Source organism: Homo sapiens, chromosome 19, assembly GCF_000001405.40.
Source record: "Homo sapiens chromosome 19, GRCh38.p14 Primary Assembly".
Taxonomy (NCBI): Eukaryota; Metazoa; Chordata; class Mammalia; order Primates; family Hominidae; genus Homo; species Homo sapiens.
In genome coordinates this window covers 46,516,160-47,064,327 of record NC_000019.10, presented here as the reverse complement: position 1 = coordinate 47,064,327, position 548,168 = coordinate 46,516,160, and the positions used below count along the sequence as shown (strand labels likewise).

Below are 548,168 nucleotides of genomic sequence, written 5' to 3'. Positions count from 1 at the left end.
TTACAATGATCGCCGCATGACTATTTCACACCCTTTTTATACTCCATATCTGTCTTCCAGAAACGTCACCTGCCTTTCTCCTGTGGTCTCTTAATCCAGTAATTGTATTACTGCCATTAAAGGATGCAGTTATTTTAAAAAGCTTGTGGGTCTGGTCTCTCCAGGCTGCCCCAGACCATCCCTTGCCCTGGGAATTAACGAGGGTGGAAGGTGGCTGGGGGGTGAAACAAGGACCTATTCTCTCAGCGGTCGGCCTCAGGGTAACATGAGGACACTGAGGGACAATTTGTGCCTCCAAACAGTGTCAGCTGTCCTCAGTGGATGGCAGTAGATCACCTACTAGCAACATCCCAAGGTCCCTGAGCTTCTGTGCGGGCCACGCTCAGCATTTGGGATCCAGGGGTGACCTGCACAGTCCTGGATCTGCCCCTGCAGTGCTCATAGAAAGACCATTAACACAGACAGGACAGCTGGGCTGGCTTCCAGGGACGGGACGAGCTTTAGCAGGCACCCTACCCATGTGATAGCCAGGGGTATCCTCTGAGGAGGGGTCTGTTGTGATGTTGGAACTTACTTTGAAATGCATCAACAAATATGAAGGATGGGTGGATAGATGGCTGAATGCATGATCAATACAGTTTGGGCGCAGTGGCTCACGCCTCTCATCCCAGCACTTCGGGAGGCTGAGGCAGGAGGATCGCTTGAACCCAGTAGTTCAGGCTGCAGTGAGCTACATCACTTTCCTGCACTCCAGCAGGCCAGGCAACAGAGTGAGACCCCTGTCTCTTAAAAAAAATAAAAAAGGCTGAGACCCAAACCCAGCAAACAAGATAGAGGGTTTTCTTGGAGTTTACATAAAGGGGAGGGAGTCCCTCAGCAGCAGGATGGGCAGAAGAACTGCAACAGCTTTAAAAACGCATGCAGTTGGCCGGGCGCGGTGGCTCATGCCTGTAATCCCAGCACTCTGGAACGCTGAGGTGGGCAAATCATGAGGTCAGGAGTTCGAGACCATCCTGGCCAACATGGTGAAACCCCCATCTCTACTAAAATACAAAAATTAGCCGGGTGTGCTGGCGGGTGCCTGTAATCCCAGCACTTTGGGAGGCTGAGGTGGGCGGATCATGAGGTCAGGAATTTGAGACCAACCTGGTCAACATGGTGAAGCCCCGTCTCTACTAAATACAAAAATTAGCCAGGTGTGGTTGTGGGCGCCTGTAATCCCAGCTACTCTGGAGGCTGAGGCAGGAGAATCACTGGAACCCAGGAGGCAGAGACAGTGCCACTGCACTCCAGCCTGGGTGACAGAGCAAGATGCCGTCTTGAAAAAAAAAAAAAAAATAGAGCTGCAAGAGTGGACCATGTCGCTCAGGAAGTGCGTGGAGCCTGAGGAACATCTCCATTGGAGGAAGGTATGGAGGCTGAGGGAGGGCAGAGATGGCCACCAGCACCAGGATGTGGTCGAGCTTTCCACAGCCCAGGGTTACCTGGACACTGGGACCAACAACTGGTGCCAGGTGCTCTTTGAGTACCTGCCCTGATCCACTGCCCAGATTCTACAGGTGTTAACTGTTTCCTGTATTTTCTTGTTTTTTGTTTTTCTTTTCTTTTTTTGTGGCAGGGTCTCAATCTGTCCGCCAGGCTGGAGTGCAGTGGTGCTATCTTGGCTCACTGCAACCTCTGCCTCCCCAGTTCAAGTGATGCTCCTGCCTCAGCCTCCTGAGTCACTGGCACTACAGGTGTCTGCCACCACACCCAGCTAATTGTATTTTTAGCAGAGATGGAGTTTCGCCATGTTGGCCAGGCTGGTCTCAAACTCCCAACCTCAGGTGATCCACCTGCCTCAGCCTCCCAAAGTGCTGGGATTACAGGTGTGAGCCACTGTGCCTGGCCGGCTGGTTGCATTTTCTAAATTCCATTTTGGCATTCCATTGGTATTAGAGCCCCAGGGCTGCCTACGTATCTCCACAGACTGGGCGGCTTAACATGACAGAAATTTGTTCTAGAGGCCAGAAGTGCACCATCAAGGTGTCCACAGGGCCAGGCTGCCTCTGAGGCTCTAGGGAGAATCCTTGCTTTCCACTCCTGGCTTCTGGTGGCCATGGACAATCCTGGGCTTGTGGTGACATCGCTTCAATCTCTGCCTCCATCTTTTCCCAGAGCTTTCTCCTCTGTGTCTGTGTCTTCTGTCTCTTAGAAAGACTCAGTCGGGCGCGGTGGCTCACGCCTGTAATCCCAGCACTTTTGGAGGCCGAGGTGGGCGGATCATGAGGTGAGGAGATCGAGACCAGACCATCCTGGCTAACACAGTGAAACCCCATCTTTACTAAAAATACAGAAAAAACAAATTTAGCCAGGTGTGGTGGCAGGCACCTGTAGTCCCAGCTACTCGGGAGGCTGAGGCAGGAGAATGGCGTGAAGCCGGGAGGCGGAGCTTGCAGTGAGCCGAGATCATGCCCCTACACTCCAGCCTGGGCAACAGAGCAAGACTCCATCTCAAATAAAAAAAAAGACTCTTCACTGGATTTAGAACCCAACCAAGTAATCAAGAGTAATCTCATCTTAAGATCTTTCATTAAATATCCTGTTTCCCAGCCAAGTGTGGTGGCTCACGCCTGTAATCTCAGCAATTTGGGATGCAAAGGCAGGAGGATTGCTTGATGCCAGGCGTTCAAGGCCAGCCTGGGCAACATAGGAAGACCCCATCTCTACAAAATACAGGAAAAATTAGCTGGGTGTGGTGGGCGCACCTGTAGTCCCAGCTACTTGGGATGCTGAGGCAGGAGGATCCCTTGAGCCTGGGAGGTCAAGGCTGCTGTGAGCTGTGATCACACCACCACACTCTGGCCTGGACAACAGTGAGAGCTTATATATGTATATTTTTTAAAGACCCTGTTTCCAAATACAGTTCATTAGTTCATTTACAGGTTCCAGGGCTTAGGATGTAGAAATATGTTTTTGGGGACAACAATTAACCCTGTTACCCTGCTCTCTCTTTTTTTTTTTTTTTTTTTTTTTTTTTGAGATGGAATCTCACTCTGTAGCCCATGCTGGAATGCAGTGGCACGATCTCAGCTCACTGCAACCTCTGAGGCAGGCAGATCACCTAAGGTCAGGAGTTCAAGTCCAGCCTGGCCAATATGGTGAAACCCTGTCTCTACTAAAAATGCAAAAATTAGCCAGGTGTGGTGGCAGTCGCCTGTAATCTCAGCTACTTGGGAGGCTGAGGGAGGAGAATTGCTTGAACCCAGGAGGCGGAGGCTGCAGTGAGCTGAGATCACACCACTGCACTCCAGCCTGGACTACAGAGTAAGACTCTGTCTCAAAGAAATAAATAAAAATAAATAAAATTATTACATCTGAACCATCATTCCATCTACTTTCTTTTCTTTCCTTTTATTGTTTTTTCTTCACCCTCCCTTCCCCACCCTTCTTCCTTTTACTTTCCTCTGTAGACTTCTCACATCCTCACAACTATATCCATTGTTGGGTTTCATAACTGTATTCTCTGTTGCCACTGTAACAAATGACCAAAAACCTAGTGGCTTAAAACAACACAAATGTATTCTACTTATTTATTTATTATTTATTTATTTATTTTTGAGACAGAGTCTTGCTCTGTCGCCCAGGCTGGAGTGCAGTGGCATGATCTCAGCTCACTGCAACCTCCATCTCCTGAGTTCAAGCAATTCCCCTACCTCAGCCTCCCTAGTGACTGGGATTATAGGCACCCACCACCATGCCCAGCTAATTTTTGCATTTTTAGTAGAGACGGGGTTTCACCACGTTGGCCAGGCTGATCTCTAACTCCTGACCTTGGGTGATCTGCCCACCTCAGCCTCCCAAAGTGCTGGGATTACAGGTGTGAGCCACCGCACCCGGCCACAAATGTATTCTCTTACAGTTCTGAAGATCAGAAGTCTAAAAACCAAGATGTAGCCAGGTGTTGTGGCTTACATCTGTAATCCCAGCACTTTGGAGGCCAAGGTGGGAGGAGCTCTTGAGCCCAGGAGTTCGAGACCAGTCTGCACAACATGGCAAGATACTGTCTCTACTAAAAAATCCAAAAATAGGGCCGAGCATGGTGGCTCACACCTGTAATCCCAGCACTTTAGGAGGCCGAGGCAGGCGGATCACAAGGTCAAGAGATTGAGACCATCCTGACCAATATGGTGAAACCCTGTCTCTACTAAAATTACAAAAATTAGCTGGGTGTGGTGGTGGGTGCCTGTAGTCCCAGCTACTCAGGAGGCTGAGGCAGGAGAATCACTTGAACCTGGGAGGCGGAGATTGAAATGAGCCGAGATCGTGCCACTGCACCCCAGCCTGGCAACAAAGCGAGACTCCGTCAGAAAAACAAACAAAAAAAAAATTAGCCGGGTATGGTGGTTCACTCCTGTAGTCCCAGCTACTCCAGAGACTGAGAGGGGAGGGTCACTGGAGCTGGGGAGGTCTAGGTTGCAGGGAGCCATGCTCGCGCCACTGCACTCCAGCTTGGGTGACAGAGTAAGACCCTGTCACAAAAATACAAATTAAAAAAATAAAACGGCAGGGTGCAGTGGCTCACACCTCTAATCTCAACACTCTCGGGACCGAGGTGGGTGTACGGCTTGAACCCAGGAGTTTAAGACCAGCCTGAGCAATATGGTGAGACCCCCAACTCTACAGAAAATACAAAAATTAGCTAGGTGTGGTGGTGCATGCCTGTGGTCCCAGTTACTGGGGAGGCTGAGCCCTGAAAGCCGAGGTTGCAGTGAGCCGAGATGAAGCCACTGCACTCCAGCCTGGGTGACAGAGTGATACCCTGTCTTAAAAAATTAATTAAAAGTAAAAAATAGGCCAGGCGCGGTGGCTCAGGCCTGTAACCCCAACACTTTGGGAGGCCGAGGTGGGCGGATCATGAGGTCAGGAGATCACGACCATCCTGGCTAACATGGTGAAACCCCGTCTCTACTAAAAAACTACAAAAAAATTAGCTGGGCGTGGTGGCGGGCGCCTGTAGTCCCAGCTGCTTGGGAGGCTGAGGCAGGAGAATGGCGTGAACCCAGGAGGCGGAGTTTGCAGTGAGCGGAGATTGAACCACTGCACTCCAGCCTGGGAGACTGAGCAAGACTCTGTCTCAAAAAAAAAAAAAAAAGTAAAAAATAAAATAAAATAAATACATAAATAAAACGAAAATGTCAGCTGGGTTGTGTTCCTGCTCAGGGGACTCGGAGGAGAATTCATTTCTTTATCTTTTTTCAGCTTCTGGAGTCGGCCTGCATTGTTTGGTTCAGTGTAATGAAGAATTTAACCTTCCCCAAAGAGAGGTAAGACCTTTGTCCTCAGTGCCTTTGAGGTCATCTCCTCTAAATCTCTGGAATGTCGTTCCTGATAAGATTATCTTGGTTTACCTATCAGCCTTGGGCCAACTAGGCTAGTAACAATGTGACTCAGGGTGGGGCCCTGGGGTCACAGGGTATCAGCTGACCTCTGGAAGGGCTGGCGCCTGAGGTCACCTCAGTCTCACGGAGGACGACTGGGTTTACGCGTCTCAGGGGTAATGAAGGTTCTGGACAGTGAGGCTTCCGAGAGCTTCCCTGGTCAACAAAGCTCCACATGTACCGTCACACACTGTTGCTGGGTAAAGTGAGCGCTGTCCACATTCCATGGGGACAAGAGGGCTGGAAGCCTCAGGATGGGACCCCGCCCCCAGGCTCTGCCGAATGCCCGTCTTCCCTGGGCTGATTTTCACCTGTATTCTTGCACTGTAATACACCATAACCGGGAGCACGGCAGCTGTCAATGAATTCTTCTTCTTTTTTTTTTTTTTTGAGATGGAGTCTCTCTCTGTTGCCCAGGCTGCAGTGCAGTGGCGTGATCTTGGCTCACTGCAACCTCCGCCTCCCGGGTTCAAGCAATTCTCCTGCCTCAGCTTCCCAAGTAGCTGGGACTACAGGCGTGTGCCACCATGCCAGGCTAATTTTTTTATTTTTAGTAGAGATGGGGTTTCACCGTGTTAGCCAGGATGGTCTCTATTTCCTGACCTCGTGATCTGCCCGCCTTGGCCTCCCAAAGTGCTGTGTTTGCAGGCGTGAGCCACCGTGCCTGGCCTTTTTGTTTGTTTTTTGAGACAAGAATCTCTTTCTGCTTCCCAGGCTGGAGTGCAGTGGTGTAATCTCAGCTCACTGCAACCTCCGCTTCCCAAGATGAAGCGATTCTTGTGCCTCAGCCCCCCAAGTAGCTGGGACTACAGGCATGTGCCACCACACCTGGCTAATTTTTGTATTTTCAGTACAGACAGGGTTTCAGCATGTTGGCCATGGCAGGTCTTGAACTCCTGGCCTCAAGTGATCTGCCCACCTCAGCCTCCCAAAGTGCCGGGATTACAGGCATGAGCACTGCACTCCGCCCAGTTCCGTGAATTCTGCTAGCAAATTAGCAAACCTCTAGAGTAGCTCAGATTACAGGTGTGTGCCACCATGCTCCGTTGGCAGAGATTGCAGTGAGCCGAGATCATGCCATTGCACTCCAGCCTGGGCCACAAGAGTGAAACTCTGTCTCAAAAAAGAAGAAAGAAAGAAAAGAAAACAACATATCCAAACTTAAATACTGAGAAACTTCATAAAGTTTGTTGCATTAGGGAGAATGTCCTAGTCTCAGAAATCTGCAAGCATCTCAAAACCAAACAAAAAAAGCCATTCATTTTCTATGTTAAGGGGGCTTTGCAGTCTGGGAAGGTTGGGCAGATGACAGGGACTAAGCCGACTGCATCATTCAACAGGAAACAGGGCTATGTGGGGTCAGGCAGTTCTCAGGATAAGCTAACCAGGAGGCACCTTCCACATTTCATTGCTTGCTCAGACTTGAGGGTGAGCTAGAAGTTCAGGGGCCCATGGAAGGAGATAAACCTGACTCAAGTTTGCTCTAGTCAAAGCAGCAGTCAGATGGGGGCAGCTAGGCTAGGCAAGGTGGCTCATGCCTATAATCCCAGCACTTTGGGAGGCTGAGGCAGGAGGATCGCTTGAGCCCAGGAGTTTGAGACTATCCCAGGCAACGCAGGGAGACCCCGTCTCTACAGAAAATGAAAATAAAAAACAAGAAAAGGGCAACTGTGAACTCTTGATCAGAAAAAAATGTTAAAGCCATGTGTGGTGGCTCATGCCTATAATCCCAGCACTTTGGGAGGCCTGGGCTGGTGGATCACTTGAGGTCAGGAGTTCAAGACCAGCCACGGCCAACATAGTGAAACCCCATCTCTACTGAAAATACAAACAATTAGCTGGGTGTGATGGCGGGTGCCTGTAGTCCCAGCTACTAGGGAAGCTGAGGCAGGAGAATCGCTTGAACCCGGGAGGCAGAGTTTGTAGCAAGCTGAGATCTCACCATTGCACCCCAGCCTGGTCAACAACAACAAAACTCCATCTCAAAAAAAAAAAAAAAAAAAAAAAAAATTGCCTGGCATGTTGGCACATGCCTAAAATCCCAGCTACTCAGTAGGCTGAGGCAGGAGAATTGCTTGGACCCGGGATGCAGAAGTTGCAGTGAGGTGAGATGGTGCCACTGCACTCCAGTCTGGGCGACAGAGCAAGATTCTGTCTCAAAACAAACAAAAAACGAAATGAGGTTTCATTTTGTTGCCCAGGCTGGTCTTGAATTCCTGGCCTCAAGCCATCCTCCCACCTCAGCCCCACAAAGCACTCGGATTACAGGCATAAGCCCCTGTGCTCAGCCTCGAGGATCCTCTAAATGTGCATCTGGTAATGTTGCTCCCCAGCTTAAACCCACCAATGAGAGGAAGATGTTCCAGAGCCCTCCACTGCCCCTTTGGACCTTGGCTACAAAGCCTGCTGGGCCAGGCCCCTCTTAAAATCAGCTCCTTTATCTTTCACTAAGTAAGGCTTGGATTGTTTTTTTTCTTTTCTTTTTTTTTGAGACGGAGTCTCACACTGTTGCCCAGGCTGGAGTGCAGTGGCACGATCTCGGCTCACTGCAAGCTCTGCCTCCCGGGTTCACACCATTCTCCTGCCTCAGCCTCCCGAGTAGCTGGGACTACAGGCGCCCACCACCATGCCCGGCTAATTTTTTGTATTTTTAGTAGAGACGGGGTTTCACCGCGTTAGCCAGGATGGTCTCGATCTCCTGACCTGGTGATCCGCCCACCTCGGCCTCCCAAAGTGCTGGGATTACAGGCGTGAGCCACTGCTCCCAGCCGTTTTTTTTTTTTTCTTTTTTTGAGACAGAGTCTCACTCTGTCACCCAGGCTGGAGTGCAGTGGCGTGAACTAGGCTCACTGCAAGCTCCACCTCCCGGGTTCATGCCATTCTCCTGCCTCAACCTCCTGAGTAGCTGGGACTACAGGCGCCCACCACCACGCCCGGCTAATTTTTTTTGTATTTTTTAGTAGAGACGGGGTTTCACCATGTTAGCCAGGATGGTCTCGATCTCCTGACCTGGTGATTTGCCCGCCTAGGCCTCCTAGAGTGCTGGGATTATAGGCGTGAGCCACTGCGCCCGGCCATTTTTTTTTTTTTTAAGATGCAGTCTCGGCCGGGCATGGTGGCTCACGCCTGTAATCCCAGCACTTTGGGAGGCTGAGGCGGGCGGATCACGAGCTCAGGAGATCGAGACCATCCTGGCTAACACGGTGAAACCCCATCTCTAGTGAAAATACAAAAAAAATTTAGCTGGGTGTGGTGGCGGGTGCCTGTAGTCCCAGCTACTCGGGAGGCTGAGGCAGGAGAATGGCGTGAACCCGGGAGGCGGAGCTTGCAGTGAGCCGAGACTGTGCCACTGCACTCCAGCCTGGGCGACAGAGCGAAATTCCGTCTCAAAAAAAAAAAAAAAAAAAAAAAGATGGAGTCTCACTCTGTCGCCCAGTCTGGAGTGCAGTGCAGTGGCACTATCTCAGCTCATTGCAACCTCAGCCTCCCAGGTTCAAATTGTCAGGCCTCTGAGCCCAAGCCAAGCCATCGCATCACCTGAGACTTGCAGGTATACATCCAGATGGCCTGAAGTAACTGAAGATCCACAAAAGAAGTAAAAATAGCCTTAACTGATGACATTCCACCATTGTGATTTCTTCCTGCCCCACCTAACTGATCAATGTACTTTGTAATCTCCCCCACCCTTAAGAAGGTTCTTTGTAATTCTCCCCACCCTTGAGAATGTACTGTGTGAGATCCACCCCTGCCCGCAAAACATTGTTCTTAACTTCACCGCCTATCCCAAAACCTCTCAGAACTAATGATAATCCACCACCCTTTGCTGACTCTCTTTTCGGACTCAGCCTGCCTGCAGCCAGGTGAAATAAACAGCCATGTTGCTCACACAAAGCCTGTTTGGTGGTCTCTTCACACGGACGCGCATGAAATTTGGTGCCGTGACTCGGATCGGGGGACCGACCTCCCTTGGGAGATCAATCCCCCATCCTCCTGCTCTTTGCTCTGTGAGAAAGATCCACCTACGACCTCAGGTCCTCAGACAGACCAGCCCAAGAAACAACTCACCAATTTCAAATCCGGTAAGCGGCCTCTTTTTACTCTTTTCCAACCTCCCTCACTATCTCTCAACCTCTTTCTCCTTTCAATCTTGGCGCCACACTTCAATCTCTCCCTTCTCTTAATTTCTATTCCTTTTGTTTTCTGGTAGAGACAAAGGAGACACGTTTTATCTGTGGACCCAAAACTCTGGCGCCGGTCACGGACTGGGAAGGCAGCCTTCCCTTGGTGTTTAATCATTGCAAGGACGCCTCTCTGATTATTCACCCACGTTTCAAAGGTGTCAGACCACGCAGGGACGCCTGCCTTGGTCCTTCATCCTTGGTGGCAAGTCCCGCTTTTCTGGGGGAGGGGCAAGTTCCCCAACCCCTTCTCTGTGTCTCTACCCCTTCTCTGCTTTTCTGGGGAAGGGACAAGTACCCATCAACCCCTTCTCCTTCACCCTTAGTGGCAAGTCCCGCTTTTCTAGGGGTCAAGAACCCCCAATCCCTTATTTCCGCACCCCAACCTCTTATCTCTGTGCCCCAATCCCTTATTTCCATGCCCCGACCCCGCTTCCTGCTTTTCTGGAGGGTAAGAACCCTGAACCCCTTCCCTCCGTGTCTCTACGCTCTCTTTTCTCTGGGTTTGCCTCCTTTACTATGGGCAAACTTCCACCCTCCATTCCTCCTTCTCCCTTAGCCTGTCTTCTCAAGAACTTAAAACCTCTTCAACTCACACCTGACCTAAAACCTAAACGCCTTATTTTCTTCTGCAATGCTGCTTGACCCCAATACAAACTCGATAGTAGTTCCAAATAGCCAGAAAATGGCACTTTGAATTTTTCCATCCTGCAAGATCTAAATAATTCTTGTCATAAAATAGGCAAATGGTCTGAGGTGCCTGACGTCCAGGCATTCTTTTACACATCACAGTCCCTTCCTAGTCTCTGTGCCCAATGCAACTCGTCCCAAATCTTCCTTCTTTCCCTCCCACCTGTCCCCTCAGTCCCAACCCCAAGCGTTGCTGAGTGTTTCTAATCTTCCTTTTCTACAGACCCAACTGACCTCTCCCCTCCTCGCCAGGCCAAGCTAGGTCCCAATTCTTCCTCAGCCTCCGCTCCTCCACCCTATAATCGTTTCATCACCTCCCCTCCTCACACCCGGTATGGTTTACAGTTTCGTTCCGTGACTAGCCCTTCCCCACCTGCGCAGCAATTTATTCTTAAAAAGGTGGCTGGAGCTAAAGGCATAGTCAAGGTTAATGCTCCTTTTTCTTTATCCCAAATCAGATGGCGTTTAGGCTCTTTTTCTTCAAATATAAAAATCCAGCCCAGTACATGGCTCGTTTGACAGCAACCCTGAGACGCTTTATAGCCCTAGACCCTAAAAGGTCAAAAGGCCGTCTTATTCTCAATATACATTTTATTACCCAATCTGCTCCTGACATTAAATAAAACTCCAAAAATTGGAATCTGGCTCTCAAACCCCACAACAGGACTTAATTAACCTCGCCTTCAAGGTGTACAATAACAGAAAAAAAGTTGCAATTCCTTGCCTCCACTGTGAGACAAACCCCAGCCACATCTCCAGCACGCAAGAACTTCCAAACGCCCGAACCGCAGCAGCCAGGCGTTCCTCCAGAACCTCCTCCCCCAGGAACTTGCTACACATGCTGGAAATCTTGGCCACTGGGCCAAGGAATGCCCGCAGCCTGGGATTCCTCCTAGGCCGCGTCCCATCTGTGTGGGACCCCACTGAAAATCGGACTGTTCAACTCACCTGGCAGCCACTCCCAGAGCCCCTGGAACTCTGGCCCAAGGCTCTCCGACTGACTCCTTCTCGGCTTGGCGGCTGAAGACTGACGCTGCCCGATCACCTCGAAAGCCCCGTAGACCATCACAGACGCCGAGCTTCGAGTAACTATCACAGTGGAAGATAAGTCCGTCCCCTTAATCAATACAGAGGCTACCCACTCCACATTACCTTCTTTTCAAGGGCCTGTTTCCCTTGCTTCCATAACTGTTGTGGGTATTGACAGCCAGGCTTCTAAACCTCTTAAAACTCCCCAACTCTGGTGCCAACTTAGACGATACTCTTTAAAGCACTCCTTTTAGTTATCTCCACCTGCCCAGTTCCCTTATTAGGCCGAGACACTTTAACTAAATCATCTGCTTCCCTGACTATTCCTGGATTACAGCTACATCTCATTGCTGCCCTTCTTCCCAATCCAAAGCCTCCTTTGCGTCCTCCTCTTGTATTCCCCCACCTTAACCCACAAGTATAAGATACCTCTACTCCTTCCTTGGCAACCGATCATGCACCCCTTACCATCTCATTAAAACCTAATCACCCTTACCCTGCTCAATGGGTAAGGCCTTTTAAGCCTATAAACTCTCCTTACAATTCCCCCATTTTACCTGTCCTAAAACCAGACAAGCCTTACAAGTTAGTTCAGGATCTGTGCCTTATCAACCAAATTGTTTTGCCTATCCACCCCATGGTGCCAAACCCATATACTCTCCTATCCTCAATACCTCCCTCCACAACCCATTATTCTGTTCTGGATCTCAAACATGCTTTCTTTACTATTCCTTTGCACCCGTCATCCCAGCCTCTCTTCGCTTTCACTTGGACTGACCCTGACACCCATTAGGCTCAGCAAATTACCTGGGCTGTACTGCCGCAAGGCTTCACAGACAGCCCCCATTACTTCAGTCAAGCCCAAATTTCATCCTCATCTGTTACCTATCTCAGCATAATTCTTCATAAAAACACACGTGCTCTCCCTGCTGATCGTGTCCAATTAATCTCCCAAACCTCAATCCCTTACAAAACAACTCCTTTCCTTCCTAGGCATGGTTAGTGTGGTCAGAATTCTTACACAAGAGCCAGGACCGCACCCTGTAGCCTTTCTGTCCAAACAACTTGACCTTACTGTTTTAGCCTAGCCCTCATGTCTGCATGCAGCGGCTGCCGCTGCTTTAATACTTTTAGAGCCCTAAAAATCACAAACTATGCTCAACTCACTCTCTACATTTCTCATAACTTCCAAAATCTATTTTCTTCCTCATACCTGACGCATGTACTTTCTGCTCCCCGGCTCCTTCAGCTGCACTCACTCTTAAGTCCCACAATTACCATTGTTCCTGGCCCGGACTTCAATCTGGCCTCCCACATTATTCCTGATACCACACCTGACCCCCATGACTGTATCTCTCTGATCCACCTGATATTCACCCCATTTCCCCATATTTCCTTCTTTCCTGTTCCTCACTCTGATCACGCTTGATTTATTGATGGCAGTTCCACCAGGCCTAATCGCCACACACCAGCAAAGGCAGGCTATGCTATAGTACAAGCCATGAGCCCGCCTCTTAGAACCTCTCATTTCCTTTCCATCGTGGAAATCTGTCCTCAAGGAAATCACTTCTCAGTGTTCCATCTGCTGTTCTACTACTCCTCAGGGATTATTCAGGCCCCCTCCCTTCCCTACACATCAAGCTCAGGGATTTGCCCCCACCCAGGACTGGCAAATTAGCTTTACTCAACATGCCCCGAGTCAGGAAACCAAAATACCTCTTAGTCTAGGCAGACACTTTCACTGGATAGGTACAGGCCTTTTCTACAAGGTCTGAGAAGGCCACCGCAGTCATTTCTTCCCTTCTGTCAGACATAATTCCTCAGTTTAGCCTTCCCACCTCTATACAGTCTGATAACAGACCAGCCTTTATTAGTCAAATCAGCCAAGCAGTTTTTCAGGCTCTTAGTATTCAGTGAAACCTTTATATCCCTTACGGTCCTCTGTCTTCAAGAAAAGTAGAACGGACTAAAGGTCTTTTAAAAACACACCTCACCAAGCTCAGCCACCAACTTAAAAAGGACTGGACAATACTTTTACCTCTTTTGCTTCTCAGAATGCTGCAGGGTACAGCCTATTTGAGCTCCTGTATGGACAATCCTTTTTATTAGGCCCCAGTCTCATTCCAGACACCGGACCAACTTAGACTGTGCCCCAAAAAAACTTGTCATCCCTACTATTTTCTGTCTAGTCATACTCCTATTCTCCGTTCTCAACTACTCATACGTGCCCTGCTCTTGTTTACACTGCTGGTTTACACTGTTTCTCCAAGCCATCACAGCTGATATCTCCTCATGCTATCCCCAAACTGCCACTCTTAACTCCTGAAGTAAACAAATAATCTTTGCTGGCAGGACTATGCTGAATCTCCTTAGGCACTCTCTAATCAGATGTCCTAGGTCCTCCCAATTCTTAGACCTTTTATACCTGTTTTTCTCCTTCTCTTATTCCATTTAGTTTTTCAATTCATACAAAACTGTACCCAGGCCATCACCAATACTTCTACACAACAAATGTTTCTTCTAACAACCCCACAATATCACCCCTTACCACAAAATCTTCCTTCAGCTTAATCTCTCCCACTTTAGGTTCGCACGCCGCCCCTAATCCTGCTTGAAGCAGCCCCGAGAAACATCGCCCATTCTCTCTCCATACCACCCCCCAAGACTTCAACACTATTTTGTTTTATTTTTCTTATTAATAAAAGAAGGCAGAAATGTCAGGCCTCTGAGCCCAAGCCAAGCCATCGCATCACCTGTGACTTGCACGTATACATCCAGATGGCCTGAAGTAACTGAAGATCCACAAAAGAAGTAAAAATAGCCTTAACTGATGACATTCCACCATTGTGATTTGTTCCTGCCCCACCTAACTGATCAATGTACTTTGTAATCTCCCCCACCCTTAAGAAGGTTCTTTGTAATTCTCCCCACCCTTGAGAATGTACTGTGTGAGATCCACCCCTGCCCGCAAAACATTGCTCTTAACTTCACCGCCTATCCCAAAACCTCTAAGAACTAATGATAATCCACCACCCTTTGCTGACTCTCTTTTCGGACTCAGCCTGCCTGCAGCCAGGTGAAATAAACAGCCATCTTGCTCACACAAAGCCTGTTTGGTGGTCTCTTCACATGGACGCGCATGAAACGATTCTCCTGCCTCAGCCTCACAAGTAGCTGGGATTACAGGTGCCTGCCACCATGCCTAATTTTTGTATTTTTAGTAGAGATGGGGTTTCACCATGTTGGTCAGGCTGGTCTCGAACTCCTGATCTCGTGATCTGCCCGCCTCAGACTCCCAAAGTGGTGGGATTACAGATGTGAGCCACCGTGCCTGGCCCGGGCTTGGATTTTATGAAGAGGAAAAGTAGGGGAGCTAGCAAGGGGGTTACACTTGAGGAGGGAGTTCAAATGGACTGCACTGCATAGCCTGCAGGCTTGCAATGAATGTGAAGCTTTAAATGGGATTAAGTGCAAATTGAAAATATTCCAGACACATTTTTCACATTCCTGGCTAGTGAAAAGGTTTATGCTGATGAGAGAAGGCAAAGCTGAATCCCGGAATGGGTTAGGGCAAAGAAAACAAATCTGTCTTAAAGAGACAGACCTGGCCGGGCACGGTGGCTCACGCCTGTAATCCCAGCACTTTTGGAGGCCGAGGCGGTTGGATCACTTGAGGTCAGGAGTTCGAGACCAGCCTGGCCAACATGGTGAAACCCTGTCTCTACTAAAGATACAAAAATTAGCTGGGCGTGGTGGCGCATGCCTATAATCCCAGCTACTCAGGAGGCTGACGCAGGAGAATCGCTTGAACCCGGGAGGTGGAGGTTGCAGTGAGCCGAGATCGCACCACTGCACTCCAGCCTGGGCGACAGAGCAAGACTCGGTCTCGGGGCGGGGAAAAAAAAGGAAGGAGGGAAGGAAGGAAGGAGGGGAGGGAAGGGAGGGAGGGAGGGAAAAAGAAAGAGAGAAAGAAAGAAAGAAGGAAAGAAAGAAAGAGAAAGAAAGAAAAAGAAAGAAAGAAAGAAAGAGAAAGAAAGAAAGAGAAACAACCAAGAAACAACTACAATAGGTGCTCGGCATGTACTCCGTTAAAAAAGATAGAATTAAAACTACAATTCCCAGCAGACATCTCGCCTGCGACTTCTGAATATCGGCTTTCCCCGAGCGCAATGATCGCTGGGATTCGTAGTCCGGTACAAAATCAAGGAGGGACGGGCACTACCGGCCTAGATGACAGAGGAGGGAATCACTGCCATTCCGACCAATGGACAGTTCACGCCGGACCTGAGTGGCGAGCGCATAGCCAATGGGTAAGCCATTCATCCTGAGTGACATGGGTTGCAACCTACCGGAGGCCGGTGGGGCGGTACGGCGCGCGGCGGCCGTAGTGCGAATCATGGGAGGCGGCTGGTGGTGGGCTCGGGCCGCTCGCCTTGCCCGTCTTCGCTTCCGGAGGTCGCTACTGCCGCCTCAGCGGCCCCGGAGCGGGGGCGCCCGGGGGTCCTTCGCCCCCGGCCACGGTCCCCGCGCCGGGGCTTCGCCGCCCCCAGTGTCCGAGCTGGATCGTGCGGACGCCTGGCTCCTCCGAAAAGCGCACGAGACAGGTCGGTGGCTAGGGGTGGGGGCGGTGCGGATGGGACGGGGGTCCCGGGCTCGCGTGGGACCTTGATGGGGCGGGGGCTTCTGCAGGAAACGGGGCCCGGGCTCGGCTCCGAGAAGGGCTTCAGTGTGAGCGCACGGAAGCGCAGACTGCAAGAGCGCAGGTGCCCGCAGAGGGGATGGGCTTGCGGGGAGGACGAGGACCCCGGGTAACGGGGCGCCGTAGGGATTGGAGGGGGTGGTAGGGTTGCGCGAGGCAGCCTCGTAGAATCGCGCCTGCCGTGGGGAGAGGGGCTTCAGGGAGAGCTTAGGGTCTGTGGAGTTGGGTACAAGATGGGTCCATCCCGATTGCAGAGGCCACCACTGTGCAGAGAGCGGGAGTGTGGATCCCCGCAGAAGAGGGGGAAGTTCAGGATTGGAGAAGGGGACAACCAATCGGGAGAAAGCTCTCTGCTGATTGGAGGGGGAGGTGATCTAGGCTGCAGAGGGCGGGGCTTGTGACGGAGGCGAGGTCCAGAATGGAGCGGACTGGCCATGTTTGTTTTTTTTTTAATTTTATTTTTTTAATGACGGTGTCTTGCTCTGTCACCGAGGCTGGACCGCAGTGGCGCAATCGTAGCCCACTGCAGCCTTGAACTCCTGGGCTCAAGCTATCCTCTTGCCTCAGCCTCCTGCTTAGCTGGAGCTACAGGCATACACCACCGCACCCAACTATTTTAATTTATGTAGAGACGGGGTCTTGCTTTGTTGCCCAGGCTGGTCTGAACTCTTGGGCTCAGAGAATCCTCCTGCCTTGGCTTCCCAAAGTGCTGGGATTATAGGTGTGAGTCACCTCACTAGGCCAGGACCGGGCATCTAGATATAGGGTGTGGTGGGCTGTTTGTAAAGGACGTGAATGGGGACGGACGTGGGTGGGATTGGCCCAGGCCATACTCGGTAGGACATGGATGGGATTGGCCCAGGCCATACTCGGTAGGAGATGGCGGCATTTGAAGGAAAAGAAGGGCGAGGCTGAAGAGCGGCCTGGATTAGGAAACAGTTTGTCCCAGAGTTCTGAGAAAGAAGTGAGTGGGCAGGCCGTGGGGGTACACGTAGAGGGAGGGGTTTGGCCAAGATGACTCCTCAGATGGAGGTTCTGCAACTTTGCCCCTAGATTGTCCTCCACATTCTGCAGGGACTATCTTGAATCCTTTATTTTTTTTGAGACGGAGTCTCACTCTGTCGCCCAGGCTGGAGTGCAGTGGCATGATCTTGGCTCGCTGCAACCTCTACCTCCTGGATTCAAGTGATTCTCCTCCCTCAGCTTCCTGAGTAGCTGGGACTACAAGCACGTGCTACCACACCCTGCTAATTTTAACATTTTTAGTAGAGACAGGGTTTGACTATGTTGGCCAGGCTGGTCTCAAACTCCTGACCTCATGATCCGCCTGCCTTGGCCTCCCAAAGTGCTGGGATTACAGGGGTGAGCCACCACACCCGGCCCTTGAATCCTTAGTGTTACAGAGTTTGGGGGAGAGGGGCACTGAGGTGGAGGCCAGAGAGGATGTGGGGGGATATGGTTAGGTGAGCGGCTTCCTGGAAGAGGTGAGGATTTGGGATGGGCTTGCCTTGCGGCTGGATGGGATGGGGTGAGCTGAAGGGAGGCCCCTCAGTTTGACTGGGTAAGGGGGATTGAGGAGGTAGGGTTGGGGGTGATGTTAATCCCCCCATGTCCCCCTCCCTCCAGCCTTCCTCTCCTGGTTCCGCAATGGCCTCCTGGCATCGGGCATCGGGGTCATCTCCTTCATGCAGAGTGACATGGGTCGGGAAGCAGCATATGGTGAGTGCAGACCCCCCCTCTCGCCCCACGGAACCAGGGAATGCAGAGCCCCTATCACCTGCCCTGGTGAGAGTAGACTCTCCTACCCCATCCCACTCCCAGTAGTAAGTATAGAACCCCCATTCTTCCCCCACCAGAAGACACCCCTCCCATAGGCACTAGGTCCATCTGAATGGGTGGCCCAGGACATGGTTATGGTCCCCTCCCCTCCGATCTGATTCTCAAAGATGCAGGCTAGCCCCTGGCACGGCCCTGCCTCTGTTCCTGTCTCCTCAACCCTGGCTTTGCTCCCAGACCATCCCCCGACCTTGGCCCTGTTGCTACCCTGCCTCTCCCGCAGGCTTCTTCCTGCTGGGCGGCCTGTGCGTGGTGTGGGGCAGCGCCTCGTACGCCGTGGGCCTGGCGGCGCTGCGAGGACCCATGCAGCTGACGCTGGGGGGCGCGGCCGTGGGCGCGGGCGCCGTGCTGGCCGCCAGCCTGCTCTGGGCGTGCGCCGTGGGCCTCTACATGGGGCAGCTGGAGCTGGACGTGGAGCTGGTGCCCGAGGACGACGGGACGGCCTCCGCGGAAGGCCCTGATGAGGCGGGTCGGCCGCCACCCGAGTGAGCGACACGGCCGTGGGGCCTGGCAGGCGCTGGACAGCGCCCGAGGACTGGGACATTAAACCTGACCTCCCCTCCTCCAGATGCAGAGTATTGGTTCGTGTTCCTTGGGAAGGGCGGCGAGGAGCGGACTAACTGGAGAGGCAGGAGGGCGGGTGGAGGGAGAGGGGGGTGAGGACCCGGGGGAGACAGAAATGGACAGAGGAGCTCACAGCCCGGAGCCCAAACCACTGCAGGGAGAGCCGGCGTTTAATTCTCAGGGCTACGGGCAGAGCCGGGCCTACTGTCCTGGGGGACCCCGGTTGTCGCAGGGTCCGGCGCCGGCAGCTCTGCCAGTCCTCAGTCCCCCTTCCGCGGCAGCCTGGTGCCCGCGGGCCCCGGGTAGGGCAGGCCCAGGGGCGGGTAAAAGGCCTCCGGGAGCGCGGGGCCCGGACCCAGCCTCTGCAGGTGCGGGTACACCAGGCCCAGCTCCGCGGGGCCGTAGCGGATGGTGCCGGGTGTGCACAGGCCCCGCACCACCGGCGGCAGGAAGCCCGCGTGCAGGAGGGTGGGCGGGGGGTCCCCGGGAGGCGCCAGGCCCCATGGCCGCACCGGATCCTGCTTCAGGACCCCTGCCCGGATGACAGAGGTGAACTCGGGCCTCGGTGTGGCCGGGTGGCTGGAGGGATCCTCGTCGCCACTGTCCTCGGAGCCTTTGGTTTCCCTCGGGCCGGGCTCCACTTTGATGCGTTTGCCCTGGGTCTGGGGGGCCTCGTTCTCCGCTGGGGCAGCCTGCTTCCCTTCCGTCGGAGGCTCCGGCTCTGGAAGAGGAAGATGCTGAGGGCCTGTGTGTGTCCCCAGCCCTCAGTCTTCCCATCTGTGGAATGGAGCTGTGCTTAGTGGGCCAGACCTGTAGTTCTCAGCTGGGAGTGGGGTTTTTTTTTTTGTTTGTTTGTTTTGTTTTTGTTTTTTGTTTTTTTGTGAGACGGAGTCTTGCTCTGTCCCCCAGGCTGGAGTGCACCAGCACCATCTCAGCTCACTGCAACCTCCGCCTCTGGGGTTCAAGCTATTCTCCTGCCTCAGCCTCCCCAGTAGCTGGGATTACAGGTGTGTGCCACCACACCCAGCTAATTTTTCTATTTTAAGTAGAGATGGGGTGTCGCCATGTTGGCCAGACTGGTCTCAAACTCCTGACCTCAGGTGATCTGCCTGCCTCAGCCTCCCAAAGTGCTGGGATTACAGGCGTGAGCCACTGTGCCCGGCCAGCTGGTTCTGTCACCAGGAGACACCTGGCAATATCTGGAGATATTTTGGGGTGTCACAGCCCTGGGGAGGTCACCATTGGCATCTAGAGGGTAGAGGCCAGGGATGCTGTAAAATAAACATCCCACAGTGTCCCCTCCAACACAGAATCACCTGGCCCTAAAATGTCAGTAGAGCAGAGATCAAGATACCCTGGTCTAGACCTGTGCTCTTCAGTGGAAGTTTCCAGGATAGAGCTTTCTGTGGTAATGGAAATGTTCTACATCCACACTGTCCCACGAAGCAGCCACTGGCCACATGTGGCCACTGTGCATGCAATATGTGGCAGGTGTGAGTGAGGACATGGATTTAAAGTGTTTTTTGTTTTGTTTTGTTTTGCAGGGCATGGTGGCTCATGCCTGTAATCCCAGCACTTTGGGAGGCCCAGGCAGGAGAATCACTTGAGGTCAGGAGTTCGAGACCAGCCTGGCCAACGTGGCAAAACACTGTCTCTACTAAAAATACTAAATTAGCCAGGCATGGTGGTAGGTGCCTGTAATCCCAGCTACTTGGGAGGCTGAGGCAGGAGAATCACTTGAACCCGGGAGGCGGAGGTTGCAGTGAGCCGAGATTGTGCTATTGCACTCCAACCTGGGCAAGAAGAGTGAAACTCCATCCCCCTAAAAAAATAAATAAATTTGTTTGAGACGAGGTCTTACCCCGTCACCCAGGCTGGAGTGCAGTACAGCTGTCACAGCGCACTGCAGCCTCTAACTCCCGGGCTCAAGAAATCCTACCACCTCAGCCTCCCGAGTAGCTGGGACTATGGGTGTGAACCATCACACCTGGCTAAGTTTTAAAATTTTTTGTTGAGATGGGGTCTCACTATGTTGCCCAGGCTTGTCTTGAACTCTTAGGCTAAAGCAATTCTCTTACCTCAGCCTCCCAAAGTTCTGGGTTTACAGGCATAAGCCACCACACCGGGCCTGGATTTTATTTTATTTTATTTTTTTGAGATGGAGTCTCACTCTGTCACCCAGGCTGGAGTGCAGCGGTGAGATCTCAGCTCACTGCAACCTCTGACTCCTGGGTAGAAGCGACTCTCCTGCCTCAGCCTCCTGAGTAGCTGGGACTACAGGCACGTGCCACCATGCCCAGCTAATTTTTTGTTTGTTTGTTTTGTTTTAAATCTTGCTCTGTCACCTAGACTGGAGTGCAGTGGCATGATCTCGGCTCACTGCAACCTCTGCCCTCCGGGTTCAAGCGATTCTCCTGCCTTAGCCTCCCGAGTAGTTGGGATTACAGGAGCATGGCACCATGTCCAGCTAATTTTTTTGTATTTTTAGTAGAGATGGGGTTTCACCTTATTAGCCAGGATGGTCTCCATCTCCTGACCTGGTGATCTGCCTGCCTCGGCCTCCCAAAGTACTGGGATTACAGGCTTGAGTCACCACTCCTGGCCTGGATTTAAATTTTTTTTTTTTTTTTTTTGAGACAGAGTCTCGCTCTGTCGCTAGGCTGGAGTGCAGTGGTGCAATCTCCGCCTCCCGGGTTCAAGCGATTCTCCTGCCTCAGCCTTTCAAGTAGCTGGGATTACAGGCGCATGCCACCACGCCCAGCTAATTTTTGTATTTTTAGTAGAGACAAGGTTTCACCATGTTGGTCTTGATCTCTTGACCTCGTGATCCACCTGCCTCGGCCTCCCAAAGTGCTGGGATTACAGGCGTGAGCCACCGCACCGGCCTGGATTTTAATTTTAATTGTATATAAATGGCTGCATGTGGCTAGTGGCTTCTGGAATGGACAGCCAGGACCCAAAGGTTCCTTGGAGCTTCCCAGGGGCCAAGGTGGGAGGTGGGGCTCACCTGTGGGCTCTGGCCCCGGGCTGGATGCCTCCTCACAGGCCACGCTGGCTGGAAGCTGGAAGGCATCCAAAGGAGTTTGGCCACCCTCGGCTTGGCTGGGGAGAAGATGGATGCGGTTAGGAGCCAGGGGTCCTTGGCCTCTCAGGACTCCCTCCTGCTTTACCCAACTTGTGGCAATGTGTGGACACTCCCACGGGGAAATGTGGAGTCCCCACCCTGAGGCACTTACAAGGCTCAACACCAGATCCCTAAACTCCGGGTTGACTTCTAGCCCAGCGTGGCCCTCGCTCCTAAGGCCAGACCTGGATAGCCGGTGGCCACCTGGATGTCACCACCTGGGTGTCCTCTGGCACCTCATGCCCATCTGATGTCTACATCTTCCTTTCAAACCTGCTGTTCCTCTCAGGAGCCCAAATCCGGGCTCAGCAAAGCCAGAGACCTGGGCAGAAGATGGTCTCCTCCCCTCCTCCCCCATAGAGTCTGGCACTTCCCAGGACTGGCCCCAGCCTCTGCCCTGGTCCTCCAGCGCCCATCTTGTCCCTCAGTGCCTCCTTCATGGCAGCTAGAAGGGTTTTTTTGTTTGCTTGCTTGTTTTTGAGATGGAGTCTCACTGTGTTGCCCAGGCTGGAGTGCAGTGGCATGATCTTGGCTCACTGCAACCTCCACCTCCCGGGTTCAAGTAATTCTCCTGCTTCAGCCTCCCGAGTAGCTGGGATTACAGGCGTGCACCACTATGCCCAGCTAATTTTTTTTAAATTTTTAGTAGAGATGAGGTTTCACTGTCTTGGCCAGGCTGGTCTTCAACTCCTGACCTCGTGATCCACCCACCTCGGCCTCCCAAAGTGCTGGGATTCCAGGCGTGAGCCACTGTGCCTGGCCTAGAAGGGTGTTTTTTCCTTTTTTTTTTTTTTTTTTTTTTTTTTTTGAGACAGGGTCTCACTCTGTCGCCCAGGCTGGAGAGCAGTGGCACGATCACGGCTCACTGCAGCCTCGACCTCCTGGGCTCAGGTGATCCTCCCACCTCAGCCTCTGCTGTAGCTGGGACCACAGGTGCGTGCCACTGTAACGGGCCAATTAAAAAAATTTTTTTTTAATAGAGATGGGACCTCACTTGGTTGCCCAGGCTGGTCTTCAGCTCCTGGGCTCAGGCAAACCACCTGCCTTGGCCTCCCAAATTGTTGGGATTACAGGCATGAGCCACCATGTCCGGTCTAGAGCAGTCTTTCTAAAAAGCAGATCTGACTATGATCCTCTCCAGCTCTAAAGCTTTCTATGACTCCCCAGTGCCCCTGAGCCAAAAGGCCAGGCCGTCATCTTCAGGCTGGTTTCTCACTGCTTTCTACTCCAGCCCAAGGCATTACCTTTAGGGTCAGGCTGTTGCTTGGAGCCCTTCCTCTGCTTGGAACACCCCTCCCTGCTTCTTTCCATTAGTTGCTGTGCTCTGTGGGCCTCCCCTGGTAAGAGCCTGCCGTGGCTCGCCAGTGCCCCAGAGTCAAGAGTCCAGACCCTCCACCTGAGCCTGAGGAGGCTGTGAGCCTGCCCCTGCCTTCCTCAAAGATACTGTCCCCCTCCCCCTGGCGACTCCTCTCTGTCTCCTGCCAGCAAGACCGTTCCACTCTGGGCCTCTGCTCTCACCATCCTCCCCTCCTTCCCCTTCGTGTCTGCAGACCCCCTGGGCTTGTCCCATTCTAGAAGCCCTCCCCAAAGCACCCCCACTGGAGGTGGGGAGAGACAGCAGGGCCCTGAGTGCCCTGCAGGAGGGGTGGGCACAGCCCTCACCTGAGCACGTGGCTGACCCAAAGCACATGGTGCTCCCCGGGGCTCTTCCCGCTCCCAGCCACTGTGGCCACAGACTGCAGCCACACGAAGCCCCCGGCACGCTGCAGCCAACGGTAGTAACCAGTCATCACCTGACCCTTGTCCAGCACTGGGCCCAGCCCAGGGAGAGATGGGAAGGGGGTGGGGTGGGGACAGGGGCAAGACAGAGAGCCAGGTAGACAGGAGGAGACAGGAGGAGTGAGAGCAGGGGAGTGGGCAGGGAGACGGTGGGGAGAAGAGAAAAAGGTGAAAGCACAGAGAGGCAGAGTCAGAGAGACTGAGAGGTAGCCCAGCAGCGAGGCCTCTTGGGTGTTTTGGAGACCCCACAGCCCCCCAGACCCCCCCCCCACACACACATCCTGAGGCATCACTCAGTCTCCTTGCTGCTCTTCCAATGCTAAACGGAGTCCCTGGAGCTGTAGGTGCAGCAGGAGGGACTGTGGGCAGCCCTGAAGAAGGACTTCCAGGGACCAGGGAGTGGGATGCTCGGGTCTGGGGGGTGGTAGGCAGGCTTGGTGGGTGGAGGTGGGTCTCACAGTCCACGTGGCTCTGGCGGATCCTCGTGGCGTCCTGTCCGTGGACAAACTGGTAGCAGCTGCGGCCCACCAGCTCTGAGGGCCCCAGGTCCATGTGGTCGCTGACTCTGGGGGGTGACAGAGAAGAGGGGAGGAGTCCAAGACCACGGGGTTGGGGGAGAGGCAGAGTTGGCTCCAGAGTCCCCTGGGGTTCACACCCTTGCTGTAAAATGGGTGCAATAACAGTGTTGGCAGGCGCGGTGGCTCACACCTGTAATCCCAGCACTTTGGGAGGCTGAGGCGTGTGGATCACTTGAGGTCAGGAGTTCGAGACCAGCCTGCCTAAGATGGTGAAACCCCGTCTCTACTAAAAATACAAAAATTAGCTGGTTGTGGTGGTGCACGCCTATAATCCCAGCTACTTGAGAGGCTGAGGCAAGAGAATCACTTGAACCCGGGAGGTGGAGGTTGCAGTGAGCTGAGATTGCGCCACTGCACTCCAGCCTGACAGAGTGAGACTCCATCTCAAAACAAACAAACAAACAAACCACAAAACAGTGTCTCTCCCGGGGCAGCTGCGAGTATTCGCGTGGATGCTAGTGGCAAGGCCCTAGGCACCCTGGACACCTCAGAGCATGGGACTATTTCAGCACTTAATTTGCCTCCACTGCGGGATGCAGGAGAGGAAATGGATGAGAGATGAAAGACCAGAGAAATGAGAAATGAAAGACCAGAGACGGGCCAAGATCTGCAGCCCCAGAAGGAGGGCCCGGACCCAAGACACAGCCCCTCTTCCATCCCCGAAGGCACCCCTGGGCTAGGCCTCCGCCCTGGTCCCCTGCCTTCCCTCCCTTCTCCCCATCACCCTGTCCCATCCATTGCTGTTCCGCCTCCCATGGCTCCCCAGTGCCCTATCCTGCAGACCCAGCACTCCCTCTGACTCCCCATGTACCCCCAGATCTCCATTGTGCCCCCAATCCACCCGCCACAGCCCCCAACCCCGGTACCTGCTCTCACAAGCAAGGATGGTGAGACCCAGGCTGAGACGGAAGACGATCATGTGTCCATGGAGTGGCAGCTCAGCCAGGGGGGCCGGGGGCAACGTGTGCCCGAGGGCCACAAGGCCCAGGGCGTGGGCCCGAAGGCGCCCAGTCACGTGGATGACCTGCTGGTGGTGGGCATGGTTGGAGGAGGGACAAGGCGGGCCAGTGGGGGCAAGAGGACCATCACTGGGCTGGGTTCCCTCTGTCCCCCACAGGTGCTGGAGGACTGGACACTGTGTGACCCCCCCAGTCCCATTCCCAGACCCAGTTCCCTAAGCCACCTGCAGCCAGTGAAGCCACCAGCCTGGTTCCCTCGGTCACCCTCAATCTGGGGACATGGCTGCCTGGAATACAGGAGCCTGACTGCTCACACCCACCTTGTACCCTGAGGCCTTGACGTGCAGCCCCCTCTTGGTGAGCGTGGATTTCATGCGGACAAAGAAGGAGCGCTCCTGGACCAGGGAGGAGGGGGGCACCTTGGTGAGGCTGGCCTCTGGGACAGAGAGTGAAGGAAGGTTATGGGGTCCTGAAGAGGAAACACACAGGCCACCCTGACCCTTGCAGAGCCAGCCGGACATAGACACAAGATGTCCGCTGGGCCACGGCCGCACTCAGAGGCATGCCTGATGATTTTGAAAGCTCATGGGGACAGTATGTGGGCTCCCCTATGTGGCAGCCATCCGCATCCTTTCTTTTTTTTTTTGAGACTGAATATCACTCTGTTGTCCAGGCTGGAGTGAATGGCGCAATCTTGGCTCACTGCAACCTCCGCCTCCTGGGTTCAAGTGATTCTTCTGCCTCAGCCTCCCAAGTAGCTGGGATTACAGGCACATGCTACCATGCCCGACTAATTTTTGTATTTTTAGTAGAGACGGGGTTTTGCCATGTTGGCCAGGCTGGTTTTGAACTCCTGACTTCAAGGGATCTGCCCTCCTTGGCCTCCCAAGGTGCTACGATTACATGTGTGAGCCACCATGTCTGGTCCCATCCATGTCTTTTTTTTTTTTTTTTTTGAGCTGGAGTCTCGCTCTGTCACCAGGCTAGAGTGCAGTGGCACGATCTCGGCCTACTGCGACCTCCGTCTCCCCAGTTCAAGTGATTCTCCTGCCTCAGCTTCCTGAGTAGCTGGAATTACAGGCACGCGCCATCATGCCCAGCTAGTTTTTGTATTTTTAGTAGAGACGGGGTATCGCCATGTTGGCCAGGATGGTCTCAATCTCTTGACCTCGTGATCTGGCCGCCTCGGCCTCCCAAAGTGCTGGGATTACAGGCGTGAGCCACTGCGCCTGGCCCCATCTACGTCTTTCTAATGCTCAAACGTGCCTCCACCCTCCCCTGCTCTGAACCTGCCATAGCTTCCTGAGGCCTTGAGAGGAAAGCCCACCTCTCAGGACCCATCCTCCAGGTCTCAGCACAGACTTCTCCTCCTCCAAGAAGCCCTCCCTGACCCTCAGGCTGGGTCAGCCATCCCCTCTGGGTTCCCCTATCCCAGCCCTGCCCCATCTGGGTTGCCACTGTCTGAGGACAGGTTGGTCTCCCCTCACTGGACTGGGAGCCCCAGGTGGGTGGGGCTGGAGCTGTCATGGTCACTCCTATGTCACCAGGACAGGGGCTGGCCCAGAACAGGGGATTGGGGAATAGCAATAAATAAGACTCACAAATCCAGATCCTTCTGTAACCCCTACAAAACGGTCTTAAAAATATGCTCACACACAGATGACCCTGTGCCTAAAACTCAGGTACAAACACAGTCCCACTCCCCAACAGCCTGCACGTGTTGCAGACTTCGCCCCACGCTTGCAAGCACAGCTGATGTCTCAGATGTTTTTGGTGTTAAGCAAACCCAAGATTGGAAAATCCTATTTACAGGATAGTTAGCCTCATAGGCCCCCAACATCTCAGAGCTAAAAAGAGCCGGCAGGGTAATCTGCAGCACCCTCCCTCCCATACACAGTGGGAGTGGAAATTTCCACTGGAGAGAAGGGTTAGGCGTGCTGACCCCGGAACAGACAGACCTGGGCTAGAATCCAACTCAATCACTTATAGCTGTGTGACCTGGGGGCAATTAACTTAACCTCTCCGCGCCGTGCCTCAGTTTTCTGATGTAAAATGGAGATAACACTTCTTGCATTGTGGGCCTGCGCTTAGGATCTAATGCAATTTTTTTTTTTTTTTTTTTTTTTTTTTTTTGGAGACGGAGTCTCACTCAGAGTGCAATGGCCTGATCTCGGCTCAGTGCAACCTCCACCTCCCAGGTTCAAGCGATTCTCCTGCCTCAGCATCCTGAGTATCTGGGATCACAGGCACCTGCACCACGCCCGGCTAATTTTTGTATTTTTAGTAGAGATGGGGTTTCACCATGCTGGCCAGGCTGGTCTCGAACTCCCGACCTCAGGTGATCCGCCCACTTCGGCCTCCCAAAGTGCTGGGATTACAGGCGTGAGCCACCGCACCCAGCCTTTTTTTTTTTTTTTTTCCAGACACTGGCTCTGTCACCCGGGCTGGAGTGCAGCAACGTGATCTCCTCACTGCAACCTCTGTCCCCAAGGCTCAAGCCATCCTCCCACCTCCCAAGTAGCTGGGACCACTGGCATGTGTCATCATGCCCAGCTAATGTTTTTTTCTTTCTTTTGTTGTTGTTGTTTTTTTTGGAGACAGTCTTGGACTCGCCCAGGCTGGAGTGCAGTGGCACAATCTCTGCTCACTGCAACATCCATCTCCTGGGTTCAAGTGATCCTTCTGCCTCAGCCTCCCGAGTAGCTGGGACTCAGGCACCCCCCACCATACCCAGCTAATTTTTTTTTTTTTTTTGTATTTTTAGTAGAGATGGGGTTTCACTATGCAAGCCAGGCTGGTCTCAAACTCCTGACTTTAGGTGACCCACCCGCCTCGGCCTCCCAAAGTGCTGGGGCTACAGCTTTGTGCCACCACTCCTGGCCTTTTTTGTAATTTTTGTAGAGATGAGGTTTCACTATGTTGCCCAGGCTGGTCTCCAACCGAGCTCAAGTGATCCGCCCCCCTGGGCCTCCCGAAGTGCCGGGGTTACAGGCGCGAGCCGCCGCGCCCGGCCCTAACGTAATTATGTAATGTGATTGTGCACTTACAGACACAGCCGGTGTATATTCCCAATAAGCCTGCCTTGTTATTTACCTAAGCCTCTCCCAACTCCTTTCAGCAGCCAGGGGGGTCTTTCTGTAGCTCGAATCTTTGGGAGTTTGGCAAGCTTAAGGAACCAAGTCTCACCGCCTCAATTTATACTCCGATTCCTTTTGCAAAGATTCGTTCTACACAGTTCTAACTTCACTGCTATTTGTATAAACGCGGCATGGCTGGATACAGTACAGCGGGCGTCCCCCGATCTACCCTCAGACTTCATTCTTTAGGAGCCCTTAGAATTACCGATCTCGGGGGTATCTGCAAGCGAAGAGGAAGAGGAGGAGGAAGAGGAGACGGAGGGCGGGGTTGGGGGGCCGGGCGTCGGCGTCCGCAGCCCCAGTTGCTCCAGCACCTCTGAGTGGTCCCCAGGGTGAATGTAGTCGAAGACGCTGCTGCCCGTCATCTCCACCTGCCGGCGAAGGAGGGGAATGCAGGGGGCGGGTGAGGTGCGCGCGCAGTAACTCGCTCGCCCTCTGGGCTCAGCCTTGCCTCATTTGCCTGCACGCAGGTGCGCTTCATGCCAGTGTGTTTTTTTAAGAAAAGAAAAAAACAAAAAACAATTACCTTTCAAACGGAAGATACAAACTTAGACTCTTCTCGCTTCATACCCAGTGATTAGTAAGGATTTTTCCCCGCCCACTCTATTAAGGGGCTGTGTGTGGGAGTGGGGCGTGGGTGGGAGGTGTCAGAACCTCCGTTTACCCAACTCCTGCTTACTCACTACCACCCCCATACAGCAAACAACTGTGCCCTGGCATGAATCACTGGGTGTCCCAGCAGGAATGAGATTCAAGATACAAACAGGGGAGTGGTTTTTAAGCTCTTAAAGAGTTAGAGCTTTTCAATCAGACACTTTTACATTCAATTCTACCCGTAAATCTCTCTCCTAGCAGTCCCCTTCTCTCCCTGCCTCCCTCAATGCAGGCCCCCATCTTCTCCCCACTGTGTTTCTGCCCCCGCGTCCTCACTGGTCTTCTGACCTACAGTTCAAAGATGCCTCTGCAAGTTACTTACCTGACCACCATGGCTGCCATGACTCCCATTGCCCCTCAGCTTGGAGGTCACATGCTTCCCTCAGTCCGTTATCCCTCTGGGCTCCGCCCCCTCATTAAATCCTCCCCCACGCCAGCTTCAACAGCTTCAAGCCTTTCCTTCTTCTTCTTCTTCTTCTTCTTCTTCTTTTTATTTTTTTAGACGGAGTTTTGCTCTTGTTGCCCAGGCTGGAGTGCAATGGCGCGATCTCGGCTCACCGTGACCTCTGCCTCCCAGGTTCAAGCAATTCTCCCGCCTCGGCCTCCCAAGAAGCTGGGATTACAGGCATGTGCCAACACACCTGGCTAATTTTGTATTTTTAGTACAGACGGGGTTTCTCCATGTTGGTCAGGCTGGTCTCAAACTCCCGACCTCAGGTGATCTGCCCGCCTCAGCCTCCCAAAGTGCTGGGTTTACGGGCATGAGCCACCGCGCCTGGACTTTTTTTGTTTTGTTTTGTTTTTGAGATGGGGTTTTGCTCTCGTTGCCCAGGCTGGAGTGCAATGGTGCAATCTTGGCTCACTGCAACCTCTGCCTCCTGGGTTCAAGTGATTCTTCTGCCTCAGCCTCTGGAGTAGCTGGGACTATAGGCATCTGCCAGCACACCCGGCTAATTTTGTATTTTTAGTAGAGACTGGGTTTCGCCATGTTGCCCAGGTTGGTCTCGAACTCCTGACCTCAGGTGATCTGCCTGCTTTTGCCTCCCAAAGTGCTGGGATTACAGGCGTGAGCCACCACACCTGGCCAAGCTTTTCCTCCACTCTTCCTCCCTCCCGTCCTCTTGTCCAAATTCCCCTCCTTTTGGTGTCTTCCTCCTCCAGGAATCTCACTGAAAAGGTACTCACAAGTTGCCAATGCACTGAATTTCCTAAATTTCCTATTTGTGAAAAATATTTGTAAAAATGATCAAAGTTGATAGCAATTTGTATTGGAGGGACTGGCAAAGCTTAAGGTGCTGTGAGATGCCAGGGCTCCAAGGATGGGGCTTTCAGTAGGTCTTCCTGCCCTTTTTTTTTTTTTTTTTTTGAGACGGAGTTTTGCTCTTGTTGCCCAGGCTGGAGTGCAATGCCACGATCTCGGCTCACTGTACCCTCCACTTCCTGGGTTCAAGTGATTATCTTGCCTCAGCCTCCCGAGTAGCTGGGATTACAGGTGTCTGCCACCACGCCTGGCTAATTTTGTATTTTTTGTTTTTTAGTAGAGAGACGGGGTTTCTCCATGTTGGTCAGGCTGGTCTTGAATTCCCAACCTCAGGTGATTTGCCTGCCTCGGCCTCCCAAAGTGCTGGGATTACAGGCGTGAGCCACCGCGCCCGGCCCTTTTTTTTTTTTTTTTTTTTTTTTTTTTTTTTTTTTTTTTTTTTTTAAGGCATAGCCTCACTTTGTTGTCCATGTTGGAGTGCAGTGGCTTCATCATGGCTCACTGCCACCTTGACCCTATGGGCTCAAGCGATCCTCCCATCTCAACCTCCTGAGTAGCTGGGACAACAGTGTGCCACCATGCCTGGCTAATTTTTAAGTTTTTTTGTAGAGATGGTGGGGGTGGGGGTGGTGGGGTGTCTCACTATGTTGCCCAGGCTGGTTTTGAATTCCTGGCCTCAGGTGATCCTCCTGGCTCAGCCTCCCAAAGTGTTGGGATTACAGGCATGAGCCAGCGTGGGTGGCCTCTAAACCTTTAAAATTGTTAAGAAGAAACAAGTGTTGGCAAATATGGTGCATCTGGCCCGCCAGTCATTGGCAAACTGATCTTTCAGTGAACCTGCTTTCCTCAGATCTACTTGTTACTTTAATAGCCCCCTCAGGCTGGGCGCGGTGGCTCACGCTGTAATCCCAGCACTTTGGGAGGCTGAGGCAGGCGGATTGCCTGAGATTGAGAGTTCAAGACAAGCCTGACCAACATGAAGAAACCCTGTCTCTATTTAAAAAATACAAAGTTAGCTAGGCGTGGTGGTGCATGTCTGTAATCCCAGCTACTCGGGAGGCTGAGGCAGGAGAATCGCTTGAACCCAGGAGGCAGAGGTTGCAGTGAGCTGAGATCGTACCATTGCACTCCAGCCTGGGCAACAAGAGGGAAACTCCAACTCAAAAAAAAAAAAATAGCCCTCATCAGCCAGGACAGTGGCTCACACTGTAATCCTAGCACTTTGGGAGGCCGAGGCAGGTGGATCACGAGGTCAGGAGATCTCAACCATCCTGGCTAACATGGTGAAACCCCATCTTTACTAAAAATACAAAAAGTTAGCCGGGTGTGGTGGGCGCCTGTAGTCCCAGCTACTCAGGAGGCTGAGGCAGGAGAATTGTTTGAACCCGGGAGGTGGAGGTTGCACTGAGCGAAGATCGCACCACTGCACTCCAGCCTGGGTGATAGAGCGAGACTCCGTCTCAAAAACAAACAAACAAACAAACAAAAAACAATAGCCCTCCTCTGCCTTCAAGGATGAACCATGCTGGGTGCCATGTGGGGTGCCAAGGAACACACTTTGGGGACCACAGAGATCCAGTCCATTTTTCTTGCTGCTATGGTGAGACCAGGAGAGAGGAAGGATATGCATAGGCCTGGCAAGGGAGATGGTGGCTGAGCCAATCCAGGTCCACTGGGGGTCCCTTACCTGTGAGAGACCCAGATAGATGGAGACTGTCTCTGAGATGTAGAGGAATTTTCCTTCCTGGTTCAAGGCGAACACAAAGCCATCCAGGGACTAGAGCCGGGAGAGACAGGGAGGGGGAAGGAGAGGACCCGGTGTCCCTCTGTCCAGCCGCCAAGTGGTAAGAGGTTCTGAAACCTGGGTCTCCACCTGAGGTGGACTGTTTTGGTGGGGAGGGGGCTTCAGTGGTCCTCGGAAGGGGCAGGGAGTGGAGGGATCTTGAGCATTCGCCTTCCCAGTCCAGGTACCCCCCACAATAGATGGATGCTGAAGAGGCTGCTGTTCTCCAGAGGCGGCCGCTAGGTGGTAGCAAGGAGCGGCAGGCAGGGAAGGGGCCTCACTCACCTGCAAGATGTGACCTCCCAGGTGCTGCTCGAAGACTTCGGAGACCAGCGCTGCGGGGCCGCGGCGGCCTGGGGCTGGGGCAGATGGAAGGATGAAGCCTGTTAGTCTGGCTGACCCTGCCCAGGGCAGGTCCCCCGGGAGCCAGTCTACAAACCTCCCTCTCTTCCCCTAAGGCTTGTAGACATCTTGGGGTATCTGGGCACCCATGGGGGAGAGACCTGGGGCGTGGGACACACAGGTGGGTGGGACAGTGAGTGACAGACTGACTCACAGAGACAGACGGGCCAGGGGGTGCATAGAGGGACTCATTCATTCATCCACCCATTCACTCACAAAAGCTCCCTGAATACCTACCCTCCCTATGTCCTGCACTAGGCATTGCTGGGAGTGCAACGGTGACCAGGACAGCCCAGCAACCCCTGCCTCCTGCTGGGCTCTCAGACCAGGGGCAGTTGAACAGCAAGCAAGAAACTAACATCTCTGCTTAGGGATCCCATAAAAATAAATAAATAAGAAACCAACAGGCTGGGCGAGGTGGCTCACACCTGTAATCCCAGCACTTTGGGAGGCTGAGGCAGGCAGATCACAAGGTCAGGGGTTCGAGACCAGCCTGGCCAATATGTTGGATCCCCATCTCTACTGAAAATACAAAAATTAGCCGGGTGTGGAGGTGGGCGCCTGTAGTCCTGGCTACTCGGGAGGTTGAGGCAGGAGAATCGCTTGAAACCGGGAGGCAGAGGTTGCAGTGAGCCGAGATCATGCCACTGCACTCCAGCCTGGATGACAGTGCGAGACTCCATCTCAAAAAAAAAAAAAGAAAGAAAGAAAAAAGAGAGAAAGAAAAGAAACCAACAGGCTGGGCGAGGTGGCTCATGCCTATAATCCAAGCACTTTGGGAGGCCGAGGAGGGTAGATCACTTGAGGTCAGGAGTTTGAGACCAGCCTGGGCAACATGGTGAAACCGTCCCTACTAAAAACACAAAAAAATTAGCTGGGCATGGTGGCGTGGGCCTGTAATTCCAGCTATTTAGGAGGCTAGGTAGGAGGATCGCTTGAACCTGGGAAGCGGAGGTTGCAGTGAGTCAAGATCGCGCCACTGCACTGCAGCCTGGGCAACAAAGTGAGACTCCGTCTGTTTAAAAAAAAAAAAAAAAAAAACACACACACACAAAGAAACTAACAAATATGGAATTACCCTTTGTGGCCAGTGCTATGGAGAATGAAATAGGTGGTGCAAAATGGAGAGTAATGGAGTTAGGGCTGTTGAAGGAGGGGACATTTGAGCAGACCTGAAGGATGAGAAGGAGGCAGAGAGGAGACTGAAAGACAGAGACAGAGGGATATAAAGGAATAGAAAGAGATAGAGATTCTACAACTCAACAACAAAAAGACAATTCAAAAATGGGCAAAGGGGCCCAGTGTGGTGGCTCACGCCTGTAATCCCAACACTCTGGGAGGCCAAGGTGGGTGGATCACCTGAGGTCAGGAGTTCGAGACCAGCCAACATTATGAAACCCCATCTCTACAAAAATTAGCTGGGCATGATGGCGGGTGCCTATAATTCCAGCTACTCGGGAGGCTGAGGCAGGATAAATCGCTTGAACCCAGAGGCAGAGGTTGCAGTGAGCTGAGTTAGGGCCATTGCATTGCAGCCTGGGCGACAGAGTGAGACTCTGTCTCAGACAAAAAAAAAAAAAAAAAAAAAAAAAAAAAAAGGCAAAGGGCCAGGCACGGTGGCTCATACCTGTGATCTCAGCACTTTGGGAGGCTGAGGTGGGAGGATTGCTTGAACCCAAGAGATCAAGACCAGCCTGGGCAATGCAGTGAGACCCCCATCTCTACAAAAAATATATTTTTAAAAATGGGCAAAGGACTTGAATAGATACTTCTCCAAAGAAGATACACAAATGGCCAATAAGCACATGAAAAGATGCCCAACATCATTAGTCACTAGGAAAATGAAAATCAAAACCACTATGAGACACCACTCCACACCCGCTAGGATGGCTAGCATCAAAAAAGTAGAAAGTGGCCAGGCGCCGTGGCTCATGCCTGTAATCCCAGCACTTTGGGAGGCCGAGGCGGGTGGATCACAAGGTCAGGAGTTTGAGACCAGCCTGGCCAACATGGTGAAATCTTATCTCTACTAAAAATATAAAAATTAGCTGGGCGTGGTGGCGTGCACCTATAATCCCAGCTACTTAGGCGGCTGAGGCAGGAGAATCCCTTGAACCCAGGAGGTGGAGCTTGCAGTGAGCTGAGATCACACCACTGCACTCCATCCTGGGTGACAGAGCGAGACTCCATCTCAAAAAACAAACAAACAAAAACAAAAACAAAACAAAACAAAAAACACAGAAAGTAAGTGTTGGTAAGGATGTGGTGAAATTGGAACCCTCATACATTGCTGGTGGGAATGTAAAATTGTACAGCCACTGTGGAAAACAATTTGACGGTTTCTCAATAAGTTAACATGGAATTATCATACGAGTTAGCAAATCCACTTCTGTGTATGTAATCTATGTAATCAAAAGAATTGAAAACAGGCGTTGTAGCATGTACATGCGTGTTCATAGCAGCATACTTCACATCATTCAAAAGGTGGAAAGCACACAAATGTCCAACTCATGAATGAGTAAATAAAATGGGGAGGCCGGGCACTGTGGCTCACACCTGTAATCTCAGTGCTTTGGGAGGCGGAGGTGGGTGGATCACCTGAGGCCAGGAGTTCAAGACCAGCCTGGCCAACATGGTGAAACTTTGTCTCTACCAAAAATACAAAAAATTAGCTGGGTGTGGTAGCATGTGCCTGTGGTCCCAGCTATTCGGGAGGCTGAGGAGGGAGAATTGCTTGAACCCGGGACGTGGAGGTTGCAGTGAGCTGAGATCCCACCACTGCACTCCAGCCTGGGCAACAAGAGTGAAACTGCATCTCAATAATAATAATAATAATAAATAAAAATACTAAGGCCGGGTGCAGTGGCTCACGCCTATAATCTCAGCACTTTGAGAGGCTGAGGTGGGCAGATCACCTGAGGTCAGGAGTTCGAGACCTTCCTGGCCAACATAGTGAAACCCTGTCTCTACTAAAACTACAGAAAAACTAGCCGGGCGTGGTGGTGTGCACCTGTAGTCCCAGCTACTCTGGAGGCTGAGGCAGGAGAATCACTTGAACCCGGGAGGCAGAGGTTGCAGTGAGCCGAGATTGTGCCATTGCACTCCAGCCTGGGCAGCAAGAGCAAGACTCCATCTCAAAAAAACAAAAATAAAAACAAAAACAAACAAACAAACAAAAACTAAAAAAAAAAATAGACATGGAGAGACAGAGGAAAAGAGATGCAGAGAGAGACAGAGATGGCAACTGAGACCAAGACAAAGTGAGACCTGTGCCCCCTGCCCCATCCTCCCTACAGTCAGGAGCTAGGACCCTGGACCTTGTGCTGGGGGTAGGCAGAGACCTGGGGGTCCCGGAGCCTGTCCCCACCCAGGACCCCTGGGTGACCCTGACCCTGCAGAGGACAACCCCCGAGGGAGCTCCAACCCAGTGCTGAGAGTGGGGAGCCAGGGGAGAGACTTGGTGACCTTGAGGGTCCCCAAGTGCCTTTTTCCTATGGGGCTAAGGGGCCAGGTCTCCTGTCAGGCCCCAGCGCTTCCCCTCCCTGGCTGTGTGCCCTGGGACCAGCCTCTCTGCCGCTCTGTGCCTCAGTTTCCTCCTCTGTCAAGCGGGTTTGCCAGGAGCGGTGACTCCCCAGGCTGGTTACGCATTCAGTCCACTTAACAGACAGAAGGGCCTGGCTGGGGCCTGGCAGAAGCAGATGCTGCAGCACAGAGCCGGGACTGGTATTAATAGTGTGATTACTATTGTTATTACCCGACCATCAAAACACCAGGCGGCGAAACCCCGCCCCTCCCCCATGGGCGCGCAGCCCCCGCCTCCCCAGCCCCCTAGTGTCTGGGCTGAGCTTCCTCCTCCCAGGAGTACCCCACACCCTCCTGGCTGTTCCTCCCTGCCTCCACCTCCGCCTGGAGCTCCAGGAACAATTACTGGGGGGCTGGGGGGTTGACGGGGACCCCCTCCCTCAAGATACAGCTCGGAACCAGCCGGGTGACAGGCAGGAACAATGCTGCCTGCTAATTGTCGCAATTTTCCCCTGTCATTTTTGCTAATTCCTTCATTTTCCCTCTCCCAGGATCAGCCTGGGTCAGACTGAACCGCTGCAATTAACAACATTAATGGGCACGTCGGGATTAGGGGGTGTGGTGGTGGGGGGGCTTGGGGACCTGCTCTTCCCCATACACGGGTCCGGTCCCCTGTGAAAGGGACCCCCAGAGTCTCCTGATCACTGACTGATGTGTCTTTTTACCCCCAGCCTCCACCTCCCGATCCCACCAACTCCCCGATGCCTCCCGCTGTTTCCTCCTCTCCCTCTCCCCTCAAAATGTCCCCACTCCTCTGTCCCCCACATTCAGCAGGAGACTTTTCACCACTTCCACATCCGCCCTCCCATGTCCAGAACCCAAACATCACTCATCCATTTAACAAACACTTGCTGTGGTTCTTATCACAGCCTGCTCAGTGTCCTCATCTCTTGCGCAGAGAGGGAGCACGAGGAGCAGAGAGACGGGAGACCAGGGGCAGAGAGAAGGGGACCAGGGGCAGACAGACAGGAGACCAGGGGCAGAGAGAAGGGAGACCAGGGGCAGACAGACGGGAGACCAGGGGCAGAGAGACGGGAGACCAGGGGCAGAGAGACGGGAGACCAGGGGCAGAGAGAAGGGAGACCAGGGGCAGACAGACAGGAGACCAGGGGCAGAGAGAAGGGAGAACAGGGGCAGAGAGATGGGAGACCAGGGGCAGAGAGACGGGAGACCAGGGGCAGAGAGACGGGAGACCAGGGGCAGAGAGAAGGGAGACCAGGCGCAGAGAGAGGGGGACCCAGGGGGCAGAGAGAGGGGGAAACCGGGTGCAGAGTGTGGGGGGACCTGGGGCAGAGAGAGGGGGGACCTGGGGCAGAGAGAGGGGGATCCAGGGGCAGAAGGCAGAAGCCAAGGCCTCTTCCAAGTTCCCAGATCTCCCCCGTCACCTGCCCTTCTCAACTGCCCTGAAGGAATGTGCTGACCCTGGGTCCTGGAGAGAAGAGGCTGGGGCTTCATCACCCAGGGAAGTCGGGGAGAGGGGTCCCTCACATGCCCCATCGTCAAAGCGCCGCAGGCCTGAGGGCTGCATGGGGGCAAGCACCATGGGGTGGGGCAGTGCCGGGTCACCTTTGCCTTTACTTTCCTCAGCCTCATCTGTAAAATGGGTCTACAGTGATAGAGTTGAATGGGCTAGTGCATACAGTAGGTGCCTAATACTGGGAGTCATGCCACCATTCTCTCTCTCTCTTTTTTTTTTTTTTGAGACGGCATCTAGCACTGACACCCAGGCTAGAGTGCAGTGGCAGGATCTCAGCTCACCGCAACCTCTGCCTCCTGGTTCACGTGATTTTCCTGCCTCATCCTCCCAAGTAGCTGGGAGTACAGGCACCACCACCATGCCCGGCTAATTTTTGTATTTTTAGTTGAGACGGGGTTTCACCATATTGGTCAGGCTTGTCTTGAACTCCTGACCTCAGGTGATCCACCTGCCTCGGCCTCACAAAGTGCTGGGATTACAGGTGTGAGCCACCGCCCCGGCCGCACTTTTCTTTTCAGTATGACTACAGATAACATCAGGGCACCACTGCCTTTTCGGGCGGTTTCTTGGAGGCCGCCCTCTGTGTCTCTCACACCCACATGCATTTTAAGCAAGTCCCAGGGGTTGGACCTGACCATGTCACCTGTGTTCCACCACCCATGGCCCCAGCCCAGTCTAGCTGCCCTGGCTGGACCACCACGTCCTCATCCTCACTGGGCTCCTACTTCCGCCCTCACCACCTCTGTGGCTCCCCTCTCACTGTGGGTAACAGCCAAACCCCTACCACAGTGCATGAGGCTCTGCACCCAGCAAGCTGATCCCCACCTGCCTCAGGGCCTTTGCACCTGCTGTTCCCTCTGCTGAGTCACTCTCTTCCAGCTTTTCTCACAGCTGCTCCCACACCTCCTTGGAGCCTCAGCTCAAAGATCACTTCCTTGGCTGGGCCCAGTGGCTTACACCTGTAACCCCAGCACTTTGGGAGGCTGAGGTGGATGGATCACCTGAGGTCAGGAGTTCAAGACCAGCCTGGCCAACGTGGCGAAACCCTGTCTCTACTAAAAATACAAAAATTAGCTGGGCATGGTGGCGTGTGCTTGTAACCCAGCTACTTGGGAGGCTGAGGCAGGAGAATCGCTTGAACCTGGGAAGTGGAGGTTGCAGTGAGCTGAGATCGCACCACTGCACTCCAGCCTGGGTGACAGAGCAAGACTCTGTCTCAAAAAAAACAAAAAACAAAAACAAAAAAACGTTACTTCCTCAGCGAGGATGTGCCTGACCTATGAGCTAAGAAGTCACCCCTTGGCTGGGCACAGTGGCTCATACCTGTAATCCCAACACTTTGGGAGGCCAAGGTTGGCAAATCACTTGATCCCAGGAATGTGAGAGCAGCCTGGGCAACATGGTGAGACCTCGTCTCTTAAAAAATGCAAAAAGTAGCTAGGCGTGGTGGCGTGTGCCTGTAGTCCTGGCTACTTGGAAGGCTGAAGTGAGAGGAACTCTTGAGCCTAGTAGGTGGAGGCTGCAGTGAGCCAAGATCGCACCACTGCATTCCAGCCTGGGCGACAGAGCAAGACCCTGTTTCAAAAAAATTTAAAAAGGGCTGGGTGCGGTGGCTCACACCTGTAATCCCAGCACTTTGGGAGGCTGCGGCAGGCGGATCACCTGAGGTCAGGAGTTTGAGACCAGCCTGACCAACATGGAGAAACCCCATCTCTACTAAAAATACAAAATTAGCTGGGCGTGGTGGCGCATGCCTGTAATCCCAGCTATTAGGGAGGCTGAAGCAGGAGAATCGCTTGAACCCAGGAGAAGGAGGTTGCAGTGAGCCGAGATCATGCCATTGCACTCCAGCCTGGGCAACAAGAGCAAAACTCCGTCTATAAATAAATAAATAAAGATGTCACCCCTCCTTCCCTCAACTGCCACAGTCACTCAACAATTTAGTAAGCCTTCATTGTGTCCCAGATGCTACTCCAGGCTCAGCAACCAAGAGGCTGTTGGTGAATGACACAAAATAACAAGATAAATACAGAGAGTGTCAGATGACAATAAGTGCTATGGGAAGAAAGAAGGCTGTAAAAGCCGGGCACGGCGCCTCACGCCTGCAATCCCAGCACTTTGGGAGGATAAGGAGGTCAGGAGTTCGAGACCAGCCTGGCCAACATGGTGAAACCCCATCTCTACTAAAAATACAAAAAATTAGCCAGGCGCGGTGGCAGGCGCCTGTAATCCCAGCTACTCGGGAGGCTGAGTCAGGAGAATTGCTTGAACCCAGGAGGCGGAGATTGCAGTGAGCAGAGATTGCAACACTGCACTCCAGCCTGGGCAACAAGAGCAAAACTGCGTTTCAAAAAAAAAAAAAAAAAGCAATAGGGAATGCTGACATGAGATTTGGGCGGTCTCCTCTCCAGACTCAGAGGCTCAGGGCTAGACTTGAACATCTGTTGTCCCATTTCACAGATGGAGGACTGAGGCCCAGAGAGGCAGAGACCTAGAACCCATCCCTGTAGACCTACAGACCACATATGATGGTTGAGAGGCGGCCTTTGGGGCAAGGTCATCTGTGTTTGAATCCCAGCTGTGCGACCTTGGGCACACACTTCTGTAACTTGGGAATCATAATAGTGCCTCCCTCTGAAAAAGAAAGTCATTTTATCTTTTGTTGTTGTTGTTGTTTTTCCTTTTTCTGGAGAACGGGGTCTCGCTATATTGCCGAGGCAGGTCTCGAACTCCTGGGCTCAAGCTATCCTCCCGCCTCTTGCCTCCCTGAGAGCTGAGATTACAGGCGTGAGCCACCGCACCCGGCCAAGAAAGTCATTTTGTATACAGGGCTTATCCCAGGGTCTGATGCATGCATTCTATATGATTACTATTATTGTTATTATTTTAGATACTGAGTCTTGCTCTGTTGCCCAGGCTGGAGTGTAGTGGCATGATCATGGCTCACTGCAGCCTCGACCTCCTCAGCTCAAGCAGTCCTCCCACCTCATCCTGTTCAGTATCAGGGACTACAGGCGGGTGCCACCAAACCTGGCTAATTTATTTATTTATTTTTATTTTTATATATTTTTTGAGATGGAGTCTTGCTCTGTCACTAGTCTGGAGTGCAGTGGTGTGATCTCGGCTCACTGCAATCTCCGCCTCCTGGGTTCAAGTGATTCCCCTGCCTTAGCCTCCGGAGTAGCTGGGACTACAGGCACACACCACCACGCCCGGCTAATTTTTTGTATTTTAGTAGAGATGGGATTTTACCATGTTGGCCAGGATGGTCTCGAACTCCTGACCTCGTGATCTGCCCGCCTTGGCCTCCCAAAGTGCTGGGATTACAGGTGTGAGCCACCGTGCCCAGCCAATATTTTTATTTTTGTAGGGACATGGTTTTGTTATATTGCCCAGGGTTTTGCTATGTTGCCCTGGCTGGTCTCGAACTCCTGGCCCAAAGCTTTCCTCCCACCTTGGCGCCCCAAAGTGCTGGGATTACGGATGTGAGCCATGGTGCCCGGCTTATTACTGAGGAGGGCATGGGAGTCCCCTCCCCTTCAGAGAGTGTGACTGACAGTGCTCTGCTCTGTGGCTTCAGCTAAAATGCTGTCCTCAGCTCCTCCTCTGAACTATGGAAGCAGGTGCTTCGCCTCTTGTTAGGGACCCTGTAGAGCTAGAAATGCCTCTGTCCCCCGATTTCCCAGTTTTGGGACTATAGGAGTCCACGCAGTACCAAGCCCCCCCACACTGTCCTGACCCTACTTCCACTTGGCACCGTGGTCGAGGTGGGATCGATTAAGTCCATGCTCTGCCACGTCAGTGCTGTGACCTCAGCCAGCCCCTGATGCCTCTGAGCCCCGGAATGCTCATCCAGGTAATGGGGGGCTGGACGCCGCCGGGGCTCTCTTAGCCCCCCCTTTCCCCCCCTTCAGCTCGGGGACAATAGACAAGATGTTTATCCCCCGCCGGCGCACATGTTGTTCGCGGTAATGACAGTAATCAGCGGCGCTAATGCCGCATTCTCTCCGCGCCAGTCAATTCGCCTAATTACCGCCTGGGAAGCCGGATTATTTAAATTTAAATGGTGATTTATTGCGAGCTTAATCAATGCTATTTTCTCTCCCCCCTCTTCCCCTGGGACGGGGCAGGAGGGGAATTGGAGCCCCTCCAACCCCACCCTAAGGACACCCTCTTCTCCTGGAGGGGTGGGGACAGGGGTAGCCTGGGGTGCCCTGAGACTTCAGATAAACACCACTCACACTGCCTTATCCTCATCACCGCAAAGCTGTAACAAACACATAAAATAGAAGTAATAATAACATAACAGCACTTCTATGTCTCAATAATAAAGTCTGAGTAATAATAATAAACTTAGATATTTATCTGTATCTTACAGAGTTTATATTTTTACATATTCTAGATTATATTGCTTTGCCTATTTCTTTATTGCGTCTTGGCCACTAGGATGCCAGCCGCTCCGGGGCAGGGACTTTTGTCTAGATTGTTTCTCCTGCTCAATCCCAGCGCTCAGAAAAGTGCCAGACAGGCAGGAGATGCTCCAAAAGCGACAGCCCCCCCGCCCCCTCCTCCATGCCCCGAACCCCTCCAGCAGCCCTGCAAGGTTACTGCTGATAACAGCATTGGCCGCATAGCGGTGGCTTGCTCTGAGCTAGGCACTTCCAGGGACTTTGCAAATATGACCTGGTTGATTCTCTGCTCAGCCCCCTGGGGGAGGTTGGACCGTTTTTTCCCACTTCACATTAAGGCACAGAGAAGTGAGGCGACCTGCCCGGGGTTGCAAAGCTGGGAGGTGGCTGCGCGGCGACAGGAACCCTGGGGCATCTTCCTGAAGTTCCCCATCTCATCCGCCACATCATACTGTCTCCCTCTTGCTCCTCCAACTGGGGGCTCAGACTGTACAGTCCTTGCGTTCCCGCCGGGGCCCCTCAGGTCTGGATCCAGGGTATCTCGCCCATTAGCGAATGGGCGTCCCAAGCCAGGGTGAGTCCCCTCTGTCCCGCTCATGCAGCTGGGAGTTTCTTTGGTTGTAATAATGATTCCTCTCCTCTAATAAAAATATAGGAATAGCATTTACCAGTGACCACTAGAACTGCCAGGGCCTTGTTTAGGGCAGAATTCACGAAATCTTCCCAACCTCTTGCGCCCATTTGACAGTTTAATAAACTGAGGCTTGGAGAGCAGAAGCCACCTGATAGGGACACGCAAAGGTCCTGGCTGACTCCAGAGACAAGCATCTGGGCGAGGGCAGGCCCGCAGCCCGGATCTGGGCTGCAGTGACTCCGCCTGGAGGGCCCCGGGACCCTCGCCCCGCGCATGAGCACTCACCGAGGCCAGCTGGCGGCCCCGCGGCTCTCAGCCCCCAGGGCGGCGCCCCCAGCGCGGCGAACCGGCGCAGGCGGAGGTAGGTGACGCTGAGGCGCACGATGGAAGCCTTGTCCAGCTGGCTGGAGATGGCGCCGGGCAGCGGGAGAAGCTTGGCCAGCTCGAAGAACTCCAGGTTCTCCTTCCCGCGCCGCGAGCGCGCCGCGTTCCGGGACTTCTCCTTGCGCTGCGCCTGCAGGCTGGGCGGGCGGCGCGGAGGAGGTGTCGGCGGGGCCCCGGGGCTCAGGGGCTTGGGAACTGGGGGCGAGCCCCGCCTCCCGGGGCCTTGGGAACGGGACGGGACGTTGGGAGTGGATTCCACATCTCTGGAGGTGGGAGCAGACCGGAGTGTGGATTTTACACTCCGACCCAGGGACAGAACCTCGAGTGTCAATTCTGGTGGGAAGGAGGAGGAAGGGCGAGAGATTAAAGATGTTGGGCGTGAATTCTGAGGACCGGGACTAGAAGCAGAACGCAGGGGACCGGGCTCAGGACGGTAGTTAACTCAAGGTAAGACCTTCTAGCCCTAAGGGGCGGGTCAGGGAGCTGGGTGTGAACTGCCCCTTGGCACGGGGACAGAACATCGGGTGTGAATTGGACCCGGGGGGGGGCCCGCGGCCAGGGGGGCGGGGCTTTGCTCACCACGGTCCGGACGGCGCCTTGACCATCAGCCCGGGTAGAAAGTCCCAGGGGACGCTGGCGCCGCGGCCTCCCACGCATTTGACCTCGCTTCCGCCGCCACTGCCGGGATAGGGGGCCGCCATCTCCGGGGGGCTCGCTCAGGCGGGCTCCGAGCCCCGAGTCTCCTGCAGCGGGAGGGGGCCAGGGGCAACGCTTAGTGCCCTCGGGAGACCTTCTAGGGAAACTGAGATCCGTGCAGGGCTCAGGGTCCCAGCAAGGAGCTGGGGGGGGGGGGGCCTGGATGATGCCTCAGTTTCCCCTACCTGGAGGCCTCAGCTCCCACCCTAGCCGGCCCGGGGCTGGCGCTCCGGGTGAGGACGTGCCCCGCCGCCGCCTCCCCCGCGCCGCCCGCCAGCGCGCCCGCCTCACGCCCGCGCCGGGCCGGCTCCCGCATACCAATGGGCGCACGCGGCGCGCATACGGATCGAACCGGCCCGCGCGCTGCGTGCCAAGCATGCCCAAGCCGGGCGGGGGGCGGGCGCCTCCCGGGCCAGGCACGCACGCCCCAGCCCCCGGAGCCCTCTGCCCCGAGGACCCGCCCCCCAAGCCCATCCCCGGTGTCTGACTCCCCGGATCTGCACCCTGTTTTCCCGGCTGGGCTAAGGAGGCAGGGGGCAGAGGGCAGGGACCCCCATCCTGTGTCCTGCCCAGGGATCCCCCCAGCCTCTCGGGATGGCGCCACGTGTTCGGACCGCCACATCCCCACGACCACAACTTCCTCCCTGAAGACCCCGGCGCGCGAGCCCCAGCCCCGGACGCAGCCGCCGCAGCCTCTGCCCCAGGACGCCCCCAGGATTGACCCGACACTCGGGGCCCAGGTGTCCTGGTCTCCTGATCCCCTAACGTTTTCAGTTAGGTCTTCATTCCTCCAGGACCAGGCGTTCAGAACACCCCCTAACCCCAGGAACCAGGCCGCCCCCAAACCTCCCAGCCAGGTGTCCAGATGCCCCAGACCCCCGTGTCCAGGTCTCCCAACCCCAGATTTCTCCAGGACTCAAACATCCGTGCGCCCCTTCCCCCAGGCTCGGGATACCCTCGTCCCACCCCCTATCCCCCAGGACACTGGAGTTCCAGCCCCCCATTCCTCTGGGACCCAGAAGTCCCCCTCCTGCCAGCCCGCAAGCTTCCCCTACCCGCAGGACCGCCAGTCCGATTACTTGGCCGCAGAGCAGGCTCCGGGCGCGGCGTGGGGCCGGCCGGGCGGCGCGGAGGGGCAGCTCCATAGACCCCGGGGCGCGCGGGGCGCAGCGGGACGCGCGGGCTGTGGCGCCCAGCTCTCGGCGCCCACCTCGGCCTCGCAGACTTGGAGACGCGCGACCAGCGCTGCGGGCGGGGGCGGGGTCTGCCGGAGCCCCGCCCGCCGCGTCTCCGCCCCCGGACCCGCCCTGCTCGCCTTTCCCTGGTAGGGGGCCAAGCTACCCTGGGGTCCGAGTTCCCTTGCCCCACGGTAACGTCGGGGGTCAGAATGTAGCACCTCGGATCGGAGCTACCCCACTCCAAAAGGGGAACAGCGGAGTCCGGGCACTGTCTACACCCCTTCAGGAGGCAGTTAGTGCCCCAGCAGCCCCTCGGGACAAGACAGGTACCCTGCAGCCGAGCCCCATGTACGAGTGAAGACTCACGTCAGTGCTTCCTCCAGGGACACAAATCCAGAATTCGAGACCCTCCCTTTCCGGGAGAGAACTCCTGAGTGTCAGCACACTCTCCCCCCACAGGGCTGGGACTTCGCATCCAAACCCAACCCGCCTTAAAAGGGGGACATACACCTCCCTCGTCAGGGACCAGGATCCAGCTCTCTAAGGAGCTCCAGAGACCAGGATCCTGGCGTCTTATCTCCATCCCCCGCCGCAGGGACGGGAACCCTTACATCCAAGCTCCCCATTAGATCATAAATGGGAACTCAGGGGTTGTAGTACCTCGCACAGAGGACGGGAACCCAGGCGTCCAAGCCAGGCCTTCCCCAGTCTGATAGGAGGTCCTACAGTTCCCCTAGCTCCTTCTCTCCATGCAGCCCCCACTTCCCGTTCTCAGGGTCCTCCCTGGCATGGGGGTCTCCAGGCACTTAAAAGCCTCTACATGACCTTAACATGGGGAAAGAAAATGGAGCTGGGGCCGGGCGCGGTGGCTTACACCTATAATCCCAGCACCTTGGGAGGCCAGGGCGGTTGGATCACCCGAGGTCAGGAGTTCAAGGCCAGCCTGGCCAACATAGTGAAACCCTGTCTCTACTAAAAATACAAAAATTAGCCGGGTGTGGTGGTGGGCGCCTGTAATCCCAGCTACTCGGGAGGCTGAGGCAGGAAAATCCCTTGAACCTGGGAGGCGGAGGTTGCAGTGAGCCGAGATCCCGCCACTGCGCTCCAGCCCGGGTCAGAGAAGGAGAGTCCATTTCGAAAGAAAAGAAAAGAAAAAGAAAATGGAGCAGGGAGTCTTAGAAGAGGCATACAGTCAGGGGCTTGCAGGGAGCACGCGCTGGCCTTTGGTTGGGCAGATGGGGAAACTGAGGCACACACAAACACCCGTGTGCATTTGCTCACAACACACAAACTCATTCATGATCCTCATAGTTAACACTTAAGGGAGTGCTTGTTTTTTGCTAATACTTTATTTTATAGCAAGATTCTGAGATGGGCTCTGTTACTAGATGCATTTTACAACTAGGGAAACCGAGACATGGGGAAGTGATATAGCCTGGTGATAGTGGCCTCTCAGACAACAGATCCTTATTTATCCCCAGAGAGACTTGCTAGAGTTTCAGGGCAAGGAATCAAGCTCAGATCATGGGCTCCTGTCTCCTGACAGCACTTCCTGGCTGTGCAGCCTGGGCAGGTGCTATGCCAGCCATGAGAGGTACACTTGTGCCATTAATTAATTAATTAATTATTTTTGAGACACAGTCTTCTCGCTCTGTCACCCAGGCTGCATGATCACTACTCACTGCAGCCTTGAACTCCCAGGCTCAAGAGATTCTCCCACCTAGCCTCCTAAGTGGCTGGGACTACAGGTATGCACCACCCCACCCAGCTATTTTTTAAAAATGTTTTGTTGGCCGGGCGCAGTGGCTCATGCCTGTAATCCCAGCACTTTGGGAGGCTGAGGCGGGTGGATCACCTGACGTCAGGAGTTCAAGACCAGCCTGGCCAACATGGTGAAACCCCATCTCTACTAAAAATACAAAAATTAGCTGGACACAGTGGCGTGCACCTGTAGTCCCAGCTACTCAGGAGGCTGAGGCTGGAGAATCGCTTGAACCTGGGAGGCGGAGGTTGCAGTGAGCTGAGATCACGCCACTATACTCCAGCCTGGCAGACAGAGCGAGACTCCGTCTCAAAAAAAAAAAAAAAGTTTTGTAGAGAGAGGGTCTTGCTATGTTGCCCAGGCTGGTCTTGAACTCCTGGCTTCAAGCAATCCTCCTGCCTCAGCCTCCCAATGTGCTGGGATTATGGCGTGAGCCAGGTCGCCCAGCCTGGCCTGTATTTATTTATGATTGCACATACACACGGATTTTTTTTTTTTTTTTGAGATGGAGTCTCGCTTTCTCACCCAGGCTGGAGTGCAGTGGCAGGATCTCGGCTCACTGCAACCTCCACTTCCCAGGTTCAAGCGATTCTCCTGCCTCAGTCTCCTGAGTAGGTGGGATTACAGGTGCGCACCACTACGCCTGGCTAATTTTTGTATTTTTAGTAGAGATGGGGTTTCACCATGTTGGTCAGGCTGGTCTCAAACTCCTGACCTCATTGTGACCTGCCCGCCTCAGCCTCCCAAAGTGCTGGGATTACAGGCGTGAGCCACCATGCCTGGCCTACACATGGATTTTGTGAGGTTAAGAGTAATTGGTGGTGTTGAAACCTCAGCTCTGCCATTTACTGCTGTATGACTCTGGGCAAGTAACTTCACCTCTCTGGGCCTTCGTTTTCTCCCTTGTAGAATGAGGATATTTTAATTCTAGTACCCACCTCATAGCATCATAGTGAAGATAAAATAAGTTTATTTTAGAAGGTCTCAATGTGACCTGAGAACTGGTCTCTTCGGTGTGCTGGGTCAAATTTTCATACCGAGACATTTTCTGCCTTTTTCACTTCATTCTGTTGTCTGGTGGAGATTTCCAGATGCTGTGTGATGTGTGATATCACAACAGACCAAATGCAGAAGCAGCCGTGAGGCCCAGCCATCTTCTTCTTACTGTTATTCCTTCCTTCCTTCCCTTCTTTCTTTCTTTCTTTTTCTTTCTCTTTCTTTCTTTCTTTCTTTCTTTCTTTCTTTCTTTCTTTCTTTCTTTCTTTCTTTCTCTCTCTCTTTCCTTTTCTTTTCTTTTCTTTCTTTCTTTTTCTTTCTTTTTTTTTTGAGGTCTTGCTATGTTGCCCAGGCTTGTCTTGAACTCTTGGCCTCAAGCAGTCTTCCCACCTCAGCCTCCCAAAGTGCTGGGATCACAGGCGTAAGCACAGTGCCCAGCCCAAGGTCCAGCCATCTTCTATAAAAGCTGGACGTTAAAGAGATTTGCAAAAATGTAAAAGAATGCCACTCCCTTCACTAACTTTTTTTTTAATTGGAAAATATATTTTTCATAAAATATTTATGTTGGCCTGTAATGGGCTTATAATTATTATTTTAATTTTAATTTAATTTAATTTAATTTAATTTTTCGAGACAGAGTCTTACTCTGTTGCCTAGGCTGGAGCGCAGTGGCACGATCTCGGCTCACTGCAACCTCTGCCTCCAGGGTTCAAGTGATTCTCCTGCCTCAGCCTCTCGAGCAGTTGAGATTACAGGCATGCACCACCATGCCCGGCTAATTTTTGTATTTTTAGTAGAGACGGGTTTTCACCATGTTAGTCAGGCTGGTCTCAAACTCCTGACCTCATGATCTGTCTGCCTCAGCCTCCCAAAGTGCTAGGATTACAGACTGACTGATTCTCTTTCACAGCCTCAGAAAGAGGCTGGGCACGGTGGCTCAAGCCTGTAATCCCAGCAGCTTGGGAGGCCAAGGTGGGCGGATCACTTGAGGTCAAGAATTCAAGACCAGCCTCGCCAATACTGGGAAACACTGTCTCTCCTAAAAATACAAAAATTAGCCAGGCGTGGTGGCTCACACCTGTAATCTCAGCTACTCAGGAGGCTGAGGCAGGAGAATTGCTTGAACCTGGGAGGTGGAGGTTGTAGTGAGCCGAGATTAAATCACTGCACTCCAGCCTGGGCAGCAGAGTGAGACTCCATCTCAAATTAAAAAAAAAAAAAAAAAAAAAAGCAACCAGCCCTGCCGACACCCTGATTGATCTCGGACTTCCAGCCTCTGGCAACTGCGAGAGAAGACACTTCTGTTGTTTCAAGCCGCCCAGTTTGCGGTCCTTGGTTTTGGCAGTCCCAGCAAACTAATACCGGGGAATGGAGAGTGACTGCTAATGGCTGCATGCTTGCTTTTTGGGTGATGAAAATGTTCTAAAATGGACTGTGGTGATGGTTGCGCGTCTGTGAATACACTAAAAAACCCCTAACTCTGCTAAACACAACTTTAAACGTGTAAAATGTATGGCGTGGGAACAATCTCAATAGAGTGCTTATTCACAGATAAATAATAGGAAAACAAGCCCCAAGGCATTCCTCGTGGAGTTGCTGTCAGCATTCAATGAATTCATTCAACAAATATTTATCGGCCAGGTATGGTGGCTCACACCTGTAATTCCAGCACTTTGGGAGGCCGAGGCGGGCAGATCACCTGAGGTCGGGAGTTCGAGACCAGCCTGACCAACATGGAGAAACCCCATCTCTACTAAAAATACAAAATTAACCAGGTGTGGTGGCTCATGCCTGTAATCCCAGGTACTTGGGAGGCTGAGGCAGGAGAATTGCTTGAACCCAGGAGCGGAGGTTGCGGTGAGCCTGAGCTGAGATGGTGCCATTGCACTCCAGTCTGGGGCAACAAGAGCAAAACTCCGTCTCAAACAAAACAAAACAAAACAAAACAAAAAAACAAAAAACCAGCCTGGCCAACATGGCAAAACCCCATCTCTACTAAAAATACAAAAATTAGCTGGACATGGTGCCACACATTTGTAATCCCAGCTACTTGGGAGGCTGAGGCAGAAGAATCGCTTGAACCCCAGAGACAGAGGTTGCAGTGAGCCGAGATCGCGCCACTGCACTCCAGCCTGGGCAACAGAGCCAGACTCTTGTCTCAAAAAAAAAAAAAAAAAGAAGGTTGGGTGTGGTGGCTCATGCTTGTAATCCCAGCACTTTGGGAGGCTGAGGCAGGCGGATCATGAGGTCAGGAGATCGAGACCATCCTGGCTAACACGGTGAAACCCCGTCTCTACTTAAAATACAAAAAAATTAGCCGGGCATGTGCCTGTAGTCCCAGCTACTCGGGAGGCTGAGGCAGGAGAATGGCGTGAACCTGGGAGGCAGAGCTTGCAGTGAGCTGAGATTAGGCCACTGCACTCCAGCCTGGGCAACAGAGCAAGACTCCATCTCAAAAAAAAAAAAAAAAAAAAAAAAGAAGAAAAGGGCTGGGTGAGGGGTGAGGTGGTGCATGCCTGTAGTCCGAACACTTTGGAGGCCAAGGAGGGAGGATTACTTGAGCCCAGGAGATCGAGACCAGCCTGGGCAGCATGGTGAAACCCTCTCTACAAAAAAATACAAAAATTAGCTGAGTGTGGTGGTGCACCCCTGTAGTCCCAGCTACTCAGGAGGCTGAGGCAGGAGGGTCCCTTGATCCCAGGAGATTGAGGCTGCAGTGAGCTGTGATTGTGCCACTGAACTCCAGCCCTGGGAGACAGAGCAACACCCTGTCTCAAAAACAAAACACAAGCCTGGTGCAGTGGCTCACGCCTGTAATCCCAGCACTTTGGGAGGCTGAGGCGGGTGGATCACTTGAGGTCAGGAGTTCAAGACCAGCCTAGTCAACATGGTGAAACCTGTCTCTACTAAAAAAATTACAGAAATTAGCCAGGCATGGTGGCGGGCGCCTGTAATCCCAGATCTCAGGAGGCTGAGGCTGGAGGATCGCTTGAACCCGGGAGGCAGAGGTTGCAGTGAGCCAAAATCATACCACTGCACTCCACCCTGGGTGACAGAGCAAGACTCAGTCTCAGAAAAAAAAAAGAAAAAGAAAAAGAAAAAGAAAAAGAAAATTGATGGTGAAAAGCGATTAAAACAAGGCCTGCTATCTCGTAAGGGTCCAATGATTGTTAGCTTTTATTAATTTAATATTACTTGTATTTTTTTTTTTTTATGCAGGGTCTCACTCTTTCACCGAGGCTGGAGTGCAGTGATGTGATTACGGCTCACTGCAGCCTCTACCTCCCGGACTCAGGTGATCCTCCCATGTCAGCCTCCTAAGTAGCTGGGACCACAGGTATGCGCCACCACTCCTGATTAACTTTTTGTATGTTTTGTAGAGATGGGGTCTTGCTCTGTCTCCCAGACTGGAGTGCGTAGCACAATCGTCGCTCACTGCAGACTCGAACTCCTGGCCTCGAGCAATCCTCCCACCTCAGCCTCCCAAAGCACTAGGATTACAGGTGTGAGCCTCCGTGCCCGGCCAATATTATTTGTTTTGCTAACATTTATGTTAATTGCATGCTCTTCAGGCCCACCTGGGAGGCAGGTTGGCTGTGAGCTTGCATGTCCTGAATCTCTACTTTCTTCCCCTCCTCTCAGCTCCTGCAAATCGGACCCAGTCTTGTCTCCCCAGTGCCCTCAGGACACACTGAGTTTCTCACCCGGCTCTGCAAGGCCCTGAGTGGCCTGTGACTGAATGGTGGAATAAATGGGTGGATGGATGCAGTGACAGAAACAGTAGCTCATTCCCCTGCTTCTCGGCCAGCTCCTGGGACACTTCGCTTCCAGCCCCATTTCTCAGAACCCGCCTCCTCCTCAGTCCCTGCTGCTTCTCCTTCTAATCCGGCCTTACTTCCTAAAAAGCCGCCATCCGGGCTTTCTACTCTTCCCGGGATGGCCATGGCTGGGCAGGGCGGCGCTCTGCTGACCCCTGGTGGCCGCGCGGAGTAACACAGCTCATTCTCCACCAGGGCAGTTGGCCTGGAGCCCTGGAGCGAATGCTGGGTGCTGGCTGCGGCTTGGGAGGCACAGCTCCCGCCCTCGTAGGTTTCACAGGAAAGTGGGGAAGACAAAGGATAATCAGATACTCACACTGTCGTATGCGGCAACCCTGGCGTCATCTGCACCTTCTCTCTGCCCCAGTCTCATGCCATCTTCAACAAATTCTGTAGCCTTGACCTTCAAGATACCTGGAATTCCCTGTTCTTTCCACTATCACCGTCCTTCTCTGGTCTAATCCGCCACCGTTTCACTCCTGGACTATCGTAGTTACCTCCTTGCTGGACTCCCAGAATCCAGGCTCAGTCTTAACTGATTTCTCCTTTAGCCTCAGGCTCCAATGTGACTCACTTGACACTCTTACTGATTCGTCTTTATTTAAAATATTGATAGTTTGTTCATCATGGATTTGGTTTTTTTGCACTAATTTTGATTTTTTAAACAAGTCTCTTTTTTTGAGATGGAGTTTCGCTCTTGTTGTCCAGGCTGGAGTGCAATGGTGCCATCTCGGCTCACGACAACCTCCGCCTCCTGGGTTCAAGCCATTCTCCTGCCCCAGTCTCCCGAGTAGCTGGGATTACAGGCATGCGCCACCACACCCGGCTAATTTTGTATTTTTAGTAGAGACGGGGTTTCTCCATGTTGGTCAGGCTGCTGTGGAACTCCTGACCTCAGGCGATCCACTCACCTCGGCCTCCCAAAATGCTAGGATTGTAGGCATAAGCCACCACGCCTGGCCCAAAAGACTTTTATTTATTTATTTTGAGATGGGGTCTCACTCTGTCACCCATGCTGGAGTGCAGTGGCAGAATCTTGTCTTAATGCAGCCTCAACCTCCTGCGATCTTCCCACGTCGACCTCCTGAGTAGCTGGGACTACAGGCATGTGCTGCCATGCCCAGCTAATTTTTTTTTTTTCTTCGAGAGGGAGTTTCCCTCTTGTTGCTGAGGCTGGAGTGCAATGGTACAATCTTGGCTCACTGCAACCTCTGCCTCCTGGGTTCAAGCGATTCTTCTCTCTCAGCTTCCCGAGTAGCTGGGATTACAGGCATGTACCACCATGCCTGGCTAATTTTGTATTTTTAGTAGAGACAGGGTTTCACCATGTTGGTCAGGCTGGTCTTGAACTGACCTCAGGTGATACGCCTGCCTCGGCCTCCCAAAGTTCTGGGATTACAGGTGTGAGCTGCCGCGCCTGGCTTTTTTTTTTTTTTTGAGATGGAGTCTTGCTCTGTCGCCCAGGCTGGAGTGTAGTGGCATGATCTCGGCTCACTGCACCCTCCACCTCTCAGGTTCAAGCGATTCTCCTGCCTCAGCTGCCTGAGTAGCTGGAACTACAGGCATGCGCCACCACACCCAGCTAATTTTTCTATTTTAAATCGAGACGGGGTTTTGCCATGTTGGCCAGGCTGCTCTCGAACTCCTGAACTCAGGTGATCCACCCGCCTCAGCCTCCCAGAAATGCTTGGATTACAGGTGTAAGCCACCTCGCCTGGCCTGCTCAGCTAATTTTTAAAGAATTTTTTTGTAGAGTCGGAGTCTCACTCTATTGCCCAGGCTGGTCTCAGACTGCTGGGCTCAAGTGATCCTCCCATCTTGAACTCCAAAGTGCTGGGATTACAGGCATGAGCCAGTGCACCCAACCAAGACAAACAATTTTTTTGGTTTGTTTTGTATTGTTTTTTTTTTTGAGATGGAGTCTTGCTCTGTCACCCAGGCTGGAGTGCAGTGGCGTGATCTCAGCTCACTGCAACCTCCACCTCCCGGGTTCAAGTAATTCTCCTGCCTCAGCCTCCCGAGTAGCTGGGACTACAGGCGCACACCACTACGCCCAGCTAATTTTTGTATTTTTAGTACAGACGGGGTTTCACCATGTTGGCCAGGATGGTCTTGATCTCTTGACCTTGTGATCCGCCTGCCTAGGCTTCCCAAAGTGCTGGGATTACAGGCATGAGCCACCACGCGTGGCTGACATTTTTTTTTTAGAGCAGTATTAGGCTAACAGCAACTTTGCTTTTTGAAAACATTGTGCTGAAATATTTTTATGTTGATGACTGAAGTCTCTTTCGTGTTCTGTTAAGTTTTGCAACTGAGGCAAGTGCTCCCAACAACTGAATCCTCGTTAACTCCTCGGTCCTGCCTAAATAATGGCCACATTCATTTGTTTACTGTGTTCCTTCCACTAGGATGTCAGCTCCGGGCAGGGATTTGTTTAATGTCTGTGTGCCCCAGCCTGAATGAATAACACACCGAGAAAAGTACTTTTTTTTTCTTTCTTTTTTTTAGACAGGGTCTGGCTCTGTTGCCCAGGCTGGAGTGCAGTGGTACGATCTTGGCTCACTGCAACCTTGAACTTCCTGAGTTCAAGTGATCCTCCCACCTCAGCCTCCCGAGTAGCTGGGATTACAGGCATGCGCCACCACGCCTGGCTAATTTTGTATTTTTTTTTTTTAATTTATTTATTTTTTATTGATAATTCTCGGGTGTTTCTCACAGAGGGGGATTTGGCAGGGTCATAGGACAATAGTGGAGGGAAGGTCAGCAGATAAACAAGTGAACAAAGGTCTCTGGTTTTCCTAGGCAGAGGACCCTGCGGCCTTCCGCAGTGTTTGTGTCCCTGGGTACTTGAGATTAGGGAGTGGTGATGACTCTTAACGAGCATGCTGCCTTCAAGCATCTGTTTAACAAAGCACATCTTGCACCGCCCTTAATCCATTTAACCCTGAGTGGACACAGCAGATGTTTCAGAGAGCACAGGGTTGGGGGTAAGGTCACAGATCAACAGGATCCCACAGCAGAAGAAGTTTTCTTAGTACAAAACAAAATGAAAAGTCTCCCATGTCTACTTCTTTCTACACAGACACGGCAACCATCCGATTTCTCAATCTTTTCCCCACCTTTCCCGCCTTTCTATTCCACAAAACCGCCATTGTCATCCTGGCCCGTTCTCAATGAGCTGTTGGGCACACCTCCCAGACAGGGTGGTGGCCGGGCAGAGGGGCTCCTCACTTCCCAGTAGGGGCGGCCGGGCAGAGGCGCCCCTCACCTCCCGGACGGGGCGGCTGGCCGGGCGGGGTGCTGACCCCCCCACCTCCCTCCCGGACGGGGTGGCTGCCGGGCGGAGACGCTCCTCACTTCCCAGACTGGGTGGCTGTCGGGCGGAGAGGCTCCTCACTTCTCAGACGGGGCGGCTGCCGGGCGGAGGGGCTCCTCACTTCTCAGACGGGGCGGCCGGGCAGAGATGCTCCTCACCTCCCAGACCGGGTCGCAGCCGGGCAGAGGTGCTCCTCACATCCCAGACGGGGCGGCGGGGCAGAGGCGCTCCCCACATCTCAGACGATGGGCGGCCGGGCAGAGACGCTCCTCACTTCCTAGATGTGATGGCGGCCGGGAAGAGGTGCTCCTCACTTCCTAGGTGGGATGGCGGCCGGGCGGAGACGCTCCTCACTTTCCAGACTGGGCAGCCAGGCAGAGGGGCTCCTCACATCCCAGACGATGGGCGGCCAGGCAGAGACGCTCCTCACTTCCCAGACGGGGTGGCAGCCGGGCAGAGGCTGCAATCTCGGCACTTTGGGAGGCCAAGGCAGGCGGCTGGGAGGTGGAGGCTGTAGCGAGCCGAGATCACGCCACTGCACTCCAGCCTGGGCACCATTGAGCACTGAGTGAATGAGACTCCGTCTGCAATCCCGGCACCTTGGGAGGCCGAGGCTGGCGGATCACTTGCGGTTAGGGGCTGGAGACCGGCCCGGCCAACACAGCGAAACCCCGTCTCCACCAAAACCAGTCAGGCGTGGCGGCGCGAGCCTGCAATCGCAGGCACTCCGCAGGCTGAGTCAGGAGAATCAGGCAGGGAGGTTGCAGTGAGCTGAGATGGCAGCAGTACTGTCCAGCTTCGGCTCGGCATCAGAGGGAGACCGTGGAAAGAGAGGGAGAGGGAGACCGTGGGGAGAGGGAGAGGGAGACGGAGAGGGAGAGCTCCTAATTTTGTATTTTTAGTAGAGACGGGGTTTCTTCATGTTGCTCAGGCTGTGTCTTGAACTCCCGATCTCAGGTGATCTGCCCGCCTCGGCCTCTCAAAGTCCTGGGATTACAGGCGTGATCCACTGCACCTGGCCCCAAGCTGCTAATTAAAAAAAGAAATGTTTTGTAGAGACAAGGTCTAACTTTGTTGAACAGGCTGTTCTTGAATTCCTGGGCTCAGGTGATCCTCCTCTCTTGGCCTCCCACAGCACTATGATGACAAGTATGAGCCACCATGCTCAGCTCAGAAAGTACTCTGAAAGAACTTATTTTTTTCCTTTGAAAGCACGGAGAGTCTACGGCCATACACCCTGAACCCACTCGATCTCATCTGAAAGCAAAGAGACCCATCTTGGCTGGGGGAGTCAGGGAGGGCTTTCCCTGTGGAGGAGTCTGAGGAGCTGAAATCTGAAGGACCAGGAGAAAGTTAGCAAGGTGGGATGGCCTCAAGGGAGGACAGTCTTGGAGGAGGAGGGGACAATACTGCAAAATGCCCGAGGTGGGCAGGCCCCAGGGGAGTTGGAGTATCTGGACCAGAGTGCAAGGAAAGGCTCCTGGGAGGTGGGCGGGGTCGGGGGTGGGACCCTGTGGAAGAGTTCAGGCTTCCTCTAAGGGCATTGGAGATCCCTGGAGGATGTTACGGGAGGAGACACATGGCTAGATGTGAGATCTGATCTGCCCTCATGGAGATGGGAGTGGGTGAGCATGGAGGGCAGATGTCTTGGTGAGATCAGACAGGGCTGGGGTGCAGGGAGCAGGAAGGGGAGTGTGCTGGAAGGCAAAATGGAACTGGGAGTTGTACCTGGTTGACTGGAAGGGAGAGAGACACCCCAAGGGGGCCCCCAGGGTCTCTCTCTGGCTTGAGGGGGGGATCCTGGGGAATGGACCTGTTTGGAGAAAGGGTCAGGAGTTTGGCTGTGGGTGTGTCACAGTGGAGTCCCCAAGTAGAGTGTCATAGACAGGTGGATATGATGTTTTGCTTGCAGCGGAGGTCTAGGCTGGAGTCACGTGGGAGAGGGTGGTTTACAGATGGGGCAGGTCAAGGGCAAGGTTGAGACCACCGCGTTCGAAAAACCGAATGAAGGCTTACCACGCATAAGGCATCTTGTTGGGCCTCCTGGGGTGGCCTATCTGGGAGCCGCGAAGCTGCCCCCCAAAGCTCTCAACGTGGGTGCTGGTGGTTGTGAGGCTCGTGTTTAGAAAGCACACAAGTCTTGAAGAGCAAGAGCGAGAGAAGGCTGAGCACAGGGGCTCACGCCTGCCCTCCCAGTGCTTTGGGAGGCTGAGGTGGAAGGATTGCTTGAACCCGGGAGGTGGAGGCTGCAGTAAGCTGAGATCACACCACTGCACTCCAGCCTGGGCGACAGAGCAGGACTTTGTCTCAAAAAAAAAAAAAAAAAAAAAAAAAAAAAAGTCCGGGCATGGAGGCTCATGCCTGTAATCCTGTAATCCCAGCGTTTTGGGAGGCCGAGGCGGGTGGATCACGAGGTCAAGAGATCAAGACCATCCTGGCTAACATGGTGAAACCCCATCTCTACTAAAAATACAAAAATTAGCTGGGCATGGTGGCGGCACCTGTAATCCCAGCTACTCGGGAGGCTGAGGCAGGAGAATCACTTGAATCCAGGAGGCAGAGGTTGCAGTGATCCGAGATCGCGCCATCACACTCCAGCCTGGGCAACAGAGGGAGACTCCGTCTAAAAAAAAAAAAAAGACACTCCTTGGCCAGTCAGCACCCAGAGCCCACTGCCTATCTGGTTCTGGTCTCTCCCTCAACCCAGCTTAGCACAGAGCGGGGCCCCCAGATGGCTCAGCCTTTGCCCAAAGAAGGGAGGAACAGGCCGGGCATGGTGGCTCATGCCTGTCATCCCAGTGCTTTGGGAGGTCGAGGCAGGAGGATCGCTTGAACCCAGGAGCTCAAGACCAGCTTGAGCAATAGAGCGAGATCCCATCTCTGAAAAAAAAAAAAAAAAAAAAAAAAAAGCCAGATGTGGTAGCATGTGCCTCTGTAGTCCCAGCTACTTGGAGGCTGAGGTGGGAGGATTGCTTCAGCCTGCGAGTTCAAGGCTGAAGTGAGCCGTGTTTGTGCCACTGCATTCCAGCCTGGACAACAGACTAAGAAAAGGAAAAAAAAAAATAGAGAAGACAGGTTTCTGTCAGCACACATTGAGTACCAACTGCACACCAGGAGGATGTAGAGATTTAATTCAAAAAAACAAAGGAGAAACCCTGGAGCGCTCACGGGGAGTGACATAAACCCCCAGCAGGTAAATCCCAGCTGCAGGGTGAATCCGTGAGTGGAGAGGGTCAGGGATGTTTCTGGAGAAAGACTGGCTTTGAAGAACAGGGTAGGATCTGATGGGCAGGCTAGAGGTTTGGGGAAGGGTGGATGGAAGGAATTTCAGGCAGAGGGAAGTGCTCAAAGCAAGGATCTGGAAGCAGAAAGCAGCCAGCTGCACTCAAAAGAATGAGACTCGGCCAGGCGAGGTGGCTCACGCCTCTAATCCCAGCACTTTGGGAGGCTGAGGTGGGCGGATCACCTGAGGCCAGGAGTTCGAGACCAGCCTGGCCAACATGGAGAAATCCCGTCTCTACTAAAAATATAAAATTAGCCAGGTGTGGTGGTGCATGCCTGTAATCCCAGCTACTCAGGAGGCTGAGGCAGGAAAATCCCTTGAACCGGGGAGGCGGAGGTTGTAGTGAGCCTAGATCGAGCCACTGCACTCCAGCCTGGGCAACAAGAGCAAAACTCTGTCAAAAAAAAAAAAAAAAAAAAAAAAAAAAAAAAAGACTAATTTTGACTGATGTTGGGGAGTTGGGTTAGAGGAGTGGGAGAGAAGAGCAGGATGGATCCAGACAGAGCGTGGGGTTCTGCATGGATGCCAAGGAGCCTGGGCTATGGTCAGTAGGCATCTCCGTTTGTTTGCCTGCCTGGCTGAGGCAGTGGCAAACAGACGTCATCTCTGGTGCCAGCCCCTATTGATTGGCAGTGGCTGCCTGGAGAGGGGTGTGGCAGAGTGCGGTGATCAGCTAGCCATGTCTGCTATGGGCACAGGCAGGGAAGGATGCATCTTGTATGCTGAATAGTTCACTCTTCTGCCATGAATATTGAGGGCAGGGGGGCCATTCAGTGTGTGGGGGTGTCTATCAGAGTCTAGTGAGCTTGAATTCAGGTCTAGGCTAGAATGGAGGCAGAGGGAACAGCAGAGTCACGCTCAAGTGACATTTGGGATCTTAGAAGCAGTCAGGGGTAAGTAAGGAGGGGGCCAAGGATAGAGCAAACTTGAGCCTGGGAGACTGGAAAGAGGAAGATATTCCTAACGAGAGTTTTTTAGGGGGTGAGCAGAGAGGAGGTGTTTTTGGTGGCAAGGCTTCTTTGGGAAGCAGCCCACCTCCGTCCCTGGAGGTGCTGTCCTGGATGACGGTGGTGACGGTGGCTAACTCTGGCATAGAGCCTGGGTCTCTGACCCCAGGGCCAGCACCAGGGAGTGAGTGTGACCTTAGGCTCTCCCCTCTCAGAACTTCAGCCCTGACCCCTCCCTTGAGAAGGGTCTGAGGTCGGCCACCTCCTGGCCACAAGCCTGCTCATGACCCTGCCCCTGGAACTCACCCAGGAAGTGAACAGGGGCATCTGACTCCCGGTACCACCCGCGTGGCCTCAGGCCGGAGGGGAGTGGGAAGGAAGGTCAGGAGCGGCACCTCTGGCATCCCCTCCCCACGCCTGCCTGCAGCTCCTGCGGCCATGGGGGTTTGTGGGAGGCACTTTAGGTGATGCTGAGAAACCACAGGAATGACGCGGCCTTCTGGGAAGCTGTGCTGGAGAGGAAAGCAGGTGAGAGCCGGGAGGGGGGGCTCGTGCTGGCCGAGGCCTCTCCTGTGGGAGCCTCCTGCTTCCCCCCCCGGGCGCCTAAGCCTGTGAAACCCTGGTGTGTGCTGCACTGGCCCGGTAAGGAGGAGGCCCCCCTTCACTTCTCTCAGGTTTGGTTTTTTACAAGATTCATTTATTAACTATGATACAGATCACATAAGGCCTTTTGTTTTTTACACCATTCCCATTGAGACAAGTACAATACTTTGTAGCAAATACATGATTTTAAAAAACAAAACCAAACAAAAACACCTCAGTCAGAGATGCCTCAGCCTTCATTGAGGGCTGACCATGCACTAATCAGGTTGGAGCCTCAAAAAACCCACGATGTGTTTTTAAAAAAAAGTCTGGAAATTAAGCAAACATTCCTAACACCAGCTAGACGATGTTCCGGTTAAAGCCCCTAAAATACAAAGAAATAATTGTTATACTTTCTTTACATACAGGTCTTCACTTTTGCTGCGAAACAGAATTTTGGGCACACAGCCAGACTACTAACACATTTCAATACCATTAATATGTTTTGTTTTTTCTCAGAAACTCAAAATATTTGTTAATTCAACATATATAAAGATCATTTAACATGTGAAAATACAAGTACCAGAAAAATAAGCTGGCAGCAGCACTATTCCAAATTTTCAAACAAGTTTTATTTCCATACAATTCTGACATTTCCGTTTTTTTGTTTTTTTCTTAAATGTACACAGGGAACATGATTCTTTTTATGCAAACAATAACTTAGGCCTGTAGCATCGCTGCCGGCTCCGCCACGGGAGGGCTGGGGGAGGCCAGCCCAGGTCAGCAGTGGCCGAGGTGACAGACCGCCTCCTGCTCTGTCCCCCGCGCGCGCCGCGCATTGGCCACGCTGCACCGACCGCACCGCGGCCGCGCCCCCACCGGACCCGCGACAGAAACTGCCCCCTTCCTGGGCCACTTTCTGACCTGGACACAGACGATGTCCTCCGAGGGAGGGAGCCCACCCCCGTTACACCTCAGAGCCACGAAGCCGGCGCCCGCTCCCTGCCGCAGCTTCCCCGGATCCCTGCGCTGCCCTCGGGAAAGCAGCGACTCAACCAGACCCAGCCCCCCGCGCGGCAGGGGCCCTCCTGGCCACCGCACCCTACTTTTTCTAGCCGGCGCCCCCAAAGCAGTGGCTTCTCATAGGAAAGGATGGGAGGGGGGCGCAGCTGAGGTGACTCTTGATGACAAGTCACTGCAGCTGGCCTGCTGTGAAGTTTTGTGTGTGTGTGTGTGTGTGTGTGTGTGTGTGCGTGTCCAGAATGCCTGGTGGCCTGCGGGGGTCTTTACCAAGGGGATGCTGGCTTGACCCAGGCCTCCTTTCCCTAAGAGCAGCAGGAGCTGAGTGAGGCACAGGGATGCCCCCATCCCCTTCTGGCCAGCGAGCTGCTCCTATGATGTCACCCTCTGTCCACCGTGACAAAGACAGACACATCCTGCAGAAGAATCTGGGTCGCAGCAGGTGCCCTGCCTCCAGCAGGAAGCAAAACCAAGGCGGTGGAGGCAGGAGAGCACGGAGACAGACGCCCCGAAGCTCTCTCCCTGTTCCTCCCCAAACGCTAGGCGATGGGAAAGACGGGGACAATGCAGAGTAAATGTGTGCCGTGACACCCAGTATGCGACACAAGCCAAGAATTCTAAGTGGATTCACGAGCCACGCCACCCAGCCTTGGGTCTTCCCTCTTCAGCCGTCAGAGCCAGGATCAGTCTCTGGCTTTGCACCAAGGGCTGCTGTCCCCTCACACGGTGTCTGCGCTCTCGCTGGGCAGGGGTGGCTGCCCCACGTCCCCATTCTGGACAAGCCAACGCCCTCCCACCCAGTGCTGAGAGCTGCATGCGAGTCCCATGAGCACCCTCTGTGCACACACCTTCCAGAACTTAGAGCCCCAACAAAAGCGGGAGTGGGGGCAGCATGGTCCCAACAATCCCCAGGGACGCTCCTCTGTGGCTCCCATGCAAGTGCCCATTTGGGCTGCACGCTTCCCTGACCGGACGCTGAAGGCCGGCCTGCCACGACTGGCCATGCCCCTCAAACGACCGAGATGTCCTCTAGTCCCTCAGCCCGGAGCAGCAGATGAGAGGCTGAAGTTAGCGGGGGAAACAAGAGGAACCCTGTGGCTTCCTGTGCATGGGGGCTCCCTTTGGACATAAGCTGCCACAGTCCCTGCCTGCCCACCTTGGCTGACAAGGCGCTGCATTGGGAGTGCCCCAGACCTAGTTTCAGGTACTTCTGTGAGGAGAGGGGTAGAGAGCCCAGGTGCTCCTCCTCACCACCCCCTCCACACTCCTGGGGAAGTCACTGGCCGCACATACATCTGTGGAATCGGGCCAGGTGGCTTGGGACGTGGCTTTTGTGCTCACACAAAAGAGGTGGCAGTGTTAGCTCAAGCAGTGAGGGGGACTGGGCTGCTTTTGCCTGCGTTCACACAGGGACGGCCCAGGGCACCACCATGCTTTCCCTCCACCCCCAATTACGTGAGGAGCTGACCAGGTGAGCATAACCTCGAAAAGGGGGCGGGGTCAGTAAATGGGGCCGTTTCCTCATCTGCTGGGGTCCAGGGCTGGGGGAGTTTGGGAACGTTTCTGCCAACCTCAGCTAAAACGAAACACAGATGTCACCTTCCAGCCAACCCTGGGCCTACAGGGCCAGGCACAGCTCCACCAGAAGAGACAAAAATTCATCATCCAACATTCACAGAAAACACGCCTGAACCCTGGGTTTGTTCTCCGATTTGTGTTCCTCAAAAGGCGGTAAAACTTGCAAGGTTAGGTGTTTCCAAGCACCTTCGTTGGCCATTGAGAACTGGAGACAGTGAGCCAGCCGTCCCCAGAGGGAGCTCGGGAGCCGAAGGGCCACTCCCGTCTCCAACCACTGCAGGCGGGCACGGGCAGGGCAGCTGCAGACGCCCGGGAAAGGTGTCCATCAGGCCCCCTGGAATACACCACAGATCCTATTTCTTAAAGTGCAACGAGCCCCAAGGGCTGTCTGGCATGGGGCCCTCTGCACCCCACTAGCTCTCGCCTGGGGGGTGCCTAGTGTCAGGCTTCCTGGCCGCAGAGGCCACAGCCCAGCCATGCAAGTTTGAGGTGCTGGGGGGCAGAGGTGGCCAGGAGAAGAGCTTTTCCTGGGGCAGTGGGAAGGCTGGGCTAGGGTGGTGGTGGATGATATGCAGGCACAGCGCCTCTGGGTCAGCGAAGACCAGGAAGGATGCCCCTTCGAGGGCACCAGCAGACCGCCATTCCTTCAAAGTGCCCCACCTCGCCCACATCCCCATGAACACTCCTGCTGGTGGCCTCCATGGCTGGGATGAAACGATTCCACTTCAACACCCAACACACCAACCCCAACCCCAAGTGCACCTGGCACCTTCCAGCTGTCCCCAACCCCCCACCAAGCGCCCACACACACTCACACTCACATGTGCACACACACCCCCACCCCACGCACATGCTCAATTAGTGTTTCTATCGTAATGGACTGTGTTCTGGGGCAGCCCAGGTTCCAGCCTGCACTGCCATCTCCCCAGCTGTCCCCACCAAGGGCTCGAACCCTCTTCTTGGGAAAACGGGGGATCTAGCGACTAGACCTAAGTGGGTGAGTGGGACCCCAGCAGGCCCTCAGGCCACAGCTCCAGGCATCCTGGTTTTGCTGCCACAAAGACGAGGGTCAGCTCCACCTGTGTGCCTCCCTCCCTCCCGGCAGAGGCGGGCACAGAGTGGAATCTTGAGGTCTGTAGTTTTCTTTCTGTGGTTTCTTCCTTTTTAATTACTGGAAGGGTTTTTCCATTTTTTCTCCTAGTGTTCCTTTGTTTGCCAGGGAATGTTTCGGGAAGGCTGTGGAGTGGGACGGTGGGGATGAAGCGGGGAGTCCCACACTCTCTGGGTCCAGGCACAAAGCTATCCTCCGTTGTTCTGATCTGCAGAGCCAGCGCCCTCAGCAGGTACCTAGTGGTGGCAGAGCCGTGGCCTACACGTTCCCAAGGAGGCCGCCAGCCGGGCTGTACCCTTACCTTGGGGGTGTGTGCAGATGGAAGGTGGGAAGAGACAGACCAACAGGAAGTGTTCTCTTCAGGGGTTGCCAGCCCCACCCTGAATCTCAGAGCATCCTCCTCCCCGGCAAAGGCCAGGGCACTGTCCCGACCATGGGCTCTGTACAAGCAGAGGGAGGCACCCGGAGGCTGGTGTGAGCAGCTACGTGGGGTGGTGGTCCAGGGAACAGAGGGAGGGCACTGGAGCCATTGCCTGCCTAGTTCAGTCCTCAAATGGGTCCAAGCCAGCTCAGGTCTGCAGCGCCAGGCCCAGGGTACCTGGCAGCCCAGCCGATGGTACCATTGGCTGGTGCTCCCACTGAGGTCTTGAGAAGGTAATGGGGAGAGCCACTTGCCCCTGCCTCTGTCCCCAGTGGACTTGGTTTTGTTCAAGGCCAAATGCCACCCCGTCAGAGAGAGGACCGGTTCTCCTGTCGCCCCAGGTCTTGGTGGCTCACAGCGTGTGTTCGGCTTGAAGCTGGGAGGGAAGCAGTGGCTGCATTGGGGACTGGGGGGTGGGTGGAGGCGACTGTGGGGGCGACGGCTGACTTGTGACAGGCGTGGAAGTGAGGAAGGGGACGGTGGAAGCCACGGCAGAGGGGGAGCTGGGCCTGGCGCCGGGGGGCTCGGTGATGGGCCGATTGTAGAAGAAGAAGGGGCACTGCTGGATAAAGAGTTCAATGATTGTCTGGTAGGTGCGCGTGGCTGTGAGGGCGTCCATAGTGCTGAAATCAGGTCTCATCAAGGTGGGCCAGAAGCAGATGGAGAGGTTCTCGCTGGTCATGAGATTCACCTTGTTGTTGTGGCTGACCCTGCGGGCGACACCAAACTCAATGGTCAGAACTGTGCAGGGCCCCACCTGGCCCTGGGCGCTCATGGTCTTCAGCACCCAGGCTGAGCCCACCTTTCTTCCCTCAGGTGGAGCAGAAAAGGCCATGCGCAGCTCTCTGTACCCTGCCCTGCCTGGGAGGCTGCGCCCTCAGTGTCCTCTCCCCTCCAGCCCAGTGCCTCTACATGGCCAACCTCGGAAAGGCTGCCTGGAGCCCCGCAAACCCCTGGGGGTGGATGGACCACCTCAGGGACTCACTCTGCAGCCAGCCAAAGCAGTGGCGGTGCTCCGGCTGTGACGAGGGAGGGAGGCTGAGTGTCCTAAGCCAGAGCGCCATCAGAGGCCACTCGGCCAGCAGATCTCCTCCACACACATGGAACTTCAGGGAACAACCATACGGCCTCCCGCCTGCGGCTGTGCTCCATGCCGGAGGCTGGCTGTCTCCTGCAGCACATCTCTCGAGGTGCAGTGTCCCGGTTCTCCCCAGCTGGGAACGTGAATGCTGTGAGAGGACTTTCAGGGACTCTGAGGTGTTTTTGATTCAGGAGAAGATTTCTGGAGCATCAGTACCAACCAGAAGATCTTCTCTCTCTGCCAGCTTTGGGACACAGGCCTACAAGAGGCCCCATGCCCGCTGGAGCTAAGTGCCCTATCTGGTGTTAGGCAGGTTTGAGGCCACGTGGGCTGCCCTCAGACAGGAGCAGGAGGGAGGCCTGAGGATGGGCGAGAGGCAGAGGCTCTGGGCACCGAGACCAGCGGGCACCATGGGAGGCCAGCCAGCACCCCTTCCAGGCCAGGGCCTGAGGCTTCTACTGGCTTGTGGACAGAGCCTTGTTCTGCGACACACTGACCCTGGCTGTCAATTTTCAGGAGGAAAAACCAACCAGAAGGCCCTGCGACTTACTTGTTTAGGTGAGAGATGACATACTTGAAGACTTCGTGGTTTTCCTTTGGAAATTTCTTTAATACCTCCTTAAGGGCATGCAACTTCTGCTCCCGGTCGTTGATTTCTGAGGAGAGAGAAAACCAAAGCCTTGCCTTTCATGGCCGAGGCTGGTGGCCACCCCAGGGCGTGCTCTGTGATGGGCCTTCTCTGAGGACAGCCCAGGGCTTTTGGATGACACTAACCCCACTCTTTCCCCCAAAGCCTGTGCCCAAGGCTGGCACACCTGGCAGTGGCACTGGCCCAGGGGTCTGGCCCACCTCTGTGTCCCAGGCCCCCGCTGAAGGGCGGCACTGTGTGCCTGGGGCTTCCTGGCCCCCACCACCCAAGACAGAACAATCTGGAGACACTCCGCCATAAAGAACACCATTCTTTGCTCATCCGGTTGCCCCTGGAGACAGGCATCCCTACGCAGAAAGCCTGCTTGCTTCCTGACCAGATGGAGACGGGCGGCCGCTGCCACCCACCCACGCCAACAGGCCTTCGAGGGAGGGAGTCAGTCGGTCATGAGACCAAGGCTCTGTCCTTTTCCTAGAGACACAGGGACCGTCCACACATCCCCGTTGGAGGGGCTGATGGAAACAGTGGGGGAATTCTTATGCACTTCACCAAAGGAACTACGCACCCCCTTTTCCCCCAACGCCCACACTTTGCCTATCATGGAATCCTAATGTCCTGGGGGAGGGAAAACAACTGCCTGGAATGCAGCTTGTAACCCGCGCCAGGCCCAGTTCCATGAGTCCCCACAATCGTGTGAGGCAGGAACTCGTCACCCCATTTTGAGGATGAAGTATCTGAGTTTAGAAGTTGCAGAGCTGGGACTGGCTGTGGGGCCTGAGCTGTGGCCACTGGGCTTGCCATCCCCGAGTGGGTGTGGCCCACCTTGACTGGGAAGGGCATCGGGGCTGGTGAGGCACAAACGTCCCAGAGCCCACCTGGAGCCCAGCTGGCTAAGACAGATTTCTCTGTGCAGGGAAAGATGCCCCCATGTTTCCTTCGTGGACTCCAGGGCTCAGAAGAACCACAGGAGGGTCTCACGAAGGAGATGGCAGCGACCTCACAGCTGGCGGCTGTGGGGGTGGTGAAGAGAGGCCTGTTAAAGCGCAGATGATTGCTAATGGGCCCGGGGGCTCGGGCTCCTTTGGGATAGATGATGGTGCCAGACCGTCTCGGCCGGAGACATATGTGTGCCATTCTGCTGATGAATCCGGGAGGGGTGCGGACTCCCTGAACCAAGTATTCTTTTCTTTCTTTTTTCTTTTTTTTTTTGAGACGGAGTCTCACTCTGTCACCCAGGCTGGAGTGCAGTGGTGCGATGTCGGCTCACTGCAAGCTCCGCCTCCTGAGTTCACACCATTCTCCTGCCTCAGCCTCCCAAGTAGCTGGGATTACAGGTGCCCGCCACCACGCCGGCTAATTTTTTCGTATTTTTAGTAGAGACGGGGTTTCACCGTGTTAGCTAGGATGGTCTCGATCTCCTGACCTCGTGATCCACCCACCTGAGCCTCCCAAAGTGCTGGGATTACAGGCGTGAGTCACCGCGCCCAGCCCTGAAGCAAGCATTCTTTGGGAAACCCATAGCTTCCTAGTCACCTTGCAGCAGGTGACGTACCCAGAGGGTCAGAGTTGGGGGAGTTGCACAAGCACCCTGGTGAGAGTGAGACTTGGAAGAGCAGACAGAATGCCAATGACGGGCACGCTGAGCAGGGAGGAAGGTCCTGTGGTGGTCTGGAGTCCAGATCCTGACTCAGATGGCCCTGGTACAAATCCGGCCTCTCGCGTCAACCGTGTCACCTTGGGCAAGTGACACCTTAGGGTGAGTCTCCTTGTCTGTAAAAGGGGCTGTGGACAGTGCCTCCTTCATTCGGTGACACCTGGCAATTAAATGAAGAGTTCACAGCTGGACACAAAATAAGGGCACCTGGGAGCCAGTCTACTCGCAGGAGCCTGTGGGGAAGGGAGGCCGCAGGGCTGGAAGGGACAGAGCTCCAGGAGCTCTCCCGGGCAGCCTAATGAGGAGGAATGAAACCTGGCAAATCTGTGGCCTTGAGAGTGTGACTTGATAAGAGCAGTGTCTTGGTAACATCTGTCTATCAGAAATGACTAAAAAAGTCCTGGGAGCTAGTTATTGGGCTATGAGCAGCTTCATCTCTCTGAATCCAAGGTTTATTTTAAGGGTTCCACCTCAAGGGCACTTTCTTTTTTTCTTTTTTTGAAATGGAGTCTCGCTCTGTTGCCCAGGCTGGAGTGCAGTGGCGTGATCTCAGCTCACTGCAACCTCTGCCTCCCAGGTTTAAGCGATTCTCCTGCCTCAGCCTCCCAAGTAGCTGGGATTACAGGTGCCCACCACCACGCCTGCTAATTTTTGTATTTTTACTAGAGACGGGGTTTCATCACGTTGTCCAGGCTGGTCTGGAACTCCTGACCTCAGGTGATCCACCCGCCTCGGCCTCCCAAAATGCTGGGATTACAGGCGTGAGCCACCGCACCCGGCCATGGGCACACTCTTTTCTACGACCTTGAGTCTTCAAACAATTCATTGTCATTTTACAATAAAATGTTTACATAAACAAAGTAAACTGCTGTAGGGAGGACAGAAGACCGTATTAGAAAACACAAGCAGCATGTGTGTGGTGTAAAGCTTCACTTAATAAAATCGTCATGCCCCCTTCCAGCTGCTAGCTTGGCACAGGAGGACACAGGTCTCTCCGTAGGTGCCTGCACGACCCAAACACAGCTGTGTTTGTCTTAATTAGGCATCGAGTGGTAGCACCTTTACATAAGAGCTGGGTCTCATCCCGTCCTCTGGCTGGAGGCAGGAAACGGGGCTGGCAAAGCCTAGGTCTGCCAGAGATGCCTGCTCTCCTTCCTATCTGATGAGTAGCAAGGCGGGTGGTTTTGTTTCTTCTTCAGGGGGTGGGGAGGGGCAGGGGTGGGAGTTACAAAGCCTGCATTGATAATAATTTAGGGGCCGGGCGCGGTGGCTCAGGCCTGTAATCCCAGCACTTGGGAGGCTGAGGTGGGTGGATCACTTGAAGTCAGGGGTTTGAGACCAGCCTGGCCAACATGCCAAACCCCATCTCTACTAAAAATACAAAAATTAGCCAGGTCTGGTGGCGTGTGCCTATAATCCCAGCTATTTGGGAGGCTGAGGCAGAAGGATCACTTGAACTTGGGAGATGGAGGTTGCAGTGAGCCAAGATCGTGCCACTGTGCTCCAGCCTGGGTGACAGAGCAAGACTCCATCTCAAAAAGAAAAAAAATAAATTTAGGGGCTGCCCCCTAGAATCCCAGCCTCCTTCTGCATATGCACCTCAGCCGAACGCCTAGTGAGGAGCGGGTGGCCAGTCTCCTCGCCTGCTCCCCTCCCCACTGGCTGCCTGGTCCAGGTGCTCCTGAGTACTGAGCAGCACTAGGAGCTCGCTGGGCAGAGGTCAAGGAGGGCGAGAGGCCCTTCTGCTCAAGTCTGGCCCACACTAAAAGCAAGGTCGACCTTGTGAACATCCTTTGACTCAGCCCCATTCACCTCTTTCCTTAAGCAAAGCTTGCCCTCACCCCTCTAGGGCCTCTCTGGGGAGGGACCTACTCTAGGCTCCAGCTGCAGCCTCTTCACATGGCAAAGGCACCAGTAGCTGCTTAGGTTTGGGTGCTGCCCAAGTGCTGGCAGGACAGCTTCACAGTGCTCTGTGCATGGCCCTGACCGCAGACCCGAGTGGAAGGTGGGGCTGGGCGTTACCCATATGGTGGCTGAGAAACCCACTCCAGAGGCCAAGAGAAGGCCACAAGGCTGGTGATGGCAAAGGTGGATGGGACCCAGGCCTGTCTCCCAGCTTAGCCCATCTGCTCTGGGTCCCCGCCTCCCTGCACGCGGCAGAGCCCTCTCTGACTGTAGTAATCCTCTGACAGGACAGGGGATGGGGGGCCTCCAGGGTGCTGGCTTCACCAGCTAGGACACTTTTTTTCTTTTTGTGAGATGGAGTCTCACTGTATTGCCCAGGCTGGAGTGCAGTGGCACGATCTCGGCTCACTGCAACCTCCACCTCCCAGATTCAAGCAATTCTCCTGCCTCAGCCTCCTGAGTAGCTGGGATTACAGGCCCAGCTAATTTTTGTATTTTTAGTAGAGACGGGGTTTCACCGTGTTGGTCAGGCTGGTCTCGAACTCCTGACCTCATGATCTGCCCGCCTTGGCCTCCCAAAGTGCTGGGATTACAGGTATGAGCCACTGTACCCAGTCACACTGTACCCAGCCTTTTTTCTATACCCACCCTCCCCTGACTCAGGACTGGGGGAGGCACCAGCAGTGTCTGTGCCCTGTGTGGCATTTTCAGCTGCCCTGGTTGGAACCAGGCACAGGTCCCTCAACAGTCCTCAGCGAGGGAGGAGGTGACTCTGACCCAGAGGCAGGTGAGCATGAGAAGGGCTGGGCTGAGCACGTGGGGATGGGTGAGGTTGTGTGGTGACAGCGCCCCATTCTTGCCTTGTCAGACAATGCGAATTCTTTCATTCTCGGATTTGGGAGGCCCCTCCTCCTTGGGTCATTTGTTCATCCGCAGTGGGTGGGAGGAGCAGATATTTACGGGGACCCGCTCCTGCCTGGGTACTATTTTACACACTGGGGATGCAGTAGGGGACAAAAACCAAATTCCCTGCCGCTTACGGTCTAGTGGAAAGAGGGGAAAGGACCCAGTGGGTGCCTCTCTAGTCTAGGAGCTCTGGGCCGGCTCCTCGAGGCCTTCCTGGCCCTGCCTCTGTTTCCCCTCCTGACCACCATCCTCATCCCCGGCGAGTTCACGGCGCCTCTGGCTGGCTGCTACTTGCTGAGCACGGTGCTGACTGGGCTATCCCGCTCCAACCTGGGCCTGGGTGTGGTCAAGCACAGACTCCCGAGGCTCCAAGCCAGAGGCCTGGGGAACAAGCTGGTGGCCAAGAGCCAGCCCAGCCCGTGCACCCTGGACACCTTCTACCCTATGGTGCTGCCGAAGGCTGGGGCCACAGTCTGTGTGGACCTGGTCACAGGGCAGCGGCACACTCAGGGCAGCCACTCACCATCTTCAGTGGAGCCCTGCTGTACAGGGACCCCCAGCTTCAATAGGTAGCCCGCCCGGCCAGGTGTCTACACTGGCCAAAGAAACAGCAGGGGCAATGGGCTCCCTGGTGTCCCTACTGGGACAGGGCCGTCAGGGCACCCAGCCCTGGGTGAGCTGCTGCAACCCGGACCCGCCATGGTACAGGTGCCCAGGGTGGCTTCTCCCCACACCTGGCGTGTGCTGGTTTGTGGATTCCCAGGTCCGCTCGTCCAGACTTTTGGTGTAACCTCCACCCCCTTCAGAGTCCCCTCAGGACCCAGACTGTGGAGGGCCCGATCCTCACATCCTCTGCTCCCTCAGCCTGCCCTTTGGGAGTCAAGACACTTAGTTTTTTCTAACAACAACAACAACAACAAACAACCCATCCTGCTCCAGTGTGTGGTCAGGGGTAGACAGGAGTCCAGGGGCGTGGGCCGGGAGAGAAGGTGGCCTATGGAGGAGACCCCAGCCTCCACACTGCGCTCACCCCTTTGCTTGGCTTGGCTCCAGGTGGCTCTGCTCTTGCTCAGGGGGCGTGGGCTGGGAGCTGCACCTCTTCCTGGGACATCATACTTTTGAACTTAGGGGCCATCGACTGAGACAACAAGAAACGTCCAAGGGAGGCATTTTTGGGCCAGTTGAACCAAGACAGCCTGGACACAGATCCAGCAATTTAGTACAATAGAGACCCCAAGAACTCAGGAGGGAGGGGAGGGGACAGACAGAGGGCACAGGGACCTTACCGATTAGCTTCCCATACCTCTTACAAAACAGACACACCAGGCCTCACAAAGCCAGAATACCGGTCCAAGGTCAAACAAAGTGGCGGCAGAGACCCTGTTCCCAAAGAACACTCCTGCCCTGGCTGTGCTGCGCCACTTGCCATCACTGGCAGCCAGGCTGCCAACCAAGCTCTAGGCCTGGGTCTGCTGCTGCCAGCTCGGTGCCTGGAGGAAAGTCCCTGCTGGCCGCCGCTGACCATCTGCACGCCTGCATCGCCAGGAAAGGGAAAGCCCGGCTCAAGGTCACAGCCCTTCAGTGATCACGCAGGCTCGTCCGGCGTCGGCTCTCCCCGCCCCAGGTGGTAAACAACTCCAAGGCCAAGACCTCACTCTGCAGGGCTCAGGATGGAGAATCCAAGCTGTCCTTCCCCTGGAGACACGGCTTTGCAATCACCTGTTGAATGTCCTGTCCCACCAGACTGAGCCTGGGACCACATATGTGTGTGCCCACTGCCATCTGTCCCTGTCCACACGGGGCCTGGCTAGCTGTGAAATTAATGACCCCGTACGTGGGTGTGAGAAGCACCCCCGTGCCCTCGGGCAGCTATGTGGACAGATCAAAGGAAGGCAGGATCCCAGAACCAGTAACGTCCCAAGGCAGCTGGTGAACAAGAGCCCAGAGAGCAGCAGGGCCGTCCCCTGGTAACCTAGGCTGCACTGTTATCTCTAGCCCCAACAGTCTCATCTGTCAAATGGAAAGGCCGAGACAATGAGCTGGCATCCTGAACCATGTTCGGGTCACACATCCCCTTCAACAATGTGATGAAAATGACTGGTCTCTCCTTAAATTAAAAAGACTGAATTTTGTGAGCTATTACAGGGAGTTAATGCGGACCCTGGAGCCACAGGTCCTTTGGTCCTGACCCTCTGGCTTGAGACGGAGCCAGCTCTAGCACCCCTTCCAGCACAAAAGCCATAGGACAGGGCCTGTGGACACCAGCTGGACGGGGTCGACTCCAGATAGGCAGGGAGGAGGGAGTCACAGAGACGGGGAGAAACCAGGCAAGAGCGACTCTTGAAGGTGGGGGTGGGCTACAGGTAGGAGACAGAACAGGCAGCGCAAGCCTTTTCTTCTGCCTCCTGAAACCCTGGCCCATCTCCCCTGTGAAGCCCTCTTCCTCGCGCCTTCCTTGCTGGGGTTTGTGCACTTCAAGCTCAGCTTTGCTCTGTCTTCAGAGAACTTCATTTGCACCCACGTACGCAGGGACTCAAGCCCCGGCTTGCCACTCCCTAGCGGTGTGACCCTGGGCAGGCTGTATCACCTCTGAGAAGCTGTTTCCTTCTCTGTAAAATGGAGATGTATTATAATACCATCTTCCTCAAAGGAAGATCAGTGGTGGGAATCAAGTGCCTCGTGGAGAGCCGGGCCCAGCCTAGGCAGGCACACAGGCCATGGGCGGTGCGGTTGCTGCTGCTGTTCATTTCTGAATCTCCCACGTGTCACCTTGAGTGTGGGAGGAAAATAACTGGCAAATAATCACAAACGTCTCTATTTTGCGAGTACATTTTCAGCAGTGTTCAATATTGTGAAATTCTGGAGCTAACAAAACCATTTGCTAGTGACCTTGATATTTGTTGTGATGGGATTTGAAACTGGTTCCAAGGCCTGAACATATAGAGACACAATTGCTCTCAGGGATTAAGTAGAAAGAACTGGTCAAGTTGATGTAGCCATGGAAACCCCAGCCAGTCTGGGAAGAGCTACTTTGGGGCACAATCATCTTTTTTCCATAATATCCCTTAACACTACTAACTTTTGCACTGCCTGGTATCTGCGGCTCAGTTGAACCTGGCCCTGCAACATCCACAGCCCAGCTTTTCAGTCAACTGCTATGGCCGGGAGAGGTGCCATGTCAGCAAGATCTTCTCCTCTCCCACCCGCTTCGGTCAGGTTCAAGACAACGGAGCCCCCGCTGAGTACCGTCGGGGACAGGAAACACACAATGGGAAGAGGAAGTGGGAAACCTCCACCCTTTCCCAGGCTGCTGCAGTAGCAGCGGCCAGAAGCCACCTCCTGAGCAGTGGAAGCTGGGTGAGAGCTGCTGTGGGAAGGGTGGCTGATTCCCTATCAATAGCACCTCCCGTTCCTGCCGGCCCCACAACCCTACACAAAAAGGTGCTGTGTCAGCAGTTCCCGCAGAAACAATGGGGTTCTGCCGGGTGGCAGGATTTCACGCACCTCTAGATGGCGCCAAGTCAAGACAAATGCAGACAGGAATTCCCGGCTTCCAGCAAACTGGGTATCAGTCTACGCCTTCCTCTTTTCCTAACTTCCACTGTGAGACAAGCTTCCGTGGAAAGAAAGCTGGCTCCAGAATAGAGATTTCCCATGCGACTTCACATCTGTGCCTGCCTGGAGCCTGCTGGAGAAGTGACTGCTGGGAAAGCCTCTATCTTCAGACAGCAGGATCAGGGGAGAAGCCTGCAACTGTCCCCACCCACTAACTCCCCTGGAGAAACCCTGACTCCCGTCTTCAGAAAGCAGGCTACTCTATGACCCTCCCAGGAGTACCACGCTCTCCTGCCCCATCCCTGTGGGCTTAGATAGGGTCAGGAGCTGTGAACAATTCCAGTCAGCTAAGAGAGTGTGGACAGAATAAGGTGAAGGTGGCATCCAGATTGTGAAAACAGACACCATAGGAAGTGCAGACCCTGGAAGGATGAGCTTGGAGGCCCCGCAGCCCTGTCACTATTGAGGCTCTGACAGTTCAGGGGTGGGCTTCTTGCACACCTGTCTCCTTCAGATGCTACTAAGAGTCAGTGACCCAGGACTCGGGGCCATGCTGATCCATCACCTCCCTCAAATTTCTGCCTACACCATCAGGCTTGTGAATAAATTGTGCTTGTTTAAAGCTCCCTCTTTAGAGGTGGGCAGTGACAAGATGAGACTAATGTCTTGCCCCTGAGGAACACGTCTCCTTTCCTCTTCCCCACCCTCTGGTTGCTGGATCACAGGTGGCTGTGATCTCTGGGCAGCTAGCAGAGACACTCCCTTCTGCAGCTGCACAGCAAGGGCTGCTGCTGGGTCTTGGCCTGCCAGAGGCACAAAGCAGGAAGGCTGCTGATGACTTAAAAGGTAGTGAGGGCCACATGGTGGGACGCTCTGAGAGGTCAGGCATCCTCTGTGGTACTACACAAAGTCCAGGGAAAGGCTGGCCAGTGAGAAGGCTCGCCCATCTGGACAAACACCTCTACAGAGAGGCAGGCTGGGGCAGGAACAACTGATGAGGCAAGGTGGCATGGCACACAGGATACCATTAAAACCAGAGGTGCTAATTTGCTACAGCATCAAATGATTACTTGGCCAGGGCCACTGGAGTCATCTCTTTCCCTCCAGAGGCCGGCTTCCTAAGAGGCTGTAGGACCCTAGACCCATGTTAACTTCATTACATGAGAGGTAGGAGAAGACAGGTAAGAAGAGGGGAAAGAAAAATAAGACCTACTATTAAATAGGCTATTCACAGCCTCACTTCTAGGCCTTTCCGAATAGAATTTCATCCGCAGGAGTAGGGATGGTAACAACGGCAGGACACAAGGGGCAGGGAAGGTTAAGTCGGCCACAAGCGAAGGAGCCAAGTCTGACACCGAAACCATGCTCTTAACTAATGAGAGTTTGGGGGAAACCTGCAACTCTCTTGGTGTAACCCTCAGATAAGCACCTAAGGTCTACAAGGGCAGGAGCCCGATTTGCAAGTCCCATTGCTGTCATCTGGTTAATTCCCTTGCCCTCTGTCCTTCAAACCTCAGCTCTAACAGCCAGCATCCATTCTGAGGGCAGGACCTATTCTTCCAGTGCCAAGCCCTTTCTCCCTCAATCCGCCCAACACTGGGCTGCCGGTACTCACTGTGTGCTTCCACCAAGTCGATCTGCATGTTATACGGGACCAGGGGGTCAGGCAGTTCTGAGAAAAAGCTCTTCATGGCACCAGCCACGGTATTCACCGTAAAGTCTTTCTCTGCCAGGTCCAGGTTGTGGTCTGAAAGGAAGTCAGGAGAGTGAGGCCAAACCATTCTAAGCCAGGCAGAAGCATCAGGACAACTCGGGGCTCAGGAGAGGCTAGAGAAACCTCAAGGAGCCAGAGACGGCCTCAGGACTGGCAAGGATTGGAGGGGTGGGACTTGTGAGCGCTAACGCGAGTTCTGAGGTTCAGGCATGGGCTGGCCCCAGCACCTCTTTCCGAGACTGCTGAACTGCCCCTTCTACCACTCTCGGGGCAGGGGTGCTACCCCCACATGCTGGTTTTTGGTGCCAGGAGCTTGCCTTCATCTGGCTTTGATATGCTGTTGCCTCTTCCTTACTCCCTTCCCATCACAGAAGAAGGAGGCGGCTTTCCTAAAGGGTGGCTCGCTTTCCAGGTAGGTCACAAAGATGTTAGCAACCACTGTGACTGCTGCCTCCATCCTTGTCCCCTATGGTGGGAGGGCAAATAGGCTCATTTTTTCTCTCTCTGGCCCTTCCCAGCCACAGGCACCGCTGACCCATGTCATGCTTTCCTTCTCATTGCATACATACTTCAGTGCGTTCCTGATGACGAAGAAATCTCTACAGATGGACAGTACCAGGTTCCACTATGGGGGAGGTAAGCTGGTACAGGATCTCCCATATATACAAATGCATCCCACACTGGGGGCTCTACCCTCACTTTGGCCTCGTGTCTCCCACAGATTAGCAGGCGTTTCCCTGTCCTGCGGTCCCCTCTGCCTGCTGCCGGCCAGCTGAGCCCGACTGCGGTGCTGCAAGGCGCAAGGGCCGCCCACCTGGGAAGTGGGTGTGGTGTCCACTCTGGGTGGTGCCTCCTGCCCTGGCTGCTGATAGATGGGAATGTGCCCTGCTCTGGTGCTTTTGCTTCTGGCACTGGGGGACGTGGCTTCTCATCCCACAGTGTGGGCAATTCCAAGAGGTAGTTTGGCTGCCTGACTTTAGGCCTCTTGAAGCTGGCTCAGCTTAGGAGAAGGGAGTCCCTGCCAAGAGCTATGTAACTTGGGTCTCTGTCCCAAGGGCTCAGCTCCTCACACGATGGTCCCTCACTTTCTCTGGTGCTGGGACTTTGTGAGGAGGGTAGATCTGAGGCCCTGGCAAAACAGGATCACATCTCAACCCGACTTGTATATCATGTGCCTGCAACTAGCTCTGCATGGGAAAACAGGCAAAGCTCTTCAGTGTGGTGAGGGAGGCATGTGCCCGGGCAACCTGGAAGAGCATCTGTGAGTGGCAGTGTGGGGAGTGGCCTACATGACCCAGCTTGGGCAGGGATGGTGCTTCGGTTCACTGACAGGACCCGGTCCCCTCCTCCCCGCTGCAGCCACACATGGTCTCTTTCTCAGTCTCAGCACCTCGTGGCTTTGGGTCTGTGCTGGCAGGAGTGCTCCGAAGCCCCACAGACAGTTCACCGAGGCAGCTGTGTCTGCCTTGACCAGCTCTGGCCTCGGATGCCTGGCCAGGCTGCACTTTACCTTGATCAAACTGTCTCTGCAGACTCTCCATCTCAGACTTGTTCCCGCTGACCCGGTAGATGCCTTCCGTGCTCAGTCCTGAGGAGAAACAGGCAGGGTCTTAGGAGCAGGAACTGGAGAGCAGAGAATGAGGAGGGCTGGGCTCGAAGACAAGGAGAAAGCCAGGGAAAGTCCATGAGGTGCCCACCACAAGAGAGGAGCAGGCCTCAGCACACTCTCGTTTGATTTTTCTAGATGCTTCAACCCATCTGACCTCCATTTTCTTTTTCACTTAAAAATTTTAAAGTATTTGTTTTTTGGTAAAAATGGAAAGACTATAGAAGCACAGCAGCTAAAGATAACTTCTGTTCATATTTTGATGTATACTCTTGAGTTTTTCATTTTCATTTAAAAAACAGAGGTAGTATATATTTTAACCCAATTACTTTCACTTACAAAGTATGTTGTGAATTTATTTTAATCACTTCAAGTTCTTATTCTTTTACATGATTTTAAAGACACCAAAGTATATGATCACTGTAAGAATAGTCATGCTGTTAATCATACAGGGTTGGCTGGGAGCGGTGGCTCACGCCTGTAATCCCAGCACTTTGGAAGGCTGAGGCAGGAGGATCACTTGAGGTCAGGAGTTCGAGACCAGCCTGGCCAACATAGTGAAACCCCATCTCTACTAAAAATACAAAATCAGCTGGGTGTGGTGGTGCGCGCCTGTAATCTAAGCTACTTGGGAGGCTGAGGCAGGAGAATTGCTTGAACCCAGGAAGCGGAGGTTGCAGTGAGCTGAGATTGCGTCACTGCACTCCAGCCTGGGTGACAGGTGAGACTCTCTCAAAAAAAAAAAAAAAAAAGAAAAAAAAGAAAAAAAAAAGTGATACAGGGTTTTCCAAGTTTTTACTGTTAGAAAATTAACTTGCGCAGGGTGTGGTGGCTCACGCCTGTAATCCCAGCACTTGGCTCATGCTTGTAATCCCAGCACTTTGGGAGGTCGAGGTGGGTGGATAGCCTGAGGTCAGGAGTTCGAGACCAGCCTGACCAACATGGAGAAACCCCATCTCTACTAAAAGTACAAAATTAGGTGGGTGTGGTGGCACATGCCTATAATCCCAGCTACTCGGGAGGCTGAGGCAGAAGAATTGCTTGAACCCAGGAGGTGGAGGTTGTGGTGAGCCAAGATCGTGCCACTGCACTCCAGCCTGGGCAACAAGAGCAAAACTCTGTCTGAAAATAAATAAATAAATAAATAAAATTAACTCACAAGTATGTTTTTTTGACAACTAGTAAAAGCTTAACAGATTACTGGAAATAGGTATTTCTTACTTTGTGAATATCGTATTCATGTTCTTGTTAATTTTCCTAGTGTTCTTATTTTGAACTTGAGAAAGTCTATGAATATTAAGTAATTATATCAACGTTATATATGTTTACATTTTTCCTTTTTGTTATCTGTCTTCTAATTTTGTTTACTGAATTTGTTGAAGTATATAATTCAAAAATTTTAGGCTTTCAAGACCAGCCATTTCCTTTATGATGTCTTCCTTGGTTTTTATGCTTAGAATAGGTTTTTCCTATTCCTGTATCAGCTATTGTTTTTTTTCCTTCTAGTTCTTTTTATCAGTTAAAAAAATCATTTCATTCTGTGATCATTCTGGAACTTATTTGGTGTATAGTGTGATACAAGAAAAAAAGTAGTAAAAGTCAATTAAATACGTAAGTTAGAATAAAATATCAAGGGAAGGATGGGCTCCCACTCCCTCCCCATCCTACCGTGGGCAGAGGAGCACTGTTCAGCTTAGAGTGGATTCCAAGCTGTCTACTGAGTCCACTCACCCTGTCCTGGGAACGAAGTCCACTGTGAGCCATCAAGATCTCAAGGACTTTGTCGAAAGGACAGTGAAGTCACTGTGAAAACTGACATGGGGTCTCATGGCTAAAGCAACCCTGGGTCCCTTCTGAAGACTGGCTTTGAGCGACTCTGTCTTGCTGAAGGTGCACAGAGGAAGCACTGTGGGTGCTGCCCCTGGACAACAGAAACAGTGCCGACAGTAGAGAGCACCGGGCCCTGGAGTCAGTCAGGCTTCCGAGAGCCACGTGTTGGTTGTTATTGTCACTGCTACCTCTGGAGAGACAGCCATCAGGCAAGATAAAAGCAACTGGCCTGCCTGTTTTCTGGGGGTCCCAGACTTCTTGAGGCTTCAAGAACACTGGAGCAAGAGGCATCAATTCTCTGGCTTAAAAGCTGTTAATTGCACCAAGGCCCTTTCCCCGAGAGAAAAGGAGGTTAATGGACCAACCCCAGGGACATCCTACCAAGCAACGCCTAGTTACAAAGGAGCTGCCACTGCTGTACTCGCCTGGGAGAGTGCTGGCACTTTCCATATCAGAGTGGTCACACGCTGTGCACTGAGCTAGGTGCTTTGTCCCCATCCACCATTTGCTTGTTTATTAAATAAACGATGATGCCATTTAATCTCCCACACCTCATGGGAAGAGCTATTGGGTAGGTAGAGAATACACACATGAGGAAACTAAGATTCAGAAAGGTGAAGTCCTTGCCCCAGATCATAGCTGCTAAGAGGCAGAGTGGTCTGAGTCCGGGGACTCTGCCACTGTCCTGCCTCCTTAGTGTTCCAGAAGACACCTGGCTCAAGCTTCTGCTGCTTCCTATTAATCCACCAGGCTGGGGTACAGACCACAGCACCCCCGTTTCTCAGAAGCAGCACCACACTTGGGTGAAGCCCTCTGGCCTAAGCACCAGGGCAGCTTTTGAGATGGCACACCCGTACCCCCTGTGCTGTCGAGACCCTGCTCACCAGCACTAGTTAGTAATTTTTCCACTGACTCTTTTCTCAACTGCTCTCAAGACATATTTAAACTTCTACCTATTTCACATATGAGCAAGCCTTGGGTATGTGTCAGCAGGCTCAAGTCTTCATCTCCTAATTTGAAAAAAACAAATAAAACTAAATCTAAGTTATTTTCCCTTTCCCTGAATATCAGCCCTACATAATACAAAGAAAATGACAGGACAAATAGCACCAGTCTCAAGAGTCCGGAATAATGCAGCAATGTCACCGTTCCTGAGTCTCAGTGTAGAGAGGCAGTCTCCGAGCTGCAGAAGACCTGGCCAGCCGAGGGCCGCACATCACCTTCTGGTGACCCTGACCTTCAGCGGGACTGAGGACTGCTCTGCATTGCCTCATAATGGCCACCGGCCCCGGCATGAGAGGGCAGGAGACGAACTGCAAATTAGCGATCTGGCAATTATCAGTGGTGTGGACCTGCTGAAACTTCACTAGATGGATCGTCACACAAATGGAAGCACTGGAAAGCACGAGGCCGTACCAGAGCATCAATTAATCATCAACTTAGTACTTCCTGTCATCTGGGCACATGTTTATTTTACGCAATCCCATTTTAAAATAGCAACCCTGCTGCTGTCGTACACAATACCACGGCGTAATTTAGGAAAGGTAGCATTTGCTTGGCTAGTGCAATTTATCGTAACTACTAATTAGACATCAATTAAAAAAAGATTAAAAAAACTGAGAGCAGGCTGCAAACACCACCAAGGCTGCAGGGAGCTGGCAACCCAGGTGAGAAACAGGACGCTGGAAAGAGCACGGGCAGCTTGCCAAAGGCCTGAGACCACAGCAGGAAAAGGGCTGGGGTCCTGGAGCAGACCCCCTGGCAAAGATGCTGGATATTAAGGCATTTGTGTCTAGAACACCCCACTGTTCCTACATGGAAACACCCTAGGGGTGACTCTGGCCCACACCCGCCAGTGGCAGAAGGCAGAATTCTTACCAACAGTGACCTCCACCCACCATGTCTACTGCAGGCTCCCAAGTCCATCTGAGAAAGCCTCAACCTTAAACTCACAGGCATCCTTACCTACCAGAAATCTCCAAAGACCCATGTCACCAAAGCATAGCCTTGGCTGCAGGCCTTTTCTGTTTCTCTCCTTCTTTTTTAAAAGCCCTCCCTACTGGCTGCAATTATCTTCTATGTTTAAGTTAATCTTTGGAAATAGAACAAGAAAAAGCTCAGAACAGCCAAGATCACTATGTTCAAATATCTGAACAAGGCCATGTAGAAAAGTCTTGTTCCAATGGTTCTAGGGGACAGAGCTACAATCAAGAATGGGAATTACAAGGCTGGGTGCAGTGGCTCATGTCTGTAATCCCCGCACTTTGGGAGGCCGAGGCGGGCGAATCACGAGGTCAGGAGATCGAGTCCATCCTGGTTAACATTGTGAAACCCCGTCTCTACTAAAAATACAAAAAAAATTAGCCAGGCATGGTGGCGGGTGCCTGTAGTCCCAGCTACTCGGGAGGCTGAGGCAGGAGAATGGCGTGAACCTGGGAGGCGGAGCTTGCGGTGAGCTGAGATCGTGCCACTGCACTCCAGCCTGGGTGACAAAGCGAGACTCTGTCTCAAAAAAAAAAAAAAAAAAAAAAAAAGAATGGACATTACAGAATGGCAAATATTCTCTCAATATATAACTATTAACAGCCATAGCTGTTATTCATTGAAATAGACCAGAATTTTTGAATCTCCTCTCACCAGACAACCATCTGACTGGGGTACTGTTTAAAAAGATGAATACCTGGTCTAGGAAGCTAGCTAATAACAATAATGATAAGCCATTTATCAAATGCTTACTCTGTATGAGGCACACGGTGCTAAGTGCTTTCGTGCCTTTTCATAGCAGTTCTCACAATAACCCCTCCAGACTGGTGATTATTATCCCATTCTACAGACAGGAACGCTGAGACCAGGAGGTAAAGGAACATGTAGAGAATGAGTGAGTCGCACAGATGGGATTTGAATCCTACCTGAGTTCTTCTTCTATGATGCTCAAAATCACTATTTCTCAAGAGTGAGCATGCAGCAGAGTCACCTGGAGGGCCTGTTACGGTGCAGGTGCGGGGGCTCCAGCCACAGAGTTTTGGATTCAGTCAGTTTGGAGGGGAGCCCAAGAATTTTTTTTTTTTTTTTTTTTTTTTTTTTTTGTACACAAGGTCTTGCTTTGTCACTCAGGCTGGAGTGCAGTAGCACCATCTTGGCTCACTGTAGCCTCAACCTCCCAGGCTCAAGCGATCCTCTCACCTCAGCCTCCTGAGTAGCTGCGAGGGACTATAGGTGTGCACCACCACACCTGGCTAATTTTTAAATTTTTTTTTCGTAGAGATGGGGGTCTCACTTTGTTGCCCAGGTTGGTGTCAAACTCCTGGGCTCCAGCGATCCTCTTGCCATTGCCTCCCAAAATGCTGGGATTCTGGGTGTGGGCCATTGCGCCTGGCCTCAAAATCTGCATTTCTAATGCATTCCCAGATGATGCTGCTGCTGCTGGCCAGCGAACCACACTTGGAGAACTGCCATTCTAGAAGATGTGCCAGAGCTCTAAGGCTCCAGAGAAGTCTTAGTCAGAACTCTTGAATTCTATGATTCAATAAAATCAGGGGTAATATACCAGGCAAAATAGATACCACATACTTTAGGAACAAAGCACTTCCAAACAGCATGAAAACTGCTGCTTTTTATACGAAAACAAGCCCTTAGGCATTGCTTAATCTTTTTTTTTTTTTTTGAGACAAAGTCTCACTCTGTTGCCCAGGCTGGAGTGCAGTGGCTCAATCTCGGCTCACTGCAACCTCCGCCTCCTGGGTTCAAGCGATTCTCATGGCTCAGCCTCCCGAGTAGCTGGGATTACAGGCGCCTGCCACTGCACCTGGCCAAGTTTTGTATTTTTAGTAGAGATGGGGTTTTGCCATGTTGGCTAGACTGGTCTCAAACTTTTGAACTCAAGTGATCCGCCCGCCTTGGCCTCCCAAAGTGCTGGGATTACAGGCATGAGCCACCGCACCCGGCTCCTTTACACAGTTTTCAGTCTTGGTCTTCCACAAAAATACTTTGGCAGGGCAGGCGTGATGGTTCCCGCCTATAATCCCAGCACTTTGGGAGGCCAAGGCGGGAGGATTGCTTGAGCCCAGTTCGAGACCAACCTGGGCAAAACAGCAAGACTCCATCTCTACAAGAAATAAAAAATTAGCCAGGCATGGTGTCATGCTTGTAGTCTCAGCTACTTGGGAGGCTGAGGTGGGTGGATCATTTGAGCCTGGGAGGTTGAGGCTGCAGTGAGCCATGTCCATAACACTGCACTTCAGCTTGGGAGACAGAGTGAGACCCTATCTCAAAACAAAACAAAACAAAACAAAACAAAACAAAACAAAACAAAACACCAAAAAATACTTTGGTGACATAGGAAGACTAGACGGCCCTCCGGTGAGAGCTGGTGGGGACTTCCCCATGGACTAGGAACTGGTATTTCAGCCCTTCGACTGCCCTGTCAGAGCTGTGGTGGCTGGCCCTGCTCCTGGGAGGTGTCTGTGGCAGGACGGACACTAAAAAAATGGAGAGATGCCCCTCAGGAGCTTGGAAATCAATGGGGAAAATCACCTCCTTTCCTGGTATCCTGATTTTCTGAAATATCCAAACAGGTTTTGATCCTGGACCCCAGGCAGGCCCTTCTTAGCAGCAGTGCTGTCGGCCAGCGTCAGGCTTCGCCTCTGCTCCTTCACACCAGGACTCAGTTCCTCCAAAGTTTCCTTTCTAGCAACACATCAATACTTCCTCCAAGACGAACTCAGACTTGCTTATTTTTTACTTTCTATATTTAGATATAGAAACTCAGCACTTAGTCCTTTAAAAAAATTTAATTGGCACTGCTAGTACTCTAAAACACCCCATGCCAGGCAGGACTTAACTAACAACTTTTGTCGACTTTTCTGGAGTCTGGAAGCATCTAATAAACCATTCCCTTTTTCTTTTACACATGCAAGACTAAGTCTAAGGCAGGCTAAACTGCAAGGCCGGAGGGGTGCTGAGCACTCAGGGAGAGAAGGAAACTCTTTGAGCATTAAATTCAAATGGTCTTGAAGAGGACCGACCTCTGTGGAAAGGTATGAAGCCCTTCTTTTTCATCCAATGCTAACAGTGTATCTATGGTGTGTCTTCTGAGGACCACACTGCGGCACTCCCCCAATCTCACCTCAATGGAAGATCAAAGGGTGAGGGGGCAGGAGAGCATTTAGGTCAAAATCAAAGCAATCATGTCTCCATTTCCTTCTATGTGTAACAGAGATAACAGTTCTCACCTCATCCCCTGGTGGTATGTATTTAATGAGATCTTAGCACTTAGTGCTGAGAGAGTAGCTATTATCCTAATGATCTAAGTGGAAAGCTGGTTGGCAAGTGGATGAGCACCTGAGTTCTGCTGTCAGGGAGACATGGGTTCGAATCCTGCCCCTGACCTCAGCTAATCTGACCGTACAATGGAATAAATGAGATCGTCTATGCACAGTCCACTGCACAATGCCTGCCAGTATTCTTTTTTCTCTACACTCTTAACAAGCCTCAACAATGGCACCTGCCTGTAGGCATGACCTATTCTGAGAGCGTGGCCAAAACAAGACAGTTTGTAGAAAAACATTTTAAAACATGCATGGCTTTGACACCAAAATGACCTTGGTTCTGATCCTGGTTCTGTCTTATAGCTAGGCTGGGTGTCTGAGAGTAAATCGCCTCTCCTCTCAGGGGCTTGGAATCCTCATCCAAAATGGGGTAATGACATCATTAATGAGTCTGTCAAGATGCTGTAAATATTATTATTATTTTTGAGATGACAAGAGTTTCACTCTTGTTGCCCAGGCCAGAGTGCAATGTGCAATCTCGGCTCACTGCAACCTCCGCTTCCCGGGTTCCAGCGATTCTCCTGCTTCAGCCTCCCGAGTAGCTGGGATTATAGGAACCCACCATCACGCTTGGCTAATTTTTGTGTTTTTAGTAGAGACGAGGTTTCACCATGTTGGCCAGGCTGGTCTTGAACTCCTGACCTCAGGTGGTCCGCCCACCTTTGCCTCCCAAAGTGCTGGGATTACAGGCATGAGACACCGCGCCCGGCCCTCAATTTTCTCTTCTATGAACTGGAGGGCAAGGATGTCTGGCCTGAGAAGAACGACGGCCTCCTCTCCATAGAGAAGGTTTCCTCGCTGTGTCTCTCCGCAGAAGCGCTACTATTGAAATCACACGAGTCCCCGCAGCTCCCCCTGCTGCCTTCCTGCTCGGGAGGTGCCTGGGTGGTTTTCTGGCTGCTCTCCTCCTTGAACACTCGGGTCCTCTGTCCCTCCCCTGCCCCTTCGTTAGCTGTCTTCCCAGGTAATTCCCCTGTCAGTCAAGACCTGCTTCTTCCTGTGCCAGACTTTCCCCCCATGATAGAAGGCCACTAACACTCTATTACGATGACTTGACTGGGTGTGAGTGCCACAAGCAGGCACTGTGGCTTTATACATTCCCGATGCCAGCGATGCGCACACGGCCATGTCATAAATCTCAGGGCTGAGGAGGAGGGAGGAGGTGCAACATCGCACCAGGTCTGGGGGATCAGATGGCTCTAGCATCTGGCTGATCCTTCAGAAGCTGCCTATGCATTTGCTGCCATGAACCGTCAAGTAGGACTTCTGGACCTGCTCTGAGCCCAACAGGGGGCTCCATTCTTTTCCCTGACTTTCAAGAAAATGCATATCCCAACAGCTGGGCTTAAGAAACCACGCTGGCAAAGAACTTGAGGCCAGCCTAGAGCTGACACCCTGCCCATTCTGGAGGAAGAGTGTGGTCCATAATCGAGGTGAGCCGACTGCGCTCTGCAAAACGGGAGTGAACATTCAAAGCCAGGAGCAGCTGGGAGAGCCGTCCTGCCAAGAACGTGAGACGTCTTCATGCTCTGAAGTGTGACTTTGCTGGCATGCCCACGCAGGCCCAGTGGCACTGGAGTGATGGCAGTGTGACTCCGAGGAGAGCTGGTGCCACCACTGTGAGGGATCTTACAGGCTAAAGATCCACCAACAAAGAAACAGACCGCGAGCACAATACAGGTGTACTACATCCACCACATACACACCCCCCTACAAACACACACACATCCCACCACACACACCCCACCACACACACACATCCCACCACACACCACACCCCCCCACACCTGCCCCACCACACACACACACACGTCCCACCACACAAGCCCCACCACACACACACTTTCCACCAAACCCCACCACACACACACAGCCCACCACACAAACCCCACCACACACACACCCCACCACACACACCCCCACACCACACACACAATCCCACCAAACCCCACCATACACACACCCCACCACACAAATCCCCCACCACACAAACCCCCTACCACACACACACATCCCACCACACACACCAGACACATTCCACCACACACATGCCCCACCACACACACACACCACACAGACTCCACCACACACACATCCCACCACACACATGCCCCACCACACACACATCCCACCACACAAACCCCACCACACACACCCACCACACACACATACCCCACCGCACACACAGCCCTACCACACACACCACACCACACCCCCCCCACACGCCCCACCACACACACATCCCACCACACACACACCTCACCACACACACACATCCCACCACACACACACATCCCATCACACACGCCACCACCACACACACACATATCCTACCCCCCACACACAGACCCCACTACACACACACACAAAACACCCGCTTCCTTTCCACGGCAGGCCCAAGTAGAAAAGCCCCTTGGGGTTACAAGCAGATTCCTCCCAAGCATTAAGGAGGGCAGAGGTTAACTTCCTTCAGGTTCCTGATTCCCAATGACCCATGAAAGGAGGCAAACATGTCACCAATCACAGCCCAGTGTCCCTTCCTTTCCTGGCCTCTCTTCCCTAAGAAAGAATACTTTTCAGAGTCAGAAGCCTGTAAGCCTCAGGCAGGAAGGCTGATCCCAGTCCCTGCAATCTAGGATAAAAATCTAGGGTACAACACAAACTTCTCAACATGTGGCCTCGGGGGCTCCTGTCACCAGGCTCAAGCCTGCCACCCTCCCCTTATACTTCACTGCAGTCCTGATGAACTTGCAGGGCCTCCCTACAGTTGTTCCTTCCACTTTTACCTCTGTTCTGTGACTAAACAATGCTCCCTCCGAGGTCTCCCCTGACTCCTAGACTAAATTAAGTTCCTGTTATAGGATCCCAACAATTGCTTACATTTACGCAGTGCCGGCACTCTGGGCCAAGGCCAGCCATAAGCCTTTTACATGCACTGTCTCACCCAGTCCTCACACCAGCTCTGTGAGTTGTATTCTACCATTCTTCTTCCCATTTTATAACTGAACAAACTGAGCCACGTGGCAAACAGATGGCAGGGCTGGGATTCACACCCGGGCAGTCCGATTCCAGAGTCTGTGTTTAATCAATCACCACAAGGCACTGTCTCCATGCTCTTCCTGGACAGCCCTGGGCACCATGTGAAAGTCGCTGGATAGCTGTGTGATTAGCTGCTTAATGCTGGTCCCCTGGTAGACCCCTGAGTTCACAGGAGCAGGCAGAGTCCTCTCATCACCCGTCTGTGTATTGGGCTTGCACAGTAACTAGTACCAGGGAAGGCATTCAGTAGCTGTCTTCAGAAAGGAGGGAAGGAGGAAGAAAAGTGCAGCGTTTCTCCAGCTGAAGAGAGGGAGGAAGGCGACTCAAGTGTTTGTTCTCAAGGGGCCTGTGCCTTACTGGGGCCAGCATGGAGGAGCTGCTCCCTAAGCGGCTGGAGCATCCAACTCCTACTTTCCTTTCCAGATGTATTGAGGTTCTACATTCACCAAGAAGCCTTCTCCCTCCCCTTCTTCCCGGTAACTTCACTAGGAACGTAGTGGGTTCATTATTTCGCCACAGCCAGTCATGTGCTGCTGTTAAGTCTGGTCTCCAGACCTGGCTGTTAACTTTTACAGGGCAGAGCCATGGTTTGGCTGTGGCTGGGAGTCCCCACAGGGCCACGCCCCCTGCAGAAGCTGGCCACATTCTTGCTAATGGGCTGCTCTGTCGCCTTTTATCAGGGCTCAGCCTTCCCAGACTGACCTTATGCGGGTCTTAGATGTTTTTACAGTGAGTGTAACACGGAGGAGAAGAGGTTAGTTCATCTGTGCTTCACTGGCTTTGGTGAAATGAACAGGAAAAAAGCAGAGGTCAAGGAAACTGACAGGGGTTATAGAGGCATGGGGATTTGCTGGGTGTGAAACCTCATGAGCAAGGCAGCACAGAAGGTGTGCGTGTGAGTGAGATGAACAGACAGACACAGAGCAAGAGCAAGGGCCACCGGAGCCCCCAGGTGATAATTCAATGGCACAGTCAGGCCAGCTCCACCAAGGGCCCGAGAAGGTCCTGCAGCCGAGAGTGGGTACTGCTCCTTGGGACCACTCTCACAGGACAGCCTGCTGTACCGTCCTGTTTGTACTGCCTTGGCAAATATGGCAGGACAGGCCATGGGCCTGGTTGGCACGCTCAGGCCAGAGCAACCTGTCTGCCCGAGCTCCCCACCATGGAGAAGGCGAGTGCAGCCGGGACAGCCAGGCAAAGCAGCCGGCTGGAACCGTCTCGGGGCCTTGGGCCGCCACCCAGACTATTTCTGTCTTGGATGGAAGGCCAGGGTTACTTTGTGAAACAAGCTCTACTTCTCCTTGGCTGCTGGGCTCTCCAGGCGGTGTGCCAGGGCACACTGTTCTGATCAGGGCACTGGGGCCTGAGGAAATCCGCTAGCAATGCCGAGTCACAAGCTAAATGAACCCTGCTTATCTGGAACAGGCAAGAGCTGGCGAGCTGACTGCCTGCCTTTATGGCAATGGGGAATTTCTGGAATGCAAGTGACTTGTGCTTAACTTATAAGCAAGCAGAAAAACGGGAGGGTGGTGAGGAATGGTAGCAAAAAAAAAAAAAAAAAAAAGGAGAAAGCTTTGTTTTAAAACTATTTGGACTGTGGGAAAGCAATTTGTTAGTAAAACTAGAATTACAGGGGGAGGGAGAGAGATTAAGTAACAGACAGCCCCCATAAAAATCACAGCATATGAAACAGTATACCTCATATTTTAGCACTTTATCAATTCAAAGCAGTGCAAATACGGCAATTACTCACATAAAGCCTGTTGGTGTATTCAAGCTATAACCGTACCTATTAAACTGTTACAGTGATAGATGGGAGTATCTATACTGAAATTAGCTGCCTTCTCTGAAAGACAGAATTACATAGATCTAGGCTGACTGCAGGGAAATAGTAACTAACTGAATTTAACAGCTCTCGTCCCGCCAACTCTCCTTCATGATAGCTCTAGGAACTGGTGGCTATGATGAATGTGGAGGGAAACACGGAGGTTTTTTGCAGGGTGGCTGTTTTCCAAGTGGGAAGGTATTTGGTAAAATTCTGAATCTGCTCAGTCCAATGCTATAAAACTCACAGCTTCATCAGCCTAAAGCAGAGAAGACAGGAAAAGGGCTGGAACGTAGGCCTTTTCCATTCTGATGGGCTGTGAACGGCCTCTGCCAGAGGACTTGGGGATTTCTGTTTCCTCTTGTAAAAAGGGATTAGCATTACTTTGAGATTAATACTGTCCTCTGGCTCACGGGAGATTAACTAATAAACCATGTATGGGGTGTAAAGTGAAGAACAAGCCCCACACAGGCCCAGGATTCTCACTGTGCTGCCGCGGCACACTGGCCCCTGAGCTCCCAGCCCCAGGCTGGGCCCTCCCTGGTGCTCCTTCCAGATGTAGAGGCTGGCAGCCTCCTCTCCTGCGCACCCTCAGAAGGGTGCAGGAAGCCCACTAGCAAGGTCTTAAATTTAGGACCCCTGCAGGAGGGGATGGGGCAGTGTAGTAGAAGAAATATATATTTGGTTTTTGTCCCCGGCTCCTAGCACAGAGTTCCCCAAAGTCTTGGAATTTCCTGAGTGATAGAAGTATCTTTTGTTACTCATTAACAAGCCCCTTCTGGCCAGGCATGGTGGCTCATGCCTGTAATCTCAGCACTTTGGGAGGCCGAGGCAGGCCGATCACGAGGTCAGGAGTTCGAGACCAGTCTGGCCAACATAGTGAAACCCTGTCTCTACTAAAAATACAAAAAATTACCCGGGTGTGGTGGCATGCGCCTGTAATCCTAGCTACTCAGGAGGCTGAGGCAGGAGAACTGTGTGAACCCGGGAGGCGGAGGTTGCAGTGAGCCGAGATCGTGCCATTGCACTCAGCCCAGGCAACAGTGAGAGACTCCGTCTCAGAACAAACAAGCCCCTTCCAACCAAACCTGAGTTTCATGATAATGAGGTTACTCTTGTGGGCCCCTAGATAGTGCAGGATATGGGGGCTGGTCTCCAGAAAGACCAAACCTTTATTAGAGGGTTGGAACTGTCAGCCCCACCCACGACCTCTGGGGGTGAGGGGAGAGGGGCTGGAGATTGAGCTCAATCACCAATGGCCAATGAGTTAATCAATCAAGCGGACATCACAGAAACGCCATAAACACCCTCAGTGACAGGGTCTGTAGAGCTTCTGGGTTGGTAAACACATCGAGGTGCTGGGAGAGTGTGTATCCAGAGAGGGCACAGAAGCTCCTGGTGAATCGCCGCCCTTGCATACATCCTGTCCCTTGCATCTCTTCCATTTGGTTGTTCCTGAGTTATATCCTTTATAATAAATCAGCAAATGTATGTTAAGCGTTTTCTTGAATTCTGTGAGTCATCTTAGCAAATTATGGAACCCAGGGAGGAATGGGATGGTAACGCCAGACTTTGAAGGCAAGTAGGACAGAAGTGTGGGTAAGCTTACTTCTGGTTAGTCACCCAGTACTTGCAACTGGCATCTGAAGGGCAGTCTTGTGGGACTGAGCCCTTGAACTTATGGAGTCTAATGCTAACTTTGGGAGTTAGTGTCAGAATTAAATGAATTGCTAGACAGACACCCAGTGGTGTCAGAAAACTGAAGAAGTGGTGTTAGAAAAGATACACTTAGCTAGGTGTGGTGATGCACACCTGTAGTCCCAGCTACTTGGGAAGCTGAGGTGGGAGGATTGCTTGAGCCTGGAGGTTGAGGCTGTTGTGAGGTGAGCTGTAACTGTGCTATTACACTCTAGCCTGGGCAACAGAGCGAGATTCTGTCTCAATTTTTTTTTTTGAGATGGAGTCTCGCTCTGTCACCCAGGCTGGAGTGCAGTGGCGCAATCTTGGCTCACTGCAGCCTCCGCCTCCTGGGTTCAAAAGATTATCCTGCCTCCTGAGTAGCTGGGAATACAGGTGTCCGCTATCATGCTCGGCTAATTTTTGTATTTTTAGTAGAGATGGGGTTTAGTAGAGATGGGGTTTCACCATATTGGCCAGGCTGGTCTCGAACTCCTGACCTTGTGATCCACCTGCATCGGCCTCCCAAAGTGCTGGGATTACAGACATAAGCCATTGTGCCTGGCCCTCAATTTTTTTTTTGAGATGGAGTCTCGCTCTGTTGCCCAGGCTGGATTGCAGTGGTGCGATCTCTGCTCACTGCAAGCTCTGCCTCCTGGGTTCACGCCATTCTCCTGCCTCAGCCTCCCGAGTAGCTGGGACTACAGGCGCCCCGCCACCACACCCGGCTAAGTTTTTGGTATTTTTAGTAGAGAGGGGGTTTCACTGTGTTAGCCAGGATAGTCTCGATCTCCTGATCTCGGATCCACCCGCCTTGGCCTCCCAAAGTGCTGGGATTACAGGGATTACAGGCGTGAGCCACTGCGCCCGGCCAATTTTTCATTTTAATTTATTTATGTATTTATTTTTGAGACGGAGTCTCGCTCTGTCATCCAGGCTGGAGTGCAGCGGCACGATCTCGACTCACTGCAACCTCCGCCTCCCAGGTTCAAGCAGATTCTCCTGCCTCAGCCTCCTGAGTAGCTGGAATTACAGGTGCCCACCACCACGCCCAGCTAATTTTTGTATTTTTAGAAGAGACAGAGTTTCACCATGTTGGCCAGGCTGGTCTTGAATTCCTGACCTCAGGTGATCTGCCTGCCTCGGCCTCCCGAAGTGTTGGGATTACAGGCGTGAGCCACTGCAGCCGACCTGTCTCAATTTTTTTAAAAAAGAAAAGAAAATGTACAGATTTGTCAGGAAGAAAAAAAATCCTCAGGTAGTTAAGAGAGGTTTGGAAGTAAATCTTCAGTGCAGGGGAACAGGGTTGAATACTATCTGCCTGTTTCCATTGCTCTGTGAGTAGCCAGGACTCCACCTGATCTGTCTTCTGTGGGCTTCAATTCACTCCAGTAAAGGAAGGCAGTGTGGCTAGCAGGCAATGGCTCTGGGTTTGAATCCCAGATTCTGTCTTCATCCTTCTGAATCCCATTTTTCTTAAGAGAAAATTGGAAATCACAGCTATCTAATATGGTTGCTATGAGGCTTAAATGAGACTCATGGAAACACTTAGCACAGGGCCTGGCAATGTGAGCTCCAGCCTGGCACTTGGTACATATTATCTCTTTTAATATGTGCAAGTACTTTGCAAGGAAGCTACTTTTGTCTTCATTTTTCAATCAAGGACAGGGAGACTCAGGAGTGAAGGAACTCGCTCAGGGCCACATCTGTCATGCTGCCCGCAGACACTGCTTTCGTACCTCTCACGAAAGGCTGTGCGCCGCACGCCTAAGTCTAAAGAAAGAGCACTTCCCAGTTAGATTAAGCAATCTGGGAGTTAGTTCACCAGCAGCTGTAGGAAATCAGCTCAAGAAATAGTTGGCCTTTTGTCCTGCTGTGTCCCATCAGGACAACACTGCAATTTGTTCTCAGTTAGTTATAAAGCTGAAAATATATGCATATTACTTATTCTAAACACTTAGCTGGCCGGGAGCGGTGGCTCACGCCTGTAATCCCAGCACTTTGGGAGGCTGAGGTGGGTGATCACCTGAGGTCAGGATTTTGAGACCAGCCTGGCCAACATGGCGAAACCTCATCTCTACTACAAAAATACAAAAAGTAGCCTGGCGTGCTGATGCACGCCTGTAGGCCCAGCTACTCAGGAGGCTGAGGTGGGGGATCGCTTGAACCCGGGAGGCGGAGGTTGCAGTGAGCTGAGATTGTGCCACTGCACTCCAGCCTGGGTGACAGAGCGAGACTCCATCTCAAAAAACAAACAAACAAACAACACTTATTAGCCATTTCCATTTACAAGCTTGGTGGGTTTTTTTGGACAGCAGTTCTAGGAAAAACTGGGCTGATATTTTCTGAAGAACTGTGCACCACTCATCAGTGTTCTTAACATTGGGAGTTATTTCTGCAATCACATAAAAACATAAGTGAGATGGATGTATGTGAGGCCACCTCTCTGTAGGGAAGGATAAAACTGAGGGAGCCGGCCAGGTGCGGTGGCTCACACCTGTAATCCCAGCACTTTGGGAGGCCAAGGCAGGCAGATCACAAGGTCAGGAGTTTGAGACCAGCCTGACCAACTTGGTGAAACCCCGTCTCTACTAAAAATACAAAAATTAGCCAGGTGTGGTGGCGTGCGCCTGTAATCCCAGCTGCTCAGGAGGCTGAGGCAGGAGAATCGTTTGAACCTGGGAGGGGGAAGTTGCAGTGAGCCGAGATCACACCATTGCACTCCAGCCTGGGTGACAGAGCAAGACTCCGTCTCAAAAAAAAAAACCCCAAAAAAGAGAAACAAAACAAAAAAAACCCAAAAAACCAAGGGAGTCATTACACCCTGATACCCCCCAGAAGTTTGTCTATTTTTTTTGTGTGTGTGTGAGATGGAGTCTGGCTCTGTCGCCCGGGCTGGAGTACAGCGGCGTGAGCTCAGTTCACTGCAACCTCTGCCTCCCGGGTTCAAGCGATTCTCCTGCCTCCACCTCCCGAGTAGCTGGGACTACAGACGCACGCCACCACGCCCGGCTAATTTTTGTATTTTTAGTAGAGATGGGGTTTCACCATATTGGCCAGGCTGGTCTTGAACTCCTGACCTCGTGATCTGCCTGCCTCGGCCTCCCAAAGTGCTGGCATTATAGGCGTCAGTCACCGCGCCCAGCCAAGTTTGCCTATTTTTAGTTCATACACATGGAGGTGAGACACTGGAAATGGAGCCAGGTTCTACCACTCTAACACATGGAAACAGTTTGTTGGTTGCTATTTTCCCTGTGTGTCGTGTGAGTATACGTGACAATGACTGTCTGTTTTGGAGAGGATCCAATGGCAGGGGATGGGCACAGTCAAGCTAGAGGTCAGTTATAATCACTTTGGGGCCCATGGACTCACAGGGAAGCTATGCAGTCTCCTGTCACGGAGAGCTGTGAAGAGAAAATGATTTGATCTAGGCTCAATCATTCCACTTCGAGTCATCCTTTAAGTCCCAACAACTCTACCTCCCAGCCCTCCCTGGCCTCCCTGACCTCCTTTTGTAGGCTCTACATGGTTTAGGGTGAAATCTTCACCCTTACTAGATTATAAATCCCTTGAGAACAAGGCTGCATCATCGTCCTGGCTTGCTCTCGATCAGTGGTATAGTTTCCACAAACGCTGTGAATGAACAGTGATCTCTAACTTTTTCAGGGGAGGAGACGCCCCTCACTCTGATCTCCTGATGAAGGGTATAGACTCTGCACCATCCACAGGGCAAGTGTACACCTGGGTGTGTGTGCACACACACAAAATTTCCGCAGTAATGTTGAGGAGTTCAGACTTCCATAGCCTATCCACAGACCTTAGGTTAAGCACCCCTACGTAAGGAACATGCCTGCTTGCACAGTCCTTCAAGTTAGAGACTGCAGGGGTGTGAGTTTGCTCTCCCCCACATTACCTGCTCTACACTGCACTGGGTTCCTCAAATCACAAATATTTCTGCAAACACCAAGGATGGCTCTTGTAGCAGCAATATCCCATAGCATTAAGAAGTGAAACACAGCTTGTGTGCAATATATTGCCAATGGAAATAGCTTAGGGCTGGGTAAGGAAAAAGAAAAATGTTGACAGACTTAAGCCAAGATGAGATCTTGAAGTGATCAAGCCCCAAGAATTCACCCTGCACCCCATGACTTTCTTTCTTTGTCCCAATCTAATTCAATCCGTGGAAAGAAAAATTCACTAATTCCTTCAATAGATACCCGAGTGCCTACTATGGGTCACAGGTAATGGAAAGAAGAGGCAGTCTTTGCCCCAATTCCTCACAGTTCAGTAGGGGAAACAGAGAAGCCAGGCAGCGGAGCAAAGGCAGCGTGGTGGCAGTGGTGGTGTGTGCAGGGGTCCAGCTCTCCTGGTGCTGCTGCCTCACTTGCCTTGGCAGGTGGGAGGGGGGTATTCACAGAAGCATTCCTAGGAAAATACAGAGGGCAGATGGAAAAACAAAGTCCTCGAATCCAGCCCAGTAACACTTGTAGCAGACAGATCCAACAATGGCATGAGTAGATCTCCTTCAGAGAACCTAGGAAAGACGTGTTGCTTCTCTGAGCTGATGACACCCCACAGAAAACAAGTCGCTGAGTGGTTATTGAGGGCAGGACTGGTCCAACCCTCTGCCCCTAGACCTCTGCAGGAGGCAAGTGCTCTCTAAGGGTCTGTGTGTCGCAGCTCACGCGGGCTGGATGCAGACGTTCACCGAAGACACTAGTGCTGTCTCCCATCCCTGGTTGCTCCTGAGAGTGGAGCAGTGCCTCAAGCAGTCCGACAGAGTGTATGTGCCAGACAGGAGAAACCACCAGGCAGTGAGGAAGCTTTGTCAGAGCAGGTCTCTTCTCCAAGGACCCACCTCAAAAAGAACACAGGCCACTGCAGACTCAGTGAAAAATTTTAAGTAGCAAACCTGGAGTAAAACATCTATCCACCTATCCTCCGTTTATTATGATTATTATTTCACAACCGTTTTATTGAGATATAATTCACACAACATACAATTCACCCACTGTGAGAGTGTCCAATTCGATGGCTGTGAGCACATTCAGAGTTGCACAAGTATCACCACAATTTTAGAGCACTGTCATCAACACCCAAAAAACTGTATCCATGAGCAGCCACTCCAAATTTCTCCCTTCTCGCAGCCCCTGGCAACCACTCATCTACTTCTTTCTATTTTTTTTTTGAGACAGTCCTGCTCTCTGGCCCAGGCTGGAGTGCAGTGGTGCAACCTTGGCTCACTGCAACCTCTGCCTTCCAGGTTCAAGAGATTCTTCCGCCTCAGTCTCCTGAATAGCTGGGATTACAGGCACACACCACTACGCCCGGCTAATTTTTGTATTTTTAGTAGAGACAGGGTTTCATCATGTTGGCCAGGATGGTCTTGAACTCCCGACCTGAGATGATCTGCCTGCCTTGGCCTCCCAAAGTGCTGGGATTACAGGTGTGAGCCACTGCACCCGGCCCACTAATCTACTTTCTATCTTTATAGATTAGCCTATTCTAGATAATTCTGTGTAAATGAGATCATGGGCCATGTGATCTTGTGTGACTAGTTTACCTCACTTAGCGTAATGTTTTCAAGGTTCATCCATCTGTAGCACGTCACTACTTTGTTCCTTTTTACGGCCGAATAATATTCTACTGTATGAATATATTATATCTCGTTATCCATTCACTCATCAGTGGGATATTTGGGTTCTTACCATTTTGGGGCTATTATGAATAATGTGGCCTCCATATTATTTTGAACCCAAATTCTGAAGTGACCTACAGATATTTCCCCAAACTCAGGAAGGATGTGTGTGACACTTTGTGGCTGGCCTCCAGCCGAGGGACAGCAGGCTTCCCATTAGCCTTGCCGGTGGATTCCCTTGCTTTCTTCCCTCCTGCTCTGCTGACCCACAGCTCCTTCTGTCCAAGCCCATTTATTTAGATATCCCACCTAAATGTTTCACACGCATGCCCTATCAGCAACACACATGCTGTGCCCCTACACTAAACACTGGGCATTTGCTCCTGCCCAGATACTGCCACCTTGCTCAAGACCTTAGTGTTATATGAATCTTCTTCCTCCTCCCTTTCTATGTATACAATTCCACGTTTCCACCACTGAATGAAGCTTTTGAGGGGAGAGGTCTCTGGAGTGTTTCTGTGCCATTCAGTCATTCATCATCATTTACTAGAGCCCTGTATGCTTGGCTTGGAGGAGACAATGAAGATGACCCGGTCCCTTCCCTCAAGGAACTTAGGATCCATTGAGGAAGGAAGACAATCAGAGTACAGTGTGCTACGTGTTCACTGGGAAAGCACAGGGCGTGACAGACATGGCAGGGAGCCCTGGCTCACAGAGCAGGTCAGAGAAGGACTCCGGGCGTGACAGACACGGCAGGGAGCCCTGGCTCACAGAGCAGATCAGAGAAGGACTCTGGGAGGGAGTCTCGAAGTGGAACAGCAAGGAAAGGCAGTGCGGGTGAGAAATATAATGGCAGCTTAAGGAACTGTGCGTAGTTTTAATCTGTGGGCTGAAGTTTAGAGTGAATGAAGGAAATGGCAAGAGGCAGAGCTAGACAGTGGGCAGGGACCACATCCTGCTGGTAAGTAGTAGGATGAAACTTCATCCTAGAGTGATACAGAACCACTGATGAGTTTTAAGCAGGTGAAGATGAAGTGATCCCATTTATTTTGGAAAGATATTTGCAGCAGTGTGCATAAGGGACTGAAAGGACATGAGACCAGAAACAGGAAGGTCAATTACAAAGAGGCTACCACAGTAAACCAAGAAGAGGGTGAGAGACTAAACGCAGGGGCAGGGGCCAGGCTGAAAACACGCTTAGGTGGTAAAAACAATGGGACTGACTGATGAGGTTGACTGGTGTGGGAAGGTAACAAGGGAGAGACCCCCTCCCCATGGAGGACATGCTGTTGACTCAGGTCAGCAGATTCTCTGGGATGAAAACCTTCAAACCCTACCTTCCCGCAAATGGTAACGGTGAGGGCTGACAAGCTTTCTCAGGAGTGAGAAAATCCTTCTTCCAAATGAAATCTTAAACTGAACCTTAAGGCTGAAGGATCCAGAGTCCTGGTGGCCTGACCTTTCCCGTCCCCATGCAGAAGGACTCCCTTACAATTCTAGGGATCTGAGAAAAAAAAAAAAAATCTGAAAAGCCCAGGCCAAGTCCAATTGCTGGAGGCTGACGTTCAAAGGATTTTAGGGCAATATGGCTACGTGGTCAGCACGGCCTCTCACCTCTACACCTGACTCTCATTCAGTTGACTTTCCACACCTAGACTATTCCTCCCATCCTGTTAGAGAATCCAGTGTATCTTTAAGGACAAGCCTCCATCCCAGACTCCAAGCAAGCAAGCTCCCTGACTTCTGCAGCACTAACCCCTGCAGCCTCATGGGCACTGGGCAAACTGACTGTGGAGAGATATTAATTTTCTCTTTGATGTGTGTAGTCATCTCCAATGGGGGCTGGCCTCAGGCTTCCTCAGGATCTTCTTGGCTTCAAAAATGCCTTGTACTTGATAGGCCAGAAATATTATTATAGACTAACTTATTACACTCACTCCATCCCATCAACCCTAGAAAGTAAGACAAACAACTGTAATGACTACACAAGAAAAAAGAGAAGAGGAAAAAAAGCAGAGAGGTGTCATGACTTTGAAATGAAGGACCATACATTACAAAGATGTTCAATTGCATTTTTTGGGGGTGGGGGACAGGGTCTTGCTTTGTTACTCAGGCTGGAGTACAGTGGTGCAACCATGGCTCACCATGGCTTCAACCTCCCACGCTCAAGTGATTCTCCTGCCTCAGTCTCCCAATCAGCCAGGACTACAGGTATGCACCAGCACACCTGATTAATTTTCTAATTTTTTGTAGAGACAGAGTCTCGATATGTTGCTGGGGCTGGTCTTGAATTCCTGGGTTCAAGCAATCCTCCTGCTTCAGCTTCCCAAAGTGTTGGGATTACAGGCATGAGCCACTGCGCCTGGCCTCAATTGCATTTTGTATATAAATAAAATAAAAATCTCAATGGAATGGTTAAAATGCACTAAATAAAATAATACCAAAAATCGTATAAATATTTTGCAAAGAAAGAAAAAAATACCAAAAATATCTTTAAAAGATCCAATAGAAAATATCACATATGGCAAACTGGAAGGTTGCAAAGTAGACCCCAGGGGCTGCTGGATGTACAAGTGAAGCTAGGTATTGAGGCTGGGGAGACTGAGGGTTTCCAACTAATACTTCCTTTATTGACTTGGTTTTGACCAGAGAAGACTAAGAGTCCTTCTAGGGGGCAATATGAACTATCTTATTCATATTTTAGCCTCCAGCATCTAATGGAACTGACACATAACAGGTGTTCAATTATTCTTTTAGGATTGTAAAAACTAAACATTGTGAGGCTAAAGAATATTCTGGCAAAGACAGCAATTATGGGAATGAAACATGGAGTTGAAAAAGATTAATCCAGGCCGAGTGCAGCAGTTCACGCCTGTAATCCCAGCACTTTGGGAGGCTGAGGCAGGAGAGTCACTTGAGCGCAGGAGTTGGAGATCAGCCTGGGCAACATGGCGAAACCCCATCTCTACAAAAAATACAAGAATTAGCTGAGCATGGTGGTGTGCACCTGAAGTTCCAGCTACTTGGGAGGCTGAGGTGGGAGGATTACTTGAGCCTGGGAGATCGAGGCTGCAATGAGCCATGACTGTGCCACGGCACACCAGCCTAGGTGACAAAGTGAGACCCTGTCTCAAAACAAACAAACAAACAAACAAACAAACAAACAAAAAACCCAAGAAAAAGACCCAGAGAAAAAGTTGAATTTTACCAGCTATTAAAGCACTTTTGAGAGTAAAAATTTAGGAAACATGATTTTGGTATAAAAACAAGAAAGTAAAATCAGTAAAACAAAAGAAATCTTAGAAAAGACTCTTTTTTTTTGAGATGAAGTCTCGCTCTTGTCCTCCAGGCTGGAGTGCAATGGCGCAATCTCGGCTCACTGCAACCTCTGCCTCCTGGGTTCCAGCGATTCTCCTGCTTCAGCCTCCTGAGTAGCTGGGATTACAGGCACCTGTCACCACGCCCGGCTAATTTTTGTATTTTTAGTAGAGACGGGGTTTCACCATGTTGGCCAGGCTGGTCTCAAACTCCTGACCTCAGGTGATCCGCCCGCCTCGGCCTCCCAAAGCGCTGGGATTACAGGCGTGAGCCACCGCGCCTGGCCTAAAAAGACTCAATTTTAAGAACTGAATATTTGATAAAGTAATTGTCACAAAATATAGGGGAAGGCTATCAAAAGGTAGTACTATGATAACTGAATAAACATATGAAGGGAAAGAAATCACTTTAGATCCATGCTCTGTATTTGGACAGGCTACCAAAGACCTACCAGGACTGTTCATTTCTGCAAGTTTTTAAGACTTTTATTCTCTCTCTGGGTCCATGTTGGCTTGTGCCCATTTCTTTTTTATCAAAGGATTCACATATTGACCTTATTACCCTGGTAGAACCCCCTTCCATAAGCTCCAATGAGCCACACCAGCCCTTCTGCTGAACTGAAACTGCCCTATCAAGCAAATATTATCCCACATTCAGAGGGTCAGCTGAAACCAGTTGAAAGTTGAGAATTATTTTTGTCAGTTTTTCAATGGGAGATTGGCTTATGGAGTAAAAGTAGACTTAAAGAATGATGCCACTGGCTGCGCATGCTGGCTCACACCTGTAATCCCACCACTTTAGGAGGCTGATGTGGGAGGATCACTTGAGCTCAGGAGTTCAAGACCAGCTTGGGCAACATGGTGAGACCCCATCTCTACGAAACATATTTTAAAAAGTTGCCAAGCTTGGTGGTGCATGCCTGTGGTCCCAGCTACTCGGGAGGATCACTTGAGCCCAAGCAGTCAAGGCTGCAGTGAGCCATGATCACGCCACTGCAGCGCTCCAGCCTGGGTGATAGAGCAAGATCCTGTCTCAAAAAGAAAAGAAAAGAAAAAAAAAAGTCACCTGCTCAGGTTCACAAAATAAATTACAAATTTAAATTTAAATTTATAATAATCTTGTCTGGGCATATAATAATGACTCATATAATAATGAGTCCGGTGGCTCATGCCTGTAATCCCAGCACTTCAGGAGGCTGAGGCGGGTGGATCACCTGAGGTCAGGAGTTCAAGACCAGCTTGGCCAACATGGTGAAACCCCGTCTCTACTAAAAATATAAAAATTAGCTGGGGGTAGTAGCACTCACCTGTAATCCCAGCTACTCGGGAGGCTGAGGCAGGAGAATTGCTTGAACCTGGGAGGCGGACATTGCAGTGAGCCGAGATTGCGCCACTGCACTCCAGCCTGGGTGACAGAGCAAGATTCCATCTCAAAAAATAAAAAAATTAAAAATAAATAAATAAAATAATCTCATCTCTGATGATACAGCATGGCATCTGCTGGCATTTGTGAAGCAGTATCACAGCAATAAACCATTATTAAAGCATACTACGTGGAGGACACCGATTAAGTCCCATGGGAGATAGAAAAATTAACAGCACTGTCGTGTCCTCTTTCGAGGTGACAGGGAGACAAGATAAAGGTGAAAAGTTAGATCACACTTAGATATAATAAAAGATAAGCTAAAAGTTAGGACCAGATGACTGCTAAACAGATGACACAGACAACTGGCATGGATGTCCACAGGAGGGACGGCAAAGTCAGCTCCAACAAGGATGGTCATCAGAGAAGAGGCACGCTTTCAGATGGGGCTTGGAAAATAGATGGGATTTGCTGAGGCCAGTGTGGAGGAGTGAAGGCACAGAGGAAGGGAAGCAAAAGAGAAGAAAGTGATGAAAGTGAGGAGGGGCTTGAACTGAGGTCCCACATGGGAATTTTCTGCTGAGAGAGTGCCCACTTTTAAGGCACCCCACGCAGATGTGCTACCAGAACAAGCAGTCAACAGTGTGTGCGTGCCAGCAAGCACTCAGAACACAGCATAATTTCCAATCAAAGACAACAGTTTTTGACCACAGGAAGTGCTCAAAATCATACTATGCCCTGAGTCACATAAGGTTTCCAGATAGAACCCCCACAGAAAAGTAAAGGAATCCTGGACGCTGAGAATCTCCCATCAGGGTAGCACACCATGCAAACAATTCCTTGGAGTTCACCACTCACCACCCTCCCAAAGCAGGCCCAGGAAGAATGAAACAGAAATCTGCTTTATTTTTATTCTGAGCAAATAATTTTACTAAAAAAGATAAAATTTTCTGAAATAGGCTAGCCTGAAAAGGAGTAGGAAGCAGCAGCAAAACGGGAAGGATGAGGATGCAGTGAGAAAAAGGACTAAGAATGAGAGGTTGAGGCCGGGCGCAGTGGCTCATGCCTGCGATCCCAGCACTTTGGCCAAGTGCGGGCGGATCACCTGAGGTCAGGAGTTCGAGACCAGCCTGGCCAACATGGTAAAACCTCATCTCTACTAAAAATACAAAAATTAGCTGGGTGTGGTGGTGCATGCCTGTAATCCCATCTACGTGGGAGGCTGAGGCAGGAGGCAGGAGAATCACTGGAACCTGGGAGGTGGAGGTTGCAATGAGCCAAGATCGCACCACTGCACTCCAGCCTGGGCGACAAAGCGAGACTCCATTTCAAAAACAAAAACAAAAGAATGAGAGGTTGGCCAGAGTAACAGAGAACCGAACTTTTCTCCATCAGAAACTTCCCCACCCTTGTCTACTGCCTGGGTGTGAGGCCTTGTGCTAGAATTTCTGCCCTAAACACAAGAGCATAAGCTATAAAACCAGAAATTCCATTTGACACATGAGCTGGCTCTGAGACTCTCCATTATTCTTCAGGGGCCTCAAGGTGAGAGACATTGTCACACATTCACGGCCTTTCCAAGTGCCAACAACATCACTAGCCAGTCTTGGCAAGGCAGGCCAGGGCTCTGGCTTCTTGCACAGGCTCTCAGAAACCCTGAGCTGCTCATATGGCAAGACAGTGGGGAATCTCTTCAACTCCTGGGTTCTTATCTTTAAAATGGAAGAGTTGGGACTAGAGGCTTTTTTAAAAAACAAACTCTTATTGAAAGATAATACACATTCAGAAGTTTACAGAGAAGTGTACGGTGATGGATTTTCACACAATGACCACACTTGTGTAAACAGCACCCACAGATCAAGACACAAAACATCCCAGCATTCCAGAAGCCTTTTGTGCCCTCTACCAGCCTCTACTCCCTCCCCAAGGATATCCACTATCCCAATCCTTTCCTTCCCTTCCCTTCCTTCCTTCCTTTCTCTCTTTCTCTTTCTCTCTTTTTCTTTCTTTCTCTCTCTCTTTTTTGAGGCAGGATCTCACTCTGTCACACAGGCTGGAGGGCAGTGGCGCAATCTCGGCTCACTGCAACTTCTGCCTCCCCGATTCAAGCAATTCTCCTGCCTCAGCCTCCCGAGTAGTTGGGACTACAGGTGTGCGCCACCACGCCCGGCTAATTTTTGTATTTTTAGTAGAGATGGGGTTTCACCATATTAGCCAGGCTGGTCTTGAACTCCTGACCTCAGGTGATCCACCTGCCTCGGCCTCCTAAAGTTCTGGGATTACAGGCATGAGCCACCGCACCTGGCCACTATCCTGATTTCTAATAGCATGGGTAGGTTTTCTGGTTTTCTACTTTATAGAAATAAAATATACAGTATACATTCTTTTATTTCTGGCTTCTTTTATTCAACGCGTCCATGAGATTCACCCATGTTGTGGAGAGGTGGACTGGATGACTGTAAGGCAGCTGCAATTCTAACATATTACCATTTTACCACTACCCTAATATACAGCTGATGGAGGTGCTATACTGGAGAGCATTTTGGCAATATTGTTTAAAATATAAAATGTACCTATCCTTCCATCTGCCTATTCCATTCTGAGGTATCTATCCTATAGATGTATTTGCATGCACATGTATGTGTGTGTATACATGTGTCTACACATGTATAGATAGCCAATGCAGTATTATCTATATTAACAAAAGACTGAGATGATGTCTTTTAACAGGAGACTGATTAAACAAATTATTATACAGTTGGCTGGGCGCGGCAGCTCATGCCTGTAATCCCAGCACTTTGGGAGGCTGAGGCGGGCGGATCACCTGAGGTCAGGAGTTCGAGACCAGCCTGGCCAACATGGTGAAACCCCATCTCTACTAAAAATACAAAAATTAGCTGGGCGTGGTGGCAGGCGCCGGTAATCCCAGCTACTCAGGAGGCTGGGGCAGGAGAATCGCTTGAACTCGGGAGGTGGAGGTTGCAGTGAGCCGAGATTGCGCCACTGCACTCCAGCCTAGGGGACAGGAGTGAGACTTCGTCTCTGAAAAAAAAAAAAAAAAGCCAAAGAAATACTCTCCAGTCAAGTTTTTCAAAGGCTGATTTATGCCCATCATTATAGGAAAATGTATGCAATACATTTTTAGGTGGGAAAAAGCAAAGCATAGAACAGCACATTCAGCATGGCTCCATCTGTATAAAAAGCAGCCCAGCACATTATATCTATTATGTGTAGACACATATACAGAAAGCTCTGGAAGGTACAATTTAAACTCTTAATAGCAGGTAACTTTGAGAATGAGAAAATGACTTTACTTTTTACTTCTAACGATTCTACAATTTTTTTTAACAAAATACGTGTTCATTGCTAAATTACTTTTCACACAATACAGAAATACGTGGAATAAACAGTAAAAGCCCTATTTTTTTCTCCAATCTGTTCTCTAATAAGAAACTCTCTTCTCTGCATGTAGACCAAAGAATGAAAACCTATGAAATTCTTCATATACAAAAGACCTGAGGAAGCCACAGGAATCTAGGGGTCTATCACCTACCGTCTCATACATAAGCTTCCTGCCTGAATGACTATATTGGTCTACATTGGCTCCTGTGGCACCCACTGCCTAGTCATGGAGGAGACATGTATTCCTTTTGTTTCTTAGCAGAGTGATACGTATACCCAAGAAGATGGGTACCTAATGACAGATCTGACTGAAATGCTAATAAAATTACAGGCAGACAGAAACAGCCAGGGCTAATGGAGAGAAGGCGGAAAAGGGCATAAGCACACATTCCTCAACAAGATCGGGTTACTTTTTTCTTTCTTTCTTTTTTTTTTTTTTTTTGTGAGACAGGTCTTGCTCTGTTGCCCAGGCTGGAGTACAGTGGTGCAATCATAGCTCACTCTAACCTTGAATTCCTGGGATCAAGCAATCCTCCCACCTTAGCCTCCTGAGTAGCTGGGACTATAGACATGTGCCACAATGCATGGCTAACTAAAAAAAAAAAAAAAATTTTTTTTGTAGAGGCAAGGTCTTGCTATGTTGCCCAGGCTGGTCTCGAACTCCTAGGCTCAAGCGATCCTCTAGCCCCTCTGCCTCCCAGCATGCTGGGATTACAGGCTGGAGCCACCACACTCGCACCTGGCTTCGAGTTACCTTTAAATGGCACAAAAGGAGCAGTTTCTAAAACAATGGTAGTGAGGAAGTCATCATCAGTAGACAAAATATAAAGACCATTTAAAAAAGGAGGTTTTTGGGTGGGTGCAGTGGCTCACGCCTGTAATCCCAGCACTTTGGGAGGCTGAGGCGGGTGGATCACCCGAGGTCAGGAGTTTGAGACCAGCCTGGCCAACATGGTGAAACCCTGTCTTTACTAAAAATACAAAAATCAGCTGGGCGTAGTAGCGGGTGCCTGTAATCCCAGCTACTTGGGAGGCTGAAGGAGGAGAATTGCTTGAACCCAGGAGGCCAAGGTTGCAAGTGAGCAGAGATCCTGTCATTGCACTCCAGCCTGGGTGACAAGAGTGAAACTCTTGTCTCAAAAAAATAAAAATAAAAATAATAAAATAAAATAAAAATAAATAAAAAAAGGAGATTTTTGGCTAGGTGTGGTGGCTCACACCTGTAATCCCAGCACTTTGGGAGGCCGAATCACTTGAGCACAGGAGTTTGAGACCAGCCTGGCAACATGGCAAAACCCCATCCTACAAAAAATACAAAAAAGTAGCCAGGTGTGGTGGTGCATGCCTGTAGCCCCTACCTGGGAGAATCACCCGAGCCCAGGAAGTCAAGGTTGCAGTGAGCTGTGAGATTGTGCCACTGCACTCTAGTCTGGGCAGTGAAGTAAAACCTTGTCTCAAATAAATAAATAAATTTTTTTTTAAAAAAGGAGATTTTCCAGAATGCTAAATTTATTTTACTTAACTGTACTTCGTTTAAAAACAGCAGAATAAAGATTTTACCCTTTTTCCTCTGGAGAATCACACAAAAGCAACCAGGAGAATGAGAAACAGAAATATCACCTATTTGACAAAACTGGAGACATCTGTGACCTCAATCCCCAATATATGAGTAAAAACGGCCAAATGCTGTAAAGGTCAAATGAGGGCGTGGGAAAGTGATGAAAGAGAATGCCTGTTGTTACAGATGTCAGAGAAGGCATGCAATTGCAGTTCTCAAAAGCAAATGCTTCACTACCAGGGTGCAAAACCATTGTTTCAAACAGTGGGAACTGGTTCAGGGACTCCTGACTGAGCCTTCCTCAGATCCCATCTGGTGTGCAGGATCATACATACAGGTCCAATGTGCAGGAAGCGGTCAATCAACGAGGTAGAGCAACAGAGAGCAACTGCCTGGAGCAGCTCTCCGATGGCCAGTTCCAGATGTCTGAGGAAAAAGCCTCGCAGTGTCATCCACACATAAAATATTTAAGGAAAACTCCTGCTAAGCTAGGCCCTCCTCCCATAGTAGTTTTCTACAAATTTGTTAGACTAGGAAGGAATCTTCAAAGAGAAATAATTTAAAAAGGATCTGGCACACACTAAACCATACACTTTTTTTTTTTTTTTTTGAGACGGAGTCTTGCTCTGTCGCCCAGGCTGGAGTGCAGTGGTGCGATCTCGGCTCACTGCCAAGCTCCGCCTCCTGGGTTGACGCCATTCTCCTGCCTCAGCCTCCGGAGTAGCTGGGACTACAGGCGCCCGCCACCATGCCCGGCTAATTGTTTTGTATTTTTAGTAGAGACGGGGTTTCACCGTGTAAGCCAGGATGGTCTCGATCTCCTGACCTCGTGATCCGCCCGCCTCGGCCTCCCAAAGTGCTGGGATTACAGGCTTGGGCCACCGTGCCTGGCCTTAAACCATGCACTTAAAAATGATTAAGATGGTGGCCAGGCATGATGGCTTGGGCCTGTAGTCCCAGCTACTCAAGAGGCTGAGGCAGGAGGATCGCTTAAACCCAGGTGTTTCAGGCTGCAGTGAGCTATGATCGCACCACTGCACTCCAGCTCCCTCCTCAGTGTTCTCACAGTATTTTGAACATAAGAAATCTCCCTCCTTCTATACCTATTCCCCCATTCTCATTTCCTAACTCCTAATAGCAGAGACCATGCCCTATGCATTATCTTCTGGCCTGCTGGAGAGGCTCATTAAACATCCTCATTGCACGAATGCGAGAAGCACAGATCCTGAACTAACAGTCAGGTGTGTTCTGATGCCAGCACCAATCACCTTGCCACTGTACCAAAATAGTTACTGTGCCCAATCTCACAAATTTATTCATCCTATTTAGAGGAATAAATCATCTAAGCCACACATTTAACAGTTTAGTTATTTATTTATTTTTGAGATAGGGTTTAACTCTATTGCCGGTCTGGAATGCAGTAGCGTGATCGCAGCTCACTGAAGCCTTGAGCTCCCAGGCTCAAGTGATCTTCCTACCTTAGCCTCCCAAGTAGCTGGGACTGCAGGCACATACTACCATGCCTGGCAAATTTTTTATTTTTTGTACAGGCAGGGTTTCCCTATATTGCTCAGGCTGGTCTCAAACTCCTGGGCTCTAGTGATCCTCCTGCCTCGGCCTCCAGAAGCACTGGGATGGTCACTGTGCCCAGCCCTACTTAACAGTTTAAATCACACTTTTTAAAAATGATGAAGGATGGTACCATTTGAATAGCAGTGTTAGAAAGTCTGCTTTGGCCGGGCGCAGTGGCTCACGCCTGTAATCCCAGCACTTTGGGAGGCCGAGGCGGGTGGATCACGAGGTCAGGAGTTTGAGACCATTCTGGCTAACATGGTGAAACCCCGTCTCTATTAAAAATACAAAAAATTAGTTGGGCGTGGTGGTGTGTGCCTGTAGTCCCAGCTACTCAGGAGGCTGAGACAGGAGAATGGTGTGAACCCGGGAGGCGGAGGTTGCAGTGAGCCGAGAGATGGCACCACTGTGCTCCACCCTGGGCGACAGAGCGAGACTCCGTCTCAAAAAAAAAAAAAAAAAAAAAGTCTGCTTTAAGAACAGCTAATGATAATTTGTAATTAGTAAGATGAGAGCTATACATATGCCTCAAATGTTTAGAAACCACTGGTTAAACGTAGGAAGATATATGCATACATAAAATACTGCTTATCATCATCATGCCTGTTTAACAGATGAGGAAACTGAGGCTTAGACAGGGTAAGTCACTTGCCCCAGATCACACAGCTACTGGGTAGCAGAGCTAGGCCTGGCATCCAAAGAGACTGACTCCATGTGGCTGCTCTTAATCACACTGATGTATTACAGTCTGAGCAGCCCTCAACCAAAATAGTTGGGACCAGAAGTGTTTCAGAATTTGGAATATTTGCATATAAGTAATGAGGTATCTTGAGGATGCGGTTGGGTGTGGTTGCTCACGCCTGTAATCCCAGCACTTTGGGAGGCCGAGGCAGGAGAATTGCTTGAACATGGGAGGCGGAGGTTGCAATGAGCTGAGACCGTGCCATTGCACTCCAGCCTGGGTGACAGAGTGAGACTCCCTCTCCAAAAAAAAAAAAAAAAAGATATCTTGGGGATGGGACCCAAACCTAAACACAAAATTTATTATGTTTCACATATACCTTATACACACAGCATAGAAGGTAATTTCATAAATTTTTTTTTTGAGACAGGGTCTTGCTCTATCACCCAGGTTGCAGTGCAATGGTGCAATCTCAGCTTACTGTGGCCTCTGCCTCCCAGGCTCAAGTGATTCTCTCACCTTAGCCTCCCAAGTAGCTGGGACTACAGGTGCACGCCACCACACGTGGCTAATTTTTGTATTTTTAGTAGAGATGGCGTTTCTCCATCTTGCCCATGCTGGTCTCAAACTCCTGGGCTCAAGTGATCTGCCCGCACTGGTCTCTCTAAGTGTTGAGATTACAGGCATGAGCCACTGTGCCCTGGCCTCGTGCATGAAACAAAGTTTTGACTGTGACCACATGGGGTCAGGTGGGGAATCATGTTGGTGCTGAAAAATGTTCAGATTTGGGGCATTTTGGATTTCAGATTAGGGATGCGTGACCTGCATTTACCCTGTCTTGTTATATGATGGTCATACATGGGTGTAGTATGCAGGCTCATTTTTACTTAAAAAATACTTTCAAGAGGAAAAATTTGACAATCATACAGCAATTACCATTTTTTAAAAAGGAAATCATTTTTTTCTTAAATGGTTTAAAGGGTTGCTCTGTAATCTAGCTTGTGTTATTTAAATGCTGAGTAAGTCCTTCCCTTCAAAGATCACTCTGATGATAAAGCATAAAGCTTCCTGCCACAAATACAGGAAGTATGAAATACTGCACTCCAGCCCGGGTGATGGAAAGAAACCCTGTCACAAAACAAAACAAAAAACATCGTATGAAATTACCTTCATGCTATGTGAATAAGGTATATATGAAACATAAATGAATTTTGTGAGGCTAAAATTAGGAAGGTACTGTTGGTCTGACATAGCTGCTGCCAAGAAGGCTGCTGAAAGGCTGGCTGTGTGGGGGCAATGGCGACTCCTCTCAGGCTCTGTCTGTCACGGAGAGGGTGACATGAAATAATGCTTATCAATGTTAGCTATCCTCATCATTATTGTTATTCAAACAGCTACTACCACATCCTTGCCATCTGATTATGTTCATCTCTGCCCATTTAAAAGTTTTCCAAACTAGACGAACTTATCATTAATACCTATACTTAATATAATGCCCCACTATCCCTCCCCCGCTAGGAGTTGTATCACATGGACGGGGGCGGCTTAGAATCAAGGACTGTTACATTGAGTTCTGCTCAGGCTGGGTCTTTTGCCTTCTTCTTCTTCTTCACCTCGTGTTAGTGATATTGAAACGACAATAATAAATACACAACCTACTTTTTCAAGTCAGACCCTGCCAGAACTATGCCTAAGACTATCCAAGGCTCAGAAGAATTTTGAATTTACCCAGATTCAGGGTCCTTCACTGGCTTCATGGGTTACGGAGAAGTAAGTGCTCTCCACAGATAGCCCAGCCCCAGGAAGTGAAACACCTCATTATTGATTAAGCCCAAACGGCTCCTGACAGCCGTAACAGAAGAAAAGGTTTTCTGTTGTGGCTTTTAAAACAAAAAACAGATCACAGAACAGAAACACTGATTGTAGTTTCAGTTATCAGGAGCTTTGGACTATGTACTAGAAAGGTCTTGTTTCAACCAAATTGCAGCTTACATGAAAAGATAAATTGTGTGAGTTTGTTTGTTTTTTAAAAACTGTTGGGAGGCTACGAATTTAAATAGCCAAAGGATGCCAGCCAAGAGTGAAAGAACGCAAACTGGGGTGAAATCACAAGGCCTTGCACCATCTTTGTTTGAAAAAGTGGGATTCAGTTGTCTGATACCCAGTCAGCTTACATTTCAAACAGTAAACCACCTGGGAGCCGGGCACTACACAAAGGCGTGAGCTCATCTCTTCAGACCACGGCTCTCAAGTGGCATTTGTCCACGTCTTCGTCCACCTGTCTCAGCCCTTCTGACTTTCAGTTGCCTCAATTCCCATTTCTGCTGACCCAATTGCTGTGTTCTGGTCATGTGGACACAAAGATCCCTGATGGAGGACTCTGGAGAGCCAGGTCCCATGGGGACACATGAATCAGGAAAGAAGGGGCCCCTGCCTTAAGGCTCTCAGGTGTTCTGATGCCTGAGTTGGTCACCTTGCCATCTGTCTTAGCTGCTTGGGTTGCCATAACAAAATACCACAGACTGGGTGGCTTCAACAATAGCTCTCTTTTTCTCATGGTTCTGAGGGCTGGGAAGTCCAAGATCGAGGGGCCAGCCTATTTGGTTTCTGGCAGGGCCCTCCTGCTGGCTTACATACAGACAGCTGCCTTCTCGTGTCCTCACATGGCAGAGGGAGGAGAGCAAGCTCCCTCCTGTCTCTTCTTCTAAGGAGTGACAGACAGAAACAGTATCCCTAACACAAGGGGACAGCTACTATAATCGAGGCATGTCTAGAGTGTGAAGGCTTCGGAAAGGATGGGAATGTGTTAGATGGGAGAGGAAACAACATATTAGGCAGCAGGAACAGTGTTTAACAACGACGCAGAGGCACGACACCGTGTGAAGGTGCTAAGGAGTCCAGTGTGAAGGAAGATGGGCTTGGAAAGACAGGGTTGGACGGGAAGTGACCCGTCTGCTTACTGTGCTGAATTCTTCCAGCTGGGCTCCAACCTGGGCTGCCCCCACACTGGAGTGTGCTACTCTACCCTTTCAAGTATGAAGGAGGGGTTTGGTTGAACCCATGCCGGCAATATGGGGGACTGGGTATACATCCAGAGAAAGGAATAGCAGAATGGAGAAAGATTTGCAGAAAGGCAGCTAGAACAAGAACACACAAGTCCTCAAGGGCGAGGACTGTTCTCTACAGAGCAGCCAGTTATTTTATTAAGCAAAGGCCAAGTCCTGTCCCTCCACTCCAAACCCCTCAATGGCTTCTTACCTCACTCAGAGTAAAAACCAAGCTCTTTCCCAGGAATGTCCTGGCCTCTGGACGTTTGCACTTGCTGTTCTCTCTGTCTGAAAGGTTCTTCCCCAGGAAATGGCATGGTTCTCTCCCCCATTTCCTTCAGGACCTTCTCAAAAGCCACTCTTCCCCAGCCCTCCTTATCTAAAATGTTAATGTTCACCCCGGACATTTCATACCCCACCTTTCCTGCTTCATTTTTTTCCTTCCCAAACACTAATCACTAAGGTTCTTTACATTTTACTTCTTATTATCTGTCTCCCCCCGGGTTATAATGTATGCCACACGAGGGTGAGGATTTTGTCTGTCTGGTCCAATGCTGTATCACCAGCATCTTAAACAGTGCATGGCACATAGTATAAGATGCTCAATATATACTTGCTGAATATGCGAAAAAAGGAGTGTCTTCACAGTCCTCCAGCTCTCTGGAGCCAGGCAGAGAAATAAATGCACAAAGGACCACTTAAAGAGTGATGTAGGGCCAGGCATGGTGGCTCATGCCTGTAATCCCAGCACTCTGGGATCACTCAAGGTGGGCAGATCACTCAAGGCCATGAGTTCAAGACCAGCCTGGGCAACACGGCGAATCCCCATCTCTACAAAAAATACAAAAACTGCTGGGCGTGGTGGCACACACCTGTGGTCCCAGCTACTCTGGAGGCTGAATTAGGAGGATCACCTGAGACCCAGGAGGTCGAGGCTGCACGCTGCGAGCTGAGATCGCACCACTGCACTCCAACCTGGGCAACAGAGGGAGACCCTGTCTCAAACAAAACAAAACACAACACAACAAAACAAAAACAATCCTCATAGTCCTAATAAGGTGGGCATTATTATTAGCTGCATTTTGCAGAGGAAGAACAGAGGCTCAGCAATGTGAAAGAGTTTAGCCAAGTGGCAGAGCTGGGATTTTTGTTTGTTTCGTTTTAGATAGTTTTCTTGTTAAGCACGTGGAAATACTTTGCACATTTGAGAATTACTGACTTCTTAAATGCTCTTTTGGAGAAACAGCGAATCATTCATGTAATATAAACACAATTACAGATTATTTTGCAGGAACTTTTTTAGTTATGGGGCTTACTTTTCATAAGATAAATAATAGTTCCTGCTTTCAAATCATTTTGACAATTTATTTGGAGGATCATAAATTTAAATTGAACAGCACAATTAATGTAATAAATGACACACTCATTCAGAACTTTGAGTATTCATAGTTTTAATATTCTATTCTAAAAATAATGTATTTTAAAAATGGATACATAATTATACCTATTTACAGGATACATGTGATATTTTGATACAAGGATACAATGTGTAATGATCAAATCAGGATGATTAGGATATCCATCACCTCAAATATATATCGTTTCTTTGTGTTGGCAACATTTCACATCTTGCAGTTATTTTGAAATATACAATAAATTACTGTTAACTATAGTCATCCTACTGGGCTATCAAACACTAGAACTTATTCCTTCTAACTGCATTTTTATATCCATTTAAGCATCCTCTCTTAATCCCCCATCCCCCTTCAGTTGGGATTTTAAACCAATTGTACCAATTCCAAAGTCCATGCTCTGACCCGCCCTGCTATGACATGAGGAATGCAGAAGGGAGAACAAGTCACGTGGGCTACTCTCCCTGGGGAGACACCCATACTGGGTCTTGAAGACCAGGAGCCTCTGCATGGGGGACTTGGCAAATGAAGGGGATGGCCAGCACAGGGGCCTGCCTAGAGTGGAAGATGCATCTTAGATCATTTCAATAATAACACCAACAACAGTAGCAAATTGACTACTTACAACCTGCCAGGTACTGTTATGAGGTCTCTAACATACTGAATCATCTCATGACTCAAAGTACCATCATTATCCCCATTTTATGGTCAAGGAAACTAACAATGGAGAAGTTAAATATTTGCTTGTAAGCAGCAGAGCTGGGATTTGATTCCAGACAGTTTGGCTCCAAGTTTGTCCTGTACATACTATACACTAGCAAGAAAAAAAAAGGCCATCAAAACACACATGGCACAACCATGCACATGCGCAGTCCCCAAGGGCATGCCTCAAAAGTACTCAGTTGGTTTCTCTGGGCACGTCCCACAGTTCCTTTCGGTACAGCTGCATTCTGTACTTTCCCCATCCCCGCCCCCTGTCCTGGATGTATTTGTTATGAGGCTGTCTCCCAAAGGCCTGTGATCTAATGGCAAGCATTTTCCCCTGAAGACGCTAGCATCAATTAGTGGTGAAATTTAAATCTGCCACGCAGAAAGCACTCTACTCATTTACCCAGGCAAATGAGCTGCATAGGGGGAAGGTCACAGCCTAAGTATTCTGGCAAAGGCCGTTTGATAGAGGGCTTCCATTTGCAGCTGAGGAGCTGAGGGTAACCTCTGACCTGCAAATGATGGAGACAAACTGGTCCACAGCTGCCGGGCTCCACATTCGCCCTGTAAAGGGACTGGGGTAAGAGCCTCATTTCTTGACTTGCTCTCTTTCCTCTCCTCACAAACTGCCCACAAGGCTGAACCTTTCATTTTGGAGTCTTGGTGAAGACTTGTCTCACTGCTAGGTGTTCTTGTTGACACCTACTTCTCTGTGCCACAAATGGCCAGCATTTCATCAGAGAGCACTGTCCTATGATGGCCCGGCAGGTAAAAACCATGGGGTCATCAAGATGTGTGCAAACCACAGACTCAATGCAAAACCACAGAGAGAGCCACAGCGAGGTAATGGAGGGCCAGCCAGGCCTCAGTAGATGGCAACGATCCAGCTGGGGCAAGAATGTGGTGATAGCTTTGGGGAACCCACACTCACCCTGCCAGAATCACTCCTTCAGCCCCGAAGATACAAAAACACACCACCACAAGCTCAGTAACACAGAGAGATCCCCTGACTGCCTCTGCCATCAGCCTCAGAGATTATTACCCCTTCAGGGACTGATACGTGCTTGGAGACATCATTTAAATCATTGTGTCCAACATGCTAAACTGAATTATTCAAAACTGCCTCCCTTCTAGGTATACACACCAATGTAAGTGCACACATATGTACACCAAAATTCATGTACAGGAATGTTCACAGCAGCACTATTCATAACTGCCCCAAACTGGAAAGTACCCAAATGTCCAGGAAGAGTGGAAGAAAGAAAGAAATTGTGGAATATTCACATGATGAAAGTCTACATAGCAATGAGAACGAACCATTTACAATCATACACAACCATGGATGAATTTACGGATTTAATCATGTAGCTGAATCTCATAATGTTAAGTGAAAGAAGCCAGGTACAAAAATGTGCATTTGGTATGATTCCATTTTTAAAATACAAAAGCAGGCAAAAGTATTCCATACCATTGGATGCCAGGATACTGGTTATCCTTTGTTGAGGGATGAAATGACGAGGGGCCTTTGGGGGTGGCCGTCTTCTGTTTTCCTGACCTATGCAACCAGTGCCCAGATGGGTGTGCTTTTCTTAGTGTGTGTTATATTTCAAGGAGAAGTTTTAAAAACTGCCTACAGACACTGCCCAGTCTCATCCATTACTGTTTTGGGGAAACGTCCCATTGGGATTTCCACACCACAGCAGGTCAGTGACAGGAGCTACCAAAATAATGGCTAACATTGACCGAATGATCACTATGTGCCAGGCACTACTCCAAGAACATTACAAACAGGATTTAATTGTCAAAAACTCCCTTTGAAAGAGTTGTTATTTTAATTCCCAATTTGAAGGAACAGAAAAATGAGGCTTAGAAAGTTTAGGTGTCTTGCCTATGGTTGGCCAGCTACTCCTGCCTGGCAAAGGTGGGGTGTCAGCTGTGACTCCAAGTTTCATGGGTTTCACATCTGACTAGGCTAGTGGAAAACGAGTTCACGGTACAAATGGAGAAGTCACATGAGACCCCTTTTTTGTTGAGTTCAGGCCACTTGTTTTATAAATGTATCATATTCTGGGTTTGTCTGATTGCTTCTCCCTGATAAAATTCAGGTGAAATATTTTTGGCCAGGAGGCACAACACAATGTCGGGTTCATCCAGTAGAGATGCTGAGTGTAACTACTTTGGTAAGGTGGTAATACCCAGATCTTTAAATTATAAAGGTGTGGTCCCCCTTTGTAACTAGTAGTTAATGCGCTAGATGATATTTTGAAATTATATAAACAGCAAGTTTCTTCAAAACTGTTCCCCAATGACTTCTTTTTTGTTTTGTTTTTAAAAATCAACTTTATTGAGGTATAATTTATATACAGTAAACTGTATCCATTTAAAGTATACCATCTGATAATTTTTTTTTTTTTTTTGAGACGCAGTCTTGCTCTGTTGCCCAGGCTGGAGTGCAGTGGCACGATCTTGGCTGGCTACAAGCTCCGCCTCCCGGGTTCACGCCATTCTTCTACCTCAGCCTCCCGAGTAGCTGGGACTACAAGCGCCCGCCACCACTCCTGGCTAATTTTTTGTATTTTTAGTAAGGACGGGGTTTCACTGTGTTAGCCAGGATGGTCTTGATCTCCTGACCTTGTGATCCACCTGCCTCGGCCTCCCAAAGTTTTGGGATTACAGGCGTGAGCCACCGCGCCTGGCCCGATAATTTTGAAATATGTAATACATGAGTGAAATGATCACAATTAAAATATGGAATACTTCCACCACCCACAAAAGTTTTCTATTGTCTCTTTGCAATCGATTCTTCTTGCCATCCCAGCTTCCAGGCTACCACTGGTTGGCTTCACATTAGTAGGTTAGTGTGCATTTTCCAGAACTTTCTAGAAAGGGAACCGCGGTTCATGGTCTTGTGTGTCTGGCTTCCATCACTCTCAGAAGCATAATTTTGAGATCCCACTGTTGTTACACACAGCGTACTTATTCCCTTTAATGAATGAGAAGTATTCCATCAGATGGATGGACCTACTGGTCTATTCACCTGGTGGTGGACATCTGGGTGGCTCCTAGTTTGGGGCTGTCATGAACAAAGCTGCTAGAAACAGCTGAGTACAAGTCTTAGTGTGAACGTATGTTTTCATTTTTCTTGGGCAAATACCTAGAAGTGGGATGGTAAGTGTATGTTTAGCTTTTTTTCCTTGCATGTAAGATAATGTGTCAGAACAAGGTTTGAAAGAGGCACTTCTCACACATGAGCATGAAAACCCAATGTGATATGATACATAGGTTTTTGTCTACAGTTCTTGTTTCCTAACTCCCACAGCCCTTGTTATAGTTTTTTGTTATAATGTTGGGTGTGTTAGGCCCCAAGGGCAGGTATCGGGAAACACAATCTCTCTCCTGTCCTCCTTTCACCTGCCACAAGGCAGGACTCTAATCTTCCCCCACCTTCCAACTGTGAGTCTTAAGACCCTCCCCTGCGAGGGTCCCACCCTATACCCTGGGGGAAGGAATGCTGATGTCATAAAACTTCCATAAAACCCAAGAGGACAGGGTTCAGAGAGCTTCCAGATAACTGAACACTGGAGGTTCCTGGTGCCCAGGGAGGGCATGGAAGCTGCACGACCTTCCCCTGTACCTCGCCCTACCCACATCTCTTCATCTGTATCCCATGTAATATTCTTTATAATAAACCAGTAAATATAAGCAAGTGTTTCCCTAAGTTCTGTGAACTGCTCCAGAAATTAACTGAACCCAAAGAGGGGGTCATGGGAACCCCAGCTTGAAGCCGGTCAGTCAGAAGTTCCAGAGGCCTGCACTTGCAACTGGTGTCTGGGGATGTGGAGGGCAGTCTTGGGTGCTGAGCCCCCAACCTGCAGGATCTGACACTATCTCTAGGTAGACGGTTTTGGAATTGAACCGGAGGACACCCAGCTGGTGTCTGGTGCCTGGTGTGTGGGGAAAGCACCCCACACATTTGGTCACATAAGTCTTCTGTGTTGGTGATTGTTGTGGTGGTGTGAGGCTAGAGGAAAAATGGGGTTGGAGTTTTTCCCTGTACACCCCATCATCACACTTATGAACTATAAAAGGATCTATTTAACTTTTTAATAAACTGCCAAAGAGTTTTCCAAAGTGACTCTGCCCTTTTACACTCCCTTCGGCAATGTGAGGATTCTAATTGCTCCATATCCTCACCAACACTGGGTCCTGTGTGTTATTTTATTCCCCAATAATTTTAAAATCCAATAACATTCCTTGTCTGAAGAATTATGCATTCATGTGATTATATCTATCTCCCCCACGCCCAGACACATGGGGGCTATCTGAGTTCAAAACAGTGCCTAGCATATAGTAGGTGCTTAATTAATATAAAGTCAATAAATACTCATTTAATGAACAAGATCTGCCATCCACCCCCACAAAAAAGATGGTAAGTGAATTAAGCTTAAAGCTATTAAAGAGTTATCTGGAAGTTTGTCTTCCTACAACCACGTGATCCTCTCTCTGGGATTTCCCCACTCAACCAGGGACAAGAGGTCAAAGTTGACCTGATTATGTGTCCATCAAGGAAGTGCCCCTGGAAGGCAAATAAAGAAGGCACCATTTACATTACAGTCTCCTAAGTGCAGGCAATGATACCCCAAGGTGGGGCTCTGCAGACCCTCCAGCAAAGAGCTTTTGAAAATAAATGTGAAGCTGGGCTTAGGAGCTCATGCCTGCAATCCCAGAGACTAGGGAGGCTGAGAAGGGAGGATCGCTTGAGGTCAGGAGTTAGAGACCAGCCTGGGCAACACAGCAAGACCCCATCTCAAACACACACACACACACACACAAAACAAAAACAAAAACAAAACAAAACAAAACAAAAAAACCAAGCCAGGCATGGTGGCATACTTCTGTAGTCCCAGCTACTTGGGAGGCTGAGGCGGGAGGATCGCTTGAACCCAGGAGTTCAAGGCTGCAGTGAGCTGTGATTGCACCACTGCACTGCAGCCTGGGTGACAGGGTAACCCCATTTCTGAAAAAAAGTAAAAAATAAGAAAAAGAAAATAAATGTGAACTTCAGCTAAATTACTATGACAGGTAGGTGCTGCCCTGAGAGGCAGAGCCTGGGTTCTGCCACCGGATTTTATGCAGGACTCCTCTCAAGGTTTTATATACAGGGAAGGGAATATCAATGCTGCCACCTTTTTTCCAGCCAGACTAACCCTGAACTTTACTGACACTGAGGTCCTCCCCACAGTGACAGAGGACTGAGATGTACCCTGACCCCTCCCAAGGGCTAGCTTCCTACCACACCCATGTTCTTAGAGCAAAACACCATCTCTTATGGGATCATATATGACGGAGTGCCCAGAGCCAGGCCTAGGCCATATCAACGCTCAAGAAACATGTATGGAACAGAAAGCGGGGTGAGGGAACACCTGCCAGGCCTTCCTTGACTTCAGACAGCTTTTCATTCCAGAGGGACTAACTGAAAGTCAGCTGCACTAACAAAACTGTGTCCTGGCAGTTATTTATATAGAATAGTTTGAATACATCATAACTCAAGAGAGAAGATGGGTGCCTTCTGCCCCAGTAAAACTGTTTCTCCCTAGGCACAATTCCTCTTCTCGGCCTCTACAGCACTGGCTAGAGATGTGGAGGGTTGGTCATCTCAGTAAGCAAACCAATTAAGAAAGGACTGGGGCCAGGGAAATCATTTCCTCACTGTTGCCATGCCTCCTCTCACACTGCCAAAAGCAGAGGTTAAAAATCACAGAAACAGGGAACGAAGTCTGGCCTCACATATTATTCAAAGAAAGCATGCGTAGAGAATGCTATTTCTAGTTAAATAGCAAGTGAGGCTGAGGAGAGGCTGGGGACCCGGGAACACACACAGCAGAGCCAAGGCAAGTGGGGCACTAGGATTCTGTCTCCAGAACGCTGAGACCGTCCCGGGTGGGCAGGTGTGACGACACTTGGAAGCTGCCTCAGGGGGTTCCTATGCTGTCAGATTTCTTGAATCCTAGGAAGGCTTGACTCAAATTTGGCCCTGAGACCCAGGATTTAAAACCTCAGTCTTGTGACCACCATGAGCTATCAAGAGTGTACTTTACCCTGAGAAATTATTCTCAGGAGGATTGTGAGCCAGCTCTAAAAGTAACCTCTTGCCCCATTCCAGAGAGGTACACTGAATTGAATAATTCTACTTCCTGCTGTGCATCAGAGAGCTCAGATGAGCTTGGCCAATGTTCTCTGTCATTAGGAGCCACACTGCTGCAGAAGGGAGCAGTGACTCCATTGCCTCAACCAATTTTCCACAAAGATGAAAACTGGAGGAAAAAAAGCATTCAAGCTAGAAATAGAAAGTTAGTCTGACTCTTAAGCTCCCCCTCAACCCCGCCTCCTAAGCTCCCCCTCAACCCCGCCTCCTTCCCACTCTCAGTGGCGGTCCCAGAGCAGCTGTGGCAGTGACATGCCCTCATCCAGCCTTTCCATGTAACCGGAGCTGAGAGAGTGAAAGTCGAATATCCTATTAGCACAGCAAGCACAGAGGGTGTCCGGGGCTGGGCTGTCCTAAAAGCATCTGCAGATCAATCTGAAAGCTGTTCTACTCTCTGGTCATTTCTTGACCACATTCTGATTTTCAGAAGTATGAACAAGGGTAAATGAACTGGTCAGAAAGCTCAGGAAAGAAGACAGGTGCAAATCAGAACCAATTTCCCTCACAATGTAGGAGCTAACCTGAGAAGGGAAAATATCGGGGAGGAGTCTCAACACAGCGCCCTGCTTGTAAACATCAGGAGCAGTAAATTGAGGTAAGAAAGTGATGATCTTTTTTCTTGTGATCTGTGTTTAGAAGGATTTGGCACTTTACTCACAAACTAAGGGGCTGGGAGATGCCAGTCACAGGAAACTGCCACGTGCCACCTCTGCAAACAAGGCTTCTCTTCCCACACTTCCAGAGACCCTCCTCTCATACCAGCTCTTGCATCCTCTCCTCACATCAAAAACCAAAATCCAATTGGCCTGGAGGTGGAATTCAGAAGTGACGCCCAAGATATCATGTTCTGCTAAAACAGACAATGAGCTGCGGAACAGCACAGAGATGATCTCATACTCAGACTTCAATGTTTTGGGGGACTAGCATTAGCAGGAAGCATAATCTGTACATTAATGAGATGACTCCTGGAGACTGGGATTATAAAGAATTTTTACTTTCTGTCCTACATATCTATAATGATTAATTTGTTTTACAGTGAGCAAGTATATTACTTTTTTTTTTTTTTTTTTGAGACAGGGTCTTACTCTGTCGCCCATGCTGGAGTGCAGTGGCATGATCTCAGCTTACTGTAACCTCAACCTTCTGGGCTCAAGCGATCCTCCTACCTCAGCCTCTGAGTAGCTGGGACTACAGGCATGGACCATCATGTATGGCTAATTTTTGTATTTTTGGTAGAGACAGGATTTTACCATGTTGCCAGGGTTGGTCTTAAACTAATGGGCTTGAATGCTACTCCTGCCTTGCTGTCTCAAAGTGCTGGGATTACAGGCATGAGCCATCATGCCTGGCCATCTATTACTTTTGTAATCAGATAAAAAATATTTTTAGAGTGATGGGATAGTTCAAGTCCCGATTTATCAATGGCTATGCCACCCTCCTCCCCACGGCAAGGTTTTGGTCTCGCTCATCTTCTCCACTCCCGCTGGCCGTGCCCTGGCTGTGCAGACAGGTGAGTGGGCAGCATCAAAGGCCCTGCGGCATAAATTTCTTTCCTATCCTCATCTTAGCAGTGCAAACTCCCAAGCTCTGCCTTCACAAGTGATGATGCAATGTTTTATTTTGCAGGACAAGCCTTAAAGTGCCAAGGTACATGAAATGGACACAAAAACAGGGACACAAAGACTTCTGACTTTGGACTGCTTTGACCAGGCCTGGCAAACAAGTTTCATTGGGAATGTCATCTCTAATCAGCTAGGACTCCCTGCCTGGAATACTACATGGAAACTGTGTGGTCATATGGCCATTCCAACCATGAGCAAGAGAGAGAGATGGGGTGAGAGGGCAGGTGGCAGCACCAGCTTTCCCTAAGCAAAGTGCAAGCCCACTATCTGTCAGTCAAAGTTGGGGAAAACACTAGCTCACAATTCGTTCAATTATTCAATACAACCCTATGGAGCCCGTAAGCCCAATTCATACGTGTGCCCTGTCCAGAAAGGGAGGCAGCAGTCCCGCGTCCACCACCTGCAGGGTGCTCAACCCCCTGCTCAGTCAGAGGCCACACTTGGTCCTGGAAGGCAGCTGAGGATGCTGAAGAGGTCCAAAGAGCACATTACATGAAGAGGACATTCTGCAAGACAACTGACTAGGCTTTTCAAAAAAGGTCATCATTGGCTGAGTGTGGTGGAGCATGCCTGTAGCACTCAGGAAGAAAAGGAGGAAGGATCACTTGAGCCTAGGAGTTAGAGGCTGCCGTGAGCTACGACTGCACCATTGTACTCCAGCCTCAGTGACAGAGTGAGACTCTGTCTCTTTAAAAAAAAAAAAAAAATCACATTATTAAAACAAGCCAGAGAGGACTGTTCTGGACGGCAAGGGCCTAAAGAGGCAAAGCCAAGTGCAGTGTGACTATTGATTGAATCCTAGTACAAAAAGCTCAGCTATAACATATAGTTTTACGTCAAATGAATAAATTTTAAAATGAACTGTATGTGAAATGATACTACTGAATTAATGGTAATTTTTTCTTTTCCTTTTTTTTTTTTTTTTTTTTCTGAGACAGGGTCTTGCTCTGTTGCCCAGGCTGGATTGCAGTGGTGCGATCAGAGCTCAGTGCAGCCTTGGAACTCCTGGGCTCAAACAATCCTCCTGCTTCAGCCTCCCAAATAGCTGGGATCACAGGTGCACACCACTATGCCTGGCATGCATGCATGCTTTATTTATTTATTTATTTGGAGACAGAGTCTTACTTTGTCGCCCAGGCTGGAGTGCAGTGGTGCGATCTCGGCTCACTGCAACCTCCGCCTCGTGGGTTCAAGTAATTCTCCCACCTCAGCCTCCCGAATAGCTGGGATTACAGGCATGTACCACCAAGCCCAGCTAATTTTTGTATTTTTAGTAGAGATGGATGGGGTTTTGCCATGTTGGTCAGGCTGGTCTGGAACTCCTGACATCAAGTGATCACCCACCTCGGCCTCCCAAAGTGCTGGGATTACAGGTGTGAGCCACTGCACCCGGCCTCTTCTGCCTCATCTAAGAGGGCTATGTTAAAAAAATGTTGAAAGCTAGCTTACCTCATACTCTGAATTATGTGAAAATAAATATATGTGTATATGCAGAGAAATAAGACTACAAGAAACATCTCAAATCATTAACGGTGGTTTTCACTAAGTAGCAGATCACGAATCTTTGAGTTCCTCTTCACAGTTCTTGCCATTTGTCCAATTTCTACAATGAACTTGCTTTAATTTTATAAAAGGGAGAAAAAGTTTTCTTAGGAAATAAGGGTACACAAAGACATCCCTCCAATGCACACTAAGCTCACAGATACCAGGTTTAATTTTTCTTCTGAAATTCCATAAAAGTACAAACTAATGCCAACAAGGGGAAATATATGGTCATTTTTTTCTTGAAGAAAGACGAAAATGGAATTAAGGTGTTCCAGATTGAAAACCACTCATTCAATCTATCTTTTTTTTTTTTTTTTTTTTTTTTAAAGAGACAGGGTCTCTGGCTGGGTCCAGTGGCACATGCTTATAATCCCAGCACTTTGGGAGGCCAAGGTGGGAGGATGGCTTAAGGCCAGGTGTTTGAGACCTGCCTGGGCAACATAGTGAGACTTTGTCTCCACAAAAAATACAAAAATTAGCCAGACATGGTGGCACATGCCTGTAGTCCCAGTTACTCAAGAGGCTTGAGGCCAGAAAGGTGAGGCTGCAAGTGAGCTATGACTGCACCACTGCACTCCAGACTGGGCAACAGAGCGAGACCCTGTCTCTTTCTCTCTCTCTTTTGTTTTTTAAGAGACAGGGTCTCGCTCTGTTGCCCAGGCTGGAGTGCAGTGGTATGATCACAGCTCACTTGCAGCCTTGAACCTTTGGCCTCAAGCAATTCTCCCACCTCGGCCTCCAGGGTAGCTGGGACCACAGATGCGTGCCACCATGCCTGGCTAATTTACAATAATCAATTAATGTATATGCTGTATCGGGCTCTAGGGAGACAAGGAGAACAGAGAATCCTGTTTTCAGGAAGGTGAAATTTGGCTGAGAAGAACTACCAGGGAGGTTAAATTCAAAGTGCTATTAGGAGTAGGAGTCTCTTGAAGAATAAGGATAAGTTCCACAGGCAAAAAGGAATGGGGGACAAATTTTAAACCACACAAGGGGAATGCCCTAAGGCAAAGAAATACTAAGAAATTCTGCTTGGTTCACATCCTTCTGATAAATCGCATTCTTGTAGAACAATTTTAAAATTAATACTTGAAGCAGCATAAAACAGAAAGAAAGGGGTGAAAGAAGGGAGTGGGAGAGGGAAAAAAAAGGAGGGTGGGAAGGAGGGCAGGGGACAATGGCATAGTAACAGTCTTGCTGTTCCTGAGTCCGGGAAGGAGGATTATGAGTGCGACCTGCATCTGGTAGGCAACAAAGAAGCAAGGATGGGTTTTCAGCAGATAAACTGTCATACCCATAGACTGGACTGAGAAGGTGGGTGATGGTGGGCAGCAGAGATGAAGTGGAGGGGACAGAGCAAAGGCATTGCTGCCCTGTGGTATCTGCCAGAAGTGCAAACCCAGAACTTGATCACGATGAAATATCCAAAAAACTAAAACAAAGCCAAGGCCGGGCACAGTGGCTCACGCCTGTAATGCCAGCACTTTGGGAGGTCGAGGCTTGTGGATAGCTTGAGCTCAGGAGTTTGAGACCAGCCTGGGAAACACAGAAACCCCATCTCTACCAAAAATACAAAAAATTAAAAAAAAAAAAAAAAGGGAAAACAAAGCTAAGCTGAGGAACACCCTACAAAATAACTGATTGGTGATTTTATTTTTTTGGTTTTTTGGTTTTTGAGATGGAGTCTAGCTCTGTCGCCAGGCTGGAGTGCAGTGGCGTGATCTCGGCTCATTCCAACCACTGCCTTCTGGGTTCAAACGATTCTCCTGCCTCAGCTTCCCGAGTAGCTGGGACTACAGGTGCGTGCCACCATGCCCAGCTAATTTTTTTTTTTTTTTTTTTGAGACACAGTTTTGCTCTTGTTGGCCAGGCTGGAGTGCAATGGTGCGATCTTGGCTCACCGCAACCTCCGCCTCCCAGGTTCAAGCGATTCTCCTGCTTCAGCCTCCCGACTAGCTAGGATTACAGGCATGCACCACCAAGCCTGGCTAATTTTATATTTTTAGTAGAGACTGGGTTTCTCCATGTTGGTCAGGCTGGTATCGAATTCCTGATCTTCCGCCTCAGCCTCTCAAAGTACTGGAACTACAAGCGTGAGCCACCGCCCCGGCCTAATTTTTTGTATTTTTAGTAGAGACGGGGTTTCACCATGTTGGCCAGGATGGTCTCGATCTCTTGACCTCATGATCTGCTTGCCTCGGCCTCCCAAAGTGCTGGGACTACAGTCGTGAGCCACTGTGCTGGGCCAGATTTGACCACTAAATGTAACGTGTGGTCCAGGATAAGGTCCTGGACCAAAACAGTGTTTTGTCTGTTGCTATAAAGGAAGGTAGTGGGAAAACTGATGAAATGAGAATGTCTATAGATTAGATTACAGACAGATTAGTACTAGATCAATGTTGATTTCCTAATTTTGATAAATGCACAGTGGTTCTATAAGAGAATGTTTTTGGGAAATACCCACTGAAGTATTTAAAAGTAAAGGTGCAGGCCGGGCATGGTGGCTCACGCCTGTAATCCCAGCACTTTGGGAGGCCAAGGCGGGTGGATTGCTTGAGGTCAGGAGTTTGAGACGAGCCTGGCCAACATGGTGAAACTCCATCTCTACTAAAAATACAAAAAAAATTAGCCAGGTGTGGTGGTGCATGCCGGTAATCCTAGCTACTCAGGAGCCTGAGGTGGGAGGATTGCTTGAACCCAGGAGGCAGAGGTTGCAGTGAGTCTAGATCGTGCCACTGCACTCCAGCCTGGGTGACAGAGTTAGACTCCATCTAAAAAAATTAAATAATAAATAAATAAATAAATAAATAAATAAATAAATAAATAAATGTAAAGGTGCATATCACACCTGCAACTTTCAAACATTTTATAGAGACAGATAAAGGAGGAAATTAATATAAAACGAGTGTCAAAAAGATGGACACTGAAGCCAGGCATGGTAGCTCACGCCTGTAATCCCAGGACTTTAGGAGGCCAAGGTAGGAGGATCATTTGAAGCTAGGATTGTGAGACTAGCCTGGGCAATAAGTGAGACCCCTGTGTCTACAGCAGGAAAAAAAAAAGATGGACAATGAGAAACCGCTTTGGGTACAGAATGGACTAAACAAAGCTATAGATCTGTAATGATTATGCCAAGTGCTTATTACTGAGATTCAAGCCTGGGGGGAATTATTTCTCTGGTTTCCACAGAAAACCTAGGAAATAAATACAAAGTCTTTGGTGGGCTCCAACTTAAAAACTATCTTCAGGCCAGGCGCAGTGGCTCATGCCTGTAATCCCAGCACTTTGGCAGGCTGAGGTGGGCGGATCACGAGGTCAGGAGTTTGAGACAGCCTGACCAATGTGGTGAAACCCTATCTCTATTAAAAATACAAAAATTAGCCGGGCATGGTGGTGTGCACCTGTAATCCCAGCTACTCAGGAGGCTGAGGCAGGAGAATCACTTGAACCTGGGAGGCAGAGGTTGCAGTGAGCCAAGATCATGCCACTGCACTCCAGCTTGGCAACAGAGAGAGACTCCATCTCAAAAAAAAAAAAAATGCTATCTTCGGCTGGGCACCGTAACTCATGCCTGTAATCCCAGCACTTTGGGAGGCCGAGGCGGGCAGATCACCTGAGGTCAGGAGTTCAAGAACAGCCTGGCCAACATGGCAAAAACCCGTCTCTACTAAAAATACAAAAATTAGTTGGGCGTCATGGCGGGCGCCTGTAATCCCAGCTACTCAGAGGCTGAAGCAGGAGAATCGCTTGAACCTGGGAGGCGGAGGTTGCAGTGAGTTGAGATCGTGTCACTGCACTCCAGCCTGGGCAACAGAGTGAGACTCTATTTCAAAAAATAAAAATAAAAATAAAAATAAAATAATAAATAAAGCCATCTTCCCTGCTTTACAACATCCTAAGTAAATATGAACACTGTCACTCAGCTTCACACGATGCTGCTGAAATTATCAGCAGAGCCTAGTAGGCTGTCCACACCACACAATACTTAATACCACTGTAGATAATATCAGAGTTAGAAAGAACAGATTGGAAGGCTGTAATCCCTACCTTAGTTTCAAATTAGTTTAAGCCTGTGTTCCTGAGCCCAACTCCGAATGCTCAAGAACCCACCTTAGTGAAACTGGAAGGCCAAAGGGACACATGAGAGCTCAAATGAATAAAGCAAATGGTTTCAACACAAGTAAAACTTAATTATTTCAAGAACAATGCAAAAAAATTTCCCAAGACAGTCTACCTTTGTGATAGCATCAAGTTGTCAGAGGAGCGGCATAACCAGAAGATATCCCAAACATCCTAATCATTTTCTTACCTCAGAAAAAAATCCTATCAATACATGGGTCTCAGGCATCCGAACAATGCTGAGGGCTGTATTAATTTTACTAAACCAAAATGTATTATGTATCCACTATAGTACTGAGGACACAATGATAGCACAACCCTCAAGGAGTTCACAGATCTGCAGGGAACACAGGCGGGCAGGCAACTGACAGAGTGCTGATGCTCTGGTGGGTGAGGTAGCACAGAGAAAGCGCCCAAGCAGCCATAGCTGCCACCTTGAGCACAGAACAGCTCCTTCGTAGGCCAAGGCCTAATAAATGCCCAACGACAGCCTCAAAACTGCACACAAATGGAGAATCTACACATCTGACAACTGTTGGGACTGCTCAGCTCCTTCTCCAAGAGCATCTCACAATCAACAACAACTGATTCCAGAATCTCCAGATGGCTTGACCCTCCAGTAAGCATCCTGTAGACAGTGAAAGTTATAAACTGCTATGAGGTAATACTCTTACCTGTGGCTTCAATGTACTCAATACATCTTTCAATAAAAATGGGGATCGGCTTCTCTGGAGTCACGACAGTTGTTAAGGGCACCCCAAAATAGTTACTCTCCCAGGTTGCCTTTGTGATGGATGGCCGGGGTTTGGGCTTTGGTTTCTGTCCAGGAAAGAGAAAGGGAAGCACAAAAACAAAGTGAGTATCAACATGTAACTTAAACATCAGTAAGGCTTCCAGAAGGGAAGCAGTGGTATAAAAACTGCTAGAAAGAATGTCAAGAAGTGGCTGGATACGGTGACTCATGCCTGTATTCCCAGCACTTTGGGAGGCCGAGGCGGGTGGATCACCTCAGGTCAGGAGTTTGAGACCAGCTTGGCCAACATGGTGAAACCGTGTCTCTACTAAAAACACAAAAATTAGCCAGGCGTAGTGGTGGGCGCCTGTAATCCCAGCTACTTGGGAGGCTGAGGCAGGAGAATTGCTTGAACCCAGGAGGTGGAGATTGAGGTGAGCCGAGATTGCGCCACTGTATTCCAGCCTGGATGACAGAGTAAGACTCAAAAAAAAAAAAAAAAAAGATTTCAAGAAGGATTAAAAAGATTCGCTTGGCTCATCTCACTACTTTTAATTTTCTATCTTCTGGCCTCTGAATACCACACAGGATGCCAGAAAGTCACACCTTGAGTATGAGACCACATTATTAGAACAAAGATGTTTATAAGAAGCAGTCCATGTTTATGTAATAAAATAACAATACGATGATTATCTACATCCTCTACCAGGGATGCACTGGAGTAAACAGGAAGTTTTCCAAACACCCTACAAGGATAATAGATGTTACATACTCAAAGATAGCTAAAATCTTTAAAAAAAATGAAATGGAAAACAGATTATTTCCTCTTTCTAGAAAAGAGAGCAGGCATTCTGCTAGGGCTGATAGACCCAAATGAGAATGTCCTTTGATACATTAGCTTGGGGTTAATTCTCAGTTGCATCCACATTAGGAAAAGGTAAAGTCGACTAATCAAACAAGACAAATAAAGTATTTTTTTTGTCTATTTTTCCCTAGTCACCTTCTTCAAGAAGTACTAGCAGCAGCAGTAGCAGCAGCAACAGCAACCACTTGAGAACTTACTATGCACAGACTAAGTTCCAAATATTATTATTATTATTATAATTTTCAGACAGGGTCTCCCTGTGTTGCTCAGGCTGGAGTACAGTGGCACAACCACAGCTCACTGCAGCCTGGACCTCCTGGGCTCAAGTGATCTTCCTACCTCAGCATCCCAAAGCTGGGACCACAGGCATGTACCCAGGCTAATTTTTAAATTTTCTGTAGAGATGAGGGTCTCACTATGTTGCCCAGCCTGCCAAATATTATTTCTTTTAAACCTGATGACACTCAATCTTACCAAGGAAAAAATCTCTCACATGCCTAAATGACACAACTACTAAGTGACTGCTTGGATTCAAATCCAGGAAGGTTTGTCTCCAAAGCCTATGCTCATTAACATGATTAATACTGAGATACTCTGCCTCAAAAGTATTCAATCTTTTTATTTTGAACCTTAAATGGAGAAAAAATTACTCTAAACAAATGATAAATTTCCTAAAGCCAAAGAAATACACTTGAAATTTTGGCCTTTTGTTAAAATATCTACTAAAAAAGAAAAGTAACCAAATAGGATCAAGGTAAATTAGACCCAGGTGTATCTCCAGCAATCCAGTTACATTTTCCAGTTGATGAAACCAATTTAGAAAAGCAGATTTACTCAGAAATGTGCACAGCCCATAAACCTAAAGTATTTAGGGATTTTACATAAAATCCACTGAAGGAAACAACGAACCGCCAGGCCGCAGGCCACCTATTCCCTCTCCTTCTCCTGCCCATCTTCGTTCCTACCAGTACCCCTTTGTATAAGAAAAAAATCACTTCCTGTTTAGTCTGAGATTCGTTGAGAACTTCCTGTGCAAACAAATAGCAAGAAAAAAAAAGAACAGATCAGAATATAATGTACACAAGGAAAGAGCAAGATCATTCCATTTCTGGGCTGCTGGGTGAGATTACTTCAAATGACAAACCAAAGGCAATGAGAATCCAATCTTCATTCAGCCTGCTACCTGACTCAATATGGAGAATGCTATAATGTGAATGGATTCTGGGGTCTCAGGGAAGAACCATGTACTCCATAAAGCCTGTCCCCACTCACTGTGAGATACCTGCTCCTCATAAAGTAGTGGCATAGCCTCCTAGGTTCGGGGGAATGGCTGCTGCTTGCTCCCCTTATAGACTGAAGCAAACAGGCTCTGACTTCAGACTTTTTTTACCAAAGAAGTAAGGAAATGCCAATTAACGATGTATGATATACATTTACAGGAAATAATTTAACGAGTCTATACTGTGTCTCTAGCATCTTCTACTTATATGAAGTATAACATAAAGAATTTAAGGCTGGGCATGGTGGCTAATGCCTGTAATCCTAGCACTATGGGAGGCTGAGGTGGGCAAATTGCTTGAGCTCAGGAGTTCAAGACCAGCCTGGGCAACATGGTGAAACCCCATCTCTACAAAAAATACAAAAACAATTAGCTGGGCGTGGTAGCGCACACCTATAGTCCCAGATACCTGGGAAGCTGAGGTGGGAGGATCGCCTGAGCCCAGGAGGTCGAGGCTGTAGTGAGCTGAGATCGTGCCACTGCACTCCAGCCTGGGTGACAAAGTGCGACCCCGTCTCAAAATAATAAATAAGAGGGCTGGCCGGGTATGGTGGCTCACACCTGTAATCCTAGCACTTTGGGAGGGCAAGGCGGGCGGATCACCTGAGATCAGGAGTTCGAGACCAGCCTGGCCAACATAGTGAAACCCTGTCTCTACAAAAATACAAAAATTAGCCGGGCATGATGGCAAGTGCCTGTAATCCCAGCTACTCAGGAGGCTGAGGTGGGAGAATCACTTGAACCCAGGAGGTAGAGGTTGCAGTGAGCCGAGATTGTGCCATTGCACTCCAGCCTGGGCGACAGAGCAAGACTGTGTCTCCGGGAGGAGGGGCGGGGTGGGGAAGAGGGGCTGAGTGCCTCTGTTTCACACATTGTTGCAACCAGATAACAATGATTCAAACAATGCTCTCCCCACTTAAAATGTTTCCTATTTTTTTTTAATTTAAAGTTTAAAAGGTTAAAAGTCGAAAAGTTTTACATTTGGAGTTTAAAAGGTTAGCTATACAATCTGAATAACCAAAGAGCATCTGTACTTAAATCACATTCATCCATCTTCTATCATTGAAGTTTTTAACAATCTCAAATCCTACAGAATATGCCTGTTGAAACTAACAGCACTGTTCAATAAAACAGGCTTCCAAATAAACCGCTGTGAAGGAACAGAAATGGAAGCTGCAAAGAAGCTATTCCTAATCACCTTAAAGCCTCCTTCTAACCATGGTTCTAGGAAACAGACAACAAATTTCAATCTTACATTCCCCCACCCTCTTAATACTAGGAACAAGATGATGCTGGTGTGTTCTAACAATCTAACTTAGCCAGGAAATTTAGCCTTCATCAACTGAGTAGTTTCTGTGTACCAGAACCTAGCATAAGTTCTTTTTTAGATAGGGTCTCGCTCTGTCATCCAGACTGCGGTGCAGTGGCGCAGTCATAGCTCCCTACAACCACAGCTTCCTGGGCTCAAGGGACCCTCCTGCCTCGGACTCCCAAAGTGCTGGGATTACAGGCATGAGCCACCGCACCCAGCCAGTATAAATTCTTTACAAGCACTCCAGATTCAAAATATTTGTGGGTGTGGGTATTAAAAACTCCATTTGATAGAGGCCAACTCCTAGAAAAAGTAACTTGACAAAGTCAGGTCTGTATGACTGCGAAACCTGTGCTTTTAACCACCACGGCTTATAATCTAGTGAAAATTCTTGAGATGGAGAGAATAAATAAATGGATGACTGAGTAAGTGAATAAAAGCACACTAGCTGGGCTTGGTGGCTCATGCCTGTAATTCCAGCACTTTGGGAGGCTGAGGTTGGCAGATCACTTGAGGCCAGAGTTTGAGACCAGCCTGGCCAACGTGGTGAAACCCCATCTCTACAAAAAATATTACAAAAAAATTATCTGGGTGTGGTGATGCATGCCTGTAGTCCCAGCAACTCGAGAGGCTGCAGTGGGAGGATTGCTTGAGCTGGGGAGGTGAAGGCTGCAGTGAGTCAAAATTGTGCCACTGCACTCCAGCCTGGGTGATAGCAGGAGACCCTGTCTCGGAAAAAAAAAAAAAAAAAAAAAAGAAGGCACACTGATCACTGATTATCTGGAGGACTTCCAAAGGTTTCTAAAGGTAATAAAGATCCACTCATATAAAATACCAGGGAACTTTAAATTGGCAAAGAGAATAATGGGGCACTCTGATAGCTATTTTCAAATAGCTATAGAGCTACCTATTGACTATAGAGCAGGCTTCTTTTACATGGCTCCAAAGGGTCACATTGGGAGCGATAAGAGAGACGGAAGGCTAACTGAGACAACTGCTCCTATCTCTTTCACCTCAAAGAGCCCCAGATTTAGTTCAATCCTTCCATTTACAACAGTGGATGTGGAGGGTAAGCTTTTGCAGTAGCATCACCCCACCTCCTTGCTGAGTGACGTGGATTCAATCTCACTCCCTATTTTTTAAGACAAACTCTGGTTTACAGAATTTCAGAATACCTCCTTGAGATAACTGAAGGCTCTCTAGGGTGTCACAAAATTGGAACTCTTGCAAAATGAATTCTAAACCTTCCTAGTAAGAAAATCAGGGTTTGGGGTGCATGCCAAGAGCTGGGCCAGACTGCTGATAGAAACAACACTTCAGGCATCTGAAGGGTTACTGGGCATATTTCTCATGGAAATGCCATTCTCCTGAGTGGCCTGCCAGATATCTCATGCCCCCAGTCAGACGTGTGTCACTCTTCAGGGAGTTATTGGGTGCACTTTCAGCAACAGGTCCTTGAAAAGGAGAAAGTAACAACACCCAACATCCATCTTCTTCCGGAGGCACTTACCTATTAGCAGGCTGAACTGAAAAAAGCATCTAGCCAGAGGAATTCAATCCCTGAGAACAATCTCCACATGTGTGCCTCTAAGTTTATTTATTTATTTTTACTGAAATGGAGTCTTACTCCGTCACCCAAGCTGGAGTGCCGTAGCGCAATCTTGGCTCACTACAACCTCCGCCTCCTCAGTTCAAGCCATTCTCCTGCCTCAGCCTCCTGAGTAGCTGGGATTATAGGCATGAGCCACCATGCCCAGCAAGTTTTTGTATTTTTAGTAAAGACGGGATTTCACCATGTTGGCCAGGCTGTTCTTGAACTCCTGACTTCCAGTGATCCACCTGCCTTGGCCTCCCAAAGTGCTGGGATTACAGGTGTGAGCCACCGTGCCCGGCCACCTCTTAAGTTTAGAGTCCAACTGGGTCAAAAATGGAACAGAGATTCCCTAGGAGTGGCTGGGCATGGTGGTAGCTGCTCTGCACAATTATTCAAAACTTCACGACCACTCTGCAAGGTAAGGGTTATTTAGACCCATTTTACAGTTGAGAAAACAGAGACTCATGGAGATTCACAGCCAGCACTTAGTGTACGGTGATCTTTGAATGCCAAAGCCCCATGCTCTTTCCCCTGCATGGTCTATCTCCTCCACGAAGAAATGCCACTGCCATACACAAAGGACTGGGCCAGCCTGAAACACCTTCACCTTGGCCTTTTAGACTGATTTTAAAAAAATGAACAACATAGTCCATTGCTTTGTACCTCATAGTTTGCTTAAAAACACACCTGATTTTTGGTCTTGATATTAATCATGGCAAAGTTTATAAATAATAGTTTATGCCCGTGGTGCACTGGGGAGAAATGGTGCCTGGCAACTACCTCTGGTCTCTCGGCTTTTCAGACACAGGGCATAAAGAGGAAACTCCCGACTGTGGCAGAGTAGGAAGCTGCATCTGTCACTGCCTCTGCTCCCCACTCGGCTGTAAGCCCAGTCCACAGACCCTGTCCAAGTCCACTGGGGCAAGAAAAAGAGTAGAATGGAAGCCAGGGGATAGGTAAGAGCCAAAAGAAGGGCCTTCTATCAGCTGGGAAGATGGTTGGGTTCCAGGGCCTGACGTGCAGTGGGCACTCAATGTATTTGCTGAACAAAAACAGTTTCCAATAATGTACTGGGCCAATGTTCCTTTCTATTTTCTCAAATTGAGCTGAGACGCAGACTATCTCTGTGGTAGAGATTCTCATTTCTCCTTACACTGTGCTGCTCACACTAGTGTGTGAGGAGGTGAGGCTCAGAAGGCCTTGTTCATACTTTGGCAGTACTATATCATAAGCCTTTTAAAAACCGCCAGATGAAGTCCTAATTCCCTCTGTAGGTACTGAATGAGGTACAGTTATTTACGTACACATACAACAAATATTCTACTAGGCTAAGTTCCTAGAAGGCAAGAGTCTTGGTTTGTTTTTTTTTAATGAATTTATGAATCACCCCAAGGCCACATAACAAACTGGCAGCAGAGCTAATACTAGGACCAAAGTCGTCTCCCGCCCTCAATGAACTTCCAATCTATTTGGTAACAGAAGACATATCCACAATAAACAAAGCTCATCTAGGTACCACATGAGCAAGTACCAGCTATGCAACAATGGAAAAAGGTAAGAATATTCTATCTTCTGTGGGAACAGCAGGGAGGGCTACTTACTGACCCTACGCTGTCAACTTCAAATATTCTCTTTTGGTCTCCATAAACAACCTTATAAATGTAAAGTTACTTATCTAGATTTTAGAGTCAGAAAATATGTTCACTAGAGTTGTACCATCTAGTATAGCCGTTTAAACCTTTTAAATGCTTGGTAACACATCTAATAAAGGAAATAAAAAACAGAACCCAGCCTGTTGGATTCACTGCCTTTTTTTGTCTTTTTTTTTTTTTTTCAAAGTGCCTGGACACCAGCCCTAGTGATTTTGATTTAACTGGACTGGAAGCAGGTGGGGTGGTGGGGAACCAGGCATCGGAACTCGGTTTTCTAGTTGGTTTTTTGAGACAGCGTCTCACTGTGTTGCCCAGGCTGGAGTGCAATGGTGTAATCATGGCTCACTGCAGCCTCGACCTCCCTGGGCTCAGGTGATTCTCCCATCTCAGCCTCCCAACTAGCTGGGACTACAGGTGTGTGCCACCGCGCCCAGATAATATTTTGTAGAGACGGAGTTTTGCCATGTTGCCCAAGCTAGTTTCAAACTCCTGGGCTCAAGCAATCTGCCAAACTCGGCCTCCCAAAGCATTGGGATTACAAGTGTGAGCCACCATGTCTGGCCTTTTTAAAAAACAGTTAACACCAGCCAGGTGCAGTGACTCATGCCTGTAATCCCAACACTTTGGGAAGCCCAGATGGGAGGACTGCTTAAGGCCAAGAGTTTTGAGACCAGCCTAGAAACATAGTGAGACCCCAACTTTTAAAAAATTTTTTTAATTTTTTTTTTTTTTTGAGATGGAGTTTCGCTCTTGTTGCCCAGGCTGGAGTGCAATGGTGCGATCTTGGTTCACTGCAAACTCCACCTCCTGGGTTCAAGTGATTCTTCTGCCTCAGCCTCCTGAGTAGCTGGGATTAACATATATGTGCCACCAAGCCCGGCTAATTTTGTACTTTTAGTAAAGAGGGGGTTTCTCCATGTTTGTCAGGCTGGTCTTGAACTCCCGACCTCAAGTGATCTGCCCACCTCGGCCTCCCAAAGTGCTGGGATTACAGGTGTGAGCCACTGTGCCCGGCGTTAATGTTTTATGTAAAAAAAAAAAAAAAAAAAAAAAAAAGAGTAACAGGTAACACCATATACGGAATGTAGTCTGGAACATGGACAGTGCCATCTGAATGAGGATGAGAGTGAAATCAATACACAGAGCCCCAGAGGGTCACACCCATGGCTTGCCAAGTTGTGTGGTAGCATACTATGGACTAACTGTAACTGGTAGAGTCTTAGAAAATCGGAAAGATTCCATAAGTGGCATTACTACAGCTGTTCCCTAAACCACTTTCTTGCATTCAGTATTCAACATCGTGCCTTTCTGATTGGCAATTATTCTCTTCTATTTCCAAAAGAGTTCCAAAAGGACCTTTTTAATTAAGTTATTTGCTTATGCTCCAAATGTATTCTTGGTTAACCGGTGCTCCCCCTTCTGGGCTCTGAAAAATTCCACGCCCAAGTTTAAAAGAAAACCTGAAGGCAGATGTATTCTTGCTGACAAAATCTATTATTAAAGCACAAATGCTTAGATATGGTCTCCTTCAAGCTGGCAGTTAATACCATGACTCAGTCACTCACCATCTTGGAGCATCTTTATTTACGGATGAACAGGAAGGACCACAAAGTCCTGGCCTTCCTGTCATCCCTAATCTTAAATAATGGAGAAAGAAACGGAGACATGTCATCCTATTGCAGGACCTAACTAAATCCAGACCATAGCTTTTTTTTTTTGAGACCGTCTCCCTCTGTTGCCCAGGCTGGAGTGCAGTGGCATGATCCTGGCTCACTGCAATATCTGCCTCCCGGGTTCAAGAGATTCTCTTGCCTCAGCCTCCCGAGTAGCTGGGATTATAGGCGTCCACCACCACACCTGGCTAATTTTTGTATTTTTTGTAGAGACGGGGTTTCGCCATGTTGGCCAGGCTGGTCTCGAACTCCTGACCTCAAGTGATGTGCCTGCCTCGGCCTCCCAAAGTGCTGGGATTACAGGTGTGACCCACCGCGCCCAGCGCAGACCATAGCTTTTTGTTCTATTAAGGCATGAAGTCTGGTGACCGCGGATCCACCCCCCCGAGAAGACAACTCGTGGCCAGTGTGATCTGGAGCCAAACAGCGAGGAGGGCCCACTAGTTCCAGGTACATTTTCATGAACACTTGCCTGAAGTTCAACACACACTGAATTTGGACTTTCCAACGCTATGGGTCAGTTCTTATTGCTTGCTTCTCTCAAATGCTGTAGAAAATCCATTTGGAAGGCCTTTGCCTTATAAGCAAAGGTGATTCCTGACTAGAGCTGGAATAATTTGAGTCCCTACAAAGGTATTTCAGTATCACCAGGTGGTGGAGGAGACCAAGTTGGCTCAGTGAGGCATCAGCACAATTCCCAGTTCTTTTAAAAACAGATTTGGGTTGCCTATCGTAATTTTTTTTTAAGAACAGGTATGCTGTAAGCTAAGGCAGATAGTTAAAGATAGTCTATTTTTATCACCAAAAACACACTACAGAAGTTCTTCAGGCTTAAAATAAACTGAGAATCGAGTGACACCAGTGAGAAACAATTTCTCAAAGTTCCAGTTGCTATTTCAATGTCTCCATGCCTTTTTTGTCCTCTACTCAACTAGGCTCTGAAGCTAGAAACAAACAGCACCGTGCTGTTCTGGGGGGCAGTGAGGAGAAATGGATTTTTTCAGATAATCAAAGATCTTTTGTTTGAATGAACAAATCGACTGGACTGATTGAGTGGTCTAAATATAGGCACCTGACTGTTGAATATTAGCAACTTTTCTGCAGACTGGATGATGAAAATCCACAGGAAGTGGAAGTCAGAACACCAGGGTTCAGAATCTCAGCTCTTCCACTCAGTGGCTACACTCACTTGGGCAAGGTTTAATCTCTCTGAGCCTTAGTTACCTCAACTCAAAATCAAGGATGAAAAACATCACCTCATTAAGACTGGGAGGAGGAATAAATAAAAAATTGATGTGAAAATGCCTGACACGTACCTGGCACACAGTAAGTATTCAATAAATGCACAAAAACACAAAACCCTTCACGTGGTAGCCACAGCCCTCTATTATTTGGCGTGGGTCCCCCTCACCTCTCCAGAGCAGCCACGCTAAGCTTCTTTCAACTCTTTGAACACATGAAGTTCTTTCAGCTCCATGAAGCTTCCATCCTCACTGACTTTGTCTGCCTCAGCTTCCAAAGTCTCAGCCTTAAATATCATTTCCTTGGGGAGCTTTCCTGATACCGCAGTTTAGGTTAAACTTCCTTGTTACACAATTCCTTAGTATCCTGTACCTTCCCTCTGGTAATATTCAAAATGCATGCAAGTACATGTTTAAAACCTAACATCCCCAAGACTGTAAGCTGGATTAACGTCACTACCACACCTAGGGCACCCAACACAATGCTGGGCATAAAACAAGTGCTCACTGAATGCCCACGCACCGAAATGCATGTCTCCTTCCTAAAAGAATGACTGAACTTCGGCTTGGAAACAAAAGTACCTCGTTTAAAAGACACAATTTTTCCAGGAAACAGAAAATCCAAGGTCAAGTCAGTGTGCCCACCCCATTTTTAAAACCAAGTTATGTATTTGGTCTCAAAGCTCATTGAGTAGGACTATTTCTGAAGCACACACTGAGAGTCTTTCCTAGGCAGGTTACAAAGAGCTCATATTTCATCGCATTCAGCTTGTCTGTCAAAACTCAACATCCCTCCCAGGGGAGCAAGCAGTCCAATTCCCCAGCTGGTTTTTATTCACACTAGAAACTTTAACTCCATTCTAGGCCTCACAAAATGAGAGCTGTGTCCACACAAAGCCACAACAACCAGCCAATTCACTGAATCCAATGAAATAAGCCAATTCACTAGGGGGGGACACAAACTGTCAAACTGGTTACTTGGTGCCTTATAGACCAAACAATGCATGATTGAATTGGTTAGCTTTTCAATAGGTTGTCTTGTCATGTGGTTGCTGCAGTGAGTGAAAGATTTTCTTTATCATTCTGTTTTGTCTTTTTTTTTTTAGCACCAAAATAAGAACACATCAGATAGAAGGGTAAATAGCCAATAATGTCTTCTTTTTAAATCCACAGTCAAACACACCAAACGCAGCCATTTCAGCATGACCAAAAGGCATACTTTGTGGAACAAGGCTCCCCAGCCTGTTTTTTGGCTTTAAAATAAGACCCTGCCGATCCTGATCTCGTCTTTGCAAACGCATGGCACTGGGAGACAGAGACCATGTGCAACAACAACTCTTTACAGACAAAGCCACTATTCATGGACCCTACTGAAGTGCAATCGTAGATTTTCAATTTCATTCAGCTGAGTGCGGAAGGCTCCCACTATGAGGGTGGGTTGCTAAATGGTTCAGCTGGGAAAAGCACCCAGAATGAGAGTCAGCTTTACAGTCTGCACTTTCATGAGGAGAAATGAAAGCGATTCCCTCACTCCGACTCCAGTTTTATAGTAAAGACCTAATCTAGCAAATCAGCCAAGGGCACTGAGTGATTTTTTTCTGTATCACATTGGTACCCAGAGCATAGCTATTTTTTTGTTAGGGTGGTTGCTAGGGTAAGTACCAAGAAAGCAGCTCAGTAATGCATGAGGTTAAAACTTCCAAAAGACGGGACGGATAATGTTGGTCCCTCAAGCCCTCAGCTAGACCAGACAAGTTTTCTCCTTTCTCGGAATACAATATGCATATTTCCACCTTCAAGTCCTTCCTTACCTCATGCCACTGCTTTAGTTCCACTCATTCTCTGGGGTCTAGTTAAATGATGACAGCTGACACTTATCCAGCATGCACTACGCCCGGTGTTCATTTCTCACAACCTGATCAGGAAGGTGCTCCCTCTTTTGCAGAAAGAATGTGGAGAAGTGACTCACATGCCCAAAGTCCAACTAAGGAAGCGGAGGAGCTGGAGTTGACTGTAGCCCAGATTCCCAGAGCCTGAGCTCCTAATCACTACAACCTACTCTAACATAACTAACCCGACATGCCCACACATAGCCTTCCCTGGGCAGGCCACCTATTTTCAGTGGCTGTGTAGGCCTTGCTGCCTCAACTGGGTACTAAGGTCTGGGCAAGAAGGGTCTGTGTCATTTCCCTATGGTGCCTGGCACGCAGGAGGTACTCAGTGTATTTTCCCTTACCAACTGAAATCCTAGTGCCTAGCTGCCCCCTCCCTCCAAATAAATATTGTATTGCTTTGTCATGCCAATAAAAACCAAAGGCCAAATCTCCCACACAGGGGTTGGCTTGGCCCTTCTCTCCCCTGATGGCATCTTGCTTTTCCAGTAAAACAAGTGCCAGTCTGTGTTCCGAACTGCAGCAATTTTAATAGGAGGTTTGCTCTAGCGGCAAAGGATTTGCTCATCTCTGCACTGGGATGACAAAGCAACTACCCTCATTTCAAAGCACCATTTTCCAAGGCAGGAAAAGAAAATTTCACCTTCTAGTCACTCTTTCCAGAGGATACTCCATAACTGACTTCTGGCACGCTATTGCTCTTGGGCCAGAAGTATCATTTTTATTTGACTTGAAGAGGTGTGGCCCACATAGCTAAAGATAGACCGGAAGCCGACCACTTCTTGCACGCTGACCCAGCAACCCGGGGAAGGAAGTCTCAGGTTAGGAAGTGCTCATTACCAGCATGAACACAGCTATCTTAGAGGCACACTGTGATCAGCTGTTTTCTGCTGAGCCTCCACTACAGTGTGTGCTCTTTAAAGCCTGGCTTGCATGGGAATGTGTTTTTAAAGCATCATTTTCAGTAAGTATTAAAAATGTAGCTAGAAGTCAGAATATAGTTATAATTCAGTATGCTATTATGCCACCTTCCTAATTTCCAGGTGTGCAAACACCCCCACAAATTAGAAGACTGTCAGCATTTTTAAGCTGTTCTGGCAACAGTCTTCATTGGGAGAGGAGGAGGAAGAGAAGAAATGTTCAAAATGTTTGGATTCCAGTATCATTAAATAGGTGAGCTCTGGGAAAATACCGGAGGCAAGTCAGGCCGTTTTCTGGCTTCCTAAATAAGCAATGCTTTCCACAGGGTGGCCTCCTACCAACCTTTGGAGGAGAAAACACTGGAGGCAGACAAAGGACTCCATGTAGAAAAGCCAGGCAAAGGAAAATCAGACAGGAGGATGCCTATGGCATTTATTAATAGTCAGCACAGGTGGGGAGGGATACAGAACCACTCTGCCCTTTCTCACACTGCACAGATGAGAAAACTCTGGAAGCTCCTGGTCAGCGGTAATGCAGGAACACTCTCTACTATGGGATGTAGCACAAAGTGGATGCAATTTCTGTGGGAGGGTGATGGCACCCTGTTCCTCCATCTCTCGGGGCCCGCAGGGCTGCCAAACTGGCCTCTGTATTACATTTTACAACAGAGTTGTCAGGATTGTCAGCTCTCAAGACAGCCTGGATTCTAGAACCTTCTGATTTGGTAGGATTTGTAATAATAAAAGTTTCTGGCAATCTTTCTTTCCAGAGGTCCCTGCAGTACTTTCAGACAAGTAACTCTGTTCTCTGTTCTTTCATGGGAGGGAGAGTAGCAAAAGCTTTAACGTGAAAAAATCCTTCTATATATCATAATCTGCTGGTGAAGGATTATTATATAACACAGTTCTGTTGTGGCATGTCACCAAAATGTCTTTTTCTGAAAAAATAAAGAGTATTTATATATATACACATTTTTTTTCCTTTTTCCTTTTTTTTTTTTGAGACAGAGTCTCCCTCTGTTGCCCAAGCTGGAATACAGTGTCGTGAACTTGGCTCACTGCAACCTCTGCCTCCCAGGTTCACGTGATTCTCCTGCCTCAGCCTCCTGAGTAGCTGGGACTATAGGCGCCTGCCACCACGCCCAGCTAATTTTTGTACTTTTTTAGTAGAGATAGGGTTTCACCATGTTGGCCAGGCTGGTCTCAAACTCCTGACCTCAAGAGATCCACCCGCCTCGGCCTCCAAAAGTGCTGGGATTACAGGCGTGAGCCACGGCGCCTGGCCTGTAAAGAGTATTTCAGTATTTCTAAATCAGCCTTGGCAATTGGGGGTGGGGGGGAAGAGTATTTCTCCCTACTCCAAATGGAAAAAAAAAAGAAAAAGAAAAAGTTGAGAAACGCTTTTTCTTTCTCAAAGCCTAAACCCAAGGGGACAGAGTACTGCTTACAGCTCTCTGCCCTGCAGACTACAAACTACAATTCTACGCAGGATAAGAGACTTCATCTGCAGCCGGGCGCGGTGGCTCACGCCTATAGTCCCAAAACTTTGGGAGACCAAGGCGGGCGGATCACGATGTCAGGAGATGGAGACCATCCTGGCTAACACGGTGAAACCCCGTCTCTACTAAAAAATAAAATAAAATAAAAAAATTAGCTGGGCACGGTGGCGGGCGCCTGTAGTCCCAGCTACTCAGCAGGCTGAGGCAGGAGAATGGCGTGAACCCAGGAGGCGGAGCTTGCAGTGAGCGGAGATCGCGCCACTGCACTCTAGCGTGGGTGACTGAGCGAGACTCCGTCTCAAAAAAAAAAAAAAAAAAAAGAGACTTCATTTGCTCCTGTCTCTACATATGACGAGTAGGCCCAATGTTTATAATGTATACAGTTAACTTTTTCTTTTCTCTCCCTGCACCATTTGTGATCCCTAAATAAAATCCGAGTTTCTGACTGATAGCAGCAGCAACTCCCTTGAAGATAAAATAATAGACTGGATGGTATTCCAATTTAACAAATACGGGACAGGTTTATAACTCTCAGTGGCAAGATTCTCTTTTTTCATTTATGTACTCAAAGACTCGTCACTGATTTGTGTGTGCAAATCATCATCCAATCCTTCACCAATCTCAAATGCAGCAACCTTTACAGATCAGCAAGGGAGGAAGGATCATTTAAGAGATGTATGGATGAAATGTTATGTTTAGCAGTGAGAGACTGCGGCAAGCAGTTTTGAGTTCTGGTGTTTCAGTGAAGGGAGAGCAAGTGTATTGTCACTGCGCTTGGCCACTTGTCAAGACACTGACAAGTTCTGCATTATCTCCTCATTTTGCTAATTAATTAACTATTGTTTTAGGCAACAACAACTCAGACTATCTATCCAAAGTCCTAACTACTTGAGAGCTGCCAATAATGGTAGCTAATTGAGGCACTGCTTTTTTATGTTAAGTCAAATACACACACAGGGCAGTTTTTTTTTTACCAGAATAGGTTGTCCTTGAAAAATCATCATCAATCAACCCTCACCGAGACGCTGTACAAAACACTATGACTAATCCTAGACTGGTGTCTTACCTTAGTGTTCCTCCTTAGGCTGCGAAGAATATTCCTCCTCCGCGGGTCTTCGTCTGTTTCGTATGGAATGACAGCATTGTCCCCTTTATAACCCTGGGATGCCTGATCCTCCTCTTTCTTCCGGATGGGCCCCAGCTCATCATCACTCCCCACGCTGAAGCTGGTCCGGTAACTAGCAAACCGCCCCAGCCGGGTGCATCTCGTCCTGTACAGCACTGGCTTGCTCACGATGGAAACCTTGCGCCCTCGCTCTAGAGAGCTGGTGTCCATTTCACTGTCAGAACCATTCCCGCTGCCGTTGGACTGGGCTTTGTTGATATTCCGAATGGTGATGATTTTGCCTTGGGTGCTGTCATGGGGCACGGAGTATATGTTTTCTTCTTCATTCCTTGGCTTCACCACAGCATCCATGGGTTCAGCATAGTCAGAAGGATCAAACCCATCCTGAGGCAGCCAGGGGCTAGAAGACACAGACTTCCTCTGTCCATCCCTATGGCCTTGGTCTAAATAAGATAGATCCCCCTTTGTAATTTCAAAATGGACAGGAGGCTTTGGTTTGACTGGCGGAGGTACTTTGTTGTTCAGTTTACTCTCAAAATTGCTCATAATGAAAGACAGCCCATCATTTCCCTCCAGTTCCATAGAGAGCTTAGAATGGTCTTTGGACAGAGAAGGCAGTGATGTGTCTTCTCGAAACAGGCTGTAAGATGGCTCGATATCTTCTTCTGAATCCTGCAGGTTTGAGTTGCAGAGCGGTGATCCTGCCCGGGGGGAGTTAAACACCTCTTCGGTGGTGCTACAGGCCTCGGCAGCATTATCGTACATATGAGTAGCCTCGATTATGTTCTTTTTTTCCACCACATCTTTAAAAAATGGGTGAAAGATCTCAAGTTTATGCTGGGGTTGGCTACAGGGGATGCTTGTGAACCTTCCGTCAATTTCTTGAGCAATCTCCTCCCCCTCAGTTAGCTGTTCCCTACTTAAGTCATTGTCCAGGACATCTACAGCGCCATCAGTGAGTGCTACAAGCTGAATAGGGATAATATCCTGCACTTCACAAAGAAAGGCACGTAACATAGCCAAAGAGGCCTTACGTTTGGCTGAATAAAAAACAATGTACCCATGAACCAACCGGCTCTTTCTGATGCTAAAGGAGGAATGGTATGAAAGAACAGACAGTTCAATCCGCTTCTTGTGCAGTCCGATTGGTAGTTCAAGTAAAACAGAGTTGTTGCTTCCACAATGGGAAGATTTACAGGTTTGGGACTGAAGGACAGGAAAAAGTATGTCATCTGCACTAAAAGGATCTCCACACATCAGACACATAACAATTCGCAGATCAACATCAGCCAAATCTTTGATGCTAGCAGTAGAACTGACCAGGTTTAAGTTACGCTTAGAGTCCAGGAGTCCCTTCAAAACTTGACTGATTTGCTTTTCATTAATGTTGCGTCCGTAACCAATGCCAGCAGAAGCAGGGTCGAGAAAGACACACTGAAGTTTGCTAGCAATTTGTTGACCTTGCTGTATTAAGCTATGCAGAGTCTCTCCACTGGTGTCTCCTCTCTTGTTAACCAAAATTAATGTAAGGGGGAGATGGACTAAATGATTATCCCGCCGGCCCAGCGTGGACTCTCTACTCTTCTCTATACTTTCCACTACATAGGATAGCGATTCCTTTGAATTGTAAAGGCAGAGACAGCCGTGGGGCTGAAATGTTGGCGTCTGGAAAGAGTTCACAGGAAGCCTGACATTCCCCTCTATTGGCCTCAGGGAAAGCTCATACATTTTACCATCTATCACATACTTGTCATCATTTGTACAAAGAGCTCGAATCTCATTGGCCAACTCTCGGGCAAGGCCGTCTTTGCCCAATATAACCAAGTTGATTCTATCAATGTTAGGGTCAGAGAGTGAATTTTTCTGATTCCGGTCAGACGGCCGGATAAACCGAGAACTAATCAAGTGCTCAATCTTAGCGTCCACACAAGCTGGGCAGCTGGGGCATGTCTCCTTTGTTGGGTGGTACACAAAATGAATGTGTTTCAGAATAAGGGCATCACGCTCTGCTTGGAGCTTTTGTAATGCTTTAAATCGCTGTTCCTCTCCCAGAACATCCTGAATAACACCCATCTTCTCCTTGCTGGGCTTAGCATCCAGCTCCAGTTCATAAAACAATTCTGAATATTCCAAAAGCAACTCCTGAAATTCTTCCTTTGCTTTATCTATAATTTGCTTTTGGTGTTTGCCATAAATATCCATGTATACAGATTCCTCCAGCCACTGGTAGAAATCCTCATTCATAATAAAACTACGGGCCTCTTCCCAAGGCTTTCCGGGAGTTATGAAAGGAGAAGTCTCCAGGTTTTCTTTAAACGCCCTTCGCATCTCAACTCTTTTCCTTTCGTTCCTCAGCTTCTCTAAGTGGGCCTCGTATAGCTGCTCTGCAGGGACGGTATCCATTAAATCAAAGGGAATCCGTTCGTTTTCCATGTTGTCAATGTGACTGGTGGCATCCCATGGGGTCTCTTCAAGCACAACAAACCACTTCAAGAATTCTGGCTTGGTTTCTAAGAGCTTTTTGGCTTTTATGCAGCTTAGGTGGTCTATTTCATCTAGATTAGGTATAAGAGCTTCAAAAGCTAATGGCAGGGCTGCCAGGTACAGCTTTCTCCTACGCTCGATATGCTCATGCTTGAGGCGGTGGATGTGCTGTAGAAACAGCTTCTTGGCTTTCTGAGTCCCTTCCAGGTAGACATAGTCCTGGTATTCTGGAGAGGCCTGCATCTTTCGGCTGACACTCAGCCAGTTCTCATTGTGGTTTTTCACAATGCGACTCACCAGCCACTCATACTTGTCTTTTGCTGTAGCTATCTGCTGACTCTGCTGCTTGAGAGCTTCAAAATAAGGAATGATTTTTGTCTTTCCCCGACTTTTATCAATGAGTTGCACTAAGGTGCTGAAAGCCAAGTCCACGTTTACATTGGATCTCGCTGAGGTCTCCACAACCTGGAGGTTCTTTTTGCTTAAGGCAAAAGTATGTGCATCTCTAATGTACCGCTCAACACCTTCGTCACACTTAGTCAGGACCACCACTATGGGCTTTTTTGTTTTTGCAAGCTGATTGTAGAGATTGGAGACAAACTTGAGCTGGTCATCAAAGTTCCTATTCATGCCCCTGCTAACATCAATACCAAGAAGAAAACCATCAACCAGCAGCTTTCCGTCTGGCATTTGTTTCTGCTCAAAGTCCTGCTCCAGCCCCAGCTGGTCAGTGCAAAAGTACATGAGTTTTTCAGCTGATGCAAGCTTGGTCGCAGCAGCTCTCTTGATATAGGGCTGCAGGGCCGTGCTTCGATGAGGTTGAAAAGTCTGATCATCAATAAATTCAGTCTGCTCCACAATGTGCATCTTACATTCCACACAATCCTCCAGGGAGCGGCTAACTTCTCCCCAGTAGAGAAAGTGGTCATTATTGACCACTCGCCCTCCAAAGTCACTGGTGCTGAGGACGGAGGTATGGTCCAAGTGAAACTCGTCAGCACTCGGGCGCACGAAGCGGTTGCACAAACAAGACTTTCCAATCCCACACTGGCCCTTTTCCTTCTCGGTCCCAGATAATCCCACCACACTGATGTTGTAGGTGGGAATTCGGACATCTTGCTTTCTTGCCATCATCATCGTCGACACATCCTGCCACGATCAGCCACTTCTGAGATCAGATTAGTGTTTCCAATGGACCAGACAGCTTCCTACATTATTAGTGGGGGTGGGCTGGACATGCAGCAAAAATGCCAGGTCCCATAGTGTTGTATACCAGTATGGTCACTGTTCACCACCTCTCATCGCCAAATAGCCAACATTTCTTCCTAGATGGGGGAAAAAAAAAGAAAACCCATCAGCATCATAATTTTAGAACCAAATTTTAATCAATTAACTACAGTAAAAATTAATTTTTTATTCAACAAATATTTAGTAAACATCTCATGTGTCAGGCCTTGTGCTGGGTGAAGATACAAGAGCAAGTAAGACTCACATCTATGTGTCCCCAGAGAGGTACAATCTAGTCCAGTGGAGGAAAACATAAGTAAACAGTGTGCTAAGTGCTAAAACAAGGGTGTGAGGGCTCCCTGGAAAAAGGGCTGATTCCAGGGTTAGGGCAGGATAGGGACAAAATGAGCCTGGAACATCTTTTTATGCAAGAAAAAAAACGATGGAGCATCTCACAAGGACACAGAAGCCAGCCTGAAGGGGCTCCCACTGGCCAACTCTGGGACAATTTGAGCGCCACAATAATTAAGTATGGTAATGAATTATAAACCCACTGCAAAAACAGGAACCTGGGCCGGGCGTGGTAGCTTACGCCTGTAATCCCAGAACTTTGGGAGGCCATGGTGGGCGGATCACCTGAGGTCAGGAGTTCAAGACCAGTCTGGCCAACATGGTGAAACCCCGTCTGTACTAAAAATACAAAAATTAGCTGGGTGTGGTGACATGTGCCTGTAATCCCAGCTACTTGGGAGGCTGAGGCAGGAGAATCATTTGAACCTGGGAGGCAGTGGTTGTGGTGAGCTGAGATCTCATCACTGCACTCCAGCCTGGGCAACAGAGTAAGACTATCTCAAAACAGCAACAACAACAAAACATGGAAGCAACCCAAAGTATCCACCTACTCATGAATGGATAAGCAAAATGTGATATATACATACAATATAATATTATTCAACCTTTATTTTTATTTTATTTTTTGAGACAGAGTCCTGCTCTGTAGCCCAGGCTGGAGTGCAGTGGTGCGATCTTGGCTCACTGCAACTTCCGTCTCCTGGGTTCAAGTGATTCTCCTTCCTCAGCCTCCCGAGTAGCTGGGATTACAGGCATGCGCCACCGTGCCCAGCTAACTTTTGTATTTTTAGTAGAGACGAGGTTTCACCATGTTGCCCGGGCTGGTTTCAAACTCCTAGGCTCAGGCGATCTGCCTGCCTTGGCCTCTTAAAGTTCTGGGATTACAGGCGTAAGCGATCACGCCTGGCCTATTCAGCCTTTAAAGGGAAGGAAATTCTGACAACATGGCTGAATCTTGATTGTGCTAAGTGAAATAAGCCAGTCACAAAAAGACAAATACTATATGATTCCACTTATATGCAGTACTTAAGAGTAGTCAAACTCATAGAGACAGAAAGTAGAACAGTGGTTGTCAGGGGCTGGGGAAAGTGGGAATGAAAAGTTACTGCTTAATGGGTACAGAGTTTCAGTTTTACAAGATGGAAAGTGTTACAGAAATAGTTGCATAACATGAAAGTATTTAATATCGCTGAACTGTATAGTTAAAAATGATTAAAATGGCAAGTTTTATGTTTTGTGTATTTTAACACAGTAAAAAAAAGATTGAAAAAAAAAAGAAATGCAGGAAGGATAAATCCTCCCAAATAAAATATTTTATCAATGTAAATCTATAAAATCTATCATGTGAAAATGTCTCCACTTTTAGGAAACTGACACCTTAGTATTTTGAGGGGAAGGGCCATAATGTACGTAACTGATCCCACTGGAAAAATTATGTATACAGAAAGAGTAAGAACACAAATGGGGTGGTAAATTGTTAACAACACATGAATCTGAAAAAAAAAAATAGATGAATCTGGGTAAAGCATATAGGATATTCCTTTGTGCTATTTTTACAAGTTTTCAATCATTTCCAAATAAAAAAAAATTAAGTGTGTAAATACGAGATGGTTTCCCTGACAAGAATGCAAGCTCTGTGAGGCCTGTCCCCTGTTTAGTTCTATTCTGTGTCCTCAGCCTATGACACAGTGCTTGACACAAATATTCACTGAAAGAATCAATAACTGAATGATGATTCAGCATATTAAAAGGTCCCCAAGCCCAGCCTTTCAGATTCGGGAAAGCCTTTCTGTAGGAAGTTCCATCTCAGGTGAGACCTGAAGTATGAAGTGCATTTAAGACAGAGGGACAGAGTGTGCACAGACCCTTCCCTCCGCAAAAAAAAGCACTGCCAGTTGGGAGAACCAACTGGAACAAAGTGTGTGTGGGGAAAGAATGGGTAAGATGCATTAGCAAGGAACCAGGGACTGGATCAAACCACTTTAAGAGTTTGGATTCCTTCGCTGGGCGCGGTGGCTCACGCCTGTAATTCCAACACTTTGGGAGGCCGAGGCGGATGCATCACGAGGTCAGGAGATCAAGACCATCCTGGCTAACATGGTGAAACCCCGTCTCCACTGAAAGTACAACAAATTAGCTGGGTGTGGAGGTGGGCACCTGTAGTCCCAGCTACTCAGGAGGCTGAGACAGGAGAATGGAGTGAACCCGGGAGGTGGAGCTTGCAGTGAGCCGAGACACGCCACTGCACTCCAGCCTGTGCGACAGAGCGAGACTCCATCTTAAAAAAAAAAAAAAAAAAAAAAAAGAGTTTGGATTCCTTCCTGAAGGCTATGGGGAACCACAGAATGTGGCCAAAAAAATGGCACCTTAAAGAACCTAAAGTTTTAACAGCTTAAGTTAAACAAACTGTTATGGCTTACAGTCTTTAGCAACTTTCCAGCTACGACAGTTTATGCTGCACTTCAGTTTACTTAGATACTCCAATATAACTGTGCAAGCACTGAACCTGCAGCCAAATGAACATTCTCTCAAGACAATCACAAAGAGGAGAATCTGAAATGAACAGAGCAATTTTCTTCTGAATCTCATTTATGTCTGTAGGAACCTAGGCTTGCCATGACCTCATTATGTTTTTGTAAGCCTATTGCATAAGAAATGCCACTGGAAGTCAGACCACCACGCATTATTCTGACTGACACCAGGGAGCAATGAATGGGAGAGTGCAATTGTCCCCTGTGATGATAACCTCAAAAGGTCACAGACCTTTTCCAAACATCCATAGCTTCCTTCTGATATCCCAGAAAGCCAAACCCTCTATGGAAACAAAATGTGACTAGACGTAGTATGCAAAAACTACATTTTAAAAAGAAAAATCTCAATGACTGTAGGCAATTGCCTCCAGATAATGGCATGTTCCTAAAGATGCCATGTTCTAGAATTCAGCAGGAACAAGCAAGGTATCCACGGGAAAGAAAAACAAACCTTTCGCATCCTCTACTTTTCTAGGCGATTGCTTACATAAACAAAATTATAAGATGCTTATGAATATCTAAAGCATGTTTACACACATCCTCTGAAATACCTAAAGGAAGCATCTGTACACAATCAATTACTCTGTAATATGCACATATAATTTTGTTTCAATCCATGAAGAAACTTAGGTTGAACAGAGCCTCAGACAGGAGTGCTGATGAAGGGTTGAGGAAGTCATGGGTCCTCATCTAACAGAGTCCTTCTCTATCAATTCCTGACCCCAGGGTCTGTCAGGTCTTAAGGTTACCAATCTTGAAATGCAACTTGGTAGCACTGGTCCTACTTAAAGTGACCTCTGCATGCAATTGGCAAGTCATCCCTTGTCTGTGACTCAACTGTTCTCTGTAAAGTGGGTCTAATATTTATCCCTTCACAGAAATCTGAAGGAAAAACAGAACAAAACACCAGCCTGCTCTCAAACCTCAAGAAATAAAGATATTGGCTCTATTTTGAAATGAACTAAAATGTATTATCCATTCAACACCTTGGTTATATTTTTTAATGGCATATTTTCAGTTATTTGAAGGATGCTAAAGAAAGCAACACTCAACTCTGAATAATGTAGAACTGATTATTTTATTTTATGAGATGGAGTCTTGCTCTGTCACCCATGCTGGAGTGCAGTGCTGTAATCATAGCTCACTGCAGCCTCCAACTCCTGGGCTCAAGTGATCCTCCCACTTCAGCATCCCAAGTAGCTGGGACTACAGGTGCAAGCCATCATGCCTGGCTAATTTATTATTATTATTATTATTTAGAAATGGGGTCTTGCTATGTTGCCCAGGCTGGTCTCAAACTCCTGGCCTCAAGCAATCCTCCCACTCACACCTCAGCCTCCCAAAGTGCTGGGATCATAGGCACGAGCCACTGTGCCCAGCCACGACTGTTATTTTTAAACCCAGAATGCTGCTGATCATTAAAATAGCTACAAAAAGTGAAAATCAGCTGGCATGGAAGTGGTTAATTTTGGGACACCTGGTAACTTTCCACTTGTTAGAAACCTAATAAGTTTCTTGGTGTAAGTATACTCTTCTTAGCTTTGATGTCTAGATAATGCAGTTTTACTAGTTCCTCAATTGGACTGAATTACACGGTAAACAAAGACTGTTATAAATCTAAAAACATCTCAAACACTTGGTTTAGAGGAAATAACTTTAAGTGCTTGGTCACAAATACATTCAACTTAGTTCTAAGAGGTGGGTAAAAAAAATTAGCTGAGTCACTAAATTTAATGATCTGAAGGCCACAAAGAAAGAGAAAGTAGGAGACCGGGCATATCCAGACTTCACAATGTCTTTAGAGTTTAAATGTGATGGGAACCAGTGTTCTTAGCAGGCAACTAAGATACACAACAGAATCTGAATGTCCATTCTAATAATTTTCCAGTGCTAATCCTTTTTAAATGGAAGAGTTAAAACAGAGGGGAAAGAAGGATCCTTTAAAAATGGTAATTACTTTTATCTTTGAGCTGTACAGAGATATTTCATTAGAAAAACAGAAACACAGGACTTCAAAGTTTCCCATTTTATGCCAAGAGTCAACTACTTCAGAGAGGAAAATACTTCAGAAGTATTTTGGTTTCTCAGTCACAAATACATGCTGTAATAAAACATAATGCAAATATCTACGTGCCTTCTTCAGACTGTCACCAAGCATCTAGAGTTGTTTGTGATTTGTTTAACCAAGACACAAGGTCCCCACCAGAGTGCCGCAACTGGAAGGTAGAAGGAGGGTGTTTTCTTTTTTAACACCTCTATGAAACACTCAGGGCAAGAAGTGGTAACATTCCCAAGATAGCACACATTTTTGTAGGACCTAGAAATGCCACCGTGATCCCAGATTTACTATGACTGGGAAAGTTCATACTGTCAACAGCTCTATCAGCATACGCCTGGAAGTGTGTGTATCACTCTTCCAACACAGCGTGTGTATCACTCTTCCAACACAGCAACCTCATCCCTCTCTCCCCGAAGTAGGAAATGTTTGTGTGCTCTGTAATCTAGAATGCCCCCTAAGACAAAAATCTTCCACCATTATCCATAATAAAAATGACCATCTCCACCTGAGAATATTCAACAACTTCTGAAAACACACTGAGTTTCAAATAATCACATACAGAACACCACCAACTAGTAACACTGTAAGGAAATAATTTCATACAGAACTACAAGCAAAGGAAGTAAAATACTTGTTATCACAATTTTCCTTAATCTCAATAGGGGAAATAAATGGAAATATACATCGTAACTAACAGAAAGCAAAAAAGCATTCTTCAAACCTCCTTAAAACCTCGTATTTCTCAATATCTTACATTTCTAAGTCTTCAAAGCTATGAGTTCCCATTAGCAGCTGGTTAAAATGTTTGCATTTGGTAGACACTTGAAAAGACTCAGTTGGGGGGTGGGAGGGGTGGAACAAGAAATATATCTATGTAGGAAGCACTTTCCATGTCAGGTAGACATGGAAGTTTTCCAGAGGAATGTATTAATACTTACCAAATAGGCCAGGAAGGATGGGATATAAAAGTTTCAATAAGAAGAGAACACGACCAGGAGCAGTGGCTCATGCCTGTAATCGCAACACTTTGGGAGGCCGAGGTGGGCAGATCACGAAGTCAGGAGATCAAGACCATCCTGGCTAACATGGTGAAATCCTGTCTCTACTAAAAAAAATACAAAAAATTAGCTGGGCGAGGTGGTGGGCACCTGTAGTCCCAGCTACTCAGGAGGCTGAGGCAGGAGAATGGCGTGAACCTGGAAGGCCAGCTTGCAGTGAGCCGAGATCGTGCCACTGCACTCCAGCCTGGGCGACAGAGCAAGACTCTGTCTCAAAAGAAAAAAAAAAAGGAAGAGAACACTGGCCGGGCACGGTGACTCATGCCTGTAATCCCAGCACTTTGGGAGGCCGAGGCAGGTGGATCACCTGAGGTCAGGAGTTTGAGACCAGCCTGGCCATCATGGTAAAACTCCGCCTCTACTACAAATACAAAAATTAGCCAGGCATGGTGGTGGGCGCCAGTAATCCTAGCTACTCGGGAGGCTGAGACAGGAGAATCGCTAGAACCCTAGAGGCAGAGGTTGCAGTGAGCAGAGAGAGTGCCACTGCACTCCAGCCTGGGCAACAAGAGTGAAATTCCGTCTCAAAAAAAAAAAAAAAGAAAAGAAGGGAACACTATTCTCTGGCTTATTAAACCACTGAATTTAAGCAAAACATTTTCTTAAAACCCAATGCTTCCATTTTCATATTAATAAATGCTAAAGTAAATTTTCTTAGGGTTTTTGTTTTTCCTTTTGAATAAAGATAAATTAGAGAAGAAAAGTTGGAAATAGAGTTCAAGGTCCTTATTCATCCAATTCATTCATCTGTAAAATCCAGATGAATTTAGAGAACCTTAATTAGTAATATGCAAAAATGATGTGTTAGGGCATTTAGGTGTAAAAGGGGATTATAATCTTTTTGAATCTGAGTGAGACATAGAGGGCATTTTCATTTTCTGTGTATGATTTGTCAGAATCTGAAGCAATACCCCTATTCTACTCATCTGTTTACCACATGAAGAGTATCTTACAGAAGGATTCCATCAAACTCAACAAGGACAACAGAATCTCTAAAGCTGAGTAAAAGAGAAAGGTCCCCATTTGATAGATCTAGTTATACAGCAGCTAAATTCCCTCCTTTCTGCATATTTCAGAGTGTTAATCATTTTTGTATTACCATAATCTTTGGAATTAAGGACTGAACTGTCCATCACCCAAATCAAATGCATACTCACATAGCAAAGAAAATGTGATGAAACAAAAGGAATGGGTACTGTCTTTGCTGACGAGGATCTTATAATTTACTTGAGATACAATATTTACACTTAAAAAAAATAGCCAAACCATAAGACAATAAATGGTATAGACCATTTCCTGGGATCCAGAGAAAGAAAAACCATTCAATCTGGAGTAAGTGGGAAAGGCATCAGGCAGAAGTAAAATTTGAATTGGTTCTTAAAAGACTGGCAGAGTTTGGAGAGGTGACATAAAAGGCATGAATAATAGTGGCTAAAATGGGAAAGCAATAAACATGTTTTGGGACAGATTGACTGGAAAAGGGTTTCCAAGAATGGGAGACAGAAGATGAGATGGGCAGTCGGGGCTCAGATTATCAACAAGCTGTATGTTTACTCTGAGAATCAAATATGAAAATAATCGAGCAGGGCGCAGTGGCTCACACCTGTAATCCCAGCAGTTTGGGAGGCCAAGGTGGGAGGACTGCTTGAGACCAGGAGTTCAAGACCAGTGAGAACCCTTCTCTACAAAAAATTTAGGCTGGGCATAGTGGTTCACACCTGTAATCCCTACACTTTGGGAGGCTGAGGTGGGTGGATCACTTGAGCTCAGGAGTTCAAGACCAGCCTGGGTAACATGGTAAAACCCTTTCTCTACAAAAAATACAAAAAATTAGCTGGCTGTGGTGATGCATACCTGTTGTCCCAGCTACCGGGGAGGCTGAAGTGGGAGGATCACTTGAGCACAGGAGGCAGAGGTTGCAGTGAGCTGAGACTGCACCACTGCACTCCAGCCTGGGCAACAGAGTGCAACCCTGTCTCAAAAATTTTAAAAATTGGCCAGGTGTGGTGGCTCACGCCTGTAATCCCAGCACTTTGGGAGGCCAAAGTGGGCAGATCACTTGAGGTCAGGAGTCTGAGACCAGCCTGGCCAACATGGTGAAACCCCAAAATACAAAAAAAAAAAAAAATTCGCTGGGTGAGGTGGTGCATGCCATGTAATCCTAGCTACTCAGGAGGCTGAGGTGGGAGGATGGCTTGAACCCAGGAGGCAGATGTTGCAGTGAGCCAAGATCACACTTCTGTACTTCAGCCTGGGCAGCAGAGTGAGACTCTGTCTCAAAAAAAATAAAAGAAAAAAAATAAAAAATTAACCAGGCATGGTGGCATGTGCCTGTGGTCCCAGCTACTTGGAAGGGTGAGGCAGGAGGATCGCTTGAGCCCAGAAGTTTGAGGTTACAGTGATCTATGATCACATCACTGCACTGTAGCCTGGGTGACAGTTAGATACCATCTCAAAATAATAATAATAATCTTTTACCCCGTTGAGTTATTTATTGTTGTACACTGCTACCTTAACTACTCACCCAACAAATTAACACAGTCTAAGGAGTTAATCATCTTACATAAACGAAAACTCCATTTGAATATAGCAATTATATTTCTACCTTTCAGTCCAATGCAAATTAAAATAACAACATTGAGCTGGGTGTGGTGGCTCACACCTGTAGTCCCAGCTACTCAGGGGGCTCAGGTGGGAAGATCACCTGAGCCCAGGAGTTCAAGGCTGCAGTGCACCATTATCACATCTATGAAAAGCCACTTCACTCTAGCCTGGGCAACACAGGAAGACTCCACCTCTAAAAAACATAAAAATAAAATAATAACATTGTGGGGATGGTATGCAAAACCAGGATTTGCCAAGGGGAAAAAAGAAAGTGACATTTGCCCAGAACAGTGTTGGTGGGGTAGTTGTTCCCACTAGTATAGGCTACATACACTTACTCCTACCCAATGTGAGAGGAAGATTTCCTCATAGCCATGGAATCTCACTATGTCCCTAGGGCTCTGGGTACAGGCAGTCTCTGAAATGGGTCATCTGGATCTTTAGAAAGACTGATTTCAGTGTTTGCCTATCTGGTCTTGAAACACGTCGTCTCATGCAACAGATTCTTGGATATTGATTACGCGCATTCAGCTCTCACTATACTCTCTATAAATTCAATGTGCAGCACACTCCAGAAGACCAAAGGAAACCACAAAGGGATCAGTAGACTTTCAAGGGCTAGTAACTCGCATGCCTGTTTTGAAAATAATCTGGCCTAAAGTTTTTTTGTTTTTGTTTTTTAAATATGGTCTTAGTCTGTTCCCCAGGCTGGAGTGCGGTGGTGCAATCACAGCTCACTGCAGCCTCAATCTTCAAGGCTCAGGCAATTCTGCCACCTCAACCTCCTGAGTAGCTGGGACTACAAGCGCATGCCACCACGGCCGGCTAATTTTTAAAATTTTTTTTGTAGAGATGAGGTCTCACTATGTTACCCAGGGTGGTCTTGAACTTCTGTGCTCAAGCGATCCTACCACCTCACCCTCCCAAAGTGTTGGGATTACAGGCGTGAGCCACACCACTCTTGGCTCTAAAGTTAATTTTTAAAGAGTAGCTATGAAAGATTCTCTGACATTCCATTTATAATTTTTGCAAATGTCCCCTCCTGCCCCTCTTGATTTGTCCTCCCCACCTCCATGCAATCCCTGCTTAAAGGTTCTTCTGAATTCCAGGGTGGGAATACAGAACTATGTTGCTACCTTACCATCCTAGCAGCCCACACTAAATACAGCAAGTAGCCCATTTTTCCCCCGCCACAGTTCTCATGCTTCCAGGCTTGCAGAACTCTACAGGCTGGTCCCAAAGAAACAGAATTTCTAAGCTATGTTATCCACAGGATGAAATCAAATTCCCCTGATGAATAAAGGGAGCCGCTTTTAGCCAAAGTACTTCCTTAAGCTTTATCCTTAGCAGCTTTCTACCAGGTAACTATGGAATTCTAATTAAGCTATCTGATCAAAGTATAAGGCAAATATAAACAAAGACAAAATCAAAAGCTAAGAAGTCTTTCTCACTGATTTAGCATAATTTCTGGATTACCTATATTAAGAAAAACAACAACAAAAACCAAGATTCTGATAAGCTGTAAAAATATTCTACGTCAAAGGGAATACAAAACCAAGGCAAATTCGAAATTGGAGGCACTCCAATAAGCCTAGGTATCACAGCATAATTACCATTACCACAGTGAGCTGAGATTCTTACCAAGTCAAGATACAAAAAAACAGCCGAGTCTTACCTTTGAAATTTCCTGGCATTAAGACCAATTTTACATTGATTTTCAAAAGGGTAAGTAAAACCTATAAAATTATTCCAGCAGTTGCTTCTAAGCAGTTATACTCTACTAATTTTTTTTTAAAACTTCTCACTAGGAAAAAAGTTCTTTTTGAAAGAACATTCTCTATATAAATGTCCCTGACGCAAGAAGAGTGGAGGCTGCGTCCAGCCAAATGTGCCTTGCCAACAAAGGACAGTGCTGAAGAAACAGGCATTTCTGTCAATGGGGAAAAATGGGTCAGCTTATTTTCGAGTCCAACAGTAAGGCTTACTATTTCCTGATGGCATGTTAGGATGACATGAGGATTTCAGCTCATTATTTCTAATTATTCTTCACTACTCACTTGCATTATTCTGTAAACTGCCAGTCCCAAAACAGGCTATCGCAAGTAATAAAAGTTATACCACATGTATATCCTTTTAAAAAGGATGGTTGGCTTTTATTTTATCTAATGCACCTGTACTGAAGCTAAGGCCAACCTAAGAAGCTAAGAAAAAGGGCCGGTGGCTCACACCTGTAATCCCAGCACTTTGGGAGGCAGAGGCGGGCGGATCACGAGGTCAGGAGATGGAGACCATCCTGGCTAACATGGTGAAACCCCGTCTCTACTAAAAATAAAAAAATTAGCCGGTCATAGTGGTGGGCGCCTGTAGTCCCAGCTACTCGGGAGGCTGAGACAGGAGAATGGCGTGAACCCGGGAGGCGGAGCTTGCAGTGAGCCGAGTTCGCGCCACTGCTGGACAGAGCGAGACTCCGTCTCAAAAAACAAACAAACAAACAAACAAACAAAAAAAGAAGCTAAGAAACAGAATGAATGGGGGCCGGGTGCGGTGGCTCACGCCTGTAATCCCAGCACTCTGGGAGGCCGAGGCGGGCGGATCACGAGGTCAGGAGATCGAGACCATCCTGGCTAACACGGTGAAATCCCGTCTCTACCAAAAATACAAAAATAAAATCAGCCGAGCGTGGTGGCGGGCGCCTGTAGTCCCAGCCACTCGGGAGGCTGAGGCAGGAGAATGGCGTGAACCTGGGAGGCAGAGCTTGCAGTGAGCCGAGATCGTGCCACTGCACTCCAGCCTGGCGACAGAACGAGACTCCGTCTCAAAAACAAACAAAATTTATTATAACATATTTCTTATTATTAATATTTTTTATTAAGAAAAAAGATTCTTTTTTTTAGACAGGGTCTCACTCTATCACCCAGGTTGGAGCCCAGTATGATATAATCACAACTCACTGCAGCCTCAACCTCCCCAGGATCAAGTGATCCTCTCACCTCAGCCGCCAGAGTAGCTGGGACTACAGGCATGTGCCATCGCGCCTGGCTAACTTCTGTATTTTTTGTAGAGATGGGGTTTTACCATGGTGCCCAGGCTAGTCTCGAACTCCTGGGCTCATGTGATCCGCCTACCTCAGCCTCCCAAAGTGCTGGGATTGCAGGTGTCACCTACTGCACCCAGCCAAAATATTATTTCTTATTCAAATATTTATCATCTGTATTTGAAAGCAGTGTTTTGGATTCCTGCTTTGAGACTAAGGAGATATAAAAGCCATTGGCTTTTATTTTATCTACTGCATCTGTACTGAAGCTAAGGCTAAGAAGCTAAGAAACAGAACGAATGGAACCAAGGAAAATACTAAATACAAAGTGGAGCTTCTGTTCTATTTCTGGACTTGGGTAGTGGTTATATTGGTATTCACTTTATAGTTGTTCAAATCGTACATACTTTATACACTTTTCTATACAATCTCCCCCTTCTACACTAGGCCCCTGCCTGGGGTCATGTCAAACAGGTGACTCTAATCCTGGCTGCATAGCAAGAGAGAAGAAATGCAGAGAAGCAGTGCCCTGGGGAGCCCTGGATGGAACTGGCAGGTTTTAAGACTCAACAGGTGGCATGTCAGACCTTTCAGCCTCAAGAGAGCAAGTCCAATTTGATCTGTTTCTGTTTATTTTTATGAGACAGGGTCTCACTCTGTCACCCACGCTGGAGTACAGTGGCACAATCATGGCTCACTGTAGCCTTGATCTCCTGGGCTCAAGCAATCCTCCCACCAAGCCTCCCAAGTAGCTGGGCCACCATGCCCGCCTAATTTTTTTAATTTTTATTTTTTGTAAAGACAGGATCTCACTATGTAGCCTAGGCTGGTGTAGAACTCCTGGGCTCAAGCAATCCTCTTGCCTTGGCCTCCCAAAGTGCTGGAGTCACAGGTGTGAGCCACCTTACCTAGCTTTTGATCTGTTTTGTATGTTGGTGTCCCACGTTAAAAAAAAAAAAAAATGTGGCCAGGCACGGTGGCTCACGCCTGTAATCCCAGCACTTTGGGAGGCTGAGACAGGTGGATCACAAGGTCAGGAGTTCAAGACCAGCCTGGCCAAGATGGTGAAACCCCATCTCTACTAAAAACACAAAATTAGCTGGGCACAGTGGCTCACGCCTGTAATCCCAGCACTTTGGGAGGCTGAGGTGGGCGGATCATGTGAGGTTAGGGGTTCAAGAACAGCCTGGCCAACATGGTGAAACCTCGTCTCTACTAAAAATACAAAAAAATTAGCCAGGCATGGTGGCATGTGCCTGTAGTCCCAGCTACTTAGGAAGCTGAGGCACCAGAATCGTTTGAACCTGGGAGGTGGAGGTTGCAGTGAGCTGAGATCGCGCCATTGCACTCCAGCCTGGGTGACAGAGTAAGACTCTGTCTTGGGGGGGGGGGGTGGAATACAAAAATTAGCTGGGCGCGGTGGCAGGCGCCTGTAGTCCCAACTACTCGGGAGGCTGAGGCAGGAGAGTCTCTTGAACCCCGGCGGCAGAGGTGGCAGTGAGCCAAGATCGCGCCACTGCACTCCAGCCTAGGTGACAGAATGAGACTCCATCTATTAAAAAAAAAAAAAAAAAAAGTTTAAGTTCTACTTTTAGTGGAGATGAGGTTTCACAGTCTTGGCCAGGCTGGCCTCGATCTCCTGATCCACCCGCCTCAGCCTCCCAAAGTGCTGAGATTATAGGCGTGAGCCACCACGCCCAACCTACAGTGTTTTCTTTTTGTTTGTTTTTGTTTTTAAGAAGTTCAAAAAACTTCATGGTTCAAAAACCCATTTAATGCTCAGACATTTGGTGTTCTAATTTCCAAGCTAGGCCAGGAGACAAGAATCAGAAAGAGCCTTGTAATCTGTCTCCTAAACCTTTTCTTCTCCTCCTCTCATTTGGTAAGCCTATCCAGATTAGTAACTACTGAGACAGAGAGAAATGAAATAACTCAGCTAGATAGACAGGAACCCCAGTCCAGAACCCAGGTCTCCTGACACCACCCCCAGCTCTCGTCCCTCCACTCCCCCGCACTGCCCTGGCTGGAGAACAGGAACGCGGAGCATAGGCACATATGGTGGGAGACGCTGGGGGCAAGTCTGTGGAGGGTCCTGACACGCTAAAGACAGTCTGGACTTCATCCTCTGAGGAACCACAGGCTTCTGAGCAAGAATGGCTTGGTCAGGACCGGGCTGGAGAAGGGAATTCCGAGAGCAATCTGAGCCCTCTCCCCCGCCACCTCTGTCCTGCTGTTTCACTCTCATCCACTGGATAAACGCTTCCCATGTAAAGGCCAACTCCAACCTGGTCATAATAAGCATCAGGAAAAACAACTGCTTTACGATGGAATCATGGAAATGCTGACACAGTGGTGGTGTGAGATGCTCCTTTGAAAGGCCTTGTCAGGCCCAGTCTTTGTAATTTCATGGTGGCTCACAGGAAGCGCCTGGGAGCCAGATGCTTTCTGCCTGTGCTCAAGGCCATAATTTCCTTCCCATACTTAAACTGATGACCCTGTGTCTCGCTGACAGAAGATTAGCCAAAGGAACAGGGCAGATAAAGAAGAAGCAAAATCTGAGGAAAACTGGCTGATTTGAAAAAAAATTCCTAAGATTCTTCTTGAGATGAACAACTAAGAAAACTTCCAGATGAACATGATCTGCTGTCTCTGAATGAAAGCCACTGGAAGGCAGGCCAAGCTGGGAATGCTGGCAGCCAGCTCCCTCACGTCACAGATGCGGAAGCTGAAGGGGAGAGGGGAAGGCAGTCCCAGAAACTGCTGTCAGAGCTGTCTGTGCCCTAAGAAAGGCTTTGCGCCCACTTCCCACCCCCATCCCAGTGCTGTCTCTCCACACTCTGCAGAGATGATCACATTAATCAAGACCCTAGAGTCAAAGTGACTGGGAAGGGGACAAAAAAGAATGACATCCAGCCAGTCCCATTTATTAAAGCAATAATCTCCACCCCTCACTAAATGTATACTTCTATAAAATTCTGCTTGTATGTTCTATATGGCACCTAGCCACCACTCAACACTTCAAGATATATTTCAGAGAAAAAAAAAAAGGCGAATTTCAAACTATAAGTAACATATCCTGTTGGGGAGCCCAAAAATAACTAAGAAAACATTTGTGATCATACAAGGAACTGAATAAGTGCATTTTCTATAAAGTGCTAGCTTCATGATTTTCCTTTAGATAAGAGACCAAAATAGTAGTTTGTTCTTCCTTATCAATCGTCATTCCTTAGAAAGTGCTTGGCCAGTAATATCAGGAAGATCAACGAGTCATCTCTTATCACTGGTTTAGCCCTCGGACTTAAGAAGGAAATCAGGTCTGGCCTACTCTTCCATGACAGCTGTCCTAATTGCTAGAGGAAGTCACCTTGACCTCATATATTTGGCTGCTATTCAGAATACCATGTCTCTTGGTCCAAATTATCAAAAGCATACATTAGGTAACAACATACCTTTCTCAGTTACATATGCACAGAATGCCCAAGATAAACCCACTGAGTGGTTCCCTCCGTGGCCTCACCTCCCACTCCCTGGCTCTGAATGGCCCTGGGAAGAGCACAGAGCAGCTACTTTCTTTTGAATCGTCTTAAAATCAATGCACAACAACGTACATCACCATTATAAAAACCCTGTCAGCAGACCGACTCTGACTCCCACGGCATTTACTATGTTAAAATCTTATGGGAAACTTGTACCATAGCTAATATGATTACTGTGTGCAGAATGAAGAGAGGGTTTGGGGATGAGTAGGTGTCTCAACCCAGTTCCTTCACTATTGCATGTGTCTCCCCAATGCCGCAGACCACTCCCCGGCCCCTGAATCCATCTGTGATTTCTGCTTTCTGCTCAGAAAACCCACTGTCAAGGCCTTAACTTAAGAGAGCCTGTCAGAGCCTTAGCTTTGCCATCTCTAACACCACGATCCCTTCTGGCTATTACCGCTCCTCAAGGGTACAGGTGTGGGCACAGAAACATATATAATCTGTTCATACCAAAATGCGATATCATACACACCAACCCTTTAGTTTTCTTCACTGAGGACATCATAGATTGCATTCAGATAAAGAGCCCTTTTTGCCCAGTGAAGAATCATATACAATAGAATAAGGTGGCATTTTTCTTGCTGTGTATGTTGGGGGGAGTTTTGTGATAACTTGTTGTTCCTTGAATGTAAATATTCCTCTACTGTCTTATTTAAAACATTAGAGGGGGCCGTGGCGATTAAAATATATGTGTCATGGCTTGTCAAGCCTCATGACTACCTGAGTTCAAAAAACAGGCTGCTCAACTCCATTTTCCTTACTGACTGTAACAGAAAGCTAAGCTCAGCCAGTTGAATCATGAGAGCTAAAAGCCAAGCAAGGTACAGCTAGGCTCAAAAGCTGTATGTCCACATTCCATACCAGTAAGGCAGCCGGGAGCAGATGGCACAGACCAGGCTACAATGTGTTCAATATGGCCTTCTCACACCCCTTTCTCCGCTCCCCTAACCCAAACCTGCATTCCTACAGGCACAAACCCCACTCCATAGTAGAATACAGTAAGGCCAGTGTTGTCTGGAGTCACAAAGTTTTATATATGATTGCTTCTAATTAAAGATCATTTGATTTTAAGAACTTAATAAAAAGGCCATAAACCTGTATCATTCCATAAGAATGCCAAGAATGCTAAGTACCCAACTAATATTCTTCCAGAGTGACTTTTATTAAAGGCTGCCTCTACTACTTTGCCAACTAACATGTCAGGTGGCAGAAACATTCCCACCTATCACAGGCTACTCAACTTTAAAAAGCAAAGGTAAGTGAAAAGGCCTTCTTTAAGTAATCAAATCAGCTCAAATTCCTCCAGCAAAAAATCCTAGTACAAACAGACTCAAAAATGGCAAAATCAAAGTTTAAAAAGCCACTTACAGTGCCAACAAGTGATTCAGAAGAATTCTGAGAAAGGTAATATTAACATTTTAGTGGTAGAACACTTGGAGAGGAGCCAGGAAGCCTAGACTCTCTCCTGGCTAGGTCATTAAATCTTGCAGGGGGAGGGAAAGCATACACAGATAAAAACTAGTTAAATGGCATCTCACAGCCAAGCTATCTTGACAGCTCTCATCTGTCAGCAGGATCACTGGACAATGATGTTCTTCAAGGAGACAGGTAAGTCTCTAGGGGCTAATGATAACCTAAGTGCATGCAAGTATAATCAGAATGATAACAATCAATGCCTACCCTTGGAATGGGCACTCAAATTCAACAGCTGAGAAAGCCAACGTATCTGCTGCCAGGGAATCTAGATCGCCTGGATCCCCACAGCCTTACGCGTTCTTCACATGTATACTCTTGCTCTCCTAGAGCAGCAAGTTATCTTTTAAAGAACAGATTTGATCATTTTTTTTGTGTGAGACAGAGTCTAAGCTCTGTCACCCAGGCTGGAGTGCAGTGGCGCGATCTCGGCTCACTGCAACCTCTGCCTCCCGGGTTCAAGTGATTCTCCTGCTCCAGCCTTCCAAGTAGCTGGAACTACAGGCACGCGTCACCATGCCTAGCTAATTTTTGTATTTTTAGTGGAGATGGGGTGTCACCATGTTGGCCAGGCTGGTCTCGAACTCCTGACCTCAAGTGATCCACCTGCCTCGGCCTCCCGAAGTGCTGGGATTACAGGGGTGAGCCACTATGCCTGGCCTGCTCTTATATTAAACCCTCAAATTCTTATTCCCTATGTGATCTCATCTCCACCATTCTGCCTTTTTCTCACTAGCCACTGTAGCCTTCCTTGGGTTCCCTGGATGCCCTCATTTATTTATTCTCATTCGCCCATTCAATCATTCAATGAAAATTACTGAGCAAGCACCTACTACTGTGCCAGGCACTGTACTAGGCATGTGGATACAGCAATGAACAAAAGAGACAAAGATGCCTGCCTCATGGAACTTAAATTCTAGCAGAGGGAAACAGACAATTACAAAGCAAACTTAGGAGGGAAATAGAATGGGGAGAAAGCCCCGGCACGTGGTAGAGGAGTATGCACAGAGCTGAAAGGGATGGCCAGAGCAGGTCCCACTGAGCAGGAGGCGTGGGAGCAGCCATGAGGGAGGCAAGGGAGTTAAGAATCTGGGCATCTGGGGGACAGCATTCCAGGCAGCTGAACAGCAACTGCAAGGGCCCTAAGGCCGAGGAATGTTTTTTTTTTCTTTAATTTCTATTTCTCATTAAATTGTTAACTCCAAAAAGATGGGGATTTAATGTCTTATCTATTCTGCTCCTCATGTGACCTCAGCACCACACACACTGCTGGCTCAATAAATACCTCCTAAATGGAATTAATGAATTAGTGTCCAAAGAAAAAACCAAAAACCTGTCCACAAGTAATTTAAGTATTACCTCAAGTTATCAAGGCCCTGCAGAACTTGTTGCACAGGTTTCAAATTGGCTAATAAAGGCTGGGCATGGTGGCTCACGCCTGTAATCCCAACAGTTTGGGAGGCCAAGGTGGGCGGATCACTTGAGGCCACGAGTTCGAGACCAGCCTGGCCAACAGGGCAAAACTCCGTCTCTACTACAAATACAAAAATTACCCAGGTGTGGTGGCACATGCCTGTAATTCCAGCTACTTGGGAGGCTGAGGCAGAGAATCACTTAAACCTGGGAGGAGGAGGCTGCAGTGAGCCGAGATTGCACCACTGCACTCCAACTTGGGTGACAGAGTGAGACTCCATCTCAAAAAAAAAAAAAAAAACCCAAAAAACAAAAAACAAATTTATGAATAAAGTTTATGATCAAAGTGAATTTAATGCCACTTCAAGGAAGATCCTAACAATACCATGATGAGTCTAACTTATCAAGGCATTATCCCAGAGAAGTAAAAGCATAAAAAAGAGAGAACTAAGACCTTTTCAAGAGCATAAGGTAATCAACAAATTCAATTTATATAGAAAAATCAACAGAAAATCAGAATTCATTATTTATTCCAATTACTTGCCCCAAGCCATTGACAGGTACATCAGTTAAAAGCTTGTTTTGAATGAACTGTTTATCTCCAACTCCACTACCATAGCCTCAGTTCTTAAGACAGAAACAATTCATTCAAGACAACTTTGTCTTGAATGTACAGGTTTTTACCACAGTCCTCAAGCCCTTAAAGCTTGAGCTATCATAAGAGTTTCCTCATTGGTCTATCCCAGCTCAAATCACTGTGTAAAGTGCTATGGGTTAATCTTCTTCTTTTTTTTTTTGTTTTTGTTTTTGTTTTTGTTTTTTTTTGTACAGGGTCTCACTCTGTCACCCAGGCTGGAGTGTAGTGGCGCGATTATGGCTCACCACAGCCTCAACCTCCCAGGCTCAAGCGATCCTCCCGCTGCAGTTACCTGAGTAGCTGGGACTAGATGTGTGGGTGTGCTACCATGCCCGGCTAATTTTTGTATTTTTTTTGTAGAGACAAGGTTTCACCATGTTGGCCAGGCTGGTCTGGAACTCCTGGGCTCAAATGATTGCCAGCCTCAGCCTCCCAAAATGTTGGGATTACAGGCGTGAGCTACCACACCCAACATGGGTTAATTGTAAGACAGCTTTTACTACCACAATCTCAATCCAATTTGAACCCAACCTTATTTTCTACCTTCATTTCTAGCTATCCTTCAAAAAGAACTCTATGGTCCAGCTAAGCTATTCTCTGAACATGCCATGAGCATTCCTGCCTCCACACCACCACTCTGGCTATCCCCTTATCTGGAATGCCACTGTGCCTCTTCTCCACCTCTCTGAATGTTATCAGTGTAAAATAATGCCTTCTCTGCCCATCTCCGTTATGAGAAATGCATCACCCAAGCAATTACAGCATTCATTTGGTCAAACGCGCCCTTCTACATTCTCCTCCGTATCAGCAGAACTGAAAGCCTGCACACTACATTTCCCAGACTCCTTTGCCAGCTGGCTTCCACAGTTAGGTTTTCAAAGGCTGGAGATTGGTTGGCAAGTGGAAGGATAACACCACTTTTTTCCTGTTACTGCTCTGTCTTGGGGAGCAGCAGCAGCAGGAGCAGTGAACAACTATGGAAGAATGCAGGCAACTACACACACCGCAGGTTCCAGCACATCAGCGCAGTTTTGGCTTCTGGGTTCCTGGTGAACTGCAGCAATACAGCTCCAACAGCAGCAGCAGCAGCAGCAGCAGCAGCAGCAGCAGCTCATCTGTGCATGGAGGCTCCTGGGTTCTAGCCCACAGGCAGCTTTCTCATCTCTGGATAACAACCCTCTTCTGCATTTTGCTCCTCCCAAGCCTTTCCAGCACCTTTGTAATAAATCCCTTGCATTTAAGTCCCTTCCTGCTGGAACTATCTAGAGTGGTTTCTACTTTCCTGATTGGACAATAACTGATACAATAACAGAGAATGAGGAAATAAAAACAGCAATATTAACTAAGATGGAAAATGAAATATAAAATGACAAAGGAATGAGGACTAGCAATTTTAAAAAATATCCCAGAAAATGAAATTCCAGAAAATTTCTCCCTAGGTATATTCCAATTAATTTTTGAGTTCTAAAAATGAAGATGCTAGTTGGCTGTGTATTTAGTTGTTTTTCTTTTTAATTTTTTAGGAAAGTCAATAAGTATATTTTTTTGACTAAATCGAGTTTTTGTGGAATTGGGAGAATCCTTCCTTTATGTTTCCTCAGAACCTTACACACAGAGGGCACTTCTTTTTGTTTTTTTTTTTTTTTGAGACGGAGTCTCGCATTGTAGCCAGGCTGGAGTGCAGTGGCGCGATCTCGGCTCACTTCAACCTCTGCCTCCCAGGTTCAAGTGATTCTCCTGGCTCAGCCTCCCAAGTAGCTGGGATTACAGGCATGCGCCACCATGCCCGGCTAATTTTTGTATTTTTAGTAGAGACAGGGTTTCACCATGTTAGCCGAACTCCTGACCTCAGGTGATCCACCTACCTCGGCCTCCAAAAGTAGGCACTTCTTAGGTAACGTATCTGCCTGGTGACTGGTATAAGGCTTTGGAATTCACAGATTGGGAATGAAAACCATGTAAATGGTCACTCTAATTCTAAAAAGCAACTTGAAAACAAATCTCATCCAAAGCACTCAGCAAAGGATTCCAAAGCCCTTTCAGCCCTGAAATGTAGCCACTGGTGAGGGAAGGTGGAAGAAGTTCAACTGACACATGGGGCAGAGATTTTTGCCTCTTCCTTGTCAAAGCTCCCCTTGACCCTGTAAAGGCTGTTTCTAAGTTTCTGTAGGGCCTCTTTTTTTTTTTTTTTGGTTAAAGATCTAGCCTGAAAATCCCATTACAAAAACTGCCTAGAACACAGTTTACCTTTCTTGGAAAGATGAAGAACCAAGTTAATCCAGAATACACTCAAATCCCCTGGCTCTTGAAAGTCTCAGTTTTCAACCTGCTTGGAGATTGTTTAGACAAATCTCTAAGTCTTAACTAAAATTCATTTTCAGGTATTATATTAAGCCAAGATAAATAGAAAGTGTTGGAGGTCGTAAAAAAAAAAAAAAAGACAAAATAAACCCACTACCTTCAAGGGTTAACAACTACTAAAACTATACTTATGGCCCTTCATCACTGCATTTGCTAACCCAGCTTTCCATTAACAAAAAATGCCTCATGAAATGGACACCTTGGAGAAAATAAGTGCACCCCAATAAGTGCACAAAGCAGCTTGACTCTTGCTGATTTCCAGGATGACTGATGAAAATGGGCCATCAGTTGTTGTCATTTTCATACTTCCTTTGACAACATGCTGAAGGCTGGGCGCGATGGCTCACGCCTGTAACCCCAGCACTTTGGGAGGCTGAGGCGGGTGGATTGTTTGAGTTTAGGAGTTCAAGACCAGTCTGGCAACATGGCAAAACCCTATCTCTACCAAAAAAAAAAAAAAAAAAATTAGCCAGGTGTGGTGGCATGCGCTTGTAGTCCCAGCTACTTGGGAGGCTGAGGTGGGAGGATCCCTTGAGCCTGGGAGGCGGAGGTTGCAGTGAGCTAAGATCGCGCCAATGCACTCCAGACTGAGTGACAGAACAAGAAGCTGTCTCAAAAGAAAGAAAGAAAAAAAGACAACATGCCCAGTAGATAAATGCTTGAACATTTTTAGCTGGTCCATTATTACTTCTAAAAACCTTACCATAGGAAATCATGCCCTACAATCCATATTAAGCATTTCTCACAGTAACCCAACAGAGCAGCTACTATTATAATCCCCATTTTACAGATGAGAAAACAGGCTTGCAGAGGTCAAGAGACTCGTTCAAGATCACCCGGCTTAGTATGGCCCCAGCTGCCTGCCTCTGAGGCCCACACACGTGGCTTAACCCCAATACTGCACTGCTGCAAAGCCAGAATGGACAAAAACAGCTGCTGCACAGCGTGAGCTTTCTGGAGAAAACAGAAGCTACAACTGCTCTAATCCACTTGCTCTTTTACCAAAGCTCTCCACTGTGAGGGAAACAGTCTCTTATGTACCTAGATGCAAAACTTCATAATATATTTCCCACAATATTTTGTATATGTACCTTATGCTGCTCAAAGTACTATTACAAAACTTGCCTTCTTAGCTTTTATTTGAGACAGGGACTTGCTGTTGCCCAGGTTGGAGTGCAGGTGCAGTGGCGCAATAACCACTCACTGCAGCCTTGACCTCCCGGGCTCCGGTGATACACCTCAGCTGGGACTACAGGTGCACACCATCACGCCTGGCTAATTTTTTGTAGAAACAGGGTTTCACCATGTTGCCTAGGCTGGTCTGAACTCCTGAGTTCAAGTGATCCTCCCACCTAGGCCTCCCAAAGTGCTTGGGATTACAGGTGTGAGCCACTGTGCTGGGCTTCCTTATAGCTTTTTTTTTGAGACGGGGTTTCATTCTTGTCACCGAGGATGGAGTGCAGTGGCGCGATCTTGGCTCACTGAAACCTCTGCTTCCTGGGTTTAAGCGATTCTCCTGCCTCAGCCTCCCGAGTAGCTGGGACTACAGGCATGTGCCACTAAGCCCAGCCAATTACGTATTTTTAGTAGAGATGGGGTTTCACCATGTTGGCCAGGCTGGTCTCAAACTCTTGACCTCAGGAGATCCGCCTGCCTCAGCCTCCCAAAGTGCTGGGATTACAGGCATGAGCCACCGCACCTGGCCTTCCTCACAGATTTTTAAATCCACCCGGGAAGGGTAAGTATTCTCTTCATTTCACAGACAAGGGCATTGGGACCTGGAGACTAAATTATTTGCCCAAAGTCAGAGGATTCAATATGCTCTCTCCTCAATAGGATTACTGATATCACCCAAGCCTCACAGAAGAACAGAATTTCTGCCAGAGTTAACCATAAAGACCATTTCTAATTGATGGGAAATGGTCGCCTTTCAACTTCAGTAACTTGCAATTAAGGATATCATTTTACTTGCCTGAGCATTAAATTGTGAGAAAACACCAACGTGCACTTTTCTTAATTTCCCAAACCATAGAAGGGATAAGATGCTATAAGATTTTGCCCGGCTGGGCGCGGTGGCTCACGCCTGTAATCCCAGCACTTTGGGAGGCCGAGGCGGGTGGATCACGAGGTCAGGAGATCGAAGACTATCCTGGCTAACACGGTGAAACCCCGCCTCTACTAACAATACAAAAAAATTAGCCGGGCGTGGTGGTGAGCGCCTGTAGTCCCAGCTACTCGGGAGGCTGAAGCAGGAGAATGGCGTGAACCCGGGAGGTGGAGCTTGCAGTGAGCCGAGATCGCGCCACTGGACTCCAGCCTGGGTGACAGAGCGAGACTCCGTCTCAAAAAAAAAAAAAAAAGATTTTGCCCTTAAATTTCAGCTTTTTTCCCCCTCATCCAATTGCAAAAATTCATTTCTATTTACACAGAAAGTATACCTTTAAAAAAAAGTTACCAAAAAAATATGAAGCTCACTATTCTGGAAATACTCTTTCAAGGCTTCAGGAAAAGTACCTTTCCTACCAACTAGCAGTATTCACATAAATCCTAAGGGTCTGGCCCTCCTATAAGGATGATGATAAGTTAAATACTATGGGAAGAAAATCAGTCTCAAATTTAAAGGAATTAAAATGCCTGTAGTAAAAATCAGTGAGTAGGTGAAAATCTAGAAAATCTCTCTCTATTATCTCAATCTCAAGGACCATTACAAAACGGCAGAGTAAGACATGACATAGGAGACAGCAGAAAAAGATACATGGCTTTCCTTTCACTAAAAGTATGGCCGGGCGTGGTGGCTTGCACCTGTAATCCCAGCATTTTGGGAGGCTGAGGCGGGCAGATCACCTGAGGTCAGGAGTTCTAGACCAGCCTGGTCAACATGGTGAAATCCCATCTCCAATAAAAATACAAAAATTAGCTGGGTGTGGTGGCACATACCTGTAGTCCCAGCTACTCGAGAGGCTGAGGCAGGAGAATCGCTTGAACCCAGGAGGCAGAGGTTACAGTGAGCAGAGATCGTGCCACTGCACTCCAGCCTGGGCAACAGAGCGACTCCGTCTCCAAAAAAAAAAAAAAAAAAACCAAAAAACAGGATAGAGTGTAAACCAAAGTCAATTACATCTAAAGTTTTTCAAAGGAAAAAATAAAAACTGCTCCAAGGAATGAGTCATAAAGTGATATTTATAAATCAAGAATATCTTAGAAATTTCACATCATTGATCCACTCTCAAAAACTAACCTCAAGGTAAGAATCTCACTTCATCAAGTTATTTTTTCTAAGTTCACCAGATCTAAAGAAAGCTTGACTTTGTCCATGAGCTTCCAAGTAGTGTGGAAAATAATTTTCCTTGAAATCCACAGGCAAGGGATTGCATCCTAATTGCATCATTTGCTCTTTGTTTTGAGGATACTGGAGATAATTCTAAGGACAAGGGAGAGAGTTGTGCTTAAAAATACTCAGCCTAATCACAAAATGGAACCACTTCAAGAACAACTGCACCCTGAATTTATGGTAAAAAAAAATCCCAAATCAGTAGAGAAGTTTGGTTTTTCCCTGACAAGCAGCCTTCACCAATATAAAGTTGTATTTAAGAATAATGGCAGAGACAGTTTGAAATCTTAAAAAAAAAAAAAAAAAAAGAGAAAGAACGAACGAACGAACTTATGTTAAGGCAGAAACAAAATATCCAAAATATCCATAAATAAATGGACTTCCCCCCCAATACATTTTTCACTGGTGAAGATGATATTACAAACCTACATCCCAATCTAGCTAAAGGATCACTTATTGAAAGATTTAAGTCCCCAAATCTACCTAAACCCTGGGATCATTAGTTCATACTCCTATTGGTACAATTCAATTTTAAACTTTTAAAAAACCTAAGTCAAAACCAAGGGGGGCAAAACCAAGGGGGGAGAGAAGTATTCATAATAAACAAGGTAAGTGTGTTTTATAATCTTTAAAGTGCTTTCTCATTTGATCCTCAAAACAATCCCAAGCAGAAGTTGGTGCCCATTCTTCAGATGACAGAATCACAGCATTTTAAGGCTAGAAAGGACTAACTTCCCACCCAATGCTTCCCACTAGAAAAGAAGGGGTCTTGTCTGGTGGCAACCTACTATATTCCCAGGACCTAGAGTAGTACCTGGTATACGGTAGATGCTCATCAACATCACCTCTATTATATGTTCAAAAAGTCCAACCCGAACAGTTTTTGAAGGTGTTAACTCCAGTCCAGAAGTGATATGACCTGGCCAAGACCTTATGGCTGGCTACCTGTTCCCCACACTCCTGCTTCCTAACTCAGGGCAGGCTCCTCCCCCTATTCAGGTTGTCAGTGAAACTCTAAGGGTTTCCCAAGCTCCCCCGCAGAATTCACTGGTATCTGAAAATTTTAATTTATAGCCTTCTCCCTTACACAGGTGTTTGTTTCCTTCATATGTATCACTCTTCACTTAGTTCCACAACCCTTTATTTAGCACCTACCATGTGCAAAGGACCATGACGGTGAAGGATCCGAAGATGAGAGTCAGTGCTCTCCAGGGAGTTATAAGCTGATGAGAACTCTAAAAGGCAACACCAGGAAGCTCTGATGCATGGAGAACTGGACTTACAAATGTTGGGAGAAGAGATACTCTAGGCAGAGGGACCTCATGAACATACAAAGCCTGAACACAGTGTTCAGGAAAAAGCAAGTGGTCCGGCCTGATTGCAAGGTACAGTGCAGAGACGCCCCAACTCAGAATCAACCTATGGAAAGAACTATGAGGACAAGCAGCTAACAATTATTTAGGTGGTTTCTTACTTCTTACTTCCTCCTGATACCACTTTCCTTTATACTTGTCCCACCTACTCCTGGCAGAAAAAAAAAAAAAAAAAGCAGCCAACAAAAACTTCTGAATATTCTCCCTGTATCTTCATTACATACTTCGTACTTTAGAAAATTGCTCTCAGTAATATCTTATTATAATGGACAATTTCAGGATCAAAGGTACCAACTGTGGCTCCATACCCACCCAACAGGTCCATTAACCAATTTTTTTTTTTTTTTTTTTTTGAGACAGGGTTTCACTGTTACCCAGGCTGGAGTACAGTGGCGTGATCATGGCTCACTACAGCCTAGACTTCCCTCCAGTGATCCTCCCACCTCAACCTCCCAAGTAGCTAGGACTACAGGTGTGTGCCAGCACACCTGGCTTTTTTTTTTTCTTTTTTTTTTTTTTGAGACAAAGTCTCGCTCTGTCGCCCAGGCTAGGTGCAGTGGTGCGATCTCGGCTCACTGCAACCTTTGCCTCCCGGGTTCAAGTGATTCTCCTACCTCAGTCTCCCAAGTAGCTTGGATTACAACAGGCATGCCACCAGGCCTGGCTAATTTTTCTTTTTTTTTTTTTTTTTTTTTTTTAGTAGAGACAGGGTTTCACTACGTTGGCCAGGCTGGTCTCGAACTCCTGACCTCAGTGATCTGCCTGCCTCGGCCTTCCAAAGTGCTGGGATTACGGTTGTGAGTCACTGTGCCCGGCCAACACCTGGCTAATTTTTGTATTTTCGGTAAAGACAGGATTTCATCACGTTGCCCAGGCTGGTCTCGAACTCCTGAACTCAAGCAATCTGCCTGCCTCGGCTTCCCAAAGTGGTGGGATTAAGGCGTGAGCCATCGCGCCTGGCCAGTTAACCAATTCTTAATCTTTTGGCAGTTAAGAATCCCTTTGACAATCTGATAAAAACTTGAACACTTTCTCCCAGAAAATAGAATGGACTTACACAAAAAATTCAGGAACCCTGGATTAAGAACCTTTGCCCTGGCCGGGCACAGTGGCTCATGCCTGTAATCCCAGCACTTTGGGAGGCTCAGGCGGGCAGATCACGATGTCAAGAGATTGAGACCATCCTGGCCAACATGGTGAAACTCCGTCTCTACTGAAAATACAAAAATTAGCTGGGCATGGTGGTGCTAGCCTGTAGTCCCAGCTACTTGGGAGGCTGAGGAAGGAGAATCGCTTGAACCCGGGAGGCGGAGGTTGCAGTGAGCCGAGATTGCACCACTGCACTCCAGCCTGGTTACAGAGCGAGACTCCATCTAAAAAAAAAAAACAAAAAAAAAAAACTTGCCCTAGCAAAAAGCCTAAGAAAAGTGGCCAAAAATGAGAGATTGAGCCACTGTTTCTAACTAGGAATTCCAAACTCCCCCATTCACATAAGTAGAATACTCCTTCTTCTGCACAACATAATAATTATCCTTAATGAATCAATAAAGTGAGGGAATTCCTCCATGGTTTATAATCCTCACCTGCTAGTAACAATACAACTTCCATTTATTGGGCTCTACTATGTGGCAGAAGTCCTGGAGGGCGGGTGATAGTTATATCCCCATTTTGTACATCAGAAAACCAAGGCTCAGAGGTATCAACTGACCTGGCCAAGGCTACCCAGATGGAAAGTGGCAGAGCTGGGTTTGGAACTCTGGTATTTTGATTTCCAAAGCCCAACTATCCTACCTCCCACCAGAGGGAAGCTTATTACCATACTGACTACTGGGAGACAGCAAAGAATATTGCCAAAGAGCCACAACCCAATCATTTCCATCTGCTCTTCTAGTAAGTAAACAGTCCAGTCCAAGGGTCCAGTCCAGTATTACACACCCTCTGGGCATCCAATAAATACCTCCTGAGTGACTAAGGGCAAACAGAACCGTATACTGTTGTCGACAGAAAAGTAGAGAAATAGAGTCAATAGTTTTTAAGTGAGTTCCATTTGAATACATGTGTCACAGCTACAGCCTCAGTCACTGTCGTGTTTCCAACTGTACCTCTCCAGTTTGGCAAAGGCCCCAAACACCTAATCTGTTACACCCTCTCATGCAAAGGTTTGCAACCCATCAATGAGCTAATGAGATGAATCAACAGTGAAATTTCAATGAAACATAGTCTAGATAACCTCTCCTGTGTTCCTGTTCTACCCTGTATATCCTCTATGACTTTGGCCATGACACTATATAATAGCTGTTCCCAGGAGACTAACAGCTACCATTTCTGAGCACTTACATGTGTATCACTAAAAGCCTCTAAGGGCCAGGATCTGGTCATTTCATCTCTCTATGACCACTGCCCAGCATGGGCCTCAGCATATAAATACATGACAAATGAATGAATACTTGCACCTAGAAATACAGTAATCATTATTTCAAATAGAAAGACATTTTTACTAAACAATGACAGAAAAGATGAAGATTTAAGAGCCATAATACCCAAGCTTCCAAAAAAGAAAGCTTACATACTCCTCCTTAGATGTTCAACAATAGAGTTCTTTGCATCAAGGACCCCTCCAAATAAGTATCAGGGAAAAATAAAAGGCAGGTCTCAATCTAGAACAGTAAAGTAAAACGGAGACAAAATGAGGCCATGGGGCTCAGTGTTACTCTAAGCCAGTGGTTGTAGTCTTTTTTGGGTCATGGATTCCTTTGAGAATTTGATGAAATCTACAAATTCTCTCTCTGCAGAAAATATACAGACCCCAAAATTCAGCATATACTCATTCTGAAAGCATCATAGACACCCCTGACCCAACCCCTTAAGGGTCTACAGAACCTCAAGTTCCTATAACCTTTGCTTAGAATCTGCACGTCTAGCCATGTCTCACTAGAGGCAACCCAAAACACTAACCATTTAGTTTTTCAGCGGTCACACTGTTAAAGAAAGCTGAAGCAATGGCTTTAGTACTTGTAATGTTTCACCACCCACCACAATGGCCTCTACTCTTTTTTTTTTTTTTTTTTTTTGAGACGGAGTCTCGCTCTGTCGCCCAGGCTGGAGTGCAGTGGCGGGATCTCGGCTCACTGCAAGCTCCGAATGGCCTCTACTCTTGTTTCCTGATTCATGTGGTTGAGCCACAGTAACACACTGTGGGGTGAGGATATTCTATTTTCCCCTACTAGAAAGTAAGAAATTCAAAAGCAGGAGCCATGTCTGATAGTGCTATGTATACCACCTAAGGCGGTGCACATTTTATATAATTAATCGCTGTTGATTGGTTTACTAAAGAACGGTTCTTTGTCTTTGTTTTTGTTTTTTTGAGATGGAGTTTCACTCGTCACCCAGGCTGGAGTGCAGTGGTGCGATCTTAGCTCACTGCAACCTCCACCTCCCAGGTTCAAGGGATTCTCCTGCCTCAGCCTCCTGAGTAGCTGGGACTACAGGCACACGCCACCACACCAACTTTTGTATTTTTAGTAGAGACAGGGTTTCACCATGTCGGCCAGGATGGTCTTGATCTACTGACCTCGTGAACTGCCCACCTCAGCCTCCCAAAGTGCTGGGATTACAGGTGTGAGCCACAGCGCCTGGCCATGCCTGGCTAATTTTTTGTATTTTTAGTAGAGACAGGGGTTTCATCATGTTGGCCAGGCTGGTCTCGAACTCCTGACCTTGGGTGATCCACCTGCCTCGGCCTCCCAAAGTGCAGGGGTTACAGGTGTGAGCCACCATGCCCAGTCCAAGAACAGGGTTTTTTGTTTTGCTTTGTTTTGTTTTGAGACGGAGTCTCGCTCTGCCACCCAGGCTGGAGTGCAGTGGCGTGATCTTGGCTCACTGCAACCTCCACCCCAGTGATTCTCCTGCCTCAGCCTCCTGAGTAGCTGGTACTACAGGCACGTGCCACCACCCCTGCCTAATTTTTTTTTTTTTTTTTTTTTTGTATTTTTAGTAGAGACAGAGTTTCACCGTGTTAGCCAGGATGGTCTCGATCTCCTGGCCTAGTGATCTGCCCGCCTCAGCCTCCCAAAGTGCTGGGATTACAGGCATAAGCCACCACACCCGGCCAAAGAACAGGTTTTAAACAACCTACACATTATCTTTTATGGTAAAATGAGCTGTAAATTCACATAGTACAGGAAAAGATAATGCTACATAACTAAGCAGATTTTAAAAAACAAAACATTTTCCTAAATTGGACCCCTGGGACCTTGAAATATAAGAATAAGCCTTACAAAATGTGCTTTCTCACCTTTATGGTGCTGAGTTTGTCTCCCTGGCAGGGATTTGGCCATCTACAGCATATATGCTGGTACAGAGCAAACCACAGCCACCGTTACCCAAGGGCATGAGGGAAGCTGCTGCCAGTGGAGCCTAAGAAGGTGTGAGCAGGAGCCTTACTTCTTGTTGTGGGGTGTGTGTGTGTGTGTGTGTGTGTGTGTGTGTATAAAATCAATATTTTATATATATATATATATATATATATATATATATATATATATATATATATATATATATTATTGATTGAGGCCGGGTGCGGTGGCTTACGCCTGTAACCCCAGCACTTTGGGAGGCCGAGGTGGGCGGATCACAAGGTCAGGAGATCGAGACCATCCTGGCTAACATGGTGAAACCCCGTCTCTACTAAAAATACAAAAAAATTAGCCAGGCGTGGTGGCGGGCGCCTGTAGTCCCAGCTACTCAGGAGGCTGAGGCAGGAGAATGGCATGAACCCAGGAGGCGGAGCTTGCAGTAAGCCGAGATCGTGCCACTGCACTCCAGCCTGGGCAACAGAGCAAGACTCCGTCTCAGAAAAAAAAAAAAAAGGCAAAGTACTAAGTACCAGCACAATGAGGGTTCCACTCAGCAGGCAAACTCAGACAAGACACTGACTTCTGTGGGTCAGGGAAGGCTTCCTGAAAAAAATAAAATCTAAGCCAGAGACCTAAAGAATGAAAAGGAATTAGTCAAGCTGCATTTTTTGTTTTTTAGGTGATCTTTATGTATTTTGTTTTTGGTTCGGTCGGGGAGGGTGTAGCAGGAGAATACCCCGATGAGAAGTGTATGAAACGGCCCAGAAGCATGGATTTTGGGGAGAGTTAGTCATTCCACATGGTTAGAGCACTGAGTTGAAGGAGGGAAGTGGGCAGATAAGCAGAACTTCTAGAGGCCCTTAGAGAGAAGCCCTACTTATGAACACACTCCCTTGGTGAAGTCACAGCCCTTGGAAGCTCTTGCTAGTCACAGCTTCTATTTCAATTTCTTACTCTGGAATAATTTTAGATATACAAAAAAGCTGCAGATGTTACAGAGTCCTCACATACCCTTCACCCAGCTTCCCCTAATGTTCACATAACCATGGTGTATTTGTCAAAACTAAGAAATTAGCACAAAAAACTAAACTACAGACTTTCAGATTTTACCAGTTTTTCTATTTATTGCCTTTTCTGTACCAGGATCCAATCCAAGATCCCACATTCCAGTTAATTCAAAGGCTTTTAAAAATTCCTTTCTTTACTTTGGAGCACCACGGTTTTATCATTTTCATCAGTTTCCATATATGCTCCCCCACCCCCCATCTTCACCAACCCACTGAGAAGGTAAATATATCCTTTCAGTAACGAGTAGAAGGTACCAAAACTGATGATGTGGAGTACAAACAACTGTTAGGGAGTCAAGAAAATTTAACAAACATGAGACGGATGTACACATGCATACATACACCCACACCAGTTACAAAATGAACCTGGCCTAAGATGCTGCTTCCACTATCAAAGAGAAAAGAAACTCAAAATTCAAGCAGACATGTTTCTGCTTTTTCAGTTTTGCTAGTAGTAAATCCTTTTTAATCTCTCTCTCTTTAAAGATCCCAACCAACCCAAGAAGTCAAGACAAAATCACCTGAACACTCAATCCATCCTTAAAATTCTAGCAAAATCATCTGGGATTTGGGAAGGGAGAAAACAGTGATTCATCCTCTTTCCCACATTTTCACTAAGGATTCTTAAGCATTAGGATAGAAATTCAATCATATCGCAACAATCATTATAAAGACACTTTTACCAGTATTAGTCATACTTCTTTCTGTTACATTTATAACCTGCATTCTAAGCCTCCTCCATCTCCTAAAACTCCCAAATCTACAACAACCTTGAGTAACGCCCGATCCCTAGAATCAAGGGTGAATCACTGTAATGATAATAAAAACTGGCAATTTATCCTACAGTTAAAAAATACAACTATTAACAACGGTTTTCCCTGGGAGGAAGACTTTAAGGAATACTTTAACTTTCCTTGTATTTCAGCTAGTGAAAGCATTTAACAAATACATAAAGAGCACAGCCCTATGTCAGAATTAGAAGTAGGAAAAAAAGAAAAGAAAAAAAAAACCTCCCTTACGGAGCATAGTCTAGATCTGCACTACTTTGGCCATTTAAAGTTAAACTAATAATAATAAAAATTTTAAATTTAGTTTCTCAGCCCCACTAGCTACATTTCAAGTAGCAACACGTGACTGGTGGTTACCATAATGAATAACACAGAAAGTTATATTAGACAAGGCTGATGTAAAAGAAGACCTGATGCTAATTCAACCTTGGAAACAGAGAGGAGGCATTTGAAATGAGCAGCATTAAGGCAAGCACTCCAGGACGGACGACGACAACATAAACCACTGGCCTCCCTGCAGCATCATGCAGTACCCAATCTCCAAGGCTCTTCCCCGAAGTCAAAAGCAAAATACTTCAAGGAGGCATTAGAGAAATGAAATGGGTGACAGGCTTTGATTGTACTTTAAGATAAGCTTAATACCCTAAAATTTAAAAATCACATTATAAAAATCTATTTATAGCTGGGTGCAGTGGCACACACTTGTAGCCCCAGCTACTCAGGAGCCTGAGGCGGGAGGATTGCTTGAGCCTGGGAATTCGAGTCCAGCCTGGGCAACATAGTGAGAACTCATCTCTAAAAAGGTAAAAATTAAAAAAATTAAGATTAAAAAAATCCAATTAGGACCTCACTAAAAATAAAAAGGTGGAGGGGAAAATGGAACTGGAATTAACTGCTAGATCATTCTGGAAATCTTTAACAAGTAAGCTAAACTAGAGATCAAGAAGACAAACCAAAGAATGTACTATGCCCATCCAAATACCTTCCCGTGAGAGAAACATTTCCCAATGATCAAGGTTAGTATATGAAATCACCGGCATTAACCCCACATTAATAAAAACAAGTAGGGCCAGAGAGAGAGGAGGGAGGTGGGCAGAAGAGAGAGCACACAAACCCAGACCAGTACTTTCTAAGTGGGGGTAATTTATTATTCTCCTTCCTCTGAATCCTTAGCTTACATCACCTAGCATGCATGGCCTGTTTCCTATTCTGAGTAATGGGTACAAGGATAGTACCTACTTCATTGGGTTGTTATGTGGATTCCTTGAGTTAATACATGTAAAGTACATAATACAGTGCCTGGCATATAGAAAAGATTAAGGAAATATTTGCTATTATTATTGCAAGAGTCACAAACTATCTCTGAGGATCTGGTCTCACTTGTCCAAAAGTAAAATGATTTCCCTAAGGGTGAGTTCACAGGGGAATGAGATGTTGTGTTGACTATAAGAAGGGGCGCTTTTCAAAAGTCCAATCCATCCTAAGCTGAAACACCTTCCAATTATGTCCTATGGATTATTATTCATAATGCCCAAAGCCATGGGGACAGCTGAAAGAACTTCCGCAAGCTTTAGGATTTAGATATAGACCCCTGGGCCAGGCACAGTGGCTCAAGCCTATAATCCCAACACGTTGGGAGGTCAAGGCAGGAAGATCACTTGAGGCCAGGGGTTTGAGACCAGCCTGGGCAACATAGCAAGATCTCATGTCTACTAAAAATTTTAAAAAGTAGCCAGGCATGGTGGGTGCGCACCTGTAGTCTCAGCTGAGGCAGGAGGATCATTTGAGCCCAGAAAGTCGAGGCTGTAGCAAGCCATGATCATGCCACTGCACTCTAGCCCTTAAACCTGTAATCTTAGTACTTTGGGAGGCCTACGCGGGGGAATTGCTTGAGCCCAGGAGTTCAAGACCAGCTGGGGCAACATGGCAAAACTCCATCTCTACAAAAAAAATACAACATGGTGGCACATGCCTGTAGTCCTAGCTATTAGGGACACTGAGATGGATCATCTGAGCCCAGGAAGTCGAGGCTGCAGTGAGCTGTGAGCATGCCACTGCGCTCCAGTCTGGACAAGAGACCCTATCTCAAAAGGGGAAAAAAAAAAAAAAAAAAAAAAAGGATATCATCATTATTTTATAGATGAGAAAACTAAGGCCCCAAAAAGTTAAACAGCTGGCCTGTGGCAGTTTTCCTCAGTTTATGTTTAAAATGAGAATTATAAGTATATACCTACATATGTCCCTATAAGGCAGCTAGTTTCCTTGGGAAGGGATATCCTTTATTCTGAAGTTAGATCCTTTTTGTTGTTGTTGTTTTTGTTGCCCAGGCTGGAGTGTAGTTGGCACAATCATTGCTTACTGTAGCCTCCAACTCCTGGGCTCAAGTAATCCTCCTGCCTTCGCTTCCAAAAGTGTTGGGATTACAGATGTGAGCCACCATGGCCAGCCTAGATCCTACTTTTTATGAAATAATGGTGGGAATAATTTTTCTTTTTTAAATTCTCTCCTTGACAAAGCTAAAAACTAGTAAACTCGTATAGGCATACTATGTTTTTTTGAGATGGAGTCTTGCTCTGTCACCCAGGTTGGAGTGCACTGGCGCAATCTCGGCTCACTGCAACCTGCGCCTCCCAGATTCAAGAGATTCTCCCGCCTCAGCCTCCCGAGTAGGTAGGATTACAGGTATGCGCCACCATGCCTGGCTAATTTTTTGTATTTTAGTAGAGATGGGGTTTCACCACATTGCCCAGGCTGGTCTCAAACTCCTGAGCTCAGGCAATCTGCCCACCCTGGCCTCTCAAAGTGTTAGGATTACAGGAGTGAGCCACCGCACCTGACCAGCATACGTTTTATTGCCATTCCTTTTACTGCGCTTCAGATACTATGTGTGCATGTGTTTTTTTAACTGAAGGTCATTGGCAACCCTGTCTTGAGCAAGTCTATCAGCATCATTTTTCCAACAGCATATGCTCACTTCATGTCTTGATGTCACATTTTGGTAATTCTTGCAATATTTCAAACTTTTCCATTATTATTCTATTATGGTCATCTGTGAGTAGTGATGTTTGCTGTTAATATTGCAATTGATTTGGGGCACCATAAACTGCACCAATATAAGACGGCGAGTTGAAAAAATGTTGTATGTGTTCTAACTGCTCCTCATCTCTGTCCCTGTTCTCTGAGACACAACCATGTTGAAATTAGGCCAATTGGCCGGGCACAGTGGCTCACGCCTGTAATCCCAGCACTTTGAGAGGCTGAAGGCGGGCGGATCACCTGAGGTCAAGAGTTCGAGACGAGCCTGGCCAACATGGCGAAACCCTGTCTCTACTAACAAAAAAAAAAAAAAATTAGCCAGGCATGGTGGCACGTGCCTGTAATCCCAGCTACTAGTGGGGCTAAGGCAGGAGGATCGCTTGAACCTCGGAGGCGGAGGTTGCAGTGAGCCGAGATCGTGCCACTACACTCCAACCTGGGCAACAGAGCGAGACTCTGTTTCAAAAAAAAAAGAAATTAGGCCAATTAATAATCCCACAATGGCCTCTAAGTGCTCAAGTGAAAGGAGGAGTCACATGTCCCTCGCTTTCAATCAAAAGCTAAAAATGATTAAGCCTAGTGAAGAAAGCATGTCAAAAGCCAAGAGGGGCTGAAAGCTGGGCCTCTTGTGCCAAACAGCCACATTGTTAAAGCGAAGGAAAAGTTCTTGAAAGAAATTAAAAGTGCTACTCCAGTGAACACGAGTGATAAAGTGAAACAGCCTGCAGCCATAAAAAAGAGTGAGTTCATGTCCTTTGCAGGGACATGGATGAAGCTGGAAGCCATCATTCTCAGCAAACTAACACAGGAACAGAAAACCAAACACTGCATGTTCTCACTCAAAAGTGGGAGTTGAACAATGAGAACATATGGACACAGGGAGGGGAACATCACACAAAGGGGCCTGTCAGGAGGTGGGGAGCAAGGAAAGGGAGAGCATTAGGACAAATACCTAATGCATGTGGGGCTTAAAACCTAGATGACAGGTCGATAGGTGCAGCAAACCATCAATGGCACATGTATACCTATATAACAAATCTGCACGTTCTGCACATGTATCCCAGAACTTAAAGTAAAATGTAAAAATAAATAAATAAAATAAAGTGAAACAGCCTATTGCTGATATAGAGAAAGTTTTGGCAGGGTGTAGTGGCTCATGCCTGTAAACCTAGTGCTTTGGGAGGCCAAGGCGGGACAACTGCTTGAGGCCAGGAATTCGAGACCAGCATGGTCAACATACGCTGATCCTGTCTCTACAAAAAATAAAATAAAAATTAGCCAGGGATGGTGGCATATGCCTGCAATCCCAGCAACCTGGGGGGGTTGAGGTGGGGGGACTGCTTGAGGTTGGGAGGCTGAGGCTACAGTAAGCCATAATCATGCCACTGCATTCCATGCTGGGTGACAGAGCGAAACCTTGTCTCAAAAAAAAAAAAAGGGAAAGAAAGAAGTTTGAGTGGTCTAGACAGAAGATCAAACCAGCCACAATATTCCCTTAAACCAAAACCTAATCCAGAGCAAGACCCTAACTCTCTTCAATTCAACAGGGCTGAGAGAGGCGAGGAAGCTACAGAGAAAAGTTAGAAGCTGGCAGAGACTGGTTAACAAGGTTTAAGGAAAGTAGCCACCTCCATAACATAAATGTGCAAGATGAAGCAAGCAGCAAGTGCTGACGGAGAAGCTGCAGCAAGTCATCTAGAAGACCTAGCCCACCTTGATGAAGGTGGCTACTATAGACAAAACAGCCTTATGTTGGAAAAAGATGCCATCTAGGACTTCTATAGCTAGAGAGAAGTCAATGGCTGGCTTCAAAGCTCCACAGGACAGGCTGACCCTTGTTAGAGACAAATGCAGCTAGTAACTTTTTAAATTGAAGCCAATGCTTATTTACTATTCTGAAAATCCTACAGGCCTTAGGAATCATGCTAACTGTATTCTACCTGTGCTCTATAAATGGAACAAAGCTTGGATGACAGCACATCTGTTTACAGCATAGTTTACTGAATATTTTTAAGCCCACCATTGAGACCTACTGCTTGCAAAAAAAGATTCTTCTCAAAATATTACTGCTCATTGACAAGGCACCTAGTCATCCAAAAGCTCTGATGGAGATGTACAAGATTAATGTTGTTTTCATGCCTGCTAACACAACATCCATTCTGCAGTCCATGTATCCAGGAGTAATTCAGACTTTCAAGTGTTATTACCTAAGAAACACATTTCATAAGGCAACACTGCCATAAATAGTGATTCCTTTGATGGATCTGGGCAAAGTCCACCTTCTGAAAAGGATTCACCATTCTAGATCCCATGATCCCATTAAGAACATTCACTTGAGCTGGACGCAGTGGCTCACGCCTATAATCCCTGCACTTTGGGAGGCCGAGGTGGGTGGATTACATCAGGAGTTCAAGACCAGCCTGGCCAACATGGTGAAACCCCATCTCTACTCGAAAAACAAAAATTAGCTGGGTGTGGTGGCATGCGCCTGTAATCCCAGCTACTCGGGAGGCTGAGGCCGGAGAATTGCTTGAACCCAGGAGGCGGAGATTGTGGTGAGCTGAGATCGCGCCATTGCACTCCAGCCTGAGTGACAGAGACTCCATCTCAAAAAAAAAAAAAAAAAAAGAACATTCATTTGAGAGGCTGAGGCAGGAGGATCCCTTCAGGCCAGGAGTTCAACACCAACCCAGGCAATGTAGTAAGACTCCATCTCTTAAAAAAAAACAAAAATTAGTCCAGCATGGCAGCATGTGCCTGTAGTCTCAGGTACTCGGTAGGCTGAGGCAGGAGGATCCCTTGAGCCCAGGAGTTCAAAGTTGCAGTAGCTATGATCACACTACTGCATTCCAGCCTGGGTGACAGAGCAAGACCTCATCTCTTAAAAAAAATAAAAATAAAATAAAATAAAAAGAAGATTCATGATTCATGAGAGAGCTCACAATATCAACATTAACAGGAATTTGGAAGAAGTTGATTCTAACCCTCACAGACTGCTTTGAGAAGTTCAAGACTTCATTGAATAAAGTCACCACAGATGTGGTGGAAAGTGAACTACAATTAGAAATGGAGTTTGAAGATGTGACAGAATTGTTGCAATCTCATAATAAAACCTGAACAGATGAGGAATTGCTTCTTTTTTTTTGAGACGGAGTTTCACTCGTTGCCCAGGCTGGAGTACAATGGTTCCATCTCAGCTCACTGCAACTTCCGCCTCCTGGGTTCAAGCGATTCTCCTGCCTCAGCCTCCCGAGTAGCTGGGATTACAGGCATGCACCACCATGCTCGGCAAATTTTGTATTTTTAGTAGAGAGGGGGTTTCTCCATGTTGGCCAGGCTGGTGTCGAACTCCTGACCTCAGGTGACTCACCCGCCTCAGCCTCCCGAAGTGTTGGGATTACAGGCGTGAGCCACACGCCCAGCCAGGAATTGCTTATTGGTGAGCAAAGAAAGTGATTTATTTATTTATTTATTTATTTATTTATTTTTTGAGACATTGTCTTGCCTCATCACCCAGGCTGGAGTGCAGTGGCACAGTCTCAGCTCACTGCAACCTCCGCCTCCAGGTTTCAAGCAATTCTCATGCCTCAACCTCCCAAGTTTCTGGGATTACAGGCATATACCACCATGCCTGGCTAATTTGTGTATTCTTAGTAGATATGGGGTTTTACCATGTTGGCCAGGCTGGTCCCTAACTTCTGGCCTCAAGTGATCCGTCCACCTTGGCCTCTCAAAGTGCTGGGGTCACAGGGGTTGGCCACTGCACCCAGCGATTTTTTTTTTTTTTTTTTGAGACAAGAGTCTAGTTCTGCCACCCAGGCTGGAGTGCAATGCTGCAATCTCAGCTCACTGTAACCTCAGCCTCCCGGGTTCAAGCGATTCTCCTGCCTCACCCTCCTGAGTAGCTGGGACTACAGTTGCTCACCACCATGCGTGGCTAATTTTTGTATTTTTATTTTTATTTATTTATTTATTTATTTATTTATTTTGAGATGGAGTCTCACTCTGTTGTCCTGGCTGGAGTGCAGTGGCGCGATCTTGGCTCACTGCAACCTCTTCCTCCCGGGTTCAATCGATTCTTCTACCTCAGCCTCCTGAGTACCTGGGATTACAGGCATGTGTCACCACGCTCAGCTAATTTTTGTATTTTTAGTAGAGACGGGGTTTCACCATGTTAGCCGGGATGGTCTCTATCTCCTGAACTCGTGATCTGCCTGCCTTGGCCTCCCTAAGTGCTGGGATTATAGGTGTGAGCCACTGCACCTGGCCATTTTTGTATTTTTAGTAGAGACACGGTTTCTCCATGTTGGCCAGGCTGGTCTCCAACTCCTGACCTCAGATGAGGTCACCTCGGCCTTCCGAAGAGCTGGGATTACTGGCGTTAAGCCACCGTGCCTGGCCCGCCCAGCAATTTTTTAAGATGGAATCTACTCCTGGTGAGGATGCTGTGAACACTGCAGAAATGACAACAAAGGATTCAGAGTATTACATAGCTTAGCTGATAAAGTAGCAGCAGGGTTTCAGAGGATTGACTCTAATTTTGAAAGAAGTTCTACGGTGGATAAAATGCTATCAAACAGCATTGCATGCTATACAGAAATCTTTCACGAAAGGAAGAATCAATGAATGTAGCAAACTTCACTGCTGCCTTATTTTAACAAACTGCTGCAGCCAGCCCAACCTTCAGTAACCACCACCATGAGTCAGAAGCCATCAGCATCAAGGCAGGACCCTCCACTAGCAAAAAGGTTATGATTCACCAAAGGCTCAGATGATCACCAGCATTTTTTAAGTAATAAAGTATTTTTACAGGAGGCTGAGTCCAGAGAATCACTTGAGCCCAGGAGGTTGAGGTTGCAGTGAGCTGTGACCACACCACTGCACTCCAGGCTGGTCAACAGAATGAGACATCTCAAAAAACAACAACAACAACAACAAAAACAAAGGAAGTTGTGGGAGCTGGACACAGTGGCTCCGGCCTATAAACCCAGCACTTCCGGAGGCCGAGGTGGGCAAATCACTTGAGGCTAAGAGTTTGAGACCACCCTGGCCAACATGGCGAAACCCCATCTCTATGAAAAATACAAAAATTAGCCAAGCGTGGTAGTGTGCGCATCTCTAGACCCAGCTACTCCAGAGGTTGAGGCACAAGAATTGCTTGAACCCGAGAGACGTTGCAGTGAGCTGAGACTGCACCACCGCACCCCAGCCTGGGTGACAGAGTGAGAGTCTCTCTCAAAAAAATAAAAATTAGGCCAAGCGCGATGGCTCATACCTGTAATCCCAGCACTTTAGAAAGCCGAGGTGGGTGGATCACTTGAGGTCAGGAGTTTGAGACCAGCCTGGTCAATGTGGAGAAATCCCGTTTTTACTAAAAATACAAAACATTTAGCCAGGTGTGGTGGTGCGCATCTGTAGTTCCAGCTGCTCAGGATGCTGAGAGAGACTCGCTTAAATCTGGGAGGTGGAAGGTGCAGTGAGCCAAGATTGCACCACTATACTCTCTAGCCTGGGCAACAAAGGAAGACTCTGTCTCAAAAAAATAAACTTAAAAAATGAAAAAATTTAGGCCGGGAGCGGTGGCTAATGCCTGTAATTCCAGTACTTTGGGAGGCCGAGGCAGGTGGATCACCTGAGGTCAGGAGTTCGAGACCAGCTTGGCCAACATGATGAAACCCCGTCTCTACTAAAAATTCAAAAAATTAGCCAGGCGCGGTGGCAGGCGCCTGTAATCCCAGCTACTTGGGAGGCTGAGGCAGGAGGATTGCCTGGACCCGGGAGGCAGAGGTTGCAGTGAGCTGAGATGGCACTACTGAACTCCAGCCTGGCCAACAAGAGCGAAACTGTCCCCCCTCCAAAAAAAAAATTAATAAAATATTTAAATTTTTAAAAAGGTACTTTTAAATTAAGGTATATACTTTTTTAAAGACATAATGATACTGCACACTTAGACTACAGTACGGCATAAAGATAACTTTTATTTTTTAATTTTTATTTATTGTTATTTTTTGAGACAAGAGTCTTGCTCTTTTTGCTCAGGCTGGAGTGCAATGGTGTGATCATGGCTCACTGCAACCTCCACCTCCCAGGTTCAAGTGATTCTCCTGACTCAGCCTTCTGAGTAGCTGGGGATTACAGGTGCCCACCACCACGCCCGGCTAGTTTTTGTATTTTTAGTAGAGACAGGGTTTCACCACTTTGGCCAGGCTGGTCTCGAACTCCTGACCTTAGGTGATCCACCCACCTCCGCCTCCCAAAGTGCTGGGATTACAGGCATGACCCACTGCGCCCAGCCAAAACATAACTTTTTTTTTTTTTTTTTTTTTTGAGACAGTTTTACTCGCTACCCAGGCTGGAGCGCAATGGCGTGATCTCAGCTCACTGCAACATCCGCCTCTTGGTTTCATCAAGCGATTCTCCTGCCTCAGCCTCCTGAGTAGCTGGGATTACAGGCATGCGCCACCACGCCTGACTAATTTTGTATTTTTAGTAGAGATGGGGTTTCTCCATGTTGGTTAGGCTGGTCTCGAACTCCTGACCTGAGGTGATCCACCCGCCTCGGCCTCCCAAAGTGCTGGGATTACAGGCATGAGCCACTGCGCCCGGCCAAAACTTAACTTTTATATGCACTGGGAAACGAAAAACTTCGTGTGACTGGCTTTATTGCCATATATGCTTTATTGCAGTAGTCTGGAACTAATCCCACACTATCTCTGAGTTATGCCTGTATTTATTTTCCTACCACTATATTCTTTAGCTGGTCTCTTAAAGCCAAGTCCAGCCACGTGCTCACACCTGTAATCCCAGCACTTTGGGAGGCTGAAAAGGGAGGCTTGAGTCTAGAGTTCAAGACCAGCCTGGGCAACACAGCGAGTCCCCGTCTCTATGAAAAATAAAAACATTTAGGCTGGGCATGGTGGCTCACGCCTGTAATCCCAGCACTTTGGGAGGCCGAGGCAGGTGAATCATGAGGTCAGGAGTTCGAGACCAGCCTGGCCAATATGGTGAAACCCCGTCTCTACTAAAAATACAAAAATTAGCCGGGCGTGGTGGTGGGTGCCTGTAGTCCCAGCTACTTGGGAGGCTGAGGCAGGAGAATCGCTTGAACTGGGAGACAGAGGCTGCAGTGAGCCGAGATTGTACCACTATACTCCAGCCTGGGCAACAGAGTGAGACTCCATCTTAAAAGAAAAAAAAAATTTAAAAAAAATTAGCTGGGCTTGGTGGCATGCATACACCTGTGGTCCCAGCTACTCAGAGGCTGAAGCAAGATGATTGAGCCTGTGAGGTAAGGCTGCAGTAAGGTGTGATCATGCCACTGTACTCCATGGAACGTGGGTGAGATCCTGTCTCAAAAAAAAAATTAAATTAAAAAAAAAAAATAAAGCCAGGTCCAGGTAGTGCAGCACTAATAATGACACACAGTAAGCATATTAACTAGCACAGTTACCCTATGAGTAAACACTACTATATTCTCCTTTTTAAGACGACGTGCCTAAGGCACCAAGAGTTTAAAGGGCCTTGTCGGAGGGTGCAGAGCAGGTAAGAGGTGGGACTGGGACTCAAACCTAGGCCATGTGTCATGATGAGAAAAAGAGTAACGGAGGCCTCCACAAATGTGGACAACTGCTATTTGGCCTATGACCTGGTGTTAACATTTAGGTGTATGAGACACTTTCTGATAAGACCTTCAAACTATCTGCTACCTGGGGGCAAATTACAAGTTGTACAAAGACCAAGAGATAACAAATCAATAGCATGTGCCACTCCACTGATCCAAAATTTCATCACGCCGCCTTTGCAGCACCCTCACATGCTCGCTTACCTGAACATTTTAATTACCTAATTGTTCTCTTTCATTCTTCCAGCAAACTCAAAGGTTACCAACTTTAGCGTTATGGTATTTAGTTCTCAAAAAATAAAAATAAAAAGACTGTGGCAAGCAAAATAGGTATTTAAGCCCATTTTATAGACACGAGAACTCAGATTAAGAATAAATGACTTGTCCTAAGTCACAAAGTTGGTAAGATGCAAATGAAAACTAACAATAGGAAAGTTTCTTTCCTCTACATGGCTTGAGGAATCCCAAGAATCTGAAGACTGAAAGGCGACAGACTTCATCTATTCCAGGATTCTCTCATTCAGAAACTCATACTTTTATTCAATGAAGACTGAGCTCCTACTGACCTGTCAGGTCATGTTCTAGGTGATGTCACAGAACAAATGGAGGAACAAAAGACAAAAATCTCACAGAGGATCCAAAACACTTTATTTTGCAATTTCTTCCTGATGTCTGAACGCCAACCTCCTTGAACTGAAGATCTGTTACTCTCCCCGACAACAGAAAGAATGATCAGTAAATAAATATTTAATAGATATATGTGTAGACGTCTTGTTAAATAAAAACAACAATAAAACCAAATGGGGTAAACTTTAAAATTATTGCTTATCCAACACAAAATGGGGCCAGGTGCGGTGGCTCACACCTGTAATCCCTGCACTTCTTGGAAGGCCGAGGCGGGCAGATCACAAGGTCAGGAGTTCGAGACCAGCCTGACCAACATGGTGAAACCCCGTCTCTACTAAAAATACAAACATTAGCCGGGTGTGGTGGTGGGCGCCTGTAATCCCAGCTACTCAGGAGGCTGAGGCAGGAGAACCGCTTGAACCCGGGAAGCGGAGGTTGCAGTGAGCTGAGACTGAGCCATTGCACTCCAGCCTGGGCAAAAGAGCAAGACTCCGTCTCAAAAAAAAAAAAAAAAAAAGGACAAAACTGCCGGGCGCAGTGGCTCACACCTGTATCCTAGCGCTTTGGGAGGCCAACGCGGCTGGACCACGAGGTCAGGAGTTCGAGACCAGCCTGACCAATAAGGTGAAACTCCGTCTCTATCAAAAATACAAAAATTAGCCAGGCATGGTAGCAGGCGCCTGTAATCCCAGCTACTCAGGAGGCTGAGGCAGGAGAATCGCTTGAACGCAGGAGGCGGAGGTTGCTGTGAGCCGAAGATTGTGCCATTGTACTCCAGCCTGGGCAACAGAGCAAGACTCCGACTCAAAAAAAAAAAAAAAAAAAAGACAAAACATAAAACATGAGCTTGGATCGTTTTCTTTAAAAGTTCTTTCTCATAATAAGACGAAATCTGTCTTCCTAGTCAATGCATTCTTGCATTGAAATGCTTAGTCACACATAATTCTTTAAGATAAGATCAAGTAAAAACAATCAGGCCACTGGCCTTCTAAATTTTTTACATTCTGGTAAAGAAACAGTGTGTTCCTTGTGTTACCTGTAAGGGAAGAATTGCTTTTGTTTTATAAACGGCATAAAAATTCTCCCAGAGAGGAAGAGGCATGTTTTGTGCACTCTAAACCTTGTAGATACCTAGACCTCTACCTCTATCCTCTGGAACTACAAAGAACTAGTTTGTTCCCTCTTCTGCTTAACAAACTTTTGCTAAATTATTTAAATAAAATTAATTATAGACAGGACTTCAAAACAGGACTTTGGGAAAAAAAATTTAATTAATAGCTTAGCCAGGCGAGGTGGCTCACGCCTGTAATCCCAGCATTTGGGAGGCTGAAGCGGGCAGATCACCTGAGGTCAGGAGTTTGAGACCAGCCTCACTAACATGGGGAAACCCCGTCTCTACTAAAAATACAAAATTAGCCCAGGGTGGTGGCGCATGCCTGTAATCCCAGCTACTTGGGAGGCTGAGGCCAGAGAATGGCGTGTACCCCGGAGGCGGAAGTTGCAGTGAGCCGAGATCGTGCCACTGCACGCCAGCCTGGGCAACAAGGGCAAAACTCCGTCTCAAAAAAGAAAAAAAAAAAGCTTAAATAAATTTAAATCTCATTAAAATGATGTTTTTGGCCCATAAAAGGGAACACATCACTAATTTTATAGCCATTCCTGACTTTGACCGACGGCTTTTTTTTTTTTTTGAGAAAGAGTCTCGCTCTGTCAGCCAGGTGGGGTGCAGTGGCGCGATCTCAGCTCACTGCAACCTCCACCTCCTGGGTTCTAGCAATTCTCCTGCCGCAGCCTCCCAAGTAGCAGGATTACAGGTGCCCGCCACCAAGCCTGGGCTAATTTTTTTTTTGTATTTTTAGTAGAGATGGGGTTTCACCAATGTTGGCTAGGGTAGTTTCGAACTCCTGACCTCAAATTATCCGCCCACCTCGGCCCACCAAAGTGCTAGGATTACAAGTGTGAGCCACCATGCCCAGCCGGCTCCTTTCTCTTAAAACAAGCACACTTTAGGGGTTAGAAGGGAACCTTGTTCAAAGAGAACTAAGGGTTCAGCTCTATCTATCCACCATGGAGTAGACTTGAATTCTCTTCATCTCTGGGCTGAGATCACACTGGGCGAAAGCATTCTGGAAAGTGTAAAGTCCTTTCCAGACTTTCTGGAAAGTGTGTTAAAAAAGCACTCTGGAAACTGTAAAGTCGGCCAGAGAAGTCAACAGAGAGCAGAGACTCTGGGCCAGACTGCTTTGGGGACCTACTAGCCATGTGGCCTTGGGCAAGTCCCCTCTCTGCAACCTCGGTTTCCCACCTAGAAGGTAAGAATACCACCTACCCCAGAGGGTTATTGTGAGGAGAAAATGAGATAACATTTTTTAGTCTTCTGGTATGTAATAAACAGTTCATTGTTATTATTTGGTAATATTATTAGTAATTAATTTTTTTTTTTTTTTGAGACGGAGTCTTGCTCTGTCGCCCAGGCCGGAGTGTAGTGGCACAATCTCGGCTCACTGCAAGCTCCGTCTCCCGGGTTCACGCCATTCTCCTGCCTCAGCCTCCTGAGTAGCTGGGACTACAGGCGCCTGCCACCATGCCCGGCTAATTTTTTTGTATTTTTAGTAGAGACGGAGTTTCACCGTGTTAGCCAGGACGGTCTCGATCTCCTGACCTTGTGATCCGCCCGCCTCGGCCTCCCAAAGTGCTGGGATTACAGGCTTGAGCCACCTCACCCAGCCTTATTAGTAATTAATTTGATTATTCTCTAAGAAAGGGTGAATGCCTTACCTTCAAAGGTACTAGAGTCCAACAGATCTTACCATGAATTTCTTGCTTTTCAGCTCAATTTTTCTTTCATATGTTTATAAGAAAAACCAAACACAACACAACCACACTACAAAAAAAAAAAAAACTTGTTTAATCTTTTTTTCCCTGAATCAGAAATAGTAAAATCATTGTGGAAAGCTTGGGAAAATTAAAAAAAAAGTTTTAATCACCCATAATCCTACAACACAGAGTTAACTAATAACACTTCAGCATATTTCTTCCACTTTTTCACATATATATTTTAAAATAACTGGACTCATGCTGTTTATAGTTCTATATCCTATTTTTTCCCACATTTAATTTTATTTTGTGTGCACTTTCCCACGTCAAGTATTCTCAAAAACATACTTTTTTAATGACTCCATAACCTTTCCACAAAGCAAACCATTCCCCTAAGGTTAAAACATTTAGATTTTTTTTTAAATTTATAAACATTCATATAGTTAACATAGTTAACATCTCTTTTGTATACAATCTTGATTCACATCTCTCTTTCTTGGTCCCTATATATTCTTTGTTTTGTGTGTGTGAGACAAAGAGTCTCACTCTGTCACCCATGCTGGAGTGCAGTGGCATAATCTCCGCTCACTGCAACCTCTGTCTTCTGGGTTCATGCGATTCTCCTGCCTCAGCCTCCCGAGTAGCTGGGATTACAGGCACCCGCCACCATGCCTGGCTAATTTTTTGTGTTTTTAGTAGAGACAGGGTTTCACCATGTTGGCCAAGCTGGTCTCGAACTCCCGACCTCAAGTGATCCGCCTGCCTAGGCCTCCCCAGGTGCTGGGATTACAGGCATGAGCCACTGCACCCAGCCCTCTATAGATTCTTATAAGTAGATCAAGGATTGTACGTTTCTTAAAACATTGCTGGACGGGCATGGTGGCTCACGCCTGTAATCCCAGCACTTTGGGAGGCTGAGGCAGGTGGATCACATGAGGTCAGGAGTTCAAGACCAGCCTGGCCAACATGGCGAAACCCCATCTCTACTAAAAGTACAAAAATTAGCCAGGCGTGGTGGCACGCACCTGTAATCTCAGCTACTGGGGAGGCTGAGGCAGGAGAACTGCTTTAACCTGGGAGGTGGAGGTCGCAGTGAGCCAAGACCATGCCACTGCACTCTAGCCTGGGTGACAGAGCAAGACTCCATCTCAAAAAACAAACAAATAAAACATTGCTAAACTACTTTCCTGAAAGTTCACACTTGTTTGCAGGCCTGATAGCAATTTCAATACCAGTCCCATTTCACTCTCATTAGCAGTGACCACTATCTCTTTTCTTTTAATTTCCAGCAAACAAAGATCAAAATAATCTGGAATTAACAACACGAGTAGAAAAGATGTTGTTAAAAGAATGCTTTCACACTTGTGACAGTTTATACAATGAAATCACCGTTATCCCATTCTTTATCAGGTATTTGACCCTGCCCAGATGGGTAAAGTTAGAAACATCCTACATGTTCACATTTGTATATTAAATATAAAGTAATAATTGAAGTGCCTTATATAGAGACTCTCAAATAATTTCCGGCTCAGTAAGAACTATGTAGAAAAGGGAATTATGCCCCATCATATGAAAAAGGGGCTTGTACAACATGCAAAAAATTCAGAAATGGACACTTAAGATTTACGTACTTTTCTACATGTAGATTATACCTTATTTTTTTTTAAGAAAAAACTTAAAAGGGGATTTGCACACAAGAAAATATATACACCTTGTATATACATAACATCAAATCACAACTACTTTAGCTAAGGCTGCCATTTTTTAAGCCTTTATGGTTGTTGCGTGGCTACTACTAGGTACATGCCAACAGCCAAGACCTACTCCACAGCAGTCAGGAGTCTTTTTCTCTTCTTCCTCATTTATCAAAGGTTTTATCTACGTTCCTCAGTTGACTGACCAATCAGAGGAAGAAATTTTTTTTTTTTCTTTGAGACTGAGTCTTGCTCTGTCACCCAGGCTGGAGTGCAGTGGCACGACCTCGGCTCACTGCAAGCTCCGCCTCCTGGGTTCACGCCATTCTCCTACCTCAGCCTCCTGAGTAGCTGGGACTACAGGCGCCCGCCACCACACCCGGCTAATTTTTTGTATTTTTAGTAGAGATGGGATTTCACCGTATTAGCCACGGTGGTCTCGATCTCCTGACCTCGTGATCCACCCGCCTCGGCCTCCCAAAGTGCTGGGGATTACAGGCATGAGCCACCGTGCCCAGCCCAGAAGAAGAAATTTCTTATACATTGACAGCATTAAAAAAAGTATACAAGCCGGGCGTGGTAGCTCACGCCTGTAATCCCAGCACTTTGGGAGGCAGAGGTGGGCGGATCACAAAGTCAGGAGTTCGAGACCAGCCTGGCTAACACAGTGAAACCCCGTCTCTACTAAATAAAATACAAAATATTAGCCAGGCATGGTGGCGGGCGCCTGTAGTCCCAGCTACTTGGGTGGCTGAGGCAGGAGAATGGCGTGAACCCAGAAGGCGGAGCTTGCAGTGAGTCGAGATGGCGCCACTGCACTCCAGCCTGGGCGACAAAGCAAGACTCTGTTTCAAAAAAAAAAAAAAAAAAAAAGTACACAGTGATTTCAGGACATTAAAAAGGTTACCATAAAAGCAGCATCCACCAGCCTCTACCTACAACGTTAACAGGCATTTCTGAAAAATAAAGACCTAGTGATACATTTTATCACCAATCATTTAGGTACGCTATTCCCAGTGAAATAATTCCCTTGAAGTGAAAGCTACTCTAGCAGAAGATGCTGATTTCAAGAATCTAATAATCTTGTATTAATGCAGTGCTGACTTTCATTTGTACACAATCAATTTGTTACTGAACAAAGAACTCTTTTTAATTGCCCATGGCAATTAATGGTAATCATTTTCCTTTGTCTCATTCCTAAGTAGTGCAGGCTGCAAGAGATAAAGCCACAGTTTTGACCTTTCTTTTAAATGAAAATGGGGGAAAAGCACAATGCAACTATATACATACACACACACAATGCAAATACACACACACACACACACACACACACACACACAATTTTTTTTCTTGAGACAAGGTCTCACTCCATCACCCAGGCAGGACTGCAGTGATGCGATCATGGCTCACTGCAGCCTTTACCTCTGGGGGTTAGGCGTTTAGGTGATCTGCCCACCTTGGCCTTCCAAAGTGCTGGGATTACAGGCGTGAGCCACCACGCCTGGCCAACTATATATATACACCTCAGGAGGCTATTAGCTGTAACTAACCAGCATACTTTTAGACTAACATTTTTTTAAAATGCAAAAAGTTACTAAATAAAGTATCATGTCCAGATGTGGAGTCTCAGGCCTGTAATCCCAGCACTCTGGGAGGCCAAGGCAGGTGGATCACATGAGGTCAGGAGTTCAAGACCAGCCTGGCCAACATGGTGAAACCCGACTCTGCTAAAAATACAAAAAAACTAGCCAGGCGTGGTGGCAAGTGCCTGTAATCCCAGCTACTTCGGAGGCTGAAGCAGGAGAATCGCTTGAACCTGGAAGGTGAAGGTTGTAGTGAGCTGAGATGGTACCACTGTGCTCCAGCCTGAGTGACAGAGCAAGACTACGTCACCAAAAAAAAAAAAAAAAAAAAAAAAAAAAATCACGGTGAGCTCCACCTAAATAACTCAAGAGGAAAGATGTATTTCTATCTGTATGTTTCTTTTAATTTTTATTTTTTAATTGTAAATTGGCAAATTGTAGTTGTATATATTCTATGTATATATTTTTAGTTGCCTAAAGAAAAATCTCTCCATTTGTAGCTACCCAAATACTTTTCTACTTGCTGAAAAAAATGTAGATTTAAGGAGTCATTACATGACCAAACATCTCTACCTTCTTCCTGTTAGACTAGTTTACTTACACAGTTTTGTTACACCTGTGTTTGAATTCAGGTCAGACATAAAATGCTCAACTTTTCCAAATATGCTGGCTAAAAAGGCAAGCTGGTACTTGTGGTGTACATTCTTTTCAAAATACTGTGATATGGAACCTACTGTGTGCTCAAATCTCTGAATATGAAAGTCTTCAAGACTATTAATACAGGATCACATCCCAAGGAGCCAGACATTAATCAGAATAGTCTATTCAACATTTACTTCCCTTCACCCTATATAGTTAATTGTTTACAATTGACCATAAATTCCTTAAGGTGATGAACTATGCTTATTCTTATACCCAGAGAGGCAGTGTAGCCTAATAAAATAAACAAATTTTGAAATCAGACAGATCTGGATTCTTCACACTGACTTACTACTTATTAACTGTGTCATCATGATCAAGAAATTTACAATGCAGCAAGTATGCAGATTAAAGTATACTGGGCCAGAGCCAGGCGCGGTAGCTCACACCTGTAATCCCAGCACTTTGGGAGGCTGAGGCAGGTGGATCACCTGAGGTCAGGAGTTCGAGACCAGGCTGGCCAACATGGCAAAACCCCGTCTCTACTAAAAATATAAAAACTAGATGGGCATGGTGGGCGTGCGCCTGTAATCCCAGCTACTTGGGAGGCTGAGGCACAAGAATCGCTGGAATCCAGGAGGCGGACTTTGTAGTGAGCTGAGATCTCGCCACTGCACTCCAGCCTGGGCGATAGAGCGAGACTCTGTCTCAAAAAAAGAAAAAATTTAAAAAAAGGCTGACCAGGAGAGCATGCCCTCTAAGCATTTAAAGCCTGCAAATGGCCATTACAGTTGGTACAAACATCTCCAAAAAAAAAACAACAACAACAACAACAAAAAACTTTAGCACCTGTTTATCTTCTGTCAACATGGACACAATGGGGGCCTACCAAGTACAAGGTATTTTTGCTAGGTGTGATAGGAAATCAAAGATAATATAAGAGGCTCCTCATCCTCAGGAGTTTACTGTCTATCTAGAGAGAGAGATGACAATCAAGTATTATTAGCCACAAAATAAGGCAGAATGGGAACCAACTAGTATAATCCCTTCATTTTTCAAATGAAGGAACTGTAGTCCAGAGAAATGAAAATGATTTGGCTAGTCACAAAGCTAGTAAATGACAGGGCTAGGGCTAGGACCCAGGTTTCTTCAATGTTCTTTACATCATAGGAAGCCGCCTCTCAATTGTCCAAATGCAATTACCAGTTTACTACAGTGGCCAGGACGAGGGCATCATCCAAGTAAGAATGCAGAGATATCAGGAGAGCAAAAGAGGCAGGAAATACCTGCAGATCTATAATACAACAGTCACAACTGCTGCAAAGTACATAAAAAGAAAATGTTCGTTTCAATAAAGGAAGATGAGAGAGATAGGCAAGTCTGGCTATTTTCAACTAAAATAAATATTACTTTCCTGTAATGATACTTCATGGCTGAAAGTATCTGGTTCTCTGCTAATATATCAACTTAATGGCATTTCTCAGTATCAGAGAAGCAAATAAATGAAAATTAGATTGACAGATGCCAAAAGTTATCTTCAAGAATTCTTTATAGATGAAGCCTGATAAAGCACTGGATCAAAAGTTTTGGGAAGATGAACACGAATTATTTGTTTGCATTTCTTAATGCCAGCAATACAAGTGCTGTTCAGACCATTGCTGTTTGAGAGCCTAGGTCAACAATGACTCAGCTTGAAAAATTCCATATCGTTTTTAAAAGAGGTATATGGTTTTAGTTATGTAGCTAATATAATCTGGATAACCCCATCCCCCTAAATTATAAAGTAATCTCCATGTGAATGGTTGAAAAACAGGCAGTGTTTATTTTATATCTGAAAAAGTATACAACAAAGGTAATCCAGTTCATTTTACTGCATCTCCCAGGGAAAGAGCCCCCTACACAGACTCTGGGTTACGGGACTTGATGACAGGCAGTTGGGGATTGGCAGGTGAGAGAGGAATCAAAGAGTAGCAACAGGAGCTTAGTCCTAAGCTCCAACTCTAACTTGGTAAGTGACCCAGGACAACAAGAATCTACAATCAGACCTGGACAGCACTCCAGGCTTCAGACTAGGAAGGTGAAGCCCAGAGAGGTCAAGCAATTTGTTCAAGGTCCCAGCTAATTAGGACAAGGCCTAGATCAGAAGCCAGGTCACTGCCCTTATATAAATCCAGTACTTTTCTGCTGTGGCAGGAAGCCTGTCACAATGCCCTATGCCAGCCTTCCATTCCTCCATCTGTAAATGAGGAGGCTAGACTACGCGCTGATTTTCCCACTGAGTTCCAATGAACGCAAGGCGTCAAAGGAGGTATTTGTGCTAGTCACCTTCTCTCTTCATGCAAAGAATCTCAATTTTACCTATTTTACAGATCGTGAAAAAGAAATCTTACCAACTGGACATCATGGATAGTGCTGTGATGAATAACAAAAGATTTTTTAAAAAAGGGAAAAACAGGCCAGGCGCAGTAGCTCGTGCCTGTAATCTCTGCATTTTGGGAGGCCGAGGCAGGTGGATCACTTGAGGTCAGGAGTTCAAGACCAGCCTGGCCAACATGGTGAAACCCCATCTCTACTAAAAATACAAAAATTAACCTGGCGTGGTGGTGCATGCCTGTAATCCCAGCTACTCGGGAGGCTGACACAGAAGAATCGCTTGAACCCAGGAGGCAGAGGTTGTGGTGAGCTGAGATTGCGCCATTGCACTCCAGCCTGGGCAACAGGAGGGAAACTCCATCTCAAAAAAAGTCACGATTACTGTGTAAATCAAGACATTGTTTAGACTGCCAGGTGGTGACCGACAAAAGTCACAGCAGATCACAGGAAGACGCTGCAAGCGGCCTAACACCTCTCAGGAGACCACAGTGGACCAAAGTTGGGAAGCAGACCAGACTAGATGGAGACGAACAACCACTCCGACCTTTTCAATCTCCAACTATATTGACCTGACGCCTCACCTCCTCACATGCAGACTCACCAAACATCTATTAGGCTATGGTTTACTGTCACCTGTGCAACCCCCACCCTTCCCAGGCTGTGTCCTTTGCCAAAAGTCACCATCAGGTCCATGGATCTGCCCATGAATCTGCACACCGACAACTTCTTTCAACTTCTTCTCTTCTGGATCAATAAGAATGAGTATTTTCTGATTTGTCACTGTTCTAAATGCATCGACCTTCATCATGCCAAGGAAAATGGCGGGCAGGTAAAAGGGCGGGTGGGGAGCATGGCCAAAAAGAGGTTAGTTGAAAACAAGATGATAACTTAAATGAGGAACTTTGATCAGATTAGTTTTTAAGTCTTTACAAAGATTTTCTAGGCAGGGCAAGAGCCCTTGAAAACATGTTACTACCTTGAAAGCAGTTGTCTACCGCCATCTCCTGCTCCAGTCCCCCCACTCCAAATGGCATATTAACTGTGCCAGAAGGCCAAGGCTACCACCTCACATTTCTGTAGCACCCAATCCCATCATGAAAGCAAATGGCAATGCTGGAGTTAGGGCCTCTGCTAGCCTCAGAGAAATCTGACAGTCTTTAAGAACATCGGTTACCAGTTAAGGTGGAAAAATCAGCTCTCTATTCTGTGTGTCCTCTCTCCCTATTATGTAAACTTAGGCTTTTGGCATGCAGGAACTTTTCATGCTGCCAATGATATTAAAACTCTGGGACACACATTTAAGCAGTACTGCATACACAGTTGTTTTTATTCTTAATTATCTGTCACTTCCATATTAATAAAAAACAAAACAACTATTGACACCAACATGGGTAACACAAACTCTAAGATAAATTCAGAAAATTAATCATGACACACAAGGCTAAAAATTTACCAACGGAAATGAACCAAAAATCTTTAAGTCAATAATGGTGAAAACCCATGCCATACATAGATTATTAAAATTACCAGATTCTGTCAGAAAATTTTAAAAAGTTCAAGGGACCATACAAATCTACTATCAGCCCTCTTCACTGTCTCATATACAAATGCCCTAATATTTGATGAGTGAATGGTCCAACTCTGTAGATGACAGTGAATGTTTTTATTTCAAATGTGTCCACACAGAATTATTTCTAAATAAGTACTAAAATAAACAAAGTTTGATCATAGCACAGTTAAGAAAGTCCTTCCAGTAAATGCTCCTTCACAGTTGGATGGCTACTTTAATATACAATTGCCCTAGGCCACAGCAGGGAAAAAAATCAGGCTTTTGATTTACTTAAGAAATAAAATAAATAAACCTAGAACATGCAAAAGATCCCCTTTCCCAAGTTAAGGAAGGAAAATGGTTGGACAGATTTTCTGTAAAAACCACCTCTACCCCTGAATGAACTAAATACCCCCCCACAACCATAGAGTCATTAAAGAAAATCGCTCAGGAATGGTAGCCAAGACGCATTTCTCAGATAATAAGACTAAAAATCCAATCACATCCGCCAGTTCCTGGCACCCCTTTCTAACTCTACCCAATCAGGTCACTCAAAAAGCTTAAGGAATGTCAGGGCCCACCCACACACCCCTTGTACGGCAGGCAAAGAGCCCCAGAATCTAGCATGGATCTGCCCAGAGGCACTCAGCTCCTGTGGCAGGGAGTGCCTGCAATACCAGAGGGCAGAAATCTGAGTGACATTTGGCACTCTCTCTTTCAACAAACAACCGCAAAGTGCTTTCCAAACCCAAGCCCTCACCATTTTGAAGACCAGGAAGCTGGAGCCTTTCCCGGGGCAAAGATGAAAAAGAAATAAGCCCACCTTCCCCATCCCCTCCCACAAGGTCACACTGCAAACCAGAGGCCATTAGGGAAGGCAATACTGTAGCTTCCCTAGGTCCAACTGTGGCCATAACCCCTGGTGGGATCGGGATAATTTGAGAACTGGCATTTCCCCAGCTAGAGGTAAAACTATATATTGAAATAACTTGTTAGCTGGGGGGGAGGGGCGAAGGCGGGGGGGAAGGGAAGGACACTCCTAGGGTTGCTGGCTTAGAGGTGGAAGGGGAGAGAGGGTACTCTATGCAATGGCTCAGAGAAGGAAGGAGGGAAAGTGAGAAAGAGAATAAAGATCTGCGAGCAGCTGCAATCCCCTTTTCCAAAGGACACAAAGCTGCAAAGCCCAGAGATAGGAAGGGAGAGAGCAAACAGCAGAGGAAAGAAAATGGGGCAATGGAAAAAGATCTACCTCCCCCCACACTACTAACCTAGTGGAAGTGGGGGAAATGGGGGAGACACTCCCAGACTCCAGAGAGTAGTAACAATCAACCAACCCCCACCTATTTACCCAGATCTCTCAGGATCCCTGGGGAGAGAACCCTCAGGGTTAGGGCGCAGAGAGAGAATCTGCAGTCTCAGAGCCTGGAGAGCCTAAGGCCCAATCCAGCCCCTTTGCCTCTGCAGCAGAGGGATGGAAAGAAAGATATGCCTGAAAGGGGAAGTGCTCAATGGGGAATGGGTGGGCCACGGGTGGTGAGCTGCGAGGAGCAGGTCTGATAGGAACTAAATGGGAAGAGAAGGAGCCTGGCAGGATACAAGGGGAAGGAAAAAAAAAAAAAAGGTGAGGAAGGAAACAAGTCCAAGAGGAACAGAATTGGGAGAGGGATATCAAAGGGGAGTGATAATCTATCACAGCACTGAGGCAGCTCCAAGAGGAAGGTGGGGGGGAATACATAGGAAAGAATGATTAAGAAGACATCGTAATGTCACAATTGGAGTGAGAACTCCAAAAGAAGACAAGAGGCAGAACAGTGGAGGGTGGGCAAATAAAGCAGAGTGAAGGGTGAGGGCTGAATCAAAATGGTGGGGGGAAGAGACTGTCATGTGGAAAACTTAAAAGACTCGGGAGGGAACAGAGAGGGGACACAGTGACAAGAACCCCAGTGTTAAAGGACCGCTCCAAGAAAGGACGGCAATACAGAAGTTAAAAACCGGTCTAAAAATATGCGGGCAAGTGGACAGCTCCGAAGGAGCCGAGCTGGGGAGGGAAACACTAAATAAAGAGGATGGAGCAGAATTGAAAAAAACGAGAAGAAAGTGTAGGTACAAAATGGATCTAGGGGCAGGTCTGTGAGATGCAGAACAGGAAGGGGATGGGTGACCAGCCCGGGAGGTATCAGAGGTATAGTGAGGTTAAAGGGCATGTCTAAGGGCTAAAACGGGGAGGAGAGGAATTGGAGCAAAGAGGGGACAGGAAGCAGTTTTCAGGCAGAGAACTGAAGGAGAGACAGGCCAAAGAAAGGAGAAGCAAATGAATGCAGTAGCTCAGAGGAGTGCCAAAAAGGAGGTGGGGAAGAGAGGAAACCTCCAAGAGAACACGGGCTGAAACTGAAGGCAGTCTGAGTTAGGGATACATCATTTAAGTGAATAGCAGAAATGGGAGACCTGCAGAGTCAGAGAAGGGGGAGGAGGCTGCTTCCCGGGAAGGCAGAGTCAGAAGCAAGCAGGTGAGGGGAGCGCAGCAAGATCTGAGGTCGGGCAAGGGGCAGAGCTGAGAGGCAGAAAGGTCTGGAAGAGAGGAAAGGGTCTGAATGGTAAACGGGAACAAGAGCTGAGAAGGGGAACAGGCAAGCACGGTGCAGCCAAGTCCGAGGGGATCAGGGGAATGAGCTGGGGCACGGAAGGGTCAGAAAGCCAGCCGAGGGGCATCCCGGGGTGCAGCAGGCTCTGCGAGAGGGCAGACAAGAAATGCGGGTAGTAGGGCCCACGAGGGAACGGGATTCAGTCCAAGGGGAAGACCTGGGGCAGCAGTGCCTGGCCGAACAGGGGTCTCAGATGGATCTCCAAAGGGTTGGAACCGCAGGTCCTAAAGGGACAGCTCCCAGGGTGCAACAGATTCTGAGACAGGAATAATAGCACAGAAGGTAGGTCAAAGAAGGGGCCGAGGACAGATCTGAAGGGTGGTGAGAGCAGAATCGAGAAGAGGGAGAAGCGTCACGGATCTCAAAAGTGGGAGCCACAATTAAGAGATGCAGAATGGTCAATGAGGAGAAGATGGGTCCCAGGAGCACTGCAGAGCCCGGGAGGAGCGAAGGGCATTATGGAGGGGTGGAAGGGGGAAGGGGGGCGCAGAATTGGGAACCGGTTGGCTGAAGTCGGGTAGGCTCCGAGGCAGACACCGAGATCCCAACGGGTCGGGGATGGGGGCGGCGGCGGGGACAGCAGGGCTGGGGCGGGCAGGGGCAGGTCCAAAGGGCAGGAGGGCCCCACGGGCCGGGCCGACGCGCGAAGCGACGGGGACGGCGGGGCCCGGGGGGCTGGGGGGGGGGCCGCTCCTCCCCTCCCCCTCCAGCTCCTCCATTGTTCGCGGGCTCCGGGCCCCGCCGTCCCCGCCTCCCCCTGGACCCCGCAGCGGGGCGGCGCCCGGCCTCGCCGCCCGGGGCCCGTGAGCTCGCGCACTCACCAGCTGGGCGCCCTCAGCGCGGCCCCGGCCTCCAAAATCCCGGCAGCAACGACGGGGGCCCCGGCGCCATGTTCCCCTGCTCCTAGTCCAGCGGCGGCTGAGGCGGCGGCGGCGGCTCCGGCGGCGGGGGGCCGGGCGGACCCTCCCTCGCGGGTTCCCTCCTCCGCCTCCTCCACCTCCTCCTGCCGCCGCGCCGCGGCTCTCCCTCGGGGCGGGGGGCGGGGAGGGGAAGGGGGGAGGGGCGGCAACCAGGGGGAGGGCGGACCAGCCTCGCTCACTCCCTCCCTCCCTCCCTCCCTCGCAATGGCGGCAGCGGCGGCACCTCCTTCCTGCGACGGCCGCTCCCGCGCGCGCGCCCCCTCGCTACTGCGCGTGCGCGGCGCGTGGACCGTTGCAGGGGTATAACGGCCCCTGGGCGCGCGCCGCGAAGGGACAACCAGCGAGGCAGTGGGAAGAGGTCAGAGCGCGTGCGCACCCGAGGGGCTTACTGCCACAGCCGCTGCCTGAGGTTAGGAACGGCCGCGGACGGTGCAGTGCGCGTGCGCCCCCGAAAATGCCGCTATTGCGGCGGCCGCCGTCGCGACTGAGCGCGAGGCGACTTGCAAACGAGCAGAGGGAGCGGGATGGGCGAGCGCGCGTGCGCGGGGGGCTGCCAGCCGGCGCAGCTGCTGGCGCAGGGCGGAGGGAGTGGTCCGCAGGAGCTGCGCGCGCGTCTCAAGCAGCCGATCTACTGCCTCGCGCTGGCTCCTGGAGAAAGCCGAAGGAGAGAGGCATGGCCCGGTTTTGGGGGTGGGGGGCGAAGGGCGCGATCCCGCTCGCGCGGGACCTGACCAGCCAATGGGAAGCAATGGGAGGTGGGTTTGCCGCGCGAGCCGCAGCCGCCGGGATAACGGAGGAGGCCAGAAGGAGCGACGTAACGTGGGGCGGTGGGGCGGGGCTGAGAAGGAGGGAGCGCACCAGAGAGGGAGTTGATTGGAGGATATGAGGAGGCGTGGCCCGCCTCAGCCCAATCCGAGCCCCGCAATTCGTCGTCCCGGAAGAAGAGGCGGGGCTGGAGAGCGCGTGCTCTTTCTCCTGGCTGTGAAGAAAATCTGCAGCCAACGCGCGCGTCCATGCAACTTGTTTTTGGTTCTGTGAACGACTGATCCCCAGGAGAGGGAAGACGGCCTGGTCCTGTGTGCAGCCCAAGCCTGTCACTTAGCATTGTGCAAATGGCTACAAATCGAATGTCAATTAGGGCGCCTGAAGGGAAAAGAGTAGTGATGGGAGAGGGCACCGCTGTAACCCTTGACTCCTCTGAACTGAGGAGGTGTTCCTCTGGGACTCCTCCGGAAGTACAGATCGTGGAAGATGAGCTTCCCGGGCGCCGAGCCAATATTTGTGGAATGCATGAAGAAAGGCTGTTTCCTATTACATTTGGCATTTCTGCCATCAGTCTCTTCATCTATAAAATGGGATAATAATCGTACCTCTCTCGTAGGGCTGCTGTGAAAATTAAATAGATTATATTTTGCAAAGCTCTTGAAATCATGCATTGCATACATAGTAAGCGCTCTGTAAGCGTTGATAAATAAAATTACAGGGGCTTGTTTATTCCATTAATAAAGATTTTTATATTAAAGGATGTTTCCATTGACTTTTTTTTTTTTTTTAATGTAGCACTTTTAGGGCCAGGCGCGGTGGCTCATGCCTGTAATCCCAGCACTTTGGGAGGCCGAGGCGGGCGGATCACTTGCGGTCAGGAGTTCGAGACCAGCCTGGCCAACATGAAACCCCGTCTCTACTAAAAATACAAAAATGAGGTGGGCGTCGTGACGGGCGCCTGTAATCCCAGCTACTCGGGAGGCTGAGGCAGGAGAATCGCTTGAACTCGGGAAGCGGAGGTTGCAGTGAGCAGAGATAGCACTGGACTCCAGCCTGGGCAGCAGAGGGAAACTCCGTCTCAAAAAAAAAAAAAAAAAGGCACTTTTAATGCATTCAGTCTGATTTTTAGATGTTAGTGGCTTGAAACAACAACAACTTTTCTTTAAGCACTGCGGGGCTGCCAAATCGAGTGCGTGGACTGTCATTACAAACCGTGATGTGTAAGGGACTTTTGAGATTACTTGAGGAGACACAGGAAAGACAAGGTGGGGGGCAGTGAATTCCTGATACCTGTATTTCAAATTAATGTCTTTACAACGCCTATGCAGTGTTCCGAGTCTTTTCAATCTTAAATTTGTGAGCTGGCAGCATCTGGAGAACAAGGACGCTTGGGCTCACTCTGGATCCCCCAAACCCCTTGGGAGCCCATCAGCTCTGATTTACCCTTCAACTCTCAGCTTGAAGTCACCTTCTCAGGGTAGTCTCCCAGATTTGGCCTGATCCCTCGTTCTTTAATAATAAAAATGAGTACTTCGTGCCAAGCAACAGTCTTTTTTTATTTTTATTTTTTATTTTGAGGCAGAGTCTGGGATTACCAGCGTGCGCCCCGCTAATTTTTGTTTTTGTTGTTTTCTCAAGACAGAGTCTTGTTCTGTCACCCAGGCTGGAGTGCAGTGGTGTGATCTCGGCTCACTGCAACCTCCACCTCCCGGGTTCAAGTGATTCTTCTGCCTCAGCCTCCTGAGTAGCTGGGACTACAGGCGCCACATCTGGCTAATTTTTGTATTTTTAGTAGGGACAGGGTTTCACCTGTTCGGGCCAGGCTGGTCCCGAAGTCCTGGCCTCAAGCCATCCACCCACCTCAGCCTCCCAAAGTGCTGGGATTACAGGTGTGAGCCACTGAGCCTGGCCGCAACAGTCTTTTTTGTTTGTTTGTTTGTTTGTTTTTTGAGATGGAGTCTCACTCTGGCATCCAAGTTGGAGTGCAATGGCGAGGTCTCGGCTCACTGCAACCTCCACCTCCCAGGTTCAAGCGATTTTTCTGCCTCAGCCTCCCGAGTAGCTGGGACTACAGGTGTGTGCCACCACACCTGGCAAATTTTTGTATTTTTAATAGAGACGGGGTTTCACTATGTTGGCCAGGCTAGTCAACATTCTTTTTATTTGTTTTTTTTTGTGTGTGGATTTTTTTTTTTTTTTTGAGACAGGGTCTTGCTCTGTTGCCCAGGCTGGAGTGCAGTGGACCAGTCATGGCTCACTGCAGCCTCAACTTCCTGGGCTCAAGCAATCCTCCTGAGCAGCTGGAACTACATGCTCTCACCATGACACTTGGCCAATTTTTTTTTTCTTTTGGTAGAGATGGAGTCTTGCTATGTTGCCCAGGGTGGTCTCAAACTCCTGGCCTCAAGCAGGCCTCCTGCCTCAGCCTCCCAAAACGCTGAGTTTACAGGCATGAGCCGCCATGCCTGGACATGCCAGGCAGCAGTCTAAAAGCACTTTAGACCCATTAACTCACTGAATCCTCACAACAACCTTATGAGTAAGTTATAAGGTACAGAAAAGTTACACAGCTAGTAAGCAGCAGGTTTGAGACACAAACCCAGACAATTGGGTCACGTTGCTACACGTAGCATTTCTTCAGGGTTCAAGGTTTGCAGTTCTGTGTTGGATCCCAGCACTTTAGGAGACTGAGGAAGAAAGATCACTTAAGCCCAGGAGTTCAAGGCTTCAGTGAGCTATGATTGTGCCACTGCACTCCAGCCTGGGCCACAAGGCCAGACCCTGTCTCTAAAAAGATTAAATGAAGTTCTGTGTTGGTATCACCATTTTATGTGTGAGCCCTCTGAAGGCAGGGGACCCTGGCTAGTTCCAAAGTCTGGCCAATGACCCACAATTAAAACTTGTTAATAAATAAAAGTGAATGAGTCGGCCAGGCACAGTAGCTCAGGCCTGTAATCCCAGCACTTTGGAAGGCTGAGGCGGGTGGATTGCTTGAGGCCAGGAGTTCGAAACCAGCCTGGACAACGTGGCGAAACCCTGTCTCTACAAAACGTACAAAAATCAGCCAGGCATAGTGGTGCACGCCTATAATCCCAGCTACTAGGGAGGCTGAAGCAGGAGAATCGCTTGAACCCGGGAGATGGAGATTGCAGTGAGCCAAAATCGCACCACTGCACTCCAGCCTGGGTGACAGAAGGAGACTCCGTCTCAAAAAAAAAAAAAAAAAAAAAAAAAAAAATCCAATGCTAAACAAGGGGGTGGTAGGCACTGGGGACATGGTAGCCAGAGACTACATGGTTGTCCTTCTAGCCTTCTTTGAGATGCTAGCTCAGATGTCCCCTCTTCCAGGAGGCCTTCTCTGATGCAACAGGCTGGGTCAGCTGCTCCTTCCAAGCTCCCACAGTCCCTTTAGGTCTCCCGTCCAAGCCCTGGCCACCTTGGGTGGTCCATATCTGGTGATAGGTCTTTCCCATCGGACTGCAAGGCCCCTGAGGGCAGGGCCAGGGCTGTTTCAGTCATCGTCGATGTCCCTAGCACGGATCCAGGCACAAGGCAGGGGCCCAGGCATTGTTTTACTGCATGAACGGAACCATCAAGGGGTGCATTCCCAGCTCTGCAATTTTTTCCAGTGCGCAAGAGGGCGGATAGTAGTTGAGCAAGCCAACCACAGGAAGCGGGCTTCCCTGGGGGCAGCCGCCTCCGCGCACCCGGCTAGCCTCCACTCCAGGATAAATAAACAAACGAGTAAACAATTAACCGACCGAGAGAAGTGCCGACTGCCGGCTTGGGCCGCTGTCAAGATTTCCCAAGCATCGGCCTACGGGCCGAATGGCTGGAGGTCACATTAACGGGAGAGCCGCTGGTGTTGGTTGATAAGAGGCGGGCGTGGGATTCTGGACCTGTATTGGAAACCTGCACAGGCAGAAAAATTCACAAAAGGATTTTGTAAAGAGGGTGGGACTCTGGGGTATACACTCTATTCATTCCTAAGAGTCTGAAAGAATCAGAGAGGGTGGGGACCAGGTCTGCGTGTGACGGAGGAGTCAGTGAGCCCACAGCGCCGCCTGCAAACCGAACAGGGGAAGCTGCAGCTGGAGGATTGCCGCGGGGGCTGGCAGAGCGGTGGACTCTTCAGCCATTGGCCCAAGGGCAGCCAATCACGAGGCAGGAACGGGAGGCGGGGATGCTCAGATTCACCGCGGAATCCCAGTGCCTGGGCCCCTTGCTTAGTAGATCGACGCACTAAATATCTACTGGATGAATGCATAATAAACATCTATTTTTTAAAAAAAATTTGAGACAGGGTCTCGCTCTGTCGCCCAGGCTGGAGTGCAGTGGTGCAATCATAGCCTACTGCAAGCTCTTCCTCCCCAGCTGAAGGGATCCTCCCACCTCAGCCTCCGGAGTATCTGGGACTATAGGCGTGCGCCAGTGCACACGGCTAATTTTTATATTTTTTGTAGAGACAGGGCCTCGCCATGTTGCTCCGGCTGGTCTCGAACTCCTGGGCTGAAGTGATCGGTCCACTTCGGCCTCCCAAAGTGCTGGGATTACAGGCGTGAGCCACCGCGAACAGCCAACCTCTCTCTCTTTCTCTCTCTCTCTCTTTTTTTTTTCCTTGAGACAGTCTCGCTCTGTCGTCCAGACTGGAGTGCAGGGCGTGATCTCCGTTGACTGCAACCTCCGCCTTCCGGATTCAAGCGATTCTCGTGCCTCAGCCTCCCAAACAGCTGGGACTACAGGCGCGCTGATTTTTTGTAGTTTTATTAGAGACGGGGTTTTGTCATATTGCCCAGGGTGGTCTTAAACTCCTGAGCTCAGGCAATCCACCTGCTCCGGCCTCCCAAAGTGCTAGGATTACGGGCGTGAGCCACCGCGCCCTGCCACAACCTCTCTATCTTTATAAACGTTTAAAATTGAGGCCGGGCGCGCTGGCTCGCGACTGTAATTCCAGCACGTTAGGAGGCTAAGGGAGGAGGATCACTTGAGGCCAGGAGGAGTTCCAGACCCTGTCTAGCAAAATAAAAAAATAAATAATTGTTCCTTCGGGACTTATCTTTTCTATGTCTGTGCCATGTAGCCCCAGACTCGAAACCACTCAAGCCATGAGACTCCTGAGGGTAGAGAAAATGTTTTGATCTTCTCCCTACCTGTGTTCTTCTGCCCAGCACTCTGCCCCATCCTGGACACTAATCCTTGCTTGGTTAATTTCCACTCGTCTTTTTTTTTTTTTTTTTTTTTTTTTTTTTTTTTGAGAAGGAGGCTTGCCCTGTCGCGGAGGCTGGAGTGCAGCAGCGCCATCTCGGCTCACTGCAATCTCTGCTTCCCGGATTCAAGCGATTCTCTTGCCTCAGCCTCCCAAGTAGCTGGGATTACAGGCGTGCACCACCACACCCAACTAATTTTTGTATTTTTAGTAGAGACGGGCTTTCACCATGTTGTCCAGGCTGGTGTCAAACTCCTGTCCTCAAGTGATCCGCCCACCTTGGCCTCTCAAAGTGGTAGGATCAGAGGCATGAGCCACTGCGCCTGGCCTTTATTTATTTATTTATTTATTTGTTTGTTTATTTATTTATTTGAGACGGAGCAGCCTGTCGCCCAGGCTGGAGTGCAGTGGCACAATCTCGGCTCACTGCAACCTCTGCCTCCCAGGTTCAAGTGATTCTCCTGCCTCAGCCTTCCGAGTAGCTGGGATTACAGGCATGCACCACCATGCCCGGCTCCACTCGTCCTTCTGATCTCAGCTCAAATGTCACCCCTTCTAGGAAGCTGTCACTAACTCTTCAACTCAGCTAGGTGCCTGTTATGAGCCATTGTGGCAGCCAGCCTCCAAGATGGACCCCAATGAGTCTCACCTGGTATTTGCATTGCCTCCTGCATTGGACAGGGCTGATTAGGTACCAATGGAACATTGTGGAAATGACAGTGTCATAAAAGATCTGAGGCAAGGCCATAAAAGACATAGCAGCTTCCGCCATGCTCTTTCTTAGATCACTCACTCTTTGGGAAAACAGCTGCCATGTGAGGACATTCATATGTCCTTGTGGACAGATTCACGTGGTGAGGAGCTGAGGTCTCTGGCCAATAGCCAGCATTCATTTGCCAACCACAGGAGCGAGCCACCTGGAATACAGGTCCTTCAGCTCCAGTCAAGCATTCACATGCCAGCCTGGAAAATATAGCAAGACCTCTTCTTTCCAAAAAATTTAAAAATTAGCTGGGCATGGTGGCACGTGCCTGTAGTTCCCACTACTCAGGAGGCTGAGGTGGGAGGATTGCTTGAGCCCCGGAGGTTGAAACTGCAATGAGCTGTGATTGCACCACTGCATGCCAGCCTGGGTTATAGTGCGAGACCCTGTCTCAGAAAAGAAAGAAAGAAAAAAAGATAGTGTTCTCGTGGCTGTAGCACTGGCTAATATCTTTTTTTTTTTTTTTTTTTTTTTTTTGAGATGGAGTCTCGCTCTGTAGCCCAGGCTGGAATGCAGTGGCGCGATCTTGGCTCACTGCAACCTCTGCCTCCTGGGTTCAAGCAGTTCTCCTGTTTAGCCTCTCTAGCAGCTGGGACTACAGTTGCACACCACCATGCCTGGCTAATTTTTGTGTTTTTAGTAGAGATGGGGTTTTACCATATTGATCAGGCTGGTCTTGAGCTCCTGACCTCAGGTGATCCACTTGGCTCTGCCTGGCCTTCTTTTTTTTTTTTTTTTTTTTTTTTGAGACAGAGTTTCACTCTGTTGCCCAGGCTGGAGTGAAGTGGCACACTCTCAGTTCACAACAACCTCTGCCTCCCGGGTTCAAGTGATTCTCGTGCCTCAGCCTCCCAAGTAGCTGGGAGTACAGTCACACGCTACCATGCCCGGCTAATTTTTGTCCTTTTAATAGAGATGGGGTTTCACCATGTTGGCCAGGTTGCTGTTGAACTCCCAACCTCAGGTGATCCACCCACCTCGGCCTCCCAAAGTGCTGGGATTATAGGCATGAGCCACTGCACCTGGCCTTAAATTTATTTATGTTATGTCATTTAAGTCCATTTTTCCTGCTAGACTGTGAATGCTGTGAGGGTGGGGGCAGTGTCTGTTTTCTTGCTGCAAATGCATTCATTCATTCAGCAAATGTTTATTGAACACCAGAGTTGTGCCAAGTATTAAGTTGAACACTGGAGATCAGGACTGGGACTAAGGGGAGGCAAGTGACGTGTTGAGGGCACAAAATTTAATGAGGCACATATTCTCAGTCCTGTGTAAGACAGGAATTGGCATCTAAGAGTGAGGTCCTTTTAAAATTTTGCAACCTGGACACTTTGCTTGTGTCATCCTAGTATCAACCCTGTTGGAGACAGAAAAGTACACAAGACAGAAATGATCTCTGGCCTCTTTTTGCCCCTATAATATTCAACAACTATGTGTTGGTTATTCTGCCAGTACTATACCTTAAATTTACATAATTCTACAATACATTTTGTTTTATTTATTTAATTTATTATTATTATTTCTTTGAAATGGAGTCTCTCTCTCTCTCTGTCCCCCAGGCTGGAGTGCAGTGGCACGATCTCGGCTCACTGCAACCTCCATCTCCAGGGTTCAAGTGCTTCTCCTGCCTCAGCCTCCCAAGTAGCTGGTATTACAGGCAAGTGCTACCAAGCCCGGCCAATTTTTGTATTTTTATTAGAGGTGCTGTTTCGCCACGTTGGGCAGGCTGGTCTCGAACTCCTGACCTCAGGTGATCTGCCTGCCTTGGCATTCCAAAGTGCTGAGATTACTGGAGTGAGCCACCATGCCTGGCATGCTTTGTTCTTATTAGGGCCAATCTCCCCTCAGTACTAATAGTAATAACTTTATTGACTGCTTACCATCTGTCATGTTCTAGGTAATGAAGATACAGTTATCAGACAGGGTCCCTGCCCTCAACAACTCACTACCTAATGAGAGATCTAGACAAACATACACACATACTCATAGGGCAAATAAAATAATTTTTAAAATGTAATAAAGGCCATTTAAAAAATCACGCCTGTAATCTCAATACTTTGGGAGGTGGAGGAGGGAGGATCGCTTGAGCTCAGGAGTTCAAGAGCAGCCTAGGCAACATAGCAAGACCCTGTCTCTACAAAAAGTACAAAAAATTAGCCAGGTGTGACGGCATGTGTATGTAGTCTCAGCTACTCGGGAGGCTGAAGTGGGAGGATCACTTGAGCCCAGCAGGTTGAGGCTTCAGTGAGCTGAGATCATGCCACTGCGCTACAGCCTGGGTGACCAAGGGAGACCCTCTTTCAGAAAAAAGCAAAAACAAAGACACACCAAAAAAACACTAAACTAACTGCTGACCTGGAGGGTTTTTTTTTTTTTTGACAGAGTTTCGCTCTTGTCATTCCAGCTAGGGTGCAATGGTGTGATCTCGGCTCACTGCAACCTCTGCCTCCCAGGTTCAAGCAATTCTCCTGCCTCAGCTTCCCGAGTTGCTGGGATTACAGGCACCTGCCATCACACCCAGCTAATTTTTATATTTTTAGTAGAAATGGTTTCACCGTGTTGGCCATGCTGGTCTCGAAGTCCTGACCTTAGGTGATCCACCCACCTCAGCTTCTCAAAGTGCTGGGATTACAAGCATGGGCCATCATGCCCCCGCCAAACTAGAGATTTTTTTTTTTTTTTGGAGTCTCTCTCTATTGCCCAGGCTGGAGTGCAGTGGCGAGATCTGGGCTCACTGCAACCTCTGCCTCCGGGCTTCAAGTGATTCTCCTGCCTCAGCCTCCCGAGTAGCTGGGACTACAGGTGCGCACCACCATGCCTGGCTAATTTTTTGTATTTTTAGTAGAGATGGGGTTTCGCCATGCTGGCTAGGCTGGTCTCGAACTCCTAACCAAGTGATCTGCCTGCCTCGGACTCCCAAAGTGCTGGGATTACAGGAGTAAGCCACCGCGCCGGGCCGGTTCAAATTTATGCTTTTAAACTGTTGTCTCCCGAGAGACACACGCAACGTATTTTAAGCAAAACACTGGCTTGGTGTTGTGGTGGCTCATGCCTGTAATCCTGGTGATTTGGAAGGCTGAGGGTCGCTTGAAGCTGAGTTCGAGATCAACCTAGGCAATATATCTAGACCCCTGTCTCTATTTTTAAAAAAATTAAAGAAATCACTGGATGAGGAATGGAAAGACATTTTCTATCTCCCCAGGACAGTTTTTTAAAATTTAAAACTACTATTCCCAGCATGCCCTTCTCCCCTGGGTGGGGGGAGGGGACCTAAGAGAACTACATTTCCCTGAATGCAACGCCTTCACCGCTGGTTCTTCAGCATCTCGGGAATTGTAGTCCTCTGTAAAGATGTTTGTCCACAAATCCCAGCATGCACTTGGGATCTGACTCGTTTGGTAGGAAAAGGACTGGCTCTGACTCTTCACCCATCTTCACCCAGGCTGGCCCCTTTGGTGAAACTACAACTCCCAGGGGTCTGTGCGCGAGAAGGCAGGCGGGTTTTTCTACCGGAAGTCCGCTCTAGCTCTGGGCCCTACAACTGCACCCTGAGCCGGAGCTGCCCAGTCGCCGCGGGACCGGGGCCGCTGGGGTCTGGACGGGGGTCGCCATGGTAACGGGGGAGCGCTACGCCGGGGACTGGCGGAGGGGGGGCCCACGCGTAAATAGCCGAGGCTGGATCGGGCGCTGACAAGTCCCTTCTCTGCCGCGGATGGTCTGGGTCAGGCGCGGGCTCTGGGGATTGGGACCGATCCAGGGCCGGGAAGGAGGGCACAGGGCGGTGATTCTGCGCGCGGGGGTTACCAGGGGTCTCGCGGCGACGGGCATTGGGGGTGGTGTTCCAAGGGGAAAGGGCTGTGCAGGTGGGAAACGTTGTAGATGGTTGGAAGCTTTGAAACGAGAGGAAACTCGTGAGACACAGTCTTGTGGGTAGCGAGAAGGCATTGGAGGTGGGGAGAGGGCGTCCGAAAGAGGAAGGCGCTCTGGAAGTGTGGCGGGAGCGCTGGGACGAGAACGCGAGACCTTGGAAAAGGGGAGGGAGGTTTTCTTGATGGGAGGAGTCTCTAGAGACAAGGATCTGATTGCAGGTGGAGAGGGGATGTTGAGACAGGGGCAGGAGACTGCCTGTGAGAGAGGGATGATCTCAAGAAGAGACCTGGCACAGGAAACCAAAAGGAGGCAACTGTAGGGAATGAAACTTAAGGGTCTGGGAAAGCGCTGTAAAAGGAGAGAGGACCTGGAGGTAAGATGGACACTCGGAAAGAATGGGGAGCAACTGAATAGGTCTTTCCAAGAGGAGAGATCTTGTGGGGTGGGGAGTAGGCTTGAAAGTGTGAGACCTGGGGAGGAATCTTTGTTGGGGCAAAGACTCAACATTGGATTTAGGAGTGCCCCTATCCCCCAGGTTGGGGCTTTGGATCTAGGAAAGGGTTCTTTGGGCTGGAAGTTGGGAAAGAAAACGAATGAGAAAGAGTGTCAGAGCGGGGGCGGAGTCTCCTCCAGGAACAGGGTCCTTGGAGGCAAAATGTGACCTTTTGAAGAAGGGAGGAAGCTTGGGAGTGGGACAAGGGATGTCACCAGTAAAAAGCCCATTGAGGCCCCAAGGAGGGGAACTGAGACTGAGAAAGTGGAGGTCAAAAGGGAACAACTCCAGAGGAGGGGGATTGGAGACAGGGAAGGTTGGGGGGCATCTAGAGGGGACAGCAGAGGCGTGAGGATGCAGAGATTCAGGACGGAGGGGACTTGAGATTCCAAATGGGAAGAAAACAGGGAGAGGTATACAAGGGAATTTGGGAGTAAGAGGCAGAGCTTTTTGTCAACTCTGTGGGTTTGCTTCTAGTTCTCCTAACTGTGTGAATATGTCTCCGGCTCTGCTCCCAGGCTGTGGCTGCCTGGTGTAGGCCCCCCAACGTCCCTTCCTGCCTGGGACCCCTGCCCTGCTAGGAAGTGGTTTTCCCTGGCTCAGCAGGAGTTCTTGGAAGGAGAGTGTAACATCCTGTTCCGGTCCAGTTTGGTTGGTTGGGGGAGGGAGGATAGAGTGTGTGGAGAATGAGGCTTAGGAAAGACTCTCAGGCTGGGGCGGTGACTCATGCCTGTAATCCCAGCACTTTGGGAGGCTGAGGCAGGCGGATCACATAAGGTCAGGAGTTCGAGACCAGCCTGGCCAACGTGGTGAGACCCCGTCTCTACTAAAAATACAAAAATAAGCCAGGTGTGGTGGTGGATGCCTGTAATCCCAGCTACTTGGGAGGCTGAGGCAGGAGAATCGCTTGAACCCGGGAGGCAGAGGCTGCAGTGAGCCGAGATTGTGCCACTGGCCTAGGCGACAGAGTGAGACTCTGTCTCAAAAAAAAAAAAAAAAAAAAGGCTGGGCACAGTGACTCGCGCCTGTAACCCCAGCACTTTGGGAGGCTGAGGCAGGCAGATCACAAGGTCAGGAGTTCGAGACCAGCCTGACCAACATGGTGAAACCCTGTCTCTACTAAAAATACAAAAATTAGCCGGGCATGGTGGCATGCGCCTGTAATCCCAGGTACTTAGGAGGCTGAGGCAGGAGAATCGCTTGAACCTGGAGGTAGAGGTTGCAGTGAACCGAGACAGTGCCACTGCACTCCAGCCTAGGCAACAGAGTGAGACTGTCTGAAAACAAAAAAGAAAAGAAAAAGACAGGACTAGAGGGCTCTCTTTCCTAAGAGAGAAGGCTCCCACAAGTTGGGGTCAGGTGGTTCAGAGCAAAGCCTTTGGACTCCCACCTCTGCTTTCTGGCTGTGAGACTTCCTTTCCCTAAATCTCAGTTTCCTCATCTATAAAATGGGCATGAGCATGCCTGTCTCAGACAGAAATGGGCCCAGAACTTCTAATGGAGTAAGCTTTGGCCATGGTTTTCTGAACATCACATAATGGAAAATATAATGCTGCTAAGAGCTGGTTCTTATGTAACACTTAGTACGTGCCAGTCACTGTACTATACCTCTATGTTTTTGTTTTTGTTTTTTTGAGACAGCGTCTCGCTCTGTCACCCAGGCTGGAGAGCAATGGTGCAATGTCAGCTCACTGCAACCTCTGCCTCCTGGGTTCAAGTGATTCTCATGCCTCAGCCTCCCGAGTAGCTGGGATTATAGCCGCCTCCCCCCTGCCCCCCATCACACCTGGCTAATTTTTGTATTTTTAGTACAGATGGGGTTTCACCATGTTGGCCAAACTGGTCTCGAACTCCTGACCTCAAGTGATCTGCCCGCCTTGGCCTCCCAAAGTGCTGGGATTACAGGTGTGAGCCACCGTGACCGGCCAGGAATATCCTTTACTCCTCACAGTAAACTCAGGCACCAAAGTGGCACCAAAGTTAAGTCATGAAAGTGGCAGACGCTTTGGAAAACGGTTTAGCAATTCCTGAGAAAGTTAAACATAGCGTTACCCTATGAGCCAGCAATCTCACTCTTAGGTATATACCCAAGAGAAATGATCCATCCACACGAAAACTCATACACGAATGTTCATAGCAGTATTATTCATAATAGCCCTAAAGCAGAAACAACCCAAATGCCCGAAGTACGGCCTTATCCATCCAACAGAGGATCACTCAGCCACGGAAAGGAATTGCAGCTCTGCCGCTTGCCACCCCACAGATGAGCCTGGAAAACGTCACGCTGAGTGAAGGAAGCCAGACACGAAAGCCACAGAGTGCATGATTCCACTCATATACAATGTCCAGAACAGACACATCCACAGAGACAGAAAGGAGACTCGTGGCTGCCAGGCCCTGGGGGAACGGAGAGTGACTGCTAATGGGTGGGGAGTTTTTTGGGGGGAGATGATGAAAATGTTCTGGTATTAGATAATAAATTAGATAGTGGTGATATTAGGTGGGGTGCAGTGGCTCACGCCTGATGCAGCACTTTGGGGGGATGAGGTGGGTGGATCGCTTGAGGCCAGGAGTTCGAGACCAGCCTGGACAACATGGTGAAACACTGTCTCTACTAAAAATACAAAAAGTTAGCTGGGCGTGGTGGTGTGCACCTGCGGTCCCAGCTACCTGGGAGGCCTGCACCCAGGAGGTGGAGGTTGCAGTGAGGCGGGATCGCGCCACTGCACTCTAGCCTGGGCAACAGAGCTAGAACCTGTCTCAAAAAAAAAAAAAAAAGTGGTGATTTTTACACAACTGTGAATATATACTAAGTGAATATACCAAAAACCATTTAACTGTCTACATTTTAAGTGGATGGATTTTATGGTGTGTGAATTACATTTCAATTTTATAAAAAGTTAGGAAGCAAAGAGAAAAAAAGAAGTGGCAGAGCTGAGACTTAGCCCAAAGGAGTCTGAACCTCAAATGTTTATTGAGTATCTACCACCTACCAGCCACCGAACTAAGTTTATAAACTTTTTTTTTAACCTTTAAAAAAACCCTGGCTGACTGGGCGTGGTGGCCCATGCCTATAACCCCACACTTTGGGAGGCAGAGGCGGGCGGATCACCTGAGGTCAGAAGTTTGAGACCAGCCTGGCCAACATGGTGAAACCCCGTCTCTACCAAAAATACAAACATTTTCCAGGCGTGGTGGCGGGTGCCTGTAGTCCCAGCTACTCAGGACACTGAGGCAGGAGAATCGCTTGAACCTGGGAGGCGGAGGTTGCAGTGAGCCGAGATTGCGCCATCGCACTCCAGCCTGGGTGACAGAATGAGACACTGTCTGAAAATTTAAAAATAACAAAAAATATAATGAAAAAACCACCCTGGTGAGATGAATCTTCTTGGGAGACTTGTTTTGCTGGTGAGGAAACAGGCCTAGAGGGGCAGACAAAGCAGGGCACAGTGGCTCACACCTGTGATCCCAGCAGTTTGGGAGGCCGAGGTGGGAGAATTGCTTGAGTCCAGGAGTTTGAGACCAGCAACGTAGCAAGACTCTGTCTCTACAAAAAAAAAAAAAAAAAAAAACAGAGAGAGATAAGAGGTGGTGGAGGAGCCTGGGACTCGGGGCCCTGGAGCTGACTCCAGAGTTGGAGACTTGTGGAAGGGAAGTCACTCCACAGGGGTGCTGGAGGGACCCGGGATGAAGCGTGTGGCCAGGCCGGCCTGGCTTGGGTCTGGGGAGCAGCCGAGACCCCTGGAAGTCAGGCAGCAGGGAGGCCCTGAGCCCTATCTCCCCTCTGGGTGGATGGGTGGGGCCGTTGGGCAGCACCCAACCCGCCCTCTCTGCCTCTCTCACTTCCTCCTTCTCCTCCTGCTGCCCCCAGATCCGCTTTATCCTCATCCAGAACCGGGCAGGCAAGACGCGCCTGGCCAAGTGGTACATGCAGTTTGATGATGATGAGAAACAGAAGCTGATCGAGGAGGTGCATGCCGTGGTCACCGTCCGAGACGCCAAACACACCAACTTTGTGGAGGTGACGCCCGCTCCATGCCTCCTGCACCCCGCTGCTTCCTCGTGCCCTACTTCGCCACTCCCTGCCCAGCTTCTAGTTGCAAGAACCCCTTGGACCCTCTATCCATCCTATATCATTCACTCAACCTGCTTTGAGCTTGCTTGCTTCTTCCCTTCCTTTACTTGTACTTTTCATTGTGAAAAATCATAAACATACAGATTAGTACAATGAAAGAAAAGTAGATTGGAGATTCGTATACCTACTACCCAGATTTAATCAGTATTAATATTTTGCCTTTTTGTTCTGCATTGTTATTATTAATTTTTTTTGCCTACGATTAAAAAAGAATTTTTTTTTTTGGTCAAATTTTTTTTGCTGGTGCGTTTTTCAAACTTCCTATAGAATGTTCAAACACAGAAAAGTAGAGAGAATAGGCCAGGTGCAGTGGCTCATGCCTGTAATCCCAGCACTTTGGGAAGCCAAGGTGGGAGGATTGCTTGAGCCCAGGTGTTCAAGACCAGCCTGGGCAATGTAGCAAGACCTTGTCTTTATTTTTTATTTGATTGAATTGAATTAATTAATTAATTAATTAATTAATTACTTTTTTTGAGACAGAGTCTTACTCTGTCACCCAGGCTGGAGTGCAGTGGCATGATCTCAGCTCACTGCAACCTCCACCTCCCAGGTTCAAGCAATTCTCCTGCCTCAGCCTCCCAAATAGCTGGGATTACAGGCGTGCACCACAACACCAGGCTAATTTTGTATTTTTGGTAGAGACGAGGTTTCACCATGTTGGCCAGGCTGGTCTCGAACTCCTGACCTTGTAATCCACCCTCCTCGGCCTTCCAAAGTGCTGGGATTACAGGCATGAGCCACTGCGCCTGGCCTTTTTTGCCTTTTTTTTTTTTTTTTTCTGAAATGGAGTCTGTCTCAGTCACCCAGGCTGGAGTGCAATGGGGGCAATCTTGGCTCACTGCAACCTCCTCCAGGGTTCAAGCTATTCTCTGCCTCAGCCTCCCTAGGAGCTGGGATTACAGGTGCTCGCCACCACGCCTGGCTAATTTTTGTATTTTTAGTAGAGATGGGGTTTCACCATGTTGGTCAGACTGGTCTTGACCTCCTGATCTCAAGTGATCCACCCGCCTTGGCCTCCCAAAGTGCTGGGATTACAGGCGTGAGCCACCATGCCTGTCCCTCTTTAAAAAATTTTTTTTGAAACAGGAGCTCATTCTGTCACCCAGGCGGGAGTGCAGTGGCACGAACATGGCTCACAGCAGCCTTGACTTCCTATGTTCAAGCTACCCTCCCACCTCAGCCTCCTGAGTAGCTGGGACTACAGGCTTGTGCACTACCAAGCCCAGCTAATATTTGTATTTTTGGTAGCGATGGGGTCTCACCATGTTGCCCAGGCTGGTCTCAAACTCTTGAGCTCAAGTGATCTGCCTGCTTCGGCCTCCCAAAGTGCTGGGATTACAGGCATGAGCCACTGCGCCCAGCCAGGATGCAGGTTTAAATGGTTTGGTTAGGATGGCATTGCTGAAAAGGTGACATTGGAGCCAAGACCTGAAGGACTTGACGGGGAGGAAGGAGCCAATGTCTGAGAGGAACATTTCAAGCCAAGGGAACAGCAAGTGTAAAGTCCCTGGGGCAGGAGAATACTTAGGGCGTTCCAGGGATAGCAGGAATGCAGCCAGGAAGGGGAGGAGATGAAAGAGAGAAGATAACAGGGTAATCTCTTGGTGCAGGGCTGCAGGGAAGACTTGGGCTCTTACTATGAGTCAGATGGGAGCCGTAGAAAAGTTGTTTTTGCCGGCCGGGCGCGGTGGCTCACTCCTGTAATCCCAGCACTTTGGGAGGCCAAGGTGGGTGGATCACAAGGTCAGGAGACCAGCCTGACCAACATGATGAAATCTCGTCTCTACTAAAAATACAAAAATTAGCCGGGCCTGGTCGTGGGTGCCTGTAGTCCCAGCTACTCGGGAGGCTGAAGCAGGAGAATCGCTTGAATCCAGGAGGCAGAGGTTGCAGTGAGCCGAGATCGTGCCATTGCACTCCAGCCTGGGCAACAGAACAAGACTCCTCTCAAAAAAAAAAGAAAGGTTGTTTTTGTTTTTTGGTGTTTTTTAGAGACACGGTCTTGCTCTGTCTCCCAGGCTAGAGTACAGTGGTGCAATTACAGCTCACTGTACCCTCCCAGGCTCAAGCAAGCCTCCCACCTCAGCTTGCCAAGTGGCTGGGACTACAGGCATGCACCTCCATGCCCATCTAATTTTTAAATTTTTTTTTCTTTTCAGGTGGGTTCTCACTCTGTTACCTAGGCTAGAGTGCAGTGGTGCGATCTCAGCTCACTGCAACCTCTGCCTCTCGGGGTCAAGCAATTCTCCCACCTCAGCCTCCCGAGTAGCTGGGACCATTGGCATGTGCCACCAATGCCGTACTAATTTTTGTATTTTTGGTAGAGACAGGGTTTCGCCATGTTGCCCAGGCTGGTCTCGAACTCCTGAGCTCCAGCGATCCGCCCACCGCAGCTTCCCAAAGTCCTAGGATTACAGCCATGAGTGACCACGCCTGGCTAATTTTTAAATTTTTCGTAGAGATGGGGTATTGCTATGTTGTCCAGGCTGGTCTTGAACCATGGAGGGTTTTGAGCAGAGCATGGCCATTGGCCGACTTGAGGCTGCGCTATAGGGCAAGAGCATAGAGGAGACTGCTCGGAGAGAGGTGGCTGCAGTGGTCCAGGTGGGAGATGCTGGTGACCGGACCAGCATGGAAGCCGTCGGTGTGGCCAGGAGCGTTTTGGAGGTGGACCCAGCTGAATGGCCAAGAATTGGATGTGGAATGTGAGAGAAAGCAGAGCCAGGGCGACAATTAGATTTCCCACTTGAGCCCCCGGGTAGGATGGAGCTGTCATTATCTGATATGGGCAGATGGGAAGGGCAGGCGGAGGTGAAGATCAGGAGGGAAGTGTTGGGGGTCTGGCCCCGAGTATCGTCCACATCCCAGCAGAGATGTCCAGGAAGAAGTGACGAGTCAGGGTTCTTGGAGAGAGCTGGGTAGGATATGGAAACGGCATTTCTGCACATAGAGGGAAACCGAGGCCAAGGAGCTCACCGGGGAAGTGAGGATAGACCGAGGAGAGCACCAGAGGGCCACGTCTGCAGGCAGAGAGATGAGGGAGAGGAGAACCAAGAGATTGGGTGTCCCAGCAGCCAGGAGGGGGACAGGGTTGGACTTACCTCTCCAGGAGGAGGTCACTGGTGGTGTCACCAAGAGCAGCAGGTGGGAAGGGGGAGAGGAACTGGGTGTCGGGTGTTCTGGCTGTGTGGGCACCTTGCTGCTAATGTAGTGGCTGGTCCTGTGCTGAGGGCTGGGGCGCGGGAGGGGTCAGTGAGGCCCAATGATACAGGGGCAGCCGGAAAGTCCGGCTGGGCAAATGAGAATGTTACAGAGGAGGCTGACCCTCAGGTCTTGAGTTCCTCCATGCCTCCAGGATCCAGGCCCGCCCATTCATTCAGTTGTTCCTTTGTGCATGTATTCACCTAATGTTTCTGTGTGCCTCCTCTGTGATCAGCCCAGTGCTAGGTTCACAGCAGCACTGAGACAGCCTTGTGCTGCTTTGGGACTCATAGCCCAGGAAGGAACACAAGCCTGTCCTAGACAGTGACAACCACAGTAGGCAGGGCTGGGATCGAGGAGCCTGGCTGGGGGAGGGCACCTGACCCAGCCTGGGGGTCTGGAGGGCTTCCTGGAGGGGACTTGTGAGTGAAGATCAAAGGGAGGAGTAGGCAACTGGAAGATGCGGGCTATCCCTCTTGTTATTATTATTATTATTTGAGACAGGGTCTCACTCTGTGCCCCAGGCCGGAGTGCAGTGGTGCAATCATAGCTCACTGCAGCCTCCGCCTCCCAGGCTCAAGGGATCCTCCCACCTCAGACTCCTGAGTAGCTGGGACTACAGGGACCTGCCACCACGCCCAACTAATTTTTTGTATGTTTTATAGAGATGGGTCTTGATATGTTGCCTAAACTGCTCTTGAACTCCTGAGATCAAGCCTTGGCCTCCCAAAGTGCTGGGATGATAGGCATGAGGCCCGGCACCTGGCCGTCGTCCAATCTCTGTCTGACTCGCACTGTCCCGCCTCCCGCTTTCCTTTATTAGCAGCCCAGTGAGGACATTGGTCCCGCCTGAACCATCCAGGATTATCGCCCCATCTCATGCTTCTTAACTTCGTCACAAGTTGAGACTGCAGAGTCCCTTTTTGCCATATAAGGTCCCATATTCACAGGGTGTGGGATTAGGATGTGGATGTCTTTGGGGGCCATTACCTGTGCCAGCCCTTTGCAGGGCAACATGGAGGACACAGTGTGACAGCTCCAGCTTCCCCCACAGGCTCAGTCCAATGGGGAGACAGACCCATCCCCAGACAGTGGCGACCAGCAGTGGTCAGGCTGGGGCAGGGCAGGGGTGGGGCAGTGGCGTGGGATGTTCAGAGGGGACACCTGCCCCAGCCTGCAGGATGAGAGAATGTGCTTCTCTGAGAGAATGTAGCTGGAGGAGAGATGGGGGTCTGCAGCAGATCCCTGAGAAGCCTCGAAATTTAAAACAGGAAGGGAGGCTGGAAAGATGGAGCAGTAGCTGGAGGCGGAGGAGGGTGAGAGCCAGAAAAGCTGGATTGCAAGAAGAGAGGAGCACTGATGATCAGTGTCAGCTCATTTACCCGTGGATTACATGTAGGCCTTACTGTAATCACACCAGAAAACATACTCAGGCTGGGCTCACGCCTGTAATCCCAGCACTTTGGGAGGCAGAGGCAGGTGGATCATCTGAGGTCAGGAGTTGGAGACCAGCCTGGCCAACATGGTAAAACCTCATCTCTACTAAAAATACAAAAATTAGCCAGGCGTGGTGGTGCACACCTGTATTCCTAGCTACTCAGGAGGCTGAGGCAGGAGAATTGCTTGAACCTGGGAGGCAGAGGTTGCAGTGAGCCAAGATTGCGCCGCTGCACTCTGGCCTGGGCGACAGAGTGAGACTGTCTCAAAAAAACCAAAAAACAAAAAAAACCCTGAAAACATGCTTGGAGTATAGCAATGAACAAGAGATTGAGCTGAAAAAATGAGTAAAAAGCTATTAGCTGGGTGTGGTGGCGCGCCTGTAATCCCAGCTACTCGGGAGACTGAGGCAGGAGAATCGCTTGAACCCAAGAGGCAGAGATTGCAGTGAGCCGAGATCGAGCCACTGCTCTCCAGCCTGGGCGTCAGAGCCAGACTCAAAAAAAAAAAAAAAAAAAAATGCCGAAGACTGATGCTGGCACTCATAGCTGTCAGCAGGTGGCGACACAGGCACACCCCAGACCTAGAGCTGCTGTTTTTTTGTGTTTTTTGAGACAGGGTCTCCCGGGCTGGAGTGCAGTGATGGGAACGTGGCTCACAGCAGCTTTGACCTCCCAGGCTCAGGTCATCTCCCCACCTCAGCCTCCCGAGTAGCTGGGACCACAGGTACACGCCACCATACCCAGCTAAGTTTTGTACTTTTGTATAGATGGGGTTTCACCATGTTGCCCAAGCTGGCCTGAAACTCCTGGGCTCAAGTGATCCTCTCGCCCGGCCTCCTGGAGTGCTGGGATTTTTTTTTTTTTTTTTTTTGTAATGAACCTGACATTGAGAACATATAGAACTGAACTGGATTTTCAGGTTTTGGCCAAAGACATTGTACTTTGCAACCCAGTATGCATATATATCTGTCTTTGTCTACTTAACACGCGCATAAAATGAGAATCCATGTCCCTGATCCTGGCATGTTTGTTCACGGTGTGTGTCTGTGTTACTATTGCTAACTGTGTATATCGCATTTCAGTGAGGGCAGGACAAGGACCCAGGATCGTCTTGGTGGCAGTGGTAACCCTCCTCCCCACACTGCCTATCACAGGCCTGGCATAGAGTAGCTGCTCAGGAAGTATTTGTTAAATAATTGAGTTAATTAATTCCAGGCTAAGGGATGTGACTGTCTCCAGAGGTAGCAGGAAGTCACAGAAGGGAGTGGCAAGGTTGCATGGACACTATTGAACACGTCAGGCTCCCGCCCAGCCCCGGGCTTTTGCTATCTGCTTAGAACATTCCTGCCTATCCTCCAGCTCTCAGCTCCGATACCCCCTCCTCCAGGAAGCCCTCCTGACTCTCCAGGATCAGAGGGGGTTAGGCACCCTCTTTGGGCTCTCACAGCCCATCCTGTCCATTCTGGGGATGCCTGCCCCCGCTGCACTGTGAGCAGGGTTAGGGCTGTCTCGGTCACTGCTGTGACCCCAGCACAGGGCCAGGCACAGAGCTGGGCCTCGGGACCACGTATGGAGTGAAGGAGTGAATGTTTTGGCCCCACTCTGTCTGGCACGTTAGGTCCTGGCAATCTCCGTTGCTGACAGCCTCTCTGTTCTGCAGTTCCGGAACTTTAAGATCATTTACCGCCGCTATGCTGGCCTCTACTTCTGCATCTGTGTGGATGTCAATGACAACAACCTGGCTTACCTGGAGGCCATTCACAACTTCGTGGAGGTACGGCGGGAGAGGGATGTAAGGTGGGGAGGCGGGTGGGCAGCCCTGGAGTGGCCCCCAAGGCCTGGGAACCCTCCCTGGTCCCTCCTGAGCCCTCCCTCTGCAGTGACTGGGACTCTCCCTCTCCATTTCTTTTTTTTCTTTTTCTTTTTTTTTTTTTTTTTTTTTTTTTTTTTTTGAGACGGAGTCTTGTTCTGTCGCCCAGGCTGGAGTGCAGTGGTGCAATCTTGGCTCATTGCAGCCTCCACCTCCCAGGTTCAAGTGATTCTCCTGCCTCAGCCTCTTGAGTAGCTGGGATTACAGGCACACGCCACGATGCCCAGCTAATTTTTGTATTTTTAGTAGAGATGGGGTTTCACCATGTTGGCCAGGCTGGTCTTGCACTCCTAACTTCAAGTCATCCTTCTGCCTTAGCCTCCCAAAGTGCTGGGATTACAGGTGTGAGCCACCGCGCCTGACCTTTTGCCATCTCTTTGCATCGATCTTTGCTTTTGTTTCTCTCTGTGTGTCTCCTTGCCTCTCTCCCTGTCACTGTCTCTCTCTCTCCCCTGCCTCCCCCTTGGTCTCTTTTTTTGCTGTCTCTTTCTGATGACCTTGTTCCCATCTCTGTGCGTGTGTGGCTCTCTCCCTGCCCATCTCTTACCATCTCTGCCTTCCTCTCCCAGGTCTTAAACGAATATTTCCACAATGTCTGTGAACTGGACCTGGTGTTCAACTTCTACAAGGTAGGCTCCTGGTGAAGAGGAGGCTGAAGGAGCCAGAGGAGGGGGACGGGGGGGACCCGTGGTGCACTAGCCACCCGGAGCCTCTGCTGAGGTCTGTGTCCCAGCTCGAGGGGCATCAGAGCCCCAGCTTCCAGGGTCCGGGCCAGCATCCTGGGGGGCCTCGTCTCACCCCAGGGTCTCCCCTCACACAGGTTTACACGGTCGTGGACGAGATGTTCCTGGCTGGCGAAATCCGAGAGACCAGCCAGACGAAGGTGCTGAAACAGCTGCTGATGCTACAGTCCCTGGAGTGAGGGCAGGCGAGCCCCACCCCGGCCCCGGCCCCTCCTGGACTCGCCTGCTCGCTTCCCCTTCCCAGGCCCGTGGCCAACCCAGCAGTCCTTCCCTCAGCTGCCTAGGAGGAAGGGACCCAGCTGGGTCTGGGCCACAAGGGAGGAGACTGCACCCCACTGCCTCTGGGCCCTGGCTGTGGGCAGAGGCCACCGTGTGTGTCCCGAGTAACCGTGCCGTTGTCGTGTGATGCCATAAGCGTCTGTGCGTGGAGTCCCCAATAAACCTGTGGTCCTGCCTGGCCTTGCCGTCTTTGAGCCCTTGCCTGTCTCCCCTGGGAACCAGATACCTAGGATGCCTTGCCTTCAGTCCATCAGTCAGTCAGTCAACAAACGCCCCTCATTGTGCTGAGCAAGGTGAGACACCCAGGTGCTCTTCAGACCTGCTCCTGCTCACCAAGGGCCCCCAGGCTGGAAGGGGTGATGGGTTTAGATTCCAGGCACTTGCTACTAAAATAACAATACTCAGCTAATGCTGAAGGGCACTCACCCTCTCCCAGGCATTGTTCTAAGCAATTGACATGTCTTACCTTACTTAAAGCTCACTAGATTATAAGTCTGGGACTATTTTTTTTTTTTTTGAGACATGGTCTCACTCTATTGCCCAGGCTGGAGTGCAGTGGCAGGATCATGGCTCACTGCCGCCTTGACCTCCTGGGCTCAGTTGATCCTCCCACCTCAGCCTCCCAAGTAGCTGGGACTACAGATGTGTGCCACCATACCTGGTTAATTTTTTTTTTTTTTTTTGAGATGGAGTTTCGCTCTTTTTGCCCAGGCTGGAGTGCAATAGCGCTAGCTCGGCTCACTGCAACCTCTGCCTCCCAGTTTCAAGTGATTCTCCTGCCTCAGCCTCCAAAGTAGCTGAGATTACAGGTGCGTGCCACCATGCCCAGCTAAGTTTTTTTTTTTTGAGATGGAGTCTTGCTCTGTTGCCCAGGCTGGAGTGATCTCCTGGCTCAAGTGATCTTCCTGCCTTGGCCTCCCAGAGTTCTGGGATTACAGGCGTGAGCCACTCTATCCGGCCAAGGACAGGACTGTTATTATCCCCATTTTCCAAGTGAGAACATTGTTCCAGGAATGTTTCAGGAACATTAAAAGACTTGACCAGGCTGGGCGCAGCGGCTCACGCCTGTAATCCCAGCACTTTGGGAGGCTGAGGCGGGTCAAGAGATTGAGACCATCCTGGCCAACATGGTGAAACCCTGTCTCTACTAAAAATATAAAAATTAGCTGGGCATGGTGGCATGCACCTGTAATCCCAGCTACTCAGGAGGCTGAGGCAGGAGAATTGCTTGAACCCGGGAGGCAGAGGTTGCAGTGAGCCGAGATTGTGCCACTGCATTCCAGCCTGGGCAACAGAGCGAGACTCCATCTAAAAAAAAAAGACGACTTGACCAAGGTCTGTAGCTAGTCAGTAGCCAAGCCAGGTTTGTTTTGAGCCAGTTTTGAAGCCAGGTGGGTAGCTCCAGAACCCTCATTTTTATCTGCTCGCCCCGGTGGTTGTTGGAAATGTAGGCACTGGGCTTGATGATTTGTGTTTCTTGGCAACAGCACTGCTGGCATTTGGGCCAGGACAATCCCTCATTGTGAGGCTGCTCCAGAAGTGGATGGACTTTTGACTTCCACCCACCAAGTGCCAGAAGTGGCCTTCTGGCCATTGTGATGATAGAAGCCACCCCTGAGTGTTTCTAGGGCCCTCTGAAGTTAAGGGGCCCCCGATGCCCACTGAGAGCAGAGTGTGGGGGCTGCTGGCCACACCTATGCCTGGCATCCTTCGCAAGCTGAGAACACCCTGGCCCCTGTCAGTTTCTTTCCTTCCTTCCTTCCTTTCTTTTTGACAGGGTCTTATTCTGTCACTCCCCAGGCTGGAGTGCAATGGCACAATCTTGGCTCACTGCCACCTCTACCTCCCAGGCTCAAGTGATTCTCCTGCCTCAGCCTCCCGAGTAACTGGGACTACAGGCGCCTGCCACCATGCCCGGCTAATTTTTGTATTTTTAGTAGAGACGGGGTTTCACCATGTTGGCCAGGCTGGTCTCGAACTCCTGAGCTCAAATGGTCCGCCCGCCTCAGCCTCCAAATTGCTGGGATTGCAAGCCTGAACCATGGTGCTCAGCCTCTTTTTATAAATATAAACTAGCATGTTAGTTTTTTATTGCTGCTGTAACAAATTATCACAAACTTAGCGGCTTAAAACAACACAATTTTATTCTCAATGAAATCTGAAATGGGTTTCAGTGGGCTAAAATCAAGTTGTCAGCAGAGCTGTCTGGACCATCTAGGAGAGAATCCTTCCCTGCCTTTTCCAGCCTCTAGAAGTTGCCTCCTGTTCTTGGCATGTAACCCTATCCTTCATCCTTCAAGCCAGCTGCGGAGCATCTTCCAGTCTCTCTCTCTCTGGCTCTGACTGATTTTCCTGCCGCTTGCTTTTACTGATAAGGACACCTGTGGTTACATTCGTCCCACCTGGATAATCTAGGATCATCTCCCCATATCAAGACCCGGACTGTAATCACAACTGTAAAGTCCCTTTTACTGTGTAAGACAACACATCTACAGGTTCCGGAGATGAGGATGTGGACATTTAGGGCGTGCTATTATTCTGCCTGCCACTTATATGGTGTCTATGTAAGAACTGGGGGCTGGGCGCAGTGGCTCACATCTATAATCCCAGCATTTTAGGAGGCCAAGGTGGCAGATCACTTGAGATCAGGAGTTCAAGACCAGCCTAGCCAACGTGACAAAACCCCATCTCTACTAAAAGTACAAAAATTAGCCAAGTGTGGTGTTGGGCACCGATAATCCCAGCTACTCAGGAGGCTGAGGCATGAGAATCACTTGAACCCAGGAGGCTGGGTTGCAGTGAGCCGAGATAGTGCCACTGTACTCCAGTCTGGGCGACAGAGTGAGACTCTTTTTGTCCCAAAAAAAAAAAAAAAAAGAAAAGAAAAGAATTTGGGCCGAGCATGATGGTTCACACCTGTAATCCCAACACTTTGGGAGAACGAGGTGGACGGATCACTTGAGCCCAGGTGTTCAAGACCAGTCTGTCCAACATGGTGAAACCTGTCTCAAAAGAAGAAAGGAAAGGAAAGGAGAGGGGAGGGGAGGGGAGGGGAGATTGGTTTTGTTAAGGTCAAAATCACACTCTGCTAGCCGAGTTAACCAGAGAGAGGATTCTAGCCGATGGAACAGCAAGTGCAAAGGCCCTGAGGCAGAACTTGCAAGAAGGCCAGTGTGGCTGGAACAGAGTAAGCAGAAGGGGGTTCGAGATGGTTCAGAGTGGGACTGGGGATGGGAGGGGAAGTCCGATCACACAGGGCCTGCTCGGGTTTATTCTGTGTCTGATGCCCGCTATGGGAAGGATGTTTCATTTTGGAGAACCTGGGGGATGGTGGTAACAGCTTTTTTGGGATACATACAATTCACCCATTTATGGTATTACAATTCAGTGGTTTTTGTTATATTCACAGAGTTGGGTAACTATCATCACAACCCATTTTAGAATATTTTTATCACCCCAAAAAGAAACCTTATCCTTCAGCCATCACCCCTCAATTCCCCTAGCACCTGGCAACCACTACTCCACTTTGTGTCTTATTGGATTTGCCTGGGCAGTTCATATAAATAGGATCATTTAATATGTGGGGCATGGGACAGTTTTGTGCCAAATCTGATGTAAGAGGTCAAGAATTGGGAGCAGAGCTTGGGTGCAGTGGCTCGTGCCTGTAATCCCAGCACTTTTGGAGGCCGAGGCAGGCGGATCACCTGAGGTCAGGAGTTTGGCCAACGTGGTGAAACCCCGTCTCTACTAAAAATACAAAAGTATCCGGGCGTGGTGGCGCATGCCTGTAATCCCAGCTACTTGGGAGGCTGAGGCAGCAGAATTGCTGGAACCTGGAGGGTGGAGGTTGCAGTGAGCTGAGATCACGCCATTGCACTCCAGCCTGGGTAACAAGAGTGAAACTTCGTCAAAAAAAAAGAAAAAAAAAATGTGCCTAACTAGCTACTGTAACACTTGACATGGATGAAGCTGGAAAACATTAAGCTAAGTGAAAGAAGCCAGACACAAAAGGCCGGATATTGAATGATCCATTATAGGAAACATGCAGAAAAGGCAAGTGCAGAGAGACAGAAAATGATGACGGGTTGTCAGAACCCAGGGGAAATGGGAGGGAGATGATAGCTAAAGGGTACTGGGGTTCTTTCTTGTTTTGTTTTGTTTTTAGAAGACAGGGTCTCACTCTGTCTGCCAGACAGTGGTGTGATCATAGCTCATTGCAGCCTCGACTTCTTGGGCTCCAGTGATCCTCCTCCCTCAGCCTCCCGAGTATCTTGTACTACAGGTGTGCATCACCACACCTGGCCAATTTTTTTAAAAACTTTAATTTTAATTTTTTTTTTTTTTGAGACAGAATCTTGCTCTGTCGCCCAGGCTGGAGTGCAGTGGCACAATCTCGGCTCACTGCAAGCTCTGCCTCCCGGGTTCACGCCATTCTTCTGCCTCAGCCTCCCGAGTAGCTGGGACTACAGGTGCCCACCACGCCTGGCTAATCTTTTGTATTTTTTAGTAGAGACGGGGTTTCACCACGTTAGCCAGGATGGTCTCGATCTCCTGACCTCGTGATCTGCCCGCCTCGGCCTCCCAAAGTGCTGAGATTACAGGCGTGAACCACTGTGCCTGTTTTAAACCTGGCCAATTTTAAAATTATTTTTCTTCGAGACAGGGTCTCGCTATGTTGCTCAGGCTGGTCTCAAACTCCTGGCCTTGAGCAATCCTCCTGCTTCAGCCTCCTTTTTACTTGTTTTTCTTTCTTTTTTTTTTCTCTCTTTCTTGATTTCTTATTTCAATAACTTTGGTATGCCCTGGCCTTCTGAGGGGCGGGGATTACAGGCGCAAGCCACTGAACCTGGCTTGGGTTTCTTTTCTTTCTTTACTTTTTCTTTTCTTTTCTTTTCTCTTCTCTTCTCTTCTCTTCTCTTTTCCTTTTCTTTTCTGTCTTTCTTAACTTCTTTTCTTTTCTTTTTTTTTGTGAGGGAATTTCGCTCTGTTGCCCAGGCTAAAATGCAATGGCATGATCGCAATGATCTCAGCTCACTGCAACATCCACCTCCCGGGTTCAAGCGATTCTCCTGCCTCAGCCTCCCAAGTAGCTGGGACTTCAGGCACATGCCACCATGCCTGGCTAATTTTTTTGTGTGTTTTTTTTAGTAGAGACAGGGTTTCACCATGTTGGCCAGGCTGGTCTCGAACTCCTGACCTCACGTGATCCACTCGCCTTGGCCTCCCAAAGTGCTGGGATTACAGGTGTGAGTCACTGCGGCCGGCCGTATACTTTTTTTTTTTTAGTGGAGTCTCCCTCTGTCGCTAGGCTGGAGTGCAGTGACACAGTCTCGGCTCACTGCAACCTCCACCTCCCGGGTTCAAGGGATTCTCCTGCCTCAGCCTCCCAAGTAGCTGGGACTACAGGCGCACGCCACCACGCCCAGCTAATTTTTGTATTTTTAGTAGAGACAGGGTTTCCCCATGTTGGCCAGGATGGTCTCAATCTCCTGACCTCGTGATCCACCCCCCTCCTGCTCCCAAAGTGCTGGGATTACAGGCGTGAGCCACCGCGCTTGGCCGAAGTATACATTTTAAATAAGTGAATTGAATGGTATGTAAATATATGTCAACAAAGATGTTACAAAACACCTGAATGAATGACATTTACCTTGTAGTTGTAAACAGAAAAACAACGAAAATGCACAAGAATTTTTTTTTTTGAGAGAGAGAGTCTTGCTCTGTCTCCCAGGCTGGAGTGCAGTGATGCGATCTCGGCTCACTACAAGCTCCGCCTCCCAGGTTCATGCCATTCTCCTGCCTCAGCCTCCCAAGTAGCTGGGACTATAGGTGCCTGCCACCACGCCCGGCTAATTTTCGTATTTTGTTTAGTAGAGACAAGTTTCACCGTGTTAGCCAGGATGGTCTTGATCTCCTGACCTCATGATCCGCCCACCTCGGCCTCCCAAAGTGCTGGGATTACAGGCGTGAGCCACCATGCCTGGCCACACGAATGTTTATAGTGGTTTTATTCACCAAAAACTGGAAACAACCTAAATATTCTTCAAAAATGAATAGAAAAACAAACTCTGGCCCCTCCAGGCAATGGAGCACTCCTCAACATTGAAAAGGAATGAACCCGGCCAGGCGCAGTGGCTCGTACCTATAATCCCAGCACTTCGGGAGGCCAGGGCAGGAGGATTGCTTGAGGCCAGGAGTTCGTGTCCAGCCTGAGCAACATAGTGAGACCCCCATCTCCACCAAAAAAAAAAAAAAGAAAAATATCCTGGACATGGTAGGTATCACACCTGCGATCCCAGCTACTTGGGAGGCTGAGATGGGAGGATTGCTTGAGCCCAAGGTATTGAGGCTGCAGAGAGCCAAGATCTAGCTACTGCACTCCAGCCTGGTCAACAGAACAAACCCTATCTCAAAATAAAGAAATAAGGCCAGGCACAGTGGCTTACATCTGTAATCCCCGCACTTTGGGAGGCCGAGGTGGGTGGACCAGCCTGGCCAACATGGTGAAACCACATCTCTACTAAATACAAAAAATTAGCCGATGTGGTAGCGCATCCCTGTAATCCCAGCTACTTGGGAGGCTGAGGCAGGAGAATCGCTTGAACCCGGGAGGCGGAGGTTGCAGTGAGCCAAGATTGTGCTATTGCACTCCAGCCTAGGCAACAGAGCGAAGCTCCATATTGGAAACAAATTAATAAATAAAACACATAAATACATAAATAAATTTCATGCACGTACTTGTGAGGATATAACTGGTTTTTTCGATGTCTTAGGATCACACCGTATGTGGTTCTGCAGCTTGCTATCAGTGCATCTTGGAGGTGATTCTGTGTATAGTCTGTGTGGAATCCCGTTATGTGGGTGCATCCTATGTTACTTAACCAGGCCTGCGTGGCTCCTCCTAATGAAGATGAAAGAATGTCTTTGCCCACGTGCATTTTCACATACATGTGGAGGGTAAGTACCTGGAAATGAATCTCTGGGCTGAAGGGTACATGTATCTGTAACAGGTCATTTGATAGGTTCACCCCAATTGCTCTCCAAACGGGCTGTGCTGATTTTTACTCTCTGGTAGCATAGGAGGAGACCCCCTGTTTCCATGTAGCTTTGCTACTGTGCGATCTCACTATGTTTATTTTATTGTGCCTGGTTACCAATGAGGTCGAACATTACTAGTCATTCATATTCCTCTTCTGTGTTGGTACAAACCTTTTGACCATTTTCCTCCTGTGCTGTTTGTCATTTTCTTGTTTATTTGTAGTAGCTCTTTATTTATTGTGGATCCACAGTCTGTCATACATGTCACAAACATTCCCCCCAGGCTGCTTTTGTCTTTTGACTTTGTATGTGGTATCTTTTTTCAGGAAGAAGGGTTTAGTGTTTTGCTTTCTGTTAGTCTTTCTTCATTGTATATTATGGCCTTTGGGAAGGTTTATCCAGGACAAAATGTTTATAAAAATAGAGCAGGCAGTTTATAAAAGAAATGGATGAAGGGAGAGACTAACGTCAGAGCTTCCCTCTTCCCCACTACATCCTGTAGAACGGGGCTTTAAGGAGCTATTTCTGCTGTTCTTCTCCCTCCCATATTAAATAAAATGATGTATATTAAATAAAAACAGATGTTTTGTAGATAAGAAAACAGGTGGAGCCATTGTGGCTCCAGCCGGTTGCGCGGGCCCTCGGACCCTCAGGGAGGCGAGGGTTCGAGGGCACGAGTTCGAGGCCAACCTGGTCCACATGGGTTGAAAAAAAAAAAAAAATTAAAAAAAAAAAAAAAGGCCGGGCGCGGTGGCTCACGCCTGTAATCCCAGCACTTTGGGAGGCTGAGGCGGGCGGATCACGAGGTCAGGAGATCGAGACCATCCTGGCTAACACGGTGAAACCCCGTCTCTACTAAAAATACAAAAAAAATTAGCCGGGCGTAGTGGCGGGCGCCTGTAGTCCCAGCAACTCGGGAGGCTGAGGCAGGAGAATGGCGTGAACCCGGGAGGCGGAGCTTGCAGTGAGCCAAGACAGCGCCACTGCAGTCCAGCCTGGGCGAAAGAGCGAGACTCCGTCTCAAAAAAAAAAAAAAAGAAAAAGAAAACAGGTCTGTGTGTGTGTAAGTGTGTGTGTGTGTGTGTGTGTGTGTGTGTGTGTGTGTGTGTGTGTTGGGGCTGTGTGGACGACAGGGAGGTAGGGAGAGGTAAAAATGAAAGCCATCTGCCAAGGAACCTCATCTCCGCAGCCTCTGACTCAGTAACTTTCCACTCAGTAACTGAAGGAAACTGCTGGAAATGGGGAGGAAGCTGTTAATGCCTGGAGCTGGCCACCAGGGCATCGGGCAGATTCCTGGATACCCGGGGGTGAGGGTGTTTACAGCTACTCAAGGACAAACTCGGTGGCCTGGACACTCAGTGCCTTCAGGAAGTCCTTGGTATTTAATTGCCTGGGAAAATGCATCTGTTCCCATGTGCGAAATGGGGAATCCACAGCAAAGGTGTTTGTGTGCCTCACTGCACGGAAACTGCATTTCGCGTCTGAATTTTATGTCAAGAGAAAAGCTTAAAAGTACAGAACTCAGCCAGGCGCGGTGGCTCACACCTGTAATCCCAGCACTTTGGGAGGCCGAGGCAGGCGGATCACTAGGTCAGGAGTTCGGGACCAGCCTGGACAATATGGTGAAACCGCATCTCTACTAAAAATACAAAAAAAATTAGCCGGGCGTGGTGGCACGTGCCTGTAGTCCCAGGTACTCAGGAGGCTGAAGCAGGAGAATCGTTTGAACCCGGGAGGTGGAGGTTGCAGTGAGCTGAGATCGTGCCACTGCACTCCAGCCTGGGTGACAGAGCGAGACTCCATCTCAAAAAAAAAAAAAAAAAAAAAAGAAGAAAGAAAAAAATGCAGCACTGACGCATGCTACAACATGAGTGAACCTCGAAGATGTGATGCTGAGTGAAAGAAGCCAGACACAAGAGGCCACCTAGCACAGAATTCCATTCACATGAAATGTACAGCACAGAGACAGATGGTAGATTAGTGGTTGCCCGAGGCTGGGGGAAGAGGAGAGCAGGGAGTGTTTACTTAATGTTTGTGGAGTTTCATTTTTGGGTGATAAAAATGCTCTGGGCTGGGCATAGTGGCTCACGTCTAATCCCAGATTTGGGAGGCTGAGGCAGGAGGATCATTTGAGCCGAGGAGTTTGAGACCAGCGTGAGTAAAATAGCAAGGCCCTGTCTCTATGAAAAAAATAAATAAATAAATAAATAAAAATTAAATTCAACTAGCCAAGCATGGTGGCTCCTGCCTGTAATCCCAGCTACTTGGGAGGCTGAGGTGGGAGGATCATTTGAGCCCAAGAGTTGGACGCGAGGCTGCAGTGAGCTGTGATCACACCACTGCACTCTAGCCTGGGAGACAGAGCGAGACCCTATCTCAAAAAAAAAAAAAAAAAAAGAAAAAAGGATCGGGTGAGTGGAGGGAACTTTGAGGACAGGCCAACAGGTGCAGCAAACCACCATGGCACACATATACCTACGTGACAAACCTGCACGTTCTGTACATGTATCCTGTTTTTTTTTTAGAAGAAATAAAGAAAAAAAAAGAATTGTACATGTTGCTAACACATAAAATTGATGTATCTTCTGTGCTCAATGACTCAGTCTAGTGGCGGAAAAAATGACCCACATTCACGGTGTGACGTATTCTACAGTAGAAACTTATAGCTAGTGTCATTAGTCATCAATAATTTATCTATGCTAATTTTATGCTTTTTATAAATCTGAACTGTCAACTGTGTGTATGATTTCTTCCTCTTATCATAGATTTCATATTAAATAAAATGTAATACATCAGTATTTAATCTCCTAAATTTGATAACTATGCTATACATATATATATATACATATCTATATGTGTGTATATATATAAAAGTATCTTTGTTGATGGCATTAGAGGACACTGAAGAACAACATCCAAAAGATTATTATTTCTTTTTTTGAGACAGAGCCTTGCTCTGTGGCCAGGCTGGAGTGCAGTAGCGTGATCTCGGCTCACTGCAACCTCTGCCTCCTCAGTGCAAGCGATTCTCCTGCCTCAGCCTCACAAGTAGCTGGGACCACAGGCATGTGCCACCACACCCAGTTAATTTTTTTTGTACTTTTAGCAGAGACAGGGTTTCACCATGTTGGCCAGGATGGTCTCGAACTCCTGAGCTCAAGTGGTCTGCCCGCCTCAGCCTCCCAAAGTGCTGGGATTACAGGTGCAAGCCCCTGCGCCTGGCCTTCTTCCTCTTCTTCTTCTTTTTTTTTTTTGAGATGGAGTTTTGTTTTTGTTACCCAGGCTGGAGTGCAATGGCACGATCTCGGCTCACTGCAACCTCCGCCTCCCGGGTTCAAGCGATTCTTCTGCCTCAGCCTCCCAAGTAGCTGGGATTACAGGCATGGGCCACCACGCCCGGCTAATTGTGTTTCTTTGTTTGTGACAGAGTCTTGCTGTGTCGCCCAGGCTGGAGTGCAATGGCGTGATCTCGGCTCACTGCAACCTCTCCCTCCCGGGTTCAATCGACTCTTCTGCCTCAGCCTCCCAAGTAGCTGGGATTACAGGCATGCGCCACCACGCCTGGCTAATTGTCTGTTTCTTTGTTTGTGACAGAGTCTTGCTGTGTCGCCCAGGCTAGAGTGCAATGGCGTGATCTCGGCTCACTGCAACCTCTGCCTCCCAGGTTCAAGCAACCCTCCTGCCTCAGCCTCCCGAGTAGCTGGGACTACAAGCGCCTGCCACCACGCTTGGCTAATTTTTGTATTATTAGTAGGGACAGGGTTTCGCCATATTGGCCAGATTGGCCTCAAACTCCTGACCTCAGGTGATCCACGTGGCTCGGCCTCCCAAAGTGCTGAGATGACAGACGTGGGCCGCTGCACCCAGCAGTGATGGTTTATTGTATGTGTCAACTTGATTGGGTTAAGGGGTGCCCACATAGCTGGTAAAACATTATTTCTGTTTGTGTCTGCACAGGTGTTTCAGGAAGAGATACAAAATACAAAAGTTAGCCAGATGTGGTGGTGGGCACCTGTAGTCCCACCTACTTGGGAGGCTGAGGCAGGAGAATGGTGTGAACCCATAGGTGGAGGTTGCAGTGAGCCGAGATCGTGCCACTGCACTCCAGCCTGGGCGACACAGCAAGACTCTGTCAAAAACAAAAACAAAAAAACAAAAAAACAAATACAAACAAACAAACAAAACCCCATCACAGTAATGATGGAAGTAGTTTTGGAGGTGGCAAAAGCTGTAGTAATCTTGGCCATAACAGCAATCAGTCTTCGAATTTTGGATCCATGAAGGGAGGAGGATTTGGAGGCAGAAGCCCTGGCCCCTATGGTGATGGAGGCCAATATTTTGCCAAAACATGAAACCAAGATGGCTATGGCAGTTCCAGCAGCCCTGGTGGCCAGGGCGGTGGCAGAAAGCTTTAGTTACTTTGGGGAAATGAAGCTTAGCCAGCAGACAGAGCCAGGGAAATGACAGGGAAGCTCAGGTTACAAACAGACTTGTGAACTCAGCCAGGCACAGGGGTGGCAGGGCCTGTCTGTTATGAAGAAGGTGTGTTTTTTGTGTTTGTTTGCTTTTTTTGAGACGGAGTCTCGCTCTGTCGCCCAGGCTGGAGTGCAGTGGCGCGATCTCGGCTCACTGCAAGCTCCACCTCCCGGGTTCACGCCATTCTCCTGCCTCAGCCTCCTGAGTAGCTGAGATTTACAGGTGCCAGCCACCACGCCCGGCTAATTTTTTTTAATATTTTTTAGTAGAGACGGGGTTTCACCGTGTTAGCCAGGATGGTCTTGATCTCCCAACCTTGTGATCCGCCTGCCTCGGCCTCCCAAAGTGCTGGGATTACAGGCATGCGCCACCGCGCCCGGCCGTGTTTGATTTGAGACAGGCTCTCACTCTGTTGACAAGGCTGGAGTGCAGTGGCATGATCACAGCTCACTGCAGTCTCAACCCCTGGGCTCAAGCAATCCTCTCACCCCAGCTTCCCGAGTAGCTGGGACCACAGGTGCGTGCCGCCATGCCTGCCTATTTTTTTTTTTTTTTTTTGAGACACAGTCTCCCTCCATCGCCCAGGCTGGAGCTCACTGCAAGCTCTGCCTCCTTAGTTCATGGGAGTCTCCTGCCTCAGCCTCCCGAGTACCTGGGATTACAGGCGTGAACCACCACATCCGGCTATTTTTAAAATATTTTTAGTCGAGATGGGGTTTCACTATGTTGGTCAGGCTGGTCTTGAACTCCTGACTTCAAATCATCCACCCACCTCAGCCTCCCAAGGTGCTGGGATTACAGGCGTGAGCCACCACCCTCGGCTCCTGATTTTTTAATATTTTTTAAAGACGAAGTTCCACTATGTTGCCTAGGCTGATCTCAAACTCCCTGGCTTAAGCAATCCTCCCGCCTTAGCCTTCCAAAGTGCTGGGATTGCAGGCATGAGCCACCATACCCAGTGGAAGATGTATTGGAGACAATACTCATGTATATGGACAAAAAACAAAAACAAAAAACTCCAGGACTGTATTTGTGACTAATCGTATAACAGGTTATTTCAGTTTCTCTTCTGTGGAAAGTGCAAAGCATTCCAACAAAGGGTTTTAATGTAGATTTTTGTTTTGCACCCATGCTGTTGATGGCTAAATATAAGTGTCTGATGATAATGTTGAATAAAAAAAAAAAAAACAAAAAAAAAACCTTAGAGGAAGTTTTGCTATAAAGGGAGAAGAGAAATAGTCGCTAGAGGGGGGAATGAGATTGGAGGGTGTTTGGTGGAGTGGATGATATCACAGCAGGTTTTTGTTTTGTTTTGTTTTGTTTTGTTTTGAGACAGATGCCCAGGCTGGAGTGCAGTTGTGCGATCTCGGCTCACCGCAACCTTTGCCTCCTGGGCTCCAGCGATTCTCCTGCCTCAGCCTCCCAACTAGCTGGGACCACAGGCGCCCGCCACCATACCCCGCTAATTTTTTGTATTTTTAGTGGAGACTGGGTTTCGCCATGTTCGTCAGGCTGGTCTCAAACTCCTGACCTCAAGTGATCCGCCCGCCTCAGCCTCCCAAAGTGCTGTGATTACAAGTGTGAGCCACCGCGCTCAGCTCAAATCATCAGTTTTATGCTGATGGGGATGATGCAACAGACAAGGGGAAACCGGAAGATGCAGGAAAGAGATGGGAGAGGGATGGAAGGCGCAGCTGGGATTATCCAAGCACACGAGAGGCATCTGGGAGGAAGGGGTGCGTGGGCGCCAAGGCAGGTGGTGGTGGTGTTGGTGTGGGGAGTTCCCAAAAGTCCCTACTCCAATGACTTCCTTCTTCTCAGTGAAATGGGAAGCAAGAGTAAGTCTCAGTCAGCTGAGAGTGACAGCCACTCAAGTTGGTGCCCTTAAGACCACGCGGGTGGTGGAGCCTGTGGAGTGGAGATCACCTGTCTTTTATTTTCTTTTAAGACATGGGGGCCAGACGTGGTAGCTCATGCCTGTAATCCAAGCACTTTGGGGGGCCGAGGCAGGCGGATCATCTGAGGTCAGCCTGGCCAGCATGGTGAAACCCCATCTCTACTAAAAATAAAAAAGTTAGCCGGGCATGGTGGTGCACGCCTGTAATCTCAGCTACTTGGGAGGCTGAAGCAGAGGCCGCAGTGAGCTGAGATCGTGCCACTGCACTCCAGCCTGCGTGACAAGAGCGAGACTCCATCTCAAAAAAAAAACAAACCAAAAAACTTAAAAATACTCTGGGGTGGCAAACGAAATGTGGTGGCTGGATGGAGCCCTCAGGCCATGTGTTTGCAACCCTGGTGCAACTGCACTAAAGCACAGGCCAGAGTCAGTTCTGGGCTTTTGAGGGGCTCCAGGGTTTAGAGAACAGAAAGTCGAAGAGGAACCTGAGAAAGCCACCAAACAAGGAAGCTTCTTGTTTTTGTTTTTGTTTCTTTTTGAGACAGACTCTCACTCTGTCTCCCAGGCTGGAGTGCAATGGCGCGATCTCGGCTCAATGCAACCTCCACCTCCCAGGTTCAAGCAATTCTCCTGCCTCAGCCTCCCAAGTAGCTGGGATTACAGGTGCCCACCACCATGCCTGGCCAATTTTTGTATTTTTAGAGACGGTGTTTCTTTTTCTTTCTTTTTTCTTTTTTTTTTGAGACAGAGTCTTTCTCTGTCGCCAGGCTGGAGTGCAGTGACGCCATCTTGGCTCACTGCAACCGCTGACTCCCTGGTTCAAGGAATTCTACTAACTCAGCCTCCTGAGTAGCTGGGATTACAGGCACGTGCCACCATGCCCAGCTAATTCTTTGAATTTTTAGTAGAGATGGGGTTTCACCATGTTGGCCAGGATGGTCTCCATCTCCTGACCTCGTGATCCGCCCACCTCGGCCTCCCAAAGTGCTGGGATTACAGGTGTGAGCCACCGTGCCTGGCGGTTTTATTTGTTTTTTGAGACAGGGTCTCACTCTGTTGCCCAGGCTGGACTGCAGTGGCACTATCATGGCTCATTTCAGCCTTGAATTCCCAGGCTTGGGTGATTCTCCCACCTCAGTCTCCTGGGTAGCTGGGATTACAGGTGTATGCCACCAAGTCTGGCTAATTTTTTGTGTTTTTTGTAGAAATGGTGGTTTCAAGGCCGGGCGCGGTGGCTCACGCCTGTAATCCCAGTACACTGGGAGGCCGAGGTGGGCAGATCATGAGGTCAGGAGATCGAGACCATCCTGGCTAACAAGGTGAAACCCCGTCTCTACTAAAAATACAAAAAAAAAAAAAAAATTAGCCAGGCGTGGTGGCGGGCGCCTGTAGTCCCAGCTACTTGGGAGGCTGAGGCAGGAGAATGGTGTGAACCCAGGAGGCAGAGCTTGCAGTGAGCCAAGATCGCGCCACTGCACTCCAGCCTGGGCAACAGAACGAGACACAGTCTCAAAAAAAAAAAAAAAAAAAGAAATGGCGGTTTCATCATGTTGCCCCGGCTGGTCTCAACCTCTTGGGCTCAAGTGATCTGCTCACCTCTGCCTCCGAAAGTGCTGGAATTACAGGTGTAAGCCACCGAGCCCAGCCTCAAGGAAGCTTCTGAACTGTTAGGGGGAGCTCCTGCTCTAGGCCCAGCAGCTTCCAAGGCTTTAAAGGCATAATCCCATTTAATCTTGTAATGACGCTGTGAAGTGGCTCTTGGTATTAGCATTGCAATTCTGAGTATTATCTCCTCTTTGTAGATAAGGAAGATCATTTGCCCAAGGACACACAATGAGCAGATGAGACTGGAACCCAGATTTCTAGAGTGCTAGACTCTGTGTCTTCCCATTCACTTTATTTTTTATTTTATTTTATTTTATTTTTTTGAGACAGAGTCTCACTCTGTTGCCTAGGCTGGAGTGCAGTGGCACGATCTCAGCTCACTGCAACCTCTGCCTCCCAGGTTCAAGTAATTCTCGTGCCTCAGCCTCCCCAGTAGCTGGGATTACAGGCGTGTGCCACTATGCCTGGCTAATTTTTGTATTTTTAGTAAAGATGGGGTTTCACCGTGTTGGTGAGGCTGGTCTCAAACTCCTGACCTCAAGTGATCTGCCCACTTTGGCCTCCCAAAGTGCTGGGATTACAAGCGTGAGCCACCGTGGCCAGCCATAAAATTTTTTTTTTATTATAAAATATCTGGGCTTTTTTTGTTTTTTGTTTTTTAGTTGGGGCCTTGCTCTGTCACTCAGGCTGGAGTGCAGTGGTGCAATCTCAGCTCACTGCAGCCTCCGCCTCCTGGGCTCAAGTGATCCTCCTGTTACGGGATCTTTGGGGTGTTGCTTTTCTGGCCAGAAACCTCTGTGGCTGCAGTGCCTTTGCCCAAGTTCTTGTCCTGTGTCCAGGAAGAATGAGGTACACAGACAAGTGAAGGGTGAAGAAGATGAATAGGAGCTTTATTTAGTCTTAGAACAGCTCAGAGGAGACCGTCAGTGGGCAGCTCCTCTCAGTAGGCAGGTCACCCCATCGAGTGTTCAGCTCTCAGCAGAGATGAGGCCCTGAAGAGGGTGGTTCCTCTCGGCAGGCAGGTCATGTAGGCGTCTCTGCAGGTCTCTGAAGCTCTCAGTAGAGAGGGTAGCTCCTCTGTGCAGGTGGTAATCCCATTGTCTCTCTGTCCTCTGCCCTCTGCCCTGCTCTGGTGGAGCCTGGGGCTTTTATGGACCTCAGAGAGGAGGAAGTACGTGCTGGTTGGTCCATGGGCTGCCATGCGTGGGCCCAGAGGAGGTACAAGTCCCCACTCTTGTCTGTGGGGTTGGCAGCCTGGCCCCCAGCCTTCAGGCCCTCCCTGGCAAGAAGGTGGGGCCTTACTAGGGACCCCCCACCAACTTCTGCCCAGGAATCCGTCTGCCTCCTGCTGCCATTCATGGCCCCAGGACTGGACCCCAACCCCGATCCCAGATCAGAGCTGGCGCTGGGAGAGAAGAGAGGCCAGGCAGCAGGAGAAGACACCCAGCAGTCTGCAGAGATTGGGGGGGCCTTCCCGGCCTCTGAGAGTGCAGGCTGCAGAGAGGCCCAGGTCCTCAGCCTCAGAGGGCGGCCACAGCTGCATCCGGGGAGCTCCTGCCCTGCCAACTCGGAAGGGGTGGGGCTCCCACTTGTCCCCGGCTCTTGCTCACTCTGTGGAGCTGGAGGCCTAGGTTGGCAGCCATGGGGGCAGCTGCAGCTGCACCCGGGAGGGCAGACCCTACCTACTTCTGGCCCCTGCAAGAGCACAGGAAGGCTCAATCCACAGTGGCGGTTTGGGCGGCTGCAGTGGCATCTGGGGAACTCCCACCACAGCTCAGAAGGGGCAGGGCTTCCACCGGCTCCATGGAGTGTGTAGCCCCAGCCGCACCTCCCTGCTGCAGCCGGTGTAATGACAGCAGCCACTGCCATCACTCCTGCCTCAGTCTCACTAGTAGCTGGGACTACAGGCGTGCACCACCACGCTAGGCTGATTTTTAAAATTTTTAGCAGAGACAGGGGTCTCCCTATGTTGCGCAGGCTGGTCTCGAACTACTGAGCTCCAGCTCGGCCTCCTGCCTCAGCCTCCCAAAGTGCTGGGATTACAGGTGTGAGCCACTGCGCCAGGCCTAAAATAATTGTTTTGGTTTTTCTTTTTGTTTGAGACAGTTGTCTTCTGTTCTGCACACGCAGCAGGAAATTGGATCTCTACCTCACAGCATACTCAAAAGAGTTGAAATATAACCTATTTGTAGTTATCAGCGACCTGGGTGAAGACACACCTGGCAGAAGGGTGTGGTAGCCTCATTAAACATGAGTGAGAATGAATTCCAGGTGGAGATGGGAGAGATGATTTATTTGCTAGCTGGGGAAAGAAGAGGCAGGCCCAGCCCAGAGGGAGAATGAGAGGCGGAAGATGACATTCGCTGCATGCCTGACACCTGCCTGAAGTTAACCAGGGTCAGCCCGGCCTTTCCTCCCCCGGGATGTCTCCAACTCGGCTGACAACATCCACTTTAATTAATACAGCACAGCAGGACACTTCCTGTGTACAGCTACACGCTAAGGGCCAGGAGTAGCCTAATGTCCTTGAGCCCCAGAGAAACCATCGTGTGTTCAAGCATGCTGTCTGGAAACTTAGAAAGGGCTCATGACTCCTCTCTGCTTTCACACCCCACATCCCATCCAGGGGAAATCCTGTTGACCTTCAAAATGCACCCGAAGTCGGACCCCCCAAAGGCTGGACGCCGTGGCTCACGCCTGTAATCCCAGTACTTTGGGAGGCCTAGGCAGGCGGATCACCTGAGGTCAGGAGTTCGATATCAGCCTGGCCAACATGGTGAAACCCCGTCTCTACTAAAAAATACAAAATTAGCCAGGTGTGGTGGCACACGCCTGTAATCCCAGCTACTCGGAAGGCTAAGACAGGAGAATCGCTTGAAGCTGGGAGATGGAGGCTGCAGTGAGCCGTGATCGCACCATTGCACTCCAGCCTGGACAAGACACAGCGAGACTCCACCTCAAAACAAAAACAAAAACAAAAACAAAAACAAAAACAAAGTCTGAACCCCCAGAGCTAGTCTAGCCATGATCATTTCTCACCTGGAAAATTGCAGTCACCTCCTCGCTGCTTCTGCCCTTGTCCCCAACAGAAAGGTCCCCATATGGCAGCAGAATCCTTTGACAGAAGTGACATGATGTCATTCTCCTCCTCAAATCCCTTCTGTGGCTCCTGCCACACTCACTAAAAGACAACATCTTCACCATGACTCACCAGCTCCCTGTTCTCTGTCTGACCTCATCTTCCACCCGCTCTTCCTCTGTTCCATGCAGACTGTGACTGGCTTTTTTTGTTTTTTTTTTTTTTTGAGACGAAGTCTCGCTCTGTCACCCAGCCTGGAGTGCAGTGCCGTGATCACGGCCCACTGCAACCTCTGCCTCCCGGGTTCAAGTGATTCTCCTGCCTCAGTCTCGCCTCCTGAATAGCTGGGATTACAGACGCCCACCACTACTACACCCAGCTGATTTTTTTTTGTATTTTAGTAGAGACGGGGTTTCTCCATGTTGGCCAGGCTGGTCTTGAACTCCTGACCTCAGGTGATCCGCCTGCCTCGGCCTCCCAAAGTGCTGGGATTACAAGGGTGAGCTACCGTGCACAGCCAAGGGTATTGGTTTCTTATTGCTCCTGTAACAAATGACCATACACTTAGTGGCTCCATAGGAGACAGATTTATTTACTACCTTACTGTTCTGGAGGTTTTTTTTTTTTTTTTTTTTTACCACAGGGTCTGGCTCTATGATGCAGGCTGGAGTGCAGTGGCCTGATCATGGCTCACTGCAGCCTCAGCCTCCTGGGCTCAAGCAGTTCTCCTGTCACAGCCTCCCAAGTAGCTGAGACTACAGGTGTGTGCCACCATGCCCGGCTAATTTTAAAAAATTTTTTGTAGAGACTCTTCCTATGTTGCCCAGGCTGGTCTCCAACTCCTGGGCTCAAGCGATCTTCCTGCCTCGGCCTCCCAAAGTGCTGGGATTACAGGCATAAACCATTGCCCCAGGCCCCCAAAATGGGTTTTACAGGGCTAATATCAAGGTGTTGGCTGGGCTGCATCCCTTCTGGAGACTCTAGGGCTTCTCCTGGAGGCTCTCTTGCCCTGTCCAGCTTCAGGAAGCTGTCCACATTCCTCAGCTCAAGGCCCTCCTTGCATCACTCTAACTGAGGCAGGAGAATAGGGTCTGGAGCCAGAGAGCCTAAGGCCAATTCATGATGACTGGATATCAGAGGCTACTCCCCTTTCAAACCCTCCTTTTTCTGCATGGCTGTTGAAAAATGAAAGTACCTCTGAGTGGTCCCCTCCTGTAACCAATCAGACTGGTCCTGAGCCTACTCTTCATTCTGATTGGCCCCCTCCTGCAACCAATCAGACTGGCTGCGGGCCTATGCATCATTCTAATTGGTCCTCTCCCACAACCAATCAGACTGGTTACAGGCCTACTCTTCATTCGAATTGGTCCTCTCCTACAACCAATCAGACTGGTCACAGGCCAATGGGAAACTTCCAGAGGGTATTCAAATCCCCAAAAATTCTGTAACGGACACTTTTCAGCTGCTAGCTTGAGTCCACTCCCACCCTGTGAAGTGTGCTTTCCTTTAAAATAGATCTCTGCTTTTGCTGCCTTGCTTTGTGCGTTTCCTCTGCCTCCCGGGTTCAAGCAATTCTCTGCCTCAGCCTCCTGAGTAGCTGGGATTACAAGCACGTGCCACCACACCCAGCTAATTTATATATTTTTAGTAGAGACGGGGTTTCACCATCTTGGCCAGGCTTGTCTTGAACTCCTGACCTTGCGATCCACCCGCCTCGGCCTCCCAAAGTGCTGGGATTACAAGCGTGAGCCACCGCACCTGGCTGAGTATTGCAATTCTACATGAGATTTGGGTTAGGACACACACCCAAATCATATCACGGGGATTTGCTGTTTCCCAGGTTGGTCTCAAACCCCTGGGCTCAAGGCATCCTCCCGCCTCAGCCTCTCAAAGTGCTGGAATTACAGGCATCAGCCACTGTGCCCGGCTGAACTATATTCTTTCTTTTTTTTGAGAAAGAGTCTTAGTCTGTCACCCAGGCTGGAGTACAATAGTGTGATCTCAACTCACTGCAACCTCTGCCTCCCTGTTTCAAGCGATTCTCATGCCTCAGTCTCCCAAGTAGCTGGGATTACAGGTGTGTGCCACCATGTCCAGCTAATTTTTTGTATTTTTTTTTTTTAGTGGACGTGAGGTCTCACTATGTTGGCCAGGCTGGTCGCAAACCCCTGGCCTCAAGTGATTTGAAAGCCTCCGCCTCCCAAAGTGCTGGGATTAGAGGCATAAGCCACTGTGTCCAGCCTTATACACTCTTTCTTTCTTTTTTTTTTTTCTGTCACCCAGGCTGGAGTGGAGTGGTGTGATCTCTACTCACAGCAACCTCTGTCTCCTGGATTCAAGTGATTCTCGTGCCTCAGAGTAGCTGGGACTATAGGCACGCACCACCACAAGCAGCTAATTTTTATATTTTTAGTAGAGATGGGGTTTCGCCATGATGGCCAGGCTAGTCTCGAACTCCTGGCCTCAAGTGATCCGCCCGCCTCAGCCTCTCAGAGTGCCTTATACTCTTTCTTTCTTTCTTTTTTTTTTTTTTTGAGACGGAATCTCACTCTTGTAGCCCAGGCTGGAGTGCAATGGCGTGATCTCGGCTCACTGCAACCTCCACCTTCCAGGTTCAAGCAATTCTCCTGCCTCAGCCTCCTGAGTTGCTGAGATTACAGGTGCCTGCCACCACACCTGGCTAATATTTTGTAATTTTTTTTTTTGTAGAGACAGGGCTTCACCATGTTAGCCAGGATGGTCTCGATCTCCTGACCTCGTGATCCGCCCGCCTCGGCCTCCCAAAGTACTTGGATTACAGGTGTGAGCCACCGCGCCTGGCTGCCATATACTCTTTCTCAAGACCTCTTCTCTTGAGCCTAGGGATGGTTCCCCTCTTGCTTACTCAACGACAACAATCCAGCCACTTTCCTCTCTTGCTTCTCTTCTGGAATCTAGAAATCCAGATCATTCCCATCAGCACATGAACCAGCTGTTTGATCTTCTCTGCTCTTCTGACCTTTCTATCAAAAGAATTGACTTTTAGCTGGGCATGGTGGCTCATACCCATAATCTCAGCACTTTGGGAGGCTGAGGTGGGAGGATCACTTGAGCTCAGCAGTTCGAGGCTGGATTGAGCTACAACGGTGCCTCCACTCCAGCCTGGGTGACATAGTGAGATCCTGTTTCTACAAAACATTTTTTTCTATTTTGAGACAGAGTCTCGTGATGTCACCCAGGCTGGAGTGCAGTGGCGTGATCTTGGCTCACTGCAGCCTCCGCCTCCTGGGTTAAAGCGATTCTTCTGCCTCAACCTCCCTAGTAGCTGAGACTCCAGGTGCCTGCCACCACACCCGGCTAATTATTGTATTTTTAGTAGAGATGGAGTTTCACCATGTTGGCCATGCTGGTCTTGAACTCCTGACCTCAGGTGATCCGTCCGCCTCAGCGTCCCAAAGTGCTGGGATTACAGGCTTGAGCCACCATACCCAGCCTACAAAACATTTTTAAAAATAATAAACCAGGCATGGTAGCACACGCCTGTAGTGAGCCATGATGTCACCACAGCACTCCAGTCTGGGTGACAGAGTGAGACCCTGTCTCAAAAAAAAAAAAAAAAAAAAAATTAACCCTGTACCTGGCCGTAATGAATCAACAATTGGAAGCTGTGTTATTATAAAGACGGGTGAACATATGGGCCCCTTTGCTGGTCCCCATCTGGCCTGGCTCTCCTGTTCTCCACCCTGCACACTCATGCCTGGGAACCTGCGTCTCCTCTCAGCCTCCCCAACGGCGGCCCAACCCACATGGCGTTTGATCTGCCCACTTCAGAGCCTTCACCTCCGGCCTGCAGCCCATCAGAGGCGGCTGGATCCCGGCCTCCTCCCCACATGGGCCTTTGAGGATGGGATGAAAGAGGCTAGGCTGAAACCAGTGTGAATGGCCAAACGGGGAACTCAGGAATCCCTGGTGCTACGCCCAGGAACAGAGGTGCGCGGCGGGGAGGCAGAGCAAGGGATGCTTCTTGGGGCTTGCTGGCAGTGCCAGAATGACCTGGGCATTTACCGACCACCTCCTGTGTGCTCAGGCCTGTGCTAGGTGATGCTGAGGACATAGTGGTGACTGGCCTGGCCGTCAGAGGGCTCACAGGCCAGCGGAGCAGATAGGCCAGTGCCCCAAGAGCAACAACCTAGTGGGAACAGGGCTGGGATGGGAAAACCTAGTTGATGCAGTCAAGAAGGGCTTCCTGGAAGAGGAGGTTCTTAAGTTCTTCACAGAGTCTATGATGCCCATCTCAACCTACCTCTTCAGCCACATCTGATGACACTTCCCCACAATCCCTTGAATCCAGCCACCCTGTTCCTTCTAATTCTTTTCATTTTTGTTTATTTATTTATTTTGAGACAGAATCTCGCTCTGTCGCCCAGGCTGGAGTGCAGTGGCGTGATCTCGGCTCACTACAACCTCCACCTCCTGGGTTCAAGCAATTCTTTTGCCTCAGCCTCCCAAGTAGTTGGGATTACAGGCGCCCGCCAACATGCCCAGCTAATTTTTGTATTTTTAGTAGAGACGGGGTTCCACTATGTTGGCCAGGCTGGTCTTGAACTCCCGACCTCAGATGATCCACCCGCCTTGGCCTCCCAAAGTGCTGGGATTACAGGTGTGAGCCATGGCCCCTGGTCTCCATCTGATTCCTGACCACTTCAAGTTCATTCTCACGTCTGGTTCATTGCACTTGCTATTTCTTTTGCCAGCTTCTCTCTTCTCAGTCCCTCATCAGGCAGGTTCCTTATCCTCACTCAGATTGCAGACGAATTCTTCTTGCAGCACTGAGCTCTTTCAAAAAATTGTCTTGGCCAGGTGCAGTGGCTCATGCCTGTAATCTCAGCACTGTGGGAGGCTGAAGCAGGAGGATCCCTTGAGCCCAGGAGTTTAAGACCAGTCTGGGCAACATAGTGAGACCTCATCTCTACAAAAAAATCAAAAAAATTAGCTGGGCATGGTGGTGCACGCCTGTAGTCCCAGCTACTCAGGAGGCTGAGTTGAGAGGATTGTTTGAGCCCAGGAGTTCAAGGCTGCAGTGAGCTATGATCACACTGCTGCACTCCAGCCTGGGTGATGGGGTGAGACTCTGTCTCTAAAAATAAATTTTAAAATAGTTCTCTTATGTCAAGTGCTGGGGCTCACACCTGTAAACACTAGGATTTTGGGAGGCTGAGGTGGGAGGATCACTTGAGCCCAGGAATTTGAGTCCAGCCTGAGGAAAATAGCGAGACCTCATCTCCAAAAACAAATAGGCCAGGTACGGTGGCTTAAGCCTGTAATCCTAGCAGTTTGGGAGGCCGAGGTGGGCAGATCACCTGAGGTCAGGAGTTCGAGACCAGCCTGGCCAACATGGTGAAATCCTGTCTCTACTAAAAACAGAAAAAACTAGCCGGGTGTGGTGGTGCACACCTGCAATCCCAACTACTCAGGGGACTGAGGCAGGAGAATCACTTGAAACTGGGAGGTGGAGGTTGCAGTGAGCTGAGATTGTGCCACTGCACTCTAGCTTGGGCGACAGAGTGAGACTCTGTTTCAAAAATAAATAAATAAATAAATAAGAAAGATAAGCTTTTGGCTGGGCACTGTGTCTCATGTCTGTAATCCCAGACTTTGGGTGGCTGAGGCAGGAGGATCACTTGAGGCCAGGAGTTCGAGACCAGCCTCGCCAACACAGGGAAACCCTGTCTCTACCAAAAAATATAAAAATTAGCCAGGCGTGGTGGCGGGCGCCTGTAATCCCAGCTACTCAGGAGGCTGAGGCAAAAGAATCACTTGAACCCAGGAGGCAGAGGTTGCAGTGAGTGGAGATCACGCCCTGCACTCCAGCCTGGGTGACAGAATGAGACCCTGTCTCAAAAATAAATAAATGAATGAATGAATAAATAAATAAATAAATAAATAAGCAAGCTTTTAAATCAAGCCCATGAACACTGTAGAAAAAAAAAAAAAAGAAAAGAAAACATTCCCTTGTTTGCAGTCTCTGTTGACTCCTTTATTTCCTGCCTTCTCCACTACAATGTAGCCTCTCCTAACCCTGTGTTCCCCAATCCCTGGCAGGGTGCCCGACACAGGGTTGACGTCCGGCAAATATTTGTTAGATGAAGGAAGGATCCAAGATCTCCAGGAGAAAACAGGGTTTGGTGAAGAGGTGGCGGGGGCGGGGATGAGGGCAGAGAGTTCCAGGCACCCCGATTCAAAAATGAGCAAAGGACTTGAATAGACATTTCTGCAAAGAAGACATACAAATGGCCCATAATGCACACGAAAAGATGCTCAATGTCATGAATCATCAGAGAAATTCAAATGAAATCTACCAGGGAACAGCAGGGGCAAAGGTGTGGAGCAGAGAGAGGGTTGGTGTTTTGGGGGCCCTGGAGGAGGTTGTGTCTCGCTGAAAGGAGGGAGGGTGGGAGAGGCAGTGGGAGGAGGAGGGGTTGGAGGGAGGAGGAGGGATAGGAGGGAAAGAGGGAGAGGAGGGAGAGGAAGGGAGAGGACAGAGGTGAGAGAGAAGGAGGCGGGGAGGAGAGAGGAGAAGGGTGGAGGTGGAGGGCCAGATGTGAGTCAGCTCCCACCCTTACAGACCTAGTGCGAAGGAAAGATCGAGAGTTTTTATCCACCAGACATTTGGGGATCATTTTGGGTAGGGGCAGAGGTGGTGGAGGAGATGCCTTTCCGGGAAACCCTGAAGTTGGCTTAGAGAGGAGGGTGCTGAGGGACAGGCCGCCCCCGCCAGAGCCTTCTAAGGACTTTCTGCACAGCATTCCACCACGGGGCCTTCTGGGACAGGCTGTGACTGCCTGGCAGCCCCGGCCGTCCCCACTCCCGGGTCACCGCTCCGGCCTCCTCACGCCTGGACTCACCCTCCTCCTTCCCTGCTCCCCACGGTAGCCCGAGGCTGGCACTTTTTATAGAACACTTCAAAAAATGTTAATAGGTAATTGAAGTCACATGGCTCATTTCTACAGTCACAGGAGGGGACACAGTGGAAAAACCTTCTCCTCTCCCCTGTTCCCTCCCCTCCAGGCCCCTCCTGGGAGGCACTGCGACCTCCGCTCAGCTTCCTTCATCCCATCCTCAAAGGCCCACGTGGGGAGGATGCCCGGCTCCAGCTGCCTCTGATGGGCCATAGGCCGGAGGTGGAGGCTCTGATGTGGGCAGATTAAAGGCCACGTGGGCCGGGCCACTGTGAGGGAGGCTCAGAGGAGAAGCAGGTTCCGAGGCATGAGTGTGCAGGGTGGAGAACAGGAGAGCCAGGCCAGGTGGGGAACCAGCAGAGGGGCCGGTTTCTTGTGTTTTCTCCCACAGAGAGTCACAGACTGTCTAGCAAATGCAAGCGCAGGTGGAGAAATGCTGCCCAGGTCATTCACATGTGTCTGCAACTTTCATTTATTTAATTTATTTATTTATTTGAGATAAAGTTTTGCTCTTGTCAGTCAGGCTGGAGTGCAACGGCACGATCTCAGCTCACTGCAACCTCCACCTCCCAGGTTCAAGCGATTCTCCTGCCTCAGCCTCCCAAGTAGCTGGGACTACAGGCATGTGCCACCAGGCCCAGCTAATTTTGTTTTCTGTTTTTGTTTTTGTTTGAGACTGAATCTTGCTCTGTCACCCATGCTGGAGTGCAGTGGTGCGATCTCAGCTCACTGCAACCTCCGCCTCCCGGGTTCAAGCAATTCTCCTGCCTCAGCCTCCCGAGTAGCTGGGACTACAGGCGCGCACTACCACATCCAGCTAATTTTTGTATTTTTAGTGGAGACAGGGTTTCATCATGTTGGCCAGAATGGTCTCGATTTCTTGATCTCGTGATTTGCCCACCTCGGCCTCCTAAAGTGCTGGGATTACAGGCCTGAGCCACCTTGCCTGGCCTCATTTATTTATTTTTGAGACAGGGTCTCTCTGTCTCTCTGTCTGTCACCCAGGCTGCAGTGTAGTGGCACAATTAGGGCTCACCTGCATCCTCCAACTCCTGGGCTCAAGCCATCCTCCCACCTCAGCCTCCTAAGTAGCTAGGACTATAGGCGTGCACCAGCACACCTGGCTAATTTTTTTTTCAAGAACCAGTATTTATTATCAAAATCATATTCAATGTCAAGAAGACACCATAACTACAAAAAAAATTGCGCACAGTGCAATCTCAAGGCAAACAGTCAAATGGAACACCAGTCATTTAAAAAAGTAATTAAATTAGCCCAAAAAGCAACTGGTTTTTTTTTTTTTTTTTTTTACCATCTTTTTCTTTTTTTTTTTTCTTTTTGAGATAGAGTTTTGCTCTTGTCGCCCAGCTAGAGCTCAATGGCACGATCTCTGGCTCACTGAAACCTCTGCCTCCCTGGGTTCAAGCTTTTTTAACATCTTTATACATCCAGCCAACAAATTAAAATGGTTAACAAGTGGTCTGGCGTGGTGGTTCATGCCTATAATCCTAGCACTTTGAGAGGCCAAGGTGTGTGGATCACCTGAGGTCAGGTGAGACCAGCCTGACCAACATGGTGAAACTAAAAATACAAAAAAAATTAGCCCCGTGTGGTGGTGAGTGCCTGTAGTATAGCTATTTGGGAGGCTGAGTCAGGAGAATTGCTTGAACCTGAGAGAGAGAGTTTGCAGTGAGTTGAGACTGTGCCACTGCACTACAGCGTAGGCAACAGAGCGAGACTCTCTCAAAAGTAAATAAATAAATAAATAAATAATAAAATGATTGGCCAGGCGCGGTAGCTCACACCTGTAATCCCAGCACTTTGGGAGGCTGAGGCAGGTGGATCACGAAGTCAAGAGTTCGAAACCATCCTGGCCAACATGGTGAAACCCCGTCTCCGCTAAAAATACAAAAAAAAAGAAAAAAAAATTAGCTGGATGTGGTGGCACGTGTCTGTAATCCCAGCTACTCAGGAGGCTGAGGCAGGAAGATCGCTTAAACCAGGGAGTTGGAGGTTGCAGTGAGCCGAGATTGCACCACTGCACTCCAGCCTGGCAACAGAGCGAGACTCTGTCTCAAAAAAAAAAAAAAAAAAAATTAAAATGCTAAATTAAAAAAAAAAAAAAAAAGCTGCCAGGCGCTGTGGCTCATGCCTGTAATCCCAGCACTTTGGGAGGCTGAGGCAGGCGGATCACAAGGTCAGGAGATCGAGACCATCCTGGCTAACATGGTGAAACCCCTGTCTCTACTAAAAATACAAAAATAAAAATAAATAAATAAATTAGCCGGGCGCGGTGGCGCGTGCCTGTAGTCCCAGCTACTCGGAAGGCTGAGGCAGGAGAAGGGCGTGAACCCGGGAGGCGGAGCTTGCAGTGAGCCGAGATCGCGCCACTGCACTGAGCCTGGGCGACAGAGCGAGACTCTGTCTCAAAAAAAAAAAAAAAAAAAAAGCCAGTGTGGTGGCTCATGCCTGTAATCCCAGCACTTGGGAGGCCAAGGCGGGTGGATCACTTGAGGTCAGGAGTTCGAGACCAGCCTGGCCAACATGGTGAAACCCCATCTCTACTAAAAATACAAAACTTAGCCAGGCGTGGTGGCACATGCCTGTGGTCGCAGCTACTTGGGAGGCTGAGGCACGAGAATCGCTTGAACCCAGGAGGCAGAGGTTGCGGTGAGCTGAGATTGCACCACTATACTCCAGCCTGGGCGACAGAGTGAGACTGTGTCTCAAAAAAAAAAAAAAGGAAAAGAAAAATAAAAAGGTTAACAAGAGGGCCGGGCACAGTGGCTCATGCCTGTAATCCCAGCATTTTGGGAGGCCAAGGGTGGGCGGATCACCTGAGGTCAGGAGTTCGAGACCAGCCTGACCAACATGGAGAAACCCTGTCTCTACTAAAAATACAAAATTAGCCGGCATGGTATTACATACCTGTAATCCCAGCTACTCAGGAGGCTGAGGCAGGAGTATCTCTTGAAGCCGGGAGGCAGAGGTTGTGGTGAGCCGAGATCGCGCCACTGCACTCCAGCCTGGGAGACAAGAGCGAAACCCTGTCTCAAAAAAAAAAAAAAAAAGTTAACAAGAAAAAATACAAATTCAGAGGTCTGGTATTGATGTTTAAAAAAGGCAACTGCTTAAGCATTTCTATTTATTTGAACATCAGTCTTGGCCATTCAGCTGCATGTTGTTCATTATCCGGCAGACTCTCTCAGCCACCTCTGGGGACGTAAACTTAACCACACTGCACCCCTTGGACTTCCCGTTCTCCATTTCGATGTCAGTGTACAGCATGTGGCCATACTCGTTGAATTTGTCCTTTAGCATCTTCCATGTAAAATTGAATGGGAGATTTCTTACAAATATTTGGCATGCCTTCCTGGCCATGCCCAGGAGCATGGTCTCCTGCTCCACCAAGGGAACCTGCAAAGCTTCCAAAGTTGCCACACTCCATACCGATGGCATGGTCAAAGGTGGCACCGCCACTGCCACACATGGCCAGGCCCATGCACGTGAGGCTCTTGGCACCCATGTGCTCTAGGCCAGTGACCATGTGATCCATCATGGGGCCCATGTGCTCCAAGCCAGCCTCCATGCCTGCAAGCACCATGTGCTCCATGTTCAGGCCCACGTGTTCGATGGCAGGGCCAATGTGCTCCACGCCAGAGCCCATGTGCTCTATGGTCTGGCCCACATGGTCAATGGGAGCGGCCATGCGCTTGAGGCTGAAGCCCATGACACCTGGATAATTTATTAAAAATTTTTGTACAGACAGGATCTCACTATATTGTCCAGGCTGGTGCACCTTTTTTTTTTCCTTAAGCGTAAATTGGCCGGGCGCGGTGGCTCAAGCCTGTAATCCCAGCCCTTCAGGAGGCTGAGATGGGTGGATCACAAGGTCAGGAGATTGAGAACATCCTGGTTAACATGGTGAAACCTCGTCTCTACTAAAAATACAAAAAATTAGCCAGGTGTGGTGGCACACACCTGTAGTTCCAGCTACTCGGGAGGCTGAGGCAGGAGAATCACTTGAACCCGGGAGACGGAGGTTGTAGTGGCCCAAGATTGCACCACTGCACTCCAGCATGGGCGACAGAGCGAGACTCCGTCTCAAAATAAATAAATAAATAAATAGTAAATTTATTTATTCAACACAGGTTTACTAAGTACCTATTATATGCCAGGTGCTTTTCTAGGCACTGGGCATATGGCAAAAACAAAAACAAAAACAAAAAACAATCCAAAATAGATCAAGTTCTTACCCTTGTGGAGGTGACATTCTAGTGGGGGAGAAAGACAGTGCTGTACAGAAATACAATGACGGCTGGGCGAGTGGCTCACATCTGTAATCTCAGCACTTTGCGAGGCCGAGGTGGGAGGATCACTTGAGCCTAGGAGTTTGAGACCAGCCTGGGCAACATAGTGAGATTCCATCTCCAAAAAAAAAAAAAAAATTTAAAATTAGCTGGGTGCGGTGGTGCGTGCCTGTAGTTCAGATGGCTGAGATGGGAGGATCGCTTGAGCCCAGGGGGCTGCAGTGAGCTGCGATTGCGCCACTGCACTCCAGCCTGGGTGACAGAGTGAGACCCTGTCTCAAAAAATAAATAAATAAATAAATAAATAAATAAATAAATAAATAAATAAAATTAAAATTAAGGGAGTGAGCAGTGTAGAACCTTCCAGGCCATTTTCCAAAAGTTGGCTTTTGCTTTCTCTTCTTGAAGATCCATTTGTGTCTCAATGTGTGCTGTGCCCAGTTCTCAAGAGCAGATTGCTACACTTTTGGGAATTTCACAAACCAGTTGTTAAACATAGGTATTATTAACAATTAAATGATACAAAGTTACAGATAAATAAATTATGTTAAAAACAAATATAATAAATAGTTCAAATGCATTGCATCCTAATTGCTACATTTTTACTATTATCTATGCTCTCCAGGCTACTTATCTCTGCCTGGTGGAAATCCTGAGTGATAGTGGGTGGTTGCTTGTCTCTTCTGAATTCCACATCCAATGACATCCTATCAGTAACTAGAAATCAACCACAGTGGGAATATTTACACTGTAGAAATTGGCAAATGGTATAAATTAGGGCTGTTTCTTCCCTAGAGAGCTGGTGGTTAAATTAAAAAAAAAAAAAATATATATATATATATATTGGCTGGGCGCAGTGGCTCACGCCTGTAATCCCAGCACTTTGGGAGGCTGAGGCAGGCAGATCATGAGGTCGGGAGATCGAGACCATCCTGGCTAACATGGTGAAACCCCATCTCTATTAAAAATACAAAAAATTAGCTGGGCGTGGTGGCGGGCACCTGTAGGCCCAGCTACTCGGGAGGCTGAGGCAGGAGAATGGGGTGAACCTGGGAGGCAGAGCTTGCAGTGAGCTGAGATCATGCCACTGCACTCCAGCCTGGGCGACAGAGCGAGACTCCGTCTCAAAAAAAAAAAATTATGTATATATACACACACACACATATGTGTATATATATATATACACACACACACATATGTGTATATATATATATACACACATATATACATATGTGTATATACATACACATACACACATATGTGTGTGTGTATATATATATACACACACATACATACATATATATATATGGATGATTTTGCTCTGTTACTCAGGCTGGAGTGCAGTGGTGCAATCAGAGTTTACTGCAGCCTCGACCTCCTGGGCTCAAGCGATCCTCCCTCTTCAGCCTCCTGAGTAGCTGGGACTATAGGCACGTGCCACCACACCCAGCTAATTTTTGTATTTTCTTTGAGACAGAGTCCAGCTCTGTCGCCCAGGTTGGATGCAATGGTGTGATCTCAGCTCATTGCAACCTTCACCTCTTAGGTTCAAGTGATTTTCATGCTGCAGCCTCCCAAACAGCTCGGAATACAGGCACGTACCACCACACCTGGCTAAGTTTTGTATTTTTAGTAGAGACAGCGTTTTGCCACATTGGCCAGGCTGGTCTTGAACTCCTGGCCTCAAGTGATCTGCCCACCTTGGCCTCCCAAAGTGTTGGGATTACAGGCATAAGCCACCACACCCAGACAAATTTTTGTATTTTTTTGTAGAGACAGGGTTCTTGCTATGTTGCCCAGGCTGGTCTCAAACTCCTGGGCTCAAGCCCTTCTCCCACCTAGGCCCCCCAAAATGCTGGAAGTACACCATGCCCGGCCTGGTTAAGTATTTACCAGCACGCCAGTGCAATGCCTGTAAACGTGGCTCATTCTTTTCTACAGCTGTCTAGTGTTCCATAGCATGAATGGCCACAACATATTTTGCTGGTTCCTTCCTGGTATGTGCTTAGTTTGCTTCTAGTCTTTTGCTACTGCAAGCAGGGCTGTGGTGATTTTTCGCATGCAAGACAATAGCCGTGGAATAAATCCCTCAGAGAAGAACTGCTGTGTCAAAGGGTGTGGGAGGATCTAAAATTAAGGCCTTTTGCCTAATGGCTTTCCAGGGAGGCCGTACCAACTTCCACACCCACCAGCAAATGTGTGAGAGTGCAGAAGCTTCTAAACACAAACTTGATTGTGTCACTCTGCTGCTTAGACCCTTTGATGTTCCCCACTGATCCTGCATGAAGCCCTTCTCCCTTCAAGATACGATCCGGTGTTGGCCGGGTGCGGTGGCTCACACCTGTAATCCCAGCACTTTGGGAGGCAGAGGCAGGTGGATCACCTGAGGTCAGGAGTTCAAGACCAGCCTGGCCAAAATGGTGAAACCCTGTCTCTACTAAAAATATAAAAATTAGCCAGGTGTGGTGGCAGGCACCTGTAATCCCAGCTACTCAGGAGGCTGAGCTCAAGAATCGCATGAACCCGGGAGGTGGAGACTGCAGTGAGCTGAGCTCTTACCACTATACTCCAGCCTGGGCAACAGAGTGAGACTCCATCTCAAAAAAAATAAATAAAATGAAATTTAAAAAATGGCCAGGCGTGGTGGCTCACACCTGTAATCCCAGCACTTCGGGAGGCTGAGGTGGGTGGATCACCAGGTCAGGAGATCGAGACCATCCTGTCTAACACAGTGAAACCCCGTCTCTACTAAAAATACAAAAAATTAGCCAGGCGTGGTGGCGGGTGCCTGTAGTCCCAGCTACTCGGGAGGCTGAGGCAGGAGAATTGCTTGAACCCGGGAGGCGGAGGTTGTAGTGAGCCAAGATTCACCACTGCACTCTAGCCTGGGCAACAGAGCGAGACGCTGTCTCAGAAAAAAAAAAAAAAAAAAGAGTAAATTAAGCTATGATACGGGGTTGGAAAATTACAGCAATCTGGGAACAAAAGGAAGACAGTACTGGTGCCTCAGTTCCCCAGCTTAATTTTCCCTTTGACCTAGTGAATTCGGGGTCCTGAGATTCTACTTTGCTTTCACAATAGTCACGGCTTCTCCCTTTCTCTTGCAACTGAAAGGTGGCACCATGACCTCACCATGACCCCTTATAAATTTTGCATGGCAGCCACCCCGATGATCTGCTGTCTGTCCCCTGGAATGGGTCGTGTTCCTACTCACTTTTACACGGTCCCGCCTTTCCCCCTTCCATGAACCCTACTTCCCATTGCCGTATCAGTGGGCTGAATCCACTTGTCCCTTCCCTGGGTACGTTTGGTCTCTTTCTGTTTCAAGTGGCTGAAAACCTGATTGTAACTCTTCAGCGACATCAGGAATCGATGGGCTGGCTTCAGGCATAGCTGGCTCCAGGAGTTTGAACGCTGCCATGAGGCCCAGCACCTGGCCTGTCACTTTTGTCCTCTTCCACGTTATCACCTTCAACAGTGCATGCCTCTGTCAGGCTGTGTGTGTGTGTGTGTGTGTGTGTGTGTGTGTGTGTGTGTGTGTGTGTGTTTTGAGACAGGGTCTCACTCCAACACCTAGGCTGAAGTATAGTGTTGCAATCACAGCTCACTGCAGCATTGACTTCCCAGGCTCAGCTTCCCGAGTAGCTGGTACACAGCTACTATATTTTTTGTAGAGATGGGGTTTCGTCATGTTGCCCAGGCTGTTCTCAAACTCCTGGGCTCAAGCAATCCACCCTGCATAGCCTCCCAAAGTGCTGAGATTACAGCTATACTCAGGAGGCCGAGGCGGAAGAATTGCTTGAGCCCAGGAGTTCAAGGTTGCAGTGAGCTATGATCATGCCACTGCATCCCAGCCTGGGTGACAGAACGAGATCTTGTCCCTAAAAAAAAATTAAAAATTTTAAAATAATCATAAAAAAGAGAAAGAAAAAAATGTGACTCTCTCAATTAAGCTGTGAGACCTTGGCCAAGTCACATCACCTGTCTGTACCTCTGTTTACTCAGCTATAAAATGAGGATATTAATAGGACCCATTGGTTTGCTGAGAAGCTGTACCTCTGGGCTATAGTAAATGTTCGATAAACATTAGTTGTGGAGTCCTAATTCGGGAAAAGGAATCAGGCTGGCAGGACCAGGGGAAAGCGAAAAGATAAAGCAAATAAGTTTTTTTTTTTTCTGGTGAAACCCTGTCTCTACTAAAGATACAAAAATTAGCCGGGTGTGGTGGCATGTGCCCATAGTCCCAGCTACTCGAGAGTCTGAGGCAGGAGAATCGCTTGAACTTGGGAGGTAGAGGTTGCAGTGAGCCAAGATGGCACCACTGCACTCCAGCCTGGGCAACAGAGCAAGACTCCATCACAAACAAACTAATCTATCTATCTATCATCTATCTATCTATCTATCTATCTATCTATCTATCTATCTATCTATCTGTATGTGTGTATTGGTGGTGCACACCTGTAGTCCCAGGTACTCGGGAGGCTGAGATGGGAGGATGACTTGAGCTCAGGAGTTAGAGGCTGCAGTGAGCTATGATCTCACCACCACACTCCAGTCTGGGTGACAGAGTGAGACCTTGTCCCTTAAATAAAAATAATAATAGTAAAGTTTTTTGTTTTTTAATTGGCATTCGGGCCGGGGGCAGTGGCTCACACCTGTAATCCCAGGTGTGAAGCGTTCCATATTAAAATATATATATACAAAATTAGCCAGGCATGGTTGGTGGATGCCTGTAAATCCCAGTTACTCGGGAGGCCAAGACACAAGAATTGCTTGAACCTGGGAGGCAAAGGTTGCAGTGAGCCGAGATTGCGCCACTGCACTCCGGCCTGGGTGACAGAGTGAGACTCCATCTCAAAATAATAATAATAATAATAATAATAATAATAATAATAATAATAATAAATTGGCCCTTGGAAGAAAGCAGTTGTGTGGAATGTGTGTTGCTGATTTTCTCAGGCCATATGAGGCCCCCCACCACGGGGCTTTGGTGGTTGGAAGCATAAAGTTCCCAGGTCCTGGCCTCTCTCCTGGCTGTTTCATTCATTGGCTGTGGGACTTTGAGACATGGTTGCCTTGTCTGTGTCAGGATGGGATTAGCCTCCTCGGTTTCATGGGCCTCACTGGAGCCTCAGGTGTGCTTCTCACTGGAGCCCCTTTGCCCTGCCCCTCCCACCCCCAAAATGCCAGGGCTCTTCAGCTCTGGGAGGACTTTGTCCAGTTCCTGTTAATCAGCACCTACACTGCTCCTCACTCTGGGCTAAAGTGCAAATTCTAACACCTCTCAAATCCAGGCCCCAGGCCTCACACTTCTCTCAGAAAGGAGAAGTGGAGGTGGGACCTTTCATTAGCTAGTTTATTCAAGGGATGTCTAGGCCCAGGCGTCTGAGCTGGTAGCAGTGCCTCCCAGACTCAAAATGTCCTGGTCCTTCAGGCCAACTGCCCTCAGGGGTGACACCCACATAATCACTAGGAATGTGCTGTGTGATTGTATACTCTCAGAATTGGCTTTTTTTTTTTTTTTTTTTGAGAGGGAGTCTTACTCTGTTGCCCAGACTGGAGTGCAGTGGCACAATCTCGGCTCACTGCAACCTCTGCCTCCCGGGTTCCAGAGATTCTCCTGCCTCAGCCTCCCGAGTAGCCGGGATTACAGGTGCCCCCCGCCACGCCCAGCTAATTTTTGTATTTTTAGTAGGGACAGGGTTTCACCATTTGGCCAGGCTGGTCTCGAACTCCTGACCTCAAGTGATCCACCTGTCTGGGCCTCCCAAAGTGCTGAGATTATAGGCATAAACCACCACGCCTGGCCCTAGAATTGGCTTTATAGGGCCATGTCCTCTCAGCGCTTCCCCCCAAGGGCAGGCCTACGTCCCCTCAGACCCCCAAGGGCAGGCCTATGTCCCCTCAGACCCCAAAGGGCTGGGCCTGTGTCCCCTCAAACCTGAAACTGCCTTTGCAAAAATCTTTTTTTTTTTTTTCCGAGACAGAATTTCACTCTTGTCACCTAGGCTGGAGTGCAGTGGCACGATCTCGGCTCACTGTAACCTCCGCCTCCTGGGTTCAAGCGATTCTCCTGCCTCAGCCTTGAGAGTAGCTGGGATTACAGGCATGCACCACCACACCCAGCTAATTTTTGTATTTTTAGTACAGACAGGGTTTTACCATGTTGCCCAGGCTGGTCTCGAACTCCTGATCTCAGGCGATCCACCTGCCTCGACCTCCCAAGTGTTGGGATTGCAGGTGTGAGCCACCGTGCCTGGCCCACTTTTGCAAAAATTATATCAGTAAGAAAAATTATAACAGTAAGCTAAGCTAACCCATACTTCATCTTGCCTTTCCCTTCATTATTCCTGGGCTATTGGGCCAAACTTTGGAAGACATTTAGGGTACAGTTTAAATAATAGGCTTTGCCCAAAACTCAACCGCTTTTGTAAAGTTAATGGGAGGTCATCAGGCTGCGGGGAGGAGAGGACCCTGAGTACTGCTAAGGCGCAGACATAAAAGATTATCAGCCATTATCCTGGAGGTTAGAAGATAGGCTACTGCCCCAATAACACCGCTGTTGTAGATTGGCCTTTTGAGATATCTGATCCTTCAGACCCCCAGGGCAGGCCTTAGACCCGCCAGGGTAGGACCCTGTTCCCTCAGACCCCCAGGGCAAGGCTATTTCACAACCTCCCCCTCCACGCCCATAGGGCTATGTCCCTTCAGAGGCTGCATTGTATGGCCTGACTCACATCTGACTAGGGCTCTCTAAAGCAAAAAGTAACAATCACAGTCATAGGCCCCCCAGCCCCTAATATACTGATCTCATGGCATTGCCCAGACCTATGCTAAGGTTTTCTTTACTGCTGCTGGCACATCTGGGGTAGGTATTACTTTCATCCTATTTCAGAGATGACCCGAGGTTCAGAGATGGAATCCGTTACCCAAGATCATCTAAGAAGTAGGGGGGTGTCAGGCGTGGTGGCTTACACCTGTACCTGTAATCTCACTACTTTGGGAGGCCGAGGTGGGAGGATCACTTGAGGTCAGGAGTTTGAGACCAGTCTGACCAAAGTGGTGAAACCCCGTCTCCACTAAAAATATAAAAATTAGCCAGGCATGCTGGCGTGGGCCTGTAATCCCTGCTACTCGGGAGGCTGAGGCAGGAGAATCACTTGAACCCGGGAGGTGGAGGTTGCAGTGAGCCGAGATTGTGCCACAGTACTCCAGCCTGGGTGACACAGCGAGACTCTGTCTCAAAAAAAAAAAAAAAAAAAAAGAAGAAGCTGGGGAGGCCCATCTCTCTGCCTCCATTTCCCCCTCAACCATTGTCTTATCCTGCCTCCTAGGAAGTATTGAATGTCTTTCCATCCAGGTCACCTGAGCCCTGAAATACCTGTAGGTTCCCAGGCTGGGACCTTGCTGTGGTAGGGAAACAAGTCCCCACCTTGGCTGGATTTTGGGGGAGGTGGGGAGGGCAGTGCCTGCCACCCCAGCTTTGGGCTTCAAGGCTCAGAAACCTGAGTTACCTTTTTTTTTTTGAGACGGAATCTCGCTCTGTCGCCCAGGCTGGAGTGCAGTGGAGCCATCTCGCCTCACTGCAAGCTCCTCCTCCCAGGTTCACGCCATTCTCCTGCCTCAGCCTCCCGAGTAGCTGGGACTACAGGCTCCTGCCACCACGCTCGGCTAATTTTTTGTATTTTTAGTAGAGAAGGCGTTTCACCACGTTGCCCAGGCTGGTCTGGAACTCCTGGTCTCATGTGATCTGCCCACCTCGGCCTCCCAAAGTGCTGGGATTACAGGTGTGAGCCACCACGCCCGGCCCTGAGTTACAATTGCACCAGGAGCCACTGGGGCCTGCCACCCTGCAGCTGGGGGAGACAGGGCTGAGCCGCCCAGACAGGCCAGCTCTTAAATAAACAATCAGGGAGGTAGGAAGAGAAGGGCAGGGCTGTTCTCCAGTTCCCCAGGCTGGAATGTGCAACGCTCCTGACATCTCCTCCTTTCCTTCCTGTTTCTTTCTCTTTTTTATTTTTAATTTAATTTACTTTTTAATTTTTTTAATTTTTATTTTATTTTATTTATTTATTTTTGAGACGACATTTCGCTCTTGTCACCCAGGCTGGCGTGCAATGGTGTGATCTTGGCTCACTGCATCCTCCACCTCCCGGGTTCAAGTGATTCTCCTGCCTCAGCCTCCTGAGTATCTGGGATTACAGGCGCCCACCACCACATCCGGCTAATTTTTTGTATTTTTAGTAGAGATGAGGTTTCGCCGTCTTGGCCAGGCTAGTCTCAAACTCCTGACCTTAGGTGATCCACCCACCTCCGCCTCCCAAAGTGCTGGGATTAAGGCATGAGCCACTGAGCCCAGCCTTTTTTTTTTTTTTTTTTTGAGATGGAGTCACTTGAACCCACTTCCTGGGTTCAAATGATCCTTCAGCCTCAGCCTCTGGAGTAGCTGGGATTACAGAGGTGAGCCAGTGCTCCCGGTCCTCCTTCCTATTTCTGAAAGCAAAGCATCAACCCACATTCCTGAAGACCCTTCTGTGTGCCTGGCCCCAGGCAGGGCCGTGCTTGGGACACAGTGGAGGTGGAGACAGCCAACCCCCACCCTCAGTCCAATGGAGGTGGCAAACCGTGGTCCCCAGACTTTGACCACTCAGGGTGGCCAGGGCTGGGATTAGGAGTCCAGGGGCCTGGGGGAAGCCTGGGGAGACACGTGACCCAGACTGGTGGACTCAGCAGATTCCTGAGTGGAAATGTGAAGATTCTGGAGAAATGAAGAGAAAAATGTGCGAGGAGGCCGGGCGCGGTGGCTCACGCCTGTAATCCCAGCACTTTGGGAGGCCGAGGCGGGTGGATCACGAGGTTGGGAGATCGAGACCATCCTGACTAACACGGTGAAAACCCATCTCTACTAAAAGTACAAAAATAAAATTAGCCGGGCATGGTGGCGGGCGCCTGTAATCCCAGCTATTCAGGAGGCTGAGGCAGGAGAATCGCTTGAACTTGGCAGGCGGAGCTTGCAGTGAGCCGAGATCGCGCCCCTGTACTCCAGCCTGGGCGACAGAGCAAGACTCCCTCTCAAAAAAAAAAAAAAATGTGTGAGGAAAGGAGTGACGTGGTGAGACTCATGGACCACAGAAGGCTTGGCACACCAGTGTTTCTCAAGTAATTTTGAACTAGAGACACCTGATCCACAACAGGATGTATACATTTCATGTATTTATTTTATGATTATTTATTTTATCTATTTATTTATTTATTTATTTGAGACAGAGTCTCGTTCTGTCGCCCAGACTAGAGTACAGTGGTGTGATCTCAGCTCACTGCAACCTCCGCCTCGCGGGTTCAAGTGATTCTCCTGCTTCAGCCTCCCGAGTAGCTGGGATTTCAGGGGACTGCCACCACACTCGGCTAATTTTTGTATTCATAGTAGAAATGGGGTTTCACCATGTTGGCCAGGCTGGTCTCGAACTCTTGACCTCAAGTGATCTGCCAGCTTTGGCCTCCCAAAGTGCTGGGATTACAGGTGTGAACCACCGTGCCTAGCATATTTATTTTATTTTTAGAGATGGGGTCTCGCTCTGTTGCCCAGGCTGGAATGCAGTGGTGAGATCACTGCAGCCTCCAATTTCTGAGCTCAAGGAATTTAATTTAGAGATGGGGACTTGCTGTGTTGCCCAGGCTGGTCTGAACTCCTAGGCTCAAGGAGTCTTCCCACCTCAGCCTCTCACTAGCAGGGACTTGGGTGCAAGCTACCACACCCTAGCTAGATGTATATTTTACCTGGAATGCAGTATGTGTGCAAATATGTATATAAATTAAGCAAAAATTTCACAAAATAATAATTACTTTTACAATGCACTCTGGTGTGTGTGTGTGTTAAGACTGAAGTTCAGTGGCACAATCGTACCTCACTGCAGCCTCGATCTCCTGGGCTCAGGTGATCCTCCTGCCCCTGCCTCCTGAGTAGGTAGGATTATAGTTGCATGCCACCACACCTATCTATTTTTTTAATGTTTTTGTAGACATGGGGTCTCACTACACTGCCCAGGCTAGAGTGCAGTGGCCCAATCATAGCTCATTGCAGCCTTGATCTCCTGGGTTCAAGCAATCCTCCTGCCTCAGCCTCCCAAGTAGCTAGGTTTTCTTGTCTTTTCAGCCTTTCATATTGAACCCATTGTTTTCTTTGGCCCTACTATACTCACTTCCTAGTGAATCTCCAACCAGTCCCATGAATTTACATACCCTGTATCCATGCATGGCTCCTGTGGTTGGCTGCCTAATAAACCTCAAAGATATCCTGGTCCCTAGAACCTGTGAATATTACTTTAAATGACAACAGAGACTTGGCAGATGTGAGTCAATAAAAGATCTTGAGATGGAGAGATGATCCTGGCCTAACTGGGTGGGCCGTAAATTAATCCCGAGTGCCCTTATAAGAGAGGGGCAGAAGGATATTTGACATAGAAGAGAATGAAGGCAGTGGGATGATGGAAGCAGAGAGATTTGAAGATTCTATGCTGCTGGTTTTGAAGATGGAGGAAAAGGCCATGAGCCGAGGAACACAGATGACCTCGAGAAGCTGGAGAAGGCAAGGATGTAGATTCTCCTCTAGAGCCTCCTAACAGAGCGTGGCCCTGCTAACGCTTTGGTTTCAGCCCAGTGAAACCATTTCGAACTTCACTCTCTGGATTTTTTTTTTTTTTTTTAAGAGAGGGTATTGCTCTGTCACCCAGGCTGGAGTGCCATGATGTGATCTTGGCTCACTGCAGCCTCTGCCTCCTGGGCTCAAATGATCCTCCTGCTTCAGACTCCCAATTAGGTGGGACTACAAGCATGAGCCACCATGCCTGGCTAAGTTTCGCATTTTTGTAGAGACAGGGTTTTGCTATGTTGTCCAGGCTGGAATCTCTGGACTTTTCAGAGAATAAACCCATGTAATTTTAAGCCTCCCACAACCTCCTGGGGTATTTATTAAATGCAGATTCTAGCAGTCCAGGAATCTTTTTTTTTTTTTTTTTTTTTAACAGGATCTTGCTCTGTCACTTAGGCTGGAGTGCTGGAGTGCAGTGGCATGATCTTGACTCACTGCAATCTCTGCCTCCTGTGTTCAAGCAATTCTCCTGCCTCAGTCTCCCAAATAGCTGGGATTATAGGCATGCACCACCACAGCCTGAGTAATTTTTGTATTTTTAGTAGAGATGGGGTTTCACCATATTGGCCAGGCTGGTCTTGAACTCCTGACCTCAGGTGATCCACCTGCCTTGGCCTCCCAAAGTGCTGGGATTACAGGGATGAGGCACTGTGCCTGGCCTGCTTTTTTTTCTTATGTGAAAGGAAAATAAATCTTGGGTCTGTCCCCAAAATCGCTAAGCCAAGGGAAAAGTTAAGCTGGGAACTATGTCAGACAAATCTGCCTCCCATTTTATCCCTAAATAAGATAGCTACAAAGATTAAAAAAAAAAAAAAGCTACATATCTCCCTCACAATTTGCCCACAAGGAAATTCCTTGTGAGCCTCAAGATTTTTACCCTAAAACAGTTCTGTTGAATTTCACCCTGGTCACATAAACTGATAGCTCGTCTTCACAGGTAGAAAGTCATCCCTCTGCTCATTTAAGACTAATGCATATCTGATTGCTTCCTCTGTCCTACTGTTTTTATTTATTTATTTATTTATTTATTTATTTATTTATTTATTTGAGAGGGAGTCTCGCTCTGTCGCCCAGGCTGGAGTGCAGTGGCGCGATCTCAGCTCACTGCAAGCTCCTCCTCCTGGGTTCACGCCATTCTCCTGCCTCAGCTTCCCGAGTAGCTGGGACTTCAGACGCCCGCCACCACGCCTGGCTAATTTTTTGTATTTTTAGTAGAGACGGGGTTTCACCGTGTTAGCCAGGATGGTCTCGATCTCCTGGCCTCGTGATCCGCCCGCCTTGGACTCCCAAAGTGCTGGGATTACAGGCGTGAGCCACCGCTCCCGGCCCCTACAAAAAAATTTAAGAAATTAGCCAGGCATGTTTGCGTGTGCCTATAGTCCTAGCTACTCAGGAGGCTGAAGCAGGAGGATAGCCTGAACCCAGGAGTTTGAGGCTGCAGTGAGCTATGATTGCGCCACTGAACTCCTGGCTGGGCGAGAGAGCAAAACTGTTTCAAGAAAAGAAAAGAAAAGAGAAAAAAGACAAGACAATACAAGACAAGACCTAAAGCCATTTCCTAGGTGGCAAACTGAGGCCAGAAAGGGCCTCTCTGCTCTGTGGGATCCAGCCTCTTCCTGGTCTCTCTCACCCCCTTCCTGGAGCCCCAGGCCTTTTTTTTTTTTTTTTTTTTTTTTTTTTCCAATGATGAAATCAGAATCTGGGTAGGAGGTTTGGCTTAGGGGGAGGAAAGCCGGCTGAGACCAGCTGGTATATTTTCCTCTCTAAGAAGCGGGAGGGCAGGGTGTGAGGCGTTCCAGGCAACATCATCCAAACCCTCAAACCATGCCCTCTTGGCTTAGACCCACCCCACATTCCCTGAAGGGTCTAGGATTCTGGGGTCTCCTGAGTCCTGGAGCCTCCTCCCTCCAACATCCCCCTGTCTGGCACCTCTAGCCCTAGAGTGGGTGGGCAGTGACTAGGCTGAGCCTGGCCTGTGCTCAAGTTGCCCAACTGGCCTGGGCCTCTTGTCCAAACCCTGGGGCGCTGATTACCTGGAGGGCTGCCAGAGCTTCCACACCGCAGCCCGGTCACCAGCTGCTGGGTCCCTCAGGGGCCTCTCAGGCCTCCCTTTGTCCAGTGGTCCCTGGGTCCTCAGGGGAAAAGCTCCCAGCTTGTGAATCTGTGCCCGGGGTATGCACTGGAAGCGATCTCTTTTCTTTTCTCTTTTATTTTATTTTTCGGAGATGGGGTCTCACTCTGTCTCCCACGCTGGAGTGCAGTGGCACGATCTCAGCTCACTGCAACATCCACCTCCTAGGCTCAGGCGATCTTCTCACTACAGCCTCCAGAATAGGTGGGACTACGGGCCTGCGTCACCACGCCCGGCTAATTTTTGTATATTTGGGGGTAGAGACGGGGTTTTGTCATGTTACCCAGGCTGGTCTCGAACTCCTGGACTTGAACTATCCACCTGTCTTGACCTCCCAACGTGGTGGGATTACAGGTGTGAGCTACCGCACTCAGCCTAGAAGAAATCTTTCTTTCTTTTCCGTTCTTTATAATATTTATCTGCAAAAAGTCGTCATAACTTAAAATACCATGGGGTTGTGATTTGCCGGGCACCAACCAAAGCACTCCATACACATGAACTCTGCTCACCCCTCCGTGATCTCCAAGGCAGAAGCTACAGTGATCCCCACTGCACAGCCCGGCAAACTGAGACAGGAGAGTTGAATGATTTGCCCAAGATCTTTCAGCTGCTAAGTGAGATCCAAGGTCAAGATGACAGATTTCAGGGTCCCGGCACCGAACTGTAAAGCCACAGCTTTCCTTCCTGAAAGCAAATCCTTTTAGCAGTTTCTGCAAATTCTTGAATAGTCAATGCATTTAAAAGAGATGCTGTTGGCTGGGCGCGGTGGCTCACACCTGTAATCCCAGCACTTTGGGAGGCTGAGGTGGGTGGATCACCTGAGGTCAGGAGTTTGTGACCAGCCTGACCAACATGGTGAAACCCCATCTCTACTAAAAATACAAAAAAAATTAGCTGGGTCTGGTGGCGGGTGCCTGTAATCCCAGCTACTCTTGAGGCTGAGGCAGGAAAATCACTTGAACCCAGGAGGTGGAGGTTGCAGTGAGGCAAGATTGTGCCATTGCACTCCAGCCTGGGCGACAGAGTGAGACTCTGTCTCAAAAAAATAAATAAATAGAAATAAAAAATTTGCTGGGTGCAGTGGCTCACGCCTGTAATCCCAGCACTTTGGGTGGCTGAGGTGGGCAGATCACAAGGTCAGGAGATCGAGACCATCCTGGCCAACACGGTGAAACCCCGTCTCTACTAAAAATACAAAAATTAGCCGGATATGGTGGCACACGCCTGTAGTCCCAGCTACTTGGGAGGCTGAGGCAGGAGAATCGCTTGAACCTGGGAGACAGAGGTTGCAGTGAGCTGAGATCACGCCATTGCACTCCAGCCTGGGTGACAGGGTGAGACTCTGTCTCAAAAATAAATAAATAAATAAAATAAAATAAAAATAAAAGATTAAAAAAATTAAAAAATAAAACAGATGCTGTGTTCATTTGCTTTTCCCCATTCTATACACACTTTCTCGCACCTTGATTTTCCCCTTTCTATTTTTTTTTTTTTTTTGAGACAGGGTGTCCCTCTGTCACCCAGGCTGGAGTGCAGTGGTGCAATCTCTGCTCACTGCAGCCTCAACCTCCCAGTCTCAAGTGATCCTCCCACCTCATCCTCCTGAGTAGCTGGGACCACAGACGTGCATCACCACGCCCGGTTAATTTTTGTATTCTTTCATAGAGATGAGCTTTCGAAATGTTGCCCAGGCTGGTCTCAAACTCTTTTTTTTTTTTTTTTTTTTTTTTTTTTGAGATGGAGCCTCACTCTGTCGTCTAGGCTGGAGTGCAGTGGTGCAATACCGTCCTCTGGGTTCAAGTGATTCTCTTGCCTCAGCCTCCTGAGTAGCTGGGATTACAGGTACCCACCACCATGCCCAGCTAATTTTTGTGTTTTTAGTGGAGGTGGGGTTTCACCATGTTGGCCAGGCTGGTCTTGAACTCCTGACCTCAAATGATCCACCCACCTCGGCCTCCCAAAGTGCTGGGATTACAGGCATGAGCCATTGTGCCTAGCCTCGAACTCTTGAGCTTAAGCGATCCTCCTGCCTCAGCTTCCCAGGTTGCTGGGATTACAAGTGTGTGCGCCACTGTGCCTGGCCTCCCTCTATACTTTTGTGACCACCTAATTTTTATTTTTTTAGAGACAAGGTCTCACTGTGTTCCCTAGGCTGGAGTGCAGCAGTGGCACGATCACAGCTCACTATAACCTTGAACTCCAGAGCTCAAGTGATCCTCCTGCCTTGGCCTCCAAAAGTGTTCGAATTATAGTTGTGAACCACTGATCCCAGCCTGATTTATTATTGCAATTTACCCTTCATTCATCTAATTCCTCACTTTTCCTAATGCATGCATACATACATATATATTTCCCTCCACAGCACTTTCTGCTTTGTGACAATAAGTTACAAGCCAGATAACCCACTTAGCCTACATGCATATTATGTTTAGTATTTATTGACCGTGTCCTGCTGCTAGAATATCAGTGCTAGCAGAGAAGGGATTTTCATCTGTTTTGCTCGTGTTTTTCTCATCTGTTTTTCTTTGCCTTTTTTTCTTTTCATGCTTTGTCGCCCAGGCTGGAGTGCAGTGGTGCAATCTTGGTTCACTGCAACCTCTGCCTCTTAGGTTCAAGTGATTCTCCTGTCTCAGCCACTCGAGTAGCTGGGATTACGGGTAGGTAGCACCACGCCCCGCTAATTTTTGTATTTTTAGTTGAGATGAGGTTTCACCATGTTGGCCAGGCTGGTTTTGAATTCCTGGCCTTGAGAGATCCACCCACCTCAACCTTCCAAAGTGCTGGGATTCCAGGAGTGAGCCACTGCTCCCGGCTCCTCATCTGTTTTTCTCAGTGTTTGATAAATATTGGCCAGATGAGTCATCACAACGATCCCATGTCAGCTCATGGGCATCCGTCTCCTTCTATTTGATGTCTCTCAGTCTTCTATTCTGTGGATGTGGTTTGTTGAATGAATGAATAAATGAATCACCAAGCGGACAGATGCCTAGCTGAAGAGTGGTTTTCATCCTGAGGGAGGCCACTGGGGCTGTTCAGAGAGTAGGGGTGGCCCAGTTAGATCTGTGCTTTGAAATATTCCAGACTCTTCTGAAGTCTGGGATTTTTTTTTTTTTTTTTTTTTTAGACAGAGTCTTGCTTTATTGCCCAGGCTGGAGTGCAGTGGTGCAATCTTGGCTCACCGTAACCTCTGCCTTCTGGGTTCAAGTGATTCTCCTGCCTCAGCCTCCAGAATAGCTGGGATTACAGGCGTGTGCCATTAGTCCTGGCTATTTTTTTTACTTTTTATTTTCAGAAGAGACAGGGTTTTGCCATGTTGGCCAGGCTGGTCTGGAATTCCTGGTCTCCAGCAATCTACCCGCATTAGTCTCCCAAAGTGCTGGGATTACAGGCGTGAGCCACCATGCCTGGCCAGAAGTCTGGGATTTTGCATGTGCTATTCTCTTTGTCTGGAATATTCTTTCCCTGGGATTGGTCCAACTCCTTCATATCCCAGCTCCGATGCCTCCTCCTCCAGGAAGCTCTCCCTGACCCCCAAGCCTGGTCAAGCATCCCTTCTGGGCTCCCCCATCCCAGCCCTGCCCACTCTGTATCATCACTATCTGTGTCCCCCCCTGAACTTTGAGTCCCAGCAGAACGGGGCCAGAACTGTCTTGTTCGCCACTGGGTCCCTGGTATCACCCATCGCAGGACCCAACACTGGGCTCAGAATACATGACTGTCCCTTGAAGGAAATGTCTAGTTGGAGACAGCCGAGTGCAGGGGTAGCCAGGGTGTCTGATAGGAGATGCAGACAAGGATCAGAAACATCTGAGTTCAGATTTCTTGCTTATGCCTGGGGTTTGGGCCACAGCAAGCCTCATTACCCTTATCTGCTTCCAAATCAGGAAAATGGGAGTGTGAGCTGGTCTCCTGGATTAGTGGGGATAAAACCATGTCTGTGAGCACTGCTAACAGAGATGGAAACCTCTCTGTTGCCTCAGGGCTTCACACGCGTCCTTTGAATGTTTCCACATTATGCCATGGGCTCCTTCTTATCTTTCAGATCTCAGTGCAGATGTCACTTCCTTCCAGTGGCTGAACTGTTCACTCTGTCACTCATAGGATGCTTTTGCTTTCTCCCAACGCTTAGTTCCAGCTGACAGCCCAAGTTTATTGTCTTGTCTCTTCCGCACTAGAATGCACGCTCTAGCAGCCAAGGATTTTGTGTGTGTGTGTGTGTGTGTGTGTGTGTGTGTGATACAGAGTCTGGCTCTGTTGCCCAGGCTGGAGTGCAATGGTGAGATCTCAGCTCACTGCAACTTCTGCCTCCCAGGTTCAAGCGATTCTCCTGCCTCAGCCTCCCGAGTATCTGGGATTACAGGCGTGGACCACCACACCCGGCTAATTTTTTAGTATTTTTAGTAGAGATGGGGTTTCACCATGTCGGCCAGGCTGGTTTTGAACTCCTGACCTCAAGTGATCCGCCCGCCTCGGCCTCCCAAACTGCTGGGATTACAGGTGTAAGCCACTGCACCCGGCCAAGCCCAAGTTTATTGTCTTGTCTCTCTGCACTAGAATGCAAGCTCTAGCAGCCAAGGAATTTTTTGTTTTTTTGTTTTTTTTTTTGATACAGAGTCTCACTCTGTTGCCCAGGCTGGAGTGCAGTGGTGTGATCTCCGCTCACTGCAACCTCTGACGCCTGGGTTCAAGCAGTTCTCCTGCCTCAGCCTCCCAAGTAGCTGGGACTACAGCCGCCCGCCACCACGCCCAACTAATTTTTGTATTTTTAGTAGAGACAGGGTTTCACCATATTGGCCAGGATGGTCTCCATCTCCTGACCTCATGATCTGCCCACTTAGGCCTCCCAAAGTGCTGGGATTACAGGCATGAGACACTGTGCCTGGCCTATTTTCATGTTTTTGTATTTTTAGTAGAGATGGGGTTTCACCATGTTGGCCAGGCTGGTCTTGAACTCCTGACCTCAAGTGATCCACCTGCCTTGGCCTCCCATAGTGATGGGATTACAGGCGTGAGCCACCGCTCCCAGCCTAAATCTTTTTTCCCTTTAGACTGAGTCTTGCTCTGTCACCTAAGCTGGAGTGCAGTGGTGAGATTACAGCTCACTGTAGCCTTGACCTCCTGGCTCAAGCGATCCTCCCGCCTCACCCTCCTAAGTAGCTGGGACTATTGGCGCATACCACCACACTCAGCTTATTTTTTAATTTTTTTGTAGAGACGGAGTCTCGCCATGTTGCCCAGGCTGGTCTCAAATTCCTGGGCTCAAGTGAGCCTCCCACCTTGGCCTCCCAAAGTGCTGGGATTAAGGGTGTAAGCCACTGTGAAATTTTTTTTTTTTTTTTTTTTGAGACGGAGTCTCGCTCTGTCGCCCAGGCTGGAGTGCAGTGGCGTGATCTCGGCTCACTGCAAGCTCCGCCTCCCGGGTTCACACCATTCTCCTGCCTCAGCCTCCCGAGTAGCTGGGACTACAGGCGCCCGCCATCATGCCTGGCTGATTTTTTGTATTTTTAGTAGAGACGGGGTTTCACCGTGTTAGCCAGGATGGTCTCGATCTCCTGACCTTGTGATCCACCCGCCTCGGCCTCCCAAAGTGCTGGGATTACAGGCGTGAGCCACCATGCCCGGCCGAAAAATTTTTTAAAATATTTATTTATTTATTTTGAGACGGAGTCTCACTCTGTCACTAGGCTGGAGTGCAGAGGTGTGATCTTGGCTCACTGCAACCTCCACCTCCCGGGTTCAAGCGATTCTCCTGCCTCAGCCTCCTGAGTAGCTGGGACTACAAGTGCATGCCACCATGCCCAACTAATTTTTGTATTTTTAGTAGAGACAGAGTTTCACCATATTGGCCAGGATGGTCTCGATCTCCTGACCTCATGATCTGCCCACTCTGGCCTCCCAAAGTGCTGAGATTACAGACATGAGCCACCATGCCTGGCCTATTTTCATGTTTTTAAAGATAAGGTCTCACTATGTTGCCCCGGATGGAGTCTAGTGGCTAAATGTGGGCACGATCATAGCTCACTGCAGCCTTGAACTCCTGGCCTCAAGGGATCCTCCTGCTTTAGCCTCCCAAATACCTGGGACTACAGGTGCATGCCACTGAATCCAGCTTGTTCTTCAGTAATAATAACAATAACAGCAATCGCAGCAGTAGTATTTGACTTTCTTCTGAAGGGCATTTTTGTTAGAAACAAAAGAAGAGAGAAAGAACAAAAAATTTTAAAGCACAAATAAATAACTTTTTTTTTTTTGAGGTGGAGTCTCACTCTGTCACCCAGGCTGGAGTGCAGTGGTGAGATCTCGGCTCTTCGCAACCTCTGCCTCCTGGATTCAAGCAATTCTTCTGCCTCAGCCTCCTGAGTAGCTGGGATTACAGGCATGTGCCACCACACCCAGCTAATTTTTGCATTTTCAGCAGAGACAGGGTTTTGCCATGTTGGCCAGGCTCGTCTGGAACTCCTGACCTCAAGTGATCTGCCCGCATCAACTCCCAAAGTGGTGGGATAACAGGCGTGAGCCACTGCGCCCGGCCGTATTATCTCATTTGAACCCTTGCAACACTCAAGGCGGTATGACTTATTATTATTCCCATTTACACATATGAAGACTGAGCCTCATAGAGGTTGTAAATTACCTGAGGCCTCACAGCTGCTGTAGGAGGAAGCTTCTGACATTACCACTACAATCTTTGAGCAAGCATGAAAGCCTGAAATGTCACAGAACAGGCTAGAGATGGGAAAGGAATGAGGATTTCAACACTGTCAGGTGGAGTAAGGAATCATAATTCATTGTTAACCTCCCAAACGGCCACTAACAGAGAATTTGGGGAGGCAGCAGAGTGGGTGCGGTTAGGGGCTTGGGAGGTGGGCATGCACGTGTCATCCTCTCTAGGTGTGGCCTCAAGGTGAATGACTTCCTCTGCCTCTGGGGTTCAAGCGATTCTCCTGCCTCAGGCTTCCAGTAGCTGGGATTACAGGCACGTGCCACCACACCAGGTAATTTTTGTATTTTTAGTAGAGACGGGTTTCACCATGTTGGCCAGGCTGGTCTCGACCTCCTGACCTCAAGTGATCCGCCCGCTTCACCTCCCAAAGTGGTGGGATTACAGGCTTGAGCCACGGCTCCCTAAATAAATACATCAATTTTATTTAAATCTTACAGCAATCATATGAGACAAAAGCTTTTAACACCTGCACTTTATATTCGAGGAATTAAAGTTCTCAGAGGCGACTAAAGACCAAACTCAGGGCTGAGGAGTTCCAAAGCTGAGTTGAGTTGCAAATGAATCACCGAGGACCACCGGAGCTTTCTAGCGACCCTCGCACCAGGGAACGAACCCCTGTGGTTTAAGGGCTCCAACCCACAACCCAGTTCCTTTGGCGGGAAACAGCACCCTCCCAAGGCCCCGCCCCTTCCTGGCCCCGCCCCGTCGTCTCTGGGCCCGGCTCCTGGAGATGGGTATTATTAATCTGCCTTCTATGGGGGACCTGGCCCATCTCGGGTATCAGCCCCGCCCCTACTCGTCCAGTCTCCGAACGCTCTGCAGCCAATCGGCGCCCGAGGGTCGGTCCCCGCCTTCTCAAGCCCCGCCCCCTACCCTTATCCCTGGCAGCTTCCGCTAAACGGGCTCAGAGCCACGCGGCACGCCCGGGAGGCTTTCTCTGGCTGGTAACCGCTACTCCCGGACACCAGACCACCGCCTTCCGTACACAGGGGCCCGCATCCCACCCTCCCGGACCTAAGAGCCTGGGTCCCCTGTTTCCGGAGGTCCGCTTCCCGGCCCCCAGATTCTGGCATCCCAGCCCTCAGTGTCCAAGACCCAGGCAGCCCGGGTCCCCGCCTCCCGGATCCAGGCGTCCGGGATCTGCGCCACCAGAACCTAGCCTCCTGCAGACCTCCGCCATCTGGGGGCACTCAACCTCCTGGAGCCAAGGGCCCCACGTCCCACCCAGAGAAACTCTCGTATTCCCAGCTCCTAGGGCCAAGGAACCCGGGCGCTCCGAACTCCCAGCTTTCGGACATCTGGCACACGGGGCAGAGCAGAGAAGCCTCAGCGCCCAGCCTGGGGAATTTAAACACTCCAGCTTCCAAGAGCCAAGGAACTTCAGTGCTGTGAACTCACAACTCTAAGGAGCCCTCCAAAGTTCCAGTCTCCAGGTGCTGTTACTCAACTCAGTCCTAGGAACGTCGGGTCCTGGGAAGGAGCCCAAGCGCTCCCAGCCAGCTTCCAGGCGCTAAGAAACCCCGGTGCTTCCCATCATGGTGGCCGATCCTCCTCGAGACTCCAAGGGGCTCGCAGCGGCGGAGCCCACCGCCAACGGGGGCCTGGCGCTGGCCTCCATCGAGGACCAAGGCGCGGCAGCAGGCGGCTACTGCGGTTCCCGGGACCAGGTGCGCCGCTGCCTTCGAGCCAACCTGCTTGTGCTGCTGACAGTGGTGGCCGTGGTGGCCGGCGTGGCGCTGGGACTGGGGGTGTCGGGGGCCGGGGGTGCGCTGGCGTTGGGCCCGGAGCGCTTGAGCGCCTTCGTCTTCCCGGGCGAGCTGCTGCTGCGTCTGCTGCGGATGATCATCTTGCCGCTGGTGGTGTGCAGCTTGATCGGCGGCGCCGCCAGCCTGGACCCCGGCGCGCTCGGCCGTCTGGGCGCCTGGGCGCTGCTCTTTTTCCTGGTCACCACGCTGCTGGCGTCGGCGCTCGGAGTGGGCTTGGCGCTGGCTCTGCAGCCGGGCGCCGCCTCCGCCGCCATCAACGCCTCCGTGGGAGCCGCGGGCAGTGCCGAAAATGCCCCCAGCAAGGAGGTGCTCGATTCGTTCCTGGATCTTGCGAGGTCAGCTCCCGCTCCCCCGGGAGGTGGGGAAGAGTGTTACGGATGGCGGGAGTGGTCACGTGGACAGGACGGGGCTTTGGGGCCCCTGGAGCAGAGACTTCCCTCTAGAGTCTTAGGAAAACTCGACAGGATATTGAGGGGAGGCTCCAGCCCTCGGGAGTGTGAGTCTAGTCTCCTGGGGAAGGGGTTTCTAAATCTGGGGGCCTGGGTACATAAGTGGGGTCTTATAGAGGGAGAAGAAAGTGATTTGGGGAGACATAGGAGGGTCTGCCTAGGGGAGAAAGACACTGAGGGGAGGGGACCCCAGGAGGAACTTTTGCGGGGGGAATCTTTGCGTGGTCAAGGGCCCCAAGATGGGGCTTCTAGATATAATTTGGGGCCAGGGTTGGAGAGTTTGGGTAAGGAGCCCCTGGAGGATCTGAGATCTGAGTAACTCCCACCAGGCCCTCTTCCCAGCCCTGGGGCACCCCCACACCACGTGTCACTCGGACATAACCAGGCTCTGTTTTTGGCCTCCGCTTCCCGCCCATTTCAGCTGGGGTCTGGCCGCTTCCCCTTTATCTTTTAGATCAGCCCTGCCACCCCTGCCTTTCCCTCCCGTTTCCTCCTCTGTCTGGGCCACCCCCTAGCAGGCAGCCCAGAAGAGGACCAGTTAGAAAGGGGAGCAGATTCTTTTCCTTCTCCTGGCCTCTGCCCCGCGCCCCCAAGAATGGCCTCCCCCACTTTGAGGAGGGCGGGGGGCAGAGGCCCCCTTGCGCTTGCCTTTAGGGCTTGCTCATTCAGTGTCTCCACGTTGGGGACTTCCTGGAAGTTGGGGGAAGGAAATGATGAGTCACGGAACAGGGTTCTCCAGCCTCTGGGGCGTCAGTGCAGGCTGAGATGCGAGACTGGGGCAGGCTTGGTGTCCCGAGTTGAAGCCTGGGAGCACCTTCTGGCTGGGGGAGATTAGCTGGGTCCTGGCCCAGCCTGGGCCTGGGTGGTACAGGCGGACCTTCAGGCAGGCACACCCACTCCGAGGCTGTTTATGAGCACAGGCCTCCCCTGCGTGCCAAAACAGCTGTAGCTCACACTTGGCCTGCCACACAGGCTTATAACCAAATGACATACAGCTGGACACATTCACGCAGACACTCAGCTGAGGCTGTAGCATCTCGACAAACACATGGCCAGATACCAGCGGTCATACACACGCTCACTGTGTACTAAGACCCCTGTAGCACAGCCATTCAGTGATGCCACCAGCCACGCCAACATCTAAACACAGGCTCAAGAGCACACAATACACACTCACATACACACCTATGTGGTCACACACCAATAAACTCATGCTTTTTTTTTTTTTTTTTGAGACAGTCTCTGTTGCTCAGGCTGGAGTGCAGTGGTGCGATCTTGGCTCATTGCAACCTCTACCTCCTGGATTTAAGTGATTCTCGTGCCTCAGCCTTCCGTGTGCCACCACGCCTGGATAATTTTTGTGTTTTTAGTAGAGACGGGGTTTTGCCATGTTGGCCAGGCTGGTCTCGAACCCCTGACCTCAAGTTATCTGCCCACCTCAGCCTCCCAAAAGGCTGGAATTACTGGCGTGAGCCACCGCACCCGGCCAAACTCATTCCTCTACCATGACGTTATTTTACTGTACCGTGATGCATGGGTGGCCATCCATGGACACTGTCCCATACTACTGAACCTTAACCTGCACCCAAACTATTAACATTTGACAGATTGTATATGGGCACATGGCGTTGGCTGTACACCAGTCATTGGTGAGAGGGAGCATGTGGAGTGCTTGGGGCTATGGAGCCAGCTGGCTGGGTTCAAATCCCAGCTCTGCTATTTCCCAGCTGGGCAATTTTCTTTACCCTTCTGGGCCTCAGCTTCCTTTTCTGTAAAATGGGGTAATAGTGATTATCCCCAAGGCTGTCGTGAGGATGAAATGGGTTAATTTGTGTCAAGCACAGGCCAAAATGCCTGCCTGCCACACGGTAGGTGCTGTAGATGGCTTAGCTGCTATATATATTTTTTGAGAGAGTCTCACTCGGTCCCAGGCTGGAATGCAGTGGCTTGATCTTGGTTCACTGCAGCCTCAACCTCCTCGGGCTTGAGTGATCCTCCCACCTCAGCCTCCAGAGTAGCTGGAACTACAGGCACATGCCACCATGCCTGGCTAATTTTTGTATTTTTTGTAGAGACACGGTTTCGTCATGTTGCCCAGGTTGGTCTTCAACTCCTGGCTCAAGCGATCTGTCTGCCTTGGCCTCCCAAAGTGCTGGGATTCCAGGCAAGAGCCATGGCGCCTTGGCCTTAGCTACTATTTTCATCTTAAGGCAGACACTGTCACACAAGAGTAAGGGTAGCCTTGTAAACACAGATGCATATTCATGAGATATGAAGCCGTCCCTTTTCTCCCTCCCCGCCACCGCCTCCCAACACACCCAGATCCTCCCCCATACTCTCAGAGCCGCTGGCAGGCCCTCCAGGAGGAAGTGGCTGATGCAAGCTGTCCAGGGTATTAAGTTTGCTGCATGGGGTGGAGCTGAGGCCCGGGGCGACCTGCCCTGGCCTGCCGTGGGAGGCCAGCATTCCTCACCCCGAACCCACAATGCCTCAGGGCTAGCACGCCAGCCTCTTGGGGCTGAAGGAGGCTGACTCCCCAAGTCCTGCAAAGGGGTGCAAGCCTAGTTCCAACCCTGCCGGGCTGAGGCATGAGTAGGGGCTGTATTTGCGTGCAGGCGGGCCCCCAAAGCTTCCACTCGCTGCCTTAAAACGCCAACCCAGCCTCTCAGACAATGCTGCCCTCCCACTATGGTATCTAATAACCCTCTGTGTGTCTGTCTCTGCAGAAATATCTTCCCTTCCAACCTGGTGTCAGCAGCCTTTCGCTCAGTGAGTCCTCAGGGGTGTCCTGAGGGGATGGGGGTGGACAGGGAGGGATGCCAGCCAGGGGGAGCCCTTGCTACCTGATTTTGGTTAGTTCCTGGAAAAATGCATGTCAATGAGAATACGGGCTCAGAGCCTCCTGTGAGTTTTAATTCTAGCTGTGTGACTCTGGGTAAATGTGTTTACCTCTCTGAGCCTCGGTTTTCCACCTCTGGAAAATGGGGGTATTGATCATCCTGCCCCATGGGGTTGCCAGCAGATGAAATGAGATCACATTGAAAGGATGTGGAAGGGCAGGCTTTGAGCATTGTTAGCTTGGCATGGGGTTGGGAGGCCCTGGTAACGATGGACACTGACTCTTCCCAACCCCACCTACAGTACTCTACCACCTATGAAGAGAGGAATATCACCGGAACCAGGGTGAAGGTGAGAGCAGTGGGAGGCAGCGGGGGCTCTACCTCTTTGCCTATTGCTATAATTTTTTGGTTTTATTTCTGCCTTAGTCTTTGCTGTGGAATTTGATTGACACTCTGCAGTCCTTCCCCAATTTCTGTCTTTTCTGCCTTCTGGATAGGTCTCTACTTTGTCCCCTCTTTTCCCACCCCAGGTGCCCAGGCTCTTCCTTTCTCCCTCACCCCCCAACCCCATTCCATGCTGCCCTCTCCCTGCCCCCTTCCATCCACCCTCAACCTGCTCAAACTGGCAGCCAGCCAGAGGTTTTTGTTGTTGTTTTTCTGACACAGGATCTCTCTCCATCATTCAGGCTGGAGTACGGTGGCACGATCACAGCTCACTGCAGTCTCCACCTCCTGGGCTCAAGTGATCCTTCTCACCTCAGCCTTCCCAGTAGCTGTGACTATAACACACCTGGCTAATTTCTGTATCTTTTATAGAGACTGAGTTTTGCCATGTTGCCCAGGCTGGTCTTGCACTCTCGGGCTCAAGTGATCTGCCCACCTTGGCCGCCTCGCAAAGTGCTGGGATTACAGGCGTGAGGCACTGCTCCTGGCCCTGAGTATCTTTTCTTTTCTTTCTTTCTTTTTTTTTTTTTTTTTTGAGACAGAATTTTGTACTTGTTGTCCAGGCTGGAATGCAATGGCGTGATCTCGGTTCACTGCAACCTCCGCCTCCCGGGTTCAAGTGATTATTCTCTTGCCTCAGCCTCCTGAGTAGCTGGGATTACAGGCATGTGCCACCATGCCCGGCTAATTTTGTATTTTTAGTAGAGATGGGGTTTCTCCATGTTGGTCAGTGTGGTCTGGAACTCCCCACCTCAGGTGATCTGCCCACCTTAGCCTCCCAAAGTGCTGTGATTACAGGCGTGAGCCACCGTGCTCCGCCCGAGGATCTTTTCAAAACACAAATGTGACCCTATCTCTGCAGTACCCAGAGCCCTGCCATGTGCCTCAGTGCCTTCAGGAGAAAGTCCAGTCTCCTTGCTACAGTCTATGACCAAGGGCTCCCTGTGAGGTCAAACCCCTGCCAGCCCGCCTGGCTGCCCATCCTTAACTAGTGACCCTGCCCAGATTATTCTACTCTAGCCACAGTAGATTATGGCTCTTCTTTGAATGCCCAAGTTGCACTCATTTCTAGGCTGTTGCACATTCTGCTTCCTCTCTGTAGATCTTTCTACCACCCTTCTTTACCTGGTTCACTCCTCTTGTCCTCCAGGTCTCAGCTCAGATGCTCCTTCCTCCAGGAAGTCCCCCCTGACTGCCCCCTACTCCCCAAGCTGGCACTGCCCTCTCTTGGTTCCCACACTCCCCTGGACTCCCTTATTCCAGCCCCACCTACTCTGGGCCATCCCTGACGACTAATATATTTCCCCTGGACCTGGACTGGGAGCCTTGGGAGGAAGGGGTCTGAGGGCTGCCTTGTCTCTGCTGGGTCCCAGTGGTGCCAAGGACAGGCCCTCAGTGACTGTGCAGGTAGACTGAGTGTCCTTTCCACCCCGATCTGTTCCTTGCCCACAGGTGCCCGTGGGGCAGGAGGTGGAGGGGATGAACATCCTGGGCTTGGTAGTGTTTGCCATCGTCTTTGGTGTGGCGCTGCGGAAGCTGGGGCCTGAAGGGGAGCTGCTTATCCGCTTCTTCAACTCCTTCAATGAGGCCACCATGGTTCTGGTCTCCTGGATCATGTGGTAGGTGGTGGGAGAGGAGGCTGGGGGTGGGTGGGGTTGGAGGGTCGGTCTGCTGCCAGAGGCAGGTGCGGGGCATTCTGTTTGGGATGGGGCACCCTCTATTCACTCTTTGGAGCCAGATGACCTGCATTTAAATCCAGCATTGACCATTCCCTGTCTATGTGATTTTAGGCAAGTGATTTTCCTTCTCTGCTTCAGTTTCCTCATCTATAAAATGGGAACGGCACTTTGGGAGGAGGTGGGTGGATCACTTGAGATCAGGAGTTCAAAACCAGCCTGGCCAACATGGTGAAACCCCATCTCTACTAAAAATACGAAAAAATTAGCCAGGCATGGGGACACGCACCTGTAATCCCAGTTACTCGGGAACCTGAGGTATGAGAATCACTTAAGCCTGGGAGGCGGAAGTTGCAGTAAGCGGAGATCATGCCACTGCCTGGGCGACAGAGGGAAACTCTGTCTCAAGAAGAAAAGAAAAGAAAGTGAATACGGTACACGGAAGGTCTTAGGACAGTGCCTGGCTTATTGCGTGCCTACAGTAAATCCTAGTAGCTAATATTTATTGGGCTTTTTGCTTGTATAACTTCTGGATACTTCCCACTGGCCAGAACTTGGGTATCTAGCCTCCCTTCTCTGCACAAGTGGCTGGGAAAATATGCCTTTCTTCTGTGACTTACAAGAAGGGACTGGGGAGATAACTAGTCAGTGATGATGGATGGGCGACCGATGATCGAGTAGTCTAGGGAAGTGATGTTGGGAGGCTTTTATTTTATTTTATTTTTTTGAGATGGAGTTTCGTTCTTGTTGCCCAGGCTGGAGTGCAATGACGTGATCTCAGCTCACTGCAAACTCCGCCTCCCGGGTTCAAGAGATTCTCCTGCTTCAGTCTCCCGAGTAGCTGGGATTACAGGCATGCGCCACCATGCCCGGCTAATTTTGTATTTTTAGTAGAGACGGGGTTTCTCCATGTTGGTCAGGCTGGTCTCAAACTCCCGACCTCAGGTGATCCGCCCACCTCGGCCTCCCGAAGTGCTGGGATTACAGGCGTGAGCCACCGCGCCCGGACTTGGGAGTCCTCTTGGCTTGGAGCCATCCCTGGGATCTTCACAGCAGGAGAGGGTGATAATAAACCCACCTGAAGTTTACAGATCACTTATTGTCTGTAAAAAGCTTTAGCTCCTTTCAACTGGCATCTCATTGCATCCTCCCAGCATTCCCGTGAGGAATCTATTGGGTGTTGTGTAATCTGCAATCTGACTCATAGGACCTCCCTCCGGGGGTTGCTGGGAAGATTCAACATCATGTTCAAGGGCAGAGCACATCGCAAATGCTTCATACCTGGGAGTTGTTATTAAGACCCAGGCCATGGTCTTTCTAAAATTTGTATTTATTTTATTTATTTATTTATTTAGAGACAGAGTCTTGCTCTGTCGCCCAGGCTGGAGGTGCAGTGGCACAGTCTCAGCTCACTGCAATGTCTGCCTCCCATGTTCAAGTGATTCTCCTGCCTCAGCCTCCTGAGCAGCTGGGACCAAAGGCACGAACCACCATACCCAGCTAATTTTTGTATTTTTAGTAGAGACAGGGTTTTGCCATGTTGGCCAGGCTGGTCTCAAACTCCTGACCTCAAGCGATCCGCCCTCTTCGGCCTCCCAAAGTGCTGGGATTACAGGTGTGAGCCACCGCTCCTGGCCTTCAAATTTTTATTTTAAAAATGTGTGTTTTGGCTGGTTGTGGTACCTCACACCTGTAATCCCAGCACTTTGGGAGGCTGAGGGGGGAGGATTGCTTGAGGCCAGGAGTTAGAGACTAGCCTGGTCAACATGGCGAAAAACCCTCTCTACAAAAAAATACAAATATTAGCTGGGAATGGTGGTGTACACCTTTAATCCTAGCTACTACTCAGGAGGCTGAGGCATGAAAATCGCTTGAACCTGGGAGGCAAAGGTTGTAGTGAGCCAAGATTGCAACAGTACACTCCAGCCTGGGCAACAGAACGAGACTGTCTAAATAATAATAATAATAGTAATTTAAAAAAACGTTTTTTGAACTAGGATCTCGCTCTGTTGCCTAGGTTGGAGTGCAGTGTGGCATGATCACAGCTCACTGCAGCCCGGACCTCCTGGGTTCAGGTGATCCTCCCACCTCAACCTCCTAAGTGGCTGGGACTACAGACCCCAGCCACAAAGCCTAGCTCATTTTTTTTGTTGTTGTTGTTTAAGAAACTGGGTGGCCCAGTACGGAGGCTCATGCCTATAATCCCAGCACTTTGGGAGGCTGAGGCAGGCAGATCACGAGGTCAGGAGATCGAGACCATCCTGGCTAACACAGAAAAACCCTGTCTCTACTAAAAATACAAAAAATTAGCTGGGCGTGGTAGCACGCGCCTATAGTCCCAGCTACTTGGGAGGCTGAGGCAGGAGAATCGCTTGAACCTGGGAGGCGGAGGGTGCAGTGAGCCGAGATCATGCCACTGCACTCCAGCCTGGGCAACAGAGTGAGACTCCATCTCAAAAAAAAAAAAAGAGAGACATGTTGCCCAGGCTGGTCTTGAACTCCTGGGCTCAAGCGATCTGTCTGCCTTCACCTCCCTGCATGCTGGGATTACAGGTATGAGCCACCGTGCCTGGCCTATTTTTATTTTTTGTAGAGACTGGGTCTCGCTGTGTTGCCCAAGCTGGTCTCGAGAACTCCTGGCCTCAAGTAATCCTCCTGCTTTCACCTCCTAAAGTGCTGGGATTATAGGCATGAGCCACTGTGCCCAGCCTCTTTATCTTTCATCATCTGCAGAGAGCGTATTGGCTCAAGTCATGCTAGCTGCCATAGCAAACCAACCCAGGAAGTGTGAATGGCGCACCTTGATGGACATTTCTTTCTGTCTCCCATGTGAAGTCCAAATCTGGTGACTGCTTCACATGGTGATGGAAGCACTGAGACTTTTTTTTTTTTTTTTTTTTTGAGATGGAGTTTCACTCTTGTTGCCCAGGCTGGAGTGCAATGGCATGATCTTGGCTCACAGCAACCTCTGCCTCCCTGATTCAAGCAATTCTCCTGCCTGAGCCTCCCAAGTAGCTGGGATTGCAGGCATGCGCCACCACGCCTGGTTAATTTTGTATTTTTAGTAGAGACGGGGTTTCTCCATGTTGGTCAGGCTGGTCTTGAACTCCCGACCTCAGGTGATCCACCCACCTCAGCCTCCCAAAGTGCTGGGATTACAGGCATGAGCCACCGTGCCCGGCCTGCACGGAGAGTTTTATCTCCGGGCTGCTCTACCTTTGAGGGGAAAGAGAGCATGAGATTGGCATGGGGGCTTCAGGGGCCAGGCCTGGGAGTGGTGCCCATGCTGAAGCACACATTGCTGGGGCTTCTCCTGACCTCAGGAAGGCAGGAAGATGTGGGTAGGGTGCTGAGCCTCACGCCTGGCCACTGGGCCCGTGGAAGAGGCAACAAGCTGTCTCCTGTGTTACTGATCAGGTACGCCCCTGTGGGCATCATGTTCCTGGTGGCTGGCAAGATCGTGGAGATGGAGGATGTGGGTTTACTCTTTGCCCGCCTTGGCAAGTACATTCTGTGCTGCCTGCTGGGTCACGCCATCCATGGGCTCCTGGTACTGCCCCTCATCTACTTCCTCTTCACCCGCAAAAACCCCTACCGCTTCCTGTGGGGCATCGTGACGCCGCTGGCCACTGCCTTTGGGACCTCTTCCAGGTACGGCCTTGGGGTGGGCTAGGGTGGGATGTTTAATCCGCTAAGCGGCATGGAGCGGATGAAATTTTCTCTGCCCGGGACATTGTATCTGGGTACAGGGGCCATACTTCAGGAGATTCTCATAAGGTCCTGGATTTATCCCCACCCTTAAAAAGATAGGAAATGATTGCCCTAGAGATTTATTTCCCTCTTTCTTACACTGCCTCCCCGTGGCCCTGGAGGCACTCTTTTTTTTCTTTTGTTTTAAACAATGGCGTCTCGCTCTGTTGCCCAGGCTGGAGTGTAGTGGTGTGATCTCAGCTCACTGCAACCTCTGCCTCCTGGGTTCAAGTGATTCTCTGCCTCAGCCTCCCGAGTAGCTGGGACTGCAAGTGTCCCCCACCATACCCAGCTAATTTTTGTGTTTTTAGTAGAGACGGGGTTTCGCCATGTTGGCCAGGCTGGTCTCAAACTCCTGGCCTCAAGTGATCCGCCCACCTTGGCCTCCAAAAGTGCTGGGATTATAGGTGTGAGCTGCCATGCCCCTGGGGGGCTCTTAAGTTCTGCTCTGATTCAACCTCAGAACTCCTTCCACCGTCTCTCCTGGGCATTTCATTCATCCCTGCTGGCCCTGTCCCCTCCCAAGACAATAGTAATTCTTAGTGTATTATTGGTGAGAGTCAGCAGGACCCAGACAGTAGAATTTAGGTGTGAATTGTGTGGGTATTTTGGGAGGTAGTAGTCTATACTCTCCCAGGGGTTCCAGGACTCATGGATTTTGTAATCCTGGTATTGAGTTCCCTAGTGCTGCCTGCTTGTGGGAAAAGAGCTTAGATATAGCAAGTGAGGGCTGGGGGTGGAGTCAGGACATGGTAGGAGGGAAGGGGGGTCTAGGTTAGATGTGGGGGCCTTGGGCCAAGGGACAGACTGGGGACGTGGGTGGGACTTCGGCTGGGCAGGTGGTATGGGCAGGATCTGGTGGGCGGGGCTTTGGCTGGGCAAGTGGTATGGGCGGGATCTGGGTGGGCGGGGCTTTGGCTGGGCAGGTGGTGTGGGTGGGCTCTGGGTGGGCGGGGCTTCAACTGGGTGGGTGGTGCAGGTCAGACCTGGAGGGTGGTTGGGTGACAGGGCTTTGCTTAGGCAGGCTCTGGTGGGGATCCACTGGGTGGGGTGGGTGGGGCTTTGGCTGGTTGGGGTGGGGTAGGCGAGGCCTCACCTGGGCTGGACCTGGAGGGTGGGCGGAGCCCCGGTCAGCAGGTTAACCTAACTCAGCTCCCCCATCCCTTGCAGTTCCGCCACGCTGCCGCTGATGATGAAGTGCGTGGAGGAGAATAATGGCGTGGCCAAGCACATCAGCCGTTTCATCCTGCCCATCGGCGCCACCGTCAACATGGACGGTGCCGCGCTCTTCCAGTGCGTGGCCGCAGTGTTCATTGCACAGCTCAGCCAGCAGTCCTTGGACTTCGTAAAGATCATCACCATCCTGTGAGTGTCAGGGGGCTGCGGATGGGACCCCCGGACCCCTGTTGACCCCCATCTTCTCCCACAAGACAGGCATCTGCCTAACCTCCCACCTTCTCCCTCAGGGTCACGGCCACAGCGTCCAGCGTGGGGGCAGCGGGCATCCCTGCTGGAGGTGTCCTCACTCTGGCCATCATCCTCGAAGCAGTCAACCTCCCGGTCGACCATATCTCCTTGATCCTGGCTGTGGACTGGCTAGTGTGAGTGTGGGTCTGGAGACTGGGGCAGGGCCAGGGGTACCCCTGGGAAAGAGGATGAGTGAGTGAGAGTCCTTAGAGCCTCTGGACAGAAGAGGAAGAGAAGAAGGAAGGAATTCTGGAGGAAATGGGGGGAACCTTGAGCATTCCTGAGGGCAAGGAATGGCATCTTTGTGGCTCTAAGAGGGATGTCAGAAAAGTAGAGCGTCTGTGTGGTGAATACAGCAGACTCTTCAGCCAGACTGCTCAGGTTCACATCCCAGCTCCAACATTCACTGTTGTGACCTCGGGAAGTGCTTAATCTTCCTGCGTCTCAGTTTCTCCATCTGTAAAACGGGGAGAAGAACAGTCTCTCCCTAAGGATTAGATAACAGACACACCTCCCTTAGAGCAGCCCCCAGTAAGCAGTAATTGCTACATAATTATTTGCTATCACGATTAAGCTATTAAGAGTATAAAGATTGGAAAGCAGCCAGGCACGGTGGCTCACACCTGTAATCCCAACATTTTGGGAGGCCCAGGCAGGTGGATTATTTGAGGTTAGGAGTTTGAGACAAGCCTGACCAACATGGTGAAACCCCATCTCCACTAAAAATACAAAAAAATTAGCCGGGTATGGTGGTGTACGCCTGTCCTGTGATCTCAGCTACTCAGGAGGCTGAGGCAGGAGAATCGCTTGAACTTGGGAGGTGGAGGTTGCAGTGAGCCGAGATTGTGCCACTGCACTCCAGCCTGGGCAACAGAGTGAGATCCTGTCTCAAAAAAAAAAAAAAAAAAAAATTCTGGAATTAATTATTGGCAATGGTTGCACAAGTCTGAATATACTAAAAAATACCAAGATGGACACTTTTAAAAGGTTAATTTTATGGTAGGTGAATTATAATTTTTTTTCGAGACACAGTCTGGCTCTGTCACCCAGGCTGGAGTGTAGTGATGTGATCATGGTTGTGATCACTGCAGCCTCCACCTCCCAGGCTCCAGCGATCCTCCTGCCCCAGCCTCCTGAGTAGCTGGGACTATAGGTGTGCACTACCATGCCTGGCTAATTTTTTTTTTTTTTAAATATATATAAAGATGGGATCTCACTATGTTGCCCAGGCTGACTCCAACTCTTAATTTTTACTTTTTAGATTCCAGGGGGAGAGAGGCAGGAGGCTTAGGCCTTGGCCCTTTCCTTCCCTCTCACCCTCTCCCCTCCCGCTTACTTTGCTGTCATTTCTACCCCTTTAGCGACCGGTCCTGTACCGTCCTCAATGTAGAAGGTGACGCTCTGGGGGCAGGACTCCTCCAAAATTACGTGGACCGTACGGAGTCGAGAAGCACAGAGCCTGAGTTGATACAAGTGAAGAGTGAGCTGCCCCTGGATCCGCTGCCAGTCCCCACTGAGGAAGGAAACCCCCTCCTCAAACACTATCGGGGGCCCGCAGGGGATGCCACGGTCGCCTCTGAGAAGGAATCAGTCATGTAAACCCCGGGAGGGACCTTCCCTGCCCTGCTGGGGGTGCTCTTTGGACACTGGATTATGAGGAATGGATAAATGGATGAGCTAGGGCTCTGGGGGTCTGCCTGCACACTCTGGGGAGCCAGGGGCCCCAGCACCCTCCAGGACAGGAGATCTGGGATGCCTGGCTGCTGGAGTACATGTGTTCACAAGGGTTACTCCTCAAAACCCCCAGTTCTCACTCATGTCCCCAACTCAAGGCTAGAAAACAGCAAGATGGAGAAATAATGTTCTGCTGCGTCCCCACCGTGACCTGCCTGGCCTCCCCTGTCTCAGGGAGCAGGTCACAGGTCACCATGGGGAATTCTAGCCCCCACTGGGGGGATGTTACAACACCATGCTGGTTATTTTGGCGGCTGTAGTTGTGGGGGGATGTGTGTGTGCACGTGTGTGTGTGTGTGTGTGTGTGTGTGTGTGTGTGTGTTCTGTGACCTCCTGTCCCCATGGTACGTCCCACCCTGTCCCCAGATCCCCTATTCCCTCCACAATAACAGAAACACTCCCAGGGACTCTGGGGAGAGGCTGAGGACAAATACCTGCTGTCACTCCAGAGGACATTTTTTTTAGCAATAAAATTGAGTGTCAACTATTTAATCAGGTGTTCTTGAGAATTTGACTTAAAGCACTGGCCACTGCAATGACAGTATCTGCTCATCAAGAAACACCACTGGGCTGGGCATGGGGGCTCACACCTGTAATCCCAGCACTTTGAGATCACTCCAGGCCAGGAGTTCAAGACAAGCCTGGGCAACATAGTGAGACATCGTCTCTACAAAAAAATACAAAAATTAAGGCCGAGCACGGTGGCTCACACCTGTAATCCCAGCACTTTGGGAGGCCGAGGCGGGCGAATCACGAGGTCAGGAGTTCAAGATCAGCCTGGCCAACATGGTGAAACCCTGTCTCTACTAAAAATATAAAAATTAGCCAGACATGGTGGTGGGCGCCTGTAGTCCCAGCTACTCAGGAGGCTGAGGTAGGAGAATTGCTTGAACCCGGGAGGCAGAGGTTGCAGTGAGCCGAGATCGCACCACTGCACTCTAGCCCGGGTGAAAGAGCAAAACTCTGTCTCAAAAACAACACAAAAAATTAGGCAGGTGCAGTGGTGCACACCTGCAGTCCCAGCTACTCAGAAGTCTGCGGTGGGGAGGATTCCTTGAGCCCAGGAGTTTAAGGATGCAGTGACCCATGATCATGCCACTGCACTCCAGCCTGGGCAACAGAGTGAGACCCTGTCGCTTTTTTTTTTTTTTTTTTTTGAAACGGAGTCTGGCTCTGTTGTCTGGGCTGGAGTGCAGTGCAGTGGCACGATCTTGGCTCACTGCAACCTCCGCCTCCCAGGTTCAAGCGATTCTCCTGCCTCAGCCTCCGAAGTAGCTGGGACTACAGGTATCTGCCACCATGCCCAGCTAATTTTTGTATTTTTAGTAGAGACCGGTGCCTCAAGTGATCCACCCACCTTGGCCTCCCAAAGTGCTGGTATTACAGGCGTGAGCCACCACGCCCAGCCAGACCCTGTCTCTTAAACACCACGGGAAACCACAATGAGACACCACTATACACAGTAGAATGGCTGAATACAAGACCAAGGGAGGATGGGATACAACAGGACTCCTCATCTCTTGGTTGGTGCTCCCTTAGTAGATGGCTGAGTTGTTTTGGAAAATAACTGGGCAGTTTCTTAATAAAGTTAAAAAATACAGGCTGGGTGCAGTGGCTCACGCCTGTAATCCCAACACTTTGGGAGGCCGAGGTGGATGGATCACCTGAGGTCAGGAGTTCGAGACCAGCCTGGCCAACATGGTGAAACCCCGTCTCCACTAAAAATACAAAAATTAGCCGGGCGTGGTGGCACATGCCTGTAGTCCCAGCTACTTGGGAGGCTGAGGCAGGAGAATCGCTTGAACCCAGGAGGCAGAATGTTGCAGTGAGCCAAGATCTCACCATTGCACTCCAGTCTGGGTGACAAAAGCAAAACTCTGTCTCAAAAAAAAAAAAAAATATATATATATATAATATATATTTATTTACTATGCAGCTTAGGAGTTGCACTCCTGGGTATTTACCCAAGAGAAGTGAAAACTTTTGCTTTTACAAAAATGTGTCCACAAACGTTTAGCTGCTGTACTCATCATTGCCAAAATTTGGGAACAAATCAATTGGATACACTGGTACATTCATACAATGGAAGATTACTCAGCAATAAATAAGAGCGATATCGACCTACACTGCAACAGAAATGCATTTCAGATAATTTGTTGAGATAAAGAAGCCAGAGACGGTAAATACTGTATAGTTCCATTTAGAGGAGGGCTAGAACATGCTCAACTGGCCTATGGTGGGAAATCAGAACAGTGGTGACCTTTGAGAATGAATATGGGGCCAGGCACGGTGGCTTCATGCCTGTAATCCTAGCACTTTGGGAGGCCGAGGTGGGCGGATCATGAGGTCAGGAGATCGAGACCATCCTGGCTAATATGGTGAAACCCCATCTCTACTAAAAATACAAAAAATTAGCAGGGCATGGTGGCGGGCGCCTGTAATCCTAGCTACTCTGGAGGCTGAGGCAGGAGAATGTGGTGAACCCAGGGGGCGGAGCTTGCAGTGAGCCGAGATTGTGCCACTGCACTCCAGCCTGGGTGACAGAGCAAGACTCCATCTCAAAAGAAAAAAAAAATAGCATATTGATCAGAAGGGAGCACAAAAGAACCTTCTATGATAAAGCAAATATCTTACCTTGATTTGGGTGATGATTCCACAGATGGATGCATTTGGGAAAGTTAACGAACCTGTACACAAATCACATGCATTTTGCCCTGTGTGCCTTCCAGTTAAATTTTTTCTACAATCTGGGTGTGGTGGTTGGTACGTATCTGGAGTTTCCACTACTCAAGAGGCTGAGGCGGCGAGAGAATCACTTGAGCTCAAGGGTTCAAGGCTGCAGTGAGCTATGATTATGTGACTGCACTCCAGCCTGAGCAACAGATTGAGACCCTATCTCTTAAAAAAATCTGCACAAGGAGAATCGCTTGAACCCAAGAAGTGGAGGTTGCAGTGAGCCAAGATTGCGCCACTGCACTCGAACCTGGGCAACAGAGCAAGACTCTCTCAAGAGCAACAACAACAAAAATCTGCACAACGCATGGTAACAATTTATTTTCCTTTGTGACCACCTACTTAGGAATGCAGCATCCCTTCATATCCCAACTCTCACTATCCAAATTGTCCCAAGAATTATTTTATTTCCTTGAAACCCCAAAATAGCTATTTGGATAAAAACCCACTCTGCAACTGTTTTACATCCTGTGTAAGTTCAGAATATGGACTATGCTGGCCGGGCGCGGTGGCTCACACCTATAATCCGAGCACTTTGGGAGACTGAGGCGGGTAGGTCACCTGAGGTCAGGGGTTCGAGACCAGCCTGACCCATATGGGGAAACCTCATCTCTACTAAAAATACAAAAATTAGCTGGGTGTGGTGGTGGGCACCTGTAATCCTAGCTACTTGGGAGGCTGAGGCAGGAGAATCGCTTGAACCCGGGAGGCAGAGGTTGCAGTGACTGGAAATCATGCCACTGCACTCCAGCCTGGGCGATAGAGTGAGACTCTGTCTCACCGCCCCCCCCCCAGAAAAAAGTACTATGCTGCTGTTGTATCTCACCTGTTCTTTTGAGACAGGGTCTCTGTTGCTCAAGCTGAGTGCAGTGGTGCTATCATGGCTTACTGCAGCCTCAACTTCCCGGACCTTAGCAGTTTTCCTGCCTCAGCATCCTGAGTGGCTGGAACTACAGGTGCACACCACCACACCCAACTAAATATTATTATTATTATTATCATTATTTTGAGACGGAGTTTTGCTCTTGTCACCCAGGCTGGAGTGCAATGGCGCGATCTTGGCTCACCGCAACCTCTGCCTCCCGGGTTCAAGTGATTCTCCTGCCTCACCCTCCTGAGTAGCTGGAATTACAGGCATGAGCCACCATGCCAGGCTAATTTTGTATTTTTAGTAGACACAGGATTTCTCCATGTTGGTCAGGCTGGCCTCAAACTCCCGACCTCAGGTGATCTGCCTGCTTTGGCCTCCCAAAGTGCTGGGATTACAGGCATGAGCCACCACGCCCGGCCGCTAATTTTTATTTGTAGAGACGGGGTCTCACTATGTTGCCCAGACTGGTCTCAAACTCCTGGACTCAAGTGATCCTCCCACTTTGGCTTCCCAAAGTGCTAGAATTACAGGTCTGAGCCACTGCACCCAGCCCTACTTCTCACCTGTTCTAACAGGATTCTGTTTTGTGCGTTGAATGTGTTAGCCATTGTTGATATTATCTTCCGCTTCCAAACCCCCTGTGTTGACTTTGGCCAGGTGCCTGGAGGCACCACTGACCTGGGTCCAATTATAGACGGTATCTTTAGTATCTTTTTGTTTGTTTGTTTGTTTAGTTATACCCCATGATCATTGCACTGCGGAAGGAAAATATAATTTATATCTGATTCTGTGCAGAATACTTTTGTATTGTACACAAACATAATCATTCATGAGTTTAAGTGTTGAATAATTAGGCAATTGGTATTTTAAATGCTTTCTACTATGCCATAATCCGTGGTAGGCTGTTATGTAGGTGTTTAAGAGTCTTTTATTGATATTCTAGGAAATTGTTTAGCGTTTTTGGATGAAGCTGGGAGTGCATTATTTTCTCTGCTTAAAATAAAAGCCGGGGCTGGGTGCAGTGGCTCATGCCTGTAATCCCAGCACTTTGGGAGGCTGAGGCGGGTGGATCACAATGTCAAGAGATGGAGACCATCCTGGCCAACATGGATGTAAAAATACAAAAATCAGCCGGGCGTAGTGGAAAGCGCCTGTAGTCCCAGCTACTCAGGAGGCTGAGGCAGAAGAATCAATTGAACCTGGGAAGTGGAGGTTGCAGTGAGCCGAGATCACGCCACTGCACTCCAGCCTGGCGACAGAGCAACACTCCGTCTCAAATAAAGAAATAAATTAAAGCTGGGCAGGTGGCTCATTCCTGTAATCCCAGCACTTTGGGAGGTGAAGCGGATGGATCACCTGGAGTCACGAATTTGAGGCCAGCCTGGCCAACGTGGTAAAACCCTGTTTCTACTAAAAATACAAAAATTATCTGGGTTAGTGCCGTGCACGTGTAATCTCAGCTACTTGGTAGGCTGAGGCATGAGAATCGCTTGAACCCGGGAGACAGAGGCTGCAGTGAGCTGAGATCATGCCATTATACTCCAGCCTGGGAAACAGGAGCGAAACTTCGTCTCAAAAAAATAAATAAATAAATAAATAGTGGTTTATCCCCAAAGTTTCTATATACTACTTTTTTGGGAATAGATTAGGTTTATATTCTGAGGGATGCCTGTTTATGGAGCTATAAACCTACCTACATATTTCATAAACAACCTATGTGTATAAAGAAAAACATGTTCATGAAACAAGCTTTACCAAACGTTACTTACTCATTTTTTTTCTATTCTATTTTTTTTGTGTGTGTGACAGTCTTGCTCTATTGCCCAGGCTGGAGTGCAATGGCACAATCTCAGCTCACTGCAACCTCCACCTCCCAGGTTCAAGCAATTCTCCTGTCTCAGCCTCCCAAGTAGCTGGGATTACAGGTGTGTGCCAACATGCCCAGCTAAGTTTTTGTATTTTTAGTAGAGATGGGGTTTCACTATGTTGGCCAGCCTGGGCTTGAACTCCCGACCTCAGGTGATTCGCCTGCCTCAGCCTCCGAAACTGTTGGGATTACAAGTGTGAACCATTGCGCCTGGCTCAAACTTTTTCTAAAAAAAAAAAATATTTTTAAAGATTTGAGACCTTGCTCTGTCTCGCAGGCTGGAATGTAGTGGTGTGATTATGTCTCACTGTAGCCTCAGACTCCTGAGCTCAATCGATCCTCCCACCTCAGCCTCCCGAGTAGCTAGGACCACAGGCATGCACCACCATGCCCAGCTATTTTTTTTTTAAGACAGAATCTTACTCTGTCCCCAGGGTGGAGTGCAGTGGCATGATCTCAGCTCACTGCAATCTCTGCCTCCCAGATTCAAGCAATCCTCCTGCCTCAGCCTCCTCGGTAACTGGGATTACAGGCATGAAGGGGACCAGCCCCTCCACACCTATGGGTATTTCTCGTCAGGTGGGACGAGAGACTGAGAAAAGAAATAAGACACAGAGACAAAGTATAGAGAGAGAACAGTGGGCCCAGGGGACCGGCGCTCAGCATACGGAGGACCTGTACTGGCGCCAGCCTCTGAGTTCCCTCAGTATTTATTGATCATTATTTTTACTATCTTAGCGAGGGGAGTGTAGCAGGGCAACAGGTGAGGAGAAGGTCAGCAGGGAAACATGTGAGCAAAGGAATCTGTATCATGAGTAAGTTCAAGGAAAGGTACTGTGCCTGGATGTGCAGTAGGCTAGATTTATGTTTCTCTTTACCCAAACATCTCAGTGTAGCAAAGGGCAACAGAGCAGTATTGCTGCCAGCATATCTCGCCTCCAGCCACAGGGAGGTTTTGTCCTAGCTCAGAATAGAACGAATGGGAATGGTCAGCTTTACATCGAGACATTCCATTCCCAGGGACGAGCAGGAGACAGAAGCCTTCCTCTTATCTCAACTGCAAAGAGGCCTCCCTCTCTCACTACTCCTCCTCAGCACAGACCCTTTACAGGTGTCAGGCTGAGGGACAGTCAGGTCTTTCCCTTCCCATGAGGCCATATCCCAGGCTGTCTCAGTCGGGGGAAACCCTGGACAATACCCAGGCTTTCTTGGGCAGACGTCCCTGCGGCTTTCTGCAGTGCATTGTGCCCCTGGTTAATAGAGAATGGAGAATGGCGATGACTTTTACCAAGCATACTGCCTGCAAACATATTGTTAACAAGGCACATCCTGCACAGCCCTAAATCCATTAAACTTTGATTCCTTACAGCACATGTTTCTGTGAGCACAGGGTTGTGGCTAAAGTTACAGGTTAACAGCATCTCAAAGCAGAAACAATTTTTTCTTAGTACAGATCAAAATGGAGTTTCTTATATCTTGCTTTTCTACATAGACACAGTAACAGTCTGATCTCTCTTTTTCTTTTCCCCACACAGGCACCTGCCACCAGGCCTGGCTAATTTTTGTATTTTTTGTAGAGACGGGGTTTTGTCATGTTGGCCAGGCTGGTCCCGAAATCCCGACCGCAGGTGATTTGCCTCAGCCTCCCAAAGTGCTGGGATTACAGGAGTGAGCCACCACTGTGCCTGGCCATGCCCAGCTATTTTTAATTAGAAAAGGTTTTTGTTTTTGTTTTGTTTTGTTTTGTAAACAAGGGATCTCACTATGTTGCCCAGGCTGGTCTGGAACTCCCAGGCCAAAGTGTTGGGATTACAGGCATGCACCACTGCACCCAGCCACTGCTTTTTTTTTTTTTTTTTTTTTGAGATGAAGTCTCGCTCTTGTCCCCCAGGCTGGAGTGCAATGATGTGATCTCAGCTCACTGCAACCTCCACTTCCCGGGTTCAAGCGATTCTCCTGCCTCAGCCTCCCGAATAGCTGGGATTACAGGTGCCTGCCACCACGCCCGGCTAATTTTTGTATTTTTTTTTTTAGTAGAGATGGGGTTTCACCATGTTGGCCAGGATGGTCTCCAACTCCTGACCTCAGGTGATCCACCCACCTCAGCCTCCCAAGGTGCTGGGATTACAGGCATGAGCCACTGTGCCCAGTGTCAAACATTTTTTAAAACCAGTGGCTGGGTGGCTGGGCGCAGTGGCTCATGCCTGTAATCCCAGCACTTTGGGAGGCCGAAGCAGGTGGATCATCTCAGGTTAGTAGTTTGAGACCAGCTTGGCCAACATAGTGGAACCCCGTCTCTACTAAAAATGTAAAAAATTATCTGGACATTTGTAGTTTCAGCTACTCAGGAGCCTGAGGTGGGAGAATCGCTTGAGCCCAGGAGGCGGAGGTTGCAGTGAGCTGAGATCTTGCCACCGCACTCCAGCCTGGGCAACAGAGTGAGACTCTATCTCAAAGCTAACTAACAAACAGACAGTGGACTGTCATTAAAATGAAACCTGTGCAAATCTTGGGTGAAAGATGAAAACGGTGGGGTGGGGGCCCTCCTCTGCCACCTCCTCCAAATACTGGAACTTGGAATCTGGAACCCACCAATGTGGCCCCTGCACCCCGCAGGTGGAGAAACCCGGATGCCAGGCCAGGCCTGACGGGCGGTGATACATTAAGAGCCTCATTCACTGGGGAGCTTGAGCACTTTGGGTTCCATGGGGTTGGCTCCGGCCTGGCGGTGGGGATCCCTGGGCCTGCTGAGGGGTGCAGGAGCCCGGGTTGGTGCAAGGAGCTGGGCTCCAGTCACATACAGAACAAGCCACTTTATTTCCTTCCCCTGCTACGCCCTCCTTCTGCCCGTCATATCCCACATTCAAGCTACCAGAAATCTCAGTTTCTCTGCCCTCAAACCCCAAATCTGGCCCCTCTACACCTTCCACACTGGGTACCACCCTGGCCAGCTGCCATCATCTCCCACCTGAACTATTGCAATTGCCTTCACGCCGGGACTCCTGAGCCCCAACCTCTTCCGTCTGTTCCCCATATGGCCTCCAGAGGGCGCCTGTTTCCATCATGGCAGCTCGTGGCCCTCCGCAGCTCAGAACCCAGAGAAAAATCCAAGGTGCTCCCCATAGCCTCTGTAGGATGCGCCTTACTTCACCGACCTCACCTCTTCCCACTCTCCTCCTCCCTCTCTTACTCCAGCCTCTGCCATTCCTTGAACATGCCAGGCCTGCTGGTGCCTCAGGGCCTTTGCACAGGCTGTTCCTCTCTTGGCTGCTCTGCCCCCCAGATTTCCATTTGGCTCTTCCCACACCTCCCTCTCGACTTGGCTGCAATGTCACCTCAGTGAGCCTTCTCTGACCGCTTTATTTAATTCTACCACCCCTGCTTCCTGCCCCCACCCTCACCCACCCAACCCATACCCTATTCTACCCTTTTCTCTTTTTTTTTTTTTTTCTGAGACGGAGTCTCGCTCTGTCGCCCAGGCTGGAGTGCAGTGGCACGATCTCGGCTCATTGCAAGCTCCGCCTCCCGGGTTCACGCCATTCTCCTGCCTCAGCCTCCCGAGTAGCTGGGACTACAGGCGCCCGCCACCACACCCGGCTTTTTTTTTTTTTTTTTTTGTATTTTTAGTAGAGACGGGGGTTTCACCATGTTAGCCAGGATAGTCTCGATCTCCTGACCTCGTGATCTGCCCACCTCAGGCCTCCCAAAGTTCTGGGATTACAGGCGTGAGCCACCACGCCCAGCCCTTTTCCTCTTTTTTTTTTTTTTTTTTTTTTTTTTTATTAAGAGATGGGGTCTTGGGCAGACGCAGTGGCTCATGCCTGTAATCTGTGCACTTAGGGAGGCTGAGGCAGGCAGATCACTTGATGCCAGGAGTTCAAGACCGGCCTGGCCAACATGGCGAAACCCTGTCTCTACTACAAATACAAAAATTAGCCAGGTGTCGTGGTACACGCCTGTAATCCCAGCTCTTTAGGAGACCGAGACAGGTGGATCACTCGCTGTCAGGAGTTCGAGAGATGTGGCAAAAACCTGTCTCTACTAAAAATACAAAGATTAGCTGGGTGTAGTGGCGGGCGCCTGTTATCCCAGCTACTCGGGAGGCTGAGGCATGAGAATTGTTGAACCCGGGAGGCAGAGGTTGCAGTGAGCCAAGATCGCGCCACTGCACTCCAGCCTGGGAGACAGAGATAGACCCTGTCACAAACAAACAAACAAACAAACAAACAAACAGAGATGGGGTCTTGCTCTATGGCCCAGGCTGGCCAGGCTCATACTCCTGAGCTCAAGCAATCCTCCCACCTCGGCCTCCCAAAGTACTGGGATTACAGGCATAAGCCACCACGCCAGGCCTGCTCTACTTTTTTTTTTTTTTTTTAAAGACAGGGTCTTGCTCTGTTGCCCAGGCTGGAATGCAGTTTCATGATCACAGCTCATTTCAGCTTTGACCTCCCAGGCTCAAGTGACACTCCCACCTCAGCCTCCTAAGTAGCTGGGACTATAGGCCCATGCTACCCTGCCCAGCTATTTTTTTTTCTTAATTTTTGTTTTTTGTAGCGACACAGTCTCTGTATGTTGTCCAGGCTGGTTTTGAACTCCTGGGCTGAAAGGATCCTCCCACCTACGCCTCCCAAAGTGCTGGGATTATAGTTGTGAACCACCGTGCCCTGCCCTGTTCTCCTTTTTTAATAGCAACAGTCCCCTCCCAACAGACGATAGAATTCACTGGTTTATGATGTTTATTGTTTCCTGCCTGTCCCCACTGGGAAGGTCACTCTGTGGGGGAACCATCTTTGAATTGTTCACTGCTGTAGGCTCAGAGTCTAGCATAGGGTCCGGTGCATGCGTATAGCAGGAGCTCAATAAACACTCGTGGAATGGTGGAAGAGGCTGGTTCAGTCTCGACTCTGCTGCCTGGCAACTATGTGACCTTGGATGAGCACTGCCAGGTCTCACCCGCCGGTGACAATGGCTCTCTTATGCCTCACCCAAAGGCTGCTAGTGCAGGTTACGTAAGAGCAGAAGAAAAGGCACTTTGACGGTCACTCCCTGGGTCCCAGTTCCCAGCTCCCACCTTTCTCTCCCTTTCTCCATTGCCCCACCCACCCCTCTTGCCTCTTTGAAGGAGCTTGGCCCAGGAAGGAGGGCCCAGGCTGGCCCCGGATTAGGGTTGGTCCTGGGTTCTAGGCTCAGAGTGGCAGTATGGGGACAGAAAGGCAGAGGGCAGTGACTCAGTTTTGTCTCTCTTAGAGACAGGTCAATGTTCTTAGGCCTGTTGGATTCTGCCCCCATCTGCTCTTTTTGAGGTCAACTTTATTGAGGTATAATTTACATACAATAGGCCGGGCAAGGTGGCTCACACCTGTAATCCTAGCACTTTGGGAGGTCAAGGCAAATCATTTGAGGCCAGGAGTTCAAGACCAGCCTGGCCAACATGGTGAAACTCCATCTCCACTAAAAATACAAAAATTAACCAGGTGTGGTTGTGCACACCTGTAATCCCAGCTACTCAGGTGGCTGAGGCATGAGAATCACTTGAATCCAGAAGGTAGAGGTTGCAGTGAGCCAAGACTGCACCACTGCACTCTAGCCTGGGCAACAGAGCAAGGCTGGCTCCAAAAAAATTGTTTCATATGATAAATTGCACCCGTTAAAATCAATTAGGCCAGGCTCATGCCTGTAATTCCAGCACTTTGAGAGGCCGAGGCAGAAGGATCGCTTGAGCCCAGGAGTTTGAGACCAGCCTGAGCAATGCTGCGAGACCCTGTCTCAAAATAAATAAATAAATAAATAAAATACAGTTAAATGAGTTTTGACAGATGAATATACTGTGAAAAACCACTCCCATAATCAAGATACATGATATTCTCATCATCCCCAAATTTCCTCATGCTTCTTTGCAGTCTGCCCCTCTCTCCAGCTCCAGGCCCCGGTAACCACTGATCTGCTTTTGGTCACTATGAATTAGTTTTACCTCTTCTAGAATTTTACATTGGTGGAATCATATACTATGTAGCGTCTTGCATCTGGCTTTTTTTTATGTGTCATAATGCTTTTGGGATTTATTCTTATTTTTGCATGTATCAGTAGTTTGTTCTTTCTTTTCTTTTCTTTTTTTTTTTTTGAGATGGAGTTTCACTCTTGTTGCCCAGACTGGAGTGCAATGGCACAATCTCGGCTCACTACAACCTCCGCCTCCCGAGTTCAAGTGATTCTCCTGCCTTGGCCTCCCAAGTGGCTGGGATTACAGGCATGTGCCACCATGCCCAGCTAATTTTGTATTTTTAGTAGAGACAGGGTTTTGCCATGTTGGTCAGGCTGGTCTTGAACTCCCGACCTCAGGTGATCGGCCCGCCTCGACCTCCCAAAGTGCTGGGATTACAGGCGTGAGCCACCACGTCCGGCCCAGTTCTTTCCTTTTTTAAAAAACTTGCTAAGGAGTATTATGTTGTCTGAGTGTACCACAGTTTGCTTATCCACCCACCTGTTGATTTACATCTGATGGTTTCCAGGTTGGGGCTATTGTGCATAAAGGTGCATTTGTAGACAGGTTTTTTATTTTTTATTTACCTTATTTTATTTTTGAGACAGAATCTTGCTCTGTTGCCCAGGCTGGAGTGCAGTGGTGCAATCTCGGCTCACTGCAACCTCCACCTCCCAGGTTCAAGCAATTCTCCTGCCTCAGCTTCCTGAGTAGCTGGGATTACAGGCACCCACCATCACGCCCGGCTAATTTTTGTATTTTTAGTAGGGATGGGGTTTCACCATGTTGTTCAGGCTGGTCTTGAACTCCTGACCTCAAGTAATCCGCCCTCTTCGGCCTCCCAAAGTGCTGGGATTACAGGTGTGAGCCGCCACACCTGGCTAATTTTTGTATTTTTAGTAGAGACGTGGTTTCACCATGTTGACTGGGCTGGTCTCAAACTCCTGACCTCAAGTGATCTGCCCGCCTCAGCCTCCCAAAGTGCTGGGATTACAGGCATGAGCCACTCGCCCCTCCTAAATTTTTTTGGTAGAGACAGGGTCTCAACATATTACCCTGGGTGGCCTCCACCTCCTGGGCTCATGTGATCCTCCAGCCTTGGTCTTCCAAAGCGTTGGGATTACAGGCATTAGCCACCACACCTGGCTAATGTAGACAGGTCTTTACATGCCACTATTGTTCATAGCAAATATTTTGTAACATGTAGGGCTGATAGACAAAATATTTACTGCTTGGCAAAGTCATCAGTCCATCCAACATCCGGGATATGGGTCCCTCTTATCTCCCACTATACCCAGTTTAACCCCTGGACTTCTGGGCCAGAGGGCAGCCCAGGGGATCCCCAGGGAGAGCTAGGAGGATACTAATAGTCAGGGGGTTCATGGCAGTGACCGTTTATGAATGAGTAAATAATCCATAATTTAGTGTTTTGCTGTCTTAACCACTGGCGTGGCCATACCAGGGCGTGTGCTGGCTTGAATGTCAGTTCTGGGAAAGTTCTCTCTGTTCTCCTGAAATGAAGTTCATAGACAGTATAACCCACTGGCACATGATTTAACATGATTTAAGAAAATCCTACTTTGGGAGGCCAAGGTGGGCAGATCACTCGAGTCCAGGAATTTGAGACCAGCCTGAGCAACATGGTGAAACCCCATCTCTACTTAAAATACACACACACACACACACACACACACACACACACGTATTTTTAGTAGAGATGGGGTTTCACCATGTTGGCCAGGCTGGTCTCGAACTCCTGACCTCAAGTAATCCATCCGCCTTGGCCTCCCAAACTGCTGGCATTACAGGCGTGCGACACCGCACCTAGCTAATTTTTGTATTTTTAGTAGAGACATTATATATATAAATATATTTATATATATATATATATAAAAGCTGGGTGTGGTAGTACTTATCTGTAGTCCCAGCTACTCGGGAGGCTGAGGTGGGAGAATCGCCTGAGCCTGGGAAGTTGAGGCTGCAGTGAGCCAAGACTGTGCCACTGCACTGCAGCCTGGGTGACAGAGTGAGACCCTGTCTCAGAAACAACAACAACAGCAGCAGCAACAAAAACGATCCTTGATTGCCCTAAATGTAATAAAAAGGAGAAATAAGAACATAGTAACTTACAATAAGCATTTCATTATGCGGATGTGTGGAGCCAGTCCCCTAGAACCCAAGGAGGTAGGCAGATGTTTATGCCTGTAATATAGACAGTTCCAACACATTGAAAACACGTGGACTGGTGTCCAATTACCAAGAGCCATGTGCAATGTGAGTTTTTTCACATGGTGGACAACCTTTGGCCAAGTTTTGAACAAAACACGATACAAGCTTCCCTCATTTTTTGTGGTAGTTGCACTTCCTGGAAGATTCCGAGGCTATTTAAAAACAAAAAGGACTTTGTACGTACAAGAGAGAGATTTTTGGCCAGGGTTTTCACCTCCAAGTAAGGCTAAAATTTAGTTGGTCTGAACTAGTATGGAAATACTGTTCTTTCTTGTTTGTTTTTGAGACAGAGTCTCGCTCTGTCACCCAGGCTGGAGTGCAGTGGCATGATCTTGGCTCACTGCAACCTCCGCCTCCTGGGTTCAAGCGATTCTCCTGCCTCAGCCTCCTGAGTAGCTGGGACTACAGGCGCCCACCACCATGCCCGGCTAGTTTTTGTATTTTTAGTAGAGACAGGGTTTCACCATATTGGCCAGGCTGGTCTTGAACTCCTGACCTTGTGATCCACCCACCTCGGCCTCCCAAAGTGCTAGGATTACAGGCGTGAGTCACCATACTTGGCCAATACTGGTTGTTAAAATACTGAAATACTTCTGACTGGATAATAATAGTACAAGAGTAGTTGAGAAAGCACTGAAATTCAATACATATTTGAATAAAAATGAATTAGTTCAAGTTAATTGTGACAGATCTTTGTCATATCATAACTTAGGTGATAATAAGGATTTTTGTTTTTTTGAGACAGGGTCTCACTCTGTTGCCCAAGCTGGAATGCAGTGACATGATCATGGCTCACTGTAGCCTTGACCTCCTGGGCTCAGGTGATCCTCCCACCTCAGCATCCTGAGTAGCTGGGACTGCAGGGGTGCACCACCACGCCCAGCTAATTGCTGTATTTTTAGTAGAGACATGGTTTTGCCTTGTTGGCCAGGCTGGTCTTGAACTCCTGGCTTCAAGTGATCTGCCCGCCTCAGCCTCCCAAAGTGGTGGGATTACAGGCATGAGCCACCCCGCCTGGCCCCTAGTCTGGTCTTGAACTCCTGGGCTCAAGCAATTCACCTGCCTCGGCCTTCCAAAGTGCTGGGATTAATGGTGTAAACCACCACGCCCTGCTCAATTTTTGAAATGTTTTGTAGAGATGAGGGTCTCTCTATGTTGCCCAGGCTGGTCTCGAATTCCTGGCTTCAAGCCATCCTCCTGTCTTGGCCTCCCAAGGTGCTGGGATTACACTATGCCTGGCCTAAAATATTTTAAAAATTTGATGCATACATTGACATATACTAATTTATATTACAGTACCAGTGGCAAAACATTTTGAATATTACCCTTCCTTCGTGAATGTCCAATGAGACATCTGGAAGCTGCATGAGACAAGGGATGATGCTGTACTGTGTGGAGATTCCTGAATATTACAAGACATCTGCATCCCTGGACCACGTCTGCCAAGAGCCAAGAGCAGCTTCCAGTCATGATGATAATGCAAATCATCCCCATGCATTCCAGAATCCTCCCTGTGGACCTGCCAAGTCTCTTTGTGAACCATTTTTGGGTTCAGTGGTTAAAAGCAGGGGTTGGGTTACAAGAAGTCAGGCTTTGGATGTCTGAGCCTCAGGAGACTCGGCCAAACAGTAATCTTCTCTTGCTGGTCTATGAAGCCTCCTCCTCCCAGGAATGTACAATTGTGAAATATTACCAATCTCCCCAGTTTACAGGTTCAGAGAGGCAGCGACTTGTCTGAGAGTACAAAGAAACCAAGTGGCCAAGCCAGGATTCAAACCCAGCCAGACTCTGGGCCCCTTTACCGCGAACACACTCCTGTGGGAGGAGCGATCTCATTGCTTCCACTTCCCAAATGCAAGGTGGGGGCGCAGAGACAGAGTCAATAGAGGCCCTGGGAGAAGGTGGCAGCACTGGGAAACCCGGTCCTCTCCAACCTCAAGCCCATGTCTTTTCTTTTTTTCTTTTTTTTTGTGGGGGGATGGGATAATGCTCTGTTGCCGAGGCTGGAGTGCAGAGGTGCAATCAGAGCTCACTGCAGTCTTGATCTCCTAGGCTTAAGCAATCCTCCTGCCTCAGCCTCCCCAGTAGCTAGGACTACAGGTGCATGCCATTATGCCTGGCTGATATGGTTTGGCTGTGTTTCCACCCAAATCTCATCTCGAATTGTAGTTCTGATAATCCCCATGTGTCGTGGGAGGGACTGGGTGCGAGGTAATTGAATCATGGGGGCAGTTACCCCCATGCTATTCTCGTGATAGTGAGTTCTCATGAGATCTAATGGTTTTATAAGGAACTTTCCCCTTTTGCTTGGAACTTCTTCTTCCTGCCATCACAAGATGTGTTTGCTTCCCCTTCTGCCATGATTGTAAGTTTCATGAGGCCTCCCCAGCCGTGCTGAACTGTGGGTCGATTAAACCTTTCCTCCTTTATAAATTACCCAGTCTCAGGTAGGTCTTTATTAGTAGCATGAGAAGGGACTAAAACAGTGGCTATTTTTTTATTATTTTGTAGAGACAGGGGATCTCGCTATGTTGCCCAGGCTGATCTTGAACTCTTGGCCTTAAAGGATCCTCCAATTTTGGCTTCCGAAAGTACCGGGATTACAGGCATGAGCCACTGTGCCCAGTCCTTGCTTATTTTTAACATTTTGCCTCTTATTTATTATTTTATTTTTTTGAGATGGAGTCTTGCTCTGTTGCTCAGGCTGGAGGGCGGTGGCACAATCTTGGCTCACTGCAAGCTCCGCCTCCCGGGTTCATGCCATTCTCCTGCCTCAGCCTCCTGAGTAGCTGGGACTACAGGTGCCCGCCACCATGTCCAGCTAATTTTTTGTATTTTTAGTAGAGACGGAGTTTCACTGTGTTAGCCAGGATGGTCTCGATCTCTTGACCTTGTGATCCGTCCGCCTTGGGCTCCCAAAGTGTTGGGATTATAGGCGTGAGCCACCATGCCTGGCTTTATTTATTATTTTTAATTGACAAGAGTCTTGCTCTATTGCTCAGGCTGGTCTCGAACTCCCGAGCTCAAGTGTTCCTCCTGTCTCAGCCTCCCAAAAGTGTTGGGATCACAGGCGTGAGCCACCACGCCCGGCCAGCTTTTTTTTTTTTTTTTTAACCCGTGGTCTTGAATGCTGGGTGCTCACACCTGGGTGTGCAAAAGTCATTGGGATGAGGCAAGAAACATAAAAAAAACCCTATTCATATTCATAATTTTAAAATGGAATAATTTAAGCTTTATTACTAACATACAGATAATAGTATCTGTATATATTTATAAATAAATATACACATATTGGGAATACATGCCCAAATACCATTTATTCTTAGGTGCATAATCAAATAAGGAAGGCTGCCATTGCTTTCACCTGCTAAGTGGGTCTCCAAGCCCCTCTTGGGGACCATGACTAGAGAGGGGCATAGTGGGTAAGACAATTGTGGGCTCCAGAGCCTGACCACCTGGGTTCAAGCCCCCGATCTGCCCCTTCCTAAGCTGCCTGACCTTGAGCAAGTGACTTCACGATTCTGGCCTCAGCTTTTTCATCTGTGTAATGAAAATAATAGCAGCTGTCACTTCAGAGGGCTGAGGTGAGGGACGCATTAGTTGATCCAGGTGAAACACTGAGAATGGTGCCTGGTACCCAGTAGGTGCTCAGTGAGTGTGAGCTATGGTTATTGTCTACACTGCCGTGCAAGTGGGGAATTAGGTGCAGACAGCTGAAATAATGAGGTATTAGTCATGAGTGGAGCTGCGATTCAGAAGTCGGTTCTTTTTCTTTTTTAAAAATAGAGACGGGGTCTTGGCATGTTGCCGAGGCTGGTCTCAGACTCCTGGGCTCAAGCGATCCTCCCACCTCGGCCTCCCAAAGTGCTGGGATTACAGGCGTGAGCCCCCGCGCCCGGCCCAGCACCCGGTTCTCGACCACAGCCGCACCTCGGAGCTCTGAGCATTTCCTCCTCTGCAAGACTGAAATACTTCTATTCAGTCTTGAATAGAACAGTTAAGAGTAGCATGCAGGTCACAGGGCTCTCCCAGGAGGGAAGGAGGTCGCAGTCCAAAAGAAGGGGAGGTGGTCACTGCTGTCCGCCTCCCACAGGGGCTTGGAGAGAAGTCCAAAGGCTCAAGAGAGTAGATGGCTATGGAACACAGGCCCTGGGCGTACTGTCGCCCGGGCAGCCACAGTGGGCCACCAGGAGCGGGACCGGCGCGCCCTCTAGTGGCGGAAGCAACCCCTGCAGCCAAGGGTCCCGCATCCTGGAAGCAACTGAGGCACAGAGAGACTGCGACGCCCCCCCAGGCCCACCTGGCTCCGAAGCGATAGAGCCAGGATTTGAATCTCGCCAGTCTGGCTCCAGAGCCTGCACTGTTTCCAAAACTCTGCCCCTGCCCTAGAGCGCAGGGCTCTCGGAATCTTGGGCAGAACACTTTTTTCGGGTCTGGGGCTGTGCTGGGCCCTGCGGGACGGCGTGACATCCCCGTCTCCCTCCATGACTGAGATGACCCAGGATGTCCCCACGCATATCCACGGCTCCCAGTGGGCATGACCATTTGATAAATCTGGAGGTCGCTTCCCATCCTCGTCCTGGTGCTCTCCTCCTGCCAATGCCAGCCTTCTCTCATGCTCTCCTTAGAATTTCTTTCTTGGTCAGTTTCCCCCTTCCCCTCTCCGCGACATCCCTCCACCCCTCACCGCTCACACAGAGCTTCTCCACATCCAGACAGACCCCCGAAAAACAAAGGCGAGGTTATCAGGGCTTCAGCCGCTTCCCGTCAGACTCAGCAGTGCCGGGTTGGGGTACTGGGGGTTCTCGATGACCCCGGGCCCGAACTTGAGCTCCAGGAAGCGGCGGTAGTTGTTAGGCGCCTGCGCCACGAAGCCGGCAAAGGGCAGGGGCACCAGCGGCTGCAGGAAGTGCTCGGGAAACTCCACATCCTGCCGGTGGTCCAGCCACGTGTCCTTGGTCATGACGCCATTGCGGGGGTAGAAGGGCCACAGGTCCACGTGCAAGTGGTTGCTTTCGCTGTACTGCACGCGGAAAAAGTCGCCCTCGACCGCCTTCTCCCATACGAAGCCGCGCTCATCCACCACCGAGCCGGCCTCTGCCCCCCGCAGCTGCTCGCAGTTGCCCACGTCCTCCAAGTAGATGCCCAGGTCCACGTCGTAGTCCCATGGGATGATGTCCCCGTGGCGGGCGGCCCCCAGCAGTGAGCCGCCCTCGAGCCAGTAGCGCACGCCCGCAGCCTCCAGCACGCCCACCACATAGCGGGCGGTCTCGCGCAGCGCGCGCAGGCAGCAGGGGGGCGTCCAGCGCTCCTCGTAGAGGTAGGCGGGCGTGTCGCCCACCACGGTTCCGAAGCAGCGCGTGGTCTCCTTGTTGCAGCCGAACCACTCCAGCCGCCCGCCTTCCCAGCTCACTAGGCGGATGCCCAGCGCGCGGAGCAGCGCCGCCCGCCGAGCGCGTCCCTCGCGCTCAGCCTTCCAGCGCGCGTGGGCCGTGGCCAGCGGGGGCTGGCGCGCCGCGGCGAAGGTCAAGTCCAGCAGCTGCACCGCCCAGCCGCGAAGGGCGGTCTGCAGAAAGAGGCTGGTGCCCACCGGCCGGGCCAGGGGCGCCGAGAGGTTGAAGAGGTCGCGGGCGCGCAGGAGCACCACAGCATCTCCGTCCAGGGCGTCGCAGCGGGGCGCGGCGGGGGCTGCGCCATAGCGGGCGGTCCACTCTCGCAGGCTGACGTTCAGGGCCAGGCACCTGGCAGGGTTGGCCGTGGCAACCGGGGCGGCCACCAGACGTGCGCTTCCTGCGCGGAGCGCCTCCACCATGCGCTCCAGCAGGCCAGGTGCCTCAGCCCGCGCCCCATCAGGTACTAGGGCCACAAACTCGGTGGCCACGTAGGTCTCCGGGCGCGAGGCTGCGGCTGGCCGGTCCAGGGCGGGCTGGAGCAGCGCCAGACGCACGTTGGGGATGCGGGGCAGGGCCAGGGGCGGGTAGGGGAGCGTGTCGGCTGCCACCACCACGGGCTGGGCTGGGTCTTGCTGCAGGAAGGAGTCTACCAGCTCGGGCACCGCGTTGTCAAATGCCTCGAACTCCCGCACCAGGACGGTGACACGGGGGCCGGCAGCAGAGGCACGACGGGGCCCCCGGGCCCGGGAATTCCTAGGCTGGTGCTGCAGCCACGAGACATAGAAGAGGACCAGAAGGTTGAGGGTGATGGCGGCCGCCAGGGCAGCCTGGCAGCGGGTGAGCCGCATGGGGCCGAAGTCTGGGGCTAGCTGGGCCTCCGGGGCATCCTGGGGGAGGGGGACGAAAGGGAAGGCAGCAGCTGATTGTCAGAACCACCCCCTTCTGCCACCCTCAGCCTTGCCCCTTTCTACAGCTCTTTCTCAATTCCCTTTCTTTTCCCTATTTGGTTTCAGCTTTGACTTCCCCTTCTCCAGGAAGCACTCCCTGACCTCCCAGTCTGGGCCATGCACCAACTCTGGGTGTCCTCAGAATTTTTTTTTTTTTTTTTAAACAGAGTGAGTCAAACTAATAGAAACATAAAGTAGAATGACGGGTGCCAGGGGTTGCAGGCAGGGGGGAATGGGGAGTTGTTTGATAAGTACAGAGTTTCAGTTTGGGAAGATGAAAAGGTCCCAGAGGTTTGTTGGCACAACAGTATGAATGCATTTAACACTACTGAACTGTGTGCTGAAAAATGGTTAAGATGGTACATTTAATGTTATATATACTTAATCAGAATTTAAAAAAAATTTTAAGTGGGGTGCTGAAAAATATAAATGAAAAAAAAAGGTTAGGCTGGGCGCGGTGGCTTATGCCTGTAATCCCATCACTTTGAGAGGACAAGGCAGGTGGATTACCTGAGGTCAGGAGTTTGAGACCAGCCTGGCCAACACGGTGAAACCCCATCTCTACTAAAAATACAAAAGTTAGCTGGGTGTGAGGGCGGGTGCCTGTAAGCCCAGCTACTCAGGAGGCTGAGGCAGGAAATCGCTTGAACCTGAGAGATGGAGGTTGCAGTGAGCGGAGATGGCACCATTGCACTCCAGCCTGGGCAACACAGCGAGACTCCGTCTCGAAAAATAAATAAATAAATAAATAAACAAACCAATTTAAAACAAGAAAAACAAAACAAAAGTGGGGTGGGCCAGGTATGGTGACTCACGCCTGTGATCTCAGCAATTTGGGAGGCCAAGGCAAGAGGATCACTTGAACCTGGGAGGTGGAGGTTACAGTGAGCCGAGATGGCACCGTTGCACTCCAGCCTGGGCAACAGAGTGAGACTGTCTCAAAAAATAAATAAATAAATAAATAAATAAATAAATAAAAATTAAAAAAAAAAAAGAAAAAACAAAAGTGGGGTGGGCCAGGTACAGTGACTCACACCTGTGATCCCAGCAATTTGGGAGGCCAAGGCAGGAGGATCACTTGAGTCCAGGAGTTCGAGACCAACCTGAGTAACATAAGGAGACTTCATCTCTACAAAAAATAAAAAATTAGCTGGGTGTGGTGCTACTCACCTATGGTCCCAGCCACTCAGGATGCTGAGGTGGGGGGATGGCTTGAGCCAGTGAGCCATGATCATGCCACTGCACTCAGCCTGGACAAGAGTGAGACCCTGTCTCAAAATACCCAACAACAACAAAAAACTGGGGTAGCTTGCATCAAAAGAGGCTGCCAACCTTAGGACACTCCCCTCCACATTCATTGGCCACACCCTCAAGCACCAGATGGCGCTGTCTCCTTGTCCCCACCGAGACTGAAGATTTGGCTGGCCGGTCTCCAGCACAGGTGGTATAGCTCTGGGTTCCAAGCAGATGATCAAATAATTTCCCCATGAAGGCTTTTTGTAGGTTTCTGCCCTTCCTAGAGAGAGGGGGCATCCAACTAACCTCCCTATGTCCTAAATCCTCTGTCCCCTCCTCCCCATTTCCACAGCTCCCTCCTCAACCAGGTCCACCCACATTCCCATCCAACCTCCCCCTGGTCTCCTGGCAATTCCTCTCCCCGTGATAGCCAGAGGAGTCTTCCTAAAGCACAAGTTGGACCTCTCCTTCCCCTGCTCTGAACTTGCCATGGCTCCCAGTGCCCAGGGGAGAAAGTGGAAGCTGCTTCTGACATTCCCCTTGTCTGCCCCCCATTCCACCCTCATCTCTTGCCATGCTTTCCCCAACCTGTATGTTTAAGTCACCCTGAACATTTTCTCAAACTGCTCTTATTTCTTTTCTTTTCTTTTTTTTTTTTGAGATGGAGTCTCCCTCTGTTGCCCAGGCTGGAGTGCAGTGGCAGCTATCTCATCTCACTGCAACCTCTGCCTCCCGCGTTCAAGCGATTCTCCTGCCTCAGCCTCCTGAGTAGCTGGGATTACAGGCATGCGCCACCACACCCGGCTAATTTTGTATTTTTAGTAGAGACGGGATGTTGGTCAGGCTGGTCTCGAACTCCTGACCTCAGGTGATCCACCCGCCGTGGCCTCCCAAAGTGCTGGGATTACAGGCGTGAGCCACCGCGCCCAGCCAAAAACAATTTTTTTTTTTTTGAGACGGAGTCTCACTCTGTTGCCAGGCTGGAGTGCGGTGGTGCGACTGGCTCACTGCAACCACCGCCTCCAGGGTTCAAGCGATTCTCTTGCCTCAGCCTCCTGAGTAGCTGGGACTACAGGCGCGTGCCACCATGCCCGGCTAATTTTTGTATTTTTAGTAGAGACGGGTTTTCACCATGTTGGGCAGGATGGTCTCAATCCCTTGACCTCATGATCTGCCTGCCTTGGCCTCCAGAAATGTTGGGATTACAGGAGTGAGCCACCACACCCAGCCAAAATATATATATTTTTTAAACGGACAGCGTCTTGCTCTGCTGCCCAAGCTTGAGTGCAGTGGTGCAATCACGGCTCACTGCAGCCTCGAATTCCTGTGTTCAAGCCATCCTCCTGCCTCAGTCTCCCGAGTAGCTGGGACTACAGGCATGCAATACTGTGCCTGGCTAATTTTTCAAACACATTTTTGTGGAGACTGGCTCCCACTATATTGTCCAGGCTGGTCTCGAACTCCTGACCTCAAGTGATCCTTCCGTCTCGGCCTCCCAAAGTGCCAGGATTACAGGCGTGAGTCACCATGTCCTTTCTAATCTTTAGAATCCTGGAATTGCCTTCTGGACCTTAGATTGATTCTTCCTTCCTTCAATCCTTCAACATCTATTTGTTGAACTCCTACAACATGCCAGGCACTGTTCTAGGCACTGGAGAGAGAGCAACAGATGCTCAGAGACAGACAACATTCCTGCCCTTGTGGAGCTCCCATTAGTGCAGGGGCAGGAACCTTTGCAACCACAGAACCTCAAGCCCTTCAAAATCTTAGAGTTTAGGTACATAGGAGCTCCGAACACACATGAGATGGTTAGTCTGCATATCCTTGAAGGTCACAGCAAGAGACTGTCTTCCCGCTTCTGTTCCTGTGGTCTGTTCCTCATTCAGCACCTCGAGAGATCCTGTCACAACTCACATTTCATCCTGTCCTGGCTCTGCTCAGGCCCTTCTGTGGCTGGCACCTCGCAGGAAAAGCCAAGGTACTCAATGTGGCCCATAAGGCCCCGCGTGATCTTCCATCCTTTCCTACTCACTCACTCAGCTCTAGGAACATTGGCCACCAACACCATCTTTCAAACACACCTGGGACACTCCAGCTGCAGAACTGCCTGTTGCCTCTGTCTGAGTGTTCTTATCCCAGATAGCCACAGGCGATCCACCCCACTGCGCCGGCCCCCACCCCCATCACTCCAATGTCACCTTCCCATAACCTCTTCCTTTGGCCATCCTATTTAAAAATGCATCTTGGTGGGCTGGGCATGGTGGCTCATGCCTGTAATCCCAGCACTTTGGGAGGGCGAGGTGGGCAGATCGCCTGAGGTCAGGAGTTCAAGACCAGCCTGGCCAACATGGTGAAACCCCATCTCTACTAAAAATACAAAAAATTAGCCAGGCGCGGTGGCGGGCGCCTGTAGTCCCAGCTACTCGGGAGGCTGAGGCAGGAGAATGGCGTGAACCCGGGAAGCGGAGCTTGCAGTGAGCCGAGATTGTGCCACTGCAGTCCGCAGTCCGGCCTGGGCGACAGAGCAAGACTCCGTCTCAAAAAAAAAAAAAAAAAAAAATACAAAAAAGTTAGCTGGGCATGGTGACAGGCGCCTGTAATCCCAGCTACTTGGGAGGCTGAGGCAGGAGAATTGCTTGAACCCAGGAGGCAGAGGCTGCAGTGAGCTGAGACCATGCCATTGTACTCCAGCCTGGGCAACAACAACAAAACTCTGTCTCAAAATAAGTAAATAAACAAAAAAATGCATCTTGGCCAGGTGCAGTGGCTCACACCTGTAATTCCAGCACTTTGGGAGATTGAGGTAGGCAGATCGCTTGAGACCAGGAGTTTCAGATCAGCCTGGACAACATAGTAAGATGCCATCTCTACAAAAAATAAACAAAACTAACTGGATGTGATGGCTTGCACCTGTAGTCCCAGTTACTTAGGAGGCTGAGGTAGGAGGATCACTTGAGCTGGGGAAGTCAAGGGTGCAGTGAGCTGTGATGGCGCCACTGCACTCCAGCCTGGGCAATAGAGCGAGACCTTGTCTGTCTTTAAAAAAAAAAAAAAAGCATCTCCCATGTACTTCCTATCCCCCATTCCTGCTTTATTTTGCTCCCCTAGTAGTTATCACGTGGATTTTACTTAGCTTGTTTGTTGTCAGAATCTCCATGGAAGGCAGGGAATCTGTTTTCTTCCCTACTGTATCCCCAGAGCACAGCTCAGTGCTTGGTGCATAGCAGGTGCTCAATAAATACGTGTTGAATGAATGAGTGACTTGAATTATTAAGATAAGGAACGTGGGCTGGGTATGGGGGCTCACTCCTGTAATCCTAGCACTATGGGAAGCTGAGGCAGGAGGATCGCTTGAGCTCAGGAGTTCAACACCAGCCTGGGCAATATAGCAAAACCCCGTCTCTAAAAAAATACAAAAATCAGCCAGGCGTGGTGGTGCCTACCTGTGGTCTCAGCTACTTAGGAGGGAGGCTGAGGCAGGAGGGTCCCTTGAGCCCAGGAGGTGGAGGCTGCAGTGAGCTGTGATTCAGCCACTGCACTCCAGCCTGGGCGACAGAGCGAGACCCAGTCTCAAAAACGAAAGATAGGAACCTCTGGCTCAGAGAGATAAGAAGGATGCAGGGTCGAGAACCGAGGTCTCCGCTTCTGAGGCCCTGGCTCTTGCCACACTGTCTGACTGACTCTGGGCCAGGAAGGAGGTGCCCAGCAGGGCAGAGGACAGCAGCCAGGTCCTGGCTACCCTCAGGCCCAGCACAACTCTTGGCCCTCGCAGACCAGACACCAGCAGATTTGATGGCCAGATGAAGAGGTGCCACCTGCTGGTGAGGGTGTGAGGGAACCTGAGGCGGGGAAAGGAATCATCTAGTACCCTGATAAAGCCATGCAGACTTCACCGCCTCTAAGGGCAACAAACCCCTTCGTTGGGGCAAAGTGGATACAATGATGATTTTGAAGGTCTGAATGTTCTACATTTTTCTGAATCGGGAGGATAATAATAACAATTCTAGCAGCTCACCATGTGCCAGGCCCTGTTCTAAGCACTTTAGGCATATTCACTTGTTTAATCCTCGTGTTATGATCACATTTAAAAATGGAAACCAGCCGATGTGGTGGCTCATGCCTGTAATCCCAGCACTTTGGGAGGATGAGGCTGGGGGAGATTGCTTGAGCCTGGGAGTTTGAGACCAGCATGGACTGGTAAGACCCCGTCTCTACAAAAAAATTTAAAAAATTAGCCGGGCATGGTGGTGTGCACCTGTAGTCCCAGCTACTCTGGTGGCTGAAGTGGTAGGATTACTTGAGTCTAGGAGGCAGAGGTTGCAGTGAGTTGAGATTGTGCCACTGCACTCCAGCCTGGGTGACAGAGCCAGACTCTTTTTTTTTTTTTTTTTTGAGACGGAGTCTCGCTTTGTCACCAGGCTAGAGTGCTGTGGCACAATCTCGGCTCGCTGCAACCTCCAACTCCCTGGTTCAAGGGATTCCCCTGCCTCCGCCTCCTGAGTAGCTGGGATTACAGGCATGCGCCACCATGCCCGGCTAATTTTTGTATTTTTAGTAGAGATGGGGTTTCACTATGTTGGCCAGGATGGTCTCAATCTCCTGACCTCGTGATCCGCCCGCCTCAGCCTCCCAAAGTGCTGGGATTACAGGCGTGAGCCACCGCGCCTGGCCTCGAGACCTTATCTCAAAAAAAAAAAAAAAAAAAAAGGAAACAAAGGCACAGAGAGTTAAAGAGTTAAAGTCTCTTATTCAAGGTCACACAATGTGAAGTAGTGGACCCAAGAGTTGATCCAAGAAGCTGGCTACAGAGTCGTACTTTAAACCAGTAAACTTTACCTTCTCTCTTGGGTTCTTTCTGAAGCCCCAACTCTCAGCCCATCTTTAGTGAGCCTTCCCCAGCCCTAACCTGACAGGGGCTTTCAAAGCTTGGCTATGGCACATTAATAAATTAATTCAACTCAGTAACTCAACAAACTCAAGTATTCTTTGTGGTGGACCCCATGTTTTGAGGATACAGAATGAACGAGGTACTCATTAGGTCAGCCCTCCAGAAGACAGAAAGAAGACTGACAGGGCCACGTGTGGTGGCTCACACCTGTAATCTCAGTACTTTGGGAGGCCCAGGCGGTCAGATCACCTGAGGTCAGGAGTTAGAGACCAGCGTGGGCAATATGGTGAAACCCCCTCTCTACCAAAAAATACAAAGATTAGCTGGGCATGGTGGTGCGCACCTGTAATCCCAGCTATTGGGGAGGCTGAGGTGTGAGAATCACTTGAACTCAGGAGGCGGAGGTTGCAGTGAGCCGAGATTGCTCCACTTCACTCTAGCCTGGGTGAGACCCTGTCTCAAAACAAACAAACAAACAAAAAAAAGACGGACAAAAGCCATGCAACTTACAGACAGGGCAGGAAACCAGCAGGGGGCGCAAGAGTAGAAACAGGGGGCTTGCCTTAGAAATGGTAGTCAGAGGGGACAGTTACTCTGAGAGTTTACTTGTCTCTCCAGTCCCCACAAAACAAGGTAAATGAATCCAAATTCTCTTCAGGCCTTGGGTTCACTGGGTCTGAGTTGCGATTTGGCCTGAGCCTCAGTCCCTGCACCTGTGGAATGGGAATGTGACGGTTAGAAAAAAATGAGAGGGCTGGGCGCGGTGGCTCACGCCTGTAATTCTAGCATTCTGGGAGGCCGAGGCGGGCGGATCACGAGGTCAGAAGTTCGAGACCAGCCTGCCAACAAGGTGAAACCCCATCTCTATTAAAAATACAAAAAATTAGCCGGGCGTGGTGGCAGGTGCCTGTAATCCCAGCTACTCGGGAGGCTGAGGCAGGAGAATCGCTTGAACCAGGGAGGTGGAGGTTGCAGTGAGCCATGACCGCGCCACTGCATTTCAGCCCGGGCAACAGAGCGACACTCCGTCTCAAAAAAGAAAGAAAGAAAAAGAAAAAAATGAGAGACATGGGAAAGCCTTAAGGAATGAGGAAGGGCAGTTTCCATGAGAGTGTAGGTGACACTGAGGGACTTCTTACCTCCTAGGTTGTAGGCTGGGGGAGTTCCAGGAGGGCAGTTCCAGCCCAGCTGAGCTGCGCTCCTGAGAGGAGGAGAACCAGAAAATCCCAAATCAGCCATTTCCGTACAATAGAGCACAATTTCATCTTATCCACAAAAGTGGCAAGAGAAAGGTCAGGGAATCCTTTCTCTTGAAGTCCTATAATCTCGGGCACCACCTGGGGTGTCTCAGGAGTGGGGTGGGGTGAATGGGAGGGATGTCAGTTATTATAGCAACCTATAACCATCCCTCTAGCATGAATGTGTCCAGAAAAGGTAGGGCTAGAAGCCAACAGAAGCTGTTACCATGACAACCCCTTCCATAGACACACTCTACCTCTGAGAGACATTCTTAAAACATCCCCTGGCCGGGCGTGATGGCTCACACCTGTAATCCCAGCACTTTGGGAGGCCGAGGCGGGCCTGAGGCAGATCACCTGAGGTCGGGAGTTCAAGACCAGCGTGACCAACATGGAGAAACCCCGTCTTTACTAAAAATAAAAAAAAAATTAGCCGGGCGTGGTGGCGCATGCCTGTAATCCCAGCTACTTGGGAGGGTGAGGCAGGAGAACGGCTTGAACCGGGGAGGCGGAGGTTGTGGTGAGCCGAGATTGGGCCATTGCATCCCAGCCTGGGCAACAAGAGTTACACTCTGTCTCAAAAAAAAAAAAAAAAAAAAAAATCCCCTCCTTTGTTGGGCTTGGTTCCTAGGGTCACTCGAAGGGGGCTGCTCTATTATCATAGTAACCAGGCCTTGAACTTGCCTGTTTCTCACCTTCCGGAGGAAGGTCCAGGCCCTGTAACCATAGCAACTGCCCCTCAGCAGAGCATCTCCTCTAAATAAAAACACCTGGTTAGTTTGGTGCATGGGCCTCCCACGATGGGAAGGGGAAGACGGTTACCATGGTAATGCCAACTAGGTGGCTATGGGGGAGGGGCTGGGGAAGAGGTGCTTCTCTTAGAGATCAGTGTCCTTGGGGCTGGGGTCCTTTCTACCTGAATGCTAGGTGGGGGGGAGGTTGCCATAGTAATCAATGAGGATAGGAGCAGAAGGACCACCACGGACACTTAGGTTACCTTAGCAACCTTCTCCTGGTGCAGAGTCCTAAGAGGTTTGGGGCTCCATAACCACAAAGGTGGAAGCGAGGGGAAGGCTGCTCCCCACCACCTCGCCCCCACCGCTGGGGAAGGGTTACCATGACAACCAACCTGGCCGGCAATCAGAGAGGATGGGGCCACTGCTGGTCGCCCTTTCTCTCAGAGTAAAAGTAATTGTCCAGGAGAGTGGTGTTTGGGTGTGGAAGGGGTAAGGCTCTTTCTCTGGGGCGAAGTGGGAGGAGGGGGGCAGAAAGCGGCCCCTTCCTCAGTCTCACTCCAGCGAGGGGGACCGTCGCGCGGGGCCTGGGTCTCCCTCGCCCTCCTCGGGGCGCGATCTCCCACCCGCCGGCCCCCGCGCGGGCACGCTACCCTTCGGTGTAGACCCGGGTGGGCGAGGCTCGCGCTCGCCGCCGGCCCCCCTTCCTACTGTCCCCCGCCGGGCGCGCGCGCGGTGGTTGCGGCGGGGGAGGGGGGGGGGTGTTGGCGCGGCCGCGCAGGCGCGCGAGGCACAGCGGGCGCGCAGGCCGGCCCCGGGGCCTCCATGATGGAGGAGCGAGCGGCCGCCGCGGTCGCCGCCGCCGCCTCCTCCTGCCGTCCGCTCGGCTCAGGCGCGGGCCCTGGCCCCACTGGGGCGGCCCCGGTCTCCGCCCCTGCCCCCGGGCCGGGCCCGGCAGGTAAGGGAGGCGGCGGCGGAGGCAGCCCCGGGCCCACGGCGGGCCCGGAGCCCCTGAGCCTGCCGGGGATCCTGCACTTTATCCAGCACGAGTGGGCGCGCTTCGAAGCCGAGAAAGCCCGCTGGGAGGCCGAGCGCGCCGAGTTACAGGTGAGCGCTGTCCCGGGACCCCCGACCCCCAACCCGGCCCGGCCCGGCCCGGCCTCACCCGCTGCCGCCGCCGCCGCCATCTTGGAGCAATGGCCGCCGGGACGGCCGGCGGGGGGGCGGGAGGGGACCGCGACGGTCCCGGAGGGCGAGTGAGGGGCCGTCCGAGGGGTGTCCTGAGGGCACTCCGGGGTGGGACGGGACCGGGACGGCCCGAGGTGGGAGTGGAGGGACCGGGGGTGGGAGGGATCACCGGGACCGGCCGAGAGAAAGGGGCGGAGGGACCACAACCAGCTGGGAGTGGGACTGGGACTGGGACTGAGCACGCTGGCCGCGGGGCTCCTGAGAGAGGCGACTCGAGCCCTGGAGGGGAGGCTAAGAGAACTCGGGAAAGGGTGTGGAGAGGAGCTGGAGGGGTCTGGGAGACCTGAGTGGTCTCCTGTGGGAGTAAGCAGAAGCTTGCCGGGCGCCGAGGGACTCCCGACCCCGACCCCGACCATGGCCCTAGCCAGGTGCAGGTTGGAGGTGGGAGCGTCCAAGGGGGGAACTTGGGACCCGCTGGGAAAGAGCGGGTCCAGATGGGGAACCGGGAGGATTTAGGGAGAGGAAGTCGGGAACCTGGGATCGGTGTGTTTCGGGGCGACTGGACGGTGGGCACGGAAGGAGGGCTGTGTAAGGACCCGAGGGGTGGGAGGAGGGTTTCAAGGGGTCCAGGATGAAGGTGTGTGCCTTCCCCTCTGAGGAGAAACTTTGGGGATCCCGGGCATGTGTGGCTGCACAGTGCAGGGAAGGGTTCTTTGGAGTGGAAGTGTGGACAGAGCAGGGAATGTACCCTAGGAGCCTGGATGGGAGAGCTTAAGAGTGGAAGTTCCACTTTGGGGGTGTGCAGGAGTGGGCGCGATGGCACTGAGATGGCACGTGTGTTGTAGGATGTAGGTAGAGAGCCCTGAACTGGAGTGTGGGGTGTTGGGCATGTCCAGTATGGAGGTGAGGGTCCTGGGATGGTGCCAATGAGGACGAGTTAGGGGTTACCCTGGGGTGATGCTTTAGGGGGGAGAATTTTGTAGAGCCCGAAGGCAACATGAGGAGGCATCTCGGAACGGGGGTAGACTGGGGTTGGGGGGAAGGGGATATGTTTGTGGAAGTCTTGGGAAAAGACCCCGTGGTTTTTGGGGTAGCTTGGGACAGGGATGTTGAATGGAAGAGTCTGAGGAGTTGGGCTAGGGTTTGTGACCTCGTGGAGCGTCAGGTCCATTGGCAGTGACTGGAGGACCATGGAGATGTCCGGATTTGAAGGGATCAGGAATGGCCCGCTGGAAGTCTGAAGATTCTTGGACTGGGTTATTATTAGCAGAAATTGTCATTACCTGCTTGTAGCAGCCCACCTTTCCCCTTCCGATTTGCCGTTTGCTATCTAGTAGGAAGCTGGTACCCAAATAAATAGCTGATGAGAATTGTGTCGGTAGGGATGGGGTGCGGTGGCTCACGCCTGTAATCCCAACACTTGGGGAGGTTGAGGTGGGAGAATCCCTTGAGCCCAGGAGTTCGAGGCCAGCCTGGCCAACATAGCAAGACCTCATCTCTACAAAAAAGTACAAAAATTAGCCGGGTGTGGTGACATGCGCCTGTAGTCCCAGCTACTCAGGAGGCTGAGGTGGGAGGATTGCTTAAACCCCGGAGGTTGAGGCTGCGGTGAGCCATGATTGCACCACTGCACTCCAGCCTGGGCAAAAGAGTGAGATCCTGTCTCAAAAAAAAGCATTTTGTTCATAGGATGAGTAAAGACCCTCCAGTAACTCTCCCCCTGCCCTCACTTGTGGTGGCTGAGGCTTGGGGCTGGGATGGGAGCAGAATCCTTATGTAACTGCTCTCACTTCTGTCCCACTCTCTACTTCCGAAGCTCTTTCCCAGCATACATCTCATCAGATCTTCACAATGCCCTGTGATGTAGGCAGAGGCAGTGTCATTACCTCACTCAGCAATAACGGTACCAGCTGCAATTTAGTGAGCACATACCATGTCTGGGGCGCTGTATCAAGTACTGTAGATACGAGCTGTCATTTAATTCTTGCAGCATTCTGGGAGGATAAAGGATATTCCCCCTACCTTTAAAAAAAATCAGGAGAGGAAATGGAGGTTTTGAGAGGGTGATTTATCTAGGATCCCAGCAGATGAGCAGAAGGGCTGGTCTGTGGTGGACCTTTTGTTTATTTATTTATTTATTTATTTATTTTTATTTTTATTTTTTTGAGACAGAGTCTCACTCTGTCACCCAGGGTGGAGTGCAGTGGCATGATCTTGGCTCATTGCAACCACTGCCTCCCAGGTTCAAGCGATTCTCCTGCCTCAGCCTCGCAAGTAGCTGGGATTACAGGTGTGCACCACCACCACGCCTGGCTGATTTTTGTATTTTTAGTAGAGATGGGGTTTTGCCACGTTGGTCAGGCTGGTTTCGAACTCCTGGCCTCAAGAGATCCACCTGCCTCGGCCTCCCAAAGTGCTGGGATTACAGGCATAAGCCACCATGCCCGACCGTCGGTAGACTTTTAAGCCCATGTTCTGTACCTCTCTGCTACCCAGTACAGTTGAGAAAATTGGTTCAGGCAAGCATAGTGGCCTCCCCAGGGTCACCCAAGCAGTCATAGCAGAGCTTGGACTGAATCTTGGCCTCTGGGACTTTGCACCAGTGCACCGCACAGCACCCACCACACCATCTTCTCATCCTGGAGGCTGATGAGAGAAAAGATGTTTATCCCCTCACTTACTGACCCTTCTTGGAGTTTGAGAGGAACTTGTGTCTGGCATGGTACCAGCACTGTCACTTTGTACTTTTGTTTTCTTTTATTCTGTTAAGTTAGTAAAAATTCAGACATCTCAGAGGGGTGTGTGTGTGTGTGTGAGTGTGTGTATACACATATATATGTAAGTGAAAAAGGAAAGTTCCTTCTCTTCGTCCCTTTCCTGCTCTTCTCTCCTGAGAGAGAAGAGTTATTGTGCTTATGTAATAGATGAACTACTGCTGTATGTATCATTTTGTGACATAATAATCTGTTTTGGTTTTCCTTTCATATCAGCACAGAGAACTCTTTCTTTTTGATAGCTGCATAGCGTCCCACGGGATGTTTGCACCATAGCTGATTGAGTTTGACCCTGGTTGGTGGACTTTTAGATTTTTTCTAGTTTTTCCCCCATCAGACATGGCTGCAGTGAGAACCCCTTATTCCTGTGCAAGAATGAAGCAGAACAGATGAGTGGAATAGTAGAATGGATGTGTTTATGAAACAGTGATTGGGCTGGGCGCGGTGGCTCGCGCCTGTAATCCCAGCACTTTGAGAGGCCAAGGCAGGTGGATCACAAGGTCTGGAGTTCAAGACCAGCGTGGCCGATATGGTGAAACCCCACCTCTACTAAAAATACAGAAATTAGTCGGGCGTGGTGGTGGGCGCCTGTAGTCCCAGCTACTCGGGAGGCTGAGGCAGGAGAATCGCTTGTACCCGGGAAGCAGAAGTTGCAGTGAGCCGAGATCACACCACTGCACTCCAGCCTTGGTGACAGAGCGAGATGCCATCTCAAAAAAAATAAAAATAAAAAAAGAAACAGTGAATGACTCTGCCACATTGACCCACCAGTTTACTCTCCCATCAGCGGCACCTCTTTTACACACCTTTACTTGAACACTTAGTGCTAACAGACGGTGTGACTTCCCCTGTGAGATCCCTTAAGAGCTAGGCAGTGTCAGATTTTCCTGATGGACTCTGAATAACTTTTCTCTGAAGAGCTTAATACAGCTGCTCCTAGCAGAAGACCTGCCGTGCGACCCTGCTTGGTACCTGTGTGTTGAATGGCAGAGAAGGCAGCCCCCAGGGAGGTCCTGCCAGTAGTCACCATAAGTTTGGAGCAGGAAGGTGGCGGAGCTGCAGTCTGATAATGAGCAGGCATTTGCTAGGTGGGGGATTCTGAGAAGTAAGTAACGTGGTTTCTGCCCATCCGAAACTTCCAGGCTGGCAGAGGAAGCTTGTTTGTGCAGGGGACCGCAGAGCTGTAGATGTTCATGCACAGTTGATTGTGTGGCTCTGCCCCTGTTCTGTGGCAACTCTGAGAGGGGAAGCTTTTTGAGGATGGGAGGGACCTTTTAATGAGGGATCTGAACTGGAGATTTGTATAGGAGCAGCGACAGGGACCTGCAGTGAGTGCGGTGCCAGCAGAGAATGTGCGGAGCTGCCCCTGCCCACTTCAGCTTCCTGGGGGCCCATTCCTGCCAGCAGCTGCTGAAGCTTGGGAAGGAGGCCCTTAGGAGATGCAGGGCTAGATGGCACGAAACGGGGACTCTTCCCAGCTAGCTGGGACAGGAAGCAGCGAATTCAGAGAGGCATCAGCTCCTGGGAGGACTGAATTGCTGGGACTCCTCCGAAGCCTTTAGATGTCGCCTTGCTGGGAATAGCTGGAGGGGCGGAGAGGCAGTAGCTGCCAGGTATCAGAAGGTTTTGGGAGCGCATGCTCTGCGGCTCTGGCTAGAGGGAGTGGCAGTGGGTGGATATGGTGAGCGGCACTTCCAGATCCCCGACCGACCCTCAGGCCTACCTTGGCCCTCGCAGACCAGACAGCCCGTGGGGGCTGCTGGCGTTTGCAGCGAGGGAGAGACTGGCCACTGACGCTTCCCGTTTTTGGTGGGTTTCCACCTCCCTGAGATGCTCCAACCATGTCTTTCTGGTTCTCTTTCCAGAGGCACTGGGAAAGGGACAGCAAAGCAGAGTGGGCAGCTGAGACCCTCACATCCTCATTAGGAGGAGGGAGACCACAGCTCGATGAGGCAGCAGAGGGATGAAGGGGGAACCCAGCCAGTGACAGGTCTGGTTGGGATGCCCAACTCCACCTCCTGCCCCCACAGATAGACCACTACTGTGTCCACTGCCCCGGCCTAGTCCAAGCCACTACCGTTCTGTCCTGGGATTTCTGGGACTGCCCTCATCTGTGATGGGGGTCTCTGTGTCCAGCTCTGCCGCTCTCCTGCTCCCTCCCTCTAGTCTCCCTCCAGAACTCCCTCCAGTCAGTTCTCCATGTTTTAGCTGGAGCTGCCTTTATAACATGCGAATCGGTTACCTCTCTGTACTTAAAACCCTTCCATGGCTTCACTGAGCCTTTTACAGGTTCTGAAGCAGCCATCCTGGCCTTTTTTAGAGTTCCTTAAGCCCACCATGCAGCTCTTGTCTCCGTCCTCTGCCAGCAGGGCCCTTCCCTCCCCTGGCTAACTTCTCTTCAGCTTCAGGCCTTAGCTGAATTGTCGCCTCTTGTCCCTCTTCCCATAGCGTCCTTCGCTCCCGCAATGGGGTCCTAGTCACATTGCATGTGAGTTGCTGCTCATGCCTGTCTCCTGCATGGGACTGAGCCCTGTGGGTGCAGGAACCACATGGCTCCTCTGTTATTCCCCAGCGCCTTACTGGGGCACCTGATGTGTGTGGGCAGTCACCAAACAGTGGCAGGTATTGACCAAGGTGTAGGTTCCCGGCAGGCTGAACTGCCCCTGGGAGGTTGAGGGATCAATCACCAAACCCCAGGAGGGAAGGGAGGAGAGTGAGGAGGAAAGTCAGGACTTGTCTTCGGTGGTCGGTCTGCCTCTCCTCACACCTTCTCCAGTGATTCAGAGAGTAGATTTGGGGGACTGAGAAGATACACAAAGGACAGAAACTCATGCTTCAGAGATGCTGATGTCATATAAGTAGTTTCCCTGTCTGGCCTTGGATGTTTATATACATATGTGTTGGTAAAAAGTGTTAAAAAGGAAAAAAATTTCCCATTCTTGAAGCGGACAGATGAGTTTTCTTTTCTATAAGGTAACTGGTGACATGTATTTCTTTTTTTTTTTGAGACGAAGTCTGGCTCTGTCGCCCAGGCTGGAGTGCAGTGGCACGATCTTGGCCCACTGCAATCTCCACTTCCCAGGTTCAAGCGATTCTCCTGCCTCAGCCTCCCGAGTAGCTGGGACTACAGGTGTGTACCACCATGCCTGGCTAAGTTTTTTGTATTTTTAGTAGAGATGGGGTTTCACCATGTTGGCCAGGCTGGTCTTGAACTCCTGACCTCAAGTCATCTGCCCACCTCAGCCTCCCAAAGGGCTGGGATTACAGGCGTGAGCCACTGTGCCTGGCCAATCCACAGACATTTCTAGTTGATCTGGGGTCTCCAAGGGATCCTACCTCCCGTAAGGAACTGGGCCCATTTCGAAGTTGCGAACAATGGACAGGGAGAATAAAAATGATGAAAGAAGTAGAAGCTGGCATTTGTTAGCCTTTATTCTGTGCCAGGCCTTGACTGAGCAGAACCTAGCACATGAGGGGAGGGCACTCTTGTGACTCTCATTTTCTAGAGGGGCAAATGGAGGCTCAGAGAAGGCTGATGACCTGCGTAAGATCATGTAGCGAGTAAGTGTCTAAGTTGGGCCTGGGCTCTGGCTGTTCTGGGCTGGAACGGTGGGGTGCTTGGGGAGAAGCCAGAGATGAGCCTTGGGCCAGGGCTTTGGCAGAAGAGCTTCTGGACCATGGTCAGGGGCCAGGATCCTGCCTGGAAGGCAGTGGGCCCAGTGTCTCCAAATGACCTGTTGACAGACTGGAGCAGACGGGGCAGCTCAAGCCAGCAGACGGTGTGAAGTGCTTGGCAGGAACCCGGGGTCGTGTCTGTGGCACATTTCTCTCACACCCTGGGCGGAATGCAGTGGGACGGCTGGTCCCCACAGCGGGCTTGGCTTGTAAAGCTTTTCTATTGGAGCAGGAGCCGAGCCGAGCCACCCACTCTTGTCCCTAAGCTCCAGAAGTAGCTTCCCACGCCTCCCAGAGACAGATGCTCTGGTAAGAATAGTGGGACGCCACCTCCACCAGCAGCCTTAGGGACAGCACCTGCCAGAGGGCGTCAGGGGTAGTCCAGGGCGGTGAATGCCCACCCTCCTCTCCACTGCCATCCCTGACCCGACTTCCCCCCAAAGGCAGCCACCAGGTGAGGCCCAGGCTGGCCCCATTGTTATCTCAGGGGTTAAGGGCTCCCCTTCGGCCCTCGTTGTGGGTGACGTGGCAGGGGGCCCTGGAAACAGATCCATCCTGTCCTCTCAGTGCTCCCTGAACCCTGGCTTGGGATCTTTGTGCCTGAGGAAGTGGCTGCTGCCCATTACTGTGGGGTGACTGTGGGCTGGCACTATACCTGGGTGAGTGATAGACACACCGGCATTGAGCCTGAGCCCCATTATCTCCCTTTGCCTCCTGTCTGCCCTCCCAGGCTCAGGTGGCCTTCCTTCAGGGAGAGAGGAAAGGGCAGGAGAATCTAAAGACGGACCTGGTGCGGCGGATCAAGATGCTAGAGTATGCGCTGAAGCAGGAAAGGTGAGCCTTCATCCTGCCCTGGGCCTGCCTTCTGGGTCCGTCTCAAGCACAGTGTCAGGAGGCCACCAGCCACGCCTCCTTCCAGCTAAGGGAGATTTGGGGTCGACATTCTTTTCCATCATTCCAGTACCATAAGATTCTAGGGGAGAAACAGGACAGAGTAGGTGGGATTTGGGTTAGACACCAGGAACGATATTCACGATGCTAGTGGCCCACTGTGCGCCAAATATCGTATAGTCCTTACCTCCGTTATCCCTTATACCTTCCAATAGCCTAACGGGTATTGTTAGCCCTGTTTCAGATAAGGAACTGGGGTTTCAAGGGCTGATGGTTTCCTCAAGGACCCCTGAGAGCAACCTAGGTTGCCTGACTCCAGGGAGTGGTTTCTTCCACCAGGCCAGGGGTGTGGGGGGATGCTTCAGCCTCAGTAGTAGACGAGCTGGGGGAGGCCCTGTGATTTGGGGTTTGGGATTCTGGATTCCTTAGGTAACTACTGACCCTGTCTACTCTCCCGCATCTCTTATTCATTAATCATTTGCTCTTTTAGGGCCAAATATCATAAACTGAAGTTTGGGACAGACCTGAACCAGGGGGAGAAGAAAGCAGATGTGTCAGAACAAGGTACCCACCCTCTGATGCTCGCACTGTCGGCACCCTCCCGCAGAAGCTGAGTGTTCTGGAGAAGCAGGAAGATGGGGTGCCTCTTTCTCACTTTGCTCCTTAGAAGGCAGAATCGGCCCCGGGGCTGGGGAGGGGCGGAATCTCACTCTCAGAGCCCTCCCTATGGGCTGCCAGGTCCCGTGCTGGACCCTGGGGGCCAGTCCCGCTTGGGTCCCCCTGTGCAACAGAGGCAGACACACGAGCAGCTCACGGGATCCCTTTGCGAGGAGTGGGCGCCAGGGCTATTTATAGAGTGCTGGGGACGGTGCGGGAAAGCCGGGGAAGACGTCACTGAGGAGGTGGCGTTTGAACAGGGTTGCCGTTCAATCGTTCATCCAAAAAAGACTTTATTTGTAGGGTACAGGCTTTGTATCACAGATCAGGAATACAGCAGAGAGCACGGGAGACATGGTCTCTACCCTCTGGTCCCTTAGAGTCTAAGCTCCTTGAAAGATGACTCCGTTCCCCAGCAGGAGAGTCAGGGGAGAGAGCACAGATACAGAGACGCACGCTGAAAGGGTTAGGGGACAGGGAGTCGGTCAGTGTGCCTGGGCAAACAGTGTAGGGCAGAGGATGTGGGAGGGCGGGCTGGGTGAGGGGGAAGCTTGGCCGAGGCAAGCTGAGAAGACCTTGTGTGCTCAGCTGATAGTGATGGTCATTACCTGCTGCCAGCTCCTCTCACTAGAACGGAAGTTCCACAAGGGCAGGTCTTTGTTTACCCATGTAGCCCAGGCCCCTGGCCAGGCACAGCGTAGATGCCCAGGAAAGACTTGAATAAAATACTAAGCAAATTATCTCATTGCATCCTCTCAGCACTCCCAAGAGGGAGATGCTGTTATCATTAAGCTCATTTCTCAGAGGACGAAACTGACACGGCTTACACTAACTCAGGGTCACACAGCTGGGATGGGGCAGAGCTGGGCTTGAACCCAGTCGGCCCTTCTCTCAGAACCAGGCCAGCTTTCTGGTTTTGAGATAACACCCTTATCTTGTCGGGGGCCAGTTTGGGGAACCACCAGTCAGGAGACCTAGAGATGAGGAACGCTTCAAGGAGGAGGAATCCCCGAGTAAGGGAAGAGAGCAGGGTTCCAACACTCAGGAAGTGATGCCACAGGACCTGCGACAGTGACCGATTTGGGTTGGAGGGGTGAGGAAGATGGAGGAGGTGATGGGTAGGTGGCAGTGGCCTGACTTAAGACAGCCTCCGTTCTCTCACCCGCCAGTCTCCAATGGCCCCGTGGAATCGGTCACCCTGGAGAACAGCCCGTTGGTGTGGAAGGAGGGGCGGCAGCTTCTCCGACAGTGAGTGTGCTCGGGGAGGGGGGCTGGGGACACGTGACACGTTTGGCTTGAGAGATAAGTCCAAAGACTCCACAGTCCTTTTCCGTCCCCACTGGGGATGCTGAACTATCAGGATCTTAGCCAGCCATGGCTGGAATGGCTTTCACCCTGTGGGCGGAGCCTGGCCTGGGGAGAGGGAGGGAAACCCGCTGCAGGAGGCAGACGTGGGGACACCCCTGTTGGAATGTGTCCCTGAATGCCTCTGTGGCTTTTTTTTTTTTTTTTTTTTTTGTCTCAGTGGCCATAGGAGCCCTGTGTGGCTTTTTTTTTTTTTTTTTTAGATACCTTGTGAAGATTTATGAAGCATGGCTTTTTATTTCCCAAGGGTAATATTAAATTATTTTTTATTTGTTAATTATTTATTTAAAGACTAATCAAATACAGTAGTGGGAAGTGGGGAGAAGGCAGATCTGTAAGTAGGTCTGTAATCAACTGTGAATCATCACAGTAACTCACCATGTTTGGACCAGCAAATTCTTAATGTTATTATTATTTATTATTATTTTTTGAGACAGTTTCTGCTCCGTTGCCCAGGCTGCAGTGCAGTGGCACGATCTCAGCTCACTGCAACCTCTGCCTCCATCCACCTCAGACGATTCTCCTGCCTCAGCCTTCTGAGTAGCTGGGATTACAGGCAGGTGCCATCACACCCGGCTAATTTTTGTATTTTTTAGTAGAGATGGGGTTTCAGCATGTTGGCCAGGCTGGTCTCAAACTCCTGAGCTCAAGTGATCCGCCTGCCTCGGCCTCCCAAAGTGCTGGGATTACAGGCATGAGCCACTGCGCCTGGCCAAATTATTATCATTATTATTATTATTTGAGACAGAGTTTCGCTCTTGTTGCCCAGGCTGGAGTGCAGTGGTGCGATCTCGGCTCACTGCAACCTCTGCCTCCCGGGTTCAAGCGATTCTCCTGCCTCAGCCTCCCTAGTAGCTGGGATTACAGGCGTGCACCACCATGCCTAGCTAATTTTGTATTTTTAGTAAAGACAGGGTTTCACCATGTTGGCCATGCTGGTCTTGAACTCCTGACCTCAGGTGATCCGCCTGCCTTGGCCTCCCAAAGTGCTGGGATTATAGGTGTGAGCCACCGCGCCCAGCCTCAAATTATTATTTTTTAATTGCTGAAGAGATTTGTGCATTTTAGAAAACTTAGAAAATATAGGAGAGCAGAGAGAAAAATCACTCATAATTTCTCCACCCAAGAAATTTCATACCCCTATAAACATTTTGCCATATATGGTCTCAGTTTCTTCCGTGGCTGTGTATTTTTGCCTCTGTTATCTTAATAAATAAATAAACTCACTCTGTCTCCCAGGCTGGAGTACAGTGGTGCAGTCAGAGCCCACAGCAGGCTTGATCTGAGCTCAAGTGATCTCCTGCCTCAGCCTCCTGAGTAGCTGGGACAACAGGCATGAGCCACACTGCTCAGTTTATGTATTTCATTTACTTATTTATTTATTTATTTTTTAATGTTTTGAGACAGAGTCTTGCTCTTTCACCCAGAGTGGAGTGCAGTGGCATAATCTCGGCTCACTGCAACCTCTGCCTCCCGGGTTCAAGTGATTCTCGTGCTTCAGCCTCCCAAGTAGCTGGGATTACAGGTGTGTGCCACCACACCTGGCTAATTTTTGTATTTTTAGTAAAGACAGCGTTTTACCATGTTGGCCAAGCTGGTCTTGAACACCCGAGCTCAAGTGATCCACCTGCCTTGGCCTCCCAAACTGCTGGGATTACAGGTGTGAGCCACCGCGCCCAGCCCAGCTTATATATTTTATAAAAGCTGGGATTTGTTTTCACTGTTAAAGAGTTGCAAACATCGGCCGGGTGCAGTAGCTCATGCCTGTAATCCCAGCACTTTGGGAGGCCGAGGCGGGCAGATCACAAGGTCAGGAGATCGAGACCATCCTGGCTAACACGGCAAAACCCCGTCTCTACTAAAAATACAAAAAATTAGCCGGGCTTGGTGGCGGGTGCCTGTAGTCCCAGCTACTCGGGAGGCTGAGGCAGGAGAATGGCGTGAACCCGGGAGACGGAGCTTGCAGTGAGCCGAGATCGTGCCACTGCACTCCAGCCTGGGCGACAGAGCAAGAGTCTGTCTTAACAACAACAAAAAAGAGTTACGAACATCTCTCCATATTAATTAGTTATGTTGCATCACTTTGAAGACCTCATAATTTCCTTCCTTTGGTCCTATGGAGGAAAAAAACCCAACATATAATGTCTGTCATATAGATAACCATAACTCTCCATGGTCAGTTCCTTGTATTTTGTCAAGGTTGCTTTTAATTTTTTTGTATTATAGACAGTGTGATAAAAATCAGGAAGGTATTTGTGCATATCCTTGATTTCCTCAAGTTAGATATCTGGAAGTGGGGTTGCTAGCTTAAAGTGTGTGCAAACAATAACCCTAAAACAATAATAGTAATACTAACAGGCTACACTTACCAAGTACCTATTACGTGCCTGGCACTGTGCTAAACATTTTCCACCTGTTGGCTCCTCACTGAGATCTCTGTGTGGTATAATGCTAGTGTTCCCCTCATAAGAAAACTGGCATGCGGTGAGGTGATCTGTTTACACAAGGTTGCATGGTTAATTTGTGGGATCTTGGGCAATCTGCCCCCAGTGCCCAGCTTTAAAGCCCCGTGCTTCCCTGTCTCTCTTTTGGTGGGGAGATAGGAGCCTCAGACACACACAGGCGCACAGGATGAGACGTACATGCAGGTGCGTGCAGCCTAACATTCAAGAGACAGGGTCAGAGCTGCGAAGGGACAGGGAACGGCAAAGGCGGCCTGGCCAGGAAGCCTCCTGAGGAGTAGCAAGGGACTGTTGTCGCTGTATTTTGAAGCCACAGATACCCCAAATTGATTTTTGTTCTTTTTTCCTTCTTCTTTTTTTACTTTTAGTCCAGTCCCAGCTGGCTTCAGTTTTTAAATTGCAGAAGTAATAAGTGCTCATTTGTAGAAGTAAGTAGAGTAAGTTGCAAAAGTTCCTCTTACGCCCCTAATCCCATTCTCCAGAGGTCACTGCTGTTATGTTTTTTATGGATCTTTCTAGGCCTCTTGGGGGACATAATACAAACGTGTGTTTGCGTGTGGTGTAAGCTTTATGCACATTAACGCCTTTTTGTTTTTTTCTACAAACATTGGCATCATGTGGATCATAGAACTTAGCGTTTTCGTTCTGCTGTTTACCGTGGCCAGCTTCCCTTAAGGCTCTGCCCTGTTGATCTTCTGCCTTGCAGCGCTATGAGTCATTTGCTGACACAGCCCCTGTCGGTGGGTGCTGAGGCTGGTCCCTGTGCTTCGGCTTCCCCATACAGCAGTGCAGGGAGCACCCTCACACATAGCATTGTGTGTGTGTACAAGGGCTTCCACTGGAAATAGCCTTGACGGGGAACTGCTGGAGCGAGGGTGTGCTTATGTCAGATTTTGGTGTATGCTCTTAAGTGGCCCCTTAAGAGGTTGTCTCGGTTTGCATTGGCCCCTGTGGTACATGAAGAAGCCCAGGGGATGTCTGACCCACGTGGCTCTGCACCCCTGCAGGTACCTGGAAGAGGTGGGCTACACAGACACCATCCTCGACATGCGGTCCAAGCGCGTCCGTTCCCTGCTGGGCCGCTCGCTGGAGCTCAACGGGGCAGTGGAGCCGAGTGAAGGGGCCCCCAGGGCTCCACCAGGCCCTGCAGGGCTCAGTGGTGGGGAGTCGCTGCTGGTGAAACAGATCGAGGAGCAGATAAAGAGGTGAGCCCGTGGACATGGCAGGTGTGTCTCTCTGTTCCTCCTGACTGCTGGTGAAGGCCAGGGTCAGAGTGTCAGCTGATGGCGCTGGGTGCCCTGGCGGCCCCTCCTCCTGGAGTATGCCGTGGGCTCCCTTGTTCTGAAACCCTGAGTCCCTTCACTGCTGGGATCCCCCGGATTCTGTCCTGGGTTCCCTCCACACACTTCGCCATGGCCTCATCTCCAGCCCTGCCCCCGTCCTGATACTCAGGCCTGCCCGCTTCTCGGTCGAGTGGGGTGCTTACCGAAGGCACACCCTGGGTGCCTCGCCAGCAGGGAGTGGAGCACACGTGGTCGCCACCCTCAGGAATCTCTGGCTTGTTCACTCTCATCAGCAATTGTCAGTTAAGCAGAACAAGTGAGGCCACGTAGGTGATGCTAAGCACGATGGAGACCACGAGGGCCAATATGTGCTCCTCTGCAGGGGGTGGGCAGGGAGGGCCTCTGTGGGCATTAAATGGAGGGTAAGCCACACGAGTGGCTGGGAGGAGAATGTTCTAGGCAGAGGGCACAGTGAACCCCGAGGTCCAGAGGCAGGAGAGACGCAGCCTGCACAGAAGCAGCACGAGGCCGGCATGGCCGCAGGCAGTGAGGCGTGGGCTGCGGGGAGGTTGTGGTCTCAGGAGTCAGCCACTCAGGGCCTTGGGCTGGGATAGAGTCTGAGTTTGACTCAGGGTTGTGGGAAGCCAGTGCTTTCGAGCAGCGGGGTGACATAATCTGACGTACCTGATCCACTCTGAGAAGGAGAGGTGTGGGAGGGTCACAGAGGAGGCAGGCGGACCAGTTAGGAGATGGCTCGATGTCTGGGACAGAGCTGATGGACTTTAGCGGTGGTGAGGCGAGAGGTGTCAGCTTCCCCAGAGGCTTTCAGGCAGTCGACACTGAAGGACTGCAGCTAAGGGGAGAGGAAAAGAAACGAGCGACTCCAGGGTTTGGTGTGAGCCATTGGAGCAGCATCCCCTGAGACGGGGAAGCCTGGGAGTGGAAGTTCTGGGGGCCGCCGAGGTTGTGTGAAGTGTGAGGGGCCTGTTTACCCCCATGTGGAGAAGCAGAGCTCGTCTGGAGCTGCGGGGCATTTGGCCCCTAAACATAGGTCTAGTTGAACAAGCACATGGGCATTCTTTGGAAAGCCATGGCCGTCTGCAGTGCCTGCAGGAGTGAGTGTAGATGACGCAGAGAAGAGATCTGGGGACTGCCCGGGTGCTCTCCCACTTAGAGGCTGGAGGGAGGAACAGGAGGAGGAAGCTGAGAAAGAGGCTGAGCCTGTGCGGCGTGTCAGTGTCGTTGTGGGAGGAAGGCCGGTGAGAATGGAGTCCTGTGTCCCGCTGCAAGTGCAGCGAGTGTTCTGAGGATGGAGTGGAGCTCTGGTGATGGCAGCCGTGAGGCGAGAGGGTACATCTGCAGTGACCTCTGCACCCGTTGGTAACTGGCAGTTGACAAGACCTCCAGGGCATCAACCTGATGGCAGAAAGGGGGGACGTTTTCGTCGATCTGCACTTGGAATTGCACCCTGCCTTCTCCCGCAGTCAGGCTGGGTCAGTACCTCCTCTGCTATAACTTGTCATGAAGTTGGAAGCCAGGAGGTGGAAGGAGGAGTGCCATCTGTTGCTGGGGATAGTGCAGGCTCCTGGGTAGCAGGGATCGCCGGCGCCCCTGCTTGCGCGAGGCTGGCTGGCTTTCGGCGCCTCCCAGAGCATTTGTAGAATGGCCGGTTCCTCTTTCCTGCAGGGCGTGTTTGCCTCCTGCCTGACCTGCCCTTGTGGTCTGACTGGGCTGTGGGAATGGGGACTGCTGAGTCAGTGGCACTTTCTCATCCAGCTTTCCTTCTGACTCAGCACAGGATGGAGATTTGTGACCAGGGTTGGGGGCTGGCCCTCTGAAACTCAGGTCGGCGGTCATTGAGGAGCTGGGCCCCGTTTGCGGTCTGAGTGAGGCTTCCAGTTGGAATGAGCATTTGTTGGGCAGAGGCTGGGGTTGGGGCTCTGTGTGTGACCAGAGTCAAGGCTGCTCAGGGGTTAGGGGGTTAGCTGGGTCTGGGCTCTGGCCACCAAGCCTGGGAGGGCACCTTCCTATCTGAGCTTTGACACCTGCCAGGACTCATGCCTCCTCTGCTCTGCTGTCTTTGGCAGGAACGCGGCAGGCAAAGATGGCAAAGAGCGCTTGGGCGGCTCAGTGCTGGGGCAGATCCCCTTCCTGCAGAACTGCGAGGACGAAGACAGCGACGAGGACGATGAGCTGGACAGCGTGCAGCACAAGAAGCAGCGTGTGAAGGTGAGCCCTTCCTCCATGCCCTGCACAGCCTGGCCTGGGTGTGACCTGATCGAAGCCCTTCCGAGTCAGCCTGGGCCTTCAGGGGCTGCGGTGTGTGCTGGCAGCAGGGATATGGAGACACACAGGCCCTGGCCTGGAGGAGCTTGTGGCCAGCAGCGGCCTTGTAAATAGTCATGTGCAGAAGGACGCGTTGTGGTGGAGGCAGGGGCATGTGCCTATGAAGGAGGCACCTGTGGCAGATGGCCTCGGAGCTTTCCCTGAGCCCCGGGCTTCCCATTAGCGGGTCCCTTTGCCTAGGTCCCCTTTCTTTCCTCCTTTAGACTCAGCTCAGACACCCCCTCCTCCAGGAAGCCTTCTCTGACTCACCCTGGGCTCCCTTCCCTGGCCCTGGCCACTCTGGGGTCCTCCCTGTCTGGTCTGTATTCCTCCTGACCTCTCCCTGGGAGGGACTGGGCCTGTGTGGGCCTCCACTGCATCTCCAGTATCCCCAGTGTGGCTCAGCACAGAGTCGCACCCCAAGTAGAGTGGTGTGCACGGAGCCGCAGCACTGCAGGAGGCCTAGAGGAAGAGCAGGAGGGCTGAGTCCAGGGTCTCAAATGCTGGCCCCTGGTCCAGACGCTTGGTCCTTCCCACCCCTCTGAGAATTTCTAGTCCTTTTCCACCCCTCCACCCATTCCATCAGGAATCATCCGTGGTGTTTGCACCCCTTCGGGCCCACACCCTTGGGCTGGCTGGTTGGGTAGGGCTCTCTGTCTCTACGCAGCAGCCCTCCATCGAGGCCCAGCTGGGAACCCAGGGGACTGCCCATGGCTCCCAGGGGGCCCTGGCCCAGCTGCGTGAGTTCTGGCCCACACTTCTTTGTCTTGGCTTCAGTCTCCTCACCCTTTAGATGGGGCTGAGTCCCTCCGTCTGAGTTGTTGAGGATTTAATTAGAATGAGCTGGTGCCCAGGAAGCCCTCAGCTGCATGGTGGCTGTCCCCCAAGTGCTCAGTAGGTGTTAGTGGCGCTGGTGGCACTTGGTAGTGGTGGAGCCCTCATGGTTCCAGGCACTGTTGGCAGAGCACAATTGCCACTCGTGTGCCCCTCAGAGCACCTGTGGTGGTTCTCTCCTCTGGAGTCCTGAGCCCGGCCGCTGCCTTTCTGGGCATGCTGTCTAAACCCTCCCCTTCCCCATTCTTTGCACAAGTGTTGAATAAACCTTGGCCCTAGGTCTTCTCCATGCCCCTTCCCTCTGGTCCCCCCCATGCAGGTCAGAGGCTGGCCCCTCACTGGTGCCCGAGAGGTGTCGCCAAACTCAGCCTGGGGGGCTGACATGTGGAAGGGGTCAGCCACGCCCTGGAGGAGTTCACAGTGGGCAGAGCTTGGCCTTGGTGACCTAGGGCAAGTGGGTTCCTGCTGCTCAGCCTGTCTCCTGGCCTGTAATGTGGGAATGATAATGACAGTGTTCACGGTAGCTGTTCGCAGGGTTGGGGGTTAAGTGAAGTCGTGTCTGCGAGGGGTAGTCAGTGGTCATTCAGTGAGTGGAATTTGCTCTTGTGCCAGCACGGCTGCTGGTGCTGTGTTTATCGCTGCAATGCTGTGGTCCATTCATCCTCACTTGTTTGCACCTCCGTATATTCACACACGGACACCAGTGCATATCTGCCCTCCCTGCAGGCAGATTGTTGCATTATCTGACTTTTCTTCATCCGAGGCACCTTGCTGGGGGACTGGAGCAGGCTGAGCCCTGGCTAGGGGAAGGACTGCGTGAGGGTGGGGTCAGGCCGACCGGCCCTAGTGGTAGCAGCTGTCCAAGGCCCAGCAGGGGGCGCTCCAGGGCAGCTGGCTGGCGGCTGAGGCAGCCCCATGAACAGAAACGGGCCCAGAGCCCCGGCTTACCTGTTCCTAGGCACGGAGGTGGCTTAGTCTCTGGACAAGAGGCCCCCTGACTTGTCTGGCTTTCTCCATGTGCCAGCTCCCATCCAAGGCTCTGGTGCCCGAAATGGAAGACGAGGATGAGGAAGACGACTCTGAGGATGCTATCAATGAGTTTGATTTCCTGGGCTCAGGAGAGGATGGGGAAGGGGCTCCAGACCCTCGGCGGTGCACTGTGGATGGGAGCCCCCATGAGCTGGGTGAGCTGACGTTTTCTGGCCAGCCCCCGCTTGCCTTCCCCACCGAGGGGGTGGGAGCAGGCTCAGCTGCCCGCAGCTGCTTCCTGTACAGGGTCTCTCTACCGGACGGATATGTTTCCTGAGAGGAGGGTAGCCAAGGAGAGCAGGAGGCCCAGGTCATGGCCGCCGGCCCCTCACCCCTTCCCTGGAAAATCCCCATGGAGACGCAGGCAGTCCTGGCTCTTCCTGAAGTGGGGCCGCCAGCCCTCCAGGGCGGGCGTCCAGCTCTGGCTGGCCTCAAGGAGGGAACAGGATGAGGACCCAGTCGGGGAGAGGCAGGTGGGAGGGCCGCATCTTCCTCCCTGTCCTGTGACTCCTAGCTAGGAGGGCTCTCAGGATACGTGGGATGGGTGGCTGGGGCCTGAGGCCTAGGCAAGGCAGTGACCTGCCCACTGCCCCACGGAGGGGCCCAATCAACCTCCTCTCCTCTGCCCATTCCCCCCCTCCCCCAGGGCCAGAGCTTCACAGCCCCACAGAGTGGCAGGGGGCCCTCAGTGTGGGGAAGGCGTCACCTATGCCAGACTGGGTTGGAACTGCTGGGTGACTCCGGCCCTATGCCTCGACCCTGCAGAAAGCCGTCGGGTCAAACTCCAAGGCATTCTGGCTGACCTGCGGGATGTGGATGGGCTGCCCCCAAAAGTGACTGGCCCGCCTCCTGGCACACCCCAGCCCCGGCCACATGAAGGTAAGAGGCACCCCCCACCTGGTCCCAGTCCTGCGGGCCCATGGCAGAGGGAGGCTGCAGAGCTGAGCCCAGGGCTTCTGTGTCTTCAGGGTCGAGGCCCAGCCTCCAGTCTGCAGCCTCCCTGCCCCAAAAGTTCGTCTGTCTGTCTGTCTCCCTCTCTTTTTGTCTGTCCTGCCCTGTCTGTCTCTCTGTCTCTTTCCAGCTGTGATTCTTCATCTTGTCCTCTCCCCGTCTCTCTCTCTTGCTCTTTATCTCTTTCTCTGCCTCTCTCTGTCATTCTCTCTCTCCCTGGCCCTCTCTGCCCCTCCCTCCCCTCCCCCTACCAGGTTCCTTTGGCTTCTCCTCAGACGTCTTCATCATGGACACTATCGGGGGCGGGGAGGTGAGCCTGGGGGACTTGGCAGATCTCACCGTCACCAACGACAACGACCTCAGCTGCGATGTAAGTTCTCCGGGTGCCCCCCACACTGTCCCCATTGGCATTGCGCCCAGGGCCAGCCCCTGCAAGCTCTGACTGGGTGCCGCCCGTGCCCTGCTCATCCTGTTTCACAGAGGGGTGCAGATGTAGACAGTGGAGGGACTTGACTGCGGTCGCCAAGGCGCAGGGCCTGGAAGACTCTGGAGCCTGTGTTTTAATCACAGTTCCACGGCTCCTCCACTCTGCCCCTCCCACCCTGGTGATTTGGAATGCAGGAAGATGACCTGTAGCCACCCCCTGCTCTGCCAAGTCAGGCCAATCTAGTGTGAATGGGCAGCTGGGCTGAAATGAAATGTTCCGGGCCTCAGTGGACGGGCCTCTGGCCATCTGGGAGCCTTTGGCCAGCTGGGAGCCTTTGGCCAGCTGGGAGCTTTTGGTGTGGGTGTATGTGCACATTTTACTGTGACAGAATGGGATTTCCAGTGTTGGTGACCCTAGTAAGGCTGGGTGGGGACTGCTGTGAGATTCAGGAAGGGGGGTCAGAGCAGAGGCCTGAGAAGTGGAGTGTGCCATGGGGTCCCTCTGCACGCCCCAAGATGTCATTTCATCTTGGGGAAGTGCAGTGTTCTGAGCCCCGCTAGGGGAGGGGGTGAGTGAACCACACAGTAGCAGATCCTCTGACCCTAAAGAACTGTGGCAGAAGGGACAGCTAAGGCAGGGACGTCAGCTGGGAGCCCATCTTGGGGCATGGTGCTGAGGCTTGCCTGGTACTCTGCTCGTCATCTCTCCGGAACCTGGCCCTCTCCGGGTCCCCTGCTGGGTGAGCGGCACCAGGGCGCATGCAGCGTGGTGGACAGAGGCCCCCACAGCTCTCCCACTTGTGCACTGCCTCCCCTTCATGGTCACGTGTCTGGTCTCCATGCCCTCATCTCCCCTGGGACTTCCTGGCCTCTCAACCTCTTTCTCTGAGGCTACCTTTTTTTTTTTTTTTTGCTCCTTGAGGGGATCTCCCTATGTTACCCAGGCTGGTCTCGAACTCCTGGGGTCAAATGATCGTTCTGCCTTGGCCTCCCAAAGTTCTGGGATTACAGGCGTGAGCCACTGTGCCCCGTCTGTGGCTACTTTTACCTGCCCCTAATCTGAGCCTCTCAGGGGTGGCAGGAACAAGCCATGTCGTTCCCCTGCTCTAAACACTTCCCCGGCTCCTTGTTTCTCTGAGGCTTTTTCTTAGGATGAAATGCGCATTCCTCCGGGGCTCACCACCCAGCACCTGTCTCATCCCCTGCCACTCTCCTTGCCTCCTGCAGCCTGTACCACTGACCTCTCAGGCCTGGGCTCGCCCTTGCTGCCTCAGGGCCTCTGCACGGGCCCTTTCCCTCTCCAGGGCCCTCTCCTTATCTTGTGAAGTCCTGCTGGCTCGTGCTTCCTCAGGAAAGCCTCAGTGGCCCCCAGGGAGGAGGGCAGGCTGCCTGATGTCTCTCTGTGCATCTTTAATTCATTGCCCTGCTCATGGCTGATGATCCTGCACACTTGTGGGATGGTCCAGTTGTGTCCCCCATTCCCCTTCCTCTCAACTGCAAGACCCCAAGGGGTCAGGCTCACCTTTGTCTCTCCAGAACCCAGCGCAGTGTGGGGACTTGTTGGGCGAGCATGGAGACTCTGCCCAGCAGAGGAAGGGGAGAGTTCCCGGCTGGAGCCCAGGCTCTGAGGGCATTCCTGCCAGGGTCATGTGGGTGGAAGACAGGGGCCCTCAAGCCCTGGGTGTCGGTGTCTGCATGACTGCTGGGATGGATGCGAAGACACTGAGGCAGCTCCCCCCAACCCCAGCTGTCTGACAGCAAAGATGCTTTTAAGAAGACGTGGAACCCCAAGTTCACCCTGCGCTCGCACTACGACGGCATTCGTTCCCTGGCCTTCCACCACAGCCAGTCGGCTCTGCTCACCGCCTCCGAGGACGGCACGCTCAAGCTCTGGAACCTGCAGAAGGCGGTCACGGCCAAGAAGTGAGGGCAGCAAGCTCAGAGCCGGGGGCAGGGGCATCTGGGGACGGGGGTGACAGGGTCTCAGTGACATCAGGCTCCTCTGTCATCCCACAGGAATGCGGCGCTAGATGTGGAACCTATACATGCTTTCCGGGCTCACAGGTAGGGAGGTGCCCCTGAGCCTGCTAGAAACTCGTCCTAAATGCAGCCTGACTCCTGACCTGCTCACTGCCATCGCGGGAGGCCCACGGCAGGAGGCAGGACAGCAGGGGGCTCTGAGTCCCCGCCCCCTTCATGATATACACAGCCCTGGTTCTTGGGGCTCCATGCTGACTTTCACATGCCCTGGCAGCTGGTACTCAGCACAGCCCTTCAGGGGAGGAGATGGAGGTGGGGTGGGGGAGGGCAGGGGACAGGCAGCTTGTCCAGGTAGCATGGCCAGAGCCCCAGTCACTGAATTCCTTTTGGCCATCCTTGAAGAATGCTAGTAGGGAACTTAGGTCCTGTGGCCAGGGGAGGCCCTGAGCTTGTCTCATCCCCCTTTCCACATATTTGTCCCTTCCAGGGGCCCAGTGTTGGCTGTGGCTATGGGCAGCAACAGTGAATACTGCTACAGTGGCGGGGCAGATGCCTGCATCCATAGTTGGAAGATTCCAGACCTCAGCATGGATCCCTATGATGGCTACGGTGAGGACAACGCCTCCCGCCTTCCCCTCACATCCACTGGGGCCTGGCCGTCCCCTCCACGCACACACACGTCGCGTCCACCTCTTGCCAACACTGCAGGCCTCAGGAGTGCGTGTGACGGCTCCCCTGTCTGCTCTGTTGTGAGCAGCGCGATGCAGCGCGTGGCCAAGGGACGAGCCAGCCGGGATGGGAATGATGGCTGTGGGAGGAGGTGGTGAAGCTGCCTGAGAATCTCTGTGAGCCGGCGTCCAGAAGGCAGTGCTGAGGCAGCCCAGGCTGGGAGCAGCCCATGCACAGGCGTGGCTGGCCCTGGCAGCCTCTGCTCTGCCATGCCGTGTACTCTGTGTGTGGGGATCCGCCAGGGTCTCTGCGTGGTTGAGGGGAGGGCATGTCCAGAGAAAGCAGAGAAGGTGGAGTTAGCTGGGCCAGGCTGGAGCGCGTTGGGGCTTTCTCTTTGGAGCATCTAAGACCTAAGTAGGGAAGTGACCAGACTGTCACTTCTGTTCAACATCTGTCCCCCTGTTCTCTGCCTTTTTTTTTTTTTTTTTTTTTTTTTTGAGACAAAGAGTCTCACTCTGTCACCCAGGCTGGAATGCAGTGGCGTGATCTTGGCTTACTGCAACCTCTACCTCCTGGGTTCAAGTGATTCTCGTGCCTCAGCCTCCCGAGTAGCTGGGATTACAGGCACGCACCACCATATCCAGCTATTTTTTGTATTTTTGGTAGAGACAGGGTTGCACCACGTTGACCAGGCTGGTCTTGAACTCCGGACCTCAGGTGATCCACCCACCTTGGCCTCCCAAAGTGCTGGGATTGCAGGCATGAGCCACTGCGCCCGGCTCTGCCTCCTTGATCATGCACCTGGCCCTGTGCTCCACCTTGTCTGGGCAGAGTTCAGAGGTCTTTGTCTCCTCTCAAGGGGAGGACAGACTTTAGAGAACAGGCTCACCTGCACAAGGTCAGGATCGGTCCCAGCTACATTAGCCACCACACTTTCGGTGTCAGCAGGCCAGAGCTGCTGGTGTGGACTCCAGCAACCAGGGAAGCAGTGATTGGACCTCTGAATGACCAGGGGGCTTTGGAGAGACCAGGCAAAGCCCATGCACTTGGCCATGGGCTGAAAAGACTGCTCGGGCCAGGGTTGGGACCAACCCTTGTCCAGCACAGGCTGCGTGCCGCTCCTGGGGCCACAGAACCATGCTGTTCCTTCTTCCTTAATGGAGCCCGAAAAATTCTGTATTGAGCTCCCAGTTTCTGGGCCCTGCTTGGGGAGACAGCTGTGAATAGAGGGAAATCCCTGCCTTCTGGAGCCCTAGAACCTTCCTTGGAGAGCTAGTGGGCAGTGTGAGCAGCTGCCGGGCTGTCCTGGCAGTGGACAGTTCCGAGGGGCACCAGGTGTGAAGTGGGTGCGTGGGTGATTGGAGCCCAGCTGCCTGGGGCTTGGCAGAGCTGGGGCTCTGGGCTGTCCAGGGAGGAGCTGGCAGCCCTGACACAGCCCATTTCCTCCCTGCGGTGGGTGCAGACCCAAGCGTGCTGAGCCACGTCCTGGAGGGCCACGGGGACGCCGTGTGGGGCCTGGCCTTCAGTCCCACCTCCCAGCGCCTGGCCTCCTGTTCTGCTGATGGCACCGTCCGCATCTGGGACCCCAGCAGCAGCAGCCCGGCCTGCCTCTGCACCTTCCCCACAGCCAGCGGTGAGTGGGGGCCCCGGTGCCTCACCCTGGAGCTGTGCGGGATCTGGAGGCTATCAGAGTGGTTCCTGCTGAGGCCCCAGGCCTCCCACCCACTGTCCCCCACCCTGGGGCAGGGCTGGGTCTGAGGGTCCATTCAGCAGCCTTCTCTTCCCTGTGCCCTCAGAGCACGGGGTCCCCACCTCAGTGGCCTTCACCAGCACCGAGCCTGCCCACATCGTGGCCTCCTTCCGCTCTGGCGACACCGTCTTGTATGACATGGAGGTTGGCAGTGCCCTCCTCACGCTGGAGTCCCGGGGCAGCAGCGGTAAGGGGGCTGACATCAGCTCATGGAATTGGTCTCAGTGTCTTCTGGGCCCCACTTCCTCCTGGGGCTTTGGCGACCCCTTGTCAGTCAGCTCAGATGACTCCCCTGCACCCTCAGGCCCTGAGCAGGAAGGAAGTTGGGTCCCAGTGGAGGGCCCCCGGCCCTCACAGCCAGGGCACTGGCGGGGCTGAGTGGGGAGAGCGCGTCAGGGCCGCCCCGTCGGGCCCTCTTGGTAGAGTGGCGGAATGTGTTCATGTTTGTTATTCCTCTTCCCCCGCCCCAAAACAGGGCCCAGGGGCTGCTTGTGCAGAACCAGCGCTGCGGTCGGGGACCGGAGTGCCCTCGCCCAGCCCCCCTCGACATCCAGGCAGAGGCTGGTGTAGGGGCTGTCACGCTGCGCTTGTGCCTCTGTTCTGGTCTTCCTGATTTTCTGCTTGACATCCTTCCCTCTTCCTGCGTTTTCCTTCAGGTCCAACCCAGATCAACCAAGTGGTGAGTCATCCAAACCAGCCTCTCACCATCACCGCCCACGACGACAGGGGCATCCGCTTCCTGGACAATCGGACAGGTGAGGCCTAGCCCCTTGTGCTCGTAGTGGGTGGGGAGGGCCAGAGGCAGGCAGCAGAGATGCTTGCGTCCCTGTGGGAGGCTCTGGGAGTCTCTCGTCCAGTCCTTTCACTCTCTCAGGCGAGGCCCAGAGTGGGAGGGGAACCTGCCACCCGCCCTTCTCGCCTCAGGTAAGCCGGTGCACTCCATGGTTGCACACCTGGACGCAGTCACCTGCCTAGCCGTGGACCCCAACGGCGCATTCCTGATGTCAGGAAGTAAGTTGAGCACACTAGTCCCACCAGGGTTGGGGAGAAGGGGAGGAAGAGGCCTGGGCACTGGCTCCAGGCAAGTGCTCAGGGGGCCCCGGGGGCCAGGGCTGGGGGAGGCTGGTCTGGGCGGGAATGACCGTGGTGACCATAGGGGGCAGCACAGTCCGCTGGGGCCCTCCTCTGGGTCACTGGAGCTGCATCGTCTCATTCGGCCTCTAAGCAGCCTGTGCGGTTGGTACTTTGATCCCCAGTTTACAGATGTGGGCCCTGATGCCCAGACGCTTTGTAACTTGGCCATTGAAGCTCTGTAACATCAGTCCAGGTCTACCTGGGGGTACCCGTGGGACTTCTGTGCTCCCACCCTGTTGTCTCTGGATAAGGGCATTGAGGCCAGCAACGTGGCTGTGCTTAGAAGGGATGGAGTGTGACGTGGGTGGGTGGAGAAGGAGACTGGAGGTCGCTGTGGGGGTGAAGGGTGAGGCCTGCAGTGAGTGCAGCAGTGAGTGTGTGTGCACAGAGGCGCAGGCCGTGGTGTTGGAGGCTGTGGCTGGGCTCTGCCTCCGGGCCTGTGCTGGCAGCCTCTGGTGGGTGAGGGGCTGGTCAGTGAGCTCCAGCCCAGTGCCCAGACAGGGCTCTATTCTGGGGGCCACTAGACAGTGGAGGGAGCTGAGCCTTTGCCCTGCCTGATCCTCTTGACCCTAAATTAAACTTCTCCTCGCCAGGGCCCTGCCCAGCCTGCCGTCCTCTCCCCTCTTCTCCCCAAGTCCCTGCTAAGGCTCTTGTGGCCACCCCCACCTCCTGCCTCAGGACCTTTCCCGCCTGTCCTTCTGCCTGGAAGGCTCCCTGCATTCCTCCTGGGGCCATTCTGTCCTCACACTGACCGGCTGGGTTGCTTTCTTCTTTCTCTTCCTGTTGCCCAGCTGCAGCGTCAGTGCTGCGGGGCAGGGAGAGTTGCCTGTTTTGTTCACTGCCCCTGCCGCCCTGGGGCTCAGTGTGCAGTAGCTGCTCAAGAAATGCTGGGGGATGAGATGGACTGTGGACAGGAGGGGACCAGGGTTCTCCTTTGGGCGGGCCACAGGAGGTGATGAGCAGAGGGTGAGAGAGGAGAGTTGAGCCCCACTTCCCCTGAGGCCTTTGGACAAGGCCAGGTGAGGGGTTCCAGGGCTGCGTCTGAGCGAGGAGCCCAGTGACCACCCCTTCTGTCCCCGACACATGTGCAGGCCATGACTGCTCCCTGCGTCTCTGGAGCCTGGACAACAAAACGTGCGTGCAGGAGATCACGGCCCACCGCAAGAAGCACGAGGAGGCCATCCACGCTGTTGCCTGCCACCCCAGCAAGGCCCTCATTGCCAGTGCTGGCGCTGATGCCCTGGCCAAGGTCTTCGTATGATGCCCACCTGGCCCTGCCCTGGCCGCCACGCTGGCTGGGGTGTAGGGCCGGGCAGGTGGGGCTGAGGTGAGGGCAGAAACCCCGCATTCTGAGTCTCTGCACGCCCATGCCTAGTACTGCCAGGTGTGCTGAGCCCCGCAGTCCAGTCAGGGGCGTCCTGTGAGAATCACTGGGGGAGCCCTGGGCATGCAGGGGAGGGGTTGAGGCCTTAGAGGCGCCCTAGAGGCGGCGGCTCAGTCTCCCCTCCCTTCTCTTTCCCGCAGGGGACTCCCAGCCTCGCTGGAGGTGCAGAGGCCTGGCCTCTGTCTGTTTGCCATGGAGCCTGGTGGTGCTAACGGCCCTTTCCCCAGGAATCCCTCCCCAACGGCTGCCTTCCCCAAGCATCCAGCCTGGGGATGGGCCCCTTTCAGGAATCACCCCCGAGGATGGCCTCGGGGTTTCCCCCTGTGCCCTGACAGCCGCTCCTGGTATCAGAGCTGCTTTCCAGAGGGCAGCACAGCCAGGGCCGGGTGTCTTTAGGGATCAGTTTTTCCAAGACTCCAGAAGGTGCCAGGTTCTCCCCTTGAGCTCCTGCTCCCCCATCCCCCATCCTCCCAGACCTGGGCAGGAGCTGTGCTGGGAGAAAGGGTGGCAGCCGGGAGCCTCAGAGCTGAGCCCCGGCCTGGCTGCCCCTCCCCTCCGGCCCTCTCCACTGCTTTCCAGACACTAACCAAGGCTTCCAGGCCAGGGATTGCCCAACACTCCTAGGGCAGCCCTCCCAGCGCCCCATGGGGTCGCCCATGGGTAGAGACGGCTTTCTTGTGCCCCTCCCTGGGGCATGGAGGGTGGAGTGGGCCTCGGGTCCCCCTGAACTCCCTGTATATCTGTATAAATAACGGGATTTTCATGGCGCCGCCCCACCCGCATTATCACTGTGTGATGGTCTCAGTCAGTCTCCTCCCTGTCTCCACTCTTTCCCTCTATTTATTTCACTCTCTTGTTTGGTTCTACCCTGCACCCTCGGTCCCCTTCCAGGTTCCTGTTTATAAGCCCCAACCCCTCTGTCCCCATCTTGTATGTGAAAACTTGTCTCAATAAACCCTTTGGAGTAAGATGGGTGACGGTGCCATCTGTTGAGGGCACTGGGGACTTTGGGGGAGGAGTGACCGGCTCTGCCTGGGTTGGGTGGAGTTTGGAGAGAGGGGATATGATGGGTTGGGGTTTTGTGGTAGGGCAGCAGGGGCCGGAGACGGGCCCAGAGCTTGGGTGGGGTGTGGGTGGAGAGAAGTGGAGGCACTGGACCGAATCTCCTTGTGCCCTTTCTGTCCCTAAGTGCTCCCTCCCCAGGGGTAGAGCCCTGGGGAGCAGATACTATGATGACAGTCCAGCTGAAGCCTCAGCCCCGCCTGGGATGTGTGAGGGTGGTGGCGAGGCCAAAGGGCTGGTGCCCAGAGGACGTAAACCCCCTTCCTGTTCCCATCCCAGGCCCACAAGGAGCAGGGAGGGAAAAGGCTGCACCTGCCAGTGGAGGATGATGGCTTTGGGGCGCAGGCTCCTCCATGCTGGGAGGAGGTGCCGCAGGTGCCCGAGCCCTCGTGGCTCATGTCCTGATGCGTCCCTCCTTTCCCTTCTCAGTGGTCCACGTCTACTGTACTGAGTGCTTTACATGGCATTTCACTGGGTCCACAGCCTTAAAAAGAGGGAGCAGGTGTCCACATGCTCCAGATGAGACGGAGGGGACCGCTGCTCCTGTCTCGAGGAGGCTTCCACCACCTACCAGCCAGGCGTCCTCGGTAATCCTAGCACCTCTGCCACAGGGCACTAATGCCCAGTTCCTGGGTTGTAAAGGGCTGTGCCCCAGTCCCCCAGCAGGCCCCAGTGAACATACGAGAAAGGATGGAGGCCGCTGTCTGGACACTCAGGACATGGCAGCGTTTTGCTGGGACAGTCATCTGCCCTTCAGGAAAAAGGGTGCAGGTGGGCAGGAGGCCCTTAGATGACGCCAAGGGGAGCCTTCGTGGGCTCCACGTGGTGTGCTCCCTGCCCATCCCTCTGGGCTCAATGCAGTTCCCCAGGTGGTGGTTTGGGTTTTCACTCCAGCCTCAGACTTCCTTCCTCAGCCCCAGCCCCCGGATGTGGTGACAGAATCGATACTGTACCGACCTCAGCTACCCCCAACGGCCGTACACCAGGAAGAGGGGCTCTTCTGGCAGCCCCCATCCTCAGCCAGCCCTGCCATTTCCAGTCCTGCCAGCATCCCAGCCAGACAGGTGGCCCTTCTCTTAGAGCTCAAACCTAGGCCTTGACTTGTCAATCAAAGGGGTGGGTGGGGCAGCTTCCCTCAAGCAACTTCACTCTGGGATCTTGGGCAAGACGTTTTGCTTCTCTGAGGCTTCAGCTTATTCTGTGTAAACTAAATGGTAGCCACTATTTGATTATTAGCTGGGGAGGAGAGATCAAGCCTGACCCCTGTAGCGGCTGGAGTTTTACAGCAGGGCCCACCCAGCACCCAGTAGGTCCTCACAGATACTTGCTGGGTGACTGAATGGGTGTGCCCACCCATCAAAGCCTGAGTGCTGGAGGTGGCCACCCCTTTCCGCGTATTATCAGAGACAACCACCTCTTACTGAACTGCTGCGTTTCCAGGCACCAGTATACCATGGCATCGGCTCCCACCATCCCATGTGGGGTCAGTCCTATTACAGTCCCAACAGATGGAGGGACTGAGGCTCACAGAGAAGCCACTCACCCAAAGTCACATGGAGAGAAAGACACGCACACGTACTCCACATCCCCAGGAGACACACTCTGCATCTATGAAGTGGTATGGGTGTGCTGTCCTCCCTCGGGGCAGCCCCACACTATCCTAAGGCGGGGTTGGGGTGGGCGGGGGGATGGACCCTCCCCACCCATCCAGTTAGCGCCATGCACCTTGCCCACCATCGCTGGAGACAGACCTAAGGCGAGCCCCTTCCTACCCATCTGGAGGCCTCGGTCTTTCCATGTGTTAAATGGGCTGGGGCCGGGGGACGCTCTGCAGCACCCCCTTCCCTGGGCTGGGACGCGGCGGGGAGGGCAGGGGTGACGCTCGGAGAACAGAGAGGCCGAACCCAGAGAGCGGGCCGGGACCTGATACCGATTTCCCACCCGTCCCCTGCCATGGGCGCCGGACGCCTGCCGGAGAGGGCTCCCCTCCTTAAAGGGCCAGTGGCCTCCAAGCCCGACGCCTGCGACCGGCGGTGGGTGATAGTGTTTCCCCTCCCTGTCCAGCCGAGGGAAAAGTTAACTTTCCAGGCTTGGCTGTGTTCAGGGAAGGAACTGGTCTCGCCTGCCTGCCCTCCATCCCTCACACCATCCCTTGTCCCGGACCCTGGAGGCGGAGGTCCAGCCCCCAACTCGGAGGCCCCGGGCCCACCCTCCCCTTCCGCCCCCGGCCCCTCGGCAGGCTCCGCCCCTCTCTGACGTCGCCGAGGCCCGCGCCGATTGGTCGACTGCACTGTCGCTCCGGACACTTCCTCCTGGGCCGCCGCCGCCGCCGCCGACTTAAACTTTGGAGGGGGAAAAAGAGCTACTGGCGCCTGGCGACCCTCCCTGCCCCCCACCCAACCCCGCTCCGGCAACGCCCCCTTCCTCACGGCTCCCGACCGAACTTTTCTCCAACTTCTGCGACTCGTGAGATTCCCTTCTACCCACTCCGGCCCTCGGGACCCCTCTGCCCATCCCCTGGCCGGTCGGGTCCCTGCGAACCCCTTTATCTCTGGAATCCACTCGGTCCCCGACTCAGAGACTCCTGCCCTCCACCCCCAAGGTGAATTCCCCCGGGCCGCCTTCTGAGTGGGATCCTCTTCTTGGAGCACTGGATCCTGGGATTCCCTCTGCCCCCTTCTCAATCCCTCCTCTAGGGAAGGGGCCTTTGAATCGCGGGCTCTCCTGATCCCTGTGACCCCGACCTACTAGATTTCCTCTCAGGCTTCTTGGAATCTCAATCGCTGGGACCTCCAACCCACTACTTTTCTCCTTTCTGATCTTCTGGGAGCCCTGGATTCCGGGCCTCTGACCCACTATAGTGCCTTTCTCTCCTTCCCAGGACCCCGCCATCCTCAGGTCCCCTCCGCCTGCCAGATCTTTTCTCGGATCCCCGCTCTCCCACCACCTGCTCACGAGATCCCGCGGATCTAGAACCCAGGGTCCCCCGGGGCCCCCCGGCCGGGTCCCGGGTGGGCTCCAGGCGGCCGGTCCCCGGCCTCCCCCCATGGCCACCGCCCCCTCTTATCCCGCCGGGCTCCCTGGCTCTCCCGGGCCGGGGTCTCCTCCGCCCCCCGGCGGCCTAGAGCTGCAGTCGCCGCCACCGCTACTGCCCCAGATCCCGGCCCCGGGTTCCGGGGTCTCCTTTCACATCCAGATCGGGCTGACCCGCGAGTTCGTGCTGTTGCCCGCCGCCTCCGAGCTGGCTCATGTGAAGCAGCTGGCCTGTTCCATCGTGGACCAGAAGGTGAGGGCGCAGGCTCCCTGGATCCAGCTCGGGGAGAGGTTGAAGGAGGGGGCGCTGGCAGAGGGGTCTGGGGCCTGGTGTGCGGAAGAGGGAGGAAGGAGACCTGAGCTTTGGGTGATGGAGGGATAGGGGGCATTGCCCCCCTCCATTGCCCCTCTCCCCACCATCCCTTTGAGAGAGGACTGGGCAGGGGTGGGGTGCCCCAGAGGCCTCCCCAAATTTCATGTCCCTGCATGTCGTTGTTTTCTGCAGCAAACAGGGAGGAAGGGAGGGGCCAGCCAGGTGTAGAGAGGGGAGGAAGGGGCAGCAGATGTCGGCGGACCTCCACGTCCAGGCCCATCCCGGGCCTCCCATTTGGTGGAAACAGGAGAAATTGAACCCGGGCTGGCCATGGTGATCCGGTGACATGTGTGGGTGCAGGTGCTTGAGTTAGCTGCCAGGGGCAAGTGAGGTCTCGGAGCCCAATTCTGCCCTCCCCTAAGCCTGAGATATGTGTGGAGGGGCAGGCACTCCTACAGACCCTGGGGACTCTATTCCCTTTCCTAGTCACAGTGCTGTTAGCCTACTCTTAATTTTGGACACCAGGGTCCCCAGGGTGGGCAGCTGGGTGTTATGGCAAGAGGAAACCAGGTGGAACTCCACGTCTAAACCGTGAAATGTTAAAAGAATAGTGGGCTTCTGTGTTGGAGTACTGGACTGTAGAAATGTTAGAATATTAGAATCATAACTTGTTGGAATATGCATCCTAGGCAATTAAATTGCCCCCATGTTCGTGTTCAAATATTAGAATTCTAGGTTTGTGAAATAGTAAAACATTAAAATGCTGGAATATTAGATTCCTAGATTGTTGAATCCTAGAAAGTTAAAATGTTAGAATTTTAGAATGCTGGATGGATGAGGTCCTTGAATGCTAAAGAATTCAAAGAGCACAGTCCTAGCTTGTCAGACTCCTAGAATATTAAAATATTAGATTACCGCTTATTTAGGTTATTGAAATCCTAAAATGTATAGTGATACCAGGTAGGAATCTAGAATGTATAATTCTATAATGTGAGCATGTTGGAGTCCCAAAATATCCAAATTCCAGAATCTTTTCAGACTCCTGGAAATGAATCCTTTGGGCATCAGAGAAACGTGGGGAACTGGGCCAGCTCCCCCATTCTACAGACAAGGAAACTGAAGCTTAGAGAAAAACTTCCCAAGGGGTCAGGGCCAAGGCAGTCCTGGTCTTCTGTGGACTCTCTCTTAGCAGTGAGAACTGATAGGGTTTTGCCCACCAAATGCCTCAATCCCGCAGGCCCAGCTCACCACCCCAACTCAGCCCACTTCATGGGAAGCTGGTGGCAGTGGGGGTACGGGGGCAGATTGTCCCTTGGGTGAACTTCTTTGTCCAGTGCTCAAGTCCCCAGCCTGCCCCGCTCAGGCTTCACCCCAGTTTTATTTTTCTGCCAGGTCCAGGTGTGTTAGGGCCGCTTACCTTCCTTCCCGAGGCCCCACCGGGGCAGTTTCACTTTCTGTTCTACTAGGTTTCATTTCCTGCCCCCAGGCCCCCAAAGCTGAGGACCCAGACACCTGGGTCCTTTGAGCATTGGGTGGCAGGCGCCCTCCTTATCTCCAGCGCCCTCGAGTCCAAGTCCCCCGGCCCCCCCCCCCACTTTCCCAGGAGCCCCGAAAAGTCCTCCTTCCAGCTCGCCCCACCCCAGTGCTGGGCCTGGAGCCAGGTAACTGGGACAACAATAGACAGATCCAGGAAGGAAGCTGGGGGGCGGGTGTGTGAGCCTGGGGAGGAGGCACAGGGGAGGGAGTGTTCATTCAGCATCCCCTCCCACCTCCGCCAGGTTCCGGAAAATTCGAGGTGTCCACGCTCCCGGAGCCACTCTCCCTCCCACCCCAGCTCCCCCTTCCAGCCACCAAACCCACGCCGGCGCCCCCTCCCCGTACAATTGGGGCGCTGGCATCCTGCCCGGCTCGCGCTGGGGTTGGGAGGGGGCAGGCAGGAAGCGAGGGCCTGCGGGGTCTCTGCGTTTCCGGGGGAAACAGCCGGCCCTGCCCTGGGAGGGTCACAGTCCGCCCGCTGCTGAAGGCGGCTCTGAGCTTTTCCGTCGCCACATCCCTCTCCCGCCCCTCAGTTCCCTGAGTGTGGCTTCTACGGCCTTTACGACAAGATCCTGCTTTTCAAACATGACCCCACGTCGGCCAACCTCCTGCAGCTGGTGCGCTCGTCCGGAGACATCCAGGAGGGCGACCTGGTGGAGGTGGTGCTGTCGGGTGAGAGGTGGTGGCCGGCCTGGGGGCGGGGCCTCGGGTGGGGGCGGGGCATCTGGGGGAGGAGAGGGTAGGGGGAGTTAGAAGTCAGGAGAGGCCGGGTGTAGTGGCTCACGCCTGTGATCCCAGCACTTTGGGAGGCTGAGCTGGAGCTGGGGGGATCGCTTGAGCCCAGGAGTTCGAGATCAGCCTGGGCAACATAGTGAGATTCCATCTCTACCCCTTTCTCTCCCTCTGAAAAAAAAAAATAAGGAGAGTTGGGGGCTTCTGGAAGATGGTTACAGAGTGGGGTCATGAAGGCGCTCTTTAGGGACTGGTCTAAACTTTCATTTATGGATTAGGATGCTAGTGACACGCTTTGTACAGTTTGAAAATTCATTGAGCTGTGCACTTGTGATGTGCGGCCTTTCCTGAACATATGTTATACTTATTTATTTATAAAACTAGTCAAGTGCAGTAGTTAGAAGGGGGAAAAGAGGAGAAGAAGGAGTTGGATCTGTAACTGACTGTGTTATGCTTAAATATAAAGGTAAAAAATGGGCCAGCTGCAGTGGCTCACACCTGTAATCCCAGCAGTTTGGGAGGCTGAGGTGGGAGGATCGCTGGAGCCCAGGAGTTTGAGACCAGCCTGGGCAACATAAGGAGACCCCATCTCTTAAAAAAAAAAAAAAAAAAAAAAGTTAACCGGGCGAGGTGGCACACGTCTGTAGTCTCAGCTACTTGGGAGGCTGAGGTGGGAGGATTTCTTGAGCTTAGGAGTTTGAGGCTGCAGTGAGCCACGATCATGTCACTGCACTCCAGCCTGGGCAACAGAGAGAGACCCTATCTCTAAAAAAGAAAAAAAGTAGAAAAAGAAAAAAAAAAGTTATGATGTCCATGGCTCCTGCCACGAAAATGCTAAATTAAATCAGAATCTCTGCAAAGTGAGATGGAATCTGCACATCAGTATTTTTAAAAGCCCCCAGGTGATTTTCTAAGACACAGCCAGAAGCCAGTTCATCCACTCACTATTCCAGTAGTATAGATGGGCATGCTCTCAGCACCTTAGAGCAGTCTATGGCCCTTGGTCCCTCTTGAGGGTGGGGGCAGCTGCCTTTTTCATGGCTGCCTTCCCTGCTGCTCCGGCATACTGCAGTGCCCAGTGAAACCGGCTCAATGAATGAATGACAGAAGTCTGGATTTACACCTTTAGTGACCTTGTTCAGGCTTTAAGTACTCTTTCATATCATAAGCTGGCCTCACTTGAATTTTTATCTTCATTGTTGTCTCTCCCCTAAACCTGAGTTTTGTTTTGTTTTTGTCATTTTTATTATTTTTTGTTTTTTTAGACGGAGTCTCGCTCTGTCACCCAGGCTGGAGTGCAGTGGCGCAAACTCAGCTTGCTGCAACCTCTGCCTCCTGGGTTCAAGCGATTCTCCTGCCTCAGCCTCCCGAGTAGCTGGGATTACAGGCGCCTGCTACCACACGTGGCTAATTTTTGTATTTTTAGTAGAGACGGGATTTCACCTTGTTGGCCAGGCTGGTCTCGAACTGCTGATCTTAAGTGATCTGCCCACCTCAGCCTCCCAAAGTGCTGCGATTACAGGTGTGAGCCACCGCTCCCGGCCCTGTTATTTTGTTTTGAGGCAGGGTCTTGTTCTGTCACCCAGGCTGGAATGCAGTGGCATGACCACCACTCACTGCAGCCTCTACCTCCCAGACTGAAGCAATCATCCCGCCTCAGCCTCCTGAGGTGGCTGGACTATAGGCATTACAGGCATGCACCACCACACTGGGCTTTTTTTTTTTTTCTTTTTTTTAGACAGAATCTTACTCTGTCACCCAGGCTGGAGTGCCGTGGCATGATCTTGGCTCACGGCAACCTCTGCCTCCCGGGTTCAAGCAATTCTCCTGCCTCAGCCTCCTGAGTAGCTGGGATTACAGGCACGCGGCACCAGGCCTGGCTAATTTTTGTATTTTTAGTAGAGACGGGGTTTCATCATGTTGGCCAGGCTGGTTTCGAACTTCTGACCTCAAGTGATCCGCCCACCTGGGCCTCCCAAAGTGCTGGGATTACAGATGTGAGCCACCGGGCACCGCCTATCCATGTTCTTTTTTGTTGTTGGTGGTGGTATTTTTAATTAAAAATTTTTTAATTTGGTAAAATATACATAACATAAAAATTACTATTTTAGGCCGGGTGCAGTGGCTCACGCCTGTAATCCCAACACTTTGAGAGACCGAGGCGGGCAGATCACCTGAGGTCGGGAGTTTGAGACCATCCTGGCCAACATGGTGAAACTCCGTCTCTACTAAAAATACAAAAATTAGTCGGGTGTGGTGGCGCATGCCTGTAATCCCAGCTACTCTGGAGGCTGAGGCAGGAGAACTGCTTGAACCCGGGAGGCGGACTTGTGGTGAGCCGAGATCTCACTACTGTACTCCAGCCTGGGTGACAGAGTGAAACTCTCTAACAAACACAAACAAAAAAGCCCACAACATTTTAAGCACTTTTAAGCGTACAGTTCAGTAATTTAAAGTTCACGCACACTGTTGTGCAGCCGGTCTCCAGAACTGTTGTCATCTTGCGAAACTGAAGCTCCTTGCCCGTTAAACAACTCCCCAATTCCCGCTCTGTCCCTGCCCAGGGCGTAGGGATATATGTGTTTTGTTCAGGGGTGGAGCTGGGATTTGAACCCAGGCAGAATGTAGTATGAGAGCAAATGAAGGAAGGAAGGAAAGATCACACCTTGCGGCTGGGAGCACTGTGAGAAATCAGGGAACGTGGGGTCTGGAAAAGCTTTGGCCTACCCCGCCTCAAGCATCCACCCCTATTTTCCGCCTACAGCCTCGGCCACCTTCGAGGACTTCCAGATCCGCCCGCACGCCCTCACGGTGCACTCCTATCGGGCGCCTGCCTTCTGTGATCACTGCGGGGAGATGCTCTTCGGCCTAGTGCGCCAGGGCCTCAAGTGCGATGGTGAGAGCTAAAGGGTTGGGGGCGGGGCCTGGGGCGGGGCTCTGCACCGGGGGCGGAGCGTAATGGTCCTGGCACGGGGACAGCGTGGGGAGGAGGAGCGGGTCTCAGAGCTGGGGGCGCAGCCTAGGAAGTAATAATGGGAAGAAGGATGGGCCCAGAAGCAGAGCTTGGGGAAGGAGTGGTGGGGCTGGGCCGGGGCTCAGGTCTAGGGGCGGAGCCTAGGAGGTGGAGCTGGGAGGGACAAGTAGGGGCTTAAGAACAGAGCCTAGGGGAGCAGAAGGGTGGCGGGGGAAGAGGGTGGGGCCTCTATCAGTTAGGGATCAAGCAGAGAAACATCCAGGAGGAGATATATATTGAGATATTTATATGCAAGGAATCAGCTTACAGAATTGTGTGGGCTGGCTAGGCAACTCAAATCTGGCTGGGCACAGTGGGGGAGGCCAGTAATCCCAGCACTTTGGGAGGCAAAGGTAGGTGGATCACTTGAGGCCAGGAGTTCAAGACCAGCCTGGGCAACATAGCAAGACTCTGCCTGTACAAAAAATAATTAGCCAAGCATGGTGACAGACACTTGTGGTCCCAGCCACTTGGGAGGCTGAGGCGGGAGGATCACTTGAGCCTGGGAGCTCGACACTGTAGTGAGCCCTGATTGCACCACTGCACACCAGCCTGGGTGACAGAGCGAGACCCTGGCTCAAAAACAGGAAAAAGGCCGGACACGGTGGCTCATGCCTGTAATCCCAGCACTTTGGGAGGCCGAGGCGGGTGGATCACGAGGTCAGGAGATTGAGACCCTCCTGGCTAACATGGTGAAACCCCGTCTCTACTAAAAATACAAAAAATTAGCCGGACGTGGTGGCACACGCCTGTAGTCCCAGCTACTTGGGAGGCTGAGGCAGGAGAATTGCTTGGACCTGAGAGGAGGAGGTTGCAGTGAGCCGAGATTGTGCCACTGCACTCCAGCCTGGTGATAGAGTGAGACTCCTTCTGAAAACAGAAACAAAAACAAAACAATAAAAAGAAAAAGAAAAAAAAATCCATCCTATCAGGAAGGGCAAGTGGGAACTCAGGCACAAGCTGAAGCTGATGTCCACAGGTGGAATTTCTTCATCCGAAAAGTCTCTGATCTGCTTTTTAAAACATTCAGCTGATTGAATGAGACCCACCTAGAACAAGCAGGATCACCTCTCCCACTTACAGTCAGCTGATTATGGATTTTCATCACATCCAGAAAATACCTCCACTGGGCCGGGTGCGGTGGCTCACGCCTGTAATCCCAGCACTCTGGGAGGCCGAGGCAGGTGAATCACCTGAGGTCAGGAGTTCGAGACCAGCCTGTCCAACATGGTGAAACCCCGTCTCTACTAAAAATACAAAAAAGCCGGCGTGTTGGTGGACGCCTGTAATTCCAGCTACTCGGGAGGCTCAGTCAGGAGAATCTCTTGAACCCGGGAGGCAGAGCTTGCAGTGAGCTGAGATTGCACCATTACACTCCAGCCTGGGCAACAAGAGCAAAACTCTGTCTCAAAAAAATGAAAAGAAAAGAAAATACCTCCATGGGGCCTTCTCTTCCCAGTTCTTCCTGGAGTCGGGGAAAAGCTGGGTTGAGAAGGTGAAAAGAAAAAACAAACCTTGACTGGGCACAGTGGTTCACACCTGTAACCCCAGCACTTTGGAGGCTGAGGCAGGCGGATCATGAGGTCAAGAGATTGAGACCACCCTGGCCAACATGGTGAAACCCCATCTCTCCTAAAAATACAAAAATTAGCGGGCGTGGTGGCATGTGCCTATAGTCCCAGCTACTTGGGAGGCTGAGGTAGGAGAATCACTTGAACCCAGGAGACAGAGGTTGCAGTGAGCCGAGATCGTGCCACTGCACTCCAGCCTGGCAACAGAGCGAGACTCCGTCTCAAAAAAAAAAAAAAAAAAAAAAACCACAAACAAACCAACCTTCATGGCAACATCTAGATTAGTGTCTGAATAACTGTGGATCTCGCCTAGCCAAGCTGACACATTAACATGACTATCAGGGTCCATCTCTTGTCAACCTGGCACCTGTCTTAGTTTGTCAGGGCTGCCTTAACAAAATACCACCCTGCGTGGCTTAAATGACAGACATTTACTTCTCAAAATCCCTGGAATTGTGAGAGGCTGGAAAGACAAAGATCCAGATTCTGGCAGGGTTCTGTTTCTGGTGTAGCCTGCTTTCCTGCCTTGCAGAGGGCCATCATTTCACTGTGCGCTCACATGGGACACGGAGAGAGAGATCCCTGGTATCTCTTCCCTTTATAAGGAAGGCCAGGCATGGTGGCTCATGCCTATAATCCCAGCACTTTGGGAGGATGGTGGATCGCTTGAGTCCAGGAGTTCGAGACCAGCATGGGCAACATGGTGAAACCCCGTCTCTAAAAAATACAACAAATTGGCCAGGCATGGTGGTGCATACCTCTAGTCCTAGCTACTCAAGAGGCTGAGGTGGGAGGATCACCTGGGCCTGGGAGGTTGAGGCTGCGGTGAGCCGTGATCATGCCACTGCACTCCAGCCTAGGTGACAGAACACGATTGTCTCAGAAAAAAAAAAAAAAAAAAAAAAAAAAAGGTCACCAGTCCCATTGGATTACAGCCACACTCTTTCGGCCTCAATTAACCTTAATTACCTCCATAAAGGCACCGTCTCCAGATATAGTTGCATTGGAGGTTAGGGTTTCAACATAAGAATTTTGGGGGAGACACAGACATTTAGTCCATAACAGCACCCATACATATCTCCTTAAATCATAGTTTAAAAATATACAGGTTTTCTTTTTTGGAGACAGCGTCTCAGTCTGTCACCCAGGCTGGAGTGCAGTGGCGCGATCTCAGCTCACCACAACCTCCACTTCCCAGGCTCAAGCGATTCTCCTGCCTCAGCCTACCGAGTAGCTGGGATTACAGGCACACACCATTACTGCCCGGCTAATTTTTGTATTTCTAGTAGAGACGGGGTTTCACCACGTTGGCCAGGCTGGTCTTGAACTCCTGACCTCAAATGATCCACCCGCCTTGCCCTCCCACAGTGCTGGGATTACAGGCATGAGCCACCGCGCCTGTCCAAAACATACAGTTCTTTAAGCCAAGATGTCTCAAGGTTCAGCCCAAGTGTCAAGATCTATATAGGTCCTCTGTCCCTGTTATTCATGCTTCTGAGTGAGAATGTTGAAATCGGGGCTCTGCCTACAGATGAAGGCCATGTACCTGCATTGGCTATGAGGACAGATGACAGGTGAGGACCATCCATTCTGTGATGAGACCCTGTGGCTCCATTGTTTTGTGTGTGTGAGACAGAGTCTTGCTCCGTCACCCAGGATGGAGTGCAGTGGCGTGGTCTTGGCTCACTGCAACCTCTACCTCCTGGGTTCAAGCAATTCTCCTGCTTCAGCCTCCCAAATAGCTGGGATTACAGGTGCGCACCACCACTCCTGGCTAATTTTTGTATTTTTAGTAGACGGGGTTTCACCATGTTGGCCAGGCTGGTTTCAAGTAATCCACCCTCCTCAGCCTCCCCAAGTGCTGGGATTACAGACATGAGCCACTGCGCTGGGCCCCATGCGCCTCCATTTTTGTATGGTGTGCCCTGCAATTAGAGCCATATTCTTGGATGTTCCATTGGGTATTAGGTCTGAGACAGCATCTCTAGCTCCGTGGGTGCCACGCTTGTACAGAAATCCTGATTCTGGGCCAGGCACGGTGGCTCACACCTGTAATCCCAGCACTTTGGGAGGCCAAGGCGGGCGGATCATGAGGTCAGGAGTTAGAGACCAGCCTGGCCAACATGGTGAAACCCTGTCTCTACTAAAACTAGAAAAATTAGCTGGGTGTGGTGGCGGGTACCTATAATCCCAGCTACTCGGGAGGCTGAGGCAGGAGAATCATTTGAACCTGAGGGGGTGGAGGTTGCAGTGAGCCGAGATCATACCATTGCACTCCAGCCTGGGTGACAGGGTGAGACTCCGTCTCAAAAAAAAAAAAAAAAAAGAAATCCAGTTTCTCCAATATCCTGTGTTCCAGATCATCATGCAGTCCAAAGTATACTTGTATTATTTAAGGACTCTAGGCCTGCAGATACTGATTCAGTGCATTAAAAGCTCTTATAAATATTGCCATCGTCCACACACCATATCCAACTCTTGAGGTCTCAGCATATGCAGTCTTTGTCATGATACAGCCCTGGTGTCATCAAGTCCTAATGGGTTATCAGCACAGACTTCACTGGTGCAGCATCACAGATGATGGTCCCAGTTCCTATGGTGGCAAGAGAACCCCAAATGACTACATTCCGACAGGAGTTTAACTCTATCCTGAGACTCATTCTGAGAGTTATAGATAAGATTCTGAAATTCTGGAAGGCACATGAGTGATTCAAGGCCAACACTGGGAAATGGTTCCTGTGTGCAAAGACCATTTGCCCTGCTGAAGCTCTTCTTGCAGGGCCAACACCGTTCTCCAAGCTTGCCTCCGTGATTACAGCATGCAGCCAAGACAGTGCCTACAATGAGGAGGTGTGGAACTGGAAAGCCTGGAGCAGGCGGGTACCAGAAGGGCTCCCAAAGGCTGGAGGAACATTCTTCACTCCAGAATAGAAAGCGATCCTGGAATCGTTTGGAATCACTGGAGATGTATTAGAGCACACATACAGAACGTCCAGTGGGAAACAGGGAGTTGAGCTGATTTCTCCATGGATGAGGATTTTAAAAGATAAAATAGGCAGGGCACAGTGGCTCATGCCTGTAATCCCAACACTTTGGGAGGCTGAGGTGGGAGGATCACTTGAGCCCAGGAGTTCAAGACCAGCCTGGGCAATGTAGCGAGACCCCATCTCTACAAAAAAATAAAAATAAAAAAATTATCTGGGCATGGTAGTGTATGTCTGTGGTTCTGGCTACTCAGGAGGCTGAGGCAGGAGGATTACTTGAGCCCAGGAGTTGAAGGCTGCAGTGAGCTATGATTGTGCCATTGTGCTTCAGCCGGGGGTACAGGGAGATCCTGTCTCTACAAAATAAAATAAGACAATAAGAAGTCATACTTCTGCCTAGTATGGTACAATGGACCTGAGTACAACTGAGAACTCTTTTTTTTTTTTTGAAACTGAGTCTCGCTGTATTGCCCAGGCTGGAGTGCAGTGGCGTGATCTCAGCTCACTACAACCTCTGCCTCCTGGGTTCAAGTGATTCTCCTGCCTCAGCCTCCGGAGTAGCTGGGATTACAGGCGTGTGCCACTACACCCGGCTAAGTTTTGTATTTTTAGTAGAGATGGGGTTTTGCCATGTTGGCCAGTGTGGTCTCAAACTCCTGACCTCAAGTGATCCGCCGGCCTTGGCCTCCCAAAGTGCTGGGATTACAGGCGTGAGCCACCATGCGTGGCCCACACTACTAAGATTTAATCACACTACTTAGGGATTGCCTGGATTCCAGGTCTACAGAAAAGAGAAAGTGGGGTACAGGGGGTGAGCAGACCTGGAGGGATAGTGACCTTAGGGGTGGGGGTGAGGAGAGGCATTTTCTTTTGGAAAGTTGGGGTTGGGGAAAGAGGGGGAACCAAAGGGGCCTCAGAAAAAGGAAGGTCAGGGTTAGAAGGGGGAACAGGTGTCTCTAGGGAGATGGACAGGAGTTTTGGGGAGGACTAGAAGGAGGTGCTTACCATAGAGGACTGGGGCTGGGTCAGAGCTTTGGCGGGGACTTTTGAGGCATCCATTGTTGCAGTGGGAAAAGGTGGGGTGTGAGGCGCGTTCAGGGCCTGGGGGGCAGATGGGGTGATGTCGGGGCTACAAGCTGGAACTAGGGGTGGAGCTTTGGAGGGAACCTTTGAGGTATCCCTTGTTGGAGTGGGAAAATTTTGGGTGTGAGGCGTGTTCAGGGTCTGGGGGACAGATGGGGTGATGGCAGGGCTACAAGCTGAAACTGGGGACAGAGCTTTGGGGGGAGCCTTTGAGGTGTCCCTTGTTGGAGTGAGAAAAGGGGTGTGGGTGTGTTCAGGGTCTGGGGGACAGATGGGGTGATGGTGGGGCTACAAGCTGGAACTTGGGGCAGAACTCTAAGGAGGGGTGGGCCTGAAGGGGCTGATACACTTACGGATAGTAGTGCCTTTTGGAGGAGATCGTGCTGGCGGGGGGTGATGGGACAGGACCAGGTGAGAGATTGGGTGGAAAGGGCACAACTTCTCAAGAAGAGACCTAGGAGGGGCAGACGCCATGTCTCTTACTCTCTGGCGCCCCCTGCAGGCTGCGGGCTGAACTACCACAAGCGCTGTGCCTTCAGCATCCCCAACAACTGTAGTGGGGCCCGCAAACGGCGCCTGTCATCCACGTCTCTGGCCAGTGGCCACTCGGTGCGCCTCGGCACCTCCGAGTCCCTGCCCTGCACGGCTGAAGAGCTGGTGAGGAGATGGGGGATGGGACGGGTTGGTGGCTAGGGGGGTGACTTGGCCCAGGCATGGGGCCAACGCACTGATGTGTCCCCTCCATTCTTGCCAACGACAGAGCCGTAGCACCACCGAACTCCTGCCTCGCCGTCCCCCGTCATCCTCTTCCTCCTCTTCTGCCTCATCGTATACGGGCCGCCCCATTGAGCTGGACAAGATGCTGCTCTCCAAGGTCAAGGTGCCGCACACCTTCCTCATCCACAGCTATACACGGCCCACCGTTTGCCAGGCTTGCAAGAAACTCCTCAAGGGCCTCTTCCGGCAGGGCCTGCAATGCAAAGGTTAGCTGGGCCTGTCGGGGAGGACAGACAGGGTCAGAACCTCCTTCCCGCCCCAACCTGGTCTTGTGGCAGGACACAAGGATCTGAGCCTTGGGACCCCAGGGCCTCAGAAGGGGAGGGCCCTGAATCCTAGTGTTCTGGGACCTTTGGAATTCTGGAATCTTAGAACCTCAGTTGTGTGTGTGTGTGTGTGTGTGTGTGTGTGTGTGTTGTTGTTGTTTTTTGGAGACAGGGTGTCACTCTATCACCCAGGCTGGAGTGCAGTGGCGCAATCACGGCTCACTGCAGCTTCAACCTCCTGGGTTCAAGTGATCCTCCTGCCTCAGCCTCCCAAGTAGCTAGGACTACAGGTGGTGCCACCACACCCAGCTAATTTTCTTTTCTTTTTTTTTTTTTTGAGACGGAGTCTCACTCTGTCGCCCAGGCTGGAGTGCAGTGGTGTGATCTCGGCTCACTGCAAACTCTGCCTCCTGGGATCAGGACATTCTCCTGCCTCAGCCTCCTGAGTAGCTGGGACTACAGGCGCCCGCCACCATGCCTGGCTAATTTTTTTGTATTTTTAGTAGAGACGGGGTTTCACCATGTTAGCTAGGATGGTCTCGATCTCCTGACCTTGTGATCCACCTGCCTCGACCTCCCAAAATGCCGGGATTACAGGCGTGAGCCACCGCGCCTGGCCACACCCAGCTAATTTTTAAATCATTTGTAGAGAGAAGGTATCACTATATTGTTCAGGCTGGTCTTGAACTCCTGGGCTCAAGCAATCCTCCTACCTCGGCCTCCCAAAGTGCTGGGATTACAGGTGTGAGCCACCGCGCCCAGCTGAACCTCAGTCTTTAGAACCTTGGAATCCTAGATTCATAACGTGCTTAGCATGGAATTCTAAAACTGTAGAACCTGAGAATTCTAGAATCAGAACCATAGCATTCAAGAATTCCGAATGATAGAATTCAGCTAAAATAACAACAGAACTTTAGATTACACATCTTAGATCTCCCAAGTTATAGACTCTCAGAGCATGAGAATTTTGGAACCATGGGATTTGAGGGTAATAGAAACATAGGCACATCAAATTTGAGAGTCTTAGACGTCTAGAATCATATAAGCTTGAAACCATCGTAACCTAGAATCCTGGAAATTCTAGACTCCCAGAACTTTGAACAATCAAATTCTAGAATCCAGCCAGGTGTGGTGGCTCATGCATGTAATCTCAGCACTTTGGGAGGCCAAGGTAGGTGGATCACTTGAGCCTAGGAGTTTAAGACCAGCCTGGGCAACATGGTGAAACCCTGTCTCTACAAAAAAAATTAAAAATTAGCCAGGCATGGCAGCATGCATCTGTGGTTCCAGCTACTTGGGACTCTGAGGAGGGAGGATTGCTTGAGCCCAGGAGGTTGAGGCTGCAGTGAGCCATGATTGTGCCACTGCATTCCAGCCTGGGTGACAGAGCAAGAACTTGTCTCAAAAAAAGAAAAAAAAAAATTCTAGAACCTCAGAAGCCTAGATCCACATAAACTTAGAAACATCCAATTCAAGAATTTACTGGAACAATCAAATTCTAGAATCTTAGAAGCCTAGAGCTAAAGAAGCATAGAAACATCAAATTCTAGAATCTTGTATGTATAGAATCCTAGAACCTTGGAATCTGCAGATTCTGGAGGTAGAGAAGCCTAGAATTGTAGAACCCTAGAACTGTCAAATTTTAGAGTTTAGATATATAACACCCTAAAATCTTGGACATTAAAGAGTCTTAGAAGTGTTGACTCATAGATGTCTAGAGTTCTAGAAACTTGGACATCAAACTCTGAAGCCTTAGAAATACGGAATCAGGTCAGGGGCAGTAGCTCACACCTGTAATCCCAGCACTTTGGGAGGCTTAGGTGGGTGGATTGCTTGAGCCCAGGAGTTCAAGACCAGCTTGTACAACATGGAAAGACCCCATCTCTACAAAAAATACGAAAAATTAGCCAGGCATGGTAGTGCGTGCCTGTAGTTTCAGCTACTCAGGAGGCTGAGGTGGGAAGATCGCTTGAGCCTGGGAGGCAGAGGTTGCAGTGAGCCGAGATGGTGCCATTGCACACTCTAGTCTGGGTGACAGCCAGACTGTTTCTTAAAAAAAAAAAAAAAAAACAAAAAACAGAATCATAGAACCTTCATAAAATAGGTTTTTAGTAAACTCTAGAATCTTCGATGTATAGTGTCCCTAGAACCGTGGAAACACTGAACTCTACAGCAATGGTTCTCGACCAGGGGCCGTTTTGCTCCTAGGGGATGTTTGGCAAGGGTTGGAGATGGTTTTGTTTGGTACGCTGGGATAGTGCTACTGGCATCCAGTAGGTAGAAGTCAGAGATGCAGCTAAACATCCTACAATACACAGAGCAAGTGCCCTAAAACAAGGAATTATCCTGGGCACTGTGTTAGTGTCACGGGTTGAGGAACCCAGCCCTAGGGTGTTCAGAGTCTGGAGTCACAGCACATTAGAACCAATAACACACACACACACACACACACACAAGTCGGGCGCGGTGGCTCACGCCTGTAATCCCAGCACTTTTAGGAGGCCAAGGCAGGTGGATCATCTGAGGTCAGGAGCGCGAAACCAGCCTGACCAACATGGCGAAACCCCGTCTCTACTAAAAACACAAAAAAATCAGCTGGGCGTGGTAGTGGGCGCCTGTAGTCCCACGCCCAGCTAATTTTTGTATTTTTAGTAGAGACGAGGTTTTACCATGTAGGGCAGGCTGGTTTCGAACTCCTGACCTCAAATGATCTGCTCTCCCCGGCCTCCCAAAATACCGAGATTACAGGCGGGAGCCACTGCACCCAGCAGTCGTCGGGATTTTGAGTCTAGCCCTCCTACTTAATCAAGACCCCCCCGATGGTTGGGAAAACTGTGGCTGAAAGTGGGAAAATGACCAGGGCAGCAGCAGCCAGTGTTCTTACCCAGACAGCAAGAGTAGACTCTTTTGAGCCTGAGGCTTAGGGTCAAGGTTCAAGCCTTCCAGGTAACCTCTCTTCCCCTTCTCACCCGTTCCCTTGTTCCCTGTCCTACCAGACTGCAAGTTTAACTGTCACAAACGCTGCGCCACCCGCGTCCCTAATGACTGCCTGGGGGAGGCCCTTATCAATGGAGGTGAGAGGCTGGGGGGATGCTGGGGAGAAAGGGGAAGGGGCAGGACTGGGTGGAGACCCCTCTGATGCCTCCGTCCCCACAGATGTGCCGATGGAGGAGGCCACCGATTTCAGCGAGGCTGACAAGAGCGCCCTCATGGATGAGTCAGAGGACTCCGGTGTCATCCCTGGCTCCCACTCAGAGAATGCGCTCCACGCCAGTGAGGAGGAGGAAGGCGAGGGAGGCAAGGCCCAGAGGTATACACAGAACCCTCCAAGAGACCCTGGGGGAAGACCCTCCTGCACAGTGAACCTCAATTTCTTTTTCTCTACAATGGGCTGACATCACCTCATATTTATAAATTTTCCCAGTTCCTGAGGCAAACCTTTTAAAGCACTACAATTTTTTTTAAATAATTTTTTGTTTGAGACAGGGTCTCGGTCTGTCGCCCAGGCTGGTGCAGTGGTGCAGTCTTGACTCACTGCAGCCTCGACCACCTGGGCTCAAGCGATCCTGCCACCTTAGCCTCTCGAGTAGCTGGGACCACAGGCTCGTCCACCACACCCAGCTAATTTTTGTATTTCTGTAGAGACAGGGTCTACCCTATGTTGCCCAGGCTGGTCTTGAACTCCTGACTCCTGAGCTCAAGTGATCCACCCGCCTCAGCCTCCCAAAGGGTCTTGCTTTGTTGCCCACTGGAGTGCAGTGGTGTGATTGTGGCTCACTGTAACCTCAAACTCCTGGGCTCAGGTGATCCTCCTGCCTCAGCCTCCCGAGTATCTGGGACTACAGGGATGCACTGCTATCCCTGGCTAATTTTAGACGGCGTTTCGCTCTTGTTGCCCAGGCTGGAGTGCAGTGATGCAATTTCAGTTCATTGCAACCTCTGTCTCCTGGGTTCAAGCGATTCTCCTGCCTCAGCCTCCCAAGTAGCTGGGACTACAGGCACCCGCCCAGGCCCAGCTACTTTTTTTGTATTTTTAGTAGAGACAGGGTTTTGCCATGTTGGTCAGGCTGGTCTTGAACTCCCAACCTCAGGTAATCCACCTGCCTCGGCCTCCCAAAGTGCTGGGATTACAGGCATGAGCCACCGCGCCTGACCTATATTCCTCTTCTTTTTTTTTTTTTTTTTTTTTTAAGATAGGGGGTCTTGCTATGTTGCCCAGGGTGGTCTTGAACTTCTGCGCTCAAGCAATCCTCCCACCTCAGCCTCCCAAAGTTCTGGGATTACAGGTGTGTGCCACTGTGCCCCCAGCCTACACATTTTTAAACTATACACGGAGTTCATACTTAGTCAGCTCCACTGGAATGTGAGCTCAGGTGCATGAGGGCAAGGATATTTTCTGCCCTCCCAGGTGCCTAGGACAGGACTGGCTCAGATCAGGCACTTCCTATCTGGGTGTGGCGTGAATGTTTATTGAGAAAGCACAGTTCACACAGGCGCTGGAGGGTGACAGCCCAGATCCCAGCTCTACCACTTCACTTGCTAGGCGCTTCCCTGTGTGCCACGGTTTCCTCCTGGGGCGATGAGGTACCTACCCCACGGGGTGATAAACCTGGGGTAGGGGTAAGGGGGCACCCTCACAGGTGCACTGGAAAATATTTAATGAGCACCTGCTGTGTTCAAGCACACAGCTATGAACAAAAGAGGTAAAAGTCTGCCCTTCTGGAGCTGACTGCCTCAGTGGGGAGACAGCTAATAAATGCATCCATAGCATCGGGTATTGGTAATGGTGATAAAAACAAGAGGAGATGGAGAATGGGGGACATGCTATCTTAGGGTCCTTCAAGGAGACCTCGCTGAGGAAGTGGCAGTTGAAGGGAGGGGAGGGAAGGAGCCTTGTGGGGCTCTGGGGGAAAAGGCTTCCAGGCAGAGGCAACAGCGAGTGCAAAGGCCCTGGGGTGGAGGCACCGTGTTCCAGGGACAGCAAAGAGACCCATGTAGCTGCAGCAGGGAGGGCGAGGGGAAGAGGGTTGGACAGAAAGGGGATGGGTAAGCCAGTCACAGTGACGACAGAGTGTTTCCTGCGGTGCCTCCCAACCCAAGCAGCCTGAAGCCGCAGGTTCCCTTTCTCCCACGTCTTTCCTGGGAATGCCTAGTAACACCGTCATACACTGTCAAGAGTTGGACCTTGAGGGATTGGGGGTGGCGGGTGTGGGGAGAGGCAGCCCATTTCACAGATGGGGAAACTGAGTCTCAGGCAAAGAGATGTGATCAAGGCCACCCAGGTTCTGATCTAGCACAGGGATCCAGAGATTGTTGGTTCCAGAGTTGAGCAAGTCACTTAATCTCTCAAATCTCAAACTCCTGACCTCAAGTGATCCCCCCACTTCTGCCTCCCAAAGTGTTGGGATTACAGGCATGAGCCACCATGCCCAGCAGGCCACTTAATCTCTGTAGACCTTCCTTACTGTACTAACAGCATCTGCACAAATGAGGGAGGTGAGGCCCAGAGAGGTTGAATCACTTACCCAGTGTCACACAGCTGGCTCCACAATTGCTGGACTAAATACCAATTAGCACTTACTGGAGGTCCTCTGTATGCCAGGCACTGTACTAAGCTCCGTAGAAAGGTTTCCATTCCTCATAGCATCCCCTTTGGGTGGACAAACTGAGGCATGAAGAGGTTAGGTAATTTGCTAGGCAGCCTGACTTCAGAAAGGCCTACTACAGAAGCCCTCTCAAGAATCTCCTTCTGGGCCAGCGTGGTGGCTCACACCTGTAAGCACTCTGGGAGGCCGAGGCGGATGGATCTCGTGAAGGGATTCTAAGGGTGGGACTAGGGGCAGGAGTTAGGGAAGGAGTTGAGGCAAAGAGTTCGAGACCAGCCTGGCCAACATGGTGAAACCTCATCACTACTAAAAATACAAAAATTAGCCAGGGGTGGTGGCGTGCACCTAATGGTCACCGTGATTGTCCCGGCCACTCAGGAGGCTGAGGCACGAGAATCGCTTGAACCCGGGAGGCAGAGGTTGCAGTGAGCCGAGATCGCACCACTGCATTCCAGCCTGGGTGACAGAGCGAGCCTCTTAAAAACAAACAAAAAGCAACTCCCGGGTGTGTGTTGGGGGGAAAATGTCAAAACAAACCAAACAAACAAAAACAGTCCCCAACTCCCTAGTTTCCCAGAGATGCCCCCTGCATTCCCAAGCAGCATGGTCACTTTCTGCATGTGACTTCTCACCCCTTCCTCTTCCTTCGCAGCTCCCTGGGGTACATCCCCCTAATGAGGGTGGTGCAATCGGTGCGACACACGACGCGGAAATCCAGCACCACGCTGCGGGAGGGTTGGGTGGTTCATTACAGCAACAAGGACACGCTGGTGAGTGGCCGGGGCGGGGCCGGGTACGGCGGAGCGAAGGCTGGAAGAGGGGCGGCTCAGCTTGAGTAGGCGGGGCTAGGTGGGTGGGGCTGGAGCTAGGCGCGAGCGGGGCCAGTAGTGGGCTGGGCCGTGCTGGAGGCGGGGCTAGAATTAGAAGTGTGGGCTGTAAGGGTGGGACTACGGGCAGGAGTTAGGGAAGACCCGGGGCTCAGGGCAAGGTCAGGGGCGGGGCTAGAGTTAGGGGAGGAGCTTGGCTGGAGGAAGAGGGCTAAGTGGGGGCGAGTCTGGGGTTAGGGCGTGGGGGCTGGGCTAGGGTTAAGGCTAGGGGCGGGGCTGGGGTTAGGGCGTGTGGTGGGGTGGGGTTACGGCGTGGGGTAGGTGCTAGAGTTACGGCGTGCACGTGGTGCTCCAGGCACCTGGAGCCCCAAGCAGCTCCACGGGATAGGGACTGGGCAGGAAAGTCTGGCGGTTCACGTGACTCTTCAAACATCTCTGCAGAGAAAGCGGCACTATTGGCGCCTGGACTGCAAGTGTATCACGCTCTTCCAGAACAACACGACCAACAGATACTATAAGGTAAGCCTCCGGGCTTTCAGCTCCCTCGGACTTCCCGCTGTGCCCACAAACTTTCCCACACCTCCTCCTACCCCCAGTTACTCCAGACAGATCCTGCAAATCACACCCTCTGCCCACCCCCAGCCTCCCTGCTTCCAGCTCATCAGCAAGTGCTGCCCATCCGATTCTGGCCCCACCACTTTCCAGCCAGGGGGACTCCGGGCAGGTTCCCTTACTTCTCAGTGCCTCACGCTTCTCACCTGCAAAATGCCTCAAATGCTAATACTCACCTCAGGGCTGGTGCGAGAATTCAAAGAGCCAATCCACTAAACCAATTGGCTTAAGGCGTGGTATATATTAAGCTCCCAGTAATTCTAAGGCTGTTCTCACTATTCCTTTATTTTTTGTTATTTATTTATTTTTTGAGACAGAGTCTCACTCTGTCGCCCAGCTGGAGTGCAGTGGCGCGATCTCGGCTCACTGCAACCTCCGCTTCCCGGGTTCAAGCGATTCTCCTGCCTCAGCCTCCCACCCTAGGACTACAGGTGAATGCCACCACACCCAGCTAATTTTTGTATTTTTAGTAGAGACGGGGTTTCACCATGTTGGACAGGATGGTCTTGATCTCTTGACCTCATGATCTGCCCCCCTCGGCCTCCCAAAGTGCTGGGATTACAGGCATGAGCCACCGCACCCGGCCTCACTATTTCTTTATAATTAATGTATTGCATTGTGTGCGTATTCGTCACCACCTCCCATGCCCACACTGTGTCCCAGCCACTGTCTTCCACCTGGATGGTTTCAGCCTTCTCCTTGCAGGGTCCTTGCTTCTGACCTCACAACCTCTGTCATTTCCCCCACAGCCAGGGGAGTCTTCATTAAAACCGTCAAACCCCCCAGTGGCTCCCATTGTCTTAGAGTAATAAAACCTGGACTCCAGCTGTTACCTGCCCTGGAGCGTCTTCCTTGAACTTTCCATGGCTGGTTCCTTATCATCTTCCCATTTTGCTCAGACCACACCATCTAAAATGCTGTCCTTGGCCAGGCGTGGTGGCTCACGCCTGTAATCCCAGCGCTTTCAGAGGCCGAGGTGGGCGGATCACTTGAGATCATGAGTTCGAAACCAGCCTGGCCAATATGGTGAAACCTTGTCTGTACTAAAAATACAAAAATTAGCTGGGCATGGTGGCGGGTGCCTATAACCCCAGCTACTTGGGAGGCTGAGGCAGGAGAATTGCTTGAACCTGGGAGGTGGAGGTTGCAGTGAGCTGAGATCGCGTCACTGCACTCCTGCCTGGGCAACAGAGCAAGACTCCATCTCAAAAAAATAAAATAAAATAAAATATAATGCTGTCCTCACCATGCCCCCCCGACGTGTCCATGTCATCACCTGGTTTTATGGGCTGCCTAAGTCATTCATTCTTTCCTCTCTCCTACCTCCCTCCTTCCTCTTTTGACACGTTTCCCACCCCATAGTCCCTGTGCCTTCTGTCCCGCCTGGGTCCCCTCAGCCTCCTTCCTGGTTCTCTGTCTCCATCTCATTCTATTCCATCTGCCCTCCGCACACAAGCGGATGATGCTCAAAAGCCTTCAGTGGCTTCCTAGGGCCCTTGGACAAAGCCCAGGCTCTTCCTTGTGGCCCGCAAAGCCCTGTGTGGCCTCATTTCCTCCATTTATTATCAAACGTTTATTTTTGAGACGGAGTCTCGCTCTGTCACCCAGGCTGGAGTGCAGTGGCGCGATCTTGGCTCACTGCAACCTCCGCCTCCGGGGTTCAAGTGATTCTTCTGCCTCAGCCTCCCAAGTAGCTAGGATTATAGGTGTGCCACCACGCCTGGCTAATTTTTGTATTTTTAGTAGAGATGGGCTTTCACCATGTTGGTCAGGCGGGTCTCGAACTCCTGACTTTGTGATCCGCCTGCCTTGGCCTCCCAAAGTGTTGGGATTACAGGCATGAGCCACCATGCCCAGCCCATTTATTTATTTTGAGACAGGCTCTTGCCCTGTCTCCCAGGTGCAGTGGCATGATCATGGCTCACTGTAACCTCTGCCTCCCTGGCTCAAATGATTCTCCCACCTCCACAGTAGCTGGGATTACAGGTGCGCACCACCACACCTGGCTAGTTTTTTTATTTTTTGTAGAGATGGGGGTCTCATTGTGTTGCTCTGGCTGGTCTCAAACTCCTGGGCTCCAGCGATCTGCCTGCCTTGGCCTCCCAAAGTGCTGGGATTACAGGCTTGTGGCACCATGCCTAATTTTTAAATTTTTTGTAGAGCTGGGGTCTCACTGTGTTGCCCAGGCTGGTCTTGAACTCCTGGGCCATCTGCCCACCTCGGCCTCCCAAAGTGCTGGGAGTACAGGCACGAGCCACCACATCCGGCCATCAAATGTTTATCAAGCTTTTACTATGTCCAGGCACCGCCCATGTGATGGGGATACAGCTTGGCTTTTGAGCATAGCCTTTCCTTAGGGCCTTTGCACATGCTGTTCCCCTACTCCTTGCCAACTGGCTGCTTCTTACCTTTCTGGTCTCTGCTTCAATATCACTTCTGCCAGTAATTAGTATTATTATTATTATTTTTGAGACGGAATCTCACTCTGTCGCCCAGGCTGGAGTGCAGTGGTGCGATCTTGGCTCATTACAACCACCGCCTCCCAGGTGCAAGCGATTTTCCTGCCTCAGCCTCCCGATTAGCTGGGATTACAGGCGCACACCACCACGCCTGGCTAATTTTTGTATTTTCAGTAGAGACGGGATTTTGCCATGTTGGCCAGGCTGGTCTCGAACTCCTGACCTCAAGTGAGCTGCCCACCTCGGCCTTCCAAAGTGTTGGGATTACAGGCATGAGCCACCGCACCTGGCCTCTGCCAGTAATTATAAAAGAACAGTGAGAACAGGCTTAGAATTACTGGGAACTTGTCTGACCACTGTGCAAACCAGGCCCATCCCTATCAACATGGATCCCGTGTATCCTTCTGGGTAAGCACTAGAATTCCAAGGTCTGCCTGGCATCCTCACCTGTGCTGGTTCCACGTCCTGCAGGAAATTCCGCTGTCAGAAATCCTCACGGTGGAGTCCGCCCAGAACTTCAGCCTTGTGCCGCCGGGCACCAACCCACACTGCTTTGAGATCGTCACTGCCAATGCCACCTACTTCGTGGGCGAGATGCCTGGCGGGACTCCGGGTGGGCCAAGTGGGCAGGGGGCTGAGGCCGCCCGGGGCTGGGAGACAGCCATCCGCCAGGCCCTGATGCCCGTCATCCTTCAGGACGCACCCAGCGCCCCAGGCCACGCGCCCCACAGTAAGTCCTCCCACCTCGGGTCCTTGAGAGAATAGATCTAGATGGGTGGGGCACGGTTCTGGGGAATGGAAGGGCCAAAGAGGAAAGTGGGCAATGGTGGGGTTGAGAACGCAGCTTCTGGACTCAGCAGGCCTGGGTTCAAACTCTGTTAATCACTCCTGTTAATCCCAGCGCTTTGGGAAGCCAAGGAGGGAGGATCACTTGAGGCCAGGAGTTCAAGACCAGCCTGGGCAACATAATGAGATTCCATCTCTACAAAAAATAAAAACAATTAGCCAGGTGTGGTGGTGCACACCTGTAGTTCCAGGTACTTGGAAGGCTGAGGCAGGAGAATTGCTTGAGCCTGGGAGTAGTGAGTCATGATTGCATCACTGCACTCCAGTCTGGGTGACAGAGCAAGACTCTGTCTCCAAAACAGAAAAAACAACAACAACAAAAATCCACAACAAATCTCTGTTAAGCTCCTGGCCTGATATGTGGCCCTGGGCATATCACTTCCCCTCCATGAGCCTTGTCCCAGGTGCTGATAAGTCCTCATGCACTTACTGAGTGCCTCCTCTGTGCGGGACAGTGCTGGGGACCCAGTGGTGGCCAGGACAGCCCAAGACCTGCCCTCATGGGGCTCAGAGTCCAGTAGGGCAGAATACCCATCTTCAGAGAGTGACAGTCCAGGGTGGGCAGGGTTGGGACAAGGAAGCTAGGGAGCTAGAGGAGCCCAGAGGGGTACCTGACCCAATCTGGGTATATAGGGGGGCTTCCTGGAGGAGGTGACATCTGAACTGAGATCTGGAGGCCGAGGCAGGGTGAGATGTGGGAAAGAAAATGGGAGGTCATTTTAGGCAGAGGCAAAAAATGTTGAGAGAGTACCAGGTTCCCACCCTCTGGAGCTTATAATCCAGTGTGGGTGACAGACATTGATCATTAACCCATACAAGCAACGAGTGTGATGCAGAGCATTTGCGAGAGTAATCCAACTTGGTCCTAGGAGTGACATTTGAGCTTACACTTGAGGATGAGGAGGATTTAGCTAAGTCTAGGATGAAGGAAAGAGTATTCCTGGCAGGGGAAACAGCATATGCAGAGACCAGAAGGCAGAAGAGAGTTTGCTGTATTTGAGGCCGAGCAAGGAGGCCAGTGTGTCAGGAATAGCATGTTGGGGGTAGAAGTCAGAGGTAGATGAGGGTCTAGGCCATGGCTTTTAGGCCATTTAAGGGGCTCAGGCTTCTTCCTGAGGGCACTGGGGAGCCATGGCAGAGTTGTGAGCAGAGGAGGGACAGGGTCAGTCTTGTGCCTCAGTAAGATCCCTCTGGTTTCTCTGTGGGAGGTGAGTAGGAAGGGGCAGGATTGGGGCAAGGAGACCAGGGAAGGGGCTGTGGGGTGAGGACCCAGAGTTGGGGGGCGAGCAGGGGCCTAGACTGGTGGAAGAGAGAGACATTCAAATGGCAGAAGGATCGGACTTTAGAAATGTCTGGCTCTGGTTGGGTTTGTAGGGGGAAAAGTTCAAGGGAAGATGCAGGAGTCAGTCTGGGCTTTCCCTCCAAGACTCAGTTTCCTTCTCTGTACAATGGGGTCAGTCTGCCTCCCCTGGTGCTGAGATCCTGGGGTAAAATGCTCAGCAAAATCATCTGTAACATCACTCCTTTAGCCACTCAGCACATCTCATTTACTCCTCCTGGTGGCTCTATGAGGGAGGTCCTTTTATTATTCCCATTTTCTAGATGAGGAAACTGAGGTTCGTAGTGGACAAGTCACCAGCCTGAAGTTGCACATTGTATCGAACATTGGATTCAAATCTGGGTGGCCTGACTCCCAAGTCTGCTTTTGCAGGTATGGGTGGAGATAATCCTGAGCCTGGAGTCCCCTCACCTCTGTCTCTCCCCTCTCCCTAGGACAAGCTTCTCTGAGCATCTCTGTGTCCAACAGTCAGATCCAAGAGAATGTGGTGAGACTCCTGCCCCCACCTGATGCCCTCCCCTCCCACAAACCCTCCTCAGCTCTCTCGTCTCCTTGACTCCCCCTTCCCCATTTCCATTTGCACCCCTGACCTGCCCTGTCTTCACCCTGTAGGACATTGCCACTGTCTACCAGATCTTCCCTGACGAAGTGCTGGGCTCAGGGCAGTTTGGAGTGGTCTATGGAGGTGAGGACACTTCAGAGCTAACCCAGAGGGAGCCCCGGGCTGGGGGAAGCTGCTGTGGCTCCAGCCCTTTCTTTCTGGCTCCAACCCTTCCTTTCTGATTGGTCACATGCTCACCTCCCATGTTGATTGGCTTAGCTAGATCCTGGGTGGACTGATTGCAGGTTCTCCTTTTCTCATTGGGAAAAACCAATGGACATTCCTCCTGTTATTAATAGGAAGGGTAAATTCGGCACTCTGATTGGTCACAGAGGTAGATTTTGATTGGATAGGGAAGGTAGATTCTGCACTCTGATTGACCACAGAGCTAGAACCTAGATTCTGATTGGATAGAGTAGATTCTGCATTCATATTGGCCACAGAACTAGTTCGTAGATTCTGATTGGAAAAGAGGGTAGATTCTGCACTCTGGCCACAGAGCTAGATCCTAGATTCTGATTGAATAGGAGGGTAGATTCTGCATTCTGATTGGCCACAGGTCTAGATCCTAGATTCTGATTGGATTGGAGGGTAGATTCTGCATTCTGATTGGCCACAGGCTAAATCCTAGATTCTGATTGTATGGGGCGGGTGGTAAATTTTACACTTTGATTTGCCACAGAGCTAGATCCTAGAGTTCAATAGGACAGGGAGGGTAACTTCTACACTCTAAACTCTAAGACTCAGTTTCCTTCTCTGTATAATATGGTCAGTCTGCCTCCCCTGGTGCTGGTGTCTCTCCCCTGTCCCCAGGACTCTTACGGGTCACACAAAACTAGATGCTAGATTCCGACTGGTTATAAATCCAGTTTCCCATGTTATACATTCCCTTCTTCGGAGCTTTTTGTTTGTTTTTTGCTTTCCTTCTTTCTGCCTTTACTCCCAAGGTGCACCTCAGGTGGCCTTTTCACGTATCTCCTGGGGCCTTCCAACTCTGCCCAACTCTGGCTGTCTCCATGGTGGGGGGCAGAGGTTGGCAGAGGTGGAGATACTCCTGCCAGGACTGGGTGGTCTTGCTCTCTCATCCCCCATCTCTTCTACTCCCTGTGCAGGAAAACACCGGAAGACAGGCCGGGACGTGGCAGTTAAGGTCATTGACAAACTGCGCTTCCCTACCAAGCAGGAGAGCCAGCTCCGGAATGAAGTGGCCATTCTGCAGGTAACCACCAGGCCGCCTTCCCTTTCTGCTTCTTCCTTTCATGGGCCAGCTGACCCAGTGTAGGGGTGGTCAGGGAAGGCTTCCTGGGGGAGGGCATGTGCATGTTGAGACTGAAGGGGAGAAGGTGTTCTTAGCAGAGGGACCAGCCTGTACAAAGACCTGGTGAGAGGGAGCATGAGGTTTTCTAGAAAGGAGGTACTGGGAGATGAGGCCAGGGAGGAGGGCGGAGCCAGACCCTTTGGACTTTCTCCTGAGGGTACTGGAGAGCCACAGAAGGCTTTTGAGCAAGGGAGGGGCAGGATCAGGTGTGTACGTTAGGAAAATCCCGCAGGCTGCCATCTGGAGGGTGGGTGGAAAGGGAAGTGATTGTAGCCAGGAGGCTGAGTGGGGATCTGGGTGGGAGAGAGGGGTTAGGCCAGGATAGGACTGGAGAATGTGAGAGGGGGTATGGATTTAAAAGATACAGATGTGCAGAGCTCTCCCCATTTCTCCAAGCTCCCCCTCCTCCCTCCTGCAACCCTGGGCCTCCACCAGAATTTCAGGATGTAAAGATCCTTCTGGGCCGGGCATGGTGGCTCACGCCTGTAATCCCAGCACTTTGGGAGGCTGAGGTGGGAGGATCACTTGAGGCCAGAAGTTTGAGACCAGCCTGGCCAACATGGCGAAACCCCATCTCTATATTTAAATAGAAAGAAAAAAAAGATCCTTCTGGGCACCTGGCAGGTGGGGTGGAGGTGGGCCTGTTCTGTCTTGGCCTGTGGGAAGCCCCCTTCCCTCTCCAAGTGCCAATACCCCAGGGACATCCTTCTCCTTGTTTGTCATCCTCCTGCTCCTATACCTGACCCGTTGGGGTCTGAGTTTGTGGGTTACCTGGGCCCTGACCCCGCTCCCCACCCTGCAGAGCCTGCGGCATCCCGGGATCGTGAACCTGGAGTGCATGTTCGAGACGCCTGAGAAAGTGTTTGTGGTGATGGAGAAGCTGCATGGGGACATGTTGGAGATGATCCTGTCCAGTGAGAAGGGCCGGCTGCCTGAGCGCCTCACCAAGTTCCTCATCACCCAGGTGCGTCTGCCCTGCCCGCTGCCACCCGCCCCTCCCCATCAGGTGTCAGCTTGGAGAGGCCCTGTATGCCTAGGGGGTCAAGCAGACACTTGGGGGAGTCACAATAGCAGATAACAGAAACCATCATCAGGCTGGGCGCAGTGGCTCACACCCGTAATCCCAGCACTTTGGGAGGCCCACGAGGTCAGGAGATCGAAACCATCCTGGCTAACATGGTGAAACCCTGTCTCTACTAGAAATACAAAAAATTAGCCGGGCATGGTGGCAGGCGCCTGTAGTCCCAGCTACTCGGGAGGCTGAGGCAGGAGAATGGTGTGAACCTGGGAGATGGAGCTTGCAGTGAGCCGAGATCGCGCCACTGCACTCCAGCCTGGGCGACAGAGCAAGACTCCATCTCAAGAAAAAAAAAAAAAAAAAAAAGGAACCATAATCGTACAGAAGTAATAATAACCATAATAGAAAAAATAAGCCGGGCATGGTAGCACGTGTCTGTGGTCTCAGCTACTCAGGAGGCTGAGGCAGGAGGATCACTTGATCCCAGGAGTTCTGTGCTGATCAGGTGTCCTCATTAAGTTTGGCATCCATGTGGTGACCTCCCAGGAGTGGGGGACCACCAGGTTGCAAAGCAGCCCAGGTTGGAAATGGAGCAGGTCAAAGCTCTCTTACTGATCAGTAGTGGGATCACATCTGTGAAGAGGCATTGCACTCCAGCCTGGGCAACATAGCGAGACCCCGCCTCTAAAAAGAAAGAAAGAAAAAAGAAAAATAATAGTGACAATAACAATTAAAAATAAAGAGTATGCCAGGCGCGGTGGCTCACGCCTGTAATCCCAACACTTTGGGAGGCCAAGGCGGGTGGATCACCTGAGGTCAGGAGTTTGAGACCAGCCTGGCCAACATGGTGAAACCCTGTCTCTACTAAAAATACAAAAATTAGCTGAGCATGGTGGCAGGCACCTGTAATCATAGCTACTTGGGAGGCTGAGGCAGGAGAATCCCTTGAGCCCAGGAGGCAGAGGTTACAGTGAGCTGAGATCGTGCCATTGTACTCCAGCCTGGGGGACAAGAGTGAAACTTCGTCTCAAAAAAAAAAATAATAATAATAATAATAATAAAGAGTAATCATAATAATAGAAAAAAATAGACTAGCGGTAATGATAGCTATTTTTATTATAAAAAATAAATGATCAGTCAGGCTCCCTGGACCTGACTTGACTCATCTAGAAAAAAGGGGAGTCAGGCATGGTGGGGTACACCTGTAATCCCAGCTACTCAGGAAGCTAAGGCCAGAGGATTGCTTAAGCCCAGGAGTTTGAGCCAGCCTGGGCAACATAGCAAGAGCCCATCTCAAAAACAGGCTGGCTCATGCCCGTAATCCCAGCGCTTTGGGAGGCCAAGGCAAGAGGATCGCTTGAAGCCAGGAGTTGGAGACCAGCCTAGGCGACATAGTGAGATCCCACCTCTACAAAAAGTAAAAAAAAAAATAGAAAACCTAGCTGGATGTGGTGCCTGGTAGCACATGTCTGTAGTCCTAGCTGCTTGGGAGGAAGGGAGTGGAGAGGCTCTCTTGAACCTAGGTGGTTGAGGCTGCAGTGAGCTATGACCGTGCCACTGCACTCCAGCCTGGGTGACAGAGCGAGACCGTGTCTCAAAACCAAACAATAGAAAAAACGGGCAAGCAGCCCTTTTTCTCTCATTCATTCATTCAGTTGGTCAACAAACACTCCCTAGTCCCTGCTCTGTGCTTGGTCCCTTGCTGGTCAGTGTTGAGGACACAGGGATGACCAATACAGCCCCATTCTTAGACAGTGATAGCTCAGGTGAGCAGGGCTAGGACAAGGGAGGCTGATAATGGTGATGATAAATAATGTGGTCACTAACATTTATTGAGCACTTACTATGTGCCAAGCACTCTTCAAACTCATTTAATCTTCATAGTAACCTGTGCAGTAGGTGCTATTATTATCAATCCCCTTTTATGGTTGAAGAAACTGAGGGTCAGAGACATCAAATATCTTGTCCAGGGTCACATAGCTGGTGGGATTTGAACCTAGGATCTTTGCTTTTAACTAGTGATGTCAAACTCATTTGTGTTACATTCAAACAGATTTTCCTTGTGTGCCTGTGCTTTTTGTTTGTTTTTTTGAGACAGGGTCTCGCTCTGTCACCCGAGCTGGAGTGCAGTGGTACAATCATGGCTCACTGCAGCCTTGACCTCCCGGGTTCAAGCAATTCTCCTGCCTCAGCCTCCTGAGTAGCTGAGACAACAGGCATCAGCCATCACACCCAGCTAATTTTTATAAAGACATTTTTATAAAGACTTGCTATGTTGCCCAGGCTGGTCTTCAACTCCTGGGCTCAAGTGATCCTCCTGACTCGGCCTCAGCCTCGCAAAGTTCTGGGATTACAGGTGTGAGCCACTGTGCCCGGCCTCTGTTCTGCGTTTCTTTTTTTTTGGTGGAGGTGCACATTAGATTCTTATCACTTATATTGTTCAATGGTTTTATCCCAGTGTTTGCCTCTTTATTTTATATTTAGTTTTTATTTACCATAGGGTTTTATTTATTTTATTTTTTATTTTTTTTTGAGACGGAGTCTTGCTCTATTGCCCAGGCTGGAGTGCAGTGGCACCATCTCGGCTCACTGCAAGCTCCGCCTCCCAGGTTCACACCATTCTCCTACCTCAGCCTCCCAAGTAGCTGGGACTACAGGTGCCCACCACCACGCCCGGCTAATTTTTTGTATTTTCAGTAGAGACAGGGTCTCACTGTGTTAACCAGGATGGTCTCGATCTCCTGACCTCGTGATCCACCCGCCTCGGCCTCCCAAAGTGCTGGGATTACAGGTGTGAGCCACCGCGCCTGGCCTATTTTATTTTTTTTTTTGAGACAGGGTCTCATTTTGTCACCCAGGCTGGAGTGCAGTGGTGTAATCATAGTTCACTGCAGCCTCAAACTCCTAGGCTGAAGCAATTCTCCTATCTCAGCCTCCTGAGTTAACTGGAACCACAGGCATGAGCCACCACGTCCAGCTAATTTTTTTTTTTTTTTTTTTTAATGTTTTTGTAGAGACAAGGTCTCGCCATGTTGCCCAGGCTGGTCTTGAACTCCTGGGCTCGAGCGATCCTCCCATCTCAGTCTCCTGAGTTAGCTGGAACCACAGGCATGAGCCATTACACCTGGCTAATTTTTTTTTATGTTTTTGTAGAGACAGGGTCTTGCCATGTTGGGTCTCGAACTCCTGGGCTTAAGTGGTCCTCTTGCTGCAGCCTCCCAAAGTTCTGGGTTACAGGCATGAGCCACTGCGTCCAGCCGGCCATAGAGTGGAACTTTTACGATGTTAAATATCCCCTTGTGTGGTTTCTGTGTTTCACATCCTTCCTAGAAAGGCTTCCTTCTGGTGGGTGCCTTGCCTTCTTCTGAGACATCTCTGTGGGTCTCAGAGCCATCGTTGCTGTGTTCCCTTTACCCTGGCCCAGCACCCTTATCCTCTCAGGCAGTGTGCCTGTGTTTGTCAGGCTGGCTTATGGGGTGGGGACAGAAACCCACTGATGCACCCTCATCCAGACTTTATTATTTATGTATTTTTGAGACAGAGTCTCGCTTTGTTGCCCAGGCTGGAGCGCAGTGACACGATCTCGGCTCACTGCACCCTCTGCCCCCTGGGTTCAGGTGATTCTCCTACCTCAGCCTCCCGAGTAGCTGGGATTATAGGTGTGTGCCACCATGCCTGGCTAATTTTTGTAATTTTAGTAGAGATGGGGTTTCATCATGTTGCCCAGGCCAGTCTCAAACTCCTGACCTCAAGTCATCTGCCTGCCTCAGCCTCCTGAAGTGCTGGGATTACAGGCATGAGCCATCGTGCCCGGCCACATCCAGACTTCAGGTGTGGAAAGGAATCATGGTTCTCACAGGTGGCTGCTTTCAGCAGCTGAGGGGGTTTCTCTTTCTGGCCTTCATCTCTTCCTCTCTTTTTGCCTGCTCGCTCTTCTTTCTCTCTCTCTCTCTCTCTGCAGATTTCTGCTTTCTGGGCTCTTGCCTGCCCCACACCTAAGCCCTGTGCTAAGCCCTTTACCTCCTGAGCTTATGTAGGCCTCACCACCATCCTAGGAGGTAGGTATTGTTATAAACCCCATTTTATAGATGAGGAAACTGAGGCTCAGGGAGATAGCAGTCTCCCTCGAGGTCACAGCCAAGTAGCTTTCCAGCCAAGATTTGAGTCTGGATCTATCTAGCTTCCAACCTGCCCTCTTTCTTTTCTTTTTTTTTTTTTTTTTTTGAGACGAAGTCTCACTCTGTCACCCAGGCTGGAGTGCAATAGTACAGTCTCAGCTCACTGCAACCTCTGCCTCCCAGGTTCAAACAATTGTCCCACCTCAGCCTCCTGAGTAGCTGGGACTACAGGTGCGTCCCAGTACACCGGGCTAATTTTTGTATTTTTAGTAGAGACGGGGTTTCACTATGTTGGCCAGGCTAGTCTTGAACTTCTGACCTCGTGATCCACCCGCCTCAGCCTCCCAAAATGCTGGGATTACAGGCGTGAGCCACCATATCCGGCCAATGTTTTTTTTTTTTGAGATGGAGTCTCGCTCTGTTGCCCAGGCTGGAGTGCAGTGGCGCTATCTCAGCTCACTGCAACCTCTGCCTCCCAGGTTCAAATGATTCTCCTGCCTCAGCCTCCTGAGTAGCTGGGAACACAGGCACACGCCACCATTCCTGGCTGATTTTTGTATTTTTAGTAGAGATGGGGTTTCACCATGTCGATCAGGCTGGTCTTGAACTTTTGATCTCGTGATCTGCCCGCCTCAGCCTCCCAAAGTGCTGGGATTACAGGCGTAAGCCACCGTGCCCGGCCTAACCTGCCCTCTTTGTTCACATGAACTGGGAGAAAATCAACTGACAAAATCTGGAAATGGGCGGGGCGAGGTGGCTCACGCCTGTCATCCTAGAACTTTGGGAGGCCAAGGCAGATGGATCACCTGAGGTCAGGAGTTTTGAGACCAGCCTGGCCAACATGGTGAAATCCCATCTTTACTAATAATACAAAAATTAGCCAGGTGTGGTGGCATTCACCTGTAATCCCAGCTACTGGGGAGGCTGAGGCACAAGAATTGCTTGAACCTGGGAGGTGGAATTTGTGGTGAGTCGAGGTCATGCCGTTGCACTCCAGCGTGGGCAACAGAGTGAGACTCCATCTCAAAAAAACAATCTGGAGATGACATATACAACACATGCATCTTTCCAGCTTGGTCTCCCAGTCTGTAGAATGAGGAGGTTGGTCAGGCATGGTGGGTCGTGCCTATTATCTCAAGGTTTGGGTAGCTGAGGTGGGAAGATCATTTGAGGCCAGGAGTTTAAGACCAGCCTGGGCAACATAGCGAGATGCCATCTCTACAAAAAGATTTTTTTAAAAAAGAAAACAATCAGAATAAACACAAGTATTTAAACTCTGAGACAGATACACAAGTATTTAAACTCCGAGACAGATAATAATTGCAGTTGTACAATTGCTTCTGGTGTACTTGGCATTTTGAGTTACAGAGAATCAAGAAATATGATTCTCACAGATGAATGGTTACAAATGGTAATTTTTTTTTTAATCAGCTCACCTTATCATAGGAACAGATACAGCAGGAGAAGCTTTATTTAAGAGACACAAACAAATATATTTACCAACAAGCCATCACAAAAATAATAACTAATAACAACAACAGTAACAGCTAACATACAGTGGTTAGCTATCCTAAGCGTTTTACATGCATCTTTAGATATGCTTTAAACCTTATAGCAACCTGTAAGGTTGGTACTCTTTTTTTTTCTGAGATGGCATCTCACTCTGTCGCCCAGGCTGGAGTGCAATGGCGCGATGTCGACTCACTGCAACCTCCACCTCTCCAGTTCAAGCGATTTTCCTGCCTCAGCCTCCCGAGTAGCTGGGACTACAGGCGCCCACCACCACGCCTAATTTTTGTATTTTTAATAGAGGCAGGGTTTTGCTATGTTGGCCAGGATGGTGTCTAACTCCTGACCTCAGGTGATCCACCTGCCTCAGCCTTCCAAAGTGCTGAGATTACAGGCATGAGTCACCATGCCCAGCCAAAGTTTTTTGTAAGGATGAAAAATATTTTTTTTAAAAATGAAATCAGGCTGGGCACAGTGGCTCACGCCTATAATCCCAGCACTTTGGGAGGCCAAGGTTGGTGGATCACGAGGTCAGGAGTTCAAGACCAGCCTGACCAACATGATGAAACCCCGTCTCTACTAAAAATACAAAAATTAGCCGGGCATGGTGGTGTGTGCCTGTAATCCCAGCTGCTCAGGAGGCTGAGGCAGGAGAATCAGGAGGCCTTCTCAAAAAAAAAAAAAAAAAAGGAATCAAAGCCCGACATGGTGGTGGTGGCACATGCCTGTAGTCCTAGCTATTTGGGAGACTGAGGCTGGAGGATCACTTAACCCCAGGAGTTTGAGGCTGTAGAATGATACTGCACTTCAGCCTGGGTGACAGAGGGAGACTCCATCTCTTCAAAAAAAAAATGGGTGAGGTGGGGTGGCTCACGCCTGTTATCCAAGCACTTTGGGAGGCTGAGGTGGGTGGATCACTTGAGTGCAGGAGTTTGAGACCAGCCTGGGCAACATGGTGAGACACTGTCTCTACAAATACAAAAATTAGTCAGGTGTGATGGTGTGTGCCTATAATCCCAGTTACTAGGGAGGTTGAGGTGGGAGGATGGATTTAGCCTGGGAGGTCGAGGTGCAGTGAGCTGTGATCCCGCCTCTGTGCTCTGGCCTGAGTGACAGAGCAAGACTCTGTCTCAAAAAAAAAAAAAAAAAAAAAATAGAATCACATAGTTGGATCTTGGAAATGCCTGCTCTGTCAGTAGCATTCAGGAGTTTACCACATGCTAGAAGATCTTGGGATCTTCACAGCCCCACTCATCTAGCCCAGACTTTCTAGTTTACATTTAACTCTTATCTCTCAGATGTAAATGGTTCTATGATTCTGAGATTCTTTGGTGCTCCAGTGCCTCCTGTTTCCCTGGCTGGGGTGTCTGCAGGGGTGTGTAGGAAGGCATGGATGGGGCCAGGCGCAGTGGCTCACTCACGCCTGTAATCCCAGCATTTTGGGAGGCCAAGGTGGGTGGATCACTTGAGTCCAGGAGTTTGAGACCAGCCTGGTCAACATGGTGAAACCCTGTCTCTACTAAAAATAAAAGAAAAAATTATCAGAGCAAGTCTGGGCCCGGTGGCTCACGCCTGTAATCCCAGCACTTTGGGAGGCCGAGGTGGGGAAATCACGAGGTCAGGAGTTTGAGACCAGCCTGGCCAACATGGTGAAACCCCATCTCTACTAAAAATAGAAAAAATTAGCTGGGCATAGTGGCCAGCGCCTGTAATCCCAGCTACTCGGGAGGCTGAGGCAGGAGACTCACTTGAGCCCTGGAGGTAGAGGTTGCAGTGAGCCGAGATCGTGCCACTGCACTCCAGCCCAGGCGACAGAGTGAGACTCCGCCTCAAAAAGAAAAAAAAAAATTAGCTGGGCATGGTGGTGCACGCCTGTAGTCCCAGCTACTTGGGAGGCTGAGGCAGGAGAATCACTTGAACCCAGGAGGTAGGGGTTGCAGTGAGCTGAGATCATGCCACTGCACTTCCAGCCTGGGCTACAGAGCGAGACTCTGTCTCAAAAAAAAAAAAAAAAAAGTATGGATGGGTTTGGAGGGCTGGCTGCTGAGGTTGGGATTTGGCTGAGTACCTATCTACCTTTCTTACTGGGCCCATCTGCTCCCCTCAGATCCTGGTGGCTTTGAGACACCTTCACTTCAAGAACATTGTCCACTGTGACTTGAAACCAGAAAACGTGTTGCTGGCATCAGCAGACCCATTTCCTCAGGTCAGTTATGTCCCCTCCTGATTTGGGGAAATCCAGGCAACACTGATGGCCGGGGTGGGGGTGGGGAAGGGGATTATACTAATCAAGATGTGGGGGCGAGGCACAGTGGCTCTTGCCTGTAATCAGCATTTTGAGAGGCTGAGGCAGGAGGATCATTTGAGCCCAAGAGTTTGAGACCAGCCTGGGCAACATAGCGAGACCTCATCTATACAAAAAATGAAAAAAAAAATAGCCGGGAATGGTGGCGTGCGCCTATAGTCCTAGCTGCTTAGGAGGCTGAGATGGGAGGATTGCTTGAGCCCAGGAGTTGGTGGCTGCAGTGAGCTATGATTGTGCCACTGCACTCCAGCCTGAATAACAGAGTGAGAGCTGTCTCTTAAAAAAAAAAAAAAAAGACTGGGTGCGGTGGCTCACGCCTGTAATCCCAGCACTTTGGGAGGCCGAGGCGGGCAGTTCACGAGGTCAGGAGATCGAGACCATCCTGGCTAACACGGTGAAACCCCTTCTCTACTAAAAATACAAAAAAAAATTAGCGGGGCGTGGTGGTGTGCGCCTGTAGTCCCAGCTACTTGGGAGGCTGAGTTAGGAGAATGGCATGAACCCGGGAGGCGGAGCTTGCAGTTAGCCGAGATCACGCCACTGCACTCCAGCCTGGGTGACAGAGCGAGAGAGCGAGACTCTGTCTCAAAAAAAAAAAAAAAAATATATATATATATATATATATAGTTTATCCCAACATATAGCACTTTATTCAACATGTAGTCAACATAAAAATTATTAAGGCCAGGGGAGGTGGCTCATGCCTATAATCCCCGCACTTTGGGAGGCCAAGATGGGAAGACGGCTTGAGACCAGGAGTTCAAGTCTGAAGTGAGCTATGATTGTGCCACTGCACTCCAGCTGGGGTGACAGAGCAAGACCCTGTCTCTTAAAAAAGAAACAAAACTCAATGAAACATTCTGCTTGTTTTTCATACTATGTCTTCAAAATCTGGTGTGTATAACAGTTGGGGAAATAGATTGACATGCCCAAGTTGTTCCAAACATATTTAAAAGTTTTCTGGTTGAGCGCAGCGGCTCATGCCTATAATCCCAGCACTTTGGGAGGCTGAGGCGGGCAGATCACTTGAGGTCTGGAGTTGGATACCAGTCTGGCTAACATGGCGAAACCCCGTCTCTACTAAAAATACAAAAATTAGCTGGGCATGGTGGCGGGAACCTGTAATCCCAGGTTCTCAGGAGGCTGAAGCAGGAGAATTGCTTGAACCCAGGAGGGTGGAGGTTGCGGTGAGCCGAGATCACACCACTGCACTCCAGCCTGGACGACAGACCAAGACTCGTCTCAAAAAAATAATAATAAAATAAAAATTTTAAAAAAGATCCATAGGAAAGTATAGATCTTGGAAAAGAGAAAGAGCTATAAGATCTGTAGAAAGGGCAGAGTACCTCAGGAAAGGGTGGCTGTCACATTGAGATTCAGGTCAGGGGTTGAGGCGTGGCTGGTTTCAAAGGTGACAGAGGCTTCAGGCTTCAAGGATTTGGGGCTCTATCCTGCAAGCAACAGTGAGCCAAGGAAGGGTTTTGAACAGGGAAAGGACAGTACATGAACAGAGCTGGGAACCAAGGCTGAGAGGTAGGCAGCAGAGCAAGACCTTGAACCCAGGTCTTGCTGGCTCCAAAGCCTGTCCATGACCTTAGACTGCAGCCATTAACAATGAGGGTATGGGGCCAGGTGTGGTGTCTCATGCCTGTAATCCCAGCACTTTGGGAGGCTGAGGCAGGAGGAACACCTGAGGTCAGGAGTTTGGGACCAGCCTGGCTGATGTGGTGAAATGTCGTCTCTACTAAAAATACAAAAATTAGCCAGGCATGGTGGCGGGTCCCTGTGATCCCAGCTATTCGGGAGGCTGAGGCAGGAGAATTGCTTGAACCTGGGAGGCAGAGGTTGCAGTGAGCCAAGATCACGCTACTGCACTCCAGCCTGGGCGACAGAGCGAGACTCCGTCTCAAAAAAAATAAAACAATGAAGGAAAGGTAGGCATACACCATACTGTCTGCCAGCTACCGCAGTCAGCACCCACTCCTACCTAATCCCCAGGAAAGCCTGAGAGGAGGCTGCTATCAACAACCCCCCAATACAGATGACAAAATCAAGGCCTGGAGAAATTAGGTCCTTGACCTGAGATCATCGAGGGTCATTCTGTGCTAGACACTGCTCCTAACACGTTGCATACATTTCTCTTTCAGTCTAAACAAGCACCCTTTAAGGTAGGGACTGTTAAGATCTCCATTATGTTTCATGTTTTTTTTGTTTGTTTTTTGAGACGGAGTCTCGCTGTGTCACCCAGGCTGGAATGCAGTGGTGCGATCTCGGCTCACTGCAACCTCTGCCTCCCAGGTTCAGGCGATTCTCCTGCCTCAGCCTCCTGAGTAGCTGGGACCGCAGGCGTGTGCTAATTTTTGTATTTTTAGTAGAGATGGGGTTTCATCGTGTTGGCCAGGCTGGTCTCGAACTCCTGACCTCAAATGATCCATCTTCCTTGGCCTCCCAAAGTGCTGAGATTGCAGGCATGAGCCACCACGCCCCAATCATGTATATTTTGAGGCTATTAAAAAAAATCTGCATTATTCAAAAGAGGAAACAGCGACCCATTGGAGGTGGCAGAGGTATAGCAGCAGCTAGCATTTATTGTGCACCAACTGAATGCCAAATATTGTCCTGTGGGCTTTGGATGGTTTAATTCACTAACCATCATGGCAGTCCTCTGAGATAGGTGCTCTTCTGCTCTTCTTCCTATAGATGGGGAAACTGAGGCACAGAGGGGGGAAGTCACCTGCCCAGGGTTGCTCAGCTAGTGAGCCAAGGAGCCTGGATTCAAACCAGCATCCAGCTTTCTCTGGAATACCATGGAGGGTGGTGTGGTGGGGATGCTGGGGTGGGTGCGGCTCCATCACCTGGTGGAGCCTCCATCCCTTGCCCTCTGCAGGTGAAGCTGTGTGACTTTGGCTTTGCTCGCATCATCGGCGAGAAGTCGTTCCGCCGCTCAGTGGTGGGCACGCCGGCCTACCTGGCACCCGAGGTGCTGCTCAACCAGGGCTACAACCGCTCGCTGGACATGTGGTCAGTGGGCGTGATCATGTACGTCAGCCTCAGCGGCACCTTCCCTTTCAACGAGGATGAGGACATCAATGACCAGATCCAGAACGCCGCCTTCATGTACCCGGCCAGCCCCTGGAGCCACATCTCAGCTGGAGGTGCCTGGGGCCCGCCTACCCCATGGGCGGGTGGGTTGTGGGGTGGGGCTGGAGAAGTGGGCGGAGCCATGAGAGGGGGGTGGACCCGGAAACAGCCTGGCACCTTGGGGGTGGAGCCCAGTGCTGGGGCGGGCCTACTGGAGGGATGTGGCTACAGGAGGAGCCGTCCTGTAAAAGATGGGCTGGGACTCAGGCCTAGACTAGGTTACTTGGGCTGGAAACCAAGTGCCCCAGAAGCGCTGAGGACACTTGGAACCTTAGGGGGGCTGAGTGAGACTTGGCTTGTCTAGGGTGGGACCAGGAAAGGGACTGGACTTGAGGGTACCAAAGGGCTGCGGTGACCAGGAGAAGGGGCTGAGCCTCCCAAGGCATTGGCTGGGACCTGGAGCCTTTGGGTTTACGACCCCAAAAGGGTCAGCCTTGCAAAAAGGAGGCACCGGTGGGTAGGGTTGAGAAACAAGGGCATGGCTACTTTGCTGTGTACTGGGGCCGTGACTTGGGTGAAGATGGGCCTGAAGCCTGGGGTCGGTTCAGTGACCAAGGGAGCCAGTCTAGGGACGTGGCCGTGGAGGGTTTCCGAAGAGGTCCAGGAACAGGGCTGACCCTGAGTCCTGGAAGCTGGGAGTGGATGGGAGTGGGGAGGAGAAGGGAGCCAGGACTGAGGCAGACATTGCACTCTGCATTCTGGGGCTTTGGTGTTGTGGCTGGGCCTGATGAAGTGGCACCGGGCCTGGTGACTTGAACCTACTTGGGAATGGGTCTGTAACTTTCCCTGCTTGGAAAAGTTAAGTCCTAAGGCCTGGAGCTTTGAGGCTGGGTGTGGGATGGCATGTTTAGAGGGCCAGAGGCAGGGCTAAGATACTGGGGTGTGTCAGAAGCCAGGAGAACAAGGGACCTGTGTTGGAGCCAGGGAGCTCAGGAAGACAGATGGAGTATGGGAAGGGGGGGGATCATTCATTCATTTATTTATAACCATTTATTCAACAAGTACATTCATGTATTTGTAACCATTGATTCAACATGTTGAGTGCCCACGATGTGCCAGGCATTGACTGTTCCAGCTCTGGGAATACTGTGATGACTTGGACAGAAGGGGTCAGGTGCAGGGTAGCTCATTGAGTGGTCCGCGAAGGGTGGAAAGGGGAAGGGTCCTCTCTGGAGGGTGCGGCTTCATGGAGCAGGTGGAGCAGGGTGACACGGAGGTTGCTCGGTGCAGGACAAGACAAGGTCTTGGTGGTGGTCTAAGAGCATGGGCCCTAAGCAGTGAGAATGTGGATTGACTTGAGTCCTGGAGTAATATTGGGGGTGCTCAACACTGGCTTTTTTTTTTTTTTTGAGGTGGGGTCTCGCTCTTTCACCCACGCTGGAGTGCAGTGGCGTGATCTCGGCTCACTGCAACCTCCACCTCTTGGGTTCAAGGGATTCTCCTGCCTCAGCCTCCCGAGTAACTGGGATTACAGGCACACAGCACCATGCCTGGCTCATGTTTTATATTTTTAGTAGAGACAGGGTTTCGCCATGTTAGCCAGGCTGGTCTTGAACTCCTGACCTCAAGTTATTTGCCCGCTTCAGCCTCCCAAAGTGCTGGGATTGCAGGCATAAGCCATCACACCCCGCCAGCATTGTCTTTTGAGACCCACTCAGAAGTCCCTCAGTAAAAGTGCATCGAGTGTGCACAAGTGAATTTAAGTGTGGTTGCACCTGTGTGAGGATCACAGAATCCTGTGGGTGTTGACGGGAGCAGGGTGCCTGTGTGCACCAGGCCTCTCCTCGGATGGGTTCATACAGTGAAGCCTTGTCCTTCATGGCTTCCCATCAAGGAGAGAGCCTCGGATGAGTGCTGGCTTGTCTTGAAGCTTGACATTCGCTAGTCCTCTTTTTCACAATGAACAGGCCTATCTCTGAGCCTTCTGCAGGCAATGGTGACTAACTACCATCTGATGACATTTTGTTTTGTTTTGTTTTGTTTTGAGACGGAGTTTCGCTTTTGTCACCCGGGCTGGAGTGCAGTGGCACGATCTTGGCTCACTGCAACCTCTGCCTCCTGAGTTCAAGCGATTCTGCCTCAGCCTCCTGAGTAGCTGGGACTACAGGCATGCGCTACCATGCCCAGCTAATTTTTTGTATTTTTAGTAGAGACGGGGTTTCCGTGTTGGCCAGGCTTGTCTCGAACTCCTGACCTCGGGTGATCCACCCGCCTCGGCCTCCCAAAGTGTTGGGATTACAGGCATGAGCCACCGCGCCCAGCCTGATGACATAGATGCTCCCTGATTTGCACTGGGGTTAGATAAACCTGATAAACCCATTGCCCATTGTAAATTGAAAATATCATAAGTTGGTCAGGCGCAGTGGCTGAAGCCCATAATCCCAGCACCTTGGGAGGCCAAGGTAGGCAGATTGCTTGAGCCCAGGAGTTCAAGACCAGCCTGGGCAATGTATCTCTACAAAAAATACAAAAATTAGCCGGCCATAGTGACAGGTGCTTGTAGTCCCAGCTGGCTGCTCAGGAGGCTAAGGCAGGAGAATCAATTAAGCTGGGGAGGTGGAGGCTTCAGTGAGCATTGATCACGCCACTGCACTTCAGCTTGGGTAACAATGAGACCCTGTCTCAAAAAAAAAAAAGGAAGTATTGTAGGTTGAAAATCCATTTAGGCCGGGCGCAGTGGCTCATGCCTGTAATCCCAACAATTTGGGAGGCCAAGGCAGGCGGATTGCTTGAGGTCAGGAGTTAGAGACCAGCCTGGCCAATATGGTGAAACCCCATCTCTACTAAAAATACAAAAAGTTAGCAGGACATGGTGACACACACCTGTATTCCTAGCTACTTGGGAGGCTGAGGCAGGAGAATCACATGAACCCGGGAGGCGGAGGTTGCAGTGAGCCAAGATCGTGCCATTGCACTCCAGCCTGGGCGACAGAGCGAGACTCTGTCTCAATAAATAAATAAGTAAAAATAAAAAGAATAGTACAGGTGTAATTGTATGTACCTGTATATGACAAAAAGAAAAAAAAAGGTGACATAGGGGAATGGGGAAATTGAAGTAGAGAACAGGTGAAGAGAGGGAGCTGGTGTGAACATGCATGGGCAGGAGGAGACAAATTTGTAATGTAATGAGGAAATGGGTGGGTGAGTGATTGGCACAGGTGAGGCTTCTGAGCCACCTGAGCTGGTGCAGAAGGAAGGTGTTGATGGCAGGCAGGTAGGCTAGGGGGTGCCTATTGGAGGAGGAGTGACCCTTGACCTGTAGGGCTTGACCTGTTTCTCTTTCCTGTGCAGCCATTGACCTCATCAACAACCTGCTGCAGGTGAAGATGCGCAAACGCTACAGCGTGGACAAATCTCTCAGCCACCCCTGGTTACAGGTGATGCAGGGGGCAGGGCTGGCCCATTGGCTGGATTGGAGGAAGGGGTGGGAGTAGATCGCTTATTGGCTAGGCAGGTTGTGAAGGATGTAGGTTTCCTTGGGTCTGGAATGTGGCTAGGCCTCCCATTGGCTGGGTGCAGGAAGAGGGGGTGGAGCTAAATGTCTACTGGCTGGGTGGGTTGCAGAGGGTATGGCTTCACCTTCATTGGTACCCAGCTCTCAGTGGCAAACCAGAGGATATCCAGGCACTGCTCCAATGCAGACCCCAAGCTAACCCCAGTTCTCTCGGGCCCAGGAGTACCAGACGTGGCTGGACCTCCGAGAGCTGGAGGGGAAGATGGGAGAGCGATACATCACGCATGAGAGTGACGACGCGCGCTGGGAGCAGTTTGCAGCAGAGCATCCGCTGCCTGGGTCTGGGCTGCCCACGGACAGGGATCTCGGTGGGGCCTGTCCACCACAGGACCACGACATGCAGGGGCTGGCGGAGCGCATCAGTGTTCTCTGAGGTCCTGTGCCCTCGTCCAGCTGCTGCCCTCCACAGCGGTTCTTCACAGGATCCCAGCAATGAACTGTTCTAGGGAAAGTGGCTTCCTGCCCAAACTGGATGGGACACGTGGGGAGTGGGGTGGGGGGAGCTATTTCCAAGGCCCCTCCCTGTTTCCCCAGCAATTAAAACGGACTCATCTCTGGCCCCATGGCCTTGATCTCAGCACACGGCACTCTCGAATCATTACTCTGTTGTACCAACATGGAGTTCATCTGGAAGGAGGACTGCCTGAAAAGAGGAAGGATGGAAGGGGTGGGGAGAGAGGACTGATGGGAGAGGAGTCTTGGAAGGAGGACGAGCTGGGGTAGAAAATATACAGGAAGAGTGCCAGGAGAGAAGATGAGAAGGGAGAGGGAGGAGTAATGGAGGAGGAGTTGGAAACTGGGGAGAGATGGAAGGAATGTGACTGGAGGGTAGAGAACTTGGAGAAAAAGTAATCTCATGGTTTGTGATGACTGATTTTTTATTTGGTGGTGGTGTTACTACTAATCACAACTATTAATTCAGGCTGGGTGTGGTGGCTCATGCCTATAATCCCAGCAATTTGGGAGGCCGAGGCAGGCAGATCCCTTAGATCTCAGGAGTTTGAGAGCAGCCTGGCCAACGTGGTGAAACTCCCTTTCTACAAAAAGTTCAAAAATTAGCCAAGTGTGGTGGCTTGCACCTGTGGTCCCAGCTACTTGGAGGTTGAGGCTAGAGGATCGCTTGAGCCCAGGAAGCAGAGATTGCAGTGAGCCAAGATCACACACCACTGCACTCTAGCCTGGGCAAGAGAGTGAGACCCTGTCTCAAAAGTCAAATAATAAAATGCAGTTAGCCCAAGTCTGATCCATACTAGAAAACTGATACGTAACATTCAGTATTTTATTTTATGTTGATGTGATGACTTCTCTATCTATGAAATAGAGAAGTATATATTCACTCATTCCTTTGTGTCACTGAGCTGGGTGATGCTGGGGACACAGTGGTGACTGAGACAGCCAAGGACTGCCCTGCCAGTAGAGAGACATACCTGCCCCTGGACAGTGATGACCCAGAACGGGAAGGGCTGGACTGGGGGAGTTTGGGAGGCTTGGGCAGCCTAGAATGAGCTCAGGGGTCAGAGAGAGTGGGGAATCAGAGGTGACCTCTTAGGCTTCATCTTGGCCTTGAAAGACTGAAGGCAGAGGGAATGAACTGGAGGGAACACGTATCCACCTCTCTCTACCTTTGACTCCAGCCCTCCACCTCCCCAGTTCTCCAGTAACACCCTAACACATGGTCCTCCACCTTCCACAGCTGAAGGTGAACGATCCGAGCATGGACCTGAACAAGTTTTCTTCAGACTTTCAGAACGCTCTGACTTACGTGCTGCAAAGACCTATCTGAAAGCTGGGCATGGTGGCGGGTGACTGTATTCCCAGCTACTTAAGCGGCTGAGGTGGGAGGATCGCTGGAGTCCAGGAGTTCGAGTCCAGTTTGGGCAACACAGCCTTAAAAAACCCAGGAAAACAGGAAAGAATTTAGTAGCCAATTTAGGCTAATACTGGGAGCTTACTCTGGGATTTTCCAATTTGATTTGTATCACCTTGTCCATCTGATGGTTCCAGAGCTGCAGCTTTTTTTTTTTTTCCTGAGGCAGGGTCTCTGTTTCCCAGGCTGGAGTGCAGTGGCATGAACACAGCTCACTGCAGCCTTGACCTTCTGGGCTCAAGTGATCCTCCCACCTCAGCCTCCTGAGTAGCTAGAACTACAGGCACATGCCACCATGCCCAGCTAATTTTTTGGATTTTTTGCAGAGGTTTTACCATGTTGCCCAGGCTGGTCTCAAACTCCTGGGCTCAAGCGATCTGCCTGCCTAGGCCTCCCAAAGTGCTGGGATTACATGCATGAGCCACTGCGCCTGGCCAAAATGCAGCTCTTTGATTTGAAAATGCTAAACGAGCCTCAGTAAATGAAGGTATCCAAAGGAGCAGTATACCTCTGAGGCATAGTTGCTAAGACTATTGGGGAAAGGCTCTTAGACTCCATCCCCAGTGCCTATCCCTCTGTTTAGTCTAAGGTCCAGAAGTGTAGGCAACATAGAGATGAATCCATCTCCCGTGACAGACCCAGGCTAGAAAATGTATGGAAAAGACTATCACCCCTGATCTGCTTCTGTCTTGGCCACTAGTTAATATCCAGAGACCAGAAATGAGAGACGTGATTCAAAAACATTCCTCAATTATAGAATTCCAGGAGATAGTGTATATCATGAGGATGCCATGAAAGATAAAATCAAGGCCGGGCGCAGTGGCTCACGCCTGTAATCTCAGCACTTTGAGTGCTGAGGTGGGTGGATCATCTGAGGTCAGGAGTTTGAGACCAGCCTGATCAACATGGAGAAACCCCGTCTCTACTAAAAATACAAAATTAGCCGGGCATGGTGGCACATGCCTGTAATCCCAGCTACTCGGGAGGTTGAGGCAGGAGAATCGCTTGAATCTGGGAGGCGGAGGTTGCGGTGAGCTGAGATCGTGCCACTGCACTCCAGCCTGGGCAACAAGAGCGAAACTCTGTCTCAAAAAAAAAAAAAAAAATCAAATCCATACAATGAAAACTTAGGGCCCTATAACTTAAATCATTAGAGACAAAAAGTTTATCCTATCAGGACCACTGGAATCACAAAACCTAATTTTGTTTGTTAGAGACAGGGTCTTGCTCTATCACCCAGGCTTCTGTGCAGTGGTATGATCGTAGCTCACTGCAGCCTCAAACTACAGGGTTCAAGCCATCCTCCCCCTCAGCCTCTTGAGTAGCTGGGACTACAGGCATGAGCCACCACACCTCGCTAATTTTTTGTTTTTTATGTAGTTTTTAATTTTTTTATTATTTTATTATTTTTTGAGATGGAATCTTGCTCTGTTGCCCAGGCCAAAGTGCAGTGGCATGATCACAGCTCACTGCAGCCTCAACCTCCTGGGCTCAAGTGATCTTCCCACCTCAGCCTCCCAAGTAGCTAAGACTACAGGCACATGCCACCACGCCCAGCTAATTTTTGTATTTTTAGTAGAGAAGGGGTTTTGCCATGTTGGCCAGGCTGGTCTCGAACTCCTGACCTCAAGTGATCTGCCCACCTCGGCCTCCCAAAGTGCTGGGATTACAGGCATGAACCACCGTGCCCGGGCATGTTTTTTATTTGTTATAGAGATGGGGTCTCACTATGTTGCCGAGGCTGGTCTTGAACTCCTGGGGTTGAACGATCCTCCACCTCTCAAAAGTGCTGGGATTACAGGTGTGGGCCACTGCACTCAACCTCAAAACCTAATGTTGATAGAGACACTTGTATATACTGTAAAGAAAAGGGACATTGGACTTGACACTATTTAGCTTTGAAATGCAAAAGGAATTTGAGTCTAAGATTCAGTCTCCCAGTGACTCACTTCCAGCCAACTTTCTCCTCTGTGTCTATAAGGATTCCTTAACCTTCAGGGGGAAATGACCATCAATCCCCTTAATGAGCATCCTGCCAGGGTTTTTGTAGACACAGGGGCCACATGCTTTGCCATAAATATCTCAGTCCCCCCTCCCTACCTCAGTACACAGCAATAATGGTGATGAGACCACAATTAGCCACATGGTTTATGCCTGTCTAAGCCACTCTTGGGCTCATTGGGCTCTCTACTACCCAGCACAGTTTCTTATTCAAATTACTCCAATAATCCCTTTAGAAAGGGATGTTCTATCAACGTAGAACAATAATATTTCTTTTTTGTTTGTTTGTTTTTGAGATGGAGTCTCGCTCTGTCACCCAGGCTGGAGTGCAGTGATGCGATCTCACCTCACTGCAACTTCTACCTCCCAGGTTCAAGCGATTCTCCTGCTTCATCCTCCCAAGCAACTGGGATCACAGGTGCACACCATCACAACCGGCTAATTTTTGTATTTTTAGTAGAGGCAGGGTTTCACCATGTTGGACAGGCTGGTCTCAAACTCCTGACCTCAAGTGATCCACCTGCCTTGGCCTCCCAAAGTGTTGGGATTACAGGTGTGAGCCACCGTGCCCAGCCAAAGCCATAATATTTCATATTCACAAGAGGGCTTATGTCTCCCAGTCCCTAATTCTGCCCTTGTTCATCTCAGTCCACTAACTTTCCCACCACTCCAACCACCCCCTTCCCAAAACATCCACCTCTCCCTCAGACCTACATATCCAAGATCTGTGACTTGCATTCCTGATTCTCTTTGAGCCCCCAACTCAACAAATGTAGGGTGCCTCTGGGAGGCTGAACCTCTTAAGGTAGAAGTAGATCCTTTCTTTTTAGAATTAAAAAAAATTTTGTTTAAATAGAGACAAGGTCTTGCTATGTCGCCCAGGCTGGTCTCAAAGTCCTGGCCTCAAGCAGTCCTCCCACCTCGGTCTCCCAAAGTGTTGAGATTACAGGTGTGAGCCACTGCACCTGGCTCCCTTTTTTTTTTTTTAACCAATTACCCCAAGTTGTGGAATAGAATTAGATCTTTTCATGCCCTTCTTGAAGCTGCCTTAATGTGCTCTGACACCAGAGGCACACTAGGGCCCCCAACCCATTATTCAGAGCCTCCTACTATCCACTTCCATCCCCTACAACACTCCTGTCTGCCAAGAATCCTAATGATAACACCTGTAATTTGGGAGGCCGAGGCGGGTAGATCACCTGAGATCAGGAGTTGTAGACCGGCCTGGCCAACATGGTGAAACCCCGTCTCTACTAAAAACAAATTAAAAAATTAGCCGGGCATGGCGGCAGGTACCTGTAATCCCAGCTACTCAGGAGGCTAAGGTAGAAGAATTGCTTGAACCCGAGAGGCAGAAGTTGCAGTGAGCCGAGATCGCGCCATTGCACTCCAGCCTGGGTGACAGAGTGAGACTCTGTCTCAAAAAAAAAAAAAACAAAATCCCAATAACAGTCTCGATAAAGGATACCAGCAAGTCCAAGACCTCAAGGCTGTAAACAAAATAGTCACACTGTGGTTCCTGCTATTTCCAATCCAAACATTATACTGGCCTCTATTCTAGACCGGCCAACACCACCCACTCGACTGTACTCACATGCCCTCTGCCTTCTTTCACACACCTGATGATCCACAGCCCCATTTCCCTTTCCCCTTGAAAGTCAACAGTAAACATACATACACTGCTATGCCTCAGTGGTTCGTTGAAACCCCTACTTACTTTTTTTTCCGATCCTGAATGCTAATTTGAGGGATTTGGTTTTCTCCTGTAATTCCATTCTAATCCCATACATAGATGATGTCCTGTCTGGTCAGTTCATTCCAGCAGCTCACTCACTCACACTCCACACGTGCCCCAAGTTTCTGCAATTATACAGGAAGTAGGAAAAACAAATAAAAATCGGCCCCAAGCCCTTGCTCATAAAGGACAGGCTCATGTCTGTAATCCCAGCACTTTGGGAGGCCAAGGTGGGAGGATCACTTGAGCCCAGGAGTTCGAGATTAGCCTGGGTAACATAGGGAGACCCCCATCTCTACAAAAATAAAAAATAAAAAAATTAGCTGAGTGTGGTGATGCATGCTTCTAGTCCCAGCTACTCAGGAGGCTGAGGTGGGAGGATTGCTTGAGCCTGACAGGTTGAGGCCGCAGTGAGCCGAGATTGCATCACAGCACTCCACCTGGGCAAAAGAGCAAGACCCTGTCTCAGAAAAAAAAAAGGGTGTCTAGGATAAATTATAACTATGTAATTCATAAGTACAAGATTTAGGGCATGACCTTGCCCTTGAAGGCAAAACCTTATCCACACAGCATGCATTTATACCATTATTATTTTTGTTTTATCCAAGACTAAAAGGCAACTCCAGTGGTTTCTGGGCTGGTCATTGGTTGAATTTTGTCTCCCTAGTACCTCAGGATATGACCCTACTTGGAAATAAGTTCATTGCAGATGTAATCAGTTAAAAGGAGGTCATACTGGAGTAGGGTGGGCCCCTAATGCAACATGACTGGTGTCTTTTTTTGTTGTTTTTTGAGATGGAGTTTCGCTCTTGTTGCCCAGGCTGGAGCGCAATGGCGCGATCTTGGCTCACCGCAAACCCTGCCTCCCGGGTTCAAGCGATTCTCCTGCCTCAGCCTCCCGAGTGGCTGGGTTACAGGCATGCACCACCATGCCCGGCTAATTTTGTATTTTTAGTAGAGACGGGGTTTTCTCCATGTTGGTCAGGCTGGTCTCAAACTCCCGACCTCAGGTGATCCGCTCGCCTCGGCCTCCTAAAGTGCTGGGATTACAGGTGTGAGCCACCGCGCCTGGCCGAGTGGTGTCTTTATGAGAAGGTGGCCGCGTAAGACACAGGGAGAAGCATGTGAGGATGAAGGCAGAGCTTGGAATGATGCAGCCACAAGCCAAATAATGTTAGAGATTGCCAAGAGCCACCAGAAGCTGGGAAGAGGCAAGGAAGGATTGCCTGGGGAATTGGAGCTCCCTAACATGCTTTTTTTTTTTTTTTTTTTTTTTTTGAGACAGGATCTTGCTCTCTCACTCAGGCTGGAGTGTAGTAGCACGATCATAGCTCACTGCAGCCTCAAACTCCCAGGCTCAAACAATCCTCTCGCTTCAGCCTCCCTACTAGCTGGAACTACAGGCATGCACCACTATACCTGGCTAAGTTTTTAAATTTTTTGGAGATAGGGTCTCACTATGTGGCCCAGGCTGGTTCCCAACTCCTGGCCTCAAGCGATCCTTGTGCCTTGGCCTCCCAAAGTGCTGGGATTTACAGGCATGAGCCACCAGGCCCGGACCCAGATTCTTTTTTTTTTTTTTTTGAGATGGAGTCTTGCTCTGTTGCCTAGGCTGGAGTGCAGTGGTGTGATCTCAGCTCACTGCAACCTCTGCCTCCTAGGTTCATGCTATTCTCCTGCCTCAGCATCCTGAGTAGCTGGGACTACAGGCACCCACCACCATGCCTGGCTAATTTTTTGTATTTTTAGTAGAGGCAGGGTTTCACCGTGTTAGCCAGGATGGTCTCGATCTCCTGACCTTGTGATCCACCCACCTGGGTCTCCCAAAGTGCTGGGATTACAGGCGTGAGCCACTGCGTCAGGCCCCCGGGCCCCAGATTCTTATTCTTTCTTGTCCTGACCTTGAAGAGCCTCCATGTGACAATCTCGTGTCACCCTCTTTGTGGATGGCCCTTCACCTTAAACACCCGGCAGGAAATTTCTAAGCAGTAGGCTCTCTTCTGACTTTCAACAAGCTCATAGTGTTTCCATGCCTCCCTGAACCCAAGTCAGCCCAAACAGCACACTCAGCGCCAGAGGGGGGATGAGGAAAAGGAAGATTTTAATTTTTTTTTGTAGAGACAAGGTTTCACTGTGTTGCCTAGGCTGGTCTTGAACTCTCGGGCTCAAACGATCCTCCCACCTCGGCTTCCCAAAGTGCTGGGATTACAGGCATGAGCCACTGTGCCTGACCCAGGAAAGATGTTGATCAAAGGTACAAAGTTTCAGCTAGACTGGAGGAATACATTTTAGCGGCCCATTGCACTGCACAGTGACCACAGTTAATAATTGAGACAGGGTCTTTTTCTCTCACCCAGGCTGGAGTGCAGTGGTGCAATCTCAGTTCACTGCAACCTCCGCCTCCTGGATTCAAGCGATTCTCCTGCTTCAGCCTCCTGAGTAGCTGGGATTACAGGTGCGTGCCACCATGCCCGGCTGATTTTTTGGATTTTAGTAGAGATGGGGTTTCACCATGTTGGCCAGGCTGGTCTTGAACTCCTGACCTCAAGTAATCTGCCCACCTTGGCCTCCCAAAGTGCTGGGATTACAGGTTTGAGCCACCGCGCCTGGCCGAGACTGGGTAATTTATAAAGGAAAGAGGTTTAATTGACTGACAGTTCCACATGGCTGGGGAGGCCTAAGGAAACTTACAGTCATGGCGGAAGGTGAAGAGGCCCATCTCGCATGGCAGTAGGCAAGACAGTGCGTGTGTGTAAATGCAGGAAAAACTACCATTTATAAAACCATCAGATCTCGTGAGAACTCCCTCACTGTCACAAGAACAGCCCCCATGAGCCAATCATTTCCCACCAGGTCTTTCCTTAAACACCTGAGGACTGCAGTTCAAAATGAGATTTGGGTGGGTCACAAAGCCTACCCATACCATATCAAGCAGGCTAATCCAGAGAACCAGTGGGTACTCCCATTTCACAGAAATCCTTTAGCCCTATTGCCTATGATCATCAGGACAAATTGAACATGCCGATTCAGTCTCGTCAAACTTAAACTTGCCAAACTAACTGAAGAATTGAACTTACCCTTGCCCACTGTTGTCCCTTGACTTCCCCATAACCACAAGCATTAGCTTATTTTCCTTTTTCTTTTCTTTTTCTTTCCTTTTTTTTTTTTTTTTTTTTTTTTTTGAGACAGAGTCTTGCTCTGTCGCCCAGGCTGGAGCACAGTGGTGCAATCATGGCTCACTGCAGCCTCAACCTCCTGGGCTCAAGTGATTCTTCCTCCCCAGCCTCCCCAGTAGCCAGGACTTCAGGCATGCACCACCACGCCCAGCTAATTAAAAAGTTTTTTGGGCCGGGTGCGGTGGCTCACACCTATAATTCCAGCACTTTGGGAGGCCAAGGCAGGCAGATCACTTGAGGTCAGAAGTTTGAGACCAGCGTGACCAACATGGTGAGATCCCGTCTCTACTAAAAATACAAAAATTAGCTGGGTGAGTTGGCTCATGCCTGTAATCCCAGCTACTCGGGAGGCTGAGGCAGGAGAATCACTGTAACCTGAGAGGCGGAGGTTGCAGTGAGCCGAGATCGTGCCACTGCACTCCAATCTGGGTGACAGAGCAAGATTCTGTCTTGAAAAAAAAAAAAAAAAAAGACAAGGAGAGAGGCACAGGGATGTGTGCACACATACTGGAAACCATGTGTGGACACAGTGAGAAGGTGACCATCTGCAAGCCAAGGAGAGAGGCCTCGGAGGAAACCAGCCCTGCCGACGCCTTGATCTTGGACTTCTTGGCCTCTAGAATGGTGAGAAAATAAATTTCTGTCGTTTAAACTATGTCTGTAGTGTTTCGTTATGGCCACCTTAGCAAATGAATACACTGCTAGAATAAATCACCATGAATGTGGTGGCTTAAAACAACACAGATTTATTTTATTTTATTTTTTGAGACAGGGTCTTTCCCTGTCGCCCCAGGCTGGAATGCACTGGCACAATCACAGCTCACTGCAGCATCAGACTGGTGGCCTCAAGCGATCCTCCTCCTAGATAACTGGGACCACAGATGTGCGCCATCATGCCTGGCTAATTTTTTGATTTTTTTTTTTTTTTTTTGTAGAAACGTGTTGCCCAGGCTGGTCTCAAAGTCCTGGCCTCAAGCGATCCTCCCCCACTCGGCCTCCCAAAGCTTTGGGATTACAGGTGTGAGCCACTGTGCCTGGCCCGGCCTCTGCTTCTATATTTACATATTTCTCTGACTCTAACGTTCTTGCCTCCATCTTATAAGGAAACTTGTGATGATACTGGGTCCACCAGGATAATCCAAGATAAATCTCCCTATCTCAAGATTCTTAATCACAAAAAGTTCCTTTTTCCATAAAAGGTGCTATATTCACAGGTTCCAGGGATAAAGATGTAGACATCTTAGGGGGGGGCCATTACTCTTCCTACCAGAGCACATATCAATAATCTTCTTATGAAATAATCACTCAAAGACTCACAAGGATTCTACTCCTATTGGGCCCTTGAGGACTCTAATCTATTACAATCGACATTCTCAGATATTATCAAGGACTAAGTACACTTATGCTTGTCACTAACAAGTGTGAGCTGCCTTCCCTCCAAATACTCCATCACGGCCTCTTCATAATTTCCAAACAGGGAATTTAGTCCTCCGGAAAAGACATCGCAGGAAGACTAACCTTGAACTCAGATGGGATGGACCCTACACTATTGCAAACACCAGACTGTCCTGCCTTGGGTTCATATCTCAGAGATGAAGAGATATAAGACCTGTGCTGAATGGGAATCCACTCCCGTTGGAGACCTCAGAGGGAGGCTCTTTCAAGAGCCCTGGAAGCAGACGAGGCTGCAATTGTAGACAGCTCTCCCAAGAACCTTGGGTTAAGCAGACAACATCATGAGACAGCCTGCTCCTGGAATCAGAAACTCCAGGATTCCCTCCCACACACGCTATTTTAGAGACAGGGTCTCACCATGTTGCCCAGGTTGGCCTTGAACTCCTGAGCTCACACAATCCTCCTGCTTCTGTCTTCTGGGTAGCTGGTACTACAGGTGCATGTCACAGAGCCTGGCTAGGATTCCCCATTTTAATACCCACTCTGGTCCTCCCGTGCCTGCTTCTCATCATATGACTTTTGCCTTTCATTTGCATTCTCTCTCTCTTTATTTATTTATTTATTTAGAGACAGAGCCTCCCTCTGTTGCCCAGGTTGGAGTGCAGTGGCGTGATCTCGGCTCAGTGCAACCTCCACCTCCCAGGTTCAAACGATTCTCCTGCCTCAGCCTCCCAAGTAGCTGGGATTACAGGCGTGCACCACCACACCCAGCTAATTTTTATATTTTTAGTAGAGACGGGGTTTCGCCATGTTGGCCAGGCTGGTCTTGAACTCCTGACCTCAAATGATCTGCCTGCCTCTGCGTCCCAAAGTGCTGGGATTACAGGCATGAGCCACCCCACCCGGCCTCATTTGCATTCTCTTTGACTGATCTTTGATTACATGCTTCTCAGATCACAATTCTCCAGCTGTAACTTCTGTCTCTTCCCAAATGACACATCTCCCCTCCCTATTCTACCTTCCAGCCTGCAAGATCCACAATGCCCCTGGCTTACTTTTGCAAAAGTGTTTACTCAGTCTTACAACTGCAATTAGGATTGTCAGTTTTGTTCCCCTTTCTCAGCACAAATCACTACTCCCAGGGCCCCATCCCCTTCACTCGCACCACCAAAGCCTTTGGATGGAGCACTGTGCCCTACACGCCTTCCTCAAAGGCCTCTCCCAACGCACCACTCGATTTTTATGGGAACCTCTTCCCATCCCTACCATCTATAAATCAAGGTCTATGAGCTTCTGCAACTTCATTAACAGCCCCTGCATGGGACTCAGTCTCTGTAATCACAATTTTTTTTTTTTTTTTTAAAGATTGGGTCTTGCTCTGTCACCCAGGCTGGAGTGCAATGGTGCAATCATGGCTCACTGTAGCCTCAGCCTCCCAGGCTCAAGTGATCCTCCTGCCTCAGCCTCCTGAGTAGCTCGCACTACAGGTACATGCCACCATATCCAGTTTGTGTGCCATGTTTGGAAGCAACTGTTGCTTGTTGATTCTCCAGACATCTATCTTTCTTTCTCTCTCTCTTTCTTTTTCTTTCTTTCTTTCTCTCTCTCTCTCTCTCAATTTCTTTCTTTCTTTCTTTTTTTGAGACGGAGTCTCCCTCTGTTACCCAGGCTGGAGTGCAGTGCCACAGTCTCGGTGTGTGCCATCATGCCCAGCTAATTTTTGTATTTTTAGTACAGATGGGGTTTCGCCATGTTGGCCAGGCTGATCTGAACTCCTGAACTCAGGTGATCTGCCCGCCTCAGCCTCCCAAAGTACTGGGATTACAGACGTGAGCCACTGCGCCTGGCTGATTCTCCAGAAATCTTTTGGCATCATCATTAATAAAAGCATCAAGAAGTCAAAAAGGAAATCAAGTGATCCTCCCGCCTCAGCCTCCCAAGTAGCTGGGGCTACAGGTGTGCACCACCACACCCGACTAATTTTCTAAGTCTATTTTGAACAAGAGGAAGACTGAATAAAGGTTGTCTCTAATAAATTTCAAGACATTTCCCCCCGGAAACTTACTAGATTAGTTTTTAAACTTATTTGTCAAACCCTTCTGTGGCTCTTAATCCATGGAAGACACTGCTCCAAGTACCTAATACATTTCATTGAATCCTCAGAACAACTGTATGAGGCAGCCAGTATTATGATCCCGTGATCAGATGAAGAAACGGTGGCACAGAGAGGTTAAGTAAGTTTTCCAAGGTCACACAGCTGGAAAGTGACAGATCTGTGACTCACCCCGAGGAAGTCTGGCTCCTGGAGACTTTGCTGTCTATCGCCACTATCAATTTCTCTCCATCTCACCACCAGAAGGTCACTTCGTGCACGGGGAATCATAAAAGAGGGAATTTCTTGTATGATCTTCTGGGCCTTGGCTTTTAGGGAGCCAAGGTCTGTCTGAGAGATGAGTATGAATATTAGAGCTAGGTCTTGGAAGTTGGTAGAGGCAGGCTCGGCGTAGTGATACAGATTGGCCGCCTGAGGGTGCCCCAGCCCTGCTTGCGGAGCCTGGAGAGACAGCAGGAAGCCTTGGAAACGAATGTCAGGCTCAGACTCCTAGGACCAGAGAACGTTGAGAATAGAGCATCATAGAAGGCTGAGAACAAAGCCCCTTAGAACGTAGAACAAAGGCCCCTGGAATGGAAGAATGATGAGCACACATCCTCCTAGCACCTGGGAGACAAAAGCTGCTTAGACTCTCTTCTGGTCAAAGCATAGAATCTTCCACCCAGGGTCTTATAATTCCAGAATTTGGAATGCAATCGATCTTAGACTCTTAGCAGCAAGACCGGCTACATATTTGGCCTAGTGCAAAGTGAAAATAAGGGGCCCCTTGCTCAAAAACTAAAAATTTCAAGACAGAAATTGCAGAACATTCAACCAAGCGCGAAGACCCTTCTAAGTGGATTCCAAGCCGGTGAAGCCGGCCCTAAGTAGAAACAATTTCATCGGAGGACGTCCGTCTGGTTTTACAGCTGAGTGTCTGGGAAGGCTTCTTGGAAGAGGAGGCGAAGTCAGGGCTCGACCCCCTAACCCTTTTCTCCCCCTGCGCAGCCTCAGAAGCTGAAGGTTGGGCGGGGTGGAGGGGTAGGAGCAGCTGCCAAACTGTCACGTGTACCCATTCCCTATTTATAGATCACCCTTCCCCTCGCGCCGGACAGTCCAATGGTAGCCAGCGCTCGCCCGCAAGAGGGTGGAACCTGCTGCAGGACCGGCCAGGCACAGACCAATGGCATTGAAGCAAGGGCGGGCTTGTTTCATTGTGACGCGTGGGGGGGCGTGGCCAGGGCCCCGAGGCAGTTGCACGGAGGGGGCGTGGCGAGCGGAGTGAGTAGGCAGTTGCGAGCATGCGTCGTGTTGGGCGGTGCGGTTGCACGCCCGAGAGTCTTCGTCAGGAAGCTTATTCGCCAATAGGCGGCTGTTGCTCGGTCGCCGGGGGCGTGGCCATGCAGATAAGGCGCGGGTGGGCGGCCCAATGGGCGGGCGCCTATGCAGATGAGACGGTGACAGCCCGGCCAGCGGGCGGGCGGGCAGGCTGCTGGGGCGGGGAGGTGGGACCGGGAGAGGGGTGGCCGCGGGGCCCGGCCGGGCTGGGGCGGGGGGCCGCAGCCATGATCCGGGCCTTCTCGTTCCCGGTGAGCCCTGAGCGGGGCCGGCTGCGGGGCTGGCTGGAGGGTAGCCTGGCCGGGCTCTGCGAGTTACATTGGCTCCGGGAGAGGCAGGAGTACCGCGTGCAGCAGGCGCTGCGGCTGGCCCAGCCCGGAATGGGGGGCGCCGAGGCCGAGGACGAGGAGGACGCCGATGAGGATGAAGATGCGGCGGCGGCGCGCCGGGCCGCAGCGGCCCTGGAGGAGCAGCTGGTAAGGGGCTGCCTGTCCGTCCGTCCCTCCACCCCCGTCTGTGTCTGTCTGTCTCGGTTGGATGCTCAGACACCGGGCGGGGGTTGGGGACCCGGGTAGGCAGGGAGTGAGAAAGGACAGGGGGTGGGGCTGGCGACCCCGGAGTTCCGGCGGCGGGCCGGACCTGGCCTCCCCGCCCCCAAATCGGGGGAGGGGGAACTGCATCGCCCCCACTGGGGCCTCGTGAGAAACACAGGCCCTGTCTCTTACACCCCTTCCCCAAAGAAAATCCTTGTGGGCGCCAAGTATGTGTCAAACCCGAGACCGGGTACTTTGCAGGCGTTGTCTTCTTGCGGCTTGGGAAACGGGGTGATAGTCCCCATTTAACAGAGAAACAAATTGAGGCTCAGAGAGAGCAAGCGACTCACCCAAGGTGACACAGCCAGGCTCCAAACATGCCCTTCTCTGGGCCCCGCCACCAGGGCTCCATCTTCCCTAAGTCCTGGTGTGCTTGGAGATCTCTGGAGGGGGCGGGGTGGGAGGAGGGGAATCTCAGGGCCTCCAGAGGGAGGGACCACTGCTGAGAGGAAGCTCACAGTCCCTGAGGACCCCCCACTGGGATCTTGACCCTTTGGTGACACTTCCCCTGCTTCCTACCTGGCCCCAGCTCTCCTTGACCCAAGGGGAGGCAGGTCGAGGCAGCGCCTGGGGGAGACTTCTGGACTCTGGGTGTTCTCATGGTGGAAGATGGGCAGAGGTCTCCGGAATGACTTGAGGACGCCCCATGCCTCTCCCCTTTCTATGTCATTCCTTGAGTCTCCCGATCTCGTCCTGGGTTCTGTCACTCTCTCCGTCCTGCCACATCCCTGTGACTTTCTGTGTCTGCTTCTCTTTCTTCATCCTGTCTCTCTGTCTCTGTGATCTCTGTGTCCCTCTGCATCTGTCTCCTTGGCCTTCCCTTCCTGCCTGTCTGCACCTCGCTCTCTTCTTCTTGCCCGACGTCCCAGGCTCAGTCTGTCTTCCCCTCCCCCCAGCCCGCACACCCTGGCTCCACGGCAGATCCCCATCCCCAAGCCTGTGTGTGGCCAGAGCTTCCCGTTTCGGGAAACCTGAGCCGAGGTGGCAGTGGAGGGGGCTCTCCCCGCCGCTGACCTCGACCGCCCCCTCCCCAGATGGGGAGTGGGGAGGAAGACTGAAGCCAGGCTCCCGGGGCTGCACGCCCGGCCCCTCCCCCTCTCAGGAGTGGGACCCCCCTGCACATTCTTTTCTGGAAACAGAAACAGCTGTGGGAGGCCCCACCCCCTCCCAAAGTTAGAGACGGATTGTGGGGGCCTTCGCTAGCTCCCCCCACCCCAAGCTGGCTCGGCTTGGAAGGCGCCTTCCATCCTGACAAGGAGAATGCGAGGCATGAGGTTGGGGTAGCTGTGGGTAGCTGTGTCCTCTCCCCCTCTGCCCTCGGTCTCTCCCCTTTTCACCCTTCACCTTCCCCATCTCTGCCCTTCAGTCTCCCTCTCCTCGGTCCCTCTGTCCCCTCCTCCCCCTCAGCCCTCTGTCCTCCCGGCACGAGCTGATAGTGGAGAGGCCTGTCCCCCCACCCCCCAGTCTCTAGGCAAAGCTTGTCCCAGCATCAGGGAGGAGGCGGTGGCAGGCGGGGGGAGGAGGAGGAGCAGAGAAGCGCTAAATATAAACTTCTCTAGTGCTGGGGGTTCCTGGGTCCCTCTGAAGAGTGGATTAGGGCTTCTTCTGATCCCCCAACCCTTGTCTTATGACTTATCCCCCCACCCCCAGCCCCTGCCAGGAATACACTTCCTTCAAGGCAAGAAAGACTGAAGCCAGACTTGATTACTTTCTAATAGGAATGATGGGGATACCAGGTAAAGATCAGGGGTGTGGCAGAGAAGAGAGGCAGGAATCCTGGGTGAGGGCAGGGGCTCCCTGGGTCCTGCTTGCTCTCAAGAAGGAAAAAGGTTCCTTTCATCAAGAATAACTTAAGTTAGACTTGCAGAATGACTTCCTAATAGAGATAAATGGGCACTGGATACCAACGAGGGGCACGTGAGGGGAGAAACAAGGTAAGGGAAGTTTGGGCAAAGGGGTCTCCAGGGGTCCTAACCACACTCTTATTAAGCCTGCAGAGGAAGGATGAGGGGCACCGTGAGGAGGCAGAGAGCCAGACTCAGGCCAAGGACTTTCTAATCTTTTAAAGATTCATCCTTTTGCAACTGGAAGGAATGAGGCCAGACTTGCAAATAGAGGGGTGTAGACTTGGAATATTTTTGGGGGGCGTCTAGGTGCTGGAGAGGAGGAGGCATCTCCTGTCTGTCTCCCTAATTTCTGCTCTTCCTTGTAATGGAAGAACCGGAATTAGACTTGGCAGAACTTACCAAAAAGTCTATCCTTTCACGTTTATTTATGTATTTTTAAATGATATATTTATTTATTCATTTATTTTTGGAGACAAAGTCTCTCAGGCTGAAGTGCAGTGGCACGATCATAGCTCACTGCAGCCTCTAACTTGGCCTCAAGCAATCCTCCTGCCTCAGCCTCCCAAGAAGCTAGGACTACAGGTGCACACCGCCACATTTGGCTAATTTTTTTTTTTTTTTTAAAGATATGAGGTCTTGCTATGTTGTTCAGGCTGGTCTCCAACTCCTGGGCTCAAGCAATCCTTCTGTCTCAGCCTCTCAAAGCACTAGGATTGCAGGTGTGAGCTACTGTACCTGGCCTTTATTTATTTATTCATTGAGACAGAATCTTGCTCTGTCACCCAGGCCAGAGTGCAATGGCACAATCTCTGCTCACTGCAACCTCCACCTCCTAGGTTCAAGTGATTCTCGGCTCACTGCAACCTCCACCTCCTGGATTCAAGCAATTCTCCTGCCTCAGCCTCCCGAGTAGCTGGAATTACAGGCATGCACCATCACCCCTGGCTAATTTTTGTATTTTTAGTAGAGATGGGCTTTCACCATGTTGGCCAGGCTGGTCTTGAATTCCTGGCCTCAAGTGATCCTCCCGCCTCGGTCTCCCAAAGTTGTTGGGATTACAGGCGTGAGCCACTGCGCCCGACACCTACATTTATTTTTAATTAAACAATGGAAACATTTTCTATTTTCCTTATAAGAAATTCATAGCTTTCCTGTAATCATACAAACTGGCATTTATTATGTGTCAAAAGAAACTCATTGGCCGGGCGCGGTGGCTCACGCCTGTAATTCCAGCACTTTGGGAGGCCGAGGCAGGCAGATCACAAGGTCAGGAGATTGAGACCATCTTGGCTAACGTGGTGGAACCCCGTCTCTACTAAAAATACAAAAAATTAGCTGGGCGTGGTGGCGGGCACCTGTAGTCCCAGCTACTCGGGAGGCTGAGGCAGGAGAATGGCGTGAACCCGGGAGGCGGAGCTTGCAGTGAGCCGAGATTGTGCCACTGCACTCCAGCCTGGGCGACAGAGCAAGACTCCGTCTCAAAAAAAAAAAAAAAAAAAAAAAAAGAAACTCATTTAATCCTCACAATAACCTCCAGGAGATGGTGTCCTATGATGCCCAGTTATAGATAAGGAAACTGAAGCCCAGAGAGGTAAAGTCACCCACCCAAGGTCACACAGCTGGGGAGCAGCAGAGCTTAATGTGATGCCAAGTCACGCCTCCTTAAACACTTCCTTCCACCATCCAGTCCCCTCATTCCTCCCTGGATCCCCTAAATCCAACCTATCCCCTGAGGTCACCATCATTGTCACCTTAGTGTCACCTCCCAGACCTCTTCCAACATATCTCCTAACAGAAACTGTTTACATACCAAAAAACGTAGAGCTTTTGTCAAAGCTTTGCTTTTTACAAATTCTAGTTTCTTGGGTGAGGTCCCAGAGACTATGCCAGTCAAAGTGTGGCCTCCTAGCCAGCAGCACCACATGACATGGAACTTGTTAGCCATACAACTACTTGGGCGTGACTGCAGGCTGTAATCAAAAGCTCTGGGAATGGGACTCAGTCATTTGGGCTTTCACAAGCCCTCCAGGTAATTCTGAGTCACTCATACTATATATATTCTGCCCTTTTCTGTTTCTGCTCAATGCTATATCTTGGTAATGATTCTATATAGAAATTTGACTCATTCCGTTTTAACAGCTGTATAGTATTCCATTGTATACATTCATTCTTTCATCTAATATTTCTTTTTAAAAAATAGACAGCTGGGTGCAATGGCTCATGCCTGCAATCCCAGCACTTTAAGAGACCGAGGCGGGAGGACTGCTCAAGCCCAGGAGTTCGAGACAAGCCTATGCAACACAGGGAGACCCTGTCTCTACAAAAAAATACAAAGATTAGCGGGGGTGTGGTGGCATGTGCCTGTAGTCCCAGCTACTTGGGAGGCTGAGGTGGTAGGATCACCTGAGCCCAGGAGGTGAAGGCTGCAGTGAGCCGTGATCGTGCCACTGCAGTCCAGCCTGGTGAGACAGTGAGACCTTGTCTCAAAAATAAAATAAAAAAGACCAGGCACAGTGGCTCACGCATGCAATCCCAGCACTTTGGGAGGCTGAGGTGGGCGGATGACTTGTAGTCAGGAGTTCGAGACCAACCTGGCCAACATGATGAAACCCTGTCTCTACTAAAAACACAAAAATTAGCCAAGTGTGGTGGGACATGCTTGTCATCCCACCTGCTTGGGAGGCTGAGGCAAAAAAAAAAAATCACTTGAACCTGGGAGGTGGAGGCTGCACCACTGCACTCCAGCCTGAGCGGTAGAGCTAGATTCCATCTCAAAAATAAATAAATAAATAAATAAATAAATAAATAAATTTCATATATATACATATATGTGTATATACATGTGTGTATATATAGTGTATATATGTGTATATATATGTGTGTATATATATATGTGTGTTTGTGTATATATATATATATATATATAGAGAGAGAGAGAGAGAGAGAGAGACTGGGTCTCACTATGTCGCCTAGGCTGGTCTTGAACTCTCGGCCTCCAGCGATCCTCCCGCCTTGGCACTTCCAGAGTGCTGGGATGATAGGCATAAGCCACCACACCCAGCCCATTAAATATTTCCTGAGCACCCACTTTGTGCCAGGCACTGTTCTAGGCACTGGGTGGGGGTGCACCTGTGAGCTAAACAGACAAATCTCCGCGTTCCTAGGGCTGACATTCTAGTGAGAGATTCAACAAACAAATGATACCTTGATGTATACTTTTATTTTATTTTAGTTGTTTTTGGAGATGAAATCTTACTGTCGCCCAGGCTGGAGTGCAGTGGCGTGATCTCGGCTCACTGCAACCTCCGCCTCCCTGGTTCAAGCAATTCTCCTGCTTCAGCCTCTTGGGTAGCTGGGATTACAGGCACACACCACCACACCTGGCTATTTTTTGTATTTCTAGTAGAGACGGGGTTTCACCATGTTGGCCAGGCTGATCTTGAACTCCTGACCTCAAGTGATCCTCCCTGCCTTGGCCTCCCAAGGTGCTGGGATTACAGGCGTGAGCCACCGAGCCTGGCCTGATGTATAATTTTAAATCAAGAGGTCATTACTGATATGTAGAAAAAACCCGAAAAGCAGGGCAACGGGGTACACAATGACAGGGGAGCTATTTTGGAAAGGTGTCAGAGAAGAGATCACCAAAGATCTGAATGAAGCAAGGAAGGTATGTGGGGGAAACATTCTCCCGAGGTAGGCGCATACATGGTATGTTCGAGGGACGGTGGCAAGGCCAGGCGTGGCTAGAGGGGAGTGAGCATGCCAGTGATTTGTGACGGACGTGACATGGGGTACATGGTAGGTCCGAGAGATTTTTTTTTAGTTACTTCCTGATGCTGCACAATTCAGCTGCTTTTTTGAGTTCCGCTCAAAGATGACTTCACTGTGAGCATCTCAATATACCCAGGGCAGGAGCCCAGAGTGGAAGGATTTGTTGACCTTCCTCAAATAAACAGGCCCGGATGGGGGCTTCTGTTCTAGGGGGATGGGAGAGGCTGGGCCCTGGAGAGACTGGGATGGGGCGGGGGGGTTGTGGCTGCCGGGGAGCCGGCCAGTCTTTCTGCCCTAAATAGGCAGGGTTGGGTGCCTGCCCTCCCAAACCCTCCTCCCCACTTCCCTCCCTCCTGCGGTCCAGACAAGCCGCTTTTGTCTGAGGGTCAACCGTCAGCCCGAGGCTGCCTGCTGCTACCCGGCCTCACTCAGACCCATGTGAGACTTTTTCTGGCTCTGACCCTCTCTTTTCTAAAATGAGATTAAGTCCTAATGTCTTGGAGACCCCATCCGTGAGAAGTGCTCTTTTCCTGCAGCAAGAAGGATCCAGGGTAGACTCATGGAAATTTCTTTTTCTTTTTTCCTTTTTTTTTTTTTTTGTCAGTCTTGCTGTGTTGCTTAGGCTGGAGTGCAATGGTGTGATCTCGGCTCACTGCAACCTCTGCCTCCTGGGCTCAAGCAATCCTCCCGCCTCAGCCTCTCTAGTAGCTGGGACTACAGGCGCAAACCACCACGCCCCGCTAGTTTTTGTATTTTTAAGGGAGACAAGGTTTCACCATATTGGCCAGGCTGGTTCCAACTCCTGACCTCATGTGATCCGCCCGCCTCGGCCTCCCAAAATGCTGGGATTACAGGCGTGAGCCACTGCGCCCGGCCTGACTCCCCGAAATTTCTCATGGCGATGAGGAAAGGTAGACTCACTGGAGCTTCCTGGTGGGAGTGGACCAAAGGCAGAAGGAGGATGTGGTCTCTAGGGCAAAGGAACGTGCTGGGATGGCTGCTGCAGTACCAGTAAGGCTAGACTCACAGGACTGTCTAGGAGGCTTGGGAGGTTCTTTCTGAAGGGAGAGCAAAGACGTTTATGAGTCGTGGTCAGCCTATTTTACCCATATGGGGGAAAGAGGCAATCTGCAGCAGGAAGGACTTAAGGAAGACTCACAAAAGGACCTTCTCTTGGTGATAAGGGGCAATGGGCGTATCTGAGAAAGAAGGTCAAAGACGGGGAGAGGCTGGGCGCAGTGGCTCATGCCTGTAATCCCGGCACTTTGGGAGGCTGAGGCAGGTGGATCACCTGAGGTCAGGAGTTCAAGATCAGCCTGGGCAACATGGTGAAACCCTGCCTCTACTGAAAACACAAAAATTATCTGGGCGTGGTGGCGGGCGCCTGTAATCCCAGCTACTCAGGAGGCTGAGGTGGGTGAATTGCCTGATCCCGGGAGGTAGAGGCTGCAGTGAGCTGGGATCACGCCACTGCCCTCCAGCCTAGGCGACAGAGTGAGACCCTATCTCAAAATAAATAAATAAATAAATAAATAAATAAAAATAAAAAAAGAAAAACTTGGAGAAGAAGGCAGACCTATGACTAAGGGATCTGGGGGTCCTGGACACCACCTTTTAGCAGTAAACTGTCCTTACAGCAATCCTGAAGTTAGACTCAAAGAGGGACATTCTAATCAGGGTTGAGGGGCTCTGAGCACAGATTGGGGGTAGCAACTGATAAAGACAGGGCAAGAGATGGGGGTTTTCTGAGGCCTCATCACACCTAAGAGGGAATGAGATGGGGCTGCAGCATGAAGGACTGGAGTTGGAACGTCAGAAGGACTTTCTAATGGGGATGAAGGGACACAGATCTTGAGGGGGTCCTGGGACTGAGGTACTGCTTTTATCCTTTGAAGCGAGAGCCTCATTGTCAAAGTGAAACTCTGCCCATGAGCTCGTGGAATAGGGGACCAGTCGGCAGAGGACTGGGGGCCTTCTGACCATCCTTCTCTCCCTATGCCTTCAGGAGGCCCTGCCTGGTCTCGTCTGGGACCTGGGACAGCAGCTGGGAGACCTGAGCCTGGAGTCTGGGGGCCTGGAACAGGAGAGCGGGCGTAGCTCGGGTGAGCATGGATGGAGGGGTAGGGTTTGCCTGGGACGCCTCCATGTTCCCCGTATCCCTATTTCTGAGGCCCCCTGTGTCTCTCCCCACGCCATCTCCTCCTTTCCCCAGCTCTGGTTTTCCCACCCAAACCCCCTGAAGTCTCTCTGCTTCTCCTGGAAATTTAGGCTTCTATGAAGATCCCAGCTCTACAGGAGGTCCAGATTCACCACCCTCAACCTTCTGTGGGGACAGTGGCTTCTCTGGATCCAGCTCCTATGGTCGCCTGGGTCCCTCTGAGCCCCGGGGCATCTATGCCAGTGAGAGGCCCAAGTCCCTAGGTAAGGTGGGTGAGGGTGGGGCCCTGGGGCCAGGGAAAGGACAGTAGGAGGATGGTTGTGGGCACAGACTTCCGAATCGGGCCTGGATTCCAATTCCAGCTGTGACATTTCCTTTTCACATGGTTATGAGCAGGTCTCTTATTTCTGGGTCTCTGTTTTTCCATCTGTTAAAATGAAATATGGCTGGGTGCGGTGGCTCACGCCTGTAATCCCAGCACTTTGGGAGGTGGGCGGATCACTTGAGGCCAGGAGATTGAGACCAGCCTGGCCAACATAGTGAAACCCCGTCTATACAAAAATTAGTTGGGCGTGGTAGCGAACACCTGTAATTCCAGCTACTCGGGAGGCTGAGGTGGGAGGATCGCTTGAACCTGGGAGGTGGAGGTTGCAGTGAGCCAAGATTGTGCCACTGCCCTCCAGTCTGGGTGACAGAGCAAGACTCTGTCTCAAAATAAATAAATAAATAGGCTGGGCACAGTGGCTCATGCCTGTAATCCCAACACTTTGGGAGGCCAAAGCAGGTGGATCACCTGAGATCAGGAGTTCGAGACCAACCTGACCAATATGGTAAAATCCTGTCTCTACTAAAAATACAAAACTTAGCTAGGCGTGGTGATGTGTGCCTGTAGTCCCATCTACTCTGAAGACTGAAACAGGAGAATTGCTTGAGCCCTGGAGGTGGAGGTTGCAGTGAGCCAAGATGGAGCCACTGCACTCTAGCCAGGGTGACAGAGTGAGACTCCATCTCAAAAAATAAATAAATAAATATAAAATGGTATAATAACAGTGCCTCAATAGCCAGGCATTGTGGTGCATGCCTGTATCCCAGCTACTTGGGAGGCTGAGCCAGGAGGATTGCTTGAACCTGGGAGGCAGAGGTTGCAGTGAGCTGAGATGGTGTCACTGCGCTCCAGCCTGGGTGACAGAGCAAGACTCTGCCTCAAAAAGATAAAAATAAAACACCAACCACACACACACACACACACACACACACACACACACACACACACACACAAACAGTGCCTGCCCTAAGGGGATATTTTTGAATATTCAGTGAGCCTCTGCTCTAAGGCATTGGACTTGGTGCATGGCAGTCACTGGTAAACAGGAACTGCTGTCATTCATTCATACAAGTAAGTTTTTGAGCCCCCACTATGTGCTACCTAGCAGTATCCCAGGAGCAATGAACAAAATGAACAGTAATGAACAAAACAGGCAAATCCCTGCCCTCAGGAAACTGCCAGCCTAGTTGGAGGAATAGATAAAATACAGGATAAATGGCCAGGCGCGGTGGCTCATGCCTGTAATCCCAGCACTTTGGGAGGCCGAGACGGGCAGATCACGAGGTCTGGAGTTCCAGACCAGCCTGACCAACATGGTGAAACCCCGTCTCTACAAAAAATACAAAAATTAGCTGGGCGTGGTGGCGCGTGCCTGTAATCCCAGCTACTCAGGAGGCTGAGGCAGGAGAATCGCTTGAACCTGGGTGGCAGAGATTGCAGTGAGCTGAGATCATGCCACTGCACTCCAGCCTGGGTGACAGAGCGAGACTTCGTCTAAAAAATAAATAAATAAATAAATAAATAAATAAATAGATAAATAAATAAACCAGGATAAATAAGTAAAATATCTAGGGTACGAAATAATGCCATGTGCTATGACAAGAAATAAGCCGGGGAAAGGGACTCAGAAGTGTCCCTTTGAGTTTGGGGAGGGAAGTGCAATTTTAGAAAATATGGCTGGGGAGGGCTTCACTGAGACTGTAACATTTGAGTTGTGCCCTGAACTAAGTGGGGGAGTGGACCTAGCAGATATCCAGAAGGAAGAGCATTCCGGGCATCTGGAATCTGGAATGGGAAGCAGAAAGGCTCTGAGGCCAGAATGTGACTGGCGCCTGCTTTCAGGAGGCCAGTGTGGCTGGAGTCCTATAAGTAGAGGAGAAGGGTCAGCTCAGTGGTTCATGCCTGTAATCCCAGCACTTTAGGAGGCTGAGGCGGGAGGATTATTTGAGCCTGGGAGCTGGAGACTAGACTGGGCAACACAGTGAGACCCCATCCCTACAAAAAATAAAAAAATCAGCAGGGCATGGTGATGCGTTCCTGTAGTCCCAGCCGTTCAGGAAGATAAGGCGAGAGGATCCCTTGAGCCCAGGAGCTGGAAACTGCAGTGAGCTATGATTGCGCCACTGCACTCCAGCCTGGGTGACAGAGCAAGCAAGAACCTGTCTTAAAAAAAAAAGGCCAGGCGCAGTGGCTCACACCTGTAATCCCAGCACTTTGGGAGGCCGAGGCGGGAGGATCACGAGGTCAGGAGATCGAGACCATCCTGGCGAACACGGTGAAACCCCGTCTCTACTAAAAATACAAAAAAATTAGCCGGGCGTGGTGGCGGGCGCCTGTAGTCCCAGCCACTCAGGAGGAGAATGGCATGAACCCGGGAGGCGGAGCTTGCAGTGAGCCGAGATCGGGCTACTGCACTCCAGCCTGGGCGACAGAACGAGACTCCGTCTCAAAAAAAAAAAAAAAAAAAAAATAGGGGGTAAGATGTTGTGAGAGTTGGAGAGGCAGAGGCAGAGGCAGGACAAGTCACGCAGGGTCTTGTAGGACCCTGTAAAGATTTTATTATGAATTTTACAAGAAGGAAGGTGTGAGAGCAGGGTTTTTGCTGCGATGAGGATGGAAGGGAGGGAGGCAACCCGCCCCTTCCGGGCTGGATGAGAAATGGGAAAGGACTTTGAGAGCCCCTCCACTCTCTCTTTTTTTTTTTTTTTTGGCCTTCCTTCCCTAGGAGACGCCAGTCCCAGCGCTCCGGAGGTGGTGGGCGCGCGGGCAGCGGTGCCGCGGTCCTTCTCAGCGCCCTACCCGACGGCAGGGGGGTCCGCCGGCCCGGAGGCCTGCTCCTCGGCGGAGCGGCGGGCCCGCGCCGGGCCCTTTCTGACGCCCAGCCCCCTGCACGCCGTGGCGATGCGCAGCCCGCGGCCCTGCGGCCGCCCTCCCACCGACTCGCCCGACGCGGGGGGCGCAGGGCGGCCCCTGGACGGCTACATCTCGGCGCTCCTGCGCAGGCGCCGCCGCCGGGGGGCGGGCCAGCCCCGGACCAGTCCCGGGGGCGCGGACGGCGGCCCGCGGCGCCAGAACAGCGTGCGCCAGCGGCCGCCCGACGCGTCTCCGTCCCCCGGCAGCGCGCGACCCGCGCGGGAGCCCTCGTTGGAGCGCGTCGGGGGCCACCCCACCAGCCCTGCCGCCTTGAGCCGCGCCTGGGCGTCGTCGTGGGAGTCGGAGGCGGCACCCGAGCCCGCTGCGCCGCCCGCCGCCCCCTCACCCCCCGACAGCCCGGCTGAGGGCCGCTTGGTGAAGGCGCAGTACATCCCGGGCGCGCAGGCGGCCACCCGAGGCCTCCCTGGCCGCGCCGCCCGCCGCAAACCGCCGCCACTGACCCGCGGCCGCAGCGTGGAGCAGTCACCACCCCGGGAGCGTCCCCGGGCCGCCGGCCGCCGTGGACGCATGGCCGAGGCTTCGGGCCGCCGCGGCTCGCCCAGGGCCCGCAAGGCCTCGCGCTCCCAGTCTGAGACCAGCCTGCTGGGCCGCGCCTCCGCGGTCCCTTCGGGGCCCCCTAAGTACCCCACGGCGGAGCGGGAAGAGCCTCGGCCTCCACGGCCACGCCGCGGCCCAGCGCCCACGCTGGCGGCCCAGGCCGCAGGGTCCTGCCGTCGCTGGCGCTCCACTGCGGAGATCGACGCTGCCGATGGGCGCCGCGTGCGGCCCCGAGCCCCTGCGGCGCGTGTTCCCGGCCCCGGCCCGTCCCCGTCAGCTCCCCAGCGTCGTCTGCTTTACGGCTGCGCGGGCAGCGACTCCGAGTGCTCGGCTGGGCGCCTGGGGCCCCTGGGACGCCGGGGGCCTGCGGGAGGCGTCGGCGGGGGTTACGGGGAGAGCGAATCGAGCGCCAGCGAGGGAGAATCGCCTGCCTTCAGCTCTGCCTCCAGCGACTCAGACGGCAGCGGTGGCCTCGTGTGGCCGCAGCAGCTGGTGGCGGCCACCGCGGCCTCTGGGGGTGGAGCAGGTGCAGGGGCGCCCGCAGGCCCCGCCAAAGTCTTCGTGAAAATCAAAGCTTCCCACGCGCTCAAGAAAAAGATACTGCGTTTCCGTTCGGGTTCTCTCAAGGTCATGACTACAGTGTGAGTTTGGGGATTTGCTTGGGCTCCCCCTTCATGGCCTCTGCACCTCCACACTCCCAACCACTGACCCTTCCACATCTACCTTCCAAAGACCATCGTTTTCTCTGCTTCCAAAGACCCCCCTCACTCTCCCCACTCCTAACAGTCTTGGTTGAAAAGGCTCCCCCACCACCACCGAGAGGAATGGGGAGGAGCCCTGTTTGACCCAGTTCAGCTTCTAGCTTGGAAGCCCTTGGGCAAGACAGTTCCCCTTCTCTGGGCGTCACTTTCCTCATCTGTACAGTAAGTGTCCATGTATGCAAAAGGGGTAATTCGGTTTGAATTTCCCCGTTTTAGTTTAGAAGCCTAGTCTGTTTGTTCCCCTCCACCGCTCTCCCTCTCATTCCTGATGAGCCCTCTCATTCCTCCTTTCCTTGCCCAGCTATGGCCCCCTCTCATTCACAAAGTGCCCCCTCCATGTCCCTGGACCCTTAAGATATCCCCTTGGCACCCTGGTCAGAGACTCTGTGTCTGACTCAGGTGGTCCCTGCAGAGTGCCCTGGGAAGGGAAGGAGCACTGATTTGGGGGTTTTGAGGGTCAAGTAGGGGTTGGTAACACCTGGAAAGAAGGACTCTTTCACTTCGATCCCTGGACAATTATGGAGGATTCGGAGGTAGAAGAGGGGAAGGAAGATGGTTTCTATCTCATGACCCCCACTCCCTGTGAGAGGGAATGGGGGAAGCCTGATGACCCTCAGCTGTTCCAATCTAGTATTTTTTTTCTTTTTTAAAATTACTGTATTTATTATGACGATGGTGACTCCCCAGTGCAAAGGGGGGCCAGATTCTGTGTGTTTCTCTAACCTCTTTGTAAATAAATGCACAGTGTAACATATGTGGTGGACTCTCACTGAATGATTAAATGGGAGAAATGCTCTTTTTCCTTTGGACTAACATTTATTGAGCAACTTCTGTTTGCTGTGGATATGGCAGTTTCCAGGGAGGTCCCAGGGTGAATCTCAACATCATCTTCCTACCATTGGCTATTTTACATCAAGGAATCTAACCTTTGATTGGGTTATGTTTGGTTATAAATACGATTTCAGGCGGGATGTGATGGCTCATGCCTATAATCCCAGCACTTTGGGAGGCAGGGGTAGGGGGATATCTTGAGCCCAGGAGTTCAAGACCAGCTTGGGCAACATGGTAAAACCCCATCTCTACAGAAAATACAAAAATTAGCTGGGTGTGGTAGGTCATTCCTGAACTATCAGCTGCTCAGGAGGCTGAGGTGGGAGAATCATGTGAGTCTGGGAGGCCCAGGCTGCAGTGAGCCATGATTGTGTCACTGCACGCCAGCGTGGATGACAAGCAAGACCCTGTCTCAAAAAACAAAAAAATATGGTTTCACAAAAATGGGAACAGCATGGGAAACAGACAGCCCCTAAATCCCCTCTCTGACGGTCATCATAATCAGCAGTTCGATGTGCATCCTCCCATGTTTATGTGTTTGCATATATATATGAATCTAAATAACTATATAAATATATATGTATGAATATACATATAGTTATATATGTAATATATGTGTGAAATTATATATTTACATAAATTGAACTATATGTATGCAGTGTTTATCACTTCTTTGTGTGAAATCTCTGTGCCTGAAGATTTCTTTATGAGGAGGGTTTAAATTAAGGATTGAATTTCTTTGATAGTTATAGTACTATTTAGGTTTTCTATTTTTTCTTGTGTCAGTTTTGCTAGGCCCTATTCATCTAAGAATTTGTCCATTTCGTCTAAATCTACTTATTTTTTCTTTTGTTTTTTGAGATGGGGTCTTGCTCTATTACCCAGGGTGGAGAGCAGTGGTGTGATGATGACTCACTGTAGCATCAACCCTCAGGCTCAAACAGTCCTCCCACTTCAGCCTCCTGAGTAGCTGGGACCACAGGTCCACGTCACCCTGCCCAGCTATTTTTAAACTTTTTGTAGAGATGGGATCTCCTTATGTTGCCCAGGCTGGTCTTGAACTCGTAGGCTGAAGTGATCCTCCTGCCTTGGCCTCCCAAAGTGTTAGGATTACAGATGTGAGCCACCATGTCTGGCCCATTTCATCTAAATTTAGGTAACACATTTTCCTATCACTATATTATTATTGATAGGTGCATATAAGACTCCATTATGGCCAGGTGAGGTGGCTCACACCTGTAATCCCAGCACTCTGGGAGGCCAAGGCAGGTGAACCACCTGAGGTCAGGAGTTCGAGACCAGCCTGGCCAACATGGCAAAACCCTGTCTCTACTAAAAATACAAAAATTAACCAGGTGTGGTGGCGTGTGCCTATAGTCCCAGCTACTCGGGAGGCTGAGGCAGGAGAATCACTTGAACCTGGGAGGTGTAGGTTGTAGTGAGCCAAGATCACTGCACTGCACTCCAGCCTGGGTGACAGAGTGAGACTCCATCTCAAAAAAAAAAAAAAAAAAAAAAGAAGACTCCATTATGGGGATTCTCATAATCTAACCCTATTGTCAGCTCTCCAATTCTTTTGCTATTATGAATCTTGCTACAGTAATGTCCTTGTATTTGCCTCTTTGTGCATGTCTGTGTGTATTTTTATAGGACCCATTCCTAGAAATAGAGTTGCTTGGTCATTAATAGTATGCCAATTTAAGAACTTTTAATGGACACTGCCACACTTCCATCCATTAGCACTGCCCCCAGCTGACATTTCTAACAGCAGTTTTTCAGATGTCTGTTTTCTACCCCTTCACCAAACGATAGATGCTATTGATCATTTTCATTTTGCAAATCTTATGGGGAGAAACTGTGTTCTGTTTTAATTAGCACGTTTCCTCCCTTTTCCTTGAGGTAACACATAGTTTTGGGTGCTTATTGGCTCTTGCATTTCCTCTTATGTGAATTGCCTTTTTACTCTTTTCCTTCCTTCCTTCCTTCTTTCCTTCTTTCCTTCCTTCTTATTTTTTATTATTTTTTTTTGAGACAGGGTCTTGATCTGTCACCCAGCCTGGAGTGCAGTGGTATAGCTCACTGCAGCCTCGAACTCCTGGGCTTCAGCAATCCTCCCACCTCAACCCCCCTGAGCAGCCGGGACTAACAGGCATGCACCACAACGCCTGGCTAATTTTCCAATTTTTTGTAGAGATGAACTCTCACTATATTGCCCAGGCTGGCCTTGAATTCTTGACCTCAAGCAATCCTTGCACCTTGGCCACCAAAAGTGTTAGGATTTCAGGCGTGAACCACCGTGCTCGTCCTGTTTTTCTATTGGGTATGTAAAATTATACTCAGTTCTCAGGTGGGTAAATGGAGGCTTAGAGAAGAGCCATTACTTTCCCTGGTCACAAAGCAAGGGGGATCCAGGGCTAGGACCCAGCCCCCACCTGAATCCACAGTCAGAAGGATGGGGTGTGTGTTGCTGCTTTGACCTTTGAATCTGCATGGGTAGATCTACCTCCCTTTGAGCTCGGAAAGAGCAGGGACCAGGCCTGCTGTGTTCACTTGTATCTTCAGCGCCCAGCCAGGCACTGGGGTTAGAGCAGGGGACAAAACAGGAAAAAAAAACCCTGCCCTACGGAGCTTCTATGGTGGGGGTAGGGTGAGGGATAGACCTATGTTTCACTTAGAGTAATAATGAATAAAAGTTATTTTTAAAAGTTTTTCCAGGAAAAGCTATTGCTTGGCAGGTCCTTGGGAACAATTACTCCAACTTCATTCCATAAAAGGGGCAACTGAAGTCAGAAAGGAGAAGAGATTTGTTTGTCTAGGGCTACATAGGTCACTTAGTGGCCAAAATGGTTGAAGTAAATATGGATGGATATTTAAGGGTCTCCCTTTTAAGGTTTTAGTGCTTACAAAAAATAACAGCTAACACTTATTTGAGCACTTATGACGTGCTGGACTCTATTCTCACCACTTTACACATATTGACCCATTTAATCCTCTCCACCTGTATTAGTCTGTTTTCATGCTGCTGATAAAGATATAACCTGAGACTGGGTAATTTTTAAAGAAAAAGAGGTTTCATAGACTCACAGTTCCACGTGGCTGGGGGGGCCTCACAATCATGGCGGAAGGTGAAAGTCACGTCTCACCAGGTCAGGAGTTCGAGACCAGCCTGGCCAACACGGTGAAACCCTGTCTCCACTAATAATTAAAAAATTAGCCGGGCGTGGAGGCTGGGCGCAGTGGCTCACGCCTGTAATCCCAGCACTTTGGGAGGCCGAGGCGGGCGGATCACGAGGTCAGGAGATCGAGACCACCTGGCTAACACACTGAAACCCTGTCTCTACTAAAAATACAAAAATTAGCCGGGCGCGGTGGCGGGCGCCTGTAGTCCCAGCTACTCAGGAGACTGAGGCAGGAGAATGGTGTGAACCCAGGAGGCGGAGCTTGCAGTGAGCCGAGATCGCGCCACCGCACTCCAGCCTGGGCGACAGAGTGAGACTCCGTCTCAAAAAAAAAAAAAAAAAAAAAAAAGAATTAGCCAGGTGTGGTGGTGGGCGCCTGTAATCCCAGCTACTTGGGAGGCTGAGGCAGGAGAATCACTTGAACTTGGGAGGCAGAGGTTGTAAGGTTGTAGTGAGCCAAGATCACACCACTGAACTCCAGCCTGGGTGACAGAGTGAGACTCCATCTCAAAAACAAACAAACAAACAAACAAACAAAAATGTATCTGAAGCTCATAGGTGGCAAAGCCAGGATTCAAATTCAGGCACACTATTTTCAGAGTTCATGGCCTTAGTCAGTGCCCTACATGGTCTATTTGCTGGAACCATGATCTTAAAAAGGATATACCAGGAATGGGTCCCAGGGAGGGAAGCTGGGGGTGGTGGTGGTGGTACCATAATAAATATATTCTATAGTTTGTTAAAGGTGATGACTATAGGGAAAAACTGACCAGAGATATGAGGGGATTGGGTGGGGTGGTGAAGCGGGGAGTTTGTAATTTTACTTATTATTTTTTGAGATAGGGTCTCACTTTGTCACCCAGGCTGGAGTGCAGTGGCATAACCATGGCTCACTACAACCTTGACCTCCTGGGCTAAAGGGATCCTTCTGCTTCAGTCTCCCAAGCAGCTTGGCACACACCACCATGCATGGCTAATTTTTATTTTTTTTGGCAGAGGCAGGGTCTCACCATGTTGCCCAGGCTGGTCTCCAACTCCTAGTCTCAAGTGATCCTCCTGCCTAAGCCTCCCGAAGTGTTGGGATTACAAGCATAAGCCAGTGTGCCTGGCCAAGGGAGTGTGTAATTTTAAGTAGAGTGATCAAGAATGGTCTAATTGAGAAGATGGTGGCTCATGCCTGTAATCCCACCACTTTGGGAGGCCGAGGCAGGTGGATCACCTGAGGTCAGGAGTTTGAGACCACCCTGGCCAACATGGTGAAACCTCGTCTCTACTAAAAATACAAAAGTTAGCCAGGCGTGGTGGCATGTGCCTGTTGTCCCAGCTACTCGGGAGGCTGAGGCAGGAAAATCGCTTGTACCCGGGATGCAGAGGTTGCAGTGAGCCGAGATCGCGCCATTGCACTCCAGCCTGGGTGACAGAGCAAGACTCCGTCTAAAAAAAAAAGAATGGTCTAATTGAGAAGATGACATTTGAACAGAGACCTGAAGGAGGTGGAGGAGTGAGACTTATGAATATCTTGGGGAAGAATATCCTGGGCAGAGGAAATAGCCAGTGCAAAGGCCCTGAGGCAAAACTCTGCCTGGCATGTTGGCAAAACAGCAAGGAGGCCAGCTGGAGTGGGGAGGTGAGAGGGAGAAGAGGTAAGGACTGTCACATCATGGGGGCCTCGTGGGCTATGGTGGGGATTTTGGTTTTTATTTCCTGGCACCCATGGGAGAATTCTGAGCATATAAAAGAGAGTTTTTAAAGTTTTTTTTTTGGTGGGGGGGAGGGTTAATAGCTGTACTGAGATATATTCACCTACCAAAAAATTTACCCACGTAAAGTATACAGTTCAATGTTTTTAAATATATTGAATATAAAAGACATTCAGTATTTTAGTGGCCAGGCGTGGTGGCTCATGCCTGTAATCCCAGCACTTTAGGAGGCTGAGGTGGGCAGATCACTTGAGATCAGGAGTTCAAGAGCAGCCTGGGCAACATGGTGAAACCCCATCTGTACTAAAAATACAAAAATTAGCTAAGCATGGTGGTGCACGCCTGTAATCCCAGCTACTTGGGAGGCTGAGGCAGGAGAATCTCTTGAACTTGGGAGGCGGAGCTTGCAGTGAGCCGAGATCACGCCACTGAACTTCAGCCTGGGCAACAGAGCAAGACTCAGTCTCAAAAAAAAAGAAAAAACCAGTATTTTAGTATATTCAGAGTTGTGCAAATATCACCACAATGAATTCTAAAACATTTCCATCACCACCTAAAGAAACCCTGCACCACAGCTGCCATCCTCCAACCTTCCCAGCCCCTGGCAACCAGTAATCTACTTTTGCCTTCTATAGATTTGCTAGTTCTGGACATATCATATAAATGGAATCATACAATACAGGCCTTTAGTGACTGGCTTCTTTCACTTAGCCCAGGTTGGAGAGTAGTGGTGCAATCACGGCTCCCTGCAGCCTCTACCTCCTGGGTTCAGGTGATCCTCCCACCTCAGCCTCCTGGGAAGCTGAGACTGCAGGTACATGCCACCGTGCCTGGCTGATTTTTTAATGTTTTTTTGTAGAGACAGGGTCTTGCCATGTTATTCAGGCTGGTCTTGAACTTCTGGGCTCAAGCAACTTGCCTGCCTCGGCCTCCCAAAGTGCCGGGGTTACAGGCGTGAGCCACCGCACCCAGCCAGCATACTGTTTTCAACTTTCATCCATGTTGTAGCAGGTATTAGTACTTCATTTCCTTTTATTGACAAATAATTGATAGTCCATTGTCTGGATAGACCACATTTCATTTGTCCATTCATCAGTTGATGAACGTGTGTTGTTTCCACTTTGGGCTATTATGAATATTGCCTCTGTGAACATTTTTATATACGTGTTTGTATGTTTTTATTGCTCTTGGATATACACCTAGGAGTGGAATTGCTGGGTCATACGTTAACTCTATGTTTAACCTTTTGAGGAACTGCCAGGGTTTTTTTTGTTTTTTTTTTTTGAGATAGAGTCTCACTCTGTCACCCAGGCTGGAGTGCAGTCGTGCGATCTTGGCTCACTGCAACCTTCACCTGCCAGGTTCAAGCGATTCTCCTGCCTCAGCCTCCCAAGTAGCTGGGATTACAGGCGTGCACCACCATGCTCAGCTAATTTTTGTATTTTTAGTACAGATGGGGTTTCACCATGTTGCCCAGGCTGCTCTTGAACTCCTGACCTCAAGTGATCTGCCCGCCTCAGCCTCCCAAAGTGCTGGGATTACAGGCATGAGCCTCCACGCCCGGCCTGCCAGGTTGTTTCCTAAAGCGACTTCACCATTTTACATCCCCACCAGCTTATGAGGGTTCAGGTTGCTCCACATACTCACTTGCTATTATATGGGGACAGTTTGAAACAGTGTCCTTTTGGCTGCTCTGTGGGAAACAGGCTGAGGGGGACAGGGAGAAGATAGGAGGTCAATGCAGAGGTCACTGTAATAGTCCAAGCAGGAGGGAACGGTGTCTGGACCCAAGTGGGGACAGCAGAGGAAGTGAGAGGGATTGGATTCTGGAATTGCTTTGAAGATAAAGCCAACAGGATGTCTTACTTGGTGACTTGTGGAGTGTGAGAGAAGGCGGGGAGTCAAGGATGACCCCAGCCCAGGTGTGGTGGCTCACAGTTCAGGACCAGCCTAAGCAACATAGCCAGACCCTGCCTCTAAAAAAAAATAAAAAGTTAGGCTGGTTACAGTGGCTCACGCCTGTAATCCCAGCACTTTGGGAGGCTGAGGCAGGTGGATCACTTGAGGCCAAAGTTTGAGACCAGCCTGGCCATCATGGTGAAATCCCATCTCTACTAAAAATACAAAAAAAGTAGCCGGATTTGGTGGCACATGCCTGTGATCCCAGCTACTCAGGAGGCTGAGGCATGAGAATTGCTTGAGCTTGGGAGGCGGAGGTTGCAGCGCGCCGAGATTGTGCCACTGTACACCAGCATGAGTGACAGAGTGAGATTCTGTTAAAAAACAAAACAAAACCTGTTCATGGTTGTGCATGCCTGTAGTCCCAGTTACCGGGGAGGCTGAGGCAGGAGGATCACTTGAGCCCAGGAGTTCAGGCTGCAGTGAGCTATGATTGCACCACTGCACTCCAGCCTGGGCGACAGGCAAGACCCTGTTTCAAAACAACAACAAAAACTCAGAGATTTACCATCACTTGAGATGGGTAAACCTGAAATAAGAGCGAATTTTGGTCGATGGAATCAGCTCAGTATTGGATGCGTTGAGCTCGAGAGACCCACTAAACACCCAGGCGGCTGGGTATTTGATCCTGGAATTCACTCTTGCCGTTTGTTGATGATTTCTTGAATAATTAACGTCAGAACGGAATCCGAATCCAGGGCCTCAGTTTCCTCTTCCAAAAAATGGGGACTGTAATGCCTTCAAGCGCTAGGCTGTCATGAGGCTGGGGCACAGGACAGGAACTGAGGTCATCTGCTGCGGTCTGCAGCTCAGGAGAGGAACGGAGGCTGCGCTCACGGCAGGCAGTGTCTGTCTGTCCGTCTCCCCCATCCCCCAGCTTCTGGCCGCGGTGGAGGAGCGGGAGGGAAGACTGGATCGTCACCCTGTCTTCCCCCTCTCTGAGCTGGTTTCCTCCTCGGGGGCTGCCCAGGCCAGACTGCTGATAGAAACCAGCTGCGAGAGGCGCGGAGGCTCGGCACACGCCCAGGCCCCTCCTCGGCGCCGGCGGACCCCGATGGCGGGGCGAGGAGCGCCTTGGCTCCCCTCCCCTCTTCCGCAGCCGGGCCTGGGGCCCTGGCACGTCCGGCGCGCCTGATGCTTTCCAGATGTGGGCTTGGTTTCCCTCCTTTATCTGGCCCCGTTGAGCCCGCAAGGGGAGGGGGGAGGGGAGCTAGGGTCCGAGACCCAAATCTCCACCAGGGACTCGGGTCGGGGTCCCCTCCCCGCCCGTCTCCCTTCCCTGTCCAGGCGGTGAAAACCGAGTTAGGGTGGGCCGACTGCAGTAAAGATGCTCCTCCCCACCTCCACCTCTTCCTAGGGCTCCCGCCTTCTCCAGGTCCAGAAAGAACCCCAAGCCCCGTCCATCGGGACACGCCCCCAGGTACACCGAGGGGCACGCCCCCTTAGAAACCCCGCCCCGGACCCCTCCCCTTCGGTCGCGCCTCTGCAGGCCCCGCCTCCGTCGTCGGGTCCCCACTGGAAGGCGCCCTCTGTGCATCTCTTTGTCTCTCTGGCCGCCTCTGCCTCCATCTCTGTGTGTCTGCGTCTTCGTCCCTGTCTCTGAGTTTCGGCTTGGGTGTCTCTCTCCTACCCCGGTCTCTCTGTGTCCTGTCTGTCTCTGCCTCTCCTGTCCCTCTCTCCGCAGCGCCCTCCCCGTCTCTGTCTCTCTGAGTCCCTAGCTCGCTCCTTCTCTAAATCTGTGTCCCTATAGCCCCCTGCGTCTCTCTGACTCTCCCTGCATCTCCCTCCCCTGTCTGTGAATTTCTCTGTGTCCATCTTCTGTCCTCTCCCTCCGGTCCCTGGCTCCCTGCCGTGCTTCCTCTGGTCCCGAGTCTCCCCTTCATCTCCCGCCTGGCCCTCCTCCCTGTGGCCACCTCCTCCCTGCGGCCTCTCGGGGCAGGGTGGGCGCCTGGGCGTGCTGCGCGCGCCCTCATGTGGCCGGCAGACGCTGCGTGTGAGCGCCAAAAGGGGAGTGCTGGGGAGCGGGGGACGCTGGTGTTCGCGGTGACACTGGGAAATGGCGTGTGACACCTGGAGGCTGTGTGAGTGTGTACTGCCGGGAGACGGCGTGAGACATCTGGAGAGTGTGTGAGTGTGTACTGCCGTGATGGTGTGTGACTCCAGGAGATCTGTGAGTGTGTACTGCTGTGAGATGGTGTACGACGCCAGGAAACTGTGTGAGTGTCGACTGCCGTGAGATGGTGTGCAGTGCCAGGACCAGGACACCATGAGTGTGTACTGCCATGATGGTGTACTGGTGAGATGGTGTGTGGTGCTGGGAGTCTGTGTGTGACTGATTGATATGAGATTATGTGCGACAAGGAGAGACTGAGTGGGACTGCATATGTCAGAGATGACATGTCGCTGACTGTGTGTGACACTGAGATTACTGGTGATGCTGAGAGATTGTGGGTGACTGTGTGTGCTGATGAAAGGTTATGTGTGATCGGGTGTGGGAGAGACACTCTTTGGGGCTCTGTATGGGACATTGAGAGACCGTATGTGGGAGTGAGAGACCGTGTGTGACGGTGCGTGTGAGGGGGCAGTGTGTGTGGCTGTGTGCAACATGGTGAGCATACGGTGCTGTGTGTGTCACACAAGTAGATTCTGTGTGAGAGAGAGTGAGACTGATGACTGATGTACACTGAGAGGTGGTGTGGGCAGGTGTCATGAGAGGCACATAGGGGGCCTGGGTGGGACAGACACAGTGAGTGTCAGTCTGTGTTGGCCACTCTGTGTATGGCTTGTGAAAAAGTGCGTGATCCGGGCACATTGCTGTAATCCCAGCACTTTGGGTGGCTGAGGCGGGAGGATCCCTTGAGGCCAGGAGTTTGAGATCAGCCTGGGCAACATAGGGAGACCCCTCCCCCCACCCCCGCCGTCTCTACCAAAATAAAAATAAAAGAAATTAACCAGGTGCGGTTATGTACCTCTGTGGTCCCAGCTACTGGGAGGCTGAGGTTGGAGGATCGCTTGAGCCTGGGAAGTGGAGGCTGCAGTGAGCTAAGATCGCGCCACTGCACTCCAGCCTGGGTGACAGAGAGAGAGACCTTGTCTCAAAAAACAAAACAAAACTGCGTGACTATGTGTGACACTGAGCTGGTGAGAGATGGCAGCGTTGTGACAGTGCATGCGAGAGTTTGCGGCTGTGCAGGGCACTCGGAAGCGAGAGCGTGAGGGAGGCCTTGTGTGTAGAAGGCAAGAGATGATGGAGAGGTGGGAGTGAGTGTGTGAAACGCTGCGAGCTTGTGTGGGACTCTGTGAGACACTGAGCCATCGTGGGTAGCTAGGTATGACACCAGGAGATGGGTTGCGTGCGTGTGTGTGACAGGGACAGACTGTGTATGGAGGGAATGTGTCAGATGCGTGTGACACCAGGAGACTGTGAGAGAATGTATGTGACCTTCCATGGTTGTCACTGGACAGGCGACTGGGTGTTACTATGAAATACTATAAAACAGTGTGTACTTGACAGGTTGTATTGGGTAATTGCATGCCACCGTGAGACACAGAAAGTGTGAGACTGGGACAGGGTGTGAGATTGAGAGAGTTTAAATGGCATGCAAGGCCAGGCGCGGTGGCTCACGCCTGTAATCCCAGCACTTTGGGAGGCCGAGGCGGGTGGATGACCTGAGGTCAGGAGTTCAAGACCAGCCTGGCCAACATTGTGAGACCCTGTCTCTACGAAAAATACAAAAATCAGACGGGCGTGGTGTCAGGCACCTGTAATCCCAGCTACTCAGGAGGCTGAGGCAGGAGAATGGCTTGAACCCAGGAGGCGGAGGTTGCAGTGAGCTGAGATTGGGCCACTGCACTCCAGCCTGGGCAACACAGCGAGACTTCATCTCAAAAAAAAAAAAAAAAAAAGGCATGCAAATGTGTGTGACATTTGGAGACATTATGTGTGACACTGTGGTACATTTGGTGCTCTGAGATAATTTATCTGACTGTGTAGCGCTTGGAGCTGCCATTGGTGGCGGCTGTGTGTGGCATTTGGGGCAACCGTGTGAGGTTGTGTTGAGCAAGGTCATTCGTGAGGTTGTGTGGTGCTACCGTGTGACAGGGCAAGATAGTTTTTGTCTGTGTGAGGGACAGTGAGCATGAGGCTGGAGGGGGGTGGTGACACCGAGGTGGCGAGTGTGGCTGAGTGAGCGGCTCTGTGGGACACACTGGAGAGGTTTGTTGTGACTGTGGATTAAATGTAGCGAGGCCCGGGGCCCACCTAGAGAGACTGTGTTTTCTAGTGAGTGTGAGAGAGGCACAGAGAGAGTCACACAATAGGACAGCAGCGGCAGAGACACAGGGAGAGGGACAAAGATAGGACTGACAGACAAGAGAGAGGGCCCAGAGAGGGAGCCCCAAGGTGGCGGGGCGGCGGGGACGGTGGCTCCGGGAGGAGGCGGGTCCGTAGGGGCTGCGCCCCAGGGGAGGGGGCGGGGCGGGCCGGAGGGACCCAGACGCTGCCTCCCAGCCTCTGTCACCGCCGCGAGCCCGGCCCAGAGCAGCAACAGGTAGGAAGCTCCGGTCCCGGCCCCACAGCTGGTCCCTTTGCCTGCTCCGTGGCCACCGTCTCTCCGCCTGGGAATGAATGAGTGAATGAGTGAATGAGTGAGTGAATGAATTCTTCTGCGTCTCCATCAGCCTGTCTCTCGCCTTGTTCCTCTCTCCCACTTTCTGTTTCCATCTCTCCCCAACCCCTCCATCTCCCTCTTTGTCCTTCCCTTCTTTCCTCTGTCCCTCTATCTCCCCGTCTCTGTTCCTTTATCTCCTTGGTGTCTCTGCTCCTTCCTCCCTCCCCCCTTCCTCCATTTCCCCTTCTCTCTCCTTCGTCCCTCCCTCCATCACCCCATCCTCTCCCACCCCATCCGTCCATCTCCTCCATCCTCTCCCACCCCACACCCCCTCCCTCCATCTCCTCCATCCTCTCCCACCCCACACCCCCTCCCTCCATCTCCCCATCCTCTCCCACCCCACACCCCCTCCCTCCATCTCCCCATCCTCTCCCACCCCACACCCCCTCCCTCCATCTCCCCATCCTCTCCCACCCCATCCGTCCATCTCCTCCATCCTCTCCCACCCCACACCCCCTCCCTCCATCTCCCCATCCTCTCCCACCCCACACCCCCTCCCTCCATCTCCCCTGCTCTGTCCCCTCTGTCCCTTTGTCCCCTCGGTGCCTGTCGCCTTGTATCACCCTGTTCCTTGCTCCCCCCTTCATTTGTCCCTCTATTTTCTCCTCCATCACTTCATTCCTCCCCCAGTCTCTCCCTCTCTCTATTCCTCCCCGTCTCTTCATTTCTCCCGTGCCTCAGTCTCTCCCTCCATTACTCTGTCTCTGCCTCTGCGCGTCCCGTTGTCCCTCTGTCCATCCGATAGGCCTCTCCTCAGGTGCCCGAGTTGGGCTCCCCCAGCCCTCTGCCCTGGCTGCTAATGAGCAGAGGAGGCTTTGAGGTGACCAGGGCTAGGGTGGGGGGGCTCCCTGAGGGTGGCGGAGAGGGCAGCTGCTGCCAAGGCCCTAATGAGGCCCCCTCTGTGCCCCTCCCGCCGCGATCTTAATTCCCAGTTCTCCCTGGAGCCACTGCTAATTGGCCTGGGGGAGGGGCCCCCCTCCTGGCTCTCGCTCTGCCCCCGGGGGTGAGGACACCTGGATTCTGATCCAGCACCTGTGGCCCTGTCCTTCTGTCTCAGCCTCCCATCTGTGCGCCCCTCCTTCCCTCCCTCGCCCCTCCCTGCTCTCTCCCCACCTGCCTTAGCTACCTCCATCCGTGCACCCCTCCATCGCTCCTCTTGTTCCTGTCCCCTTCATCTGTCCCTCCCTCCACCAGCCCCTGGCCACCCCATTCACGCGCCCTTCCACCCTCGCACCTGTTACCGGGGCCCGCCCTCTCGCCCCCACCTCGGGACCCAGACGTATCCTAACCTACCCCCACAGCCCCCACTCCCGCGCGTCTTTTAACCCCTTCCCCGCCGCAACCATGTCCAACAACATGGCCAAGATTGCCGAGGCCCGCAAGACGGTGGAACAGCTGAAGCTGGAGGTGAACATCGACCGCATGAAGGTGCTGGGTCGGGGTGGGGAATAGGGCGGGGGTTCTGGGCCTGCGGTCTGTCCGGGGCTGTGTCGGCCCGGCTCGGAGCCATAGTGCAAGGATGCCCCTGGGAACAGGGCTGGGCAAGGGGCGGGGCAGGGCAGGAGGAGGGGCCAGGACGAGGGGAGGGGCAGAACAGGGGAGGGGCCAGGACGAGGGGAGGGATGGGGCAGGGGAGGGGCCAGGACGAGGGGCGGGGTAGGACAGGGGAGGGGCCAGGACGAGGGGGCGGAGTAAGACAAGGGGAAAGGCCTGTATGGGGCGGGGCAAGGTGGGAGGAGGGGACAGGGCAAGAGGCGGGGCCTAAGTGGGCGGCTCCAAGGAGCCGGGCAGGGCGGTGACATCTCCACCCGGGTGCTCGCAGGTGTCGCAGGCAGCAGCGGAACTCCTGGCTTTCTGCGAGACGCATGCCAAAGATGACCCGCTGGTGACGCCAGTACCCGCCGCGGAGAACCCCTTCCGCGACAAGCGCCTCTTTTGTGTTCTGCTCTGAGCCCTCCGGACAGCTTACCCTCCCCTGCCAAAGTATGGATCCAATAAACTTGGTAACTGTGGTGGTGCCTGTGCTTTCAGGGAGACTGAGGCACGCACAGAGCTTGGGGCCACCGTAGGGGAAGCTGTGTCCGTTCTCATTCCTTCTGAGTGTGTGTGTTGGGGGTAGGGGTGGACGTGGAGGGAGTACGACTCCACCAAAGCTTCGGAGGAGATGAGTATTCGGTGCTCTCTCCTCCACGGTCGATCCTGAACTTAATGGTCCCGACAGCCCCAGAAGACAGCTAACTACTTGTATGATACCCAAGAGGAAACTGAGCCAAAGGAAGTCCTTTATTCAGAGTCACAAAGCTAGGCGGTAACAGAGCGCTGACGGGGGTACTCCAGTGCTCCCTGAACCCCTCCGCCATCCTCTCTCCTCTCCTCCCCACTGGCTTGGACATTCTTAGGGTCCCCAGTCCCCATCCCACACTTCTCACCCCCTTAACGACTCCTGTTTTCACACCTGGTTCCCCTCTACCGCAGGCCCACTTCTGTCCTAAAGCCCTGCACTTTTTCCCTGCTCACTTGTTCATTCACTCATTCATTCTTCCAAACACTCCCTGAGTACCTACTCTCTGACCAGCGCTGGGCAATGCTAGGGACATGGCTGTGACCAAGACAGCCTTGGCTCTGCCCTGCCCTGCCCTCTTGGGGCTCAGAGTCCAGTAGGAGAGAAAGACCTGTCCCCAGATGGTAAAAACCCAGAGTGCGCAGTGCTGGGTGGGGGAGCGCAGAGATAACTCCTGACTCAGCTTGGAGGTAAGGGAGGGCTTCCTGGAGGAGGTGACATCTGAGCTGGAACATGGTGGTAATAAAATTTGGGGACCCAGAAGAGAGAAACATGGCTAGAGGGAGGGAGAGGAAAGAAAATAATGAGTACATTCCTTCATTCTTCTTCTATTTTGTCATTTTTCTGGAGACAAAGGGATGACTGTGACAGCTCTGGTTCCTGCCCTCTGTTTTCCAATTCACATACTGCTGGCCTGCAGGACATACGTAGCTTGCAGATCTATCTATCTATCTATCTATCTATCTATCTATCTATCTATCTATCTATAGAGAGAGAGAGAGAGAAAGAGAGAGAGAGAGAGACGGAATCTCGCTCTGTCACCCAGGCTGGAGTGCAGCGGCAGGATCTTGGCTCACTGCAACCTCCGCCTCCCAGGTTCAAGGAATTCTCCTGCCTCAGCCCCCCAAGTAGCTGGGATTACAGGCATGCACCATCACGCCCAGCTAATTTTTGTATTTTTAGTAGAGGTGGGGTTTCACCATGTTGGCCAGGCTGGTCTTGAACTCCTGACCTCAAGTGATCCGCCTGCCTCGGCCTCCCAAGTGCTGGGATTACAAGCGTGACCCACCCGCCTGGCCGCAGTTATATTTTTATGGCTTTACATGATGTTTAAAGATGTTCTTGACTTGGCTGCCAATTGAAAAACACAGATATTTCACATCAAAGTCCATATTCCTCTGGAATTGCAAAGTCTTCTTTGAAATTGTAAGGTCTGGTGACGCATAGGCTGTGAGACGGTGCCTGGGCTTTCCAGCTCACCAAAGTCCCCACCATGCCCTATTGTCTTCTGGTCAAGGAAGCTGGGGACCAGTTGCCATTTAACCTGAAGCCTGTGTCGGGGGCTTCTTATGGAGGAATGAGAAATAAAATGGCTGGGCGTGGTGGGTCACGCCTATAAATCCAGCACTTTGAGAAGCCGAGGTGGGCAAATCACTTGAGGTCAGGAGTTCAAGATTAGCCTGGCCAACATGGTGAAACCCCGCCTCTACTAAGAAGACAAAAATTAGCTGGGCATGGTGGCATGAACGTGTAATCCCAGCTACTCAGGAGGCTGAGGTAGGAGAATCGCTTGAACCTGGGAGGTGGAGGTTGCAGTGAGACAAGACCACGCCACTGCACTCCAGCCTGGGCAATAGAGTGAGACTCTATTTCAAAAGAAAAAAAAGCAAAGAAAAGAAAAGAAAAATGAAATGTTCTGTGTCTCCATTGAAAATGGGGAGAATGCAGGCCAGGGAAGCTGTAGGTTTGGCCAATTATTTTACCTGGTTGGCCCAAGGGCTGGAGGATCACCCCCTCTCCTCTCCCTCATCTCTTCTTATCTTGTCTAATACTCAGGCTCCCCAGCTTGGGGCTGGTGGAGGCTGGACCCTGGGTCTGGCTGGAGGTGGCTTGCTGGGCCTCCCCTCCACAGGGGGAATGTGCACAAGTCTGCTCCATTATTCACATTGGATTAGGGTCCCCCGGGCCCCTACTCTGAGTTTCCTGTAGGATCCAGGCAGGAGCGTCTGTAATTACATCTCCCTCCTGCTTCCCACCTCTGAGCTGGCTTGGCTCCGGCCTGGTTGCATCATGTCTGTGGGAGCCCCGGGGGAGACGGGGGACAGGGAGTGAGCCAGAGATGAGCTAGGGTGTGGAGGAGGAGCGGGGAGAGAAGCTGGGCAGGAAGGAGCTAGAAGGATTCCAGAATTCACAGATCCTGCATCCTTACAGCTCAGAACCTGAAATGCAAAGGAATCTAGGATCCCAGGACCTCTGAGGGCTGGAATTCCAGCATCTTTCAATCCTATGGGGCCAAGATCCTGGGGTCCTGCACCCTAGGATTCCAGAGTTCAGCATCTCAGAAGAAGTGTAAGGAGTTCCTGAGCCTAGGCTCTTGGGAGCTAGATCCTTCGAGCCCTGGAATCTCAGAGCTGCGTAGTGCAAACCCTTCCTCCTTCACATTCCTGGTCCTGGGGGACAGAAACTATGGAGATGTAAGCAGCTGAATGGGACCTGGGTTGGGGGAAGGGAGGGCTGGTGGGAGTGGGACACAGAGGGGACCAGAAGGAGGTGTCTTTCTGGAGGGGGAGGATGGGGAACTGAGGCTACGGGAAAGGAGAAGTCAGAAGTCACAATCCAGGAGGGACAGGGCAGGTCCCTGCGTGCCCAGCCTCCATGAGAACAGATCCGAATAATCTTATTAAATTTACTGCCTTGTAGCAGCACCAGCTTCTGGTCACCAGCTGCTGCTTCCTGCCACCCCCAGGGGTGAAGTCAGCTCTGGGGCCAGGCCCATGCTGGGGGTCAGAGACAGGCCAAGAGGTAGAGGTGCATGCAGGGCGAGGTGCTTGTTCCTCCAGACCCCAAGGGCTCTCAGCTGCCCTGTTTCAGGCTGTCTTCCCTCTGCACCCACATCGCACGCTGCACCCCAACCCAGGCGCTCAGAGCAGCGCTTGGCTTGGCCGAAGGAGTACAGCGGGGGAGGGAAAGCCTAGAGCCAGCAGGAGCTGCAATCTTGGCCATCGCTTCCTAGGGGAACAGTTCAACAGTCCCATCTTGCTCAATGCTCACGATAGCCCTCAAGGTGACTCTGTTTATCCCCATTTTACAGACAAGGAAAACAGGCATGGGGCCGGGCGCAGTAGCTCATGCCTGTAATCCCAGCACTTTGGAAGGCCAAGGCAGGCGGATCATTTGAGGTCAGGAGTTCAAGACAGCCTGGCCAACATGGTGAAACCCCGTCTCTACTAAAAATACAAAAATTAGCTGAGCATGGTGGCGTGTACCTGTAATCCCAGCTACTCGGGAGGCTGAGGCACGAGAATCGCTTGAACCCAGGAGGCAGAGGTTGCAGTGAGCCGAGATCGCACCAGTGCACTCCAGCCTGAGGACAGAGCAAGACTCCATCTCAAAAAAAAAAAAAAAAAAAAAAAAAAGAGAGAGAGAGAGAGAGAAACAGGCATGGAGAGGTAACCAGCTGGGGTTTGAGACTGGAATGGGAGTGGGAGGATCTGATGGACGACCGCTCAGGAGAGGCTCAGGGGGTGACCAAGAGGCCTTGAAGGCTAGGAAATGAGGGGATCCCCAGGTGAGGGGCACGGCCCATTCAGAGGCAGGGTAGGCAGGAGACTGGGTTATGCCCCCTGGAGCAAGGTGAGGTGCAGCCACCAGAAGGTAGGCCAGGGCCCATTTGCGGTGGAGGGCAGTGAGTGGATAGAGAAAGGAGGCCTCTGGCTCTGGATGCTGGAACCAGCCAAGGCGAGACAGGTCTGGGACACACATAGCAGTTTCTCAAAGCAGTGAGAGGGCACAGCAGGCAGACGGGAGGCCTGGCAGGCACGAGCAGCTGGTGGTGCGTGTGTGCAGAACATGAGATAAGGCCCACTTCCTCCCAGGGCCAGAGCCAGGAGGACGGAAACCAGGGAGTCCGGAGAGGGTCAGGCCCAGGGCAAGCCAGGATCTTAGGTCTGCGGCACTTCCAGATGCAGGCCTGGGCTGGGCGTGATGGGTCAAGCCTGTAATCCCAGCACTTTGTGAGGCCAAGTTGGGCGGATCACTTGAGGTCATGAGTTCGAGACCAGCCTGGCCAACATGGCGAAATCCCGCCTCTACTAAAAATACAAAAATTAGTCAGGCATGGTGGCGGGCACCTGAAGTCCCAGCTACTCAGGAGGCTGAGGCAGGAGCATCGCTTGAGCTCGGGAGGTGGAGGTTGCAGTGAGCTGAGATCTCGCCACTGCACTCCAGCCTGGGCGACAGAGCGAGATTCCATCTCAGAACAACAACAACAAAAAAAAACAGATGCAGGCACCCCTGCTCAGGATCCCCACACTGGGTGGACAAACCTGTTTGAGAACACTCTTCCTGGGCTGTGCCCTCTGAGCCCCTCTGTGTCCCCAGCTCTTAGCACACAGTAAACTGCTGGTTACGGTTTGTTGAATGAATAATATCAACAGCTATTTGAGGGCTTCCTGGGAGGCAGGCAGGGGGAACTGTCTCTTATCTTCACATAACACCCCAACAAGGTCAAGGCAGCCATTTGACGAAGAACATCAAAGCTTTGCTAGGGGAAGTCATTTTCTCAGGTCACATGGTGACTGACTGGTGAGTGGTGGAGATGAACTTCAAAACCCATCCTCAGCCAGGCGCGGTGGCTCACGCCTGTAATCTCAGCACTTTGGGAGGCCAAGGCAGGCAGATCACTTGAGGTCAGGAGTTCAAGACCAGCTTGGCCAACATGGCGAAATCCCATCTCTACTAAAAATACAAAAATTAGCTGAGCATGGTGGCTCGCACCTGTAGTCCCAGCAACTTGGGAGACTGAGGCAGGAGAATCGCTTGAACCTGGGAGGCAGAGGTTACAGTGAGCGGAGATGGCACCACTGCACTCCAGCCTGGGCAACAGAGTGAGACTCCATCTCAAACAAACAAACAAACAAACAAACAAAAAAACCAAAAACCATTCTCGGCCAGGTGCCATGGTTCATGCCAGTAATCCCAGTGCGTTGGGAGGCCAAGGTGGGAGGATCACTTGAGCCCATGAATTTGAGACCAGCCTGGACAACATAGTGGGATCCTATCTCTACAAAACAATAAAAGTATTAGCTGGGCATGGTGGTGAGCACTTGTGGTCCCAGCTATCTGGGAGGCTGAGGTGGGAAGATTGCTTAAGCCTGGGAGGTAGAGGTTGCAGTGAGCTGAGATCGTGCCACTGCACTCCAGCCTGGGTGACAGAGTGAAACCCTGTCTCAAAAAAACTAGGTTGCGCACGGTGGCTCACACCTGTAATCCCAGAACTTTGGGAGGCTGAGGCCGGCGGATCACCTGAGATCAGGAGTTTGAGACCAGCCTGGCCAACATAGTGAAATCCCATCTGTACTAAAATACAAAAATTAGCTGGGCGTGGTGGCAGGTGCCTGTAATCCCAGCTACTCGGGAGGCTGAGGCAGGAGAATCACTTGAACCTGGGAGGTGGAGGTTGTGGTGAGCCGAGATGGCACCACTGCACTCCAGCCTGGGCAAAAGAGCAAGACTCCATCTCAAAAACAAAACAAAACTACAACATAGCTGTGTGCCCATGTGCACACAGAGTCCCACGAGCTCACAATACACATATACACACAATACACACGCAAACACAATCAATGCTGAGAAAAATGCTCACTTAGGTCACATGGGCCGCACTAACTCTACAGAGAGTCACAATCCGGTTACACACCCACAGTCCCCAGCACACTAGCCTCAATCTCTCTCCCCTCCCGGGTGCTGTGTGTGCGTCCCTAATCTCAGTGGTCTCTGAGCTGTCCTTCCTCTTTTTCCCTGCTGCTTCAGGGTCCCCCTCAGGGAGGCCTGGTCCTGTTCCTCGCCATGGGTGGAGAGAGTGTGAGATGGAGGCTACGGACCCACGCCCCCAGGGCAGTTCCTTCCATAGCTCCGCCCACCCTGGAAGCTGCCCCTGGCACAACGCACCGTGGGTGATTTCTCACCCCAAGGCACCTGGCTGGGGAGTGGAACCCCCGTGTGGACCCTGCTGTGGGCTTGGCCCGGCTAGCTGGGGCCACGGCCAAGCAGGAGGCTGGGTTTCAGGGCAAGGTGACTGAGGCATGTCTGGCGCCAGTACGGACTCTGGGGAACTCAGTCCCCTCATTAGGAGGGAGTCACAGTCACTGCCACCCCTACCTGCTCCTGATGCAGGAACACAGAACCGATCCTGGGGTTGCGAGGGCTCATGACTCCTAGTGGCATCGGCGGGGAAACTGAGGCCTGAGGCCAGGCGTGGTGGCCTATAATCCCAGCACTTTGGGAAGCCGAGGTAGGCAGATCACTTGAGTCCAGGAGTTTGAGACCAGCCTGGGTGACACAGTGAAACCCTGTCTTTACAAAAATACAAAAATTAGCTAGCGTGGCAGTGGGTGCCTGTAGTCCCAGCTACTCAGGAGGCTGAGGTGGGAGGATCGCTTGAACCCCAGAGGTAGAGGTTGCAGTGAACCGAGATTGCAGCACTACACTCCAGCCTGGGTGACAGAGCAAGACCCTGTCTCAAAAACAAACGAACAGCCAGGCAAGGTGGTTCACGCCTGTAATCCCAGCACTATGGGAGGCCGAGGCGGGCGGATCACCTGAGGTCAGGCGTTCAAGACCAGCCTGGCCAACATGGTGAAACCCCACCTCTACTAAAAATATAAAAATTGGGCGCAGTGGCACATGCCTGTAATCCCAGCTACTCGGGAGGCTGAGGCACGAGAGTCGCTTGAACCCGGGAGGCGGAGGTTGCAGTGAGCTGAGATCATGCCAGTGTACTCCAGCCTGGGTGACAGAGCAAGATTCCATCTCAAAACAAAAACAAACAAGCAAAAAGAAAAACAACAACAAAAAAGAAACTGAGGCCTGGAAGGGACAAGGGTTTGACTGTGGTCCCACTGGGCATGGGAGCAGAGGGGACTTCCTGAATGTTAACCGTCCTTGTAACAGGAAGCGAGAGAGGGAGTCTCCGGGAACCAGAGGCCCCCCCGATGCCGAAACAAGATGCACGCCTGCCAGGCATCATCCTTCATTAATATGATATAACTTCCTGAGTTCCCTCTGGTCTGTCTGGGGACCTCACGGCATGAGGCGGGACAACGTGGCAGGACCTGGAGCCCACATGTACAGGCACCCCCAGAGCAGGGCTGGGGGGTCCCTTAGGGAGCCACGGTGGGGCTGGAACTTGGGCGTCCATCCTGCTGGAAGCTGCGGGTGCCAGCTGGGCAAGGGTGATAGGGAGATGGGGGGGAGGGGCAAAGGGGTTGTGGTCACACACCGGGGTACAGAGGGCAAGACGGCAGCTGCCCACAGTCCAGTCCTTGGGTTGGACACATCCCTCCTGGCCTTGGACAAGAGACACCCGCACAGCCTCTCTCCTTGTTACAAAGACCAATCTGGGATGTGCTGCAGGCCGAGGCTGGCCACCAGGTCCCTGAGGCCCGTGTTACCCCACGCACAGAGAAGGAGGCTGAAGTCTACCAGCTCCCTCTCCTCACCTGGGACCATCTCGCAGCAAGAAAAAAGGTGGTCAGATGGAAACAGGAAGCCAAGTCGAATGGATCTGAGACCGTCCCCCTGAGAAACAGCGGGGCTCAGAGAGGGTCTCTGAGGTTTTATCTGGCCCTTTTGGGCTGGGAGGCTGCCTGGGAAGCCACCGACTCCGTGGGAAGGGAGACCCGTGAACGCTGTGCGGGTAGCGGGAACATGTGGGTCTGTCACACTGGCCCGAGGCTGCAGCGGTGGTGGCTTGGCTGTGTTTGGGGAGGGTGGGGGACACATGGCAGCAATGTTGGAGCTGTGGACAGCTTCCTGTGATCAAAATATGATTCCTGAAGGTCAAGGTCACCAGAGCTTGGCCTGGGGCCTAGGGGTGCTGTGCGAGAAGTCGGACGGTGGCCCAGTGCTACCTTTCCATCATGGGCCATGGAAGTCTCCCAAGCCTGTCCCTGACAACTGGACACCAAATACACCCCTTCATGCTTTCTTCTCGGGTCTCTGCAGGGTGAGCTGGGTGCCCAGGGACAGGCTCGAGGGACTGGCATGTCTCTCTCTGGCCAAGCCTCCTTCCTCAGCTTTCTGGAAGGAGTGAATTGTGTCCAGGGACCAGAACTCTCAGTGGTGTCTGGAAAACACTACATCAGAGAGGAATTTCCTGGTCATTTCTCAATCCCTGGGCAATGTCCTCAGCCCCGGGGCCTGGAGCCCAGAATAGATCCCAGAGGCCACCCTGAGACAGCCCAGGCCAAGACCACCCCACTGAAGCCTGGTCAACTGTGCTCTTCAGGTCCCTCCTAGAGGCCCCCTACTACCCCGGGAGGCTCCAAGCCTAAGTGATGGTGACTCAGGAATTCCCCACCCAGGCCAGAGAGGGAGACACTGGGGGAGGGAGGAGACCTGTGTGTGGGGAGGTGGCAGGTGGCTCAGTGATGGGAACCAAGAGAGGATGTGGGGAGGAGAGTGGAGGCAGCGATGGGAGATGGATGTCCTGGATTGGGCGGGTGGACGGGGAGTGGGGAGTGTGCCAGGGGGCCCTCTGGAGAACAGTGAGGGAGGGCGGGGCAGAGAGAGGAAATGAAAAAGCTGGGGTGAGCAGGCAAGCTGAGGAGGGTGGGAAGGAGGGAGGGACGGAGGGAGGAGGGAAGGAGAAGCTGACACACAGACCGACACAGGCAGCGAGAGACACGAGGAGCAAAGCAAGTGAAGGCACAGACGCACGGGACAGGAGAGCCTGGGCAAGACTGGAGAGGTGCGGTGAGGGGCTGGGGATGCAGCAACACAGAGCAGGAGCAGGTAGAGGGTGTGGGGTTAGAGGGAGAAAGGTACGGGGAGGACAAGGACAAGGGAGGGGACAGAGACAGGGAGATATCAGCAAGAGACCGAGAGACAGGGAGGGAAAGAACTGGCAATGCCCGGATGTTCTCTGTCTCTTTAATGGCAGAAACAGAGCTAGAGAAGGAAAGAAACAGGAGGTGGTGGGGGGGTGGTGGGTGTCAGGCATGGTGGCTCACACCTGTAATCTCAGCACTTTGGGAAGCCAAGGTGGATGGATCACCTGAGGTCAGGAGTTCGAGACCAGCCTGACCAACATGGTGGAACCCCGTCTCTACTGAAAATACAAAAATTAGCTGGGCGTGGTAGTGGACGCCTGTAATCTCATCTACTCCAGAGGCTGGGGCAGGAGAATCGCTTGAACCCAGGAGGTGGAGGTTGCAGTGAGCCGAGATCATGCCATTGCTCTCCATCCTGGACAACAGAGTGAGACTCTGTCTCAAAAGAAACGAAAGAAAAGAAAGAGAGAAAGAGAAACAGGAAGGTGGGGAGAGACAGAGAGAGATACTGGAGAAGCCAGAGGGGAGAGGACTGCATACCCGCACACACAGGAGAACTGGGGGTTGGCTGGGAGGCCCCAGCTGCCAAAAGGACTGGCCAGCAGGGACATCTGAGTGGGCTGGGTGGTGGGGGTAGCCCTGGCTCCCTCTGACCCCCCACCTTGGGAACCCTCCAGCCCAGACCTGGGATGGCGGATTCGTGCAGGAACCTCACCTACGTGCGGGGCTCGGTGGGGCCGGCCACCAGCACCCTGATGTTCGTGGCCGGTGTGGTGGGCAACGGGCTGGCCCTGGGCATCCTGAGCGCACGGCGACCGGCGCGCCCCTCGGCCTTCGCGGTGCTGGTGACCGGACTGGCGGCCACCGACCTGCTGGGCACCAGCTTCCTGAGCCCGGCCGTGTTCGTGGCCTATGCGCGCAACAGCTCCCTGCTGGGCCTGGCCCGAGGCGGCCCCGCCCTGTGCGATGCCTTCGCCTTCGCCATGACCTTCTTCGGCCTGGCGTCCATGCTCATCCTCTTTGCCATGGCCGTGGAGCGCTGCCTGGCGCTGAGCCACCCCTACCTCTACGCGCAGCTGGACGGGCCCCGCTGCGCCCGCCTGGCGCTGCCAGCCATCTACGCCTTCTGCGTCCTCTTCTGCGCGCTGCCCCTGCTGGGCCTGGGCCAACACCAGCAGTACTGCCCCGGCAGCTGGTGCTTCCTCCGCATGCGCTGGGCCCAGCCGGGCGGCGCCGCCTTCTCGCTGGCCTACGCCGGCCTGGTGGCCCTGCTGGTGGCTGCCATCTTCCTCTGCAACGGCTCGGTCACCCTCAGCCTCTGCCGCATGTACCGCCAGCAGAAGCGCCACCAGGGCTCTCTGGGTCCACGGCCGCGCACCGGAGAGGACGAGGTGGACCACCTGATCCTGCTGGCCCTCATGACAGTGGTCATGGCCGTGTGCTCCCTGCCTCTCACGGTGAGTCCCCTCCGGAGCTGGGAGGAGTGGGGAGAGGAGGAGGGCAGCTCTGTGGGTTGTGCCCATGTCACAGATGGGGAGACTGAGGCTCAAAAGAGGTGAGACATCGTGGGCATGGTGGCTCACGCCTGTAATCCCAGCATGTAGAAAGGCCGAGGCAGGACCGGATGCGGTGGCTCACACCTGTAATCCCAGCACTTTGGGAGGCCGAGGCCGGCGGATCATTTGAGGTCAGGAGTTCGAGACCAGTCTGGCCAACATGATGAAACCCTGTCTCTACTAAAAATACAACAAATAAATAAATAAAAAGTAGCCGGACGTAGTGGCACATGCCTGAAGTCCCAGCTACTTGGGAGGCTGAGCCAGGAGAATCGCTTGAACCCCGGAGGCGGAGGTTGCAGTGAGCTGAGATCGTGCCACTGCACTATAGCCTGGGTGACAGAGTGAGACCCCGTCCCAAAAAAAAAAAAAAAAAAATAAGAAAAAAAAGAAAAAGAAAGGCGAGGCAGGACGATCACTTGAGCCCAGAGGTTTGAGACCAGCCTGGGCAACATGGTGAAACCCCATCTCTATGAAACATTTAAAAATTAGCCTGGCATGATGGCCTGTGCCTGTGGTCTCAGCTACTTGTGAGGCTGAGGTGGGAGGATTGCTCCGGCCTGGGAGGTTGAGGCTGCAGTGAGCTGTGATTATACCACTGCATCCCAGCCTAGCTGACAGAGCAAGACCTTGTCTCAAAACAAAAACAAAGAAAACAAAAACAAATCAGACAGAGGCTTGGTCCTCAGTCAGACAGCTCCTGGCTTTCTGGAGGGGTCTTTCTGCATCTGACTTCTTCTGATACCTTGTCTCCCAGCTTAGGCATCCTGAGCCCCCCATGATGAAATGCATCCCCCATCCTTCCCCACCCCTGTAATGACAAGACCACCACTCATTGAGCACTTCTCTATGCCCGCCCCGTGCTTAGTGGCTTACAGATACTTCCTAAGATAATTTTCAAAATGATCATAGCCACCCATTCCACAGTATTTGGCAGGAAACCAAGAGAACGTTCTCTCCCATCCCCGTTTTTACAGATGAGGGGCAGTGTCTTTCGCCCAGTCACACAGAGCCAGGTCCTGGTCCTGGGTCCTTCCATTGTAGAGCCTGATCTCCCACCTACCTGGCTCCCCTCTGCCTCAGAGCAGGCCCCACCCTTGCCTCTGCACCTCGGTTTCCTGCGGGGACCCCGTCCTGCCCCTCCCCAATGGGAGTGGCACAGACCCTGGTACCCACTCAGTGTCTGTGACACCTGGTCGTGCCACCTTTCTTCTGAGCTTCAGTTTCTGTTTCTGTAAAATGCAAGAGGCCAGGCCGGATTGGGGGGTCCTTAAATCTTTTTTGGGGGTTACTCTGACTCAGAGACTCAGATGCCGTGGACAGATACACACAGGCACCACCGCAGCTCTGCGGCAGTTTCAGGGGGCCCAGCCGGGTGGCGCCACCTTCTTGCAGGGACGTTATACTCAAAAATCTGTGGAGCCCGAGGGTCCTCCCAGCTTCCAAGGGTGGGGGGACCCACATACCTGGCCCCCATCCCTCTCCCCTTAGGCATCTCTGGCAATTTCCTGGGGCTTTCTCTCCCTGTGTTCCCCAGATACATTTGTTACTTAGTCTTTATCTTATCTCCTTCCCCTCTGACATGTCACCCCTACCTCATCCCTGGTAAGCAAGTGGGAGGAGGGAGCCAGGGTGGGGAGGCTGAGGACTCCTGGGTGCTCCTTGACGCCCTCACCCTGCCCTCAGATCCGCTGCTTCACCCAGGCTGTCGCCCCTGACAGCAGCAGTGAGATGGGGGACCTCCTTGCCTTCCGCTTCTACGCCTTCAACCCCATCCTGGACCCCTGGGTCTTCATCCTTTTCCGCAAGGCTGTCTTCCAGCGACTCAAGCTCTGGGTCTGCTGCCTGTGCCTCGGGCCTGCCCACGGAGACTCGCAGACACCCCTTTCCCAGCTCGCCTCAGGGAGGAGGGACCCAAGGGCCCCCTCTGCTCCTGTGGGAAAGGAGGGGAGCTGCGTGCCTTTGTCGGCTTGGGGCGAGGGGCAGGTGGAGCCCTTGCCTCCCACACAGCAGTCCAGCGGCAGCGCCGTGGGAACGTCGTCCAAAGCAGAAGCCAGCGTCGCCTGCTCCCTCTGCTGACATTTCAAGCTGACCCTGTGATCTCTGCCCTGTCTTCGGGCGACAGGAGCCAGAAAATCAGGGACATGGCTGATGGCTGCGGATGCTGGAACCTTGGCCCCCAAACTCTGGGGCCGATCAGCTGCTGTTTCTCCTGCGGCAGGGCAGTCGCTGCTGGCTCTGGGAAGAGAGTGAGGGACAGAGGAAACGTTTATCCTGGAGTGCAGAAAGAATGGTTCTCTCAAAATAACCAGTGGCCTGGCCGACCTGCTCTGGCCCTGGATTCCCCATCCATCTCATTGTCTAAATATTTAGAAGGCGGAGAAGTTCCCAGAGGCTTCTGTACAGTCAGGTCTGCTCTGGTCTGGGTGCTGGCTCCAATCTGCGTCCACTTAGGAGGCCCAACTGCCCACCCCAAGTCCCCAGGGGATGGCCCTCCCCCTCTACCAAGCCACTCCAAGAGCCAGCCCCTTTCTGCTCCACAAAAACCACAGTTATTGGAAAAGCTCCCTGCCTTCCCTTGCCGCTGGTCCCCCACCAGGCTTGGGAGCCCTGGCATCCCAAAGGGGCAACGGGAGGAAGGGGAGGCTGCTGCATTGTGGGTGATGACGTAGGACATGTGCTTGGTACAAAAAGGGCCTGAGACATTCCACCTAGCTTGACTGGCTGCAAGATGAGAACTGGGGGGGTGCAGGTGGTGGGGAGACAGATGGAGAAGCTGGCAGATGAAGGGTGGGGGCTGCGGATCCCAGGGACTGCCCCAGAACACAAACCTAAGTCCTGTGCCTGTCCCCAGGGTCCTGAATAAATAAAAGCCTCCTTGCAGAGCCTGACCTCATGTTATGTGTCCTTAGAGCCCTCACCAAGATTTCATTCATTCATTCATTCAACAGATACTTGGCTGGGCACCATAGCACATGCCTGTAATCCCAGCACTTTGGGAGGTTCAGGTGGGAGGATCCCTTGAGCCCAGGAGTTTGAGACCAGCTCGGGCAATATATCGAGAACTTGTCTCTACAAAAAAATTTTAAAAATTAGCTGGGCGTGGTGGTGCACACCTGTAGTCCCAGCTCCTAGGAAGGCTGAGACAAGAGGATCACCTGAACGTGGGAGGTTGAGGCTGCAGTGAGCTGAGATCGTGCCACTGGGTGACGGAGTGACACTGTCTCAAAAACAAAACCCAAAAAAACCCTCAACCTTCCACTGAAATTCAGCAGTGCTGATTGCCTGGTGTTAAGGACACAGACAAGCCCCTGCTCCACCCTGGGCCCTGCCGGGGTGATTTCCAGCCTGCCATCCACACAGGCTTCTCATGACCACTCCCTGCCCTCAGAGAGGCCCAGGATGGAGGGTGCTCAGGAGTGAGCTGATGAGCATGGAAGGAAGTGAGTAGGCGTTTAGGGTGGGGGAGGGTGAGTGGGAACTCCCCCCACCCAGCCCCACTGCACTGCCAGTCCCAGTTCCCCTTTCCTACTCTCCCCCTCTGTTAAAACAAAAAATCCACACTTGGGGAGAGGCGCGGTACGTGAGGCCTGAGCCTCCCATGAGGACAACAGCAGCCAACTCTTCGAGGGGTAGGCAGCGCTTCCTCCCACTCCATCCACAGGGCAACCTATTATAAATCCTCTTTCTTTCTTTCTTTCTTTTCTTTCTTTCTTTCTTTCTTTCTTTCTTTCTTTCTTTCTTTCTTTCTTTCCTTTCTTTCTTTTCTTTCTTTCTCTCTCTCTCTCTCTCTCTCTCTCTCTCTCTCTCTTTCTTTCTTTCTTTCTTTCTTTCTTTCTTTCTTTCTTTCTTTCTTTCTTTTTTGAGACAGAATATCACTCTGTCACCCAGGCTGGAGTGCAATGGCACCATCTTGGCTCACTGCAAACTCCGCCTCCCGGGTTCAAGTGATTCCCCTGCCTCAGCCTCCCGAGTAGCTGGGATTACAGGCGTGCACCACCACCTCTGGCTAATTTTTTTGTATTTGTAGTAGAGACGGGGTTTCGTCACGTTGGCCAGGCTGGTCTCGAACTCCTGACCTCAAGTGATCCTCCCACCTCAGCCTCCCAAAATGCTTGGATTACAGGTGGGAGCCTCTGAGCCCAGCAATAAGTCCTTTCTACAGAAGACGGAGTCCAGGTCCAGAGATGATAATCCACCTGTCCCGACTCACACAGCGAGTGGGCGTGGGCTTGGAGCAGGCCCGTCTATCCACTCCGGGACACCTTGGTTTCCTTTTGATCATAATCTAGCACTTAGCTTGCATGGCGGCTTTGGGGATTAAGCAATTCCCTCTGAAAAGCAAATTAGCTCAGGGCTTGGAATAAAGCCCATAAGAAATGTCACTATGATTGCCATTGCTGCAGCTGTTGCTATTGTTATTTGGACAGATACAATTTAAAAGGAAACCACCTCCTGGCTCTGGTTCGGGTGTTTTGACTTCCCCCACCCTGCCCAGGTAACCACGTTTCAAATCACAATAAAGCAGAACAAGGGGTGTCTGGGAGAGTTAAAAACAGGTCAAGGTCACCCATGAATGAGCTTGGGGTTCCCCTTTGGGGTGATGAAAATGTTCTGGAATTGGATAGTAGTGAGGGTTGCTCAACAGTGTGAATGCACTGAATGCCACTGAATTGTAACTTTGAATGGTTAAAATAGCAACTTTTATGTTATGTGTATCTTACTGCGATTAAAAAAAAATTTAAAAAATAAAGTAAGTAGGCAGGGCGAGGTGATTCCCATCTGTAATCCCTGCATTTTGGGAGGCTGAGGCGGGAGGATCCCCTGAGCCCAGGAGTTCAAGACCAGCCTGGGCAACATATCAAGAACCTGTTTCTACAAATAATAATAAAAAAATTAGCTGGGTGCTGGCCTGTCATGGTGGCTAACACCTGTAATCCCAACACTTTGGGAGGCCAAGGCAGGAGGATCACCTGAGGTCAGGAGTTTGAGACCAGCCTGGCCAACATGGTGAAACCCCATCTCTACTAAAAATACAAAAATTAGGCCGGGCGCAGTGGCTCACGCCTGTAATCCCAGCACTTTGGGAGGCCGAGGCGGGCGGATCACCAGGTCAGGAGATAGAGACCATCCTGGTTAACACAGTGAAACCCTATCTCTACTAAAAATACAAAAAATTAGCCGGGCGTGGTGGCGGGCGCCTGTAGTCCCAGCTACTCGGGAGGCTGAGGCAGGAGAATGGTGTGAACCCGGGAGGCAGAGCTTGCAGTGAGCCGAGATCACGCCACAGCGCTCCAGCCTGGGCGACAGAGCCAGACTCCGTCTCAAAAAAAAAAAAAAAAAATTACAAAAATTAGCCAGGTGTGGTAGCGCACACATGTAGTCCCAGCTACTCAGGAGGCTGAGGCACGAGAATTGCTTGAACCTGGGAGGCGGAGGTTGCAGTGAGCCGAGATGTTTACTCCAGTCTGGGTGACAGAGCCAGACTCTGCCTCAAAGAAAAAAAAAAAAAAAGCCCTTGTTAAAAGCAAAAGCACAACAGGTTGACAAACATCAGATTGGGACCTGACTTTGTCACCACGCCTGGCCAAACCTTGGCCAACCCTCCTACCCCCAACAGAGGATGGTGAGGAAGGGATGGGGGGTTCTGGAGAAGGGCATTGAAGGGTGCTCACCTCCTCTCTCTGTGTCACCCCCGAAGGTGGGTCAGTTCTGCCCATCTGGCCTCTGAGGGCTCACTGTGTACCAGGCAGAGCTGAGCGTTGGACCACAGCATCCTTGCCTGCGGTGGGTGCTGCTCTCATTCCCATTTTTCAGATGAGGATTAAGGGGAAGTGAGGATGCAACGTAGAAGCTGGGGTTCTGTGGGCTCTTACTCCCCCAGGGCCTGACATCTCACTGTTTGCTGCAGACCCCTCCCCTCACCCCACCTCTGACCTGGGTGTCTACACTGTCTAACAGGCCAGAGGTTTTCAGACAATGCCCCCCATCCACCCTTTGCCCCTCGGGGGTGATTTGGAAACTCCTCCTAGATGGGATCCTGGCCCCTGACTGTCCAAGTTCATCCTCTCTGCCAGCTGCCCGGGTCCTGTCCAGAGAGCTCTATCTGGCAGTCCCTGCCAGCCTTGGAAAGCTCCCAGGGCTCAGGCGCCACCTGGAGGCTCCTGGCCAGCTCCCGCGCTCCCACCCCCCTGCAGGCCTTGGCTGAGGCCGCAACAGATGGCTGCGGTTTCCTCAAAGAGGCCGTGACATTTTGGGCCCCCGCATCTTTGCTTATTGAGCTCACTCTTCCTGGAACTGTTTTTTCCCTTTTCCATCCGTCAAAAACACCCTTGCCCTTCAAATTCTTTCTTACATTTTTCCTCCTTGAAGATGCAACCACTCCTCCCTCAGCGGGCCCTCAGAACTTTTTCGGCTGCACGATGGCACTGGCCACAGCCTGCCATGGCAAGGACGTGTGTCTGCTCACCCGCTCCGCAGGGTCTTGTTGAGGGACTACTGTATGTCAGGGCTTGTCCCTGTGATGCTGGTGACATGGCAGTGATAGAGATAGACCTGGCCCTGCCCTCCCGTAGCTCAGTTTGGTGGGGGAGACAGCCCTGTCCTCAGAATGGTCATGAAGCAGGGTGGAAGGGTGTCTAGGCAGGAGGGCTTCTGAAAGGAGGGGATGGCTGAGCGGGGACCTGAGGTTTAGCAGAAAGTGAAACAAGTTAAGAGAAGGGTTTCTGGCCAGGTGCGGTGGCTCATGCCTGTAATCCCAGCACTTTGGGAGGCTGATGCAGGCAGATCACAAGGTCAGGAGTTTGAGACCAACCTGGCCAATATGGTGAAATCCCATCTCTACTAAAAATACAAAAATTAGCTGGGTGTGGTGGCGGGCACCTGCATTCCCAGATGCTTGGGAGGCTGAGGCAGGAGAATCACTTGAACCCAGGAGGCAGAGGTTGCAGTGAGCCGAGATCACGCCACTGCACTCCAGCCTGGGCGACAGAGTGAGACTTTGTCTAAAAAAAAAAAAAAAAAAAAAAAAAAGCATTTCTGTCGTGCTTACACCTCCAACTTGGGGCATCTGATGCCTCCCTTCTAAGCCTCCTGTATATTCATTAACTCAACATACATTACCTTGAGTTGCTCTGGTCTGGACCCGAGGCTGCCTCGTGCCCACTGGGAATATAGTGGTGACTGACATAGCCTTGGCCCTACCTCGTTCACAATCCACGTGGGTGATTGAATAATCACATAAAAATGTGTTACAAAGGTCGTGCGCAGTGGCTCACACCTGTAATCCCAGCATTTTGGGAGGCCGAGGCAGGTGGATCGCTTGAGCCCAGGAGTTCAAGAGCAGCTTGGGTGATATGGTGAAACCTCTTCGCTACAGAAAATACAAAAATTAGCTGGGCGTGGTGGTCTGTGCCTATATTCCCAGCGACTTGGGAGGTGGAGTTGGGAGGATTGCTTGGGTCCGGGAGGTTGATGCTGCAGTGAGCCGAGATCACACCACTGCACTCCAGCCTGGGCGACAGAGCGAGACTCTGTCTAAAAAAAAATGTTTTGGCTGGGCGTGGGGGCTCACTCCTGTAATCCCAGCACTTTGGGAGGCTGAGGCGGGTGGATCATGAGGTCAGGAGATCGAGACCATCCTGGCTAACACAGTGAAACCCCGTCTCTACTAAAAATACAAAAAAATTAGCCGGGCGTGGTGGTGGGCACCCGTAGTCCCAGCTACTTGGGAGGCTGAGGCAGGAGAATGGCGTGAACCGGGGAGGTGGAGCTTGCAGTGAGCCAAGATCACACTACTGCACTCCAGCCTGGGTGACAGAGTGAGACTCCGTCTCAAAAAGAAATGTTTTATAATAAGCAGCTCAGATACAAAATCACAAGCCGTACTAAGAGGGCACAGTACAAGGATCTGTGAAAATATAGACAGTCATCCCTCGGTATCCTAGGGGGATTGGTTTCAGGACCCTCCTGGGATACCAAAATCTGTGGATGCTCAAGTTCCTTATATACAACGGTGTCATATTTGTATATAACCTACATACGTCCTCCTTTATACCTTAACTCATCTCTAGATTACCTATAACACCTAATTCAATGCAAATGCTATGTAAATAATTATACTGTATTGTTTTAAAAGTTGTATATTTTATTGTGTTTTTTTTGTTTTGTTTTTTGAGACGGAGTCTCGCTATGTCACCCAAGTGTGCAGTGGCACAATCTCGGCTCACTGCAACCTCCACCTCCCGGGTTCAAGCAATTCTTGGGCCTCAGCCTCTCGACTAGCTGAGATTATAGGAGCCCACCACCACACCTGGCTAATTTTTTTTGGGGGGGTGGGGCAGACAGGGTCTCACTGTTGCCCAGACTGGAGTGCAGTGGCTCTATCTCAGCTCGCTCCAACCTCTGCCCCCTGGGTTCAAACAATTCTCCTGCCTCAGCCTCCTGAGTAGCTGGGACTACAGGTGCGCACCACTACCGCCTGGCTAATTTTTGTATTTTTAGTAGGAACGGGGTTTCATTATGTTGGCCAGGCTGGTCTCGAACTCCTGACCTCAAATAATCTACCTGCCTTGGTCTCCCAAAGTGCTGGGATTAGAAGCGTGAGCCACCGCTCCCAGCTTACCTGGCTAATTTTTGTATTTTTAGTAGAGATGGGGTTTCATCATGTTGGCCAGGCTGGTCTCAAACTCCTGACCTCAGGTGATCCACCTACCTCAGCCTCCCAAAGTGCTGGGATTATAGGCTTGAGCCACCGCACCCTGTGTGTTTTGAATATTTTTGATCTGCAGTTGGCTCAAACCAGCAGACACAGAGGCTGACTGCTCTAGGCGCCTGCCCTAGTCTGGGGTGGGGCTCAGGAAGTGATGTGCTGGGAACGGGGGACTCAAGGGGACTTGATTCATTTTACGATTTCTTTCTTTTTATTCATTCCCATCTCCCTAGCACCCGGCCTGACCCACAAATGGGACTTAAACACCGGCGCACACAGATTTATGCCGTGGGCTGGGCCTGGGAGTTGCAGCTCTTCAGGGTCTTCCGTGGTCATTGCCCCACCTGCTGGTCACACTGGGAGTGACACTCAGGAGTGGCCCCAGAGCCACCCTCTGGGAAGTGAGGGGATCCTTGGGAGCCCGAGGATCCCAGGCGGCCCTGGTTGGGCATCCCTGGTAAGTCCCCTTCTCTAGTCACTTTCTCAGGACAGGTTTTGAGCTGGTCTGGTAGACCTGCGAGGCTGAACTGGAAATGACTCCCGGTCTAGGCATTTCTCTTCTTTGGGCTGGAGCCGGCTCCCCTCAGCGCTTGCCCAGGGGCCATTAGAAGCTGAGTGCGGTCTATTTGTCTTTGATTAATAAAAAATGGGAAGGGAAGTCATGATTATTTAATAATGTAGCCTGTCTGGCAGTAAAAGTCTTTCAAAACATAGGGCCCAAGGGGGAAACTACTTATAGGCCGCTGAGAAGCATGGGTACCGGGATGCGGTGGGAGAAGGCGTGGGCGTTGGGATCCGAGTGCGCTGGGCTTTGAGACCCCGCTCAGCTGCTTCCAGTAAGTGTGGTGCAAGAGGCTTCACCTGCCCGGCCTCCACTCCTCTACTGCCAGATTTCTCTAGTGACTCCTGCCGGCAAGCCTGGGCAGGGTCCGCACACCTTGAGCGGGTGCTGCGTTTTAATCAGTCCATCCAGCCTGGGTATGAACTAAGTGAAATGATGTCTATAAAGTTTGGCACGGCCGGGCGCGGTGGCTCACGCCTGTAATCCTAGTACTTTGGGAGGCCGAGGCGGGCGGACTGCCTGAGCTCAGGAGTTTGAGACCAGCCTGGGCAACACGGTGAAACCCCGTCTCTACTAAAATACAAAAGAAATTAGTGGGGCGTGGCGCCTGTGATCCCAGCTATTCAGGAGGCTGAGGCAGGAGAATTGCTTGAACCTGGGAGGCGGAAGTTGCAGTGAGCCGAGATGGCGCCACTGCATTCCAGCCTAGGCTGGGGGGGAAGGGGGGGCATGGGGGGGTAGGGGGAGGCGAAAAGAGAGAGAGTTTGGCATCCCAGCACTTTGGGAGGTTGAGGCAGGCGGAGGTCATTTGAGGTCAGGAATTAGAGACCAGCCTGGCTAACATGGTGAAACCCCGTTTCTACCAAAATACAAAAATTAGCCGGGCATGGTGGCATGACCCTGTAATCCCAGCTACTCGGGAGGCTGAGGCAGGAGAATCACTTGAACCTGGGAGGCAGAGGTTGCAGTGAACCGAGATCATGCCATTGCACTCCAGCCTGGGAGACAAGAGTGAGACTCCATCTCAAAAAAAAAAAAAAAAAAAAAAAAAAAAAAAAAGTTTGGCACAACCCAAGTTGGTGGATATTTGTATCGTCTTCCTTTACAGATTATTATCCTTTGCCATTTTGCAGACTTGTAAATGGAGGCCAAGGGAAGTTAAATCGCTGCTCCAAGTTTATTGAAGTGGCAGAGGTGGCCCCTTGGGACTTAGTGAGCACGAAGACTCACTCTTGTGAGTGAGTCTCAACCTGGGATTTGAGCCCAATCCTGTGGGAAACCACAGCCCATCTTTGACTCAACTACTAGACCAGAATTTTTCTCAGGTACCCTTACTGCTAAGGGGGCAGCTCCCATTTCAGACCCCACCACTGGGACGCCAGCCTCAGCCTGGCCTCCCCACTGGCTCTGGCTCTGGCCTGCCTGAAGTCTGTCTGTTTTTAAACTACCATTTACCCTAAAGCCCAGCTGCTGTGGGCTTGGACTCCTCAGGGTTAGATCTGGTTCAGATTCCGGCTGTGTCACTTCCTACTTCATAACCTTGCAGTAGTGACTTCACTTCTCTGGGCCTCAGTTTCCTGGTCAGCAAAATGGGAACTAATGGCATCCAGCCCAAATGGTTGCTTTAAGGCTCCGATGAGCTCATGGATGCAGAGCTTCAAAGGCAGCCCATGAAGCAGGAAGCACCCAGCCAGTGGCGGCAGGTGCTCACAGAACACTTCCTGAGCACTGCACACCCCCCTCCTTCCTGTAGCCTCATCCAATCCTCAGCTCAGGAGGCAGGTACCATTATACCCCCATTTTGTGGACAGGGTCATTGAGGTCCAGAAACTCTAAGGCATCTGCCCAAGGCCACAAGGCAGGTAAGTGCTGGAACCGGAATGCTAAGGCAGGTGCTTTTGCTCAGACCCCAAGTTATCCACTATACTCTACCGTCTTTACTGCACCACCAAATGCCAAGCCACAACCAGGTGGCAGGAAAAGGGGGCCCAGAAGCTGGGGCCCTGGAAAATGGCCTGCCACTCCCAATGTCTCCACCCTCGCCGCTGGCTCCGGTGACTGGGATGCACCAGGAAAACCCAGCCGAGGCCTGATCTCTCTGCCACAAGGAGGGCCCTGGGATTGGGCCAGGCTTCCCCTGCCCTCTGAGGCCAAGTGCAGATGAGTGGAAGGACCTCTTTTTATTCCACTGACTTCTGTCTCTGCTCCACCCTTGCCCAGCTCCTGTGTGAGAAGCTCAGAAGTTAAAGACAATGCTTATTAACCTCTCATTCCCCATTCCCCCGAGGGAGAATGAGAAGAGCCCTTGAGGATTCTGACCCATCCCTCCACTATAGCCCCACTGGAATGGGAGGGTCTTGCTATGTTGCCCAGGCTGGTCTCAAACTCTTGGCATCAAGCAATCCTCCTGCCTCAGCCTCTCAAAGTAGGAGGATTACAGGAATGTGCCACTGGGCGCTGTTGAGGCGGCTTCTTCCTCACATCCCCACTTGCCACGAGAAAGTTGAGCTTTCTGTGGTTTGTAATTTGGCTGTGACCGCATAGTGGTTTGTACTCTGCCTTGTGTGGTTTGCAATTGTTTTGGGCTTTTTGTTTCAGATCTTCAAACCAACACTGAGTCCCGTGCCCTCCCTGTGAGCTCAGGACCATGCCTTTCTCACCACTGTAGATCCAAACTTGGCATGTTTTGGCTGCCTGTGAGACTAAAGCAGTGAATGCCACCCCTCTCCCCAAAGCATCAAGAGGCTCACCCACTGCAGGGCCTGCCCCTGCCTTCCTCTCTTCACCCGGCTGGGCTCCAAGCTGCTCGGGGCTCTCACCCAGTCTCGCTGGATTTCCTTCAGTTCCTTGATGTCTGGGCTTCTCTTGCCTCAGGGCTTCCATACATGTCGTCCCCCCGAACTGGAATGCCCTTCCGTCCTTCCCCTACCCGGCTAGGGGACTGCCCATCTTTCAGGTAGGTCTCAGCTCAGTCCTGCCACCTGACTGGGCTGACCCCTTCTCTGTGTGCTCCCATGGCATGATGGGCCTGCCTCAGAGGAGCCTTCTCAGTCCCCGCCTTTCAGTCCATTTGTGCGACTATCTCTAGGACAGGACCCTGCCGTTGATGACCCTGCGATCTAGCTGGGATCAGAACTGTGGTTCAGAGGCGTCCACTGGGCTGCACTGACTGGACACAGCTTCAGAGCCAGCTTTGAGGAGAGGCTCTTCCACCTCTGGGCCAAAGGAGTCAGTGCTGGGGTTGGTGTGTATGTGTGTTGGAGGGGGGCAGGCCAGAAACTGAGACAGGAGGAGAGGAGCCAAATCAGGTAGTCACTGTATTTTATTGGAAAACATTGATATATATTTTTCTTCACAGCTTGAACTGAACACAATATTGCCCGGTTTAAAAAAAACAAAACCAAAACATTCCGAAAATGTCCACAGCCTCACGCCTACCTGCCCTTACCCTCAGCTCTTGGCTGGGTCTCCCACTATGCCCCATCCCTCCTTCCCTCAGAGGCTGGGTGCCAGAGGGTGGATGAGAAGAGATTCTCAAAGCTGGGCAGGTCCCAGGAAAAGCCACTTGATCGACCTGGGCAGTGAGGGGAAGCAGGGGGTGGGGGGTGGGGTGGGGAGGTGGTGGGGGGAGCCAGATGAAATGAACAGAAAAGGGGAAAAAACCCAGACGACTGAACTGCCCACATTGACTTACTTGTCCCAGAGGCGAAAGTCAGAAGCAAGGGCACGGATCATGCTCTCCGCTGGGGGAGTATGGGGGCAGGCAGGTGGGCGAGGGAAGAGGCAGGGAAGAGGGCACGGAGCACAGATGTGAGGAAGCGGCGCCAAGTCACCACGGAGAAGCGGGAGGTGCTGGCGGACCAGGACGCAGAGGCTGCTGTAGCTGCCGTCCCCTGGGCAGCTGGCCGACAAGACTGTTTTATTGCAGGTGCGTTCTCTTGAGAGCGTGGTGGGGCCCATCTTCCCTCTCCCCACCCTTTAGCTAGCCCAGCATGGTTCTGAACAAAATGAAAGTCTTAAGGGCCATAGAGGGGAAAGAAAAAAAAAGAGAACCAGCACATTACAAAGCGACCATCCCCACATCCATTCCTAGGACGGGCCCTCAGGGCGGTGGGTGCATCGTGAGGAGGGAGCGGCATGGGATGTTAGCACCAGGTATTTACAGAACAGCTCGAGAGCGCTTCAGGAACGCGGGCAAGTCCAATTTGCAGAGTGGCCAAATGAGCAGTCCCCACCCAGCCAAACCTCAGAAAGCCAATCAGATGGTTTCAGAACAGCAGCCAGTGGGATGTGAGTGTTGCCCACTGTCAGTCCCCTTCTGTGAGTTGGCCCCCTCGACCCCCTCCTGGGCCACATCCAGTCAACGCCACAATTCCTCAACGCCCCCTCAGTCCTTCTGGAATGCCTCTCTTGGCACCCCTGCCCCAACAGGCTGCTGGGATCTGCACGTGGAATCACAGGGCTGGTTGCATGCAACGGCAAAGGGCATGCTCTTCTGCCTGGGGGAGGGCCTCTTGTCCCTCCCAGCAGGTCCCGGGACAGGGCTGGCAGCCACCCCAGCACCCAAAATAAGATGACAAACAAGAGGAAACAAACCAAAATGGAGGAGAGCCATCCGGGCTGGAGGAGGGCAGAGGCTCCCCAAGGGGATCTGGGGAGGGCTTCAACTTATGAATGCATCAGGCCTTGGAAGACATGGATGGAAGAGGCGAGGGCAAAAGGAAGAGATGAGGGGCATGGAGAGAGACTCAGGGAAGAAGGAGAAAGAGCAATCATGCAGCTTGGGACAAATCTTTTGTTGCTTTATCAGATTCTCAGTCAATCAATTGGTGTTTGCTAGAACCGGGGTACGCAGGGGAGTGTTGAAGAGAGAGTGCGCGCGCGAGAAGAGAGAGATCAAGAGAACGGGCATCGCCAGCTGCCCGGGGGGCCTTCACTTTGCAGTCATCATCTGTACAAACTCTGTGGAGTGAAGCAGAGAGAGAGGAGGTCAGGCGGGCAGGCTAAGTGGCGAGCGGCCCTCCCCAACAAGAGGGATCTGGGGGCTTGTTCCTGAAGCTGCGATTCTCTTCTTGTTCCAGAGATCAAGCCTGGCCTTGACTCACCTTCATAATTGACCTGGCCATCTCCATCGATGTCAGCCTCCCTGATCATCTCATCCACCTCCTCATCGGTCAGCTTCTCCCCCAGGTTCGTCATTACGTGACGCAGCTCTGCGGCGCTGATGTAGCCATTCCCATCCTGGGGGTTGGGGATAAAGCCTTTCACTGGGCACTTCTCCCGGTGGGGAGAGAGGCAGTGAGAGGGGTGGCTGTCATCACCATCCCTCAGCAGTGAGCACAGTGAGGGAGGCTGCCTGAGGTGGCAGAGCAGGTTGGCAATGAGGCTGGCACCGGGACCCGGACCTCCTGGAAGTGGTAGCTCCGTGGCTCCAGTTCCGCCTGTCTGCCTGAAGGCTGGCGTCAGTCTCAGAGCCGCCCCTGGAGAGGGCTGCTTACCTTGTCAAAGACACGGAACGCCTCTCGGATCTCCTCCTCACTGTCTGTGTCCTTCATCTTTCTGGCCATCATGGTCAGGAACTCCGGGAAGTCAATGGTCCCGTTCCCTGGAAGGTGGGGAAAGGATGGAGAATGCTCTTGGCCTGGGCCCTGAGAGACACGGGCTCATCCATCACCCTGAGAGAGGCTCCCTGCAGTCACTCGGGGTGACCAGGAGCAGGGCTGCCCACGCGCTCTGTGGGGCTCACCATCTGCATCCACCTCATTGATCATATCCTGCAGCTCTGCTTCAGTGGGGTTCTGTCCCAGGGATCTCATCACTGTCCCCAACTCCTTGGTGGTGATAGTGCCATCTCCATCCTTGTCAAAGAGGGAGAAGGCCTCCTTGAACTCTGGGGGAAGAAGGGGGAGGAGTCAGAGGTCACAAGGTCCACAGGAGAATCCTTACCTCTGGATGCTGGATGCCTTCCCTGGAGGAAGGCCAAGGGCATCAGTCCCACCTAAAGAAACTGAGACAGACTTCAAGTCCCACGCAACCAGCTCTCTCTCCTCAGTGCTCAGGGCAAAGCCCTTCCAACCTTCATTCAACAGTTATTGAACATCAACACTGTGCTAGGTGAAGCTATTTTTCTGGCCAGCCAGTGAAGACAGTGGGGAAAATGGTCTGACAGCTGTCCTTAGATGATTCTACATTTCTGTTTGGTCCCTGGCTTTGACTTCTCCCTTGAAATGATGAAATGAACCAAAGTCATGGAGTGAATGAGAGCCGAAAGGATTCTTTGTCTGAGTGTGTTAGCCAGGGTTGGCTGGCTGGGACGAGGAGGGGAGGCTGCAGAATGCCTCTGGCCGGCCTGAAGAGGAAATGCAGGCATCCACTCCCTTCTGACTGGCAGCCCTGTTCCTTGCCGTGGGTGCTACCAGCTTCCAAAGGAGCTGAGCCACTGCGTGTGGTGAGCGTGGGGGTGGTCGGCAGCAGAACATGGCTGACGGACAGTGCGTGGGGTTGATGGGGGGATGGAAAGCGAGGGGACGGCTGCCAAGCCAGGAGGATGAGGAGCTAGCAGTGCTGAGTGGGAAGGCCACAGCTGGGGCCGCATCAGGGGCAGGGAGAAAAGCACATGGCTCTTGCCCTCCCACTGGGCCCATTTTGGCACCTGGTGCTCCTCTACCCCCAAGCCCTCCAAAAACAGATGTCCGGCAGCCTATTCCCAGAGGGTGTGGGCTGGGGTGAGGCGGTGGACAGTTTGCTAATGGGGACAGGGTGAAAAGCAGACCGTTTATGTTGCACAAGGCCAGAGTTGGGAGATGGGTGGCAGGTGCATTGGGAGGGACATGCACAGCTGGGAAGCTGTGGCCCTGAGCCTCTGGGCCCTGGGGACATGGCAAGAGTCTCTTTGGGGAGGCTGGCACCTCCCTGTGCTGAGGCCTTGTTGTTCTTGGGGAGGGCAGGTAGTGAGTGGGTCATGGGGCACCCCGAGCTCATGATCACTAAACCAGGCCATCTTCTGGCTTTCCTCAGGGGTCTCCATAGCCACCCAGGGCCAAAATTTTGAAGCTGCAAAGGTGACTCTGTGATGCGGGTTGAGGGGAGAAAGGAGAGAAGGCAAGTCCGTTCCTGCCTCCCACCGCAGAAGCTGGGCCTTTAGTACTTGTTACACAGCCGGTTGAACCTGACAGCAGAGCTGGGGGCTGGGTAGCTGGTGGGGAGCAGAGGCCCATTCTCTGGATCGCTACTCTGGTCTACTGTGTGCTGGCCCCTGGCTATGGAGATAAACCAAGAGTTGCTCTCTGTCCTCGGGCAGCTCAGTATGGGCGGGTAGGCAGGCACGGATCTGTAATTACACAATAGTTCCTGTAGCTGACCCTTCTGGGGTTTTGGAGGGGTTAGAAAAATGAATTAGATGGGATCCAGGGATTTCTTCTAGCTTGCTGAGAGAGAGATGTTTGTTTAGCCAGCAAAAGTTTGCGGAGGACCTACTACGTTCTAGGCAGGCATTAAGGCTATAGCAGGGACCAACAAAACCAAGTCCCAAACTCAATGGAACTCACATCTAGTAACAGGAGATACAACAGGTGAAGACATAAGAAAATAATTTCAGACAGCGAGAAAGGTTATGAAGAAAATAAAGTGATGTGAAGGAGAGTAAAGGAAGGCTGTGTACTTGAGATGGGGGTCAGGGAAGGCCTCCCCGAGGGGACATCTGAGCTAAGGGACGGGAAGGAGCTGCCCATGCAAAGCACTGGGGAGGCACTTCCGCCAGCAGAACAGGCAGGCGCAGGCACATGCGAAAGGAAGTGCAAAGCGCAGGCAAGCGCAGAGGTGGGAGTGACGAGCCAGCTCCTGGGCGGCTCCTAAAGTGGGACAGGAGCTCTGCAGGCCCCACAGGGAGGCAGGGAGCTCACCTTCTAAGCCAACCTGGCTGAAGCTGGGAGAGAGAGTTGGGCTCGTCCTGCAGCCACTGATATCAAGCCCCTAGATGACCCAGGCCCAGGAGAGGAACACAGCCTTTGGTGTCTGGTAAAGGCCTGTCTCAGGGCCATGGGGCTTCGTGTCATTGGGGCACTGGTGTGCTCTTACACACATTTATCAGCATTCTAGGCACAAGGCATAGTGTTAGGTGACACAAGGGATACACAGGTTCACCCATCAGATGTCACTCCTCAGTGGCTAAGATTTGGCTGGGGATGTGGAGGCTTTCCTGAGCTAAGATGAGGGGGATAGCAGACTCACCTGCAATCTGCTCCTCAGTCAGCTGGTCAGCCTGTAAAAGCATGAAGGGGAAAGTCAGTCACCAGGCCGGACAGCACGGACGCATCTTCCTCACTCAGCCCAGACCCTCGGCCCCAGTGAGGCCAGCTCCACGTGCCATTCCCGCCGGGCCAGGGAGGAGCATGCCAGAGTCAGGGTCTGAGGCAGAGCCAGCGCCTGATGATAAAGTCTGGTGATTCAGAAAGCTGGGTACCAGGGTGGGCTGGACACTCAGGCCTGCTGGACGCACGGCCCGATGAAGCTGCCCAGACCCACGGGCTTCCAATCTCAACTCAGCATGTGGGAGCCACAGGGGCGGGAGAAAAGCCTGCCCCAGCCCCAAACCAGCAGCGCTGGTGAGGCCTGGCACAGGTTTGCATCTCATCAGTGAGAGCCCCAGAGGCCGAGTGAAGGGAACGATTGCCCTGGAGGCCTCATCAAGAAGCTCTAGAAGGCTCCAAACTGAAGCAGGCCAGTCCTTGGGTAGGGCAGAGGGACGATGTCTGGGGCTATCTCTGCTAGTTTCTGTGTCACCTATTTGGAGGCGGTTGGCTCAGGCAGAGTCCACCCAAGTGGCAAAAATTCTCCTAACCGGCGGCCCGAGTTGCTCAAGCACCTAAAGAACTCTGGTCAGGCTGGAGGCAGGCGCTCCACCCCCTGCGCACAGTGAGGGCACAGGGCCATTCTGTTTTGTTTCTTTTGGGCAGAAGGGACAAACGTCAGGGAGAGGGCTGCAGCGGGCAGCAGCAGAGGACTGAAGCTGGCTTGCACTGCAGTTTTTAACCCTTTCCAGCTTGGGCACTCTGGGGACTGGCCAGTGGGTGGCAGGCAGCCCTTGCTGCATGCGGGGTTTGGGGGTGGGGAGGAGATGCGGGGACTGGCTTCTCCTGCACTGGTGTGCTGGGCATCAGCCAGGCATAGTGATCCTATGGGGCAGGAGCGGGGCTGGGGGGTTGGGGAGGCTGAATCCCAACATTTAGCTTTAGCAGCCAAAAGACACATTTTCCCTGGTTTTTGTTGATGCTGTGAAGAAGGCACCACCATCCCGGGACCATGGTGGGTCTGTTCCCCTTCCTTTCACAATCAGGGAAAGGGGCTCCAAGTCTATAGCATGTTCTAGTCTCGAGTCTGAGAGCCTCAGAAATAGAAGCAGACTATTATGTGAATTTGCAGTATTCTACGGAGAGGTTCCAGAAGCTAGGAACAAACCACTGCCTGCCTCCCCTACCCCCATCCCCGTCCCAAATATTAACAATCACTGATCTAAAAAAGTTAGAAAAAAAAAAAAAAAACCTAACGGAAGAAGAACTTGCAAGCCCCAAATAGGCAGAATGGGAGGGGTAATCAAAATGATGATCACAGAGGGGAGAGGGCTTAGGGAGGGGGAAAGAGGAAGGGAGAAAACGGCACACATGCACATTCTGGAAAAGTCCAAAGTGTAAAGGGGAGGTGGGGAGGCCAAATGAAGATTCTTCTGCATTGCCTTCAAAAAAGACAGGGTGGTTGGGCTTCTAAATGCCAACCTGGTAGCCCCAGGCCCATGAGCCTCTTGATCCACCTGCCCCCCACCTCCCACCATGGACAAAAAAGCCTGGAGCCATCCCTTAGGTCCTGACACCTGAGGAAGAGGCTTAGGGAAAGTGAGAAGGGAGGATGGGCTTCTGGTTACCGAGACCAGGCAATGCCCAGGGAGGGTCAGGGAAAGAACAGAGAGGAGGGCAGCAGTGTGGGGAGGTGGCTGCCATCCCATCTGCTTTTCATTCTTTCCCCTGGCCTAGAATGGAAAAAGCGAGCCAGGTCAGGGCCTTCCCAGCCCACTGTTCCGCCCTGCAAGAAGTCCAGCTCCCCGGACCTTTGGGCAGCACTGTAAGGGGCTGGGGGTGGGGGCGAGGAGGCTGTGACAGGCTGCAGACTGCCCCGAGCGGCTCTGAAGGCCACCGTTTGCCAGTCTCCACCAAAAGACTGGAAGATGCAGATGAGGCACTGCCATGTTCAGTTCTGTCACAGGGTTGCTGCAAATAGGCGTGGCTCTGCATGGAGGGCCTGTCAGATGCTCTCCCTCCCATGTTGGAGACCCACTTCCCTGCTTGGTCAAGGAAAGGTACAGATCTCAAGCAAGGTTGCCGCCCAGAAAACCGACCGCCTAAGAAGATATCATTGATCCTTGCTCAAGGTTTCTTCCCTTTCTAGACCTGAAGACTAAACTTTCAACAAAAACTGTTTCCAAAATAACTCAGCTGGTCTCCTGCTTCCTTATCCCTCATCTTAGGCTCCAGCAAGGGGCTGGACAAGAAAAAAAACCATGAGGTGGGGGAGGGAAGAGGGTGTGATTTCTCTGCCTTGCCCCAGCCCCCAGCCAATGCCAGAGAGCAGTGTTAGATGAGATCAGAAACCAAGGCCAGGGCCCCTCACCCGGGCCAAGGAGGAGCCACAGAGCTCAGGCCAAAGTCCAAGGCCAGTTACCAGTGACTTGTCCCACCTCTACCTTGCTGATTACAAACAGAAAGAGAAACTAGTTGTGGCCAAAGCTTGGGTCCTATTCTGGAGGTAGGGGGCCTGCTAGTGCTTCAGGGCCCCTTTTAGCCAGGTTCTGCTGGGGGAAAATGGGGTAGCGGCAAGAGGAGCCATCAGGTCTGTGTCAGCAAGTATGAGATCTGATACACAGCAGCGGCTGCCTGTTCTCCCCAGCCTTGCCAGGGAGGATGGCTGCACACGGTTCCCAGGCTCAGCCTGGTGGGGCTGTGGGTGTTGTGGGTGGCAGGGAGTAGGAAAGAACTAGTCTGCTGGTTTTCTCTCAAAGCCCTGTGAATTAACAGACACGCTCAGCGAGGGCCCTGAATGGAACAAGTGGCCCTCAGGCCGATCAAGGGGTCTCCCCAGAGGCACTCTCTGATCAAGCTCTGCAGCCCCCACCCCGAGGGCACGGGAATAGGCATCTGATTGTCACTGACGCCACACTGTACTGCACTGTCATTTGGCACAAGTGACGAGGTGCAGCATGGTGCGTGGGGCTGGGGATCATGAGAAAACCGGCGCTCCTGCTGGGAAAAGGCAGTGCTCTTGGCCTGAAAAGGGCAGCGACAGAGTGAGGCTTCTAGGCTTGAAAAAGCTGGCTCATTCGAGGCACCCCAAACTTTGATCTCCCATCCCCATTTCATGAGGCTTCAGTGCGCAATAGGGGCCCGAACAGCTCCGCCCACCTGCTCCCACTGCCCCGGTGTCTTCCACCCAGCCGCGTTCTTCCTGAGGAAGGAGGACGGTAGAAAAGCTTCCTCCGGGCCCTGCAGCCCACTCCCCATCCACACTGAGCCGTCTTTGTCCTGGCCTGTCCCTGGAGACTGGCAGGGTGCTACCCACATCCACCCCCAAACCTAGGCCCCCCTGACTGCCATTCATTTTCTCCTTCCACCTCACCTCCCAACCACCCAAGCCCAAGTCCTCCCCCACCCCTCACCTTGGAAATCCATCTTCTCTTGGACCCAAACACAACACTCCCACCCCGTTAAAAAAATTCTGTCTTTCTAGAGCAACAGTCTTAACCCACTAGTAACCTCGGAACCTTTTCTAGCTACTTCCAAATTAACCCCAAGGGTCCCTGTCCCCCGACTACTGGCGAGCCCCACTCTCACCATCCCTTTTCACCACCTCCACGACCCTGATCCTTCTCCGTCCCGGAAGCCTTCAAGAGTATCTTCTAATCTCCGCTGCCACCCACCCCAGGCTCTTCCTCCCATAAGCTTGCACCTCACCCTCCTCCTCCTCTGCAGTGCTGGGCTCTGGAGACCACCCTCCCCCACCCTCCCCCACCCTCGGGAGTCTCATCTGTAGAAGTGACCGCCCATCCTTGACCCTCTCCTCTGCTCCACAGGAGCCCAGGGGTCGCCCCTCCCCGCCCGGGCCCAGCTACCCTCCACCACCCCATCCAGGAGCAGCCCAGCCTCCCTTCGTCCCCCGTTCCCCGCATCCTCTCAGGACCAAACGCCTTCATCAGGGCCCGAATAGCTCCCCTCCCCAGCCCATCTTTCTTATTTCGTCCCCTGGGGTCCAAACACCTCCATCCTGAAACCCAACGCCCCATCCTGGGTCCAAAATCCTTTTGAGGGGTCCCACTGAGGGTCCCGATCCTCCATCCGGGGTTCAAATGTCCCCTTTAGGGGCTCAGATACCCATTTGTGGACTTAAACATCCCATTTGGTGCTAAAGTCGCTTCTGGAAACCTCTGGTGATCCAGACGTCCCGCTCTGGGTTCAACAGCCCCCGACAACGCGGGTAGAAAAGGGTCCCGAGGCTCTCGCCGGGCCCGGACGCCCCCCACTCTGGGCTCTGTCGCCCCCTCAGGGGTCCTGCCCCGTTAAGCCCGCCTCAGAGCCCGCAGCCTCGGCGACCCCCCAGCCTCACTCACCATGGCGAGGCCCGGGGTGTCCGGAGCACGGGGATCAAGGTTCCTCCGGCGGCGGCAGCAGCTGCAGCAGTTCCAGCTCCGCCGCGCGTCCGCGCCTCCACACTCACTGCCCGCAGCGCGCGCCGCCGCCGCCGCCGCCTCCCGCCCCAACGGTCCCTCAACGGCCGCCGCGCGCGCCCCGCCTCGCTCGGCCCCGCCCCACCCGGCCCGCGCGCCGCCGCACTGCGGCTCCCACGGATCCCTCCGCGCCCCGCTCCACACCTACGGGCCCGCGAATCTCTCGTCCCCACCCTGCACAGGAATTGGGTTTGCCGCCGGGCGCGCGCGCGCTCGCTCCCGTCGCCGGACTACTTTCCCTCGCCGCGCGCCCCGCCTCCCGGGCCCACTTCACTTTCTTCGGCGGAGGGGCACAGCTCGGCGGTGCGTGACGCGTCCCTCTGTGAGCCGCGTCACTATTGGGCCTGGCCCATGGCGGAAATGAGAGCTTGGCGCCCATTGGTCCGACCTTCCCTGCAATGCGTCAAACTGGGGCGAGCCACTGCAAGGTGGTGGTGGGTAAGTCTGAACTCTGTGGCCGCGTGGGGCTTTGAGGAGTAACGAGGCGAAGGGGGAAACGGCGTCGCCGTTAGAGAAGCAAATACGTCGTTTCTGTGGCCAGGAGGTGGTAAAAAGGCTGGCGACAAATGCAGAAGGGCTTTCTCGGCTCTCCCCTTTAACCGACGGACGATGGTTCAATCCAAAATGCTAGGGTTTAGAAGCTCCGCCCCTAACTGGGCCTTTGGAGGTGGCGGGGTCTCCAAGGTGCCACCTAACGCTCAGAGGTTCCGCCCTCCGTGGTCTTGTCTCTGCGTCCTAAGACGCACTCAGCCGGTGGGCGGGACCCCTGGGCCCGCTTCATTCTTGATCCGCTCAGGGTCTGTGAAATTAGGACCATCCCAGGACAGCCTGTGGGAACGGGGTATTCATTCAGTCATTCGTGCTATAAGCATCAATTAGGCGCCTGCTGTATGCAGGGACCTGAGCTTGGCTGGGCTGGGGAGACCATACTCCCCAACCAGCCTCTCCAGACAGACGACCTCTTTCCTTATTCCAGTGTTCCAGCCATAGGAGGAAAAAGAACTGAAACTTTGTTTATAGGAGCTCAGAAAATGATCACCCCTGCCCCCTCCCCCGTTTAGGATAGGAGCTGACAGTCTCCTGCGTGTCCCCTCCCCACCATGTTGATGGTTAAGAGATGGGCAAACGAGTCAGGCTGGACCAATCATTATGCTCCACCTGGAACAGAATGGAGACTGAACCAATGAGAGTCCTTCCCTGGGGTTTGGATCTGCAGCCTGGGCACAAGAAGCCTTTTCCTTTTGGGTGGGTCCTTCCCATAGATTCTGACTATGGTCATTTTCCCACTCTGCCCCCTATCTTGAGGAACAAAGTGTCTAGAGAAGAAGAGAAAAATAAAACTGACACAGTGGAGAGGTAAAGAAGATGGCCGGGCGCGGTGGCTCATGCCTTTAATCCTAACACTTGTTACTCAGTCTCAAATCTCATGTTAAAATGTGATCACCAATGTTGGAGGTGGGGCCTGGTGGGAGGTGTTTGGGTCATAGGGGTGGATCCCTCATGAATGACTTGGTGCTGTCCTCACGGTAACAAGTGAGTTCTTATTCTGTTAGTTCACACAAGATCTGTATTTTTTTTGAGACGGAGTCTTGCTCTGTCACATAGGCTAGAGTGCAGTGGCATGATCTTGGCTCACTACAACCTCCGCCTCCCAGGTTTAAGCGATTCTCCTGCCTCAGCCTCCCAAGTAGTTGGGACTACAGGCACCCACCACTACACTTGGCTAATTTTTGTATTTTTAGTAAAGACAGGGTTTCACCATGTTGGCCAGGCTGGTCTCAAACTCTTGAGCTCAAGTGATCCGCCTGCCTTGGCCTCCCAAAGTGCTGTAATCACAAGAATACAACCATCAGGAGTGCCTCAAGGGAGAAATATCCTCTGAGAATAGCCACAGACAAAGTGGGGAGGTGGGACTACCATCCCCAGCCCTGGAAACTCTCTCTACTCTATAACTTGGCCAAAGGAGATGCCAAATCAGAGTGGCTGTTCGTTAGCACCATGCTGTGGGAGGTTTCTTCCATAGCTCCCCTGGGAATGAACCCCTAGCCAGCTTTCCTATGCTACTGGGATATCCCCTTTGGGACCTCCCCCATTCGGGATGGGAGACGCTCTGATCTTTAATAGAGCCAAGGCAAACCTGGTTTTAAGGTGCCACTGAGTGCTAAAAAGGAGGCAGCAACCTAGCAGAAAAAAAGAAACCAACAGGTCAATTACGAAGAATCTGTAAGCAAATGGAGCCAGTAAAAGCCAAAACAAGCCAGACGGAGAAGGCTGGAATAAGTGACTAATCCTTCAGTGCAAAGGCATAGATGTACATTAACAACAAACCAAAGCAAACAGGGAACCATGAGCTCCCCAAATGGACCAAGTAAGGGACCAGTGACTAAACCTAACAAGACAGTAATATGTGAGCTTTCTAAGAATTCAAAATGGCATTTTTAAGGAAACTCAGTGAATTCCAAGACGACATAGAAAAGCAACGCAGAAATTTATCAGTGAAATTTAACAAAGAGATTGAAATAATAATTTAAAAAAAACCCAAACAAATCTTAGAACTGAGAAATACATTTGCTGAACTGAAAAGTTCATTAGAGGTTCTCAACAGCAGAGTGGGTCAAGCAGAGGAAACAATCAGTGAACTTGGAGACGGGCTGTTTGTAAATACATACAGAAGAAAAAAGAAAAAAGAATGAAAGGAATGGAAATCACCTACGAAATATAGAAGACAAAATCTAAGAATTATTGGTGTTCAAGAGGGAGCTGAGGAGGAGCAAGGGGATAGAAAGGATATTCAAAGAAACAATGGAAGACATTCAAAAATTGCAAATATCCAGGTACAGAAAGGCCAGAGAACACCAAATAGATTTGATTACCCCAAGGCATATAATAATCAAACTCTCAAAGGTCAAGAACAAAGAGAGGATCCTAGAAACAGTAAGAGAAAAGAAGGAAATAACACTTAAAAGAGCTCTAATTTACCTGGCCACAGACTTCTCAATCAAAACCATGAAGGCCATACAAGAATACTGTATCAAGCAAAGCTATTATTCAAATATGAAGAAGAGATAAAGTTTTTCCCAAATAAAAGCAGAGAGAATTCACCACTACCAGATCTGTATTATAAGAAATGCTCTCTTGAAGAAAGACAGTTCCAGAGAGTTCCTCAATCCGGAAAAAAAAAAAACCATGCAAAAAGAAAAAAAATTTTTTTTGAGACACGATCTTGCTCTATCACCCAGGATGGAGTGCAGTGGCCCAATCATAGCTTACTGCAGCCTCAAACTGCCAGGCTCCAGTGATCCTCCCACCTCAGCCTCCTGAGTAGCTGGGACTACAGGTGCACACCACCATGCCTGGCTAATTTTTGTATTTTCTTTCTGGTAGAGATGGGGTTTTGCCATGTTGCCCAGGCTGGTCTCGAATTCCTGAGCTCAAGCAGTCTTCCCCCATTGGCCTCCTAAAGTGTTGGGATTACAGGTGTGAGCCATCATTCCTGGCCAAAGAAAATATTTGAAGGTATAAAACCCATTGGTAAAATTAGGTGCACAGAGAAACCCAGGATACTCCAATACTGTAATTGTGGTATGCAATTCATTCTTAACTCTACCATAAAGCCTCAAAGACAAATCTATCAAAAACAATAATATTGAGCTGGGTGTAGTCTCAGCTACTTGGGAGGCTGAGGCAGGAGGATCACTTGAACCTAGGAGTTTGAGGCCAGTCTGAGCAACACAGTAAGACCCCATAATTAAAACAATAATAGCTATAGCAGCTTGTTAAAAGACAAGCAAAATAAAAATATGTAAATTGAGGAAACAAAAAGTCAAAATGTGGGAGGGAAGGAGATAAAGTGTGGAGTTTTTATTCATTGTTTCTATTTTTTTCTTTGTGATCTAAGATGTTATCGCTTTAAAATAACTTGTTATAAGATTTTTTTTAGAAGCCTCAAGGTAACCACAATGCAAAAACCTATAATAGATTCAATAAAAATAAAAAGTAGCAAGTTAAAACGTACTACCAGAGAAAATCACTTAACCACAAAGGAAGACAGTAAGAAAGGAAAAAAGGGGGCCAGGCACGGTGGCCCACACCTATAATCCCAGCACTTTGGGAGGCTGAAGCAGGCGGATCACCTGAGGTCGGGAGTTCGAGATCAGCCTGACTAACATAGAGAAACCGCTTCTCTACTAAAAATACAAAAAATTAGCCGGGCGTGGTGGCACATGCCTGTAATTCCAGCTACTCGGGAGACTGAGGCAGGAGAATCGCTTGAACCTGGGAGGCGGAGGTTGTGGTGAGCCGAGATTGTGCCATTGCACTCCAGCCTGGGCAATAAAAATGAAACTTCATCTCAAAAAAAAACAAAAAACAAAAAACTTGTTATAAGATTTTTTTATAAGCCTTAAGGTAACCACAATGCAAAAACCTATAATAGATTCAATAAAAATAAAAAGTAACAAGTTAAAACATACTACCAGAGAAAATCACTTAACCACAAAGGAAGACAGTAAGAAAGAAAAAAAGGGGGCCAGGCATGGTGGTTCACGCCTGTAATCCCAGAACTATGGGAGGCCGAGGGAGGCGGATCACTTGAGGTCAAGAGTTCGAGATCCACTTGGCCAACGTGGCAAAACCCCGTCTCTACTAAAAATACAAAAATTAGGTGAGTGTGGTGGTGGGTGCCTGTAGTCCCAGCTACTCGGGAGGCTGATGCAGGAGAATTGCTTGAACCCGGGAGGCAGAGGTTGCAGTGAGTCGAGATCGCGCCACTGCAGTCATGACTGGGCGACAGAGCAAGACTCTGTCTCAAAAAAAAAAAAAAGAAGGAAGAAAACAACCAGAAAATAAGCAACAAAATAGCAGTAGTAAGTCCTTACTTATCAATAATAACATGAATGTTAAGGAAATAAATTATCCAATTAAAAGGCATAAAGTGGCTGAATGGATAAAGAATAAGACCCAGGCCAGGCATGGTGGCTCATGCCTGTAATCCAAGCACTTTGGGAGGCCAAGGCAGGAAGATTGCTTGAGCTCAGGAGTTGGAGACCAGCCTGGGCAACATAGTGAACCTCGTCTCTACCAAAAAAAAAAAAAAAAAAATTTGCTGGGCGTGGTGGCTGGCGTGCACTTGTATTCCTGACTACTCAGGAGGCTGATGTGGGAGGATCACTTGATACTGGGAGGCGGAGATAGCAGTGAGCCGAGATTTCCCCACTGTACTCCAGCCTGGGCCACAAACCTTGTCTCGAAAGAAAAAAGAAAAAAGGCCCAACTCTATGCTGTCTACAAGAAACCCAGTTCACCTATAAAGACACACTTAGACTGAAAGTGAAGAGTTAGAGAAAGATATTCCGTGCAACTGGAAACCAAAAAAAAAAAAAAAAAAAAAAGCAGGGGTAGCTATACTTGGTATCTATATATGGTATCAGATAAAAGAGACTACAATTCCAAGCTTGTGAAAAGAAACAGAGCAGGTCACTGTACAATGATAAAGGGGTATATTCAGTGAGAGGATAACACAGTTGGTTTTTTTTTTTTTTTTGAGATAGAATCTCGCTCTGTTGCCCAGGCTGGAGTGCAGTGGTGCGATCTTGGCTCCCTGCAGCCTGGTTCAAGCGATTCTCCTGCCTCAGCCCCCGAGTAGCTGGGACTATAGGTGCTTGCCACCACGCCTGGCTATTTTTGTATTTTTAGTAGAGACAGGGTTTCACTGTGTTGACCAGGCTGGTCTTGAACTCCTGACCCCAAGTGATCCACCCACCTCAGCCTCCCAAAGTGCTGGAATTACAGGCATGAGCCATTGAGCCCGGCCTGTTTAATTTTTGTATATGGTGAGAGCTACAGCTCTAGTTTCATTCTTCTACGTACAGTTTTCCGATTTTCTCAGCACCATTTATTGAAGAGATTGTTCTCCCCCCATTGTATGTTGTTGGTGCCTTTGCTGACAATGAGTTGGCTGTAAATGTGTGGATTTATATCTGGGTTTTCTATTCTGCTCCAGTGGTCTACATGTCTGTCTTTATGCCAGTATCATGCTGATTTGGTTACCATAGCTTTGTCGTCTATTTTGAAGTCACGTAGTGTGATGCCTTTAGCTTTGTTCTTTTTGTTCAGGATTGCTTTGGCTATTTTGGGGTCTTTCGTGGTTCTGTGTAAATTTTAGCATTGTTTTTTCTATTTCTGTGAAGAATGTCGCCGGTATTTTGATAGGGATTGCACTGGATCTGCAAATTCCTTTGGGCAGTATTGTCATTTTAACAAAATTAATTCTTCTAAACCATGAGCATGAAATATCTTTCAATTTTTTGTGTATGTCCTCTTCAGCTTCTTTCATTAGTGTTTTTATAGCTTTCCTTGTACAGATCTTTTACTTCTTTGGTTAAATTGATTCCTAGGTATTTTATATTCTTTGTGGCTATTGTAAATGGGACTGCTCTCTTGATTTCTTTTTCAGATTGTTTGCTGTTGGCATATATAAATGCTACTGATTTGGGGTTTTTTTTGGTTTGGATTTGTTGTTGTTGTTTTTGAGACAGAGTTTTGCTCTTTTTGCCCAGGCTGGAGTGCAATGGTGTGATCTCGGGGCTCACTGCAACCTCTGTCTCCCAGGTTCAAGCCATTCTCCTGCCTTAGGCTCCCAGGTAGCTGGGATTACAGGCGCCCGCCACCACACCCAGCTAATTTTTTGTATTTTTAGTAGAGACAGGCTTTCAACATGTTGGCAAGGCTGGTCTGGAACTCCTGACCTCAGGTGATCCACTTGCCTCGGCCTCTCAAATTGCTGGGATTACAGGCGTAAGCCACTGCACCTGGCCAAACGCTACTGATTTTTGTATGTTGATTTTGTATCCTGCAACTTTACTGAATTTGTTTATCAGTTTTAACAGTTTTTTGGTGGAGTCGAGTATAAGATCATATCAGGCCAGGCATGAGGTTTTGCCGTGTTGCCCAGGTGGCTCATACCTGTAATCCCAGCATTTTAGGAGGCCAAGGCAGGAGGATCACTTGAAGCAAGGAGTTCAAGGCCACACTGGACAACAGAGCAAGACCCAACCTCTACAACAAAATTAAAAAATTAGCCAGGCATAGTGGGGTGCACCTGTAGTCCTAGCTACTCAGGAGACTAAGACAGGGAGGTCACTTGAGCCCAGGAGATCAAGGCTGCGGTGAGCTATAATGGTGCTACTGCACTCCAGCCTGGACGATAGAGTGAGTGAGACCCTATCTCTAAAAAATAAAATAATAAATAAAGCTATTGTAAAAAAAATGTCATCTATGAACAAGGCTAATATGACTTCTTCCTTTCCAGTTGGGATGCTCTGGAAAATTAGCTGCGTGTGGTAGCGTGAGCCTGTAGTCCCAGCTACTGGGGAGGCTGAGGCTGGAGGATCGCTCAAACCCAGGAGGTGGAGATTGCAGTGAGCCGAGATTGTGCCACTGCACTCCAGCCTAGGCAATAGAGGGAGAATCTGACTCAATAAATAAATAAATATATATATAAAATAAAAATAAATAAATAAACAAACAAAAATCTATTAAAGACTTAAATCCAAGACCTGAAACTATGAGATTACCAGAAGAAATCATTGGGGAATTGCTCCAGGACATTAGTCTGGGCAAAGATTTTTTGTGTAAGGCTTCAAAAGCACCGGCAACGAAGTGAAAATAGACAAATGGGATTGTATCAACCCAAAAAGCTTCTGCAAAGCAAAGGGAACAATAAACAAAGTGAAGAGGCACACCACAGAATGGAAGAAAATATTTGCAAACTATCCATCTGACAGGGGATTAATAACCAGAATATATAAGGAGCTCAAACAATTCAACAGGAAAAAAAAATCTAGTTAGAAAGTGGGTGTGGGCCGGGCTCAGTGGCTCACGCCTGTAATCCCAGCACTTTGGGAGGCCAAGGTGGGCGGATCACTTGAGGTCAGGGGTTGAAGACCAGCCTGACCAACATGGTGAAACCTCTTCTCTACTAAAACTACAAAAATTAGCTGGGTGTGGTGGCACATGCCTGTAATCCCAGCTATGCAGTAGGCTGAGGAGGGAGAACTGCTTGAACCCAGAAGGCAGAGGTTGCAGTGAGCTGAGATCACACCACCACACTCCAGCCTGGGCAACAGAGCGAGACTCCGTCTCAAAAAAAAAAACAAAAACAAAAAAACAAAAACGGGTGTGATGGTTAATACAGAGTGTCAGCTTGATTGGATTGAAGGATGCAAAGTATTGTTCCTGGATGTGTCTGTGAGTGTGTTCCCAAAAGAGATTAACATTTGAGTCAGTGGACTGGGAGGGGCAGACCCACCCTCAATCTGGGTGGGTACCCACCAGCTGCCAGCACGGCTAGGATAAAGCAGGAAGAAGAAAATGGAATGGGCAGACTCGCTGAGACTTCCGGCCTTCATCTTTCTTCCGTGCTGGATGCTTCCTGCCCTTGATCAGTCTCCAAGTTCTTCAGCTTTTGGACGTGCGGACTTTCACCAGTGATTTGCCAGGGCCTTTGGCTACAGACTGAAGTCTGCACTGTCAGCTTCCCTACTTTTTTTTTTCTTTTTGAGATGGAGTCTCACTCTGTCACCCAGGCTGGAATGCAGTGGCACCATCTCGGCTCACTGCAACCTCTGCCTCCCGGGTTCAAGCAATTCTCCTGCCTCAGCCTCCCGAGTAGGTGCGATTACAGGCGTGCACCACCATGCCCGACTATTTTCTGTGTTTTTAGTAGAGATGGGGTTTCACCATGTTGGCCAGGCTGGTCTTGAACTCCTGACCTCAGGTGATTCACCTTCCTTGGCCTCCCAAAGTGCTGGGATCACAGGCTTGAGCCACCATGCTCAGTCGGCTTCCCTACTTTTGAGGTTTTGGGACTGGCTTCTTGCTCCTCAGCTTGCAGACGGCCTATTCACCTTGTGATCATGTGACTCAATACTCCTTATTACACTCCCCTTCATATATACATCTATCCTATCAGTTCTGTCCCTCTAGAGAACCCTGACTAATACAGTGAGCAAAGGATCTGAATGGACGTTTCTTAAAAGAAGACATTCAAATGGCTAAGGGGTATATACAAAAATGCTCAACATCGCTAATTGTCAGAGAAATGCAAATCAAAGCTACAGTGAGCTATCACCTCACCCCAGTTAAAACGGCCTTTATAAAAAGGTGGATGCTGGCAAAGACGTAGAGAAAGGGGAACCCTCATACACTGTTGGTGGGAATGTAAATTAGTACAGCCACTCTGGAGAACAGTATGGAGGTTCCTCAAAAAATTATAAATAGAACTACCATATGATCCAGCAATCCCATGCTATGAATACACCCAAAAGGAAGGAAGTCACTGTATCCAAGAATTAAACAAAAATCTATTAAAGACTCAAATCTAAGATCTGAAACTATGAAACTACCAGAGGAAAACACTGGAGAAATGCTCTTTGCATTCACATGTTTATTGCAGCACTGTTTGCTGCAATAACCAAGATAATGGAGTCAATCTAAGTGCCCATCAAAGAGCGAATGCATAAAGAAAATGTGGTATATGGTTGAGTGAGGTGGCTCACGCCTGTAATCTCAGCACTTTGGGAGGTGGATCACTTGAGGTCAGTTCAAGACCAGCCTGCACAACATGGTGAAACCCCATCTCTACTAAAAATACAAAAATTAACCGGTGGTGGCTCATGCCTGTAATTCCAACTACTAGGGAGGCTGAGGCACGAGAATTGCTTGAACCCTGGAGGCAGAGGTTACAGGGAGCTGAGATTGCGCTACTGCACTCCAGCCTGGGTGACAGAGAGAGACGCTGTCTCAAAAGAAAAAAAAAAAGAAAAAATGTGCTATATGTACACAATGGAATATTATTCAGCCATAAAAAAGAATGAAATTCTGACATTTGCAGCATCATGTTAAGTGAAATAAGCCAAGCACAGAAAGACAAATATCGTATGTTTTCATTCATGTGTGGGTGCTGAAAAAGTGGATCTCATGAAGATAGAGAGCAGATAGGTGATTCCTACCAGTAGCCAGGAAGGGTAGGGTGGAGGGGGGAAATGAAGAGAAATTGACTAATGGGTACAAATGTATAGCTACATTTGGAAGAAATGTAAGATGGAAGAAATAAGATCTGGTGTTTGATAGATCAGTAGGGTGAGTATAGTTTACAATAATCTGTTGTACATTTCAAAATTAGAATAATAGAAGAAGACTTCATGTTTTTAGCATAAAGATGAATATTTAAGGTGATGAATATCCTAATTACCCTGATTTGATCTTTTTTTTTTTTTTTTTTTTTTTTTTAGACAGAGTCTTGCTCTGTCGCCCAGGCTGGAGTACAGTGGTGCAATCTCAGCTCACTGCAACTGCCGCCTCCCGTGTTCAAGCAATTTTCTACCTCAGCCTCCCGAGTAGCTGGGATTACAGGTGCCCACCACCATGCCAGCCTAATTTTTGTATGTTTAGCAGAGACAGGGTTTCATCATCTTGGCCAGGCTGGTCTTGAACTTCTGACCTTGTGATCCACCCACCTCGGCTTCCCAAAGTGTTGGGATTACAGGCATGAGCCACCACACCTGGCCCCCTGATTTGGTCTTTACAAATTATATAAATTTATTAAGTTACCGCATGTTCCCTGAAAATATGTATATCTGTTATGTATCAATAAAGAAATAAAATTTAAAAAAGAAAAAAAAATTGCAACCCAATGCTCTCAATTCCCTTTACCTGGCTTTAATGTTTTTCATAGCAGTGCCCACCTGCTAAAATAAAATATAATATTATCTTCTTTTTCATTATATTTATTGTTTGATTCTTTCACTGGAATATAAGTTCCATGAGGTCACAATTTTCTGTCTATTTTGTTTGCTGTTGTATCTCCAGTGCCTAAAATAGACCCAGGAACATAGTAGGTGCTCAATAACTATGTTTTTTTGAGTCAGTGTCTTGCTATGTTGCCCAGGCTGGAATGCAGTTGGTGCAATCTTGGCTCATTGCAACCTCTGCCTCCCAGGCCCAAGCAATCCTCCCACTTCAGCCTCCCAAGTAGCTGGGACTACAGGTGCATGCCACCAGGCCCAGCTATCAATAACTTTATTTTTGTTTGAGATGGAGTCTCTCTCTATCTCCCAGGCTGGAGTGCAATGGCATGCTCTCTGCCCATTGCAACCTCCGCCTCCCGGGTTCAAGGGATTCTCCTGCCTCAGCCTCCTGAGTAACTGGGATTACAGGCATCCGCAACCATGCCTGGCTAATTTTTTGTATTTTTAGTAGAGATGGGTTTTCATCATGTTGGCCAGGTTGGTCTCGAACTCCTGACCTCAGGTGATCCAGCCGCCTTGGCCTCCCAAAGTGCTGGGATTACAGGTGTGAGCCACCACACCTGGCCAATAACTATTTTTCGAATAAATAAATAAGTATGGGGAGATGGAAATTCTCATAAAATGCTGATGGGAGTATTGATACAATCATGCCAGCGAGTGTATAATTTAGGATAGACTAGGTCACAGTGCAGTAACAAATAACTTCAAAAATCTCAGTTAGCACAATTAAAGTTTATCTCTCATTCACACAAAGTCCACTGTAAATCCCAGCTACTCTTCAGGCCAGCTCCATGTGTTAACCCTGTAACCTAGCATCTTTCATCTCTCCTAAAGGCCTCTATGCTGCCAGAGCTGGGGAGAGAGAGATGAGAAAATCTCTCAGGCTGGGCGCGGTGGCTCACGCCTATAATCTCAGCACTTTGGGAGGCCGAGGCGGGCGGATCACGAGGTCAGTAGATCGAGACCATCCTGACTAACATGGTGAAACCCCATCTCTACTAAAAATACAAAAAAGAAAAAAAAATTAACCGGGCGTGGTGGCGGGTGCCTGTGGTCCCAGCTACTCAGGAGGCTGAGGAAGGAGAATGGCATGAACCCGGGAGGCGGAGCTTGCAATGAACCGATATTGTGTCACTGCACTCCAGCCTGGGCGACAGAGCAAGACTCCGTCTCAAAAAAGAAAAAAAACAACAAAAAAAAGAAAATCTCTCAGGAGGTTTTCATTGCCTCGGTCTAGAAGTGACATATGTCACTTCAGCTTATATTTCCTTGTCCAGAACCAGTCGTGTGGTCTCATCTCACTGCAAGTGGATGGAGAAATATATTTTCTCATGTGCCTTTGAAGAAGGAACTGGAAACAGAATTTGGTGAGTGTATACCATGGTCTCAGCCACAGACAACCATTTGACAATGTCTATTGGCAAGTTGAGCATGTAGGTTTACTAAGACCTAGAGATTCTCCTCTTGCATACATCCTTAGTGGCTTGAAAACAGAAGGCAGTACTGTGTATTAGAAAGTTTACTGGCTTGGGAGTCAGGAGACCTCACTTGTAGAAATGTGGTGTCCAACATGGTACTTACTCTAGTAAGTATGATATGCGATCATATGAATTAAAATTCATTAAGATTAATTGCATTAAAAATATGAAGTCTCAGTTGCACTAGCCACGTTTTAAGTGCTCAGTAACCACATGTGGCTACGGTGTTGGGGAGGACAGAAGAGCATGTACATCATCACAGAAGGTTCTTACTGGACAGCACTTTGTACAACTAGCTGCACCATTCACACCATCTCTGTTGGAGCCAGCTTTCATATGTGTAGAAGGAAAGGGTTACACCAGCTGCATCAGCATCAACTGTAAACTTTTGAGAAAATCCAATTTCTGGGCCCCACCCCAGACTTACTAAATCAGAAACTCTGGGATTGGGCTCCAGAAATATGTGTTTTGACAAGCCCTCCAGATGACTTGGAAACATCCTAAAATTTGAGAATGTTGTTAGACTATCTTTAAGACCAATTCCTCCTAGCTTGGAACTTCTACCACTCAAAAATGTAGGATACTAGAGGGTGGGAAGGGATAGGGGGAGGCTTGTTAGAGGTGTGATCCAAAAGTATCTGAGACAGGTTGCAATCAATTTAGAAAGTTTATCTTGCCAAGGTTAAGGACACTCCTGTGACACAGCCTCAGGAGGTCCTGATGACATGTGCCCAAGGCGGTTGGGGCACAGCTTCACTTTATACATTTTAAGGAGACATGGACACCACTCAATATATGTAAGATGTATATTGGTTCTGTCTGGAAAGATGGGACAACTTGATGCACCTACCAGGGTTGGGGGGTGGGGTGCTTCCAGGTCACAGATAGATAAGAGACCAACAGTTGCATTCTTTTGAGTCTCTGATAAGTCTTTCACTGAATACACAATTTATATGTGAGACGCCATAGAGGAGTAGTCACTTATGCCTGAGTCTCGCTTAGTGAATCTGCATTTTTACATAAACAACTGGGCAGAGGAAGCCATCAGATATGCATTTGTCTCAGGTGAGAAGAGGGATGGCGTTGGGTTCTGTCTGTCCTTTGTCCCCCATCTGTGAAGATAAGGTATCAGTTATCAATTTACATTGCCAGGGTGAAATTCAACAGAACTGTTTCAGGATAAAGATCTTGAGGCTCACAAGAAATTTCCTTTCTGACATATTTTGAGGGAACTGTGTAGCTTTTTAAATTTTTGTAGTTATCTTATTTAGGAATAAAACAGGAGGCATGTTTGCCTGATGGATGTCCCATCTTGACTTTTCCCTTTGGCTTAGTGATTTCTGGAGGAGATTTATTTTCCTTTCACAAAGGACATGAAATTACCCTGCTCTGATCATCATACATTTTCTTTATTGAAATATCACTATGTTTCCCATGAATATATGCAATTATTTGTCAACAAACAAAAAACCCAAACAATCAAAATGTATTGTCAACAGAAGATTTGTAAGAGTAACATTCCCTTGTCCAGGGACCATGGAGGGGGAAGATTTCATTTGACTTGGGTAGTGGCCACCATTTTAATCCATCCATTTAATTTCTTTTTTTTGAGACGGAGCTTTACTCTTGTTGCCCAGACTGGAGTGCGATGGCGCGATCTTGGCTCATGGCAACCTCCACCTCCCGGGTTCAACCGTTTCTACTGCCTCAGCCTCCTGAGTAGTTGGGACTACAGGTGCCTGCCACCACGCCTGGCTAATTTTGTATTTTTAGTAGAGACAGGTTTTCTCCATGTTGGTCAGACTGGTCTTGAACTCCCGACCTCAGGTGATCTGCCTGCCTTGGCCTCCCAAAGTGCTGGGATTACAGGTGTGAGCCACCGTGCCTGGCTCATCCATTTAGTTTCTTTAATGACTAATGATGTTAGGTATATATTTATGTGCTCCTTGGCCATTTATATATCTTCTTTGGAGAAATGTCTACTTAGATCTTTTGCCCATTTTAAAATTGAGTTATTTGTCTTCTTGCTGTTGAATTGTAAGTGCTCTTTATATATTCTGGAGTCTAGACACTACTTATCAGATTGTATCAGATGATTTGCAAATCTCCCATCCTGTAGGTTTTCTTTTCACTTCATTAATAGTGTCTTTTGAAGCACAAAATTTAAAATTTGATGAGGTCTAATTTGTATGTATTTTTTTATTGCATGTACTTGTGATGTAATATCTAAGAAGCCATGATGTCATATCTAAGGTTACAAAGATATACAGTCGTGCACCATATAATGACATTTTGGTCAGTGATGGACCACATACATGATGGTGGTCTATAAGATTATAATACTGTATTTTTACTATACCTTTTCTATGTTTAGGTATGCAAATACCCATTGTGTTTCCATTGCTTACAATATTCAGTAAAGTAACATGCTGTACAGGTTTGTAGCCTAGTAGCAATAGGTTTTATCCTCTAGCCCACGTATTCAGTAGGCTCTACCATTTAGGTTTGGATAAGTACACTCCATGATGTTTGCACAATGATGAAATCACCTAACGATACATATCTCAGAATGTATCCCCATTGTTAAGCAACGCACGACTATACATCTATGTTTTCTGAGAGTTTTCCAGGTTTAACTCTTAACATTTAGGCCTCTGATCCATTTCAAGTTAAGTTGTATATGTGGTGTGAGGCAGGGGTCCAACTTCCTGTTTTTACCTGTGGATATATAATTGTGCCAGCACCATTTGTTGAAAAGGCATTGAATTTCTTCATTGATTTTTTTGGCACCCTTGTTGAAAATCAGTTGACTATAGACATATGAGTTTTTAAAATAGACTCTCATTCCTCTGTGTTTATGTAAGTACCAAAAATCTTGATTACTCAGCTTAGTAGTAAGTTTTAAAATTGGGAAGTGTAGGTCCTCTGACTTTGTTCCTTTTCAAGATTATTTTGGCTATTCTGGATTCCTTGCATTTTCATATAAATTTTAAAATCAGCTTGTCAATTTCTACAAAAAAGGCAGCTGTAATTTTGATGTGGATTGTGTTGAATCTGCAGTTCTATTTGGGGAATATTGCCATCTAAACAATATTAAATCTTCCAATTCATAAACACAGAGTGTCTCTCCACTTATCTATGTCTGTTAACATTTATTTTGATGTTGGTTTTGTGCATTATAGTGTAAAATTCTTACAAAGTCTTCTTAAGTTCATACCTAAGCCTTTTATTCTTTTTGATGCTATTACGAATGGAATTGTTTTCTTAATTTTATTTTCAGACTGTTAATTGCTGATGTATACAGAAATACAACTGATTTTTAGATATTGATCTTGTATTCTGAAAAATTGCTAAAATTGTTAATTAGCTCTAGTAGTTGTGTGTGTGTGTGTGTAGATTCCTTAAGACTTTCCTATGTGTAAGATTATGTCACCTGCAAATAGAGTTTTCCTTCTTCCTTTATAGTCTGAATTTTTTTTTTTTTTTTTTTGAGACAGAGTCTTGCTCTGTCGCCCAGGCTGGAGTGCATGCAGTGGCATGATCTCAGCTCACTGCAACCTCCATCTCCCAGTTCAAGCAATTCTCCTGCCTCAGCCTCCCAAGTAGCTGGGACTACAAGCATGCACCATCACGCCCAGCTAATTTTTGTATTTTTAGTACAGACAGGGTTTTGCCATCTTGGCCAGGCTGGTCTCAAACTCATGACCTCAAGTGATCCGGCTGTTTCGGCCTCCCATTGTGTTGGGATTACAGGCATGAGCCACCACGTCTGCCTGGATGCTTTTTTTTTTTTTTTTTCCTTGCCTGACTGTCCTGGCTAGAACTCCCAGTACAATGTTAAATAGACACAATAAGAGTAGACATCTGATCATGTGCCTGATCTTAGGGGAAAGGTTTCAGTCTTTCATAATTAAGTATAATGTCAGCTGTAGGTTTTTCATAAATGCCCTTTATTAGGTTGAGGAAATTTCATTCTATTCCTAGTTTATTGAGTTTTAATTTTTTATCATGAAAGAATGTTGGATTTTTTGTAAAATGCTTTTTTTTCACCTGCAGAGATGATCATGTACTTCTTGTTCTTTAGTTTGTTAATATGGTTTATTACACTGATGAATTTTCATGTCTTGCATTCCTAAAATAAATCTCACTTGGTCATGGCATATAATCCTTTTTATATGTTTCTGGAATCAGTTTCGTAGTATTTTGTTGAGAATTTTTTTTTTTTTTGAGATGGATTATCTCTCTGTTGCCCAGGCTGGAGTGCAGTGGCATGATCTTGGCTCATTGCAACCTCCAACCCCTGGGTTCAAGCAATTCTCTTGCCTCAGCGTCCCAAGTACGTGGGACTACAGGCATACGCCACCACGCCTGGCTAATTTTTGTATTTTTAGTAGAGACGGGGTTTTGCCATGTTGGCCAGGCTGGTCTTGAACTCCTGACCTCAGGTGATCCGTCCACCTTGGCCTCCCAAAGTGCTGGGATTACAGGTTTGATTCTCTGCGCCTGGTGGAGAATGTTTTTATCTATATTTATAAAGGATATTGGTCTCTTTTTGGTTTTCTTTTTTTACGATGTGTTTGATTTTGGTATCAGGGTAATATTGACCTCATGGAATGAGGTAGGAAGTGTTCTCTCTTGTTCTATGTTTCAAAAACATTCGTGAGGGATTTGTGTTGATTCTTCTTTGAATATTTGGTAGAATTCACCAGTGAAACCATCTGATTGTGGACTTTTCTTTGTGAAAACTTTTAAAATTACCATTTCAATCTCTTGTTATAGGTGTACTCAGATTTTCTATATTTTTCAGTCAGTTTTGATAGTTTGTGTCTTTCTAGGAATTTGACCATTTTACCTAGACTATCTAATATGTTGGCACGCACTTATTCATGGTATTCCCTTATAAGCCTTTGTATTTGTGTAAGGTCAGTAGTGATGTCTCCTCCTTCATTCTTGACTTTAATAATTTTAGACTTTTCTTTTTTCCCTTGGTTAGTCTAGTTAAAGATTTGTCAATTTTGTAGATCTTTTCAAAGAACCAAACTTGGTTTGGTCGATTTTCTCTTGTTTTTCTTTTCTCTGTTTCATTTACTTCCTTTCTAATCTTTATTATTTCCTGCCTTCTGCTTGCTTTGGGTTTAGTTTGCACTTCTTTTTCTAGTTTCTTAAGATGGAAGATTAGGTTATTGATTTGAGACCATTTTTCTCTTTCAATATAGGCAATTTGCAGCTGTAAATTTTCCTCCAAGCACTACTTTAGTGTATCCCATATGTTTTTGTATATCATGTGTTCATTTTCATTGATCTGATTTGTCTTTCACTTAAAAAACTTTTTTTTAAACTTTTCTTTTTATTTTTTAGAGACAGGATCTTGTTCTGTTATCCAGGCTGGAGTGCAATGGTGCAATCGCAGCTCACTGCAGCCTCGAACTCCTGGCCTCAAGCAATCCTCCTATCTTGGCCTCCCATAGTGCTGGGATTATAGGCATGAGCTACTGCACCTGGCCTTATTCTTAGATATTTCAATTTTATTTTTTTGACAGAGTCTTGCTCTGTCGCCCGGACTGGAGTACAATGGTGTCAGCTCACTGCAACCTCTGCCTCCTGGGTTCAAGCGATTCTCCTGCCTCAGCCTCCTGAGTAGCTGGGACTACAGGTGCATGCCACCATGCCCTGCTAATTTTTGTATTTTTTGCAGGGATGGAGTTTTGCCATGTTGGCCAGGCTGGTGTCAAACTCCTGACCTCAGGTGATCCACCTTCCTCAGCCTCTCAAAATGCTGGGATTACAGGTGTGAGCCACTGCGCCCGGCTGGTATTTCAAAAACTTTTGTTGACAATGTTAATGGCATCCAATTTCCACAACTTTAAAGTTGTGGCTCTTTGTTTTTTTTTTTACATGGAGTCTTACCCTGTCGCCCAGGCTGGAGTGCAGTGGCGCGATCTTGGCTGGCTGCAACTTCCACCTCCTGAGTTCAAGCAATTCTCCTGCCTCAGCCTCCCAAGTACGTGGGGATTACAGGTGTGTGCCACCATGCCCAGCTAATTTTTGTATTTTTAGTAGAGGCGGGGTTTCACCATGTTGCCCAGGCTCATCTTGAACTCCTGACCTCAGGTAATCCACCTGCCTCAGCTTCCCAAAGTGTTGGGATTACAGGCGTGAGCCACCGCGCCCAGCCAAGATGTGGCTTTTTATAAGTTATCTTCAATTCAGCCAGGGTGACCCGGTTGGAACAGCTAGTGCCCCTATAGGGGCAGGCACTGATGGCACAGATGGAGATAGATGCTGGCCACAGAGGGCCTGAGGCAACAACAATACTGGGTTTTACTCTGGATTCTGCTCTGGCTCATACACCACCAGGTCTCAGGCTTCACCTAACCTCTACTACTACTACTTATTATTATTATTATTTTTTGAGATGGAGTCTCGCTCTGTTGCCCAGGCTGGAGTGCCGTGGCGCCATCTCTGCTCACTGCAAGCTCTGCCTCCCGGGTTCATGCCATTCTTTTGCCTCAGCCTCCTGAGTAGCTGGGACTACAGGTGCCTGCCACCGCGCCCGGCTAATTTTTTTTGTATTTTTAGTAGAGATGGGTTTTCACAGTGTTCGCCAGGATGGTCTTGATCTCCTGACCTCAAGATCTGCCTGCCTCGGCCTCCCTAAGTGCTGGGATTACAGGCGTGAGCCACCGTGCCCGGTCCTGTACTATATATTATTTTTATACCAATTTTACAAATGAGGAAACTGAGGCTGCAGCAGACAAGGAATACATAGATAGTGACCAAGGAATACATAGATAGCTGGAACTGGGACGGTGGCCTACCTGGCCCCAATGTCTAGGATCTTGACCTTCGTGCTATGTCTAGGATCTTCTTCCAGAGCTAGCCATGAGTTATCTAGAGATCTTTAGTAGTTATTTAATAAAAGGCAGGTCCAGCCCATGGATCCTTAAATATCCCCCAAAGAGACACCTTCTCTCCAAGTGACCCTCTTGTCCCTAAAACTATTATTAGATTCTTGGATTCTTAGAGCTCCAAGGCCAAGACCTTGCTGGGTCTTCACCCTCCCATCCTCTGCAGTAAAACATCCCCCTTTTCCCAGAGAGTGGGCAACGAGGGACCAAGTGGGATATTCCAGTCTACCCTACACTGCCTTTGAGAGTATGTCAGATTTTACTTTCTACAGATAGCGACAATAATATCTCCTATTCCACATGCTTCTAGAATCAAGAGATGGGGTCTATGTCTCTTCCCTTGAGCTTGAGCAGTCCCTACTGCCTTGACTAATAAAGTGGAAGCGATGATATGACTTCCAAAGCTGGATCATACAAATGCTATGCATAGGCCAGGCATGGTGGCTCATGTCTGTAATTCCAGCACTTTGGGAGGCTGAGGTGGGCGGATTGTGTGAGCCCAGGAGTTCAAGACTAGTCTGGGCAACAAAGGGAGACCCTGTCTCAAAAAAAAAAAAAAAAAAAAAGACATGCCTTGTTCTCTTAGAATGCTTGCTCTTGGAATCCAGCCACCATGTTGTGAGGAAGTTCAAGGAGCCAGAGGAAAGGATCATATGAATAGGAATGAGGTCCCAAGCTCACACTTCCCAGAAAATAGCTAGGAAAGTAGTTGTCTTCTTCAAAGCAGATTCTGATGCTATTCAGCTAACACCTTGCAGAGCAGAGAACTGTCCCTGACAAACCTCTAAACTGCAGATTTGTGAGTAAAATAAATAATTGTTGTTCTTTTAAGTTGCCAGGTTTGGGGGTGATTTTTTATTCTCTTAGCAATTTTCAAGAGTAAAATACATTCTTGAATATTATAGTATAATTAGATAATTATAGAATAATTATAGTTGTAATTAACCATAGTGGCCATATTATACAATAGATCTCTTGAACTTATTCCTCCTATCTAATTAAAAATCTGTGCCCTTAGACCAACATCTCCTCAACCCTCCACCACCTATAACCATTACCTTTCTACTCCCTATTTACTTTAACTTTTTTACAATCTCCATGCGAGTGAGATCATGTGGTATTTGTTTTTCTTTGGCTTATTTGGCTGGCTTATTTCTGGGTTATTTCACTTACAGTATCCTCCAGATTTGTCTATGTTGTTGCCAGGAACAAAATTTCCTTCTTTTTAAGGCAGAATAGTACTCCATTGTGTCTATGTACCACATTTTCTTTATCCATTCATCTGTTGATGGCAACTTAGGTTCATTCCATATCTTGGCTATTGTGAGTAGTGCTGTAATGAACAAGGGAATACGGAGATCTCTTTGACATACTGATTTCATTTCCTCTGTATGTATATTGAGTTGTGGGATTGCTGGATCTTGGGGTGATTTGTTATACAGCCATAAATAACTAATACAAAAAACGAAACAGCAAATCGGAAAATGGCAGGGCCTTTACTTGGGCCCAGAAAGCACTTACTGCATTGAGTCAGGCCCACACCCATATCCAAAGCTGGTCTTTCTAAATAGTCTACTGGAGAAGAGTAGAAGCTTTGGAGCCAGGCAAACACGAGTTTACAAACCTGGCTCCAATACTTCCCAGCTGTGTGACCTGGGGCAATATAATGGGCCTCTCTGAACCTCAGTCTTCTCTTCTGTGAAATGGGCACAATCGTAATTTTTCTCCCAAAATTTGTCAGGAGGATTTAGTGGGATTATACATCCAAAGTACTTAGCCCAGAACATAGCACTTGATGAGAGCTCAATAACTGTTAGCCATGAATCACCCTGATTATTAGATAGCTGGATGTTGGATGCCTCTTGCTGATAAACCCAATCAGTCCTGAAAAGTCTCTCTTGAGGGTGGATTGGGAGCCTTTTGAGTCCCGCCACATTCCCTCTACGCTGAAGTTCTCTGCCTACTGTCAGAGAGACCTGGGTTTGAATAACTCATAGGTCCTCCAGTTTATGTGTGACCTTGGGCAGGAGACTAAACCTCTCTGGTTTTGGAATCCTCATCTGTAGGTAGGGCAGTCATAATTCCCCACTTAAGGGGTTGTAGTGAGCATGGAGAATGTAGAGGGGATAGAACAATGTCTGGTACACAATAGGAGACCATGACGGGGGCTGAGAGCAGGAGGGGCCATCCTCCCATCCTTGGTAGAATATCCAGGGATTTCTGTCCCTAGTTCTGCCCTCCACTGCAAGCCTGGCTATTTGGGGTGGTGAACCCTCCAGAGAGGAAGGGAGGGAAGGGGGTCTCCTAGCTGGGATAGCCCTGCTGTTCTCTCATTACCCACCAGTGGGCGCTCTGATGAAGTGAAGATGACAGCCGACCACAACCGCGATGCCCACAGCTACCACCATTTATGTCTATCTGTGCGTGGGGATGAGTGCTTTGATTCATTTAAATGAGACAGGACTCTCAATGTCTTTGTTTTTTTGAAAAAATCTAGCAGAGTCACAGGCTTTTATTTCCATTATGTTTGTGGGAGAAAAGTGCCAACGATCGTCTTCTGGTTTAGAGAGAGAAAACCTACAGTCATTTCTTCCTTTTAATAATAGAGAGATGATGGCTGTCACCATGGCAACAGATGATCAGGAAGAAAACCAATCAGAATTGCAGGCTTCTCTGGGAGATTATTTTTCTCAAGATTGGCAACAATTTCTAGGAGAATCTCACAAGCCTCTTTTGTTCCAATTATCTTTCCAAGGACCGTCTTAAATGAACAGACCAGGTGGTGACAGGAACTCAGGGCTCCTGACCGCACAGCAAAACAAGACAGGCGTTCTTGGGAATATTTTCAATTACGTTATCAGGACAGATTCTTTAGACAGTTTTATTATGCAAAACAGTATCTCTTTCAGTGTAGTTGCAGGGAAAAAATATATTCACTTCTATTTTACATTTTAAACGTTATCTTTATGTTCCTTAAATTGTTTTTTAAAAAACCCTTTTTTCCATGACTTTTTGACACTCCCTTTGTTAATGGTTGGAGACTTGCATTTTATTTAATTTTTAAATGAATTTACTTATGTTTTTAAGATAGGGTTTTCCTCTGTCGCCTAGGCCGAAGTGCAGTGGCATGTACATGGCTCACTGCAGCCTTGACCTCCTGGTCTCAAGCGATTCTCCTGCCTCAACCTACCGAGTAGCTGGGATCAAAGGCCTGCACCACCATGCCTGGCTAATTTTTAAAAGCATTTTTTTGTAGAGACAAGGTCTCACTATGTTGCTGAGGCGGGTCTCGAACTTCTAGGCTCAAGTAATCCTCCTGCCTCCTTAGCTGGTCTTGGTGGTACAATCCTGCTGCCTCTGCCTCTTGGAGGCAATCCCTCTGCCTCTGACTCTCAAAATATTGGGTTACAGGTGTGAGCCACCATGCGTGAAGCCCAAGTTATGTGACATTAGGCAAGTTACTTAGCTTCCCTGTGCCTCGGTTTTCTTGTCTGTAAAATGGGCATAAAAAAGTACCTACTGTGGTAGTTTTAATAAGTGTCTACAATTTATTTAAATTCCTCTTATACAAAGATGGATTCTGGCCAGGCATGGTGGTTCACACCTGTAATCCCAGCACTTTGGGAGGCTGAGGTGGGAGCATTGTTTGAGCCCAGGAGACCAGCCTGGGCAACAGAGCAAGACCCTGTCTCTATTAAAAAAATATATATATATATAAAATATTAAATATATATTAAATAAATATATATTTTAAAAATACATATATATATATATATATATATTTTTTTTTTTTTTTTTTTTTTTTTTTTTGAGATAGAGTCTCACTCTGTCGCCCAGGCTGGAGTGCAGTGGCGTTATCTCGGCTCACTGCAAGCTCCGCCTCCCGGGTTCTCGCCATTCTCCTGCCTCAGCTTCCCGAGTAGCTGGGACTATAGGCGCCCGCCACCACGCCCGGCTAATTTTTTGTATTTTTAGTAGAGACGGGGTTTCACCGTGTCAGCCAGGATGGTCTCGATCTCCTGACCTCGTGATCCGCCCGCCTCGGACTCCCAAAGTGCTGGGATTACAGGCGTAAGCCACCACGCCCTGCCTAAAAAAAATATTTAAAAATTGAAAAAATAAAAAGGTGGATTCCAGTTCTTGTCCTCTAGAATACGGGCAGCCCTATTGACTTGCTTCTCATGAACAGATGATAAGTGATTTCCGAGGCTAGATTAGAAAAGGTGACACAGCCACTCCCTGGGTCTCTCTGTCTTGGGATTTGTGCCTTGGGAGCTCTGAGTCACCATGGTGGAGAGACCCTATGGAGAGAGAAGGGAGCCAAGGAGCCTTTGGTACCAGATATGTAATTTAGGAAAGCTTTAAAATGATCCCACACCCAGCCACTATCTGACTGCAAACTTATTAGAGACCTAGAGCTGCCACTCCCTAGCTGGGCTGCTCCTGAATTCCTGACTCCTAGGCACTGCAAGAGATAACAAATGATGATGATAATGATGATGATGATGATTTTTGAGATAGAGTCTCAGCCTGTCACCCAGGCTGGAGTGCAGTGGCATGATCTTGGCTCACGGCAATCTCTGCCTCTCTGGTTTAAGCGATTCTCCCACCTCAGCCTCCCAAGTAGCTGGGATTCCAGGGGTGCGCCACCAAGCCTGGCTAATTTTTGTATTTTTAGTAGAGACGGGGTTTCATCATGTTGGCCAGGCTGGTCTCCAACTCCTGACCTCAAGTGATCTGCCTGCCTCAGCCTCCCAAAGTGCTGGGATTACAAGCATGAGCCACCACGCCTGGCCCATTGTTGTTTTATACCAGTGTATTTGTCTGTTTTCACACTGCTATAAATAACTGCCTAAGACTGGGTAATTTATAAAGAAAAGAGGTTTAATTGATTCACAGTTCTGCATGGCTAAGGAGGCCTCAGGAAACAGACAATAATGCCGGAAGGGGAAGTAGGGATGTCTTGTATGGCAGGAAATGAGAGGTCATGTGAAGGAGGAACTGTCAAACACTTATTAAACCATTAGATCTGGCCGGGTGCGGTGGCTCAAGCCTGTAATCCCAGCTCTTTGGGAGGCCAAGGTGGACGGATCACGAGGTCAGGAGATCGAGACCATCCTGGTTAACACGGTGAAACCCCGTCTCTACTAAAAGTACAAAAAAAATTAGCCGGGTGTGGTGGCGGACGCTTGTAGTCCCAGTTACTCGGGAGGCTGAGGCAGGAGAATGGCACGAACTCGGGAGGCGCAGGTTGCAGTGAGCCGAGATCGCACCACTGCACTCCAGCCTGGGTGACAGAGCGAGACTCCGTCTCAAAAAAAAACAAAACAAAAAACATTAGATCTCACTGTCATGAGAACAGCATGGGGAAACCATCCCCATGATCCAATTACCTCCTTCCCTTAACAGGTGGGGATTACAATTTGAGATGAGATTTCGGTGGGAACACAGAGCCAAACCACATCAACCAGTAAATCTTGGGCTGATTTGTTACACAGCGATAGATAACTTACTACGTCAGGATCATGGTAAGTGAGATCATGTATATGAACATAATGTGTATGATCATGAATATCTCGCACACAGACAATGGACTGAAAAAGAGAAATCATATTATTCTTACCATTTTCTGCTTGCTTGAGTGTTGTAGACTGAATGTTTGTGTCCTCTCTGAATTCATATCTTGAAGCCAAAACCATCAGTGTGATATTATTTGGAGGCAGGGAACTTTGGAGGTAATTAGATTTAGATCAGGTCAGGAGGCTGGGACCCCCATGATAGGATTAGTACCCTTATAGGAAGAGGAAGAGAGGCTGGGAGTGGTGGCTCACCCTGTAATCCCAACATTTGGGAGGCTGAGGCAGGTGGATCACTTGAGCCCAGGAGTTTGAGACCAGCCTGGCCAGCCTGGCCAGCCTGGTGAAAGCCCATCTCTACTAAATACAAAAAAATTAACCAGGCATGGTGGCGGGTGCCTGTAATCCCAGCTACTTGGGAGGCTGAGGCAGGAGAATCGCTTGAACCCTGGAGGCAGAGGTTGCAGTGAGCCGAGATCACGCCACTGCACTTCAGCCTGGGCTATGGAGCAAGACTCCATCTCAAAAAGAAAGAAAGAAAAAAAACAAGAGGAAGAGAAACCAGAGCTCACGTTCTCCACGTGCACACACTGGGGAAAGGCCATGGGAAGGCACAGCAAAAAGGCGTCTGCTTGCAAGTCAGGAAGCAAGGCCTCACCAACAACTGAATCTGCTGGCACCTTCATCTTGGACTCCCCAGCCTCCAGAACTGTGAAAAAATAAATGTCTGTTGTTTAAGCCACCCAATCTTTTTTTTTTTTTTTTTAATTTTTTGTAGAGACAAGGTCCCATCATGTGGTTCTGCCTCTGCTTTCCAACCTGTTGAAATTACAGGTGTGAGCCACTGCACCTGGCTGTTTTTAATTTCTTTCTTTCTTTCTTTTTTTTTTTTAAAGGGATGGGGTCTCACCCTCACCCAGGCTGTAGTGTGATCCCAGGTCACCGCAGCCTCGAATTTCTGGGCTCAAGCCATCCTCTTGTTCAGCCTCCCAAGTAGCTGGGACTACAGGCCTGCACCACTTTGCATAGCTAATTTCTAAGTTATTTTCAAAGAAAAAGGGTCTCATTTTGTTGCCAGGGTGGAGTGCAGTGGTGTGATCTTGGCTCACTCCAACCTCCGCTTCCTGGGTTCAAGCAATTCTTGTACCCTCAGCCTTCCAAGTAGTGGGGGTTACAGGCACACACCACCACACCTAACTACGTTTTTGAATTTTTAGTAGAGACAGGATTTCGCCATGTTGGCCAGGCTGATCTCGAACTTCTGACCTCAGGTGATTCACCTGCCTCAGTCTCCCAAAGTGCTGGGATTACAGGCATGAGCCACTGTGCCTGGCCTCCCAATATCATATATATCATATATATAAAATATGTATCTCATATATAATATCATATATATATATATATATATATATATATATATATATATATATGTACTTTTTTTTTTTTTTGAGGAGTCTGGCTCTGTCACCCAGGCTGGAGTGCAGTGGCACGATCTCAGCTCATTGCAACCTTACCTCCTGTGTTCAAGCAATTCTCCTGCCTCAGCCTTCTGAATAGCTGGGATTACAGGCGCCAGCTACCATGCCTGGCTAATTTTTGTATTTTAGTAGAGACAGGGGTTCACCACGTTGGCCAGGCTGGTGTTGAACTCCTGTCCTCGGGTGATCTGCCTGCCTCGGCCTCCCAAAGTGCTGGGATTATGGACGTGAGCCCCTGAGCCCGGCCTGTCACACACTTTTAAACCATCAGATCTCATGATAACTCATTCACTATCATGAGAACAGCGTGGGGGAAACCGCGCCCATGATCCAATTACCTCCCACCAGGTCCCTCCCCCAGGCATGTGGAGATTACAATTTGACATGAGATTTGGGTGGAGACACAGAGCCAAACCACATCACAGTGTGTGGCGTGGGGGTTGGGGATTCCTGCCCTAGAGCCTCCAGAAGGAGCACATCTTTGATTTTAACCCAGTGCGACCCGTGCTAGACTTCTACCCCTCAGAACTGCAAGAGAGCAAATTTGTATTGTTTAAGCCACTTAGCCTGTAGTCATTCATTACAGCAGCAAGAAGACCTGAACACACTGGGGCTGAGGACAGAGATGCACAGGGAGGGAAAGGAATGAGAGACAGAAGTGGTGAGAATGAATGAGATCGGGGAGAACAGGTGAAGATGGCAAGAGGGCCTGGGCACAGGGCAGCCACGGATCATGCTCAGGGGAGGGAAGAGGAGGTGCCTGGGGAGGCTGGCAAGAAACGGTCAGAGAGATGACTTGAGCTTGAAGGACAAAAGCCCAAGGCTGACATCTGTTGCTTGTGTGGGCAGTCAGGAGCTCCCACTTCTCAGGGATGTTCCCAGCATTGTCTCTGTGCTGATGACTTCCAGTGTGGCTGTCATGCCCAGCCCTGTGGCTGGAGCCCGGGGCCCCATTCAGCCTTGGTTGCAATTGTGTGGAAATCAATAACTACAAATTCCAAAGGTATAAATGGGAAACCTGAATGGAGAGATAAGGGCATAGGTTTCAGAGGGAGTATGGCCTTGCCAACACCTTGAATTTTTTTTGTTTGTTTGTTTTTGAGACAGGGTTTCGCTCTGCCATCCAGCCTGGAGTGCAGTGGTGCAATCATAGCTCACTGCAGCCTCAAACTCCTGGTTTTAAATAATCCTTCTGCTTTAGCCTCCCAAGTAGCTAGGACTGCAGGTGTGTGCCACCACGCTCAGCTAATTAAAAAAAATTTTTTTTTGTAGAGGCCAGACACCGTGGCTTATGCCTGTAATCCCAGGAGGCCAAGGCGGGCAGCTCACTGAGGTCAGAAGTTCAAGACCAGCCTGGCCAACATGATGAAACCTTGTCTGTATTAAAAATACAAAAATTAGATGGGAGTGGTGGCGGGCGCCTGTAATCCCAGCTACTTGGGAGACTGAGGCTGGAGAATCACTTGAACCCAGGAGGTGGAGGTTGAAGTGAGCAGAGATCGTGCCATTGCACTCTAGCCTGGACAACAAGAGTGAAACTCTGTCAAAAAAAAAAAAATTTTTTTTTTTTTTGGTAGAGAGGGGGTCTTGCTATGTTGCTCAGGCTGGTCTAGAACTCCTGCACTCAGGCTATCCTCTACCATCGATCTCCTGAAGTGCTGGGTTTACAGGCCTGAGCCACTGCACCTGGCCATGACTTTATGTTCATTTAATTAATCATATCTGCAACAACCCTGTTTCCAAATGAGGTCACATTCTGAGGGACTGGGAAAGAGGGCTTCAGCATATCTTTTTGGGAAACACCACTCAACCCATAACGCTTATAAAGAGCATTGTGTTTGTGAGGATTGTGTTTATAATGGCCCACCCAGGTACGCTAGGATAATCACCCCATATCAACAGCCTTAGCTTAATTACACCTGCACAGTCCATTTTGCCAAGTAGCAAAGCTGTTCACAAGTCTAGGGATTAGAACGTGGATATCCTTGGAGGGGGCATTTTTCTGTCTACCACGCCAGTTCTCTCTCTGAGCTCCAGGCTTGGCTAGACAAGGGATTCCTGAATGTCTCTCTCCAGATGTCTGCTGGGTACTTTCCACTCACCGTGTCCAAGTTGATCTCAGCATCTTCCCCCACCAGTCCTGTTCCTCTCACATCCCCATCCCAGGGATGACTCCTCTGTCTCTCCCAGCAGACTCATCTCCTCCTGTCCTCCTCTCATCCTTGACTCCTGAGCCAGAGAGCTGAGATTCTTTAAGCAACTCAAAGATTCATTTCTTCAGCCAACATTTCTTCCTTCCTTCCTTGCTTCCTTCCTTCTTTCCTTCCTTCCTTCTTTCCTCCTTTCTTTCTTTCTCCTTCTTTCCTTCCTTCTTTCCTTCTTTCTTTCCTTCTCTCTTTCTTTCTTTCTCTTTCTTCCTTCCTTCCTTCCTCTCTCTCTCTCTCTCTCTCTCTTTCTTTCTTTCTTTCTTTCTTTCTTTCTTTCTTTCTTTCTTTCTTTCTTTCTTTCTTTCTTTCTGATGGAGTCTTGCTCTGTCTCGCAGGCTGGAGTGCAGTGGCAGGATCTCGGCTCACTGCCACCTCCACCTTCAGCGTTCAAGTAATTCTCCTGCCTCAGCCTTCTGATTAGTTGAGATTACAGATGCCCGCCACCATGCTCAGCTGATTTTTGTATTTTTAGTAGAGACGGGGTTTTGCCATGTTGGCCAGGCTGGTCTTGAGCTCCCAACCTCAGGTGATCCGCCCACCTTGGCCTTCTAAAGTGGTAGGATGACAGGCATAAGCCACCACGCCTGGCCTTCAGACAACATTTCTTGAGCGCCTGCTAGGTGCCAAGTCATCTTCTAGGTACTGGGAACACAGCAATGAACAAATCAGACAGCAGTCCCTGTTTTTTTGTGGAGTTTTCCTTCTCATGGGGGGGACTCAGGCAGCAATAATGTAAAGACATTAAATATGTGGTTTATTATGGGTTTAAAAAGAAGCTCAGGGCCGGACACGGTGGCTCACACCTTTAATCCCAGCACTTTGGGAGGCCGAGGTGGACAGATCATGAGGTCAGGAGTTCGAGACCAGCCTGGCCAATATGGTGAAACCCTGCCTCTACTAAAAATACAAAAATTAGCCAGGTGTGGTGGCGCTTACCCGTAGTCCCAGGTACTCGGGAGTCTGAGGCAGAAGAATCACTTGAACCTGGGAGGTGGAGGTTACAGTGAGCCGAGATCGTGCCACTGCATTCCAGCCTGGGCGACAGAGGGAGACTCTGTCTCAAAAGAAAGAAAAAAAAAAAAGCTCAGTCCTCTTCCCCGACATTTTGCTGATCCTGCCTCCATGTCTCCCTCTCCAGGAGTTTGTCATCATTGCGTCCTCACCTCTAACCTGCTGGCTGGTTTTGGTACCATAGTCCCTAGCCTGGCTCCTCCACTCCTGAGCCCTGTGCTGCCCTGGAGGAAGGTGGCCACACTGAGCAACTAAAAAGATAGAAAGCCAAGTTAAATTTAAAGTTCAGATAAACAATGAGGTGTTTTTAAATAAATATATCCAAAATGTTGCATGGGATATACTCATACTAAAAAAGTATTTGTTGTTTATCTGAAATTCAAATTTAACTGGGTGACATGTTTTTATAAAAAATTCTTTTTGAAAAAAAATTTTTTTTTTCTGAGATGGAGTCTCGCTCCGTTGCCCAGGCTGGAGTGCAGTGGCGCCATCTCAGCTCACTGCAAGCTCCGCCCCCCGGGTTCATGCCATTCTCCTCCTCAGCCTCCCAAGTAGCTGGGACCACAGGCACCCGCCACCAAGCCCGGCTAATTTTTTGTATTTTTAGTAGAGATGGGGTTTCACCGTGTTAGCCAGGATGGTCTCGATCTCCTGACCTCATGATCCACCCGCCTTGGCCTCCCAAAGTGCTAGGATTACAGGCGTGCGCCACCATGCCCAGCCCAAAATGTTTTTACGGGTACAGAGTAAGTGTATACATTTATGGGATACGTGAGATATTTTGATACAGGCATGCAATGTGTAATTATCACATTAGGGTAAATGGGGTATCCCCTCAAGCATGTACAATTTCTTTGTATTACATACACCCCAAATATACTCTTTTAGTTATTTAAAATGTACAGTAAAGTATGGGTTTGTTTTTTTCTTTTTTTTTTTTAGACAGAGTCTTGCTCTGTCACCCAGGCTGGAGTGCAGTGGTGCAATCTCGGCTCACTGCAACCTCTGCCTCCTGGGTTCAAGCGATCCTCCTGCTTCAGCCTCCTGAGTAGGTGGGATTACAGGTGTGTGCCACCACACCTGGCTAGTTTTTGTATTTTCAGTAGAGAGAGGGTTTCACCATGTTGGCCAGGATGGTCTCGAACTCCTGACCTCAGGTGATCCACCGCCTCGGCCTCCCAAAGTGCTGTGATTACAGGTGTGAGCCACTGCGCCCGGCCCTAAAATGTATTGTTGACTGTAGTCACCCTGTTGTGCTATCAAATACTAGAACTTATTCATTCTATTTAACTGCATTGTTATAACTACGAACCATCCCCACTTCCCCCTGCTCCACTACCCTTCCCAGTCCCTGGTAACCATTCTTCTACTCTCCGTCTCCATGAACTCAATTGTTTTAATGTTTAGCTCCCACAAATGAGTGAGAAGATGGGACATTTATTTTTCCATGCCTGGCTGATTTTACTCAACATAATGATCTCTGGTTCCCTCCATGTTGTTGCAAATGACAGGATCTCAATCTTTGTTATGGTTGAAAAGTATCCCATTGTGGCCAGGCATGGTGGTTCACACCTGTAATCCCAGCACTTTGGGAGGCTGAGGTGGGAGGATCACCTGAGGTCAGGAGTTTGAGACCAGCCTGCCCCAACATGGTGAAACCCCATCTCTGCCAAAGATACAAGAAAAAATCAGCTGGGCGTGGTGGTGTGCGCCTGTAATCTCAGCTACTCCAGAGGCTGAGGCAGGAGAATCACTTGAACCCAGGAGGCGGAGGTTGCAGTGAGCCGAGGTCGTGCCATTGCACTCCAGCCTGGGCAACAGGGTGAGACTCTGTCTCAAAAACAATAACAACAATAACAACAACGACAACAAAACAGTACCCATTGTGCATAGGTACCACATTTTCTTTATCCATATGTCTGTTGGTGGACACTCAGCTTGCTTCCAAATCTTGGCTGTGGTGAACTGTGCTGCAACAAACATGGGGGTGCAGGTATCTCTTGGATACACTGACTTCCTTCCTTTTGGGTATATACACAGCATGGGATTGCTAGATCATATGGTAGTTCTCTTTGTAGTTTTTTGAAGAACCTCCATACTGTTCTCCAGAGTGTCTGTACTAATTTACATTCCCACCAACAGTGTATGAGGGTTCCCGTTTCTCCACATCCTCGCCAGCATTTGTTATTACATATTTTGGATAAAAGCCATTGTGACTGGGGTGAGGTGATATCTCGTTGTAGTTTTGATTCACATTTTTCTGATGGTCAATGATGTTGATGTTGAGTACCTTTTCATATACCTGTTTGCCATTTGTGTGTCTTCTGAAAAATGTCTATTCTGATCTTTTGCCCTTAGGCTTTTCCAAATATAAGATCATATTATCTGCGAATAAGGATAATTTGACTTCTTCCTTTCCAACCTGGATGCCCTTTATTTCTTTCTCTTTTCTGATTGCTGTAGCTAGGACTTCCACTACTACGTTGAAGAACAGTGGGGGAAGTGGGCATCCTTGTCTTGCTCCAGATCTTAGAGGAAAGGCTTTCAGTTTTTCTCCATTCAGTATGATTCTAGCTGTATGTCTGTCATACATGACTTTTATTATGTTGAGGTATGTTCCTTCTATACCCAATTTTTTGAGGGTTTTTATCATGAAGGGATGTTGAATTCTATTAAAGGCTTTGTCAGCATCAATTGAAATGATCATATGGTTTTTTTCCCTCATTGTATTGATATGATGTATCACATTGACTGATTTGCATATGTTGAACCATCCTTGCATCCCTGGGATAAATCTCACTTGGTCATGATAAATGTGAGTGACCTTGCTTTATCTGGCAACACAACTATGAAGTCAGAAACTGTTCAAACTAAGGCCAGGAGTGGTGGCTCACGCCTGTAATCCCAGCACACTGGGAGGCCGAGGTGGGCGGATCACTTGAGGCCAGGAGTTGGAGACCAGCCTGGCCAACATGGCGAAACCCTGTCTCTACTAAAAATACAAAACTAGCTGGGTGTGGTGGTGCAGGCCTGTGATCCCAGCTACTCGGGAGGCTGAGGCAGGAGAATCACTTGAACCTGGGAGGTGGAGGTTGCAGTGAGCCAAGATCAAGATCACACCACTGCACTCCAGCCTGGGTGACAGAGCGAGACTTGGTCTTTAAAAAAAAAAAAAAACTGTTAAAACTAGAACTTTCTACCTCGTCACTCTGTTTGCCATTGTTTCCCACCAGGTGGAGCCATGGTCATATTTATTATCTTAACATCTTAACATGTTTACTTATGGTAGGATGACCTGCAGTGGTCCAGCCTCGTGGTATTCATGCCCTTCTGGGACCTATACCCCTTTGTGTGTAGATTGGGCATAGTGACAAGCTTCTAACAAACAGCATATGGCAGAAGTGATGTGATGTCACTCCCGGTACAGGTTACTGGAAGACTGGTTTATGTCCTGCTGGTCCTCCCCACCTTGCCTTGCTTGCTCTATGGAAGGGGCTTCCATTATGGGAACTGCCTGGGGAGAGGCTCATGGGGCAAGGAACTGATGCCTCCAGCCAACAGCCAGCAAGGACCTGAGGGCTGCCCACTGCCATGAGTGAGTCTGGAGGCAGATTTTCCACCCTGAGATGCCTGCAGCTCCAGCCAGCCCCTTGACTCTAGCCTTGAGGAACCTACAGCCAAAGCCACCCAGTTACCCTCACCCAGATTCCTGACTGCTGGAAATTGTGACATCGTAAATGTTTCTTGTTTTAAGCCAATACATGTTGGTGTAATTTTTGTTTTGCCTTTGTTTTTGTCTTTTTGAGTCAGTGTCTTACTCTGTTGCCTGGGCTGGCGTGCAGTGGTACGATCATGGCTCACTGCAGCCTCGGCATCCTGGGCTCAAGTGATCCTCCTGCCTCGGCCTCCCAAAGTGCCAAGATTACAGGCATGTGCCGCAATGCCTGGCCTGGTGTAATTTCTTATGTGGCAGTAGATAACTAATACACTTGTTATATGGCAGTAGATAACTAATACATAACTAATAAATATTCTTCTCCCCACTCCCTCTCTTTCCCCCATCACTGGACAGTGATGTCTGTGAGGGTAGGGACCATTATCAGTATTGTAACCTGTGTGTCATCAGACAGCACAGCACAGAGTATGTTTGTGCATGGCGTTCAAAAGTTCGTGGAGTAGGCCAGGCAGAATGGCTCATGCCTATAATCCCAGCACTTTGGGAGGTCAAGGCAGGCAGATCACCTGAGCCCAGGAGTTTGAGACCAGCCTGGACAACGTGGTGAAACTCCACCTCTACAAAAAATGCAAAAATTAGCGGGCCTGATGTCATGTGCCTATAGTCCCAGCTACTTAGGAAGCAGAGGCAGGAGGATCACTTGAGCCTGGGAGGCAGAGGTTGCAGTGAGCCAAGATTGCACCACTGCACTCCAGCCTGGGTGACACAGTGAGACCCAATCTCAAAAAAAAAAAAAAAAAGATTTGTGGAATAAATGCAGGAATGCATGAACAAGAGTTGTTAGTTCTCATATAAGCTTTTAAAAGACAGATGCTCAAGAGCAAGTAGGAAAGTGAAATACCAGCAAAATAAAATATCTTCTCTGGGTTTGCTCTGGGAGAGCAAAGTACCAGCCAGGTGTCAGCCAGAGAAAGAGAATGATGAGGAGTAAGATGTGGATATGCATATACGTATCCAGGTATCAGTCCTGGTTCTCCAGAAGAACAGAACCAGTAGGAGATATAGATATGATATATACACGTATGCATATAAATACACATATATGCTGCTGGAGTTTGGATATTTGACTCTCCAAACCTCATGTTGCATTTTGATCCCCAATGTCAGGGGTGGGACCTAATGGGAGGTGTCTGGGTCATGGAGGTGAATTTCTCACAATTGGTTTGGTGTCAGCCTCTTGGTAGTGAGTGAGTTATCTCTCTATTAGCACCTGCAAGAGTTCCCCTGGGAGCTGGTTATTAAAAAGAGACTGGCATCTTCCCATTCTCTTGCTCATTCTCTTGCCATGTGATTTGGACATGCCAGCTACCCTTCCACTTCTGCCATGAGTGGAAGAAGCCTGTGGCCCTCACACTGCAGACTGGTGAGTCAAATAAACCTCTTTTCTTTATGAATTACCCAGTACCCAGGCTCAGATTGGTTCTTTTTTTTTTTTTTTGAGATGGAGTCTCGCCGTGTCGCCAGGCTGGAGTGCAGTGGCGCAATCTCGGCTCACTGCAACCTCCGCCTCCCAGGTTCAAGCCATTCTCCTGCCTCAGCCTCCTGAGTAGCTGGGACTACAGGCACACGCCACCATGCCCAGCTAATTTGTTTTTTGTATTTTTAGTAGACACAGGGTTTCACCATGTTCACCAGGATGGTCTCGATCTCTTGACCTTGTGATCCACCCACCTCAGCCTCCCAAAGTGCTGGGATTACAGGCGTGAGCCACCGCGCCCAGCCCAGGTATTTTTTTGATAGCAAAGCAAAACAGACTAAGATATATGCACATACACATATATATACATACATGTATATATGTATGCATATATGTGTACATGTATTTATGTATTTATGTATTTACTTATTGCAAATGAATGGGCTTCTGCCATTTTAGGGGCTGGCTAGGTAAGTCCAAGATCCACAGGGCAGGCTGGAAACTCTCAGGCAGGAGTTGATGTCATTCAAAAGCAAAATTCCTTCTTCCTCAGGGAAACCTCAGTTCTGCTCCCCCAAAGGCCTTTCAACTGATTGGATCAGGCTCACCCAGATTATCTAGGATAATTTACTTAAAGTCAACTGATAGTAGATGTCAGTCACATGTACAAAATACTTTCATAGCAACACCTAGGTTAGTGTTTGATCAAATAACTGGATACTAGTGTTTGATCAAATTACTGATAAAGACATACCCAAGACTGGGTAATTTATAAAGGAAAAGATGTTTAATGGACTTACAGTTCCACATGGCTGGGGAGGCCTCACAATCATGGCAGAAGGGAAAAGTCACGTCTTACCTGGTGGCAGGCAAGAGAGAATGAGAATCAAGTGAAAGGGGAAACCCTTATAAAATCATCAGCTCTCATGAGACGTATTCACTACTACAGAACAGTACGGGGGAACCATCCTCATGATTCAATTATCTCCCACCAGGTCCCTCCACAACACATGGGAATTATGGGAGCTACAATTCGGAGACAAGATTTGGGTGGGGACACAGCCAAACCATATCATCTAGGTAAATGGATATAGGAAGCTGAATATCACAATTCATAAGGGATGGGTGATAGGGATTTGACCATATGCATTGCATAAGCTGGTTGAGCCATCTATGTAAGGGTGATCTCTCTGCATCTGCTGGTACAGCCTGAAGTCAGCAGGGCAGGTATTGGGAAGGGAAGATGGGATACAAAGTGGGGAAGCCAGGGAAGACGAACTGAGAGGATCAGTGGGAAGCCATGTAGACAGACGGGACCCTCACAGTCTCCAGGACTCCAATTTTCATGAGCGGATGTCTTCCAGGAGAAGTCACTGCTCTTTGATTTGGAGTTAAATGTGTACCTGCAGGAGGATCCTGTGGGAGCTGGGAGAGGTAGGGGCCTGGCTGCTGCCTCACATCCCCAGGGAGAGCCTCAAGGTGCAAACAACGTGCATGACAGCCACAGTGCCTGGGCCTGCACCCACCTGCCCAACACAAAAGCATGTGGCTTCTGCTTCCCTTCTGCCTTCCACATTCATGCACGTTGTCTCCTGGGGCCCATGCTAACTTTCAGCTGCATAGGGAAAGGCTTGTGGGAAACCTCCTTCAGCTTAATGAAATTGACACATTACAAATTCATGACCAGTGGGAACTGGGACCTTGTTCACCTCTTTGGCTGTGGCCAGAGGCCCTCCTAGAAGCAGAAAGAATTGAGAAGTGGTGCTTCCTGCAAGCAGAACCTATTGGGAAGCCATCTCACAAGGGAAGCTGGGCAATATAGTTTGCAGGCTTCTAGCCTGGTGGTACAAAGGAGGGTGCTGATGACTAAGAATGAAGCAGAAAGCCAGCAGATAAACACTGACACCAAACCAGAGGGGTGGAAATGCTGGCTGACAAAGTGAATGACACTCTGTTGACCTCCAACACCAGCACTTCTAGATCTTAGGGCCCTGTTCCAATTCTCCTTACATCTATTCCTTTTGTCTTATTGGTTGGGGCCCTATTTTTCCCTTGGTGATTCTCCTGTCTTATGAACCTTGATGTCACATAGACTTGTAGTTGCTCTGGGGACAAATCCATTTTCGTGAGAACACAGGTTAGTCATGCCTCCAAAATCAATCCCAAATCTGAATCTACCTCCCTCTCCCCCTACCCTCACCCAAGCCACGATGCTCTCTCTCCTGCTTGAGCAAACAGCCTTCTAATCTGGCCACTCATTTCCACCCCTGCTTTCCTCAAATTTTCTCTCTACATTCAGCCAAAGGGACTTTTATAAGGCACAATCCAGCTGGGCATGATGGCTCATGCCTGTAATCCCAGCACTTTGGGAGGCAGAGGCAGGTGGATCGCTTCAGTTCACGAGTTTGAGACCAGCCTGGGCAACACAGTGAGACCCTGTCTCTACAAAAAATACAAAAAAATTAGCTGGGTGTGGTGGTGCACACCTGTAATTCCAGCTACTTGGGAGGCTTAGGCAGGAGAATTGCTTGAACCCGGGAAGCAGAGGTTGCAGTGAGCCGAGATTGCACCACTAAACTCCAGCCTGGGTGACAGAGTGAGACTCTACAAAAAAAAAAAAAAAAAAAGCACAATCCAGGTCTTGTCACCCCTGTTGAAGACTCTCCAAGGCTCTGTCTTATGCATGAAATAAAATAGGAGCCTCTATATCTTGATCTCTTCCTGCCTCAAGTTGAGAACTCACTGAGTCTTGCTCACTGGGGGCTGTCCTCTGGCCTCTCTCAGATCCTCAAGTCCTCCAATTTCTTCACTAAAGAGCTCTGTACTGGCCGGGTGTGGTGGCTCACACCTGTAATCCCAGCACTTTGGGAGGCCGAGACAGGTGGATCACCTGAGGTCAGGAGTTGGAGACCAGCCTGGCCAACATGGTGAAACCCCGTCTCTACAAAAAATACGAAAATTAGTCATGGTGGCGTGCACCCGTAATCCCAGCTACTTGGGAGGCTAAGGCTGGAGAATTGCTTGAACCTGGGAGGCAGAGGTTGCAGTGAGCTGAGATTGCACCACTGTACTCCAGCCTGGGAGACAGAGCAAGACTCCGTCTCAAAAAACAAAAAACAAACAAACAAAAATCTCTGCACTTTCACTTTCTCTTCTCTTCTCCATGCCTGGGCCTCTCCTCTTGTCACTCCCCTTGCCCACCATGGCTACCTCCTTTGTATTCCTTTGTATTCCTTCCTGCCAGGTGTCACCAACTTCCCCAGCCCTGCTACCTAAAGCAGAGTCCTCCTGCAGTCACTTTCCACCACATCACCTAGTTGGACTTTCCTGGTAGCATGTGTTTTTGCTCCATGAAATGATTGCATTTCTAGTTGTTTATTTAGTTTCCACTTATCCTAGTAGACCGGAAGCCCCAGGAGAGCCCAGACTTGGTCTCGTGACTGCTTTCTGTCCCATCAGTGACAGTGTCAGCGTCCTCAGATCTGGGATTATTCATGTGAGTCCAACACCCCCCAGAGCCCTCAAGAGGAAAGGGAGAGGCGGTGGCCGGATGGACACCCCTGCCTGCTCAGCCCTTCTCCCTGAGGTCTCTTGGATCTGAACAGCAGCAAGAGATCATGGCAAATAAATCACTCAATGCTTGTGTGTTTTGTGCATGTTTTTAGTGCCTCCAAATGCTGAGCATTTAGGGTTTGTTTCCGAGGTTTTCTGAAATACGCCAGGGCCTTGGTGTTGGAAGCAAATTAGGATACCTGTTGTCTGCCTGTGCTCTGAGTCAACCTGAGGAGCTCTCAGCTGGGCCACGTGGAGTGTACACGGGGTGGGCCCCACAACCCCAGCCCCAGCCTTCCTTCCATTTGTGTTTTTTTTTTTTTGAGACAGAGTCTCGCTCTGTCGCCCAGGCTGCAGTGGCACAATCTCGGCTCACTGCAAGCTCCGCCTCCCGGGTTCACACCATTCTCCTGTCTCAGGCCTCCCGAGTAGCTGGGATTACAGGCGCCCGCCACCATGCTCAGCTAATTTTTGTATTTTTAGTAGAGACGGGGTTTTGAAATGTTGGCCAGGCTGGTCTCAAACTCCTGACCTCAGGTGATCCACCTGCTTCGGCTCCCAAAGTGCTGGGATTACAGATATGAGCCACTGCGCCAGACGAAAATCATTTTTAAGTCTTATTTTCCAAGTGTTGAATAAGTTTCCTGCACAGAGCTCCTGAAATCATGTTATCTCTAAAGGTAGCTATTGATAAAATAAGGGGTTGGTCTGATTCTGGTTTGTACTATTCTTAATTAAAATATCGGATAACTCACAAATGTTACGGGAAATAGAAAACAAATTGGAGCTTAGTTTGTGGCATATATTCCCAATCCCAATGATCAATAATGTTTGTATATCATTTATATTAGTACACAGACTCAGTGGTGGCTATTTCATGTGGTCTCTGAATTGTACCTTTATATAGCGTAGGCTCTGTCCTATTTGGCTTGGTAAACTTACATAGATAAAACAAGAGGTGTTAATTGCACACAGAGGCCTCCTTGTTGTATGGTTAGTAAATCTAGAATTATGTGGTGGTGAGCACTGCTAAAACCAGAGAATTAGCTTCTGTCTGGATATTATGTAAGGAATCTAGAGTTGTATATTTGGACTGGACTCTATTAGTCTGGAACGAATAGAACTTTCTTTTACTGCCTACTTTTTTTTTTGAGACGGAGTCTCCCTCTGTCACCTGGAGGTGGAGTGTAGTGGCGCAATCTTGGTTCACTGCAACATCCGCCTCCTGGGTTCAAGCGAGTCTCACACCTTGGGCTCTCGAGGAGCTGGGATCACAGGCATGTGTCACCACCCCCAGGTAATTTTTGTATTTTTTGGTAGAGACGGGGTTTCACCATGCGGCCAGGCTAGTCTCAAACTCCTGACTTCAGGTGATCGCCTTCGAAAGTGCTGGGATTACAGGCGTGAGCCACCACACCCTGCTGCCTACTTTTATGGGTGAATTCTTCCTCCTTCAAGATCCTTTAAGTCTGGACTGAGATCCTGTAAACCACAGCATATATACTGGTTTAATTTCCTGGGAGGGCTTGTAGGATCTGGTTCTACAAATGAAGTTCTACACATCAGCCTTTGTTCCATAATGGTGGGCTTTTCTGACTAGATTAACTGGCTTTATTCTCACATACGATATTGTCAGTATAGCCTTGGTAGTACATTTGATTTGTCTATATCCTTGCAACAATGGGAGCCAATGCATATTAAACTCATGAAAATGCTACATTGTCAGGATGGATGAAGTTATTCTGCATTGTCAGAAAGGATGAAGTTATTTGTAATAATATCTACCCATTATTCTAAGTAGTTGCACCGACTACTTAGTCAGTTGATGTTTTTCATATTTTTATCAGAATCATTATGGATCTTTCCAGATATAATATATATAAATATGGTTCAGTTATTTATTGATACATTATAACCATAAAATTCAAGCACAACCAATGTTCTTTGCTAAGGAGCAGTTATAATTTTTCTAAGCCTTACCCATCATAAATGCATTCATCTGCATTCTGATTAGAATTATTATAATATTTCAGTCTCTGATGATTTGTTAGCTTACAATTTTTTTTTTTTTTTGAGACAGTCTTGGTCTGTTACCCAGGCTGGAGTTCAGTGGTGCAATCATGGCTCACTGTAACTTCTATTTCCTGGGCTCAGGCACTCTTCCCACCTCAGCCTCCTGAGCTGGGACTACAGGTGTGTGCCACCTCGCCTGGCTAATATTTTTTAAAAATTATTTTTTGTAGAGATGGGGTCTCGCTGTATTACCCAGGCTGGTCTTAAACTCCTGGGCTCAAGACATCATCCTACCCCTGCCTTCCAAAGTGTTAGGATTACAGGTGTGAGCCACTGCACCCGGACAGTTTATAATTTATATTGAGATTTGACACAGGATATATTTTCCAGAATTTGGAAGAGTCAGATGGAAAAATACTACTGAGAGGCTTTCATTCCAATTTCCTCAAGTATAAATGTTAAATTGAGAGTTGGCAGTGGGTCACGAAGAAAGGAAAAGAGCTTCTTCCTATGCGCATAAAAAGAAAGAACATTTGTAAAGCAATTCTCAATAATATTAAAAATAACCACAAGCAGATTTCCTTCATCAGTTTCATTTTGTTCTATGTAAATAGGAGTCTGTTTTTTTAAAAAATATTTATTTATTTATTTATTTATTTATTTATTTATTTATTTATTTTGGGACGGAGTCTCGCTCTGTCACCCAGGCTGGAGTGCAGTGGCACAATCTCGGCTCACTGCAAGCTCCGCCTCCCGGGTTCATGCCATTCTCCTGCCTCAGCCTCCCTAGTAGCTGGGACTACAGGGGCCCACCACCACACCCGGCTAATTTTTTGTATTTCTAGTACAGACAGGGTTTCACCGTGTTAGCCAGGATGGTCTTGATCTTCTGACCTCGTGATCCGCTCGACTCGGCCTTCCAAAGTGCTGGGATTACAGACGTGAGCCACCGCGCCCGGCCTATTTATTTATTTATTTTTATCAGATACAGGGTTAGTCGTCATGAAATAATCTACTTATGGAATAGAAAGAACTCTGGAAATTCTGGTTCTGCTTCTGGTACAGAATATCACAGGTGTTTACTTGGGAGGACAATGCTGGTTTACACGGTGATATGGTTTGGCTGTGTCCCCACCGAAATCTCATCTTGGATTGTAGCTCCCACAATTCCCACGTGTTGTGGGAGGGACATGGTGAGAGGTAATTGAATCATGGGGGCAGGTCTTTCTTGTGCTGTTCTCGTGATAGTGAATAAGTCTCACGAGATCTGATGGTTTTTTTGTTCTTTTTTTTGGCTGAGCATAGAGGACTTTATTGATGGTACATGACAAGGTGGGGCTCCCTAGGCCCCTCCCTCTTCGGGGGATCGGCATGGAAACTGTGAGGAGGGGAGATTCGCAGTGTGGTGGGGGACTGAGTGTGGCAGGGACTCCCCAGCAGTGAGGACCTCTCTGTTCCTCTCATGCTCTCTCTGGAGCTGGTGGTCTGGGGGTCTTACTCCTTGGAGGCCATGTGGGCCATGAGGTCCACCATACTGTTGCTGTAGCCAAATTCATCGTCATACCAGGAAATGAGCTTCACAAAGTGGTTGTTGAGGGCAATGCCAGCCCCAGCATTGAAGGTGGAAGAGTGGGTGTCGCTGTCGAAGTCAGAGGAGACGACCTGGTGCTCACTGTGGCCCAGGATGCCCTTGAGGGGGTCCTCCAATGCCTGCTTCATCATTTTCTTGACATCATCATATTTGGCAGGGTTTTCCCAGATGGCAGGTCAGGTCCATGACCAACACGTTGGCAGTGGGGATATGGAAGGCCATGCCTATGAGCTTCCCATTCAGCTCAAGGATGACCTTGCCTACAGCCTTGGCAGTGCCAGTAGAGGCACGGATGATATTCTGGAGAGTCCGACGGCCATGATGCTACAGTTTCCCGGAGGGGCCATCCACAGTCTTCTGGGTGGCAGTAATGGCGTGGACTGTGGTCATGAGTCCTTCCACGATACCAAAGTTGTCATGGGTGACCTTGGCTGGGGCACTAAGCAGTTGGTGGTGCAGGAGGCATTGCTGATGATCTTGAAGCTGTTGTCATACTTCTCGTGGTTCATGCCCATCACGAACATGGGAGCGTCAGAAGAGGGGGCAGAGATGATAACCCTTTTGGCTCCTCCCTGCAAGCGAGCCCCAGCCTTCTTCCTGGTGGTGAAGATGCCGGTCGACTCCATGATGGACTCAGCACCAGCATTGCCCCATTTGATTTTGGAGGGGTCTCGCACCTCGAAAATGGTGATGGGATTTCCATTGATGACAAGCTTCCCGTTCTCAGCCTTGATGGTGCCATGGAATTTGCCATGGGTGGAATCATACTGGAACATGTAGACCATGTAGTTGAGGTCAATGAAGGGGTCATTGATGGCAACAATATCTACTTTACTAGAGTTAAAAACAGCCCTGGTGACTAGGCTCCCGGTTCCAACAAATCCATTGACTCCGGACTTCAACTTCACTGTGGTGTCTCAGGGACGTACGTGGCTGGCAAAGCACAAGAAGATGCGGCTGTCTGTTGAACGGGAGGAGCAGAGAGCCAATCTGATAGTTTTATAAGGGGGAGTTTCCTTGCACAAGTTCTCTCTCTTGCCTGCTGCCATGTAAGATGTGCCTTTCGCCTTCCACCATAATTGGAAGGCCTCCCCAGCCCCACGTGGAACTGTAAGTCCACTAAACCTCTTTTTCTTTATAAATCACCATGTCTCAGGTATGTCTTTATCAGCAGCATGAAAACAGACTCATACACATGGGAAAACCTGAACCCAGTGAGCCTATTTCTTGAAGTGTCAGTAGCTCAGGGTATCAGGTATTGTCTATTCATCGAGGCACTTTGACTTTCCTTTGTCCAAGACCCAATTTCTGGCCTGTAGTTTCCAGCTAACCTTCAGGAAAGCATGAAAGGAAAGCAGAAGTCACTTATTGATTGTAGGACTAAATAATGATGGGGAATTTACTACAGTGACTAATACTATCTAATAAGAAGAAAACAGAATGCTCTATTAGGGCATACTATATAATTATTCCAAGAGAATTAGATCAATGTTTCTCCTGGGGGCAAGAACAGATTATGGACACTGAAGATATTGACACATCACCATCCTGTAAAAGTGGACAGTCTCTGAGATATATTTATAATAGTGACATTTAATGCACAAAATTAATCTAAGGAAGGCTGAACTCATCTTTTTAGTTTGAAAGCATTTTTCACATTGTGTGTTCAAAAATCAGGGAGGTTTTTACACTATTGTAGAATCATTTTAAAAACAGAAGCACATCAAATATAGGCTGGGCGTGGTGCCTCACGCCTGTAATCCCAGCACTTTGAGAGGCCGAGGCAGGTGGATTGCTTGAGCCCAGGAGTTCGAGACCAGCCTGGGCAACATTCTCCAGCTGAGGCAGGAGAATCGCTTGAACCCGGGAGGCAGAGATTGCAGTGAGCCAAGATCACACCACAGTACTCCAGCTTGGGCAACAGAGTGAGACTCTGTCTTGAAAAAAAAAAAAAGCATATCAAATATACTTAAGAGTTCTAGCATCCTGCCCTGTGTGTGTATTTCCTATGGTGGGTTACAAGGTGAGGGAACAGATCTTTGGTGCTTTGGCCATCCAGGAAGGGCCAAAGATTATTTTGAATGTACAAACATCTTGATGATTTTTAACTTTTCTGAATTTATAGTCTGATTTTATGAAAGGAAACATCAAAAAGAATTGTCCAAAATACTGATCACTTGACTAAAATAGGTGCATAATTGCCTAAGAGAAAGGAGTAATTATAGCTTGGCTACCCTATTAACCATAATGACAATCAAGATATTCAAAAATAGGCCAGGCACAGTGGCTCATGCCCGTAATCCCAACTCTTTGGGAGGCTGAGGCAGGAGGATCATTTGAGTTCAGCCTGGGCAACATAGGGAGACTCTGTCTCTACAGTTTTTTTTTTTTTTTAATTACCTGGGCATTGGTGGTGCATGCCTGTGATCCCAGCTGAGGTGGGATTATCACTTGGCTCTGGGAGTTCAAGGCTGCAGAGAGCCGTGATTGCACCTCTGCACTGCAGCTTGGGTGACAGAGTGAGACCTTGTCTCAAAAAAAAAAAAAAAAAAATAGTAAATATAGGCCAGGAACGGTGGCTCATGCCTGTAATCCCAGCACTTTGGTAAGCTGAAGTGGGTGGATCACGTGAGGTCAGGAGTTTGAGACCAGCCTGGCCAACAAGGCAAAACCCTGTCTCTACTAAAAATACAAAAAATTAGCCAGGCGTGGTGGTGCGTGCCTGTAGTCCCAGCTACTAGGGACACTGAGGCAGAAGAGTCACTTGAACCTGAGAGGCGGAGGTTGCAGTGAGCCAAGATCATGCCACTGGACTCCAGCCTGGGTGACAGAGTGAAACTCTGTCTCAAAAATAAATAAATAAATAAATAAATAAATAAATAAATAAATAAATAAAGTAGAAGGTAACTATAAGGGAATTTAGCTTTTTGTAAGTGACAATCTTTTACTGCACGTTTTAAAAAATAAACAATTCAACAATATGACTAAGGTCAGCAAAAAGGAAAAAAAAGTTAAATCTTCTCAAACAAGAATATTTAGTAAGGCAAGAACCTCTGCTACCCGGACAAATTTCACAGAAAGTAAAGAATAACTTTTTTACTATGCCTTGCTGAGAGCAGACTGAATACTTTAAGATCCCTTTGTCATTTTAAAGACAGAAAAAACATCAAATTCTAGTTTTACTGTTTTTGCCCATCATCCAGATGGCATGATACAGTCTGTTTTTCTTTCTCATTTTCTTTTTAAAATCTTATATATTAACCCATACTTATACATTATCCAGGTGTTCAAAGATTATTCATTAAATAGCTCAGTATTAGTTTGAGTCCATAAAGTTAAAAAGAATCTTATATAGTATGTTTAAGCTGGCACTACAGTATGTCATAATCCTATTTTCACTGAGTATATGTTCTATGTTGGCATTTACTTTTTCTCAGCACTTTAAAAATATGATTCGTTGTCTTCTGATTGAGAAGTCAGCTGTCAGCTTTAATAATGTTCCTCTTTTGAAGGTAATCTACCCTTTTTTTTATATGACTGCTTTTAAGACTTTTCTCTTTGCCTTTGTCTTTTAGGAGTTTTACTATAATGTGTCTGTGTTTGATTTCCTTTGTGTTTATTTTATTTTGAGTTTGAAAGACTTCTTGAATTTGTGGATTGGTGTCTTTCATCAGTTCTGAAACATTTGCAGATGTTATGTCTTTCGATATTGCTTCTGCACCATTTCCTCTCTGTATGTCTTCAGGGACTCTTCAGAAGTCAACTCACCTCTCTGAGACATTGAGCAATTAGTCTTTTATAGATCAGGCTTATGGTTTCCTTAGTAAGAAAATTTCCTCAAATGCTTGGTAAGTTTTTGGTCTATTTGCTTCCAATCAATTCCATTTATGAGTCCCACCCCTAAAGATCTCTTCCAGATATAATTCTTAAGCATTTAGATTTTTATTTTTTCTTTTTGTTATGGGAAATTTCAAACTGTCCAAAAGCAGGGAGAATGTATAATGAACCTTCTTATGTTCAATGATTGTCAATATATGTCAGTCTCATTTCATCTATATACTCCTGCTTTCCCTTATGATTGGATTATTTTAAAACAAATTTCAGACATAGTATTTAACCTGTAAACACTTCAGTATGTATCTCCAAGAGATAACTACTACTAAAAACATAATTACAATATCATTACAATACCCCCCCAATACTAAAAATATTTTCTCTTAATTTTTTTTGAGACAGGGTCTTGCTCCATTCCCCAGGCTGGGGTGCTGTGGCATGATCACGGCTCGCTGCAGCCTCCACCTCCTCGATTCAAGTGATTCTCCCACTTCAGCCTCCCAAGTAGCTGGAATTACAGGCGTATGCTGCCATGCCTGGCTAATTTATTCTTCTTCTTTTTTTTTTTTTTTGTGGACATGGGGTCTTGCTATGTTGCTTAGGCTGGTCACGAATTCTTGGGTTCAAGCAATCTTCCCACCTTGGCCTCCCAAAGTGTTGGGATTACAGGCATGAGCCACTGCACCTGGCCTGTACTTTCTTAATATCGCCAAGTATTTAGTCAGTGTTCAAATTTGTCCAATTGTCTCATAATTTTAAAACATTTTCAATCAGGATCAAAACAAAGCCCATATATTTCATTCAACTAATACACCTCCCCTTCTTTTTTTCTTTGTGATTTTTAAATAGCTTTATTTAGAGAAAATCCATGTATCATATAATCCATCCATTTAAAGGTTACAATTTGATGGCTTTTAGTATATTCACAGAGTTGTCCAACTATTGCCATTATCTAATTCTAGAACATTTCATCATCCCAAAAAAGAAAGCCCATGCCAGTTGGCAGCCCCAGCAACCACTCAGTTTCTTCTTTTTCTACAGATTTGCCTATTATGGTTATTTCATATAAATGAAATCATACAATATGTGGGCTTCTGTGTCTGGCTTCTTTCACTTAGCATAATGTTTTAAAGGTTCATCCATATTGTAGCATGGATCATTATTTAATTTCTTGCAGTTATTTTTTGGAGAAACCAGGTCATTTTCTCCTATAGCTTTTCCACATTCTGAATTCTGCTGACTGCATCCATGTGGGGTTTCTTAATGTATTCCTCTGTTCCCTGTTTATCCTGTAAACTAGTATTTAGAACTAGAAGCTCAATCAAATTTAAATCTCACTCTTTGGCAAGACAACTTTACAGATGGTGCAGTGAGCTTCCATAAGGTGTCTGTAAGCCATTGATAGTTCCTGTGATCACTCCATATTTATAGCAGCTATTTGAGACCATTGGAAACAACAATCTTGAATGGAACAATAATATATGAAATCAGATTTTTGCTTCTGGTCTGATTCTCCTTTTCCGGCCACAAAATCTTAATGTCAATTCTCAAAAAGGCTTGGAGGCTCTCTCTTGTTGTTTAGTAACCTTGTCAATCTGTAAGACTCCAAGCCTCTAGACTCACAATACATTTAGATGTTAGGCTAAAGAAAGAAAATGCCTCTTTCCTTTGCTGAATTTTACTTCTGTCCATTTTTGTTTGTGAACTGGTCAATTCTTGCCTGGGAGCATTTCTGACTTACGATTTTTTAAAAGCAGCAGGAAGTAGCCAGAATACATCAATATCCTGCCTTTTAAAAACCATTCACCCACAGACATATAGATCAATGGAATAGAATTGAGATTCCAGAAATGAACTCTCACATTCATGGTCAATTGATTTTCAACAAGAGTGCCAAGATCATTTAATGGGGGAAGGAGTAGTCTTTTTAACTAATGGTGCTGGGATAATTGGATATCAACAAGCAAAAGAATAAAGCTGGAACCCTACCTCACACCATATACAAAAATTAACTCAAAACAAATCAAAGACCTAATTGTAACAGCTAAAAATATACAATCTTAGAAGAAAACATAGAGTAGGTCTTGATGATCTTAAACTAGGCAATGGTTTCTTAAATATGTCATGAAAGGCATAAACTACTACAGAAAAAAATAGATAAATGGGACATCATCAAATTGTAAAACTTTCACACTTTGAAGGGTACCATCAAGAAAGTAAAAAGACAACAAACTGAATAGGATAAAATATTTGTAAATTATATATATAGTAAGAGTCTAGCATCCAAGAAATATGTATATATATTATATAACTCTTGCAACTCAACAACAACAAAATATAAACAATCCCAATTTAAAATGGGAAAATAATTTGAATAGACATTACTTCGAAGAAGATATACAAATGATCAAGAAGTGCATGAAAAGAAGGCAACATCATTAGTCATTAGGAAAATGCAAATCAAAATCACAATGAGATACTTTATACCCACTATGACGGCTTTAATAAAAATGACAGACAACAACAAGTCTTGGAAAAGATGTGGAAAAAATTATAATTCTCTTGCATTGCTGGTGGGGAATGTAAAATGGCATAGCAACTTTGGAAACCAACTTGGCAGCTCTTCAAAAGTTAAACATAGAGTTACCATATGGCCCAGCAATTCCACTCCTAGATATATACCCAAGAACATATGTTCACACAAAAACTCATACATGAATGTTTAGGGCAGTATTATTTATAAGATTCCCAAAATAGAAATAACCTAAATGTCTCCCAACTGATGAATAGATAAATAAATTTTAGGATATCCATACAATGGAATGTTATCCGGCCATAATAAAAGAATGAAATTTGAATGCATGATACAACATGGATGAACCCATAAAACATTATGCTCAGTGAAAGAAGCCAGACACAAAAGGCCACATAATGTATGATTCTATCTTTATAAAATATCCAGAATAGGCAAATCTACATAGACAGAAAGTAGGTTAGAGGTTGCCAAGGCCTGGGGGTAGAAGAGAATGGAGAGTGATTACTAACGGGTATGGGGTTTCTTTTTAGGGCAATGAAAAAGGTCAAGCATTAGATTGTGGTGATGGTTGCACAACTTTGTGAATATATAAAATACACTAAATTGTATACTTTAAAAGAGGTGAATTTTGTAGTAGATGAATGATATCTCAATTTAAAAATTATAACAACAAATTATTCCCTAAGTAACGATTACAGAGTTCTGTTTGGGGTGATTAAAAGTTCTAGAAATAGATAGTGGTGATGGTTTCACAACATTGTGAATGCAATTAATACCACTTAATTGCACACTTAAAAGTGGTTAAAATAGCAACTTTTATGTTATATATATTTTACTACAATAAAAAATCCTATTTTTTAACAGCTCCCTAAACCATAGATTTCATAAGTATGTGGACTCTCTTCCATGTTATTGCAGATGATTTTTCTACCAAATGATTTTACACAGCCCCATAGGGGTCATTGGCCACAAGGTTTGCAAAATCTGTTTGTTTGTTCGTTTGTTTGTTTTTTTGTTTGTTTGGTGGTTTTTTTTTTTTTTTTTTGAGATGGAGTCTCACTCTGTCGCCCAGGCTGCAGTGCAATGGTGCGATCTGGGCTCACTGCAACCTCTGCCTGCCGGGTTCAAGCAATTCTCCCACCTCAGTCAACTGAGTAGCTGGGATTACAGGCACCTGTCATCATGCCTGGCTAATTTTTGTATTTTTGTAGAGATGGAGTTTCACCATGTTGCCCAGGCTGGTCTTGAACTCCTGACCTCAGGTGATCTGCCCACCTCAGCCTCCCAAAGTGCTGGGATTACAGGTGTGAGCCACCATGACCAGCCAAAAATCTGTATTTTAAATTACTTGTTGCCTGATTGTTAAGCCAATGTCACATATTTTAGGGTTTTGTTACTGCAGTGCCACTACCAGGTGCCAAGTTATGTGTTAGTCAGGGTACAGGCTAAGCTATGAATACCAAAAAACCTCAAAATACAATGACCCATGATTCTGGATATGATGAAATTGTTTATGAAAGACCAATAGTGCTGCTAGGAGTAATTTGAAATGCCAATTAAAAATGTAAAAAGCAGCAATGATTATTTCAAAGCATTGGTGAGCTGCTAAGGCAACTAGGAGTCAAGAGAACAAAATCTCAAATATGGGGGAACAGTATAGAGAGCTGAGCTGAGCCAACATTTTGCAGTTTCTGTCTCCAGGGCATTTGATGCTTCTGGGTATGGGGAAGGAGACTGAAGATCTGGGCAAAAGAGTTGGGCAGAAGAATCCTTCTCAGACACCCAAAGAGCAGGAAGGACAAAATTAGACTTGAAGGACTAGGACCTGGGGAAAGGAGAAGTTAAAAAGAGCCTAATGATTTTCTGGTTCCTGTTTGAGGACATTGCAGAACTCTGAAGCTACATGGGGTAGAGTCTAAGAAGCCAGGAAGAAAGCCTCTGAAAAGCAGAATAGAGTTTCAGCAGACTTGCAATGCTGAAGAGACAAGAAGAGTTCAAGAGCTGCCAGGATCATGGACCCCCAGGTTATAACCCAGGCTCCAGGTTGAAAATCCATGAGCAAGTGCAAACTAGATATGCATGGTGCCTTTCCAAAATGGCAACCCAGTCTAGATTCAGCCCAGTTTTTGACTGAATTAAAGTGATGAGCACCACTCTATCTGCATAAAGATAATTTCCTCTCTGGGGCAGTATGTACAATTTTTCATGTACAATGCCTGACATTCAATAGCTAGACATGCTAGAGGCGAGACCAAATGACTGAAAAGCAAGAGAAAAAACAGATAGTATACATAGACCCATGGATAATCTTAATATTGGAGTTACCAGACAAGGATCTTACATAGCTAGAATTAATATGCTCAAGACAAAAGAAAAAAACATGCAGGGATTATATGAAAGGATGGGTAATTTTACCAGAGAAAGGGCAATTCTAGAGTAGAAAAGTACCATAACTGAAATTAAGAATTCAGTAAGTGGAACACTTATATACTGTTGGTGGGAGTGTAAATTAGTACAATCTCTATAGAAAACAGAAAACAGTATGGAGATTTCTCAAAAAACTAAAAATAGAACTACCATTCGACCCTGCAATTCCACTATGGGGTATATACCCAAAGGAAAATAAATCATTACATCAAAGAGGCAAAGATAGCTGGGCATGGTGGCCTCATGCCTATAATCCCAACACTTTGGGAGGCCCCAACACTTGATCACCTGAGGTCAGGGGTTCAAGACCAGCCTGGCCAACATGGAGAAATCCTGTCTCTACTAAAAATACAAAAAGATTAGCTGGGCATGGTTGCATGTGCCTGTAATCCCAGCTACTCAGGAGGCTGACACACAAGAATTACTTGAACACAGGAGGCAGAGGTTGCAGTGAGCAGAGATTGCACTACTGCACTCCAGCCTGGGCAACAGAGCAAGACTCCATCTCAAAAAAAAGAAAAAAGATACCTGCACTTGTATGTTTACAGCAGCACTATCCACAATAGCAAAGATATGAAATCAACCTAAGTGTCCAGCAATGGATGACTGGATAAAGAAAATTATATATGCGTGTGTGTGTGTGTGTGTGGTGTGTATGTGTGCACACACACAATGGAATACCACTCAGCCATAAAAAGGAATGAAATCATGTATTTTGCAGCAGCATGGATGGAACTAGAGGCCATTTTCTTAAGTGGAACAACTCAGAAACAGAAAGTCAAATACCCCGTGTTCTCACTTATAAGTGGAAGCTAAATAATGTGTATACACAGATAGAGTGTGAAATAATAGACTGGGAAGAGTGGGAGGGTGGTAGGGGGCGAGGGATGAGAAATGACTTAATGGATACGAAGTACACCATTCAGGTAATGATTACACCAAAAACCCAGATGTCACCACTATGCAATATATCCATGTAACAAAACTGCACTTGCACCCCTTAAATTTATACAAATAATAATAACAAGGAATTCAGTCAATGTGCTTTAACAACAGATTAGACACAGCAGAAGGCAGGATGAATGAGCTGGAAGTCAGGCCACTAGAAAATATCTAGACTGAGGCACAGAGAAAATAAAAGAAGAAAAATATAAAAGAGAGTTTAAGACAGTGAAAATAGCTAATGAAAGACTGTGGCTTAACTAAGATGAACTTTTTTCTCTCTCTCTCTCTCCCTCTATCCAAAGGTAGGTGGCTGGTCTGGGGCAGGCAGACACTTTTGCTTCATGAGGGTGTTCAGGCTTGTGAATTGGCTTTGATATCTTTAAGAAATGGCTTCTCTCTTTAGTTATGTTCCTGCTGTAGTTGTTCCCCAGCCAGGAAGGAGAAAGGAAGACAGTCAAGGGCCAGCATCTTTATTTATAGGAACTGACCAGAAGCTGTACACATCACTTGAGCTCATAAGGGCTTGAACTTAGGTGCATGAGCTTACTTAGTTATCAGGAAGGCTGGCAGGTGTTTTGTTTCTTTTTTTCTTTCTCTGTCTCTCTCTCTCTTTCTTTCTTTCTTAGAGATGGGGTCTTGCTACACTGCCAAGGCTGGTCTCGAACTCCTGGGCTCAAGCAATCCTCCCACCTTGGCCACCCAAAGTGCTGGGATTACAGGCATGAGCCACCATGACCAGCCCAGATGTTGTTTCTAATTGGGCAGCCACAATCATCTTATTACTAAAGGGAGGAATGGGAGAATGAATTTTAATAAAAAGAAAGTGTTTCTGCTACTTGGATTACTATGCAGGAGTTAGACACACAGGGCTTTGTAGAGCACAGTAATAAGTGTAGACTAGAGCCAGGGAAGGAGGAACTGCGAGTGCCATCAAAAGAGACATGATTTCCCAGACTAGAAGCCTGCTCCTTGGGACCCACACTGGGTGAGGTTTCCTATTCCCATATTTAGTGCGAGTGGTGAGATCCCAGATGTGGTGAGCCTGTGGTATGGAGGCCCTTGACTCCAGTGACCCTGATGTGAGCTCCTGTGAGTCCCACTGGGTCTTTTGCAGACCCAATCAATGGTGCTTCTTTGTGATGGGGGCTTCTTTGTCATCCACAAGGACCCAGGGAAGACTGAGGCTGAGGACTGCCGGAGCTACACTGGGAAGGGTCTCAGGCACGCTCTTCACCTTCTTAGAGGCCTCTTCTCCTAACAATGTCTCCCCTCTGGACTGTCTTAAGTCAGCTCAGAGTGCCGTAAGACAATACCACAGACTGGGTGGCTTAAACAACAGAATTCTGTTTTCTCACAGTTCTGGAGGCTGCAAATGTGAGATCAGGGTGCCAGCATGTTCAGGTTCTGAGGAGGGCTGTCTTCTTGGTTTGCAGACAGCCACCTTCTCACTATGTCCTCACATGGTCAGGGAGACAGCTTTCTCTTCTCTTTTTAAAAAAAATATTTTTTATTTTTTTAGAAGTGGGGTCTCACTCTGTTGCCCAGGCTGGTCTCGAACTCCTGGGCTCAAGTGATCCTCCAGCCTCAGCCTGCCAAAGTGCTGGGGTTACAGGCATGAACCACTGCACCTGGCCCTTTCTCTTCTTATAAGGTCATAGTCCTATCAGATTAGGATCCTACCTTGTGACTTTATTTAACCTAATTACCTCCTAAAGACTCTTATCTCCAGATACAGTCGTATTGGGGGTTGGGGCTTCAACATATGAATTTTGGGGATAAGGGGACACAATTCAGTCCATAGCATAAGACCTCTGTTCCCTGCCTGCAGCAATTTCTGGCCTCTTGTTTCCAGGTGGTTAAACTGATGCTGGGGAGCAAAACCTTTAAGGACCCTTTTGGCCGTGCCCTGGTGTATTAGACCATTTTCTTTTCTTTTCCTTTCTTTTTTTTTTTTTTTTTTGAGATGGAGTCTCTCTCTGTTGCCCAGGCTGGAGTGCAATGGCATGATGTCAGCTCACTGCAACCTCCGCCTCCTGGGTTCAAGTGATTCTCCTGCCTCAGCCTCCCAAGTAACTGGGATTACAGGTGTGTGCCACCAGGCCCAGCTAATTTTTGTATTTTTAGTAGAGACAGGGTTTCACCATATTGACCAGGCTGATCTCGAACTTCTGACCTCATGATCCACCCACCTCAGCCTCCCCTGCTGGGATTACAGGCGTGAGCCACTGCGCCTGGCCTATTAGTCCGTTTTCACACTGCTGTGAAGAACTGCCTGAGACTGGGTAATTTATAAAGGAAAGAGGTGTAATTGACTCACAGTTCCACATGGCTAGGGAGGCCTCAGGAAACTTACAATCATGGCTGAAGGCAAAGGGGAAGCAAGGCACCTTCTTCACAAAGCGGCAGGAAGGAGAAGTGCCCAGTAAAGGGGAAAGAGCCCCTTACAAAACCATTAGATCTCACTCACTATCATGAGAATAGCATAGGGGAAACCACCCCCATGATTCAATTATCTCCATCTGTCTCTCCCTTGACTCATGGGGATTATGGCGATTACAATTCAAGATGAGATTTGGGTGGGGACATGAAGCCTAATCATATCACCTGGGGAGGTGTCCATGAAAACTGCTGGCACCTCAGAACTATTTATTTCTGCTTTCAGGTAACAAGGAAGACTTTGGGACCCTGAGGAGTATGGCTGCAGCAGTCTTAAGCTTTGGACAGGGGCTTAGAGTGGTGGCTCATGCCTGTCATCCAAGCACTTTGGAAGGCCCAGGTGAATGGAGCCCAGGAGTTTGAGACCAGCCTGGGCAATATGTTGAGACCTAGTCTCTAAAAAAATGCAAAAATTAGCTGGGTATGGTGGCATGCACCTGTAGTCCCAGCTACTTGAGAGGCTGAGACAGGAGGCTCCCTTGAGCCTGGGAGATTGAGGCTGCAGCTACTGCACTCCAGCCTGGGGAACTGAGTGAGGTCCTGTCTCTTAACACAAACAAACAAAAACCTTTGGACAGCAAAAGCCCATCTCCTCTTCTCCTCAGGCACATGGCTGCCTGGCTGGGGACTACATTTCCCAGCCTCCCTTGAGGTTGGCTGCAGCCACATGACTGGGTCCTCCCCAGTGGCTTGCAGTTGGACATGACTTGCGCAATTTCCACTTTACCTGCTTTCAAGGAAATGTCTTGCTCTGAACTTTCTCTTTTTTCCCTTTCACCAAGTCACTCAGAGGTGGCACATTCAATTATGCAAATGCTGACAGAGCATGAGGTCAGTGGCTCTCAAAGTGGGCATCAGAATTCCCTGGAGAGTTTGTTAGGGCACAGTTTTCTGGGTCCTGCCCCCGGAGCTTCCGACTTAGTAGGTCTTGGGGGAACCTGGGAATGTGCATTTCCTATGAATTGCCAGAGGCTGCTGCTGGTCTCGGGACTACACTTTAAGCAACAATCCGAAAGAATCTGGGTTCCTGAATGATGGCCACACGCACAGCCTCACAAGGTCATTCACCCCGGAGCTACTATGGGAAAGAGAATTCAATTTGTTTTTATTGTTTAAGCTACACTATTGTCTTACAATAAGATGGCCAGTGAATTTTTGTTTCTCCTTTAGCCAGTTTGACTTAGATTTCTGTTGCTTGCAACTGAAAATGCCCTGATCATCATATGTAACATTGACTGCTTTTGATTTACTCATTCAGTAACTATTTATTGAAAATCCCACGCTGAGTGCTTTTTATTTATTTTTACTGTTTTTAATTATTTTTTTTTTATGAGATGGAGCCTAGGCTGGAGTGCAGTGGCTTGATTTCGGATCATTGCAACCTCCGCTTCCCGGGTTCAAGCAATTCTCATGCCTTAGCCTCCTGAGTAGCTGGGATTACAGGCATGCGCCACCATGCCTGGCTAATTTTTTTTTTTTTTGGATTTTTAGTAGAGACGGGGTTTTGCCATGTTGGCCAGGCTGGTCTTGAACTCCTGATCTCAGGTTATCTGCTCTCTTCTGCCTCCCAAACTGCTGGGATTATAGGCATGAGCCACCGCGCCCAGCCCCAGGTGCTTTTGAAAGCACTGGGCATACAGCAGTGAGTGAAGCAGTGAGTGAGTAAAAAGTTCCTGTCCTGTCCTTTCAGAGATTCTGATCTTTGTGTAAGGCAGCACACAATGAAGTATTTTAAAGACAAAATATCAGCAAATTCTCAAAGCAACTTTGAGAAGCAGACATCATTTTGAAATCCCATTCTACAGATAAGTGCGCTGAGGCTGCAGTAGCAAAGCTGGAGTTTGAACCTAGATCTGTGCGAGTCCAAAGGCTAAATTCTCTCTCTCTCTCTCTTTTTTTTTTTTTTTTTTTTGAGACAGAGTCTTGCTCTGTTGCCCAGGCTGGAGTACAGTAGTGCGATCTCAGTTCACTGCCACCTCTGCCTCCTGGGTTCAAGCGATTCTCCTCCCTCAGCCTCCTGAGTAGCTGGGATTACAGGTGCCTGCCACCATGCCCAGCTGATTTTTGTATTTTTAGCAGAGATGGGGTTTCACCATGTTGGCTAGGTTGGTCTTGAACTCCTGACCTCAAGTGAGCCTGCCTCGGCCTCCCAAAGTGCTGGGATTATAGGCACGAGCCACCACACATGACTCAAAGGCTAAACTCTTGAGAGTGGGCCATGCTGCCCCAAGAAGCTCCACTGGATTTATTTGAAGGTCCTTGCCAAATCAGTTGGGGAAAAAAAGGCAGATTCAGCCCATGGATCCTTAAGTACCACTCGAAGAGTGGCATGCTTTTCCCAAATGTCACCTTTTGTCTTTAAGGCAAAGGTGGTGCCAGATCTTCAGCTCTCATGTCTCCTGCACAAACTCTCCCAGGCGTGAGAAGAGACTCCACTCTGCAGAAACTCTGTCTCTAAGGGGGAAGTGACAGTCAGAGAAGGGAACAGGGATATTACTGAGGCCAGAAGGCCCCTCTCCCCTCAGTGAGGCCCACGCTCGTGCCCAAAGCCTGTCTGTCTTCCTAAATAATGCAGTGTGGAAGAGTAGAGGCTTTGCAGCCAAGCAGACAGGATTTCATAACCCTGGTTCCAGTACTTCCCAGTGTGTGATCTTGGACCATCAACTGGGCCTCTGAACCTCAATCTCCTCCTCTATAAAAGTGGCACAATGGCCGCAGGCGGTGGCTCACGCCTGTAATCCCAGCATTTTGGGAGGCCGAGGTGGGCGGATCACTTGAGGTCAGGAGTTTGAGACCAGCCTGGCCAACGTGGCGAAACACTGTCTCTACTAAAAATACAAAAATTAGCCGGGCGTGGTGGTGGGCACCTGTAATCTCAGCTATTCAGGAGGCTGAGGCAGGAGAATCACTTGAACCCAGGAGGCGGAGGTTGCAGTGAGCCGAGATAGTGCCATTGCACTCCAGCCTGGGCAACAAGAGCAGAACTCTATCTCAAATAAAACCCAGAAAACCAAAAAAAAAAAAAAAAAAAAAAACCCAAAACAAAACAAAAAGAAAAAACAAAAACAACAACAACAAAAAATGGCACAGTAATAGCTTAATTCCCAAGCTTGTTCAGGATTTTGTGGGTCAGGAATGTGAAAAGGGTTTGACTGGATGTTCATTTCTGTTCCACGTGGCATCATGTGATGAGGGCTGGAGGACCCACCTCCAAGATGGCTTCTTCACTCCCATGTCTGGAAGCTTCAATTCTCCTGGGCCTTCTCACAGCTCCATGCTCTTAGGGGAGCTGCAATTCTTTTTTTATTATTTATTTATTTATTTATTTGAGACGGAGTTTCGCTCTGTCGCCTAGGCTGGAGTGCAGTGGCCGCGATCTGGGCTCACTGAAAGCTCCACCTCCTGGGTTCACACCATTCTCTTGCCTCAGTCTCCCGAGTAGCTGGGACTGCAGGCGCCTGCCACCACGCCCGGCTAATTTTTGTATTTTTAGTAGAGACGGGGTTTCACCGTGTTAGCCAGGATGGTCACGATCTCCTGACCTCGTGATCCGCCGCCTTGGCCTCCCAAAGTGCTGGGATTACAGGCGTGAGCCACCGCGCCCGGCTGGGGAGTTGCAATTCTTACACAGTAGCCTGGGAGCCAAAGAGATCACGACGGAATCTGCTGGTTCCCTTAAAATGTAGATCCAGGCCTGGCGGTGTCACTTGTTTGTTTGTTTGTTTGTTTGTTTAGACAGGGTCTCGTTCTGTCACCCAGGCTGGAGTGCAGCGGCGCCATCATAGCTCACCGCAGCCTCTACCTCCTAGGCTCAAGGGATCCTCTTGCCTCAGCCTCCCGAGTAGCTGGGACTACAGGTGCGGGCCACCACGCCAGCCTATTTTTAAAAGTTATATTTTTGGCCGGGAGTGGTGGCTCACGCCTGTAATCCCAACAGTTTGGGAGGCGGAGGTGGGTGGAAGTCGGGAGTTCAAGACCAGCCTGACCAACATGGATATACCCTGTCTCTACTAAAAATACAAAATTAGCCACGTGCGGTGGCGGACCCCTGTCATTCCAGCTACTCGGGAGGCTGAGGCAGGAGAATCGCTTGAACCCAGGAGGCGGAGTCTGTGGTGAGCCGAGATCACGCCATTGCACTCCAGCCTGGGCGACAAGAGCGAAACTCCGTCTCACAACAAAACAAAAAAGTTATTTTTAGTAGAGTTGGGGTCTTTCTGTGTTGCCCAGGTTGGTCTTGCAGTCTTGGGATCAAGCGATCCGCCCACCTCTGCTTCTCGGTGTTGGAATTACAGGCGTGAGCCGCCATGCCCAGCACAGTGTCACATCTGTCATATTCTATGGGTCAAAGCAGTCAAGGGTTCTTTCTCAATCAGACTAAGACCAACAGGAACAAGCTTATTGTATTAATTTGCTAGGGCAGCCTTAACAGACAAGAAGGGAGGTGAGTCGCCTTTTAGTTTAAGTAGATACGGTCATGCTATTCTCTAATTGGCCACCAGATGGCGCGCTGGACTTACTATTAGTACAGTTTGTAATTGCCCTTCCGAGAGTGGCCACCGCCACTCAAGCGACTGGACACTGGACTAAGTGCTTCTGTTAATTTGGATAAGACAAGACTCTCACTTTCTTTGATAAAATATAAATCTAGAAGAGCCCTAGGCTTTTATTGCATCATGATCATGGAAGGAGAGAAATGATCCTTTTCTGATTTGCCAGAGAAAACCAACCAGTATTTATTCTTTAGGAAATACAGAGATGCTATTTAACCTCCTGGTCACCATAGCAACAAATAATCAAGGAAGACAACCAATCAGAATGCAGGTTTCTTTGGGAGGTTCTTTTTTTTTTTTTTCAGATATTGCAACAATTTCTAAAAAAATCTTAGACTCTTTTGTTCAAATTATCCTTTCAAGGAAAGACACAAATGAACAGAGTTAACAAATGAGGCTGGTAACAGGAAAATTAACTGGAGCTCCTGGCTGCACGGGAGAACAGAATGAATGTTTAGGGTATGTTCTCAATGTGCCACTCTATTAAAATTGATTTTTTTTTTTTTTTTTTTTTTTTTTGTAGACAGAGTCTTGCTCTGTCACCCAGGCTGGAGTGCAGTGGCGTGATCTCGGTTCAATGCAAACTTCGCCTCCCAGGTTCAAGCGATTTTCCTGCCTCAGCCTCCCGAGTAGCAGGGATGATAGGTGCCTGCCACCACGCCCGGCTAATTTTTTTGTATTTTTAGTAGGGATGGAGTTTCACCATGTTGGCCAGGCTGGTCTCAAACTCCTGACTTCAAGTGATCCGCCCTCCTCGGCCTCCTAAAGTGAAAAAACTAATTATTTAGAGCAATTTCATGATGCAGAATAGAACCCCTTCCTATACAGCTGCAAGAGAGAACGGGCTTTTTTTTTTTTATGTTTGAAAGCACTGACTTTGCTAAGCGTGGTGGCTCATGCCTGTAATCCCAACACTGGGAATCTGAGATGGGAGGACCACTTAAGCCCAGGAGGCCAAGGCTGCAGTGAGCTATGTTTGCACCACTGCACTCCAGCCTGGGCAATGGAGTGAGACCCTGTCTCAAAAAAATGCAATAATTAAATATAATAAACACTTGAAACAAACTTTATAGGAACCACAGTCTCAAGATGAAGAGTTACATTCCAGAAAGAATCCACACAAGACCACTGGGCTTAACATTCTGTCTTATAGGCAAGCTTTTTGCTTACAATTCACCCAGGAAATAAACATGATATATATAGATCCAATGTCCATTCTTTGTTTTTATTTGTTTTTTTTTGTTTGTTTGTTTTTTGGAGACTGAGTCTCACTCTTGTCACCCAGGCTGGAGTGCAATGGTGAGATCTCAGCTCCCTGCAACCTCTGCCTCCCGGAGTCAAGCGATTCTCCTGCCTCAGCCTCCCGAGTAGCTGGGATTACAGGCTCCTGCCACCACGTCCGGCTAAATTTCATATTTTTAGTGGAGACGGGGTTTCACCATGTTGGCCAGGCTGGTCTCAAACTCCTGACCTCAGATGATCCGCCCGCCTCAGCCTCCCAAAGTGCTGGGATTACAGGCGTGAGCCACCGCGCCCGGCCTCATTTTTTCATTCATTCAGTTTACATTTACTGAGCATCTCCTCAGTGCCAGTATAATTCAGGAACATAGAAGTGAACAATTCGAACATAGGTTTCTGCTCATATGGACCTTACCATCTTGTAACCTAATTAGAACCTTCCCTTGCCTGCCTGGGAAACACCTGTGCCCACAGTCCCTCCAGTCCCGAGTTTCCCATTGTGACAAATTTAATTGTGTTCCCTCCAAATTCCTGTGTTGAAGTCCTAACCTCCAGTACTTCAGAATATAACTATACTTGGAGAAAGGGCGTTTAGAGAGGCAATTAAGTTAAAATGAGGTCTTTAGAGTGGGCACCAACCCAACATGGCAGATGTCCTCATAAGAAGAGGAAATTTAGGCCGGGCGCAGTGGCTCACGCCTGTAATCCCAGCACTTTGGGAGGCTGAGGCAGGTGGATCACCTGAGCCCAGGAGTTCGAGACCAGGCTGGCCACCATGGCAAAACCCCGTCTCTACTAAAAATACAAAAATTAGCCAGGCGTGGTGGTGGGCGACTGTAGTCCCAGCTACTTGGGAGGATGAGGCAGGAGAATCGCTTGAACCCAGGAGGTGGAGGCTGCAGTGAGCCGAGATTGCACCACTGCACTCCAGCCTGGGCGACAGAGTGAGACTCTGTCTCAAAAAAAAAAAAAAAAAAAGAGAGAGAAGAGGAAATTTAGACACAGATGGTACAGAGGGAAGACCACGTGAAGACACAGGGAGAAGGCGGCCATCTGCAAGCCAAGGAGAGAGGCTGCAGAAGAAACTAATCCTGCCAACACTGTGATCTCAGATTCTAGCTTCCAAAATTGTGAGTAAATAGATTTCTGTTGTTTAAACCACCCAGTATATGTGCCCTAGCAAACTAATACACCCACCAATATCTTTGGAACTAGCTGCCAACAGCTTCAACTATAGTTTTTGTTGTTTTGCTTTGTTTTGTTTTTTGAGACAGGGTCTTACTCTGTTGCCCAGGCTGGAGTGCAGTGGCGTGATCACGGCTCACTGCAGCCTCAACCTCCTGGGCTCAGGTGATCCTCCCACCTCAGCCTCTCAAGTAGCTAAGAGTACCTGTGTGTTAATTTTTTTTTCTTTTATTTGTAGAGATGGGGTTTCACCATGTTTCCCAGGCTGTTCTCAAACTCCTGGCCTCAAGTGATCCACCCGCCTTGGCCACCCAAAGTAGTGCTGGGGTTATAGAGGTGACCGACTGTGCCCAGCCTTAAACCATAGTTTTAACGAAGCCAGAATCTAAGTATCTGAAACTTGTTTTAAAAAATTTTCTGGCCAGGCGCTGTGGGTCATGCCTGTAATCCTATCACTTTGGGAGGCCAAGGCAGGCGGATCACCTGAGGTCAGGAGTTTGAGACCAGCCTGGCCAACATGACAAAACCCTGTCTCTACTAAAAAATACAAAAATTATCCGGGTGTAGTGGCGTGCACCTGTAATCCCAGCTACTCAGAAGGCTGAGACAGGAGAATTGCTTGAATCTGGGAGGCAGAGGTTGCAGTGAGCCAAGATCAAGCCACTGCACTCCAGCTTTCTCAAATAATAATAATAAGTAAATAAAATAATAAATAAAGAAAATTTCCACCAGTAGATGAGTAACTTATCCCCATGCATACACACAATTTTCTGTTAACTTTTCCACAGATGGGAAGTGCATGTATCTTTTTTTTTTTTTTTTTTTGAGACGGAGTCTCGCTGTCGCCCAGGCTGGAGTACAGTGGCGATCTCGCCTCACTGAAAGCTCTGCCCCCCGGGTTCACGCCATTCTCCTGCTTCAGCCTCCCAAGTAGCTGGGACTACAGGTGCCCGCCACCATGCCCGGATAATTTTTTTTTTTTTAGTAGAGACGGGGTTTCACGGTGTTCGCCAGGATGGTCTCGATCTCCTGACCTCATGATCCACCCACCTCAGCCTCCCAAAGTGCTGGGATTACAGGCGTGAGCCACCACACCCGGCTGTGCATGTATCTTATACTCCTGGGAAGTGCTTCCCAAAAGGCTTCTGGGTTTCTGTTTCCTGCCCAAATCACAGATCTATATATATTTGATTCCCTCAGCTAAATCTTTTGACACAAGAAACCCATTTTAGGTCCTTCAACTTCCATCAAATGCTACAGTGTGGTTAAGGGTGCAGTCTTAGTTTCCACAGCTGTAGAACTGGGTACTGATATGATCTGGTGGTGTCCCCACCCAAATCTCAGCTCGAATTGTAGCTCCCATAATTCCCTCATGTTGTGGCAGGGACCCAGTGGGAGATAGTGGAATCATGGGGGCGGTTTCCCCCATGCTGTTCTCATGGTAGTGAATAAGTCTCACGAGATCTAATGGTTTTATAAGGGAAAACCCCTTTTCCCTGGCTCTCACTCTCTTGTCTGCCATCATGTGAGACGTGACTTTTACCTTCTACCATCATTGTAAGGCCTCTCCAGCCACGTGGAACTGTGAGTCCATTAAAACTCTTTCTTTTGTAAATTGCCCAGTCTTGGGTATATCTTTATCACCAGTGTGAAAACAGACTAATACAGGTACTATTGATGTCAATCTTACAGAGTTGTTGTGAAGATTGAATGACATAATAATAGCAGCTTATTGTTACTATGTTCTAGATATTATTTGTTTCAGCTCTTTATTGCTGCATAACAAACTACCCCAGAATGTTGTGGTTTAAACAATAATTATTGACCAGGTGCAGTGGCTCACGCCTGTAATCTTAGTAATTTGGGAGGCTGAGGCAGGTGGATCACTTGAGCCCAGGAGTTCAAGACCAGCTTGGGCAACATGGTGAAACCCTGTCTCTACAAAAAAGTACAGAAAAATTATCCAGGTGTGGTGATGCACACCTGTAGTCCTAGCTACCTGGGAGATTGATGTGGGAGGATCGCTTGAGTCCAGGCGGTCGAGGCTGCAGTGAGCCATGGTCGCACCACTGCACTCCAGCCTTGGTGACAGAGTGAGACCTTATCTAAAAAAAAAAAAAACCCAATAATTATTTTATTGTCTCTTACGATTCTGTGGGTTAACAGGGCTCAACAGGACGGTTTCCCTGCTTCCTGCAATGTTGGTTGGGCTGCAGTCACATGGGGGCTGGAACACCCAAGATGAGCTGGAACACCCAAGATGGGGCACTCACATGCCTGCCAGTTGATGTTGACTATTGGCTGGGATTTCAACTGGGGCTGTCAACTGTAGCAACTACCCATAGCCTCTGCATGTGGCTTGAGCTTCCGCAGCATGGTGGCTGGGTTCTCAGGGACAGTGTCCCAACAGCAAGTGTTCTAAGAGTCAGTAAGCAGAAGCTGCCAGTCTTCTTGAAGTCTACATCCCACATCAGTAACAATGTTACTTCCATCTCATTCTATAAACTCCACCTCTGGATGGGGAGAAGGATAAGGAATTTGTACTCATCTTTAACCCATCATGCTACTCGAGAAACTTTACATGTATTAACTCAACGAATCCTCAATCTCATATTGGCATTACTGTTATTATAATTTTACAGTTGAGGATGCTGGGGTAGAGAGGTCTCCGGTCAGGGCAGTCGTGCTGTTCTGTGATTGTCCAGCAGGGGCGCTCCACACGCAGTCATCAACACACGCAGGATTCCCACAGTGTTCCTACATCCTCATAGCTATGGCTTGTGTTTACATCGCACCAGGGGCATGCTAAATGCTTTGCGTAAAAAATCACGCCTGAAATTCACAAGAATGTCCTGAGGTTGAGTTTTACAGGTGAGGACGTTAAGGCTCAGGGAGTTGAGGCCAAACATAACACGTGGCAGAGTGAGACTCAGACCAGGACCCTCTGGCTCCAAACCTGTGCCCTTGGCCACTTCCCCACAGTGACAACAGCAGCAATAACTGCGTGGCTCACGCCTGTAATCCCGCACTTTGGGAGGCTGAGGCAGGCAGATTGCTTGAGTCCAGGAGTTTGGGGGACCAGCCTGGGTAACGTAGTGAGACCTATGTCTAGACAAAAAGTTAGCCAGGCGTGGTGGCATGAGCCTGTAGTCTCAGCTGCTTGGGAGGCTGAGGTGGGAGGATCACATTAGCCTGGGAGGCAGAGGTTTCAGTGAGCTGAGATTGCACTGCCATACTCCAGCCTGAGCGACAGAGTGATACCCTGTCCCTCCTCTGCAAACAAACAAACAAACACAACAGCTAATTGGTATAGAAGACTCTCTACATACCAGGCACAGGGTGTGTGTGTGTGTGTGTGTGTGTGTGTGTGTGTGTGTGTGTGATAAGTTACAATAACAACCCTATAAAGCACAAAATAGTATCCTTCCCACTTTGCAAATAAACAAATTGAGACCCAGAGAAGTTAAGTATCTATCCAAGGTCACACAGGTGGTAAGCAGTGGATTCAGGATTTGAGTCTAGGAAGCCTGAGTTGGGGAGAGGGGTTGGGGAGAGTCAGATATGAGACAGAAAAGCAAGACTTACTTGTTTATTTATTCATGGATTCAACACATATTCATTGAGTTCTTACAATATGCCAAGCACTGGGGACACAACAATGAACAAAATCTGTCCCCACGGTGGTCACAGTCTGGTGGAGGAGACAAGATCTCATCAGCCACATGGGAAGAGGTGTTGCCTCTGATGGGGGGGCGGGCGATGTGTTAGATTATTTTGTTGTTCCATTCGCTGCCTCCCTGTAGGAGGATATAGGTCCCTGACTGTCGCCATGTGGCTTGGGGTACCCCTGCGGGAGGGGATGCATTCTTACCCCAAAGAGGCAACTTGCGACTTGCATTGGTCTGTGTTGTATGAGTGGCCATGCTGTGAGCCCCTGCAGAAAAGATCCAAACAGGGGGTCTCCCTTCTGCCTGACCCACAGCCACTACTACCAACATGTATGTGAAAATAAACCTTTAGGCTTGGCATGGTGGCTCACACCTGTAATCCCAACACTTTGGGAGGCTGAGGCGGGCAGATCACTTGATGTCGGGAATTTGAGACCAGCTTGGCCAACGTGGTGAAACCTCATCTCTACTTAAAAAAAAAAAAAATTAGCTGGGCGTGGTGGCGTGGGCCTGTAATCCCAGCTACTTGGGAGGCTGAGGCAGGAGGATCGCTTGAATCCGGGAGGCAGAGGTTGCAGTGATCCAAGATGGCGCCACTGCATTCCAGCCTGGGTGACAGAGTGAGACTCCATCTCAAAAAGAAAAAAGAAAGAAAAGAAAAGAAAGAAAAGAAAAAAAAGAAAAGAAACCTTAATCGTTGCAAGGCACTGGGACTTCAGGGGTCTTTGTTACTGAGATAAACACAGTGACAGCCCTCCAAGGTAGGGAGTGAGTTGGGACTACAGTCACAGCAGGTAACTTGTTGTTCATGTAACCTCAGAACCAGCCTAATCCGGTTCAACTTTGTGGAATAAAATGGTGAGTTGCTTTTTCAGTTGCCATGGACCCCCAGGTTGAAGTTCACATATGCTGAGCAGGCCCAGATGAGCCAAACACGAAACCATGGGTGGAACCTAAGTGTTCAGACCAAGGAATGGGACAAGTAAGAAGTGGACACCAGACTGGTCACGGTGGCTTGCGTCTATCATCTCAGCACTTTGGGAGGCTGAGGCGGGAGAATCACTTGTGTCTGCAGTTGAAGACCAGGCCCCGGGGGGCCGTGTGCGCCCTCTTGGCCAGGGGCTTCCTGGACGCCTTGCCCTCAGGCTCCCATGCCTTGCTCTCTGTGTCCTCGAACTCTGCTACTGCTGCCCCTGCAGCTGCCTTTCCCGACTTTATGTCCTCACTGGCAGCCTGGAAAGCTGCGTAGTCCCTTGGTTGCCTTTGGTGTATTTGAATTTCCCACCTCCCCACCCTTTTCCTCTTTCCCTCTTCCCCAGGTGGTGCTCCCGGCTGCAGCAATGCCTGAGCCGCCAGATGCGCACCACCAGCTCCAGGAGCCACTTCGCTCTTTTTGTCCTTTTTGTCTCTTTTAATCCTCGCCCCAGACCCTGAGGAGGCCAGGCTCAGCCTTCTTCCTCCAGGGAGGGGGTTCTGGCTGCGCCAAGGTGAAAATGCACTCCAGAAGGTTCCTGTCATCTCAGGCTTTCCGCGGGACCACAGTGTCCTTGGACAGGACAGACAAGACCTGCGAGAGGGCATCGTTTTTTCTTTCTCATTCCTCCAGCCCAAAGAGTCGATCACAGAAGCAATTTTTTCTTTCTTTCTTTCTTTCTTTCTTTCTTTCTTTCTTTCTTTCTTTCTTTCCTTTCTTTCTTTCCTTCCTTCCTTCCTTCTTTTTTTTTTTTTTTTTTTTGATGGAGTCTTGCTCTGTTGCACAGGCTGGAGTACAGTGGCGCGATCTCGGTTCACTGCAAACTCTGCCTCCCAGGCTGCAGTGATTCTCCTGCCTCGGCCTCCTGAGTAGCTGTGATTACAGGAGCCCACGACCACGCCCAGCTAATTTTTGTATTTTTAGTAGAAACAGGGTTTCACCATGTTGGCCAGGCTGGTCTCAAACTCCTGACCTCAGGTGATCTGCCTTCCTCGGCCTCCCAAAGTGCTGAGATTACAGGCATGAGCCACCGCACCCCGCCTCAGAAGCGATTTTCAACACCTCCTGGCAGCTTTTGGTGTCTGAAGGGCTGGTACAGGCCGCAGTAGTCAGGAACTCAGGGTCCTCCAGCCCCGCTCTGTGACCTGGTGGTTGCACCCGCCCACTTTCTGAAGCTTTACAGCCCTTCAGCATCTCATTCAGGTATGTCTCTGGTGGCCAGAAGAGCCACCATATGGGAGTCACTGCTCCTGCCTTCTTTGATGGTCAAGTGCATCAAATCAGAGGGCTTTCTTCCATCATCTCCTGTTTGGCTTTGTCTGTCCTGGTCATCAGGGCCAAGAACTCCATAGGACCACCTGCCTCGTCTTTGTGGCTTCAGAGGGTCCACTTCTTGTGAACTTGCTCCCTGGCTGCTGCCTGGAGCGCTGTGTACAGCCTGCTGTCATTGTCATCTCTGCTCAAGCCCCCTCATCTGCCTCCTCGATCTTGATGTCCAAGCTCTCCTGGGGAACTTCCTTGGATTCCTTCTTTGCCAAGGGAAATGGACATGTCCCTCGGGCCCTCTTTTAGCTTCCGGCTCGATTTCTGTGACCCCTACTCTTCTTGTTACTATCGCTTGTAGCCCCAGGAGGGGCACCGGCCTTCCCCATGACTGTCCCAACCCCTCAGCCTGGGTCTTTGAAGCGGGAGGGGTGGGCACCTCCCCGGGGGTCCCAGCCACCACGGCCTGCATGGGCCCATCATCCAGCAGCAGGCGTCTCATCTGCCTCAGGAACCTCGTGTCCTGTGCATGGTCCTTCCACAGAACCCTCCAGATCCCATCCTTGCCCAGGACCTCTGTGGGGATGGCAGCGTGATTGACGTCCTCCACAAACTCCACCAGGGCGGCCTGGGCCTTCTTATCCATCAAGCCCTTCATGTGTTGCAGCCCGAACGTGCCCAGGGGCAGGAGGGTCGACTGCAGGACGGCTTCAACATCCACCTGCTCCAGGCCCTCCAGGATCCCGGTGACCAGCAGGGCCCTGTGCGCGTCCATGTCCAGGCCCCTGGCACTAGTCCTGCAAAAGGCTCATGGCCATGGTGCCGCCCACTGGGCACTGATCTTGGGGCAGGAGGGAGCCTGAGATAGGGATGGACTGCAGTGCACGGTGTCAATGACACCCTGGCAAGCCACCCGCAGGGCTTAGAGTCCCAGTTTCAGTGAATGTGGCAATGCTGGAGTGGGGATGAGGGCTCGGGCGTCCTGGATGCCTGCTGGCCAGCTGTTCACAGTGACCTTTCCCCAGGACCCCTCCCCAGAGCTGTCTGAGGATCCGCAGGAGACTATGGATCTGTTCTCCAGGGATGCTCATGGGTCCCTTTGAGAGCAGCGGCTCCCTCTCAGAGCTACCAGATGAGGAAACTCCTCCCGCTCCAGCCACATGGGGACACCCCCCTCCCCGTTGCCCCTTAATCCTGATGGTTCTTCTGTGCCCCATCACCCACCGCAGGAGGCCTGGGCTCTGGGAGGGGCCTGTCTCTCCCTCCTCCATTGGCTACTGCTGTTTCCATGACAACCGTTTTCAGGCTGTTGCAGGGACAGAGCATTTTTTGTTATAAGAAGCCCACTGAAAACGAGACTATGCATGTTGTTTGTTTACTGGGGTCTTTCGTGACTCTGGGAGACAGGCCTCACACAGAGAGCCAGGCTTAGTCAGTGGGACTGGGTGGGCCTCCCTCTGGGGCATCAGGCTCCAGATCTAGGGTAAGTTTGATGTTTAGGACCCAGTGTGGGCCAGGTGAAACAGAGACTGAGTGAAGGTTGTGCGGCGGGCTGGGCCTGATGCAGGGGCACAGATTCTATCCAGGTAAAAAAACTACCACCAGCCGGGCACGGTGGCTCATGCCTGTAATCCCAGCACTTTGGGAGGCCAAGGCAGGCAGATCCAAGCTCAGGAGTTCGAGACCAGTCTGACCAACAGGATGAAACCCCATCTCTACTAAAAATATAAAATCAGCTGGGCGTGGTGGTGGGAGCCTGTAATCCCAGCTACGCAGGAGGCTGAGGCAGGAGCATCACTTGAACCTGGGAGGTGGAGGTTGCAACGAGCCGAGATCGCGCCATTGCACTCCAGCTTGGATGACAAAAGCGAAATTCTGTCTCAAAAATAAATAAATAAATAAATAAATAAATAAATAAATAAATAAATAAAATAAAGTAAAAAATCACAACTGGCTGAGCGCGGTGACTCATGCCTATAATCCCAGCACTTTGGGAGGCCGAGGCAGGCGGATCACTTGACGTCAGGAGTTTGAGACCAGCGTGGCCAACCTGGTGAAACCCTGTCTCTACTGAAAACACAAAAATTAAAAAAAGAAAAGAAAAGAAAATACAAAAGTTAGCTAGACATGGTGGTGTGCACCTGTGATCCCAGCTACTCGGGAGACTGAGGCAGGAGAATCATTTGAACCCGGGAGGCGGAGGTTGCAGTGAGCCGAGATCGCGCCACTGCACTCCAGCCTGGGCAACAGAACAAAAAATGAAAAACCACGACCTCTGGGCAGCCACTGCTACCATGACCCTGCTGGAGCCTGCTGTGCAGTGGGAAGTAGGCGGGGTGCTCAGGTGAGGACTTGCTGGTGGAGGGAGGTGGGAATCTTTGGGCTTCAGGAAGAACCCCTGGGACACCTGCAAATTATTATGTCATGACACCCAGGAGGTCCCTTTCATGTCTTGCTAACTGTCCCACCAGCACCCCCAGGGTGGCCTCAGTTCTTTCCTGGGCTGCACCCCGTGTCTGGGAACACTGTCATGGTGAGCCAAGCCCCAGGCCCTAGGATGAGCCCCAGGGTTCATTCATTCATCCCTTCTTCCACCTGGACAACATAATGGAGAGAAAAATCAGCTGTTTCGTATCTTCAGCCCACCCCATGACTAAGCTGCTGGTCTGACCTCTGTGCAAGCTTGGGTCTGTCCTGCAAATGCAGGGATTGAGAATATGCCTTCCAGACAGATCTGCTCCAGGGATGGTGATACCGTCTCTACCAGGCAGCTGTCATCTTGTTCCCTGTTGACAAGAGACCCAGAGCCCCAGGAACAAGGTGAAAAGACTCAGGAATATGGCAAATGATGGTGCCAAGGTCTAAAAACTCCAGAAGACCCTTTCCCTCTCCCCCTAACTCCTGGTCCAGCATTTGGAGCCAGATGTACTGACTGGCAGGACACTGAGAAGCCACCCCCCACCCTGCTTCCCTTGGGGCCTCAGAGAATGCTTTGAGGAGTGGGATACACAGGACTGTTTAGGTCCCAAGTACAGAAACCCAAGTTAGCCATGTTTAAGCAGGTTAGTGAAAAAGGAATTCATTGGCTCATATTACTATAAAGACCAGGGTTGGCTGGGCACGGTGGCTCACGCCTGTAATCCCAGGACTTTGGGAGGCCGAAGTAGGCGGATCACGAGGTCAGGAGATTGAGACCATCCTGGCCAACACGGTGAAACCCCGTCTCTACTAAAAAAAAAAAAAAAAATACAAAAAATTAGCCAGGCCTGGTGGCAGGCGCCTGTAGTCCCAGCTACTCGGGAGGCTGCGTCAGGAGAATGGCGTGAACCCAGGAGGCGGAGCTTGCAGTGAGCTGAGATCGCGCCACAGCACTCCAGCCTGGGCAATGGAGCGAGACTCTGTCTCAAAAAAAAAAAAAAAAAAAAAAAAAAAAAAAGTCCAGCGTGGCTTTGGCTTCAGGCATGGCTGGTTCTAGGGTTCCTTCATTCATTAATTTAGCCCTGGACCCAGGGCTGACTCCTATTGGATGAACTGGATCATGTGCTTGCCCCTGCCCCAATCACAGTGACCAGGGAGGGAGGAAGCGTACTGACTGGCCAGGCTTGGGTGGGCAGGGGATTGGGTGAGCCCTGTAGGAGTCACCTGGAAGGAGAGTGGGGAGGGGGATTCTCTGGAGAGAAATGGAGGTGAATCATTCAGGAGAGGGAAGTGGACTCTGGGCTGGAAAGCAGGAGACTCTGCCCTAAAGGCATGATGGCATTAGTGAGACTCACTGTACCTGGCCTGGGGAGGGACTGAAGGGAGTATGGGACCCTCTCCAGGAGCCCTAGGGCCTTGGCTTCCAACAGAGTCCTGGCAGCATCCCCCGACAGCCTCAGCAGGATGAATTTTGGGGGTCCTGGGAGCCTGAAGCGTGCACTCTTGGCTAGCGGGTCCGGGATCTTCTCTTCCTGGCTGTGGGTGTTTGTTGGAGAATGTCTCAATTTCTGGCTGAGGGAGAGGGAGAGGGTGTCACTCATTGAGTGTTCATTTATTTAACCCCGTAGACTTCACTCATCCATTCATTCATTCAGTCTTTCTGTAGTGCCTGTGCAGGGCTCTGGGGACACGATGATGACTGAAGCCCTGCCTCCTGGAGCGCAGGGAAAGCCTGGATTCTTAGGGGAGGTGAGTCGGAAGAGATGGAGCTAACCCTGGATCAGGACAGGCTTACTCAGAGGAGGTGACATTGAGCTGAAGGGAGGAGGTGACCATTTGTGGGAGGTGGGGGTAGGGAAAGGGAAGAAGTGCTTTCGAGGCAGCCAATGGGCTAAGATTCCAGTGACTAAATGGGGAACAGGATGTCTAAGGAGCTGGGGGTGGAAGGGTGTGGCTGAGCCTCGGGATGGGGGTTGGGCAGGAGGTGGCAGGGCCAGGCACAGAGGGCATTGTGGTTTGGTCACGTCAGGCTATGACCAAGGAACGGAAGGTTGTGGGGTTACCAAGGCCAGAGCTGGAAGCTTCTCTGCAGCTTATGTGCTGTGTGACACTGGGAAAGTTAAATGACCTCTCTGAGCCTCACTTTCCTCATTTATAAGATATTCTCAGAATTGCTGTGTTGATTTAGGCACGTGGATAATTTAGCATAGGTACTGGTCACAGTAGGGCTTTAAGTATCGATTATTGGTGTCAATCCTTATTTTCATAATTCCCTTTTGTGTGTAGAACGGGCTGTTGCTGTATGAGGAATTTGCTGGGTCAGAGCGCCCTCTGGTGGGCGTGGGGAGCCAGTTCAGGGAAGAAAGATGAAACCAGAGGTTTTGATTTTAAAGGGCACCACCCTCCCTCCCCTTCTTATTCTGTCCCTTCCTCCCTTTCTTTCCCTTTCTTCCCTCCACATGCATTCACCAGGGTCTGATCCTGCCTAGATGGGGACTGAAACAGCCCAGGTCCTACCTTCCCGGGGGGTTTACAGCCCGGTAGGGGGAGGCAGAGGAACCCCACCTGAGTAGAGCTTAACACTGGGGAGAAGGTGGGACTGCGGGATACAGGGCTTCATAGGAACCCGACTTGTTCCCGGGGCACTGGGGAACTAGAGAAAATTTTGGAATAAGGGAGGGGGAGGGTCAAGTTTGCGATGTCATGTGGATGAATGGGACGGGTGAGGCTGAGGCTGGACCCGACGGGGAGGCCGCAGAAGGCGTGGGCTGAAAGCGTGGAATGGTGTGGGCTGAAGGCGTGCAGGGCGTGGGAGGGGGATGTTGGGGCAAAGTCCAGGACCCTAGCCCACTCCTAGTTTGGGAGAGGAGTCTCTCTCACCCTCAGGGTTCGTCCCCAGCCTGGTGATCTGCTGGGAGCTGCCAGCCACTCATCTCTTGAACTGGCCCAGGCCTGGGGCCCTGTGTCCCCAGGCAGAGCTCCCATAGTTCCCCGTTAGCCTAGAGGGTCACAGCTCCCAGTCCCCCAGTGTGGGTCCTGCCACTCATGGGCCCTGGTGGGCCTGAGAATCTAGTGGGCCTCCTGGGGTAGGCTCTGTCCCTGAATGGGCAGAAACAACCTTTCAGCTCTCACAGTGGGGTGACATAGTGGACGAGGGATGGGGGATGCTGGGTCTCTGGACGCATGCCTGGGGGTCTCCCTAGGGGGTTGATGGTTTTGGCCTTCAGGCAGAAAGAACCTGGTGGCAAAGTTCCAGAGGTTAGCGGAGCCTAGCATGGAGGCGGTGAGTGGGGCTGCAGTGTGTGTGCGTGGGGGTTATGATGAAGCTGCAGGGAGCAGATCACGCAGGGCCGTGGGGAGAGCCAGGGCTTTCTGCGGGAGGCTCTGGGAGCCCTGGGAGGTTCCGAGTAGGGAAAGGACAGGGTCAGGTTTGTGCCTTAGGAACACCCCTCTGGAAGGGCAGGACAAGAGGCTGTGAGGCCAGGTGGAGGCTGAGCCAGGAACGTGGGCAGGAGAGGCCAGGTCAGGGCTGGGTGGGGCTGGAGGGTGAGAAGGGAATGGCTGGATCTGAGAGATGTTCAGGAGGCCGACTTGGCAGAAGAAGTGAAGTGACTGCCGGGCTGTGGGGGCTGAGGGGTCGGGAGGAGTCCAGGATGAGGCTCAGTCTCAGCTGGGTGATGGGGTGGAAGGTGGACTTCCCTGGGATGGGAGCAGCCTGCTTGGGGGTTGCTGCTGAGGCTGCGTCAGAGTTCCGGGCAACAGCAGCCTTTGGGAGGGGCCCCTTACCCCCCAGGACCCCGGATCCAGGCTCTCAGGAGTCCTGGGGCTGGGCAGGCAGCCAGAGGGGCCTGGCACTGAGCTGGCACGGAGGAGAACGGCCCTGCTGGCCCAGGCCCCTCGCTGTCTGGCAGGCAGTAGAAGGCACAGAGCCCCAGGCTCCAGGGCTGTGGGAATAACAATAAGAAGAATAATGACAACTCACCTTGGCCAGGTGCGGTGGCGCATGCCTATAATCCCAGCACTTTGGGAGGCTGAGGTGGGCAGGAGGTCAGGAGTTCCAGATCAGCCTGGCCAACATGGTGAAACCTCCATCTCTACTAAAAATACAAAAATTAGCTGGGGGTGGTGTCAGGCGCCTGTAATCCCAGCCACTCAGGAGGCTGAGGAAGGAGGATTGCTTGAACCCAGAATATGGAGGTTGCAGTGAGCTAAGATTGCGCCACTACACTCCAGCCTGAGTGACAGAGTGAGACTCCATCTCAAAGTAATAATAATAATAATAATTACAGCTCATCTTAATTGAGCCCTGCGGTGGCCAGGTATGCCATGGCGTTTCATCTCCCTAGGGGCTGGGAGATGGCTAGGAACAGCCCTGTTTGTTTCATAGAGGAAGCATATTAATCAGAGTTCTCCAAAGAGACAGAATCAACAGGATATGTGTAGACAGAGATAGGAGAAGGGGTTTATTGGGCAACTGGCTCATTCAATTATGGAGGCGGAGAAGTCCTGAGGCTGTGTGCAGGCTGGAGACCCTGGGATGCAGGGAGTGTGGCTCAGAACAAGTCCGAAGGCCTCAGAACTGGGGAAGCCAACGGTGTAATTCTCAGTCCGAAGCCAAAGGCCTGAGGATTTGAGGGGCAGCTGGCGTAAGTCCTGGAGTCCAAGGCTGGGAAGCCTGGAGTTGTCGCTGCCTGCACTGGTTCCCACGGGGGACCAGGAGCTGAGCCCATGGTCCTCAGACGGGCAAGGTGTTTGATTTTAATGTAGTTATAGCTAAGGTTGATGAAGTGTGCCGGTGTGAGCAGCTTAGCTATGGACAGTTTTGGGGTGCAGAAACCAAGACTTGGAGGTTAAACATGTCCAGGGTTGCACCATCAGCACTGGTGCCCGGGCAGCCTGACTTCCGCGTTCATGGAATCCAGGGCTGGGCAGCCTGGGGACAGCCGCTGTGCCCCCACCTCGGCCTCAGTGTGCACGCCCCTTCCCTCCCACCCAGGTGGTCAAGGTGAAGCCCCACGACAAGGATGCCAAAATGAAATACCAGGAGTGCAACAAGATCGTGAAGCAGAAGGCCTTTGAGCGGGCCATCGCAGGCGACGAGCACAAGCGCTCCGTGGTGGACTCGCTGGACATCGAGAGCATGAGTGAGTCAGGCCTGGATGCTCCACGCTCCAGCCCAGAACATTCCACACGGGCCTTCTCCATTCCCTGGGGGTGGGGGTGGGCTCAAGGGTAGCCCCTTGTTCTGCCCCCAGGCTGCTGTCTGTCGCTCCTCTGCCTGTGTTCCAGGGCGCTCCATCCGCAGCCCAAAGCTCCGTCTCATGATTCCCAATGGGCGAGGTCAGGAGCTGCAACACCCCGCTGATATGGCTTGGCTGTGTCCCCACCCAAATCTCATCCCCACCCAAATCTCATCTTGAATTGTAACTCCCATAATTCCTACATGTTGTGGGAGAGACCTGGTGGGAGATAATTGAATCGTGGAGGCAGTTTCCCCCATACTGTTCTCGTGGTAGTGAGTAAGTCTCACGAGATCTGATGGTTTTATAAGGGGTTTCCCCTTTCACTTGGTTCTCATTCTCTCCTGCCTGTCGGCACATGAGACGTGCCTTTCATCTTCCACCATGATTGTGAGACCTCCTCAGCCACATGGAACTGTGAGTCCATTAAACCTCTTATTCTTTATGAATTACCCAGTCTCGGGTATGTCTTTATCAGCAATGTGAAAATGGACTAATACACCTTCCCTACCCACCAGCATCACCCCTGCCCGGGCCCTTCTCCATGCTGGCTTCTTGGCCACTCTGTCATCCTCTCCTCCCTCCCTCTCTGCCGGCAGTAGCCCCGCCCCCACAGGCTGTGTCTGGTTCACCTCTAGGTGCTGAGAAGGTCCAGCCATTCATCCCACAGATGATTATTGAGCATCTCCTATGTGCCAGGCACTGTCCTAGGCACTGGGGGTACAGCTATGAACAAAACCCTTCCTGTCCGCATGGAGCTGATATTCTAGGAGGCAGATAAGATGATGAACAAGTCACAAAATGAATCGTGCTAAGTGCCATAAAACTGAATAGGGTAAAGGGGGGCGGGTGAAGGAAGAGAAGGAGGTCAGGAAGAGGCCTCTGGGCCAGACCTGACCAGAGAGGGGACTCTTCACTCGCTCTGTCCCTCTCTCAATCTGTGTGTCCAGAGCCAGGTCCACCTCATCCCTGGGAGCAAGACCCCCTTCCCCCTTACAGTGGCCGTGGTCGCTGACTCTCGTGTCTCCCCTGTTCACATGCCAGCCATCGAGGGTGAGTACAGCGGACCCAAGCTTGAGGACGACAAAGTGACAATCACCTTCATGAAGGGGCTCATGCAGTGGTACAAGGACCAGAAGAAACTGCACCAGAAATGCGCCTACCAGGTAATGCACCTGTCAGGTACCGGGCACCCGGGAACCCTGGGATGGCATCACAGCACTGCCAGGCGCGGGCACTGAGCAAAATGACAGGAGAAGGGCAGCCACAACAGCCAACACCAAACAGGAGTCGTGGTCATTATGGATTGGCAGTAATCCCTCCCAATATTCAGATACAATAAACTATCTCTACAAATAAAGCCACCAACCTTGGCTCACTTGTTCAGAAGATAGCACCGTTAGAGAAATCCAAGAAGCACCAACCCTCTCACTACACATGACACTGACTTCCTTTGGTGGACAGAGCTCCAATTCCTTGTATTGGTGTCTCTGATTTAGAAAAGGCTATTATGGGCCAGGCACAGTGGCTGACACCTGTAATCCCAGCACTTTGGGAGGCCGAGGCGGGTGGATCACTTGAGGTAAGGAGTTCAATGCCAGCCTGGCCAACATGGTGAAACTTCGTCTCTACTAAAAATACTAAAATTAGCTGGGTGTGGTGGTGCACACCTGTAGTCCTAGGTACTTGGGAGGCTGAGGCAGGAGAATTGCTTGAACCCAGGAAGGGGAGGTTGCAGTGGTCCAAGATCATGCCACTGCACTCCTGCACTCCAGCCTGGGCAAGAGAGCAAGACTCCATATCAAAAAACAAAAACAGAAACAGAAAAAGAAAAAGAAGGAAGGAAGGAAGGGGCTATTATAAATGCTCTAAAACTTTAGAAAAAAACTTCAATGACACTGTTAATTTCCTCCAAGGCTTACAAACCGAGGTTTCTAGCCTTGCTTCAATAATTTCACAAAATGTATGAGTCTGAGCTACTCTAACTGCCCAAAAAGGAGGTATAATGAATGAAGCTGTCATTTCTGTGTTAATATATCAAGAATTTTTGCCCACACTTCAGAGGATTTTAAAGAACAGATGTAAATCTTATCAGATAGGTGATACTTTTTCCATTTATTTATTTAGTTGGTTACATCTTGGCTCCTGGGAATCTCTCCTCTGGTGAATTTTCCAACCCTTGGCTATATTATTCTCCTCCTAGTCATGATATTAACCTCCCTGGGAGTTGCATCCTCTTAAGGGTTTCCAATGCCTCTCAACAGCCACTGATGCAACTAATGACACCCATCTGCATTAGACAACTTGGAGAACCTAAGGACTCTACCACATATGTCTAAGATGACTATGCAGCTATCAAAAATGACTATACACCCATCTGTCCCAGCCAATAGCACTCCCAGAAAGTAATGCTATACGATTTCATTACCCCCTCAGCTTGCTATGTCAAAAGGGGAAAGTTGTTAAAATAAAATGGGGGGAGCCAGGCGCAGTGGCTCACACCTGTAATCTCAACACTTTGGGAGGCCAAATTGGGAGGATCCTTGAGCCCAGGAGTTTGAGACCAGCCTGGGCAACATGGCAAGACTCCATCTCTATAAAAGTAAAAAAAAAAAAATTAGCTGCACAAAGTGGTGCATGCCTGTGGTCCCAGCTACTTGCGAGGCTGAGGCAACAGGATCACCTGAGCACAGGAGGTTAAGGCTACAGTGAGCTGCGATCGTGCCATTCACTCCAGCCTGGGCAACCGAGCGAGACCCTGTTTCACACACACACACACAAAACTAGGGGGGGTGGATCCGGACTGAGAATTCCCCAAGAAGACAAAATCAGGCCACATAAGCAAAACCTAAGGTACTCTGACTTTTGAATGTAAGCGAAACTCAACTTAGATCTCGATCTCTCTCTCAATCTCTCTCCCTTGTTTTTTTTTTTTTTTTCTGAGATGGAGTCTGGCTCTGTCGCCCAGGCTGGAGTTCAGTGGTGCGATCTCGGCTCACTGCAAGTTCCGCCTTCTGGGTTCACGCCATTCTCCTGCTTCAGCCTCCCGAGTAGCTGGAACTACAGGCGCCCGCCACCTAATTTTTTGTATATTTAATAGAGACGGGGTTTCACCATGTTAGCCAGGATGGTCTCAATCTCCTGACCTCGTGATCCGCCCACCTTGGCCTCCCAAAGTGCTGGGATTACAGGCGTGAGCCACCACGCCCGGCTATCTCTCTCCCTTTCTTTCCTTTCTCCTTTCCTTTCTCTCTTTCTTTCTTTCTTTCTTTCTTTCATGGAATCTTGCTCTGTGACCCAGGCTGGAGTATAGTGGCATGATCTCTGCTCACTGCAGCCTCCATCTCCGGGGTTCAAGCAATTCTTGTGCTTCAGCCTGCCAAGTAGCTGGGATTACAGGCACGCACCACCACGCCCTGCTAATTTTTGTATTTTGTATTTTTTTTTTTTTAGTAGAGACGGGGTTTCACCATGTTGCTCAGGCTGGTCTCAAACTCCTGACCTCAAGTGATCTGTCTGCCTCAGTCTCCCAAAGTGCTGGGATTACAGGGGTGAGCCACCGCACCCAGCCAGCTTAGGTTATTTCTTACAAATGCCTCTGATAATCATAAACGAAACTTAAGTTGCCTTCCCCAAATGATATAAGAGGATTGCTTTTAACCAGTCCCGTGCAATCTGGAAACCTCCACTGTATAGACAGTCACTGTAAAGGTTAAACCACTTCCTGATTTTTGCTTTCTCAGCCATCCTGTAACAACATGCCTCTGAGCTTCTTACTACCTGGGTTGAGGTCTCCTGGATTGTGCCCTGTCCCCACTTTTTTTTAATGACAACAAACTTTTAAATATTTATTCATTGGATCTGATTTTGTTTTGGACACTGGCATGCAAAGGGGAGGGAGATGGTCATAGGACTGTTGTCAACGTTCAAAAGCAAAACAGGATTTATATGAGAAAGGTAAGAGAAGGGAGAGAAAACTTCATACTGAAGTCTGGGTGCCCTGGCTCACACCTGTAATCCCAGCTCCTTGGCAGACTAACACGGGAGGATCACTACAGGCCAGGAGGTCAAGGCTACAGTGAGCCATAATCACGCCATTGCACTCCAGTCTGGGCAACAGAGCAAGACTCTGTCTCAAAAAGAAAAGAAAAATACAACTTTTGACTGAAAACAATGAATTGTGTTTTCACATTTTGGGGGTCAAATTGATTATCCAGAAACTAGAAAAGAGCAGGATGACTGGAGGAGTGAAAGAAAGCTTTTTTTTTTTTTTTTTTTTTTAAGAGACAGGTCTTGCTATGTTGCCCAGGCTGGTCTTGAACTCCTGGCCTCAAGCAATCTTCCTGTCTTGGCCTCCCAAGGTGTTGGGATTACAGGCATTAGCCACTGTGCCCAACCAAGAAAGCAATTTCTGATACTTGGGATTTTCCAGAAAACCTGAAGAGCTTAGCTGTGGAGCGTTTGTAGGAGGCTGTCTCCATGACATCTGCTGTGACCTCCTGTTGGCAATGGCCCATAGTTAGCCCAGGTGACCCCATTCCTTCCTCAAGCTTTCCTCAAGGTCTGTTTTTTCGGTTTGTTTGTTGTTTTTGAGATGGAGTCTTGCTCTGTTGCCTAGGCTGGAGTGCAGTGGTGCGATCTTGGCTCACTGCAACCCCCGTCTCCCGGGTTCAAGTGATTCTCTTGCCTCAGCCTCCCGAGTAGCTGGGACTACAGGCGTGGGCCACCACGTCTGGCTAATTTTTGTGTTTTTAGTAGAGATGGGGTTTCACCATGTTGGCCAGGCTGGTCTCGAACTCCTAACTTCAGGTGATCCGCCCACCTCAGCCTCCCAAAGTGCTGGGATTACAGGCGTGAGCCACCGTGCCCGGCCCTTCAAGGTCTATTTTATCTCCTTCTATGTCTATATCCACAGTAATATCTATGTCTACATTGATGTTTATGTCTATATCCATGTCTACGCCCACAGCTCTATCCTAATCTATACCTACACCATAGGGGCTGCTATATCCTTATTGGTAGCTTATCCTCTATCTGCAACTATATCCACATCTCCATCTACATTCAGATCAGTCTCCCTCTCTCTGTCTATGTCTGTGTTCATTTTCTAGAGCTGCTGTCATAAATTCTCACAAACTTGGTGGCTAAAAATAACAGACGCTTATTTTCTCACAGTTCCGGAGGCCAGATGTTCAAAACAAAGATGCCAGCAGGGCCTTGTTGGCTCTGAAGGTTCTATGGGAGAATCCTTTCTTGCCTCCTCCAGCTTCTGGGGGCTCTTGATGTCTCTTGGCTCCAGTCTCTGGCCTTCTCTTCTTCTCTGTGTCTTTTCTTTTGCTGTGTCTTTTTTTTGGAGGGGGCGGGACAGGGACAGAGTCTCGCTCCATCGTCCAGGCTGGAGTGCAGTGGCTGGCGCGATCTCGGCTCACTGCAACCTCCGCCTCCCGGGTTTAAGCGATTCTTCCACCTCTGCGTCCCAAGTAGCTGGAATTACAATTGCCTGCCACCATGCCTGGCTAATTTTTGTATTTTTAGTAGAGACGGTTTTCACCATGTTGGCCAAGGCTGGTCCTGAACCCCTGATCTCAAGTGATCTGCCCACCTCAGCCTCTCAAAGTGCTGGGATTACAGACATGAGTCACCGCGTCCAGCCAGGTTTCACTTATTTCTGTAGATTCTTGGTCCAACCAACAAGTTTCCCACAATTTATTGCATTATTTAAAAAAATATCTATCATCATAAAAATAATACGTCTGATATTATTTTTCTATAATATTCTAGGCATTATTATATAATATTCTAGGTGGTATTATTATTCTAGGCATACTATTAAACACAGAAAGAAAGACACGGAGGTCAGCAGCCTTCAAAGATGGCTACTAACAATTCCTCCCTTCCCTGTACACACGCATCACTCCTCCCATCACCAGGGGGGTCTACTTCCCCTCCCCTCCATTCTGGGCAGGCCTCGTGACTTGTTTTGACCAATAGAATGTAGCAGAGTGATGCGTCAATTTCAAGCCTAGGCCTTAAGAGTCCAGGAGACTCCCACTCTTACTCACGTGCATGCCAGCTGCCATCTTGCAAGGAAGCTAAAGCTGGGTTACAAAATAGTGAAAGCCCAGGTGAATGCAGAGAGGCTGTGTGGGGGAGAATCAGCCTATTACCAGCTGACATTAGCCACACAAGTGACCGAGGGAGAGACCAGCAGCAGAACCACGCAGTCAACCCTCTGAATGCTAGTAAGTCATTGTTTGAAGCCCCTAAACTCTAGCGGGTTGTGAACAGCAATATATGGCTGAAGCAGACACCCCTCCCTTAAGCCCCCAGCCCAGAGAGGAACCCTGCTAACCTTTTGATGCAGGTCCTACCAGATTTGTTTTTTCCTGTGCTTATACATATAATAAAAAAAAATCCACAAAATAGACATCTTGGCTTATTTTTACATTTCAGGAAAGCTGTTCAGAATGATTTTATTAATAGTACAGCTGCAGCAGGAAGAGGAAATATAGCAAAATTTGCCTCTTAACCACCAAGAGTCATGCTGAGCTCTTCATAGCTATGAAAATCAAAGACCCAAATTTACAGACTTTGCACATTTGTGCTGAGTTACTTTAGTACTTTGTCTACAGGTCTCCACAGGCCCAGTGGGGAGGAACAGTTATTTCTTAAGCACCTTCCAAAAATTTTTGAACCAGAAAAAAAGTATCAGTTTCAAAATACAGAAGAAACTGGCAAAATCACAGTTAACTAATACATCATTAAATATTTCATAGTAAATCAAGTCAAGTAATTGTTAAATATTTCTATCATGTCTTTTTTTTTTTTTTTTTTTTTTTTTTTTTTTTTGAGACAGGGTCTTGCTCTATCACCCAGGCTGAAGTGCAGTGGTACGATCACAGCTCACTGCAGCCTCAACCTCCTGGGCCCACGTGATCCTCCCACCTCAGCATCCCAAGTAGCTGTGACCGAAGGCATGCACCACCACACCTGGCTAATTTTTTTATTTTTATAGAGATGGGTCTCCCTATGTTGCGCAGGCTGATTTCAAACTCTTGGCCTCAAGCAATCCTCCCACCTTGGCCTGGGGATTACAGGCGTGAGCCACCATGCCCAGCCTCCGTGTCTTTACATTTGAGAACAATTTGTAGGTTAGCTTTGTCTTTGTTTTTTTAGAGATGGGGGTCTTGCTGTGTAGCCCAGGCTGGACTCAAACTACAGGGCTCAAGGCATTCTTCATCTCAGCCTCTTGAGTAGGTTTGACTACAGTCATGTGCCACTGTGCCCAACTACCTTTGTCCGGGTTCCTAGGAATTCTCCAGAAGGCAGAATGAGTACAAAGAAAACACAGGCAAGTTTCTGTTAAAGAGTTACCTGTGGCCACAGTTCCTCTGGAAGTTTAACATAGAGTTACCATATACTATGCTATCGCCATCCCCAAATTCATATGTTGAAGTCTTAACTCCCAGCACCTCTGAATGTGACTGTATTTGGAGATGGGGGTCTTTAAAGAGGTAATTAAGGTAAAATGAGGCCGGGTGCTTTGGTGGCTCACAGCTGTAATCCCAGCACTTTGGGAAGCTGAGGCGGGCAGATACCTGAGGTCAGGAGTTCGAGACCAGCCTGCCCAACATGGTGAAACCCTATCTCTACTAAAAATACAAAATTTGCCTGGCGTGGCGGCATATGCCTGTGATCCCAGCTCCTTGGGAGGCTGAGGCAGGAGAACTGTTTGAACTAGGGAGGAGGAGGTTGCAGTGAGCCGAGATCATGCCATTGCACTCCAGCCTGGGCAACAAGAGCGAAACTTTGGTTCAAAAACAAACAAAAAAAAAGTAAAATGAGGTCCCATGTGTGGGCCCTTAATCCAACCTGACTGGTGTCTTTATGAGAAAAGGGGACCAGGACACAGCCCCATGCAGAGGGAAGACCATGTGAGGATACAGGGAGAAGACGGCCGTCTGCACAGCCAAGGAGAGAGGCCTCAGGAGACACCAACCTATCCAACACCTTGATTTTGGACTTCTGGCCTCCAGAATTGTGAAAAAGTTAATTTCTGTCATTGAAGCCACCCATTCTGTGATAGTTTGTTACAGCAGTCCTCAGCGCGTAGAATACGATGCCATTTGTATGGCAGACAGTCTCATTGTACACACGCGTGTTAATGTGTGAGTATCCCTGTGGGGCGCAGAGATGGCTGGGGGAGTTCCCCGCTGCCCTGCTCAAAAGGTGGAGCCTGCCCCGCCCTCCCCAACCCTTTCCTTGACCTTGGCATAATCACTGTGGTCTTTATAAGCTTTGCCTGCCAGTTCCCTCTGAGACTTCATTTCCTCCCAGGACTGGGTCCTGCGCTCCCGTCTCGCTTTAAACTAAGTAAGAACATTTATAGAAAATGCAAGGCCCGGCCGGGCACAGTGGTTCACGCCTGTAATCCCAGCACTTTGGGAGGCCGAGGCGGGCAGATCACGAGGTCAGGAGTTCAAGACCAGCCTGGCCAACATGATGAAACCCCATCTCTACTAAAGACACACAAAAAATTAGCTGGGCTTGGTGGCATGCTCCTGTAATCCCAGCTACTAGGGAGGCTAGGGCAGGAGAATTGCTTGAACCCGGGAGGCAGAGTTTGCAGTGAGCCGAGATTGTAGCATTGCACTCCAGCCTGGGCAACAGGGTGAGACTTCATCTCAAAAAAAAAAAAGAAAGAAAAGAAGCCGCAAGGCCCCAGGATAGAGGACTTCAAACTTTGTTTTGGTGCTACCAAAAGTGTTTTTGAAAACTGTCTCCTCATCATATCAAATATTTTCATCACATAAATTGAAAAAAGTGTATTATTATTATTTTTTTTGAGATGGAGTCTTGCTCTGTCACCCAGGCTAGAGTGCAGTGGTGCAGTCTTGGCTCACTGCAACCTCTGCCTCCCAGGTTCAAACAATTCTCCTGCCTCAGCCTCCTGAGTAGCTGGGATTACAGGCGCCCGCCATCACACCCAGGTTTCACCATGTTGGCCAGGCTGGTCTCAAACTCCTGACCTGAAGTGATCCGCCTGCCTTTCCTCCCAAAGAGCTGGGATTACAGGCCAAGCCACTGCACCCGGCCATGGCTACTAAGTTCTTAGGACATAAATACTTGGGTTGTTTAGACCTCACCTGATGAGGAATTGAACAGTTAGGTATTTATTTGGGGCTGCTATGAAGAAATGACGGCTGGTACATTGAGCAAGTTCAGGGTGATCTGCACAGGGCACAGGGGTTGAGAGCCTGGGCTCTGGGCTCAGAAGACCTTGGTTTGCCACCTCACTTTGCCATTCCTGGGCTCTGTGCAACCTCTGTGCCTGTAAAATGGGACTCGTTCAGAGTTATGGGATTAGTGACAAAAGCCCTTGTAAAATATTCAGACAATCCCTGGCCTGTCTTAGGAGGCAATAAATGTTAGCTTTATGAATTTATTTATTTAACCAAAATGGACTCATTCTATGTACATATTTCTACCAGTTTTTTTTTTCTTCACTTACTATTACCTGGGCATTTTTTCCAGCCTCCCCAAAGGGACCTAGATTGTTTTTTCTAATAAATGCACAATTTGACTGTTACTTCCCTCTTCCTCAGTCTGCACCCTTCAGTTTTGTTTTTTGTTTTGTTTTTGTTTTTGTTTTTTTTTGAGACAGAGTCTTGCTGTGTCTTGCACCCCAGGCTGGAGTGCAGTGGCACGATCTCAGCTCACTGCAACTTCCACCTCCCGGGTTCAAGCGATTCTCCTGCCTCAGCCTCCCAAGTAGTTGGAACTACAGGTGTGCACCACCATGCCCAGCTAATTTTTGTATTTTTAGTAGGGATAGGGTTTTGCCGTGTTGGCCAGGCTGGTCTCAAACTCCTGATCTTAGGCAGTCCACCTGCCTTGGCCTCCCAAAGTGCTGGGATTACAGGCGCGAGCCACTGGCGCCTGACCTCAGGGTCTTTTTAAAATAAGAATTTCCAAGACCTTGAGGTTCCCTGGGCTCCCCTAAACCTGGGATACAGACCTACAAAAGCCTGCCCTTTCCTCATCAGAAAATAGGTCCTTGTTCTCCTCTCCCAGACCCTCACCCTGTAGTTACTTTTCCCTCTTCTGGGGAAGGAGTTCCATTTCCTCCTCCTAGCATTTGAAGTCTCTGTGTCCTGCCCTGGCAAGGCCCCTTGCAGGGTAAATCTCAGTTCTGCCACCTCCATGTCTCGCGACCCAGGACAGGTCCCTCAATTTTCCTGAGCTTCAGTTTCCTAATCTGTATCACAGGGATAAAATAATAGAACCCGCATCCCTGGGCTGCTGTGACACTTTCAGAGGTTAGCCCCTAAGGCTATGAAGAATCTGCCTTAAAGTGTGCAGGCTCCCCGGGCAGTGGCAGTGGGGAGGGCTGCCTGGCTAGAGGCCCCCTTTGCATGAGCTGCCCCCCTCCATCCTCATCAAGGGGTCTAACACCCAGTCACCACTCTCTCTTTTGAGAAACTTTGCCACAAACAGGACAAAGAGCTGTGAAGTCACAGAGGCTTGAGCTGGAAGTTTATCTGCAGTTTGGATGCTGTGCGACTTGGGAAAATTAAACACCCTCCCTGATCCTTGCTTTCCTCCTCCTCTACCTTGGCTGGGTCTCATCTAGCAGTTGATTTAGAGATCAGGTGTGTGAAGCACTTAA

At 50.0% G+C, this 548,168-nt stretch overlaps 15 protein-coding genes, 2 long non-coding RNA genes, 2 other non-coding genes and 4 pseudogenes across 107 annotated transcripts in view, besides 79 other annotated features; 16 read left to right on the top strand and 7 right to left on the bottom strand.

Moving 5' to 3' along the window:
• Nucleotides 1-141, top strand: part of ZC3H4 (zinc finger CCCH-type containing 4) — a 49,590-nt gene extending 49,449 nt beyond the window's left edge. For all 14 annotated transcript variants that reach the window (NM_015168.2, XM_047438517.1, XM_017026530.3 and 11 more), the window contains one exon: nt 1-141. This exon is cut by the window's left edge and continues 3,542 nt beyond it. The gene's annotated coding sequence lies outside the window, so the exon portion shown is untranslated.
• Nucleotides 1,250-1,450: a silencer, noted in NCBI's record as "peak3531 fragment used in MPRA reporter construct". NCBI's record gives its function as "represses an SCP1 promoter by STARR-seq MPRAs in K562 erythroleukemia cells {active_cell/tissue: K562}" and the evidence as "EXISTENCE:reporter gene assay evidence [ECO:0000049][PMID:32103011]".
• Nucleotides 4,082-4,602: an enhancer, noted in NCBI's record as "H3K27ac hESC enhancer chr19:47562983-47563503 (GRCh37/hg19 assembly coordinates)". NCBI's record gives its function as "activates a minimal SCP1, AML or CMV promoter by ChIP-STARR-seq in primed H9 embryonic stem cells {active_cell/tissue: H9 hESC(primed)}" and the evidence as "EXISTENCE:reporter gene assay evidence [ECO:0000049][PMID:30033119]".
• Nucleotides 9,279-9,835: an enhancer, noted in NCBI's record as "H3K27ac hESC enhancer chr19:47557751-47558307 (GRCh37/hg19 assembly coordinates)". NCBI's record gives its function as "activates a minimal SCP1, AML or CMV promoter by ChIP-STARR-seq in primed H9 embryonic stem cells {active_cell/tissue: H9 hESC(primed)}" and the evidence as "EXISTENCE:reporter gene assay evidence [ECO:0000049][PMID:30033119]".
• Nucleotides 14,244-14,761: an enhancer, noted in NCBI's record as "H3K27ac hESC enhancer chr19:47552825-47553342 (GRCh37/hg19 assembly coordinates)". NCBI's record gives its function as "activates a minimal SCP1, AML or CMV promoter by ChIP-STARR-seq in naive and primed H9 embryonic stem cells {active_cell/tissue: H9 hESC(naive and primed)}" and the evidence as "EXISTENCE:reporter gene assay evidence [ECO:0000049][PMID:30033119]".
• Nucleotides 14,762-15,279: an enhancer, noted in NCBI's record as "H3K27ac hESC enhancer chr19:47552307-47552824 (GRCh37/hg19 assembly coordinates)". NCBI's record gives its function as "activates a minimal SCP1, AML or CMV promoter by ChIP-STARR-seq in naive and primed H9 embryonic stem cells {active_cell/tissue: H9 hESC(naive and primed)}" and the evidence as "EXISTENCE:reporter gene assay evidence [ECO:0000049][PMID:30033119]".
• Nucleotides 15,403-15,697: an enhancer, noted in NCBI's record as "tiled region #8906; HepG2 Activating DNase unmatched - State 4:PromP, and K562 Activating DNase unmatched - State 1:Tss". NCBI's record gives its function as "activates a minimal TATA promoter and a strong SV40 promoter by Sharpr-MPRA in HepG2 and K562 cells {active_cell/tissue: HepG2 | K562}" and the evidence as "EXISTENCE:reporter gene assay evidence [ECO:0000049][PMID:27701403]".
• Nucleotides 15,704-18,419, top strand: TMEM160 (transmembrane protein 160). Its single transcript, NM_017854.2, has 3 exons — nt 15,704-15,921; nt 17,643-17,735; nt 18,076-18,419. Exons 1-3 carry the CDS (start codon nt 15,714-15,716, stop codon nt 18,339-18,341), a joined length of 567 nt encoding a protein of 188 aa, NP_060324.1. The 5' UTR covers nt 15,704-15,713; the 3' UTR covers nt 18,342-18,419.
• Nucleotides 15,737-15,926: a silencer, noted in NCBI's record as "silent region_10836". NCBI's record gives its function as "represses an Ori minimal core promoter by ATAC-STARR-seq in GM12878 lymphoblastoid cells {active_cell/tissue: GM12878}" and the evidence as "EXISTENCE:reporter gene assay evidence [ECO:0000049][PMID:35858748]".
• Nucleotides 16,207-16,276: an enhancer, noted in NCBI's record as "active region_14852". NCBI's record gives its function as "activates an Ori minimal core promoter by ATAC-STARR-seq in GM12878 lymphoblastoid cells {active_cell/tissue: GM12878}" and the evidence as "EXISTENCE:reporter gene assay evidence [ECO:0000049][PMID:35858748]".
• A 133-nt stretch (nt 18,420-18,552) lies between the features above and the next one.
• NPAS1 (neuronal PAS domain protein 1) lies at nt 18,553-44,491 on the bottom strand. 13 transcript variants are annotated; one of them, XM_047438882.1, is made up of 12 exons: nt 44,331-44,491; nt 43,159-43,322; nt 42,481-42,716; nt 31,977-32,050; nt 31,596-31,685; nt 28,199-28,364; nt 25,177-25,292; nt 24,764-24,924; nt 23,778-23,884; nt 23,203-23,350; nt 21,424-21,518; nt 18,553-19,137 (listed from the first exon to the last, which is right to left on the bottom strand). In XM_047438882.1, exons 2-12 carry the CDS (start codon nt 43,278-43,280, stop codon nt 18,677-18,679), a joined length of 1,776 nt encoding a protein of 591 aa, XP_047294838.1. In that variant the 5' UTR covers nt 43,281-43,322; nt 44,331-44,491; the 3' UTR covers nt 18,553-18,676. The 13 variants fall into 13 exon arrangements, with proteins under 13 accessions (XP_047294838.1, XP_047294837.1, NP_002508.2 ...); XM_047438881.1 differs by having other exon boundaries at nt 23,598-23,884; nt 24,764-24,921; NM_002517.4 differs by having other exon boundaries at nt 24,764-24,921.
• Nucleotides 32,092-32,593: an enhancer, noted in NCBI's record as "H3K4me1 hESC enhancer chr19:47534993-47535494 (GRCh37/hg19 assembly coordinates)". NCBI's record gives its function as "activates a minimal SCP1, AML or CMV promoter by ChIP-STARR-seq in naive H9 embryonic stem cells {active_cell/tissue: H9 hESC(naive)}" and the evidence as "EXISTENCE:reporter gene assay evidence [ECO:0000049][PMID:30033119]".
• Nucleotides 33,518-33,619: a silencer, noted in NCBI's record as "fragment chr19:47533967-47534068 (GRCh37/hg19 assembly coordinates)". NCBI's record gives its function as "represses an EF-1alpha promoter that drives an FKBP-Casp9 reporter gene in an ReSE screen in phorbol 12-myristate 13-acetate-treated (for megakaryocytic differentiation) K562 erythroleukemia cells {active_cell/tissue: K562(+PMA)}" and the evidence as "EXISTENCE:reporter gene assay evidence [ECO:0000049][PMID:32094911]".
• Nucleotides 44,495-44,554: a silencer, noted in NCBI's record as "silent region_10835". NCBI's record gives its function as "represses an Ori minimal core promoter by ATAC-STARR-seq in GM12878 lymphoblastoid cells {active_cell/tissue: GM12878}" and the evidence as "EXISTENCE:reporter gene assay evidence [ECO:0000049][PMID:35858748]".
• Nucleotides 52,714-52,927: a silencer, noted in NCBI's record as "fragment chr19:47514658-47514871 (GRCh37/hg19 assembly coordinates)". NCBI's record gives its function as "represses an EF-1alpha promoter that drives an FKBP-Casp9 reporter gene in an ReSE screen in K562 erythroleukemia cells {active_cell/tissue: K562}" and the evidence as "EXISTENCE:reporter gene assay evidence [ECO:0000049][PMID:32094911]".
• Nucleotides 58,323-58,901: an enhancer, noted in NCBI's record as "H3K4me1 hESC enhancer chr19:47508684-47509262 (GRCh37/hg19 assembly coordinates)". NCBI's record gives its function as "activates a minimal SCP1, AML or CMV promoter by ChIP-STARR-seq in naive H9 embryonic stem cells {active_cell/tissue: H9 hESC(naive)}" and the evidence as "EXISTENCE:reporter gene assay evidence [ECO:0000049][PMID:30033119]".
• On the bottom strand, nt 59,251-203,331 carry ARHGAP35 (Rho GTPase activating protein 35). 3 transcript variants are annotated; one of them, NM_004491.5, is made up of 7 exons: nt 203,119-203,331; nt 141,972-145,840; nt 126,920-127,064; nt 76,262-76,339; nt 74,653-74,784; nt 64,919-65,024; nt 59,251-63,997 (listed from the first exon to the last, which is right to left on the bottom strand). In NM_004491.5, the coding sequence occupies exons 2-7, from the start codon at nt 145,650-145,652 to the stop codon at nt 63,640-63,642; spliced, it is 4,500 nt and encodes a 1,499-aa protein (NP_004482.4). In that variant the 5' UTR covers nt 145,653-145,840; nt 203,119-203,331; the 3' UTR covers nt 59,251-63,639. The 3 variants fall into 3 exon arrangements, 2 of the variants coding, with proteins under 2 accessions (NP_004482.4, XP_024307241.1); XM_024451473.2 differs by lacking the exon at nt 59,251-63,997 and adding an exon at nt 64,255-64,501; XR_002958305.2 differs by lacking the exon at nt 59,251-63,997 and adding an exon at nt 66,570-66,831 and having other exon boundaries at nt 64,954-65,024.
• Nucleotides 60,375-61,121: an enhancer, noted in NCBI's record as "H3K27ac-H3K4me1 hESC enhancer chr19:47506464-47507210 (GRCh37/hg19 assembly coordinates)". NCBI's record gives its function as "activates a minimal SCP1, AML or CMV promoter by ChIP-STARR-seq in naive H9 embryonic stem cells {active_cell/tissue: H9 hESC(naive)}" and the evidence as "EXISTENCE:reporter gene assay evidence [ECO:0000049][PMID:30033119]".
• Nucleotides 61,122-61,867: an enhancer, noted in NCBI's record as "H3K4me1 hESC enhancer chr19:47505718-47506463 (GRCh37/hg19 assembly coordinates)". NCBI's record gives its function as "activates a minimal SCP1, AML or CMV promoter by ChIP-STARR-seq in naive H9 embryonic stem cells {active_cell/tissue: H9 hESC(naive)}" and the evidence as "EXISTENCE:reporter gene assay evidence [ECO:0000049][PMID:30033119]".
• Nucleotides 86,503-87,358: an enhancer, noted in NCBI's record as "NANOG-H3K27ac-H3K4me1 hESC enhancer chr19:47480227-47481082 (GRCh37/hg19 assembly coordinates)". NCBI's record gives its function as "activates a minimal SCP1, AML or CMV promoter by ChIP-STARR-seq in primed H9 embryonic stem cells {active_cell/tissue: H9 hESC(primed)}" and the evidence as "EXISTENCE:reporter gene assay evidence [ECO:0000049][PMID:30033119]".
• Nucleotides 87,359-88,216: an enhancer, noted in NCBI's record as "NANOG-H3K27ac-H3K4me1 hESC enhancer chr19:47479369-47480226 (GRCh37/hg19 assembly coordinates)". NCBI's record gives its function as "activates a minimal SCP1, AML or CMV promoter by ChIP-STARR-seq in primed H9 embryonic stem cells {active_cell/tissue: H9 hESC(primed)}" and the evidence as "EXISTENCE:reporter gene assay evidence [ECO:0000049][PMID:30033119]".
• Nucleotides 100,217-101,416: an enhancer, noted in NCBI's record as "BRD4-independent group 4 enhancer chr19:47466169-47467368 (GRCh37/hg19 assembly coordinates)". NCBI's record gives its function as "activates an origin of replication core promoter dependent on BRD2, P300/CBP, MED14 and CDK7 cofactors, and independent of BRD4, by STARR-seq in HCT116 cells {active_cell/tissue: HCT116}" and the evidence as "EXISTENCE:reporter gene assay evidence [ECO:0000049][PMID:35650434]".
• Nucleotides 171,254-171,333: a silencer, noted in NCBI's record as "silent region_10834". NCBI's record gives its function as "represses an Ori minimal core promoter by ATAC-STARR-seq in GM12878 lymphoblastoid cells {active_cell/tissue: GM12878}" and the evidence as "EXISTENCE:reporter gene assay evidence [ECO:0000049][PMID:35858748]".
• On the top strand, nt 198,798-204,739 carry LOC124904791 (translation initiation factor IF-2-like). The gene is made up of 4 exons (XM_047439803.1): nt 198,798-198,935; nt 201,120-201,206; nt 203,008-203,271; nt 203,432-204,739. Exons 1-4 carry the CDS (start codon nt 198,798-198,800, stop codon nt 204,101-204,103), a joined length of 1,161 nt encoding a protein of 386 aa, XP_047295759.1. The 3' UTR covers nt 204,104-204,739.
• Nucleotides 203,023-203,562: a silencer, noted in NCBI's record as "silent region_10833". NCBI's record gives its function as "represses an Ori minimal core promoter by ATAC-STARR-seq in GM12878 lymphoblastoid cells {active_cell/tissue: GM12878}" and the evidence as "EXISTENCE:reporter gene assay evidence [ECO:0000049][PMID:35858748]".
• Nucleotides 207,110-208,046: an enhancer, noted in NCBI's record as "H3K4me1 hESC enhancer chr19:47359539-47360475 (GRCh37/hg19 assembly coordinates)". NCBI's record gives its function as "activates a minimal SCP1, AML or CMV promoter by ChIP-STARR-seq in primed H9 embryonic stem cells {active_cell/tissue: H9 hESC(primed)}" and the evidence as "EXISTENCE:reporter gene assay evidence [ECO:0000049][PMID:30033119]".
• Nucleotides 208,047-208,985: an enhancer, noted in NCBI's record as "H3K4me1 hESC enhancer chr19:47358600-47359538 (GRCh37/hg19 assembly coordinates)". NCBI's record gives its function as "activates a minimal SCP1, AML or CMV promoter by ChIP-STARR-seq in naive H9 embryonic stem cells {active_cell/tissue: H9 hESC(naive)}" and the evidence as "EXISTENCE:reporter gene assay evidence [ECO:0000049][PMID:30033119]".
• Nucleotides 213,158-213,467: an enhancer, noted in NCBI's record as "active region_14851". NCBI's record gives its function as "activates an Ori minimal core promoter by ATAC-STARR-seq in GM12878 lymphoblastoid cells {active_cell/tissue: GM12878}" and the evidence as "EXISTENCE:reporter gene assay evidence [ECO:0000049][PMID:35858748]".
• AP2S1 (adaptor related protein complex 2 subunit sigma 1) lies at nt 213,482-226,161 on the top strand. Of its 7 annotated transcripts, XM_011526423.3 has the most exons (6): nt 213,482-213,672; nt 214,040-214,194; nt 218,186-218,335; nt 224,708-224,863; nt 225,529-225,588; nt 225,780-226,161. In XM_011526423.3, exons 2-6 carry the CDS (start codon nt 214,144-214,146, stop codon nt 225,879-225,881), a joined length of 519 nt encoding a protein of 172 aa, XP_011524725.1. In that variant the 5' UTR covers nt 213,482-213,672; nt 214,040-214,143; the 3' UTR covers nt 225,882-226,161. The 7 variants fall into 7 exon arrangements, with proteins under 7 accessions (XP_011524725.1, NP_004060.2, NP_001288007.1 ...); NM_004069.6 differs by lacking the exon at nt 214,040-214,194 and having other exon boundaries at nt 213,482-213,564; nt 224,750-224,863; NM_001301078.3 differs by lacking the exon at nt 214,040-214,194 and having other exon boundaries at nt 213,482-213,564.
• Nucleotides 225,619-226,119: an enhancer, noted in NCBI's record as "H3K27ac hESC enhancer chr19:47341466-47341966 (GRCh37/hg19 assembly coordinates)". NCBI's record gives its function as "activates a minimal SCP1, AML or CMV promoter by ChIP-STARR-seq in primed H9 embryonic stem cells {active_cell/tissue: H9 hESC(primed)}" and the evidence as "EXISTENCE:reporter gene assay evidence [ECO:0000049][PMID:30033119]".
• On the top strand, nt 233,624-233,743 carry SNAR-E (small NF90 (ILF3) associated RNA E). Its single transcript, NR_024258.1, has one exon. It is a non-coding gene; the product is annotated as a small NF90 (ILF3) associated RNA E (small nuclear RNA).
• Nucleotides 242,409-242,468: an enhancer, noted in NCBI's record as "active region_14850". NCBI's record gives its function as "activates an Ori minimal core promoter by ATAC-STARR-seq in GM12878 lymphoblastoid cells {active_cell/tissue: GM12878}" and the evidence as "EXISTENCE:reporter gene assay evidence [ECO:0000049][PMID:35858748]".
• Nucleotides 242,639-242,758: an enhancer, noted in NCBI's record as "active region_14849". NCBI's record gives its function as "activates an Ori minimal core promoter by ATAC-STARR-seq in GM12878 lymphoblastoid cells {active_cell/tissue: GM12878}" and the evidence as "EXISTENCE:reporter gene assay evidence [ECO:0000049][PMID:35858748]".
• Nucleotides 254,072-254,745, bottom strand: HNRNPMP2 (heterogeneous nuclear ribonucleoprotein M pseudogene 2; annotated as a pseudogene).
• Nucleotides 275,417-275,576: a silencer, noted in NCBI's record as "silent region_10832". NCBI's record gives its function as "represses an Ori minimal core promoter by ATAC-STARR-seq in GM12878 lymphoblastoid cells {active_cell/tissue: GM12878}" and the evidence as "EXISTENCE:reporter gene assay evidence [ECO:0000049][PMID:35858748]".
• Nucleotides 275,417-276,066: a biological region, named in NCBI's record as "NANOG-H3K27ac-H3K4me1 hESC enhancer GRCh37_chr19:47291519-47292120".
• Nucleotides 275,465-276,066: an enhancer, noted in NCBI's record as "NANOG-H3K27ac-H3K4me1 hESC enhancer chr19:47291519-47292120 (GRCh37/hg19 assembly coordinates)". NCBI's record gives its function as "activates a minimal SCP1, AML or CMV promoter by ChIP-STARR-seq in naive H9 embryonic stem cells {active_cell/tissue: H9 hESC(naive)}" and the evidence as "EXISTENCE:reporter gene assay evidence [ECO:0000049][PMID:30033119]".
• Nucleotides 275,522-275,816: an enhancer, noted in NCBI's record as "tiled region #93; K562 Activating DNase unmatched - State 1:Tss, and HepG2 Activating DNase unmatched - State 1:Tss". NCBI's record gives its function as "activates a minimal TATA promoter and a strong SV40 promoter by Sharpr-MPRA in K562 cells, with weak activation in HepG2 cells {active_cell/tissue: HepG2 | K562}" and the evidence as "EXISTENCE:reporter gene assay evidence [ECO:0000049][PMID:27701403]".
• Nucleotides 275,734-289,445, top strand: SLC1A5 (solute carrier family 1 member 5). Of its 3 annotated transcripts, none has more exons than NM_005628.3 (8): nt 275,734-276,928; nt 279,769-279,811; nt 280,184-280,231; nt 281,779-281,945; nt 285,420-285,653; nt 286,923-287,117; nt 287,219-287,353; nt 288,581-289,445. In NM_005628.3, the coding sequence occupies exons 1-8, from the start codon at nt 276,363-276,365 to the stop codon at nt 288,816-288,818; spliced, it is 1,626 nt and encodes a 541-aa protein (NP_005619.1). In that variant the 5' UTR covers nt 275,734-276,362; the 3' UTR covers nt 288,819-289,445. The 3 variants fall into 3 exon arrangements, with proteins under 3 accessions (NP_005619.1, NP_001138616.1, NP_001138617.1); NM_001145144.2 differs by lacking the exon at nt 275,734-276,928 and adding an exon at nt 277,035-277,089; NM_001145145.2 differs by lacking the exons at nt 275,734-276,928; nt 279,769-279,811 and adding an exon at nt 279,514-279,733.
• Nucleotides 276,547-276,596: a silencer, noted in NCBI's record as "silent region_10831". NCBI's record gives its function as "represses an Ori minimal core promoter by ATAC-STARR-seq in GM12878 lymphoblastoid cells {active_cell/tissue: GM12878}" and the evidence as "EXISTENCE:reporter gene assay evidence [ECO:0000049][PMID:35858748]".
• Nucleotides 276,607-276,656: a silencer, noted in NCBI's record as "silent region_10830". NCBI's record gives its function as "represses an Ori minimal core promoter by ATAC-STARR-seq in GM12878 lymphoblastoid cells {active_cell/tissue: GM12878}" and the evidence as "EXISTENCE:reporter gene assay evidence [ECO:0000049][PMID:35858748]".
• Nucleotides 277,873-278,474: an enhancer, noted in NCBI's record as "H3K27ac hESC enhancer chr19:47289111-47289712 (GRCh37/hg19 assembly coordinates)". NCBI's record gives its function as "activates a minimal SCP1, AML or CMV promoter by ChIP-STARR-seq in naive H9 embryonic stem cells {active_cell/tissue: H9 hESC(naive)}" and the evidence as "EXISTENCE:reporter gene assay evidence [ECO:0000049][PMID:30033119]".
• Nucleotides 278,475-279,076: an enhancer, noted in NCBI's record as "OCT4-NANOG-H3K27ac-H3K4me1 hESC enhancer chr19:47288509-47289110 (GRCh37/hg19 assembly coordinates)". NCBI's record gives its function as "activates a minimal SCP1, AML or CMV promoter by ChIP-STARR-seq in primed H9 embryonic stem cells {active_cell/tissue: H9 hESC(primed)}" and the evidence as "EXISTENCE:reporter gene assay evidence [ECO:0000049][PMID:30033119]".
• Nucleotides 279,077-279,678: an enhancer, noted in NCBI's record as "OCT4-NANOG-H3K27ac-H3K4me1 hESC enhancer chr19:47287907-47288508 (GRCh37/hg19 assembly coordinates)". NCBI's record gives its function as "activates a minimal SCP1, AML or CMV promoter by ChIP-STARR-seq in naive and primed H9 embryonic stem cells {active_cell/tissue: H9 hESC(naive and primed)}" and the evidence as "EXISTENCE:reporter gene assay evidence [ECO:0000049][PMID:30033119]".
• Nucleotides 279,077-280,360: a biological region, named in NCBI's record as "MED14-independent group 3 enhancer GRCh37_chr19:47287225-47288424".
• Nucleotides 279,161-280,360: an enhancer, noted in NCBI's record as "MED14-independent group 3 enhancer chr19:47287225-47288424 (GRCh37/hg19 assembly coordinates)". NCBI's record gives its function as "activates an origin of replication core promoter dependent on BRD2, BRD4, P300/CBP and CDK7 cofactors, and independent of MED14, by STARR-seq in HCT116 cells {active_cell/tissue: HCT116}" and the evidence as "EXISTENCE:reporter gene assay evidence [ECO:0000049][PMID:35650434]".
• Nucleotides 279,321-279,660: an enhancer, noted in NCBI's record as "active region_14848". NCBI's record gives its function as "activates an Ori minimal core promoter by ATAC-STARR-seq in GM12878 lymphoblastoid cells {active_cell/tissue: GM12878}" and the evidence as "EXISTENCE:reporter gene assay evidence [ECO:0000049][PMID:35858748]".
• Nucleotides 302,582-302,876: a silencer, noted in NCBI's record as "tiled region #2893; HepG2 Repressive DNase matched - State 7:EnhWF, and K562 Repressive non-DNase unmatched - State 6:EnhF". NCBI's record gives its function as "represses a minimal TATA promoter and a strong SV40 promoter by Sharpr-MPRA in HepG2 and K562 cells {active_cell/tissue: HepG2 | K562}" and the evidence as "EXISTENCE:reporter gene assay evidence [ECO:0000049][PMID:27701403]".
• FKRP (fukutin related protein) lies at nt 305,753-319,568 on the bottom strand. Of its 18 annotated transcripts, none has more exons than XM_047439422.1 (5): nt 318,238-318,271; nt 317,023-317,094; nt 316,240-316,301; nt 315,444-315,813; nt 305,753-308,916 (listed from the first exon to the last, which is right to left on the bottom strand). In XM_047439422.1, the coding sequence occupies exon 5, from the start codon at nt 308,875-308,877 to the stop codon at nt 307,390-307,392; it is 1,488 nt and encodes a 495-aa protein (XP_047295378.1). In that variant the 5' UTR covers nt 308,878-308,916; nt 315,444-315,813; nt 316,240-316,301; nt 317,023-317,094; nt 318,238-318,271; the 3' UTR covers nt 305,753-307,389. The 18 variants fall into 18 exon arrangements, with proteins under 18 accessions (XP_047295378.1, XP_005259304.1, XP_005259305.1 ...); XM_005259247.3 differs by having other exon boundaries at nt 315,611-315,813; XM_005259248.3 differs by having other exon boundaries at nt 315,663-315,813.
• Nucleotides 317,453-317,502: a silencer, noted in NCBI's record as "silent region_10829". NCBI's record gives its function as "represses an Ori minimal core promoter by ATAC-STARR-seq in GM12878 lymphoblastoid cells {active_cell/tissue: GM12878}" and the evidence as "EXISTENCE:reporter gene assay evidence [ECO:0000049][PMID:35858748]".
• Nucleotides 317,543-317,642: a silencer, noted in NCBI's record as "silent region_10828". NCBI's record gives its function as "represses an Ori minimal core promoter by ATAC-STARR-seq in GM12878 lymphoblastoid cells {active_cell/tissue: GM12878}" and the evidence as "EXISTENCE:reporter gene assay evidence [ECO:0000049][PMID:35858748]".
• Nucleotides 317,683-317,832: a silencer, noted in NCBI's record as "silent region_10827". NCBI's record gives its function as "represses an Ori minimal core promoter by ATAC-STARR-seq in GM12878 lymphoblastoid cells {active_cell/tissue: GM12878}" and the evidence as "EXISTENCE:reporter gene assay evidence [ECO:0000049][PMID:35858748]".
• Nucleotides 317,843-317,892: a silencer, noted in NCBI's record as "silent region_10826". NCBI's record gives its function as "represses an Ori minimal core promoter by ATAC-STARR-seq in GM12878 lymphoblastoid cells {active_cell/tissue: GM12878}" and the evidence as "EXISTENCE:reporter gene assay evidence [ECO:0000049][PMID:35858748]".
• STRN4 (striatin 4) lies at nt 317,878-344,817 on the top strand. Of its 10 annotated transcripts, XM_047438712.1 has the most exons (20): nt 317,878-318,179; nt 324,942-325,018; nt 325,440-325,543; nt 326,091-326,164; nt 327,427-327,505; nt 327,826-327,870; nt 331,092-331,289; nt 333,455-333,596; nt 335,551-335,710; nt 336,321-336,434; nt 336,761-336,876; nt 338,680-338,855; nt 338,949-338,996; nt 339,400-339,521; nt 341,044-341,214; nt 341,378-341,518; nt 341,988-342,086; nt 342,256-342,342; nt 343,557-343,792; nt 343,990-344,817. In XM_047438712.1, the coding sequence occupies exons 3-19, from the start codon at nt 325,515-325,517 to the stop codon at nt 343,724-343,726; spliced, it is 1,971 nt and encodes a 656-aa protein (XP_047294668.1). In that variant the 5' UTR covers nt 317,878-318,179; nt 324,942-325,018; nt 325,440-325,514; the 3' UTR covers nt 343,727-343,792; nt 343,990-344,817. The 10 variants fall into 10 exon arrangements, with proteins under 10 accessions (XP_047294668.1, XP_006723235.1, XP_006723234.1 ...); XM_006723172.3 differs by lacking the exon at nt 324,942-325,018 and having other exon boundaries at nt 336,782-336,876; XM_006723171.3 differs by lacking the exon at nt 324,942-325,018.
• Nucleotides 318,103-318,332: a silencer, noted in NCBI's record as "silent region_10825". NCBI's record gives its function as "represses an Ori minimal core promoter by ATAC-STARR-seq in GM12878 lymphoblastoid cells {active_cell/tissue: GM12878}" and the evidence as "EXISTENCE:reporter gene assay evidence [ECO:0000049][PMID:35858748]".
• Nucleotides 332,259-333,076: an enhancer, noted in NCBI's record as "H3K4me1 hESC enhancer chr19:47234509-47235326 (GRCh37/hg19 assembly coordinates)". NCBI's record gives its function as "activates a minimal SCP1, AML or CMV promoter by ChIP-STARR-seq in primed H9 embryonic stem cells {active_cell/tissue: H9 hESC(primed)}" and the evidence as "EXISTENCE:reporter gene assay evidence [ECO:0000049][PMID:30033119]".
• Nucleotides 332,259-333,740: a biological region, named in NCBI's record as "CDK7 strongly-dependent group 2 enhancer GRCh37_chr19:47233845-47235044".
• Nucleotides 332,541-333,740: an enhancer, noted in NCBI's record as "CDK7 strongly-dependent group 2 enhancer chr19:47233845-47235044 (GRCh37/hg19 assembly coordinates)". NCBI's record gives its function as "activates an origin of replication core promoter dependent on BRD2, BRD4, P300/CBP, MED14 and CDK7 cofactors, with strong dependence on CDK7, by STARR-seq in HCT116 cells {active_cell/tissue: HCT116}" and the evidence as "EXISTENCE:reporter gene assay evidence [ECO:0000049][PMID:35650434]".
• Nucleotides 335,177-335,720: an enhancer, noted in NCBI's record as "H3K4me1 hESC enhancer chr19:47231865-47232408 (GRCh37/hg19 assembly coordinates)". NCBI's record gives its function as "activates a minimal SCP1, AML or CMV promoter by ChIP-STARR-seq in naive H9 embryonic stem cells {active_cell/tissue: H9 hESC(naive)}" and the evidence as "EXISTENCE:reporter gene assay evidence [ECO:0000049][PMID:30033119]".
• Nucleotides 336,265-336,808: an enhancer, noted in NCBI's record as "H3K4me1 hESC enhancer chr19:47230777-47231320 (GRCh37/hg19 assembly coordinates)". NCBI's record gives its function as "activates a minimal SCP1, AML or CMV promoter by ChIP-STARR-seq in naive H9 embryonic stem cells {active_cell/tissue: H9 hESC(naive)}" and the evidence as "EXISTENCE:reporter gene assay evidence [ECO:0000049][PMID:30033119]".
• Nucleotides 338,439-338,983: an enhancer, noted in NCBI's record as "H3K4me1 hESC enhancer chr19:47228602-47229146 (GRCh37/hg19 assembly coordinates)". NCBI's record gives its function as "activates a minimal SCP1, AML or CMV promoter by ChIP-STARR-seq in naive H9 embryonic stem cells {active_cell/tissue: H9 hESC(naive)}" and the evidence as "EXISTENCE:reporter gene assay evidence [ECO:0000049][PMID:30033119]".
• On the top strand, nt 344,606-347,794 carry LOC107987269 (uncharacterized). The gene is made up of 4 exons (XM_017027568.2): nt 344,606-345,682; nt 345,826-345,975; nt 346,352-346,529; nt 347,151-347,794. The coding sequence occupies exons 1-4, from the start codon at nt 345,265-345,267 to the stop codon at nt 347,515-347,517; spliced, it is 1,113 nt and encodes a 370-aa protein (XP_016883057.1). The 5' UTR covers nt 344,606-345,264; the 3' UTR covers nt 347,518-347,794.
• Nucleotides 345,919-345,968: an enhancer, noted in NCBI's record as "active region_14847". NCBI's record gives its function as "activates an Ori minimal core promoter by ATAC-STARR-seq in GM12878 lymphoblastoid cells {active_cell/tissue: GM12878}" and the evidence as "EXISTENCE:reporter gene assay evidence [ECO:0000049][PMID:35858748]".
• Nucleotides 347,089-347,248: a silencer, noted in NCBI's record as "silent region_10824". NCBI's record gives its function as "represses an Ori minimal core promoter by ATAC-STARR-seq in GM12878 lymphoblastoid cells {active_cell/tissue: GM12878}" and the evidence as "EXISTENCE:reporter gene assay evidence [ECO:0000049][PMID:35858748]".
• On the top strand, nt 347,214-390,012 carry PRKD2 (protein kinase D2). Of its 7 annotated transcripts, none has more exons than NM_001079881.2 (19): nt 347,214-347,377; nt 347,793-348,197; nt 350,327-350,465; nt 353,290-353,421; nt 359,679-359,833; nt 359,937-360,159; nt 363,216-363,293; nt 363,376-363,529; nt 366,478-366,595; nt 367,094-367,171; nt 370,195-370,453; nt 372,343-372,395; nt 372,521-372,593; nt 373,622-373,728; nt 374,630-374,791; nt 382,580-382,678; nt 385,665-385,932; nt 389,210-389,295; nt 389,593-390,012. In NM_001079881.2, exons 2-19 carry the CDS (start codon nt 347,958-347,960, stop codon nt 389,803-389,805), a joined length of 2,637 nt encoding a protein of 878 aa, NP_001073350.1. In that variant the 5' UTR covers nt 347,214-347,377; nt 347,793-347,957; the 3' UTR covers nt 389,806-390,012. The 7 variants fall into 7 exon arrangements, with proteins under 7 accessions (NP_001073350.1, NP_001073349.1, NP_057541.2 ...); NM_001079880.2 differs by having other exon boundaries at nt 347,214-347,513; NM_016457.5 differs by having other exon boundaries at nt 347,214-348,197.
• Nucleotides 347,269-347,318: a silencer, noted in NCBI's record as "silent region_10823". NCBI's record gives its function as "represses an Ori minimal core promoter by ATAC-STARR-seq in GM12878 lymphoblastoid cells {active_cell/tissue: GM12878}" and the evidence as "EXISTENCE:reporter gene assay evidence [ECO:0000049][PMID:35858748]".
• Nucleotides 349,480-349,779: an enhancer, noted in NCBI's record as "active region_14846". NCBI's record gives its function as "activates an Ori minimal core promoter by ATAC-STARR-seq in GM12878 lymphoblastoid cells {active_cell/tissue: GM12878}" and the evidence as "EXISTENCE:reporter gene assay evidence [ECO:0000049][PMID:35858748]".
• Nucleotides 349,970-350,199: a silencer, noted in NCBI's record as "silent region_10822". NCBI's record gives its function as "represses an Ori minimal core promoter by ATAC-STARR-seq in GM12878 lymphoblastoid cells {active_cell/tissue: GM12878}" and the evidence as "EXISTENCE:reporter gene assay evidence [ECO:0000049][PMID:35858748]".
• Nucleotides 353,661-354,479: an enhancer, noted in NCBI's record as "H3K27ac-H3K4me1 hESC enhancer chr19:47213106-47213924 (GRCh37/hg19 assembly coordinates)". NCBI's record gives its function as "activates a minimal SCP1, AML or CMV promoter by ChIP-STARR-seq in naive H9 embryonic stem cells {active_cell/tissue: H9 hESC(naive)}" and the evidence as "EXISTENCE:reporter gene assay evidence [ECO:0000049][PMID:30033119]".
• MIR320E (microRNA 320e) lies at nt 354,974-355,046 on the top strand. The gene has a single exon (NR_036157.2). It is a non-coding gene; the product is annotated as a microRNA 320e (primary transcript).
• Nucleotides 366,257-366,757: an enhancer, noted in NCBI's record as "H3K4me1 hESC enhancer chr19:47200828-47201328 (GRCh37/hg19 assembly coordinates)". NCBI's record gives its function as "activates a minimal SCP1, AML or CMV promoter by ChIP-STARR-seq in naive H9 embryonic stem cells {active_cell/tissue: H9 hESC(naive)}" and the evidence as "EXISTENCE:reporter gene assay evidence [ECO:0000049][PMID:30033119]".
• RN7SL364P (RNA, 7SL, cytoplasmic 364, pseudogene) lies at nt 375,260-375,531 on the top strand (annotated as a pseudogene).
• Nucleotides 386,872-403,964, bottom strand: DACT3-AS1 (DACT3 antisense RNA 1). 2 transcript variants are annotated; one of them, NR_040042.1, is made up of 3 exons: nt 403,920-403,964; nt 395,018-395,160; nt 386,872-387,188 (listed from the first exon to the last, which is right to left on the bottom strand). It is a non-coding gene; the product is annotated as a DACT3 antisense RNA 1 (long non-coding RNA). The 2 variants fall into 2 exon arrangements; NR_040041.1 differs by lacking the exons at nt 386,872-387,188; nt 403,920-403,964 and adding exons at nt 392,987-393,187; nt 401,891-402,850.
• Nucleotides 402,769-402,888: a silencer, noted in NCBI's record as "silent region_10821". NCBI's record gives its function as "represses an Ori minimal core promoter by ATAC-STARR-seq in GM12878 lymphoblastoid cells {active_cell/tissue: GM12878}" and the evidence as "EXISTENCE:reporter gene assay evidence [ECO:0000049][PMID:35858748]".
• Nucleotides 403,099-403,348: a silencer, noted in NCBI's record as "silent region_10820". NCBI's record gives its function as "represses an Ori minimal core promoter by ATAC-STARR-seq in GM12878 lymphoblastoid cells {active_cell/tissue: GM12878}" and the evidence as "EXISTENCE:reporter gene assay evidence [ECO:0000049][PMID:35858748]".
• DACT3 (dishevelled binding antagonist of beta catenin 3) lies at nt 403,146-416,777 on the top strand. 5 transcript variants are annotated; one of them, NM_145056.3, is made up of 4 exons: nt 403,146-403,512; nt 411,253-411,349; nt 411,516-411,668; nt 414,456-416,777. In NM_145056.3, exons 1-4 carry the CDS (start codon nt 403,264-403,266, stop codon nt 415,844-415,846), a joined length of 1,890 nt encoding a protein of 629 aa, NP_659493.2. In that variant the 5' UTR covers nt 403,146-403,263; the 3' UTR covers nt 415,847-416,777. The 5 variants fall into 5 exon arrangements, with proteins under 5 accessions (NP_659493.2, XP_011524801.1, XP_016881823.1 ...); XM_011526499.3 differs by lacking the exon at nt 403,146-403,512 and adding an exon at nt 404,648-405,365; XM_017026334.2 differs by lacking the exon at nt 403,146-403,512 and adding an exon at nt 405,378-405,563.
• Nucleotides 409,070-409,796: an enhancer, noted in NCBI's record as "H3K4me1 hESC enhancer chr19:47157789-47158515 (GRCh37/hg19 assembly coordinates)". NCBI's record gives its function as "activates a minimal SCP1, AML or CMV promoter by ChIP-STARR-seq in naive H9 embryonic stem cells {active_cell/tissue: H9 hESC(naive)}" and the evidence as "EXISTENCE:reporter gene assay evidence [ECO:0000049][PMID:30033119]".
• Nucleotides 415,830-415,879: a silencer, noted in NCBI's record as "silent region_10819". NCBI's record gives its function as "represses an Ori minimal core promoter by ATAC-STARR-seq in GM12878 lymphoblastoid cells {active_cell/tissue: GM12878}" and the evidence as "EXISTENCE:reporter gene assay evidence [ECO:0000049][PMID:35858748]".
• Nucleotides 424,667-424,766: a silencer, noted in NCBI's record as "silent region_10818". NCBI's record gives its function as "represses an Ori minimal core promoter by ATAC-STARR-seq in GM12878 lymphoblastoid cells {active_cell/tissue: GM12878}" and the evidence as "EXISTENCE:reporter gene assay evidence [ECO:0000049][PMID:35858748]".
• Nucleotides 424,962-425,256: a silencer, noted in NCBI's record as "tiled region #2120; HepG2 Repressive DNase matched - State 4:PromP". NCBI's record gives its function as "represses a minimal TATA promoter and a strong SV40 promoter by Sharpr-MPRA in HepG2 cells {active_cell/tissue: HepG2}" and the evidence as "EXISTENCE:reporter gene assay evidence [ECO:0000049][PMID:27701403]".
• Nucleotides 424,997-425,136: a silencer, noted in NCBI's record as "silent region_10817". NCBI's record gives its function as "represses an Ori minimal core promoter by ATAC-STARR-seq in GM12878 lymphoblastoid cells {active_cell/tissue: GM12878}" and the evidence as "EXISTENCE:reporter gene assay evidence [ECO:0000049][PMID:35858748]".
• GNG8 (G protein subunit gamma 8) lies at nt 425,002-430,375 on the top strand. Of its 4 annotated transcripts, none has more exons than XM_017027505.1 (3): nt 425,002-425,051; nt 429,603-429,729; nt 430,124-430,375. In XM_017027505.1, exons 2-3 carry the CDS (start codon nt 429,646-429,648, stop codon nt 430,250-430,252), a joined length of 213 nt encoding a protein of 70 aa, XP_016882994.1. In that variant the 5' UTR covers nt 425,002-425,051; nt 429,603-429,645; the 3' UTR covers nt 430,253-430,375. The 4 variants fall into 4 exon arrangements, with proteins under 4 accessions (XP_016882994.1, XP_016882993.1, NP_150283.1 ...); XM_017027504.3 differs by lacking the exon at nt 425,002-425,051 and adding an exon at nt 425,175-427,847; NM_033258.2 differs by lacking the exon at nt 425,002-425,051 and adding an exon at nt 428,126-428,181.
• Nucleotides 425,477-425,556: a silencer, noted in NCBI's record as "silent region_10816". NCBI's record gives its function as "represses an Ori minimal core promoter by ATAC-STARR-seq in GM12878 lymphoblastoid cells {active_cell/tissue: GM12878}" and the evidence as "EXISTENCE:reporter gene assay evidence [ECO:0000049][PMID:35858748]".
• Nucleotides 429,808-430,117: a silencer, noted in NCBI's record as "silent region_10815". NCBI's record gives its function as "represses an Ori minimal core promoter by ATAC-STARR-seq in GM12878 lymphoblastoid cells {active_cell/tissue: GM12878}" and the evidence as "EXISTENCE:reporter gene assay evidence [ECO:0000049][PMID:35858748]".
• Nucleotides 438,524-439,024: an enhancer, noted in NCBI's record as "H3K4me1 hESC enhancer chr19:47128561-47129061 (GRCh37/hg19 assembly coordinates)". NCBI's record gives its function as "activates a minimal SCP1, AML or CMV promoter by ChIP-STARR-seq in naive H9 embryonic stem cells {active_cell/tissue: H9 hESC(naive)}" and the evidence as "EXISTENCE:reporter gene assay evidence [ECO:0000049][PMID:30033119]".
• Nucleotides 439,239-453,641, top strand: PTGIR (prostaglandin I2 receptor). 6 transcript variants are annotated; one of them, XR_935844.3, is made up of 5 exons: nt 439,239-439,331; nt 440,091-440,870; nt 449,913-450,136; nt 452,840-453,197; nt 453,330-453,641. XR_935844.3 is itself a non-coding variant. In XM_005259095.5 (3 exons), exons 2-3 carry the CDS (start codon nt 440,103-440,105, stop codon nt 442,697-442,699), a joined length of 774 nt encoding a protein of 257 aa, XP_005259152.1. In that variant the 5' UTR covers nt 439,239-439,331; nt 440,091-440,102; the 3' UTR covers nt 442,700-443,860. The 6 variants fall into 6 exon arrangements, 3 of the variants coding, with proteins under 3 accessions (XP_005259152.1, NP_000951.1, XP_005259150.1); XR_430206.4 differs by having other exon boundaries at nt 452,910-453,641; XR_243945.4 differs by having other exon boundaries at nt 452,840-453,641.
• Nucleotides 442,945-443,459: an enhancer, noted in NCBI's record as "H3K4me1 hESC enhancer chr19:47124126-47124640 (GRCh37/hg19 assembly coordinates)". NCBI's record gives its function as "activates a minimal SCP1, AML or CMV promoter by ChIP-STARR-seq in naive H9 embryonic stem cells {active_cell/tissue: H9 hESC(naive)}" and the evidence as "EXISTENCE:reporter gene assay evidence [ECO:0000049][PMID:30033119]".
• Nucleotides 446,805-447,304: an enhancer, noted in NCBI's record as "H3K4me1 hESC enhancer chr19:47120281-47120780 (GRCh37/hg19 assembly coordinates)". NCBI's record gives its function as "activates a minimal SCP1, AML or CMV promoter by ChIP-STARR-seq in naive H9 embryonic stem cells {active_cell/tissue: H9 hESC(naive)}" and the evidence as "EXISTENCE:reporter gene assay evidence [ECO:0000049][PMID:30033119]".
• Nucleotides 447,305-447,806: an enhancer, noted in NCBI's record as "H3K4me1 hESC enhancer chr19:47119779-47120280 (GRCh37/hg19 assembly coordinates)". NCBI's record gives its function as "activates a minimal SCP1, AML or CMV promoter by ChIP-STARR-seq in naive H9 embryonic stem cells {active_cell/tissue: H9 hESC(naive)}" and the evidence as "EXISTENCE:reporter gene assay evidence [ECO:0000049][PMID:30033119]".
• Nucleotides 449,808-449,907: an enhancer, noted in NCBI's record as "active region_14845". NCBI's record gives its function as "activates an Ori minimal core promoter by ATAC-STARR-seq in GM12878 lymphoblastoid cells {active_cell/tissue: GM12878}" and the evidence as "EXISTENCE:reporter gene assay evidence [ECO:0000049][PMID:35858748]".
• Nucleotides 450,078-450,127: an enhancer, noted in NCBI's record as "active region_14844". NCBI's record gives its function as "activates an Ori minimal core promoter by ATAC-STARR-seq in GM12878 lymphoblastoid cells {active_cell/tissue: GM12878}" and the evidence as "EXISTENCE:reporter gene assay evidence [ECO:0000049][PMID:35858748]".
• Nucleotides 453,546-463,254, bottom strand: CALM3 (calmodulin 3). 7 transcript variants are annotated; one of them, NM_001329923.1, is made up of 7 exons: nt 462,238-462,259; nt 461,689-461,731; nt 458,471-458,501; nt 455,988-456,131; nt 455,740-455,846; nt 455,347-455,482; nt 453,546-455,203 (listed from the first exon to the last, which is right to left on the bottom strand). In NM_001329923.1, exons 4-7 carry the CDS (start codon nt 456,055-456,057, stop codon nt 455,175-455,177), a joined length of 342 nt encoding a protein of 113 aa, NP_001316852.1. In that variant the 5' UTR covers nt 456,058-456,131; nt 458,471-458,501; nt 461,689-461,731; nt 462,238-462,259; the 3' UTR covers nt 453,546-455,174. The 7 variants fall into 7 exon arrangements, with proteins under 7 accessions (NP_001316852.1, NP_001316850.1, NP_005175.2 ...); NM_001329921.1 differs by lacking the exons at nt 461,689-461,731; nt 462,238-462,259 and adding an exon at nt 463,152-463,254; NM_005184.4 differs by lacking the exons at nt 461,689-461,731; nt 462,238-462,259 and adding an exon at nt 462,891-462,998.
• Nucleotides 455,168-456,504, top strand: LOC124904729 (uncharacterized). The gene is made up of 2 exons (XR_007067276.1): nt 455,168-455,230; nt 455,323-456,504. It is a non-coding gene; the product is annotated as an uncharacterized LOC124904729 (long non-coding RNA).
• Nucleotides 461,436-461,505: an enhancer, noted in NCBI's record as "active region_14843". NCBI's record gives its function as "activates an Ori minimal core promoter by ATAC-STARR-seq in GM12878 lymphoblastoid cells {active_cell/tissue: GM12878}" and the evidence as "EXISTENCE:reporter gene assay evidence [ECO:0000049][PMID:35858748]".
• Nucleotides 462,964-463,103: a silencer, noted in NCBI's record as "silent region_10814". NCBI's record gives its function as "represses an Ori minimal core promoter by ATAC-STARR-seq in GM12878 lymphoblastoid cells {active_cell/tissue: GM12878}" and the evidence as "EXISTENCE:reporter gene assay evidence [ECO:0000049][PMID:35858748]".
• Nucleotides 463,234-463,733: an enhancer, noted in NCBI's record as "active region_14842". NCBI's record gives its function as "activates an Ori minimal core promoter by ATAC-STARR-seq in GM12878 lymphoblastoid cells {active_cell/tissue: GM12878}" and the evidence as "EXISTENCE:reporter gene assay evidence [ECO:0000049][PMID:35858748]".
• Nucleotides 463,412-545,649, top strand: PPP5D1P (PPP5 tetratricopeptide repeat domain containing 1, pseudogene; annotated as a pseudogene). Of its 2 annotated transcripts, NR_172902.1 has the most exons (4): nt 463,412-463,445; nt 537,256-537,403; nt 538,544-538,665; nt 544,356-545,649. The product of NR_172902.1 is annotated as a PPP5 tetratricopeptide repeat domain containing 1, pseudogene, transcript variant 1 (transcript). The 2 variants fall into 2 exon arrangements; NR_172903.1 differs by lacking the exon at nt 544,356-545,649 and having other exon boundaries at nt 538,544-538,859.
• Nucleotides 468,089-468,289: a silencer, noted in NCBI's record as "peak3526 fragment used in MPRA reporter construct". NCBI's record gives its function as "represses an SCP1 promoter by STARR-seq MPRAs in K562 erythroleukemia cells {active_cell/tissue: K562}" and the evidence as "EXISTENCE:reporter gene assay evidence [ECO:0000049][PMID:32103011]".
• Nucleotides 486,350-486,550: a silencer, noted in NCBI's record as "peak3525 fragment used in MPRA reporter construct". NCBI's record gives its function as "represses an SCP1 promoter by STARR-seq MPRAs in K562 erythroleukemia cells {active_cell/tissue: K562}" and the evidence as "EXISTENCE:reporter gene assay evidence [ECO:0000049][PMID:32103011]".
• Nucleotides 504,484-505,768, bottom strand: GAPDHP38 (glyceraldehyde 3 phosphate dehydrogenase pseudogene 38; annotated as a pseudogene).
• Nucleotides 533,370-533,479: a silencer, noted in NCBI's record as "silent region_10813". NCBI's record gives its function as "represses an Ori minimal core promoter by ATAC-STARR-seq in GM12878 lymphoblastoid cells {active_cell/tissue: GM12878}" and the evidence as "EXISTENCE:reporter gene assay evidence [ECO:0000049][PMID:35858748]".
• Nucleotides 542,059-542,238: a silencer, noted in NCBI's record as "fragment chr19:47025347-47025526 (GRCh37/hg19 assembly coordinates)". NCBI's record gives its function as "represses an EF-1alpha promoter that drives an FKBP-Casp9 reporter gene in an ReSE screen in phorbol 12-myristate 13-acetate-treated (for megakaryocytic differentiation) K562 erythroleukemia cells {active_cell/tissue: K562(+PMA)}" and the evidence as "EXISTENCE:reporter gene assay evidence [ECO:0000049][PMID:32094911]".
• Nucleotides 545,650-548,168: the final 2,519 nt, after the last annotated feature.

What these genes read in the sequence shown, in the direction of transcription:
- TMEM160 (NM_017854.2), top strand. Translation starts at nt 15,714, where the DNA reads ATGGGAGGCGGCTGGTGGTGGGCTCGGGCCGCTCGCCTTGCCCGTCTT. An exon ending in CCGAAAAGCGCACGAGACAG is followed by an intron (nt 15,922 to 17,642) that starts GTCGGTGGCTAG and finishes CCCTCCCTCCAG; the next exon opens with CCTTCCTCTCCTGGTTCCGC. An exon ending in GGGTCGGGAAGCAGCATATG is followed by an intron (nt 17,736 to 18,075) that starts GTGAGTGCAGAC and finishes CCTCTCCCGCAG; the next exon opens with GCTTCTTCCTGCTGGGCGGC.
- NPAS1 (XM_047438881.1), bottom strand. Translation starts at nt 43,280, where the DNA reads ATGGCGGCCCCCTATCCCGGCAGTGGCGGCGGAAGCGAGGTCAAATGC. An exon ending in GGGGCCGCCAGCTGGCCTCG is followed by an intron (nt 32,051 to 42,480) that starts GTGAGTGCTCAT and finishes CATCTGCCCCAG; the next exon opens with CCCCAGGCCGCCGCGGCCCC. An exon ending in TCTATCTGGGTCTCTCACAG is followed by an intron (nt 28,365 to 31,595) that starts GTAAGGGACCCC and finishes CTTCGCCGGCAG; the next exon opens with GTGGAGATGACGGGCAGCAG.
- ARHGAP35 (NM_004491.5), bottom strand. Translation starts at nt 145,652, where the DNA reads ATGATGATGGCAAGAAAGCAAGATGTCCGAATTCCCACCTACAACATC. An exon ending in TGAGTACATTGAAGCCACAG is followed by an intron (nt 76,340 to 126,919) that starts GTAAGAGTATTA and finishes GTTTCTCCTCAG; the next exon opens with GACTGAGCACGGAAGGCATC. An exon ending in GCAGAGACAGTTTGATCAAG is followed by an intron (nt 74,785 to 76,261) that starts GTAAAGTGCAGC and finishes ACTTCCTTTCAG; the next exon opens with ACCACAACCTGGACCTGGCA.
- LOC124904791 (XM_047439803.1), top strand. Translation starts at nt 198,798, where the DNA reads ATGGATCTGCCCATGAATCTGCACACCGACAACTTCTTTCAACTTCTT. An exon ending in CCAAGGAAAATGGCGGGCAG is followed by an intron (nt 198,936 to 201,119) that starts GTAAAAGGGCGG and finishes TTGCCTCTGCAG; the next exon opens with CAGAGGGATGGAAAGAAAGA. An exon ending in GGGCGGACCCTCCCTCGCGG is followed by an intron (nt 203,272 to 203,431) that starts GTTCCCTCCTCC and finishes CAATGGCGGCAG; the next exon opens with CGGCGGCACCTCCTTCCTGC.
- AP2S1 (XM_011526423.3), top strand. Translation starts at nt 214,144, where the DNA reads ATGAAACTTAAGGGTCTGGGAAAGCGCTGTAAAAGGAGAGAGGACCTG. An exon ending in AACACACCAACTTTGTGGAG is followed by an intron (nt 218,336 to 224,707) that starts GTGACGCCCGCT and finishes CTGGCACGTTAG; the next exon opens with GTCCTGGCAATCTCCGTTGC. An exon ending in CCATTCACAACTTCGTGGAG is followed by an intron (nt 224,864 to 225,528) that starts GTACGGCGGGAG and finishes TTCCTCTCCCAG; the next exon opens with GTCTTAAACGAATATTTCCA.
- SLC1A5 (NM_005628.3), top strand. Translation starts at nt 276,363, where the DNA reads ATGGTGGCCGATCCTCCTCGAGACTCCAAGGGGCTCGCAGCGGCGGAG. An exon ending in TCACCGGAACCAGGGTGAAG is followed by an intron (nt 280,232 to 281,778) that starts GTGAGAGCAGTG and finishes CCTTGCCCACAG; the next exon opens with GTGCCCGTGGGGCAGGAGGT. An exon ending in GTAAAGATCATCACCATCCT is followed by an intron (nt 287,118 to 287,218) that starts GTGAGTGTCAGG and finishes CTTCTCCCTCAG; the next exon opens with GGTCACGGCCACAGCGTCCA.
- FKRP (XM_047439426.1), bottom strand. Translation starts at nt 308,877, where the DNA reads ATGCGGCTCACCCGCTGCCAGGCTGCCCTGGCGGCCGCCATCACCCTC.
- STRN4 (XM_006723171.3), top strand. Translation starts at nt 317,898, where the DNA reads ATGATGGAGGAGCGAGCGGCCGCCGCGGTCGCCGCCGCCGCCTCCTCC. An exon ending in CATGCTTTCCGGGCTCACAG is followed by an intron (nt 338,997 to 339,399) that starts GTAGGGAGGTGC and finishes TGTCCCTTCCAG; the next exon opens with GGGCCCAGTGTTGGCTGTGG. An exon ending in CACCTTCCCCACAGCCAGCG is followed by an intron (nt 341,215 to 341,377) that starts GTGAGTGGGGGC and finishes CTGTGCCCTCAG; the next exon opens with AGCACGGGGTCCCCACCTCA.
- LOC107987269 (XM_017027568.2), top strand. Translation starts at nt 345,265, where the DNA reads ATGCTGGGAGGAGGTGCCGCAGGTGCCCGAGCCCTCGTGGCTCATGTC. An exon ending in CCAGCATCCCAGCCAGACAG is followed by an intron (nt 345,976 to 346,351) that starts GTGGCCCTTCTC and finishes CTGCGTTTCCAG; the next exon opens with GCACCAGTATACCATGGCAT. An exon ending in CACTCTGCATCTATGAAGTG is followed by an intron (nt 346,530 to 347,150) that starts GTATGGGTGTGC and finishes GCCCCTCGGCAG; the next exon opens with GCTCCGCCCCTCTCTGACGT.
- PRKD2 (NM_001079881.2), top strand. Translation starts at nt 347,958, where the DNA reads ATGGCCACCGCCCCCTCTTATCCCGCCGGGCTCCCTGGCTCTCCCGGG. An exon ending in CGACCAACAGATACTATAAG is followed by an intron (nt 367,172 to 370,194) that starts GTAAGCCTCCGG and finishes CACGTCCTGCAG; the next exon opens with GAAATTCCGCTGTCAGAAAT. An exon ending in CCCAGGCCACGCGCCCCACA is followed by an intron (nt 370,454 to 372,342) that starts GTAAGTCCTCCC and finishes CCCTCTCCCTAG; the next exon opens with GACAAGCTTCTCTGAGCATC.
- DACT3 (NM_145056.3), top strand. Translation starts at nt 403,264, where the DNA reads ATGATCCGGGCCTTCTCGTTCCCGGTGAGCCCTGAGCGGGGCCGGCTG. An exon ending in CGGCCCTGGAGGAGCAGCTG is followed by an intron (nt 403,513 to 411,252) that starts GTAAGGGGCTGC and finishes CTATGCCTTCAG; the next exon opens with GAGGCCCTGCCTGGTCTCGT. An exon ending in TGAGAGGCCCAAGTCCCTAG is followed by an intron (nt 411,669 to 414,455) that starts GTAAGGTGGGTG and finishes TTCCTTCCCTAG; the next exon opens with GAGACGCCAGTCCCAGCGCT.
- GNG8 (XM_017027505.1), top strand. Translation starts at nt 429,646, where the DNA reads ATGTCCAACAACATGGCCAAGATTGCCGAGGCCCGCAAGACGGTGGAA. An exon ending in TGAACATCGACCGCATGAAG is followed by an intron (nt 429,730 to 430,123) that starts GTGCTGGGTCGG and finishes GGGTGCTCGCAG; the next exon opens with GTGTCGCAGGCAGCAGCGGA.
- PTGIR (NM_000960.4), top strand. Translation starts at nt 440,103, where the DNA reads ATGGCGGATTCGTGCAGGAACCTCACCTACGTGCGGGGCTCGGTGGGG. An exon ending in TGTGCTCCCTGCCTCTCACG is followed by an intron (nt 440,871 to 442,655) that starts GTGAGTCCCCTC and finishes CCCTGCCCTCAG; the next exon opens with ATCCGCTGCTTCACCCAGGC.
- CALM3 (NM_005184.4), bottom strand. An exon ending in CAATGAGGTGGATGCAGATG is followed by an intron (nt 455,847 to 455,987) that starts GTGAGCCCCACA and finishes CCCACCTTCCAG; the next exon opens with GGAACGGGACCATTGACTTC. An exon ending in CGTTCCGTGTCTTTGACAAG is followed by an intron (nt 455,483 to 455,739) that starts GTAAGCAGCCCT and finishes CCCAACCCCCAG; the next exon opens with GATGGGAATGGCTACATCAG.